Raw genomic sequence first — 542,443 nt, 5'->3', positions numbered from 1 at the left:
TTTCACCCCCCCCCCAAAGGAAACCCCATGCCCATTAAACAGTGGCTCCCCCTTCTCCCCTCTCCCAGCGCTGGGGAGCCACCTGTCTCTGTGAATTACCCTATCCTGGAAGCTTCACATAAATGGCTCCCATTTTACACAAAAACTAACTCAACATGGGCCACAGACCTACGTGTAAGAGGGAACACGACCTCACATTTTGCGGTATTCATGAGCAGCCTAAAGTTTACTTATTGATTGATTTGTTATTGAATGTATTGGGGTAACATTGGTTTATAAAACCATTCAGGTTTCAAGTGTACAACTCAACAAAACATCATCTGCTCACTGCACGGTGCTCCCATCACCCCAAGTAAAGTCTCTTTCTGTTTCCATATTCCTCCCCTTTGCCCGCTCCAGCTACCCCCACCCCCTGCCCTCTGGCCATCCCCACACTGTTGTCTACATCTATGTGTTGTAAATGTATGTTTTTTTCTTAATCCCTTCACCTTCTTTCATTCAGCCCCCCTCCCTCCTGACACTTGCCAGTCTGGGCCACGTGTCCATCCCTCTGTTACTATTTTGTTCGACAGCAGCCTAAAGTTTTACGCAGGCTTATGAGAAAGGACATTTTTCTAACAGGTATTTCTTCTCATATTAGCAGGCAAGTGTGATCCTCCCTTCCCATCTCCCTTTCTTCCTCAAAAGGCAAAGAGATATCCCCTCCCACCTGCCAGAAAGGCTCTCATCAATGAATCAACAAACAGCAAGTGCTGGTGAGGCTGTGGAGAAAAGGGAACCGTAGTGCCCTGTGGGTGGGAACGCAGACTGGTGCAGCCACTGTGGAAAACAGTATGAAGTTTCCTTAAAAAATTAGGAATGGAACTGCCTTATGACCCAGTGATCCCACTTCTGGGAAAATATCTGAAGAAACTCGAAACACCAGTTCAAAAGACCATATGCGCCCCTATGTTTATAGCAGCGTTATTTACAATGGCCGAGATCTGGAAATAGCCCAGGTGCCCATCAGTGGATGAGTGGATAAAAAAGCTGTGGTATGTTCACACAATGGAATACTACGTGGCAGTAAAAAAGAAGGAATTCTCACCCTATGCAACAGCATGGATGGAACTGGTGAGTGTTATGCTAAGTGAAATAAGCCAGTCAGAGAAAGACAAATATATGATCTCACTTATATGTGGAATCTAATCAACAAAATAAGCTAAAGAACAAAATAGAACCCGGGGCATGGGTACATGGGACAGACTGACAGCTGTCAGAGGGGAGGGGGAGGAGGGGACTGGATGAAAGAAGGTGAAGGGATTAGCCAAAGAATTTACATGCATGACCCACAGACACAGACAATGGTGTGGTGATGGCTGGGGAGGGGGCGGGGAATGGGGGTGCAGGGAAGGGGCTGGGTGGAGGTGGGCAAAGGGTGGTAGGAATGGGGACATCTGCAATAGTGTCAACAATGCAAATGAAGTTTAAAAAAAGGGTGAAGAGCCAGCCTCAAGATCCTCAATGCCTCAATTCCCCTCTCCCCTGTGATTTGCACAGGCCCCCTGGGCCTGGTGATCTCCTCAAATTTGACTTCAGGTCACGTTTACTAGCAGACTTCTAACTTCTTCCCTTTGTAAAATACCTGGTGAGCGCCCCATTCCCAGTGCCTTTCATATGCTAACCAGGTGTGAGGCATATCACTGAGCCTTTGTTGAGAGAGTTGAATGAGGTCATTTGTAAGGTGATCCTTCAAAAGGCAGAGAAAGGACACTTAGGTTAGTGATGGTCTCTTCTCCCGCAGAGAATGTGGAAGCCAACAGTCTGAGCCCAGCCGTCTTATTTCAGAACCTGTGATCTCAAGTCCTCTGCTAATTGATTCAGGTGGACACCATCTTAACGTCCCCAGGCATCAGATGCAAAAATAAAGGCTCCTTCTCTTTGCGACAGCATGGATGGAGCTGGAGAACATTATGCTAAGTGAAATAAGCCAGGTAGTGAAAGACAAATACCATATGATCTCACCTTTAAGTGGAACCTAATCAACAAAACAAACAAGCAGCACTTGATTTGAAACCTCAGTGATCCTTCCAAGGTTTAACATGCAAACATTCAGAAAAAGGGAGGAGGAATTTTTATTGTAGAGACTTAACAGTTGAATGAAGAAATAGACAAATGGAGTAAGGAAGAAGCGGTGTAACCAGAGAGGAGTGGGGAGGGGGATAATGGGAAAGAGGGGGGAGGATTGTTAAGGGACACGTATAAAGGACCCATGGACAAAGCCAAGGAGTGGGGGTAGGATTGAGGGTGGGAAGTGGGGTGGTGGAAAGTGGTGGCGGGAAAATGGAGACAACTGTACTTGAGCAACAATAGAAAAAAGGAAAAAGAAAAAAAATTTAAAAGTCAAAAAAAAAAAAAAGAAAGGACGAAGCGGGGATGCTACTCACCTGTCCAACACCTAAACGTACTCTGGCCGAGGGCTGCAGGTCTGGAAAGCTCCTATAAAAGAGTTTCTGTTCCTGCCCAAGCTCTGTGATTGGTCCTTGGGACCCAATGCCATTGCCAAGAACTTCCTGTATCCAGTGTGATTACTGATAGGTGGAGACCATTTCTTGAATCCGAGCATCATATTCTCAGTGTTCTCCACCTCGGCTACATGGGAAACTCATCCGTCTGGAGCGTCATTTCAAAGTACTAGTGCCTAGAGATTATGTCATATAGATCAATGGGGGGTGCCCTTACACTAGGGGGGACGGCGCGGGGGAGGGTATCTTTAAAGATTCCCAGGTGATTGTAATTGCAGCCCAGCTTAGAACCCAGGCTCAGGGACTTCAGCTGTGATTAGCAACCTCCTGCTGTCTCGCAGGTATTTTAAAATCTATCTACGTTTCACGTGAAATGTAAGTGACACATTAACTACAAGAAGTCCATCAAGAGCCACGTTCGTCAGCTTTTAAAATTAAAAAAAAAAAGTACTGATTGATTTGAGAGAGAGAGAGAGAGAGAGAGAGGTCAGTTTGTTGTTCCAAGTACACAAGCATTCATTGCTTGATTCTTACACATGCCCTGACCAAGGGATTGAACCCACAACCTTGGTGTACGGGACTACTCCCAACCGAGCTACCCAGCCAGGGCTAAGTTCATCAGTTTTGTATTGACAATATTAATTTTTGTGGGTATATAAATAAGACTTGAACATTTTGCATTTGGAAGTTCTGTTTACGTCTTAGAGCAAATATATCTAAACATCTGTCGCCTATCTGCTCGGGCGTGAAAACGCTCCAGACCAGCGCAGTATATCCTACACAGCAAAGTGAGTACAATAAAGTAATTTAGTGCCATGAAGTAATTTAAGAAGCATGTGTTATAAGATACCTCTGTGATTTAAAATTTTCTTTTTCTCATTACCAATAATTAATTTTTTATTTTTTAAAGTACCTTTCTGTTTATTTTTTTAAAGTTTTTATTTATTATAGAGAGGGGAAGGGAGGGAGAAGAGAGGGAGAGAAACATCAATGTGTGGTTGCCTCTTGTGCATCCCCTCCTGGGGACCTGGCCCACAACCCAGGCATGTGTCCTGACTGGGAATCAAACTGGTGACCCTTTGGCTTGCAGGTCGGCACTCAATCCATTGAGCCACACCAGCCAGGACTAACTTTTTATTTTTTTAAACTACTGAATTTTGGGGGCAGTTGCTATGCAACAATACATAACTGATAGAGACACCAAGGACAAGATATGTCCCGGGAGAGCAAGTACCCTAAAGGTAAGATGCACAAACGTGTTGTTGCAAGTGGAAAAATTTCATTTTTAAATTAAAACATTTTTTAAAAATTATTGTTTATTGCTGAATAATATTCCATTGTGGTATGCCACACCCACTTTATGCACTGATGCATCTATCCACTGTTTTTATCATCGATAGTCTACCTTCACAGACTGTATTTTGCTGTGTATAAGGCGCACCCACATTTCTGTGCTGTGTGCACGATACACAGGATTATTACTCCCATGGCGTGTGATCATTATACCTGTGTATGATGCACATCCTTGTTTCCCCTGAAAAATTTGGGGCAGAAAAACTGTATTATACATGGCAAGACTCAGGTCATATTTTTCCACATGCGGGAGTGGGTGCACGTGGGCCTCTCTGTGGCTATTTCAAGAACACTGAACCGAGACTTCCTGAGCATTCCCCATTGTGTAACTTCTCCCCGTCAGGACAAGTTCCAAAAATGGGTCTGTTCACTCGAATGTGACCCACGGCTTCTATTTGCAGACACGTTGCAAACTGTTTCCCAGAAATTCTGCACAACAGATGCTTCTGACAGCTTCTCCCTTTCACTCGCCTGCAGAGGCTGGCCAGCTGATGCCGCTTCCGGAGCAGGCCTAAAATTGGCCCTTTCCCTCCACGCCCACGCCCCAGTTTGGGCTCAGGCCCCACCTTCTGTGATATGGCTTCCTCCACTAGCCCGCCTTTTAGTCTCGTCTTCTCTGTGGTCTCCGGGGAGACCTGTCTCACACCCTGTCCCGAAGCCTCGCAGCCCCGTTTGACACTCCTCCTTGATTCCCAACCCCCTTTTCTTCTTTTTCCATTTTATTTTATTTTTTTATTTCTCACTTTTTCAATGACAGTTGACATTCAGTATTATTTTGTATTAGTTTCAGGTATACAGCTTAGTGGTTAGACAATCATATACTTTCAAAGTGTTCCCCCTCATCGTCCTAGTGCCCACCTGGCCCCAGGCATAATTATTACAATATTATTTTTAAAAGAATTTTTAAAGATTATTTATTTATTTTTAGAGAGAGGGGAAGGGAGAGAGAAAGAGAGGGAGAGAAACATCAATGTATGGTTGTCTCTGCTATGCCCCTTACTGGGGACCTGGCCCCACAACCCAGGCATGTGCCCTGACTGGGAATCGAACCAGTGACCCTTTGATTCACAGGTTGGCACTCAATCCACTGAGCCACACCAGCCAGGGCAGTTATTACAATATTATTGACTATATTTCCTGTGGTGTACTTTATATCCCCGTGACTATTTTTATAACTGCCAGTCTGTACTTAAGCCCTTCACCTTATTCACCCGTCCTCAACCCCACTCCCATCTGGTGACCATCGGTTTGTTCTCTGTATCTATGAGTTTGTTTGTTTTATTTGCTCAGTTATTTTATCTTGTTTTTTAGATTCCACATATAAGTGAAACCACAGGGCATTTGTCTTTCTCTGCCACACTTATTTCATTGAACACAATACCCTCCAGGTCCATCTAGGCTGTCACAATGGCAAGCTGTCATTCTTTTTTATGACCAAGTAATATTCCAGTGTACACCTGTACCCCAACTTCTTTGTCCAGTTGTCTATTGTTGGGCACTTGGGTTGCTTTCATATCCTGGTTGTTTAAAGACAATTCTTTCGTTGACCCGACTATGCAACCAAGTTTGAAAATTATGCAGTAGAGCCACATCTCTTAAGTCGTTGTCTCTTGATTGTATGAGAACTAACTGAGGATTTTATAAATGATACTGTTTCCTGAGTACTATCCTCAGCTGGGTGAAGAAGCCACAGGACCAACTGTTGACTATCCGCCTTCCGCTCCCTGCTGTTTCGACACTTAAACTCTGCTATTATACGTAATACGTAAATGAACATGAGCGGTTGTGTTCCAACAAAACTTTAAAAAAAATTTCTTTAATTATGGATGTTATTTTTTTTTCATATGCTTCCATCCTCTTTGGGGTCCTTTGGGCTTTGTGAATGTGGGTATGTCTATTATCTTGATCGCGATGAGGGTTTCATGGGTTTTTGCATATTAATTCTATTAAAATGCTGTACATATTAGTTATATCCAGGTCTTTGTATACCAATGATACCTCAGTAAAGCTGTTAAGAATATACTTCTTCTGCCCTGGCTGGTGTGGCTCAGTGGATTGCGTGCCGGCCTGCAAACCAAAGGGTGGCCAGTTCGATTCCCAGTCAGGGCACACGCCTGGGTTGCGGGCCAGGTCCCTGGTGGGGGGCACACGAGAGGCAACCACACATTGATGTTTCTCTCCCTCTCTTTCTCCCTCCCTTCCCCTCTCTAAAAATAAATGAATAAAGTCTTAAAACAAAAGAATATTCCTCTTTTGATCTTTTCAGCCATATGAGATGCAATGTTGGCGATGTTTGTACAACAGCGCTCACTGATGCCTGTACTTAAAAATGGTTCAGGTGGTGCATTTTGTTATTGCAAATGAAGAAGGGGTTTTAGGGAAAGTGACCTCACAGGGTGATCTGGTCATAACTGGGTAGTCACTCGCCCCCCCAGGCCCATGAGTTCTTTAGTCAAAGGTTTATCTTTGCCTTAAGCAGCAATGTGTGTTGTTTCTGTGCATAGAGGTTAACACACCTTGGAAATTAGCTGTGACAACCCCAGAGAGAGCACATAATCTTTTTTTGTTTTTGCCCTGTGGATTTAAAAAGAAAATTTAATCTTTATTATATTTTTCCATTACCATGTAGTCCCCTCATAGCCCCCGCCCCCAGCAGTCACCACGTGATGTCCTTGTCCATGAGTCCTTTTTTCCTTTTCGCTCAATCCCTGTCCCCTCACCACACCCCCAGGGCTGTCATCTGCTCTCCCATCTCTGAGTCTGTCTCTGTTTTGCTTGTTAGTTCCGTTTAGAAAGCACATAATCTTATTTACTATCCTGTAATCTGATCCTTGTCTTGCTTTCTTCCACCTCCAAGTAATCGTAATCTTCCTTCCACTGTCTTCTTAATTTCAAATGCACAAACCCCCCTGCAAAACTATTATTCTCTGTGCATTTGAGATCTAGCCCTCTGGCATATACCATCAGTTTGGCTCAAATAAACTCTTACAAAAATTCCCTACAAATTTGGATGTTTCTTTTTTTCCCTTTATTTTATTTTATTTTATTTTTCATTTTTAATTGTTGTTCAAGTACAGTTCTCTCCATGTTCACCCCACCATGGTCTACCGCACAAGAAAAATGGATATTTCTTACAGTGACATTATATATATTTTAACACTAAAAATGCAAAAAAAAAAAAAAAAGAGTAAAATGTAGGTGCTGTACAAAATCGCGTGGCTTGCCAGATCTGGCCTCTGGGCGATCATTTCTACAGCCCTGCACTAGACCTCGCATTTTTGACGAGAGGGATGAATTTAGGATCTTTCTGTGCTTCTCGGCTGCAACCTAACACCTGGCACCTGAGAGAACTGAAGCATATTTTTTTAATCAATGAAAACATACAAAAATTACTCTGTCATTGTTCCAGTAACTTTGCAGAGTCCAGGCTATTGTAGAGATTCTGGAACTGACTGGGTGATAAGTGTTCAGGTCTCCAGATTCAGGGGCTCACATGGGTCCCCTCGGCCGGGATGGCAGCCTCAGATACAGAAACAGTGACTCCAGAGGAGGGACCTCCCAACAGGCAGCTCTAAGTTTTACTGTCCAAAGCAGAGCTCATCTTGGGGCAATGGTTGCATATTCGCTGTTGTGGGTCTGTCTGGGTATCGAAAATGTCCCCTGGCTGGGGCCATTGAAGGCCACTTGCAAATAGGTGACATCCTGTGGGTCTCTAGCTTCAGACGCCTGAGAAAGGAAGGGAGACTGTGACATGCTGGTGTGATGCCGGGGACCCAGGAATTGTTGGAGAGCAGAGGAGAGGAGGAAACTCTTACCTGTCTATTCCTTGATTCCGCTGCCTGTGGCTGCCTCCCCGTCTTGGTGGCTTCTGGAGGGAAGAGGAAGTTGTTAGGGGCAGCGTTTTGGATCCGCCCTCCCCAACCCCCCAGTAGATACGCTGACACCCTAACTCGCCATGGGACGGTATTGGGAGGTGGTGCCTCTGAGAGATGATTGGGTTTAGATGAGGTCTTAGAGATGGAATTCTCCTACTGGGGTTAGTGCCCTGTAGCAGCAGGCAAGAACTCCAGCTTTCTCCCTGCCACTGTGAGAACTGAACGCTGCCTCAGCCTCCCAGTCTATTTGGGTTGCCGCGGCTAGAACGGACTGAGACGCAGGTGGTCATGTTCTCAGGCCATTGTAGACGTCCCGGCCCTGTCACAGGTTTCACAGGTGGGGGTGGGGGGCTCAGAAGGTAATCGTGCTCACAGCCAGAGCCAGCAAATCAGCCCACGCCTCCCTCACCGCCCCCCACCCCCCAGAAAACGCCCCTGCCCCTTTCCCCTGTAGGATTTGCAGCTCTGCAGGCTCTGCCCCTGTCTCCGTCCCTCCCTGTAGGACGTACTGTTTTTGGCTTTGCGATGGCGATGGCAGAGGAGTAAGAAAAGGGGGACGATGAGGAGGAACAGCAGGATGGACACCGGCAAGCCAATCAGAAAAGTCAGGTTTTGGGGCCAGCCTGCAAAGGAGAAAAGAGGGTTGGAGCAGCTGCCCTGGTTGACCCCTATAAACCCTAATACGAGCGGAACCACTTTCAAGTGGATCCGGAGCTGCCAGGTTGGAGCGGCGGCCTTGCATGTGGTATAACTCAAAGCCTGGAATGTGAAAAACAGGACACAGGAACCCTTGGATTGGGCCTTAGCAACCTTGTGTCCCAGAGAACTGTGTGCAAGGCAAGAAGAAAGCCAGTACTATGACTACTGGGCTTAAAATGAAACAACAACAACAACAACAACAACAACAACAACACATTGTTGCCCTGGCTGTGTGGGTCAGTGGATTGAGTGCTGCCCTGTGAAACAGACGGTCGCTGGTTAGAGTCCCAGTCAGGGCACACGCCTGGGTTTTGGGCCAGGTCCCCAGTAGGGGGTGTGTGAGAGGCAACCACACACTGATGTTTCTCTCCCTCTCTCTCTCCCTTCTCCTCTCTCTAAAAATAAATAAATAAAATCTAAAAAAAAACAAAAAACAAACCAAAATCCAAACATTGTTTAGCTTGAACATTATAACTGTACAGAAACTTCATTTCTTTAATGGGAACTTTTCTCCTTTCTGTGCCTTTGATTCAAAACTGGCCTCCTCCGGCACCTGGACTCATTCCCCCCTCTGTCTCCCTTGAAACATCCACTACCTTAGTCATTAGGCCCTCAGGACAACGAAGCTCTGGTCAGCATTAAATCACCTCAGGAACAAAGCCTTGGGTCTGTTACCCACAGAGACAGGCTTCAGTCGAACTGGAGATAATATCTAGGCCTCAGCTGTGTCTCAGCTCCAGACCCACCAGACCAGACAGAATGACGCCCTGGCTGAGGTGAGGCCTGATGTAATGACCACCTACTTCCTGCCCTAGTGCTGACCAATCAGTGGAGACCACGACCCTAACCAGAACCCTTAGTCACCATGATTAATGATTTCCTTCAGTACGACCCACCCCTAGAAGCCCTCTGAGAGCCAGGTCTTGGAGCATTAGCTCACCTGTGGCTCCAGGTTTGGTGCCATTTCCATAAAACAAGCCTTTACTTTCTTGGCTGCAAACTCCTGTTCACATTTGATTGGACTTTGTTGCACACAGGTGAATGACCCCCTTTAGTGTGATGACATCATCACTGGTTATGTCTCCTGCACCAGTAGCAATGTATTCCTCTTATGAATCGTTCTCCTTCCCTTTCTCATAAAGGCCTGTTGGCTTTGTCTCCTCATTGGAAAACTATTAGGCCTTCTTATTGAATTGAAGACTCCGGAACAGCCGTTATTATTGATCTCAACAAATGCTAGTTGCCTCTCATTTGGAAAAGCCTTTAATTTTTAGGTTAATACCCTGTTTCTAAGAAGAAGGGAATGATTTTGATCACCTCATTTGCTTCGTTCATGAAATCATAAGGTGAGAAAGAACTTGGCCCTGGCTGGGTGGCTCAGTTGGTTGGAGCACTGTCCCCATACACCAAAAGGTCAAGGCACACATCTAGGTTGTGGGTTCGATTCCTGGTCAGGGCATGTACAGGAGGCAACTGATCGATGTCTGTCTCTAACATTGCTGCTTCTTTTTTTTTTCTCTCTCCCTCCTTCCTCTCTCTCTTCCTCTCTCTCTAAACTCAGTGAATATATACTCAGGTGAGGATTTAAAAAACAAAAGAGGAAAGAACGTGGATATTGTAGTGAGACAGGGTGTGCCACCTTTCGGCTGAGTCCCAGCAAAGATCAAGCTTTGCTGGTCAGCGGGCGTGTTCTCTTTGCTTTGGTTGTCCGCCTCAGTGGTGGGGTGCAGGTCTCCATGACGACCTTCACAGAAAGGCCATCACCCTGGAGGTGGAGCCCAGCGACAAGATTGAGAATGTCAAGGCCAAGGTCTAGGACAAAGAGAACATCCTTACTGACCAGAAAAGGATGAGCTTTGCAGAGAAACATCTGGAAGATGGACACACACCTGTCTGGCTACCACACCCAGCAAGAGTCCACTTTGCCCTTAGTCCTGCACTTAGAGAGGTGTTTAAGTTCCGCCCTTTTAAGCTGTCAACAAATTTAATTGCATTTATTTCAGTAAAGTTCTTGCATTCAAAAGAAAGAGCTTTGCATCAATATAGAGATCAGCTGTTTTTTTGTGTGGACCTGGCCCTTAGGATGGATTTTTACATTTTTAAACCGTTGACACAAATCGAGATTATTATGCTAAGTGATGCTAAGTGAAATAAGCCACTCAAGAGAAAGACAAATACATATGATCTCACTCATATGTGGAATTGAATGAATAAAGTAAACTGAGAAACAAAATAGAAACAGGCACGGACACATGGAACAGACTGGCAGCTGTCAGTGGGGAGCGGGTGGGAGCGGGGAATGGATGAAAGAAGGGGAAGACATTAGCTAAAGAATAAACTTGCATGACCCACAGACCCAGACAGCAGTGTGGTGAAGCCCAGGGCAGTGGGGGAGGGCTGGGAGGCAAATAGGGACGTCTGTAATAGTGCCAACAATAAAAATGAAGGGAAAAAAAGAGGAGAAGAATATTTCATGCCATGTACGAACATCTGAAAACAAATTTCAGCGCTTGTACGTGATGCTTCATGGGAACATGCCCGTGCTCTCTGCTGAGGTTGTCTGTGGTCCTTTTGTGCTACAAAGCATGAGGTGACTAGTGGCAAAGGGGCCCACAGTTCACGAAGCCCAAATCATTTACGATCTGGCGCATGACAGGCATTGTTTGCTGACCCCTGGGGTAGAGAAAAGAACCGCTCACACAGACACACACAGACAACAGTATGGTGTTACCACAGGGAAGGGAAGTGGGGGGAGGTGGGAGAGGGCGAAGGGGTCAAATGTATGGTGATGGAAGATGGTTTGACTTGGAGTGGTGGGCACACAATGCAATATATACATGGTATATCATAGAACGGTATGCTTGAAACTCATATAATGTTATTAACCAGTGTCACTCCAATAAATTTGATGAAAATTAAGAAAGAGTGTAAAGATAGCAAAGCTAATGGAAGAGAGCACTTCAAGAATTAAGAGTTGAGCTGCTATGTCAAAATTTGTGGAAAATATGCATTTGCTGCAGCCAAAACTACACGTAAAGAATTCTTACGTGTTGGTAAGATTCCAATAAAAGTATGGTTAACACATGCTAGATGCCAATAAAATGATTTCTTATCTATTTATTTTTCTTTCTTTAAATTTTTAAAATTATTGTTCAATTACAGTTGTCCCCATTTACCCCCCCCATTATTCTCTCCTGCCTTACTTGGGGTGACATTGGTTAATAAAACTATATAGGTTTTAGGGGCACCTATATAAAATTCTTTTTAAAAAAATACTTTATTTATTTATTGTTAGAGAGAAGGGGAGGGAGGGAGAAAGGGAGAGAAACATCAGTGAGTGGTTGCTTCTCACACACCCCCAACTGGGGACCTGGCCCACAACCCAGGCATGTGCACTGACTGGGAATCGAACTAGAGACCCTTTGGTTCTCAGTCTGGCACTCAATCCACTGAGCCACAGCAGCCAGGGCTCAGGGGTACAATTCTATAATACATCATCTGTATATAGGACTGCGTGTTCACACCAAGTCAAGTCTCCTTCCATCACCACTTATTCCCCCTTTACCTTCTTCTACCTCCCTTCACTTCATTAGAAATTATTTCTAATGAAATGGGCAGTGAGCTGGACTTAGCTCTTGGGCCATAGCCTTCCAGCCCCTGTTCTACCCATCCCTTATGTATTTTTTAATCCAATAGATTTTTTTTTTTTTTGCTTGCATTACATTTCTCCTTGGGACATTCTCCTCACTCTCCCCTACATTCTTTGTAATCTTTATGAACATCAATTCTATACCTGTATCTACAGCCCTCTACCCTTGTAGCTCAACATTCATAAGCTAACTTTCAATGCTTGTAAGATAATGCACAGCTTTCTCAGAAGCACAAGTCCAAGACAGAACTTTCACCTTGCCCCACCCGCCTTTGGAAACGCATGCGTCTATTTCTCTGTGAATGGTCCCGCAACGCACGCATGTCACAGGTACCGATAGACACATGTTGTGGGACTGCGGGCAAGGCAAGTCTACACTAAATTCTTCTCAACATGTAGGGATGCAGAGATGGCAGCCACAGCTGCAGAAGGTCTTGGCTCAAGAGTCCTTTTTTCAAAATTCTCACCTGAGGATATGTTCATTGAGAGAGAGATGGAGAGAGGGAGAGAGGGAGAGAGAGAAGGAGAGAAAAACAGTGATTTGTTGTTCTACTTATCGATGCGTTCATTGGTGGATTCTCATATATGCAGTGCCTGGGGATTGAACCTGCAACCTTGGTGTATGGGGACGATGCTCTAACCCACTGAGCTACCCAGCGAGGACCAGAAGTCCTCTTGAAAAGCTGACTCTGTCTCTGATAAATACTATTTTTACTCCAAGTCTGTGAGAAGAGGTAAGAAAACTTGGACTTTGAATTCTTTACACACACCAGTGACTCACCCTGTGTAGGTCCGGGGTCTGTGGGTCTCGTGGAACCATCAGGAAATTATGCAAGTGGCAATGAAATAGGCTGCTTTCATTACCTCCACTTGGGCTCTCTGTGCACAGACTCACAATGACTCACATGCCCTCACAGGCCCGGGCACAGGGTAGGAGGGCTACAGGGCGGGTGAAGGGTGAGGGTAATCTCACAGCTTCCTGTCCAAGAACAGGGTGCTGACACCTCCACCCCCTTAGCTGCCCTCTTTCCCCCAACCTCTACTCTAACTGGACATCATCAACCTCACGTGGGAACATGAGGACGAACAAGCTTCCTTACCTTTGACCTCAAGTTCTAAAGGGTCACTGGGGTGAGACCACACATAGGGGCTGTCGTTGAAGGCACCATAGCACCTATAGGTCCCTGCCTGTGTGCGGGTGACAGAGCCCCTGTGGAAGATGGCCTGGCATTGACCGTCCTGGCGTGTGGAGCTTTGATTCTGGATGGTGTGAAATCCATCTTCTTTGATGAGAATAAATCTATCAAACTTGAATTTTGAGGAACACTTCAATGTCACATTGCCTCCTGAAGCCACCAGCACAGGGTTACTCACGCTGCTGAGTGAGGGTTTCTCATAAGTTCCTGAGAAAGAGGGAAGTTTGGTGACAAAGGGGGGTCATACACATTCATTGTCCCTTCTGTTTCTCAACAGGAGCTACGGTTCTGGGTTCCAGCCGCTCCCTGCCCTGCCCTGAGGAATGCGCTCTCTGCACCGCCCTGGGTTTTTTCCCCCAGAGACTGAGCCTTCCTATCTGAGAGCCCGATTCTCCCCCTGCAATGGGTCCGACCTGGCCTTGCTGCCCAAGTGTCACTCACCTGTCATGACCAGCGTCAGGGGGCCACTGCACGGGGACCAGCGTTTTCCACTCCTGTAGGAACAGCGGTACAGTCCTGTCTGGTCTGGTCTCATCTCTTTGATATTTAAAGTGGGCGTCTCAGTCTCCATAGGCTCAGGTCCTCCCTCTTTAAATATCTTGTATGCTTCAGCTTCCCCAGGCCCTTGGCACTCAATGGCCACAGATTTCTTAGATAGAACCATTGATCCAGGCTGAGCTGTGATATTAGGTTGGGGGAAACCTCCTAGAAGAACAGGTGAGAAATGTACAGGTGTGTCTGCTTCTCATGCCATTCCCCACTGCCTCCACACTTACAGCCGTGAGGTTAAATGCAAAGACGCTTCCTCCCAGTGGCCAAGAGAGGCGATATCTGGCCAAACCCAACTCAGTCCTTGGAACATTAAAAAAAAAATACTCACCTCATCATAAGAAAAAAAGATGAAAATAAAAAATAATATAAAAAATACTCACCTTTCTGAGCCTGTGTGCTCTGACCCAGAATCAGCTCTGGAAGAAAACAGTGGGTGAGAACAGCCCGGTCTTTAAGAAAAGGTTTTTTTTCACTTACAGTTCACGTTCAATATTATTTTGTATTAGTTTCAGGTGTACAGCACGGTGGTCAGACCACCACGTACTTTATCAAGTGTCTCCTTGATATTTCCAGCACCCACTTGACACTGTACATAGTTATTACATATCATTGACTATATTTCCTATGCTGTACTTTACGTCCCATGACTATTTCGTACTACCAACCTGTACGTCTCAATCCCTCCCCATTTTCCACCCGGCCACCCCACCTTCCTCGCCTCTGGCCACTGTCAGTCAGCTCTCTGTGTTGATGAGTTCCTTTCTGTTTTGTTGTCTTCGTTTCTCTTGGCGAGCGGCCCCATCTTATAGTACCACCAACACACCCCCTGTAGCCTTCTGTTTGCACCCCGACCGTTCTGCCCAGACTCACCGAGACAGAGCAGAGTGGGCAGAACCAGGGACATGATCGCGGGTCCCAGCTGGCTGCCTGGCCCAGCGACACTGCTTCGGGAGGCACCGCCTTCTCTAAGAGGAATGCAAGGCAACAGGAAGTGGTGTGGTGGCCTTGGGTCTCAGCCCTAAGTGAAGGCATTTCGCAACCTCTTCTGGGAGAGTCTTGCAGACGCAGCTCAGTCATGAAGATGATAGTCATCTATCTGACTTTCAGAGTGCCATCTGTCCAACTTCGTCCCCGTTTTCTGTCCCCAGTTCCGCAGGAGCATTTCACCTTTCTGTTTAAAGTGCACAGTGAGTGGGGAGCACAGATAAAAAGCAAGTCGGAAGTAGTTCCCGAGATGTGCTCTGAAGTACTCTGTGAGCTCGTGGCCCCTGCTGCTAAATGCCAGGGTGTGCCTTGACACAGTTGCCTAAAAAAAAGAAAAGAAAGAAAGAAAGAAAGAAAGAAAGAAAGAAAGAAAGAAAGAAAGAAAGAAAGAAAGGAAGGAAGAAAGAAAGGAGAGCCTGCTGTCCGTCTAATCTGATTTGTATTTTCTGTGCTCCACTTTAATCTTTCTGTGCAGTGGGCGGGGTAAGATAACCACAGGGTAAAAAACAGGAAATAAATAATTCCCAACCTGAGGTCTGCTCTGAAATACCGTGTGAACTCACTGTCCTCTTTTGTCAGCTCTGTGTTCCAGGCTTCACATACAAAAGGGCAGGGATGATCATGAGTTCCTGAAAAATGCTACCTGCCAGGTGTGCAAACTGTCCCAGACAGACCTCGCTGGAGGGGACGCTGTGGAACCATCATTTGTCCTGTAGCTCTGTATTTCTTTCTCCAAGGTCACGTTGGCATGGATTCTGCACCTGGAAATCCATCAACGTTAAACCTAAAGGAGATAGCACATTGGCTGAAGTCACACCTTTGTCCTTTTCTAAATTAAATGAACTGGGGTGGTGTTGGTTAATAACATTACATAGGTTTCAAGTGTGTCATCAGAGTACCATCTATCCAACTTCGTCTGTGTATTGCATTTTGTGCTGACCAGCCAATATGTAGCTTCCTTGTGTCACCGTGTTTTTGAATCCCTTCACCTTCTTCATCTTCCCTCACTCCCACCCTTGTTCATCTTTGTCCTTCAATTGTCAGGCAGGTTGAAGTTTACTGCATCCCCACACCCACTATTTTCCTCGATAAACATGTAGCTTTGACTTAGGATCTTCTCCCCTTCCACCTTCATGTGGTGATCTTAACTCCAAATCTGAAGCAATGTATAACTAAGCTTTTACTGAGTCTTTATTTTATTCCAGACAGGTAGAATCCTCGGAGGGAGTTTGCACTTAATCTTCACAAAAACTCTGGTAGCTCTGACTGAGGGTGTCAGACTTTGTGGGGCTGTGGTGGCAGCTGAAGAGCTCTGTGCAAGGTCATGTGGTGGCTGGTGGCCGCTGTCATGATGCTGGACATGAGGGGTGTTGAGAGGAAATGCTGGATAGGATGTGGCCAGATCCGGAGACGCTGGGGTCAGTCTGTCTACTACCCTCTCCAACCTCAATGGCGTGTGGTGCTCTGCACCACAGAGCGTCAGAAATACCTGTGCTGGTGCAGGTGACAGCCCAGTGGGGGGAGGAGCTGAGGCGGAAGAAGAACCATGGACATGGCTGTGACCTACATCAAGGCTGAGACAGCCTGTCCTGTGTCACATGTGCGGCGTGCAATGCGACTGAGCCTGCATTTGCACACGTGCTGCCTAGGGATCGACACACCTGGGGCTTCACTTCCATTTTCTAAGTCTTGTTCCAATATCTGTGGTGGTTGTTCCCCACCTGGGAGCACAGAAGGAAGAAAATTCTAGAAAACATAGGTCAGGCTTAGCTACAATGATGTAGAGCGAAGCCGTCAGAGCTGTTCCTCATCATGTTGGTGTTGGAGCTCTTTTATTTTTTTATTTTGTTTTATTTTATATATTTTTTTGATTCCAGAAATTGCCTCCCATATGCGACCCGACTGGGACTGAACCCACGACACTTTGGTTCACGGGAGGACCCTCCAACCAACTGAGCCACACCAGCTAGGGCAAACATGTCTTTTAAACATACTTCAACAGCGACATCGTGGTCTCCCTTCACATGATACGAATACTGTTCACACAACTAGACACAAGCCAGTCATCCCTCAGGAGGAGGGGACGAAGGCCTTTTATCCATTGCAGGTGATGGTCAGTCTGCCCCCTGGTAAATCATGTCCTTACTTCCACCTCTCAGCTAAACCACCGACACATAACATTACTGGCTATTCGGCATAAACTCAATTGAGAAATAGGGTTCTCTTTGTTTGTTTGTTTGTTTGTTTTTAGTAATAAGAAAGATTGGTGGTCAGAGAGATGGAGACAAGCCGAGGAAATCTGAATGCTATGTGGAAGACACAGGCACCTTCGTGGTAATCTTCCACATCTCTGATTTATTAACCCTTGCTAGCCTCTGATAGCTACTTCTTGTTGGTGCTAGCTTCATCTTAAAATTCTTACCGGGGTGTAACAGTGACACTTCCCTTACGGGAGCAGTAAATGCCACGCCCTTCTCTCCCCAGCCTCCGCGCCCTGAGATCAACGCGCAAGGGCGTGTGAGCAGCTTTGCTGTGGAGCGCCCGTTGGCCCTTGCCGGCTGCAGAGCACGACGCTGGCCAAGAGCTGCAGCTGCTGTTGGTGCGTGACTGTGACAATAGGGGGCTCCTGCTGTCGAGGGAGCGCCAGTGAAGCTGAAGCATGCTGTGATCTGTGTCAGGAGCAGGAGGAGTGCTGACACCAGACCTGGCCTGGTGGAGAGTCAAGAGTCCTCGCTGCTGCTGAGGCGGCATCTCCAGGCGCGTTGCCCAGCCCTCGAAATCGTCCTGGAGCTCCCCACCAATATCTGACTCTCTTTTTAAGCGAATCAGCATGAATAGCTTCCATGGATGGCATCTAAAAACAGCAGAGATTTTTATTTTATTTTTATTGATTTTATTTTGGCGACATTGGTTAATGAAATTATGTACGTTTCAGGTATATAATTCTACAATTCATCATCTGTATATTATATTGTGTGTTTACCGCCCCCGGTAGGAAGTAAACAATGAAAGGAGAGGTGCAAAGCATCCTTATATCTTAGTCTTAGAGTGAATAAAATCATTTTTAAAAAATGGAAATGAAACGCTCTTGGTAATGAGTCAAAAGAAATAGTTTAAAATAAGAAGCTGACAACTGTAATTGAACAACAATAAAATAATTTAAAAAAGACATAAAATAAGCAGCAAAATAATATAAAGACATTCATCACGAGACATTGTTCAGTGACTCGTCCTCCCATTAACAAGTTTCGTCGGATGTGTAATATCAATGTACAAACAGCAGAGATTTAGTGAGGGCGATTTTGGGCTCATAGGAAAGGGAAGAAGTAAAGATGAATTTCCTCCTCTCCCCTCCCCATGGTTATGTGAGTTAGTGACTGAAGTCGGGTACCAGAAGATACGCGTGTGCCATCAATGCAGCCTTTTCTTCCGCTGCGTTACCCCGGAGACCCTATGCCATCAGGACGGAATCGGAGCAGAGACGGGCTGGCCTGTTTGATATTAGGGCTGCCAAAGTTGTGCTACTGTTTATGTAGGGAATGCCTTTACCCACTGAAAACACCTCCACGCTATTCAGCTGTGTAATGTGAAGTCTTATACTCTCTTAGACATTGGACACCCTCTCGCTAAAGTCCCAGGCACAGATCCACACACCCCATTCCACAGCTCTTAATTGATTTGCTTCTAGGGCTTTTGTGGACCTCGGCAGGATCCTACACAGACCTTCAAGCTGAGAATTAGCTGCACTTCCTCTAGGGTTTTGCGCTGATACACACACAGCAAAGCCTAATACCGGCATCACCACGGCCTGTTCCTTTAGGTCCGAACAAATCCGATACCATGTGTTTGTGTCCTTGGGTCGTGTCCTGGGTGTAGGGAAACCTGGTGCGGATGTGGTAGTGTGAGCTGTCCGTGCTTGAGAAGAAGGGGTTTCCCCAGGACTGAGAATATATTTGAACATCCTACTCAGAGGCAGAGAGGTCAAACTAGGGGTTAGACAGGGTTTCCTCTTTCTGGAAGCAGGGGAAGATATCCACATCAACCAATCAGTCCATCAAATTGTCCATTGATCCATCCATCATTCATCTGTCCATCCATCCATCTGTTCATCATTCATCCATATTCCATCCTCCACTCACCCATCTATCATTTGTAAAAGAGGATCTCAAATTCCTCTTTACCATTTACCCCATTTCTATGGCCAGCCCCAGGCAATCTGCTCTGTGTCTCTGCAGGTCTGACTTTCTTGGAAATCGCATAGCCATGGAACCACACAACAGATGGCCTTTTGCATCTGGATGTGATGTTTTCCTGCATGCTGTAGCATGCGTCAGCACCTCCTTCCGTTTTACGTATTGACTGGCATCCCATTGACATATTACATTATGTAAGTTTGAGGAGTGCAATGTACTGATTCGACACACTTGAACATTGCAGTATGACTACCACGGTATCATTAGCTAGCATGGCCATCACTTCATGTAATTATCATTTTTTCTGGTGGTTGGAATGTTTCATATCTACTCTCACAGCATTTTACGTTCAAGCACAGAATGTCATATTGTGAACTATAATCACTGCTGTACCTCAGGGCCCGGGACTGACTCACCTTATACCTGGACTTCGCATCCTTTCACCTACCCCTCCCCAACCCCCCTCCCCGGCCCCTGGTAACCACCGTTCTTCTCTTTGTTTCTGTGAGTTCAGCATTTTTAGAGTTCACTTAGAAGGGACAGCATATTGTATTTAACTTTCTCTGACTCATTTCGCTTAGCATAATGTCCTCCAGGCCCATCCACGTTGTCACACGTGGCAGGATTTGGAGAGCCTATTTCTTTCTCAAATTTTTTAAAGTGGATCTTTTCTTTTGTTTCCTTAAAAAATCGTGTTCAGTTATAGTTGTGCCAATGTTTCCCCCTTTGCTCTCCCTTGCCCGATGCAACCCCCTGCTCAAAAATGTTTTATTATTTATTTATTTTTAGGGAGAGGGGAATGAGGGAGAAAGAGGAAGAGAAACATCGGGTGCCTCTTGTAAACACCCTGAGCAGGGGCTGAACACAGGCATCAAACCACCGACTCATTGCTTTGCAGGATGACTCCCTAACCAACTGAGCTGCACCTGCCAATGTTAGGCAGCCCATTTCGAAGCAGGTGATTTAGAGGGTGGTTTTTCTTTCTCTCTCTCCCCATGACAGTCTTGCCTTGTTCTTGTCACTCAACCTGCCCCCTTGCAGAGACCCCTGGCCTGGCTTAGATCTGTTCTGACGGCACTGGGCATTCTGTTAAGGCATTCTCGACTGTGGCTTCTTGGAGTCCATCCAGTGCTCTGTTCTCACTGTGCAGTTCCTCTTTTTCATAGGTAACCACCGTTTCAGGCTCTGTCTACCTCGCCCAAACTTGCTTATTCCATCAGAAGCCTGTTGAAATCCATCCCTCGCCCCTGCCACCTGTGAGTTCTGTGAACTTTGGGGAGGAGTCACTCAGTATTTCCGTCTCAATCTCTTCAGTTGTAAATAGGGGATATTAAGTGTAAACACACTTTATAGGGCTCTAGGATGATTAAGTGAAATAATGGAATAGCTGGATGATGGTACATTTGAATCCATCAATATATATGTGATTATTTTGCCTTCTAGTTGATTTTCTGAACCCTGAAATATGTGTATGTGAATAAGCAACTGTATACTTTAATTTATGCATTTGGTGATTTGTTCATTTAGTTAGCGGCTAGTTCGTTTTTGGGCTTCGCTAATAGTTAGACACTGACTGTCTGCCCCCTTGTCTTGATTTGAATCTTGGATCTGCTTATTATAATTGTCTAACTGAGCTTTAGTTCCTAACATCAGCCAAATTGCAGTGATAACTTTCTTCGTAAGTTTTATGCGGAATAAAGGATGTAACACGTGCAAAGGAATAATTTGCTCAGTAATTAAATTATTATTAAAGGTAGTTTTTCATTTTAAAATTGACCATGGATACTTTCTTTTCATTGCACAAGCTGTTCAATTGTCCTGTTAAAATGTTGCATGGTGCTGGAGACCGGGGAGTTGGCTAACCTAACCTGCTTCTGCCTTATTCTGGGGCGTGTGGTTGATTTGCAGGAGTATCACCTGTCTGGGTGCCTATGAAAATGTCCCCCTTCCTTGTCAGGTGGGTTTCCAATAAATGCCATTTTTAATTTAATGTGTGCTTGGTGTTTATGGTTGAGATTAATTATCAATATACATGCTGGATTGGTATTCCAGTATTTCTTAACTCTCAGGGTGAGTTTTGAAAAGGCGTGACTGTTTACAGAGTGAAGGGAGTGATGTGTTGGGGGAGCGTTTGATGTATGAGTATAAAAGCAGCAATGTGGAAGGTATCTTTTACAAATAGTGTGTTGATTTCAACTATCCTCCCCTTTGCTTGGGCTAATTGATAGATATAGCAAGCATAATATTTCCAAACATCACACTGTCCACCTTAAATACACACAATTTCTATTTGTTAATTATATCAATAAAGCTGGAAAGAAAAATGGACTTGTGAAAGAAAGATAAGCCTTTTGTCTTTTACCGACTGGCTTATTTCACTTAGCACCGTATTCTCCAGTTCCATCCGTGCTGTCGCAAAAGGTAGGGGTTCCTTCCTTCTTTCTGCTGTGTATCACCTATAAGAGGAATTTAATGAACAAAATAAACTCACAAACAAAATAGAACGACAGGCATGGAAACATGGAACAGACTGAAACTGACCAGAGGGGAGGGGGCAGGGGGATAAAGGTGGAAAGAAGAGGAAGGAACTCAACAAAGAACATGTGTGAATAACCCATGGACATGGACAACAGTGTGGGAATCAACTGTGGGAGGGGGTGTGGGATGGGAAGAGGAGGGCAATGGGGGAAAAATTGGGATGACTGTAATAGAACAAAAATAAAAATGATTAAATAATAAAAAAGAAAGATAAACCTAAATATTTGTAGAGAAACTAAAGAAATAAAATCAATGTGAGAAAGAAGCATCAATTGGTTGCTTCCTGCATGTGTCCCAACTAGGTATGTACCCTGACCAGGTATTGAACCCACAACCTTTTGGTGTATGGGAGATGCTCCAACCAACTGAGCCATCCAGCCAGTTTTCAAGTTTTTTTTTTCCTTGGGGGAAAAATTGGCCTTCAAATTGTCAAAAGGAATCAAAATTAATGCACATAAAAATTAATACAAAATAAGTCAAATTAATACACATTGAAATATCTCATTTAAATTTATATCATATTTAAATATCAACCTAAATAAATACTGTCAGCTGTAGAACAAGTGAGCTTGGCTGTTCTGATCTATCAATTTTTAAAAAAGATTTTATTTATTTACTTCTTAGAGAGAGGGGAAGGGAGGGAGAAAGAGAGGGAGAGAAACATCAGTGTGCCAGAGAAGATGCATCAATTGGCTGCCCCTCGCACGCCCCCAGCTGGGGAACCTGGCCTGCAACCCAGGCATGTGCCCTGACTGGGAATTCAACTTGCGACCTTTTGGTTCACAGGCCAGTACTCAATCTACTGAGCCACACCAGCCAGAGCTATCAATTTATTTAACATAGAATGTGCATGCATTTCAATATACCGGATATGATGGAAGGAAGCCCTTAATTGCAACCTTGTCAGTGGTTCTCAGGTAGGGGCTAGTTCATCTCCCAGGAGACACTGGACAATATTTGGAGACATTTTGTGTTGTCACAACTGGAGATGCTACTGACATCTGGTAGGTGGAGGCCAGGGATGCTGCTGAGCACCCTACTGTAGACAGGACAGCTCCCCACACGAAAGAATCGCCCACTTCCAAAGGCCGGCAGTGCTGAGGTCGAAAACCCTCACCTAGATGGTCTGAGAGCCGGATTGAACATAAGAATCACCAGGGAGCTTCTGAAGGCTCCTGGTTCTCTATCACCCACTCCAGACCAATTCAATTAGGATCTCTCCATGGAGAGGGCCCAGGTCCTTTCAATGTGAGTCTCATTTGGAAGGTTGACAAGCACCCACTGGTGATCACAGTAGGGTTATTCCACCCGGGGCGGGAAGATTGGCTCCCACGGGGGTCCCACAGGCCAATCACGAAGCGTGGGCTGGCAGAAGAACTCCTCTTATTGGAGAACTCGTTGGCTGGGATCTGCTCAGGCTACAAGGAAGCCACAGCCTCGAGTAGGTGAGTACCAGCCCTCCTAGCTCTTTCTCAGTCTCATCCTTTCAGTAAACAGCAACTACTGGTTTGTCCCTACCACACACAGTGTGGCAAGGTTTAATGCTCGCCGTGAGGCTTTTAGAGGGGTGTTTGAGGTCCTCGGGCTGAGCTCTCTTTTCCAAGGATGAGAGAGCAGACGGGGAGGAGACAGCTGCCCAGGATGCCACAGGCCATTTTTTCCTTCTCCTGTTATTTTTAAGTGTTCCACGGAAGCATAATTCCGTCTTGTAAAATCCACCTGTTTTAAGCATGTCATGATTTTTAGTAGACTTACAGACTTGTGCAACCACCTCCACAGTCCGATTTCAGAACACTGGCCCCCCAAAGGTCCCACCCGCCCCTCCGGGGTGTCCGAGAATCCCAACCGCAGTTCTGTGCGTCTCATGACCTTGAGTTTCTGTCTGTCAGGTCTACAGGTCGGCGTGACATTCCTCCTGGGTCCCAAAGGACGGATGCAAGCGTCACAGAAACGCCTTCTCCAGGACATGGATGTTGTCATGGAATGTAAGTCTTGTATTTCCGCCCTCCCCCAATAGCCTATGGCAACAGAGTACCCAGGCACTGTTGCTAAAGAAACATGTGGCGTTTGTAACAATTCTGTCATTCTAGGCTGTAATGCAACACTTCCTTCCAGCAGGTGCCTTCGTTTTATTTTATTTTATTTTTTCGGTATAGCACAGCTGACTTTATTTAATTATCTATTAGAGTTGATAGTCAATTTTAAGTTTTTAAAATTTATTGATTTGAGAGGAGGGGGAGAGAGAGAAACAGTGATTTGTTGTTTGACTTATTGATACATTCATTGGTTGCTTCTGGTGTGTGCCCTGACCTGAGATTGAACCTGCACCCTGACCCGGGATTGAACCTGCAACCTTACCGGCCAAGACCCAATATTGTTTTGTATTAGTTTCAGGTGCACAGTAGAGTGGGCGCCTTTATTTTTTATTTTGCCACGGCGACGGAGCCTCTCAGGCTCATTCTGCTCAGCTCCTACCGAGATTTATCAGCTCTGGCCTTTTTCCTTCCTCGCTCAGACCTATTTTACAGAAAGATCAGCTCTCATCCTCTCCCAGGTAAAGCTCTCCACCTGGTCCCATCATCCGCTGGCTGCTCGCTAGTTGTTTCCCAAGCCTCCCTCTCAAGTCCCGCCCTTATCTGCCCTCAAAAGTATCCACTCACTGACCCCTTTTTTTCCCCGCCCATTCGTTCAGGCTGGAAACAAGCCTGTTTTCACCACTAAAAGAGCAGAGAGAATGACTTAAGTAGCCGACTGCCTCTGCGCTCTGTCATTGGGTGACTCCTCGTGTGGCTGTTGGTGGTATCGGTGGGAACTGGATATGAATGACTTATTACCCACAGCTACTTCAGCAGGGCCAGCGGGGGTTCTCAGACGTGCACACTCCTCCTCACAAGGCTGTAGGAAACCCGAATTTCCTCTCCTGCGTCCTCCTCTGACTCTGCCCCATTTCTCCCCCAGGGAGTTAAGTGCCATCCCCTGGGCCTACGGAGAGCTTAATGCCTTTGAGCTCCAGGTGCCTCTAATATCTAGTGTGTTTTACCTGCCCAGGGCTGCCTGGTTAGAAAGTGCGCCCATCTCCGTTGGGGGTAACTCTCATCCCGGCTGGTCTCTTTGGAGTCACCTGAGGACCAGATAATCCATCTGTAAGCACAGCTGTGGAGAGATGGCGATTTTGCAGCCGACTTTACTGCCTGCTTCATACAGACACTTTTCTGTGTCCCGTCTGCAGGGGCAAGCCTTGTCGAAAGTTCCACCAGGCCTCATTTTCCCCTGGTGTTGGTCACTGCTTGTCAGAGCCTCACCCCTCTCTTCTCCTTGTGGGCTCTTTCTGCTGGAACCTAGGTGCTGACTCTGGCCTTCGGGTTTCTAGGAGTCTCCAAGTCCTCATGGTGCCTGCGTGTTCTGGCCCACTCAAGTCTATACCCCACCACCTTCTCCACGCGGTTTCCTTCCATCTTAACTGGAAATCAGGACAGGCATCTCCCCCCCCCCCCCCCCCCCCCCCCGCCCCGCTGCCATGGAGAGTTCTGACGACTCTCCAGGACCTGGGTGACCCAGTCTCCCTTGTCCGTTTTTACCTCTCAAGAACACCAAGTGCACGAAGATCAGACAGCACTGAGAAAGGGTAGTATCAGGACCCAAATTATCCATGACGTCGATTGACACTCAAGCAGTCTTCGGATTCCGGAGGTTTATATGTTTTTACTACTTTTCCACTTGAGGGGGTGGAGGAGTTGCTCCCATTGGCACACTGGGTGTGTAACGTGGTGTTTTTTTGTTCTCCTTTGACTTTGCATTTTAGCACGAGTGTTTTTACACTTACTATTTCGTAACTGCCAAGAGCCCTTATTATCCATTGCGTTTTGAGACTTTTTTCACGATCCGTTCTTCTGAACAGATGTACCGTGTTTTGCCATGTATAATGCGCTCCCGTGTCTAATACAGACCCATGTTTTTGGCCCATACTTTCAGGAGAAAAAAAATTTTGTTTCAATTTTTAAAATTCCATTTATTTGTTTATTTATTTACATTTAGAAACCAAACTGATGATTATAGTCCAGGGTATTATTTTGCATTTGGATGTCATTATTGCTTTCTAGAGTTACACTTTTTAACACCTAAGGATAAATAAAAGAATTAAAAACATTTATATAGATACGGAATTAGTACTACCCATGCTTGATGCGTACTCTCATTTTCCCCTCAAAATTTGGGCAATAATGTGTGCGTTACACATGGCAAAATATGGCAAGCTCCCCTGTTTTTACTAAGCAGTTGTATTTCATTGTGATTCATCCTTACTGTCCACTGAGAATGTGAAGATTCTAATTTGTTTTTATTTAATTGGTTGAGGCCATGTATCCGTGATTGAGAGCACAAGTTCTTTTTCCTTAAATTCTATTTTTCTATCACAGTTTGCATCCAAGATTACTGTGTATGAGTTTCAGGTGTACAGAATAGGGACTAGCCAATCCTATATTTAAAGTTTCCCCCTGGTCTTGCCAATCCCCACCCGACACCATACACCGTTATCACAATATTATGCACTATATTCCCCGTGGTGGGCTTTACATCCCCGTGACTATGTTGTAACCACCAATTTTTTCTTCCTAATCTCCTCTCCTTTTCTATCCCGCCCTTCAATTTCCTTCTGGCAACCCTCAGTCTGCGGAGCTCAGCTTCTTGCATTAAAACCTGATAACCTTGGCCAGGGAAACTTGGGCCTTTCATCTCCCTCAGCCTGTGGCCTTGAGACCAGCCCTCATCATTATCACCTGGAGGGTTTGTTAAAACACAGCTTCCTGGGCCATCCCCTACTGATTCAGTAGGTCTGGGGTCAGGCCTTAGAACCTGCATTTCACACAAGTTTGCAGAGGATGCTGCTGGTCTGGGGGCCACACTTGGAAAACCACCACGCTTTGCCTCAAGTTCAGCACACAAAGCACAGAGCCTGAATGCTAGAATTCGCAAAGGGGTGGTTACCAGAAAGGAGGGGATAGGGGGTCGGTGGAGAGGGGAAGGGGAGTGTCGTACATAGCATTGTGACAAGTGTACACAGCATCATGACAGGCTTACAGGGGGACAGATGGTTACTGAATCTGGGGGGAATCAGTGTCAGGTCTATAAATGTCAAACGACGATGTCGTATACCGGAAACTAATACAACCAGTCTACGACTGAACACCAACAAGGCAGGGGTTACAGAAAAATGCAGAGGGGGTTATCCAGATAAAGGGGTTATGTTTAGAAAGTGAACATTTCATGCACTCATATTTTGTCCTTTACCTGAATTCTGTGACTTCTAAGTCCAAGAGCTACACGAACTCCGTTTATTTTTTTTAAAAATATTCCTTATTGAAGTATAGTTGAGGTACAACCTTAGATTGAATTTGTTAGTTTCAGGTTTATTCTATGTGTTTATGAGGTATACAAAGTGGGGCAAAAGTAGGTTTACATGATTTGACTCATATGTGGAATGTAATGAACAAAATAAACTAACAAACAAAAGAGAAACTGACTCATAGACACGGAGAACAGACTGACAGCTGTCAGAGGGGAGGGGGTTGTGGGGCTGGGTGAAAACAGTGAAGGGGTTAAACAACCCTCCCCCTAAAACTCAGACACAGAACAGTGTGGTGATTGCCAGAGGGCAAGAAGGGGCGGGTGCATGTATTTTTTTGAATTGGTGTTTTGGGATTCTTAGGATATATTGTCAGAAGTGGGACTGCTGGGTCAAAATGCAGTTCCATTTTACATTTTTTAGGAGACTCCATACTGCTTCCCATGGCGACTGCACCAGCCTGCATCCCCACCAACAGTGCACGGAGGTTCCCTTTTCTCCACATCCTCACCAACTCCTGTTGTTTGTTGATTCCTTGATGGTGGTCAGTCTGGCAGGTGTGAGGTGATATCTCATTGTGGTTTTAATTTGCATCTTTCTGATGATTAGCGATGTTGAGATTTTTTTCATATGCCTATTGACCATCTGTATGTCCTCTTTGGAGAAGTGTCTATTCAGGTCCTTTGCCCATTTTTAATTGGATTGTTTGTCTTCTTGGTTTTGAGTGTATAAGTACTTTATATATTTTGGAATTTAACTCCTTATCAGATGTTTTATTGGCAAACATGTTCTCCCATACACTGGGTTCCCTTTTCATATTGTTGGTTTCTTTTACAGTGCACAAGTTTTTAGCTTCATGTAGTCCCATTTGTTTATTTTTTCCTTTGTTTCCCTTGCCCTAGGAAAAATATTGCTACAAGAGATGTCTGAGGTTTTACTGCCCATGTTTTCTTCTAGGATTTTTATGTTTTCATGACTTACATTGAAATTTTTTATCCATTTTGAGTTTATTCTTATGTATGGTGCAAGTTGGTGGTCTAGTTTTATTTTTTTGCACGTACCTGCTCAATTTTCCTAACACCATTTATTGAAGAGACTGCCTTTACTCCATTGCATGTTCTCACCTCCTTTGTCAAATATTAATTGTCCGTAGAGGTGTAGGCTTTTCCTGGATTCTCTGTTATGATCCACTGATCTATGTGTCTGTTCTTAGGCCAGTACCAAGGTGTTTTGATTACAGTGGCCTTGTAGTAGAGTTTGATAACAACAGGTGTTGTGATACCTTCAACTTTGTTCTTCTCTCTCAAGATTGCTGAGACTATTCGCGATCTATTTTTTGGTTCCAAATAAATTTTTGGAACATTTGTTCTAGATCTGTGAAATATACCATTGGTATTTTAAGAAGAATTATGTTGAATCTATAAATTGCTTTGGGTAGTAATGGACATTTTAATGATGAAAATTCTTCCAATCCATGAACATGGTATATGCTTCCACTTATTTGTATATTTCTCAATTTCTTTCTTCAATATCCTAAAGTTTTCTGAGTACAGGCCTTTTATCTCTTTGGTCAAGTTTATTCATGAGTACCTTATTATTATTATTTTTGTCACAATAGTAAATGGGACTGTTTTCTTAGTTTCTCTTTCTGAAAGTTCATTACTGATGTATAAGAATGCCACCAATTTCTAAATTAATTTTGCATCTTGTTACTTTGCCAATTTCACTTATTAGATCCAGTAGTTTTTTGTGAAGTCTTCAGGGTTCTCTATGTACAATATCATGCCATCTGCAAATAATGACAGTTTTACCTCTTCCTTTCCAATTTGTCTGATTGCTGCAGCTAGAACTTCCTTTACTATGTTGAATAAGCGTGGTGAAAGTGGACATCCTTGTCCTGTTCCTGATCTTAAGGGAAATGCTTTTAGTTTTTGCCCATTGAGTATGATATTGGCTGTAGGTTTTTATATGTGGCCTTTATTATTATTTTTAATATTTATTTATTTTCTGAGACCTATATAATGTCACTCCAAGAAATTCAATAAAAAGTAGATTTACAGTCGTTCACGTGGAATATAATACAATAATTAATAAATAATACAAGTATAAACCGTTTCATGTCCTCATAACTGTGAACCTACTTTTGCCCACCTTGTATATGAATATAATCTCTAGCTGGTTTTATGCACGAAGTGTCATTAATTAATACTAGCAATCTGATTCGTGACTACATGCATATGTGTATATCCATGTATGTCATTAATGTTGAACCTGCTGCTACCTGCTGCTTCGAAAGCCAATACTCAAGAGCCAGGTGCTGGTGAAAAGCAAAGTGGTTTATTTAAGGGCCGGCCACCTGAAAAGATAGGGAACTCATGTCCCAAAGCCCACCTTAACATCTCAGTGCAGGTAGAGGTTTTTACAAGGAGGGAGAGGGAAAGCAGAACAAAGAGATTGAGGGAGGGGTTGAAAAGTTCTCTCTGTGCAGATGAGCACAGTCCATTCTGATGAGGACCTGGAAACTGGTCAAGCGATGGTCTGGTTTTCAGCATCCTGGTTTTATGCCTGACCAGGGGTCAAACCTGCAGCCTAGGTATGTGCCCTGACTGGGGATCGACCCCACAACCTTGTGGTGCATGGGACGATGCTCCCACCAACCGAGCTCCTGGCCAGGCCACGTAAACTTTAGACTTAGCTCCTCAAGCACCCAAACATGCAAGGACATCGAACAGAAATTCATGGGAACTGTAGAACAATTTGGAAAGAACTGATGTTATCATACAGAGCCTTCCCACTCATAGATGTCCTTTCTCCATATTCTGCCAATTTCTTTGATGTTATTTGCAGACTTGGAGAATTCCAGGGATAGACCTGACCTGTGATTTTAGACTTATTCTTAGGTGTCTGGTATTTTTATAAAATTTACCCCCCGGCATATAGGCTTGATTCCATCACATCTAATGGTGTTCATGTACTTTCAGCCCCTGTGACATCAGAAGTTCCTTTAATCAAGCAGTGTGAAATGTGAAATGTCCCAAATAGGTAAACCCACAGAAAGAGAAAGCAGATTAGTGGTTTCCTGGAGCTGGGCAAGAGGGAAGTGAGTGTTTCATGGGGATCAGGTATCTTAGCAGTGAAGATACTCTTGCGACTAGACAGTATTGAGGGTTGCACAACTTTGTGAAAGTTTTCAATGCCACTGAATTGTACCCTTTAAAACAGCTAAAAAATATGTCTATCTTACCATAATGAAAATAAAGTAGACTGAGGGCTATTTATGGTGTTCTTTGTCTTCTACCATAGTGTCTGATCGAGGGAGTATACATGATCCTGTGGGTCGGGCTATTTTACAAAGTGCACACAGGTGTGAGGTGAGACAGAAGGGGTCTTGGAAGTGAGAAAAGCCAGGTGGACCCCTGGCCAGGTAGCTCTGTCCTGATATGCCAAGGTTGTGGGTTTGATCCCTGGTCAGGACACATATAAGAATCAACCAATAAATGCCTAAGTAAGTGGGATGATAAATCAATGCTCCTCTCTCTCTCCCCCTTCCTCTCTCTCTAAGATCAATAATAAAAAAACCCCAGGTGGGTGAATACTATCTCATAGGCATACATTTGATGTTTGGTCCACTGCAAGATACTTTGTTTCTTCCCGGTCTTTCTCATTTTCCAGTTAAGTATAATCACGGGCTGCCCCAACTATCTCCTATTGCATATCCTTACAGGTGAAATGGAGAGAGAGAGAAACACGATGGAGAAAGTTTATTCTATCTGGAAGCATACATTTTGGCCTGGAGATGGTGGGAACTTTCACTACAAAATCACCCCGAGAAGCCAAAAGTTCACATCGTTCTTGAATCCCAAAATACCCACACAGCTAAGGCCACTGACTGTGGTGCTGCATGGCCCTGCGGGCATTGGGAAGACCACACTGGCCAAGAAGTGGCTGCTCGAGTGGAGGCAGGACAAGGTCCCCAAGACACTCAAGTCCGCCTTCTATCTCAGCTGCAAGGAGCTGAACCACCAGGGGATGTGCACTTTTGCAGAGCTGACATCTAAGACCAGGCTAGATGTGCAGGGAGCTGAGATCCCAGACCAAGCCCAGAACATCCTGTTTGTCATCGATGGCTTTGACGAGCTGAGGGTCCCCTCGGGGTCACTCATTCATGACATTTGTGGCGACTGGAAGAAGCAGAAGCCGGTGCCCGTCCTGCTGGCCAGTTTGCTGAAGAGGAAACTGCTCCCCAAGGCCACGTTGCTGGTCACCACACGCCCGGGGGCCCTGAGAGAGCTCCGGCTCCTGGCTGAGCAGCCTGTCTTCCTAGAGGTGGAGGGGCTCTCGGAGCTGGGCAGGAGGGAGTACTTCCTGAAGCACTTTGGGCAGGAGGACCAAGCCCTGCGAGCTTTTGAGGCAATGAGGAGCAACCCGGCTTTGTTCTGCATGGGCTGCATGCCCGCTGTGTGCTGGGTCACCTGCACGTGCCTGAGCCAGCAGATGGAGCAGGGACAGGACCCAGCCCAGACCTGCCAAACCACCACCTCCCTCTTCCTGCATTTCCTGTGTGGCCAGTTCACGCCCGCCCCTGAGGGCTGCCCCCGAGGACCCCTGCTAGCTGCCCTGAGGGCAGTGTGTCTCCTGGCTGCTGAGGGCCTCTGGGCACAGATGTCAGTGCTGGATGGAGGAGACCTCAGGAGGCTGGGGCTCAAGGAGTCTGACCTGCGTCCTTTCCTGGACAAGAACATCGTCCAGGAGGACATAGACTGTGAGGGCTGCTACGCCTTCGCCCACCTCAGTGTCCAACAGTTTCTGGCTGCTGTGTTCTACGTTCTGGACAATGAGGAGCAGAAAGACGGGGGCAGCTGCAGGCCAGACATTGGGGACCTGCAGATGCTGCTGTCCAAGGAAGAAAGACTCAAGAACCCCAACCTGACCCACGTGGGCTACTTCTTATTCGGCCTCTTGAACGAGCAGAGAGCCAGGGAGCTGGAGACGACGTTTGGCTGCCGAGTGTCATGGGGGGTGAAGCAGGAGCTACTGACATCATTGTCTGGTGGGTGTGAACCCTTCTTCTCAACCACAGACTTGAAGGAGGTGCTGTACTGCCTTTACGAATCTCAGGAGGAGCCGCTGGTGAGGGAGACCATGGCCCACCTCAGGGAAATGTCCTTGCATTTGCAAAACAAAGTGGACCTTGTGAATTCATCATTCTGTCTCCAGCATTGTCAGAAATTGCAGAAGATTTCGCTGCAGGTGGAGAAGGGGATATTCCTGGAGGGTGACCACGCCTCAGAATCACACACGTGGGTGGAAAGGTAAGAACTCCCCTCTTACTCTCCTTCTTTCCACCTTTAGCCTCCTCCATGCTCCACTGGAGGGACAGTTGCCTGCTTCGTGGGGTTTAAGGTCAGTATTTTCTTCTTGCTGGAGTTTCTTTCCCTGAGCTCTCCATTCTAGACAGATACCACAATGTTCAGATTAGGAATGGGGGCTTTGAAACCTGAAATTTTGTTGTCAGGTATATTGGAGTAGCATTGCTTGATAATGTGATATAAATTTGATGTGTACACCTTTATAATATGACGTGTATACACCCTTGTGTGCTCACCACCCAAAATCAACCTCCTTCTGTTTTATTGTTAAGTTTTCATGTGGCGAATGGATTCAGGAAGTCCCTAGACTCTCTCAACATTTCACATGTGTTCTTTTCCCTACCAGTTCTTAAAAAAAAAAAAAATCCTTACCCAAGGATACATTTATTGATTTTTTTTAGAGAGAAGGGAAGGGAGGATGAAAGGGAAGGAGAGAAACATTGATGTGAGAGAGAAACATGGATTGTTTGCTTCTTGTAAGTGTCCTGACTGGGACCTGACCCCAAAACTCAGGCATGGGCCCTGATTGGGAATTGAACCTGTGGTCTTTCACTTTGCAGGACAACACCCAACCAACTGAGCCATACTGGTCAGGGCTCTATTTTTAATTTTTTGAGGACCCTCCCTACTGTTTTCCATGGTGGTTGTACCAACTTAGATTCTTCTTAACAGTGCATGAGGGTTCCCTTTTCTCCACATCCTCACCAACACTTGTTATCTCTTCTTGTTTGATGGTGGCTTTTTAACAGGTGTGAGGCGAGATTTCATCATGGTTTTGACTATTTCCTAGTTAACTAGTGACGTTGGCCATCCGTAGGTCATCTTGAAAACAAATGTTTATGCAGGTCCTCTGCCCATTTTATGGTTGGACTTTTTCTATTGAGTTGTATGAGCTCTTTATATATATTTTAATATCGACCCCTTATCAGATGTACGATTTGCAAATATTTCCTCCCATTCTGTAGGCTGCTTTTTCATTTTGTTGATTGTTTCCTTTGCAGGACAACCTTCTGATTCTCATTACTTTTCCCATATGTACTTTTTCAAAAAATTGCATTTATTGGGGTGACATTGGTTCACTAAACCATACAGGTTTCAAGTGTATAACCCAATACAACATCATCTGCTCACTGCACCCTGTGCCCATCACCCCAAGCAAAGTCTCTTTCAGTCATGATTTCCCCACCTGGGCCCACCTCCACCTGCTCCCCACCCCCTTTCCCTCTGGCCATCACCACACTGTTGTCTGTGTCTGTGGGTTATGTATTGGTTTTTGGGCTAACTGCTTCACCTTCTTTCATCCAGTCCTCCCACCCCCTGCCCTCTACCAGCTGTCAGTCTGTTCCACGTGTCCATGCCTCTGTCTTGTTCATTAGATTCTGTGGAGAAAAGGGAACCCTTTTGCACTGTTGGTGGGAATGAAGATTGGTGCAGCTACTGTGGAAAGCAGTATGGAGTTCCCTCAGAAAATTAAAAATAGAACTGCCTTTTGACCCAGTGATCCCACTTCTGGGAATATATCCAAAGAAACCCAAAACACAAATCAAGAACATATGCACCCCTATGTTCATAGCAGCGTTATTTACAATCGCCAAGATCTGGAGACAGTCCAAGTGCCCATCAGTAGATGAGTGAATAAAAAGCTGTGATATATTTACACAGTGGAATACTACGCAGCTGTAAAAAAGGAGGAACTCTTACCTTTGGCAATGGCGTGAATGAACCTGGAGGATATTGTGCTCAGTGACATAAGTCAGTCAGAGAGACAAATACAATACAACCTCCCTCATACGTGGAATCCCATGTGTAGTTTTAACAGGTGCTGTTTTTGATCCCTTCCTCCCAGGTGGCAGCACGACCACCATGCTCTCCGTGTCTGGACAGATCTCTGCTCTGTGTTCAGTTCCAACGAGAACCTGAGCTGTCTGGATGTGAGTCAAAGCTTCCTGAGCCCCTCCTCTGTGAGGATTCTTTGTGAGCAGATAACCCGTGCCGCCTGTCATCTCCAGAAGGTGGTGTAAGTAGAAGATAACTTTACAAAGGCTGTTTCCAGGCATTGCTTTTTCAATCCCCACATGAGGATATGTTTATTAATTTTTAGAGAGAGAGAGAGAGAGAGAGAGAGAGAGAGAGAGAGAGAGAGAGAGAAACATTGATAACATCGATAACATCAATGTGAGAGAGAAACATCAATCAGTTGCCTCCCATATGGGCCCTGATTGGGGATCGAACCAGCGACCTTTTGGCGTATGGAATGACACTGCAACCAACGTAACCACTCGGTCAGGGCTGTCGCAGCGTGTTGATTGGGAGAGCAATATTTTATTCCATGACCAGGCTCTGACCAGCCAGGTGCTCAGGATACAAAGAAACGAAACAGTTTCCATCTTTAAAAGTGTCCCATGGGAAAATCATACCTCACATTAAGTCATTTTTAGGAAATCTGTCCAGGAGTTTGGATGTTTGCAAACATCCACTGTGGATACATTGGAATGATGCAACATTAAGTCATTTTCATGAAACTTGGCCACGAGTTTGGATCCTTCCTGCTATGAGGTGTGCTTGAAACTTGGCCCATGGGAAATAGTCACGTGAATGTGTGAAGTAGACCTAGGTGGGTTTGGGGAAATATTCTAGAGAGAAAAGTTTCAAACACGTGAATCAGAAGTTGTTGCTGAAGCAGACAGACTGATAGATACAGAGAAAGAATGATGGTCCTCAGATGGGAGAGGAGTTGGGAGGATGGGTGAAAAAGGTGAAGGGACTGAGAAGTACAAGGTGGTCGTTACAAACAGCGGGGATGCAAAAACAAAGTGCAGCAGAGGGAATGTAGTCGACAATATTGCAATAACTCTGTAGAGGGTCAGGTGGGTGGTAGACTTATTGGGGGAGTCACTTCCTAAATTATACAAATGTCTAATCACTCCTATGTTGCACGCCTGAAATGAATATACTATTGAATGTCATCTGTTACTGAACAATTTAAAAAATAAGCAAAAAAAAAAAATGAAGTGAGAAAAGAGCATGTGCTGATGAGGTAATGATGACCTTAAAACTTGTGTGTGGACTGGGATTGAGAAGTGAGTCTGAGTGAGGTAGGCTGTGGCGGACGTGAATCGAGATGTGGGCCACCTGGGCAGGTGTTTATGAGGACACCCTTTTCAACCAACACAGATTCAAGGGGTACCCTTTCTCTGTTGCTGAAACTTTCCCCTAAACCATCATGCCTTAGAAGCCTTCATGATGTCACTGAAAATGCAGCAATAGCTGTGCCCCACAGCGATGCACCGTACCTGCTGTCAGGTGACAAGTAGCAACAAAACCTGCCATAGACTGATGCTGGCACAGGTCTTCAAAACCTTCCATTCCCCTGGTCTGTAAGGGGTTACAGAAAACAAGGCTTAGAAGACACTTCTGGGCCTGGATGGGTAGCTCACTTGGTTAGAGCGTCATCCCAATACACCAAAGTTGCAAGTTCAATTTCCAATCAGCACACACATAAGAATCAACCAATGAACGCCTAAATAAGTGGGAACAACAAACCGATGTCTATCTGTCTCTCTCTAAAAAATCAATAAATTCAAAAAAGAGATGACGCTTAATGACACTTCTAATTTGTGTCATTAAGCGTTCAGGGCAATTGAAGGAGGGGCTCTGGACAGGTGGCGTCTTCCTTATTCTGATTCTTTTCTCTGCTGAAAATTTCATTTCAAAGCTTCTTGAAGATGAGCCACAGGGAATATTCACTACTGAAAAATGAAGGGTCAAGAATTGTAAGACCAGTTGCTGGTTTTGGAAGAGTATACAATATTTTAAATGCTGAGGTTTTTTTTTTGTTTCTGTTTTGTTTATTCATTTATTTTGTTTTTTAGATTCCACATATACATGAAATCATATGGCATTTGTCTTTCTGTGACTGACTTATTTCATTTAGCATAATACCCTCTAGGTCCGTCCATGCTGTTGCAAACGATAAGCTTTCATTATTTTTTATGGCTAAGTAATATTCCATTATATATGTACTACATCTTCTCTATCCAATCATCTATCAACGGACACTTGGGTCTTGTTTTCTTATCCATTCAGCCACCCCATGTCTTTTGATTGGAGCATTTAACTCATTTACATTCAAAGAAATTATGGATAGGTACGTAGTTTTTGCCATTCTTGAAGCCCAGGGTTTGATTGGAGAAAATCCATGTTATCTAGAATTTATTTTAATTCCATTTAAAATTCCACAATCATGCTAGCTGACCAGGAAATTAAAACACACACACATACACACACACACACAACCCTTCTTGGTCCATATCATCAAGGAATCTGCAAGTTATTTGCTAACTTCGAAACCAGAATTTACGGCTGCCTATGTCAGCAGTGCTTTGCAGAAATAGAGAGGCCATGTGTGGGTGTAGGGAGAAGTGATTTATTGTTATTAGAAAAAGGCAGTAGGCACTGAGGGGTTGAAGAAGAAGTTTGTGAGCTGAATGTGGAAGGAAATGATATAAGGAACTGGGGAACAGCATGAACCAAGAGAAGGGTGTGCTAAGCTCCTCGTCATCTGATTTCCTTCCATCTTCCCCCCAACACCACCTACTTCTATTCCTAGCCCTCATTTTTCTCTTTTCCATCCATCACTCCATTGACTTGTCCTTCAGGTCAGTGTATTGACCACCCTCCCCGTTTCTATCCTGATTGGAGATATCTCATTTCACTAGGCGTTCAGAGCCCCACCCCCCTCGGCACCCAGGATGGAATGCCTCCCTTCTTCTATGTTTCCTAGGATTAAGAACGTCTCCCCCGTGGATGCATATCGGGACTTCTGTCTGGCTTTCATCGGTAAGAAGACCCTGACCCACTTAACCCTGGAAGGCGGTGCCCACAGCAATACGATGCTGCTCCTGCTGTTGTGTGAGGCCCTGAAGCACAGGACATGCAACCTGCGGTATCTCAGGTAGATCTCACATCACTGCTGGGCGCTGGGTGAACGACACACAGTGGGGAGCCAATCCGATTGGATGTCACGTCTTGCCACACGGCAGGTGGGGGGCGGCATATTCTCCCACAGAACCTGGTTGCAGTTTCAGCCTCCAGGCTCTCTCCAGCCAGCTGGTCTCCTGCATGGAATCAGGAGTCCTAACTGCAAAGAAACACCCAGAATTTTGTGTCAGCCTCTAGGTTAGGGACCTGGTATTTCAGGCGGCATGTTGCCTTTGTGCTGTGATTTCAGAGCAGCCATCGACCTAGAATGGCCACTCAGTGACTCCGTAAAGCATCGAGGGTCCTGGTCCACTGGTTTGAGACACTCCTGCTTCCTCAGTGAATGCACTTAAGGAAGGCTCTGATTATCATTACCTGTCTTTAGGGCACCATTCCCCCCTCGACTCAGTAGAGTGGCCACCTGAGGTACTGGCTGATGGGGCGGGATTTTGAATTTGGAAATGGGCTCAGATCCCTTTGACCTATATGATCTCTTTATCCATAAAATGGCATTTTGAGAAATGAATGAAATGTGACATGTGAAATGCTTTGCCTAGGGGCCAGGCACAAAGGGTGGCTCTTACCATTGTTGATAATTGATGATGGTGCTGTTTTCATTTAATTGGAAAAACTGCTGATGAATGATGTGTCCTCTTTAAAAGAATTTTCAAGATTTTAATTATTTATTTCTAGAGAGAGGGGAAGGGAGGAAGAGAGAGGGAGAGAAACATCAATGTGTGGTTGCCTCTCGTGTGCTCCCAACTGAGGACCTGGCCTGCAACCCAGGTGTGTGCCCTGACTGGGAATTGAACTGGCGATCCTTCGGTTCTCAGGCTGGCACTCAATCCACTGAGCCACACCAGCCAGGGCTGATGTTTCTAAAAGATACATTGAGGCTTCAAAAGGCCAAATGGCTGACACGGAACCTGTATCATCTTCCACACGGCCAGGGCTGTACCTCCTTGTTTAAAATGGAATATTCCCTAATAATTTTTGAAGTTAAATTTTTTGAGTATCAGACCCTGGGTTTTTTCTCTATAGAATCACGTATCTAGACCTAAGTGAGATTGAGCAGATGCCCTGGTCAGGTGAGTCAGTTGGTTGGAGTGTTGTTCCATACACCAAAAGGTTGTGGGTTTGGTCCCCGGTCAGGGCACGTATGAGAGGCAACCCAATGATGTTTTTCTCTCACTTTGATGTTTCTCCCCCCATTCCTCTATCTCTAAAACCAATACAAAAAAATTCTTATCCTCAGGTGAGGATTAAAAAATAAAAAATAATGTTGAAATTTCACATAGAATCATATTACAGATTTGAGACGAGGCTGGATGTTGATAGAATGGCCATGGGGATCTTGAAGAAGCAAAGGAAGTCAATGGTCTCCAATAATTCAGGCCCAGGTGGCACACATATTGGAGCAGAACGTCATGAAGTTCAAGGATACAATCTTTGGGGAAACGTACTAAGTTGATAATCATTTTCTCTGTACTCCTGAGAGAATGACTTGCTCCCATGTATCCCACAGGTTGGGGTCTTGTTCCGACATCCTTCCACAGTGGGATGAGTTCTCCTTGGCCCTCAGATTCAACCAGTCCCTGCAGTTTCTGGACCTCACCGCCAGTGAGCTCTGGGATGAGGGTGTCAAGCTGCTGTGTGCGACGCTGAGACACCCAAAGTGTTTCCTGCAGAGATTGTCGTAAGTCTGTCTTCCGCGGACCATCTCAGTTTTAGTTCTGGGTCTCACAGAACAGTAGTAATACTGGACTTACAGAGCAACCTGTGAGGGCCCTCCTACTGAGGCAGACTACCCGGGTTTCCATTTTTGCTTCGGGTAGATGAAGCATACATTTTTGCATGCCCTTCCCTCATTGCTGGTCCTTCATGGCGCAAGGTAGAGCAGGTGGGGAGTCAACAAGAAGAGCTACAGCCAGGAGGATTGGCCTTTGGAAATGTTGTGTCTTCCCATGGGTGTGGCGCTTTTGCAGGCTGGAAAACTGTCACCTGACGGGAGCCTGCTGCAAGGAGCTCTCTTCTGCTTTGATTGTCAACCAGAGGCTGACACACCTGTGCTTGGCCAAGAACGACCTTGGGGATGGCGGAGTGCAGCTGCTGTGTGAGGGCTTGAGTTACCCTGACTGTCAACTACAGACCCTGGTGTAAGTCCCCACGGGCTGTGTGCGTGCGCGTGCCAGATGCAGAGAACAGATAGGAGACCACTTAGTGATTCTCCTTGAATGAACCTCGCAGCAGCCTGCTGCAAATGCGGAAAAGATTGGGTAGACCCAGAGACGTTAATATTTGCCTGCCTTTCAGGGCTGAGCTTACCTTCTGGCTTCTTTGTATTTTGGGAATTTGGCCAGATTGGTTCTCAGGTCTGACGTTTCATGTATGTTCTTTGAGTTCACATGACGTCCTTCTTCCTGCCCCTGGGAATGCATTGTTACAGGGTATAGAGTATAGGGTTGGGTTTTCTTTGCAGAAAATTTGTTTTATCTGCAAGGAACCAGACAGTAGATATTTTAGGCTTTGTGGGCCCATGTGATCTCTGTTCTAGTTATCCAACTCTGCCACTGTCCCGTGGACATGTAGACTAGGAATGAGTGTGGCTGTGTTGCAATAAAACATTATTTATTAAAAAAAAAAAAAAGGTGGCGGGATGGGTTTGACCTATGGGCTGTGGTTTGCTGTCCTTGTTACCTGGGCACAAGCCCAGCATGGACTACCTGTGCCCGTTAGAGTCACAGGGAGGGTAGTGTTCAAAAGGTTGTGTAGAGTTGGAGGCCTGCTTCTGCTCAGAAGTTCTATCTGGTTTTGATTTTTCTGGGGCTTTTGCTCTCCTAGAAAACTGCTGTCTGCCAGTTATCTCCGCGGCTTCTAGCGGGTCCTAGAAACACCCGATGTCTCAGTCTAGGACGTATGTGTACAACAGGGATTAAAGTATGACATAGGGAGTATAGCCAACCACACTGTAATAACTACGTACTGTGCCGGACTTAGTGGGGTGTCACTTTGGACGCTATATAAACGTCCAATGACTGTGTCGTCCACCTGAAACTAACACAATATTGTATGTCCACTGTAACAGAAAAATAAATTGAAATTAATAAACAAAACAAAACAAATATGTTAATCTAGACATACACTGATAGTTTAAGTCTGAAAAGGAAAAACAAGTAGTCAGCTTATAGTAGCAGATAGAAAAAAAAATGAAAAGAAAGATCCTATCTCTCCCAAACAAGTACTCATTAGAAGAAAATGAAATTTCACACATGATGTTGCTGGGTAGGCAGCTCTATATGAAAGAGTTAGGCTATGCTACCATTTTAGGAACACCTGTATCTTAGGAGATGTGTGTGTGTGTTGATTTATTATAAAAGGCAGCAGTCAAAGGCCAGTCCCCCCTGTGCACCCCGCACCCCATAACCTAGACACGTGGAGATAATGTAAGCATCATCCCATGTGTATGTTACATACAAGTCTGCCCGGAAGTAGGAAGCTCGAGGTGGAAGCTCCGTGATACTAGGTGTAACAGCTGCTTCCCCGGGCATGTGTCACAGATGGATAAGAGACTTCTCACCTTACGACTGTCTTGCTAGGTTGTATCAGTGTAACATAACCAGACGTGGCTGCAAACACATCGCAAAGCTTCTCGAAGGAGACTCCTCCTTGACGCACTTGGACCTGGGTCTCAATCCCATAGCTACAGGATTGTGGTTTCTCTGTGAGGCTTTGAAGAAGCCAGATTGCAACCTCAAATGCCTGGGGTAGGTACTTAGCTCCTTTGAAAGGTTTTTCCCCCATTTCTTCACTCCAGGTCTCTAGTGAGTCAGAATGTGGCTGGGAACAGGCAGGTTCTGCATAAGGACTTGTTGGGCCACTGATTTGGCACCTGTTCTCTTTCTCAACAGGCTCTGTGGCTGTTCCATTTCGTCTTTCTGTTGCCAGGATCTTGCCTCTGCTCTTACCAGCAACCGGAAGCTGGAGGCTCTGGACCTGGGCCAGAACACACTGGAGCAGAGCGGAATAACGGTGCTCCTGGAAGCTTTGAAACAAAGTCACGGTCCATTGACGACCCTCAGCCTGAAGTTGGTTGAATCCAGCGGGGAAATCCAGAAGCTGCTGCAGGAACTGAAAGACAGCAACCCCAGGCTGACGATCGATGGTCAGAATGCCAGGGTGACCAGATCCTCCTACGGCGACTTCCTTTTCTGCACCCCCTGAGATAATGCTGCAGTAAGTTCCCTGTCTCTCTGACATCTCACTGATGAAGACCGAACAGTCGCATGTTGATCGCCGGGTCAAAATAGAAATTGAGCACTGGCTTACGCCCTCCGGTTTACACTGAATTCTGCACAACTCATGCACCCCCTTTATGTCAAATGTCTGTTTTCGTTCACGAGGATACAGAGTAATAAAAGGCAAAGCATTATGTTTGGAGCTGCATTGATTATGTTTTTAAAGACTTTAATTATTTATTGTTTTTAGAGAGGGGAAGGGAGGGTGAAAGAGAGGGAGAGAAACACGAATGTGTGGTTGCCTCTTGTGCGCCCCCTACTGGGGACCTGGTCCGCAACCCAGGCATGTGCCCTGACTGGGAATCGAACCGGCAGCCCTTTGGTTTGCAGGCTGGGCCTAACTTAATTGTAGCCCCATGAAGCTACATAATGGGTGTGGTTTGTGGTTTTCTTCATTAGTTTTATGGTATTCTAATGCAGGAGTTGCTAAGCTTTCCCCCCCTTCTCCCAGGTGGTATTTATTTATTATTATTTTTGATTTATTGTTTATTTTTATTGTTGACATTATAACAGATGCCCCCATTTCCCACCCTCCCATTGCCCACTTACCCCTGCCCTCGACCTCCCTTCCCTCCGGCCATCACCACACTGTTCTGTGTCTATGGGTCATGTATGTATATTCTTTGCTAATTCCTTCACCCTCTTTCACTCAGTCTCCCCTCCCTCTCTGCTGACAGCTGCCAGTCTGTTCCATGTATCTGGGCCTCTTTCTATTTTATTTATCCGTGTATTTTGTTCATTAGATTCCACATATAAGTGAGATCACATGGTATTTGTCTTTCTCTGACTGGCTAATTTCACTTAGCTTAACAGTCTCCAGGTAGAAGGGAAGGGGGGATAAATAGTGACGGAAGGAGACTTGACCTGGGGTGGGAGACATTTTCTTTGAATGTGGCAAAATACACAGAACATCAAAGTATTGTTTTAATCATTGTAAAGTGTACAATTCAGCAGCATTTGGAATATTCACAATATTGTGCAAGCATCACCACTGTCTAGTGTCCAGAACTTTTTCACTCCCTCCCCTCCCACAACAAACCCTCTGCCCATTAAGCAGTCACTCTGCAGCCCCCCTCCCCCCACCCCTGGAAACCACAAATCTGCTTCCTGTCTCTGAACTTGAAACAGTTCTGGATTTTTAGGTTGACAACGGGGTGTGGTACTAGCATTCAGGACACAGAGACCAGGGTTCTGCTAAGCACCCCAGAACACACACGACAGCCCCTACAAACACAGAATCATTCTGAAACTGGAGGTCAGCCGTGTCCACAGGCTCGGGCTGCCTGTCACTCACCGCTCAGCCAAAAAGCAGAGATGGGGACTGGATTGTAATTGCGCCTTTATTAATATCAGATGCCGGCAATCTGAGACGGTGGCAGGTACGAACCCCGACATCCCCCTTCCCTCAGGCTCATCAGGAGCAAGTCGCTCCAGGGGAAGCATGGGAAGGGAGTGTGGAAAAGAACACAGAAGGAGTTCTGATGATGTTCCGTCTTTGGAATTTGAGTCCTCGCAGGGGTTTTGGTCTTGATGAACGGCTTTATTTCTGGTTCCTGGAACAGAACGGTCAGGATTCTGATAAGGATCTCAAAGCCAGTTAAATGGTGGTCTGGTGTGCCGCATTCCTAGTGGCCAGGGCAGCGTGAAAAGTCCCTTTGTTTTTTCCGGGTCAATTGTTCACTGCAACAGAATTTCAGCCAGAATATAGGATTACACATGTCCATTTGGTTAATTGGTGGCATCGCCTGTTAATAATCATCTCAGGCTATCAGGGAGAGAAAACGCAGCTGGACCCCAAAAGGATTTTTCTCTTTCCCCCTTAGCAGTTCCATCGTTCTCAGGCGGAAAACCTCACTGCCGAGAGCAGGCGAGGCTTCTAGTCCAATGGGGTGTCTTTGGGTCTGCAGCCTCCCTGGGGCCCCCCGCTGGGCAAATACAGACAGAGAGGAAGGGGTTATTCTTTCTTCTCTGCTTTCTGCACAGCAGGTGTTAACAACCTCAGCCTCACCTGTCAGGGGAGCCCGCCCCTGCGCACCCCACAGCCTGAAACCCCACCTGACCTCCCAGCACCAACCCCTCCAGGGCTCAGCTCTGCAGCCGGCCTGAGGGCCAGGAAGCTGCAGGGTCACTCCTGCCACGCCCCCACCCTGCTGAGCCTGGTGAGTCCCAGGGTGGGTGGAGGGCCGCAGGCGCCCAAGGAAGGAAACAATGGATTTTGGGCTGATCTCCTGAGGGCTTGTGTGGGCCTGCGCGTGTGAGACCGAGATGTGGGCACGGGAAGGGGAGGCCTTCCCTCAACCTCTTAGTCATTGAGCGCCCTTCTTCAGTACACGTGGGTGCTGGAGGCAGGTTTGGGGCCCTAAGCTCACGTCTCTGAGAGTCTCTGTAGGGACAGTGGCGAGGGGAGCTGAATCCAGGGAGATCCAGGGTGGAGTGGTTCTTCTCGTGAATTCTGGCCTGTGTTTTGTATTTGTGGATTCCAGGTGTGGGGGAAGGGGGCTGCAGAGTGACTGCTTAATGGGCAGAGAGGGTTTGTTTTGGGAGGGGAGGGCGGTGAAAAAGTTCTGAACTCTAGACAGTGCTGGTTGCACAATATTGTGAATATTCCACATGCTGCTGAACCGTACACTTTACATTTGTTTCCAGCTCTCCCTGATTCCAGATTCCAAGCCAGAGGTCAAGGTGACAGGCCTCCAGGAAGGGAACATTCCATCAGAGACCCAGCGGGTAGCCAGAGGTGGGGCAGTCCATTATAGACCAATGGGGGTGGAAAGCTGTAGGTGGAACATTCCATTATGACAAAGGGGGGACCAGTAGATTCAGCACTCAACCTCCTCTCCTGACTCTCAGTTTGTTAGGGTCTCATTAGGAGCTTGCCTGGATACTGCTCTGGAACCCGAGTTTCTCTCTAGCCCAGTGGTTCTCACCTGGGTGGGGGGATACCTGTCTCCCCTGATTCCCTGACTCAATGTCTGGAGACGTCTTTGGTTGGCACAGCCCAGGGGAAAGCATGCTGCCTGCATCTGATGGGCAGAGTACAGCGATGCTGCTAAACATCCCACAGTGCATAGTGCAGCCCTACCCCCCCCCCCCCCCCCACAGCAAAGTATTATCCACACCACATTTCAGCAGTGCTGATGGCACAGGTGGGCACAGGTAACCAGGGTTTTGGAGATCGCGGACGAGGAGTTGAACCGAACACAGACTTTATAACAGAACCAGAGTGAGCAGATTTATTAAGCGATAGCACACTCCACAGAACATGGGAGCGGGCCAACTCCAGCAGAGATTGACCTCTGGGCTGGAGGGATTCTGTTCTTATAGGGCAGATATTTCCTGGCTGGTTTTGGTGGGCTTTTATTACGCATGTACAAGTAGTGATATTACTTTAAAGCTACCGTGCATGTGGTCTCCCATGACTTTCCTTGATTGGCCACTGGAGAAGGGAGTCCCACAATGCCAATTTATTATAATGCTATTATAATGAAGCAGGGGTTGTGTAGCATCTTCTGCGCAGGTACATTCGTGAGTCACTGTGATTCAGCACTTTTCCAGAAAGTGGGAACAGCTGGTCTTAGAACAGGGTCTCTGTCGTGTATCGATGTCCTCTATCTTAGCCCTGGGGCACCTCCGGAGTTTCCTCCTTCTGACTATCTCCTGCCTCACTGAGGCTGAGAAACCCTGGCCTAGATGATTCTTTGCCAGAAACTAATAACTGCCTTCAAGCACTCAATTTGGGGAAATGCAGGGCTGCAAGTCCAGGGCAATTCTCCAAACTCAAAGTAAGACGCACCCCTATTTTTAGAGAACTCTCCATTAGGTTCCACGCCAATGAGAAAAGGTAAAGCAGAGCTGGACAAGATACACAGATTGAGATATTTTACAAACAAAACACTTTAAACAAAAAGGTCTCTATCTGGCCCTGCTGACTTCTCCATTCACCTTTCACAAGGGTTCCTCCTGGAGCTCCCTCTGCTCCAGTTGTGCTGGGCCTCCTACTATTTCACCAAGGGTGCACCCACTGCAGGCTCTGCACTTGCTGTGCTCTGCCTGGTGGTAGGTGTTCTGGGTGTCAAAGCTGTTTCACGCGCCATCTCTTCTTAGCACAGACACCACTTCCTCACCCAGTGGCTCCCTGCATGCAGGCCCCTCCCCTGCCACGGTTTTGGCCATCATCCTGTTTACATCCTCCTAAGCCACTGGTTACCTGGGGGTGATTTTTGTCCCCAAGGGGACACTGGGAAGTGACTAGACATATTTTTGATTGTCACAGCTGGTGGTGTTGGGGGGTTGTGTTCCTGGCATCTAGTGGGTAGAGGCCAGGGAAACTGCTCAGCATCACACAATGCCCAGGAAGGTCACTGCTGAATTGTGTGTGTATCTCCACAACCTCAAAGGCACATGTTGCAGCTCTTAGTCCCCAGTGTGATGATATTTGCAGAGAAGGCTTTTAGGAGACATGAAGGTTAAATGAGGTCATAAGGGAGGGGTCCTAATTCGATAGGATTGGTGGTCTTATAAAAAGAAGAAGCATCCTGGCTGGGTTGGTCAGTCAGTGGGTTGGAGCATCGTCTGGTGCACTACAAGGTTGCAGGTTTGATCCCCGGTCACAGCACGTAGGAGAGGCATATATATATATATATATTATTTTTTTTTCTCCCTCTCTCTCCCCTTCCCTCCCTCACCCTTTCTCTTTCGCTCTAAAATCAATAAATATATCCTCAGGTGAGGATTAAAAAAAAAAAGAGGAAGCAAGCAATGTCTCTGGGTGCATGCATGGAAGAAAGGCCATCTATGAGTCAGGTTTAATATATGGAACTAACTGTGACAAGTACTTACACCAAACACTAAAACATTTAAAGCTGAACACAGGAAAGCAAGCTGATTGACTAGGGCTCCAGTGAAACCGGGAGGAGCTTTCTCACCAGGAACCGAATCGGCCACCACCTTGACCTTGGACTTCCCTGCCTCAGAACAGTGAGGAAATAAATTTCTCTTGTGTTAGCCCCCACCTGTGGATTTTGTTATGGCTGCCTGAGCAGGTACGAGAGGTGCCTACAAAACAGGGTTCCCTGGCCCCCAGATGACAGGAGTGCTGGAGTTGACACCCTGCTAATGGGCTGATTTTGAAAAGTCTCTGACGCTCAAGTAGAGAGAGAGCCACCCGCGTGACGGCCTGATGTGTAGGTGAGTGACTGACTCATCTTGGTTTTTTTTACATGAACCATTACGTTCTGCAACATTTTACATAACAGTTACACCAATTGTTACATTAAAAACTTGTACCATGTAGACGTATATGGTGTATATGTCATAGCCAATCTAAAGACAAAGATCAGTGGGGAAGGTGAGGACAGTATGTGTTAGTTTGTGATATCTTCCACGTGACGTACAGGAACATTGCACAAGGCAAAGGCATTTACCAATGTCTACACTTCAGTCAAAATACTGTGAGTTGCGAGTGATACATATGTGTCATAGAAAACATGTGACATGAATAGAAATAAACTACACTGTAACACATGTATTATACACTCCTATAGTTTTTAGAAGACAGACCTTTTAAAATGTTTACATATAATCAACATTTATCTTTTAATTAAATGTATTGGGGTGACACTGGTGAATAAGATTATGTAGGTTTCAGCATGTAAAATTCTATCAACTTAAAGAATAAAAATGAAAAAAAAATGCATTACACACGTTTGTACTGAATCTCCTGGAAAATAATGTTTTTCTATGACCTTTACCTGACCAGGATGTCGAAAGACAGAGACGTAGGGACACTTGTTGGGGGAAACGATAAAAACGCTCATCTGTACCCACAACCCATGAATGTCGAGCTGCATTATTACCTGCTGATTCGTGGGCCACGTTTTCCTCGCAGTGATCAGAAGCATAAGCACAGGTGTAGCAAAGAAATCTAAGCAATCGTGAACACAGTGGGGAGTTTTGCAAGGTAGAGAACAAGTTTTGTGGGTAGAAAGATGATGAGTTCAGATTAGTTGCAAACACCTCATAATATGACCTGAAGTTCCAGGAGAAAAAAAAAAGAGCGTTCAGTGAAACAGCTTTGGGTATCCATCTTGGAGAAATTGAAAGCATGGACTTCAATGAGATCCCCCCGGACTCGTGTCCAGAGAAAGGGGGGTCCGCTGGACAACCTCAGAGCTCCAGCGTTGGAGGGGCTGCGAACCTGGTATTGCAAGGACAGTCATAACATGAGAAGAGGAAGCCAGCCAAGTGAGAGGCAAGGAGGAAGTGGTCACAGGCAGCCGGCAGGGGAACAGAGATAAAAGGCTCCGAAGTGCCCACTGCAAGTTCCAGGAGGCTCATTATTAGCGTTTGTCATGAAAACAACCGTTTGGTCAGGTGAGAAACCAGTTTCCAGGAGTTGAGGAGGGATAGGAGGTGTGCGTAATTTCTCTCAGGGAAATCGGTCTCCACATCCCCGGACCGGTAATACCAGAGAGATGCACCTTCATCTGCAGAATTGACTCAATAATCTGAAGCTTGAAACCCTGTCTGTAAGTCAGAGCTGGGAAACTTTGTTCCCCGGGGGGTGGGGGTGGTGGTGCTGGTGGGGTCATAACTCACACACACACACACACACACATGCTATTCAGCCATGAGAAAGGAAGAAACCTTGCCATTTGGTACAACACGGATGAACCTTAAGGGCATTATGCAAAGTCAAATAAGTGAAAGAAAGACAAACACTGTATGATCTCATTTGTGTGTAATCTATAGAAGCTGAACTTGTAGAAACAGTCAAGGGTGGTTACCGGGCGCTGGGGGTGGGGGAAGAGGGGAGATGATGTTTAAGGGTAAAAACTTGCAAGTAGTAGATAAATAAGTCCTGGAGGTCTAATGCACAGCACAAGGAAGAGAGATGACAATATTTTATTGTTGCTAAGGGACGGATCGTGATTAGTCTCACCACAAAAAAAGAAGTAACCACGTGACACCATAGAAGGGTTAGCAGACGCTACAATAGCAATTATGTTACAATATATAAATGTATCAAATCAGCACACTGCACAACTTAAACTTACACAGTGTTACAGGTCCGTGATATTTCAATTGAAACATAGTTCAGATTGGGAAGATGAACCCCTAATCTGCATCTTGACTCTGCCTCCAAATATCTTCTTCCTGCCGTACCTCTCGCGGTTTACCTGCCATATTCACACCAATGGGTGAGTGCGAATTAGAGGAAAATGTCCCCTCCCTCCACGCAGTTGCTCAATTTACAAACTTTAGGGTTTTTTTCTGACTCGGCCACATGCTTAGCCATCATTTCTTTAAAAAATTTTTTTTAAAGATTTTATTTATTTTTAGAGGGGAAGAGAGGGAGACAAGAGGGAGAGAAACATCAATATGTGGCTGCCTTTCATGCACCACCTCCCCTGGGACCTGGCCTGCAACCCAGGCACATGCCCTGACCAGGAATCGAACCAGCGATCCTTTGTTTTGCCGGCTGGTGCTCAATCCACTGAGCCACACCAGCCAAGGCTATTTCTAAACAAAATGAAGTCTGGCTTCTGTGCCTAAAATATGTCAGGGGTGCCCACCTTCTTTGAGTAGTTATCAATTTTTACCTAGAATAAAGTGGGGGCCTCTTGAGTAGTCTCATTGAGTCTGTTCTTATCTTCAGATGGAAATAAGCTTAGCACAAGAATACAAAGGAGTTTTCTAACTGGGACAATATTGACAAGACATTGTAGTGACTAGCTTACACGGTGGTGAAATATTAAAAATATTCCCCCCAATATTGGTACTGAGAAAAGGATATCTGCTGTCTTTACTCCTACTTATCCATGTCCCAGATGTTCTAAGTAATAAGACTGTGAAAAATCAATGTTCAAAAAACAAAAAAACCCTAAACGTTTTTGAACTAAACATAACCTAAAACTGCTAAAATCAAGACGTGAACTTTGTGAGACCATTGAATACACATTCAACAGACACAAGTCGATTTTATTTCATAAGACCAGCAACCAACGATAGCACTAACATTATTTAAAGAATGATACCGCTCATAAAATAAAAATCATGTCATGGTGGCCCTGACTGGTGCGGCTCAGTGGGTTGGGCATCATCCCGCAAATCAAAAGGTCACGATTGCTGATCAGGGCACATGCCAGTTTGTGGGCCAGATCCCTGATTGGGACTCATACAAGAGGCAACCAATTGATGTTTCTCTCGCGCATCAATGTTTTTCTCCCTCTCCCCCTCTCTCTAAAAATAAATACATAAATAATCCTAAGAGTCATGTTGCTGTGGGCATATCTGGTGGACACATTCTCTGCACAGATGATTACACGGTATTATCTGGAGAAATCAGTGAGCATGTAACTGAATAGCGAATCATACCACATCTATGGTTTGAATCTTCTATGGACTGAAAGATCGGCGAGATGGTGGTTCCCCCTAAATGCGTCTGTAGCTTTAATACACTCTCACGCACAACTTCAGTGGGTATTTTGTGAAAACTGACATTCTAAAGTTAACATTGAAACCTAAAGCTCCCCAAATAATCAAGGAAATCTCGAAGTACGAGAACAGAGGTGGAGAATATGTGTATACCAGCTCTCAAGACTGTGTGCCCGTCACCCCTAGCTGGACCTCCCTCTGGGTTACTGGTGGCATCCTTATGTCCCTGGTTGTCAACCCTGGAGACAGACGATCCATCTTCAGCTCTTCTCTCTTTTCTCCGTGTTTTTTTCTCTCTCCCACATATATTCTTCTCACTCCCACCAGAAGGCTCTTTATACCATGCGCAATTCATCACATTGCATCCTCGATAAAACTGCTTCATGAGTTCTCACTGCCTCCAGGATAAAATGTGCACGTATTATGTGGGACCCGTGACCACGCTTGGTCTGTCTCCTGCATTTGCTCAGCATCGCCCACTCTTTCTCTCCCAATCAAAACTCATGGAAAAAACCAAAGGAGGGTAGGATCAAGGGTGGGAAGAGGGGATGCCTGGGGTGGGGAGGAGTGGTGGGAGGAAAATGGTGGGAGACAACTGTACAGCTGAATGTTTTTCACCCTCTGTCTTGCATCTCAGACTTTGCATGAGTTGGGACCATGGTCACCTTTTGCATCAACAGACGTCACCTGTACCCCCTCCTCCAGGTCTACAGAACGGAATATCGCACAGGAACGGCCTCCAGGGGCATTCTGTGTTTCCTCTATCACAAGACTCACCCCCTTTTTATTGACTTGCTTCTTTAAAGTCTGTACTCCTGGCAAAGTCTTGTCACGTCAGGGATAACGTCTGCCTCAGTGTGTGATACTTTCACCAGTGCCCGACGCATAGTAGGCACTTGTAACAGAGATTGCAGTGATCTAGGGCAACTCCATTACATTACTCCTCACTTTATTGGTATTGAGCCAGCCGCAGAGCCACCTGGAGCAAGGGCTACAGTGCTCAGCCTCCCCTGTATAGCTTGCCTGTCAAGCCATTAAGTTCTGACCATTGACAAGTAAACAGAAATGTTGTGTGTGTTTCCAGGAAACCTTTATATCAAACAATCGGCCATTCCACCCTTCTCACTTCCCCCTCCCTCCTTCCTCCCTCTAGGGACCTGGCAGGAAGGGATAGAAAAGAGCACTTATTAAAACCGCATGTGAGATAAAAGTGAAATCATATGGTACTTGTCCATCTCTGATTGGCTTATTTCATGGAGCCTAACACTCTCCAGGTCTCTCCATGTTGTCCTGAAGAGTAAGGCTTCCTCCTTTTTTTCAGCCAAGTAGTATTCCACAGAGGCATAGATAGAAAGAACAGACTGACAGCTGTGCGAGGGGAGGGGGGATTGGGGCTGGGTGAGAAAGGTGAAGGGATTAAGAAAGAAAAAAAAGCAACCCTCCTAGACACAGACAACAGTATGGTGATTCCCAGAGGAAAGGGGGGAGTGGGGAGGTAGGAGAGGGAAAAGAGGGAATAAATGCTTACGGGAGGAAACTTGGCTTGAGGTGGTGAACACACAATACAATATACAGGTGATGTATCATAGAATTGTATACCCAAAACCTATATAATTGAATTAATCAATGTCAACCTAATAGATTCAACAACAACAAAAATACTTAGAACCTAGAGTTCTGGGAGACAGTGGGATCTGCCTGCAGAAGAACTTGAGCATCTTCGTCCTCCCTTCCCCCTCCCTCCAGGATGGTGCATCAAACTCCGCGCACACTCCCCTTGGTTTCCCTCAAACCCCGAGATCATGTGGCCCAAGGTCAAGGTCAGGGTTCAGCGTTACTGATGGCCACTGCATCTCCCTGTCCTTTGTCCAGGGCTCTCTGGGTCCTGAACCTTACCCTGCACTCCTGACTCGAAGCCCCACTGGCTCTCTCTTCCGTCGTCTTCCCGCGGAGCCAGTCTTCAGCCAGGAGACACACAAGGGCCACCAGGACCAGGAAAACGAGGCCCACCCGCAGGATGGTGTTAGCCCGGTGATCCCAGATGGCACGACCTGGGACCAGAAGAACGGTGATCACTGACAGGAGCCTAGGGGTGTCATCTCATCCCATCTCTTGTCCAGGCCACATGCCTGGTGGCCTGCTTACCTTTCTGGAATCCCGTCACCTTTGTGGTGAGCAAGGAGGGCTCCTGAGCATCTGCAGACAGTGAAGAAAGTGGTAAGTGAGGAAAAGAGATGGTGTTGGCCTCTTGCACTCCAGCCTCTGTTCCTGGGATACACCCCACGACCTTCTGCATTGCTTTGCAAGGTCCCCACCCCACCCTCGGGGCCCAGTGGCTTGACTGGACCAGCAGAATGGGAGAGTTAAAAGGCAGATGAATGTGAGCAAGAATTCAGCACTGGGATTAATACGAGTTTGTCTTCATGTCAGGCCTGTCTTCCCTCTAAGCCTCAGTTTCCTCACTAAGTCAATTAATCCCACTTCTTTTTCTTCTTTTTTAAAATCTTTCCATTCATTTTTTAAACTTTTTGTATTGTTGTTCAAGTAGTTGTCTCCATTCCCCCCCCCCCCCCCGCCAACCACTCCCACCCACCCCAGCCATCCCCACTTCCCACCCTTGGTCCTACCCACCCTTTAGTTTTGTCCATGTGTCCTTTAGACATGTTCCTGAAAACCCTTCCCTCTTTTCCCACTTCTTCCTTGCACACAGTAGAATTCAGTCTTGCTGTTTTTTCAAGATCCCACATGAGCTCTCCTAGCCCCTCTTCATGCCCATCTGGCATGATTTCCAGTCCCACTGCCCTCCTCGTTTGTTAGGTTTTTTTTTTTTTAATCCCATTGGACACCTACCTGCTACAGGGCACATGCATGGGCATTTCCTCTCTCTAAAAGCTTCTTTCACCCTGGCTGGTGTGGCTCAGTGGATTGAGTGCCGGCCCGCAAACCAAAGGGTTGCCGGTTCAATTCCCAGTCAGGGCACATGCCTGGGTTGCAGGCCAGGTCCCCAGTTGGGAGCACACGAGAGGCAACCACACATTGATGTTTCTCTCCCTCTCTCTTCCTCCCTTCCCCTCTCTCTAGAAATAAATAATTAAAATCTTAAAAAAAAAAAAAAAAAGGGAAGCTTCTTTCTCCCAACAGCCACAGCATTTGCTCAGATGTCTCTTTCTCTCTTGAATATTGCCCCTGGCCCTCCCCATCGCCTCGGTGCCATGCATACTGTTTTGACTTTCCCCCACACTACCACGGCTTCCTCACGAGCTACCTAACTGATTAACGTGCCCTGACTTTGACTCATGGTCTGTCTTCTGCAAAACAACACAAGTGCTCCAAGGGCAAGGGTGTGTGTGGTGGACCGATGGACCCACAGGTCATGGGGGGGTTTGATATCCTCCCTGTTACTCACCAGAAAAGGGTTGTCCTGTGGATGCAAGGCTGGTGTCCCCGACACCTCCTGGCAATGGGGACAAGGACACAAGTAAGGGTTTTGGGGTTTCCTCGGGTCTTCCCACCTCCTCTCTATGCCCTCCCTGCCCTATCTCGTGTTCATCCCCATGAACAACCACGTTGGCCTCTAGGAAATGGACATGAAAGAGGCCTTGGGGGCAGGTACCCTGTCTACATCTCCCTACTTGTCCCTCATCGCTTGGGGGTTCCCGAGAAGACATGGGGGAAAATTGGGGGTTTCCTCACCTGTGACCAGGAGCACCACAGTCTCACTGGGGAAAGACCAGACGTAGTTGCTGTAAGAACCAAAACACCTGTACGCCCCCGAATGGACTGTGGTCACAGGCCCCATGGGGAACTCTGCCTGAAATTCCCCATGTCTGCGCTGTGGGCTGCTGGGTCTCCCCTCCTTGAGCAGAAAGAATGTGCTTGTTGCAGTCTTCAGATGGCAATGGAAGGTCACATTCTCCCCTGGGGTCACCTTAGACCCGGGCTGAACCGAGAGGGTGGGTGTGTCATACATTCCTGTGAGAGAAGGTCATTGAAGGTGAAGGGCATCTTTACCTGCCTCTGCACCTCCCACCACCCCTGGTCTTTAAGACCGGGAATCACTCCCCAGACTATCGCTCTCTTCTGTGTCCTAAGTGTGTCTCAGTCGTGGCTGTGTCCACTGAGGTCTCCCCCTTCAGGACTGAGATACTCCCGCAGCTCTCAGGGGTGTGCAGGCAAGTCTCTCTCTCCCTCCCTCTGGGATTTGGTCCTTAGGACCAGCCACATCAGCATCATCTGAAAGCTTGTTAGAAATGCAAATCCTCAGACCTGGCCAGGTGACTCAGTTGGCTAGAACGTCATCCCATAAACAGAAAGTCTGAAGGTTTGATTTCTGGTCAGGGCACATGCCTAGGTTGTGGGTTTGGTCACCTGAGAGAGGCAACTGATGTTTCTCTCTCTCTCTCTCTCTCTCAAATCAATAAGCATGTCCTCAGTTGAGGGTAAAAAGAAAAATAAATGCAAACTTCCAGGCTCTGCCCCATACCCATTGCATCAGAGACTCAGGGGTGGGCAGCCATCCATGTTGTAAAAAATCATCATTTTTAATTGTTGTAAAATACATGTACCATAAAATTTACCATCGTAAGCACTTCTCAGTTTATGGTTCAGTGATGTGAAGGGCCACGCTCACCAGTGTCCATCCACAGAACTGTTTTCATCTTGCAAAACTGAAACTCTGTCCCTGTTAAACCATAACTTCCTCTTCCCTCCCCCACCCCAGCACCCACTGTTCTACTTTCTGTCTCTATGGGTTTGAGGACTCCAGTTACTTCCAACAAGAGGAATCTTCCCTTTTGTAACTGGCTTATTTCAAGGGTAGCTTCACCCACGTTGTAGCACGTGTCAGGATTTCCTTCTTTAAAATTTTTTTTTTATTGTTGTTCAATTACAGTTGTCTCCATTTTCTTCCCACCACTCCCACCCACCCCAGCCATCTCTACTTCCCACCCTTAATCCTACCTGCCTTTGGTTTTGTCCATGTCTCCTTTATAGTTGTTCCTGAAAACCCTTCTCCCTTCCCCCCATTATACCCTACCACCTCCCCTCTAGTTACTGTCAGTTTGTTCTTAATTTCCTTCATTTTTGAAAAATATGTTAATTGTTTTTAGAGAGAGGGGGGAGAGAGAGAGAGAGAGAGAGAGAGCGAGAGAGAGAGAGAGAGGAAAAAACATCGATGCAGGAGAGAAACATCAATTGGTTGCCTTCCATTTGTGCCTTGACTGGGAACCAGACCCGAAACCCAGGCACGTGCCCCGACTGGGAATGGAACCCTCAACCTTTGGTTTACTGGAAGACACTCCAACCAACTTAGCCACACTGGCCAGGGCAGAATTTCCTTCCTTTTTAAGTCTGAATAATACTTTGTTGTATGGGTAGGTCCCATTTTGTCGATCCCTTCATTTGTCAAGAGACACTTGGGCCATTTCTCCCTTTTGGGACTGTGAGCAGAGATCCCTGGAATGTGGGCGTGCTAGAGCCACCTGTGTCCTACCAGCACTCCAGGTGACTCCACGTTTACCTAAGTTCGTAAACATGCCTCAGGTGAAGAAAGCCCAAGTTTATTCTCCCTCCCAGTCCTTGTTATTCTGTTCTATGTTGTCTTTTTTTTTTTATGCCGCCATTTTCTCCTCAGGCGCTATCTAAGTGATTTATGTATCTGGACTTTGACTGGTGGCCTGTCTTCTCCTGCAATAACACCAGTGCTGCCCTGGCCAGGTGGCTCTGTTGGTTGGAGCATCACTCCATACACCAGAAGGTTGCAGGTTTGATCCCCAGTCAGGGCACGTTGTGGGTTCAATCAGTGGTTGGGGCGTGTACAGGAGGCAACTGATCACTGTTTCTCTCTGTCTCCCTTCCTTCCTCTCTCTCTAAAGTTGATGAACACATCCTCAGTAGAGGATTAAAAAAATAAAGACTACACATGCTACAAGAGCAAGGGCATCTGTCTGGAACTTCCTTAGGAATGGTTCTTACGTGATCACTGCTTGATGCTGGGGTCCCCTAGCAGCATTTTGAGACTACTTTGAAGGGCCATTTCTGGTCGAGAGTCTCCCGTGCGCTCGGCTGGGTTCAGACTAAGTATCACCGTCCAGCCTCCTCTGCCAGTCTGTGTCCCTCACCCATAACAGGTGCTGTTTCTGAGGACACTCCCCAGTCATCCTCCCTGCGTGCAAACATCCACCTCAGAGTCTCTTACCTGAAGAACATGACCTAAGACAAATCCTGTCCTAGGACATAGAGATAATTTTCAATAGATACCCCTGTGCCCTGTGATCAATAGATACCCCTGATCACCCCCAGTGATCAGACCCCTGTCCCCCACGACAAACAGTGTCAGAGTGAGGTTTGGAAGAGACAAAAGGCTAGAGAATGGGATAGTTACCTGTTACCACCAGATCCAGAGGGTCACTGGGCTCTGACCAGAGCTCCCCCATTCTGTAGAAGCACCTGTATTGCCCTGCAGTGTGTGAAGTCATGGACCGGATGGCGAACTTGACTTTGTTTGTAATTCCAGGGGGGTTCGGTCTCTCCAAGGTGGAAAGATATCCGTCAAAATCCAGTTGATACTCAATGGCCCCGTAAGCCCCCTCGCACCAGATGATCACCGCCATTCCATTTGGAATTATGGAACCAGGCTTGGCCCAGATGATGGGTTTCGAGAGGGTCTCTGGAAGGGAATTGGAGGCTGGGGTTCCAGAGGGAGCCCCTCCCCACCCTCATTTCTACCCAGCCTATAGCCTCAAGCCCTTCTAACCAGCCAGAGCCCCTGCCTCCTCTGCCACTTGTTCTCAGGTGGATGCATTGGTCTGCCCCACCGGAAACTCATTTCTGGGTTGGAGCCTTCATTTTGAAATGGGACAGCACGCCTAGTCTGAACCCAGAAGAGGGACAAGGGGGCTTTTGGAGGAAGGACTCACGTTTCTGGGCGCTGATCCACTGGCACAGACACAGCCCTGGAAGATAGGAATAATGAGACATGTTGCCGCACCAGGCACCCTGGATCCCAGCTCCCTTCCATGTGGGAGCTCACCGAGGCTGAGCAGGGCAGTGAACGTGGAAAGCATAGCAGAGTCTGTCCATGAATGTGGGGCAGCAGGGTGGAGACTGAGCTTGGCAGCCCAAGTAGCACAGGATGTGGTGTGTGAAGCCCAGCACCTGTCGCCATGGGACTTCTGCAGTGACTGTGTTACAAGAACATTCGCCGCTCTTCCTCCAGCTCTGACACTGCGGTGTGAGGAGGGGCAGGGTGCTCAGGACCCATCTTGTGGGGGGACTCCGCCCACAGGGCCCCCCTCCCCCACCTCTGGCCACCACGGATGAGAGTAAGTCTACCAAGACAGGATCTGCTTGGGGAGGAAAGGTGGCTGACCTCTCAAAGGAGAAGGGCCAGGAGCCTTTTCCTCAATGGGCTTTCATTGGGTTCAGTTTGCGCAGGAATACAGGGTGTTTATGTAAAGCTCAATCACTGTCAGGCAGTAAGGATCAAACAAGAGATAACACTCAAAGAACTATGAGGGCTTATTTAGAGTCAGGGTCAGATAGCTAAAGGGCCATAAAACTTTGGGGAAACAAGCTCGTTTCAGGCTTGGACCCTTACCATTTAAATTGAGGGTATTAGCAAAGCAGGTTTCACAGGATTTTATGCATTCTTTCTTAGGCCTGATCGCCCCAGGGAAACTGCCCTTTCCAGCACAGGGCCACACCCACCTCCAGCATTGTTTCAGGTGTAAGTCAGGCAGGGGAAGGAAGGCAACCAAGAGATTAGGAGACTTCTTGCAGACAGAATGAGGACTCAGGCTATGTCAAAGCCGAGGGGAGAGGGTCCATCACCCCCTTTTTCTATAGCCCCCCAAGTCCTTCCCTGAGGCTTCTTCATGACCATGCCTGTCTTAGGTCATCCCTCCCTTGAGGAATCTTACCTGTCATTGGCTAACTGGTCATACTTGGGGACAAGCAGGGGAAAGTAAAGTGGGCACAGGCGGCGCTCCTGCCAGGGAGATAAGCTTTGTCTCCTTAGTGGTTTATGGTCCCCAGGTCTCTTTATTCAGCCTTAGCCATAGGGGGTTATAGCTTCTGAAACCAGGCAGGGCGGTTCCCAACACCATCTGATCCTCTCTGAGGCTGAACCAGGGCTCTGACAATCGTTTTCCCCGCCTGAACCTCAATGTCTAAAATTTTAAATGTGGACATTATGCCCAAGGAAGGGGTGGGGCAGTGCTTCTGTTACAGAGCAAGGGGGGGGTGGTTCCTTCACGATAAATTATTACAGAAAGGATTCCCCCTTTCTGTCTCTGGAGGTTCCTTCCCCCACGCCCACCTGCTAGGTTCGCAATGCCCGCCGCCAGAGGAAAGACGTCTCTCAATGCCAGAAACTGGTGAAAAGGAAAGGAATTGTTTATTTGAAAGTTACACAAACTTAGAATAATGACCTAATGTCTTCAATAAGATACTAAAGTCCTCTAGAATACCCACAGATGCACAGTCCTTCCCTCTCCCTGTGCCCAGTCCGGGGTACCGTGTCTCAGGAAAGGAAGTAGAAGTCCGTGATTCACGCTCCCGGCACCATCAGCTGGGTGGCTGCTGCAATCTCCAGTTAATCCAAAGCCATGCGGCACCTTCTCATGGCCCAGCAGCAAGAGTCCTTTCTCCCCTTTCTCTATGGCTGCAAAGTCTCTCCTGCTGCCTAAGCCGCGTGGCAAGAAGAAGCACTCCAAAACCTCGTGGTCCTCTTTACTCTCCTTCAGAACCGCGTGGTCCTTTTCCCCACTTCAGAACCACATGGACCTCTATCTATCTACTTGCTTCAGAGCCTCGTGGTTCACTCCTTCCTTCAGGGCCGCATGGTCTCCTCTTTCCTTCCCCAAAACCTTTTGGTCCTCCCTACTACTTTGGAGCCGCGTGGTCTCTTCCTCTCTATGGCTGCCGGGCCTAGGTTTAAATCTCAGTGCCCATCTTCCTTTGCAGCCCCATTTCTGACTCCTCCTACAGCCAGTTACACCTGCCAGCATCCCCGTATTCTTCCAGCTTTACTGGGCTGCCATAGTAAGTCTGGGCAGGTGTGGCCCCATGGCGTGGAGCCAATCATCTCCAAGCTCTCACGCAGGCCCTGTAGCCAGGGGGAGTTGCTTCCCAGACCCATCTTGGGTGGAAGTCACTCCCATCTCCCTGGCTCAAAGCAGGGCCACAGCTACTTAACATATCTATGAAACCAGTTAAAGGTTATAGATATGTTAAATGACTGTGCCTGGGGTTAGCTGCAAAGCTCTTGCTACCCAAAACAGCTCTGAATGGCCCTGTTCCATGTGTCCCATCCCCCCTGGCTCAGGCCTGTGGGGGTGAGGACATCCTACATACATTTTTCTAATATTTCCTGGACACTCCCAGTCCTGGACCCCATTACAAATCCCTTCTTGGGGCCCTCCTCTTGGCTGCACCCTGCTTCACTTCCGCCAAAATCTTAGAATTATGAAAAAAGAAAAAGCGTGTTTAACCTTGGCTCCCTGCGTACAGCACATAAGTGCTTGGATAAGTCAACTGGTTTCATCAGAGTAGAATGCTAACTCCATCTTCTAAAAAGATTTGTTACAACAATAAAAAAAGTAAATAAAAAATATTTTTAAAAAGTGAGAGGATAATGATAAGATAAAAAAAGATTTGTTACAGTATTTCAATAAAATGCAATTCTTTAAGCAAAAAATGTTCTGTTTCTTACATAAATACATTGCTTTAGTCTGGTATACAGGAGAAATTAAATATTAAAATATAATAAAATTAAAAATTAGTATTAAATATTACATTCATCTTAAAATTTTTTTTTGACTTCAGTGTGTTTCTTGTTAGCAGTGGTTTTTTTTTTTTTTGTTGAATTTATTGGCGCACAGGTTTCAAGTGTACAACTCAATAAAACATTGCCCACTGCATCATGCGCCCCTCACCCCAAGCAAAGTCTCCTTCTGTTCCCATTTACATTTTGAGGGAAGACGTCATTCTCATGTATGTATAACATCTTGTGTAGAAGCTAACCTGGAGCCCTGGCTGGTGTTGCTCAGTGGATTGAGCACTGGTCTGTAAACCAGAGGGTTGCCGGTTCAATTCTCAGTTAGGGCACATGCCTCGGTTGCAGGTGAGGTCCCCAGTAGGGGGTGTATTAGAAGTAACCACACATTGATTTTTCTTTGCCTCTCTTTCTCCCTCCTTTCCCCTTTCTCTAAAAAGAAATAAATAAAATCTTAAAAAAAGAAAAAAAGAAGCTATCCTAGAGAAGAAAGGCTAAAGTGAGATGTCCAGTCCTGATTCAAATGATACCTTGGATGTCAATCCAACTCCTAGGCAGATTCTGACCTGAAGTCGGAAGCTCTGCTCTCTCTGGCTCCAGGGTCGCCTGATTGCTACTGTCTTATCCTTCCATACTGGGGCCTCCAATATATAGGACTCACTAAGAATACAGTCGAATGCTTCAAGCCAACTTTCTGTTTTTCATGATTTGGAGACCTTAGCCTTGATGAGGACGCAGGAAGAACTCATCAAGGAAGTAGTGACTGAGAACTGAGGGCCACCCACCCATTTCCACGTTGACCACAGGCCATGCGTGTGAGGAAGCTGGTTACATATCTGCTATGTTTTCAAACACACTCAGCCTGTGCAAACAGGTATACACCAGTGTGTGGGGGATGGGGAGGCAGGGGTAGCTCCTTTGAAGGAGACAATGGGGCAAGCTCGCCTGCAGATGAAAGAGATGTCTCCAGACCCATGGGACATTTTGTCTTTCTCTTCTTCCATAAAATATCTTAAAATTTTGTTATTGATTTTGAGAGAGAGAGAGAGAGAGGAAGGGGGAGAAAAACATCGTCTGTTGTCCCACTTATTGATGCATTTATTGGTTGATTCCTGTATGTGCCCTGACCAGGGATTGAACCCACAACCATGGTGTATTGGTCTGATGCCCTACCCAACTGAGCTACCCAGCCAGCACAACTTCTCATCTTTTGATTTTTAATTAATTTATTTTTTAATTTTTATTTTAAAATCCTCACCTGAGGATATACTTATTGATCTGAAAGAGAGAGAGAGAGAGAGAGAGAGAGAGAGAGAGAGAGAAAGAGAGAGAGAGAAAGAGGGAGAGAGAAACATCTATCTGTTGCTTCCCATATGAACACTGACCCAGAGTCAAAACTGCAAACTAGGTACGTGCCCGGACAGGATTGAATCCACAAACTTTTTTTTTTTGGTGTACGGGGCAACGCTTCAACTGAACCCCCCAGCCAGGGCCAATTTCTCATCTTCTTACTTTTTTATTTTTATTTTTTGTTCAGTTATAATTGTCTTCATTTCCCCCCCTCCCATTACTCTCTCCCGCCCTACCCACCACCCCCACCTCCCACATTCATTCCTCCCCCCACCAAATTTCTCATCTTTTTAAACGTAAACTTCATCCATAGCATGAGGGTAAGGTTACCAATGAATGGGTAAGAAGCGAGGAAATAGACACCCTGGAATAGTAAGAAAGTTCTCCTATCTTGTAGGAGCCTTATAGTTTACATTTCAAATTTAGGTCTCTGTTCTATTTTGAGTCAATTTTTGTGAAGGTGTAAGGTCTGTGTGTAGATTATTATTATTACTTTTTGCAGGTGGATATCCAGTTGTTCTGGAAACATTTGTTGAAGAGACTGTCTTTGCTTCATTGCCTTGCCTTTGCTTCCTTGTCAAAGACCAGTTGACTATATTTGTGTGGGTCTGCTGCTGGGCTTTCTAGTCTATTCGATTCATCTATTTGTCTATTACCAATATCACACCATCTTTTTTTAAAAAAAGACTTTATTTATTTAATTTGAGAGAGAGGGAGGGAGGGAAAAAGAGAGGGAGAGAAACATCAATGTGTGGTTGCTTCTCACACGCCCCCTATGGGAACCTGGCCCACAACCCAGGCATGTGCCCTTACTGGGAATTGAACCAGTGACTCTTTGGTTCTCAGGTTGGTGCTCAACCCACTGAGCCGTACCAGCCAGGGCCACACTGTCTTGATTATTGTAGTTTTATAGTAAGTCTTTAATGTCGGTGTGGAAATGGAGAGAGCATATATTATTAGTAATTCTTAGTCCCCCACTCCCCCAATTTGCTACAGAACTCAGCAATGTAGACCTTGGGTGCATGGGGCCGCTCAAGGTGGAACAACGGATTCCAACAATGTGTAAAACCCCGAAGATAAAACTGTCTTTCGAGGCATATTTGTGTTAACCAGACTTGAAAGTTGTTTTCTTTATGTCAAGCCCTGTTCTGGGGGGCTGGCAATGACTCGTTCACTGAATCCTCGTGCTCACTTGATGAAGTTGGCAGCATTTGTTCCACCAGTTTGCAGATAAGGAACGAGGCCCAAAGAAGATAAATTCGTGTCACATGTCACCCAGTGGATTAGAGGCATCTGGAGATCACCTCCAAACCTGAGTGTCTCTCCTGGACATACTCTGAGGTCAACCACACCATCCTTCCTCGCTGGGACTGTCCTCACATGCAGACCGTAAGCTCTGTTGGAGGTGATGAATGTCAAGTCATGACTCAACCATGCGGAGGCTAAGTGACACCAAGAAGGCTGCTCATAATTAGCCCTGGCTGGTGTGGCTCAGTGGATTGAGCCCTGGCCCACAAACCAAAGGGTCACCAGTTCAATTCCCAGTGAGGGCACATGCCTGGGTTGCAGGCCAGGTACCCAGTAGGGGGTGCATGAGAGGCAACAACACAATGATGTTTCTCTCCCTCTCTTTCTTTCTCCCTTCCCCTCTCTAAAAAGAAATAAATAAAATCTGTAAAAAAAATTAAAAAAAGGAAAATTGGAGGTGGGTCCATCTAAGGATGTGTCAGGTATCTGTGGTCTCAACAACGCCCCTTAAGGTAATTCTGAACACTGACCTCTCCTTTTTCAGCAGACCCCGTGCTTTTAAAAGACACTGTGTGGAGAACTCTAGGAGAGGATGTGAGAGTCAAATGTGGTGAAGGGGACAAGTGCTTCTCTCTTCACGATCCTTTGAGCAATGACTGTCTACTGCCCCGCTCTTGTTTCCTCACGCATCTCTTTGTGTTGCCCCCAATGCCAAGGCCCTGAATGGCCAGCTGGAGCCCCTCAGAGGAGGGGCTCCTACAATGACCACAAGCTCCAGGGTGTCCCTGGGGGCTGACCACACATAAGGGTTGCTGCTGTACCAGCCGTAGCACCTGCGGTTCCCTGAGAAGCTGAGATTCACAGGATGCAGAGTGAAATTGCCCTGGGGTCCCCCACTTTGGTGCTGGGGCAGGGCAGCCCCTGCTTTCTTGGTCAGTGAAAATCCATCAAACAGGATGTGTGCTGAACCACACCGGAAGGAATTAATATCTTCTGCTGTCATCAAAATACCCTGATCAATGCAAAGGATGGGTTTGCTGTACAAGCCTAAAAGAGAAGAGAGTGAGCCATGAGGAAGACTTTATTCCCGCGACTGATGTTGGATTCATGCGAAGAGAAGGGAAGAGGCTGATGTTGCCTACTGCTGGGGGGTGGGACCTGGGGGCATCCCATTTCACGGCCACGAGACTCAGGCTCTGTGACAAACTTGCAGACAGGGCAGAGCAAACAAGTAGCCCACAAAGCTCATGTGAGATACCATCTTCAAGAGTTAGAGATCTGGTCGCTAAAGCTAGAAAAGCCACATGATTCTGTTGCCAGTGACCATGTGCGACACCAGCAGGGTGTCCCACGATTCAACTCACTTCTTTTTTTTTTTAAATTTAATTTAATTTTATTATTTTATTATTTTATTTTTATTCAGTTACTTCTGACACTATCTATCTGGAGACAGTATCAGATCCCCCAGGTTAGGGGCTCAGCCCCACAGGACGGCTCTCTCCCCGCCTTCAGTTGCCAATTGCTGGTCCAGGTTGGCCCCTGTGCTTCTGACCCATCAGCTAGAAATCAGGAGTTCTCATGACCACATCCTCAGATTTTGTGTACTGGCTCACAGAACTCACAAAAACACGTTACTCACTAGGTTACCAGTTTACTCCAAAAACATATAACTCAGGAATGGCCAGATGGAAGAGATGCATAGGGCCAGGTGTGGGGAAAGCGTCTGGGAGCTTGCATTCCTTCCAACATGCCATTCTCCCCAAATCTCCATGTGTTCACCAACCCTGAACATCTAAAAAGAACCAAGGAGCTGTCTTCCTGGGTTTTTTATGGCAGCTTCATTACATAGTCATGATTGAGTAAATCATTGGCCACTGGGGATTGAACTCAACCTCCAGCCACTCTCCACTCCTGTGAGGTTGGAGGGTGGGGCTGAAAGTTCCAACCCTCCATTCACCAGGCTGGTCCCCCTGGCAACCAGTCCCGTTGTTAGGCGCTTTCTAAAAGTCACCTCATTAACATAAACTTAGGTGTGGTTGAGCAGGGGGTTGTTAGGAATATCCAGAACCCTTTGTCACTCTTACCACTTAGGAATCCCAAGGGTTTTTTGTGCCAGGAACTGGGCTAAGACCAACTATAGTTTCTTATTATAAACCACAATATCACAAGCCATCTGTTGGGGAAAAGCAGGGGATGGTCTCCTGAGAACTTGGAAGCTATGCCAGGGGCTCACGGAGGTAGGTGACAGTGTGGAAGAAGATCAGCAGGGATAAGGTCCTGGAAATCTGGGGTACACCCTTCTAGAAACACGGGGTCCAGGCCACCCAGAGGACAAAGCTTACCACTGAGAGCTCATGCAGGGGGAGAATATTTGCCCCGCTCCCGAGATGTGGGCTGTAGAGAGTGATTTCCTTCCGTTTAGAAAGGGTAGGCGAGAGGAAGTAGTTTATAGTGGAGAAACCTGGCAAACACGATCTCAGGCAGGGGCTCAAGGTCAACACCCACATTCATTTGTATAGTAGGCACCCTTGATGTGATGTGAAGAATATGGCTTTTTTTTTTTTTTTTTTTTTGTGCCTCCGTAGTCTTCCTCACAATCACCCACAGTCCCTGTCTTATCATGAGCGAAACGTCAGACAACTTCCAATAGTGGGGCACCCAGCACCACATCTGGTTGTTGTTCCTCAAAATTGTCAAGGTCATCAGAGACAGACAGAGTCTGGGAAACTTCCACGGCCAAGAGGACACTGAGGAGAACTAACAACTAAATATAACATGGGATGGGATTGGCATAGATGAAAGACTTTAGGTAACATGAAGGAAATGTGAAAAAAAACCAAACTGCCCTGGCTGGTGTGGCTCAATGGATTGAGTGCTGCCTGTGAACCAGAAGGTTGACAGTTCGATTCCCAGTCAGGGCACGTGCTTGGGTTGAGGGCCCGGTTCCCAGTAGGAGGTGTGCAAGAGGCAACCACACATTGATACTTCTCTCCCTCTCTCCCTTCCCCTCTCTGAAAAATAAAATAAATACAATCTTTTTAAAAATCTCTATTTACATGAGTAAATGATGGATGGGTGAATAGAGAGTACAGATGGAGCTAGATAATTTGGTGATAGACTCTAGTCTGTCACTATTTCTTCAAGTATGGGGAGTCAAATATTTCAAATCAAACTTTCTATTGACTATCTCCTTTATGTTGCAATATATCATACTTTTCCCAGCTTTATTGAGATATAACTGCCACATAACATTGTGTAATTTTGAGGTGTACAATGTGTTGATTTGATACACATCTGCTGCAAAATGATTTCCACTGTAGCCTTAGCCAACACCTCCATCATGTCACGTAATTCCAATTTCTGTTTTGTAATGAGGACATTTAAGATCTGCTCTCTTAGTAACATTCAAGTACAGAATACCGCACTGTGAATTACATTTACTGTACTATTCATTAGTTTTCCAGGAATTATTCATGTTTAGAGGAAAGTTTTTACCCTTTCACCAATATCTCCCCAATCACCCCCACGCCCTTAGCCCTGGTAACCTTGCCATCCAGCACACCAAGTCTCTGGAAATCCCGAGCCTCTCCAATTTTTTGGAAGGCAAATCAGCTCCCACATTAGCTATTTCGTTTTGTACGAATTTAACTTAGGCCTTTTTTTCACCGTGTTTCCGTTGCCTGGAAATTGAGTGGTGTAGTTTGCATAAAATTACCTATGTTGCGATTTTCTTTCTTGTGATTCATGCCCTTTTTCTTTTATTCTATCCTATTCTATTCTTTTTTTAAATGTATTTTACTGATTAGGCTATTACAGTTGTCCCATTTTTTTCTCCCCTTTTTTCTCCTCCACCCTGTACCCCCCTCCCACCAGCATTCCCCAACCTTCGTTCATGTCCATGGGTCATACATAGAAGTTCTTTGGCTCCCCCATTTCCTACACTATTCTTAACCTCTCCCTGTCTATTTTGTATCTACCATTTATGCTTCTTATTCCCTGTACTTTTTCCCTATTCTCCCCGCTGCCCCTCCCTGCTGATAACCCTCCATGTGATCTCCATTTCTGTGAATCTGTTCCTGTTCTAGTTGTTTGTTTAGTTCATTTTTGTGTTTGTTTTTGTTTGAGGTTTGGTTTTTGATAGTTGTGAGTTTGTTGACATTTTACTGATCATATTTTTGATCTTCTTTTTCTTAGATAAGTTCCTTTAAGATTTCATATAATAAGGGCTTGGTGATGATGAACTCCTTTAATTTGACCTTATCTGAGAAGTACTTATCTGCCCTTCCATTCTGAACAAAAGCTTTGCTGGATACAGTAATCTTGGATAGAGGTCCTTGCCTTTCATGACTTGGAATATTTCTTTCCAGCCCCTTCTTGCCCTTTCTCTTTTGAGAAATCAGCTGACAGTCTTATGGGAACTCCTTTGTAGGCAACTGTCTCCTTTTCTCTTGCTGCTTTTAAGATTCTCTCTTTGCCTTTAATCTTGGGTAATGTAATGATGATGTGCCTTGGTGTGTTCCTCCTTGGCTCCAGCTTCTTTGGGACTCTCTGAGCTTCCTGGACTTCCTCCTTCATTATTTGTTCACATAAGTTTTCAATTTATTGTTCTTCCTCTTCTCCTTCTGGCACCCCTATAATTCGGATATTGGAACATTTCAGGTTGTCCCAGAGGTTTGTAAGACTCTTCACTTTTTTGAATTCTTGTTTCTTCATTCTGTTCCAGTTGGATGTTTATTTCTTCCTTTTGTTCCAAATTGTTGATTTGAGTCCTGGTTTCCTTCCTGTCACTGTTGGTTCCCTGAATATTTTGCTTTATTTCATTTTGGGTATCTTTCACTTGTTCTTTCATTTTTGACTGAGCTCAATCAGTTCTGTGAGCATTTTGATTGCCAGGCCTTTAAATTCTCCATCAGATAGGTTGGCTATAACCTCATCCTTAGCCCTGGATAGCCTTAGCTGTGTACATCCTTAGCTCTCTTTCTGAGGTTTTGCTCTGTTCTTTCATTTTGGCCCTATTTCTTTGTTCCGGGCCCCTGTTAAGTTGCAAGGGGGCTGGGCCTTGGGTATTCACCCAGGCAGGGCAAACCTCCTTGCTGTGTTGCGGTGCTGTCCGTGCGGGAGGGGCCAGAGAGGGAACAATGCAGCTCACCTGCTCGTTTCTAGGGCAATTTTCAAAGAACTCTCGTGTGACACTGGGAGTTTCTCCCACCACAGCAACCGCCGTAGTTCACAGTCACCTCTGAGTCTCAGTTTCCCCTTACGTCAGCCCTACCCTCACAGTCCGCCGCCTCACTGCGGTTTCTCTCTGTCACCTTCCCGGTCTGGTGGTTCTGTTTGACTGTTTCTTTAATTCTGTGGTTGTTGGAGTTCCATGCAGTTTGATTTCCTGGCACTTCTGGTTGTTTATTGATTTTAGGTTGGTTGTTGTCCTCCTTTTAGTTGTGTGAGGAAGCGAAGGTTTTGTACCTACGCCTGCATCTTGGCAGGAACAGTTGTCTCCATTCTTAATGTAACAAAATCATACTTAGAGCAGAAAATATAGTGGAATCTGAGGGTTTACAAATCTGTCTACCTATGTATCCATTTATCTACTATCTGGGTATCTATGCATCTGTTAGTCACTCTATCTATTTTTCTCCATATTTTTTGTAATCAAATGATTTTTAATTGAATTTGTTGTGGTGACATAGGTTAGCAAAAACATACAGGTTTCAAGTGTGCAACTCAATAAAACATTGTCTGCACACTGCATCGTGTGTTCCTTGCTCCAAGCAAAGTCTCTTTCTGTCTTTATTTCACCCACTTTGTGCCCCTCTACCTTTCCATCTGGCTATTACCATACTGTTGTCTGTATCTACGTGCTATGTCTATATGTTTTTTTAAAAAAGATTTTATTTATTTCTTTTTAGAGAGAAGGAAGGAAGGGAGAAAGAGAGGGAGAGAAACATCAATGTGTGGTTGCCTCTCGCGCGCCCTCTACTGGGGACCTGGCCCACAACCCAGGCAAGTGCCCTGACTGGGAATCGAGCTGGTGACCCTTTGGTTCGCAGGCCAGTGCTCAATCCACTGAGCCACACCCACCAGAGCATATATAAGTTTTTTTTTTTTTTTAAGGTAAATACAAGCAATGTAATTTTTGTTAATGAGCAAAATATTAAACACACCTTTTACAAACCAAAATATTAAATGGCCAATAAGCAAGTAAAACATTGTTCAACAGTATTAGTTCAGGGAAATACAAATTGAAAATTGCATTAAGATGGAAGCCTCAGAAAGAATGCTAAATGAAATAGAGGCAAGTCCACTATCAGATACTGAGTTCAAATCAATGGTTATAAGGAAGCTCAATGAGCTCACTGAGAATTAACAAAAATAACAGGGAAACTACGATGAACTCATTGCAAAATCTCTGTTTATTGCTTAACTCCTCCACCTTCTTTCACCAGTCTCCCAACCACCCTCCCATCTGAGGTCTGTCAGTCTGCTCCATGTGTCCATGCCTCTGTTTCTGTTTTGTTCGTCAGTTTATCTTGTTCATTAGATTCCACACAGAAGTGAGGCCATATGGTATTGTCTTTCTCTGAATGGCTCATTTCACTTAGCAAAGCACTCTGCAGGTCTGTCCGTGCTGTCACAAAGGTAAGATTTTCTTTTCTTTTCTTTTTTCTTTTTTAAATTTATGGTCACATAGTGTTTCATTGTGTGAATATACTACAGCTGTTTTATCCACTCATCTACTGGTGGGCTGCCGCGGTCCAGCCGCAGCAGAGTCCAGGGGGTCCCGAAGGTGCTATGAGGCGTCGGCGCGTGGAGATCAGGCAACTACACAGCTCAGAGGCAGGTGAAGCACTGATTCGTTTATTGCAAGTACAAGTGGATTTTTATATTGTCCTTTTTGGCATAGATCAACATTTGCAAGTGTATAGCATGATCAGTTAAGCAGAAAAATCAATACAGAGGTAACCAGGAAAAGTATGAAAGTTTCTATGGATTTAATTATATTAAACAAAGATTGTTTTGACCAAAGTTTTCATAGATTCAGTTATAGTGAACAAAGATTATTTTAACCAGAAGAGTCATAAATCAGATGATTAGACATTTTCAGAAATTGTTCATAGGGCAAAAGTATACGGTAGATTGAGCAGAGGCAATAAGGCCTTTGTGATATCTAACTTAGCTATCTATCTTTTCTGTCTAAAATGTTTCTCTGTGTACTATAACTTTAACTTCATAGTAACTGTTTCTATATGCTTAATAGGTAACCAGCTCTTCTTAATTCTATGGCTGTCTAATTGATATATATTCTTATTTAAGGTAAAGGAGGGGCTGTTACTCTAACGACTTTTAGACATTCAGGGACTTGTTGACCAGAGACTCATTGGTCTGATTATATCCTGTTTGTGTCAGCTGCTGGTCAATTCTGAGAGTGGTGATCCTTTCTAGGAGGTTCCAGATGATTAAGGCAGTAAAAATACAGATTCCAAGAAAGAGAAAGAACAAAATCACACACAGATCCCAAGTAATGCCACGTCCTCCCGGCCAGGATACGCTTCCTTGAAGACATATCCCCCGTGTCTGGACCTTGTCAGACAACATGGTTGACCATACTGGAACTGGACGTGGCAGTGGGCCCTTGGACTGTCTCCAGTCTTGGCGATTGTAAACAACGCTGCAATGAACATAGGGGTGCATATATTCTTTCTGATTAGTGTTTTGTGTTTCTTTGTATATATTCCCAGAAGTGGGATTGCTGGGTCAAAAGGCAGTTCCATATTTAATATTTTGAGGAAACTCCATGCTTTCCATAGTGGCTGCACCAGTCTGCATTCCCACCAACAGTGCAAAAGGGCTCCCTTTTCTCCACATCCTTGCCAGCTGCTGTTGTTTGTTGCTTTATGGATGAGAGCCTTTCTGACAGGTGTGAGGTGATATCTCCTTGTGGGCTTTTTTTATTTTAAAGATTTTATTTATTTATTTTAGACAGAGGGAAAGGGAGGGAGAAAGAGGAGAGAAACATCAATATGTGGTTTCCTCTCATCTCCCCCCCACCCCCGCTCTGCTGGGGACCTGACCTGGCTGGTAACCCAGGCATGTGCTGTGACTGGGAACCAAACCAGCGACCCTCTGGTTCACAGGCTGGCGCCCGGTCCACCGAGCCACACCAGCCAGGGCTGCCCTTGTGGCTTTAATTTGCATTTCTCTGATGATTAGTGATGTTGAGCATCTGTTCGTACATCTATTGGCTATCTGTCCTTTTTGGAGAAGTGTCTGTTTGGGACCTTTGCCCATTTCTTAATTGGATTGGTTTTTTCTGGTACTGAGTTGCGTGAGTTCTTTATACATTTGGAATATTAACCCTGTATCGGACGTATCATTGGTGAGCATGTTCTCCCAGCCAGTAGGTCGTCTTTTCATTTTGTCCATGGTTTCCTTTGCTGTGCAAAAACGTATCACTTCCTCCTTACACTTTCACTTAGAAAAAATTTTCCGTTCTTTTACTAATTACTTTTAATATAATATTTTTATGAAACGATAGCTGGCGAATAATATTAGTTTCAGGTGCAGAGCCCTGAGCTGTTACTTATGTATCTCACCAGGCGCTCCTCACAGAATGATCGCCCATGACTGACCATCTCCCCTTTCCCACCCACCCTCCACCCCTTCCCCTCCGCACCCATGTGTTTGCTCTGCATTTGTAAGTCTTTTTTTGTTCGTTTCGATGGTAAGAATCCCAGATAAGTGGAATCTTTCTCCGCCTGACCCGTGGCACTCAGCACAATGCCCACTAGGTCCATCCAGGTTGTCACAGTGGGAGGACTGCATCACTTTTTATGGCAGATTTGATTCCACTGTGCCCACGTGCCACACCTTTCTATCCGGTCGTCTGCGGTTCTAGCGACTCCCTGCAACCTTTCTCTAAATCCTTAATATAATGTAATAGGATAGGCCATTGGTTTTTAGATATATTTACTCATGGATTTTAATTTCCTCATTTCATAGGTTCGATGTGTAATATAATTATCATTATTTAATTCAAAATACTCACTTCTGATTGTGTACACACATTGATTTTGGGGAAGTCTGGTGCTTTATTTCCAAAATATAGGGATAATAGTTATTTTTGATGGGGGGTCCATATAAGGTCTCCAGGCTGGCTGACGACACTAGCTGAGTGTCCTTGGGGTCAGCTCCTGTGCCTTCTGCAGTCCCTGCAGGCCCCCTCCCTGGGCTAGTGGATGGCCAGAGCAGCGTATACACTGGGCTTTTCTGTGGGCTCCTCTGATGGGGAGGAAGGGGGTGCACTTGTCTCCCATCTAAGGATCAAGTGGGTCAGCTGGGCATAGGTCACATCCTGGGGAGCAGCAGGTGCAGCAGCCTGGAGCAGGGGGACAGAGGGCAGGGTGCAGTGTGGTTGGGGTTGGGAAGCCTGGGGCCTGGGGAGGACGGGACCCACCTCACTGTCCATCTGTCTGTCATTTTCTGCTCCTCTGCCCTTCGTGTCCAACAATCTCCATGACAAAGGGAAAAGAGAGGGACCATTCCCTGCCTAAGCCTTGATGTTGAGCAGTTCTCCTGGGTGCACGTCACTCCCTGGGGGTCAGAACCAGTGAATCCTTGATCCCGTGGTTGAAACCCTCCAGTCAAGTGTCCACATGGTGTCAGAGTGACAACTTAAACTTCAGATCAGAGGAGGTCACTCTCCTGATGGAATCTGCAGGGACTCCCTGAGCCTTGGGTCTCCTGGTGCTTCTACAGATCTGACTGTTAACCTAACGAGCTATATCTGCTCATTTGGCTCCAGCCAGAGGGCCCATCAGGCTGAAGCAGCATGTCCTGCCTCAGGACCTTTGCACCTGCTGTTTCCTTTGTTCTCCCCACTTACCACACACCCCACCTCCTGCTCTTACTTTATTCTCTTTCACAGCACTTGGCTCTCCAGGATGCCATCTGCCTGTTTGCGGGTGTCTCCCTCACCCAAAGGTGAGCTCGAGGGGTGTGGGGACAGGCTGGTCAGGGCTGCACCTCAACACCGACATAGAGCTGGTAACCAGTGAGCTCCCGTCACAGCTGCTGCGTGAGTGAGTGAGGGGACCCTGGGACCTGTGGGTGTTCACTCATTCATGCCTGTCCTGAGACCTGGGGCTGCACACGGTCAGACAGAGGATGAGGGGCCAGCACAGGGGACCATGCAGGAGGGGTCATGAGGTCACAGGAAAGCTGGGGGACTGAGTCACAGTAGGACAGCCTGGTCCCCAGAAGGAGAGATCAGTGAAGTGACTGTTGGAATGAACTGGGCAACAGGAAGGTCCTTGGTGGCCTGGACAGGAGCAGGAGTCTCACCTGAGGGTCCAGCTTCACGTCTTCCCCAGGCTGTGGGTCCTTCACAGCAGCACCTGCAGGGGGAGAAGAGGGCATGTCTCCTGGCAGGGTCCCTGAGATCTCAGGGCTGCAGACCCACCTGCTCCCAATGGGCCACTAACCCAGGGGTGAGGTGAGGGGCCAGGTCAGGCTGTGTGGATTTCAGTCCCTCTCACCCCTGATCACCACACCCTCCCAGGCTACCCCCTCCCCCATTGTCTCCTGAAATCCTTGTGCCCCCCTATCCCAGGGCAGCTGTCCCTTCCTCTCACAGAGAGGCTCTTCCTGGGCATCTGCAGCTGGGCGGGAGGACAGACAGTCTCAGCCCTGGGAGTGCAGGGAGCCCTCCCGTGTGATTCCAGAGGAAAGAAGGAAACCTTAACACACTTGTGCACACGTTTCATATTTCAGGAGATTGAAAACGATGAATAATGAACTTGCATTTATTCATACATCCGTGATGATGTTGAGTCTTTCTTTCTAGAATTTCTGATGTGCGATTCTGGAGAAATCTGTTGTTCAGCGGACCTTCCCCATCTATGTGTTTTCCTGCGGCAGGTGCTCTGAGCCCCTCTCTCCTGTGGCCCAGGTCACCCCCTTCCCTACTCACTCGACATCCTGCCTTTGCTCTGACGCTGGTGTTGGAGGGAGACAGAAAAGGAGGAGGGAGAGTAGCAGTATGAGGGCTGCCGAGACCACAATCAGCCCGTTCCGGTACCATTGGAGACCTTGGGCTGGAGTGACATCATGAAGGAGCAAACATGCGCTTTCATGAGCACCTACCGTGTGTGAAGCGTGTGCTGGTGTCTGTGGTTCATCTCTCCTAACCTCACAGCCTTCATGCACCCAGGGTGGCTGACCCATCACCCAGTCCCCTGTGGCTCAGAGGTCAGCCACGTGCCCCAGGCCACCCAGCCTAGCCGGGGCAGGGCTGGGACTGGACCCTGGATGTGGCTTCCCTGTTCTGTCCTCCTGCTGCTCCCAAAGTGGACACCAGCTCTGAGGTCTGGGCTCCTCACCTGCAGGGCGCCTGTTCTATCTCATGTGGAGCTGAGGCCACTTGCTTATTACCTGCCGCTCAGCACAGCAGGGACAAGGGAGGGGCAGGGGTGTGGGATGGACTCTGTGTCTCTCCCAGGATCGTGTCCACTCTGCAGGGCCTGGAAGCCCCATTGGGAAGGTGGGGCTGGCTGAGGCTGTGCCTCCCTGAGCTCTGTGAGGCCCTTTATGTCACCTAATGTCACCGCAGGCCAGTGACCAGGAGGAGACCCGGGATGACAGACATGAATCTGACACTCAGAGAAGAGAAGGGACCTTGGGCCCCACAGCGGGAGCAGCAGAGCCGGACCTAAAGCAGGACTGACTGCAGCCCTTGCTCCATCCTCTGAGTGAGCACCCGGGCTGAATAAAGGGCCTCTAACCCCAGACATCGTCCTGCTTGTCCCGCCCTGTACAGTGTCACCGTCAATCACTGCTGCAATGGAGACTGTCCCCATACTTCACATCCTGGAGGTTCCCCCCTCCCAGGAGGGCAGAGCCTGAACTGAAAGGAAATCTAAGCTCTGGGCCACGATTCTCTCCTTTTACCCTTGGAGACACTGAGGCACAGAGAGGGGAAGGGCATGAACAAGTCAGAGCCTCCAGAGGTGCCTGAACTTCCTCAGGACTCAGCCCCTGTCCCCCTGGACACACCCACCACCTCCCCACACAGACCCTCACTTACTGCTCTGTGGGCCTGACTCTGAGTTGGGGAGGGGCCGATCCTCAGAGACTTCTGGAAACTCAGGATGGGGGTGAGGGGTGGGGGCCGCCTTCTCCCCACTTGATTCGGCTGTTCCTCCCCCAGCCTGGACCTAACATGTCCCTCTGCCATGCCCACCCCTCCTGTCACCTGCCAGCTGCAGGTGTCCTTGTGGTTCCAGCATCTATGCCTGACTCCCAGCCCCTGGGACACAAACCTATCACTGAGTGTCTGGAGGATCCGAGACCCCCTGATGGACCCTCAGAACTTCCCAGGGCTGCTCTGTGCTCCCTCTGAGCAGTGTTCTCAGGGACTCACCAGCTGTGGTGATGGGCCCTGTGGCTGGGGGTTGGGGTCCTCCAGGGGGTCCTGGGAAGGAGGACACAAAGGGGGACGAGAGTCTGAGCTAACCCTGAAGTCCCCTCCTCTCAGACCCTGATGCTACATCTGGTTCCTTCAAGACATGCCGCTGCTCACCGGCCACCCTCCTGACCCAGGTGAGGGAGGGGTGGGAAGGACCGGGAGGGTCTCTGGGGGCAGATCTCTGCTGGGTGACCACCACTCAGAGCCCCTCACTGTCATCCAACTCCGGACGCCTCCTGGGGATAGGACCCTGAGCTGACTGGGCTCAGAGAGGATGGGGTCAGGGTTGTCACCTGAGACCAGGAGCTCCAGGGGGTCACTGGGGTGAGACCACACCTGGGGCTATTACTGTAACAGCCATAGCATCTAAACGTCCAGCTGTGGCTGGGGGTCACGGGGAACAGGGTCTGGACCTGCCTACTGGGGTGTGGCTGTGAGTCCAGGGTCCAGAAGGGCCTGTCTTCTCCTTCCTTAGCCAGAATGAACCTGTCAAATCCCTCCCATGAGCCACACTGGAGGGTCACGGTCCCTCCTGAGGTCACTACAGGGCTGGGCAGGGCTGAGAGGCTGGGTTTGCTGTGGCCTCCTAGGAGAGAAGGAGGCAGCGTGTTAAATGGGGCTCACACCTCCCTCACGTCCCCCAGGGCTGAGCTGTGGGGGGAGACCCCCTGAGAGCATCCCCCTTCCTGAGGGCAGAGCCTGAGGCTGGGATCCCTGAGTGTCCCCTCACCTGTCACCACCAGCTCCAGGGGGTCACTGAACTCTGACCAGCCAGAGGGGCTGAGGTATTTACAATAATATCTTCCTGCCATGAACTCTTTGATGAAGAACATGGCTTTGTCACCCAGCCCCAGCAGTTTCTGTGTGTCCAAGGGCGTGTGGATATATTCTTTATACAGATAGTGCTCCTGGGCCTCCAGGGTCCCCTGACACCAGATGGTCACAGGGCTCCCGGAGGGGACCACAGAGCCTGGCTCAGCCCAGATGGTGGGTTTGGGGAGGACCCCTGGAGGAGTCAGAGGCTGCGTTAGAAAGGCCTTCCCCTCCTCCCATTCCCCAGCTCAGCCCCCGTCCTTCCTCTTTTATCCTCCCATCCCAGGACCACTGCGCTCCCTCCTGAGCCCCAGGGTGAAGTAGGAGGTGGGAGAGGAGCCTGGGGAGGACTCACCCTTCTGCACGGGGGTTTTCTGGCCCAGACTCAGCCCTGGAAGAGAGTCCCTGTCAGAGATTTGCCCCATCACTGCCTGAGCCCTGAAATACTCTCCATGAATGAGGTGGTGTTGCCGCCCTGTCCCTGTGCCCAGAACTGACCGAGGCAGAGAAGAGCAGGGAGGATGGACTTCATGCCGTCAGCTCTGAGTGCTCCCGCTCTGCAGGTGGACCAGACCCTGGGCCTGGAGGACAGAGATGCATGGGATACGGTGAGTCAGGGGCGGCTGCCACCTCTTCGGGTTCCGATCTTTGTGGACCCACAGCAAGGGGACGGCCCTGCCCTGGGCCTGGCTCTGTGTTTTTCCATGACGAGGGCTCAGAAGGACTCCTGACTCAGGACGCAGGTCTGCTGTACCTGAGGTGTCAGCTGATGTCCGGGGTCTCATCTTTCTGCCTGGTCTGAACTCCTGCTCAGAGAGGGTGGGACCTAGGTTCTGGTCCTGGCCTCTCCCCGTACAGTCTGGCTGTAAAGGGCACTGTGAAATTTCCAACCACAGAGCTTGAAGGTGCTCGTTTACAAAAGATGCTGCTGAGCAGTTTCCCTGAGTGGCCACGGTATGTCCACTTCCTTCCTGTGTCGAGGGTCCTGGCAGGTTCACACCCACGCCCACCCTCAGAGTTCTCTGCCTTTGTCATCTCAGCTGTTCAGCGCAAGTGTCGGTACCCTCTGTGGTTTCCTGTCCATTTACTGTACGAATTATAAAGCTAGGCAGCTTTTAAAAATATGACTGTACATTCACATGTCGGTTGAAGTTGCTTGTTAAAATTTTTGCTTGCTTTTTATAGTTGTCTGGGATGAGATGACTGATTGTACGTATTTCTTAAATTATCTGCTTTGAATGACAGGTTTCCTTTCCCCCACATCTCAGGTGGGGTGAATTCTGACCACACTGGTGGGGGTGGGGTTAGTACCGCTGGGGTATAAACGAGAGAAGCAAGATCAAGAGAGGGAGAAGCCTGATCAAGTGTCCTTCAACCATTCCCAGGTGGCAACGCACAATGGTTACTGAATGCATGTGTGGGTTTCACTGCCTCCAATAGAAACTTTTATGAAAGTCGTTCATGCCTAAATCCTGAAGACAATCCACTGTTTAAACAACTGGTTGACCCCACCTGTGCACCCCCACAGCGGTAGCTGTGTTTTTCACGGCTACAGCGTACGCAAGGATCACAGGGCAAACCGTGAAAGCAATTCATGTCATGTTGTTGTAACACAATATCGGGGTTCAATTGCTGTTCACATTTTATTTTGATTTACAAAGGCTACATTTCTCTAGTCCGTTTGTAATCCATGGCACACAGGATCTTCTTAAACACCCTGACCACAGAGGCCCATTTCTATAGGTGCCTCACGTCTCAGGAACATAATCCAATATCCTTGAATGATGGACAGCACTCACAGGAACAGCCTCCACCTCCTCCCCTCTCCCTCTCAGACAGTCTCTATGTCTCTGGGGTTCTCTAAAATGTTCTCACTCCCACCCCTTACACCTACAATGCCTCAGCCAGCCAGCATTCTTTCACCCACAGGTGAGTCATGGTCCCTAGCTGTTTTCATATTTTCTCTCTTCCTTTCTTGTAAATCAAATAATTGCAACACTAGTCTTTGAATGGTCACATTCAGCGAAACTGAAGTCTCGAAATGCAGGAAGCAAGTTCAGACAGACCAGAGGGTCACCATCGCCAGATGCCTCAGGGCATCGTGGTCCAGGAGCAACAGCAGGGGCCACGTTTATTTTTTAATGACCGAACTCACTTTTTCTCTGTTCCAGAGGCTTCCCTTCCCCCTCCAAAGCCTTCATGGGGTTGATTGATCAAACCAATGCATTAAACACAATGCATTAAAAAAAACAAATACCAGCTGTCAATTTAAATAATTAAAGACATAGATTCTTATTTATTGGAAACTCAGAGGACACCAAGCACCAAGTTAAACATATTTTGGGGGGACCTCAAAGAGGACGTCTGATTATGTCACTTGAGGGACCACCCTCAGGTTGTCACTGGTGTTGAATTAGGCCATTTGTGACAGGTGTTTGCAGCATTATCTGCGATATAAATATTTCTACTTCCAATCTGCAAAATTACTCTGAGAATTAGTGTAAAAGCATTTTACTACCACCCATTATTTCCGCCATAATCAATCTAAGGCTTCGTACTCCGTGTTTTCTTGATGGTCGGAACCTTTATCCTTCCCCATCCAACTTCATCACCCCACACAGCAAGGTGGGTGCAGTTCTTCCATTTTGAAAAGTAACACATTTTCTTTTTTTTAAACAGTAATTTGTTGTCTTCAGCTATATACCCAGATACGGTATTGCTAGGTTAAATGGTGGTGTAAGTTTTATATTTTAAAGTAACCTCTGTGCTCTTTATTCACACCGGCTGAACCGGTTTATATTTCCACCAACAAACAGTGCGCGAGGGCTCCCCATTTTCCCCATCTCTGCCAACACTTGTTATTTCTTGTCTCTTTGGGAACAGCCATTTTAACAGGTGTGGGCTGAGGTCTCCTGGTGGCTTTTATTTCTATTTCCCTGATGATTATGAGAGTGACCCTTCCGTTTTCACCTTAGAGGCTGGTGAGGAGCAGAAATTCAGAAGCTTATGTCCATAGTCACCTCCAACGAAGTGTCACTTTTTACCTGTACTCCCCATGGGTGAGGAATTTGGAGAACATGGCGCTTCTGCTGAGCAGGAGGAGGGGCTGAGCAAAGCTGAGGATTTCACAGGATATGGTGGCAGGGGGCCCGCACCACATGAAGTGGCCTCTCTCACAAGAAGAGGACCAGCTTCTTGTCATCCTAAAATAGCAGGTGCTGAGGTTCTGACCTGAGCCACATCACTCAAACCCCCTCGTGTCTAGAGCGTCACCTTTAGTTTTCCTGAGCTCTACAATCACATAAGGATTTTGACATAGCTTGCTGCCATCGCAAAGTCACATCGATTGATCACTGAGTTTATATCACTCTCGATTCCCTGGCCAAACTACTATATAAAAATGGTTATTGAGGTAAAACCATTCTGAGAGGAAATACAAAATTTGTGTTTTACCTAATATTTATTAGGCGCAGTACCACTTGTATATTTCACACTCTCCTGACAAGAGAATACAGTTTGCAGGAGAGTCTGATTCTGCATTTCTAGAAGAAAAGAAAACCTTCAATGTCTTGTTTGAGCTGAAATCACTTCTGGTGTATGAGTCAAAACTCACTTCCTTCTCTCTCTCTGCCTCTCTCTCTCTCTCCCTCCCTCTCCCTGAGAGAGATGGACACACAGAGAGTAGATAAATGGACACATGGGTAGGTGGGCTCACAAACCCTCCATTTGCTGTCCTCAGATCACATCACATTTTCCAGCTCTAGGTAAGTTTTTCTTAGATCAAGAATGCAGACAGTTTTTCCAGCTTTATTAAGATATAATTGACATGTAACATGTGGTGTAAGGTGTAGAGTGGGTTGGTTTGACACATTTACATGTTGCAATGTGATAGCACCTAAGCTTTAGCTAACAATAGTACCAAGAAGTCACATTGGTGCAACTTATTTTCTGTGGTGAGAATATTTCAGACACACTCTCGTAGCCCATTTCCCGTATATGACACAGTCTTGTTAACTGTAATCACCAGGGTGTATGGGAGACCCCCAGGAAGTGCTAATCTCATAACTGAAAGTCGACGCTCATCACCATTCCACTCTGTTTCCACACGTTTGGCTTTTACAGATTTGACATACATGTGAGGTCACTCAGTATCGATGCTGTTCTGTATGATAACCTGACTTAACAAAATGCCTTCAGGGACCATTCACATTCTCTCAAATGGCGGGAATTTCATTTTTTCTTTTTGTTCCCTAATTTTTATTGTTGACAGTATTACAGATGTCCCCATCTTCCCCCTCCTCTGGCCTTCACCCAGCACCTTCCCTCTGGCCATCCCCACACTGTTGTCTGTGCCTGTGGGTCGTGCATAGAAGTTCTTTGGCTCATCCCTTCACCTTCTTTCATCCAGTCCTTCCTGCCCCCTCCCCTCTGACAGCTGTTGGCTTGCTCCATGTGCCCACACCTCTGCTACCAGATAAAGACAGTTCAAAGAAAAAAATATTTAAGCCAATACCCCTGATGAACATAGATGATTAAATCCTCAAAAAATATTAGCAAACCAGATCCTGCAATACATTAAAAAATGATACACCATGGTCAAGTGGGCTTTATTCCTGGATGCAAGGTTGAACAAAAAGCACAAGTCAATAAGCGTGGTACACCATATAAACAAAAAGAAGGATAAAAACCACATGATCATATCAATAGATGCAGGAAAAGCATTTGATAAAATGCAGTTCTCATTTATGATGAAAAACTCACAGAGAAGTGGGAATAGAGGGAACACCTCCATAAATAAAGGCCATATATGACAAAGCCACTGCCAGCATCATACTTAATAGACAAAAACTAGAAACATGTTCTTAAAGATGAGGAACAAGACAGAGATGCCAGCTTTCATCATTCTTATTCAACATAGTGCTGGCTACAGCAATCAGACAAGAAAAAAAAATAAAGGTTATCCAAACTGGAAATAAGGAAGTAAAACTTTCATTACTCACAGATGGTTGACATTGTACATAGAAAACCCTAAAGACTCCACCAAAAACTAGTAGATTTAATAAATGAATTCAGCAAAGTCTCAGAATAAAGAATTAATATTCAGATTCAGTGGCATTTTTATACACCAACAATAAACTATAAAAAAGGAAACTAAGACAACAATCTGATTTATTATTGCAACAACAAGAAATAATAAAGTAACTAAGGATAACCTTAACCAAGGAGGTGTATGACCTGTAATTGGAAAACTATAAAGCACTGAAGAAAGAAATGAGGAAGATACAAACAAATGGAAGCATCCTGTGTTCATCGATTGGAAGAATTAACATCATTAAAATGTCCATACCACCCAAAGTGATCTATAGATTCAACACAATTCTTAAAATACCAATGGCATATTTCATAGATTTAGAACACATATTCCAAAAACATATGGAACCTGAAAAGATCCCGAGTAGCCTCAGCAATCTTGAGAAAGAAGAGCAAAGTTGGAGGTATCACAACACCAGATATCAAACTGTATTACAAAGCCATCGTAGTCAAAGCAGCCTGTTACTGGCATAAGAACAGGCATACAGATCAATGGAACAGAATGGAGAACCCAGAAATGAACCCTTACCTATATTGTCCAAGGGAGGGAAGAATGTACCCTGGAGGAAAAACAATTTCTTTAAAAGATGGTGTTGGGAAAATTGGACAGGTGAGTCGAAGAAGTGAAACTAGACCACCAGCATACACCATATGCAACGATAGACTGAAACTGAGTAAAAGAGGTCAGTGTAAGTTGTGAAACCATAAAATTCCTAGAAAAATACATAGGTAGTAAAGCCGTAGACATCTTGCATAGCAACATTTTTTTTTTTGCTGATTCATCTCTGAGGGCAAGGGAAACAAAGGAAAAAAAAGAACACATGGAACTCCATCAAATTAAAAAGCTTTAACACAGCAAAAGTAAACATGGACAAATGAAAGGGAAGTCACTGGATGGGAGAAAATACTCGCTAATGATATATCTGGTAAGAAATTAATTTCTAAAATCTATAAAGAACTCAACATTAGAAAGACAAACCATCCAACTCAAAATAGGCAAACGATATAGCTAGACAGCTTTCCAAAGAGCACATACAGATGGCCAATACACAGACGCAAAGTGCTCACCACCACCACTCATAAGAAAGATGCAAATGAAAAGTACAACGTGGTGCCATCTCACACCTGCTAGAAAGGCTGTCTTCAATAAATCAACAAATAAATATTTCTATTGAGGATGTGGGAGAAGGGGACTCTTCACTAGAGTTGGTGGGAACGCGGACGGGTGCAGCCAATGGGGAAGACTATGTGGGGTCTCCTCAAAACATTAAACATGGAACTGCCTTTTGACCCGGTGCGCCCACCTCTGGGAATAGAGTCTAAGAATCCCAAAACGCCCACCAGGAAGAATATACACAACTCTATGTTCACAGCAGCGCCATTTACAAAAGACATGATCCGGAAGCAGCCCAAGGGCCCACCCGTGGGCCCGTGGGTAAAACGCTGTGGCACATTCACACAGTGGACACTACCCTGTGGGGCAGCGTGGAGAAGCCTGCACGTGCTTCTGCTCAGCAACAGAAGCCAGCCAGAGAAGCACAGATACCCCATAATTTCACTGTCGTGGAAATGAGTGAGCAACGACGACAAAAACAAAGCTGAGCAGCAAAGGAGAACCGGGTGTCCTCAAGATATAGCTCTGGAGTAGGGGGATCTTGTGCCACCCTCCCCACCTCACGCAGAACCGAACTGGAACTTGAACAAAATTGGGTAGAAACCACCCTGAACGGCCCACTGAAGACTGGCTGAATTTATAACCAAGGAGCTGTAAACGAAGCCTGATGGAGAACGATAGGATAGGAAAGGAGGAGAAGCGACAGGGGCCGGCCCGCTCCCAAGGGCGGAGGCTGCAGCGCTGACTATAGTTCAGCCCTGGGGTACCCCCTGCGAGCCGCGGGGCCTAAGCCCAGAGCTGGCACCCAGCCCTCAGCAGTGGAGCCAGGAAGAGACACCCACGTGGCATCAGGGGGTTTTCCGTCTGCCACGGGGATGTGTGGGTGCTGGAGGCACGGTCGTTATGTTAACAGCCCACACGCAAAACTGCCTTGGCGGCCACTTACCCTGAGCTCCGGGAGGGGAGGGCGGGGTGCACTGCAGCCGCCTGGGGAGCGTCTGGGACTTGTGGCTCCGGGGACAGACGTCCGGGCACAGCCCCTGCGGCCCGGTGCTGAGTCCCTCTCCGGCTACCCGCAGCAGAGAGCTTTTCCGAGCAGAGCAAGCGGGTCCCGTCAGCGTCAGCGGGAGGAAGGCCATGACCCCAACACTCAGGAATTTTCTGGCGCCTGTGCGCATCCTTCTGGAAAGACTCACTCACGGCGGGGGTAGGGGGTTAGCGACGTGTTGTGGGGAGAGGCCACCCCCCCACTCTCCCGTAGACCTGATGGCTCCTAGTGGAGATCCCCTGGGGAGACCCTCCCGACTTCTGGCAGACCCAACCTCGGACTGAAAGGCCTCACCAGCCTGAACACCAGGGGCTGCGCCCTGCGGAGGTCAGGGCAGAATCCGGGACAGACAAGTGGCTCTGGGGCAGAGCCACACCCACCAGCTTCCCTGAACCTTGAAAGCCTCCTGCCTCTCACCCTAGACCCTCCCTCTACCTTCATCCTCAGGATTCCCCCAGGGGCCCTTTCAGCGACTAAGCCCAGCCGGCAGCTGGAGGCCTGAGGGAGGAGGATGGGGGCGAATACCGGGGATACTCGGGAGGTTCGCTGGCTTGCACCCGGAAAGGGTGGCTTTGGAGAGCAGCTTGGACACTTCCTTCCCCAGCCCGGGAAGGGCAGTCAGACACGTGGATCGCTTGTGGCTTCAAGCAGGTTGCCCAGGGCAAGGCACGGATACCACGTCTGACATTGTCCCCACATAGTGGCTGCTAGAGACCCGGAGCCATCAGGCCAAGGGGTCAGCGTTGGATTGCAAGGGAGCAAGAGCCCACGACTTCATCACCAGCATTGGTGATAGAAGACTGCACTGGAGAATTTCCTCTCTTTCTTTAATTTTAAAAAAAAATTTAGTTTTTTTATGTTTTGCTTTTTAAAAAATATATTTTATTGATTATGCTATTACAGTTGTCCTATTTCCCCCCTCCACCCTGCACACCCCCTTCCACCTGCATTCCCCCCCTGTATATAGTTCATATCCATGGGTCATACTTACACATTCTTTGGCTTCTACATTTCCTATAGTATTCTTTCCCTCCCCCTGTCTATTTTCTACCTACTATTTATGCTACTTATCTCTGTACCTTTCCCCCCTCTCTCCCCCTCCCATTCCCCTGTTGATAACCCTCCATGTTATCTCCATTTCTCTGGTTCTGGTCCTGTTCTAGTTGTTTGCTTAGTTTGCTTTTGTTTTGGTTTTAGGTGTGGTTGTTAATAACTGTGAGTTTGCTGTCATTTTTACTGTTCATATGTTTTATCTTCTTTTTCTTGGATAACTCTCTTTAACATTTCATTTAATAAGGGCTTGGTGATGATGAACTCCTTTAACTTGACCTTATCTGAGAGGCACTTTATCTGCCCTTCCATTCTAAATAATAGTTTTGCTAGATAGAGTAATCTTGGATGTAAGTCCTTGCCTTTCATGACCACAAATACTCCTTTCCAGCCCCTTCTTGCCTGCAAGGTCTCTTTTGAGAAATCAGCTGACAGTCTTATGGGAACTCCTTTGTAGGTAACTGTCTCCTTTTCTCTTGCTGCTTCTAAGATTCTCTCCTTCTCTTTAATCTTGGGGAATGTAATTACGATGTGCCTTGGTGTGTTCCTCCTTGGGTCCAGCTTCTTTGGGACTCTCTGAGCTTCCTGGACTTCCTGGAAGTCCTTTGCCAGATTGGGGAAGTTCTCCTTCATTATTTGTTCAAATAAGTTTTCAATATCTTTCTCTTCCTCTTCTCCTTCTGGTACCCCTATAATTTGGATGTTGGAACATTTTAAGATGTCCTGGAGGTTCCTAAGCCTCTCCTTATTTTGTTGAATTCTTGTTTCTTCATTCTTTTCTGGTTGGATGTTTCTTTCTTCCTTCTGGTCCACACCATTGATTTGAGTCCCAGTTTCCTTCCCATCACTATTGGTTCCCTGTACATTTTCCTTCGTTTCTCTTAGCATAGCCTCCATTTTTTCATCTAATTTGCGACCATATTCAACCAATTCTGTGAGCATCCTGATTACCAGTGTTTTGAACAGTGCATCTGATAGGTTGGCTATCTCTTTATTGCTTAGTTGTATTTTTTCTGGAGTTTTGATCTGTTCTTTCATTTGGGCCATTTTTTTAGTCTGGATGCACCTGTTTCGTAGTAGGGGGTGGAGCCTTAGGTGTTCACAGGGGCGGGGTAGCGCTCCTCCTTGCGCTGTGACGCTGTACATGTGGGAGGGTCTGAGAGGGAGCAATGGCGCTTGCTCCACTCTCTGCTGGATTTCAGTCATTTCCCCTGCTACCCACAAGCAAAGTGGCCCTTCTGGTGCTGATTCCCAGGTGGGTGGGTGGGCTTGTGCACACCCTAGGCCCCTGTGGGTCTCTCCAACGACCTCTCCCGTGAGGCTGGGAGTTTCTCCTGCTGCTGCCTCAACCCCCACGGGTGTTTTCAGTCAGAGGCTTGAGGCTTTATTTCCCTGGGCTGAAGCCCTGAATTGCGTGGTCTGCTTTGCTCCCCAATTGTTCCTTCTGGTTTATCTGTGCAAGAATGTGGGACTGCCTGCTCCCCTAGCTGCCGTCTCACCGTCCGCCAGCCACTGCCTTGCTGTGAGTCCTCTCTGCTGGGCTGCCCATCTCCGCCCCTCCTACCGATCTGGATGAATGTGTCTTCTTTAACTCCGTGGTTGTCAGACTTCCATACAGTTCGATTTTCTGGCAGTTCTGGTTGTTTTTTGTTTTTAAATTGTTGTCCTTCTTTTGGTTGTGTGAGGCTCAGTGTGTCTACCTATGCCTCCATCTTGGCTGGAAGTCCAGAATCTGTTTTGCTTCTTTAATTTCAATTTTTAACATCTTCATCTGTTCTGTTTTCTCTGTTTTGTTTTTTCTTTTGTTATTCTTTTCAGTTTTTTCCTTGTTTTTCTTTCTGGTTTTTTATTCTTTTTCCTTTTTTAATTCTTTATTGTATTTTTATGTATAGGTCTATAGATGGTAACGATACATTTGTTACCATATGTAGTTTTTCTGTTTTCTGTTTCCTTTTTCTCTTTATTGTGTACATTGTGATCAGCACCCACACATCAGCCAGCATGCAGTAATCTCACAGCCAGCCAGAGGGCTCACCAAACCCAAACAAGAAAGGTTCCTAGGGCACCCAGCTCTGGAGATCAGGGAGACTGAATTACGGAGTCCCACAGGTTACCTCTGACTCATATAAATCCACTCCATGTGGACTGGGATTCCTAGCAGATTTAGGTAATAAAAAAGCCAAAACCCAAAACAAACAAAACAAAAAAACCAAACAAAACACAGTGAGACAGCCAAAATGGGGAGAAAAAGAAATGGGCTCTAAATTTTAAAAAAACAAAATAGAAGGAATCTCCAGAAAAAGAGCTCATTGAAATGGAGGCAAGAAATTGGCCAGATATAGAGTTCAAAGTAATGGTTATAAGGTGCTCCAGGAACTTAGTGAGAACTACAAGAGCCTGAAAAAGGACATAGAATCCATTAAAAAAAGACCAGTCAGAGATCAAGAAAAGCATATCTGACATCAATAATACACAGGAAGGAATAAAAAGTAGGTTAGAGGAAGCAGGGGATTGTGTCAGCGATTTAAAAGGCCAGGTGGAGCAAAACACCCAACCTGAGCAGCAAAAAGAAAAAAGACTTAAAAAAAAAAAAAAGAACGAGGATAGTTTAAGGGAACTTTGGGACAAAGTTTGGAACAACGTGAAGCAAACACCATCGGCATCACACACGGGCTGTTTTAGGACCTTGGCTATTTAAACAACACTGCTGTGAACTGCGAATATTCTTTCAAATTGGCGTTTCGGAATTCGTAGAATTTGTTCCCAGAGTGGGACGGCAGGGCCAAAAGGCAGTTCCACTTTTACTGTGTTTGAGGTCACTGCATGCTGCTTTCCACAGTGGCTGCAGCAGTCTGCATTCCCACCAACAGAGCGCGAGGGTTCCCCTTTCCCCACACCCTCGCCAGCTCTTGCTCTTGTTGTCTGTTGTTGTTTGTTGATCGATGGTGAGCATTCCGGCAGGTGCGGTTTTAATTTGCATCTCTCTGACTTCTAATATATTGGCATCAAATTGTTCCCAGGGTTCTGCTCTGATGTCTTTCAAGCCTGCCCAAGGTGTCCTGCTGTCTGCGGTTCTCCACCGATGTTAGAACTGTGTGTGTTCTTCCATGTGGTCTTGGTCTTTGAAGCTGAGATTTTTTATTGTTGCTCTACTACGGTTGTCCCAATTTTCCCCCTTTGTCCTTCTCCGCCTATCCCACCCCTGCTCCCACAGTGTGACTCACGTTTCAACACTGAAGTTTTGACTTCGTTTCTTTCTCCCTGTTTCTTTGTCCTCAATAGTAACTTCCCCTGTCTTCATCATTTCCCTCCCTACACCTTCCCTTAGAAAAATTTTCTGTTTGTTTACCATTTTTGAGGAATTAAAACTATCACTTTTTAAAAAAGATTTTTAAGTTGCTATTCTATTACAAAAAAATCTCTTTTTTATATTATTACTTTCTTTTTTGCTCCAGGGTTTATTTCTTTTTAAGTTGACTTTATTGAGGTGACATTGATTAATAATGTTATATTATTAATATATAATATATATAATAATATATTAATAATATAATATAGGGTTCAGGGGTTATAATTCTAAGTACATCCTCTGTACATTGTATTGTGTGTTCCCCACCCCAAGTGAGGTCTCCTTCCATCACCATTTATCCCCCCTTTACTCTCTTCTACCTACCCCTCCCTCTCCCTCTTGTAATCACCCTACTGTTGTCTGTGTCTCTGGTTGTTTTTTCTCTGCTTGATCCCTTTACCTTTTTCACTAGTCCCCCAACCCCTCCCCTCTGACAGCTGTCATTCTGTTTTCTGTATCCATGAATCTGTTTGTATTTTGTGAGTGTATTTTGTTCATTAGATTCCACATATAAGACAAATCAAATGGTGTTTCTCTTTCTGTGACTGATGTATTTTACCATGGAATAGTACTCAGCCGTAAAGTTACAAACATGTTTCCTTTTGTGAGAGCATGGGAGGAGCTGGAGGACACAAATTACTTTTCATTGAATACTGTTATTAAAATGTAATGGACATGCAACATTATGTCAGTTGCAGGTGTACTGCACCGACTTTCTATTTGTGAGTGTCACGATGTGCTCCCCACACTAACTCCAGCAACCACATGTCTCGTGCAAAGTCACCACCCACGACTGACTGTGTTCCCCTGTCCACCCACCCCTCCCCCACTCCCCTCCGGCAACCATCATTTCTCCTTCGTGTTACAGCTCTGCTTTTCTTTTGTTTGTTTTGATGATGTTAAACAGTCCACACAGAAGTGAGATCTCTATCTGAACTGCATCACTCAGTGTAACACCCTCTAGGTCCATCCAGGTTGTCACAAATAGAAGGATTGTATCAGTCACTTTGGATGGCAGATTTTCATCTCATTGTGCATACCTGCCACGTCATTTTATCCAGTCATCTGTGGTTCTAATGATTTCGTGCAATCTCTTTCTAAATTCTTGATATAATAGCTTAGGCCAGTAACTTTGAAAAGCTTTTATTTTCTAATACATTCATGGTGTTTACTTTTCTCATTTCACAGGATTGATGTGTAATATTTACATGATCATTTAATCTAATGCATCCACTTCTTTTTTGGTTCACACACTGAGGTATTGAGAAGTCTGTTTGCTTTGTTTCCAAAATGTGGGGATACTGGTTATCATTGAGTAGAGAATCAGGGTACCCCTAGAAGGCCCCAGGAGCTACTGGGGGTCCATATCAGGTCTCCAGGCTGACTGGGGTCACTAGCTGAGAATCCTTGGGGACAGATCTGTACCTTCTGCAGTCCCTGCAGGGCCCCCTCCCTGGAGCATGGGATCTGGGTCCTTTCTGGGCTAGGGGATGGTCAGAGCAGTGTACATACTGGGCTCATCTGGGGGCCCCTCTGACGGGGAGGAAGGGGGTGCACTTGTCTTCCGTCTGAGTGCCAAGTGGTTCAGCTGGGCATAAGTCACATCCTGGGAGGAAGCAGATGCAGCAGCCTGGAGCAGGGGAACAGTGACAGGGATAAAACATGGTTGGGGTTGGGAAGCTTGTTCTGCACCCCCTCACCACCCACTCCACTCCCTAGTCTTGCTCTTTCTCCTTCACAGCACTTGGCTTCCCAGGACTCCATCTGCCTGCTTGCAGGTGTCTTCCTCACCCACAGGTGAGCTCGAGGGGTGTGGGGACAGGCTGCTCAGGGCTGCACCATGGCACCGACATGGAGCCGGTAACCAGTGAGCTCCCGTCACAGCTGCTGCGTGAGTGAGTGAGGGGACCCTGGGACCTGTGGGTGTTCACTCATTCATGACTCCTCCTGAGACCTGAGGCTGTACAAGGTCAGACAGAGAATGAGGGCCCAGCACAGGGGACCACCCAGGGGGGCCACGAGCTCACAGGAAAGTGGGAGGAGTGAGTCACAGCAAGATGACCTGGAGCCCAGAAGGAGTGGTCAGTGTGGACGCTGCTGAGAACCAGGGCAGGTGAGGACAGGGAAGTGACCACTGGAGTGAACTGGGCAACAGGAAGGTCCTTGGTGGCCTGGACAGGAGCAGGTGTCTCACCTGAGGGTCTAACTCCATGCTCTCCCCAGGCTGTGGGTCCTTCACGGCAGCATCTGCAGGGGGAGGAACAGGGTATGTCTCCTGGCAGGGTCCCTGAGGTTTCAGGGCTGCAGACCCACCTGCTCCCGGATGGACCACTACCCCAGGGGTGAGGTGAGGGGCCAGGTCACTCAGTGTGGATTTCAATCTTTCTCAACCCTGGCCCTATACCCTGAAGGCTGTCCCCTCCCCCATCACCTTCTGCAATCCCTGAGTCCCCTTCCCCTGGGCAGCTGTCCCTTCCTCTCACAGAGGGGCTCTTCCTGCGTGTCCGAAACTGGGTTGGAGGACAGACTGTCTCAGCCCTGGGGTCTTAGCACCCTTCCCTATGAGATTCCAGAGGAAAGAAGGACACTTTACCACAAGCTGGTGCATATTTTCATATTTTAGGAGACTAAAAATGATCAAAAATGAACTTACATTTATTTGTAAACCTGTGCTGACATAGAGTGTTTTCTCTCTAGAATTTCTGATTGGAGATTTTTGAGAAATCTGTTGCTCAGCGGACCTTCCCCACCTATTTGATTTTCCTGCGGCAGGTGCTCTGAGTCCCTCTCTCCTGTGACCCAGGTCACCCCCTTCCCTACTCACCCGACGTCATGCCTTTGCTCTGACGCTGGTGTCGGAGGAGGCAGAGGAGGAGGGACAGCAGCAGGATGAGGGTCCCCCAAACCCCGATCAGCACATTCCAGTACCATTGGAGACCTTGGGCTGGAGTGATGTCATGAAGGAGCAAACATGCGCTTTCATGAGCACCTACTGTGTGCAAGGCATGTGCTGGTGTCTGTGGTTCATCTCTCCTAACATCACAGCCTTCATGCACCCAGGATGGCTGACCCATCACCCAGTCCCCTGTGGCTCAGACAGGTCAGCCACATGCCCCAGGTCACCCAGCCTGGCCGGGCAGGGCTGGGATTGGACCCCGGGACCTGGGTTCCCTGTGCTGTCCTCCTGCTGCCTCCAGCTGGTCACCAGCTCTGAGGTCTGGGCTCCTCACCTGCAGGGGCCTGTCCTGTCTCACCTGGAGCTGAAGGTCCTTCTTATTTCCTGCCCCCAGCACAGCAGGGACATGGGAGGGGCAGGGGCAGGGGGTGAACCCTGACCCCAACTTGGGAAGGTCAGGGTGGCTGGGGAGTCTGCCTTCTAAGGTCTGTGAGAGCTTTATGTCACCTAATGTCACCACAGGCCTGTGAGCAGGAGAGACCATGGATGAACAGATATGAACATGACTTTCAGAGAAGAGAAGGGACCACCGAGCCCCATAGCGGGAGCAGCAGGGCCAGGACCTGAACCAGGACCCACTTCCTCCTCACAGAGACTCTCACCACTCTGAGTGGTGAGAGTTGGGGAGGGGCCGATCCTCAGAGACTTCTGTAAACTCAGGATGGGGGAAAGGGGTGGGGGCCACCTTCTCCCCACTTGATTTGGGTGTTCCTCCCCAGCCGGGACCCAAATGTCCCTCTGCCATGCCCACCCCTCCTGTCACCTGCCTGCCCCAGAGCCCTGGGGGCGCTGAGGTTCCTGAATCTCTGCCTGACTCCCACCCCCTGGGACACAAGCCCATCCCTGAGCGTCTGGGGGACACGGCACCCCCTGAAGGATGCTCAAAACTTCCCGGGGCTGCTCTGTGCTCCCTCTGAGCAGAGTTCTCAGGGACTTACCAGCTGTGGGGATGGGCTCTGTGGGTCGGGGGAGGGGGCCTCCAGAGGTTCCTGGGAATGAGGACAGAAGGGAGGAGGGGGAGTCTGGGATCAAACCTGGAGTCGGCTTATCCCCCAGACTCTTCTGCTACAGCTGCTCTGTGGACTCCAAGACACTCCCTCTGCCCACCTATCACCTCCTAAGTCCAGGTGATGGGTAAGGGCCGGCAGGGGCAGCAGGGTCTCTGAGGGGCAGATATCATCTTGGTGACCATCCCTAGAGCCCTGTCCCCCTTTCAGCCCATAATTATTCTGGGGAGAGGACCCTGAGCTAACAGCCCAGAAAGACAGGGTCAGGAGTCCCTCACCTGAGAACAGGAGCTCCAGGGGGTCACTGGGCTGTGACAGCAGGTAGGGGGAGGTGCTGTGTGCGCTGTAGCACCTGTAGGTACCCCCTTGGGCTGAGGTCACAGGACCCATGGAGAACTCTGCCTGGTGCTGCTGAGCAAGGGACTGTGATCTGAGATGCAGGGGGGGATTGGCTGCCCCCTCCTTGGACAGAGAGAAAGTGTCCCTCGGGCTCTGTGACTGACACAGCAGGGTCACGTTCTCTCCTGGGGCCACTGTGGGGCCTGGCTGCATGGTGAGGGAGGGTCTGTCAGGGAGCCACCCTAGAGAGAGGGGAGCAGGTGAGGGGCTGCCACCCACCTTGTTCTCACCTGAGAGTCACCAGGCCCCTTTCTGAGGACCCTCCTCTCTGTCTGTCTCTGTTTGCTCTGAGTCTCCCTCTCCCCTCCCATCCCCTGTCTGGGTCTCTCTGCCTTCCTGGGGACCCCACACCCCTTGTCCTGGCCATCACCACCTGACACCACCAGCAGGGCCTGAGCAGACTCTGCGTCCCTGACTGTACCCGCTGGCTCCTCACCTGCCACCAGGATGTCCAGGGGGTCACTGGGGGCTGACCACTTGGAGGAGAGGTTGTGTCCACCATAGCACCTGTACCGGCCCCCATGGGAGCCCCTCACAGCGCCCAGGGGGAAGTCAGCCTGAGACAGCCCAGCCTGGAGCTGCGGGACAGAGCTCTGGGGGAGGTCCTGTCCCCCCTCCTTGGACAGAGCGAATCTGTCATAGCCAAGGTCTGAGCGACACTGGAGGGTCAAGTTCTGTCCAGAGGCCACAATGGGGCCCTGCAGGGTCAGGAGGGAGGGCTTCCCTGAGCCCCCTGCAGGGACCAGACAGGAGTGACAGGGCTGCTCCTCCCATGAATCCTCCTCCTGGCCTGGCTCCCAGGTCCCCCCCATCTCTCTGTGTCTCTGGCCCAGGAGCCCCTGTGCTGCCCTCACCCCACCTCTCACATGGGGCTCCCCTCCCTGCAAAGACCCCAGGAACTTGTCTGGTGCCTCTGTCCATGGATGGGACCAGGATGGGACTTACCTGAAACCAGGAGCTCCAGGGAGTCACTGGGGTGAGACCACACCAGGGGGCTGTTCCTAAAATATCCATAGCATCTGAATGTCCACCTGTGGCTGGGGGTCACGGGGCCCAGAGGGAATAGGGCCTGGACCTGCCCACTGGGGTATCTCTGTGAGTCCAGGGTCCAGAAGGGCCTCTCTTCTCCTTCCTTAGTCAGAATGAACCTGTCAAATCCCCACTGTGAGCCACACTGGAGAGTCACAGTCCCTCCTGAGGTCACTACAGGGCTGGGCTGGGCTGAGAGGCTGGGTTTGTAGTAGGCTCCTAGGAGAGAAGGAGGCAGCATGTTAAATGGGACTCACACCTCCCTCACGTCCCCCAGGGCTGGGCTGTGAGGGGGAGACCCCCTGAGAGCATCCTCCTTCCTGAGGGCAGAGCCTGAGGCTGGGACCCCCAAGTGTCCTCTCACCTGTCACCACCACCTCCAGGGGGTCACTGCGTTCTGACCAGCCAGTGGGGCTGAGGTATTTACAATAATATCTTCCTGCCATGATTTGTTCCCTGAAGAACTTGGCCTTGCCCCTGGGCTCCAGCAGTTTCTGTGTGTCCAAAGGTGTACCTGTTTCTTCATTATACAGACGATACTCCTGAGCCTCCCTGGTCCCCTGACACCAGATGGTCACAGAGCTGCTTGAAAGGACCATAGAGCCTGGCTCAGCCCAGATGGTGGGTTTGGGGAGGGTCCCTGGAAGAATCACACTGTGTTTGATTGACCTTCCCTGCCACTCATTCCCATTTGAATGACCTTCCCTGCTCAGCCCACGTCTCTCCTCTTATTTCCCCTCATCCAAGGACCTCATGCTCCCTCTTGAGCTCCAGGGTGAAGCAGGAGGTGGGACAGGGAGCCTGGGGAGGACTCACCCTTCTGCACATGGGTTTTCTGTCCCAGACTCAGCCCTGGAAGAGAGGCCCTGTCAGATTTGCACCCGGTCGTCTGAGCTGATCCCCTTACCTCAGGGCCTCATCTGCTCCAGCTGCCTGAGGCTGGTGTTGCCCATGGACAAGTGTGTGCCGCTGCCCCATCCCCTCCTGCTGCCCTGTACCCATGTCCCACCACTGACCGAGGCAGAGAAGAGCAGGGAGGATGCACTTCATGCCGTCTGCGCTGACTGCTCCCGCTCTGCAGGTGGATGAGATCCTGGGCCTGGAGGACAGAGATGCACAGGATGTGGTGAGTCAGGGGCTGCAGCTGCCCTGCCCTTCTGGGTTCCCACCCCTGTGGACCCACAGCAAGGGGACGGCCCCGCCCTAGGCCTGGCTCTGGGTTTTTCCATGACGAGGGCTCAGGAGGACTCCTCAGCCTCTGGGAATGCTCAGCCCAGAACTGGGGTCTTGTCTCAGTTCCAGGACCCTCTGCCTGGTCTGTGCCTCTGCTCAGAGAGGGTGGGACCCAGGCTCTGGTCCTCCATCCACCCTCCACAGGCTGACCCTCAGTAGAACCCACTGCTCATTGTCTCAGCCTCCCACAAACAGCATTTACTTATTTACTGATCACCTAGGAAAGCCGAGTATTTGTGTCAGAGCTAGAAATGCATCCATGATCCAGGAGACTCATTTTCTGTATCTCGAGAACTCTTCTTAGCAGAAAATGTGCATTCTAAGTCAAAACGGGAAATGAGTTTACTTACAAAGGAGAAATGCGAAAAATATGAGAACACCTGGGACCATGACTAGACCGTGGTTGAGGGAATAGCTGTTTTGCTTTTATCCTCATCAAGGAGTATGTTTGCTGATTTATAGAGTGAGGAAGAGAGAGACAGACAGACAGAAAGACATTGATGAGAGAGAGAAACATTGATTGGTTGCCTCCCCAAGACACCTGGGCTGGGGACGGAACTCACAACCTTTTGGTGTAGGGACAACACTCCAAGTAAGTGAGCCACAGGGCCGGGGCTGAGGGAAGGGCTGTGGAATGAGGTGGAAGCCTAGGAGGTGGGAGTGAGAATACTCTCGAGAGGAAAGAATATCAAGGGAAGTCTAGAGACAGAGACTGTCTGACAGGAGTAAGGGCGGGTGAGGTGGGGGCTGGTCATGGGCGGGCTCCTCACCCCCTAACGATGTTGGATTAAGTGTGTGAGGCAGAGGCATATCCAGGAGTGAACTGTTACAGCCCCACTGAGTTATGAATCTCATACGTGCCGTGTGTAACGGAGGAACTAGAGCAATGCAGTATGTGTGAGTGATGTATGATGTGAACAGCAATGGAACTCCAGTCCTGTGTGCCCAACAGTATTAGATGAAAGGCTTACATGGATTTTACACGCAATCCATGCATATTTGTAGTTGTCACAAGTCATGTAGAGAAGAGAAATGAGGAGAAGAAATCTCAGCGTTACCTCTAACCCTGTGCTTTTAGCTGGAAACTTGAGAAGGAAGTTGCTAGTTCTATAGAACTCTAAGCAAGCAGAGATGGAGGAGAACAGATATGGTCCATAGCAGATGGTGTGAGTGTGTCTGTGTGTGCAAGTGTGTATGTCTGTGAGCATATTAGTGTGAGTGTGTGTCAGTGTGAGTATGTGTGAGTGTGTGTGTTGAGGGTGTGGTATGTATGTGTGTTTGTGTATGAGTATGTGTGACAGTGTGTGTAGTGACTGAGTATATGTGTGAGAGTGTTGCAAGAGTGTGTGTGGGGTGTGTTTGTGTATTGTCAGTGTGAGTGTGTGTAGGTATGTGTCAGTGAGTGTGATTGTGTGTGTGCATGACTGTGTGTTCACAGGTAACTACACTTGTCTGGTTGAGGGAAGCAGACGGGAGAGCTGTGGTTGGAAGGTCACATACAGATGACCATGAGTAACTGTGACTTCAGAAGAACGTCTCAGTATACCCTAAACTCAGGGAGAAGAATGGAAGGCTTTTAGGCAGAAATGGACAGATTCTGAAAGAGTTGCAAAGACTGATGTGGAGGGTGAACAGAGGAAGAGAGTGAAGGCCTAGAGCTCAGAACCTTGGCAAGTGTTGGTGTGACCGCTGCCTCGGGGATGAGAAGGGTGACCTACCCTCCCTGCCTCATTGACTGCAGACCCCAAGGAGCCCTCATGACTGTGAGCTAAGTGGAGGGGCAGGGCCGAGCCTGGGGTCTGTGCAAACACTCTGCTCCCACAGGAGAGCTCAGCGCTCCCTCCTGGCCCTGGAACACAGGGGCTGCTTCTCATGCTGTTCCCACCTGACTCTGTGCCTCTGTGAGTGGTGGGCTCTTTCTCTGTCTCTCTCCTTGGGGTGAATCATTTGAGTCATTTCTGCCTCCTCTGAGCACTTTTGATCCTGGGGGTCACTCTCCTCCTCAACGGTGGAGACTTTGAGGATTCAGAATAATTGATATTCATGGGACTTCTGTTAGAGGCAGAAACACACCCACACACTTTAAATATGAGGTGTTGCAATGCCACATCCTGAATGGCTGAAGGACCCTTGAGCAGCCTGCTTCCTCTGCTGCTCTCACTTCCCTCATTCAGAGCCCAGTGTACCAACCCCACCCCGACGAATGTGGAAGAATTCACTCTACTTGAGATATGGGGGAAAGTAAACCAGACGTTCAGATTTAGATGGAGATGTTGGAAGTCTGAGATACTAAAAATCAGAGATACCTCGTCCGATGGAGCAGAAGGAAGGATCAGACTCAGACCACAGTGCAGGGTCACATGATCACAACAGACCCTGGCAGTGCCGTGGGCAGCTCCTGGTCCTCCCGTCCTGGGTGCTTGGCCAGCTGGGAGCATCTGTGGAGCAAGGTGAACTTCACACCTGCCTCACTCCGTACACAAAATCGATGCTAGATGCACGACAGATTAGAGTAAATCAATTACTTTTTCTTTAGCAAAAATATCTTTTTTCTTTGCGGGAAGCTGTTTTAAGATCATTTTTTATTGTTATTCTAGTACATTTTCCCCAATTTCCTCCTTTCCCTCTTTTGCCCATCCCATCCCCCACTACCAGGGTGAATTTGTACACTGTTGTTCAAGTCTGTGTATCATTCATACATGTTTCTTGAATAGTCTCTTCCCCTTTTTTCCACTGTTATCCCTTTTTCTCCTCCTCCCTGGTCACTGTCATTCTCTTCATTGTTTCCATGCTTGTGGTTCTATTTTCTTTATTAGCTGATTTTTTTTCATTAGGTTCCTCTTATAGGTAAGATCACATGTATTTGTCTTTCACTTGCTGGCTTATTTCACTTAGCATCATATCCTCCAGTTCCATCTAAGCTGTTGTGAAAGGCAGGCGTTCTTTCTCTCTTAGTGTTACATAGTGTTCCATTGCATAAATATACCACAATTATTTTATCCACTCATTTTCTGGTGGGCACATGGGCTATTTCCAGCACTTGGCTATTGTAAATAGTGCTGTTGTGAACACAGGTGTGCATAAGTTCTTTTGAATTGGTGAATCGGGATTCTTAGGTGTATTCCCATGGGAGAGGGGGCTGGGATGCATGGAGGAGGGTAAAAGAGGGTAATTGAAAAACTGTAAGGGAATAAAAATAAAAAATAAAGTTAAGCACACACACACACACACAAGGAAACATCAGACAAGGGACACATCTCCATGGGCTCCAGATGGGTGGAGCTGTCCACGACCCAGTGCTGAATCCTCCACCTCCTCTTGGGATTCACATGCAAAATAGGACAGAATCAGGGAAGTGCAAGTGGCCCATGGCTTTGAGGAAAGCCTCCTAGATACACGTGCACATTCCTGGTCACGGCTGGCCTCGGTCTGGGTCAGCACGACCTCTGGCAGTAGATGAGTTGTCCTCACTTCGGGATTCTGTGAAGACTTTTGTGAATTTGCTTTGCAGTATCAAGTTTGTGCTGTTGTTACATTAGGAAAAAGGGTAAAGTCTCAGTGGACATGATTATAGCAGAGCTTTTGATGATTTGTTTTTCAGTTGTTAAAGTGAAGCTGAAGATACAAAATCACAGGATGTGGTGGGCAGGGTCCGCACACCACAGTCTGTACAGGGCACAAGGTGCCTGTCACACAGGAAGAGGACCAGCTCTTCTCACCCTAAAAATAGCAGGTGCTGAGGATTTCACTCGAGCCACATCACTCAACACTCCAAGGTGTCACATTTATTTTTCCTAAGCTCTACAATCACATGTTGATTTAACATGGGTTGCTGCCATTTCAAACCCACGTCAATTGTACAGATTATGGCATTCAACATTCTTTGTCCAAGGTAATAAACAAGTTAATGATATAAAACTTTTCAGAAGAAATATGAAATTTGTCTCCTATCTAATATTTATTAGGTCTAGTGACACTTGTAGATTTTGCACTCCCCTGACAAAGTGAAAGCAGGTAAGTGGACAGTTTGTGCATTTTTGGAAGAGAAGAAAATTTGCAAAACTTGTGTTTGCAGAAAACATTTGTTGTGTATGAGTGAAAACCCAGTTCCTTCTTTCTCTATGGAGAGAAGTGAGGGAGAGAGGGAGAAAGAGAGAAGGAGAGAGAAGGGAAGGGAACTCAGTAAAGTTGTTATAACAAATTACAACTAACTGCATGGCTTCAGACAACAAAATTTTAAAAAGCTGATTCAGTTCTGGAGGCCAGAGACGTAACTGACAGATGGAGATATATAAATGAATAGAGAGATAGGTAGATAAACAGCTAGAGAGATAAAGTTAGAGGTTGACATGCAGATACACAGACACACAGACAATAGGTGAATGGATACATATGTAGGTAGACTCAAAAACTCTCCAACGTTTGCTGTTGTCACATCACATTATGTTTTTTTGTTTTTGTTTTTGCTTTAGGTAAATTTTTCTTAAATCAAGAATGCAGACAGTTTTTCCAGATTTATGAAGATATAATTGACATGTAACATTGTGTAAGTGCAAAGTGTACAGTAGGTTGATTGGACTCATTTACATGTTGCAACGTGATGCCACCTCAGCTTTAGCTAACGATAATATCAAGAAGTCACACCGCTGCCACTTATTTTTTGTGGTGAGAATATTTCAGATACACTCTGATAGCCCCTTTCCGTCATATGACAAAGTCTGGTTAACTGCAATCACCAGGGTGTACGTGAGACCCCCTGGAAGTGCTAATCTCATAACTGAAAGTTGATGCTCTTTGACCAACATCTCTTCTTTTCCCTCACTCCCCGTGGCCACCCCCATTCCACTCTCTGTTTGTACATGATTGGCTTTTGTAGATTCCATATATGTGAGATCTTTCAGTATTGATATTTCTCTGCGTGATCTGGCTGAGTTAACAAAATGACCTTAAAGTTCATTTATGTTGTCTCAAATGGCAGGATTTTTTCATTTCTAGTTTTGGCATTATTACAGATACCTCTGTTTTCCCCAACCTATGCCTGGTCTCGCCAGCCTCTGTCCCTCCCTCCCTCTGGCCCTCAGTGCCCCGTTGCCTCTGCCTGTGGGTATTGCATGTTTGTCCTGTGACTAGGACCCTCACCTAACTTCATCCAACCTCTCTCCTCCCTCCCCTCTGACCACATCAGGCTGCTCCATGTGTCCTTGCCTCAGTTTCCATTTTGTTCTTTGTCTCATGGTTGAATAATATTTCATTTTGTACATATTCAGACTTTGGAAAATTCCACAAATCATATCATTGTTAACTGATTACTGTTTTTTAAACTTATTATTGTTGTTCAATTACAGTTGTCTGCCTTTTCTTCCCATCCCTCCAACCCACCCCAGCCGAACCCACCTCCCTTCCCCACCTCCACCCTCCCCCTTGATTTTGTCCATGTGTCCTTTATAGTAGTTCCTGTAATCCCCTCTCCCCACTGTGATTACTGTTTAAGGTGGCACCACACTAGGCTGTCCCTTCAAACACCAAGTGATGGCAGTTCTGGGGAAATGGCGCACGTGGCATCTGACCCAGATGGGAAGGATGGTGGGGTTGGAGAGGGGGGTGGCATCTGTTTATATTCACCTTTCCAGGGTCACATCTAATTTAGCCCATGTATTTATTGATTGATTCCAGGTTAACTTCTGTGAACTGAGGAGATTAGGACTCAATAATGTCCATTGGGTCATGTAGTGATTAGAAATAAAGAACATTTTATTACATAAAAGTGGAAGAGACATGAGGATTTAGATGTGTGGACCCAAACAGCCACATGGGAAGGACCCTCATGTCACAGAGGTGAGAGAAGAAGGAGGATCGTTACAGAGAGTCAGCAAAGATGATGGGAGGGAAACACATTCAATGGAGGGAGAATCCTGCAGGGGGAGCACCCAGACACTCCCTGCGCCCAAACCTTGTTTACTCCCCTGGAAAAATCAGCAGACAGTTTCACCAACTGTGGTCCAGACTGTCTTTTACCACCTCCTGGGTCATCAGATGGGCTCCACGGCTCCCCCTCTCTGAATAGTGCCCTGTCCCCCCTGTGTTCACATCCTGGCTGCAGTGTGGGTCCTCCTCTCACTGTCTCATGCCTGAAGCAGCAGCACCCCAATGCCCACCAGGGCCAATCCAGCCAAACCCAACCGGATGAGATTCTTCACTGTGTAGTCTTGGAGGTGGGAGGCTACAAAATGTGGAGACAGAAGTGACCATGGTCAGGCAGACCAAAGTCTCCCCAGGATCCAGGATGTCCACTCTGAGCACTTGCCTCCCTCTGGCAGGACCTGACCCTCTGCACCCAGCCCCACAACTGAGAGATTCTCCTACTCCCCACTCCTGGGGTCCGACTTGTTCTGTGATGGGCTGAGGGTGTCGGCTGCCCCTGAGGATCATGAGATGGGGGTGTGAGTGAGGACTTGGGGAGACTGGAGCCCTCCTCCTGGGGTCTGTGCTCTCGGATGCCCCACCTCTCAGATTAACTTTCACAGGGTTGTGTCATGAGCCCCGACTCCACTCTGCCAGGTCCCTGTCTCCCCATTGGATCATCTCAGCCCCTGTGGTCCCTGAACCAGCACAGATTCACGGTAGACCAGAGGTAATGGTGCCCAGAGCTCCGGATTAGTAACAAATGGTCATAATAAGGAAGTGCTGTCTTCTGGGTTCTGTCTGAGAGGCAGACCCCAGAAGCTCATTCCCCTACAGCTGAGAGATCCACTAGCTCAGCAGCTGATGAACCAGGGTCCATGGATTAAGGGTTGGTGTGAGTGGCTCCTGAACATCCCCCTCTGTGGAGCCCCCTGAACTCCCCATTTATTACTGTTTTGGACTGAAGAGACAGAGACAAGAGCTGAGTGAGCTCAGAGAGGACAGGGTTCAGGTCACCTCACCCATTATCAGGGCCCCAGGGTTCCCCACAGCTATGGGAGGGTGTAGTGTGAGCTGTGGCACCTGTAGGTCCCCACATGGACTGAGGTCACAGGACTCATATATAATTGGGGGAGGATAGAATGGGCTGACCCCTTCATGGACCAAGGAAACTGTCTGTTGGCTCTGTATCAGGGTCACCTTCTCTCCTAAGGCCACTGTGAGGCCTGGCTGGACCTAGAGGGAGGGTCTGTCATGGAGCCTTCATAGAGGGAGGGGGGTTGGGTTGGGCTGGGGCTCTGCCTTCCTGAGCTCTGTGAAGCCCCTTCTGTCACCTAATGTCACTGCAGGCCTGTGAGCAGGAGGGGACCAGGGTTGACAGACATGAACCCGACACTCAGAGGAGAGAAGGGACCAGTGGCTCTTCAGCATGAGCAGAGGAGCTGGTACCTGAACCAGGTTTGACTCCAGCCCTTGTTCCCTCCTCTGAGCCGAGCCCCTGAGCTGAGGGAAAGACCCGGAAACCCCAGGCATTGTCTGCTTATCCTTCCCTATGCACTGTCACTGTCACTGCTACAGAGGGGACTGTCCGAATAACATCACATCCTGGGGGGCTTCCCTGGGAGGCCCCCCTCCCAGGAGGTCAGAGCCAGAACTGAAAGGGAATCTAAGCTCTGGACCACGATTCTCTCCTTTTACCCTTGGAGACATTGCGGCACAGGGAGGGGAAGGGTGTGTCCGAGTCGGAGCCCCCAGAGGTGCCTGAACTTGCACAGGACTCTGCCCCCAACCCCTGGACACACCCACCACCTCCCCACACAGACCCTCACTTACTGCTCTGTGGGCCTGACTCTGAGTTGGGGAGGGGCCGATCCTCAGAGGCTTCTGGAAACTCAGGATGGGGGTGAGGGCTGGGGACCTCCTTCTCTTCACATGATTTGCCTGTCCCTCCCCCAGCCTGGACCTAACATGTCCCTCTGCCATGCCCACCCCTCCTGTCACCTGCCAGCTGCAGGTGTCCCTGTGGTTCCAGCACCTATGCCTGACTCCCAGCCCCTGGGACACAAGCCCATCCCTGAGCGTCTGGGGGACACGGCACCCCCTGAAGGATGCTCAGAACTTCCCGGGGCTGCTCTGTGCTCCCTCTGAGCAGAGTTCTCAGGGACTTACCAGCTGTGGGGATGGGCTCTGTGGGTCGGGGGAGGGGGCCTCCAGAGGTTCCTGGGAATGAGGACAGAAGGGAGGAGGGGGAGTCTGGGATCAAACCTGGAGTTGGCTTATCCCCCAGACTCTTCTGCTACAGCTGCTCTGTGGACTCCAAGACACTCCCTCTGCCCACCTATCACCTCCTAAGTCCAGGTGATGGGTAAGGGCCGGCAGGGGCAGCAGGGTCTCTGAGGGGCAGATATCATCTTGGTGACCATCCCTAGAGCCCTGTCCCTCCCCTTTCAGCCCATAATTATTCTGGGGAGAGGACCCTGAGCTGACAGCCCAGAAAGTCAGCGTCAGGAGTCCCTCACCTGAGAACAGGAGCTCCAGGGGGTCACTGGGCTGTGACAGCAGGTAGGGGGAGGTGCTGTGTGCGCTGTAGCACCTGTAGGTCCCCCCATGGGCTGAGGTCACAGGACCCATGGAGAACTCTGCCTGGTGCTGCTGAGCAAGGGACTGTGATCTGAGATGCAGGGGGGGATTGGCTGCCCCCTCCTTGGACAGAGAGAAAGTGTCCCTCGGGCTCTGTGACTGACACAGCAGGGTCACGTTCTCTCCTGGGGCCACTGTGGGGCCTGGCTGCATGGTGAGGGAGGGTCTGTCAGGGAGCCACCCTAGAGAGAGGGGAGCAGGTGAGGGGCTGCCACCCACCTTGTTCTCACCTGAGAGTCACCAGGCCCCTTTCTGAGGACCCTCCTCTCTGTCTGTCTCTGTTTGCTCTGAGTCTCCCTCTCCCCTCCCATCCCCTGTCTGGGTCTCTCTGCCTTCCTGGGGACCCCACACCCCTTGTCCTGGCCATCACCACCTGACACCACCAGCAGGGCCTGAGCAGACTCTGCGTCCCTGACTGTACCCGCTGGCTCCTCACCTGCCACCAGGATGTCCAGGGGGTCACTGGGGGCTGACCACTTGGAGGAGAGGTTGTGTCCACCATAGCACCTGTACCGGCCCCCATGGGAGCCCCTCACAGCGCCCAGGGGGAAGTCAGCCTGAGACAGCCCAGCCTGGAGCTGCGGGACAGAGCTCTGGGGGAGGTCCTGTCCCCCCTCCTTGGACAGAGCGAATCTGTCATAGCCAAGGTCTGAGCGACACTGGAGGGTCAAGTTCTGTCCAGAGGCCACAATGGGGCCCTGCAGGGTCAGGAGGGAGGGCTTCCCTGAGCCCCCTGCAGGGACCAGACAGGAGTGACAGGGCTGCTCCTCCCATGAATCCTCCTCCTGGCCTGGCTCCCAGGTCCCCCCCATCTCTCTGTGTCTCTGGCCCAGGAGCCCCTGTGCTGCCCTCACCCCACCTCTCACATGGGGCTCCCCTCCCTGCAAAGACCCCAGGAACTTGTCTGGTGCCTCTGTCTATGGATGGGACCAGGATGGGACTTACCTGAAACCAGGAGCTCCAGGGAGTCACTGGGGTGAGACCACACCAGGGGGCTGTTCCTAAAATATCCATAGCATCTGAATGTCCACCTGTGGCTGGGGGTCACGGGGCCCAGAGGGAATAGGGCCTGGACCTGCCCACTGGGGTATCTCTGTGAGTCCAGGGTCCAGAAGGGCCTCTCTTCTCCTTCCTTAGTCAGAATGAACCTGTCAAATCCCCACTGTGAGCCACACTGGAGAGTCACAGTCCCTCCTGAGGTCACTACAGGGCTGGGCTGGGCTGAGAGGCTGGGTTTGTAGTAGGCTCCTAGGAGAGAAGGAGGCAGCATGTTAAATGGGACTCACACCTCCCTCACGTCCCCCAGGGCTGGGCTGTGAGGGGGAGACCCCCTGAGAGCATCCTCCTTCCTGAGGGCAGAGCCTGAGGCTGGGACCCCCAAGTGTCCTCTCACCTGTCACCACCACCTCCAGGGGGTCACTGCGTTCTGACCAGCCAGTGGGGCTGAGGTATTTACAATAATATCTTCCTGCCATGATTTGTTCCCTGAAGAACTTGGCCTTGCCCCTGGGCTCCAGCAGTTTCTGTGTGTCCAAAGGTGTACCTGTTTCTTCATTATACAGACGATACTCCTGAGCCTCCCTGGTCCCCTGACACCAGATGGTCACAGAGCTGCTTGAAAGGACCATAGAGCCTGGCTCAGCCCAGATGGTGGGTTTGGGGAGGGTCCCTGGAAGAATCACACTGTGTTTGAATGACCTTCCCTGCCACTCATTCCCATTTGAATGACCTTCCCTGCTCAGCCCACGTCTCTCCTCTTATGTCCCCTCATCCAAGGACCTCATGCTCCCTCTTGAGCTCCAGGGTGAAGTAGGAGGTGGGACAGGGAGCCTGGGGAGGACTCACCCTTCTGCACATGGATTTTCTGTCCCAGACTCAGCCCTGGAAGAGAGGCCCTGTCAGATTTGCACCCGGTCGTCTGAGCTGATCCCCTTACCTCAGGGCCTCCTCTGCTCCAGCTGCCTGAGGCTGGTGTTGCCCATGGACAAGTGTGTGCCGCTGCCCCGTCCCCTCCTGCTGCCCCGTCCCCTCCTGCTGCCCCGTCCCCATGTCCCACCACTGACCGAGGCAGAGAAGAGCAGGGAGGATGCACTTCATGCTGTCTGCGCTGACTGCTCCCGCTCTGCAGGTGGATGAGATCCTGGGCCTGGAGGACAGAGATGCACAGGATGTGGTGAGTCAGGGGCTGCAGCTACCCTGCCCTTCTGGGTTCCCACCCCTGTGGACCCACAGCAAGGGGACGGCCTAGCCCTGGCCTGGCTCTGGGTTTTTCCATGACGAGGGCTCAGGAGGACTCCTCAGCCTCTGGGAATGCTCAGCCCAGAACTGGGGTCTTGTCTCAATCCCTGGACCCTCTGCCTGGTCTGTGCCTCTGCTCAGAGAGGGTGGGACCCAGGCTCTGGTCCTCCATCCACCCTCCACAGGCTGACCCTCAGTAGAACCCACTGCTCATTGTCTCAGCCTCCCACAAACAGCATTTACTTATTTACTGATCACCTAGGAAAGCTGAGTATTTGTGTCAGAGCTAGAAATGCATCCATGATCCAGCAGACTCATTTTCTGTATCTCGAGAACTCTTCTTAGCAGAAAATGTGCATTCTAAGTCAAAACGGGAAATGAGTTTACTTACAAAGGAGAAATGCGAAAAATATGAGAACACCTGGGACCATGACTAGACCGTGGTTGAGGGAATAGCTGTTTTGCTTTTATCCTCATCAAAGAGTATGTTTGCTGATTTATAGAGTGAGGAAGAGAGAGACAGACAGACAGAAAGACATTGATGAGAGAGAGAAACATTGATTGGTTGCCTCCCCAAGACACCTGGGCTGGGGACGGAACTCACAACCTTTTGGTGTAGGGACAACACTCCAAGCAAGTGAGCCACAGGGCTGGGGCTGAGGGAAGGGCTGTGGGATGAGGTGGAAGCCTAGGAGGTGGGAGTGAGAATACTCTCGAGAGGAAAGAATATCAAGGGAAGTCTAGAAACAGACTGTCTGACAGGAGTAAGGGCGGGTGAGGTGGGGGCTGGTCATGGGCGGGCTCCCCACCCCCTAACGATGTTGGATTAAGTGTGTGAGGCAGAGGCATATCCAGGAGTGCACTGTTACAGTCCCACTGAGTTATGAATCTCATACGTGCCGTGTGTAACGGGGGAACTAGAGCAATGCAGTATGTGTGAGTGATGTATGATGTGAACAGCAATGGAACTCCAGTCCTGTGTGCCCAACAGTATTAGATGAAAGGCTTACATGGATTTTACACGCAATCCATGCATATTTTTTAGCTGTCACAACTCATGTAGAAAGAGAAATGAGAAGAAATCTCAGCATTACCTCTAACCCTGTGTTTTTAGCCTGAAACTTGGGGAGGAATTTGCTAGTTCTATAGAACTCTAAGCAGGCAGAGATGGAGGAGAACCGATATGGTCCATAGGAGATGGTGCATGTGTGTCTGTGTGTGCAAGTGTGTATGTCTGTGAGTGTGTATGTGTGAGGGGGTATCAGTGAGTGTGTATGTGTGTGAGTGTGTGTATGTGTGTGTATGACTGTGTGTTCACAGAGTAACTGCACCCATGTGGGTGAGGGAAGCAGCAGTGAGAGCTGAGGATGGAGGGTCATAGGTGGGTGATCACAAACAGTTGGTAGTTCGGAAGAAAGAGTCTAAATTTACTCTAAACACAGTGAGGACTGTGGATGGATTTGAGCAGAAATGGACAGATTCTGAGGAGGTGGAGGGACTGATGTGGAGGGTGAACAGAGGAAGAGAATGAGGACCTAGAGCTCAGAACCCAGGCAGATGGTGGATGTGACCACTGCAGGAGGATGAGAAGGGTGACCCTCCCTGCCTCATTGACTGCAGACCCCAAGGAGCCCTCATGACTGTGAGCTAAGTGGAGGGGCAGGGCCGAGCCTGGGGTCTGTGCAAACACTCTGCTCCCACAGGAGAGCTCAGCGCTCCCTCCTGGTCCTGGAACACAGCGGCTGCTTCTCATGCTGTTCCCACCTGACTCTGTGCCTCTGTGAATAGTGGGCTCTTTCTCTGTCACTCTCCTTGAGGTGAATCATTTGAGTCATTTCTGCCTCTTCTGAGCACCTTTGCTCCTGGGGGTCACTCTTCTCTTCAACGGTGGAAACTCTTGCGGATTCCGGAAAGATTGACATTCATGGGACTTCTGTTAGAGGCAGAAACACACCCACACACTTTAAATATGAGGTGTTGCAATGCCGCATCCTGAGTGGCTGAAGGACCCTTGAGCAGCCTGCTTCCTCTGTTGCTCTCACTTCCTTCATTTTAGAGCCCAGTGATACCAACCCCACCCCGATGAATGTGGAAGAATTCACTCTACTTGGGATGTGGAGGAAAGGAAATGAGACTTTCAGAATCATGTGGAGGCATTGGAGGTTTGAGAAAGAAAAAAAACAGAGATACCTTGTCTGATGGAGCAGAAGGAAGGATCAGACTCAGACCACAGTGCAGGGTCACGTTATCACAACAGAGACCCTGGCAGTGCAGTGGGCAGCTCCTGGTCCTTCCGTCCTGGGTGCTGGGCCAGCTGGGGAGTCTGTGGAGCAAGGTGAACTTCACACCTGCCTAACTCCATACACAAAATCGATGCTAGATGCACGACAGGCTGAAGAGTAAATCAATCACGTTTTCCTTAGTGAAAATATAGAAAATATCTTTTTTTTCTTTGTGGGAAGCTGTTTTAAGATCTTTTTTATTGTTATTCTATTACAGTTGTCCCAATTTTCCTCCTTTACCCTCCTCTGACCATCCCACTCCCTGGTCCCATAGTCAGTCCCCACACTGTTGTCCATGCCCACGGACCATTCATAGGTGTTCTTTGACTAGTCCCTTCCTTTTTTCCCACTATTATCGCTCTCCCCCTCCCCTCTGTTCACTCTCAGTCTGTTCCATGTTTCCATGCCTGTGATTCTATTTTCTTCATCGGTTTATTTTGTTGAATAGATTCCTCTTGTGTTTGAGATTATCTGGTATTGGTGTTTCACTGACTGGCTTATTGTCCTTAGCATAATATTCTCCAGTTCCAAGCACGCTGCTGCAAAAGTAGGGTTTCCTTCTTTCTTTCTGTTGCACAGTGCTCCGTTCTGTAAATGTACCACAGTTTTTTGATACAATCTTTTGCTGATGGGCACTTAGGCTGTTTGCAGCACGTGGCTATTGTAAATAGTGCTGCTATGAAAATAGGGTGCGTAGTTTCTTTTGAATTAGGGACTTAGGATTCTTAGAGTATATTCCCATGGGAGAGTGGTGTGTGTGGGGGCGAGGAGGACAAAGGAGGAAAACTGAGTCAAACGTAAGGGAATAACAATAAAATATAAAGTTAAACCACAACACACACAAAGAAACGTCAGAGGAGAGACATCTCCCCCGGGCTCCAGATGGGTGGAGCTGTCCACGACCCAGTGCTGAATCCCCCAGCACCTTTCGGGATTCACATACGAAACAGGACAGAATCAGGGGAGACACAGGTGGCCCATGGCTTTGAGGAAAGCCTCCTAGATACACGTGCACATTCCTCCTGGTCACGGCTGGCCTCGGTCTGGGTCAGCACGACCTCTGGCAGTAGATGAGTTGTCCTCACTTCGGGATTCTGTGATGACTTTTGTGAATTTACTTTGCAGTATCAGGTTTGTGCTGTTGTTACATTAGGAAAAAGGATAAAGTCTCAGTGGACATGATTATAGCAGAGCTTTTGATGATTTGTTTTTCAGTTGTTAAAGTGAAGCTGAAGAGACACAATCACAGGATGTGGTGGGCAGGCTCCCCACACCACAGTCTGCACAGGGCACAAGGTGCCTGTCACACAGGAAGAGGACCAGCTCTTCTCACCCTAAAAGTAGCAGGTGCTCAGGGTCTGACTCGAGCCACATCACTCAACACCCCACATGTCTAACGTGTCACATTTGATTTTGCTGAACCCCCCAATCATAAGAGGATTCGAGCTGCTCTTGGTGCTATTGGAAAGCCATAACAAGTTTTCAGTTTATAAAAATCAATATTACCTGGCAAAGCTAAGATATAAAATAATTAATAATATAAAACTATTTTCAGGAGACATATGAAATCTCACTCACCTAATATCTATTAGCTTTATACTGTATGCATACTTTACTCTTTGCCAAACACAAAGCAAAGTCAACAGCTTGATTCTGCATTTCTAGAAGAGAAGAATACCTATAAAGTCTGTTGTTTTGCTGTTTTATTGAAATCCTTTTTGCATGTGAGTCCAAACTCAGTTTCCTCCAAGAGAGAGGGAGAGACTATTTATTGGTTTGACAAGTTTGCCATGATAAAATACAACTACCTGGGTGGTATAAGACAGCAGAAGTTAATTATATTAGAATCCAGATACCAGGCAGATTGATTGGCATGTGAAGATTTTATTATGTGTAATATATATAATACCTATGTGTACATAGACAAATACATAGACACACAGATGGTAGATAAATAGATACATAGTTAGATTCACAAACATTTCAACATTTGCTCTGCTCAGCTCCAGTACTTGTCCTGCTTTTTAGGTAAGTTGTTTTTATGTAATTTTTTCCAGCTTTCCTGACATATACTTGACAAGTAACATTATGTAAGTGTTTGGTGACAAGATGTTGATCTGATACATTTAAATATTATAAAACGATACCTTCTTAGCTTTAATGGGAGTGTGGGGTTGGATGGGAGGAGGAGGGTAAAGGGGGAAAAATTAGGACAACTGTAATAGAATAACAATAAGAAATTAAGAAAAATAAAAATGAGGTATGAGAAAAAAGGTCCCATAATTGTTACTTTTTATGATGAGAATATTTGAGATACATTCTCTTAGCAACTTCCGGGTATGTGACACAGTCTTCTTAACTGTCCTCACCAGGATGTTCATTAGACCCCCAGGGAGCGGTAACCTCATAACTGAAAGTCCATGTTCTTTGACCAGCTTCTCTCCTTCCCCGCCCCACTCCCCATGGTCACCACCATTCCACCCTCTGTTTCTACATGTTTGGACTCTTTAGGTTCCACAGATTCACGAGATGATTCAGTCTTTGTCTTTATCTGTCCCATGGATCTCACTTAGCATAATGCCCTCAGGTTCTTGATGTGTTGTTGTGAAGGGCGGGATTTCTTTCCCTTTGTGGCTGAATCACATTTCAGCCCAAGGACACTCAGACATGGCCAAATGCCACCCAGGAGAGCATTCTGAAAGGGTTTTCTTCTGAAGCAACACTCCTCCAACCCGTCCCTTCAAACACTGTTGTGTTGATTCCAGGTGATGGGATTTCTGCAAAAATGAGGCTGGTGGCACCTGGGGGAGAGAGAAAGAATTGTGGGGTCCAGAGAGGGTGGTAGTCATCACTTTAGGTTTATTTTCTCCACACGTGTGTCTCACTTTCCCCATTTATTCAGTGATTGAATTTAGGTAAAGTCCTGTGAACTGAACTGTTGAAGATTCAATAATATTCAGCCGGTAATGTGGTTATTAGAAATTTAAAAAAATTTTATTACACGAAGTTGGAGGAGGGCATGAGATTTTAGAGGTGTGGACCCAAACCACCGTGGGGGATGGGCCCTCATGTCACAGGGCTGAGAATGAAGGGAGCCGTGGCAGGGAGAGAAAATACACAGTCAGTGGAGGAAGAGTCCTCAGCCCCATGGGCTGAAGCAGGGATGGGGTGTGGAGCTTGGGCACAGATGCTCCTGACTGCATGTGGGTCCTTTGACCCAGACTCAGCCCTGGAGGAGAGTCCTCGTGACAGATTTGCACCCAGACTTCTGAGCTCATTCTGTCCCCTCAGGGCCCCAACCCAGGAACTGTCTGAAGCTGAAGTTCTCCACAAACATGGTGGTGTAGTCTCCCCATTCCCTCCTGCTGCCCCGTCCTCTTGTCCCCACCACTGACCGAGGCAGAGAAGAGCAGGGAGGATGGACTTCATCCCGTCTGAGCTGACTGCTCCCGCTCTGCAGGTGGATGAGACCCTGGGCCTGGAGGACAGAGTCGCACAGGATGTGGTGAGTCAGGGGCTGCTGCCACCTTTTGGGGTCCCCCCACCCGTGGACCCACAGCAAGGGGATGGCCCCGCCCTGGGCCTGGCTCTGGGTTTTTCCATGACTGAGGACTCAGGAGGACTCCTCACCCTCTGGAGACACTCAGCCCAGATCTGGGGTCTCTTCTCACTGCCAGGACCCTCTGTCCGGTTGTACTCCTGTCAGAGAGAGCAGGACACTGGTCCTTGTCCTGATTCAACACGCAGCAGTCTGACTCTCAAAAGAACTGACTCCTCATTTCCTCAACACCCCACCAACAGAATTAACTTTCAATGTTTGACTCATCCATAAACAAATACTTACTGATAGCCTGGCAGACATCTGGCAGGTATTTGTTGCAGAAATGCATCTGTGATTCAGGAGACTGATTTTCTGTGTCTTGAGAATTCTTCTTAGCAGAAAATGAGCATTCTAAGTCTAAGTGGAGATGGCTTTACTTCCAAAGGAGGAATGAGAGAATATATGAGAAGACCTGGGACTGTGACTAGACTGTACTTGAGGGAACAGCTGGTTTTTACTTTCATTGAAGAATATATTTATTTGTTTTATGGATAGAGGACAGGAGAGACAGAGAGACAGACATTGATGAGTGAGAGAAACATTGACTGGCTGCTCTCATATATCCCTGGACTCTGGACCAAACTGACGACATTTTGGTGTATGGAACGACATTTCAAGTAAGTAAGCTACAGGGCCAGGGCTGAGGAAAGGGCTGTTTAATAAGGTGGGACCTTAAGAAGTGGGAGTGAGAATATTCTTGTGAGGAAAGAGTATTGTAGGGAACTCTCCAGACAGACTGATAGCAGTAAGAGGGGGTGAGGTGGGGGCTGGTCATGTGGACACTGGGTTAAGTGTGTGAGGCAGAGGCATGTACAGGAATGAGCTGTGACAGACCGAGTTAAATCTCATATGTGCCGTGTGTAACAGAGGAACTGGAGCAATGTAATATGTGTACGTAACACATAATATCAACAGTAATTGAACTCCAATCCTGTGTGTCCAACAGTATTAGATGAAAGGCTTACATGGATTCACCACACAATTCATGCATATGTTTTAGGTCTCACAACACATGTAGAGCAGAGAAATAAGAAGAAGAAATCTCAGCGTTACCTCTAATCCTGGTCTTTTAGCTGGAAACTCGAGAAGGAATTTGCTAGTTCTATAGGACTCTAAGCAAGCAGAGACGGAGAACAGATGGTCCACAGGAGATGGTGTGAGTGTGTGTCTGTATGTAAGTGTATATGTGTGAGTGTGTGTATATGTGTGTGACTGTGTGTTCACAGAGCACCCTGTGGACAGGGTGAGGGAAGCAGAAGTGAGAGCTGAGGATGGAGGGTCATAGGTGGGTGATCACAAAGAGCTGTTAGTTCAGAAGAAAGAGTCTAAATTTACCCTAAACACAGTGAGGACCGTGGATGGATTGGAGCAGAAATGGACAGATTCTGAGAAGGAGGGGGAGGGACTGATGTGGAGGGTGAACTGCAGAAGAGAGTGAGGACTTAGAGCTCAGAACCCAGGCAGGTGGTGGATGTGACCACTGCAGGGGGATGAGAAGGGTGACCTGCCCTCCCTGCCTCATTGACTGCAGACCCCAAGGAGCCCTCATGACTGTGAGCCGGAGTGGGGCAGGGATGAGCCTGGGGTCTGTGCAAACCCTCTGCTCCTACAGGAAAGCTCAGCGCTCCCTCCTGGCCCTGGAACACAGGGGCTGTGTCCTGCGTCTCACACTGTTTCCACCTGACTCTGTGTCTCTGTGAGACGTGGGCTCTCTCTCTCTCTCTCTCCTTGGGGTCAATTATTTGGGTCATTTCTGCTTCTTCAGAGCACCTTCGATGCTGGGGGTCACTTTCCTCTTCAATCTCTGGAGGGTCTTCAGTACTCAGAGAAGATGGTATGCATGAGTGTTTTTATTAGAAGTCAGTAAAGACGCACACACACACTTTAAATGTCAGTTGCTGCAATGCCACATCCTGAGTGGCTGAAGGACCCTTGAGCTGCCTGCTTCCTCTGCTGCTCTCACTTTCCTCATGGGTAGCCCAGTGGTACCAACCCCACCCCACAAGTGAGGTCAGAATTCACCCTGCCTGAGGTATGGGGGGAAGGACACCAGCCTTTCAGATTTACATGGAGATGTTGGAGGTTTGAGAACCTGAAAAGCAGAGATACCTCATCCAATGAAAGAAGGATCAGACTCAGACCACAGTGCAGGGTCACGTAATCAGGACGGAGACCCTCGCAGTGCAGTGGGCAGACCACAGACGTCTGACCACACAGTGCTGGGCCAGCTGGGGGAGTCTGGGGAACACGACCAAACTCATAGCTGCCTCGCTCCATTAACCTTTCTTCTTTACCTCCAATCCTGCCATGTTGAGCTGCACTTACATCTAAAATGTATATGTTGCTCATTGATTACTCTTGAAAACTTACTGAAGCTAATATCTTCCAATCTGCAGCCTGCCAGACACCTGCCCAGGGGCCAGATATCAAGGAGGTAAGAGGAGGGAAGAGAAGATTTTGTGAGGGGCATCCCACCCATCCAGGACCAGACTGTTCTTTAAGGGAATAAAGCTGCAGGGAGTTTCCTGCCCTGGAGCCAGGCTGAGGTGGAACCAGGGTACCCCACATTTTTATCCCAGTATCACTGTGTTTTCAAGGCATTGTATGGAGTCCATTTGTGGTCTCTCCACTCGCTGCAGCCCAGGGTGCCAGGATCTGGGTCAGAGAAGGGGGTGACAGTGTCTCACAGCAATGTCTGTTTTCCAGGCTTGGTGTCCAAAAGCATCAGCTCAGGGTCTCCCTACCTACACGGTCCCCTCGACAGAGAGCCATGCTCTTCCACAGCTGCCTGCCTGGTTGTCCTCGGACTCACCCCCTGATTCCACACACACCCGTGCACACACACACAGACAGAAACCCAGACACACTCCCCCGACCCCCAAGCCTGCACCCACGTCCAGGAAACAGCAAGTTCACCTTTTCTGTGGTATGAACATTAGAATAACAACAGTGAGCTCTGTGGGCTTTCCTGTGTGAGCACACAGAGAACAAACCACGGTGTCCTTGTAAGGGACACTGCCATTTTTGAAAATGTCACTCGTCATTGACAAGGTATTGGAGTGCACACTCAGTGACAGTAAGTTTCCATAACTGCCTGTGACAATGAAATTACTCAAGTCCCAGAATCCTGTGCACTTTCTTCCAGTTTCACACAACACACCGCCGAGCAGGGCCTGTCACCCAAGCTGGGATGAGTTTCCAGGTCATGGGGTGCTTGGTCCTAAGCTCAGGGCTCTGGTCAGTCCCCAAACATGAGCCGTGTTGTTCCTGGACAGGACGCACTCAGTGGGTTTGTTCAAACACTCTTTTACAACAAAGGAAGGGAAAAGAAAAGATGTTAAGATTACCAACATCTTCCAAAAACAGTTACAGGTCCCAAATACCTTTTCTAGAAAATAGGCTAATAAACCAACCAAAAAGTGAAATGGGGTCAAAGCAAAGTGGCATCATGACTTAGAATTGCTGGGTGGAGGCCTAAGCAAGACTCTGTCTCTGGGCAGCTGGTAATGACCTTGCCCTTGTCGGCGTGGTCCACTCCCCTTGGACCATTTTAAAGCATTTTCTTTCTACAGACTATTGGGGCATCTGGTAACCCTGCTCTGGGCTGGAACATGCTGGAGGCACCACGGCCTCGATGACCTTTGTTCTAGTCAGGGTCCCACAGACCCCCGAGTGGACCCAGCACAGGGGCCCACAGGCAGGGCCGTGCCAGGATCACAGCATCTGGGAGAGCTGTCCTGCTGCTGCTTCACGGGTCCAGCATCACGGAGTGTGGAGGGTCAGCAATTAGAAGTCAGCCTGGTGGGCGTGTGAGCATGGTGACAGAGAGCCTCTGGGGACAAGAGTAACTGAGACTGTGACAAAGAGACACTGCCGTGAAAGTAATGTCTACACCGAAAGGCTCTAGAAATCTAGGGATGTGTCCAGTGGAGGAATAGCACCTTCTACTTCCAAGAGCTGAGTGAGAGTTTTTATTGTATGTAGCAGTTGGTGGGTTGTTTCTGTAAATGCTGATTCCATTAGAAAGGAAAGGAATAAAGGGTGAGACATGAGGTCAACAGAAGCCAACGTTCCCAGGTGCACGGTGTGCTAGGAGCAGATGTTTGGATTTTCTCCAGAAGCCAGTGGTTACCAAACAAAATGCGCAAGCAGCAGGTGGGAGCCTCAGAGTTTGTGGGACACTGTACATGGCAGAGATTTTCCTGAATTTAAGATGTGATAAGACATTCCAGAAGCCCTGGCTGGTGGATTGAGTGCTGGCCCACAAACTAAAGGGTCGCTGGTTCGATCCCCAGTCAGGGCACATGCCTGGGTTGTGGGCCAGGTCCCCAGTTGGCAGCATGAGAGGGGCAACCACACATTGATGTTTCTCTCCCTCTCTTTCTCCATCCTTTCCCCACCCTAAAAATAAGTAAAATCTTGAAAAAAAAACCACGTTAATTTAATGAACTCTAATTTCAATTGAAATTGCCGTAGACTTCTCGCGTCTTCCATCCTGGACACCACAGACAGAATCTACTTCATCTCTGTAGAATTTTATTGAAGAATGAGACAAAGTAACCAGCAGAGTACATACATCAGGGTCTGTAGTTTGGTTTAGTAGAATTTCAGAAAAAGGTAGAATGGTAGTGATCAGATTTACAGCACGAACGGGTGAGTACACAGCGTTTCTGGGAGTGGCTGGGTGGTTCCCGCAGTCCTACAACCACTGAGCTATTATGAAGAGGTTGTGGGATTCTGAAGATGCTCCTTCCAGCTTGAGGCTCTTCTGCTGTCATCTAGAGATGTCAAGCTTGGTTTGAGGAGGAGGAACAGTGTTCCTGGAGGGTCCCCTTCCAGAAAGAGACCCCAGTCCTTGTTGGCAACTGTGTGTGCTCAGAGCCCAGGGCCAGGCCTGGCCTCAGCATGGGCCTGGTTTACTTTGAATTCCATATAGACACTGGGCTCAGTGGGAACATCCTTAGTACTCAGGGAAGAGGGCATGAATCCCCTCTGTTGGAGAGTCGGCTGGGCATATATCACATCACGTCTGCTGCAGGTTTCTGAGAGGAGAAAGGCAAGAACAATGGGCCAAGGCTGGATGGTTGCAGGCAGGAGCATGGGACATGTGGAGGAGCTGAAGATGTGGTCAGAGTTTGGGCAGGGAGAACCCACCTTGCCATTCATCATCTGGTCTTCCTTGGGCTCTGATTCCCTCAAGGCAGCACCTGTGAGTGGAAGAGTGCTTCAGAACTCTGGGAAGGACAATGCCTGATCCTCACACCACAGATTAGGACCAAAAGCCAAAAAAAAAAAGGAGCATGTCTACCCCACTAATTCCAGAATTGTCCCATCAACACAACCAGACACACCTTGACTGTCCCTGGATCCTGTCCCAACCCATCACCCCCACCCTACACACAGTCTTGTAGACCATCCTCAAGAGAGTGGAATCCCCATGGCTGTGGTAGAGGTTGGGGAGGGGGGAAGGATGATTGTTGATTTAAAGAAAAGAATGGGGACCCCTGGGTCCCTCTGGAAGACGTCAAGGATCTCAACAACAAAAACCACAGTTCAACCCACAGGAAGTGAACATGCATCTCTGTGCCCCAGTCACACCCCCCACCTCACTCAGGGGACACTCTACTCTCCTCCTTCAGATGTACGATTTTTGATGGAACACCAGTAGCACAGGAGAGCAGCAAGGGAACCGCCAATGAGGAGAAAGGCTATGGAGAGTCCAGTGAGAACGTACAGCTTGCTGGAGTTTTCTCGTGGAGGCAGTTCCTCTGTCAGTAAGCACAGGATAGCCCTAACCAGTGTGGCTCAGTGGGTTGGGCATCACCTTGCAAAGCAAAAGGCTACTGGTTCAGTTCCCAATCAGGGCACATGCCTGGGTTGTGGGTTTGGTCCCTGGTCAGGGTGTGTGTGAGAGTCAGCTGATCCGTGCTTCTCTCTACACTGATGTTTGTCTCCTTTTCTTTCTTCCTCCCTCCCCCTTGTCTCCAAAAATACATAAACTCTTTAAGACATAACCAAATGAATAATGGAGGCAGGGGAAGGGGGAAGGGTTTTCAGGAACATGTGTAAAGGACACATGGACAAAGCCAAAGAGGGGTAGGATCAAGGGTGGGAATTGGGGATGGCTGGGGTCGGGGGAGTGATGGGGGGGAAATGGAGACAACTGTAGTTGAACAACAATAAAACAACTACAATTATTTTTAAAAATAAAAAAAGAAAAGAAAATTTAAAAAAACCCAAATGACTCTATTTACTCCTGGTTTCTTGTTTGTGCCAATGCACACTGGATCCCCAACCTCCCCAACCCTGACCAATCACTTTCTTTATGTTTCAACATGTATAAAAAAAAATCAGGAGAAGTGATAACAGTGGTCCAAAGCAAAGAGGCAGGACAGACAAGCGGAGATCTGAACCTGGGTTGACCAGGCTCTAACATGCTTTTGATTGCTGACCCTTGTTGGACATTATTCTTATGCATGAAAGGGATCCCCCCGCATCAGCCATAGCTGACCCTGCTTCCCTTGGGCTCCTCCCCAGCTGCACATTCTGAGACCTGAGGAGGCGGGGCCTGAGGTAGAAGAGGGTACCGCCTTTATTCCAGGGTCCACATGTGAAACTTGCTCTGAAGAATCTTCTTGATCACCCTCCCCAAAATAATTCACAGTGAGGTCACTGGAGGTAACCGTGATATGAAGAAGTGAGCCCAAAAGGGATCTGTCACGTGTGGAGCAGCTTCTCGGTGCCTGGGCCCTTCTGGGGTCCGGGGACTGTCACATTTATGAGTTCATCTTGCCCTCACTGGCACCATGGAGGGGGGCCTTATAAGCCTAATGTTCCAGCTGAGAAAATTTACTCACTACAACTAGAACAGCTATCAGTAGAGGCCCCGAATCTAACTCCTCCCTTTTGTCTCTGAAGGGTGCTAGGCTCCCTGCCCAGCCGTTCCTTTCTCTGACAGCCCAGGAATGAGTTTCCACCCAGTGCCGCAGAGAAAAATAATATGACCACGTTGCCCCAGCTGAGAAGTACGAGACCTGTGTTCTGCAAGGTCATTCCTGGTGAGTCTGTCTCCGAGTCTGCCTGGAATCCTCCTCCTCAAGTCCTTCCTCGCACCTTCGTGGCTAAGCTGACAAGAGCTCTCTCCACCAGAACTGGCCAGGCCTCCCACCACCCTCTGGGCTTCAATGCACGTTCCCCTGAATCAATTCTATTCGCGCTTGCAATTTGTCACTTTTAAAAGTATTGTGCACGCCGTGACACTTTTCTGATACACGCATTTGAATGTCTTCCAGTTTCAGAGAGAAAAACATCCAAGCTCCTTTACTGCTGATCAACCTTTCCCGCACCTGCCCCTACTTACCCCGTCTCCACTCTACCTCACTGACTGCCCGTCAGGTGCACTGGTGGTGTGAACACCCCAACCTCCTTACCGCATTGGTTTCCTGACATTTACTGTTCCATTGGTTGCGAATATCCTGCCCATCTTTCACCGTCATCTGATGGCCTCTGAAATGTCACTCTCAGAAGGGTCTTCCCTGCCGCTCACTCTAAATTGTCCATTTCTGCTTTCTCTATCGCATGGCTTAGCTCAACATACACAAATTACTGAATCAAATAATTGTCATTCATTTGCTCATCACACTATCTCTCCTTCTCCCACGCACCCCCAGAGTATGATCTGCACGGACACACTTTAGCTACCGCGCACGGAGCTCACAGACCACTGACAGACGCACGGTAAGTATTGAAGGCATTCCCTTAAATCCTTTTTACTCCTGATCATGCCCGTCCCCACTCGACTTTATGGAGGGAGGATGGATGTCAGCCCTGAGTGTGGGGTCACAGTCACTGTTACCCCTTGGTCCCAGTTGAGAAGCATGACTGGCTAAATGCCTTTTCTGACTGCCATGCTGACCACTGCCACCAACGTGGATGAATAAATTCGGAATTTCACTAGGCCAAGGTCACAGAGCAGGGAGGTGTCATAGTCAACAGTTACACAGGAGCCTTTGCCTTCACCTTCCAGGGACCATGGACCAAATTAAGGGACCCCCTTGCTCACCTTTTCTCGTGCTTGACTCTGTGGGTGACAGGCAAGTACTTGTAGAAGATCCTAGGAAAAGGGTCAGAGAAGTGTCACCAGGTGCACTCCCTACCCCACTAAAGTAGGACCATTTTTTCCTGGAAGGGTGGCTCCCTGCCCACCCCTTACTCTGTCCTGCCCCTAAAGACACATGTGGCCTTCTGGTCCTTCCACGTGAGCACCTTGAGCAATGACCACCTGAGATGTGACAGTGGAAAGGGGCAAAGTAAGAGAAGCCTGGTGACCAAAGACAGCTGTGGTCAGGAGACGTGTCACCTTGGGTGGCACAGATCTATGCGCTTCAATGGGGAAATCACTCGTATGTCAGGGGGTGCTTCTGGGAAACAAATAAGGGTGAGAGGCTGATGCAACCTCTGTGCCCCCAAATTGCATCCAGCCCCTCCCCCTCCCAGGTCTGCCCTGACCCCATTCTTCATCTGCCTGGATACATAGGACCCCACTGTGGGCATCCACACAGGAGGTGAAGGCAGGTCTGAAGGGCCTGGCGCTGCTGCATCTGCTCTTTCCCTCCCTGTATCTCTCATTGCGTCTTTCTCTCCAGAGCCCATAGGATGCCCGTCACCAGCAGGGAGACCTTCAGATGTAGCTCCATGATTCAGTGTCTCATAAGACGGGATCAGGCACGAGGTTCCTCATCTGTGACAGCAAAGTGCCCTGGGTCACTGGGCGTGACCATACATGAGAGTGATGGAAAGAGCTGTAGCATCTGTAGGTCCCTCTGTGAGCTGAGGTCTCAGGGCCCAGAGGGAAGTCCAACTGGAACACACCATGGTGACTCTGCCCTCCAGCAAGCCAGCACCCGTGGGCCTCACCCCCCTGCATAGGGTGTACACATCATTTGGGCTCTCAGAGTGGCAGAACAAGGTCACGTTATCCCCTGACATCACTGTGGGGCCCGGCTGGGCTGAGAGAGTTGGTTTCTTCTGCATTCCTAGAAGAAACAGAGACCTTGATCTTAGCCCACAACTTACACTGTCCTTGGGAGAGAAGGAGGAGTTCTCTCTCTCCATCCTGGAGTGTCCACTCTGCGTGTCTTCCAGTGTCTCCCAATCTCCCTTCGCCTCTGCAGTGCTGACTCCTGTGCGCGTGCGTGTTGGACTCTGCTTTTCCCTGAACCTCTGCTGTTTTCTGCATGTACCTGTGTGCTTAATGCCCCTCGAAGCCGTGAGACGTGAGGTTGTCTAGAATAGTGGAACAGAGAGCACACTTCAGGGATTCCCCAGAACATGGACTGAGCTTAGGTTTCTGCATCTGAAATGAAGAGATTATGGAGTGAAAAGTACCAGAATCTCCCAGGATCTGTGAGCACCTCATTCTGCAGGGACAGGCCAGCGTGGTCCTGCACTCACGTGTTGGGAGTGACCAGTCCTCCCTGTTTGTGCAAAAGCACCTGTTAAGCCATGTGATTGGTTGACTCCTCTGAGTTCTAATCTCTAGTCGGGTCTTTCACAGAGCTGGCTGGGGAGTGTCTGCTGTGTTACTGTGTTCCCGCTGCAGAGCAAGGGCGCTGCGGTGTCAAAACAGGAACACTCTGTTTCTGAGCTGGGGCAACAGCCCTCTTCCCCATGTTCACGGGTCTTCTGGTCCATCTTTCTCATTCTCCGTCTGTCTGCCTGTCAATGTTGTCAACATATGTTGAAACGTCCAAACCTGTAGAGAAGCCTGTGACTCTATTGGAGACAAACTGACAATTGGCAGGAAGTAAGACCTCAACAAGTTGAGAAAATGCTCCAAAGAACGGCAGTCTTGCTCCCTAGTTTTTACATTATAGTGAATAGAGGAAGCATAAATGGGTTCCATGAAGTCCACTAGTGATAGACTAGGGAGGTGGGAGGAGCAAAGTGGGAACCTCTGGGATTAGATAAGAAGTGAAATGATAGACACATCCTTCACATAGGCGGGTGTAGGTAGTTAACAGTCAGCAATTAGCGCGGTAACAGTAACAATGAGGGGTTTTGAGGTCTCCCTCTGATGCGGTGCCAGTGCTTGGAGGGGTCTGGAAGAAAGAAGTGTGACGTTCCAAAGGTATGTAACCAGACACAAAAAGAACAGACAGGCTCAGCTGAAGTAAAGATTGACCTTTTCAGGGGAAAATGCCAGCCTAGGACATGACTACCTGCCACAATCTGCTTCTAGTCAGGTAGTTTTTAGTTTCCGACCATCCTGTGTGGGTATTCGAGGTCTCTGAGTTGTAAGGTGCCACACAGGCCTTCCCTGAGCTTGTCGAGTTTAATATGTGGCCCCCTTTCTACCTCAGCGTGTCGATTGTTCCTCTTTGCATTGCAACACGTTCTCCGTTTTATCTTCTTTTCCCTCGACACTCTGCCACACAAGCTCCCTCCCCGAGTGTTTACTCCCTGTATGTCTGTCTTTCTCTCCCTGTACTAACGTTGTACTCAACACCACGTCACCCCTTGAAGCTTCCAGAACACAAAGAGAATTAGGGCCGGGGTGGCCACACTCACCTGTGGTCACGACCTTCAGGGGGTCACTGGGGGCTGAGCACTCTTGGGGGAGTGGCGGACAGAGCCGTAGCACCTGCAGGTCCCTGCACGTGCAGGTGTCATGGGGCCCATGGCGAAGTGAGCTTGTCTGTTCCCAGCACGGAGCTTCTCCACAACCTGCCAGGAATGCCGTGCATCCCCCTCCTTGCCCAGGATAAACTGGGCAGACACGAGTTCTGAGTGACAGCACAGGGTTACAGCCTCTCCTGCGTGCACAAGGTAGCCTGGCTGGGCTGAGGGGGCGGATTTTTGAGCACACCTAGGAGGAAAGAGAGTAGGTTCCACGTGCTGCCCCCCTCACCCCTTCTCCTGACATTCCAGGAGTGGGTTTCTTCCTCCCTCAGCCCAGTGATGTCTGCTTTCCTTCCTAAGTCTTTGTGCTGCATTTCTCCTGAGCATCCTGGCCCATCCTCTGGCTCGTGACGTTCACAGCCTGGATCTCACGGTCTCCCCTCGACCTGCTTTTCTGTCTTTCTCTTGACTAAAAGCCCAACCTCTCAGGGCTGGTTCGAAGCTGCCTGGCTGTGCAATCTCACGCCTGCTCTGCATGTGTGGGGTGGGGGTGGCCCTGCACATGTCTCCTAGAGCAAAGGAGGTGACAGGCAGGAGACTGGGGAAGAACATGGAGGCAACAGGGGTATTTCCCAATCCATGCCCTAACCTGTGCCTCTGGAAACCCTCCCGAGGTGACGTTGGCTAATCTGAGGCTCTGGCTCCTCCGACGGTGTCACCCCCATCCCAGGGTCTCTGGAGCTGGGATCAGGTGACATGGCCCCTGCTGGGTCCTCTCTGCCTGCCCCAGGCAGCAGCAGCCTGCTCTTGCTAATCCCTGAGTTGACTCTCCTGCTTGTTGGCGCCTTGTCCTCCCCGTGGGCTCCCCCTTCCCTATATTACACCCCCGTCTCTGCGCTCTCAGAGCAGGCTCTCCCTCTGAGGTTCTCCCTGACGGGGAATGCAGCATGCACTCTCGGCTCCATGGGCATCTGACTCGGACTACACAGGGTGGTCATGGGCTGGACTGGATGCCTCCTACCTGTGACCACGATGACCGGGGCGTTGCCGGATGCTGACCAATCAGATGAGTGGCTGTGGTGTCTAAAACACCTGTAGGATCCTGCATGGGCTGGGGTCACAGGGCTCATGGTGCAGGTGCTGATATGATCTCTCTGGAGCTCAGGACCGGGGGTCCCATTTCTTTTGGTTAGCTGGAACGAGGTAAACAGAGGGGGGGAATGACACTGAAGAGTCACATGCCCTCCCAGGGGAACCACAGGGCTCAGCCAGGCTGACGGGGAGGGCTGGTTGTGCCCACCTGGGAGAGAGGGGTCACTGCCTTAGAGCTCAGAATGGGGAGCCACCCCTCTTCTTACCCCTCGTGGGCCTTTTTCTCCTTTTCATTCTTCCAAGGCTTCCCCCCAAGCTGAGTCTCCTAATGCCCAGGGTGACCTGGTGGGGGACCAGGGACACAGTCCAACCCCACAAGGACCTGCAGTTCTCCCCCCAAAAGAATTTTCCTAGAGTGCTTATAACATGTTTGTGCAAGGTTAACTTAAAAAACAATTTGAATAAAAGAAATAGACATAGGAGAAAGGAGGAAGTTCTACTTGACGAAAATAAGGTGAAACAAACCCTGATCTTTTGTTAAGTTCTCCCCCATCAGAGTTGCCCCAAGGGCCAGGAGGCCCTGCCAGAGGTCTGAGGCAGGTCCAGTGGGAGGCCTTGCAGTTCCTAAGGTCAAGGGCAGGTTAGAGAAGGCGTGGGACCCCTGGTCCTAGGAGGGTTGTGTGGGGTCAGGTGTCTTGTTGCCCTAATTATGGAGTTGACAGCCACCTGCCCCAGACCACAGCTTTGGAAATCCACAGCCTCCTTCATGTGAATACAGACCTGGGCTTCGTGGCCTGGGGGAGAGACTAGCAAGGTTCTCCCGGGGAAATAAGCCACCAGGATCACACAGGGCTTGCCGCTTCCCTTGTGTTTCCACAGGTCTCACCACCAGCCCTCCAGTGCTGTCCACAGCAGCCCCAACTCCTCTCTCCCCCACAACCCTGGCTGACGCCAGGAGAGTTTGCTGCTCACTGCACTGAGGGGATGGAGAGGACTCACCTGCGAGTGTCCAGGTCCTCTGGCCCAGACACACCCTGGAAGGAAACCACAAGAGAGGTGATTGATTTCCAGTGGATCCTGTGCTCACATGCGCCCCACCCATGGAATTAGTCCCGTGCCATATGAAAGCCCAGATTTCCTCCATGGGCTACTCCTCCCTTCCTTCCCAGGACTCACCAAGGCCCAGGAGGCTGAGGAATCTGGGGAACACGATGTTGCTGCTGTTGAGCAGGAGACAGGAGTCGAGCAAAGCTGACAAAGGCACAGGATGTGGTGGGCAGGGTCCCCACACCCCAGTTTGTCCACAAGGTGCCCGTCACTCAGGAAGCTGACCAGCGTCTTCTCACCACAAGGACAGCAGGTGCTGAGGGTTGGACTCGAGCCACCTCACAAAACACGCTCAATGTCTAAAGTTATCATGTTTGTTTGCCTAGAATCCACAATCATGTGAGGGTGTTACATTATTTCACTGCCCTTTTTACGTCACAGTTACTATTCAATGTGTAACATGCCCTGTTCCCTTCCCAATAAGTAAATACTAATGTTAAAAAACTTTGCAGAAGGAATATCTAATGTGTGTCCCGGTTAATATTCTTTGGGGCTCAGGCTTGCTGCAGATGCTTTACTTCTGTTCAAAAAGAGACTTAACCTGCCCTGGCTGGTGTGGCTCAGTGTATTGAGCACTGGCCTGTGAACCAAATGGTCATCAGGTCAATTCTCAGTCAGGGCACATGCCTGGGTTGCAGGCTAGGTCCCCAGTAGGGGGCGCATGAGAGGCAACCACACATTGATGTTTCTCTCCTTTCTGTCTCCCTTCCCTTCTGTAAAAATAAACAAATAAAATCTTTTAAAAAAAATAGACATTTGACCAGAAACGTTCTTTTCCCCAGCTTTGAGGAATAACGACACATGGGAATTGTGTATATTTAAGGTGTACATCGTGGTGTGTCGGTATATCTGTACACTCTGAAAAGATCGCCACAGTCAAATGACTGACACATCCATCACTTCACACCATGTCCATTTTTTCTGTGTGTGTAGGGAGAACACAGAAAATTTCCAATGTATAATTCATTATTTTTAACTATGATCAACACTCTGTACATAGGTCTCCAGAATGTATTTATCACACAGCAGAAAGTTTACAGGTATTGATCAACATTTTCTTCTTTCCCAATCCCAAGTCTCTGGTAATCACCACCCTCCCCTATTTCACTTGAGTTCACATCTCTAAGAAACGTGCTCTACACATAAGGGAAATCATGCAGGATCGACCTCACTGTGTCCGGCTCACGTCACTCAGCACAATGTCCTCCTGGTGCATCCGTGTGTCTCAAATGGCAGCACTTCCTGCCTCTGATGGCTGAAGAGTATTCCCTTGTGTATCTGGACGTCACAGCTGCTTTATCCATCATCTGCTGGCGGACACTCAGGGGTTTTGCAAGTGCTCACGGTTGTGAATGACTTTGCAGCAAACCTGGGAGTGCAGATGTCTCTTAGAGATCCTGATTCCATTTCCTCTGAACAGACACTCAGAGTGAATGTCCTGGCACCTATGAAAGTTCTATTTTCATTTTTATGAGGAACTCAGTGCCAGCTGCAGGGTCTGTGGGTGGGCTGGTTGTTGACACCCTCCCCATTTCCTCATTCTCAGCTGCCCCCAGAGGATCCAGCCTGCAGACCCCTCAGCCAGACAGAGGCTGGCCCTTCGGGCAGTGATGGAAAGGCTGTGGGGGCGGAGGCTCCTGTTCTCTCCACCCCCCAGGAGAAATCCCAGGTGGAGGGCGTATCCCTGTGTGGTGCGGGGCCAGCGGGTGGGAGGGCCCGTGCGGTAAAGTGAAGCTGGTCTTCTCACCCTTTTCAAGGCGATTGTTCTTGGGCTTTTTGCTCCACAGGGAGCCGGGACCTTGCATGTTCACCCCAGAGTGTGAATGCAGTTTTGTCCGTGGATGGTGGTCAAATCGTGGCTTCTGTGGGTGAGCAGAGCCGGGACTTCTTAATTCGCCACTATCTTGCTGATGTTGGTCACTGTCATTTTCAAGGTCATTCTCTTAATGACTGGCCATGGTGAGCACGTTTTCCTGAGCTCATTTGTCCATTTACAGAACTTGTCCTCTTTGCAGAATATATCTTGGATAGAAATGCCTACTCAAGTACTTTGACCATTTTTATGAATAGGAGTTTTTGGTTTTTGATGGTTGAGTCATACATCTATTTTACATATTATGGACCAGATCATTATTAGATATAATTGGCAAATATTTCCTCCAGTTTTGTATGTTGATTTTTTTTCACTCTCTTGACAGCGTTCTTTGATTCACATACATTATTATTTTTTAAATAAATTCTAACTTTTTGTTTATTGTGTTTTTGGTGTCATTTCTAAGAAAACATAAGTAAGCCCACACTCATGCAGGTTTACCCATTTGATCCTAAGTTTTATATTAGCTGTTATACTGATTCATTCTGAGGTTATTTGGTGTGGGGTGTGTGGTACATACCCAGCTTCATTCTTTTACATTTTTGTACATTCATTTATCCAACACCATCTGTCAATGACAAAAGGTCTTATTGATACTGTGTTTAATTTTCAAGGTCGGGTACCCAGTGAGTTTCCATCTGGGAGTGAAATCAAGACAAACACCCCGTGCACCCAGCCGCCTTCCCCTGAGTCCTCCTCAGTGGGCTCCTGGGCGAGATGAGGAATCCTGAGCCTTGTCCAGTCCGCAGCCAAAACCTATGTGATCCCACATGAGTTCCTGATGGAGTTGAACCCCATTCTGTGAAACAACCCCCACATCCACACTGGTGACCTACAAGCATCCAGACGGTTGGAGCAACATGGGGTCAGAAGCTGCTGGGGACGTTTAACATGGCCAGTTGCGTGTCAGGTGGCGATGCCCAGGGTGTCTTCTGAGAGCCAGCGTCTGCCTCGAGCAGGGACTCCTTGTTTGGTTGGACTTAGTACATCTGGTCAGACAGGTGCTGATCATGTTTTGAGGCAATGGCATTGCCAAGGTGACACTTTTCCGCCAACATGTCCACAGCCGTTTGTAGGAAGTGCATTGCCCAGGTTAGCCCATGGGTTTTACCACCTACTTCAGGAGAGCTCCCTGAATTGTCTGAAGACATAGACAAGTCACCAAATAGAAGGGTGGCGTTTTCCTATGATGACAACTGCACTTAGAAGTCACCAAACGAAAGTCACAAAGGACATTTGAACAAGCCTTCAACACTGCATATGTTTAACCCCTGAACAGATCTCATGGGATCCGTCCCTACTTTAGTTCATCAGGTATCTCTTAGGTGTGCCTGCCTGAGTGACAAGTGGCGTCTCTTTAGGAAGGTTGTGTAATGGAACGGCCCTGCCTGCCTTCTGTTGAGAATCTTCTTTCATGGACTCACCAGCAGGTTGAAGATTGACATGCATTGTTCTTGCTGATTTAATTTGTGCTTTTGCACTGCTGTGCAGTGGGTCACGGTGAACAAATACCACTCGTCTTTCTTTTTTACTCATGGGGTTTGGTGACATGTGCTTGCTTTATGAGAGTCACTCTGGTCCGTGTTCTGGTGAGTGTAACTCGTGCCTGCATGCAGCTTCTGCAGCATGTATGCAACATGGTCATAACTCCGTGTCTCCTCCTTTTACCTAGATAATTCCAACGTGCTTTCCAAATGGGTTGAAGTAATTTTTACCTCCAACACAAATTATTTGAACTGAGTCCATTTCTTTTCAGATTTGATACCTTTTCTCTTGACTCTTGTGTGAATATCTTGGATTCTGTTGTCACAATTTCACTGACACTGCGCCCTCACACAGCAGTAGGAATTACCATCGTCTCTAAAAGATGATGAAATGCCCATCAACAGAGGGTGTGTGGGGAGGTGTGGGGCAGACGGCTCTTACTCAGTGGTGACAATGATTCTGCCATCTCCCAGCTCTGCACTCAGTGAAGTCACATTGGCATTTTGGCTTGGCCTTGGAGGGAGAAGTTACACCACGGAAACTGGCAAGCGTCACAAGTCGGAGCTCTCTCACACTTGTGTTTTCTGAGTAGCACCACCTGCTGTCTCTTCAAGGGATGACATTTTGGGGAAAGGGCACAGGTGGCGTCTGATGGAGACAGGAAGGACTGTGGGGACAGAGAGGGTGGTGGCATCGGTTTAGATGTGTATTTCCCAGGCTTGTATCTGACTAAGTGCATCTAATCAGGTACTAAAACCAGGTTAACTGGGAACTGAAGAGATATAGATTCAATAATGCCATCTGATAATATGATTATAAACAAAGGACATTTTATTACATAATAGTGGAGAAGGGCATGAGGTTTTAGATATGTGGACTCCAAGAAGCTATGTGGGATGGATCCTCATGTAAGAAAACGAGGGAGGTCATTTCAGAAAGTCAACAAGAAGGGAGAGAAGCTACACATTCAATGGAGGGAGAGTCCTGCAGGGGGAGCACCCAGACACTCCCTGCGCCCAAACCTTGTTCACTCTCCTGGAAAAATCAGCAGACAGTTTCACCAACTGTGGTCCAGACTGTCCTTCAGCACCTCCTGGGTCGTCAGATGGGCTCCACGGCTCCCCCTCTCTGAACCGTGCCCTGCCCCCCTGTGTTCACATCCTGGCTGCAGCGTGGGTCCTCCTCTCACTGTCCCGAGCCTGAAGCAGCAGCATCCTGAGGCCCACCAGGACCAATCCAGCCACGCCCTTGCGCATGAGATTCTCCAGTGTGTAGTCTTGGGGGTGGGAGGGTACAATATGTGGAGACAGAAGTGACCATGGTCAGGCAGACCAAAGTCTCCCCAGGATCCAGGATGTCCACTCTGAGCACTTGCCTCCCTCTGGCAGGACCTGACCCTCTGCACCCAGCCCCACAACTGAGAGATTCTCCTACTCCCCACTCCTGGGGTCCGACTTGTTCTGTGATGGGCTGAGGGTGTCGGCTGCCCCTGAGGATCATGAGATGGGGGTGTGAGTGAGGACTTGGGGGGACTGGAGCCCTCCTCCTGGGGTCTGTGCTCTCGGATGCCCCACCTCTCAGGCTGTAACTTTCACAGGGTCGTGTCATGAGCCCCAACTCCACTCTGCCAGGTCCCTGTCTCCCCATTGGATCATCTCAGCCTGCCTGGGATCTCTGGGTTCAGAACTCGTTCTGAGTCACTTCCACAGGTGCTGTGCCCTGGGAGGTCAGGATGAGGGGTGAAAATGGTCTCCATCCAGAAATAAGTAAGAGCTGTGTGCTCTGTGCTTAGTGGGAGGCACAGAACTCATGTGTCATTCCTCTAAAGCTGAGAAACCCCAGGAACTCAACAGCTGGGGACCCAGGGTGCATGGGGGAGGGGCTGGTGTTAGGGGCTCCTGAGTGTCCTGTCCGTGGAAACCCCCTGGTCCCCTCATTTATTACTGCCTCAGACTCTCCAGGGACAGGGCCCTGGGCTGAGGAGCCCCAGAACTGGCTGCTGGAGGGGGACCAAGCACAGCCTGCCTTTCTCTGTCTCCGGGGTTCCCTTTAAAGATACAGCCTGGCCTTCAGGGTCGTTGACCCTGGCTCACAGGCTGCCATCACTTGCTCTGGTTCACAGCCCATCGACATGACCTCAGTGACCATAGTCTCAGAGGACTGACCTGCCACAAGAGCACTTGTCACATCTTCAAAAAGGTCTGACGGGGAAGAATGTCTGGATGTCCCATGGTTGATGGGGGTTCCCACGGGCTCTTCTGCTGTGTTCTCCTGCTTGGCTGCACCAGCAGGTGCAGGATCAGAGGAAGCTGTGGTGGGCGCTGGAGGGACAGGTGCAGGTGCAGGTGTGGGAATGGGAGCCGAAGCAATGGCTGGGGCTGTGCTGGAGTGAACTGCTGTGGGTGCTGCCTGCTGGGTGGGGCCTGTGGCTGGGCGGGGTCCTGGGGTAGGCGCGTTTCTCTCACCCGCGGAGGAAGGCAGTGGGGGTGGGGGTGTCACATCTGCTGTGGGGGGCGGCCCCTCCTCCACCCGCAAAACCTGGGCGATGGAGCAGGTGTGGGTTTCGGGGAGGCTGTGCACACACGCAGCTCCATAGAGACAGTTTTTGTCCCAGGCTCAATGGCAGGCAAAAAATTTTGAAGTTTTTACGTTTAAACATCATTTCTTTTATAAAGCCTTTGAAAGATGCTTCCGTAAATGATAGAAAATTCCCTTTTACTTTTGAAGAGTTTTTCATTATAAATAGGTGCTCTATTGTAACCAAAGTTTGCATCTGTTGATAGGATTTTTTTTTCTATTTCTTTTAATGATTGAATTGTATCGATTGATGTTTTGAAGCTAACGTTTTTTAAGATTTATTCATCTTTTTCTTTTTTCCCTTTAAAAATATATTTATTGATTATGCTATTACAGTTGTCCCATTCCCCCCCCTTCACACCACTCCATCCTGCACACCCCCTCCCTCCCACATTCCCCCCTATAGTTTATGTCCATGGGTCATACATATAAGTTCTCTGGCTTCTACATTTCCTATACTATTCTTACCCTGCCCCTATCTGTTTTCTACCTACCATTTATGCTACTTATTCTCTGTACCTTTACCCCCTCGCTCCCCTTCCCACTCCCCTGTTGATAACCCTCCATGTGATCTCCATTTCTGTGGTTCTGTTCCTGTTCTAGTTGTTTGCTTAGTTTGCTTTTGTTTTGGTTTTAGGTGTGGTTGTTAATAACTGTGAGTTTGCTGTCATTTTTACTGTTCATATTTTTTATCTTCTTTTCTTAGATAACTCTCTTTAACATTTCATTTAATAAGGGCTTGGTGATGATAAACTCCTTTAACTTTACCTTATCTGAGAAGCACTTTATCTGCCCTTCCATTCTAAATGATAGCTTTGCTGGATAGAGCAATCTTGGATGTAGGTCCTTGCCTTTCATGACTTGGAATACTTCTTTCCAGCCCCTTCTTGCCTGTAAGGTCTCTTTTGAGAAATCAGCTGACAGTCTTATGGGAACTCCTTTGTAGGTAACTGTCTCCCTTTCTCTTACTGCTTCTAAGATTTTCTCCTTATTTTTAATCTTGGGTAATGTAATTCTGATGTGCCTTGGTGTGTTCCTCCTTGGGTCCAGCTTCTTTGGGACTCTCTGAGCTTCCTGGACTTCCTGGAAGTCCTTTGCCAGATTGGGGAAGTTCTCCTTCATTATTTGTTCAAATAAGTTTTCAATATCTTTCTCTTCCTCTTCTCCTTCTGGTACCCCTATAATTTGGATGTTGGAACATTTTAAGATGTCCTGGAGGTTCCTAAGCCTCTCCTTATTTTGTTGAATTCTTGTTTCTTCATTCTTTTCTGGTTGGATGTTTCTTTCTTCCTTCTGGTCCACACCATTGATTTGAGTCCCAGTTTCCTTCCCATCACTATTGGTTCCCTGTACATTTTTCTTTATTTCAATTAGCACAGCCTTCATTTTTTCATCTAATTTGCGACCAAATGCAACCAATTCTGTGAGCATCCTGATTACCAGTGTTTTGAACTGTGAAACTGATAGGTTGGCTATCTCTTCATCGCTTAGTTGTATTTTTTCTGGAGCTCTGATCTGTTCTTTCATTTGGGCCATTCTTTTTTTCTTGGAGCACCTATTATGTAAGGGGGCGGAGCCTTAGGTGTCCACCAGGGGTGGGTAACGCTGGTCACTGTGCTGTGACACTGTGTGTGGGGGAGGGGTCCAATAGGGAGCAATGGCACTCGCTCCACTCTCTGCGCTACTCAGTCACTCCCTCTGCTACCCACAACCAAATTGGGCCCCTCTGGTGCTGATTCCCGAGTGGGTGGGTTTGTGTACATTCTAGGCCCCTGTGGGTCTCTCCAACGAACTCTCCTGTGAGGCTGGGAGTTTCACCTGCTGCCGGCTCAACCCCCACATGTGTTTTGAATCTGAGGTTTGAGGCTTTATTTCTCTGCGCTGGTGCCGTGGGTTGCATGGTCTGTTTCACTCCCCTGCCATTCCTCCCGGTTTATCTGTGCGAGAATGTGGGACCGCAGGGTCTGCCAGCCACCACCTCGTGGGGTCTGCTAGCTGCAGCCTTGCCTTCCCCGTTCCACAATCTGCCACCTCGCTGGGTCCGCTAGCCACCATCTTGTGGTGAGTCCTCTCTGCCCGGCTGCCCGTCTCTGTCCCTCCTATGGGTCTGGATGAATGTTTCTTCTTTATCTCCTTGGTTGTCGGACTTCCATACAGTTCAATTTTCTGTCAGTTCTGGTTGTTTTTTGTTTTTAAATTGTTGTTGTCCTTCTTTTGGTTGTGCAAGGAGGCACAGTGTGGCTACCTATACCTCCATCTTGGCCCGAAGTCTCCAATTGATGTTTTGATTATGAAATTGACGTGCATTCCTGGAATGAGATACCTGCCTGGCCGGGATGGATGGCACAGTTTATGCCGTGATGCATCTTGCTGAGATTGTGTTCAGGACTCTGCTCTGGTTCACGTGAGAGAGCTTCCTGTGAGGCTCCCTCTGTGTAGCTCCCTCGTTTGGTTTGGCCATCAAGTTACTTCTGGCCTGATAAACTGTGGTGGCAGATGTGCCTTCCTCCTTTCCTCTTAGGAGAGGCTTGTGTAAGGCTGTTGTGTGTATGTTCCTGTCTCTGTGCGTGTCCACGTGTGTATTTCTGTGTGTTTCATACATGCATGAGTGTTGTGAAGCATTTGCCAGGGAAGCTTTTCAGACTCTGAGTTCACGTTGCAGGAACATCTTTAATTACAAGTGGAATGTAGTTAATACACAGGACAGCCCACAGTTTCACATTCCCCCCACACACGAGTGAAGTCACACGGCCCCAGTGCTGTGTGGTCTGACTTGTCCCATGTAGCGTCACGCTCTCACGATGCATCTGTGGCGCTGCCCTGTCTGTATCTCATCTCTCTGTGGCTGCGTGACACTCCCTCGCACAGGTCGCCCCACCTGCATCTCAGCACATGGGGAAGGACACGTAGGTGGTCTCTTGTCTTCGCCTTTTTCTTCTCTAAGATGTTCATTCACAGTTGTAAATTTTCCAGTGTGTAGGATGGACGTGTGAGATTTACATTATCAGTCATGGAAAGCACTCTCTCCCTTCCATTTTTGTTCTAAATTGACACACTGATTCTGGAGAAGTCTGTTGCTTTGATTCCAAAGCGTAGGGGTATTACTTATCTGTGATTGCAGAATCAGGGGACTCCCACGGGGCCCCAGAAGCTGCTGGGGGTCCATGTCAGGTCACCAGGCTGGCTGGGCCCATAGTGAGTGTCCTTTTGGCAGTTCCTGTGCTTTCTGGGGTCCCTGCAGGTCCCCACCCTGGAGTGTGGGGTCTGGGTCCTTCCTGGGCTAGTGGATGGCCAGAGCAGTGTAGACACTGGGCTCATCTGGGGGTTCCCCTGCCACCTCTGCTCCCCTGGACAAATCAACAGTTTCCCCACCTGTGGTCAGACTGTCCTTCAGCACCTCCTGGGCCGTCAGATGGGCTCCATGGCTCCCCCTCTCTGAACCATGCCCTGTCCTCTCTGTGTTCAGGTCCTGGTGGCAGCCTGGGCCATTCTCTCGCTGTCTTGAGCCTGAAACAGCAGCACTCCGAGGACCACCAGGACCGAGCCAGCCACGCCCATGCGGATGAGATTCTCCACTGTGTAGTCTTGGGGGTGGGAGGCTGCAAAATGTGGACAAAGATGTTGCAGAGATCACAGCAGACAAATTCCCCTGGGTCCTGGATGCCCACCAGGTTCACCTGCCTCCCCTTGACAGACAGGACCCTCCACACCCAGCCCCATAACTGAGGATTCGCCTACTCGCTTCTCGTGTTATCTGAGCTGTTGTGTGATGGGCCGATGGTGTCGGCTGCTCCTTGAACAACACAAAGAAGTGGGCGCGTGAGGAGTTGATGCCACTTGAGCCAACTGACCTCAGAACCCTCCCGTTTCCCATGGCGTGACTGCTCCCAGCCCCTTGGCGAACCCTTTCTCTGCTGTGAGGGTCCTGTCTGCTGCCACGGGTCCTGTCAGTCTGCCGGGGACTGTTCAGTGTAGACTTTGCTCCTGGGGCCCTTTGGAACATAAGCTGGCTTTGCCCCAAGGATTCAGGTTGGGTGAGAAATGAGGTCTCTCATTACAGAACAGAGGACGTCCCTGTAATCTCTCTGCTCACTGTAGGAGACTGACCCATCCCAGCTCACTCTTCTGGAGATGGGAGCTTTTATTTACTCAGCAGCTGAGGACTCAGGGTCCATGGGTTGGTCTCATCTATACACACAGACATATACGGGGCACTCGAACAATTCTTGAGCTCTGAGTATAGGCAATTTCATGACTAAAACTTCAAAATGCACCTGAAGTCAAAAATAAACATTTAAAAGCATTTTTAAAAAACCTTCTTAATAATGAGAGGTTATTTTCATAATAAATGGGTGAATTTAACATAATTCCAGTGAAAATAAGAGTAGAATTAACCTTTTTGAAGTCAGAAATGTTTAAAACTCAAATTTATATATGCAAATGTTCCCTTAGAGTTCTTAGAAAGGAGCAGGAGGAACAGACCAGAGAACCCAGAACCACGGAGCAGACAGAAGAGCCCTCAGCGTGGGCAGGAGCCCCCAGTTCTTCCTGGGCCGGGCACAGTCCCTCCTCACTCTCAGGTGAGCACTGAGTCATGGAGGCTCAGGTGAGCCCAGGGGCTGCAGAGCAGGGCCCGTAGGCAGGGTGGTATTCCCTCTGGGAGAGGGTGCAGTGGGGACTGGGACCCCAGGGGCTCCGAGTCTGAGATGAAGATGCAGGAGGTGAGTGTGGGGGGGAGGGGATCTGTCCTCTCTGCTCCATCTAATCACGTTTTTCCTCAATTCACACGCATCTCACTCCATCCTCCCTGCTCTTTCCTTTTGCTGAGATTCAGAAAAGGGGACTCAGAGGTAGGAGGTGCTGTATCTTTTATCTCTGAGGGGCTGGACCCCCCTCCGTGGAACCTCTGCACTACTCATTTATTTCTGGCCCCGAATGTCCTAGGGACAGGGGCCAGAGGTGAGGGAGCACAGACAGGACAGGGTCAGGAGTCCCTCACCTGAGGCCAGGAGCTCCAGGGGGTCACTGGGCTGTGACCACATGTGGGGTCTGTTCCTGTAACAGCCGTAGCATCTGAATGTCCAGCTGTGGTTAGGGGTCACAGGGCCCACAGGGAACAGGGACTGGAACTGCCCAGTGGGGTGTTGCTGTGAGTCCAGGGTCCAGAAGGGCCTGTGTTCTCCTTCCTCAGTCAGAATGAACCTGTCAAATCCCTCCTGTGAGCCACACTGGAGGGTCACGGTCCCTCCTGGGGTCATGACAGGGCTGGGCAGGGCTGAGAGGCTGCGTTTGTAGTAGGCTCCTAGGAGAGAAGGAGGCAGCGTGTTAAATGGGGCTCACACCTCCCTCACGTCCCCCAGGGCTGGGCTGTGAGGGGGAGTTACCCTGAGAGCATCCCCCTTCCTAAGGGCAGAGCCTGAGGCTGGGACCCCTGAGTGTCCTCTCACCTGTCACCACCAGCTACAGGGGGTCACTGCGTTCTGACCAGCCAGTGGAGCTGAGATAGTAACAGTGATATCTCCCTGCATACTGCCCTGCCATGTGTATGATGGGGAACTTGGCTTTGTTCCCGGGTTCCAGTGGCTTCTGTGCATCCCAGTGTGTTGAGATCCCCTCTTTATCCAGACGGTATTCCTTAGCCTCCAGGATCCCCTCACACCAGATGGTCACTGAGCTCCTCCAGGGGATCATAGAGCTTGGCTCAGCCCAAAGGGTAGGTTTGGGGAGGGTCCCTGGAAGGAATTAGAACCTGGGTTGCAAGACATTTCCACCCCCAGTGCCCAGATCTCAGTCCCAGGACCTTCTGTGATGTCCCCCGTCTGTCAGCCCAGATCTCCTTTTCTAATTTTAAAAGGGCATTTTCCACTGCTTTTAGAGAGGGGGGAAGGGTGGGAGAGAGAGAGGGAGAGAGAGGGAGAGAGAGGGAGAGAGAGGGAGAGAGAGGGGGAGATGGAGAACAAGAGAGCGCAAGAGAGAGGGAAACACTAATATGAGAGGGAAACATGGGGGCCCCATGTGTGAGTCCTGACTGGCAATCGAGCCTAAAGCCTTTCACTTTGATGAAGAACGACACCCAACCACTGAACCAGCCAGCTGAGACAGATTTTCTCCCTTTTTAGATGATGGGACAGAGCCTCCTTGTCCTCAATGACAAGGTGAAACCTGGTACTTCCTGGAACAGACTCACCTGCCTGCACTGGGGTCCTCAGGCCCACGCTCAGCCCTGCAAGAGAGGCTCTGTGAGAGATTTGCCCTGAATCCTGAGCAGATCCCTCCTCCCCGGGAGCCTCCTGAGTCCTGGGGTCCTCACAGAGCAGGGCTTCCCTCCCCCTTCACATCTCACCGAGGCAGAGCAGGGCCGTGAGGCTGGGGGACATGGCGTCTCCTCTCTGAGCCCAGCTGTGCAGAAGGAAGAGACCACAGAGTCCTCAGGGTGGATAGACTCACAGGGTGTGGCCACTGGGAGGCTGGCCATTCCTGTCACAGTGTAGTACATCAGCAGCCCCTCAGGAAGGGGAACAGTGTCTCCCCAGGAGTCTGACTCTCATTCCCATGATGGAGCAGGAAACAGGTCCTGAGCCTCCTGAGATGCCCCTTGCAGGTGAGGGGAGCCAAGGCCATCCTTCCTGGTTAGAGGTTCTGCCACCAGGTCCCTTCACCCTCCGCCCAGTGATCACCTCCCTGTGGGTCCTCCCCACGCACCGTGGTCACCCAGGCCCTGGAGATGCTTCAGGAAGATGGGGTCCCTGTGCCTGCAGAGCTCAGCTCAGCACAGACATGGTCTGCTCCTCACTGTGCAGTTCAGGCGAGTGTCACTGTGACCGTGAGCACAACAGGGACACGCAGGGAAATAAGGAAGGAAACACGTCCCTTGCTCTGGCTCCGGAGTGCGGTTTTCTATCACAGCCGCCTCATGAACTTCTCGTTTTTCTTAGCCAGATGTCCACCCACACGTCCCAGGGAACAAGGTTGACTCATTCCCGCCTCCTCAGAGGCCTTCTCTCTTGGTCAGGGCTGTCCCCTCGTCCTGTGGCCCTACCCTCAGGTCTTCTGCTTTGGGGGACAATGAGTGGGTTAGTGCTCTAGTGTTGGTGACAAAGCTCGTTCTTGTTTAAATGCTCCTCCATCATCCACTTCCTCTGTGTTATCGAGCAATAACATTCACTCTCTGAGCCTCAGTTTTCCCAAGGGAGACATGTGATGAACCCCACTCCTCAGAGTGGATGTGAAGTGGTTGTGCCTGGGCCCTGGGAGGGATCAGTCCTCATTGATTTCTAGATCTGCTGGAGATGTGTGGGCTGAGACGTGAGAACAGCAGCCTTTGTGACTCCCCAGTCAAGGTGGACAATGGAGAAAGAGAGGGAGAGAAACATCACTGTCTCGTTGCCTCTCGCACGCCCCCTACTGGGGACCTGGCCCACAACCCAGGCATGTGCCCTGACTGGGAATTGAACCAGCGACCCTTTGGTTCACAGGCCGGCACTCAATCCACTGAGCCACACCAGCCAGGGCGACCTATTACATTTAAAAGACATGATGGGACACGGTGGGTCTGCAGGGCAGGGGAGAGTCTCAGGGTGGGGGGCAGAAGTGGGGACAACTGTAACTGAACAATAAAAAAAAATTAAAAAGAAGAAAGAAAGAAAGAAAAGAAAATGTAAAAAAATAAAAACAAAAGACGTGATGGAATACCTACAACGCACCATGGAATCTTTCTAGGAGCAAGGATCACCCCAGCAAATGGAAGCTCCAATGACTCGTTCAGTTTATAGTCTAGACAGGAGCATGGATAAGAAACCACAAGATAAGTAAATAAGTAAATAAATAAATAAGTAAATATCCTGAGGTTAAAGGGGTGGCCACTATCCCACATGCACCAGGCGTGGGCTTTGAGGAGCCAGGTCCCTGTGGGGCCACACTCTGTTCCCTTTTGCTGTGAGGAGGAATCTGCAGTGGGGAGGGGGCCCAGCTCCTTTCTGTTATCTGTCACCACCAGAGGTAGGGGGTCACTCTTCTCTGAGTAGCCCTTGGAGCTGTGACATGTACCCTCCTACCACCCTGCCGTGTGTGACTTTGTGGATTCCACGGGGAAATTGGTCTCGTTGCTGCAGTCCTGTGGGGCCTTCGCAGCGCTGTGTGCAAAGCCCCTCTCTTTACACAAACTGTAGAGACATTAGCCTGCAGAGGCCCCCGGACGCCAGAAGCTCACAGGGCTCCTCTGAGCATCAGTCCAGATGGAGAGTTTGGGGAGGACCCTTGGAAAGGAATCGGACCTGAAGTGTCTGGGGTGCCCTTTTCCCCTTTGGCTTCCTCAGCTTCCTCCCTCCCAGACCCATCTCCACCAGCCCACACCTGCGGCACCCTCCCCAGCTGCCAAGCAGGGTTATTGGGCTGAAGCGAAAGGTTCTGGGGAAGGATCACCTGCCTGTAGCAAGTCCCACGAGCTTGGACAGAGCCCCGGAACTGTTTGTAGATATAATGCATGCAACAGCGACAATGGAAGTATGTGAGGATAAAAGAGCTACGTGTTTGTATGGTTCCTACATGTCCCTGGAAGAGGTAAATTATTAAACCGCACTTGGCTGTGTAGAGTGGGTGATGTGTGAGAGTATCTATGACAGCCACTTAAACAGCACTCAAAGATGTGTAGTTAACACACCTACAGAGAAATTAAAATGGAATACTAAAAGCATGCTTTAAAGCCAAGGGAAGGGAAGAGAAAGAGAAAGAAGAGCAACCAATAAAGAGACAAACAGAAAAATACAATAAAATAAAAACCTAAATATCAAACAAGACCTTGCTATATGCAGTCTGTAAGAAATTCGCTTGAAATACAATGACGTAAAAAGGTTAAAAGAAAAAGAATTGCCCTGGCTGGTGTAGGTCAGTGGACTGAGTGTGGGCTGTGAACCAAAGGGTTGCCGGTTCGGTTCTCAGTCAGGGCACAGGACTGGGTCGTGGGCCAGGTCCCCAGTAGGGGGCGAGTGAGAGCCAACCACACATTGATGTTTCTCCCTCTCTTCCTCCCTCCCCTCCCCTCTCTCTAAAAATAAATAAATAAAACCTTTAAAAATATATTTAAAAAAAAGTAAAAGAATGAGCAACATGGCTAAACCTTGAAAACATTGTGCTAAGTGAAATAATCCAGACACAAAAGGCCACTGGCTGTAAGACCCCACTCATGCGGACCACACCGAATCAGCAGACTCCTAGGAGCAGCACGCAGCACAGAGACTACCCACAGCTGGTTATGAGGGGGCGCGAGAGTTACTGTTTATTGGGTACAGAGTTTCTGCTTCAGATGATGCAAAGGTTCTGAAACGAATAGTGCGGACCGTGGCCTAACACGGTGTATTACTTAATGCCACTGAGCTGTACACTTAACCGTGGCTAAAAGGCAGGTTTGGTGTTATGTGTATCTTCCCACATTAACGGAAGAGAAAGATGATAAAGAAAGATGTTTGTACCATGCAAACACTAATCGAAAGAAAATTGAAGTGGCTGAATTGATTTGCTGTCACAAATCACCACAAACTCAGTGGCTTCAAACAATACAAATTTATTATCTTACAATTCTGGGAGTGAAAAGTCAAAAATCAGAGTCTTTGGTGGACAGTCAGAGAATAGGAGTCATTTGCCTACTTCATCTTGGTCCAGAACCAGAAACTGGAAATGCGATCGATTGCTATGGACTGACCATGTATCCAGTGATATTGGAAAACTCCTGTTTAATCTGAGTAATACATCTTTGTATTACTTTGGATTTTCTATGCAAACCACTGTTTAATCTCTGAGGGATATGTTATTAGTCTTATCCACTCCGTGTTTATAATTGCATTTTGTTTCGTTGGTTGGTACCTCCAGGGCTCTGTGAAATAGAAGACGTCACAAGGACAATACTGGGATCACTCCCAATCCTAGAGAGCAGGAGCTCAAGGCCCGAACTTTAGGAAAGATGTCCAGCGTTGATCATTAAACATGCCTTTATAAAGTAAGAAATTCCCTTTTATTTCTAATAATGAGTTTGTGTTTTCATTGTGAATTGTTGTGCATTTTATCAAAGGCTTTCTCCGTGTCTATCGAGGTGAGAATTGCTTACTTGCTCCCATAATGGGCTGTATTATATTGATTTTTAAACTAAATGTATGGGGGGCGACATGTATCCCATAAGATTCATAAGATTACATAGGTTTCAGGTGTACAATTTTATGGTCCATCATCTGTATATTACATTGTGATTATTTTCAATTATTTCAAGCTCCTCTACCCTTCCACCCCCCCCCAAAACCCACGCTAGTCATGGTGTATTATATATATTGCTGAATCTTATTTGTGAATATTTGTAGCAGTGTTCATCTAAGTTCATGAGAATGATCTCCCTGTGATTTTCCATTTTGTAATCTCCTTGTCAGGTTTTGGAGACAGTATTTTCCAGGCTGATAGAATGTGTTGGGGTGTGCTTCTTCTTTTTCTACTCTCAGGAAATGTTTGTGTAACTTGGGCATGTGTGTGTGAGAGTGTGTTATAAATGCAGAAGCATTCAGAAGAAATCTCCAAGGAAGCCTCCTGAACTGAAACATTTATAATGTTGCAAAATGATGACCACAGTAGCATTAGCTAACACCTCCTTCCTGTTGCAGAGTTGCCGTTTGTTTTCGGGTGAGAACCCTCCATGATCCACTCTCTTAGCAACATTCAAAAATACGACGACGGTGTTAGTAGCTACAATCGCCTTGCTGTGCATTACAGCCCTGGAATTTGTCGCTCTTTTAGCTGGAAGTTTGTACCTTTTAATGGGTATCTCCCCGTTTCGCCTCCCTTCCACTGCTGGTAACTCACACTCTACCCTTTGTTTCTATCATTTTGACTTTTTACTATTCCACAGCATTCAGTTGTAAGACAGTTTCTTATTACAAAGTAAATGTATTTAATGTACACATAAGGTGATACAAAATTTCTATTAATCCTTATGTCTAATAAATTCTCCACTGGAAGGTGTCCATTATAACTACATGTTCTAATATATTGGTATCAAATTGTTTATAGTGTTCTGTTATCTATTTAGAGTCTGTAAGATCTATCATGCTGTCCTGATAGAGGTGACCAGTGTCTCTCTCTTTGTCTCATGTCCATTGTGCTAGACTTTGTGTGATCAATGTTTTCACAATGAATTATTTTGGTTTTGTTGCTTTTTCTCTATTTTTGTTTGTCTTCATTAGTATCTGCTCATTATTATATCCCTTCTTCTACTGTCATTTATAATAATTTGCTATTCTTTCTCTAATTCTTCTTTATTGAATTTATTGGCATGGCATTGGTTAACAAAAATTATAGAGATTTCTGGTGTACAATTCTATACTACTTGGTAAAATAAATTAGGTCATTTATTTTAGACTTTTATTTTCTAACATATTTGCTCATGCTTCTTAATTTTCTTATTTCATACATTTGTTGTATAATATTCATGTTATCATTAATTTAAACATTCACTTCTTCTCAATAATCAGTTAACACACTGATTATTGATAAGGCTATTGCTTGGACTACAAAATTTTTGGATGTCATTTATCTTCAACTGTAAAATCAGTTGAAGCTGCTGGGGGTCCATGTCAGGTCTCCAGGCTGACTGGGGTCACTAGCTGAGTGTCCTTGGGGGCAGCTCCTGTTCCTTTGGGGGTCCCTGCAGGCCCTCTCCCTGGAGTTTGGGGTCTGGGTCCTTCCTTGGCTACTGGATGGCCAGAGAAGCATACAAACTGGGCACATTTGGGGGCTCCCCTGACAGGGAGGCGGAGGGTGCCCTTATCTCCTGTTTGAGGCCCAAGTGGGTCAGCTGGGCGTAGGTCACATCCTGGGGGACAGCAGATGCAGCAGCCTGGGGCAGGGGGACAGAGAGAGGGATGAGAGGTGGTTGGGGTTGGGGAAGCCTGGGACCTGGAGAGGACGGGACTCACCTGACTGTCCATCTGTTTGTCCTCTTTTGTTTGTCTGCCCTTCATATCCAGCAATTCCTCTGACAGGGGGGAAGGAGAGGCGGCCATTCCCTGCCTGGGCCTTGATGTTGAGCTGGTCACCTGGGCGTAAGTCAGTCCCTGGGGGTCATCATGGGGCCTGCTCTGCTGCAGAGAAACAGTGAGACAGAACACGCGAATCCTTGTTCCCACAGTTGAAACCCTCTAGTCAGGTGTCCACATGGTGTCAGAGTGACGACTTAACCTTCAGATCAGAGGAGGTCACTCTCCCGATGGAATCTGCAGGGACGCCCTGAGCCTTGGGTCTCCTGGTGCTTCTACGGATCTGACTCTACCTAATGCTCTGTCTCTTGCTTGTGTGACTCCAGCCAGAGGGCCCATCAGGCTGAAGCAGCATGTCCTGCCTCAGGACCTTTGCACCTGCTGTTTCCTCTGTTCTCCCCCCTCACCACACGCCCCACCCCCTGCTCTTGCTTCATCCTCCTTCACAGCACTTGGCTCTCCAGGATGCCACCTGCCTGTTTGCAGGTGTCTGCCTCACTCACAGGTGAGCTCGTGGGGTGTGGAGAAAGGCTGGTCAGGGTGGCACCACAGCACCAACATGGAGCCAGTAACCAGTGAGCTCCCATCACAGCTGCTGCATGAGTGAGTGAGGGGACCCTGGGACCTGCGGGTGTTCATTCACTCATGCTTCCTCCTGAGACCTGGGCTGCACAAGGTCAGACAGAGAATGAGGAGCCAGCATAGGGGACCATGCAGGAGGGGTCATGAGGTCACAGGAAAGCGGGAAGAGTGAGTCACAGCAGGATGACCTGGTGCCCAGAAGGAAAGGTCAGTGTGGACGCTGCTGAGAACTAGGGTGAGGTGAGGGAGTGACCACTGGAGTAAACTGGTTGACAGGAAGGTCCTTGGTGGGCTGGACAGGAGCAGCGGTCTTACCCAAGGGTCCAGCTCCATGCCCTCTCCAGGCTGTGGGTCCCTCATGGCAGCGTCTGCAGGGGGAGAATGGGGTGTTGTCTCCTGGCAGGGTCCCTGAGATCTCAGGGCTGGAGACCCACCTGCTCCCAATGGGCCACTAACCCAGGGGTGAGGTGAGGGGCCAGGTTACCCAGTGTGGATTTCAGTCCCTCTCACCCCTAACCCCCTCATTCTCCCAGCCTGTCCCCTTCCCCATCACCTCCTGAAATCCCTATACGCCCCACCCCCCAGGGCAGCTGTCCCTTCCTCTCACAGAGGGGCTCTTCCTGGGCGTCCGCACCTGGGCTGGAGCTGGGGGAAGAGGCAGGGGAGTTAGAGGCAGTGCAGGGCCTCGGGTGGGGGCGGGGATCTTCAGGGCAGGAATTACCTGGTCTGCAGGCCTCTGTCCTTGGGCTCCTGGTCTGTGGCCCCTGCAAGAGATTGGACGTCAGCCTGTCTCTGGGCTGGTCAAGAGGGACAGTCTCAGCCCTGGTTGGGTACAGACCCCTCCCGTGTGATTCCGGAGGAAAGAAGGAAACCTTAACATGCTTGTGCGTATGTTTCATGTTTCAGGAGATTGAAAACGATGAAAGATTGCCTTACATTTGTGCAACTCTGCTGATGTTGAGTGTTTCCTTTCTAGATTTTTTTTTCATTTATTTTTAGATAGAGGGGAAGGGAGGGAGAGAGGGAGAGAAACAAGAATGTGTGGCTGCCTCCAACCTGCCCCCACCCCCAATGGGGACACAACTCACCACCCAGGCATGTGCTCTGACCAAGAATCGAACCAGTGACTGGTTTACAGGCCAGCTCTCAGTTCACTGAGACACATTGGCAGCAGCCCTTTCTAGAGTTTCTGATGTGAGGCTCTGGAGAAATCTGTTGCTCAGAGGACCTTCCCCATCTACTTGATTTTCCTGCGGCAGGTGCTCTGAGTCCTTCTCTCCTGTGACCGGGGCACCCCATCCCCTACTCACCCAATGTCCTGCCTTTGTTCTGACGCTGGTGTCGGAGGAGGAGGAAGAGGAGGAGGAAGAGCAGCAGGACAAGGGCCACCGAGACTCCGATCAGCACATTCCAGTACCATTGGAGACCTTGGGCTGGAGTGACGTCATGAATGAGCCAAAGGTGCCATTTAACAAGCACCTACTGTGTACGAGGCATGTGCTGGGTCTGTCGTTCATCTCTTCTAACCTCACAGCCCTCATGCACCAGGGATGGCTGACCTACCACCCAGTCCACTGCGGCTCAGAGAGGTCAGCCACGTGCCCCGGGTCACCCGGCCTGGCTAGGGCAGGGCTGGGATTGGACCCTGGGACCTGGGTTCCCTGTGCTGTCCTCATGCTGCCCCAGGTGGTTATCAGCTCCAAGCTCTGGGCTCTTCACCTGCAGGGGCCTGTCCTGTCTCACCTGGACCTGAGGGACCTTCTTATTACCCGTCCCCCAGAATAGCAGGGACACAGGAGGGGCAGGGGTGTGTGGTGAACCCTAAAAACCTCTTGGGAAGTTTGAGCTGGGCTGGGACTCTGCCTCCCTGAGCTCTGTGAGGCCCCTTATGTCACCTAATGTCACTGCAGGCCTGTGAGCAGGAGGGGACCAGGGATGACAGACATGAACCTGACACGCAGGGAAGAGAAGGGACCTTGGGCCCCACAGTGGGAGCAGCAGAGCCGGGACCTGAACCAGGTCTGACTCCTGGCCTCTCTTCCTTCTGAGCTGAGCACCTGAGCTGCAGAATAGACCTGGATGCCCCAAACCCATCTCTTCCCTGCCCCTCCCTGTGCACTGTCACTGTCACTGCTACAGAGGGGAGGGTCCCCATAACATCACATCCTGGGGGCTTCCCTGTGAGGACCCCCTCCCAGGAGGGCAGAGCCAGAACTGAAAGGAAATCTAAGCTCTGGACCACGAGTCTCTCCTTTTACCCTTGGAGACACTGAGGCACAGGGAAGGGAAGGGTGTATCTGAGTTGGAGCTTCCAGAGGTGCCTGGACTTGCACAGGACTCAGCCCCTGACCCCATGGACACACTCACCACCTCCTCACACAGACTCTCACTTATCACTCTGTGGGCCTGACTCTGAGTTGGGGAGGGGCCGATCCTCAGAGACTTCTGGAAATTCAGGACGGGGGTGAGGGGTGGGGACTGCCTTCTCCCCACTTGATTCAGCTGTTCCTCTCCCAGCCTGGACCCAACATGTCCCTCTGCCATGTCCACCCCTCCTGTCACCTGCCAGCCCCAGAGCCCTGGCATTCCTATGGTTCTGGCATCTCTGCCTGACTCCTAGCCCCTGAGACAAAGTCCCCACCCTGAATGTTTGGGGGTCATGAGACCCCCTGATGGACCCTCAGAACTTCCCGGGGCTGCTCTGTGCTCCCTCTGAGCAGAGTTCTCAGGGACTCACCAGCGTGGGGATGGGCCCTGTGGCTAAGGGCCTGGGGTCTCCAGAGGGTCCTGGGAAGGAGGACAGACCGCTGTGAGGGTGTGGGGCTGACTTTGGATTCAGCAGAGCACCTAGATTCTTCCTGTGAATCTGCTCTATGGCCCCCCAACGCATGCCTTTGGCCCACCTACAATGGTTGATCCCTGGTGAGGGGGTGGGGTGGACCCTCACCCGGGTCCCTAAGGGCCAGATGTCCTGTTGGTGACCGTCCCTAGAGACCTCTCCCTCCCTTTTCAGTCCATATCTCTTCTGGAGACAGGACCCTGAGCTAACAGCTCAGAAGGCAGGGTTCGGGGCTCCTCACCTGAGACCAGGAGCTCCAGGGGGTCACTGGCCTCTGACAATAGGTAGGGGCTCCTGTGGTTTGCGCTGTAGCACCTGTAGGTCCCCCCATGGGCTGAGGTCACAGGACCCATGGAGAACTATGCCTGGTGCTGCTGAGCAAGGGACTGTGATCTGAGACGCAGGGGGGGATAGGCTTCCCCTCCTTGGTCAGAAGGAAAGTGTCCCTCAAGCTCTGTGACTGACGCAGCAGGATCACTTTCTCTCTTGAGGCCACTGTGGGTCCTGGCTGCATGATGAGGGAGGGTCTGTCAGGGAGCCATCCTAGAGAGAGGGGCGGGTGAGGGGCTGCCACCCACCTTGTTCTCACCTGAGAGTCACCAGGCCCCTTTCTGAGGACTCTCCTCTGTCTGTCTCTGTTTTCTCTGTGTCTCCCCCTCCCTTCCCTTCTCCTTCCCTTCTTAGGGATCCCTCACCCTTTGTCCTGGCCATCACTACCTGACATCCCCAGCAGGGTCTGAACAGACTCTGGGTCCCTGACTGAACCTGCTGGCTCCTCACCTGCCACCAGAATATCCAGGGGGTCACTGGGGGCTGACCACTTGGAGGAGAGGTTGTGTCCACCATAGCACCTGTACCGGCCCCCATGGGAGCCGCTCACAGTGTCCAGGGAGAAGTCAGCCTTAGAGAGCCCAGCCTGGGGCTGCAGGACAGAGCTTTGGGAGAGGTCCTGTCCCCACTCCTTGGACAGAGAGAATCTGTCATAGCCAAGGTCAGAGTGACACTGGAGGGTCAGGCTCTGTCCTGAGGCCACAATGGGGCCCTGCAGGGTCAGGAGGGAGGGCTTCTCTGAGCCACCTGCAGGGACCAGACAGGAGTGACAGGGGATGCTCCTCCCATGAACTCTGCTCCTGGCCTGGCCCCCAGGTCTCCCCGTCTCTCTCTCTGTGTCTCTGGCCCAGGAACCCCTGTGCTCCCCTCACCCCACCTCTCACATGGGGCTCCCCTCCCCGAAAAGACTTCAGGAACCTGTCTGGTGCCTCAATACATGGAAGGACTAGCTTGGGACTTCCTCACCTGAGACCAGGAGCTCCAGGGGGTCACTGGGCTGTGACCACATCTGAGGGTTGTTCCTGTAATAACCATAACATCTGAATGTCCCGCTCTGTCTGGGGATCACGGGGCCCACAGGGAACAGGGCCTGGGACTGCCCACTTGGGTCTCGCTGTGAGTCCAGCGTCCAGGAGAGCCTGTCTTTTCCTTCCTCAGTCAGAATGAACCTGTGAAATCCCTCACATGAGTGACATCTGAGAGTCACATTCCCTCCTGGGGTCACTACAGGGCTGGGCAGGGCTGAGAGGCTGGGTTTGCTGTAGTAGTGGAATCCTAGGAGAGAGGGAGGCAGCATGTTAAATGGGGCTCACACCTCCCTCACGACCCCCAGGACTAGGCTGTGAGGGGGAGACCCCCTGAGAGCATCCCCCTTCCTGAGGGCAGAGCCTGAGGCTGGGACCCCTGAGTGTCCCCTCACCTGTCACCACCAGCTCCAGGGGGTCACTGCGCTCTGACCAGCCAGTGGGGCTGAGATAGAAGCAGCGATATCTCCCTGCATACTGCTCTGTCATGTGTGTGATGGAGAACTTGGCCTTGTTCCCAGGATCCAGTGGCTTCTGTGCGTCCCAGTGTGTTGAGATCCCCTCTTTATCCAGACGGTATTCCTTAGCCTCCAGGATCCCCTGACACCAGATGGTCACTGAGCTCCTCCAGGGGATCACAGAGCCTGGCTCAGCCCAGAGGGTCGGTTTTTGGGGGGCCCCTGGAAGGAATGAGGGGCTGAGTCAGAACATTTCCTACCCTCAGTGCCCAGCTTTCAGCCCCCAACATTTCAGATGCCCTTCATCTGTCATCCCAGAGTGGCTGTTCTTCATTCCCAACTTCCCAGGGGATGGCCTCATGTCCCCAGTGGGGAATGACACCTGGGAGGCCTGGAGACAGACTCACCTGCCTGCACTGGGGTCCTTAGGCCCACACTCAGCCCTGCAAGAGAGGCCCTGTGAGAGATTTGCCCTGAATCCTGAGCAGATCCCTCCTCCCTGGGAGCCTCCCGAGTCCTGGGGTCCTCACAGAGCAGGGCTTCCCTCCCCCCTCACATCTCACCGAGGCAGAGCAGGGCCGCGAGGCTGGGGGACATGGCGTCTCCTCTCTGAGCCCAGCTGTGCAGAAGGAAGAGACCACAGAGTCCTCAGGGTAGAGACTCACAGGGTGTGGCCACTGGGAGGCTGGCCGTCCCTGTCACGGGGTTGTCATGTCACCAGCCCCTCAGGAAGGGGACAGTGTCTCATCAGGGTCTAGCTCTCATTCCCATGATGGAGGAAGAAGTAGACCATCAGCCCCCTGAGACGCCCCTTGCATGTGAGGTGACCCAGGGCACCGCCCTCCAGGGCCTCTGCCACGAGGTCCCCTTCCCCTTCAGCCCGATATCAGCCCCTCCCTGTGAGTCTTCTCCATGGACGGTCACCCAGGCCCTGGAGATGCTTCAGGAAGACGGGGTCCCTGTGCCTGCAGAGCCCAGCTCAGCACAGACAGGGTCTGCTCCTCACTGTGCAGTTCAGGCGAGTGTCACTGTGACCATGAGCACAACGGGGACACGCAGGGAAGTACGGGAACGGAACACGTCCCTTCCCCGGGCCCAGAGTGTGGTTTTCTCTCTCTCTCAGCCACCATCACCGACTTCTCGTTTTTCTTAGCAACAGTGTCCACCCCACCTTCCCGGGGACAAGCCTCTGAGTGATCCCCACCCCTCAGTGCCCCTTGTTTCCCTGTCCAAACCTCCTCCTCGTGCTGTCGTCCTGCCTTCAAAATTTAGGCAACGTTGACCTGGGCCAGAATTCTGATGTTTACTTAAAGCTGATATTCACTTAAATACTCATCATCCAATGTCCATGTATCCTTGAGTGGTAATGTCCTGTCTCTGCCTCAGTTTCCTCATCTGGATCCTGTTGTCACAAACCCCAGTCCCCACAGTGGTTGTGGGTCAGTGGTTCATGGGAGGGAGATGTCCACTTCCAGACCAGATGAAGATGTGAGTGGCTGGGACATGAGAGGATCAAGGTGTCCAGGGTCAAGGGCAGGATTGTTTCATCCACTCAGGACCTTGTCTGCTCTGAGTACCAAGCACAGCTACTCACAGCAGCTCCACAGTATGCAGGCACAGACAGGGCAGGAAAAGAAATGTTCCCAAGTGGAGAGGGGACCACAGTGGAGAACAGAGATTGAAACTAAGTGGCTCCCAGTTACCAGGACCATCCATGGGTCACAGGGAGGAAATTTCCCCCCTGAGTGGACAGAGAGTGACCCCAGGTCCTCACAGGAAGTGGGGGTCAGGGAGCAGGTGAAGGCTGGAAGTGTGGTCCCTGCCCTGAGATTCTGTGTGAGCTCTGGCATGTCTCTGCCCACTCGCCCAAGTTCATGGTCAGCAGTGAGCAGTTTCCCTTGTGTGTCCTGAAACAGACTGAGTCCAGTACGTCAGCCATGGGTGTCTGTCCTGTGTGTGTGTGTGTGTGAGGCTCCCATGGACCAGCCCTGATGGGCAGAATGCTGAGCAGGTGCTGAGTCTGAGAGAGTGGACGGCATGGGGCAGGGGCAGTGGCCACAGCCCCTGGTCAGCCTGACTCCCTAGAGAGCCCTGGAGAATCTGTGGGAGACCAGGTGTGTGAGGGGAGAGACTCCCACAAGAGTGGACAGTGGAGAAATCCTAATGATGACAGACGGTGCTGTGGACGCCGTCTACTGACACTGGGGACTGTCACATGCAGCGAAAGAGTCAGTAGGAAAATATGAGAGCAATTTAAGATGATCATGTGTAAATACTGAACAAGAAGGGAGGATTCAATTACTTGAGCCAGGAATGTGAATTATTTTACAGAAGAATGTAATGACTTAGAAATCTGACAGATGAAAAACCCAAGAGAGGGACACATTAAAACAATTATTCCTATCATGGATGAGACAGAGCTGAAGGTCCAATTATGAAAGTGGAGTCCAATACTGAGGAAATTTCTAGAATGCAGCATAGGGAGCCCAGAAGTGGGGGCTGGCGGTACTGGGGGCTAGAATGAACGGGGCCAATGTCACACTGATCATGTGAGAAGGAAAGAAGTGACATTTAATAACAGCTCCAGAGATAAATAGTCAAACATTTTACAGAGATGTGGAAAGACCAGCTGGTGAGAAGGGCATATATGCAAAAATAAAATCTGTATCTTGACCTTTTGTGGTAAGTGAAAAAATGGAAGGTTAAACAAAAACACAAAAACTTATTCTACACTGAATTGTACACATAAAATGGTTCATTTGAGGCCCTAGCTGATAGCTCAATTGGTTAGAGCAACATCCAGTATGCCAAGGTTGTGAGTTCGATTCCTGATCACGGCACACACAAGAAGCAAATGATGAATGGTCAGTACATAGAACAACAGGTCTATGGCGCTCGCTCTCTCTCTTCCTCTCTCTCTCTCTCTCCCTCTCTCTCTCTCTCCCTCTCTCTCTCTCTCTCCCCTTCTCTCTCTCATCTATAAAAGTGGTAGCGGGAAAATGGAGACAACTGCACTTGAACAATAATAAAAAATGTAAAAAGAACAAAGAAAGAGAAAAAATTAAATTTGGTTTATTTTGTTTTATGTGAATTTCAACTCAAATGGCCTGGTTCCCTAAAAAGCCCTATAATTACTTCCTAGAGGAAGTGCACATCACCATAGTGACAAGCTCTCTGGGACCAGACTTCCTCACAGCAGAGAGGACACAGGTGTCTCCAGAAGACAGTGGAGACACACCTTCCAGGAGCAGGTTGTTAGTGAAGATTGTGCGCGGAGCCCCATTGGCTTTCAGGACCAGGTGAGTGTGTCAGCTGGGCCAGTCCCTCAGCGGGAACCTGTGTCTCCTCCCAACCCCACCCAGTGAGGCTGCGTCTCCAGGAGAGAGAACAGATTTCTGGCGAGAGAGCCTCAACCACAGGGGGCGTTTTCCCTTCTGATGACTTGAATCATGCACTTTAATTGAAATAAGAAAGTGTTTCCTAGTTACTTGATAAAGCAAATGAGACTGAAACTAGGCATTTCCAGAGCAGCAAGTTTTTAGATATTTTCATCTTTTTACTCATGGGGAAAGGAATAGAAAGTGGTGTAATTCAGTTAGGAGAACAAACACACAAAACTGGAGAAAGTGAGATGCAACAGCGAAGGAAAATGACAAAAACAAAATTAAAAAATGTTTAATTTCTATCATGTGATCCACAAACTTACTTAATATTTGATGTCAACTGTATTGAAGAATAAAACTGCTTTATAAAGGAAGGAAATGATGTCACATGCTACTTGGATGTGTCTGAAGGACAAGTCCTGCATATGAGCAATGAGTCCTCCGCCTGCAGTGAGCCGCAGACATGCAAGGCAGCATGTCCCAGATTATCTTCCAGAACCTTCTGGGCACAATTCCAAGGCTCTTACTGTGAATGGTGCTCCTTTACCTCTGTGTTCAGGTCCTGGTGGCAGCCTGGGCCATTCTCTCGCTGCCTCGAGCCTGAAACAGCAGCAGCCCAAGGACCACCAGGACCAAGCCAGCCACGCCCATGCGGATGAGATTCTCCACTGTGTAGTCTCGGGGGTGGGAGGCTGCAAAATGTGGACAAAGATGTTGCAGAGGTCACAGCAGACAAGTCCCCCTGGGTCCTGGATGCCCACCGGGTGCACCTGCCTCCCCTTGACAGACAGGAGCCTGTGCACCCAGCCCCATAACTGAGGATTCGCGTACTCACCACTCCTGTTATCTGAGCTGTTGTGTGATGGGCCGATGGTGTCGGCTGCTCCTTGAACAACACAAAGAAGTGGGCGCGTGAGGAGTTGATGCCACTTGAGCCAACTGACCTCAGAACCCTCCATTTCCCATGATGTGACTGCTCCCAGCCCCTTGGCGAACCCTTTCTCTGCTGTGAGGGTCCTGTCTGCTGCCACGGGTCCTGTCAGTCTGCCGGGGACTGTTCAGTGTAGACTTTGCTCCTGGGGCCCTTTGGAACATAGGCTGGCTTTGCCCCAAGGATTCAGGTTGGGTGAGAAATGAGGTCTCTCATTACAGAACAGAGGACGTCCCTGTAATCTCTCTGCTCACTGTAGGAGACTGACCCATCCCAGCTCACTCTTCTGGAGATGGGAGCTTTTATTCACTCAGCAGCTGAGGACTCAGGGTCCATGGGTTGGTCTCATCTATACACACAGACATGTACGGGGCACTCGAAAAATTCTTCGGCTCTGAGTATAGGCAATTTTATGAATAAAACTTTAAAATGCATCTGAAGTCAAAAATACACCTTTTAAAGCAAGTTTTAAAAACCTCTTAATAACAAAAGGTTATTTTCATAATAAATGGGCAAATTTAACACAATTGCAGTTAAATAGGAGTAGAATTCCCTTTTTGAAGACAGAAATGTTTATAACTCAAATTTATATATGAAAACACTGCCTGAAAGTTTTCAGAAAAGAACAGGAACAGACAAGGGCCCCCAGAACCATGGAGCAGACAGGAGAGCCCTCAGCGTGGGCGGGAGCCCCCAGCTCCTCCTGGGCGGGTCACGGCCCCTCCTCACTCTCAGGTGAGCACTGAGCGCTGGAGGCTCATGTGAGCCCAGGGGTCTGCAGAGCTGGGCGGGCAGGGCGGAAGCTGCTCTCTCTGAGAGGGGCCCCAGTGTGGGGGGAACCCCAGGGGCTCAGACTCTGAGATGAAGATGCAGGAGGTGAGTGGGGGAGGGGATCTGCCCTCTCTGCTCAGTCTAATCACCTTTCTCCTCACATCACATACATCTCACTCCGTCCTCCCTGCTGTTTCTCTCTGCTGAGATTCAGGACAGGGGGCTCAGGGGTGGGAGGCCCTGTCTCTTTCTACCTGTCATGGGTGGATGCCCCTCTGTGGAACCTCCTGCACTCCTCATTTATTTCTGTCCTTGATTTTCCCAGGGACGGGGCCCTGAGCTGAGTGAGCACAGAAAGTATAGGGTCCCGGGCACCTCACCTGAGACCAGGAGCTCCAGGGGTTCACTGGGCTGTGACCACACCTGGGGGATTTGCCTGTAACAGCCATAACATCTGAATGTCCGCCTGTGGCTGCAGGTCACAGGGCCCACAAGGAACAGGGACTGGAACTGCCCACTGGGGTGTGGCTGTGAGTCCAGGGTCCAGGAGAGCCTGTCTTCTCCTTCCTTAGTCAGAATGAACCTGTGAAATCCCTCCCGGGAGCCACACTGGAGGGTCATGGTCCCTCCTGAGGTCACGATGGGGCTGGGCAAAACTGAGAGGCTGGGTTTGCTGTAGGCTCCTAGGAGAGAAGGAGGCAGCGTGTTAAATGGGGCTCACACCTCCCTCACGTCCCCCAGGGCTGGGCTGTGAGGGGGAGACCCCCTGAGAGCATCCCCTTTCCTGAGGGCAGAGCCTGAGGCTGGGACCCCTGAGTGTCCTCTCACCTGTCACCACCAGCTCCAGGGGGTCACTGTGCCCTGACCAGCCAGTGGGGCTGAGATAGAAGCAGCGATATCTCCCTGCATACTGCTCTGTCATCTGTGTGATGGAGAACTTGGTCTTGTTCCCGGGATCCAGGGACTTCTGTGTGTTCCAGGACGCTGAACTTCTCTCTTTATACAGACGGAACTCCTGGGCCTGCAGTGCCCCCTGACACCAGAGGGTCACAGGGCTACCCCTGGGAATCACAGAACCTGGCTCAGCCCAGAGAGTGGGTTTGGGAAAGGTCTCTGGAAAGAATCAGAGGCTGGGTCACATGACATTCATCCCCAGTCCCCAGGTCACAGCCCCAGGACTCTCCCAGATGTCCCCCATCTGTCAGCCCAGATCTAATTTTTTCCTTTTTCTTTAATTTTTACAGGTACCTTTTTCTTTGCTTTTAGAGAGAGAGGAACAGTGGGAGAGAGCAAACGAGAGAGAGGGAAACATTGGTATGAGAAACGTCGGGTTCCTCTCCTGTGGTTCCTGACCAGGAACTGAGCCCACAGTCCTTCGCTTTGCTGGACGATGGCCAACTACTGAGCCACCGGGCAAAGGCTGATCTTTTTTAGCTGATTAGGCTGTGCCTGCTTGTCAATGAGAAGGTGAAACCTGGTTCTTCTGGGGACAGACTCACCTGCCTGCACTGGGGTCCTCAGGCCCACGCTCAGCCCTGCAAGAGAGGCCCTGTGAGAGATTTGCCCTGAATACTGAGCAGATCCCTCCTCCCCGGGAGCCTCCTGAGTCCTGGGGTCCTCACAGAGGGGTCTTCCCCTTCCCCCTCACATCTCACCGAGGCAGAGCAGGGTTGTGAGGCTGGGGGGCATGGCGTCTCCTCTCTGGTTCTGGCTTTTCAGAAGGAAGAGACCACAGAGTCCTCAGAACAGAGAGACAAACTGGGTGTGGTCACTGGGAGGCTGTCCCTACTTGTCTCGGTGACGTCACATCAGCAGCCCCACAAGAAGAGGAACAGTGTCTCCCCAGAGGCCTGGTTGCTGTTTCCAGGATCAAGCAGCAAACTGATTTGGAGCCTCCTGAGATGCCCTTTGCATCTGAGATGACCCAGGCACATCCTTCCAGGTTAGAAGCCTCCCTGTCAGGGTCCCCTTCACCCTCTGCCCAGCCATCAGCACCTCCCTGTGGGTCCTCCCCATGGACATGGTCACCCAGGCCCTGGAGACGCTTCAGAAAGATGGGGTCCCTGTGCCTGCAGAGCTCAGCTCAGCACAGACATGGTCTGCTCCTCACTGTGCAGTTCAGGCGAGTGTCACTGTGACCGTGAGCACAACAGGGACACGCAGGGAAATAAGGAAGGAAACACGTCCCTTGCTCTGGCTCCGGTGTGCGGTTTTCTATCACAGCCGCCTCATGAACTTCTCGTTTTTCTTAGCCAGATGTCCACCCACACGTCCCAGGGAACAAGGCTGACTCATTCCCGCCTCTTCAGAGGCCTTCTCTCTTGGTCAGGGCTGCCCCCTTGTCCTGTGGCTCTACCCTCAGGTCTTCCCCTTTTGGGGACAATGAGTAGGTTAGTGCCCTAGTGTTGGTGACAAAGCTCGTTCCTGTTTAAATGCTCCTCCATCATCCACTGCCCTTTTGGTGTCAAGCAATCATATTGAATCTCTGAGCCTCAGTTTCCCCACAGGGAACATGTCGTCACAAACTGCACTCCTCAGAGTGGACGCACGGTGGCTGTGCCTGGGCCCCAGGAGGGACCATTCTCGTTGGACTCCAGATCTGCTGGAGATGTGTGGGCTGAGACGTGAGCACATCAATGTTTGTGACTCCACAGTCAAGGTGCACAATGGATATGCCCCCTCGGGAGCCCCATCTGCTCCTAACTTCTGAAATGTGCACTGTACTCAGTGCAGAGAAAGAGAAGCAAAAGTTCCCAGTATCAGAGGCATCAACAGCAGATAAAACAGGCCAGAGCTGAGCAGTCTCCACTTCCCGGGACAAGCAAGGGTCATCGGAGGCCTCACACACAGAGAGGGCATTTGGAAAGAGCAGAGCATTAGAAGCAGTGTTTCTCCCCCCCCCTATGTTTTGGTGACGGGCCCTGGAATATTGCTGCCCACTGACGGCCCATGGTCAGCACTGAGCCACATGCCCTGCGTGTGTGTGAAGCAGACTCCGTCCAGTCAGTCTGACACGGGCGTCTGCCCAGGTGTGAGTGTGAGGCTCACCTTGGAGCCATCCCTGCCAGGTACCACACAGGTAGATGTTAAGTTTGGGGAGTGCGGGCACTTTAGTTCTTTTGTGTGTGAATATCAGGAGACTCTTGGGAAAAACTCTCCATGGACAACTGGGTGTGAGGGAGGTGAGTGTCCCACGGGAATGGACGCCAAAGAGATACCCTCAGAATGCCGCATACCTGTGTGGAAGACTGTCTACAGAGTCACTGAAGGGACTAATGTTTCTGAGAAAACACTAAGAATATATGAAACTCAATTTTAAAGACTTTATTTATTTTTAGAGGGGAAGGAAGGGAGAAAGAGGGAGAGAAACATCAGTGTGTGGTTACCTCTTGTGCGCCCCCTACTGGGAACCTGGCCTGAAACCCAGGCATGTGCCCTGACTGGGAATCGAACCAGCGACCCTTTGATTTGCAGGCCGGCACTCGATTCACTGAGCCACCAGCCAGGACTATATTAGTCTGTTTTTTTTTTTTAATTTGTGTTTTGATCTTTCTTATTTTTGTGCCACACACAGATATGTTTTCTTTTATTCCAATTAAGTTCAATTTCTAATCTTTTTTTGCTGCTGCATCTGGATTTTTAATTACATACTATTTTTTACTGTAAACATTTATTTTTCAGCTTTATTGAGATATAAGGGAAATATAACTGAATTATGTTTTAAAACTCATGTTTCTCTCACAGGCTTGTCGGTCATTTATTTACCTATTTTACATTTGAAGGTATGGTTCTAATTTCATCCTCTTTTCCCCAAGCCCATCTTTGCCCAATGATTTAATATTTTATCGTAATAACACACAAAATTTCCATACTTGAACATACATCTGAACTTTATATTACATCGTCCTTGTCTGTTATGTCCACAACAAATTATTTTAATTACAGAGGAGTTATGGTATGAGGGGGGACCCCAAAAAACAGGAATTATCTTCTGGAGGGAGAACCCCTTGTAGTACAGGTTTCCCCTGCTAGGTGAGTGTTCTAGGAACCCATCTGTATCAGTGGACCAGCTGGCGTTGTTGTGAGAGGCTGTGCTCAGCTTTGGTGAATTTGTTTTGAAGACTCAACACATTTGCCACCTGCCCACATGGCACTGAGTGTCCAGCAGTTTTTAACCAAAAACCGATGTCCAGTGCCCTACCTTCCCTATTCACCTGATCTCACCTTGAGCAAGTTTTTTTTGTTGTTGTTTATTTGCCTGGATGTAAAAAGGCCTCAAAGGGAAATAAATGTTTTGCCAATGTGGAAGAGCTAAAACAGGGCAGAAGCACTAAAAGCATCAAAATCAACAAGTTCAAAAACTGTTTTGAGCAGTGGAAAAATATCTCTGCAGCTGGCCGTTTGGTTTTGATACTTTCTTTCCCTTGGTCTTCCAGAAAATTCTCACATGCTTCTTTCCGTTACCATGGCTAGCTCTGTACCCTGCAGACCCCTCTTATCTGAAGTCTCTGCTCTCCCTTAATATAGGCGGGAAGGGCCAGTCAAAACCCGATGTTCGATCCTTGCTCTGTCTCACTCAGTCAGCTACCTGCAGATGGTTCAGAGGTGATTTCTACCATTAGAGAGCTACTGTGTTAAGAACTGTGATTGTTTAACTTTTTCAAACAACATTTTTTACTGAATTCATTGGGTGTTGCCTGGAATGATCTGGAACTATGGTCTGTTCTGGGCGGGGATTAATCATGGTTCAGTTGTGTTCTTTTTTTTTTTTGCCTTTTTTTTTATTGTTGTTCAATTACAGTTGTCTGCAATTTCTCCCCACCCCTCCACCCCTCCCCAGCCAAACCCACCTCCCTCCCCGCCCTCCACCCTCCCCCTTGGTTTTGTCCATGTGTCCTTTATACTAGTTCCTGAAAACTCCTTCAGCTGTGTTCTTGAAAGGGTGAGAAGACCTTCTAAGTTCAGACTGAAATTTCGTACTGTCCACGGGTGATGTTGATTGTGATGGTGTTGATGATGGGGATGGGGATGGGGATAATGGCAATAGTGATGATGATAATGGGTATAATTAATATATCTTGAGTAAAACTCATATGCCAGGCTTTGCTCTTTCTAAGCCAGGGGTTTGACTAAGGCCAATGGGTCAAGTCTACTCCCACATTCTTTTCTTCTAAATAAAGTTTCAATGAAACACAACATTGTTCATTTACATATTTCCCATAGCTGCTTTCACATTACAATGGTAGATTGAGTCATTGAAACAGAGATCTTAAAGTCCACGAAGCCAAAAATATTGAGCATATGGTAGGTACAAAATAGACAGGGGGAGATTAAGAATAGTGTAGGAAATGGAGAAGCCAAAGAACTTCTATGTATGACCCAGGGACATGAACTAAGGTGGGGGAATGACGGTGGGGGGTGGGTGCAGGGTGGAGACAAAGGGGAGAAAAAATAGGACAACTGTAATAGCATAATCAATAAAATATATTAAAAAAATAAAGATAGCACATATAAAAACTTTATATTTATAATAATATAAATTTTATAAACTCAACTCCTATATTCAAAAATATATTTTATTTATGAGTATATCAATCCAGTTCTAATAAAATAGTATTTAGTTATTTTTTAGTATGTTTTGGTTCATAAGAAGTGTTTTCTCCTATTTTACCTAAAAAAAATCCTCAATTATCCTTCTGAATACCAAAAACAAACCAATGACTTCCCACAATTGCACTTTAAGTGTTGGTTATGTTAGTCATATAATTTATTTACAATGTATCTATATTTGTAGATTTATTAATATCAAAATAAATATGTATATACAAATAGATCATACTTAATCAGAATTGAAATATTTGTTTCACCTCTAATTATCACCCAAGTCATTAAAAGCATTCCAGTTCAAGCAGAAAACAAATATTTTTATAATGAAATTACTTTTGGGTTATTTTGTGGGTTAGTTCTTCATTCTACCTTGCCTACATGTAAATAAATATACATATACATGTTTTAAAATGGGGAAAACCTATTATCTCTTAAAATAATGGGCAAAACTCATGAATGGGTAAGTAAAGTGTGTTGCATCCATACCGTGAAATATCACTCAGCAACAAAAAGAAATAAAATGGGTGGGGGGGAGGGACAGGGAGAAAAGGCACACAACTGTAACTGAATAACAATAAAAAATTAAAATTAAAAAAAGAATAAATTCAGAAAAATAAAGAATTACTGTAGAAAAAAGAAATGAATTATTATGCTATTACATTAGCTATAAAAAGAAGTGGTCATTATAAAAAATTAATATCAATCTACATACATCATAATAATTTTGTTTCTTACTTTGAAATGTGGTATATTGTCTAAAATTAAAATAACTGGAATAAATTGATTTTACCATGAAAAAAAGAAATAAAATATTGACACATGCCACAACATGAATGAAATCTGGAAACTTTATTCTAAGTGATGGAAACAGGAACAAAAGACCACACATTGTATGATTTCAGTTCTGTGAAATGTCAAGAACAGATAGATCTATAGAGATAGAAAGATTAATGGTTGCCCATGAATAGGAAAAAAACAACAACAGGATAAACAGCTAATGGATATGGGGTTTCCTTTGGGGGTAAAACCATTATTCTAAAATTGATTGTAGTGGTGGCACCCAACTCTGTGAATACAATACAATAAAACATTGAATTATACACCTCAAAATGGGTGAATCGTACAGCATGTGAACTATGCCTCGATAAGGCTGTTACTGACTGAAGCCGACTAAAAGATTTTAACTGCAGCTTTGTGCCGGGTATGAATATGTGCAGAGAATGTGTGACCACATAAACAGATACTCAATTCGTTCACAGCGAGAGAAATTGCAGGGAAAGCCGCACTGAAGAACTGTAGATTACCTGTGAGAGTGGAGCATTTCTGATGGTGACCACAGATACTATGGGGGAGGACGCGGGGAAACGGGTGTTCACCTCACACCTGGCAGGCAGGCCTAAAAACACAAGGGCGCCTGTTTCATCAAATCCACTAAATTACATAATCAGTCGGCTTTCTTTCTAGGAACCTTTCTTTAAGGTCTATGATGACAAAGATGAAGAGACAGCTTTGCAGCCCGTGTGACCAAAGCTATGTAAAAAAAAAAAAAAAAGAAGAAGGAAAGAAGGAAATGATTGAAGTGCATTGTGGGAACAAAGGAGGCATGAACAGGACAAAGAGAACTCAATGAACCTCATGCCCTCACTTCCAGGACATGGTGTGCGGGAGGCTGGAAGACCCCGTGCAAAGACGCCACATCCTGATCTCCAGAGCCCATCAGGGATTGGTTTATTTATCTGGAAAACAAATTGATCAATAAGAACCTAGAGGTAAAGAAATTACCTTGCAGCCCTGGCTGGTGTGGCTCAGTGGACTGAGCACTGGACTGCGAACCAAAGGGCAGCGCAGCCACACGCTCAGCGTCTCCGAGTCAAGCCACCTTCCCCAGACCCCGGAGCCCAGGGGGTGCCCAGGTGGGCTTCCGACTCTGGTGGCCGAGTTTGGGTGAAGTGTCAGGGGCTGAGGTCAGAGGCTTGTCAGGAAACCTCTGCCCTGGTTTCCAGACGCTCTGGGGCGTCCTGAGACCCCGGAGTGTGGGACTCCAGGCTCCCGAGACTCCACGCGCTGCTGTGACAAATGCGCACCAGCGCGGTGGCTCACAGTCATGCGGATGTGTGATCTCAGGGTCCCGGAGGTCGGGAGTCCCAACGGGCAGACCTCGAGGTGTCTGCGGGGCTGCCTTCTCTCCTGGAGGCTCCGGGGAGAGTCTGTCCCTTGTCTTCCAGCGTCTGGAGACCCCGCATTCGGTGACAGCCGGCCCCTTCGTCCCTTGTCTTCCAAGCCAGTGGGTCCTTCTCGGGAGGCGACACTCGGACCCAGTGTTTGCTTCCTCCTCCAGGTCTGAGGAGCCTGTGGTGCCCTTGGCCTTTGTAAGTCACGCTGTCCTGGGGGCGCATGTACAAGCATCCACGAACCGGAACTGGGGCTGCTGGATGGACGGAGATTCCCTGTTCCAGTTCGGAGGAACAGCCCTGCAGATCCGCTCAGAGGCGGCACCACCCTGCATCCCCACCACGGGACCCAGGGGCTCCCGTTCCTCCACAGCCTTGCCGCACTTGCTGCTTTTTGATTATTATGTTTAATTTATTCTTCAATTACAGTTGACATATATTATTTCAAGTGTGCAGCATAGGGGTTAGACATTTACATACCTTATGAAGTGACCCCCCCCCCGGTAAGTCTAGTACCCATGATTTAAAAATGATTTCAGCAATAGTCGTCCTGAGGAGTGTGAAGTGATATCTCCCTGTGGTTTTGGCCGGCGTCTCTTCCCTGGATTTCAGATCCAAGTCAGCTGGGGCCGAGGGGACAGATGCAGGAGGCAGAGACCATTCCAGGAACAGAGGTAGGTGTGCGGGGACCCAAAGCAGGTGCAGTTCCACAGATGACAGGTGTGGGTGAGACCAAAGTCTTGAGCAGCACATGCCTGGTCCCCAGAAAGCAGGTGAGAACGTGGGGCTCCAGGAGGAGAAAGAGGGAGGCAGAGGCTGCAGGCACCTGGGGCCTGTCTGAGAACCAGGAGAGAAGGGAGACCCGGGTAGGAGTGGGGCTGGGCCATGAATGGGGTGAGTGTCTTGCCTGGAGCCAAACCATGGAGGAGGAGACGGACCAACAGGAGGCCAGGTCCCTGCTCCTCCTGCACACGTCCAAGGACAGAGTCCAGAGCACAGGGCAACCTCACCAGGTGCACCGTGAAATTCAGAGACCAGGGGTGGCTCTGGGTCTCTTGGGCTCCAGTGGGAGCCTGGGGCCCTGGGGGAGGCCCCTCCTGGGGGGCTGGAGTCTAATTTCTGTGGCAGGAGCTCCCTTGTCTCTATTCCTGTGGTCGTTGTGTCCACCTGTGCCAGCTGTACACAGCCTCTGCCACAATGGCCACCAGGATCAGCAACACCACGCAGGCCAGGCTGATGCGGACATAGTTCCCCAACGTGTAATTCTGGGAGGCGGGGCCTGGAAGAAGAGGACAGGGGGTCACTGACAGGTGGACAAGAATCAGCCAATCCCAAGCCCTATGATTCAGCAGTTCCTCCTTTATTGGGCAGGCCCGTCCCTTCCAACACTGCCCTGGACACGCTCCCAGGTGACTTGACTATCTGGGAGCCTGCTCCTGTGGGGGTGGAGGGTGGCTACAGGGGTTGTTCGTAGGAGTGAGAAAAGACTGGTTTTTGTCTCTGCAGAGACTCTCCCTTCCCTGGGAGCACCCAGCCCCTGCCATCCCCACCTCCAGACCCCTGGGCTCGCACCCCCAGGCTTCACTACCAGTCAACCACAGGCCCCCAGTTCAGGGCACAGCTGCAAACTCAGTCTCGCTCAGGGATCCAGGCGAGTCTCCCCTCCCGGCTCTCACACCCCCGGGCTGAACAGGCCCCTTGCAGTTGAGGTCCCTGCCTGCTGAGTGTCCCCCCGCCAAGAGAGAAGCAGGACCCCTCCCCACTGCCACCCCACTGCCCACTCCCCAGCAGAGCCCCCAGGAGGGGATGCACCAGGCTGAGGGCCCCACTCCCCAGCCCAAGAGGGGCTCCGGGTAGGGGACTGAAGTCTCCAGAGGTTCCTGTGAGGGGGCAGGAGAAGCTCTGAGCCCAGGTTCATCCTCGGCTGTGCCTCTCAGCTGGGCCCTGCAGCTCCCACAGCGCCCACATCTGCCTCTTTCTCTGCACCTCTCAGCACACAGGACGCCCCCTGGTCTCCACAGAAAGGGGACAGGCACATGTGAGGAGTGGGATGGAATTCTCTGCTCTGATGTGTCTGAGGGGCTGGACACCCCTCTGAATGTTCTATCACCTTCCATATGTTAGCACAAAGCCGTTGATGATGGTCCCCAGAGAAACAGGGTGGGGGGTAGATGTATCACTTGGCCACAGGACAAGAGGGTCCTGGAGGCTGACCCCACCTGTCAGGTTACTCTGCCTCCCTCCGGCAGGGGGAGGTCACAGGGTCAGAATAAACTCGGGGAACACCCCCCAGGCCTGGAAGATTGGGGCCACCACAGACATGCACACTGACCCATGGGGTGTCTGAGTCACAGCAGGACAAAGAGAAAAGTGTGGACATTGCCCGGGGCCCCTTAGTGTCTGGCCCAGGTAAAAGCACAGTTAACACTATCCTGAACAAAAGGGCACATGTCCCCTTGAAGGGGAGGTGTCCCTACCTGGTATCTGCAAGTCCACTCCCCACCCAGTCCTGCAGGGACAGCTCCCAGCCTGTCCCACGCTGGGTTCAGTATCCAGGCCATCATGGTGTCCAGATGGGACCAGGGCTCCAGGCGTAAAGGTCAAAGGACATGTGTGCAGGGGGTCAGGGGAGCCACAGGACTGGGGGTCCGCAGGTGAGCAGGGAGCCTGGACAGAGGACATGGGTGGGGACAGGGTACAGGGACCTAGGTCAAACCTGAAGGTGGATTGGAGACGTCCTCATCTGTCACCTTCAGCTCCAGGGACTTACTGGGCTCAGACCAGCTGGACCCTTTCCGATAGTAGCAGCAATAATGCCCAACAGTGTCTTCACTCACTGCGGGGGTGAGAAATCTGGCCTCTGTCCATGGTGAGCCACGTTGAGATGAGATTTTCTGATCCCTAAAAGCAGATCTTCTAAACTCCAGGCGGATCACATCAGCCCAGGCTGGGCCCCGGCACACGATGGTCACGGGCTGTCCCCGGGGGAGCACGGGGCCCGGCTCGGCCCTGATGGAGGGCCTGGGAAGGGCTCCTGGGAAGAAGCAGAGCAGGATCTCAGGTTCCATCGTGAGGAAATAGCTTTTCCTTCCCTATGAGGACAGGAGGACAATGAGGTAGAGACTGGCCTGGCGTCACCTCCACTGCATCTGTACTCTCCATCCTCATTTGAATCAGGGCATCACTTTATAACCAGGGTCAGTGCCTCATGGAACAAAACACAGCACCTGGCAACTTCAGGATTAGTTATGTGCAGCTGTGTGACCATGTCTGTGTCAATGAGACGGTGAGATTCCCAGTGAGATATCTTGCCAGGTGGCAATTAAGCCTGGAGGACCTTTTTCCACTTCTGTCTTTCTTTGCAAACACATGCAATGGCTGGAGACCTGGCAGCCATCTTGCACCAAGAGGCAACCTTAGTGCTGGTGGCTGTAAACTAAGGTTGTGGAGCAGACTGAGGGAGCCTGTATCCCTGGTGACACACTGGGGCTGCCACACTGTCTCTTGCCAAACTCCACAGAGACTGCATCGCTATGAGAGACAGAAATAAGCTATGGACATGCTCTCTATTATATGCAGGGGAGTAGGGGATGAATAGATTGCTGAAAAAGGCCTTGAGGCCAGACAGACCTGTGATGAGTACCCAGAGGTATAAGGAGAGCGCATAACAAGGACACCCTTCCCCATCTGGGAAACAGAAGTCTGAGCAAAGATGTGATGAACACACAGGAAGTTGCTCAGCTGAGCAGATCAGGGGGGCCGGGGTGCTGGAGGCAGAGAAGTCAGGGTGTGAGACAGGACTGTGTGCAGGGTGAGCGCAGCCTGTTTGAGAGACTGAAAGAAACCCAATGTGTCTGGCGATAAGGGAGTCGGACAGAGCAGGGCAGGATGTGGCTAGACACAACCACGGGAAATATATTGATAAGGGATCTGATCTGACCTCCATTCAACCACTTGAGTTTTTCAGCTGGGAAGTTAAATCATCAGATTTATGTCTTCTAAATTCGCCTGCAGGAGGGAAGAGGGCGGAGCCAGCAGGGAGAAGCCCTTGGAGACCCCAGTAGCTGCAGTGGAGAGGGGAGCTGAGGGAGCGCAGACTGGGGACACAGTACCCAGCAGGGATGTGGGTACATGTGAGGACAGGTGAGAACACGTGGGTTGAAATCAACAGGATTCTGGGATGCAGAAACATGGGGGCGAGAAAAGGAGAATCAAGGATGCTGTGTTGTCTGCTCCTGGACTGATGACCTTCACTGAGAAAACGGGAGCGGACTGAGGAGGAGGCAGGTTCGAGTGGGTGAGAACCAGAGGTCCAGTGTTTATGGGATCTCAGGCATCTAGAAATCAGTGGGGACGTCCTGTGGGTGTTCGCAGCCGTCAGGAAAGGCTGAGGACAGAAATGACTCACCCTCCTGCGTGTGGATCGTCTGGCCCAGGCAGAGCACTGCAAGAGAAACCCCAGTGAGGAAAACGCCCACCGCCCAGTTTTCTAAACGAGGGTCGCTGTCCGTGCACTGCAGGGGAAGACCTCCTTTCTGCTGGACCTTCCAAACCACCCTCATCAACGTGACTCCCAGCAGCCAGCTTCCTTCCCCTATAACGGGTTCCCTACAAGTTCCCAGTCGCCTCCCAGCCAAGCGCCCTCTGGCCTGTCTGTGTCTGACCTGTCCCCATCTCAGTGTGGAGAACATGTTAGTGGCCCTGGTCCCTCGCCTGGAGGCTTCAGTGCAGGTGACACAAATCAGTCATTGTCTGCATGACTGACTCTGTCCCAGGGCCCAGCAGGTCCTGCACTAGAGGCTGGACTGATGTGGGGCCCGGACCCCACCCTGAATGCCACCCCTTTTGTCCCTGAGGTCCTGCCCCTACGTTCCAACTCACCGAGGCCCAGGAAGAAGGTGGGATTGGGAGACATGACCAGCCTCTCACTGTCTTCTTTGTCCTTGTCCTTGAGGTTTGACAACAGGGCCCTGCCGGTCAGGAAGTATGCAGGATGGATTCCCAGGAGCCACGTCATGGGCTCATTTCTGCAGTGTCACAGGAAGTGATTCTGGGTGCTCCCAGGCCCGCCTCTATCTTCCCCTCTTTGGGTTCCAAGAGGCCTTGTTTCTGGAAGGCATTTCTAGTGAGATATTTCACAACCAGGTGGAGCCCATGTCCAGACAAAACCCACAGAGTATTAAATCATCAAAGATAGATGATAAATAGATAAATTGATCGATACACGATACGTACATGGATACCTAGACACTCAGATACATAGAGGTATGAATAGTTACATATGTACATAAATGGATACATACATAGATGGATATAGAAATAGTTACACAGGTATTTAGATACATGGATACATAAACAGATCATGAGATACATACATACATAGATAGATGTATATAGAGTTAGTTACATAGATTGTTAGTAACAGAGTTACATAAGCAGATACTGGTATAAAGGTAGTTCATAAACACATACATATTGGGTTGGCCAAAAAGTCTCTTTAGTTTTTTTCCTGTATGATGGCTCTAGTAGTGTGTAGTTGTCTTTAACATTATTAGAAACAATTTTGTTAGATTGTATTGTGACAGCTGTCATATCAACGTGCATTTAAAAAAAAAACTTATCAAAGTTGGTGAATTTGGGGGCAGCCATTTTTATGTTGAAGATGGGAGAAAATACACAATGTTTTCAGCATATTATGCTTTATTATTTCAAGAATTATTTCAAGAATGCAACTGAAATGCAAAAAAAAAAGATTTTTGCAGTATATGGAGAAGGTACTATGACTGATTACATGTGTCAAAAGTGGTTTGCAAAGTTTCTGGGTACTATGGATATTTTGGCCAAATAGTTCTTGGCTGTGGGGCTGTCTTATGCTTTGGAAGATGTTTAGCAGCAGCCCTGGCCTCCACCCACTAGAAGCCAATGGCAGGAAATAGCCAGCTACTCAAAATATCCAAATCAATAAAGTTACTGGTGAAAATGAAAAACGTGTCTTTTATTTTACAGAAAAACCTAAAAGGACTTTTTAACCACATCAATACATACGTACATACATTCATACATACATTATAGTCACATAAATTGATACATACTGATAGCCAGAGAAAAGAGGGAGTGGGCGCTGGGTAGAAGTTGGCAAAAGGGGGGATTGTGAACATCTGTAAGAGTGTCAACAATAAAATTAACGGAAAAAACGAAGAAAATAGTCACATAGAGACAGAGGTGGATATAGAGAAACTGGCACAGACCCTTAGATGCAGAGATTCATACTAATATACACAGAGATGCAGATACTTAGCCACATAAATACATAGAGTTGGACTTAGATACATACCTAGTTACATAAATTGAGAGATACATAGATACTCAGATAGATACACAGACAATACATGCTTTGATACATAGATACATATATAGATGGACAATAGAGGGAGGGGCACTCACTGGCTTGTCATCTGGTCCTCACACACCGAATGTCCCCTCCCACTCCCACACCTTTCCTCCGGCAAACACTTTGGTTTCCCACATGCAAACGGCGAACCATAAAACTCTCTTGAGACCTTCATGCTATTACTGGGGTGCACAGAGAGGAGAGTGGCACCCTGGACGGACCCTCAGTCACCCCCCTCAGGCTCCCCAGGGCAGGTGGCTCCCTGCTCAGTCACAATGCCCTTGTCTCTGTGCCTCTCTGTGTCCTGTGCCCCTGGGCTGTGCTTCCCAGGTGACTCAGTTCTTTCTAAACTAAAAGCCCCTAAGTCTACAGAAGCAAATGCATTAATGAATCAGTCATGTTGTCCAGAGTTTGGTGGGGGTGGGGGTGGTGCTTCATGGAAGGTTGAGTTTGTGAAGAATCAGGTAAGTCCAGGCTGGTGGCTGGATTTCTTTCCAGGTGCTGATGGACACCCCTAGATTCATTTATGGCACAGATCACAGGCACTGTGTGTAGAGAAGGTGGACTTCTAGCCTCTGCCCCTCACAGCATGGAGTCACGTAATTATGACCTCATAGGGGAGAGCCCAGGACCAGGAGGAAGAAACAGGGCAGAATCAGGACCTGGAGGGAAAGGCCTGAGACTTCCTAGGGTAACAGCCCAGGGAGGGGTTGCTGGGCCACAGCACCTGCAGGTCGGCTTCCAGGCAGAGCTGGGGTCATTGGGAAGGGACTTCCTCATTGTCCTAGGTGAGTCAGGTGAGGTCAGACAGAGGTGAAGGAGGTGTCTGCAAGGCCAGCTGTCATGTTCTCCTGGACGGCGTGGGGCTCAGCCTCTCCAAGGGTGCAGATCTGCGGCTCTCCTCAGACCTGGAGCTCAGCCCAGGGGGGACCCAGTCCTGTGGCCCTTGCTGTTCCAGGAGAAGAGCGTCAGCTTGGAGAAGGTGCAATACTGTCTAGCTCCACCATTACTGCCAACGTAACTAATGTTTTAAAATTTTTACCTGATAAACAATTTAGGGTAAAAAAACGATCCTTGGTCCCAACTCCCTAATCTTCCCGGAATCCAGTTCCCCAGACCAGCTCCAAGAAATGAAAGTAAAGCAAATTGCCCTCCGTCACAGGGTTGGGCCTGATCAGCTGATGGCCTGAACAGAACAAAAGACTGACCTGTGGACCTGAACTGCAACACCAGCTCTCTTTGGTCCTTTGCCTGCCAGCCCACCCTTCGGATTTCGTGTTTGCCAGGCTCCAGACTTGTGTGAGCCAATTCCACGAAATAAATCTCTCTGTTTACATGCATCCTACCGGTCTGTCTCTGTGACAAACCTTGACTGGTACAAGGGGTACACGGTGTTTTGTAGGGATGATGAAAATATTTTAGAACTTCATAGAGGCAACGGTTGCATCCAATTGTGAATGTACCAAATGACACTGAATGGTACACTTTTATTTTTTTTATTTATTTTAAAATATATTTTATTGATTATGCTATTACAGTTGTCCCATTTTACCCCCTTCGTTCCCCTTCGCCCTGCACACCCCGTCCCACCCACATTCCCCCCCTATAGTTCATGTCTGTGGGTCACATATATAAGTTTTTTGGCTCCATTTCCTACACCATTCTTACCCTCACCCTGTCTATTTTCTACCTACCATTTATGCTACTTACTCTCTGTACCTTTCCCCCCCTCTCCCCCTCCCGTTCCCCTGTTGATAACCCTCCATGTGTTCTCCATTTCTGTGGTTCTGTTCCTGTTCTAGTTGTTTGCTTAGTTTGCTTTTGTTTTTGTTTAGGTGTGGTTGTTAATAACTGTGAGTTTGCTGTCATTTTTACTGTTCATATTTTTTATCTTCTTTTTCTTAGGTAACTCCCTTTAACATTTCATATAATAAGGGCTTGGTGATGATGAACTCCTTTAACTTGACTTTATCTGAGAAGCACTTTATCTGCCCTTCCATTCTAAATGATAGCTTTGCTGAATAGAGCAATCTTGGACGTAGGTCCTTGCCTTTCATGACTTGGAATACTTCTTTCCAGCCCCTTCTTGCCTGTAAGGTCTCTTTTGAGAAATCAGCTGATAGTTTTATGGGAACTCCTCTATAGCTAACTGTGTCTCTTTCTCCTTGGAAGATTCTCTCCTTATCTTTAATCTTGGATAATGTAATGATGATGTGCCTTGGTGTGTTCCTCCTTGGGTCCAGCTTCTTTGGGACTCTCTGAGCTTCCTGGACTTCCTGGAAGTCTTATTTCATTTGCCAGATTGGGGAAGTTCTCCTTCACTATTTGTTCAAATAAGTTTTCTTGCTCTTCCTCTTGTCCTTCTGACACCCGTATGATTCGGATGTTGGAACGTTTCAAGATGTCCTGGAGGTTCCTAAGCCTCTCCTCATTTTTTTAAATTCTTGTTTCTCCCTTCTTTTCTGGTTGGATGTTTGTTTCTTCCTTCTGGTCCACACCGTTGATTTGAGTCCCAGTTTCCTTCCCATCACTATTGGTTCCCTGTACATTTTCCTTTATTTCACTTAGCACAGCCTTCATTTTTCCATCTAATGTGTGACCAAATTCAACCAATTCTTTGAGCATCCTGATTACCAGTGTTTTGAACTGTGCATCTGATAGGTTGGTTATCTCTTCATCGCTTAGTTGTATTTTTTTAGAGCTTTGATCTGTCCTTTCATTTGGGCCTCTTTTTTTTTTCTTGGCGCATCTGTTATGTAAAGGGGCTGAGCCTTAGGTGTTCGCCAGGGCGGGGCAACCCAGGTCGTTGCTGCGCTGTGACACTGTCTGTGGGGGAGGGTCTGAGAGGGAACAATGGTGCTTGCTCCGCTCTCTGCCGGATATCAATCACTTCCCCCACTACCCACAAGCAAGGTGGGCCCTTCTGGTGCTGATTCCCAGGTGGGTGGGCTTGTGTACGTTGTAGGACCCTGTGGGTCTCTCCAACCAACTCTCCTGTGAGTCTGGGAGTTTCTCCTGCTGCCACCTCAACTCCCACAGGTGTTTTCAGTCAGTGGTTTGGGGCTTTATTTCCCTGCACTGGAACTCTGGGTTGCGAGGTCTATTTTGCTCCCCCTTTGTTTCTCCTGGTTTATCTACCTGAGAATGTGGGACCACTGGGTCCACCAGCCACCGCCTCGCGGGATCCGCCAGCTGCCATCTTATGGGAACATTTCAAGATGTCCTGGAGGTTCCTAAGCCTCTCCTTATTTTTTTTGAGTTATTGTTTCTCCCTTCTTTTCTGGTTGGATGTTTGTTTCTTCCTTCTGGTCCACACCGTTGATTTGAGTCCCAGTTTCCTTCGCATCACTATTGGTTCCCGGTACATTTTCCTTTATTTCACTTAGCATAGCCTTCATTTTTTCATCTAATTTGTGACCAAATTCAAGCAATTCTGTGAGCATCCTGATTACCAGTGTTTTGAACTGTGCATCTGATGGGTTGGCTATCTCTTCATCGCTTAGTTGTATTTTTTCTGGAGTTTTGATCTGTTCTTTCATTTGGGCCTTTTTTTGGGGGGGGGGTCTGGTAGCACGTGTTACGTAGTAGGGGGCGGAGCCTTAGGTATTCACGGGGGCTGGGTAATGCTGGTTGCTGTGCTGTGACGCTGTACACAGGGGAGGGGCCGAGAGGGAACATTTGTGCTTGCTGGGCTCTCCACCAGCTTTCAGCCACTTCCCCCACTACCCACAATCAAATTGGGCCCTTCTGGTGCTGATTCCCAGATGGGTGGTTTGTGTACTTTCTAGGACCCTTTGAGTCTCTCCAACGAATGCCCCTTTAAGGCTGGGAGTTTCTCCCTCTGGAGCCTCAACCCCCACAGGTGTTTTCAGTCAGTGGTTTGAGGCTTTATTTCCCTGAGCTGGAGCTCTGGCTTGCAAGGTCTGTCGCGGGGTCCACCAGCTGCTGCCTTGCTGGCCAACAGCAGCCTTGCCCACTCCACTCCACAATCCGCCGCCTCACTGTGTCTGCCAGCTTCTGCCTTGTCTGCCTATCCTGGTCCTCCAGCCACTGCCTTGCCACGAGTCCTCTCTGTCCAGCTGCCTGTCTCCGCTCCTCCTGTGAGTCTGGATGAATGTTTCTTCTTAATTCCTTGGTTGTCGAACTTCCATACAGTGCGATTTTCTGTCAGTTTTGGTTGTTTTTTGTTTTTAAATTGTTGTTGTACTTCTTTTGGTTGTGCAAGGAGGCCCAGTGTGTCTACCTACACCTCCATCTTGGCTGGAAGTCTGAATGGTACACTTTTAAGTGGTAAATGTTGTGTTTTGTGAACTTTACTGCAATAGGGGGAAAAGTGATGATGTAATATTTGTAAAATAGCACTTCCTTGACATTGTATGAAGGCATTCTTTTTTTTTTAAGGTATTTTATTTATTTATTTTCAGAGAGAGGGGAAGGGAAAGAGAAAGAAGGGAAGAAACATCAATGTGTGGTTGCCTCTCAAGCGCCCCCTCCTGGGGACTTGGACTGCAACCTAGGCATGTGCGCTGACTGGGAATTGAACCGGTGATTCTTTGGTTTGCGGACTGGTGCTCAATCCATTGAGCCACACCAGCCAGGGTAGCATTCTTATTGCACTCACAAGGAACTCTCATAGTGAGTGCACAGAAGACAACATGTGACCAAGCCAAGTCCAGGCTGCTTCCACTTTTGCTTCCTGTCTGCCTGCCCCAGTGCTGAGTAGAAAAGAATTTGTCTTCTCCATATGACAGCATTCTGTGGTCAAGCTGACCCTCATCCACATGTTGAGCTTCCCTGTGTCCTATAAAATTCTGGCTCCTTCTCTTGATGTCCCCAGCACCTCTGGACTTGTATCTAGACACCTTCCCTAATTCACCCATCTGGACCCATCACTAGGAGGGGTGGGGTTGGGGGGCGGGGCAAAAATCTGCCACTGCTGTCCATGGTTCTAATCAGGAGTTTTCTGTGCGAGTCTACTTTCAGCACCATGGTCAGAGTATATGGGGCCATTTTCATTAGCTGAGCCCCCTGCATATAGCCCTCATGAGGGAGTCAAATAAAAAGTATTCAGTCAGAGCAGGAGGGTAAATTAGAAAAATACTAGGAGCCCTGGGTGATGTGGCTCAGTGGATTGAGCACAGGCCTGGGAACCAAACTGTCGTGGTTCAATTCCCAGTCAGGGCATATGCTTGGGTTGCGGGCCAGGTCCCCAGTAGGGGGCGCTCAAGAGGCAACCACACATTGGTGTTTCTCTCCCTCTCTTTTTCCCTCCCTTCCCTGCTCTCTAAAAATAAATAAATAAAATCTTTTTTAAAAAAAACTTCCTGAAATTCTTAAAAAAAGAAAAGAAAAGAAAAGTAACATACTAGGAGACAGCAGTAACTGACATTAATCCAAGCTCCCCTCGCAGCCCATGAATCCTGACTAGGGATAGAAGTTTGGGATATGGGCCTCACACTCAAAATTACAATCTCTGGAACATCCTAGGATGTCCCATAATGTTAGTTCTCCCCTGTTGAGGTCATAACGTCTCTTCCTGGACCAAGTTCAGGTGGCCAGCTATTGGGTGTGACTAAAAGATAGACTGAAGTCACACCAATCTGCTCTCAAACCTACATCTGCCTCTCACTAGCTCTCTGTCCTTGGGAACATCATTTCATCTCTCTGAGGCTCACTTTGTTTTTCTATAAAATGGCAATAACAGTGGTGTCCGCTTGCGAATGTATGTTTGGAGGATCGATGGTCAGCGATTATTACATTCTGGCTCTCAGAGGATCTGGAGCCAGGCCTCCTGGGTCTCATTGTAACGCTGCCTCTTGTTGACTCTGTGACGTAGTGAAAGACAGCCACATGCCTCTGGAGGCATGTGGGTGCCATGTAGAATGAAAATCCTGGCAGGACTTCCTTCATAGGGATTTGGTGAGAATCCAAATAGTTTACACATAAGATGTGTGGACTAAGGCACCTGAATTCAGTTAGCACTCATTCAGGACTGTGAGCTGTTGTTACTATAATTACCATTATCATCATTATTATTTCAATCATTACGTGCCTAGACACGGCCTGATAAACTGTATGCAGGCACGATCGCTGCTTGTATGGATTCTTGTGAGGATCACTGTGGAGAAACTCACCTGAAGCCACGTGGGCAAGAGTTGATGTGACAGGGACTCCAAGTCAAGCCTGTCTGGCACCGATGCACAAGCTCTTGTCATGATCCCACCCGCACAGTTAGTGTCAGGGCAGGAAGAACAAAGGCAGGGACTCCACCACTCCCAGATGGGAGACTGAGGCTTATAGTACTTTGGCCATGAGTTTGCAGCAATTATCTCTTGGAGTTCCTTGTTTCCTCAGCTTTTCTCCTTGTACCAAAGCACCCCTTTCCTTCACAGAACCTGCAACAGGCTCCCAGGAACGTTTCCTTATAGGGTTGGCGGACAAAGGGGGAGGGAACTAGAGATGGTCTGAGCTTTAGGGAGACAAGGTCACAGCCAGATGAGTCAGCTGGAAGGAAGAAGGAGCTGAGACTCATCACAGGGAGCTCCAGAGACAGAACTCAGCTGTTCTCGGAAGTGCTGCAATCCACTCCCTAGTGTGACAGCTTCTCCTGGGGCTCCCTCTATTGGCACAGTCCCCACTTTCTCGCTTTGGCTTTCCTCTCTTTCTCTCTGTGTCTGTCTCTCCCTCTCTTCCTTTCTCCCCCCCCTCCTCCTCCTCCTTCCTCTCCTTCTCTTCCTCCTCACACTCCCAGGACCTGGCCTCTGAGGTCCATGGGGTAGACAGAATGCACCTCTAAGGATGTCTAGGCATGAATCCCTGGGACGCACAAATATGTTGCATCACCTGGCAAAGGGAGTTTGCAGATGTGATTCAAGTTATGAACCCTAAGACAAGGAGGTTATGCTGGCATGATGGTTAATTTAGTGTGTCTGCTTGGCCAGGCTATAGTACCCTGGTCATTCAGCCAAACACTAATCAGGTGTTGCTGTGGAGGCATTGTGTCGGTGTGGTTACACCTACAAGCAATGGACTCTGAATGAAGGAGGTCACCTTTGAGAATGCATGGGCATCATCTGATCAGCTGAAAGAAGAGCAAAATGGAGGTTTTCCTGAGGAAAGGGAAACTCTGCCTAGAGATTTTGCATCTACTCCTGCCTGCCTGAGACTCCATAGTATGCCCCATGGAGCTGGGGTTCACTGGCACCTAGCACCTCAAAACCCAATTCCTTGATATAAATCATATATGCATGGGTGTGTATATATTACATAGATATAGATAGCTGATTACCAAGTAATACATTAATACATATCCATCACCTTATAAATATATATTTTAACTAGATAGATATCTCAATATATATGGAGATATATGTGTGTATATGTATGTCTCCTCTTGGCTCTGTTTCCCTGGAGAACCCTGACTCATACACCTGTTATCCAGGTGGGTCCAATGTAATCAATGAGCCCTAAAAGCAGAGCATCTTCTCTGGCTGGAGGAGCCTCCCCAGCAGACCAGCCCCAGCTGATGAACAGCAAGAGCCAAGGACTTCAGTCCCTGGGCTACAATAACTGAATTCAGCCAGCACCTGAATGAGCTGGGAGGAGGACAGTCCCAAGTAAGGGCGCTGACATCCTGATTTCGGCTTAGAGAGACCCGAAGGAGCCACCCCGACTCTGCCCTACAGAAACTGAGGTAATAGACGTGGATGGGTTGTGGTCATCGGTTATGGAAGCAGAGGAAAATGAATAGCACAGCCCATGGCCCCCCTCTCTTTCTTGCAACCCTCATCCCTTTTGGTTCCCAAGTCCAAGTGAATCTGCCTCCCAAATATCCCTTTCATCCATATCTTCCTCTCCATTTTTGGACCCCTGCCCTAACTCAGCCCCCCTCCTGGGGTTGTAGAGTGAGGTGAAAACAAAAACAAAAAGAAAAAAAAAATCAAGGGCCCTTGGCTGGTGTGGCTCAGTGGATTGAGTGCGGGCCTGTGAACCAAAGGGTTGCCAGTTCTATTCCCAGTCAGGGCGCATGCCTGGGTTGCAGGCCAGGTCCTCAGTAGGGGGCACATGAGAGTCAACCACACATTGATGTTTCTCTCCCTCTCTTTCTCCCTCCCTTCCCCCTCTCTAAAAATTAATAAAAAAATCTTTAAAAAAATATCAAGGGAGCACCAAAGATTCAGTCACCATGATGCACAACATTGTAATGTAACAAATGAATAAATGCAACAAAAAGAATGAATAGCACATCCATAAGGAACAAAGTATCAGCATTTTAACAGGATCAAATGAAATATCAACAAAGTAACCATGTGGGGGCTAGGTGGGGTGGTGGTGGAGGGATTGAGCAAAAAAGAAAACAGAGAGAGAGAGAGAGAGAGAGAGAGAGAGAGAGAGAGAGAGAGAGAGAGAGAGGGAGGGAGAGAGAAGCCCATGGACAGGAATATCAGTGTGGTGATTGCCTGGGGAGTGGGAGGGGGTGGATGGAAGGGAGGGAGGAGGGTATGGGGGATAAATGGTGATGGAAGGAGACTTGACTTGGTGCGTGGTGAACACACAATACAGAGTACAGGTGGTGTGTTGTGGAACTGTGCATCTGAAACCTATATAATTTTGTTAATCTGTGTCAACCCAGGAAATTCAACTTTTTAAAAAAAAGTAACCGTGTGAGTGACTTTTCCTTTTTCCTCAGGCTCCAATCACAACCCTGATCCTGTCTTCATTTGAAGTTTTGATATTTTTTTTCATTACAGATCGTTTTGCAATCCTTTTTAAAATATTGCATTAACCTGGCTGGTGTGACTCAGTGGATTGCGCACTGACCTGCCAACCAAAGGATCGCCGGTTCGATTCCCAGTCAGGGTACATGCCTGGGTTGTGGGCCAGGTCCCCAGGAAGGGGTGTGCCAGAGGCAATCACACATTGATGTTTCTCCTCCTCTCTTTCTCCCTCCCTTCCTCTCTGTCTAACAATAAATAATAAAATCTTTTAAAAAAATAAAATATTGCATCAAAATATTATTTATCTTAAAACGTCTATCCACACAGTGGAATATTATTCAGCTATAAAAAGAATGAAGCACCGATACCACGTATCGGGTGAGTCCATGTGTACGACGTGTCCAAAACAAGCCAATCCACAGAGATGGAACACAGTTTAATGGCTGCCGGGGCGGGGTAGGGGGGTGGGAGGGGGAGGATGGGGAGTGACTGCTAATGGATTTGGGGTTTCCTTTTGGGGCGATGAGAATGTTCTGGAACTGGATAATGATGGTGGTTGCACCACGCAGGGAATGTACCAAACAAATGCCACATTTAAATGGTTGATTTTATTTTATGTGAATGTAACATCAATAAAAATCAGTTAACACAAACCTGTGGTGTAAATCTATGGTTTATCCCGGTTACTCAGTTTTGGGTGACCACCCCCCACTCTCCACCTTAAATTTTACTCTGGTTGCAAGTCCCAACCTTGCTCCAGCCCCGGGAGGGAACTTGCCACCCCCTGCGTCTGGCTGAGGTACTAGTTCCACACAGCCTCCAGTTCGAGTCTCCGCTCCCACAGGCTTTCGAGCTGGTCTTCCCAGACAAACCAGGCAAAGGGAATTCCACCCACACCTTAAGGCCCCGTGCTCCACCTGGCTTCCGACATGCTCTAAGTATTCCTCCTCCTCTCCTCGCTTTACAAACTTCCACTCTTCCTTTGCGTTTATTCAAGCAACACATCCTCGCTATCTGTTAAACTGACTCTTTTTCTCAAGCCCCACAACTCCACCCCCAGCTCACAACTGACTCAGCCTTCTACGGGCCCCCTGCCTCCCTCTCCCGCTGAGCGGGCCTCCTCCGGGGCTCTGCCTCCATGCCCTCCAGCCAGCCTCTTTCCGTGGGACTCTGCCGTCCCTCCAGGTCAGGCCCTGCCTCACACTGGCCCCTGAGGGATCTTCGTAACACCCAAATCTGACCTTCTTCTTGTCACCTCTAGGCACAGGCTCTCAGACTGATGCAATGACCTGTCTATGGGTGACCAGTTTCAGGCAGGGACATTCAGCCAGGAGGCTCCAGGGCAGAGTCAGCGCTGCGCGTGGAAGACCACCTCCACCGTCCCTGCCTGTTCCTCTCTCTCTCTCTCTCTCTCTCTGTCTCTGTCTCTCTCCCTCCCTCCCTCTCTCTCTCTCTCTCTCTCTCCCTCCCTCCCTCCCTCCCTCCCTCCCTCAATCCCCACACACACTCTCCCAACAGCTGCAATCTGGAAGAAATTACTCTCCTAAACAGCCAGACTTCCCCAGTTTCAGGAAATTCCAAGCTGGGCAGGGGGAGGGGCCGGGCTGGGGGCGCGCCTAGTGCATCCCCCACCCCCTTGTGCGTGTCCTCCGGAGCACACCCAGTCCCGGCCTCCTCCCGCCCCCACACTCAGCCCGGAGAGGCCTCAGCTTTTGCACCGTTGCTTTCCAGTCTTTTAAAAATCCTAGAGGCAAACTTTTGGTGGGGGGGGGGCGGTGGTGTGGAATAAGGAAGGCTGGGCGGGGCTTGTGCCTTAACCCTGTCTGCCCCAGACGGTCTGCGCTGGCCTGAGCGGTGACTCTGCACCCGTTTGGGCTCCTACCATGGCCCCCGAGAGGGGCTGACACTTCAGTTGGGGTGCAGGTAAAGAAGGGACCGACGCCAGGGGTGGGGCCCAGACTTTTGGGTCTGAGCCGGGGAGGGGCTGGGACCCCTGACTCCCGGGCTGAGGGAGGAAGAGCTGGGAGCAGGACTCCTGGGGCCTGAGAGCCAAGGGGCCTGAGGAGCTGGCGCCGTGGACCCGGATGCCTGGGTCCAGATCCCCTTCCAGGCTCCGCATGACACTCCCTTTGGCAGGTGAGATCGGGCCGGAGGAAGGAGGAAGACGGCACGGGCCTGGGAACCGGAGGCCGAGGCGGGCTCCGAACCCAGGACGCGGCGTCCCAGCTTGAGCCGAGCCTGAGCGCGCCGGATCCGATCGACGAGGACCCCGAGGTAAGCGAGGAGCAATGGTGGCCGGGGGCCCCCCAGTCAGGTCCGGAGGGAAGCGGGACCGACGGCCAGACAGACGGCGGCGGCTGAAGCCAGGGCCGCAGCCACGTGGCCGCAGGAAGCGCGCCCTGCTGTCCGCACCGCCGGGGTCTTTCCAGCCAGGGTCTCCCTGCCCCGCCTCGCCCCCTGTCCCACGGAGCTGGGAACCAGTCGGGCCGGATCTGGAGCGGGTTGTTATTTCCGTCCTGGCGGGGCTGGGGCCGGGAGGGGACAGAGGAGAACCAGCTGTGACTCCCCCACCCCCCACTCGCCTTTGCAGCTGGAGCGCGCAGGAAGGGGAGCGGGCGGACCGGGGGCGGGAAGCCGGCCGCAGCCCGGGGCACCCGGGGCAGGCGACGCGGGTCCCATCCTGGCTCCTGCCACTCTGCCCGCTTCAACGTTGGTCACAAACAACGGCCCTTCTGTGGGAGCCTGGGCTGAGTGACGGACTTTCTGTGATCGTGACCTCACTGCATGCAGCGCACAGCTCTGCTGGAGGGAGGTTAGAATCTCTATTTAAGAGGAGGAGAGGCTCCCAGAAGTGGAGTGGCACACCCCAAAACCTCACATCTGGTAGAAGAGGGGGCATTCCGAAACACAGCAACAAACAGACAAACAAAACAAAAGCCATTTCTATCATTGTCCTCATCTGGAATGAAAAAAGAAAGAAAGAAAGAAAACGGAAAAAGAGAACAAAACAAATGCGGTAGATGGGTGTAGGAAACCCCGGGCTTTTATAGCAAATCAAAACGTCATTTTTTCCGTGGGGATGCACGCCGCCTGTCCTATCTGAGGAGGGCATTGGCCACCTGATGTCATCCTCACACTCTGCTGGCACCCAAAGCCAGCCCTCAACACTGCTGTTGTGTGACCCAGGGCAAGTGTCCCCCCCCCCCCCCGCCCCACGCCTCAGCCACCACAGCTGGAGCACAGACCTGATAACCTGGGTCTCCCCCTGCCTGGGATGATTGGAGTATTACTTGAGTTCACCCATCTGTGTGGCCCAGAATGAGCGCTTAGGAGATAAAACATCAGCACCCTGAGAGTGCTTTGCGGCCACCCCTTGCACGCAGGCATTTAAAAAAAAATCATTGATTTGAGAGAGAGAGAGAAATGTGGATCTGAGAGAGAAACAAGATTGGTTGCCCCTCCCTCGCCCAACTGAAGGTCGGACCCATAACTTAGGTATGTGCCCTGACCCAGGATTGGACCGCAATTCTTTGGTATATGAGACGATGCTCCAACCAACTGAATCACCTGGGCCAGGGCTGCATGTGGGTATTCTGATTCCCGTTTTTGGCAAGTAAACGGAGGTTTAGCGCTGAGGAAGTTGGTTCAGGTTCCTACAGAAAGGCAATAAATAGCAGGCCAGGTGTGTTTTATTAATGTCAGGAACCAAGACCTTAAGGTGCTGCCAGGTGCTGGAAAATGGCGGTGACGTCACCTGATAGGGCAATAGGAGGGTGGGCCGAGGGGTGAGCCAGGGCTGAGCAGGGAGAAACTGTGCCCAAGAGCTGCCCAGGGTGTGGCATCTGTGCAAAAGAGCAAGAGATGGTAGTAGTGGTACCTCTGGAGTCCCACAGAGCTGGCTTTGTAACCTTGGGCAGGTCACATACCCTCTCTGAGGTCCTTTTCCTCGTCTGGAATAAGGTGGCGCTGAGCATGTATTGAGCACTTGCTGTGTGTGCTGGGTACTGTGCTAAGGCTGTCATGGGTAACATCTCACCTATCCTGGCCAAGGGACTAAGAAGTATCATGTGAGTATCATTCCATTTTCAAGATGAGGCAGTGAGGCCAGAAAGGTTGAGTCACTCACCCAAAGCCACACAGCAATGGGCACAAGCAGATGCAAGTCTGAGCAGCTGGCTGTCTGAGTTGGGCTGTTTTCACTTGTTAGCTCACAGCAGGGTAATAATGGGCCCTGAGAGAGGATTTATTTGAACTGTGAATTGAGATTCACTCATGAGTGGAGGTCAGCATTTAAAAAATAAATAAAATAGATTAGAATCAAAAATATTCAAGCGTCTAGCATGTTAAAATAGTTAGACTTGTTTTGCACATTTTTTTCGCCTTATACAGAGGGCAGGGGGAGAGGTCTGGTGATTGTTTGCCTGGGCCGCAATAAAAATATATTTATTCATCGAGGTTGAGGTCAGAGAAGGCTGAGAAACACTGAAGAACTGGTGAATCAAGACTGGTTTTCCCAGAGAAATAAACGTGTGTGTGTGTGTGTGTGTGTGTGATAGAGGGCTATTCTCATAACATGTCCACCTACGATGATTTTAAGGTTTTTTGGCTCTACTTTTCCCCACCTTATCACTAATATTTCCCAGGGTGCTCGTTACTAAAAGAACAATGCTGGCTGCTTTGCCTTCCTCCGAGGAATCGGTCAGATCTAAATCTTCCACTGAGATTGTGTGGGAACACTTGCTGCCCCCCGCCCCCCAACACTAGCACTACCAATTGGCCAGCACCCTTACAAATACAGTTTTCCAGGTAGTTTTCTCTGAGCAAGGAAGCTGGTGACGTTTTATCCGTTTTGCAGATAGGAGACAGGCAGAGAGAGGTCACGTCCTGTGTCTCGGTTCATACAGCTGGTGAAGGGCGGGGCCTCATTTCAAATAGAAAGAAAATCGTTCGTTGTAACAGTGACTGATAACACAAAGGCACAAGGTTGCCAAGGGCCCTCCCAGAAATTTCATAAGAACAGCCAAGTTCCAGGATGTGGGCAAAGGATCACAGGCATTTCCCTGTAACATGTACCCTGTATGGCCAGGGGACACCTAGCTTAGTTCATAAGCTGCCAGCTTCACACTTACGCCATTTGGTCAATTTTTTAACATAGGCAAATTTGCCTTGTTAATACTCTCTTACAAAAAGTAAAATGTTATATTGTCTCTTTTAATATAAAATACTTTTAATTGGCCAAAGGGCCTGTATACAGACTCCCAGACCCTCCCTAAGTCTCCCCAGTCAGAATCTGCAAGCAGGCCCCTTCATTTTGATGAAATTGTATTTTAGGGCTGTGTTGGTATAAAGACAAATATAATCCAGATATTTAGAAGTAGGTCCAACATTTCAGCATTTTCCCAGGGCCTCAGGAAGTGTGTGGGCCTTAGGCACCTTGCCTACTGCCCTATTGGGTGAAGTCAGCCCTGCTGTTCAGGGACTTGGATGTGTGAAGAGCTAGGGATTCGGTCAAGTTTGGGAAGCATTGTGAGGAGCTGGGGTTGCTCGTTGCCTGGCCTCTAGGAACCTCAAAAATTGGTTCTTAGTGGAATCAGCACAGTGTGGTGGTCGTGGGCAGACCTAAGGTTGAATCTGAGACGTGAATCAAGTAGCTGAGGCCTCAGGGCCTCTGGGAGCCTCAGTTTCCCCCACATGTAAAGTGGGAGTAAACCTCCCACCATCATCCTGTCCCCATTGGGGTGGGGGGGCTGGCTAGACCCAGGGCTTGGGGTACCATTCGCATAGGGGTCCATTCTGAATGGAGGCCGTGCTGACCCACCCCTACCCTGCAGATGCCGGTGCTGAAGCAGCTGGGCCCCGCGCAACCCAAGAAGCGGTCAGAGCGCGGCACCCTCTCCATCTCCGCGCCGCTCGGCGACTTCCGGCACACGCTGCATGTGGGGCGCGGTGGCGATGCCTTCGGGGATACGTCGTTTCTAAGCCGCCACGGTGGGGGATCGCCCGCCGAGCCCCGGGCGCCGCCTGCAGGGGCCCCGCGTTCCACACCCCCGCACGCCGTGCCGCAGCTGCCACCGCCGCCGGCTCTCCGCACGCCGGCTCCCGCCGACCCGCTGTTGTCCTTCCACCTGGATCTGGGCCCCTCGATGCTGGATGCAGTGCTGGGTGTCATGGACGCGGATCGCCCAGGGGCCGCGGCTGCCAAGCCCGAGGGGGACCCCGGGTCCGGGCCTCAGCACCCCAGGGCTCGCTGCCGCCCTGACGCGGATCTCGAGCTGGAGGAGGTCATCGGCCTGTAGGCAGTGGGTTCCCCGCGCTCTTGCCGTCCCACACCCCACTTCTTTATACATAAATGGCCAAGGTCTGTGCCTCGGTTCTGTCTGTTCAATGTGGACGTGGGAAAGGGGAGTGATGGAGTTCTCCCCTTTCCCCGTGGAGTTTCTCCGCGCCCACTAGCTCTGATGGTGGGCACGGAGCCTTGAGATGCGGACTCCTCCGAAAAGCCCAGGGCGTGGCCAGGCGGAGCACCTCTCAGGGGCGGGGTCCTGACGTGGCTGATAACACAGCCTCTTCATTCATCCTGTTGACTGAATGCCACGGATGGCGGGGTGGCGGCCTGATTCAGTCCTCTGCCCGGGCCAGCCGCAAAGGAGAGTGGCCGGGAAGAGGCCTGGTTCCCTGCAGGAGGTCCCCATCCCCCAAAGGTGCGCTGGCCTGAACGCTAGGGTGGCAGAGGCGTCAAGTCTGAGCTACCAAGTTCAGTTTGAGCCTGCAGACCTCTGGTCGTCCCCTGCGCCTGCAGAGGGCGCAACCCACAGGGGCGTGGCAGCACATGCAAATCATGAGGTGGGGGCGGGGTCAGGCCATTGAGCTCTGCCCAGAAAGAGGCGGGATTTCACACGCAAATCATTAGACAGGGCTTACTAAGGACCCAGAGGAGGTGTTGGCACACGGGTAAATGATTAGCTGGGATTGAAGCGATGCTCCCTAAGAGCCCCTCTGCCCAGGGAGGGGCGGTGCTGCCCAGGTTAATCATTTGGACAGGGGGTGGGGTCACACTCGTAAACCGCTACTCTGTGGCTGGGCTCGGATGGGATCCTCCAGGACACTGGAGGGCGGGGCACTTGGGCAGAAGTCAGAGTCCCGGAGTGCGCGTGGGCGTGCTCCCCGGCCAGGGTGTGGTCGGAGCTACCACTGGTGACGCCACAGTCGGTCACCGCCCGGGTGTCTATGGCGGAGGCAGGAGAACCCGAGTCGTCCCCCGAGGTTCCCAGCGCGGAGCCCCCGCCGCCACAGGCCTGCCGCTTTTTCCTGGAGGGCCGCTGCCGCTTCGGCGCCCGCTGTCGCCAGCCCCACCCTGGGGCCACGGCCCCGGCGCGGCCTAGCGGCAGGGCCGAGGTGGAGGCCGGGATCAAAAAGCCGCCGCTGCGCACCGCCGCGGCCGTCATCCAGCGCATCCGCTGGGACCCGCGCCTAGACCCTGCTGACTTTTCTGTGGGCTACGCCGACCGCTTCCTGGGCGTGCTGGAGGAGCCCTTCAGCTCCTTCTGCTGGGACGAGCCGCTGGCGGCACTCGGTCCCGGCTTGCTGGCCGTGCCGCAGCACCGCGTGCGGTACTTCCGCTTCCGTGGCCGCGTCGTGTGGGACCGCGCCTCGCGTACTGATCACGTCTTTGGCTCCGGCTTGGCGGAGGGCCGCGGGCCCACCATCCTGGACGCACTGGACGGTGGGGACGGGGACATGCTTGGGGATGGAGATGCACACGAGGCCAGAGATGTGCACGATGACCACGTGCAGGATGATGAGGACGCGCACGAGGCCGGAAATGCACACAGCAGCAGGGACCCGCTCAGGGACAGAGATGCCCAGGAGGACGTGCACAGGACCGGGGAAGGGCATGAGGTCGACATGCCTGGGGCCAGGGAAGCACAGGACTGTGTAGGCGCCGCCCCAGCCAGAGGGTGCAGAGAGCCGGCCTGGACGGGCCCCATAGAGGGGAGCCTGGGGCTGGCAGGGGCGTCTATGGATGCCCAGAAGCTGGTTGGAGCCAGAAGCCAGGCTTCCCCGTGGATGGAGCACGAAAGGGCGCGGAAGACAGCTGCCAAAGACAGGACGGGGGAGGAGCAGCACCCCGCAGACGACCCCCCCGAGACAAAGGAGAGGTGTCAAATGGAGTGGGGTGCCGGGACCTGGCCCGAAGACAGCAGAGAGGCCACAGTGGCCAGAGCCCTGGCCCCTCGCCAGCCTCGCCCCACGCACTTTGTGGCCCTCATGGTGACAGACCCCGGGCTGCAGGCAGGGGTGGCTGAGGCCCAGGAAGAACTGGTCAGAAGGACACCATCGTGTGCTGCTTACCTGGTGCCCCCCCAGGCCCTGCACCTGACGCTGGCCCTGCTGAGGCTGGCGGGCCCGGGGGACACCACAGCCGCAGTCAGAGCACTCAGGCGCGCGCTCTCGGCGCCCGGACTCCCGGCTCCCCCGCAGCTGAGGTTTAGGCAGCTGGTGCTGCTAGGCTCCCACGTGCTCTGTGCCCTGCCCTCCCCCTCCCTAGAAAACATGGCCCAAGTGCTGAACCAGAGGCTGGAGGCTGAGGGGCTCAGAGTGCTACAGCCACCCAGGGGCCTGCACCCCCACCTCACGCTGGCCAAGGTACCCCAGGGCTCCCAGGACCACCTCCCCGCACCTGGGTTCAGCCCAGGACAGGAGCTGGGGAACCAGAGCCTGAGCCAGCTCTGGCTATGCTGCATGGGGAGGGCAGGGGGCGCCTACCAGCCCCTGGCTGAGGTCCCCCTGCGGTGACGGTCCCAGACCTCGCTGGCTGACAAGTCTGATCTCACCCCAGAGGAGACCCAGTCCCAGCAGGAGAGACAAAGCACGCACTCTCTCTCTCTCTTTAATTTTGGTTTTGCTCAAGCTTCCAAACGTGCTCAGTGCTCCAAGGAAAGAATGAAGGAGAGAAAGGGGAGGGGAGAGGAAAGGGAAGGGAGGCAGAGGAGGAACATCTGGAAAAAAAGCAGCCTGACAGTCCAGCTGTTTGCAACTCATTGCACATCCTCCAGTTACATGGCAGAAGAGGGAGGGAGGGAGGGTGAAAAGAAAAGGGGAGGAAGAGGAAAAAAATAACTTAAACACACACAAAAAGAAAAGAAGGAAACATGACGTGAGCTGGTGATCCATGGAGGCGGGGAGGGGGAACCGTTTACCTGTGCTGAACCAAGGGAGCAGGGAGCAGGAGGAGGAGGAGGGAGGAAAGGGGAAAAAAAACGAGAAGAAACACGGGGGTGGAGGGAGGAAGGGACACGAGACAACTTAGTACAACTGCAGACGAGGCGGCCCGGCCGGTGAGGTCCCGCGATGGCCTCCGGAGTCCTCAGTGCAGGGTGGCGGCTTGGATCTGCTGGTGGCGTGGTGTGGCATGGCGTCGACATTTCTGGGGTGGGAGCCAAAGGCAGGACACAGTCTCTATGGCTCCCCTCGCCCCGAGCACTGAGGCCCCAGAGGGCTGGGCAACAAGAGTCTGTGGTGAGGTAGGCACATGGGCGATGAGCGGTGAGCGGCGGGCGGCGTGCTGGTGCCCCCGCCGCAGCGGGCACGGGCAGAGCGGCCTGTCTTCTTCCGCTGGCCCCCCAGCATGGGACAGGCCAGTGTGCCGGGTTGGTACCGGAGTACAAGCTCGAGAGAGAGAGAGAGAAAACACTGAGACAGCATTAGTAGAGGTGCAGAGTGGACAGACCAAGCCCCCAACCCTCTGCTGCCCCACCCCTCCTCCCATCCTAACCCATCCCTCTGAGACAAAAAATAAAAATGTAGAAAAAAATCTCTGTACAGATCCCCCCAGTAGGAAAATGGGGGCAGGGATGGTGGCTCTTCCTGGAGCCCACTCCCCACAATTATTTTACAACCCAAGTCCATGGCTCAAAAAACGTGCAGAGGCGGCAGTGGGGGCCGCAGACCCGCCCCCGCCCCCTTCACGCGGTGCTCAGAAGGCGGACAGCTGCGCCAGGCTGAGGCGGCAGTCGATGCTGGCGTTGTCCGGGCCCGTGTAGGCCAGGCCCAGGGGCTCTAGGAAGGCCTGGCAGGCGGCCTCGCCCTCGAAGGCCAGCTCGGCCTGCAGGTAGGAGACAGGCAGCGCAGGGCGGAAGCTATGGAGACAAGAGGAGAATGTGATGAGGCGGGCAGCGGGCAGGGGCCCCCACGAGCAGGGAGTGGGTGCCCCCCCTTCAGACACCCAAAGGGTCTCCTCAGCACGTTACCTGCTGACCTCTGGCACCCACCCCCACTCCCACCTCCCCACCTCTGGGGCTTGGGGAGCCGAGGATGGGGCTGATGGCCCCAGCCCCAGTTGTGCCCCCCTTGACCCTCACTTACCTGTGCGGGGGACCGGGAAGGAAAGGGGTAGGGAAGGACCCACCTGGCTCTTCCACTGCTCCAGGGCCTGAGCAGTCCCTCAGAAGAGGGCCACTGTGGCCGAGGGGCAGGGGCCAGGCAGAGGGAGTGACCCATGGGGACAAGCATGGGGCGGCAGGGCTGACTGCTATGCTGGGGGCCCAGCCCTCATGGGACCCCACACCTGGGTCCAAGTGCCTCGGGAACGCCCCAGGCACAGGTGGCAGCCAGCACTTCCTACACATTTCAAACAGGAATCTCTGGTTGTCAACAACAGACACTCCTCGCTGAGCACTCGGCACATGCCCGGAAATAGCTAGCTGCTCTAGGGCAGACACACTGACGCACTGCATTCTCTGCCTGCAAGCTGAGTCACCCTACCCTCATAAACAAACACTGAGGCAACTGCAGGCCCAGAGGCAGTGCCACCTGGCCAGTGTCACCTAGGAAGCAAGTGGCAGAAAGGACTTGAACCGGTCCTGCCCCAAGCCCATACGTCTCCCAGCCCTGGCTGCCCATGGTGTACAGGGGAGCCTGCCGCACCCACATCAGAGCTGCCTCTGGGCCACCCTGCAGGGGCCCGGCTCTGGGACAAAGGGATACGTCTGCCCAGGAAAGGCAGTGCCCACTTGAGAAGTGGGAAAGCGGAGCCTGAGGTCAGTGACAGACTAGGGGCCCTCCCACAAGGCACAAGGCTGGGTCCTCATCAAGGGCCGAGCACACGTGAACAAACAAGGACACAGTCACTGGCCCAGCTACACCCTGTGAGCACACGGAAGCCTGGGAGCTGCCCTGCAGGGGCCTGTCCGGCTGCGCAGGATGGACTTGGAGGGGCAGCGGGGGTCCCTCAGGCACACCACCCCCTTCCCACAGCTGGCCAGTAAGCAGGTCCTACGCATCCCCGCCCTCCATGTTTTTGCCCTGTGTCCTCTTCTGTTTCTGTAGCCCCTGGAGCGTGCCCCTGCCCTTCAGGTTGCCTGCCCCTCCCCAGCTCCAAACCACCCCCATCTCTGCTGGCTCCCAAGCTAACAGACACGGCGTTCAAGGCCCTTGTGTGCTCCGACCCCAACCAGGGACTCGCACCCATGGGAAGCCCGGCAGCGGGGCCCGAGTACATGCTGTGGGGTGCAGTGCGCACTGTGGGCTGGCCAGCAGCACCCCGAGTCTCTCTACCTACCATAAAACAGTGGCGTCCCCTAGCAGTGACAACAGAAAATGCCTCCTGAGCCTGCCCTGTGTCTGTTTTGGGTGTTGGGTGGGGGGGACGCACTGCCCTGAGTGCCACCAGTGCCCACACTCGCAAGAACATGGTGGGCACGCTCCATGGAGCGGACAACACGCCCTCTGTAAGCACCGCCCAGGGCCAGCCTGTTTCCCCAGTGTTTTTTGCACTCTCGAAGGACTCAAGTAGGAATGGGGCCTGTCCCATCTGCCCAGAAGCTGCGAAGAGTGGGGCTGTTTTTTCTAGTTTGTCCCTAAAGCAGGAGCTCAGTGATGGGAGAGCCACAGAAGAGAGGCGGCGGAAGAGCATCAGGGGTGGAGGGACCCGGAGCTGAGAGAGCGTGGTGGAGGAAGGGAGACACAGGAGGGCCAGGACACAGGGCAGGCTGTGCAGAGGAGCGCAGGAAGGACAGGAAGGGAAGATGAGGATGGGAGAGGGGACCAGGCAGGAGACCAGAGGGGCTTGGACTGACTGGGGATGGGGGCGAGAGGCCCGCCCGCTGGGAGTGTGTGCAGGAAAAAAGAGAGGGAGGGGCAGGGGAGAGCTCAGCTGAACATACGTTTTGATCATGGCCTTGAGGGCGGCCTTGCGCTCTCGGTCCACAAACTTGTCTATGAGGTAGCCAGACATACAGGGCGCGTGGCCATAGAGCCGGAAGAAGCGGTGGTAGTTGCCCAGAGCCCAGGCTGCCCTCAGTGCCAAGGCATGGGCCACACAGGGGTCCGTCTTCAGCTCCCGAGTCAGGTACGCCAGCTCCGTGGTGATGTCTGCGGCCGAGACAAAAGATCAGCAGGGCCCAAGCCTGGTGGCTGGGGCCACCCGGTCCCGTGGCTGCACCTCTCACCTCCGGAGTTCTTGGTGAAGATGTAGTAGAGGATCCGGTAGGCGGTGAACTCGCCCACGTTGCCGGGCAGGTTCTCTGTGTACAGCGACTTGAGCTGCGTCTGGCACTGGTTGAACTCCTCGTGGTCACCCTGGGGGCGAGGTGTGGAAGGAGAAGGAGCACAGTGAGGCGGAGGGGGGCCCGGAAGGGAGCCCGGGGGGAGCCCTCAGCCCACTCACCTTCTCCAGGGCGATGCGGGCATGCGTCTCATATACTTCCACTGTGAACTCAGTGCGCACACCTTGCACCTGGGGAGCACGCAAGGGTCAGGCCGGAGCAGGGTGGGACGCGGCTCCCCTATACCCCCACACCCCACTCTGGGTCCCCAGGCCCCAGCCCCTCACAGTCAGGTCCTGCCGGATGGACTTCATCTGCTCGCAGGCAAAGGCATAGTCCTGCTTCTCTTTCCACTGCGACTTGACCATACACAGAGACTTCTTCAAAACCTGGGAAGGGTCACGAGCAGGCTCAGTACAACGGGCAGGCAGAGCAGCGACGTACCAAGCCCTGTTAAGTCCCACTAACTCCGTGTCTGAAACGGGCTGCAACCCCAAACCCGCTTAGGGAGGTGGGAAGAGCCCGCAGGTCGGCCGGAGCGAGCGCTCCTGAGCCCGGTCCCCTCATCAGCACCTGGCCTGCATGCACCTGGGATGAGAGTTCCCTGCCTCATCCCCAGGCCTCAGTAAGGACGCTGGGGTCCTCCTCTCCATCTCTGGGAGGCCCCGGAGGCCCAGCAAGTCCCCCGCCAATGCTGTGGGCCTGCGCCCCAGGCCCCTGCCCTCCCAGCACTTACCGCCACGGGGCGCACAGTGGACGGGTCGGGGGCACAGGTGAGGCGCAGGTAGTGCTTGGTGATGTCTGGGCAGGTGCCCACGATCTGTAACTCCTGCCAGTCGGGGTCAGCCCCACTGCTGTCCAGGCTGCCCACCTGCAGCACCAGGGGCTCAAGGCGCAGGCGGCGGGAATGCCCATGCTGGAAGCGGGCCGCCCGCTTCTGCTTCTTCAGCTCACGCTCAGGGTCTTCACACTCCAGAGCCGCCATCCTCTTTCGGTTGCGCTTGGTGGGAGCTAGGTCGTGCCTGGGGGGGAAGGGAGGAGGGTGGGTGAAGGAGGCAGGCAGCCAGCACCACCCAGACTCTCCAAGGCTGCCCGAGGGCAGGACACCCCTCCCTGGTCACCCTCTCAACTGCTCACCTCTTCCCTCGCTGTGCCCTGCCTCGGCCCCGATCCATGTGGGCCCCCCGACCTCCCCGGCCCTTGGGGGGTGGGTTCCTGCGGCCCACAGGCTGACACTCATTCCCTGAGTAAGAACTGTCAGAGTCCGAGTGGGAGTCACTGTGGGGAGAAGCAGGAGGGTGAGGCGCCAGCTGGCTCCCCCACAGGCCCACCCCCACCTGAAGCCTGCGCACCTGCGGCGGAAGTGGCGGGTCGGGGACCGTGAGGAGGAGCGGGAACGCGAGTCCGTGCTGGAGGAGGAGCTGTGGTCCTTCATGAAGACATTGCGGTTGCCAAACTTGGCGAAGCTGCTGCCCCGCGCTCGGCCAGCACCCCCAGCCCCTGGTGTCCCTCGCTGTGACTGGGCACCCCCGCCCCTGGTCGTGGAGCCTGCCCCCCTAGGAGGGTGAAGGCTGCTGGGGGCCTCCCACCGCTTCTTCTTGGGACTCTCCGCCACAGGCTCCCGAGTCAGCCTGAGGACAGAGCAGGACATCACCAACCACGCTCCCAATGTCCTCCTCTGCCACCTGCCCCGGGGACACACCACCTCAGGTAGGAAGGGCAGGCACCCAGGTGACAGCCAACTTGCTGCAGAAGTGGGAAGCAAACCCAAGGCTTCTCTATCTACAGGGAGCTCTTAGCCACCAAGCCCTGCACACCCTCCAGCCTCTACAGCCCTCGGCTCTGCCCTCCTGGCCCCATCCCAGCACCCAGGCTGCCGGGAGCCCTCACCCCGGCAGGGGCTCCCGGCTCCAGTCGATGGTGTAGGCTGAGCCATCCTGGAGCCGGGCCTGCAGCACCTCCTTGAGCAGCTTCTCCGTGCGGTCCTTGTCCTCCTCTGACTCACAGGCCGTGAAGCAGCGCTCCACGTACTCCTTCATGTCCTGCGGCCAGTCGTCCGGCTTCCCAGACAGGCTGCCCCTACACGAAGCAGGGGTGGGGACTCAGCTGGGGGGCATCCATGCTGGCAAAGCCCACCCCCACGATCGCTCCACAAGCCAAGTCACATGCAGACTCAGCTGCAGCATTTCTTCTTCCCTCCCTTTTCATGCTCACATGAACCCTGGGGGAGTGACCCCTTCCCTCTGGAGGGGCAGATGGAGGCTTGGGGTGTAGAGCCTGTGTGGGGGTACATGGATGCCAAGTACAGAGGCAAGGGGCCGTCACCTGTGGTTCTGGGCCTTCTCGGGGCTGGGCTGGGGGCCAAAGCTGCTGTGCTGGCCCTCCGAGGCGGAGCTGAAGTTCTGGCTGGTGACAGCGAAGGGCCGTTTCTGAATATTGAACTTGAGGCCACCAGTCCCGGGGGCTGCTGTGGGGGTGGGCAGTGAAAGCTGAGGTTAGGCTGCCCCCAGGCCTCTGGGAATGGGAGGCCCAACTCTAGGTGAGCACCCAAGGCTTTGGGATGATCCCAGCACCCATAATTGGGCCCAGCACCTCCATGCCTCCTGCCTGGGTGCCATGAGGTCCAGCCCCGTGCCCTGGCTTCTCTGCACCACTGCCTACTCACGCTTCATGCGGTTCCACAGCTGCTGGCCCTTCTTGGGCTTGGTGGGCTCAGGGTAGGTGTGCGGCCCGTAGGCCTGGCCTGAAGCAGGCCCCGCCTGGCTGTGCTGTGTGGCTGGGGCCGTCCCAGGCTGAGGACCACTGTTGAGAGCATGAGCCCCATGCTGCGGGTTGGAAGGCTGAGGGGGTTGGGCTGCCGGCAGCTGCTGGGGAGGGGCCTGGTAGGACATGCTGTCATCCATGCCGGGGACCGGGGGCTGCCGGAGGAAGTGGCTCTGAGGACAGGGGCAGTCTCGGGGCTGCTCTCTGGCTCAGTTCACAATCACATCGCTCAGCCCTCAGCTCCACTGGGACCCTCCCATGCTAACCACCCTTTCACACCGAGAAGACTAAAGCTCAGACACAGGGCTGCTTTTCCACGGACCCAGCTGTTAAGTGGCCACACCCTCCTTCATCCCATGGTTATGTCCTGAGCGCAGGCCCCTTGCCAGTCAAGGACACACGTGGTCACACACACTCGCATCAGCCCTATACCCCAATCACCATGCCCTCCAGAAGGGGTGCTGGGATTCGAACCAAGATCCACAGCCTCCCCACATTGGTCGCACTGTCCCACTCAGGCGCACGGGAAGTGCAGGGCCAGGTCACGTGTGTGGCTGCGCACTGAGCGCACGTTCGGGGGAAATACAGAAGACAGGCTGCCACATTCCAGGCTGTTCCCGCTGTCACCCCAATGGCCAGGCCCCAGCCTCGCCAAGCCCTAGGCCCATCCTGGTTTCAAAGTCTCTGCTCTGCCCTCCTCATTCACAGAGCAGCACTTGCTTGGCAGCAGAGAAAAGGGGCTGGGGGGGGTAACAACTGAACACAGGCATCCCTGCTGCTAGGCCACTCAAAAACCGCACCCCGAGCTGCAACATGCATGGAGATGAGCTGGGACGTTACCTGGTTGAGAGGGCCTTGGTGCTGGGGGGCGGACGGCTGCTGGGGCGTGGCTGAGCCATAGGAGCCGGCCATCCCGTACTGGGAGGGGGAGCCGTAGCTCTGGTACATGCTCTGCACAGGCAGAAAAGAGGGTTAGCGGCAGGCCGGCTCTCCCCCCCACCTCCTGCTCAGCGGCCGGCACGGTCCTGACCCTCCCTTCGTGCCTCACCCCTCTCCTTTTCTCTCCACCACATAAAGCCTCCAAATTGCCTTACGTTAAGAAAGTTACTAAACAATATAAAACTTTGTATCAACTCTATATCCCACTTCCACTGGTTCTCAGCATTTTTTCTCTTATTTCACAAGCATCTTCTGTGTGCCAGCTCTTCTAAGCACTACAGCAGAGCAAAAAGAAAACAACCCTCCTCACTGGTGTGGCTCAGTTGGCTGGGTGCCATCTCGCTGACCAAAAGGTCATGGGTTTGATTCCCAGTCAGGGTACATGCCTAAGTTGCGGGTTAGGTCCCCAGTTGGGGTGCGTACGAGAAACAACTGATCAATGTTTCTCTCCCTTGCTTTCTCTTTCCCTTCACCTCTCTCTGAAACCAAGGGGAATATCCTTGGGTGAGAATAAAAAAGAAAAAAAAAAAAGGTAACAACCCATGGCCAAATGAAGTTGGCACTCAAAATATACGCAGATGCAGACAAACATGTAACATGTTGGGTAGTAAGTGCTGTTAAAGGCCAAGAAAAGAAGCCGAGTGGAGACTGAGGGGTGCTCCTCTAAATAATGAAGGTCCTCGGAACCAGGCTGGGACCTGGTGGGCCCCAGGGACGGGGCAGGGGCTCAGGGCACCGCGCCGCACACACTCACCACGGGGTAGTAGTAGCTGTAGGGGTAGGCGTAGCTGTACTGCTGGTACCACTGGTAGTACTGCTGCTGCTGCAGGGCCGAGGCTTCCGCCTGCGACACGTACTGTGGGGAGAGGCGCGCAGCTGTCAGCCTGGGCAGCAGGAGCCCACGGCCCACAGCCCCCAAAGGGCGGGCCTATTTCCTGATTAACTGCCAAGGAGCAGAACTGGGGACGTCTCTCCACTGAGAGCCACGCCTCTGCCATCAGACTCGGGCACCTCAGGGATGAGGACATGCGGTGTCCCTGAGGCTTCGAGGAAACAGTCCCTGCTCCCCCCACTCTAGGGCTCCTACAGTGTCTTCAAAGACATCCGACCTGGGAGGACACCAAGTGTGCCCCACCCATCAGGGAGCCCAGGCCTACGCTGCCTCCTCACCTGTGCACTGGCCACAGGCCCGTTGCTGCTGGCCTTGGCGGAGGTGCCAGCAGCGCCCGCCTTGCTGATGCTGGCCAGGGCCTGGCGGGCCTTCTCCCACTCCGGGTTCTCGTGCATGGGCGTCTCCATGCCGTTCTCCCTGCCCGCCCCGGCCACCATGCTGTACTGAGAGGACCTGCGGAGATCACACATTGAGTCAGCCCGCTCTCCCCAACTGCACCACTGGGTGAGGCGGGAAAGGCCACCGCCGGGCTGGGGTCTCTGGTCTCCCTCTCACTGTCCACTGCAGCCTAAATCTCCATCTACGATGTGCTGACACCCGGTTTCTGTTTCAGTTTTGTGTGGAACTGATGGGAATACCTACCTACAGGACTTTCGCAGGTGCCCGGCACACACACAGCCGTTCCAAAGTCAAGCAAACAGAAGAATTACCACTACCTGCAGAACTTAACATAGGACCTGGGGCCTAGCAGGTCTAAATGTTCTATGAACCAATGAATTCTGTCCGACACCACCCCACGCCGCAGATTAGAATCACAGCTTTGAAGAAAATAAGGAATTATCAGAAAGATAAACGGCCGAGTAGTACGTGTTAGAGGTTGTTTCCCAGCCACAATTCACTGAATGAAGCACCACAATTCTGTGAAAGAAGTGCTGTGCTGCGAAACGTGAGGGCTCAGAAGGCCTGACCATCTCCCCACCAGAACCAAGTGCGCTCTGCACTCTGGCCAGTGGGCCCCACCCCCACCCACTGTTGCATCACTTCCCCCCACTGGGGCGTGCTTCCTCTTGCCCCCCTGCCCACCCGCCCCCCACCTCTGTCCCACTAACCAGTCTGTGCTGCGCTGATCACCTACGTTGGCCGCCATCTGGACCTTGGGGTGTAAGGGGTGGGCCTCGGGAGCCAGACTGCTTTTTCACTGTCTGTGAGAAAATGAAGGAATTAGGGAGACTCCAGAAGCAGCAAAAAACAAACACGTCACAACGTGGAAAAGAGAAGCAGATGAATTCACCGGAAGCCAGGCAGAAGAGGGGGGTCTGAGAGGAGGAGCCCCGGGGGGGAAAGAACCTAAACAGCATTCTGGGATAAAAGGGCCACCATGTGAGGGGAAGACCTGGCCTGCCTGCGAAGCCCTGGGCAGAAAACGAAGGGCCCCAAAAGAGGGAGGTCGAAGGGATTTCCCAGAGGGAAGAAGGAGGATCTGAAGCCCACATAAAAGGGAAGGATTGGAGGGAAGGGCTGAGGCAGGTCAGAGAGTGGGGTGACGACCTCAGTCCAGGGTAAGGAGTCTGCGAATCCCTGAGAAGCAGCAGGAGAGCGAGGATGCTCCAATGAGAGAGTCTGGGTGAACCCTTAAGGCTGGGAGAACTCTGGGAATAGAGAGAAGGGTCTGAGGGAGCCTTGGACAAAGAACCTAGGAGAACAGCGGGGGGAAAAACCGAGAAAATGGGGATTTGTGTAAGTTACTCCTAGAAACAAGGAGAAGTTGAAAGTGCGGAAGGAGAACAGAGTGAGGAAATGGCTTCCTAGAAACCTCCATGAAACAACTGCAGAAAGGTTCCCTAAGGCAGGGAATGTATATTCGAAGTCCCCAGAGGGCGAGTAGGCCGGGACAGAGGAGGCGACCACCTCCCTGCAGGTCTGCAGTGGGAGTGTTAGGGATGCCTCAACTCTCCCCAGTTAAGAGTGGAATGGGGAGGGACACCAGAAAGTGAGTGGGTGTCTTGGGGGCAAAAACTGGGGGGACCTAAACTTGAAGGGATGACAAGTATGGGTGAGCTCAAAGGCCAGTCCCGCTAGAGAACCTGATAATCCTACAAGAAGTGAGGAGATAGAAGCAAGGGTCTGGAGCTGGGGAAAACCCTAGGAAACGTCTCAGAGTGAAGAGAACGGTGCCAGAGGCCGAGGGGAGGGAAGAGTAAGCAGGGGTTCAGGCGAGGGGTATTGACGGGGAGACGACACGAGAAGGCCTGGGGTAAGGCCTGGAAGTGCTCGGTGTGACGGCCCTGGCAAGTATAAAAGACGCAGGCACCTGGCCGTCGGGCAGGCCCAGCGCGGTTGAGGAAAGGCCAGTCCGGATACCCGCACCTAGCCCCGGTGCCACCGCCCAGGCCGCACCGCGCGTGCGCACCACGTTCCCGGGAAAACGGCGCAAGGGCCACCCGCCGGCTGGGACAACGCTGTCGACCCCGTGGGAACTGCCCTGTCAATGGGAAATACGGGAGGGGTGCTGGGGGATGCCCGGAAATTCCAAGGGACTGGCAGGGAGCAGAAACGGACCCCACACACCAAGGGGTGCGCGGCCACGGGCCCCACCCCACGTGCGCAGGCGCAGTGCCGCCCTTGCCCGCCACACCCTGTCGACGCTCGCGGGCAGCGTCCGTTTGGGTGACAGCCACCAAGGCCTTGGGGCCCGCGGGGCGGTTAGAACGAGAGGAGACGCCGTGCCAACCCGCCCGCCGCCCCCCACACCCACCTCGTCCTTTCGCCCCCGGGACTCGGCAGCACTGGGCCAAGGAAATAACCACACAGCCCCGGGATTGCTCGCGAGCCAGCTGACTCTTGTCTTCCTAGGGCTTCGTCGTTCCGACCGCGGCGCCCTGACGTCACGCGGAGGCCTCATCCAGCCTCCGTCGACGGTGCACAGCCAATGGACGCCGCAAACTTGACTTGAGCCCGCCCCCTCCGCTTACGCAACGACCGGGCGGACGCTCTAAGCGAGCCGGAAGACCGGGTAGGGACGGCGTCCCGGAGGGGACAAGCGCGGCCGCAGGCGTGTTTTGGCTGCGTAGTGGGAGCATTTTTACGATTCCTAGATATAAACTAGGGTGGTGGGACTTGTCAGACTGCCCACTGTCCAGGGATGTCGAAGGCCGGGGGAGAGAATGACGAACTCAAAGGGGATGCAACGAGCCCCATCGGAAATGGAAGCTTCTTTAATAAAGGAAACGGGAACGGCACCCCGGGCCAAGAGAACAGCCCGTGCGAACGCCCGCAGGCGGGAAAAAGGCCCGCTTAAGGGGGATGGAGGAAGCAGGGACGGCGGCGGAATACAGCTCCTGGAGTGAAGAGGCAGGTCCTGGAAGGCCCCTGATGTCAGTCTGAGGAATTTGGGCCATCTCTGTAAACAGCCCATTTTTAAAACTTGTAACAAAACTTTGCGAGGGTGCGTCTGTTTCCCTGCAGGACTCTGATCAAATTAACCAGTCCGTTGGGGGACCAGTCACGGTAGGAATAGCAGGTGGTGGAGCAGTATTTAAAGGCGGCTCCCCTCCCCCCATTTTCTACTATAACTTTCCCGTTGATACCATGTATTATATTGTTTCTGTTAGCATGCTTGACCTTTTTCATCCTTTTAACTTTTTTCCCATCACCATTTTGCACCCTCCCCCCGCCCCATGCCCTCTTCCACCTCCACCTACCTCCCTGCTCCCTTTTATTTTTTTTTAAATTAAACTTTTAAGTACCTTTAGACTTACAAAAAGTTGCAGATAGCAGAGTTCTGCATATCCTCCATCCAGTCAGTGTCCCCTAATGCTGTCCCCTCACGTTATTGTAATGCATTTGTTAAAATTAAGAAACTAACGTTGGCACATTACTACTAACTAAACAGCAGACTTTATTGGAATTTCACCCTTTTTCCCACTGCTGGCTTTTAGTCCAATCCAGGGTACCACATTTAGTATCCCTTTGGTTTTATTTCCCCCCCCCTGTATTTAAGGTGGGTTCTTGTAGACACCATCTAGCTGGGCCTTTATTTTTACCCAAGCGTGCACTCTCTGCCTTTTGAAAGCAGTGTTTGTGACTTTCTTAATGTGATTTTTGGTGTGGCTACATTTAAACCTATCAACTTGCTATTGGGTTTCTACTTGTCCACCTTTTTTTTTTGGAGTTTAAAGTGAGAGTTTATTAGTGAAGCAGTGAGACAGGGAGTGGGCTACTCCACAGACAAAGCAGCTGTCAATCTTTGCTCCCCTTTTCCTCTTTTTGGTTTGAGCATTTTTTAAGACAAGACTTTTCTAGAGCAGTTTTCAGTGAGGCCTGTGGGAGGTGCTGTGCCTCAGTTCCCCTCCCCTGTCTTGTGGGAGGAAACTGATCTCCGGGCTGTGGTGACTTCAGGGCTCAGCTCCATGTTTCCCATCTCCCTGTGATCTCTCTCCTTCGTTGCCTGCCGTCCTGAGCACCTTTATTGCTTCATGTATTATCTGGCTTTTGGGTTGTTTCAGGAAGGAGAGCAGTCTCTGTTCCTCCATCTTGGTTGGCAGTGAAACTGCTCATATGTATCATTTTAAAATAAAAAAGACGTGCCTTTTGTAAAGGTGAAATTAAACAAGTGTCCTTTTTTCCTTGGTTAAAGCTTCCCGAGTAAAGGTCACTGGCAGGCTCCTTGGCAGGAAATCAGGCCATCTGAATCTCATGGTAGTTTGCAAACCAAACCAACATCAATAATCAACACAAGGATCAGCTGCTGGACCTGGTCTGTGTCACTAGAAGGCAGTGCTGGAGAGCAAAGCCCGAAAAACAGCAGGGCTGGCCCCTGCTGGGGGGTACGGGGGTGCTGGCGGGGGGACAGGGCTCAGTCATAAGAAGAAAGTCAACACGGGTGGCCCCCAGAGGCCCGGGCTGGAAATTGTAGTGGATTTTCCAGCTCCAGGCCCACCCATCGAAAGCTGCCCTGAACATTCCTTGCAGTTCGCAAGATGGAAATGATTAGGGAGCACAGAGCAGTCCTGCGAGGACCAACAAGCTCTGACCCGAAACCCCTGGGGCTGTGTATGTGTTTTGGGATCTGGGGCTTTTCAGTTTCAAGAGGCAAGATGGTTTATAGTCCACACAGCACACCGTACCCTCCGTACCCTTCACATGGCACTCGGGAGTAACTCCATCAGTGTTTCCGCAGGAAATATGTGAACAGTCCCCCCAGGCAGGGAAATCGTTTGTAAGGGACCCCTTGCCAGGGTGGGTCAGGCTCTGCTGCCTAGTGAGTTAAGGGAGGCCCTCTGGTCTGGTTTAGGTGCTCTTTGATTTCAGAATTGAGAGGAGGGACTGGGAAGCTGTCTGGGAGATGAGGCAGCCTTGATTCAACAGGTCAAGGGGCTGCCCATGTCCTTAACCAGGGCCTCATCTGCATTTGTCCACTCCACTACCATTGTCTGTCACACCCACCTCAAATCTCACTGAGGCTCCACCCCCTCTCCCCCAGAAATCCCCAACCTAGCCAACAGCTGTCAACAGCTTCAGAGAACCCTGCCATACAGAGACTTAATGGGTTTGTCTTCTGTGTGGATTTTAGTTGCCAGAGTCTAGCCAAAGTATTGTTGCAGCAAACAGCCCTAAATATACGTCCTTAGTTAGATGCCTCTGCCTTGTTCTCATAAATTGATTCCCAAAAGCAGGACATCCAGTGCACAGGGTCTGGACAGTTTTGATTGTATCTCACGTGAGATGATAGTTTTCACAGGATTGCAAGTCACAGTCTCTGGAGCAGCAGGTCTAAGTGGCCTGGTCCTGCACATCCTCACCAGCAGGGGGTGTTAGCGCTCCTTTCATTTTAGTTGTACGAGAACTGGGAGGTGGGGGGAAAAATGTGTTTCCGCTATAGTTCCTAATTATCCAGGTTTCAATGTCTTTTCGTCTGTTTACTGGTGTTGGGTTTTTCACTTCATTGAATGTTCAGCATAGTTGCTTGTTTTGAAGTTGGTTAGCCTTTTTCTTTGTGGAAGCTTTGTAAATTATATTTATGTAGTAAGAGTTATATATTTCTGTGCCATATGTAGTATTTATTAAAAGAACAACACAATTTCCCCCAGACTATCAACTTTCCCCTTTACGGTATTATTTTTCATTCCACTATTTGTACACTAGGTTACCTTTTCCTTTCTGGCTTTAGGACATCCACCGCCTCTAAGCATGGTGTACAATATCCAAAATTCTCTTTCCTCCTGAAATACTTCTACCCCCTTGCCTACACTGACATCTTTCACCCGTCTTGTCTATAGAGGGTTTTCTTCCAGAGGGAGAGTGCATCGTGTTAGCAATGATGTAAAACCAATCAGTCCTTTCCACCCTGACTTGAAATCTGTCTTCTGTCCTATACATGCACACCGAGACCTAACCTAGATCTAGGCTGTGTCTTCCATCCCAGGATGGCTGTTTTCCTGTTCAGGACATGTGTACTGCTTTTAGCGTAATCAGGAGGAAATGTTTGTTTGGTTTGGTTTCCAATAGCAAAATCCAGAGGAATTGCTATTGTGGCCTGGAGGCCGAGTGGAAGCGATACCGGCCCCCCCCCCTTCCAAGCGGAAAGGAGACCCCCTCCAACCAGGAGGCCAGATTGAGGAGGGGAGAAATAGGAAGGACCCAGCTGCTTGTAAAATAAAGTCTTCCCTTTTATTTCAAATCAACCCATTCCCAAGTTAGTGCCACAAGTTGAGATCAGGGGCCCTGAGCCCACCAATGCGTGGTGAGAGGGAGGGCACGCGTGTCTCTTCAAGGACGGCCCTGGCAGCCAAGGAGGAGGGGTCCCCCCCTCTCCGGCCAGCCCGGGGCCCTGGCCTGCCCTGCCCTGCCCCGCTGTCAGCCTTCTCCCAGGGCTAAGGGCTCGTAGAGAGAGGGCAGGGCGGGAAGGCAGTCCTGTTTGGGGTGTCCGTGGCCAGGGGTGGTGTTAGTGGTGGGAGCCCAGTGAGGCTGGGTTAGTGGGGTCTTCTCTGGCCGCCAGGGAAGGAACTGCAGGGGGAGACAGAGACAGGGCACTGGACGCTGGGGGGAAGGCTACCACCATGCCCAGACTGGGAGAGGAGGAGGGCAGAGGCGGGCTTTGAGAGCTGGGGTGTTATTTTGGCAACTCACCGGGGAGGAGGGGCCGGCTCCAGGCGGACGTGGAGAAGGGGCTCAGATAGACGACTGCCACTGCACGAAGCGCTTGGATTCCTGCGGGGGGGAGTCGGGAGGGCGTGACAGGGGAGTCTGGCTCAGTCGTGTGGGCCCCCAGCCTCCTCCCTCGGACCCAGGGGTCCAGGCCCCCAGCCTCCTCCTTCAGACCCAGGGTCCAGGCCCCCAGCCCCTCCTCCCTCAGACCCAGGGGTCCAGTACCTGAGGGTTGAAAGGGTCGTCATCGTCTGTGTCATCGTAGTCGTCACTGGGGTGCAATGGGGGCAGTGGCAGAGAGGGAGGACGGGGGAATCCATCAGGAGGCTGCCCCCTCAACGGCCGCCACCCCTGCCCTGTTCTCCTCCCCCCTCCTCTCTCCCCTCCTGACCTGGGTGGGAACAGAGCCCAGGCTCGAGGCAGGCTGCAGAGGGCGGTGGCCAGGGCTCCTGCGGACAGGAGGGAGAAGAGCAGCAGGAAGAGCAGACCTTCCAGGGCATCTTCGCACAGGCCGCGCAGGGCTGCACCGTAGTCCTGGGTGGGCAGGGGGGGCCTTAGTGGGCAGTGCCCTCTCCCTGCACACCCTGGGTGCCACTCACACTGTCCTCCCAGCTGTGCAATGCTAGGCAAGTCACTCCACCTATCTGTGCCTCAGTTTCCTTGCCGTCACATGTGCTCGGCACAGAGCCTGGCACGTAGGAAGCACTGAGCACATAGTAGGTGCTGTGGTCACGGTCATTATTACACCCACAGGTATGACCTCAAATCTCAGCCTCCTGTCACTGAGAACCCCCCCCACCCCCACCCAGTAGATGCCAGTAGCACCTCCCCAGTTGTGACAACCAAACATATCCCCATACATTGCCCAGTGTCTCCTGGGCAAAATTGCTGGCCTTGGACAACACCCAGAATAACACTTAGAAGACTCTCTGTGTTGGAATTGCACCTTGTACAGAACACACACTTGGTAAATCCAGCTGTTACCCCGGGAAATCATCAGGGCCCCCATTTACTGACTACCTGGCCATCACACATTAATGAGGACGGGCCAGGGGCCTGGCAGGTGCCCGGAGACTTCAGTAACCAGCTCCACCCCACCCCCACCCCCTCCCAGCTGCCAAGGGAGGCAGTCCTGGGGCCCCACAGCCCAGATGGCACCGACAGGAAAGAGCTGGGCCCAGGGGAGGTCTGGAGCACTGAGACAGGCCGAAGGCTTCTCTGACGTTTCTGAGGAAGGGACGCAAGGGGCCAAGAGTGCAAACCAGACAGGGCCAACCACACAGTCCCCGAGCAGGTCCTGCGAGAAGCAGACGTTAATCTGCGTGCAGGGGAATCCTTGGAGGGCTTAAGGTGAAGGAAGGCCTTGATCGGATTGTGTTTAGAAGGCTGACCCAGCTGTTGGCTGTTGCTGGGAGAGCAGATGGGGACAGGGAGCAAGCAGGGGACAGGGAAGAGTCTCTGGCTGTTGGGCGGGAGGTGACCAAGGGGAGGACCAGGGTTGTAGGGGTGATGGCATGTCAGCGGTGCTGAGACTCCAGATGGGTTTCAGAGGGAGGGCCAACAGGACTCGCCAGCAACATGGTTGTGGGAGGTAAGGGCAGGAAAAAAAGGGATCTTCTAGGTTTCTGGCTTGAGCCCCTGCATGGGGGGGTCAGGGTGGGGTGCCTGGTACTGAGCCAGTGAAGCCTGGGGGAGGGGCCCATCAGGGCAACGGGGTTCTGCATCCACAGGATCACACACGCACGACATCCCTTCATCCCCTAACAGCTGTGCAAAGGCACAGCTCACACTGCTGCCCTTCGCAATGGCAGAACGGGCAAGCCACCTGCCCAGAGGCACACGGCCTGGAAGGGGCAGAGGTGGGATTGGAACCAGGTCTGTCAGGCTTCAGAGCCCACCTTCCTGTCATGTCATCCCTGAGCTCCCGCATCCTGCTTTTAATATCGGGGACCCTGAGGTCCAGATGGGGACACAGGCTCACACGGTACATGAGTGGACCACAGAGACTCTGACCCGCCCTCCTCCTTCCTCCCTTTCCTCCCTCATGAGGGAGGAAACCCCCGGGCTGTACTCCGGCCCACTGTCCATCTGGACCATAGAGAAACATGTGGGCTGTGTGAATAAAGAGCAGCGTGACCTTCAATCCCATCCCACCTTCCTCAGCTCTGGTACTCAGCCGCTCCGACTGTTGACTCAGTGCTGCCCCCATGCCCCATGGTTAGAATGCCAGGTTTAGAAGTTTGGGGGCAGTGGGAGCCATGGTTGGGATCGGAACATGGCAAGGAGCAGCTCAGACCTGTCCTGTGGGATGGACGGGTCCCTCTGGGGGTCGGGCTGCCAGGTCCAACACAGGACACCCAGTTAGGTTTGAATTTTGGATGCCTCACAGCAACAAAAACCTAGTAAAGGTGTCTCCCCAGTGTGGCTGGGACACACTTAGAGTAAAAAGGTATTTGTTGTTTGCAGAATCTGGCAGCCTAATCAAGAGCCCATCCAGGCACAGACAGGGAAGGAAAGGAGGTGTGTGTCCTCAGGCCTAAACTGCAGCAGGCTCTTGGGGTTGGGGGTGTGTGTCAGACAGTGGATGAGGACAGCCGGGAAGCAGAAGGGACAAGACTGGGTGACTGCCTAGCTGTGGGGGCTAGGAGAATGAGAGGGGTGAGGACCCCATGCACAGGCCAGTGGGGTGACCCAGCCCTGTGGACCTTATAATCCAAGTCCGTAAAACAGACAGTAACAGCCATTCAATCCCAACAGCATCACCGACGAGGGCTCGGTGAGACCCCAGAGCCTGCACTTAGCAAAGCCCACGTGCACCCAGGGGGAAGGCTGATTTTGTCCTCCTGAGCCCTCACAACCACCCAGTAAAGCAGGACCCCCCTCCCTCATTTCACAGGGAAGGAAACCGAGATTCAGGGACACTCCACACAGCCCAGGTCGGAGCCTAGACTGGAAGGAGGCTGCAGGTCACCAGGCTCTCCTTCTCCTGGGTGTCCTGCCCACCCCTGCCTCAGGCAGGTGATAGCACACACTACAGGAGAACTTCACAGATATTCACCCCCGAATCCTTTTTTAAGGGAGGAAACTGAGGCACAGAGAAGTCAGTGACTTGCCTGAGGTCAAGAGCTAGGACTGGAACGCAGGCAGTCTCACTCCAGAATTCACTAAGCTGCACAGCCTTTGGGAGGGAGGGGCCAGGAGAAGGGGAGAGGGAGCAGGTGGACTGGAGGGAGAGGGAGGGATGATGGGTGGGAGAGAGGGAGGGAGGAAAAAAGGAACGAATCTAGATGATAGATGGATAGGGTAGGTAGTTACTAGGTAGAGAATACTACCTGATACATAAACAATAGGTTGACAGATAGATTTCTTGGGGACAATGGGGAAAAGACCAGCAGGGTCGGAGGAGAAGGAGGACCGTCAGGGTCCAGTCAGAGGCTCCCCGTGAGAATAATTTGGGGAGGGGCCAGGAGTCACCTTGTGCAAACCTCGACAGTGCAGTAGGGCCACCAACTGGTGGAAGTTTCCTTCAGTCACATTCAACGTCTCCTCCAAGGACAGCAGAGGTTTCTGCGGTGAGGGTGGGGTGGTTACCCCACGACTCCTGTAGGTGGCGGGGCCCCGCCCATCTCCTCAGGCCCCGCCCCCACAGGCGGACCACACCCCTTTGTTTAGGCTCCGCTCACAACCACCAACTCACAACCACCAACCCCTCTTCCTGGCCCGCCCCCACTTCAGGACCAAGCCCCGCCCCGCCCACCACGGCTCCACCCACACCTGCACCCAGGCCTCGCCCACAGACCCTGCCGTCCCCAGGCCCGCCCATATCCCAGGACCCGCCCCTTAATTTCCGTGACCACGCCCACATAACCGCCCTTTCCGTGGGCCCCACCCACACCACTGGCTCTGTCACGGCCCTTGCGCTGGGAGCCGGGGTGTAGCGGGACTGCCGACCTGTGCGGAAGGGAACTGGGGCACAGCTTCTCGCTCCAGGCCCTGCAGCTGGGAGTGGATGTTGGCCAGAGCTCGCTGCGACAGTGTCAGCCTCTGCAGGAACACAGGGCTCGAGGAGTACCCAATGGCGCATGCCCCCAGCCCACTCCTTTCTCAGGACAGGAAACTGGCGGGACCCTTGCGCTTTCATCCTCCCTTAGGACCCCTAAGTCCAGGCCTCAGCCCTGTCCTCCCCCACCCGGTTACCTGGCCCGCAGCCCTAACCTGTTGAAAGGGGTTGGAGACGGCCTGGTTGCAGAGGAAATAGTAGTTCAGGATGTCTATGGCGGGAGGGGAAAAAGGAGAGGTCATGAGCCGGGGTGGGCCTCCTTGGTCGGGGGGCGAGGGGAGGCGTTGGGGGCAGGGCCCTGTCTTTCCACCCTCAGTGCCAGGGGCCCTCCCCAGGTCAGGACCCTCCTGTGGTCCCAGTGGCCTGGCATTCTGAAACTGGCCACTCGCCCAGCCCCTAAAAGCTTCTGCTCCGGCCACAACCAAAAACATTCTGGTTTCCATACTCTCTGGGAACCCCTGCTTCTGAGGTTGTCTGCTCTACTACAGTGTGCTCCCCCCAGCCCTCCATCCCTCAGGCCTCGTCCCCTCTCTGGTGCCCATCATCTTTATCCCTCTGTCTTTTTCAGCCCACCCAGGAGGTGCTGGGAGCCTCAGGGACAGGGCAGCCTGGCTGACTCTGGGCACCCCCACCCCACCCCAGGTAGGACTGAGTGCAGAGGCCTGTGTGCACCAGACCAGTGGGCTCACCTGAGCCAAGCCCAGTCTCCTCCTGGGTCAGGTTCAGGATGTAGGTGTCTGGACTGGAGCAGAAGTCACTGAGGCCCTGAGAGAGGCAGCAGGAAAGGGGACTCAGACCTTAAACTGCCCTATGCCACACTCCCATGGACTCAGTGCCCCCAGCCTCCTCCCTCAGACCCAGGAGTCCAGGCCCCCCGCCCCTTCAGGACCTAGAAAACCAGCCCCAAACCTCAGAACCTGTGACTCAGGCCCCAAAGTCCTTTCTCTCAGGACCTAAGGCACCAGCCCCCCACCGGTCCCAGGACCCTACACGCACCACGGCTGTAGCTGCCTCCAGGCCCAGGGAGCCCCAGCTCAGGACAAGAACCACAAGACTCATCACAGTCATCCTGTGGGGGGAGGGACTGGACTTGAGGTTCTGAAGCTCTCCACCTTGCCTCTTCCCTTCCCCCACCCCAGGTCCCATCACAGCTCTACTCCCAATCTCTGGAACCTAGAGGGTCAGAATTAGGGGCAGAGACATTGGGGCAGGGCATAGACCTGTGGTTGTTGACATCAAATTGAACATGTGGTCCCTGACCCGGGGTTGGAAGCACAGGGGCGGGCAGTAAGAGGGGCCCTGGGCTGGCAGGGTTCAGCCCAGCTCTGCCTCATCTCCTCTGGGACTCTGAGGGACCTACTCCCCAGCGCTGGGCCCCATATCTGGGATTTGAATTCCACAGGACCCCGTTTTTGCCAAGCACACTCTCAGGTTGTCTCTTGGTTAGCCTCCCAGGAGAGGGGACAGCTCCAGGGCCGAAATCGCCTCCTGGTATTTCTCTGGGGATGGGGTTTGTGGGACTAGCACTGGAGGGTGGGCAGCAAGCAAGAAGGGCACCTAGTGGGGGGTGGGGCCCAAACCAAAGTCCCTGGGCCCGACCATGGCTCAGACCGGCCAGGGCCATGTTTCACCATCTCCAAGCCTCTGGGGGGATGTGGGTCAGACAGCAGGACCTCTCATCCCAGGGGGCAGTGTGGGGACGACCATGGGCACCAGTGCCAGCGCATCCCCCTCAACCACCACCCCAGGGACAGGGAGGAGGCCAGGGCTCCTCCAAATGGGACAGGCTGGCCTGAGTTGACTCCAGCACCAGTACTTCCTGGCTGGGCAGCCCTGGGCAAGTGGCCTGACTACTCGGTGTCCCAATCTCCCCCTCGGTTAGATGGATGGAAAGCGCCTCCCAGTGGGATTGGTGTGAGGGTTCCAGAAGAGCATGTGGTGTGTAGAATGAGCCCCAATGCCATGTCACGTCCAAGCAACCTCAGACGTGGCCACCTCCTGCCTCTGGTCCCTCATCTGCCCAACTGGCTCCTGGCAGGCCCCTCCTTCACAGGTTGTGGTGACAGCTGAAGGAGTCTCTGGCCCTCCACAGATGTCAGCAATCACTGCCATCCTCAGTACAGCATCACTCCACAGGCAAGCTAGGATTTCCCACACTTCCCACTGCAAGAAAGCCCAGCCTGGGGGCTCCGTGGAGGGCATGGGGGTCCGTGGGACAGAGGAATGACCCCGTGGGAACCCAGGAGGCCTGCGGTCCCTCTCTCAAGAGTGCTGCAGGGTGGGACTCAGGCCCCTGTGCTGGGACGTGAGCCCGCTGAGGGAGCCCAGACTCACATAATCACCAGCCACTTGCTCTGCTTCGCCAGGCCCAGGAGGGTGAAGAGGCAGACCAGCAACTCCAGGAGCAGCAGGAGGACGTAGGCCAGCCACCTGGGGGGGGGGGGAGTGGGGGGACACACAGGGGTGCGGCTGAAGCAGCAAATCCAGCCTTCCAGTGCTCAGGCCCCCAGACTCTCCCTGGACACCAATCTCTGCCTGTCACCAGGTCTGACCCCAGGCCACAGCCCAGCTCATCTGTGAAATGGGTGCACTGGGAGGCGGGCCGCCCTCGCCTTCTATAAAGAGCACAGGTCCCAGGGGCAGAGCCCTGGGACCATACTGACTGGACCATGCACGAGCTCTGTGACCTGTGATCTTGCACGTGTGATCTGGCCTCAGAGCCCAGCCCCTGATCCCACCTGCAGAGTGGAGCACCCAGCATCGTGTTGTACAACCTAAGGTGCGGTGTATCTGCAGGCAGGCTGCCTGGGCCTCCACTCCTTAGCTGTGCGTAACTTAGTCTCAGTAACTCTGCCATAAGCAGCATTCCTGGCCTCCACCCACCAGAGGCCCAGTTGTGATGACCCATTGTGCCTCAACTCAGACACGGCCCGATGCTCGCTGAGGCACAACCCCCCCAGGCTGAGAACCCCTGCCACAGATTTAGAAGATTGGTTGCCCACCTGTATTCCTCCACGAAAGACACATCTTCGGCCACCTGCAGGGGGCTCAGGGGCACTCCCTGCCAGAAGGCCAGCCCCTGGAGCTGCTGGGCCACGGCCTCCACCTGCCGCCGAGTCCCCCTGGTGGCCGCCACCAGCTCCGTGCGCTGCGTGAGCACCTCCTCCAGAGTGGTCAGCTCTGTCCTCACGGCCTCCCCCAGCCTCTCCACCATCTCCAGCACCTGGGCGCAGGGGTGGGTCTGGGGTCAGGGGAGGGTGTTCTCAGGGGGTCCAAGGGCAGGGGATGGGGTTGTGAAGTAGGAACGAGCAACGGCAGGTGCCTGAGATCTGGGGTTTGGGCATCTGCAGCTGAGGAAGGGACAGATGGGGTGGGGGCCTCTCCAGTCCATTTGTGGAGCTCTGTGGCCTCCATCAGGAGCTCTGGGTGGTCAGTGGCTTGAACCAACCCCAGCTAGAGATTCAGGCCCCCAGAAGGAGGATTTGATCTGGGGTCCTGGGCCTGATGTTCACATCTGCCTTTCTGAGTCTGGGGTCTTGTCTGTTTCATGGTCCAGGGTCTACACAGGACATGAATTCTGAGGTCTGAGTTCAAGCTGGGGATAGGGGTGGTGCCTCTGGTCTGGCCCCTGGGTCTCAACACTGAGGTCCCCAAGTTTGCATTGGGGCCAAGCATCAGGTCTGGGGTCAGGGGCAGGGATCACTGGCGTTTGGTCCCTGTCTGGTTCCAGCTCTAAGTGGAAGTGCAGGGCTGGGGCTGGGTGTGAGTGTGGGGTCTGGGTTTGAGCCCCAAGTCCCAGATCTGGGGTGTGGTTTGGAGAGAGCCACGTGAGAGGCTTGGATTTGCAGTCAGGGTGTGGGGTGGCTGTACAGTGTGAATCTGAAATTCTGAGCCTGGGGTCCTAAATTTTAGGTCTCGGGTCTTTGCTCTGGAGTTTGGACTCGGATTCGCTGGAATGGAGGCCCTTGCCCGCCCCCCTGCTCCCCTCCCCGTGTGGGGAACCAGTGTGGGGGTGGGAGTGGGATCTGGCCGCTGCCTCCCGGCCCCTCACCAGGTGGTCAATGGCGCTGAGCGTGTGGTTGGCATGCACCAGCGCGGAGCTGAGCTGGGCCACCCCGTCGCTGGTCTCGCTGTTGCCATAGAAACCGATGCCAATGCCCGCGCTGTGAGAAGGAGGGACGGGAAATCACAACGGGTCCTGGGACCCCGGGGGCCGCCGTCCCCCACCCCCTCACACACCAAGCCCGCCTCCCACCCCCGCCCTATTGGGCGAGTCTATCGTGGGAAAAGAACGTCTCCAGGCTGGCCCCCACCGGTTGCCACGGTAACAGGAAGGCCTCACTCCCCCGGGCGAGGGACGTCATTGTGATGCTAATGGTAGGTGGAGTGGAGAGGGGAGGATACCCCAGATTTAACTCGCACCTCACCGGAGCGGAACCCCTGTCCCGCCCAGCCCCAGGATGTCGAGACTTCCCCTCACCCACGACAGCCGGCCCCACCACCGTCTCCTCCACCCTTTCCCAAGCACCCAGCGTCCTCAGCACCTGTCCCTCCCGAGTCCGGCCGTCCCCTCCCCCACACCCTGGGGTTTCCCAGGAGTTCAGGCCCCCAGCCACCATCTTCTGGGGGACCCGAGCCTGGAGCTCCCGGCCACAACCCTTCCCCCCCCGCCCCCCCGAGGGACCCAAGCTTCTGGCCAGCTGGGAGCCAAGGAAGGGATTGTGGGCGCCCCCGCCCCTCCGCGGCCAGCACACAGAGCTCCATTGTGGGGCCTGAATGGCCCCCACCCCCCACTCCAGTGTGTCCCTCCGCGGAGGGGCCAGGGCCAGAGGAGGAGGGAGCGGGACGCCCTCCCAGTTCCCAGCCGCAGCGCAGGCTCCCATCCCCAGCCTTGGAACCCAACGCCCGCCCGCGCCCCCGCCCATTGTCCTTGTCCGCAGCCCCACAAAGCTTCTCTTGTTTCCAGGCCGCGGGGGCCGGCCGTGTCTCTCCCCCACCGGGCCTTTGTCCTCCTGCCCCGTCCACCCCCGCTCAGGAGGGCCCCGAGGGGAAGCGTCTTGGACGCAGGCGGCCAAGCCGCCGCCTCCGCAAACACCCCCAAACACACACACTGCTCCAGGAGGTGATGGAGTGAGCCTCCAGGAGGCCAGGGTCGCGGGTGGGAGTACCGGCTTCCGAGCCACTCCCCCAGCCCGGGCAGGTGTCTCGGGGCCCTAATCTGTGGAACAGGACCGCTGCCCTGCCCTAGTGTGTGCGTGTGGGTGGGGGGCGGCGGGTAGGGCTGTGCCCTTGGGGTACGGTGTGCTCCTCTCCTCCGCCCCTGGGGGTGTCCCAGAAGCTCCCAGGGGTTTGCAGGTCTGAATCTCCACTCTGTCGCTTGGGCCACCTTCCCTTGCTTCCTCTTTCAAAACTGGGAGTGACACCCCGGAGTCCAGCAGGGTTACTGCGGGTGAGCGAGACCAGAGCTACAGTCTGTCTCCCAGACCGGAACCTGCGCCCTGACCGCAGTGACTGGCCAGGCTTGGTCACTATTCCCTGGCACATAGTAGGTACTCAAGGAGTGGTCGTTGACTGAATGAATTCATGTATGTACCGGGAGTACGGATGTGAGCTGGGCCCTGTACCGTCTTGCATTCAACCTTATCACTAGGAGGTGGGTGTTACCATAATACCCATTTTAGAGATGTGGAAACTGAGCAGGAGGTGGGGGGACTGTATCGCTCCCCCAGGTGGCACAGCCATTTGGTGGCAGAGCCACCAAACCGAGGCAGTGTCACCGCCCAGCTCCTCACCCCAACCCTGTCCTGCCAGGCCCGTCGCCCTGGGAAAGTCAAGTCTCTTGAACCTCAGTTTCTCCATCCATCAAATGGGGACAACTCTGCTTGCTGCTGCGGTGGGATTCTAGGACACCACAGGAAGCCTGACAGAGAGCTTGGGGAACCCGGTCCCCACTCGCCCACCCACCCTGGGGCCCCATTACCAGCCGACGAGAAGAGCAGCGATGCAGCTCCAGGTGACACAGCCTCCCCCAGGTGGGGGGCTCTTGGTGCCGGGGGGCTCAGGGGGCCGGCAGCAGCAGACGCGGATGAGGTAGGCAGCAATGAGAATGAGGCTGAGGCCCAGACCCAGGCCGGCCAAGGCGGCCACCAGCAATAGGGCCTGGGGAAGGGATGAACAACATGGGGCCTCAGATGCGCTCGGGCTCCATCCCAGCTCAGCTGGAGGGCGGCACTCAGGATCTCAGCAGAGGAGGGAGGCATCCCTAGCCAGACTGGGGGCCAAGCCCAGCCTGTGACATTCAGGTTTGTGGGGAGAGGTGGGGTCCCCAGCCCCCCAGGCTGGAGGCTGGGGCTCTGTGATTTGGAACTGGGCCACTGGGAAGCCCAAATCTTGGGTTCTAGTTCTGCTTGGCCCACCCATGGCTGTGTGATGTTTGGCAGGGTCCCTCCTCTCTCTGAGCCTCAACTGGGTAGTTGGACAGAGCATCTCTCAGGACTGAAACCCAGAACAGTGGGATCCAGGGGTGGGTGGGGGCTCCTCTTTCTAGAGATGTGTGTGAGGCTGGGGGTGGCAGGCTTCTTCCCCTCCCCCCTGCTGGTCCTCCCCACTCACTGCTCACTCTCTGTCCCCTGCTGCTGAGCTCTGCACACCCACCACAGTGTGAGTCTGTCACCCAGAGACTCATGGGGAGGGGGTGTGACAGCCTCACGGAGGGAGAGAGAGAGTGTGTGTGTGTAAGACTCAGAGATGGAGACTGGGAGACTGAGAGAGCGAAGACAGAGCAGGGCGCAGGAGGGCAGCCGGCTCAGAGAGAGACGGTGAAGTAGAGACTCAGAGACAGGAGAGACAGGCAGAGACAGAAATGGAGAGGGACCCAAAGGGTGGGAGGGCAGAGGCAGGGAGGGAAAGAGTGTCTGTGGTTGGAAGCAGGCGGCGGGGTTTCTCCATGAGGCAGGATTTTACAGGGAAGGCTTTACAGTCTTGTCGTCTCCATAGATGCCTGGAGTGGGGCAGGGGTTTCCCTGGAGCCACGCGGCATGGTAGGGACAACCTCAGGGACAGGATCAGACTCCTGGACTCACTCACGCTGTTTCCTCTAAACCAGTGTCTCTGCCTTTGTGCTCACTGAGGGGCGTGTGTGACACGTGTGTGGAGTGTTGGTGTTTCTGGGTGTGTGACAGATGTGTTATCTCTGACTGAGTTGGTCTGTCATGGGATAATACACCTGTGTGTGTGTGTGTGAGTATATGCATGTCTCCATGACAGCAAGTGTGAGAGAGTGATATATGGGCATCTGTGTGTTTCTGGCACAATTCCTTCAGTCTCAGTGGGCCTCAGGTGGTGTGTGTGAGAGAGAGAGAAAAAGAAGAAGTGTGTGAGTGTGTGGGGGTGTAATGTGTGAATGTGAGCATGTGTGTGCAAACGTATGTATGTGAGCATGTGTGTGTATGTGAGTGTGAGTGTTTTATATGTATGTATATGCAAATGTGTATGTAAGTGTGTGTGAATGTGTGTGTGCATGTGAATGTGTACGTGAGTATATGTGTCTGTGTATGAGTGTGTGGGTGTGTGTGAATGTGTGTATGTGAGGGTATTTGTGTGTGTGAGGGCATATGTGTGTAATTGGGTGTGTACGTGAGTGTGTGTATGTGTGTGAGAACGTGTGTGTGTGTCCATGTATGTATGTGAATGTATATGCATCGATGCAAGTGTGAGGGTGTATAGATGTGAGCATGAAAACGTGTGTATGTAGGCGTGTGTGTGCATATGAGTGAGTGAGTGTGAATATCTGTGCGTATATGAGTGTGTGTCCCCAGCTCGGTGTCATTTCCCTGATCATTTCCCAGCTGTGCCCACTGCAGTGACCTCCCAGAGGGCAACGTCCCCTCCTGGGGTGTGTGACTCTGTGACCTCTGGCCTCAGTGCTGTCACCCTGGCTGTAATAGGGGGGGGGGGCATTAGCCTGCCTGAGTGCCTCAGGCGGTCACGGGGTCTGGGATGGAGTGGCTGTGTGGGCATCCGTGTGGGACGATCTCCTTGGCCGTGAGCAGTCATCGGATGGCGTTGGAGGCTGTGATTGTGTAACGGGGCTGTGGGGCAGGGGCTGCGGTCCCCTTTGGTGGGGAGAGGGTGCATGCGGGAGGCAGGGAGGAGCCGCTCAGGCTGGCACAGCCGTGACCCAAATAGCTCAGAATACAGCACACATCCCCCTCTCCGCGTTTCTGGGACCCCCCCTCTCCTGCTAAGCTCTCCAGTTCCCAGCCCTGGTCCCAGGAGCTCCCCAGGACAGATCAGAGGGGTCAGGCAGGCCCCAGGACCCATCCTGGCCCCCACCAGGACACCCGGTCCCCCCACCCCGTCCACAGCTCAACCAAGCTTTGCTCATTAAGCACAAAGTCAAGGACTTCAATTTAACTGGGTCAGAGGACAGCTCTTTGGCCCCTCTTGGAGCTGACCTACGCTGGGCCCCCTTTGCTAGAGACCCGGGCTCCTGTAAGCTTCCCATCCTACCCCACCCTCCGGACCCCTGTCTGTCCTCCTCAGCTCCCCAAGCCAAACCTCACCCCCCCTTCCCACCCCCGCCCCTCCAGCGCCCTGACCGCCCCTTCTGTCCTGAGACGGGCTCCAAGCCTCCTCTTCCGACATCTCCAGCTCCTATGCCCAGCCCTGGCCTGAATCCCCTCACCCCCTTCCCCGTTTCAGTCCTGTCCCAGAACCAGAACCGGAGCGCCCCCGGCCTCTCTCCTCTACCCCACGATCATCTCTCTCCGGCACCCCACCTTCAATGGACTGTCCATCCTGTGAGGGAGGGGTCATCTTTTAGGACGCCTAGCCCCCCTGGTGACCCTGGGCGCTAGCCTTCCAGGCAGTTTTCAGAGACCCCGGAATACAAGGGCCCCCATTCTCCTCCCTCCTTGGGGACCCGGGTCCAGGCCACTAGCCCTCTCTTATCTAAGCAGCTAGGGGTCTGGTCCCCTCAGCGCCCGTCCCAGGGGAACCTCCAGGAATGGGAGCCCCGCGCGCCTCCTCCCTCAGGCACCCCAAAGTCGGGGCCCGGCCCTCACCCCCAGAGAACGCAGGGGTCTGTCACCCAGCGCGTTCCTCTCGCGGGACCCAGAACCACTGGCCCCCCAGCCCCCGAGCCCGCTCCCACCTGCTGGTATTCCTGCTCTTGGGGCGCGAAGCCGCTGGGCACGGGACGGAGCTGGAAGTCGGCGCGGGGCAGCTGATGTAGCAGATGCACCCAGGCCGAGGGTCGGTAGCCCGGGGGCTCCCCCATGGCCCCAGGGGCGGGCGCGTGGGGCCGACGCCGGGGCTGCGGGAGCCGCGGTGATGGAGCGGGGCGCGGGCGGAGCGGGGTCTGGCGGGGCTCTGGGGAGCGCAGCGGGGGGGGGGGGGGGGAAGGGGGCGGGGGGCGGAGATTGGGGGGGTGGAGGCGGGAGGCGCGGGCCGGGCGGGCGCGGTGCTGCCCCTGGCGGCGGCAGTGGGGACTGCGGCGTAGCGGGTGGGCCCCGGGCGTGCCTGCTGCTCACTGACGGCTCCCACCTGCGGCCCGCGCGCAGGTACCGCTTACCGTGTCCTTAGAAGGCTGCTCATGCTGTTATGTCACCGTACAACCCTCACGTCCGGACAAAGGTCGCTAGTGTCTGCACAGCATTTTACAAATAATGGCAGTCTCATCAACGACAACAACAAAAATCCTCAATTCCCTGTGTCAGCGCGCTCTTACCTGTAAAGGACGCCTCCTTTACGGTAAAAGCCTGTCCTGCTTAAAAAACCAATAAACAAAAAACCCGTCTGTATAAGGGCACAGCTTCTAAACACCAACTTTCCTCTAAATGTATAGACCTCTCCAGAGTGCCCCTGCATACCCTGGTGAGGACCCCTGGCTTCTGCGTAAGACCCCTCCCACCGGAGGAAGGACCCACGCATGTGTCTTCATGAGGATTTCTCCAAAGGATTGCTCCGTGCACTTAAGGATCTTCCTGCGCCTCGCCACGCACTTCACAGCTTCCATGCACTGCCTGTGTTGGGTATCTCAGGAACACACTGAGGCCACACTGATACCTGGGGCGTAGAGACCCTCGAAGGGGACCTTGCCACTTTGATGTCACCACCCAGGCAGTCGTAGCTGTAGCTGGAACTAAGGTCCCCAGGAATCTGCCCCAGAGGTCTTCCCACTCCCCTAGAGCAGGGCTAGACTTTGCCATGTGTGGTCCCCACACCAGGCACCTCTTGGGGGGGTAGGAGATGGGTGGGAGAAGAAGGGGCAGTGAGTACTCCACTTGTCTCATTCCAGTATTTTGTCCCGGATTGGTGAGAAAGGGCTGGGCTCATCGCCTGTGCCATTTACTAGAGAGAAAAATTACGGTGATGATGATGATGATAGTAATGGTGATGGTGATGATGGAGACAGGGAGAGTGATGAGAGCTACACACACACACACACACACACACACCCGGCACTCCATTTTACTCCCCTCAGAGAATGATCTCAATGAACTGAATCTCCCTCTTTCTTTCTCTGCTTCACTCTGGCTCTTTCTCTCCTGTCCAGCTCTCTGTCTCTCTCACACAGGGTTTGGGTCCCAGATGCCTGCATTCTGGCATCTTTAGAGAATCGCTTTACCCTGTACTGCTGAAGCCCGAGACATTCTTCTTCACGTACCGGAGAACTGAGATGTTATCTTGTAGAACTATGCTGACTTGACCTTCTCCTGTCCTTGTTCCCTCGGTCTGTTCCTCCCGGGGAAGACAGATGGTTATTCCAGGGTGGTCTTTGAGCATTTATTTCTAGGGCTTTTGCCTGAACACCATTCCAATACCATCTCCAACTCGACAGGTGTTAATTCAGGGCTTGGGTGCCTGAGAGCCCCCCAGTGCAGTGCCTGCCATATGGGGAGAGGGATGCAGCATTGCCAGATGTTCCACATTTCCAAGAGAAGACAGAAATCTGGATATTTTTAAAAGCAAAGCCCCTCAGCTCTTAAATGTTAAAACTAATTCAAATTTAAAAAAAATACTGTGTGGGCCAAATAAAACCTGTCTGTGGGTTGGAGCTGGCTGGTTTGTAAGCTCTGGTCTAGCCAGACGCTGAGCAGCACCAGCATGGGTGGGCACATGGAGGACGGGTGGAGCCCAAAGAGGCTGAGAAGGAGCAGCCAGGGAGATGGGAAGAAAGCCAGGGAGAGGCAGCAATGCCACCTCCTCCAGGAAGGCACCCTGACCAGCCTCTCTTGACAGAAAATAGGTCAGGTCCTGACTCAAGGGCTTAGCACGGGCTCCTGTGACTTAAAATCAGATTTCACTGAGTGGTTGTGCATATACTATGCACCTATACTATGAGTGCATATACTATGAGTAGATTGAGATAATGTTCTAGAACATACAACATGAATTGATGATGGCAGAGTAATCAGAACTGTGGTTACAACTGGGATGGTGGGGACAGTTGAGTGGGAAGGGGGCTGAGGGGACTTTTCGGGCGATGACATTGTTCTGCATCTTGATAAGGGTTTTGGCTCTCCAGGGGTCTGCATGTATAGTACACTTAAGATTTGTGCATTTTATGACAAATTTTACCTCAAAAGAAAAGTAAGAACTCCCAGTTAATGATATGCATGCTTAAATATTGCGGGCGGTGGCGAGGGGTGAGTATAGTAGTGTCTGTAGTTTCCTTCAAAAATAGCATAAGCCCTGGCTGATGTTGCTCAGTGGATTGAGTGTGGGCTGCAAACCAAAGGGTCGCTAGTTCAATTCCCAGTCAGGGCACATGCCTGGGTTGCAGGCCAGGTCCCCAGTGGGGGCCACATGACAGGCAACCACACACTGATGTTTCTCTCCCTCTCTTTCTCCCTCCCTTCCCCACTCTCTAAAAATAAATCAATAGAATCTTTAAAACAATAATATAAGATGGATTGACAGAGGGATACATATGTAATATCAGAATACATGTTTGTACACATGCAAATACATTTATTTGCAGAATACATTTTTGTACATATGCAAAATATCAGTGGTAGAGTCTACGTGTTGGGTACCTAGGTATCCCCTGTAATATTCTTGATTTTTTCCAGCTTTATTGAGATACAATTGTATGTAACACTTATACAGTTAAGTTGTACAATGTGATGATTGGATAAATGTATATATTGCAAAATGATTGCCACAGAAAGGCTACCTCACATGGTTACCTTTTCCCGTGTCTGTGGTGAGCACTTGCAAAATCTACTTTCTTAGCAACTTTCAAGTACACAATACAGGACTCCTTTTTTCCTTTTTTAAAAGATTGTGTTTATTTTTAGACAGAGGGGAAGGAAGGGAGAAAGAGAGGGAGAGAAACATCAATGTGTGCTTGCCTGTTATGCATCCCCTACTGGGGACCTTGCCCACAACCCAGGCGTGTGCCCTGACTGGGAATCAAACTGGCGGCTCTTCGGTTCACATGCTGGCTGTTCAGTTCACAATCCACTGAGCCACACCAGCCAGGGCTCACAGTACAGTATTCTTAACTCTAGTTCCCAGAACTTACTCATAACTGGAAGCTTGTGCCCTTTTGACCAACTCTACCCATTCCCCCCACCTCCATGCCTGGTAACTATGAATCTGTTCTCTGATTCTATGTTGTTGTGTGTTTGTGTGTTTTTTAGATTTTACATGTAAATAAAATCATACAGTATTTGTCTTTTTCTCTAGAACTTATTTCACTTTAACATAGCACCCTCCAGTTCTATCCATGTTGTTGGAAATGGCAGGAGTTCCTTCTTTTTATGACTGAGTAATATTTCGTATTGTGTGTGAATATCTCATTTTCTTTATCTATTCATCCATCAACAGACGCTTCGGTTGTTTTCATACTTTGGCTACTGTGAATAATGCTGTGATGAGCTTAGGGCATAGAAATCTCTTCGAGATAATGATTTCAATTCCTTTGAATACATCTCTAGAAGTGGAATTGCTGAGTCAAAAGGCAGTTCTATTTTTAATTTTTTGAGGAACCTCCATACTGTTTTCCACAGTGGCCGCACCAGTCTGCATTCCCTCCAACAGTGCACGTGGGTTCCCTTTGCATCCTCACCAGCACTTGTCATTTGTTGATTTATTGATGATAACTATTCTGGCAGGTGTGACATATCATTGTGGTTTTAATTTGCATCTCTCTGATGATTAATGACATTGAGCATCTTTACATTTGTCTGTTGACCATCCGTATGTCATCTTTGGAGAAATATCTATTCAGGTCCTTTGCCCATTTTATAATTAGATTATTTATTTTTTTCACTGTAATATTCTTTTAATGATTTTGTACGTTCAAAATTTTTCATAGTAAAATGTTGAGGAAAGGGGGCAGGGTATATTTAGAGAAACAAAATAGATAAAATATCATTGGATTATAAGCCAAATATGAAAGAAATATATCCGCAGGTCCAAAATGATACAAATAATCGTTTGAATGAAGTAATAAATGGGAGAGAACAGACAACTCTCCCATGCAGAAGACTTCCAAGTAATCTACATGAATATCCTTCCCTTGAGGACGTGGGAAGTAACTCCTGACTTCAGAACAGTATGTTCAAGGGGCAAAAACTAAAAGCGTTTCCCTGAAGATCAGGAGCACGACAGGGACACCTGCTTTCATCACTCCTATTCACCGTATTGGCAAATCACCATAGTGGGGAAGCCCTGGCCTCAGCAATCGGACAAGAAGAACAAATAAAACCCAAATTAGAAAGAAGAAGTAAAACGGTCACTATTTGCAGGTGACATGATACTGTATGTACAGATTCCACAAAAAAAAAAAAACCCAAAACAACCCCAAACTACTAGAACTGACCAATAAAATCGGTAAAGTAGCAGGATACAAAATAAATATCCAAAAATCAATCGCATTTCTCTATACCAATAATGAACTCTCAGAAAGGGAAACAGAAAATACCATTTACAATTGTATCATAAAAAACCCCCAATAAACCCTACTTAGGAATAAATTTGACCAAGAATATAAAAGACCTGTACTCAGGAAATCGTAAGACACCGAAGAAAGAAACTGGAGAAGATACAAATAAGTGAAAGCACGTGCATGGTCACGGATGGGAAGAATTAACATCATTAGAAAGAACAGCACCACAGTTGTGGGGGGTGGGGGGAGCGGGGAGAAACCTGACCCATGGCGCCAGCCCCAGGGTCCAGGTCAACATCGACAGCGGTAAGTCATATCAACTGATACACAGTGTGGTCTCCTGGGTCGAGATCCTGGAGCAGGACCTCAGGAAACACTGAGACCCGAATAAAATGAGGACTTTAGTTAGCAGTGACCCACTCACACTGGCTCAGGAGCTGCCACCAAAGCGCAGTGATGTCAGATGTTAGCAGCGGGGGAAGCTCTGTACTATCCTTACGACTTTTCTGTCCATTTAAAACTATTCCAAGATTTTTAAAAAAAATTACCTAAAAAAAGAAATCCAAAATTTAAAAAAATGATAGAATAAAAAAAGAGTGTGAGCTGACTGGTGCGAAGAGGAAACCGTTTTATTCTGTCTCATGCCATCTGTCTTGAGTCCCCTTTCCCTTCCCCTGGGCTATATCGGGAGAAGATCTTCCACATTTTCTTGCCACGCTGAGGTTTCTCCAACTGTCTTGATTTTCGGGGAGTCAGGAGTCCAGCCTAAGTTAGTGTCCAAACATCCATCTGGCGTCCAGTTCAAAGCCACTCCCTTTCTTGGGCCGGAGGTGGGCGGAGGGGTGTTTGACCTGAGACCCTGCAGACCAAGGAGGGAGAGGGCATGGCATGTGGTTGCAGGGTCCACTCTGTCCAGTCTCCAAGGGTGAAGGGAATGGAGATAGAGACTCATGTCCCTGGTGCTGTGTCATTCTGGCCACTGTCTGGCCGGGTGTGCCACTGGCATCTCCTTGTGCCATGAAACTCCCTGGGAATGCCCCTCCCCTTTCTCCCAGTCCACGAAGACTTCCTGCTTTCCTTCTTCAGTTGGAAAGAAGGAATTCTTCAGTCCACCCAAACTGGGGTTATCACTCATTGCCGTGAGAGAGACTGCACCTCACAGGATGAGAGGTAACACACCAAGTAAGGGAGTGCACTGTGTCTCCCCAAATTCAATGTGGGAACCCTAACTCCCAGGCCCCTAGAAGTGACTGTATATGGGGAGATAGCACACGTAAAGATGTAATTAAGTTAAAACGACATCATTAGCATGGGCTCTAGTCCAGTAGGATTTACAAGAAGAGGAGATTAGGACACAGACACACACAGAGGGAGGACCCTGAAAGGACACAGGGAGGAGACAGCCACCTACAAACCAAGGAGAGAGGCCTCAGGAGGAACCAACCCTGCTGACACCTTCTGTGCAGACTTCCACCCTCCAGAACCACGAGGCAGTCCATTTCTGTTGCTCAAGGTGCCCAGCCTGTGGTGCTTGGTTATGGAAGCCCGAGCAGACGAATACAGGGGGAGTTAGAAGCTAGCATAGGAATTGGATTTTCTTCAGTCCTTTTGAACACGGTGAAGGAAGAGAGCTTGTCTGCGCTGGGGTGTTGTCAGGAAGCGGGGGCAATTCTGTGGTTGGGTATCTGCAGCAATCCTATCTGCGGGAGGGCAGACCAGAGCACTCTACTGGTAAGGGTGCAGCAGGCCTCGTTGAGCGCGAGAGGGGTTGTTCGGCGTCTGTGGCTCACACGGTGCTGTGGACGGAAGCGGGTGCTCTGCGAGACAGTGTGCGTCCGTCCACCAGACCCCATCACATCTATTCTGCACATAGTGGTCTCTTTTTCCCTTTCCCACTGGAAGCAGCCTGGCCGCCAGGTGCGGCGTGGACTTCCTCTTCTTCCTTCCTCTCAGGCTTCCTGGCTGACATCTGCAGAGGTGATGGGAACGGCTTCTGGGCTGGCAAGCCCATGGATGGCCCGCCCATCCAAGAACACCTGCAGCAAGCCCGAGAGAGGGAGAAATACTTGGCGCCAAGCCTCTGAAGTGGGAGTTTGCGATTGCAGGGCCCTGCCTTGTGACTCACACTTGCTCCTGCTCTTGCTGTCCTGCTGTGACCCTCCCCACAATGCACCCGGGGACTCTCTCCTCCAGGGACTCCCCTGGGGGGTTCTCGCTGCCAGACAGCTCCCACACTGTCAGACCTGCTCCTGCCACCTGCGTGCTGTGACAGCTGCCCAGCTCTCCATCCCCCTCCCCCACACCCCTGCCCCGTACTTTCAAACTTTAGGAACTCACACCCTCTTCTCTAACAGAGCTCCAGCTCAGAGCTACGGAGGCACCAAGATGATTTAAGATACAGGTTTTTATTATTATCCAGGAACAGTGAGGCCAACAAATCAGGAAGGAAGCGGTTTGTTATACTCACAGATTCGGGGGTGGGGTGCACCCTATCTTCCTGGCTTGCAGTTGACCACACATGGGAGAGGGAGGGGGAGAGAGAGAGAGAGAGAGAGAGAGAGAGAGAGAGATGGGGAGTAAAAGCATGTCTCCAGACATTTCCTGACAGCTGTATTTGGGACCCTTCTATTACTCCCGCTGATTGCCTGACTCCACGGTAATTATCCTGCAAATTCAGGGACTCTACTATAATCACCCAGCTGGTGCTGAAAGCCCCTGGTGCAATTTTCCAGCGGGTTCCTAAGACTATTGCACGGTCTCTTAGCTGGTTCCAGTGACGTTACATCCTTCAGCGACTCTGCATAATTATGGCTGATTCCTGGCCCCCTGACATAACTAGCTGGCCTTTTACAGAAACCCAATCTTAATTCCCCAATTTGTTTTATTAAGTAGGGTGCTAGTGAAGCCCCCAGTATCTCAGCCCCTTTTCTGTGTACTGGGGACAGAGATGGAATTCTGATTGTATCTGGTCCGCAGAGAGTTGATAGGCTGTTGGGAGAAAAGTTACGACATTTATGGCCCAGAGCAAGGATGCAGCCCGCACGAAACTTGGTGGGAGCATAGAGGAAGAACGTCGGGCCTCCCTGCACAGCTGTGTAGGTTGCGCACTGCACCTGGGCGGGCGGGGGGGGGGGGGGGGACGGTCATCATCCCACAAACTCCACTTTCAACAGAGCCCCCTGGGAACTCTGAGTGTGAGGAGCCTTGTGAGGCCTCCAGGACAGACATCTGGGGGTCAGGCAGGGACAGATCTAGGGAAGTCCTGACTCTTACAAGGGAGACGCCTTGGCTAGGTGGTTCAGTTGGTTGGAGCGTTAACTCATACACCAAGAGGTTGTGGGTTCAATTCCCAGTCAGGGCACATACGTATCTTGCAGGTTTGACCTCTGGTTGGGTGCATAGGGAGGCAGCCGATCTCTCTCTCTCTCTCTCTCTCTCTCTCTCATGCTTGAGTCAGTGACCATATCCTCAGGTGAGGATTGCTGAGGGTGCCTGAGCTGACGGGATGACACCTCCCCTCTCCCCATGCTGTGAGAACGCTGCTTTCTAGGGAAGGTGAACGTATTATGTGAAGGTGAATATTATGTTGACGGTATACTATTTCTCTCTGCAAAAATATAAGCTCCTCGAGGAAAGATATCTTTGTATGTTTTATTGATGGATCTCAAGAGGCCCGAGCCCTGTCTGGCACACAGTAGAAAATCAGTAAATAGTTACTGAATGCAGAAATCAATTTGTCGGATGAAAAAACATTTTTTTCCTTCGACTTACAAGAGCCTTTCTCCATGGCGGCCACTAGAGGGCGCGCAAGATACAGTTAATTCTCCGCAGTCTCAGGTGAGTGATCTCTGCCCCCAAGCCTTCAGGACAGGGGCCAGGTGACTGTGGGTGACCACATGCTTTCTCCTCGGGGATTCTCCACCTCCCCTTCTGCAGCATGGAGACAAAAGTGCCTGGAATGGGCTTTCACAAAGAACAAAGGGGACAATGCACGCACGTCCCCTTTAGACAAATAAAATCTTTACAAAATATATATATATTGATTTTACCTCAATAAATCTGTTTTAAAAGTTAAATTAAAAACAAACATCTGAAAGCCAATAGGCTAGCAGAACAAACTTAAACACCTCAACGTAATAACAAAATGAGAAATATTTTTATTTGTTTTTATTTTTCTTTTTAGTTTTTTATTTATTGGGATGACATTGGTTAATAAAATTATATATGTTTCAAGTGTACAATCCTACAGTACATCATCAGTGAGTTGCAAAAAGAAAGAAAGAGAAAAGAAAGGAAGAAAGAAAGAAAGCAACCTCTGGCAAAGCAGTAATGTCCTTTTTTTAAAGACAATTTATTATTTTAAGATTTTATTTATTTATTTGTAGAGAGAGGGGAAGGGAGGGAGAAAGAGAGGGAGAGAAACATCAACGTGTGGTTGCCTCTCGTGCGCCCCCTACTGGGGACCTGGCCCACAACCCAGGCATGTGCCCTGACTGGGAATTGAACCTGTGACCCTTTGGTTTGCAGGCCAGAGCTCAATCCACTGAGCTACGCCAGCCAGAGCAAAATAATGCTGCTGCTGCTGCTGCTGCTGCTGCTGCTGCTGCTCCTCCTCCTCCTCCTCCTCCTCCTCCTCCTCCTCCTTCTTCTTCTTCTTCTTTTTTAAAAAACACCTCACTCAAAGACATGTTTATTGATGAGAGAGAGGCAGAGACAGAGACAGAGAGAGAGACAGAGAGAGAAACATCGATTGGTTGCCTGCCACATGCACCCTGACCGCAGATATAACCTGCAATCTTTTGGTGCACAGAGCAACACACGAGACCAGGGCCTGGAACATGCCTAGTAGATGCTGACTGTAACTGTTGTTGTTAATGTTTCATCTGACATACTCTATCAGATTTTAGCATCCCATCTGCAAACACCCCCCCCCCCCTCCACACACACGCCAACCCGAAGTGTCAAGGATCCTTTATTCCTCATCCACTTGGGCTGCAAAAGGCCCAGCTTGCCCGTCTGCACAGAATTCACAGAGTTCTCGAACTGAAGTTGATGAAGTTAACGTCCAAATTCATTGAAGCATTATTCACAGTAGCCAAGCGGTGGAGGCAACCCAAGTGACCCCTGACAGATAAATGGAGAAACAAAACGTGGTTCACACATACAGTGGAATGTTATCTAGCTATAACAGGAAGGAAATTCTGACACGTTGCAATATGGATGGACCTGGAGAACAGTGCTCGGGATACATTCTAGGATCTTTCTTTAAAAAAAAATTTTAATTGAATTTATTGAGGTGACATTGGTTAATAAAATTATATAGGCTTCAGGTGTGTAATTCTCTAATGCATCACCTGTACATTGTATTGTGTGTTCACCGCCCCAAGTCAAGTCTCCTTCCATCACCCCACTTGGTACACAGGTTATTTTAAAACGCAGTTTTCCATATCTTCTAACTTCCAAACTGGCTAATGAGAAGTCTGATGTGATGATGACAATTGAAACTTAGTATATAATTGTCTTTTTTCTCTCACTGAGAAACTGTTTATTCTCTTTTTAACTCTGCGTTTGGAAAATGTTGTGACAATGGACCTTGCTGAATGCCTTGTCCCTTACATTCTCTCTCTTCCCCTCCCCCCCACACTTCTTTTTTCCCTCTTAGCTCCAAAAGTTGAATGCTCAGCAACTAGTTCCCCAAACCCCATATTTGCTTTAAAAAATGTCAAAGCCCATAAAAATTTCACTCTCATTATGAGAGGTTTATTGCGTCTAACAAATTTCGATATGAACCACTCTCTGTTCTGTTTCGTAATATCTGTTTTTATTTTTAACTCTGTAACTGACAAGTTAGGCAGAACTTTTTGAGTTTCAAAATGTATGTTTTTTAATCTTTTAATTTTCGATTTCTGAAACAATTTTTTTTTATAGTCAGAGACTGGTTTATATTTGAAAAAATCTAGGGATGATTTTGAGAGCTTGGTGGATTAATAAGTGGTTAATTTTTGTCAATGTTTTGTATGTTCTTGAAAGAATGTTGATTCTCTGAGAGTGCTGTTTTGTGCATTAAATAACACAACTGTAACAATAATTGTAACAATCATATTAATCATCAGTGTTTGAGCTCTTGCTATGTGTCAGGCTCTGTCTGAGCACTTTTAACGTGTCGACTCACTGAATATTCACAAAGGCTCTAGAATCTAGGAACTGTTACTTTTAAAATTATTTCATAGAGGAAGAAGCAGAGGCTTAAAGAGGTTCAGTAACTTGCCCAAAGTCACAGCGCTTGTAAGTGGCAGAGCCAGGAATAGAAAAAAATCTGCTTTTTAGAATCGTATTTAATATAATGCACTAGGTGCTTCCTTATACTTCGCATATTCTGCATGTATCTATTTATTCATCATCCAAAAGAAGTTATTAAATATCTTACTATATGCCAGGAACTTTCCTAGATTCAGGGACACAATATGAAACCCGGAAGAAAAAAACCCCCAATGCTTTCTAGGTGGAGAGAGTCAATAAAGAATATTCATAAGTAAAATGCATTACAAGATTAGCAATACATGCTGAAGAGGGGTACAAAGCAGCAAAAGTACTATAAAATCTGGAGGGAGTGGGGCAGTTTTAGGGTGGATAGTCTCGGAGGGGTAAATGAGAAGGGAACATTGGAGCAAGACTGGAGGGGGGAGGGGGCGAACCAAGGGTGTCTCTGCGGAAGAACATTCCAGGCAGAGAGAATGGCAGGCGCAAAGGAGGCAGGTGCGCGGTTGGTGGGTTCAAGTCATGGCCCTGACATTAATGTGGTTGGAACACTTGGTGCGGGGGAGGGTGGGAAAAAAGGCGATGAGCACAGTAAACCAAGAGAAAGATGCAAAGCTCTGTAAATCTGCTGAGATGGGAAACCCTCAAATGTTTCTGAGCAGAGGAATGACAGCAAGTGGTTAGTTTTTAGTTATTTTATTGCTAAATTGTATTTAATTATCAGTATGACTTCACTGTGGAATGGAACTGGGTATTTTGGAGAGAGATTCTAGATTTTTTTCAGGTTGAGATACATCTGACATATAACATTGTATAAATTGTAAGGGGTGCAATGTATCAATTTGATACATTTATATTGCAATATGATTGCTATTGTAGCAATAGCTAACATCTCCACAGTGTCACATAATTATCATTTCTTCTCTTGTGGTGGGAACAATGAAATCCCTTAGTGAGTTTAGTGCTTATAACACAGTATTGCTCTCTATCATCACTGTACTGTGCGTCAGATCTCCAGGATTTATTTAGCTACTACTTGCAACTTTGTACCCTTAGCAAATATCTCCTTTTCCCTCACCCCCAACCCCAGGTAACACCATTCTCCTCTCTGTTCCTATGAATTTGGCTGTTGTAGATTCCACAAATACGTGAGACCGTACAGTATTTGTCTTTCTCGTTCTGGCTTACCTCACTTTGCACAATGCCCTCAAGTCCCACCCACATTGTTTTAAATGGCAGGGTTGCATTCTTTCTCGTGGCTGAATAATAGCTACATCCCATCCTCTTCATCGATTTTATCCACTGTTGGCCCTGGGGTTGCTTCCATATCTTGGCCACCATGAATAATGCTGCAAGGGACATAGGGGCAAATGTATGTTTTCAAATTAGTGTTTTCACTTAATTCTGGTAAACACCGGGAAGTAGGACTGCTGGGTCACGTGGCAGTTCTATTTTTTGTTTTTTGAGGAACGAGAGATTCTGGTTTTCACAGAAGCAGCAGCGTATGTGGAAACGAAGCCAACATTCTCAGGTGACCTGCCCTTCATCTGACCTCTCGGTCACCACCAGTGTGAATACCTAGGTATCATCTCTGCACTTCCATTCTGGGGGCTGGAAACTAGGAGCTGGTGGCAGGTGTCTCAGTCCTTCCCTCTCAAAGGAGACAGACTGGGGTGCACCCCCTGAAGTTCCTCTCGGTCCCTGTTCTAAGTGTGTGTACAGGGACTGCCTGTCCTGATGAACGGCTCTCTGGTTCCTCTTCTCAACAGAGACCGCTGCCCAATGTCACAAGCATTATAAAACTTTCCATGGGACGGGCAACTGGACGGCTTTTTCCAGCTGCTCCTTCATCTCTTCAGTTATTCTCTGCTTCGTCTCCCGTAAGAGCCACCTTCTTTCTTTGACAAAGCTTTGCTCCCGAGGGAATGGTCTTCTAGAATGGCTGCCGCATCTTGGCTGGTTGTTTCCTCTCGTCTAGATCGGCCCAGACCCCAGTGATGAGCAGAGAGCAGTGGGTGGAGGCATCCCTGGTGCCTTGGCAGATGTTGCTGTGTCCACCCTCTTCTATCTGCTGGGTGAGGGGGGCGGATTGTCAGGTTTAAGAGGGTCTCTGCTGACAGTAGACTAACGTAGGTTATAAATAAGTGATTAGGAGAGGCTCCTGCCACGAGCCAGGTGCCATGAGCCAGGTGACAGGTGATGGTGATTTGGACCAGATGCTGTTAGTGGAGCTGGTGAGAAGACAATGCAATTCTGTAGCTCCTTCCTATTCTCTCTCGCTCTTCTTTCCTCTCCTCTCAATTGGACTCCAATTATACATATATTAGGCCTTTTAACCATGTCCCATACTTGCCTCATGCCCTTTTCTTTCTTAAAGATTTTATTTATTTATTTTTAGAGAGAGAGGATGGGAAGGAGAAAGAGAGGGAGAGAAACATCAATGTGTGGTTGCCGCTGGCATTCCCCCCACTGAGGAACCCAGGCATGGGCCCTGATGGGGAATCGAACCGGTGACCCTTTGGTTCGCAGGCCTGTGCTCAATCCACTGAGCTACACCAGCCAGGCTGCCTCATGCCCTTTTCTGATTATTGTTCTTTAGTCTTCTGGGCCTCTGTCTGGACATTGCCTCCTGACCTATGTTTCACTTCATTTTTTTGTTAGTCTTCATTATTTAGTTTAGTCTGATTTACTGTTAACCTCATCTGTAAGTTCATCATTTCAATAACCTTACTTTTCAATTCTAGAATGTTTACTTATTTGTGTGTATATTTTCTACTTTTTTGTTGAAACCCCCCACATTTCCATTTAGTTGCTTGTAATAGTCATTATAGTTAATCAACGTCCAGTGTGGTCTATTTCTATGATGTATTTATATCCGTCTGTCTATCTATTCATTTCCCTCTGACTTCTTTGGTCTGTCTAATCTGGACTTAATGCGCCCCAAATTGTGTGACCTGTTTAAAGATACTTTGCCACTCTGTGTGGCTATATTTCTCCAGATAAGGTTTGTTCTTGCCTCTGGTGGGCACATAGATTACAGTCCAGTCACCTTCACTTAAAACTGGGCTTCTGCCCTTCTCGGGTCTTGCTAACATCCAGGTAACTTTTATCCCAGTATGTGGCCCTTCCAGCACCCCACCCAAAGCCTGTGGTGTTTATGGGGTGCTTCATATCCACAATGGACCTTTCTCGTTGATGCTCCCAATTTAAAATTTCTGCTTAATGAGACTTCCAAAAGTTCCACTCAGTTTTCTGTTCTGTCATCTTCTGCCTTTACTTTCAGAATCAGCAAACCATGCATGGAAAGCGAACCCCAAATGACAAATTCCTCTTTCTCAGTTTCCTTCCCCTTTAATACCTTAAAATATAAGTTCTATCTGCCTTGGAAGTTCTCAAGGCCTAGAAATAAATGTTCTACATTTTCTTTAAATTTTTTGTTCTTTTTCTTCTTCTCCCCACCCCCCCAGAGGGAAGTTTAGTCTTAAAAAAAAAAGAAAAGAAAAAACCCCTAGCCAGACATTCAAGCATTTCTGGGAACCAAACTTCCATCAGCATTTTTTAGTCTACTTCCCAGTTCATTTATTTAAACCTCTACAGTCCCAGTCTACCCATCTCTGTCCTGGACGGCCAGAGCTCCTGAACTGATCTGCCCATGCTGTTTTTGTTTTCTTTAATAAATATAAAATGTATGTTTATTGTACTCTGTTATTGCTAAATATAAGAAGGCAATAGTAGGTGAGAACATGGGGTTCTGTCCAAGTTGAAATCCAGCTCCACATCTTACTCGACACACAACGCTAACCAAATTAGCTGAGCCTCTGAGCCTCAGTGTTCTCATCTATAAAATGGGTTTATCAAGAAAACTCCTTCGCAGAGTCAGGTGAGAATTAAGTAAACTGTCCATTTGGAGGGCTCAGAATTGCGTCTGGCATATAATAAGTGTTCAGGACATGTTAGCTGTTGTCTTTATTGCTTCCTCTAATTCTGTCTCTGGGAAGTGGTCATACAGATATATTTTAGACAAAAATCTGATTATGCCAGGCTTAAAAAAAAAAGATTTTATTCATTTATTTATTTTTTAGAGAGGGGGAAGGGAGAGAGGGAGAGAAACATCACTGTGTGGTTGCCTCTTGCACACCCCCCACTGGGGACCTGGCCCACAACCCAGGCATGTGCCCTGACTGGGAATTGAACCAGTGACTCTTTGTTTCACAGGCTGGCACTCAATCCACTGAGCTACACCAGCCAGGGCTGATTAGGCCAGGCATCTGCTTCAAACCTTTCCCATTATCTTGGGGATAAAATCCCAAATCTTTTTTTTTAATTTTCACACTTTTTCAGGATCTATTTATTGCATTTATTGAGAAATGCCTATACAAAGGAAGCTTTGGTAAGGAACTGATGTCTCTCTCTCTCTCTTTTTTTTAAAGATCTAATTTAAAAAGGTATCTATTTTTAGAATACTCTCAAAACTTGCTTTGGTGACTGTGACCTTTCGCAAGAGCCCCAGAATGCCCTTCAGCAATGAATCACACTGTTCTAAATGACCAGGATATAGTTTGTTCTTAATTTCAATGTCTCTGGTTGAATTTTGCTTGCTTGTTTGTTTTGTTGATTAGGGCCCAATTATGGGTGAGATCATAGGGTATTTCTTTTTCACCGCCTGGCTTATTTCACTTAGCATAATGCTCTCCAGTTCCATCCGTGCTGTCGCAAAGGGTAGGAGCTCCTTCTTTCTTTCCTAACCAGAGGGGATGTGGGAGGGGATAATGGGGGAGGGGAAGGAGGATGGTTTTTCAGGAACATCTATAAAGGACACATGGACAAAACCAAAGAGAGGTAGGATCCAGGGTGGGAAGTGGGGATGGCTGGGGTGGTGGGGGGGGGGGAGTGGTGGGGAGAAAATGGAGACAACTGTACTTGAACAACAATAAAAAAAAGTTATAAAATATAAATGGCCAGGATACAGCAATGAACAAGACAAAGTTTTTCCATCATGCAGCTTATATCCTAGGGGACATACAGTAAACAAAAGAATAAGGAAATAGAAAACCTCAAATCAGGTGCTACGATAGTGCTGTGAAGACAATATAAAGAAAAGTAAGAAGACAGAGAAGGGAGAAGTAGGAGATGGGCTTCAGGTAAGATGGTCATGGAGCCCTGGCCAGTGGCTCGGTTGGTTGGAAAGATACTCCCTTGCACCAAAAGGTTGCAGGTTCGATTCCCATCAGTGGGCAAAGCTCGGTTGCGGGTTCCATCCCGGTTGGGAAGCTGTGTGCTCCGCTCTGTTTCCCGATAGTGATGGTCCATCTGTTCTCACGCTTTTGCTTAAGCTCAACATTATTATCAGGGTGGCCTTTCCTGCAGTGGGCACTCAAGGTCAAGTTCCCTTTCCACACAGGGTCACATCCACTTTTTCTCCAGAGCCCTACATGAACAGCTATGGTGACTGATTCCCACCATCAGAACGTGAGAAGATGTGATGCGTGCCACTTTGGGATTAAAAAAGAAAGAAAGAAAGGAAAGAAAAGAAATGGATAGACATATTCACTTTCTCTTTCTCCTTCCTCTCTCCTTCCATCACCATTTATCCCCCCTTTACCCTCTTCTACCTCCCTCATCCCTCTTTCCCTCTGGTCATCACCATATTGTTGTCTGTGTCTTTATTTTTTTTTCTTAATTTCTTCACCTTTTTTCACCCAGCCCCCTAAACCCTTCCCCTTCGACAGCTGTCAGTCTGTTCTCTCTATGACTCTTTCTATTTTGTTTGTTAGTTTATTTTGCTCATTAGGTTGATTTGTTTTTCTTTAACTTGATTTTTAAGGCATGAGATCTGGACATGGGAAGCTAAGCCTTTCTCCTAAACTGCCAAGGTCTCTCTTCTTGGGTCAACACAGTTGACGTCCACAGGAAAAGCTGAAGTTGGATGAGGAAGGGCTGAGCCAATGAGGTGTTTTGGGGGAGTGTTTTTGGAGTCTAAACTCTTAAGTGTTTGGATCCCATGAGACTGGAGATACAGATCCCTTTCTAGAAAAACACTCCAGACTCAGTGTTTCACCGGAAGATTCTATCACCCTCTGGGGCAGGGAGCCGCCTGGGTCTGAGGAGCTCTGTCTGGACACAGATGGAAGCCTTGAACTCTGAGATGAAGATTTCCCTGGGAAATGTCCAAGTCACCCACAGCGTCCACAGTAGCCAAAGACGCAGCTGGTGATTTTGGGTTGGACGTACTCCCAGGGGTGGTCCGGACTTGAGTTCTGCCCTTTATGTTCAGAGAAAGGGGGAAATGAATGGGCTGTGGGGCCCTTCATGAAGTCAAGAACCGAGGGACTGGGAGAGGAGGAGGCAGCCTGCAGCCCCCTTTCCCACAGCTGCTTCCCTTCCTCCCAGCCCTGTGTGACAGCTGTATTCAGGTTAGCCAAGATGCAGGCTAGTTTCTGAAGGGAATTGGGAGTGCATCTTTTTGATGTCACCCAGAACTCCCTTTGGCACCTTCCATCCATGTGTGGAGGCCTCCGTCACCCCAGATGGTGCACTGGTTGGAGGGGTGTTAATAACACACTCCTTTGCATTCCACACTTGTATACATTTTGTCTTTAGATTGCCTTTCACATGAGACAGAGATGACTGGTGGGTCACCAGACAACTGTGGCTTTCTCCTTCCACGGTGGAGTGGTGTCTGGCTGCCCACCTGGGTCTTGATTTCCTAGTGCTCTGTGCATCCACACGCGACCATTAGAACTACTTGGAGCCTAGAAATTTGAGCAGAAATAACGTGTCACTCTCAAGAGACTTTTCCAAGTAGACATACATTCTCTGTTCTCCTCTCTGTCCCCCTTTCCATCAGTTGAAAGTGGAAGACACTATTGCCCAAGAGGGTGGTGGGGACATAGAAGTAGCTGGGGTTCCCGGATCTTTCTAGGGAAGAAATTCAAATTCTGCCCAGAATATCCACATGGTCATTTACATGAATGAGAAACAAAATTCCTTTCATGTTAAGATGCTGTTATTTACTTTTCACATCAGTCAGAATGACCATCATAAACAAATCAAGAAACAAGTAAGTGCTGGTGAGGATGTGGAGAGAAGGGAACCCTAGTGCATTGCTGGTGGGAATGCAGACTGGTACAGCCACTGTGGAAAACAGTATGGAATTTCCTCAAAAAACTAAAAATGGAACTGCCTTTTGACCTGGCAATCCCACTGCTGGGAGTATACCCTAAGAACCCTGAAACACTAATTCAAAAGAACGTATGCACCCCAATGTTCATAGCAGCACAATTTACAATAGCCAAGTGCTGGAAGCAACCTAAGTGCCCATCAGAAATGAGTGGATCCAAAAACTATGGTACATTTACACAATGGAACACTGCGCAACAGAAAGAAAGAAGGAGCTCCTACCCTTTGCAACAGCATGGATGGAACTGGAGAGAATTATGCTAAGTGAAATAAGCCAGGTGGTGAAAGACAAATACCATACGACCTTACCTATAAGAGGAATCTAATCAAGAAAACAAACAAGTGAGCAAAATAGAACCAGAGACACTGAAACAAAGAACAAACTGACAGTAACCAGAGGGGAGGGTGGAGGGGATAATGGGGAAAAGAAAGGGAAGCGTCTTTGAAGAACATGTATAAAGGACCCATGAACAAAGCCAAAGGGGGGAAGGGTTGAGGGTGGGAGGTGGAGGTGGGTGTGGCAGGGGAAATTGGTGGTGGGAAAGCAAGAGATAACTGTGCTTGAACAACAATAAAAAAAAAAGATGCTGGTATTTAGAAACCGATGAACAAAACAGAAACAGAGTCCTGGACCCATGGAATAGAGGGGAGGCGGGTGGGGTGTGCTGGGTGAAAGAGGGCGAAGGGATTAGCCAAAGAACACACATGCATAACATGTGCGTACATGCATAACATACATGCATACATGCACGGACACAGACAACAGTGTGGCAATGGCCAGAGGGGAGGGGTGCAAAGGGGGGAAAACGAGGACATCTGTAATTGTGTCAACAATAAAAATCAAGTAAAAATAAAAGACACTGGCATGTAGGATTGATTTGCTACAGTGGCGAGTGCTACCTTCTCCTACACCTCGACGGCAGTTAAATACTTTCTGCTCAGCTGTTTGAATCTGTTCCCTCATCGGATGGAGGCTCTGTCGAGGGCGGGGACTGTGTCTGCTCTGTTCACACCTGTATCCCAAACGCCAGGCAGCTGATAAGTATTGCCTGGTTGGCTTCTGAAGAAAGGGAATTCACAAACTCACTTTTATGAAGTTTACAGGGGAGCCAACCTGTCCAGCGTCACCGAGGTTGTGGGCAGCAGGATCGGAGGAGGATCTTGCTCCATTTGACTTCCCAGCCAGGGCTCTGTGCCTCTTTTGACATCTTCACCAGGTCTCGACTACACACTCACTAGAATGGCCGAAACACAGATCACTGACCACATCTGGTGCTGGCGAGGATGTGGAGCAAAGGGAAGTCTCATGCATTGCTGCTGAAAATGCAAAATGGAACCGCTCCTTTGGAAAGCATTTTGGCCTCTCCTTACAAAACTAAACATATTTGAAAAATATTTTCTGTATTTATTTTTAGAGAGAGGGTAAGGGAGGGAGAAACAGAGGGAGAGAAACATCAATAAGTTGCCTCTCATACGCCCCCAACTGGGGGACTGAACCTGCTACCCACGCATGTGCCCTGACTGGGAATTGAACCAGCGACATTTCACTTTGCAGGACAATGCCCAACTCACTGAGCCATACCGGTCGGGCCCAAAACTGAACATATTCTTGCCATATTTCCAACAATCGTGCTTCTTAATATTTACCCAAAGGAGTTGAAAATTTCTGTCCACATAAAAACCTGCACATGGGTGTTTATTTATGGCAGCTTTATTCACAATTGCCAGAACTTGGACGCAACCCAAATGTCTTTAGCCAGTGAATGGATGAACTGTGGGCAAAGCAGACAATGGATATTTTTCAGTGAACAAAGAAAAACTATCAAGACGTGGAAGAAACTTATATGCATCCTAGTAGGTGAAAGAAGCCAATCTGAAAAGGCTACATACTGTATGATTCCAACTCTATGATGTTCTAGAAAAGGCAAAACTGTGGTGTGGCTCGGTGGATTGAGCGCTGGCCTGTGAACCAAATGCTCGCTGGTTCGATTCCCAGTCAGGACACATGCCTGGGTTGCAGGCTGGGTCCCCAGTAGGGGGAATGCCAGCGGCAACCACACATTGATGTTTCTCTCCCTCTCTTTCCCCCTCCTTTCCCCTCTGTCTAAAAATAAATCAATAAAATCTTTTAAAAAAAACTATGGAGACAGTAAGAAGATCCATAGTTGCCAGGGTTGGAGGAGTGAGGGAGGAATGAGTGGAGCAAGGAAAATTTTTAGGGTCATGAAACTCTTCTGTGTGATACTATAATGATGGACACACTTCACTACTTAACTTGTCCAAACCCCACAGAACATACAACACCGAGAGTGAGTCCTAAGGTAAGCCGTGGACTGTGGGTGATGATAATTGTCAGTGTGAAGTCATCAATTGTAAGGAATGTACCACTCTGGCCCTGGCCAGGTGGCTCCGTTGGTTGGAGCATCACCAACATGAACCCATGCACTAAAAGGCTGTGGGTTCAATACCCAGCTGTGGCCCATATGGGAAGCAATTGATCAACGTTTCTCTCTCTCCCTCCCCCTCCTTCTTCTCTCTCTAAAATGAATAAACATACCCTTGGGTGAGGTTTAAAACAAATATACCACTCTGGGGCCAGCGTGTTGATAATGGGGGATGCTGTGCACATATTGGGGTAGGGGGTGGATGGTAAAAGCTCTCTGTACCTTCCATTCAATTTTTCTTTGGACCCAACACTAGTCTAAGAAATAAAATCTATTTTTAAATAAACCACGGAGTTACCCATCTGAACTTGGTGTCTGGGTTGTGGTGTATAAAACAGGTGATCAGTGCTTTGCAAGACAGTTGAGACATCTGTCAGCCTCTGAAAGATCCTTCACCACGGAAGAGGCTGGCAGTGGGGAAAATAATGCTCAGAAAAAAAAAAGGAGTTATTTCCCTTTTTGAGAGAAAATCAGCAAGGAAACTGAGACTTGCTTTTGGACATCACTTCCTACATATCTGCCTGTCCCTTGGCTTCTTGGATGCTGCTGTTTGCCTGGGCTCCTGTCTCAGTCTATTTCCTTTTTCTCCTTGGAGAGCACCTCCCCCGCCCCCCCACCATGGTGGGAGGAAAGCCCCTAGTCTACAAGACCAGCACCTTCCTCGGTTGAATGAGTGATGCCCGACCCAAGAGAAGCTCAGTCAATCAGAAAAACACAGCATCTTCTACCCACGCAGCCAGGTCCCCTATCCCAGGCTGGCAGCCACAGCTTAGAGACTTAGTCAAGGGCAGATTCGGAGTAATGTCGGGAGCCTCTCACCTGCATGTGTCTTCCAGGGCCCAGACTGGGCCACTCAGGTGCCTCCAGGTCAAGGGGAGATTCTGAAGAGTTGAGAGTGAGTCCCCCTCAGCTGCCCAACATGGTGGCCACCAGCCACATGTGGCTACTGAGCAGTTGACATATAACCAGTGTCACCTGGGAGGCACTGCATGTTTGAAACACACACTGGACTCAGAAGACATAGTACGAATGAAGTACGAACATAGTACGAAGGATGTACAATAATCTCGTTGAACAGTTTTTACATGGAAGACATTTTAAAACAGGCTGGGTTAGAAACAGAAACAAACTCACCCCTGGCAGGGTGGCTCAGCTGGTTGGAGCATCATCTCACACACCAAAAGGTCAGGGTTCTATCCTCCATTGGGGCCCGACATACCGGGGTGGCAGGTTTGATCCCTGGTCAAGGTGCATTGGGGAGGCAACCAATGGATGTTTCTCCCTCACACTGATGTTTCTCTCCCTCTGTCTCTCTGTCTCTCTCTCCCTCATCAATAAACATATCCTCAGGTGAGGATTAAAAAAAAACCCAGAAACAAACTCATAGATACAAAGAACAAGCTGATGGTCACAGATGGGAAGAGGTTTTGCCTGGGTGGAAAAGGTGAGGAGATGAAGCACAGATTGGCAGGTACAACATAGTCTAGCAGATGTAAAGTGCAGCAGAGGGAATATAGTCAATAATACGCCAATAACAGGCACGTGACCTTGAACAGTCCCTTACTTTTTCTTTTGACTGGGTTTACTCATATATAAAGTTAACAAGTTGGGAAACTAATTTGTGAAGGATCTTCCTGTACAAAAAGCCTATCGCTGTGCAGATGAGTTACCCACTAAATTGCATTGTCCTTCTCATGCTTTAGAAACAGAGGATATTGAAGAATAAATTATTGCTATCATAAAATAATGCTATGCATTAAAAAATACTATTCTAATTAACTGTGGAGGGTGTCAGATGGGGTACTAGAATTATTTGGGGGGAACCCTTTGTAAGTTATATAAATGTTTAGCCACTATGTTGTACACCGAATATAATACTAAATGTCAACTGTGATGGAAAAATAAAAATAAAATAAAATAGCTTGGGTGAAATAAAACACATTATTATAATCAGTTTCCACGAGTTTCTGCTTGCTTTTTTCACGCAGATACTAGGAAATTTTAAAATGCATGTGTGGCTTGTATTTGTGTTCTAAATTACATTTTGATTGGATGGGGCTGGTTTACAGTGTTACACAGGTTTTGTGACTTCAGCCACTGCGAAGCCTACGATGCCACAGTTTTTCTCACACCACCCTCTTTTGGCATTTGTTTGTTTATTTTTAAAAGATTTTATGTATTTGTAGAGAGAGGGGAAGGGAGGGAGAAAGAAAGGGACAGGAACATCAATGTGTGGTTGCCTCTTGCACGCCCCCTACTGGGGACCTGGCCTGAAACCCAGGCATGGGCTCTGACTGGGAATCAAACTGGAGACCCTTCAGTTTACAGGCCAGTGCTTAGTCCACTAAGCCACACCACCCAGGGCTTATTTGTATTGAGCTATGATTGACATAGGACCTTGTGTAAGTTGAAGTGTTGACCTAGAAGTAAAAGGGCCTTTCAAAGTGAGAGGAACAAGCACTTATCTGACATCAATAAGAAGATAATTCTGGACCCATGGATTTGGGCCAAAGCCCAAAGAGTGTTGTGATTGGGAGACCTAGGCAAGAGGTATTAATGAGAAAGAGAGCAGGAAAAATTACGTCAATAGAAGGGAGGCATTGTCATTGGTTCTGATAATATAACTTAGTAACGTTAACTCTCAACAATGTTGTTCATTTTCAGTTCAGGAGTCTTCACACCAGCTTTCTTGTTATCTCTGCAAACAGCTCTCTGGGACACTGTGTTGCTTAAGCCCAGTGCAGGGGTCATTTTGTCGTGTTTCATCATCCAAAGGTTTGTGATATAAGCCGTGCCAGCCAGTGCCTTTTGGGGGGACAGCCCTGGATCCATTTTCAAGTGGCCCCATTTATGTTGTTCTTTACAGGTGAAAACAACGGGATGATTTGATACACGTATACATTGAACTACGGATGCCACCATTGCTGACTCTTGCACCACGTCACATAATTGTCATTTGTGTGTGTGCGTGTGTGTAAAACATTTAAAATCCGTTTTTTCAGCAACTTGGAAGTATGTCACACCGTGGTGTTGACTAAAATGACAATGCTGTGCCTTAGACCTTCAGGGAGAATGTACACACTTTGCCCAGACAGGACACCAAAAACGCTAAAGGTAAGACAGAATACAGATCAGCCCTGGCCCAGTGGCTCAGTTGGCTGGAGCACTGGCCTGTCCGCCAAAAGGCTGTAGGCTTGATGCCCAGTTTCTCCCTCTTTTTCCTCCCCTTCCTCGCTCTCTAAAAAATCAATAAATATATCCTAGCATGAGGATTTTTAAAAAAATACAGATCAACTGGACGATAATGAGATTTAGAAATTCTGTTCTTTAAAATACACAAGAGGGCCCTGGTTGGTGTAGCTCAGTGGGTGGAGCATGGGCTGTGAACCAAAGGGTCACCGGTTTGATTCCCAGTCAGGGCACACGCCTGGGTTTTGGGCCAGGTCCCCAGTGGGAGGCATGTGAGAGGCAACCACACATTGACATTTTTCTCCCTCTCTTTCTCCTTCCCTACCCCTCTCTCTAGGAATAAATAAATAAAATCATTTGAAAAATACACAAGAAAGCGAAACCGGCTAGATGAGAAGATGCCTACAATGAATGTATCTGACAAAGAACTCACATATATAACAACAGAAGAGAAAGCTTCCTACTGTTTAGTTAAAGAAAGAAGACAGTCAACTCATTTTAATGAGGAAATGAGAAAAAGACCCAAATAGACATTTCAGAAAACTAACAAAGATATACAAATGACCCACACCATATGAAAATGTCCCTGACTGTGTTAGTCATCAGAGAAATGCAAACTAAAACCACAACAGTGTAGCTAAAATAAAGAGTAGAAACTTGACAAGTTTTCTGACAAAATGGAGTAACCAGGAAATTGAAATGCACTGGGTATAAGCTGATACCATCACTTTGAAACACGTTTGCCAGTACCCACAAAAGCTGAGTAAATGCACAACATGAAAACAATTACACTCCTAGGTTTATACCAGCAGAAATGTGCATACTTGCTCACTGAGAGATAGGTATTAAGATATTGAAAACAGCTGTGGCTGGTGTCGCTCAGTGGATTGAGCAGCGACCTGCAAACCAAAGGGTCTCCAGTTCAATTCCCAGTCCGGGCACATGCCTGAGTTGCAGGCCAGGTCCCCAGTGGGGGGGTGCCCACAAGAGGCAACCACACATTGATGTTTCACTCCATTATTATCTATCTTAACCAACTAAACAGAAACAGACTCATAGAAATGGAGAATAAATGGATGGTTGCCAGATGGGAGGGAGGTTGGGAGGCTAGGTGTAAAAGGGGGTGGGATTAGAACAGATCGGAAGTAACAGAATAGTCACTGAGGTGTAAAGTACAGCACAGGGAATACAGTCAATAATGTTGTGATAGCTGAATGGTGTCAGATGGGTAGTAGACTCTTGAGGGGAAGCATTTCCTAATTTCCATAAACATCTAACTGCTGTGCTGTTAGGTATGTTGTCTAGTTGAGGCGAGGAAGTACTGGGCGGGGCAGGGTGGGGTACACCACAGACACAGATTCTATTTTGATCAGATTTCTGGTTTTCTTGCAGTATTCACGGGGTTTTCTTTCTTTCTTTTTTTTTTTTTTGTTTAATTTTTTCTAAATTGGCCTTTCGGCATTGACCAGCAATGTGAGGGTAAATGTGGACCAACTGGCTTTCAGGGAAAAAAACCCCAAAACCTGGTTTGTAGCTTTTGTCAATTTCTGTGGTGTAAATACTGACACCAAAGCTGAGTTTGAGCTATTAAAGTGGTATCACTGAAGGTGGAATTTGAAAGAGATGCCTACAACCAGGTGTCAGGAGCCAGTCTGAGCTGCCTGGTGCCAGTACACCCCTGAGTGTAGCATTAGGTACGGTGAAAATTGTATTAATCCAAAGACCCAGAGCCATAAGGCTGTCTTAAAGAGAAATAAAGTTGAGGAAGGGAAAGGTGGAAGAATGAGCAGCAAGAGGGAAGAAAAGAGGGAGAAAGAGAGAGCAGGTGGGAGACAGGGGCAAAGGGGGACAGGGAGACAAAGAGAATAGATAAAGAAGATAAATACTTAGATAGCTAGGTATTGCGGGTAGATAAGAGATGGGTGGATGGGTGGATGGATGGGCAGATAGACAGATGAAGAGACGCACAGAGACACAGACAAAATACAGATAGGTAGAGATGGATGGTACACAGATGATTCTTAAAGGATACATACATATTTAGTTATACCTTATATAAATATAAGATAACTGATAGGTGACAGCCCATGATGATGCAGTTTCATAAACAGATGTAGATAAATAGTAAGTAGACATAGATAGATGAGAGAGATATCAATACATGATAGAAAGCTAGGTGGATGGTGATGAGAGAGAGAGAGAGGGGTGGGGGAGAGAGAGAGGGAGAGAGAGGGAGAGGGAGGGATGGGGGCTAGGGAGAGAGAATCTTATTTGGCCAAGGAGTAAGAGGATTTTAGATAAAACCTTCACTAAACAGTATCATGCGCTGCTATTAAATGGGATTCAAAGTCACACCCAGTAACTCTCTGGCATCCACGTAGGAAAATCACTGGCTTTACAAGAGGTGCCAAGTCAGAATTCTCGCCGGAGTAATCTTTGGAATTTGTGTGTTGTACATGTTTTCATTTCATGAGAATACTACACTAATGTATCTTGTTGGTAAAGGAGAATGGTATGCTGTCGTAGGGTCTTGTAGGTGAGGCAGGAAGGAAAGGTACAAGAGTGTAGGCTTTGACATGAGTGTAGCACTTGGGGAGACCAAGTTGTACCTGTCGGGGAGGTGAGGCTGTGAGCAGAGCTGCACTCCTGTCAGGCACTCAGGAGGAGGGGAGGGGTGCCTCACTCAGCCTCGGGTCTCCTGCAGAAAACTTCCAGGAAGCTGGGCATTTTCCTCAGCCCCAGCTTGGGGGAGATCAGAGACCTACACAGAGTGGAAAGAAAACCGACCGCCCGTCATCCGTGTGGTTGCTGTGTGAGCTGTGGTGGGGAGCCCAGCACACCACATCCTGCGCACTTGCTAGTTTGGTGTGGCTCCTGCTTTGGGTGCAGCTGAAGCGGTTTTTTTTGTCTTTATTTTTTAAAATTCATACTTTATTTTTTGCTTTTTAAAATTGTTATTCAACTACAGTGGTCTGTATTTTCCTGCCACCACTTCCCCCCACCCCCACCCACCTGCACCTCCCGCCCTCAATCCTTTACCCCTTTGGCTTTGTCCATGGGTGCTTTATACATGTTCCTTGATGGCCCTTCCCCATTTTTCCTCCGTTATTGCCTCCAGTTTGTTTTTTATTTCATCTTCACCCCCTGATTTTCATCACCTTGTGTCTCAGTGAGTCCAGAGAAGGAAGGGGACGATGGGGGTGGAAAGTCCTCTCCCGGAGATGTGGCCTTCCACAGCCCAGGGCTGCAGGTGGGAGCCTGTGGGCAGCTGAGTTCCTCCACTGCCCAAGTCCAGGCCAGGCTGCCAAGGCTTACAGCTCAGACAACACCCTGTTCCTGGGAGCCTCGGCTGCAGATGAAGGTAGATCAAGGTCATGAGGTCTTTCTTGCAGATTCCATCAAGGGCTGAGGACCTGGAGGAAAGTGGGTGAGTCCACCTGCAATCCTGGTTTACTCGGGGCTGGACACCAAGGCTCTCCCAGCAGGAGGTGTGGAGGGCAGAGGAGTGGGTGGATGTGGATGCCTTGGGAAGGGCTGTGGATTTGGGTCTCCTTCTAACACTATGAAGCAGGACCCCTGGGCATTCTAGGATCAGGTTCTATCCTGGAGGCCCCATGGCACACTCCTGTTGGACTATGCCAAGACGTGGGGCTTCAACATGTAGCTGGGATCAGAATCCATCTTGAGAACCCGGGTCTGTCCCTGGGGGTCATGACCCCAGCCTAGTCCCAGGAGGAGGACTGGCCAGCATGAGGGCCCCTGCTGGAGTACTTTAGGAATATTCCAAGTATTCTGATGCAGACTCACCTTTTTAAAAAATCGAGATGTAATTGATGTGGAACACTGTGTAAGTTGAAGATATACAATGTAATGATTCGTTGCATTGATATGCAACATAATTGCCATTGTAGCTGCCAGGTGCCCAAACACCTTCCCAGCCCAGATCCTGCCCTGGCCCCCCTGTCCCCCGGCATCCAGCTGGGGACCCCATGTGTCCTCCCCACCCCAGGAAGAGCTTCCGCAGCCTCTTTCCCTTTAAGGGGCTTAGAGGGGCTCAATCCCTTTAGGGTGTTGCATTTGCTGATGGAGCACCCTGCCCTCTCTTGCTTCCAGGGCCACTGGGTGGGTGGTGGTGGGGGGAAATGGGAAGGGAACTGGTGTTAACAGCACGTATTTACTGCACCCACTACCTTGCTGGAATTTAACCTGTAGCTTAACATTAAATACATGGAGGGAGACTCAGGCTTCCCATTTTATACATGAAGACACGTTGGTGTGAAATGGTGCAACGCTTTGTGCAAGAGCAGAGGGTTCGTTTCTGGAGCTGGAACCGAAGTTTATGTCAGCTGGTTGCACAGATCCATGCTCTGCCTTGTGCTGTGGGTTAAAGTGAGGTCCACACTCAGGGGCTCCTCTGGAGGTGATTTCAGACTCACCCAAGCGTGGGGGTGGGGGCGGAAATAGGTTTGGAAGCCAAGGCCCTCCCCTGTCTTCACTAGTGAGAAACATGGAAAGTACTGGAAAGAACTCTTCCCCTTTGTACAAAGACGTTGATGTAGCAACCCCGGGAAGGGCCCCTGACCAACACTTCCTGTCGATGGTGCCAGCTGCAGGCTCTGTCCTCTACCCTCTGGCTCCAGGACGGTGCCAGCTGCAGGGCAGGCCATGGGTCCCTGTCCCACCTACCTCCTGGCCCTTGGTGAGTCCTGAATTGGAGGGACAGCCTTCTGGGACAAAGGGGAGGAAGCCAGGGGAGGCATCTTCATCCCTTTTGAGTCCTGACTCTCGCCCAGGAGACTCCTCGTCCCTCCCAGGGGTCTGACCCCTCAGCTCTGGTCCCTCAGCTCTGGCCCAGACTCAAGTTGGACCATGGAAGGTTGGGTCCTAGAAGTGGGTACCTGGGTGTGGGGACAGGTTCAGACTGAGTACCTGTATGGGAGATGGGGTTGGGCTTTGTTGAAACTCAGAGCAAGAAGAGCTGTGCTCAGAGGTAATGCTGAGGTTGTGCTGGACATTCTCAGGGGCTGAGCCCTGCCTCCATCAGGGCCCCTGACTGCAGCCCCAGGAGGAAGCTGGGCACTGGACATTTTTCTCACAAAAGCTTCTCTTCCAGTGCTCTGCCTGGCCCAGGCAATTCACATGCAGGAGGGTAAGTCTACCTTTTTAAATTCCATTTTTCATGTATGTTGTGTTTTCTGGCAAAGTATTAACATTCCTTAGAGTCTTCTGATGGCTCATCTTCAGCTAAGACGAGACCCAGGCCCCTCTCTGTGTCTGGAAGGGTTGGTTCCCACTCTGTCTGACTCACTGATCTGCAGAGACCCAGCCTTTCTTTCACTGCCACAAACACCCTTGTCCCCCTCCACCCGACCTCCTCCCAGGCTGACTCTCCTCTCCCTGGGCTGGGCTGGCTCACACTTGGCATTGAGCTCTGCACCTCTTCCCTGTGACTCCCAGACAGGTCAGCTGTCCCTTGTCCAAGACTCCCACACTTACCTGGGGTGTGTGGCTGTGGGTTTGCATGATCCCTTCATTAACCTCTGTGCTCCCTCTCCCCTCCAGAGAAGGAGGCAGGTCCTTGTGTGTGTGTGTGTCTTGTGTATTTGGGGCCAGTGGCACATGGAGCGCCTCTGTAGATGGATGGAGAGGAACTAGGATGAGGTTGAAAGAATGAGCGAGGGAGCAACCCAGTGAACAAGTGGGGAACCTTGGCCAGTGTCACCTCTATTGGGCTCGTGTGATATGGGTGTCATCTTCCTGTTTCAGGGCTACGAGCTTTCTCTTCCCCCCTCCCAGCCCTGTAGCACACAAGGGATTTCAGGACCCTCAATACTAAAAATGGGAAGAGGCTGGGAGGAAGGTAGAAAATGCAGTGGGAACAGAGCTGAGTGCTGCTCAGAGGATTGCCCTGGAGTTGGGAACCCCACCCACTGGAATCATGTGACCAGATCTGGGTGGAGCCCCACTGCCCACTGGACTTCCAGTGGAGCTCTGCAGCCCCCATTGGTCCCCACAGTGTCACCAGTTGCCTTTTAGCCCCCATCCAGGTCTCTCCCACATCTCAGAAGCCTGCTTCCCTGTCCCCACATGTGACCCGTCATCCTCACCCTCTGCCTCCCTCCCAGCATCTCTGTCCCCTAGAAAGCAGCTGTGGCCAGGGAGTCGTGCCCAGAGCCCCACCCTGCACTGACCCCTACTGTGTCACCCTGAGAAAGACCCAACTTGTGACCAGGTCTCGGGGTCCTGTGTTGGGGGCATCACTCTGCAGTGATGAGGATTCACAGCCACTGGAGTGGGTGTGGGGGTGGTGTTTGGGGAAAGGATGGTGGGATGTTCTGAACTGGGTTGTGGGGATGGGTGCACAGCTCTGCAAGTTTGCTAAAAACATGGACGTGAACCCAGAAAATGGGGGACTGTTGAGTGTGGTGACTTCCTCCTGAGGGACCCTGAGATCTGCTCTGCTTCCTCCCAGAGACCCTGACCAAACCCTCCATCTGGGCCGTGCCGGGCCCTGTGCTCCGCCAGGGACGGCCTGTGACCATCGTGTGCAGGAGCCCAGCCTGGGCTGACACATTCCGTCTGGTGGAGAAGGAGAATATATCTGCTTATAGGGATGAGAAATTCCCTTCTCAACATGGCTCACAGGGGTCAGAGGCCAGATTCCGCATCAACACATTGAGTGACGTCACGGCCAGGAGTTATTTCTGCCAGTACATCAGAGGGCACAGCTGGTCTGAGCCCAGTAAGAACCTGGAGCTGAAGGTGACAGATGAGGATGTCTCTACTCCACCCTCAGGTTTGCTCCAGGTGTCTGCACCCTGTCCCCAGCTGTGTCCTCTGTCCTCCTGCTAACCCCAGCCTGGTGCCTCCCCTGTCCCTCTGCACACATATCTCTTGACCTTCACACCTGTCTCAGGCCCTGTAGCTCTGGTCCCATCTGGACACCACAATGGCCTGGACACTAAACCCCAGCATGGGGGTGCACAGAGCTGTCCCTGCAGGGTTGGGCGAGGAGTGGACTTCCAGAGGTCAGGTGAGGTCAGACGCCCTTCAAGGAGACATTGTCCTTTCACTCAGGATGGTGTTAAACATTTCTTTCCACTTGGGTAGACTCTGGGGGGTCTTAGGCAATGTGTCCCATGTATGGTTGTTCCTGTTTTGGGCAAGTCATGTGGTTCAGGGAGCCATGACCGGGGTAGGATGTTGCTTTGAGGGGTTTTGAAGGGTGAGCTGTCCTTCCCCAGTGTGTTCAGTCCTGAGATGTCCTGGACTCAGAGTCCATCAGGGATACTCGGGCCCCCTCCCTGTCCTCCTGGGGCCTTAGAGGAGCAGCTGTGTACTGGTTCATGAGGTCAAGAGCAGCATGGAGTTGGGAGGTGAGAGGAGTGACCAGCAGAACAGAGCAGGGGGCTCTCCCCTGTCTCCTCACCCCCTCCCTTAATGAGGAATCTTAGGATGTCATCTGGGACTGAGTGGTGACTGATGTGGCCTGTGAATGGGCGGTCAGGGTGGAGAGGGGCCAGACCGAGTGGGAGGGACCCCAGGAAGCCCCCACATAGCATCAACCTTTTCCTGCCCTGTTCACAGGAGCACCCCCAGCCGTCAGCTCCACCCCCCTCACACGCACAAAGCCCCCCTCCACAGCTGGTGAGTAGTGACTGCAGCCTGGAGGGGTTTGGGGGGGCTCCGTGCTGGGAATGAGGGCCTGAGGCCCAGCCCTTTGTCCTGGGCTAGGAGCGTCAGAGAAAGACAAATACGATATGATCTCACTTCTATGTGGAGTCTAATGAACAGAATAATGTAACAAATGAAATGGAAACAGAAGCATGGGTATACAGAACAGGCTGACAGCTGTCAGAGGGGAGGGGGGTAGCGGCTGGGTGAACAAGGTGAAGGATTATTCAAAAACCTTACACATGTGTGTATATATACATATATGTATTTGACACATAGGCACAAACACAGCACAGAGACAGCCAGAGGGAAAGGGGGTGTGTGAGATGGAAGAAGGCAGGAAGGCAAGGTTGTTGGGGCCGAAAAGAGACTTTACTTTGGGTGATGGGCGCACAGTGCAGTGAGCAGATGATGTTTTATTGAGGTGCACGCTTGAAACCTGCATGGTTTTATCAACCTATTTCACCCCAATAAGTTCAATTTTAAAAACAGACCACAGCAAGGGGCTGCACACAGAGGGCGGCACTCACGTTCGTGGCTGGGACGACTTCACCAGCAGGATGGGCAAACTCGGTGCGGGGCTCTGTGGCAGCATTTCCTGCCCACCACGGCTAACGAGGGGGTGCTTGTCTGACCTCTAAGAGGCCCCCCCCCGCGCTTTTTTAAATCTGCAGAAACAAAGCTCAAGTTTCTTGCCCAAAGACACAAGGTTATGAAGAGGCAGAAGCAGCCCAGGGCAGACGCAACCCAGGGCCCAGGGTTTGTTCACAACTCTGTACCGCCCCCTTGTGGGAAGAGTCCTACTATCTTGCAAGAGAGGGACAGAGGGACAGAGGGACAGGGGGAGTGAGAGCTCAGCTTCCAAACTCGGACATTAGGAGAGAAGGGACCTCTTGAAGGTTGTACCTGAGCATGAGCAACGACTTAGTCACCTAGAGGCAGAGACTCCGCTCTGGGAAAACGCTGAGCACAGCGCTGCTGCGGGGACACGGAGGTCATTACACAGGGCAGGGCGCTTCTCTGTTCCCGCGGGACAGGAACAGCGGGACAAACTCTTACTGCCATTGAGCAAATATTTCCTTGTCACCGCGTCTGCAGCAGACGCCCCCTAGCGGCGGGCTCGATGCACACGGGGCATCAGTAGAAATGGTCCCTGTCCCCGGAGTTCTAATGGGGAGAATTAATTAGAACGAGCAAAAGAGAGGCCTACATTAATGTGTCTATATGTGCAAATATACATATATAATTTGTGGCGTGAAGTTTCAGATCTATAATTTATGTTACTGCATGTATTTAGATTACATATTAAACATATACAAAATATAATCAATAGAACAAACACATTAATATATCATCACAAATGCATCTAGACATACATTTTCACGTATTACTAAAATTAAGATATGTAGATTTTAACATAAATATAGACCATATATGACACAATAAAATGCATAATTGGTAAAATTGATACATATGACTATGTCAAATGTTTTTTAAATTATTGAATTTTAAATATTCATTTAATTTAAATTATACTTATGTAAATTAAATCACGTAATTTGTGCATATTTACATTTACTATAATTACACTACAATCACGTAATTTATTATAAATAAATACCTTAAGCAGCTACATGTATTAGACATGCGCGGCATGTACATGGAATTTAAATCGAGGTGAACCTCATCCAGGGTAACTCAGGCAGCGGCGTGCAGAACGGCCGGTGGCTCCCGGATCGTGGACGTCACAGGTGCTGAGGGAAGGACACTCTGGGAGGTGAAGCTTTTTACTTTCCTAAGGGATAGTGAGGACTCAGCCTTCCGACAGGGGCGGGGCCGCGGTTCCAGAGGAGGGAACGGGGGACGCGCGCTGACTGGGACCTGGGGCGGCGCCACTGCGCACGGGTGGTACCTGGGACCGCTGAGGGACAGACGCGCATGCGCCAAGCTCAGACCCCCGCCTTCCTGGTGCTCCATCCACCGGCCCGCTGGCTGCGGGGCTTCAGGCATCGCGAGGACGTCTGGTTGGCTTTGTCCCACGTCCTGCGGGAAGGGAACGCGGTATTGTACCTGCGCCATCCAGTGAGGACGTCCTTAGCCAGGAGTGGCCACTGAGCCCTTGAAATGTGGCTAGTGCAGCGGAGGGCCCGGCTTTTACAGTTATTTAACTTCAGTGTCAGTGGATTCGATTACACGTGGTTACCAATTGGGAAGGGACTGACATAGGGTATTTCCGTCCTCACAGAAAGTTCCACCAGCAGAGCAGCTCTGGAGGAAACAGGTGAGGGTCCCAGAGCCAGGGAGACCCCCCTGGGTGGGGGACGGGGACACTCAGAGCCTCCTCGGCCCAGCTCTGGCCTTTGACGCATGTCCCCCCCATTCCTCACTCCTAGGACACACGCAGACAGATTCCCAGGACGCTAACACTAGCAGGGAGTGATGGGGCCTGAGCACCTGGACCTGGAGCGTGCCTCTTGGGGGCGGGAGAAAGAATGGGCTTCCATGTCCAGCACATTCCAGCTCTGCCATCGTCCTATGGCCAGAGGACATCCCCACTCAGGACCCTGGTTTTGTAAAAGGGGGTGATGGTCCCCATGTGGCAGGACCACGAGGCATCGCGAGACTACCCACGTGGGTGCGAACATGACAAGCACCCAGTAGAGGCATGGCATGCAGTGGTGCTCAGTCAATGCACGCGGCTCACACCTTGGTTCCCTCTTCCCTGCTCCCCCAGGCCTGTCACCAGAGCATGTTTATATTCTCATCGGGACCTGCGTGGCCTTTCTGCTTTGTCTCTTCTTCCTGATCCTCCTCTTAGTCCACCGTCAGCGTCAGAAAAAACGTGGTAAGTCTCAGGGTCAGGGTGGGGTGATGTGGGAAGGCATTTGGGGTGCTGGGAAGACAGCCTCCCTCCTAATTCACACCCTGACTGTCCTCAGGGCCCCCCAGCAGCAAGGGTGAGGAGCCAAGGCCCCAGGAGAGGTGAGACCTGCCTCGGGGTGACCGGGAACCCCCTCCCAGTTCTCTGCCTCCAGGTGCCCCCCATGCTCACTTGTTCTTTCTCCTCAGGCTCAGCCCGACAGTTGACATCACAGAGAGCACAGCAGGTAAAGGGACAAGGAGAGGGGACCTCTTGGGAGAAGGGAGACGTGCATTCAGTACCATTTTGGAAGCAACAGGGGTGGGAGGGTGTCTGGGAACACTGTAGGCTGTTCTAGGGGAGGAGGGCATGAGATGTGAACCTGTGAATTTTCAGGCACATCTGGCTTCAAAGGTCCACCCCCGACAACTGACCACTGTTCTCTCCCCTGCAGATGTGTCCACCACAGTGGATACACTTCCTGGGGAAAACAGAGACATGCAGAGCCCAGTGAGTCCTTGCATTTGCCACTGCTTTCTGGGTAACAGAGTACCCCCACTTTAACAGGTTCAGAAAATCATCCCAGGGTCCTGGGTGAGGATTTGGAAGCAGATTGAATCTGCTGGGCAGTGCTGGCTCACGGGAGCCTCTTGAGGCTGCTGCCCAGATGACCAGGGCTGCATCCACCTGAAGGCCTGACTGGGGCTGTGTGGTCCACTTGCAGGGTGGCACCCCCGCAGGGCTGTGGGAGGAGGCCTCAGTTCCTCTGCAGGCACGTGGGTTCCTCATGGCAGCCGGCCTGCCCAGAGGCTGGGATCCCAGAAGGATGGGCGGAAGCCACGATGTCTTTTGGGGCCCCTCCTTGGAGGTGACAGACCCTCACTTCTGCCATATTCTGTTGGTCACACAGACCAACTCTGACTCTGTGTGGAAGGAGGCCACGCAATGGAGATTCGGGAGGTGGGATCGGAGGGGCCACATGGAAGCTGGCTGCCCAGTCTTTCCTTCCCACGGCCCCCACCCCTCAGCCTCGGCCACACTAACTCAGCCTGGGTCTGTCCTTCAGAGCCCTGCTGCAGAAGACCCCGAGGAGGTGACATATGCCCAGCTGGACCAGCGGGCGCTCACACGGAGAGCAGCTCGAGCCGAGTCCCCACAGCCCACGGAGCCCACAGCTGATTCCAGCATGTATGCAGCCCTCCCCCCACACTGACTTCAGGACCACCTGGCCTCTGCACCTGAGACACAGGACGTCACTCCTGCAAAGGCCGGTAGCGGCCACTTGGAAGACTTCCCTATTACACCATCCCTTTCTTGAAAGTCATCTGTACCTTTGTCCCGGAGGCAAGACCTGGACTTTGGGGACCCTTACTCAACATGCAGGAGGTTCACTAACCAGGTGGCCCCTCCTACAAACAACCAGCTTGGTGAAGGACCTTGTAACATGTGTTTCCAGAGACCCAGCTACTGGCACCTGGCTGTTTCCAGAGACCCAGCTAATGTTGTCTAGCAGTTTCCAGTAACCCATCTAATGTTGTCCAGCACTTTCCAGAGACCCATCTAATGTCCAGCAGTTTCCAGAGACCCAGCTAATGTCCCCCATCTGGTTTCACCAGACTCACTCAGCTTGTGTGTAGAAGTGGCTGCCCCATCAGGTTAAAACGAGTCTTTACCCTGAGAACCGCTAGGGGGCGACAGCATCTCATTCGGATTAATTTAGTTTTGTTTTGTTTTGTTTTTAATAGCAAGAAGAAGAAACTTGCATGCCTGGTATTAAAAATGTTAAACTATATTAAAAGAATATTTTAAAAGTTCAACCAGAACTCAGCCAGGTCTGTTAAAAGTGCAATAGCTACTTTAGTTATGTGAAACATTAGCATATTGAATCCTGGTTCAAACCCTGCACAGTACCTTCAGTCTTTTTTCTGTTTTGTTTTTTAAAAAACTAGGCACTGAAATACTCAGTAACTTGCCCAAATTTGTCTTCCTCTGACCTCAGGACAGTCTAAACATCTCACTAGCCAGGAGGTTTCTGTCGGGCTCAGAGAGGGTGGGCAAACAGCCTTCCTCCTCAGTTTTAAATTGTGCTGATCTTTAATGTGCCATTTCTATGCGGGGTTAATTTCCTCCAGGAATTTGATTTCCTTTCCTCCATTTTTATCTTTATTTTCGTGGGGTTCCATCACATATGGAATTTCTCTCTTTCTGTCTTTCCATCTCTTTGTTACTTTTCATCTATTAATGTATCTGGATTCTCATTATAATGTATACATTATACTGTATAATGTATACAGTATACATTATAATGTATAATGCATCTGGGTTCTCCAGGGACACAGAACCAATAGGTTTTGATATGTTGGTTACCCAGAGATATACAAGGTAAGACAGGTTCGGTCCAGGAGTCGGCTCACGGGTCACGGAAGCTGCAAGTCCCAGCATTGGCTGTCTGCACGCTGGAGACCCAGGAGAGCCCATGCTGTAATTCTGACCACGGATGCCGGGTTCCCCCACGGCGCACCAGGACGCCGACTGCTGCGGTCGCCCCATCCCGAATCTGCAGGTTCACTTCCTGGGTTCTCTCCCAGGGCAGAGCCCGTGGTCTGAACCTTCTGTTTCTTGGAGGTGCTGGGTGACTGGTGCTCGGGGACATGGTGCACTGGCCAGGTGGCATTGAAGGCAAGGATCTTAATGCACACGGGCCTTGGCGTGGGGAGGGACAGCACACTGCCAGAGCCCAGCGCTCTTCTCCTGGAACAGCAGTGGCCGCAGGACTGGGTCCCCCCTGGGCTGAGCTCCAGGTCTGGGGAGAGCCGCAGGTCTGCACCCTTGGAGAGGCTGAGCCCCACCCCGTCCAGGAGGACACAACAGCTGGCCTTGCAGACACCCCCTTCACCTCTGTCTGACCTCACCTGGCTGACCCAGGACAATGAGGAAGTCCCTTCCCAATGACCCCAGCTCTGCCTGGGAGCCTGCCTGCCTGGTGCTGGGGCCCAGCAGCCCCTGCCTGGGCTGTGACCCTGAGAAGTCTCAGGCCTTTCCCTCCAGGTCCTGATTCTGCCCTGTCTCTTCCACCTGGTCCTGGGCCCTCCCCTGTGAGGTCATAATTACGTGACTCCATGCCGTGAGGGGCAGAGGCTAGGAGTCCACCTTCTCTACACACAGTGCCTGTGATCTGTGCCATAAATGGACCTAGAGACGCCCACAGCATCCAGTTAGAACTCCAGTCCCCAGAACCATCTGGTTCTTTGCGAACACACCTTGCATGAAGCCCCGCCCACCAACCTTTAGACAATACAACTGTCTCTTTAGTGCATTTGCTGCTGTAGACTTAGGGGCTTTTAGTTTAGAAATAACCGAGCCAGCTGGGAGGCAGGTGTGAGCCCAACAGAGGTCAGGGTTACAGGACACAGAGGGGCACAGAGACAAGGGCATTGTGACTGAGCAGGGTGCCACCTGCCCTGGGGAGCATGCGGGGGGTAGTTGAGTGTCCTTCCAGGGTGCCACTCTCCTCTCTGTGCACCCCCAGTAATAATAGGACAGTTCAAGAGAGTTGTATGGTTCGGCTTTTGCACGTGGGAAGCCGAAGTGTTTGTATAAGTGTGTTGTTGGGGACTGTCAGCCTGTGAGGGGCAGAAGCCAAGACAATAAGTTCCCCTGCTTATGCCGTCTATGCATTTGTCTCTGTATCTAAGTATCTACTCATGTATCTAAGTATTTATGTATCTATGTTACTATCTATGGATGGACGTGTCTATGTGTCTTTCTATGTAACCATTGGCCTATGTATGTATCTATGGAACTCTCAATCTACATATTTATGTATCTATGTACCTATATAAGTATCTATGGGTCTAGTATCTAGGTATGTATATATATTTATCTACAGTCAGTAAGTATCTATGTGCCTATGATTTTTCTATGTACCTATCATTTACTTATCTACCAATCCACCTGTCCTCTACTTCTGTATCTTCCCATCCATCACTGATATCTCTATGTTTATCTATCATCTATGTATCTATTATTTACCTATGTATCATTTATCATCTCTTTGTATCTCCATCACTTATCTTTTATTCATATTTCTATCGTCATCCATCTGTTATGAAATTAATACCAGGTGGTTTTTATGTGGACCTGGGTTCAGCCTGGCTATGGAATCTCTCAGCAGAAATGCCTTTCGGAAACCAAAGCCTCTCTGGACACAAAGAGAGGAAGTTAGAGTTGGGCCCGGGGGCCCCCAGACTCGCTTCTTGTGAGACCACGGAAATGAGGCCACGGTGTGGCCCTTGCACACTTCCTGACCTGCAGGGCCCTGTCCCCCCACCCACAGGACAAGGGCAGTGAGAACGGTGAGGCTGGTGTTGGACCCCAATCCCACCATCCTCCTGGGCTTCAGTGAGTTGGAATGCAGGGGCAGAACCCCAGGGGCAAAAGGGGTGGCATTTGGGGTGGGGTCTGGGCCCAACCTCAGTCCAGCCTCTAGTGCAGACCCTGCCCACTCTGGGGCTCCTGGGCCTGAGCCTCCAGATGAGGGACCAGGCCCCTAACCTGTTCTGACCCTGGAAGGCACAGGTCCCATACAGAAAGGCCATGGGATGTCTGGGCGGGAGGTGCCTGGGCACCTGTCTGGGACCTGCTGTCATTGAGGGAAGCTGCCCACTGGGAGCCATGTGGGTGAGGGTGCTGTGGAGGTTACAGTGGAGACAGTCTTTCCCTGCAGCTCGCTGACCTTGACCCCCAGTTAAGGGGACTAGACAGCGGGCATTTTTCTCCCTGGGGCTTCCCTCGCAGTGCTCTGCCTGTGCTGGGCGATCCACACCCAGGAAAGGAGTTATTTTTACACCTCTAATCCCTCCCACCCCAAGGGCAGCTCTGACAGGAGTCTTGTGGGTTCTGGGAGGGAACAACCCCCAGTTACACCTGATGAATGTCCCTCCTAAGTCTCTCCTGATGGCTGCAAACACCCACGGGACGTCAGCGCCGATCTCCAGACCCTCAGAGCCAATAAATGCGACACTGGACCCCTGGTTCTCGCCCACTCACACCCGACCCGTCATCAGTCCGCTCCTGTTTTCTCAGTGAGGGTCGCTAGTCTAGGACCAGGTAACACAGTCACCCTTGATTTTCCGTATGTCCCTCCTCGTGTCCCTCCATCCCAGAACTATTGATTTCACTTCACGTGTCCTCACGTGTACCCATGTCCCCACTGGGTACCATCACCCCAATCTGAGCTCCCTCAGCTCCCCCCTCCACAGCAGCAGCTATTGGGGTCTCCAGGGGACTCTCCCTGTCACCTTTGCCCTGTTCTGCCCTGCAGGTGAATTTAGAGAAAAAAATCGATGACCTTCCTTTCCATCTGAAAGCCTCAACTGGTCAGATTGCAGCCACATCAGATCCCTATCAACGTGTCTCCTCCGGCCGAGTCTACCACTGGCCACATCCTCCCTGATCGCCAGACACATTGGGTTCTTTCAGTTTCTCTTGTCTTTCATTGGAAACGATGTATTAGAGATGTTCACACAAGTACAACCATTGAAAACAAAAAGCAGTGAAGTTGGCAGTGTTCCCAGCTGGATGTGCTCCATGGAACAGCTGCAGAGGGTCTGGGAACTTAATCTCTGAGGCATCATCCCTTTTAGATGCTGCCTTACACAAGTCACCTGTCATTCTGCCAATGGTCTCGTTCAGCCAATAAGAAGATGCAGAAAGAGCTCTTTCCTTTAGAAGCAACCCCACTGTTGTCATCTGTGGTCAGGGACAGGAATGTGGGGACACAGGAAAAAGGGCCCCCAGACCCATAGTGGGTGGTTTGCCCTGAGGAGGAAGTGCTACCAAGTGTGAGCCACACCCTCAGGGGAGCATGTCTGAGAGCCCAGGGCAAAATGCTGGTGAGGGTCCTGCTGTATATGGGGGGCTGTGGTGAGGGGGTGCTCTGCCAAGTGCTGCCCCATCAGGGGGCTGGCTGGGTGGGAAGGTGATGGGTCAGGTAGGAGACGGCTCGGGGAGCTGAGGACAGAGAAGCCACTGGTGTGGGTCATTAGAGGGAGTGCTGGTGTGTGCTCTGGTGGCAGCTCTCCGTCTGCCCAACAAAAAGGGAAGTGTGGGCACTTGCTATGGGGGCATTAGGAATGTGTAGTTTATCCACAGGGCCTGATGAGAAAGGGGCAGAGGGAGATGCCCCTTTCCTCTGTAAAAGTGACTGTCAGGACGCATCACAGGTAAACCCCACACCTGCTCTCGAGAAGGCGTGGCCTTTCTGCCTTAAACACAAAGGATCACCAGCGTTCTGTCATTTCGGCATCATTTAGAGAATAGAGACCACCCAGCATCCCGCACCTCCCTCCCCAGCACTCATGAGGGGGCCTATAAGGGCTCTTGTCCTCCAACTGGGTGCAGGAAGTTGTAGGTGACACGGTGGACCGGTGTGCACCTCTGCCAGCACCGACCACGGTCACCACTGGCGGAATGGGCCACAGCCATCGGCCTCTGCTGCAGCCCCACCTCTGCCCTGCACAGGGTCTGAGCCCTGCTGCGGTTCCATGGGCCCTGGGCGTGGGCGTAGCCTGCTACACCGGGCAGGGCGCCAGTCTCTTTCAGTGTCTGCCATGTATTGTACTCAACCTGCACTGAGGACTGTCTGCATGAGCTCTTCCCCTTTGCTCCATCCAGGATGCTGATGGAGCAACCCCGGAATAACCACTGACCCACACTTCCTGACCACTGTGCCAGCTGCAGGCTCTGTCCTTCACCCTCCGGCTTCAGGACGGTGCCAGCTGCAGGTCTGGCCATGGGCCCCCGTCCCAGCTCCCTCCTGGTCCTCGGTGAGTGCTGGAATGGAGGGATAATGTCCAGGGACAGAGTGGGTGGTAGCCTGGGGAGGTGTCTTCATCCCTTTTGAGTCCTGACTCCAGTCCAGGAGACTCCTGGTCCCTCCCAGGGGTCTGACCCCTCAGCTCTGGCCCTGACCCAAGTCTGACCATGGAAGGTTGAGTCCTACAAGAGGGTACCTGGGTGTGGGGACAAGTTCCTGTATGGGAGAGGGGATTGGGGCTTTGTTAAGACTCAGAGCCAGAAGAAGGACTATAATCAGAGGTAATGCTGAGGTTGTGTTGGAAATTCTCGGGGGCCAAGCCCTGCCTCCATCAGGGCCCCTGACTACAGCCCCGGGAGGAAGCCGGGTGCTGGACGGTTTTTCTCACAAAAGCTTCTCTTCCAGTGCTCTGCCTGGGCCAGACCATCCACATGCAGGAGGGTGAGTCTACCTTTTTAAATTCCATTTTTCATGTATGTTGTGTTTCCCGGCAAAGTATTAACATTCCTTAGAGTCTTCTGATGGCTCATCTTCAGCTAGGATGAGCCTCTCTGTGTCTGGAAGGGTTGGTTCTCACTCTGTCTGACTCACTGATTTGCAGAGATGCAGCCTTTCCTTCACTTCCACAAACACCCTTGTCCCCCTCCACCCGACCTCCTCCCAGGCTGACTCTCCTCTCCCTGGGCTGGGCTGGTTCACACTTGGCGTTGAACTCTGCACCTCCTCCCTGTGACTCCCAGACAGGTCCCCTCATTGGCCCTGAGACTCCCACACTTATTCGGGGTTTGTGGCTGTGGGTTTGCACGATCCCTTCATCAGCCTCTGTGGTCCCTGGACCCTCCAGACAAGGAGGCAGGTTCCTGTGTGTGAGTCTCGTGCTTGTGGGGCCAGTGGCACACGGGGCACCTCTGTAGATGGATGGAGAGGAACTAGGATGTGGCTGAAAGAATGAGTGAGGTAGTGACCGAGTGAGCAAGTGAGGAGCCCTAGACACACCTGCCTGTATCGGGGATCAGGTGCTGTGGGTGCCATCTTCCTGTTCCAGGGCTACGAGCCCTCTCCTCCCTCCTCCCCAGCCGTGTGGCACACACGGGGTTTCAGGACCCTCAATACTAGCAATGGGAAGAGGCTGGGAGGAAGGTAGAAAATGCAGTGGGAACAGAGCTGAGTGCTGCTGAGAGGATTGCCCTGGAGTCAGGAATCCCCATCCACTGGGGTCATGTGTCCAGATCTGGGTGGAGCCCCACCGCCCACTGGACCTCCAGTGGAGCTCTGCAGCCCCCATTGGTCCCCACAGTGTCACCAGCTGCCCTTCAGTCCCAGCCCAGGTCTCTTCCTCATCTCAGACACCTGCTTCCCTGTCCCCACATGTGACCTGTCATCCTTACCCTCTGCCTCCCTCCCAGCATCTCTGTCCCCTAGAAAGTTGCCGTGGGCAGGGAGTATAGCCTGGTGCCCAGCCTGCTCTAACCCCCTCTGCCCTGTGTCACCCTGAGAAAAGCCCAGCATGTGACCAGGACTCGGGGTCCTGTGTCGGGGGCATCACTCTGCAGTGATGAGGATTCACAGCCACTGGAGTGGAGGTGGGGGGTGGTGTTTGGGGAAGGGATGGTGGGATGTTCTAAACTGGGTTGTGGGGATGGGTGCACAGCTCTGCACATTTGCTAAAAGCATGGACGTGAACCCAGAAAACGGGGGACTGTGAGTGTGGTGACTTTTTCCTGAGGGACCCTGAAATCTGCTCTGCTTCCTCCCAGAGGTCCTGTCCAAACCCTCCATCAGGGCCTTGCCGGGCCCTGTGCTCCGCCAGGGACGGCCTGTGACCATCGTCTGCCGGGGCCCAGCTGGGGCTGAGACATTCCATCTGGAGGAGAAGAACAGGAAATCCACCAACTGGGATCAGATGGGCACGGTTCAAGTTGGCTCACAATGGGTGGAGGCCGCATTCCGCATCAAAGCAGCTATTGAACTCACTGCTGGGACGTATTGGTGCCGCTATCACAATGGGCACAGCTGGTCAGAGTCCAGTGAGCCCCTGGAGCTGAAGGTGACAGATGAGGACGTCTCTACTCCACCCTCAGGTCTGCCCCTGGTCCCTGCACCCTGTCTCCAGCTGTGTCCTCTGTCCCAGGCTCCCTGCCCTCCCGCTGGTCTCCAGCCTCGTGGCCCCCCTGCCCCTCTAAACTCATGTCCCTTGGCCTGCACATCTGACTCAGGGCTCTGGAACCCTGGTCCCACCCGGACACCATGATGGCCTGGACACAGCCCCAGCATGGGGTGGGCCGGGATCTGTCATGCGTGGCTGGATGGGGAGTGGACTTCCAGGGACAGATGCCCCTCAGGGGACCATTAATCCTTTCACTCAGAATGATGTTCAGGCTTTTGGGCAGACTCCGTGGGGACCCCAGGCGGTGTGTCGTCTGTGGGTGGTCCATCCACCACTGGGCAAGTCATGTGGTCCATGGGGTCCCTGACCAGGGCTAGAAGGCGCTTGCAGGACCTCTGGGATGAGGCTGTCCTTCCCATCTGTGTGGTCAGCTCCTGAGAGGTCCTGGGGTCACAGTTCAAGTGACCTCACTCAGGGAGTGTGACGAGGAGGGAGGAATTCTTCCTTCAAAACCTGGTATTGTCTCTCCCTTTGCTCTTTATGCTATTGTGACTCAGACTCCTAGAGTCTGTGGGCATGTCCTGTTTATCCTGACCTATGACCCCTCGCTGCCCTGGGGGCCTGTGGGAGACACAGTGGCCCTAATAGGTGAGGTCAGCCTTCAGGACCCCCTGACCCTGTGTTCGTCTCTTGACCAGGGAGCAGCTGCCTCATCACAAAAGCAGAGAATTCCATCCCGCCCCTCACATGTCCCTGTCCCCTTTTTCTGTGGAGACCAGGGGGCGTCCTGTGTGCTGAGAGGTGCAGAGAGAGAGGCAGCTGTGGGTGCTGTGGGAGCTGCAGGGCCCAGCTGAGAGGCACAGCCGAGGATGAACCTGGGCTCAGTGCTTCTCCTGCCCCCTCACAAGACCTTCTGGAGACCTCAGCCCCCCACCTGGAGCCCCTCCTGGGCTGGGGAGTGGGGCCCTCAGCCTGGTGCGTCCCCTCCTGGGGGCTCTGCTGGGGAGTGGGCAGTGGGGTGGCAGTGGGGAGGGGTCCTGCTTCTCTCTTGGTGGGGGGACACTCAGCAGGCAGGGACCTCAACTGCAAGGGGCCTGTTCAGCCCGGGGGGGTGAGAGCCGGGAGGGGAGACTCGCCTGGATCCCTGAGCGAGACTGAGTTTGCAGCTGTGCCCTGAACTGGGGGCCTGTGGTTGACTGGTAGTGAAGCCTGGGGGTGCGAGCCCAGGGGTCTGGAGGTGGGGATGGCAGGGGCTGGGTGCTCCCAAGGAAGGGAGGGTCTCTGCAGAGACAAACACTGGTCCTTTCTCACCCCCAGGAAAATCCCAAGAATTCACCCCACAACTCACAAGAGCAGGCTCCCAAAATGTTAAATCACCTGGGAGCGTGTCCAGGGCAGTGTTGGAAGGGACGGGCCTGCCCAATAAAGGAGGAACTGCTGAATCATAGGGCTTGGGATTGGCTGATTCTTGTCCACCTGTCAGTGACCCCCTGTCCTCTTCTTCCAGGCCCCGCCTCCCAGAATTACACGTTGGGGAACTATGTCCGCATCAGCCTGGCCTGCGTGGTGTTGCTGATCCTGGTGGCCATTGTGGCAGAGGCTGTGTACAGCTGGCACAGGTGGACACAACGACCACAGGAATAGAGACAAGGGAGCTCCTGCCACAGAAATTAGACTCCAGCCCCCCAGGAGGGGCCTCCCCCAGGGCCCCAGACTCCCACTGGAGCCCAAGAGACCCAGAGCCACCCCTGGTCTCTGAATTTCACGGTGCACCTGGTGAGGTTGCCCTGTGCTCTGGACTCTGTCCTTGGACGTGTGCAGGAGGAGCAGGGACCTGGCCTCCTGTTGGTCCGTCTCCTCCTCCATGGTTTGGCTCCAGGCAAGACACTCACCCCATTCATGGCCCAGCCCCACTCCTACCCGGGTCTCCCTTCTCTCCTGGTTCTCAGACAGGCCCCAGGTGCCTGCAGCCTCTGCCTCCCTCTTTCTCCTCCTGGAGCCCCACGTTCTCACCTGCTTTCTGGGGACCAGGCATGTGCTGCTCAAGACTTTGGTCTCACCCACACCTGTCATCTGTGGAACTGCACCTGCTTTGGGTCCCCGCACACCTACCTCTGTTCCTGGAATGGTCTCTGCCTCCTGCATCTGTCCCCTCGGCCCCAGCTGACTTGGATCTGAAATCCAGGGAAGAGACGCCGGCCAAAACCACAGTGAGATATCACTTCACACTCCTCAGGACGACTATTGCTGAAATCATTTTTAAATGGTGGGTACTAGACTTACGGGGGGGTCACTTCATAAGGTATGTAAATGTCTAACCCCTATGCTGCACACTTGAAATAATATATGTCAACTGTAACTGAAGAATAAATTAAACATAATACTCTAAAAACAGCAAGTGTGGCAAGGCTGTGGAGGAACGGGAGCCCCTGGGCCCCGTGGTGGGGTGCGGAGCGGTGAGGCCTCTGAGCGGATCTGCAGGGCTGTTCCTCCGAACTGGAACAGGGAACCTCCGTCATCCAGCAGCCCCAGTTCCCGTTCGCGTGCGGGGAAGTGAAAGGAGGGACATGGATGCTTGTAAATGGGCCCCCACGACGTCGTTACTCGTTACTCACAAACGTCAAGGGCACCACAGGCTCCCCAGACGTGGAAGAGGAAGCAGACACTGGGTCTGAGTGTCGCCTCCAGAGAAGGACCCACTGGCTTGGAAGACAAGGGACGAAGGGGCCGGCTGTCACCGAATGCGGGGTCTCCAGACGCTGGAAGACAAGGGACAGACTCTCCCCGGAGCCTCCAGGAGAGAAGGCAGCCCCGCAGACACCTCCAGGTCAGCCCGTTCTGACTCCCGACCTCCCGGACCCTGAGATCACACATCCGCGTGGCTGTGAGCCACCGCGCTGGTGCGCATTGGTCACCGCAAAGCGCGGGATCTCGGGAGCCTGGGGTCCCACACTCCGGGGTCTCAGGACGCCCTCGAGCTTCTAGAAACCGCGGCAGAGGTTTCCCGACAAGCCTCTGACCTCAGCCCCTGACACTTTACCCAAACTCGGCCACTAGAGTCGGAAGCCCAGCCGGGCACGCTGTGGGCTCGGAGGTCCGGGGGACGCGGCTTGACTCTGAGACGCTGCGTGTGTGGCTGGGCGGCACCCGCTCTGGCTTCCCGTGCGGCCGGGATGCAGGACAGGACGAGGGCCAGTCACCTGGTCTCCTGCAATGAGGGCTGGGTAGGGAGACCCCCGCCCTCCCCTGTCCCAGCACGGACAGCAGACGGGGAGGCAGGGGTGGGTGGGGAGGCTCCCTTTGCTCTCACTGAGGCTTCGGATCTCCAGGGAAGTGCCGGGCCCTCTCTGCTCCGGATCCGAGCCAGTCTCGGGGAGGAAGGGGCTCCTCCGGGCAGGCGCGCGGCCTGCAAGGTCCTGCTGGGAGCAGGGGCCCCCTGCCTGTGAGATGCAGCTTAGCGTCCCAGACTGGGCGGAGAAGGTCCTTTCCCGCTGCGCTTTCTGAAAACACCTGCACTCCTTGGCTGGGCCCCGTCGAGCTTTGTAGATGGACAGGGAGACCGGGCCCATCTGTGTCCCTGCGCTGGACCAGAGGCCCCCACGGTCTCGGGTCCCATTTATTGGGAACAGTGTCTAGAAAGCCTGACCCGGGGTTACTCTGAACTCAGGGCTACTGGGATTTGGTTCCCTGTGGAGCACTTCGTTTCAGGGAGGATGCACCGTGTCCATCCACACAGGTGTTTCCCACCGGGTGTAACGTTACAGGGTTCATTTATGTTTCACCTGTGTCCCTTATTTGAAAACCCAATTCCTCAAAAGTTCATAGGTTTCCTTTTTTTTTTTTTTTTTTTACCATGTAGCTGTGGTGATTGAATATCAGTAAGCTGCTATTTATTTTTATTTGTTTATATTAATGTCAGAGTGTGTTTTTCATCTTTTATGACTGAAGTGTGCATTGCATATGTAGAATATTTTCAGGTTGCAGAAGTTCCAACCACCTAGAACGGTACACTCAGAGATGACTACTTGATTCTGTCCCCTTCCCCTTGTACCGCCACATACCAGAAGTAACTATTTTTTGTTAGTCTGGTTTTCAGAAAGAAAAAATAACATGTGCATAGCACGTAAACAGATACATAATCTTATTTTACCTACTTTCTCTTTTCTAAAAGAATTTATTTATTTATTTTTAGAGAGGGGAATGGAGGGAGAAAGGGAGAGAAACATCAATGTGTGTTTGCCTCTCATGCGCCCCCTACTGGGGACCTGGCCCGCAACCCAGGCATGTGCCCCGACTGGGAATCAAACCTGCAACTCTTTGGTTCACAAGCAGGCACTCAATCCACTGAGCCCCACCAGCCAGGGCACAGATTTTATTTTTAAACATATGCATCCTACCACTTAGTTGGTCTTTCCTCAAGTCTGTAAAGGGTTCAATTATTTATCTCTTGAACTGTTACTAGATTTCATTTTCACTTCTTTCCTTCTAACTTATAATACACGTGATATTTGTCCTCCTCATTCTGGTCCCCAAGTATCTTGAATCTCCACTTCTGGTCTCTCTGCACTGCATTCTGGAATTTCCTCGATATCGTACTCCGCTCTCATCAATGTTTCTTCAGCTGTGTCTAGTCCTTGATGAGATTAACGTTTTGAATGTGTTCATTCTGTTGCATCGTTCATCTCTAAAATTTCTAAATCTTCTCAACGATTACCTATTCTTCTGTAATATAATCCACACTATTGCCTGAAAAATTTAATACCCTCTTTATTTTTATAGCTATTTAAACATGCTTAATTTAAACTTACTCTCATGTTTTCCTTCTGACTCTCTTGTTGAGTGTGACAGTCCCCAGTGTCAGTAGATGGTGTCCAAAGCCCTGTCTGTCAGTATTAACATTTTTCCACTGTCCACTCTTGTGGGGGTCTCTCCCCTCACACACCTGGTCTCCCACAGATTCTCCCAGGCTGTCCTGGGAGTCAGGCTAACCTACCTATACTGTCTATGTGTTTTCCTCTGTATTAAAGTATCTATTTTCATATCTAATTAGTTATGTATCTATGTTATTATCTGTGTATCGAAGTATCTCTGTGTCTTTCTTTGTAACCATTGATCTATGTATGTATCTACTGTCCGCTCTTGTAGGAGTCCCCCACACACACAGACCTGGTCTCCCCCAGGTCCTCTGGGGCTGTCCTGGGAGTCAGGCTGACCAGGGGCTGTGGCTGCTGCCGCTGCCCCATGGCGTCCACTCTCTCAGACTCAGCACCTGCTCAGTGTTGTGCTAGGCAGGGATGGGTAATGCTGACCTCATGTTCACATGGGGGACACCCAGTCATGTCACCAAAACACTGCAAAAAATCCACTTCACACACACACACACACACACACACACACACACGGGGGAAATGACTCAGTGCTAATGTGGGGTTTGTCAGTGCGCAGAGCCAGCCCTGTGCCTACCCACAAACACAAGGTCAGGGGGTCACAGCTTCCCGCCTTCACCTGAAGCCCTGCCCTGTTCCTGTGAGAACATGGGGTCCCCCCTCTGTCTGCAGGAGTGGAAACCTTCATTCTACAACCCCTGGATGGCCCTGGGCACTGGCTGCTACTTCAGCTTTGTTCTCTGTTCTTTCTTGTGGTTTCCTGACTATGTGAGGAACTCTCACTTCGCCTTTCCAGCAAATGACTATTTCTTCATATTTCAGAAGTGTTGTAAGTAGCACTTCAGGTATTTGAAGCAGACCAGGGCTCTGAGGTGGACCCAGCACCTATTTATCTGCACCCTGGAGGCTGACACCATGAGCCTCCCCTGACTTCAGCTGGTCTGCAGGGGAGACTGGGATCTTCCCCAGAACCAGGAACTGGGACACCGGCAGCTGCTCTGAGGAGAGGAATTCTCCACAACATGACCCAAACAAGGGAAGAGACAAGATGTTATTATCTGGGCCACACAGGCAGAGGACGAGAGATGAATATTTACGTAACGGTCATCTTTTTCTTAAAAAATGAACCTCTAATGCCCTGGCCGGGTTAGCGCATCATCCAAATACATCAAGGTTGTGGGTTCAATCCTTGGTCAGGGATCATACAACAAGCAACCAATGAATGCATCAATAAGTGGAACAACAAATCAATTTCTCTCTCTCTCTCTCTCTCTCTCCACTCCCTCTCTTTCTCCCCATGTCCCCCAGCCTCACCCACACTAAAATCAATAAATGAATTAAAAATCTTAAAAACAAACCTCTAACCCAAACAAAAGTCCCCTAAAGCTTACATGCAGGATCACAGGAAGAGGAAGAGAACTCTGCCCAAGGCACAAGAGGCACTGAGGAGCCAGATGACTCAGAGTCTTGTTTCCAGGAAGGTGGAGGGGACATTACTGAAAAAAAAAAAAAAAAAAAAAAAAAGCAGACAGAGAGAAAGAAAAGCAAGTTCATGAATGGGGTTGTGATAGAAAGAAAGCCACACTCCGGGGCCAGGGGAAGGGGTGTGGGTCCTTCCCTCACGTCCCTGTGTCTGTCCTTTGTGCTCACTGTCAGAGTCACAGTTGCCTGAACTGCACAGTGAGGAGCAGACCATGTCTGTGCTGAGCTGAGCTCTGCAGGCACCGGGACCCCGTCGTCCTGAAGCGTCTCCAGGGCCTGGGTGACCAGGTCCATGGGGAGGAGCCACAGGGAGGGGCTGATGGACAGGCAAAGGGTGAAGGGAACCCCATGGGGGAACCTCTGACAGGGAAGGATGTGCCCTGGGTCACCTCACCTGCAAGGGGCATCTCAGGAGGCTCTGGATCAGTTTACTGTTTGGTCCTGGAAACAAAAAACAGGCTTCTGGGAAGACACTCTTCCTCTTCTTGAGGGACTGCTGACATGACATCACCATGACAAGTAGGGACAGCCTCCCTGTGGCCACACCCTGTGAATCTCTACCCTGAGGATTCCGTGGTCTCTTCCCTCTGCCCAGCTGGGCTCAGAGAGGAGACGCCATGTCCCCCAGCCTCGCGGCCCTGCTCTGCCTCGGTGAGATGTGACGGGGGAGGGAAGCCCTGCTCTGAGAGGACCCCAGGACTCAGGAGGCTCCCAGGGAGGAGGGATCTGCCCAGGATTCAGGGCAAATCTCTCACAGGGCCTCTCTTGCAGGGCTGAGCGTGGGCCTGAGGACCCCAGTGCAGGCAGGTGAGTCTCTCCCCAGGGCTCCCAGGTGTCATTCCCCACTGGGGACATGAGGCCATCCCCTGGGAAGTTGGGAATGAAGAATGGCCATTCTGGGATGACAGATGAAGGGCATCTGAGATGTTGGGGCTGAGAGCTGGGCACTGAGGGTAGGAAATGTTCTGACTCAGCCCCTCATTCCTTTCAGGGACCCTCCGAAAACCGACCCTCTGGGCTGAGCCAGACTCTGTGATCCCCTGGGGGAGCTCAGTGACCATCTGGTGTCAGGGGATCCTGGAGGCTAAGGAATACCGTCTGGATAAAGAGGGGAGCTCAACACGCTGGGACAGACAGAAGATACTGGAATCCGGGAACAAGGCCAAGTTCTCCATCACATACGTGACAGAGCGCACTGCAGGGAGATATCAGTGTTACTATCTCAGCCCCACTGGCTGGTCAGAGCGCAGTGACCCCCTGGAGCTGGTGGTGACAGGTGAGGGGACACTCAGGGGTCCCAGCCTCAGGCTCTGCCCTTAGGAAGGGGGATGCTCTCAGGGTAACTCCCCCTCACAGCCCAGCCCTGGGGGACGTGAGGGAGGTGTGAGCCCCATTTAACATGCTGCCTCCTTCTCTCCTAGGATCCTACAGCAAGCCCAGCCTCTCAGCCTTGCCCAGCCCCGTCGTGATCCCAGGAGGGAATGTGACTCTCAGATGTCACTCAGACGAGGGATTTGGCCAGTTCATTCTGACTGAGGAAGGAAAAGACAGGCTCTCCTGGACACTGGACTCACAGCGAGACCCAAGTGGGCAGTCCCAGGCCCTGTTCCTTGTGGGCCCCGTGATCCCCAGACACAGCGGGACATTCAGATGTTATGGTTATTACAGGAACAACCCTCAGATGTGGTCACAGCCCAGTGACCCCCTGGAGCTCCTGGTCTCAGGTAGGGAGGCCCATTCCTGACCTGTCTATTTCCTTGTTTTGGTTAACAGTCCTGCCCAGAATAGCACCAATCTAGGACAAGAGTGAGGGGAGGTCCATCCATTCGGGGACCCACCCTTCAGAGGGATGGAGCACAAAAGGCCCTTCCACCCCTGCCCCTTCCTCACGCCCATCACTGGATTCTCCAGGTGTGTGGAGGGAGGACCTGGCCAGGGACCCAAGGCTGACACAGGAGATGAGAGTGAGCAAATAAAACATCTCGTGGTTGGGGGGAGGGGTGCACTACACGTTACCCTTCTCTTGTTTTTTTCCCAGGACCCCCTGGGGTGTCCAGCCCCCCACCCCCGGGGCACATGTCCACAGCTGGTGAGTCACTGGGTCTTCTTTGCCCAGAGGGAGCACAGACCAGCCCAGGGCAGTTCTGAGTCACTCCGGGGATCTAATGTCCCTCAGAAACTCAGTGAAGGGTCTAGTGTCCTGGGGAGGCTGGGAGGAGGGACCACAGGGTTCCACGGACTCTGAGGCTGGAAGATGAGGGGTGCAGTGGTCACAGCAGAGGGAGAAGTTGGGACCAGCCTGGGGTAAGTGCAGTTGAGGTGAAGTAGGGAGACAGCAGCCCCCACCCCTCACCTTCTTGTCCTTGACTTAGGATGTCTGGGGTGGGATACACTTGGGTGTGGTCTCAGTGCTCCCTGAGATGATGATTTGGGGCATGTCCCTTTCCAACTAAGCCTCCATTTCTCCCCGTGCCACAGAGGAGAATCCTGGCTCAGCCCTCAAAAGACACCACACTTCTGACCCTGCAGGTACCGTGCTGGTCTGAAGAAGCGAAGAGCAGGCAGCGTTGGGTGTTTGGGGCATTAGGGACAAACAGGGCCATGACCGGGGTGGCATCCCGAGTGCTTTCCGATCCTCCTGTGGTGCTCAGCCCATTCTTATTGGAGGAAACCAACAAAACCAAACCAAAATCCACAAGGGCTTGGAAGGCAGGCTTTATGGGATGTCAATCCCAGCTCTGCTGCTTCCCGGGTGTGGGACCTGGGACGAGCCACATTCCCTCTCTGAGTCCCAGTTTCATCGTCTGTGAGACGTGGTTCCTGCCACCACCCCCCTCACAGGTCTGCAAAGAGATTTAGGGGTGCCCCCAGCATGGGGAGGGTGCTCGGGCAATGGCAGCTCCATCCTCATGTCCCCTCCCAGATATACACTCAGAAACGTTCAAGGGGACCCCACACTCTTGTATGGGGTCTGCGGGACAGAGGACAGATCTTCGCTGGACATAGGGATGGGGAAGGTCACATAGGTCATTGCACACAGACCCTGGCTCTGAGGGGTCCCATTTAGGTCCCCCACAGCCTCTGATGGGTAGGTGAGTGGGGGTGACAGTGGGAAAGGCTGGTAAAGGACAGGGCTGGGTCACATGGGGACCATTCCAATCAGGTCAGCATCCCACAGAGCCCGAAGCTGGTGTCTGTTTGGTGGGGCAAATGAACGGAGCACAAGAGAATCCACAGACAGTCCTGGGTTCAAATTCCAGCCCTGCCACTACTGGCTAGGTGACCTGGGGCACCCGATGGATCTCTCTGAGCCTCGATTTCCGTGTTTGTGAGACCAGTGGAGGTGGGACTGGCATTCACATATGGCTTGATTGTTATGAGGCATAGAGGCGATTAATTCACAGACCTCCCCAAGCACGCCTGGCAGACAGTAGGTGCTCATTTAACTGGCATCTTCAGTTCATCTATGACATCCTTGTGCCCAAGGTCTTCAAAAGTACCACAAAATTTTGATCGGAGTCTCTGTGACCTTCATCCTGCTGCTCTGCTTCCTCCTCTTCCTCCTCTTCCTCCTCAAGCACCAGAAGAAACGCAGAAAGTCAGGTGAGTAGAAGATGGAACAACCTGGCCTACCTGGTCTGCATGAGAGATGTGACCTTCCTCCAAAGACCTAGGAAGTGGCTTCCTAGGGCACCAGACAAAATACGGCTCCTAAAAAAAAATAATGTTCGGTTTTGAAAATTTTCCTAATTAATTAACAATTTCTAGAAAACTCTTCCTATCCCAACTTCCTTGATAATCTTCTTGGGCCAGGGATCTGAGAGTCCCATGGAAGTGCAGTGGTGATGAGAGAGGTCCTGTGTGGAGGTAGCAGGGGTGTACCCAGAACCTGAGGGACCAGCTGGCGAGGGGGAGGGGACCCACAGGAGCTGTCATTGTCATCCTGCAGGCAAGAGCAGTGGGGCATGGGCACAGCGGTGAGGAATGGGGGTGGGGGTTGTGTTAGTTAGGAAGTCCATTGTTTTCAGAAAATATGTAAATACATGGGGTTAAATGCCCACAAAGGATTTAAAAATGTGCAAAGGCAGTTGGCTAAGACGAATTGAAGTGTTTTGTTGGAATTGAAGATGTCAGGATTGTTGCCCTAGTTAGTGTGGCTCAGTGGCTCATCATCCCATAGGCTGAAAGGTCATGGGTTTGATTCCCGGTCAGGGCACATAGCTAGGTTGCATGTTCAATCCCCTCTCTGGGAGTATATAAGAAGCCCAATAGATGTTTCTCTCTCTCCCTCTCTCTCTCTCTCTCTCTCTCTCTGTCCCCTCCCCACTACTTCCTCTCCCTCTCTCTCTCTCTTTCCCCTCCCCCCTACTTCCTCTCTCTCTCTCTCTCTCTCTAAAAAGCAGTTTAAAAAAAAAGAAAAAATGTCAGTATTGTTACCAAACGCAGGTTTGACGGCCTGCCGCAATAAAAGTAAATACTCGTGAGACAGGTACAGGTGAAAAGGAAAGAGATTTATGGAGGTGCTGGGGGTCCAAAAAGATGTCAGACTCCTGTCCTAAAAAACAAACAAACAAAAAACCCCATCTTAACATCTCTGTTTAAGCCAGTAGATTTGCTAAGGAGAGAGAAGGGCAGTGGGGATGCAGAGGGAGTGTTTTTGTTGGCTGTGACAAAGATCTTGGCGTCAACATGTCCGTATCAGCCAAATTCCTGTGGCCGATCAGCTCCTTTCTGGGCAGGAATGGGAACGGCTGGTCCCTATAACATAGTAAAATGGGGTCTAAAATAGAAGTTGTAAGCAAAAAAAAAAAACCCCCACAAAAAACACAAAAGTTTGTTCCTCTTTTTGTTCCAACAGACTTGTTAGTTTGTTGCTTAGTACATTTAATCCTGGTTAGTACAATATCGCATAAAGATCATATGCTTTTCATTGTCTGTTACAGCATGACTTCAACAAAAATAAGTATATAGCCCTGATTGGTGTAGCTCAGGGTGTCGGGTGTCCTCCCACAAACCAAGGGGTCGCCGTTTCAATTCCTGGTCAGGGCACGTGCTTAGGTTGCCAGGTGCCCAGTTGGGAGTATGCTAGAGGCAACCGATTAGTATTTCTCTCCCTCTTTTTCTCCTTCCCTTCCCCTGACTCTAAAATTAAATAGATTATATATATATATATATATATATATATATATATATATATATGCATCAATTGGTATAGAAGTAGTTACAGCTATGTTTGTAGTGTGTGTACCCACTCAGACCAAGACACAGTGACAGCCCACTAGAAATAAGCACACCTATCATCCACATCTTGGCTTCTACATACCATCCTCTATGAGAATGAGGGATTTAATAAGAAGAGACTTAGACTTTTGAAAATATTCTTCCAGACTGATAAAAACTTGTTTAAGTCAACCAGGCAAGTTTTGAGTGCTACCATTTAATTTCATTTACATTGAATTCCCAATGGACCGGGGTGGGGATTGCGGGGATCCTAGCCACTGAGATCTTAATGCAGCCCCGGGGGTGGGTTCTGAGGTGGTTTAGAAACTAATGTCTAACTCTTTGCAGGTGCTTCAGACCCTGGAGTTAAAACCAGAGCACTACAGAAAAGGTAATTTCTCCCAAACCTCCCTAGACCTCTCTTCCACCTATAGCTCCTTCACCTCTGCCTAACACTCCTGTTCTCCTTGCTCAACTCCAGCTCTGTGGCTCCTGTTCAGGGGGAGAACCAATGCAATCAGAGAGGAGGTGAGGTCTTGGTGGGACACAGGGGCAGGAGTGGTTGGGAAGTGTTCTGGGCTTAGGGGTGAGCAAGCATGAAAATCCTAAATCTGTGTGGCCCCCGGCACATCCCTGCTCCTCGATAAACCTCAGTCTCCCCCCCCCACCCCGACCTAAGATCAGAAAGGGTGTATAGGATCAAGGGATTCCAGGGATCTTGCCGTGAGATAGAATCTTCTCCTTCTGTAGGTTCTTCCATAAGAGATTCCCAACCTGAGGAGGATGAAGTGATGGACAGCGAGGTAAGACCCTTGCCCTGCTCAGGGCACCCACTACAGAATTATCAATAAGACAAATTCCAAGGATTCTTCTCTCTCCTCCTGTCACTCAGTTTTCTGCATCCTCTGACCTTGACCATCCTCCTGAAAGAGATATGGGCCAAGTGCTGGAACACCACGTCTCAGTGGGTTTTCCTGGTAGCATGTGGGCCTGTTCTTCTTGGTTCCCATACTTGGGTCTCATTGATTCTCGGTTATCCATATCTAGGTAGTATTCCGTGCATAGTAGTACAGTTTGTGCACAATAAGGCTTGGAGGGGTTGACACCCTACTGGTGGTACCTTACTGGTGTGCCTTTCCTTTCCTTTTTTAAAATCCTCCTCTGAGGACACCTTTTCATTGTTTCAGGGAGAGAGAGGAAGGGAGAGAGAGAGGGAGAGGGAGGAGGGGGGGAGAGAGAAAGAAAGAGAGAGAGTGAAACATCAATTGGTTGCCTTCTCCCATGTGCCCCAATCAGAGATCGAACCCAGACCCTCTGTCTACAGGACAACAATCCAGTCAACTGAGCCACACTGGCCGGGGCCCAGCATGCCTTTTCTGATTCACACAAAGCCCCCTATAGACTAGACTTTCTTTATCTCTGTTTTCTCCCTTTCCTCCAGCCTTGTGGATTTAGATGCATTGGTCTCCTACCCCCCATAGGAAGTCCACTGACTCTCTTGTTAACCTCACCTTGAGACAACTCTGTATTTTACATTGCAAAATTTATTGAGTCCCAGATATAGCTGGACACTCTCTATGTTCATGAATCCACAATTATTCCCAGCTCTGTCCTCTTATCTAAGCCCCAGCCTCAAACAAAGACAACAGGGCCATTTCTGTTATCTGTCTAGCAGACATTTTGACATCACACGAACTCCCCCAAAGAGTTGTTTCTCCAACTCTTATCAGAAGAGATGAAAGTGGAGCAACGAGAGAAGTTCCACCCTCTCCTGTCTCCACCCCCTCCCCCAGCAGAGCCCGGACTACATTAACCCCAAGGAGCAATGTGTACCCAGATGAACCACTCAGGCTCAGGCAGAGGGGGGCCACCCTGACTTCTGCCCTGTCTGAGGAATTGCTGGACACAAAGGACAGACAAGTGGGAGAGGACAGACAGATGGCAGGCATGTGGATCATATCTGCTCCCAGTGCCCTGGCTTCTCCCCAGCCCAATCATACAGCTCTCTCTCACTCTACTCCCTCCAGGTTACTCCACCTGAAGTCCCTCAGGATGTGACCTATGCCCAGCTGAACCGCAAGACCCTCAAACGAGCGACAAGTGCACCCCGTTCCTCCCCATCAGAGGAGCCCCCAGATGAGCCCAGTGTGTACGCTGCTCTGGCCATCCGCTAGCCCAGGAAGGAACCGGACCCCACACTCCAGCAAGGGGGCCTGCAGGGACCCCAGATGGCACAGGGGCTGTCCCCTTGGACACTCAGCTACTGACCCCAAGTCTGAGGATGTTCTGTAAGCAAGCAAGATACCACAAGACCTTGGAAGTCACCTCGTTCTGCAGAGGAAGATAAATATGAACTCTGTATTTTTCTTTTTTTAATATATTTTATTGATTATGCAATTATGGTTGTCCCACTTTTTTTTCTCCCCTTTATTCCCTTCCACCCTGTACACCCTCTCCCACCAGCATTCCCCCATCTTAATTCATGTCCGTGGGTCGTACATATAAGTTCTTTGGCTTCTCCATTTCCCATACTATGCTTAATCTCCCCTGTCTATTTCATACCTACCATTTATGCTACTTATTCCCTGTACATTTTCCCCCATTCTCCACCCCCCACTGATAACCTTCCATGTGATCTCCAGTTTTGTGAGTCTGTTCCTGTTCTAGTTGTTTGCTTAGTTCGTTTTTCTTTTTGTTTTTAGGTTCAGATAGTTGTGAGTTTATTGTCATTTTACTGTTCATAGTTTTGATCATCTTTTTCTTAGATAAGTCCCTTTAAAATGTTTTTAAAGGTTTTAATATTTTAAGTTCTTTTTTAAAAATGTTAAATTTTTAACATTTCATATAATAAGGGCTGGGTGATGATGAACTCCTTTAATTTGACCTTATCTGGGAAGCACTTTATCTTCCCTCCCATTCTAAATGATAGCTTTGCTGGATACAGTAATCTTGGATGTAGGTCCTTGCCTTTCATGACTTGGAATACTTCTTTCCAGCCCCTTCTTGCCTGTAAGGTCTCTTTTGAGAAATCAGCTGACAGTCTTATGGGCACTCCTTTGTAGGTAACTGTGTCCTTTTCTCTTGCTCCTTTTAAGATTCTCTCCTTATCTTTAATCTTGGGTAATGTAATTATGATGTGCCTTGGTGTGCTCCTCCTTGGGTCCAACTTCTTTGGGACTCTCTGAGCTTCGTGGACTTCCTGGAAGTTTATTTCCTTTGCCAGATTGGGGAAATTCTCTTATTTTTTCAAATAAGTTTTCAATTTGTTGCTCTTCCTCTTCTCCTTTTGGCACCCCTATAATTCAGATGTTGGATGTTTAAATTTGCCCCAGAGTTTCCTAAGCCTCTCCTTATTTTTTTTTTTTTTAATTCTGGTTTCTTCATTCTTTTCTGGTTGAATGTTTCTCTCTTCCTTTAGCTCCAAACTATTGATTTGAATCCCAGTTTCCTTCCTGTCACTGTTGGTTCTTTGTACATTTTCCTTTATTTCACTTTTCATAGCCTTCACTTCTTCCTCTATTTTGCTACCATACTCAACTATTTCTGTGAGCATCCTGATTACCAGTGTTTTGAACTGTGCATTGGATAGGTTGGCTATGTCTTCATTGCTTAGTTCTATTTTTGGAGCTTTGGTCTTTTCTTTCATTTGGGCCATATTTCTTTGTCTCGGCCCACCTGTTATGTAGCAAGGGGTGGAGCCTTAGATATTCGCCAGTGAAGGGCAACCTACATTGGTGCGTTGTGGCGCTATATGTGGGGGAGGGGTCCAAGAGGGAACAATGAGGCTTGCTCCACTCTTGGCCAGCTATCAGTCACTTCCCCCACTACCCACAAGCAAATTGGGCCCTTCTTTTGCTGATTCCGAGGTGGGTGGGTTTGTGTATGTTCTAGGACGCTTTAGGTCTCTCCAAGGAACTCTCCTGTGAGACTGGGAGTTTCTCCCTCCACTGCAACCCCCGCAGGTTTTACTACCAGTGGTTTTGAGGCTTAGTTTCCCATGGTGGAGCCCTGGGTTGCGTGGTCTCTCTCATTCCCCAGTGTTCCTACCTGTTTATCCACGAGCAAATGTGGGACCACCTGGTCCTCCAGCCACTGCCTTGCTGAGATTCCTCTCCACCCCAGCTTCCTGTCTCCGCCCCTCGTACCAGTTTGAAGGAATGTTTCTTCTTTAACTCCTTGGTTGTCAGACTTCCATACAGTACAGTTTTCTGGCAGTTCTGGTTACTTTTTGTTTTTAAATTTGTTGTCCTTCTTTTGGTTGTGTGAGGAGGCAAAGTGTATCTACCTACACCTCCATCTTGGCTGGAAGTCTGAGCTCTATATTTTTAGAAATAGAGCAACACACCTCTACATAACCAGTGATTGGGAGAAGTAAATCAGAAAAGAAGATAGAAAGTTTTTCACTTAAAAGATAAATGTGGCCCTGGCTGGTGTAGCTCAGTGGATTGAGAGCGGGCCTGCAAACCAAAGGGCTACTGGTTTGATTCCCAGTCAGGGCACAGGCCTAGGTTGTGGGTCAGCTCCCCATTAGGGGGGACATGAGAGGAAACCACACATTGATGTTTCTCTCCCCTCTTTCTCCTTCCTTTCCCCTTTCTCTAAAAATAAATAAATGGAATCTTTTTTACAAAAAGGTAAATGTGAATCATATACATCAACACAAATTCTGACTTGAATGGTAATGCAAATGTTAAATGTCAAGATCAAAGGGGAACATTAAGTGCCTAAATGAAATTACTAGAGAGAGAAAGCCTAGAACTCAGTGGCTTGGGTGAGCATCTAAAGATGTTAGGCAAAGAATAAGAAATTCATGGAACTGCCCTTTGACCCAGCAAGTCCACTGCTGGGATTATACCCTAAGAACCCTGAAACACCAATCCAAAAGAACCTATGCACCCCAGTGTTCATAGCAGCACAATTTACAATAGCCAAGTACTGGAAGCAACCTAGGTGCCCATCAGCAAATGAGTGGATCCAAAAGCTATGGTACATTTACACAATGGAATTCTACGCAGCAGAGAGAAAGAAGGAGCTTATACCCTTTGCAACAGCATGGATGGAACTGGAGAGCATTACGCTAAGTGAAATAAGCCAGGCAGTGAGGGACAAATACCATATGATTTCACCTTTAACTGGAACATAATCAATAGAAGAAAAAAGCAAACAAAATATAACCAGAGACATTGAAATTAAGAACAATGTAACAATAGCCAGAGGGGAGTGGGGAAGGGATAGTGGGGAGGGGGGTCTATAGGAGCTACTATAAAGGACACATGGACAAAATCAAGGGTGAGGGTAGAGGTGGGGGAGGGCAGTGGGACTGGCTGGAGTGGGATGGAGGGATGGGGAGAAAATGCAGACAATTGTAACTGAATGAAAAAGTAAAAATAAAATAAAAACAGAATAAACAAAGAAAAAAAAAAAGAAATTCATCCCATGACAGCAGATGAGAGGATATAAAAATGATAAGAACATGGCCCCAGCCAATGAGGCTCAGTTGGTTTAGCATCATTCCATAAACCAAAAAGTTGCTGGCTTGTTTCCTGGTCAGAGTACATACCTAGGTTGTGGGTTTGGTCCATAGTCAGGATGCATATGAGAGGCAACCAATCAATGTTTCTCTCTCACATCGATGTTTCTCTCCCTCTCTCAATCGTCTTCCTTTCCCCTCTCTCTAAAATCAATAAGCATGTCCTCAGGTGAGGACAAAAAAATGATAAGAACATATCTTTACACAGAAAGAACAAAAAAGATAAACATTAATTGTGTCCATCTGCTCAGCTTCCATACCAAAGAATTACAGACTAGGCAGCTTAACCCCCAGAAATCTATTCTGTCATTGTCCTGGAGGCTGAAGCCTGAGACCAAGGTACCAGAAGGGTTGGTGTCTGCTAAGCCTGTCCCCTTGGGTCGTGGATGGCTGCCTTCTTGCTTCTGGGAAAATGGCCTTTCCTGTGTGTGTGTGTGTGTGCGTGCGTGCGTGTGTGTGTGTGTGTGTGTGTGTGTGTGTGAGTGAGGGGGAGAGAGTCCCTGGTGTCTCTTCTTCCCAGGACACTAACCTGTCTGATCAGGGCCCCACCCTTATGATTTCATTTAAACTTAATTACTGACACAGCTGTCCTTGCCACTACCAACATGGAGACTTTGTACCGAGTCCCATTCTTAGTGTTGGAATGCCCCAACCTGAAGCTGGAGAAGCCGCCCTGGGTGCATGTGCCCTTGGCCATGACGGTGTACGCTCTGGTGGTGGTGTCTTATTTTCTCATCACCGGAGGAATAATTTATGATGTTATTGTTGAACCTCCAAGTGTTGGCTCTATGACTGATGAACATGGTCATCAGAGACCAGTAGCTTTCTTGGCCTACAGAGTAAATGGACAATATATTATGGAAGGACTTGCATCCAGCTTCCTGTTTACAATGGGAGGTTTAGGTTTCATAATCCTAGACTGATCCAATGCTCCAAACATTCCAAAACTCAATAGATTCCTTCTTCTGTTCATTGGATTTGTCTGTGTCCTATTGAGTTTTTTCATGGCTAGAGTATTCTTGAGAATGAAACTGCCGGGCTATCTGATGGGTTAGAGTCCCTTTTGAGAAGAAATCTGTGGATACTGGATTTGTTCCTGTCACGGAAGTTTTAAAGGCTGAACCAATCCTCTGACATGATACATGGAAAAGGATGAAAAGCGGTAGAAAAAAAGCATCTAGTAGAAAACATGAGAGGTATATTAAAGCTTGGACTAGAATATCTTCTTGGTATCAAAGAGACAAGCTAATCACACTTTTTTCCTGCTGACCTAAACTGACATACCAATGATGTTAAATGGCGTTTTTTCCTCAGTTTTTAATTTCTTGAAAATTACTCCATTTCCAAAAGTATAATATTGAATAGAGTGATTATTTTTTACAACCTTCTTAACGTTAAATGTTTTGGAGATGACATTTCTGACTTTCAGAAATCAGTGTAAAATCAGGAAGCAAGATCCCATAAGCTGAGAACTATGGACAGCTGATCAGTTTCACCTGTGGTGCTTTGCCCTTAAACGGAGCAGATGGCAGGATGTTGTTTCAGATGTGTGTGGAAGACTGTTTCCTGAGCAATAAGGCGTATGAAAGGAGCAGAAATGAATAATTTTATAATTAAAAAAATAAATGAAAAATAAACTTAATTACTACCTCAGATCCCGTCTCCAAATACAGCCATGCCAGAGGGTAAGGGCTTTACCATGAATTTTGAGGGGGGTGGGGACATACATATTCAATCTACAACATTCCCCCCGAACCCTCCAAATTCATGTCCTTCTCCCATGCACAATACATCCCTTTCAACTCTACAGTGCCCCACATTTCCACTCGTTCCAGCATCAACTCTCAAGTCTAAAGTTCAAAGTCTCGTCGACATACTGTCCACATCAGACATGGTGAGACTCGGGATAGGACCCATTTTAAGGTGGAATTCCTCTGCTGTTGTGAACCTGCAACCCAGAAAAATTATGTGCTTCTGACATGCAAGGCTGCTGCAGGCATAGGAGAGATATTCCTACCCCCACAGGGAAAAATCAGAAAGACAGGGGGTCCAGGCACGTTCAACATCTCGCAAGGCAACTTTCATTAAATCTTTCTTTCCTCTCTTTTGGGTTCAATTTCTTCTTCTTCTTTTTTTAAATGCTCTTGCTCAATTACAGTTGACCTTCAATAGTATTTTACATTAGTTTCAGGGGTACAGCATTGTGGTTAGATTCGATGTTCTGCCCTCCAGGCATTCTGGGGTGGCAGCGTTACCTCCATGGCTCAGCTGGGTGGTCTAGCACCTTCATCTCCCTGTGAGGACCCCATTCCCAAGGCTTTGAGGACAGACCACCTGCCCTGTTGAATCCAAGGAAGTGATTCTAACTCTGAGGTCAGTAGGGCAGCCCTGATAACCTCTGAACTGCTTTTGGGGTCATTCTTTCCTTTCCTTGAAAAATAATAGCACACATTTGCAGACAGGTAACTGTATCATCCCAGCCTGTGGTGTCTGAGAGGTGTTTCCGCTCTGACAATCCCATCATCTCTTCGCTGACTGACCGTGCATCACCACATGTGCCGTGCTCTCCCAAAGCCACTCTCCTTTGTGGCCACATGAGCAGCCAAAGATTTTCCAGCTCATTAACTTCTGGCTCCATTTGCTTAACCGTTCATTCTTCAATTCACCTCTCTCCTCTCAAATGTTACTACCAGCATTCAGGAGGAACCCGTATCACACGTTAACATTTTGTTTAGGAACATGCCACTTTATGCTTCCCAAGCTCTATCTTCTAGAAGCATTGGAAGACAAGACAGCCAAGTTCTTTACCACTGTGTAATGAAAGTCAGCTTTTCTTCGTTGTCTAATACCTTATTAGTCATTTTGTCTGAAGACTCACTGAAACGGATATTACCACCCATATTTCTACTGTACCAACATTCTGTTTGCTTCATCATGTATTCTCTGAGAAGGTGGAGGCTTTTTCTCCATATCTCCTCTTTTCTTTCTGAGCTCCCACGAGAATCACCATTAACATCCGTATATCCACCAACAGTCCATTCTACCGCACCTAGAATTTTTCTAGTATGCATGCTTCCCATTACCAGCTCCAAAGCTGCTTCCCAGTCTTGGTGCCAGTTTTTATATTATTCTTCTCAGGCTTCTATAACAAAATGTCGTAGACTGAGGGGTGTAAGCAACACATGCTTACTTGTTTACAGTTCTGGAGAGTAGAAGTCCCAGATCAAGGAGACAGGAGGGTTGCTGTGTGGTAGGGTCTCTCCCTGGGCTTGTGGATGGCTCTTCTTCCTGTGTACTTTCATTGGTGTGAGAACAAAGAGAGACAGAATGCACTATCTGGTTTCTCTTCTTATAAGGAGGCTGATCTTATCAAATCAGAACTCTACCTTTATAACCTACTTCTTGGAGGCTCGACTTCCAAATTACAGCCACTCTGGGGGCTAGGGCTTCAGCATACGAATTTGCCATTCAGCCTGTATCATTAATAAAGCCAAAAATATTAATTCATGAATATTCTTTTTTTACACATATTTTATTGATTATGCTATTGCAGTTGTCCCATTTACCCCCTTTTCCCCGTCTACCTTACATACCCACTCCCACTCACATTCCCCCCCTTTAGTTCACGTCCATGCATCGTACATATAAGTTCTGTGGCTTCTACATTTCCTATGCTATTCTTAGCCTCCCCCCTGTCTATTTTGTACCTACCATTCATGCTTCTTATTCTCTGTACGTTTTCTCCCTTTGTCCCCCTCTCCCTCCCCAGCTCATAACCCTCCATGTGATCTCCATTTCTATGATTGTCTTCCTGTTCTAGTTGTTTGATTAGTTCATTTGTTTGTTTTTTTAAGGTTCAGTTGTTGATAGTTGTGAGTTAAAATGTATACATTCCAGCAGCACTGGACAAAAAAAAAAATAGAGATATGGTACGAAGGACCTACATCAGCTATGAAATGAGACATCACTACAGATCCCATGGACTTTTTAGTGTCAGCTTCAATACAAGAGGTAAACTGAGGCATTCTCCAATGACGAAAAAGTGAGTTAATTTGGGAATAGCAGAAGAACTGCAATTTGAGACAGGCAACCTGTTGCATGCTGCAGGTGAGTTCACTGAGGATTTGGGGCAGGCTATATTAATGGGCAAAAAATATATAAGGAATGAGTGAGAAGATTCGCTTCAAGCAGCAACTTCATTGTCTTGAGGATGGGGAGAAGCTCTTGGTGGAGGTTCATTGGTTGAGGGTAGTTTCAGTTTTCTGTAAATCACAAATTTATGGGAAATCACTCTTTCAGTGTTTACATTGAGTTTACCTCAGAACCCATACAGAAGACTTCCTGTTTTATATCCTCCAGTTCTATTTTAGAATGAAACCTTTTCACAATAAACATAACTACATTTTATGAAAAACTTTAGCCAATTTAGATAAAGTGGACTAATATGCAAAATTTTTGCCTGGAATAAATAGATTGATGTAGTCCCATTTGTTTATTTTTTCATTTGTTTGCTCTGCTATGAGAACGTCTGAGATTTTACTGTCTATGTTTTCTTCTAGGATATTTATGCTTTCGAGTCTAACATTTAACTCTTTAATCTATGTTGAGTTTATTCTTGTGTATGTTGTAAGAAGGTGGTCTAGCTTCATTTTTTTCCCTGCATCTGTCCAATTTCCCAAAATTATTGTATGTTCTCGCCTCCTTTGTCAAATATTAATTGACCACAAAGGCATGGATTTATTTCTGGGATATCTGTTCTGTTCCATCGACCTATGTGTCTGTTTTTATGCCAGTGCCATGCTGTTTTGATTACTACAGCTTTGAAGTATAGTTTGTTTCAGGTAGTTTGATTCCTCCAACTTTGTTCTTCTTTCTCAAGATTGCTGTGGTTATTTTGGGTCATCTGTGGTTCCATATAAATTTTTGGAATATTTATTCTAGTTGTGTGAAATATGCCATTGGTATCTTGACAGGAATTGTATCACATCAACTAGCACAATCTTTTTCAGACTGCTGCTGGGGCCCAGATGTCTGCAGTCATCAATCACCTTTTGCCCTTCCTGGTTCCTCTCTTCTTGACACAAAAGAAGCCTGAACTCTGCACTTTCTTTTTTTTAAAATATATTTATTGATTATGCTATTACAGTTGTCCCATTTCCCCCCCCCCCACTCCACTCCATCCTGCCCACCCGCCTCCCTCCCACATTCCCCCCCTATAGTTCATGTCCATAGGTCATACTTATAAGTTCTTTGGCTTCTACATTTCCTACACTATTTTTACCCTCCCCCTGTCTATTTTCCACCTATCATCTATGCTACTTATTTTCTGTACCTTCCCCCCCTCTCCCCCTCCCACTCCCTTAATGACAACCCTCATGTTCTAGTTGTTTGCCTAGTTTGCTCTCGTTTTTGTTTTATGTGTGGCCGTTAATAACTGTGAGTTTGCTGTCATTTTTACTGTTCCTATTTTTGATCTTCTTTTTCTTAGGTAACTCCCTTTAACATTTCATATAATAAGGGCTTGGTGATGATGAACTTCTTTAACTTGACCTTATCTGAGAAGCACTTTATCTTCCCTTCCATTCTAAGTGATAGCTTTGCTGGATACAGTAATCTTGGATGTAGGTCCTTGCGTTTAATCTTGGGTAATGTAATTATGATGTGCCTTGGCGTGTTCCTCCTTGGGTCCAGCTTCTTTGGGACTCTCTGAGCTTCCTGGACTTCCCGGAAGTCTATTTCCTTTGCCAGATTAGGGAAGTTCTCCTTCATTATTTGTTCAAATAAGTTTTCAAGTTTTTGTTCTTCCTCTTCTCCTTCTGGCACCCCTATAATTCGGATGTTGGAACGTTTCAAGGCATCCGGGAGGTTCCTAAGCCTCTCCTCATTTTTCCAAGTTCTTGTTTCTTCATTCTTTTCTGGTTGGATGTTTGTTTCTTCCTTCTGGTCCACACCGTTGATTTGAGTCCCAGTTTCCTCCTCATCACTATTGGTTCCCTGTACATTTTCCTTTGTTTCTCTTAGCATAGGCTTCATTTTTTCATCTGTTTTTCGAATAGATTCAACCAAGTCTGTGAGCATCTTGATAACCAGTGCTTTTAACTGTGCATCCGATAGGTTGGCTATCTCTTCCTCGCTTAGTTGTATTTTTTCTGGAGCTTTGAAGTGTTCTGTCATTTGGGCCATTTTTTTTTTTTTTTTTTTTTTGGTCTTGGCGCGTCTGTTACTTTAAGGGGCGGAGCCTTAGGTGTTCACCAGGGCGGGGTAATGCTGGTCGCTGCGCTGTGACGCTCTACGTGGGGGAGGGGCCAAGTGGGAGCAATGGCGCCCGCCTCACTCTCCTCCGGCTTTCAATCTTTCACTCTGCTACCTACAATCAAACTGGGCCACTCTGGTGCTGGTTCCCGAGTAAGTGGGCCTGTGCACACTCTAGGGCCCTGTGGGTCTCTCCAACAACCTCTCCTGTGAGGCTGGGAGTCTCTCCTGCTGCCACCCCAACCCCCACGGGCGTTTTCAATCAGAGGTTTGAGGTTTTATTTCCCTGAGCTGGAGCCCTGGGTTACGCGGTCTGCTTCGCTCCCCGCCGTTCGTCTGGTTTATCTGTGGGCGAATGTGGTGCCGCGGGGTGCTACCTGCTGCTCTGCCTGCCCCGTTCTCCGCCACTCTGAGTCCGGCCCTCTGGGTTTATCTGTGCAAATGTGGGGCCGCAGGGTCTGCTAGTGCTCAGACTGCCTGCGCCATTTGTCCCACACTCCGCCAGTCTCAGTCCCGCCACAGCCACTCGAGTCCTCTCCACCCCGGTGCCCGTCTCCGCCCCTCCTACCAGTCTGGATGAATGTTTATTTTCTATTTCCTTGGTGTTGGTCCCCCTTGTTGTTCGATTCTCTGTCAGTTCTGGTTGTGCAAGGAGGCGCAGTGTGTCTACCTACGCCGCCATCTTGGTTCTCCCCGAACTCTGCACTTTCTTAAGACAAATTTGAGATACCATTAGGTCTCCCATCTCCTCTGTGGGCATCTTTGCTATGGATAAACCTTCCCTTACTCAAAAAAAATAATAATAGTTAATAGAGAATCTGAATCACCATTGAACTATCAAAAATTTATATCTGAAAATTAAAATCATTGCACAAAATTAACTCCTGGTCCGTCAGGATATGCAGTGAGTTCTTCCAAACAATTCTGGGACAATAGACACTGGTTTTACAGGTATTTTTCTAGAACAAACACATATACATAGGCTAGCTTGAAAATCTGAAAAGGATGTTCCAAGGCCAGAACACCATACTAGAGTTTCCCCATAAACTTGGATGCCAGACAACTTATAGAAATGGAAGAGAAATAGAATGTGAGTGGCATTCCTGACCCTGAACTTTGGGGCCAGTTGGGAAGAGAACTCGAATAACACAATGTCTGGAAGGCTGGGGTTCTGGGACATGGTTGCCGGTGATAGGTGGCGTCTCTAGGACCAGCGGGAGCACGGAAACCTGAAGGTGTTTGTGCTTGAGATGAAACGGAACTCTCCGGGCAAGAGATGTGCTCCTGGGTACAAAGCAAAGACCAACACAGGCTGCTGGTGGCAAACCGAACAAAACCAGAGTCCCCTGGGGAAAACCAGAGTCCTGCACAGGTAAACATGGCGTGGCTCTGCCAAACTCCAAAGCAGCCTTCCTGCTGAGACCCTTGCACACAGAATCTGTGGAATGCGGTACTCCTCGAAGGCTTAAATTGATTGAAAAGTAAAAAAATAAAAGTATTCTCTTATCTTAAAAAAAAAAGGAAGACAACATCTGATCGTGATGTTCCCGCTTCATTCACACGGGTAGGCAGAGAGGACACAAATATTTAAATAAAGATGAATTTGCCTCGACAAGTCAAAGGTCTAGCCCAAGGAACTATGAAACCAGGAGGACCACACTGCCCTGTGGGCAAGGGGCATTGAGAGCAAGACTAACTCAGAGGTTGGCTCTCAGAAAGGAGGGGACGGACGCTGTTGCTAAGATAAAAGAGAAGTTCATGGAAAACATGAAATAAAAAAAAAGCCCAGATGCTGGAGCCATAAAACAGATGCATTTCCTTCCTTATTTGCCTGCGCTTCCCCTTTGTGCTCACTGTCACCGTCATGCTCTCCTAAACTGCACAGTGAGGAGGAGACCGTGTCTGTGCTGAGGTGAGCTCTGCAGGCACCGGGACCCCGTCTTCCTGAAGTGTCTCCAGGGCCTGGGTGACCACTGTCCACGGGGAGGACCCACAGGGTGGTGCTGATAGCTGGGCCGAAGGGGAAGGAGGCCCTGTGGCTAAAGGGGACCCTGTCGGGGAGGCTCTGACCTGGAAGGATGTGCCCTGGGGCACCTCACCTGCAAGGGGAGTCTCAGAAAGCTACAGATCCAGTTTGCTGCTCGATCCTGGAAACAAAAACTAGGCTTCTGGGAAGACACTGTTCCTTTACTTATGGTGCTGCTGATGTGACATCACCGTGACAGGGACGGCCAGCCTCCCACTGACCACACCCTGTGAGTCTCTACCCTGAGGACTCCGTGGTCTCTTCCTTCTGCACAGCTGGGCTCAGAGAGGAGACGCCATGACCCCCAGCCTCACGGCCCTGCTCTGCCTCGGTGAGATGTGAGGGGGGAGGGAAGCCCTGCTCTGTGAGGACCCCAGGACTCAGGAGGCTCCAGGGGAGGAGGGTTCTGCTCAGGGCAAATCTCTCACAGGGCCTCTCTTGCAGGGCTGAGCGTGGGCCTGAGGACACCAGTGCAGGCAGGTGAGTATGTCCCCAGGGGTCTAAGGCTTCTCTCCTCACTGGGGACAAGGGACCAACCCCCAAGCAGGTTGGAAAAGAGAACAGATATGTCTGACAGATGAGGGATGTCAGGGGTGGTCATGGAGCTGAATCTGGGAACTGGGGGGGTGGAAATGGCTTGTGACCCAGCCTCTGATTCTTTCTAGGGACCCTCCGCAAACCAACCCTCTGGGCTGAGCAGGGCTCTGTGATCCCCTGGGGGAGCTCAGTGACCATCTGGTGTCAGGGGTCCCTGCAGGCCCAGAGGTTCCGTCTGCATAAAGAGGGAGACAGAACAACCTTGGAAAGACAGAAGCCACTGGAACCCGGGGACAAGGCCAACTTCTCCTTCACACACATGACAGAGTATAATGCGGGGAGATATCACTGCTTCTATCTCGGCCCCACTGGCTGGTCAGACCGCAGTGACCCTCTGGAGCTGGTGGTGACAGGTGAGGGGACACCAGGGGTCCCAGCCTCAGGCTCTGCCCTCAGGAAGGAGGATGCTCTCAGGGGTCTCCCCCTCACAGCCCGGCCCTGGGGGACGTGAGGGATGTGTGAGCCCCATTTAACATGCTGCCTCCTTCTCTCCTAGGATTCTACAACACACCCAGCCTCTCAGCCCTGCCCAACCCCGTGGTGACCTCAGGAGGGAATGTGACCCTCCAGTGTGGCTCACGGCAGAAATTCGACAGGTTCATTCTGACTAAGGAAGGAGAAGATAGGCTCTCCTGGACCCTGGACTCACAGCCACATACCAGTGGGCAGGTCCAGGCTCTGTTCACTCTGGGCCCTGTGACGCCCAGCCACGGGTGGACATTCAGATGCTATGGCTGTTACAGGAACACCCCCCAGGTATGGTCACAACCCAGTGATGCCCTGGAGCTCCTGGTCTCAGGTGAGTCCCTTTCTGGTCCATCCATGGACTGAGGAACCGAACAGGGTATTGGAGTCTTTGCTGGGAGGGGAGCCCTTGTGAGAGGTGGGGTGAGGGAAGCACAGGGGCTCCTGGGCCAGAGACACAGACCAGCCCAGGGAGATGCTGAGTCTCTCCGAGGATCTAGTGCTCCTCAGATATTCAAGGTCAGGCTTGTGTCTGAGGGCTCTGGGTGTCAGCAGGAAGGGATTTCAGGGGAACCACGGGGCTCCAGGGTCTCTGATGGTTTGCCCTTCACCACAGCTGAGTGAGGCCTGTCGAGGGGTAAGGGAAGTAGGTGATAGGTGAGGTGGTCATGGCAGAGGGAGATGTTGGGGACCCAGCTGAACATAGAAGCAGCTGGGCTGAAGTCGGGAGAAGGTAGCCCCCACCCTCTGCTACCCAACCTGGGCTTATGGCCTATGGGTGGGGTCCAATGGCAGAGGCTTTAGGTAGCCCCTGGGGTCAAGATTTCATCTAGTTTCTGGCCCCAGAGCTCCTGGTCTCAGGTGAGCCGACCCTGCCCCGGTCCTTAGTGATGCTAAGAGACAAGGGACAGTAGACTGGAGTCACAGGACGGCATCCCAGCCCACTGCCTTCTGGTGTCTCCATCTCAGAACCACAGCAGCGCTGCTCCCCAGAGGCATACCCCACAGGCAGGACCCCAGGATAGAGGGCAGAGTGTGTGTGGACTCAGCTGCCCAGGAAGGTGAGCTCCGAGCATCTTTCCCCGCCTGAGTGAGGGGGAGCCACCTTGCCAGGACCCACAGGGACGTGTCCATTTCTGACTTTCTGGATCACCTGAAAAAATGGCACCTGCTCCTGGTCTCACCCTCTCTGGGCTTGTCCTGCTTGTCCCAGTCACTGGGACCTTATACAGATGAAACAGCTGAGGGAGACGGGGGTGTGGGCGAGCAGGTACATCCAGCCTAGGGGCTCAGCTTAGCAAGCAGAAGCCTCGATATTAAGGACACTGCTAGGATTTGGAAATTCCCATTGACGGCGCCAACTGTTCCCGCTTCCACACAGAATCTGTGGGATTTTCCACCATAAGCCAACACCCTGGTGTAGTTCGCTTGATGCCGGTTTGCAGGGTTTGGTGTCCAGGCCTGGCTTCTAACATGGAGAAGATAGCTGGGCTGTGGAGGAGGAAAGTCCAGGAGGGTTGGAGAGAGGACAGATGGATTCTTCCTTGGAACCTCACTTCCAGAGACCCTTAGTGGCACCTGTCGACCTGTAAGGGGGTCTCTGAACCCTCTCAGAGCAGGACAAGAGGGGACTCGGGCCAAGGTGGGGCTGCTGTGGGTGATGGTGGAGTCCCCATTGGACACTCTCCTATGGGGAGTGCCCACCAGTGGGCATCACTCTGCAGGTCCCTGAGCTCACCTGGAGGCCTTCAGCACTCAATGCTCACCTGAGACTCAGGGTGGGGGGTGCTGTGCATGACTCATGAGGAACTGGGGGTTCCTGCACAAACTCGGTCTGAATCATGTCTGCTCTCTGCACTTTCTACCCATACCTCTCTATTATAGCACACTTTCTAAGAAATTTTAAGCAATGCTTGCATATATAAATTTAAGTTATAAACATTTCTGACTTCAGAAGGTAAATCTACTCCTATTTTAACTGGGATTATGTTAAAGTTAACCATTTATTATGAAAAGTAACCTTTTGCCCTGGCTGAGGTGGCTCAGCAGATTGAGTGTCGGCCTGCAAATCCATGGTAACTGGTTCAATTCCCAGTCAGGGCATATTTGTGGGTTGTGGGCCAGGTCTCCAGTAGGGGGCGCTCAAGAGGCAATCACACATGGATGCTTCTCCCTCTTTGTCTCCCTCCCTTCCCCTTTCTAAAAAATACATAAATAAATTTTAAAATTTAAACAAAAGTAACATTTTATTAAAAGGAAGTGTTTTAAAAATATAAAGCTGCTTTAAAATGTTTTACTTGAGATACATTTTGAAGTTTTATTCATAAAATTGTCTACACTCAGATCTGAAGAATTTTTCGAGTGCCCCGTACATGTCTGTGTGTATAGATGAGACCAACCCATGGACCCTGAGTCCTCAGCTGCTGAGTGAATAAAAGCTCCCATCTCCAGAAGAGTGAGCTGGGATGGGTCAGTCTCCTACAGAGAGAAGAGAGATTACAGGGACGTCCTCTGTTCTGTAATGAGAGACCTCATTTCTCACCCAACCTGAATCCTTGGGGCAAAGCCAGCCTATGTTCCAAAGGGCCCCAGGAGCAAAGTCTGCACTGAACAGTCCCCGGGAGACTGACAGGACCCGTGGCAGCAGACAGGACCCTCACAGCAGAGAAAGGGTTCGCCAAGGGGCTGGGAGCAGTCACGTCCTGGGAAATGGGAGGGTTCTGAGGTCGGTTGGCTCGAGTGGCATCAACTCCTCACTCGCCCACTTCTTTGTGGTTTTCAAGGAGCAGCCGACACCATCGGCCCATCACACAACAGCTCAGATAACAGGAGTGGTGAGTAGGCGAATCCTCAGTTATGGGGCTGGGTGCACAGGCTCCTGTCTGTCAAGGGGAGGCAGGTGCACCCGGTGGGCATCCAGGACCCAGGGGGACTTGTCTGCTGTGACCTCTGCAACATCTTTGTCCACATTTTGCAGCCTCCCACCCCCGAGACTACACAGTGGAGAATCTCATCCGCATGGGTGTGGCTGGCTTGGTCCTGGTGGTCCTCGGAGTGCTGCTGTTTCAGGCTCGAGGCAGCGAGAGAATGGCCCAGGCTGCCACCAGGACCTGAACACAGAGGTAAAGGAGCACCATTCAGAGCATGCAATCTAGTTTAATAAGTCAATGAGCTGGCATCACCAACACTCAGCCCACAAGAGATAAATCAAACGATGCCCTCGTGCCATCTCTTTCCGGATGCCACACGCCTTTCCTTTTCCTCAGATGGCACCTGTGGACTTTCTTCAGGAACCTCCTCACTCGGAATCGAGGCTATTTTTCTATCCTCGGAAGCAAAGATATTTACATTGCTTTTTTTGGAGAGAGGAAGAGAGAGAAAAACATCAATGGGAGAAAGGTACATTGACTGGTTGCCTCCCATACATGCCCGGACAGGGCATTGGTCTTGCAATCTAGGTATATGCGCTGAATGGGGATCAAAGCCACAGTTTTGGTTATGGGACAATGCTCCAACCAGCAGAGCCACAGCAGCCCGGAGGAAGTCAAGATATGTTTGTTTGAAGGGATTGCCCGGGTTGCACTGCCTGGGAAAACCCATTGTTGAAAGCACAGTGCAGAATACAGGTAATGTATTAGAGAATGTACATTGAAACCTATGTGATTTTATTACTGATGTCATCCCAGTGAGTTCCTCTTAATAAAACACTGGTTCTTGGCGTTTTCCCATGTTTTGGTACCTACGGTCCCTTCCTGGCCAACTTGGAGGTGCCCCTGTGAGGTCCTGATGCAGAGTCGGGAAGTGACTCACAAATTGACTTTCACAGGACAGTACAAGCCAGTGTGGGGCCCAGTAATACCAGTCGGATAGCCCCAGAGCGCACCGAAGTTGCCTGCTGTTTACGTGTAAGCATTACTTCTACTTCAGTGTTGCGGCAGAGTTTCCGTGAAAATACAAGACCACAGTCCCGATGCATCGAGATGAGACGCCAAGGGGGAAATCCTACTATCCCTTGGGGAGAGAACAGTGATAGAATTCTAATGCATCACTTGTAGGAGTGCGAATTGTAGTCACCAATTGAGCAGATACATTTCCCTTACCCAGTCAGAGACACACAGCTCTACCTTCAAGTACCTGCCTTAGAGAACATGTGTACATGGGCATCATTCACAAGGACATTGATTAGGGTTCGGGTGCTACCTGTTTGAGAGATTTCAGGAAAGTCTGAAGCGTGAGGGAACAGAGGCCATTCGTGTGGGAAACGGACTGGACACAGTGTGGGCGAGATTGCGAGTTGGTGGGGTGGGAAGGGCCTGGGACTCCAGCAGTCCTCTGTCTCACTCAGCCAGAGACCCTGCTGGTTTTCACAGCCAGAAGTTATAGGGATTTCTTTCCTCAGCACTGGAGCCCTGGGCTGGGGAGACTGGCGTGGGGCTTGGACCCCTGGCTCCTCAGGAGGGACCTCTGCTGCCGAGATATTCCTCCTGACTTCTGTCTGCCACACGTGTGTGTGGGACCAGCCTGTTTCATGTCTGCAAGACTAGATGTGGCTTCTAGTTTACATCCTTAGTTGTGGGAGTTGTGTTCAGCTAATGCAGGAAGCTCTGGATGACGGTTTTTCTGGAGTTTAGCTGTAAGTCTGATCGAGTTGAAAAAAGTGTGTGTGGGTTTTGTTTCGTATTGCTGTTTTGTGATTGTTTATTTCACTTGTCCCTCAGACACATCCCTGTAGCTCGTTTCCTTCTTCTATGATAAGTTTTCTTTTTCAATGCAGTTCATATCAAATATTATATAAGTGTCTGGGTCACAACATAGACATTAAAATTTATTTTTTAATTTTTTTTGCCACTTTCCCTCGCTGTTGCATCTCACTTTCTCCAGTTTGGTGTCTTTGTTCTTCTAACTGAAATAAATTACTGAATTTTATTCCTTTCAATGAGTGTGAAAAGATGAAAACATTAAAAAACTTGCTGCTCTGGAAATGCCTAGTTTCAGTCTCATTTGCTTTATCAAGTAACTAGGAAACACTTTCTTATTTCAATTAAAGTGCATGATTCAAGTCATCAGAAGGGAAAACGCCCCCTGTGGTTGAGGCTCTCTCCCCAGAAATCTGTTCTCTCTCCTGGAGACACAGCCTCACTGGGTGGGGTTGGGAGGAGACACAGGTTCCCGCTGAGGGACTGGCCCAGCTGACACACTCACCTGGTCCTGAAAGCCAATGGGGCTCCGCGCACAATCTTCACTAACAACCTGCTCCTGGAAGGTGTGTCTCCACTGTCTTCTGGAGACACCTGTGTCCTCTCTGCTGTGAGGAAGTCTGGTCCCAGAGAGCTTGTCACTGTGGAGATGTGCACTTCCTCTAGGAAGTAATTATAGCCCTTTTTAGAACCCCAGGCCAGTCCTCCATGATTTTCTGTTTGAGTTGAAATTCACATTGAAATAAAATTAGCCATTTAAGAATATTTTTTTACTTATTGATTTTAGAGGTGGGGCAGAGAGAGAGAGAGAGAGAGAGAGAGAGAGAGAAACATCAGTTGTTGTTCCCCTTACTGATGCATTCATTCATTGGTTGCTTGATTTGTGTGCACTGACTGGGGATCAAGCCCACAACCTTGGATATTGGGATGATGCTCTAAACCACTGAGTTACCCAGCCAGAGCCTAAAATTAACCATTTTTAATGTGTAAAGTTTGCTGTAGGATATGTTCTTGTGTTTTTATTTCACCTTCATTTTCTTCATTTACCACAAAAGGTGAAGATACAGATTTCATTTTTATATACCTGCTCCCTAACACTAGATTGGTCTTTCTTCATCTCAGTAAAATGTTTGATTATTTATCTCTTGAGCTGCTACTAAATGTCACGCTCAGTTGTTTCTGACACCATAGATACGACGTCCACCCTCCCCACTCCAGTCCCCAAGTACCTTCAGTCCCCATTTCTGGTCTCCCTATGCTGCATTCTGGAAATTTCCTCCATATTGTATTCCACTATCATAACTGGACCTTCAGCTGTGTCTCCTCCTTGATGGGAAGAATTCTTCTTATGTGTCCATCTATTGGGTTTTCTCATCTCTAAGATTTCTAACTCATTATATTCATCTATATAGAACAGTTCATATTATTGGCTCAAAAATTGCTCCCGTTATTTTTCAGATATTTTCACATGATCATCTTAAATTGCTCTCATATTTCCTACTGACTCTTTCATTGCATGTGACAGTCCTCAGAGTCAGTAGACAGCATCCATAACACTGGCTGTCATCACTAAGATCTCTCCACTGTGCACTCTTGTGGGAGTCTCTCCCCTCACACACGTGGCCCCCAGAGATTCCCCCGGGGCTGCCCTGGGAGTCAGGCTGGTGAAGGGCTATAGCAGCTGCCCCTGCCCCATGCCGTCCACTCTCTCAGACTCAGCACCTGCTCAGCATTCTGCCCATCAGGGCTGGTCCAATGGGAGCCTCACACACACACACGGGACAGACACCCATGGCTGACATACTGGACTCAGTCTGTTTCAGGACACACAAGGGAGACTGCTCTCTGATGACCATGAACTTGGGCGAGTGGGCAGAGACATGCCAGAGCTCACACAGAATCTCAGGGCAGGGACCACACTTCCACCCTTCACCTGCACCTCAATCCCCTTCTTGTGAAGTCCTGGGGTCCCTCTCTGTCCACTCAGGTGGGAATCCTCTTCCTATGACCCTTGCATGGTCCCGGTTACTGGGGGCCACTCAGTTTCAGTCTCTGTTCTCCTCTGTGGTTCCCTGTCTGTTGGGAAACTTCCATTTCTCTTTCCTGCCCGTGTCTGTGCCTGCATACTATGGAGCTGCTGTGAGTAGTTCTCACAGACCAAGTTCTCCATCACATATGGCCAAGTTCTCCATCACATACGTGACAGAGCGCACTGCAGGGAGATATTACTGTTACTATCTCAGCCCCACTGGCTGGTCAGAGCAGACAGTGCTTGGTACTCAGAGCAGACAAGGTCCTGAGTGGGTGCTACAATCCTGCCCTTGACCCTGGATACCTTGACCCTCTCATGTCCCAGCCATTCACGTCCTCATCTGGTCTGGAAGTGGACATCTCCCTCCCATGAACCAGCACCACTGACCCATGGCCATTGTGGGGACTGGGGTTTGTGAAAACAGGATCCAGATGAGGAAACTGAGGCAGAGACAGGACATTACCACTCAAGGATACATGGACATTGGATGATGAGTATTGAAGTGAATATCAGCTTTAAGTAAAAATCAGAATTCTGGCCCAAGTCAATGTTGCCTAAATTTTGAAGGCAGGACGACAGCACGAGGAGGAGGAGGCTTGAACTGGGAAACAAGGGGCACTGAGGGGTGGGGATCACTCAGAGGCTTGTCCCCGGGAAGGTGGGGTGGACACTGTTGCTAAGAAAAACGAGAATTCGGTGATGGTGGCTGTGACAGAAAGAAAAGCACACTCTGGGCCAGGGGAGGGGACATGTTCCGTTCTCGTACTTCCCTGCGTTTCCCCGCTGTGCTCATGGTCACAGTGACACTCGCCTGAACTGCACAGTGAGGAGCAGACCCTGTCTGTGCTGAGCTGGGCTCTGCAGGCACAGGGGCCCCGTCGTCCTGAAGCGTCTCCAGGGCCTGGGTGACCACCGTCCATGGAGAAGACTCACAGGGAGGGGCTGATATCGGGCTGAGGGGGAAGGGGACCTCGTGGCAGAGACCCTGGAAGGCGGTGCCCTGGGTCACCTCACCTGCAAGGGGCGTCTCAGGAGGCTGATGGTCTACTTCTTCCTCCATCATGGGAATGAGAGCTGGACCCCTAGGGAGACACTGTCCCCCTTCCTGAGGGGCTGCTGACGTGACAACCCAAGACAGGGACGGCCAGCCTCCCAGTGGCCACACCCTGTGAGTCTCTACCCTGAGGACTCTGTGGTCTCTTCCTTCTGCACAGCTGGGCTCAGAGAGGAGACGCCATGTCCCCCAGCCTCGCGGCCCTGCTCTGCCTTGGTGAGATGTGACGGGGGAGGGAATCCATACTCTGAGAGGACCCTAGGACTCAGGAGGCTCCTGGGGAGGAGGGATCTGCTCAGGATTCAGGGCAAATCTCTCACAGGGCCTCTCTTGCAGGGCTGAGCGTGGGCCTGAGGACCCCAGTGCAGGCAGGTGAGTCTGTCCCCAGGGCTCCCAGGTGTCATTCCCCATTGGGGACATGAGGCCATCCCCTGGGAAGTTGGGAATGAAGAACGGCCACTCTGGGATGACAGATGAAGGGCATCTGAGATGTTGGGGCTGAGAACTGGGCACTGAGGGTAGGAAATGTTCTGACTCAGCCCCTCATTCCTTTCAGGGACCCTCCGAAAACCGACCCTCTGGGCTGAGCCAGGCTCTGTGATCCCCTGGGGAAGCTCAGTGACCATCTGGTGTCAGGGGATCCTGGAGGCTAAGGAATACCGTCTGGATAAAGAGGGGAGCTCAACACGCTGGGACAGACAGAAGATACTGGAATCCGGGAACAAGGCCAAGTTCTCCATCACATACGTGACAGAGCGCACTGCAGGGAGATATCAGTGTTACTATCTCAGCCCCACTGGCTGGTCAGAGCGCAGTGACCCCCTGGAGCTGGTGGTGACAGGTGAGGGGACACTCAGGGGTCCCAGCCTCAGGCTCTGCCCTTAGGAAGGGGGATGCTCTCAGGGTAACTCCCCCTCACAGCCCAGCCCTGGGGGACGTGAGGGAGGTGTGAGCCCCATTTAACATGCTGCCTCCTTCTCTCCTAGGATCCTACAGCAAGCCCAGCCTCTCAGCCTTGCCCAGCCCTGTCGTGATCCCAGGAGGGAGTGTGACTCTCAGATGTCACTCAGACGAGGGATTTGGCCGGTTCATTCTGACTGAGGAAGGAAAAGACAGGCTCTCCTGGACGCTGGACTCACAGCGAGACCCAAGTGGGCAGTCCCAGGCCCTGTTCCCTGTGGGCCCCGTGATCCCCAGACACAGCGGGACATTCAGATGTTATGGTTATTACAGGAACAACCCTCAGATGTGGTCACAGCCCAGTGACCCCCTGGAGCTCCTGGTCTCAGGTGAAGAAGTCTTATCCTGGACCCATCCACAATTTAGGCACCAGACAGGTCACTGGGGTCTTTGCAGGGAGGGGAGCCCCGTGTGAGAGGTGGGGTGAGGGGAGCACAGGGGCTCCTGGGCCAGAGACACAGAGAGAGAGATGGGGGGACCTGGAGGCCAGGCCAGGAGCAGGGCTCATGGGAGGAGCAGCCTCTAACACTCCTGTCTGGTCCCTGCAGGGGGCTCAGGGAAGCCCTCCCTCCTGACCCCACAGGACCCCATTGTGGCCTCTGGACAGAACCTGACCCTCCAGTGTGGCTCTGACCTCGGCTATGTTAGATTCACTCTGTCCAAGGAAGGGGGACAGGACCTCCCCCAGAGTTCTATCCTGCAACCCCAGGCTGGGCTATCTCAGGCCCAGTTCCCCCTGGACACTGTGAACAGTACCCATGGGTGCCGGTACAGGTGCTACGGTGGACACAACCTCTCCTGCGAATGGTCAGCCCCCAGTGACCCCCTGGACATCCTGGTGGCAGGTGAGGAGCCAGCAGGTTCAGTCAGGAACCCAGAGTCTGCTCAGGCCCTGCTGGGGATGTCAGGTGATGATGACCAGGACAAGGGGTGTGGGGTCCCCAGGGAGGGAAGCAGATGGGAGGGGAGGGGGAAACTCAGAGAAAACAGAGATGGACAGAGAGGAGGGACCTCAGAAAGGGGCCTGGTGACTCTCAGGTGAGGAGAAGGTGGGCAGCAGCCCCTCACCTGCTCCCCTCTCTCTAGGATGGCTCCCTGACAGACCCTCCCTGTCAGTGCACCCGGGCCCCACGGTGACTTCGGGAGAGAAAGTGACCCTGCTGTGTCAGTCACAGAGCCCGAGGGACACTTTCCTTCTGTCCAAGGAGGGAGCAGCTGATCCCCCCCTGCGTCTCAGATCACAGTCCCGAGCTCAGCAGCACCAGGCAGAATTCTCCATGGGTCCTGTGACCTCAGGCCATGGGGGGTCCTACAGGTGCTACAGTGCAAACCACAGGAGCCCCAACCTGTTGTCACAGCCCAGTGACCCCCTGGAGCTCCTGGTCTCAGGTGAGTAGCCTCTGACCCTGTCATCTGTGTGGTCACTCAGCTCAGGGCCCTCTCCCTGGGAATATCGGGGACAGAAATAAATGAGGAGTGCAGGAGGCTCCTCAAAGGGGTATCCAGCCCCTGAGAGGTGGAAAGAGACAGTGCCTCCTACCTGTGAGCCCCGTGTTCTGAATCTCAGCAGAGAGAAAGAGCAGCAGGGAGGAGTGAGATTTCTGTGAAGAGAAAGGTGATTAGACTGAGCAGACAGGGCAGATTCCCTCCCCCACTCACCTCCTGCAACTTCATTTCAGAGTCTGAGCCCCTGGGGTCCCACCCCACACTGGGCCTTCTCTCAGAGAGAGCACCCTCTGCCCTGGGGGCCCAGCTCTGCAGGCCCCGGGGCTCATCTGAGCCTCCAGCACTCAGTGCTCACCTGAGAGTGAGGAGGGGCTGTGCCCAGCCTAGGAAGAACTGGGGGCTCCCACCCACGCTGAGGGCTCTCCTGTCTGCTCTGTGGTTCTGGGGGCCCTTGTCTGTTCCTGCTCCTTTCTGAGAATTTTCAGGTGGTGCCTCAGTATACAGAGTAACAGTTAGTTTAGTTTACATTATATGGAGTCAGCTTTCAAATGTACATAATGCTATTCCTATTTTCATAGGAAAGACTAAATTCATACACTTGTTGCAGGGAATTACTTCTTTTTTTAAATGTATTTATTGATTATGCTATTACAGTTGTCCCATTTCCCCCCTTCACTCAACTCTATCCTGCCCACCCCTTCCCTCCCACATCCCCCCCCTATAGTTCATGTCCATGTCCATGGGTCATACTTATAAGTTCTTTGGCTTCTACATTTCCTACACTATTCTTACTCTCTCCCTGTCTATTTTCCACCTATCATTTATGCTATTTATTCTCTGTACCTTTCCCCTCTCTCTCCCCCTCCCACTCCCCTATTGATAACCCTCCATGTGATCTCCATTTCTGTGGTTCTGTTTCTGTTCTAGTTGTTTGCTTAGTTTGCTTTTGTTTTGGTTTTAGGTGTGGTTGTTAATAACTGTGAGTTTGCTGTCATTTTTACTGTTCATATTTTTTACCTTCTTTTTCTTAGATAAGTCCCTTTAATATTTCATATAATAAGGGCTTGGTGATGATGAACTCCTTTCACTTGACCTTATCTGAGAAGCACTTTATCTTCCCTTTCATTCTAAATGATAGCTTTGCTGGATAGAGTAATCTTGGATGTAGGTCCTTGCCTTTCATGACTTGGAATATTTCTTTCCAGCCCCTTCTTGCCTGTAAGGTCTCTTTGGAGAAATCAGCTGACAGTCTTATGGGAAGTCCTTTGTAGGTAACTGTGTCCTTTTCTCTTGCTGCTTCTAAGATTCTCTCCTTCTCTTTAATCTTGGGGAATGTAATGATGATGTGCCTTGGTGTGTTCCTCCTTGGGTCCAGCTTCTTTGGGACATCTGAGCTTCCTGGACTTCCTGGAAGTCTATTTCCTTTGCCATATTAGGGAAGTTCTCCTTCATTATTTGTTCAAATAAGTTTTCAATTTTTTGTTCTTCCTCTTCTCCTTCTGGCACCCCTATAATTCGGATGTTGGAACGTTTCGAGATGTCCTCGAGGTTCCTAAGCCTCTCCTCATTTTTCTGAATTCTTGTTTCTTCATTCTTTTCTGGTTGGATGTTTGTTTCTTCCTTCTGGTCCACACCGTTGATTTGAGTCCCAGTTTCCTACGCATCACTATTGGTTCCCTGTACATTTTCCTTTGTCTCTCTTAGCATAGCCTTCATTTTTTCATCTAGTTTTCGACCAAATTCAACCAATTCTGTGAGCGTCCTAATAACCAGTGCTTTGAACTGCATCTGATAGGTTGGCTATCTCTTCCTCGCTTAATTGTATTTTTTCTGGAGCTTTGAAGTGTTCTGTCATTTGGGCGATATATTTTTTTTTTTGTCTTGGCGCTTCTGTTACTTAAAGGGGCGGAGCCTTAGGTGTTCCTCTGGGGCGGGGTAATGCTGGTTGCTGCACTGTGATTTGTACGTGGGGGAGGGGCTGAGAGGGAGCAATGGCCATTTGCTGTACTCCCTGCCGATTTCAGTCACTCCCTCCGCTACCCACAATCAAATTGGGCCCCTCTGGTGCTGGTTCCCGAGTGGGTGGGCTTGTGCATCTCTAGGCCCCCATGGGTCTCTCCAACAACCTCTCCTGTGAGGCTGGGAGTCTCTCCTGCTGCCGCCCCAACCACCATGGGTGTTTTCACTCAGAGGTTTGAGGCTTTATTTCCCTGCGCTGGAGCCCTGGGTTATGTGGCCAGCTTTGCTCCCCACCATTAGTCCAGTTTATCTATGCGTGAATGTGGGGCCGCGGGGTGCTACCCGCGCTCTGCCTGCCCTGTTCTCCGCTACTCTGAGTCCAGCCCTCTCGGTTTATCTGCGTGAATGTGGGGCCTCAGGGTCTGCTAGTGGTCGGACTTCCTGCCCCTGTTCGTCCCACACTCTGCCAGTCTCAGTCCCGCCACGGCCACGCGTGTCCTCTCCGTTCCGGTGCCTGTCTCCGCCCCTCCTACCGGTCTGGATGTATGTTTCTTTTTTATCTACTTGGTGTCGGACTTCCTTGCCATTCGATTTTCTGTCAGTTCTGGTTGTGCGAGGAGGCGCAGTGTGTCTACCTACGCCGCCATCTTGGTTCTCTCAGATCGGGAATTACTTCTTGTTACGCACATTTTAAATGAGGCTTTAGTGAACTTCAGAAGCACTTGGACAGATACGTGTAAAACGGAGTAAACTTAGAGCCGACTTCCAGAACTGCACGTCTCGTGATGTGATGTGTGAGTAGCTGGTTGCTTCCTGTACATAGTCTACACAGTAGTAAGTACTCATAGGAAAGCTATTGCTTTGGGCATATTTATTCCAGAACCAGTGAAGCTTCCTAAAATTCTCTCCCTTTGGATTGTTTTTCATTGATCTCACTGATACACTGAGAAAATTGTAATATCGACGAGTGAAAGGTAAATTCACTTTTTCCAGAGTGTATGCCTGTTTTTCTCACTCCGAATTCCACACGATAAAAAGACCGAGTAAAATATTCCACAGCTTTATCTCTGAAAAAGAGTTTTATTCATAGCCCAAATTATTTCAAGGTAAACTCATTAAGATATCTACGTTTTATATCGAATGCAGTATCGACCTTTATGTTTCAGTATGTTTTTTAATTTTGTTAGGGTTTTATTAGGAATGTTTTTTTACGGACATATACATGTCTCCTAGAAATTACCTTTTCCTTCTGATTTATAACCACATGAGACACATTCCAAAGGCTTCCTGCCTTCAACCACGTGGATATTAATGCAAATGAATCACATTTGTTGTCCATGTGCATTTTTGGAATTCTGTGAGCTGATATTTAGAATTTTGGCATGGATTTTGGAATTAGGATATAAGTGAGTAATTTTTTACATCTTGTTTTCTACATCAAAATGGGGGAGCAGATTCCCATAATTTCCTAGTTTTGGTGCTCGGAAAATACGACAACTTGGGGCAATTTCTCTGTTCCTCAAAGTTTGAAAACCACAAATGCGGGCTTCCTTGGTTAGCAGCGCTGATAAGAGCACATGGAGGCTGTGTTTTGGGGTAAAAATGGCGTGATTAACCATCCATACATCCGTGAAGTCTTGCCAGAATCTCCAGAGTTTGTGCAAAAGGAGAGAGACAAGATGGGGCCTGCCACCTCCGGGCACCTGCCCTGGCCTCTGACCTCATGTTCCAAGGCCTGGAGACCCAGTCCCCCTTCTCCTGTGCCATCTCCCTACATCCCACAGGGGAGACTTCCTTCCCTATTGAAGACCAGAAAAGAATGTCTGGGGACCTGCCTTCTTATCACCTGTTCTGGTTCTTCGGTCTTAGATTGAACACAAAACACACAGGTCTAAATTGTTTCTGAACTGAGATCATTTTTTTTTTCCCAAATCCTGAGCTCTTGGGCACAGCTCACTCCTGTCATGGTGACTCAGAGCCAGAGCGGGATTCAGACGTCCCAGGGATGCTGATGTCCAGGGGAGGAGGGAGCCTGGGGGAGACACCAGAGTCCTGCAGATTTGTGGCTGCCTGACCATGCTGACCTCTGTCTCCACATTTTGCAGCCTCCCAACCCCCAGACTACACAGTGGAGAATCTCATCTGCATGGCCGTGGCTGTCTTGGTCCTGGTGGTGCTCGGGGTGCTGCTGTTTCAGGCTCGAGACAGCGAGAGAATGGCCCAGGCTGCAGCTAGGATGTGGACACAGAGGGGACAGGGCATGGTTCAGAGAGGGGGAGCCGTGGAGCCCATCTGATGACCCAGGAGGTGCTGATGGATGGACAGTCTGACCACAGGTGGGAAACAGTCTGCTGAGAATGTCCAGGGGAGCAGAGGTAGCAGACGAGGTTTGGGGACAGGAAATGTGAGCCGTGTTCCTGTGAAGAGGTCTCCTCCATCCCACTGTGGGGCTGTCCCTCCTCATCCTCAGTGACTCCCCTTGAGGGTCCTTCTGTTCTCACCCCTGTGACATGAGGGGCCGCCCCATGTGGCTGGTTTGGGTTCACATCTACACACCCCTTCATGCTGGATCCCACTCACATAAAATCTGGTGTCTTCATAACCCGGGAGCTTTTTAAAACCATAAAAACAATGTACTGACACCTGCTACCTGGTGGGTGAATGTCAACATTCTGCAGCTCAGTGACAGAAGTCACACAGAAAAGGTCACGTTGTCTGTGACTGCGTTTGTATGGAGTGTCCAGGAGGAGGACACCCAGAGACACAGAAGTCAGGTGGGCTTGTCGGAGGCTGATGAGGAGCAGAGATGGCAGACTGAGAGCTCCGTATAATTCGGGGGTGGGATTACACAAATTTGTTATTAAAACTAGATAAAATTTGTGGTCAAGACATTGTGTGTTTACTACATGCCAGTGAAATCTATACTTTAAAATGCTCAATTCTATGTTCCATGAATTTATGCCATTAGAAAGAAATGTAACTAAAGGGCCATGAATCCCTGAGGTTCCTTTTTCCTTAGAAGTGGTCCCAAATCCCTGGGCAGTCTCATGGGAGGTGGGACTCCCACCAGGTCTGAGATGCCCTCAGTGGCCAGTGCTCAGGCTCAGCCCCTGGGGGGATTCCCACCCTCACTCCTGAGTGTGGTGAGTCCAGGATCCAGGATGAGCAGCGTCCTTCCTGTCTCCTCTCAGTCTGGGCTCACCTGCCATTCACCAGGGATGCCCTGTAGCTTCTGATGCCCCCTGAGGGCTTGGGGTATACACAGCAGCTGCCAAGTAGCCCTTCCTCCCACAAGTCTCTCAAGCCCGTGTCTTAATTAGGACCCAGAAATGACACAGCTGGAGCCTCTTCATGTCTCAGGCTCTGCTGATCCTCACAACACCCAGGAGATCTGAGCTTCCACCCTTGTCTGCACAGAGGGAAAAGGGAGAGGGGAAGTGACTGGCTCAGAATAGATGGTCAATAGATGTTTCTCCATGTCTTAGCTTAAAACCTGTGAGTTGTCTGCAACTGGTGCTTTTGCCAAGCACATGGGGACGAAATGAGTGACCAGTGTCAGATGCAGGGTTGCCCCTCACAGAGCAGGGCGGTGAGGAGGCAGACAAGCTCAGGGGCCTGGGTGGGAGGGATGGAGAGAAGGTCTCCTACTCACAGACATGAGGAAGTCAGAGAGAGGAAGTGAGAGGGAGAGACCAAACCATACTCCCAGCCAGGAGAGTGGGTGGTTCTTGCAGTGGGTCAGGTGACCGTGTTGTAATCCTCTCCCCACGCCTCCAGCCCCTCTGTGGGTGGTCAGTCTGGAGACAGCCCCATAGGCTGCCCAGGCCACCCAGGCAGAGGACAGACATGCCCTCAGCTATTCCCTCTCTCCCTGCCCCCATGATGAACACACCCACAGCCCTGACCCTGAGCCCCTCTTTCTGTGACCCAGATCCCCTCCACAGTCACACTCAGGTGAAGACCCAGGATGTCTCGTGGGTGTGACCCCATCAGCCTCCTCTGTCGCCTCCTGTGGACCCTCACTCCCAGCTGAGGGGTTTACTCTGATGCACCTGAACTTACCTGTCATGGACCCCCCCTGCACAAAGCCTTTCCACAGGTATGCACCTTTCTCCAGCACACCCAAGGACCCCACCTAATGGTCCATGTTGTTGGAGATGAGGCTGAGCTAAACTCTGCATCCCAAGCAGAGCCAACTCCTCCCTACAAACCAGACCCTTCCCAGTGCCCACCTCCCCTCCCCAGACTCACACACCTGGGCCATGGCCACACTGTGCTTGTCATGGGCGCCCTCTGAGCCAGTTTGCTCAGAGCACGCTCTCTGCACAACTCCTAGACCAAGATAATGACAAGGAAATGTTCCCACCTCTTTCACTCAACTTCAAATGTATTTGTGTTATGAGATTTCTGTTTGGGTTTCATGAGAAATTCTCATAAACCATAGAGAGTACTGATCAGCTCCTTAGCTCGGTGTTACATTAGTGCTGGAATTTTATCACAGTTTATCATCCATTCCTCACTCCTACAGTCCATTCCCACAGAGCCGTATCTTCTCAAAGGAGCAACCTGCTCACATTGCTTTACTGAAAAGATTTCTGTTACCTGAAAGATCAAACCCAGGAGTCCCTGCAGGGAGCAGAGGCTCCGTGTGGCCAGGGCACAGCACAGCCTGGGGACTCACAGCTCTTAGAATAATCACCCTCTTCCTGGTCGAGGGTCCTCTCACCCCCCTGTGCTGACCCCTAGTGTGTCCTGGTCCCTCCCTCACCTGCAGGTCCCCACACTCCATGACATCCACCTATATGGAGTCTCTGTGCTCCACTTTTCTCCTTCTCTGAAACTTACCAAGATGACACCCACATCATCCATTGCCTAAATATTTGTATGGTCTGATGTCACTAACCAGCACTGCGTGTGCCCAGGGGAGGGATCCGTCACCTTCCCCAATGAACTTCACGCCTGGACTGGGCACCTGCTCAGTAAACATCAGTCGGATGTGGCGATGGAGAAAGGCCGGAAGAAACTTTGCATTTACGTTGTCTCAGGAAAAGGAAGTGAATTGCCCATGGTTACATGGGTTCTAAACAAGGCAGAGTCAGAAGTGGAACAGGAACTGGGCTGCTCCTGAGTGCTGCCCAGAGTCCTCTACACTCATGTTCCGGGATGGGAGTCACCTTCTGGATTTGGGGTCACATGAGATGGAAGCAGGATGTGTGGGGTCTGCTGAGACTCAGAACTGGTCTCAAAGGTGCGAGAACTTGCTGACTCTTCGACTACTCCTCAGGGAGGGCAGATTGCAGCCGAGGAGGAAACTGTGACTTGTCACACAGAGCTTGGACCTTGGTACACCCCGAGTGTCCTGCCGGGCTGAGGGACATTTTATGTCATCTGCAGTACTGGAAACCCTGGAAAACAGCGTTATGGCCCTGACCTTCATTGCTCTTCTCTGTCTTGGTGAGTTCTGGGGAAAACAGAAGGATGGGGTCTTCCGCACTCCCAGATCTAGGACTCAGGAGGGTCAGTGGGGGCAGAAATTCTAAGGAGAGAAGATATCAGTTCAGCAGGGGCCCAGACCAGGCCTGGAGCTTCTGTGTGTGGGTGAAGGATAATCTCACAGAGACTCTCTTCCAGGACTGTGTTGGGGCCCATGGGACCAGGTCCAGGCAGGTGAGTCCTCCCTCAGTCCTCCTGCTTCAGTATAATGACGCCCCTGGGCAGGTGGGGGACACATACTACGTCTGGGCTGATGGTGACCCATCCGGCTGGGATGTGGAGTGACAGCTGGGAAAACTGAGGGGACAAGGACACCCCCTGACCCTGCAGGCCTGATTCCTTTCCAGGAGTTCCCCCCAAACCCTCCATCTGGGCTGACCTAGGCCCCATCGTCACCAAGGGGAGCCCTGTCAGCATCTGGTGTCAGGGGTCTCTGCAGGCGGATGACTACCATCTGTATAAAGATGGGGGCTTTTGGCCCTCAGATACAAGGATCCTACAGGCCTCCAGCAACAAGACCGGGTTCCTCATTGAGTCCATGAGCTCATACTACACAGGGCTGTACCAGTGTGCATACAGCACTGGGGGCTCGCTGTCCCAGCAGAGTGAGCCCCTGCTCCTGGTGGTGACAGGTAGGGGGAACCCGTGTCTCCTCCCCACTGCAGGCTGCTCCTCAGAAGATGAAGGGAACAGAGTGTGGCTTTAGGGGGGCCTCGCCCCTCACAACCCACTCCTGGGGAAGGTGGGGTGACTGTCCCCTCTAACTCAGATCCTCCTTCTCCCTCAGGAGTGTACAGCGCACCCTCCCTTATAGCCCACCCAGGACAGGTGGTGGCCTCAGGAGGGAACGTGTCCCTCTTGTGCAGCTCACAGTCCACATCGGGCCCTTTCCACCTGCTGAAGGAGGGAGGGGCTGAGCCGCCCCAAAGCAGGAAATCAGAACTGAGATCCTATGATGGGAGGTGGCAGGCTGTCTTCCCTGTGGGCCCTGTGAGCTCCTCCCACGGGGGGACCTACAGATGCTATGGGTCCTCCAGCCTCAACACCAATGTGTGGTCACAGCCCAGTGCCCCTCTACGCCTCGAGGTCACAGGTGAGGTGGCTCACACTTGGCTTCAATTCTTTCCTGTGCCCCAAGTATCAATCTAAACCTTGTGCCTAGTAAAGCCATGGGTAGTATGGGGGTTGGTGACATGGATTTATTAGGGACAGAACCACAGGTAGGAGACTTAGGGAGGACATGTGAGAGCTCTCCCTGCAGCCCCAGTGGGCAGTGGGTGGGTGTGTCCCCTGGGTGACAACAACCCTTCTCCCCAGGTGTGTATAGGGAGCCCTTCCTCTCGGCCCAGCCAGGCCCCCTGGTGCTGCCTGGAGACAGCCTGACCCTCCAGTGTCGCTCGGAGCTCGGCTTTGACAGATTCGCTCTGACCAAGGACAAGAGGCCCACTCCCTCCCAGAGTCTACATGGGCAGCACAGTCCCGACTTCCCCCTGGGCCCTGTGAGCCTCACCCACGGGGGCCGGTACAGGTGCTACAGTGGACACAACCTCTCCTATGCGTGGTCGGCCCCCAGTGCCCCCCTGGACATCCTGATCGCAGGTGAGGAGCCCTGCCCCGCCCCCTGTCCTGACTGTCTGCTCGGGGCTTTGGCCCAGCGTCATTCCAGTGGTAATGGGGTCCAGTAGAGGGTCCTGGAGCAGAGGCTCAGGGGGGCTGGGGTCTAGGGGAAGGAGTGAGAAAAGGGGAGGGATGGCATGGAGGTAAACACTGCCCACCCAGAGGAACTGAGAGGAGCTGACATGAATCACAGACAGTGTCCATGGGGAAGGACATGGTCCCTCACCTCAGAGTTGAGGGCATGGGGTCAGGGGTGTCTCTCTGCCCATCACAGCCCTCCTCTCCCCAGGAATGTACAGGAAACCCTCCCTCTCAGCCCAGCAGGGGACCTCGGTGCCCTGGGGAGCAAACGTGACCCTGCAGTGTGGATCTGAGGTCAGGGCTGATACCTTCCACCTGCACAGGGAGGGGTCCCAGGATCCTCCCCAGCAGCTTCGTCTGCAGGACACGGCAGCGCCCTATCAGGCCAACTTCACCATCAGCTCTGTGACCTGGGGCCACAACGGGACCTACAGGTGCTACAGCTCACACAGCTCCTCCCCCTTCCTGCTGTCACAGCCCAGTGACCCTCTGGAACTTCTGGTCTCAGGTGAGGAGCCCCAGCCCTGCCCCTGCATCCTCATGGTCAGTTCAGGACCCTGTCACCCCAAGACCTTTAGGCTGGACAGGGAGTGAGAGGGTCATGAAGGAGGGTCAGCCTGAGCAGACCCTCAACTCCCGGAGGGATGAAAAATCAGAGCTACCCCACCCTACCTCATCATCCTCTGCATCCCTGAGGGTCAGACAGGGCCCAGGGGCCCAGGGAGGCTGCAGAGGCCTTGGGCTGAGCAAAGAGAGGAAAGGCCAGGGGCACCCATCCCAATCCCCCTCCTTGTCCAGCGCCCATGGCCTCACCCAGAGACCATGACAAGCGTAGTGACTAGCAGAGGCCTTGCTCCCAGAGAGAACCAGGTCACCTGCTCTGGCACACTTGTCTCCCAGGGGGCCTGGGGGCCAGACAGTGATTCTGGGGGATCATGGGACTCCCAGGGCTGTGAGGCAGACAGGTGACAGGTGGTTTGGTCATGGAGGAGGGAGGTGCTGTGGTCCCACCCAGGGGAGGGGCAGCCAGGTTCAAGTGGGGAGAAGGCAGCTCCCACCCCTCACCCCCATCCTAATCACCAGGAGGCTCTGAAGATCCCACCACACCCCCCACAATACAGGACCACAGAGGGATAAGTGAGGGTCTGTGTGGGGAGGTGGTGGGTGTGTCCAGGGGGGCGGAGGCTGAGTCCTGAGGAAGTTCAGGCACCTCTGGGGGCTCCGACTCAGACACGCCCTTCCCCTCTCTGTGCCTCAGTGTCTCCAAGTGTAAAAGGAGAGACTCGTGGCCCAGAGCTTAGATTTCCTTTCAGTTTTGACTCTGACCTCCTGGACGGGGGCCTCATAAGGAAGCCCCCCAGCACGTGATGTTATGGGGACTGTCCCCTTTGTAGCAGGGATGGTAAAAATGTACAAAGAGGGGCACACAGGAAAAGGGTCTGAGACACCCAGGTCCTTTCTGTAAGCTCAGACTGAGCTCAGAGGACGGAACAAGGGCTGGAGTCAGACCTGGTTCAGGTCCCGGCTCTGCTGCTCCCACTGTGGGGTCAGGTGGTCCCTTCTCTGAGTGTCAGGTTCAAGTCTGTTCATCCCTGGTCCCCTCCTGCTCACAGGCCTGCAGTGACATTAGGTGACATAAGGGGCCTCACAGAGCTCAGGAAGGCAGAGCCTCAGCCCAGCCTGACCTTTCCAAACAGGTGTCAGGATTCACCCCACACCCCTGCCCCTCTCATGTCTTTGTTGTGCTGGGGGCAGGTACTAAGGAACGACCCTCTGGTCCAGGTGAGACAGGGCAGGCCCCTGCAGATGAGTAGCCCAGAGCTCAGAGCTGGTGTTTACCTGGGGCAGAGGGAGGACAGCAAAGGGAACTCATATCCCAGGGTCCAGTCCCAGCCCTGCCCCAGCCAGGCTGGGTGACCTGGGGCACGTGGCTGACCTCTCTGAGCTGCAGTGGACTGGGTGGAGGGTCAGTCATTCCGGGTGCACAAGGGCTGTGAGGTTAGAGGAGATGAATGACAGACCCGAGCATGTGCCTCACACACAGTAGGTGCTCATTAAATGGCACCTTTGGCTCATTCATGACGTCACTCCAGCCCAAGGTCTCCAATGGTACTGGAACGTGCTGATCGGGGTCTCAGTGGCCCTTGTCCTGCTGCTCTTCCTCCTCCTCTTCCTCCTCCTCCGACACCGATGTCAGAGCAAAGGCAAGATGTCGGGTGAGTAGGAAATGGGGTGACATGGGTGACAGGAGAGAGGGGCTCAGAACACCTGCTGCAAGAAAACAAATAGATGGGGAAGGTCCGCTGAGCAACAGATTTCTCCAGAATCTCACATCAGAAAATCTAGAAAGGAAACACTCAACATCAGCAGAGATGTGCAAATGTAAGGCAATCTTTCATCGTTTTCAATCTCCTGAAACATGAAACATACGCACAAGCATGTTAAGGTTTCCTTCTTTCCTCTGGAATCACATGGGGGTGGGGGGAGCACCAACCCTCCCAGGGCTGAGACTGTCCCTCTTGACCAGCCAAGAGAAAGGCTGACATCCAAACTCCTGCAGGGGCCACAGACTGGGAGCCCAAGGAGAGAGGCCTGCAGACCAGGTAATTCCTGCCCCAACGGCCCCAGATGCCTTCCCCCACAAGCCCCGCTCTGCCCCTAAATCCCCTATCTTCTCCCCCAGATCCAACCCAGCTGCAGACGCCCAGGAAGAGCCCCTCTGTGAGAGGAAGTGACAGCTGCCTTGGGGTGGGGGTGGGGGGCAGGCAGGGTGGCACAGGGATTTCAGGAGGCAATGGGGGAGGGGACAGCCTGGGAGAGTGTGGGGTCAGGGGTGACAGGGACTGAAATCTACAGTGCCCAACCCAGCCCCTCACCTCACTCCTGGGGTAGTGGCCCAACTGGAAGCAGGTGGGTCTGCAGCTCTGAGATCTCAGGGATCCTGCAAGGAGACACACCCCGTTCTTCCCCTGCAGATGCTACTATGAAGGACCCACAGCCTGGAGAGGGCATGGAGCTGGACCCTTGGGTAAGACTGCTGCTCCTATCCAGCCCACCAAGGACCTTCCTGTCAACCAGTTTACTCCAGTGGTCACTCCCTCACCTCACCCTAGTTCTCAGCAGCATCCACACTGACCTTTCCTTCTGGGCACTAGGTTGTCTTGTTGTGACTCACTCCTCCTGCTTTCCTGTGACCTCATGACCCCTCCTGCATGGTCCCTTGTGCTGGCTCCTCATTCTCTGCCTGACCTTGTGCAGCCCAGGTCTCAGGGGCAGGCATGAATGAGTGAACACCCACAAGTCCTAGGGTCCCCTCACTCACTCACGCAGCAGCTGTGACAGGAGCTCACTAGTTACCAACTCCATGTTGGTGCCTCGGTGCAGCCCTGACCAGCCTGTCCCCACACCCCTTGATCTCACCTGTGGGTGAGGGAGACACCTGCAAACAGGCAGATGGTGTCCTCGAGAGCCAAGTGCTGTAAGGGGAATAAAGTAAGAAGAGCAGGGGGCGGGGTGTGTGGTGAGGGGGGAGAACAGAGAAAACAGCAGGTGCAAAGGTTGAGGCAGGACATGCTGCTTCAGCCTGATGGGCCCTTTGACTGGAGCCAAATGAGTAAATATAGCTCATTAGGTTAACAGTCAGATCTGTAGAAGCACCAGGAGACCCAAGGTTCAGGGAGCCCCTGCAGACTCCATCAGGAGAGTGACCTCCTCTGACCTGAAGGTTAAGTCATCACTCTGACACCATGTGGACACTGGACTGGAGGGTTTCAACTGTGGGAACAAAGATTCGCTGGTTCTGTCTCACTGTCTCTCTGCAGCAGAACAGGCCCCATGATGACCTCCAGGGACTGACATGCGCTCAGGTGACCCACTCAACATCAAGGCCCAGGCAGGAAATGGCTGTCTTTCCTTCACCCCTGTCAGAGGAATTGCTGGACACAAAGGGCAGACAAGTAGAAGAGGACAGACAGATGGACAGTGAGGTGGGTCCCATCCTCTCCAGGCCCCAGGCTTCCCCAACCCCAACCAGGTTTCATCCCTCTCTCTGTCCCCCTGCTCCAGGCTGCTGCATCTGCAGCCCACCAGGATGTGACCTATGCCCAGCTGACCCACTTGACCCTCAGACGGGAGACAAGTGCACCCCCTTCCTCCCCATCAGAGGAGCACCCAGAAGAGCCCAGTGTATACGCTGCTCTGTCCGTCCACTAGCCAAGGGCGGACCCAGACCCCACACTCCAGGTTGGAGACCTGCAGGGACCCCAGAAGGCACAGGAGCTGTCCCCTAAGGACACTCATTAGTGGCCCCAGCCAGCCTGGTGACCTGACATGGACCCCCAGCAGCTTCTGGGACCTTCTGGGAGTCCCCTGATTCTGCAATCTCAGATAAGTAATACCCCTACACTTTGGAATCAAAGCAACAGACTTCTCCAGAATCAGTGTGTCAATTTAGAACAAAAATGGAAGGGAGAGAATGCTTTCCATGAGTGATAATGTAAATCTCACACGTCCATCCTACACACTGGAAAATTTACAACCGTGAATGAACATCTCAGAGAAGAAAAAGGCGAAGACGAGAGACCACCTACGTGTCCTTCCACACGTGCTGAGATGCAGGTGTGGCGACCTGTGCGAGGGAGTGTCACGCAGCCACAGAGAGATGAGATACAGACAGGGCAGCACCACGGACGCATTGTGAGCGCGTCACACTACGTGGGACAAGTCAGACCACACAGCACAAGGGCCGTGTGACTTCACTCGTGTGTGGGGGGAATGTGAAACTGTGTGCTGTCCTGTGTATTAACTACATTCCACTTGTAATTAAAAATGTTCCTGCAACGTGAGCTCAGAGTCTGAAAAGCTTTACTGGTAAATGCTTGGATGTGGGGGTTATTTCACAGAATGGGGTTCAACTCCATCAGGCACTCGTTTGGGATCACACAGGTTTTGGCTGCAGACTGAACAATGCTCGGGATGTCTGCTCCCCTCTTGGACCCCACTGAGGGGGGGGGACTCAGGGGAAGGCAGCTGAGTGCGGGGGGGCATCAGATGTTGAGGTCAAGCTTGTCTCAATTCCTTTCCTGACAGAAACTCACTGGATGCCTGACTTCGCAAAACAGACTCAGTATCAATATGATTTGTTGTTGTTGACAACAGTGTTGGATAAACGAATGGACAAAAAATGCAGAAGAATGAAGTTGTATGTGTACCACACACCCCACACCAAAATGACCCCAAAATGGATCAGTATAACAGCTAATATTATAAAACTTAGGATCAACTGGGTAAATCTTCATGAGTGTGGGCTTACTTATGTTTTCTTACAAATGACACCAAAAATACAATAAACAAAAACATATGTTAGACTTTACCAAAATAATAATGCATGTGAATCAAAGAACACTCTATCTCTCTATGAAGAGAGTGAAAAAGAAGATTCATAAAACTGGAGAAAATATTTGCAAATTATACCTGATCATGATTCAGTCCAAAATACATAAACATGTATATAACTCAACCACACACACACACAAAATCCAATTGATAAAAACGGTTAAAGGATGTGAGTAGATATTTCTGCCACAAAGATATTCTGCAAAGGCAATAGCAGCAAACGGACAGATGAGCTCAGGAAAACGTGCTCACCATGGCCAGTCATCAGGACAATGACCATGAAAATGACAGCAACCAACGTCAGCAAGATGGCGGCGAGATAAGAAGTCCCAGCTCTGCTCACCCACAGAAGCTACAGCTCAGCCACCATCAAAGAGCAAAACTACATTCACTCTGGGGTGCAGGTTTAAGGTTCCAGCACCCTGTGGAGCAAAACACCCAAGAAATATCACCTTGACAAGGGTGAGAAGAACAGCTTCCCTTTACCCGAATCGGCCCTCCCACCTGCTGGCCCTGCTCTGCACAGGGAGATGCCCTCCCCCTGTGGTTTCTCCTGGGGGCAGAGAGAATGGGAGCCTCTGCCCCCACAGCCTTTCCATCACTGCCCAAAGGGCCAGCCTCTGTCTGGCTGAGGGGCCTGCAGGCTGGATCCTCTGGGGGCAGCTGAGAATGAGGAAATGGGGAGCATTCAGGGTAATTGATGTGTGGGTGTCAACAACCAGCACACCCACAGACCCTGCAGCTGGCATTCAGTTCCTCAGAGAAATGAAAATAGAACTTTCTTTATTTAATTATATTTATGCTATTACAGTTGTCCCAAGTTTCCCTTTGCCCCCCTCCACCCAGCATCCCCCAAGTCCCTCAGCCAGTTCCCACACCCTTGTCCATGTCCGTGGGTTATGCAACTCTGTTCTTTGGCAACTCTGTTCCCGAGGCTGGACTTGACGTCCCATGACTGTCCTGTAACTAGCAGTGTGTACCTCTTAGAACTTTCATAGGGTCCAGCACTTCCACTGCGAGTGTCTGTTCAGAGGACATGGAATCAGGATCTCGAAGAGACATCTGCACTCCCAGGTCCACTGCAGGCTCATTCACAACAGCAGAGACATGGAAACCACCTGAGTGTCCATCAGAGAGCGGTGGATAAAGGTGACGTGGTGTCTAGGTACACTGGGGAATACTCTTCAGCCATAAGAAGCAGGAAGTGCTGCCATTGGAGACACACGGATGCACCAGGAGGACATTGTGCTGAGTGACGTGAGCCGGACACAGTGAGGTCGATCCTGCATGATTTCCCTTATGTGTAGAGCACGTTTCTTAGAGATGTGAACTCAAGTGAAATAGGGGAGGGTGGTGGTTACCAGAGACTGGGGATTGGGAAAGAAGAAAATGTTGATCAATACCTGTAAACTTTCTGCTGTGTGATAAATACGTTCCTGCAGGTCCATGTGGGGTTGGACTGTGTCCCTGGTCCCCCACCAGGTCACCCTGGGCATTAGAGACTCACCTAGGGGGGAAGCCTTGGGAGAATGAAAAGGAGAAAAAGGCCCACGAGGGGTAAGAAGAGGGGTGGCTCCCCATTCTGAGCTCTAAGGCAGTGTCTCCTCTCTCCCAGGTGGGCACAAGCCCTCCCTGTCAGCCTGGCTGAGCCCTGTGGTTCCCCTGGGAGGGCATGTGACTCTTCAGTGTCATTCCCACCCTCTGTTTACCTCGTTCCAGCTAACCAAAAGAAATGGGACCCCCGGTCCTGAGCTCCAGAGAGATCATATCAGCACCTGCACCATGAGCCCTGTGACCCCAGCCCATGCAGGATCTTACAGGTGTCTTGGACGCCACAGCCACTCTGGTTGGTCAGCACCCAGCAATGCCCCAGACATCATGGTCACAGGTAGGAGGCATCCAGTCCAGCCCATGACCACCCTGTGTAGTCAGAGTCAGATGCCCATGGAGCCGAGAGTGCATGCTGCATTCCCCGTCAGGGAGAACCTCAGAGGGAGAGCCTGCTCTGAGAGCGCAGAGACGGGTGTGTAATATAGGGAATGGGGAGCCCAGGGGGAGGACAAGGCGCCAACAAGCAGGAGAGTCAACTCAGGGATTAGCAAGAGCAGGCTGCTGCTGCCTGGGGCAGGCAGGGAGGACCCAGCAGGGGCCATGTCACCTGATCCCAGCTCCAGAGACCCTGGGAGGGGTGGGGGTTGACACCCTGCCTTGGAGGAGCCAGAGCCTCAGTTTAGCCAACGTCACCTCGGGAGGGTTTCCAGAGGCACAGGTTAGGGCATGCATTGGGAAATACCCCTGTTGTGTCTACGTTCTTCCCCAGTCTCCTGCCTGTCACCTCCTTTGCTCTAGGAGACATGTGCAGGGCCACCCCCACCCCACACATGCAGAGCAGGTGTGCGATTGCACAGCCAGGCAGCTTCGAACCAGCCCTGAGAGGTTGGGGCTTTTAGTCAAGAGAAAGACAGAAAAGCAGGTCGAGGGGAGGCCGTGAGATCCAGGCTGTGAACGTCACGAGCCAGAGGATGGACCAGGATGCTCAGGGGAAATGCAGCACAAAGACTTAGGAAGGAAAGCAGACATCACTGGGCTGAGGGAGGAAGAAACCCACTCCTGGAATGTCAGGAGAAGGGGTGAGGGGGGCAGCACGTGGAACCTACTCTTTCCTCCTAGGTGTGCTCAAAAATCCCTCCCCCTCAGCCCAGCCAGGCTCCCTTGTGCACGCAGGAGAGGCTGTGACCCTGTGCTGTCACTCAGAACTCGTGTCTGCCCAGTTAATCCTGGGCAAGGAGGGGGATGCACGGCATTCCTGGCAGGTTGTGGAGAAGCTCCGTGCTGGGAACAGACAAGCTCACTTCGCCATGGGCCCCATGACACCTGCATGTGCAGGGTCCTGCAGGTGCTACGGCTCTGTCCGCCACTCCCCCTATGAGTGCTCAGCCCCCAGTGACCCCCTGAAGGTCGTGACCACAGGTGAGTGTGGCCACCCCGGCCCTAATTCTCTTTGTGTTCTGGAAGCTTCAAGGGGTGACGTGGTGTTGAGTACAACGTTAGTACAGGGAGAGAAAGACAGACATACAGGGAGTAAACACTCGGGGAGGGAGCTTGTGTGGCAGAGTGTCGAGGGAAAAGAAGATAAAACGGAGAACGTGTTGCAATGCAAAGAGGAACAATCGACACGCTGAGGTAGAAAGGGGGCCACATATTAAACTCGACAAGCTCAGGGAAGGCCTGTGTGGCACCTTACAACTCAGAGACCTCGAGTACCCACACAGGATGGTCGGAAACTAAAAACTACCTGACTAGAAGCAGATTGTGGCAGGTAGTCATGTCCTAGGCTGGCATTTTCCCCTGAAAAGGTCAATCTTTACTTCAGCTGAGCCTGTCTGTTCTTTTTGTGTCTGGTTACATACCTTTGGAACGTCACACTTCTTTCTTCCAGACCCCTCCAAGCACTGGCACCGCATCAGAGGGAGACCTCAAAACCCCTCATTGTTACTGTTACCGCGCTAATTGCTGACTGTTAACTACCTACACCCGCCTATGTGAAAGATGTGTCTATCATTTCACTTCTTATCTAATCCCAGAGGTTCCCACTTTGCTCCTCCCACCTCCCTAGTCTATCACCAGTGGACTTCATGGAACCCATTTATGCTTCCTCTATTCACTGTAATGTAAAAACTAGGGAGCAAGACTGCCGTTCTTTGGAGCATTTTCTCAACTTGTTGAGGTCTTACTTCCTGCCAATTGTCAGTTTGTCTCCAATAGAGTCACAGGCTTCTCTACAGGTTTGGACGTTTCAACATATGTTGACAACATTGACAGGCAGACAGACGGAGAATGAGAAAGATGGACCAGAAGACCCGTGAACATGGGGAAGAGGGCTGTTGCCCCAGCTCAGAAACAGAGTGTTCCCGTTTTGACACCGCAGCGCCCTTGCTCTGCAGCGGGAACACAGTAACACAGCAGACACTCCCCAGCCAGCTCTGTGAAAGACCCGACTAGAGATTAGAACCCAGAGGAGTCAACCAATCACATGGCTTAACAGGTCCTTCTGCACAAACAGGGAGGACTGGTCACTCCCAACACGTGAGTGCAGGACCACGCTGGCCTGTCCCTGCAGAATGAGGTGCTCACAGATCCTGGGAGATTCTGGTACTTTTCACTCCATAATCTCTTCATTTCAGATGCAGAAACCTAAGCTCAGTCCATGTTCTGGGGAATCCCTGAAGTGTGCTCTCTGTCCCACTATTCTAGACAACCTCACGTCTCACGGCTTCGAGGGGCATTAAGCACACAGGTACATGCAGAAAACAGCAGAGGTTCAGGGAAAAGCAGAGTCCTACACGCACGCGCACAGGAGTCAGCACTGCAGAGGCCAAAGGGAGATTGGGAGACACTGGAAGACACGCAGAGTGGACACTCCAGGATGGAGAGAGAGAACTCCTCCTTCTCTCCCAAGGACAGTGTAAGTTGTGGGCTAAGATCAAGGTCTCTGTTTCTTCTAGGAATGCAGAAGAAACCAACTCTCTCAGCCCAGCCGGGCCCCACAGTGATGTCAGGGGATAACGCGACCTTGTTCTGCCACTCTGAGAGTCCAAATGATGGGTACACCCTATGCAAGGAGGGCGAGGCCCACGGGTGCTGGCACTCTCACGTATTGTCACGCCCGAGTGACCCAGGGCACTTTGCTGTCACAGATGAGGAACCTCGTGCCTGATCCTGTCTTATGAGACACTGAATCATGGAGCTACATCTGAAGGTCTCCCTGCTGGTGACGGGCATCCTAGGGGCTTTGGAGAGAAAGACGCAATGAGAGATACAGGGAGGGAAAGAGCAGATGCAGCAGGGCCCTTCAGACCTGCCTTCACCTCCTGTGTGGATGCCCGCAGTGGGGTCCTATGTATCCAGATGAAGAACGGGGTCAGGGCAGACCCGGGGGGGGAGGGGCTGGATGCAATTTGGGGAGCACAGAGGTTGCATCAGCCTCTCACCCTTACTTGTTTCCCAGAAGCACCCCCTGACATATGAGTGATTTCCCCATTGAGGGGCATAGATCTGTGCCACCCAAGGTGACACGTCTCCTGACCACAGCCATCTTTGGTCACCAGGCTTCTCTTACTTTGCCCCTTTCCACTGTCACATCTCAGGTGGTCATTGCTCAAGGTACTCACGTGGAAGGACCAGAAGGCCACATGTGTCTTTAGGGGCAGGACAGAGTAAGGGGTGGGCAGGGAGCCACCCTTCCAGGAAAAAATGGTCCTACTTTAGTCTTTAGTGGGGTAGGGAGTGCACCTGGTGACACTTCTCTGACCCTTTTCCTAGGATCTTCTACAAGTACTTGCCTGTCACCCACAGAGTCAAGCACGAGAAAAGGTGAGCAAGGGGGTCCCTTAATTTGGTCCATGGTCCCTGGAAGGTGAAGGCAAAGGCTCCTGTGTAACTGTTGACTATGACACCTCCCTGCTCTGTGACCTTGGCCTAGTGAAATTCCCAAGAAATTTCCCAAATTTCTTTCTTTTTTATTTTTTTAGATTAAAAAAAATTTATTGTTATTCAATTACAGTTGTCTGCCTTTTCTCCCCATCCCTCCACCCCACTCCAGCCGAGCCCACCTCCCTCCCCCACCTCCACCCTCCCCCTTGATTTTGTCCATGTGTCCTTTATAGTAGTTCCTGCAATCCCCTCTCCTCACTGTCCCCTCCTCCCCTCCCCCCTGGCTATTGTTAGATTGCTCTTAACTTCAATGTCTCTGGTTATATTTTGTTTGCTTTTTTCTTCTATTGATTATGTTCCAGTTAAAGGTGAGATCATATGGTATTTGTCCCTCACCACCTGGCTTATTTCACTTAGCATAATGCTCTCCAGTTCCATCCATGCTGTTTGTTGCAAAGGGTATAAGCTCCTTCTTTCTCTCTGCTGCGTAGAATTCCATTGTGTAAATATACCATAGTTTTTGGATCCACTCATTTGCTGATGGGCACTTAGGTTGCTTCCAGTACTTGGCTATTGTAAATTGTGCTGCTATGAACATTGGGGTGCACAGGTTCTTTTGGATTGGTGTTTCAGGGTTCTTAGGGTATAATCCCAGCAGCGGAATTGCTGGGTCAAAGGGCAGTTCCATTTGTAGTTTTCTGAGGAAATTCCATACTGTTTTCCACAGTGGCTGCACCAGTCTTCATTCCCACCAACAGTGCACTAGGGTTCCCTTTTCTCCGCATCCCCTCCAACATTTGTTTGTTGATTTGTGTATGTTGGCCACTCTGACTGGTGTGAGATGGTACCACATTGTGGTTTTAATTTGCATCTCTCTGATGGCTAGTGATGCTGAAATTCCCAAATTTCACTAGGAGTCTCTCATATCAGTGCCCCCTTCCCCCTCTCAGAGTTCCTGGGGAATTCATGGAATTCCATTGGTCAATTTAGCAGAGCCTATCTTACATCAATGCATATCTGTATTTTTGTCTAGGTGTTTATCTAAACATTTTATTCTATCAGTTTATCTTTTCTGCCAGGTTCTTATGAATCTTGCTCTCTAGGCTACAACCTCAGTAAATACGTAGGCTGATAATTGTGGTAATCCTTGATCCCAGAAAGACTGCACAGTGCATTGCCATCTTTGGCCTCCATCTCCAGCCACAAACACCCAAGACTACACAGTGGGGAACCTCATCCACTTGGGTGTGTCTGGCTTGATCCTCATGGTCTTCAGTGTGCTGCTGTTTGAAGCTTGGCACAGTCGGAGAAGACCCCACCATGCGGGTGAACAAGGAGACAACAAACCCACCAGTCAGCGAGGTAGAGCCTGGAGAAGAGTCTGATGATCCCGAGACGCTCTGGGAGAAAATGTGGGCACCTGTGGGAGAGTGTCTGCTGAGAATGAGGATGGTGTGGGTGTGGGTCATGAACAGGGAGAGGTTGGGGCTGGTGCTGCAGAGGCTCCTCCACAGGTAAACTGTGGTGTCTCACTTCACTGCCCTGTTGATTATCCTTGACTGGCCCCTCTTTTCTCAACCCCATGAGCCCAGGGTCGCCAAGAACAACTGCTGTCCCTTCTGAGCTGCTCCAAAGCTACTTCAAGTCCATGCCCCTCACATCGCCCTGTGAACGACACAGGTGGGCGCCCTGTGCCTGCCACATGCCTGGCTGAAACAAGAAGTTCTCAGGCTCCGACCAGCTGCTTGCTCTCTGCCACCAAATGCACACCGCGCAGTAGCGCCTTCCCTTCCCTCTGAGCTCGGGAGCCTTGAGCCACAGCACCTTGCTCAGGACTTATTGCCTGCAACCCAGCCTGAGCCCGGGACACAGCCCAGCCCTCAGCTGAGCCCCTGCCAGCCTGTAGGGCTCTGTGTAGCCAGCGGGGAGCTCTCTCTGCCCAGAGCATCAATATAACACGCTTGTGGTCCAGGCCCTCTTCCAGTGATCCCCTGAGGGCCCTCTGATCCCCTGAGGGGAGCAAGGAAGAGGTCTGAGACTGGACTGGGGTCAGCTAGACCTTGGAGATGACTGTCCTGCATGGGCAGCTGGAGACCGTGTTGGTAAATGCCATTACCTATTAAAAAAATTTTTTTTTAATGAGAGAGAAAGAGTTGTTTACCTACGACTGACCAGATACACTGAAACCTGAGGACCAGACTTACAACCTGAGAATCCTGACACAAGAGGGAGCCAGAAGCACGAAGCCTGTGCATCCACACAAGGTCCCACAACCACAGAACACACATAGAACCAACAGAAAGCATCTCTCACCTGAGCGCAGCTGGTCAAGGTTGCAGGAGGTGACTGAGACATCAAATACAAAATGGGAACACAACACTCCAAAGTGCAGGAAGAATCACAATCTCTGCCATCACCAACAATCATAATAACATCCCAATCCTGAACCAAAGTCATGGAAAACAGCAATTTATCCAACAGATAATTCAAAAGAAACTCACTCCATGAACTACAAGACAAAACCAAAAGACAACTCGATAAACTCAGGAAAACATTACATGGGCCAAATATCAAATTCAACAAAGACACAGAAGTCATAAATAAAACCTGAAACTCCTGGGGCTGTAAAATTACGTGAATGAAATGACCAATGGTACAGAGGACATCCGCCAAAGAATAGATCAAGGAAAAAAAAAAACCAAGAGGCCAGTATTTTTGTTGAATATAGATGTAAAATATCTCAATGAACATTAGCATGATGTATTCAAGAGCACAGGAAAAGTTTTATACACCATGATCAAATGGGATTTGACACAAGACCCTGAAAATTGGCAAAAAGATTTTAACATGTGCAAATCAATAAATGTTTTCACCACAATAATAAAGTAACTGATATAAAACATATGGTTGTTTGAATAGATGAAGAGAAGTCATTGGAGAAAACACACCATCCATTCAAAATAAACTTTCATAATAAACACTGTCCACAAATTGGGGGTGGAGTGAACACACCTCAGCACAACAAAGGAGCCTTGTGTGGGGAGCGCCCTAGGTCTTGAAATGCACTTGTCTTCCTGCATGAAGCCTCCCCGCTGTGGCCATCAGAGAGCACATGACAGTCACCGCAGAGCCTGTCATTCTCATGATGAGACACAGCCTAGATCTTCCTGTGGAACAGGGGCAAGAGTTCACCCAAATGGAGGTATTGTTCTCAGGCAAAGCCAGGTGAGTCCAAGAGAGATTGTGAGCCCACTGGCCCAGCAGAGGGTCTTCAAGGACCTTCAGGAAGGGAGCCCTCACACCTGCCTTCCCTGAGGCTGCTTGCTGGTTAAAGGCACCTTCACACAAACCATTAGCTCCCACAGCTCTGCCACCTCTCAGTGCCTGAGACTCCAGGTGATAGACGTACGTGGGAACAGCAGGGGACTTGGAGTTTGAACCATCAGTTCCAGCTAAGAGGGTCACAGGTTGGCATGTGGAATGTGGACAAGTCACATTTCCTTTCTCACGCAGTTTCTGCCTCTGTTTAAAAAACCCATAAATACTATTCCACAAGGGAGTTGTAAAGCTCACATGAGATGATACATGAGTTACAGAATACAAACATAATTAATTACTTTACAAGTATTAACCATTTACAACTTTTGGGAGAGTATCCTCTTAAGATGAGCAGGAGCAAGGAGCATCAATGTATATTTTCTCCCTCATTGTGGGTCCTTAGATGGCTAAAACTTCCCTGGAAATACAAAAAATGTAAATCTTTTCTGACTGAGAGTAAAGGGGGACCCTGGTGGACCTTATGTCTCAGAGGCAGTGTCTCCTGAGTTTGTTGGCCTGGGAACCCAGGAGCCCATTGTGAGTGACTGCGTCCTGGGCTGGAGGGGGCTGGGATGCTGCCCAAAGACCCAGTAGGACCAGGCTTGCCAGGGGCCACGGGTCTCTCTGCTGCCCATGGGTGGCCCTCTGCCGTGGACACCAGGTACAGGCAGGACTGGCCAAAGTCCTTGGCTTGGGCTTGCTGTGCTGTTGCTCTGAGGAAGGTCTTTCATTTCAGCCCTCATGGGAGATTGAGGTCAAAATCTCTAGGCAGAGTTTCCCTTTCCTCAGGAAAACCTCCATTTTGCTCTTCTTTCAGCTGATCAGATGATGCCCATGCATTCTCAAAGGTGACCTCCTTTATTCAGAGTCCATTGCTTGTAGGTGTAACCACACCGACACAATGCCTCCACAGCAACACCTGATTAGTGTTTGGCTGAATGACCAGGGTACTATAGCCTGGCCAAGCGGACACACTAAATTAACCATCATGCCAGCATAACCTCCTTGTCTTAGGGTTCATAACTTGAATCACATCTGCAAACTCCCTTTGCCAGATGATGCAACATATTTGTGCGTCCCAGGGATTCATGCCTAGACATCCTTAGAGGTGCATTCTGTCTACCCCATGGACCTCAGAGGCCAGGTCCTGGGAGTGTGAGGAGGAAGAGAAGGAGAGGAAGGAGGAGGAGGAGGGGGGGGAGAGAAAGGAAGAGAGGGAGAGACAGACACAGAGAGAAAGAGAGGAAAGCCAAAGCGAGAAAGTGGGGACTGTGCCAATAGAGGGAGCCCCAGGAGAAGCTGTCACACTAGGGAGTGGATTGCAGCACTTCCGAGAACAGCTGAGTTCTGTCTCTGGAGCTCCCTGTGATGAGTCTCAGCTCCTTCTTCCTTCCAGCTGACTCATCTGGCTGTGACCTTGTCTCCCTAAAGCTCAGACCATCTCTAGTTCCCTCCCCCTTTGTCCGCCAACCCTATAAGGAAACGTTCCTGGGAGCCTGTTGCAGGTTCTGTGAAGGAAAGGGGTGCTTTGGTACAAGGAGAAAAGCTGAGGAAACAAGGAACTCCAAGAGATAATTGCTGCAAACTCATGGCCAAAGTACTATAAGCCTCAGTCTCCCATCTGGGAGTGGTGGAGTCCCTGCCTTTGTTCTTCCTGCCCTGACACTAACTGTGCGGGTGGGATCATGACAAGAGCTTGTGCATCGGTGCCAGACAGGCTTGACTTGGAGTCCCTGTCACATCAACTCTTGCCCACGTGGCTTCAGGTGAGTTTCTCCACAGTGATCCTCACAAGAATCCATACAAGCAGCGATCGTGCCTGCATACAGTTTATCAGGCCGTGTCTAGGCACGTAATGATTGAAATAATAATGATGATAATGGTAATTATAGTAACACCAGCTCACAGTCTTGAATGAGTGCTAACTGAATTCAGGTGCCTTAGTCCACACATCTTATGTGTAAACTATTTGGATTCTCACCAAATCCCTATGAAGGAAGTCCTGCCAGGATTTTCATTCTACATGGCACCCACATGCCTCCAGAGGCATGTGGCTGTCTTTCACTACGTCACAGAGTCAACAAGAGGCAGCGTTACAATGAGACCCAGGAGGCCTGGCTCCAGATCCTCTGAGAGCCAGAATGTAACAATCACTGACCATCGATCCTCCAAACATACATTCGCAAGCGGACACCACTGTTATTGCCATTTTATAGAAAAACAAAGTGAGCCTCAGAGAGATGAAATGATGTTCCCAAGGACAGAGAGCTAGTGAGAGGCAGATGTAGGTTTGAGAGCAGATTGGTGTGACTTCAGTCTATCTTTTAGTCACACCCAATAGCTGGCCACCTGAACTTGGTCCAGGAAGAGACGTTATGACCTCAACAGGGGAGAACTAACATTATGGGACATCCTAGGATGTTCCAGAGATTGTAATTTTGAGTGTGAGGCCCATATCCCAAACTTCTATCCCTAGTCAGGATTCATGGGCTGCGAGGGGAGCTTGGATTAATGTCAGTTACTGCTGTCTCCTAGTATGTTACTTTTCTTTTCTTTTCTTTTTTTAAGAATTTCAGGAAGTTTTTTTAAAAAAAGATTTTATTTATTTATTTTTAGAGAGCAGGGAAGGGAGGGAAAAAGAGAGGGAGAGAAACACCAATGTGTGGTTGCCTCTTGAGCGCCCCCTACTGGGGACCTGGCCCGCAACCCAAGCATATGCCCTGACTGGGAATTGAACCACGACAGTTTGGTTCCCAGGCCTGTGCTCAATCCACTGAGCCACATCACCCAGGGCTCCTAGTATTTTTCTAATTTACCCTCCTGCTCTGACTGAATACTTTTTATTTGACTCCCTCATGAGGGCTATATGCAGGGGGCTCAGCTAATGAAAATGGCCCCATATACTCTGACCATGGTGCTGAAAGTAGACTCGCACAGAAAACTCCTGATTAGAACCATGGACAGCAGTGGCAGATTTTTGCCCCGCCCCCCAACCCCACCCCTCCTAGTGATGGGTCCAGATGGGTGAATTAGGGAAGGTGTCTAGATACAAGTCCAGAGGTGCTGGGGACATCAAGAGAAGGAGCCAGAATTTTATAGGACACAGGGAAGCTCAACATGTGGATGAGGGTCAGCTTGACCACAGAATGCTGTCATATGGAGAAGACAAATTCTTTTCTACTCAGCACTGGGGCAGGCAGACAGGAAGCAAAAGTGGAAGCAGCCTGGACTTGGCTTGGTCACATGTTGTCTTCTGTGCACTCACTATGAGAGTTCCTTGTGAGTGCAATAAGAATGCTGCCCTGGCTGGTGTGGCTCAATGGATTGAGCACCAGTCCGCAAACCAAAGAATCACCGGTTCAATGCCCAGTCAGCGCACATGCCTAGGTTGCAGTCCAAGTCCCCAGGAGGGGGCGCTTGAGAGGCAACCACACATTGATGTTTCTTCCCTTCTTTCTCTTTCCCTTCCCCTCTCTCTGAAAATAAATAAATAAAATACCTTAAAAAAAAAAGAATGCCTTCATACAATGTCAAGGAAGTGCTATTTTACAAATATTACATCATCACTTTTTCCCCCTATTGCAGTAAAGTTCACAAAACACAACATTTACCACTTAAAAGTGTACCATTCAGACTTCCAGCCAAGATGGAGGTGTAGGTAGACACACTGGGCCTCCTTGCACAACCAAAAGAAGTACAACAACAATTTAAAAACAAAAAACAACCAAAACTGACAGAAAATCGCACTGTATGGAAGTTCGACAACCAAGGAATTAAGAAGAAACATTCATCCAGACTCACAGGAGGAGCGGAGACAGGCAGCTGGACAGAGAGGACTCGTGGCAAGGCAGTGGCTGGAGGACCAGGATAGGCAGACAAGGCAGAAGCTGGCAGACACAGTGAGGCGGCGGATTGTGGAGTGGAGTGGGCAAGGCTGCTGTTGGCCAGCAAGGCAGCAGCTGGTGGACCCCGCGACAGACCTTGCAAGCCAGAGCTCCAGCTCAGGGAAATAAAGCCTCAAACCACTGATTGAAAACACCTGTGGGGGTTGAGGCTCCAGAGGGAGAAACTCCCAGCCTTAAAGGGGCATTCATTGGAGAGACTCAAAGGATCCTAGAAAGTACACAAACCACCCATCTGGGAATCAGCACCAGAAGGGCCCAATTTGATTGTGGGTAGTGGGGGATGTGGCTGAAAGCTGGTGGAGAGCCCAGCAAGCACAAATGTTCCCTCTCGGCCCCTCCCCTGTGTACAGCGTCACAGCACAGCAACCAGCATTACCCAGCCCCCGTGAATACCTAAGGCTCCGCCCCCTACTACGTAACACATGCTACCAGACCCCCCCCCCAAAAAAAATGGCCCAAATGAAAGAACAGATCAAAACTCCAGAAAAAATACAACTAAGCGATGAAGAGATAGCCAACCCATCAGATGCACAGTTCAAAACACTGGTAATCAGGATGCTCACAGAATTGCTTGAATTTGGTCACAAATTAGATGAAAAAATGAAGGCTATGCTAAGTGAAATAAAGGAAAATGTACCGGGAACCAATAGTGATGCGAAGGAAACTGGGACTCAAATCAACGGTGTGGACCAGAAGGAAGAAACAAACATCCAACCAGAAAAGAAGGGAGAAACAATAACTCAAAAAAAATAAGGAGAGGCTTAGGAACCTCCAGGACATCTTGAAATGTTCCCATAAGATGGCAGCTGGCGGATCCCGCGAGGCGGTGGCTGGTGGACCCAGTGGTCCCACATTCTCAGGTAGATAAACCAGGAGGAACAAAGGGGGAGCAAAATAGACCTCGCAACCCAGAGTTCCAGTGCAGGGAAATAAAGCCCCAAACCACTGACTGAAAACACCTGTGGAAGTTGAGGTGGCAGCGGGAGAAACTCCCAGACTCACAGGAGAGTTCATTGGAGAGACCCACAGTGTCCTACAACGTACACAAGCCCACCCACCTGGGAATCAGCACCAGAAGGGCCCACCTTGCTTGTGGGTAGTGGGGGAAGTGATTGATATCCGGCAGAGAGCGGAGCAAGCACCATTGTTCCCTCTCAGACCCTCCCCCACAGACAGTGTCACAGCGCAGCAACGACCTGGGTTGCCCCGCCCTGGCGAACACCTAAGGCTCAGCCCCTTTACATAACAGATGCGCCAAGAAAAAAAAAGAGGCCCAAATGAAAGGACAGATCAAAGCTCCAAAAAAATACAACTAAGCGATGAAGAGATAACCAACCTATCAGATGCACAGTTCAAAACACTGGTAATCAGGATGCTCAAAGAATTGGTTGAATTTGGTCACACATTAGATGGCCAAAACACCGTGTACCCCTTGTACCAGTCAAAAATGAAGGCTGTGCTAAGTGAAATAAAGGAAAATGTACAGGGAACCAATAGTGATGGGAAGGAAACTGGGACTCAAATCAACGGTGTGGACCAGAAGGAAGAAACAAACATCCAACCAGAAAAGAAGGGAGAAACAAGAATTTAAAAAAATGAGGAGAGGCTTAGGAACCTCCAGGACATCTTGAAACGTTCCAACATCCGAATCATATGGGTGTCAGAAGGACAAGAGGAAGAGCAAGAAAACTTATTTGAACAAATAGTGAAGGAGAACTTCCCCAATCTGGCAAAGGAAATAAGACTTCCAGGAAGTCCAGGAAGCTCAGAGAGTCCCAAAGAAGCTGGACACAAGGAGGAACACACCAAGGCACATCATCATTACATTATCCAAGATTAAAGATAAGGAGAGAATCTTCCAAGCAGGAAGAGAAAGAGACACAGTTAGCTATAGAGGAGTTCCCATAAAACTATCAGCTGATTTCTCAAAAGAGACCTTACAGGCAAGAAGGGGCTGGAAAGAAGTATTCCAAGTCATGAAAGGCAAGGACCTATATCCAAGATTGCTGTATCCAGCAAAGCTATCATTTAGAATGAAAGGGCAGATAAAGTGCTTCTCAGATAAAGTCAAGTTAAAGGAGTTCATCATCACCAAGCCCTTATTATATGAAATGTTAAAGGGAGTTACCTAAGAAAAAGAAGATAAAAAATAGGAACAGTAAAAATGACAGCAAACTCACAGTTATTAACAACCACACCTAAACAAAAACAAAAGCAAACTAAGCAAACAACTAGAACAGGAACAGAACCACAGAAATGGAGAACACATGGAGGGTTATCAACAGGGGAACGGGAGGGGGAGAGGGGGGGGAAAGGTACAGAGAGTAAGTAGCATAAATGGTAGGTAGAAAATAGACAGGGTGAGGGTAAGAATGGTGTAGGAAATGGAGCCAAAAAACTTATATATGTGACCCACAGACATGAACTATAGGGGGGGAATGTGGGTGGGACGGGGTGTGCAGGGCGAAGGGGAACGAAGGGGGTAAAATGGGACAACTGTAATAGCATAATCAATAAAATATATTTTAAAATAAATAAAAAAAATAAAAGTGTACCATTCAGTGTCATTTGGTACATTCACAATTGGATGCAACCGTTGCCTCTATGCAGTTCTAAAATATTTTCATCATCCCTACAAAACACCGTGTACCCCTTGTACCAGTCAAGGTTTGTCACAGAGACAGACCGGTAGGATGCATGTAAACAGAGAGATTTATTTCGTGGAATTGGCTCACACAAGTCCGGAGCCTGGCAAACACGAAATCCGAAGGGTGGGCTGGCAGGCAAAGGACCAAAGAGAGCTGGTGTTGCAGTTCAGGTCCACAGGTCAGTCTTCTGTTCTGTTCAGGCCATCAACTGATCAGGCCCAACCCTGTGACGGAGGGCAATTTGCTTTACTTTCATTTCTTGGAGCTGGTCTGGGGAACTGGATTCCGGGAAGATTAGGGAGTTGGGACCAAGGATCGTTTTTTTACCCTAAATTGTTTATCAGGTAAAAATTTTAAAACATTAGTTACGTTGGCAGTAATGGTGGAGCTAGACAGTATTGCACCTTCTCCAAGCTGACGCTCTTCTCCTGGAACAGCAGGGGCCACAGGACTGGGTCCCCCCTGGGCTGAGCTCCAGGTCTGGGGAGAGCCGCAGATCTGCACCCTTGGAGAGGCTGAGCCCCACGCCGTCCAGGAGAACATGACAGCTGGCCTTGCAGACACCTCCTTCACCTCTGTCTGACCTCACCTGACTCACCTAGGACAATGAGGAAGTCCCTTCCCAATGACCCCAGCTCTGCCTGGAAGCCGACCTGCAGGTGCTGTGGCCCAGCAACCCCTCCCTGGGCTGTGACCCTAGGAAGTCTCAGGCCTTTCCCTCCAGGTCCTGATTCTGCCCTGTTTCTTCCTCCTGGTCCTGGGCTCTCCCCTATGAGGTCATAATTACGTGACTCCGTGCTGTGAGGGGCAGAGGCTAGAAGTCCACCTTCTCTACACACAGTGCCTGTGATCTGTGCCATAAATGAATCTAGGGGTGTCCATCAGCACCTGGAAAGAAATCCAGCCACCAGCCTAGACTTACCTGATTCTTCACAAACTCAACCTTCCATGAAGCACCACCCCCACCTCCACCAAACTCTGGACAACATGACTGATTCATTAATGCATTTGCTTCTGTAGACTTAGGGGCTTTTAGTTTAGAAAGAACTGAGTCACCTGGGAAGCACAGCCCAGGGGCACAGGACACAGAGAGGCACAGAGACAAGGGCATCGTGACTGAGCAGGGAGCCACCTGCCCTGGGGAGCCTGAGGGGGGTGACTGAGGGTCCTTCCAGGGTGCCACTCTCCTCTCTGTGCACCCCAGTAATAGCATGAAGGTCTCAAGAGAGTTTTATGGTTCGCCGTTTGCATGTGGGAAACCAAAGTGTTTGCCGGAGGAAAGGTGTGGGAGTGGGAGGGGACATTCGGTGTGTGAGGACCAGATGACAAGCCAGTGAGTGCCCCTCCCTCTATTGTCCATCTATATATGTATCTATGTATCAAAGCATGTATTGTCTGTGTATCTATCTGAGTATCTATGTATCTCTCAATTTAGGTAACTAGGTATGTATCTAAGTCCAACTCTATGTATTTATGTGGCTAAGTATCTGCATCTCTGTGTATATTAGTATGAATCTCTGCATCTAAGGGTCTGTGCCAGTTTCTCTATATCCACCTCTGTCTCTATGTGACTATTTTCTTCGTTTTTTCCTTTAATTTTATTGCTGACACTCTTACAGATGTTCACAATCCCCCCTTTTGCCAACTTCTTCCCAGCGCCCACTCCCTCTTTTCTCTGGCTATCAGTATGTATCAATTTATGTGACTATAATGTATGTATGAATGTATGTACGTATGTATTGATGTGGTTAAGAAGTCCTTTTAGGTTTTTCTGTAAAATAAAAGACACGTTTTTCATTTTCACCAGTAACTTTATTGATTTGGATATTTTGAGTATGCTGGCTATTTCCTGCCATTGGCTTCTAGTGGGTGGAGGCCAGGGCTGCTGCTAAACATCTTCCAAAGCATAAGACAGCCCCACAGCCAAGAACTATTTGGCCAAAATATCCATAGTACCCAGAAACTTTGCAAACCACTTTTGACACATGTAATCAGTCATAGTACCTTCTCCATATACTGCAAAAATCTTTTTTTTTTGCATTTCAGTTGCATTCTTGAAATAATTCTTGAAATAATAAAGCATAATAGGCTGAAAACATTGCGTATTTTCTCCCATCTTCAATATAAAAATGGCTGCCCCCAAATTCACCAACTTTGATAAGTTTTTTTTTTAAATGCACGTTGATATGACAGCTGTCACAATACAATCTAACAAAATTGTTTCTAATAATGTTAAAGACAACTACACACTACTAGAGCCATCATACAGGAAAAAAACTAAAGAGACTTTTTGGCCAACCCAATATGTATGTGTTTATGAACTACCTTTATACCAGTATCTGCTTATGTAACTCTGTTACTAACAATCTATGTAACTAACTCTATATACATCTATCTATGTATGTATGTATCTCATGATCTGTTTATGTATCCATGTATCTAAATACCTGTGTAACTATTTCTATATCCATCTATGTATGTATCCATTTATGTACATATGTAACTATTCATACCTCTATGTATCTGAGTGTCTAGGTATCCATGTACGTATCGTGTATCGATCAATTTATCTATTTATCATCTATCTTTGATGATTTAATACTCTGTGGGTTTTGTCTGGACATGGGCTCCACCTGGTTGTGAAATATCTCACTAGAAATGCCTTCCGGAAACAAGGCCTCTTGGAACCCAAAGAGGGGAAGATAGAGGCGGGCCTGGGAGCACCCAGAATCACTTCCTGTGACACTGCAGAAATGAGCCCATGACGTGGCTCCTGGGAATCCATCCTGCATACTTCCTGACCGGCAGGGCCCTGTTGTCAAACCTCAAGGACAAGGACAAAGAAGACAGTGAGAGGCTGGTCATGTCTCCCAATCCCACCTTCTTCCTGGGCCTCGGTGAGTTGGAACGTAGGGGCAGGACCTCAGGGACAAAAGGGGTGGCATTCAGGGTGGGGTCCGGGCCCCACATCAGTCCAGCCTCTAGTGCAGGACCTGCTGGGCCCTGGGACAGAGTCAGTCATGCAGACAATGACTGATTTGTGTCACCTGCACTGAAGCCTCCAGGCGAGGGACCAGGGCCACTAACATGTTCTCCACACTGAGATGGGGACAGGTCAGACACAGACAGGCCAGAGGGCGCTTGGCTGGGAGGCGACTGGGAACTTGTAGGGAACCCGTTATAGGGGAAGGAAGCTGGCTGCTGGGAGTCACGTTGATGAGGGTGGTTTGGAAGGTCCAGCAGAAAGGAGGTCTTCCCCTGCAGCGCACGGACAGCGACCCTCGTTTAGGAAACTGGGCGGTGGGCGTTTTCCTCACTGGGGTTTCTCTTGCAGTGCTCTGCCTGGGCCAGACGATCCACACGCAGGAGGGTGAGTCATTTCTGTCCTCAGCCTTTCCTGACGGCTGCGAACACCCACAGGACGTCCCCACTGATTTCTAGATGCCTGAGATCCCATAAACACTGGACCTCTGGTTCTCACCCACTCGAACCTGCCTCCTCCTCAGTCCGCTCCCGTTTTCTCAGTGAAGGTCATCAGTCCAGGAGCAGATAACACAGCATCCTTGATTCTCCTTTTCTCGCCCCCATGTTTCTGCATCCCAGAATCCTGTTGATTTCAACCCACGTGTTCTCACCTGTCCTCACATGTACCCACATCCCTGCTGGGTACTGTGTCCCCAGTCTGCGCTCCCTCAGCTCCCCTCTCCACTGCAGCTACTGGGGTCTCCAAGGGCTTCTCCCTGCTGGCTCCGCCCTCTTCCCTCCTGCAGGTGAATTTAGAAGACATAAATCTGATGATTTAACTTCCCAGCTGAAAAACTCAAGTGGTTGAATGGAGGTCAGATCAGATCCCTTATCAATATATTTCCCGTGGTTGTGTCTAGCCACATCCTGCCCTGCTCTGTCCGACTCCCTTATCGCCAGACACATTGGGTTTCTTTCAGTCTCTCAGACAGGCTGCGCTCACCCTGCACACAGTCCTGTCTCACACCCTGACTTCTCTGCCTCCAGCACCCCGGCCCCCCTGATCTGCTCAGCTGAGCAACTTCCTGTGTGTTCATCACATCTTTGCTCAGACTTCTGTTTCCCAGATGGGGAAGGGTGTCCTTGTTATGCACTCTCCTTATACCTCTGGGTACTCATCACAGGTCTGTCTGGCCTCAAGGCCTTTTTCAGCAATCTATTCGTCCCCTACTCCCCTGCATATAATAGAGAGCATGTCCATAGCTTATTTCTGTCTCTCATAGCGATGCAGTCTCTGTGGAGTTTGGCAAGAGACAGTGTGGCAGCCCCAGTGTGTCACCAGGGATACAGGCTCCCTCAGTCTGCTCCACAACCTTAGTTTACAGCCACCAGCACTAAGGTTGCCTCTTGGTGCAAGATGGCTGCCAGGTCTCCCGCCATTGCATGTGTTTGCAAAGAAAGACAGAAGTGGAAAAAGGTCCTCCAGGCTTAATTGCCACCTGGCAAGATATCTCACTGGGAATCTCACCGTCTCATTGACACAGACATGGTCACACAGCTGCACATAACTAATCCTGAAGTTGCCAGGTGCTGTGTTTTGTTCCATGAGGCACTGACCCTGGTTATAAAGTGATGCCCTGATTCAAATGAGGATGGAGAGTACAGATGCAGTGGAGGTGACGCCAGGCCAGTCTCTACCTCATTGTCCTCCTGTCCTCATAGGGAAGGAAAAGCTATTTCCTCACGATGGAACCTGAGATCCTGCTCTGCTTCTTCCCAGGAGCCCTTCCCAGGCCCTCCATCAGGGCCGAGCCGGGCCCCGTGCTCCCCCGGGGACAGCCCGTGACCATCGTGTGCCGGGGCCCAGCCTGGGCTGATGTGATCCGCCTGGAGTTTAGAAGATCTGCTTTTAGGGATCAGAAAATCTCATCTCAACGTGGCTCACCATGGACAGAGGCCAGATTTCTCACCCCCGCAGTGAGTGAAGACACTGTTGGGCATTATTGCTGCTACTATCGGAAAGGGTCCAGCTGGTCTGAGCCCAGTAAGTCCCTGGAGCTGAAGGTGACAGATGAGGACGTCTCCAATCCACCTTCAGGTTTGACCTAGGTCCCTGTACCCTGTCCCCACCCATGTCCTCTGTCCAGGCTCCCTGCTCACCTGCGGACCCCCAGTCCTGTGGCTCCCCTGACCCCCTGCACACATGTCCTTTGACCTTTACGCCTGGAGCCCTGGTCCCATCTGGACACCATGATGGCCTGGATACTGAACCCAGCGTGGGACAGGCTGGGAGCTGTCCCTGCAGGACTGGGTGGGGAGTGGACTTGCAGATACCAGGTAGGGACACCTCCCCTTCAAGGCGACATGTGCCCTTTTGTTCAGGATAGTGTTAACTGTGCTTTTACCTGGGCCAGACACTAAGGGGCCCCGGGCAATGTCCACACTTTTCTCTTTGTCCTGCTGTGACTCAGACACCCCATGGGTCAGTGTGCATGTCTGTGGTGGCCCCAATCTTCCAGGCCTGGGGGGTGTTCCCCGAGTTTATTCTGACCCTGTGACCTCCCCCTGCCGGAGGGAGGCAGAGTAACCTGACAGGTGGGGTCAGCCTCCAGGACCCTCTTGTCCTGTGGCCAAGTGATACATCTACCCCCCACCCTGTTTCTCTGGGGACCATCATCAACGGCTTTGTGCTAACATATGGAAGGTGATAGAACATTCAGAGGGGTGTCCAGCCCCTCAGACACATCAGAGCAGAGAATTCCATCCCACTCCTCACATGTGCCTGTCCCCTTTCTGTGGAGACCAGGGGGCGTCCTGTGTGCTGAGAGGTGCAGAGAAAGAGGCAGATGTGGGCGCTGTGGGAGCTGCAGGGCCCAGCTGAGAGGCATAGCCGAGGATGAACCTGGGCTCAGAGCTTCTCCTGCCCCCTCACAGGACCCTCTGGAGACTTCAGTCCCCTACCCGGAGCCCCTCTTGGGCTGGGTAGTGGGGCCCTCAGCCTGGTGCATCCCCTCCTGGGGGCTCTGCTGGGGAGTGGGCAGTGGGGTGGCAGTGGGGAGGGGTCCTGCTTCTCTCTTGGCGGGGGGACACTCAGCAGGCAGGGACCTCAACTGCAAGGGGCCTGTTCAGCCCGGGGGTGTGAGAGCCGGGAGGGGAGACTCGCCTGGATCCCTGAGCGAGACTGAGTTTGCAGCTGTGCCCTGAACTGGGGGCCTGTGGTTGACTGGTAGTGAAGCCTGGGGGTGCGAGCCCAGGGGTCTGGAGGTGGGGATGGCAGGGGCTGGGTGCTCCCAGGGAAGGGAGAGTCTCTGCAGAGACAAAAACCAGTCTTTTCTCACTCCTACGAACAACCCCTGTAGCCACCCTCCACCCCCACAGGAGCAGGCTCCCAGATAGTCAAGTCACCTGGGAGCGTGTCCAGGGCAGTGTTGGAAGGGACGGGCCTGCCCAATAAAGGAGGAACTGCTGAATCATAGGGCTTGGGATTGGCTGATTCTTGTCCACCTGTCAGTGACCCCCTGTCCTCTTCTTCCAGGCCCCGCCTCCCAGAATTACACGTTGGGGAACTATGTCCGCATCAGCCTGGCCTGCGTGGTCTTGCTGATCCTGGTGGCCATTGTGGCAGAGGCTGTGTACAGCTGGCACAGGTGGACACAACGACCACAGGAATAGAGACAAGGGAGCTCCTGCCACAGAAATTAGACTCCAGCCCCCCAGGAGGGGCCTCCCCCAGGGCCCCAGGCTCCCACTGGAGCCCAAGAGACCCAGAGCCACCCCTGGTCTCTGAATTTCATGGTGCACCTGGTGAGGTTGCCCTGTGCTCTGGACTCTGTCCTTGGACGTGTGCAGGAGGAGCAGGGACCTGGCCTCCTGTTGGTCCGTCTCCTCCTCCATGGTTTGGCTCCAGGCAAGACACTCACCCCATTCACGGCCCAGCCCCACTCCTACCCGGGTCTCCCTTCTCTCCTGGTTCTCAGACAGGCCCCAGGTGCCTGCAGCCTCTGCCTCCCTCTTTCTCCTCCTGGAGCCCCACATTCTCACCTGCTTTCTGGGGACCAGGCATGTGCTGCTCAAGACTTTGGTCTCACCCACACCTGTCATCTGTGGAACTGCACCTGCTTTGGGTCCCCGCACACCTACCTCTGTTCCTGGAATGGTCTCTGCCTCCTGCATCTGTCCCCTCGGCCCCAGCTGACTTGGATCTGAAATCCAGGGAAGAGATGCCGGCCAAAACCACAGTGAGATATCACTTCACACTCCTCAGGACGACTATTGCTGAAATCATTTTTAAATCATGGGTACTAGACTTACGGGGGGGTCACTTCATAAGTAAGGTATGTAAATGTCTAACCCCTATGCTGCACACTTGAAATAATATATGTCAACTGTAATTGAAGAATAAATTAAACATAATAATCAAAAAGCAGCAAGTGCGGCAAGGCTGTGGAGGAACGGGAGCCCCTGGGTCCCGTGGTGGGGATGCAGGGTGGTGCCGCCTCTGAGCGGATCTGCAGGGCTGTTCCTCCGAACGGGAACAGGGAACCTCCGTCATCCAGCAGCCCCAGTTCCGGTTCGTGGATGCTTGTACATGCGCCCCCAGGACAGCGTGACTTACAAAGGCCAAGGGCACCACAGGCTCCTCAGACCTGGAGGAGGAAGCAAACACTGGGTCCGAGTGTCGCCTCCCGAGAAGGACCCACTGGCTTGGAAGACAAGGGACGAAGGGGCCGGCTGTCACCGAATGCGGGGTCTCCAGACGCTGGAAGACAAGGGACAGACTCTCCCCGGAGCCTCCAGGAGAGAAGGCAGCCCCGCAGACACCTCGAGGTCTGCCCGTTGGGACTCCCGACCTCCGGGACCCTGAGATCACACATCCGCGTGGCTGTGAGCCACCGCGCTGGTGCGCATTTGTCACAGCAGCGCGTGGAGTCTCGGGAGCCTGGAGTCCCACACTCCGGGGTCTCAGGACGCCCCAGAGCATCTGGAAACCAGGGCAGAGGTTTCCTGACAAGCCTCTGACCTCAGCCCCTGACACTTCACCCAAACTCGGCCACCAGAGTCGGAAGCCCACCTGGGCACCCCCTGGGCTCCGGGGTCTGGGGAAGGTGGCTTGACTCGGAGACGCTGAGCGTGTGGCTGCGCTGCCCTTTGGTTCGCAGTCCAGTGCTCAGTCCACTGAGCCACACCAGCCAGGGCTGCAAGGTAATTTCTTTACCTCTAGGTTCTTATTGATCAATTTGTTTTCCAGATAAATAAACCAATCCCTGATGGGCTCTGGAGATCAGGATGTGGCGTCTTTGCACGGGGTCTTCCAGCCTCCCGCACACCATGTCCTGGAAGTGAGGGCATGAGGTTCATTGAGTTCTCTTTGTCCTGTTCATGCCTCCTTTGTTCCCACAATGCACTTCAATCATTTCCTTCTTTCCTTCTTTTTTTTTTTTTTTTTTTTTTACATAGCTTTGGTCACACGGGCTGCAAAGCTGTCTCTTCATCTTTGTCATCATAGACCTTCAAGAAAGGTTCCTAGAAAGAAAGCCGACTGATTATGTAATTTAGTGGATTTGATGAAACAGGCGCCCTTGTGTTTTTAGGCCTGCCTGCCAGGTGTGAGGTGAACACCCGTTTCCCTGCGTCCTCCCCCATAGTATCTGTGGTCACCATCAGAAATGCTCCACTCTCACAGGTAATCTACAGTTCTTCAGTGCGGCTTTCCCTGCAATTTCTCTCGCTGTGAACGAATTGAGTATCTGTTTATGTGGTCACACATTCTCTGCACATATTCATACCCGGCACAAAGCTGCAGTTAAAATCTTTTAGTCGGCTTCAGTCAGTAACAGCCTTATCGAGGCATAGTTCACATGCTGTACGATTCACCCATTTTGAGGTGTATAATTCAATGTTTTATTGTATTGTATTCACAGAGTTGGGTGCCACCACTACAATCAATTTTAGAATAATGGTTTTACCCCCAAAGGAAACCCCATATCCATTAGCTGTTTATCCTGTTGTTGTTTTTTTCCTATTCATGGGCAACCATTAATCTTTCTATCTCTATAGATTTATCTGTTCTTGACATTTCACAGAACTGAAATCATACAATGTGTGGTCTTTTGTCCCTGTTTCCATCACTTAGAATAAAGTTTCCAGATTTCATTCATGTTGTGGCATGTGTCAATATTTTATTTCTTTTTTTTTCATGGTAAAATCAATTTATTCCAGTTATTTTAATTTTAGACAATATACCACATTTCAAAGTAAGAAACAAAATTATTATGATTTATGTGGATTGATATTAATTTTTTATAATGACCACTTCTTTTTATAGCTAATGTAATAGCATAATAATTCATTTCTTTTTTCTACAGTAATTCTTTATTTTTCTGAATTTATTCTTTTTTTAATTTTAATTTTTTATTGTTATTCAATTACAGTTGTGTGCCTTTTCTCCCTGTCCCTCCCCCCCACCCATTTTATTTCTTTTTGTTGCTGAGTGATATTTCACGGTATGGATGCAACACACTTTACTTACCCATTCATGAGTTTTGCCCATTATTTTAAGAGATAATAGGTTTTCCCCATTTTAAAACATGTATATGTATATTTATTTACATGTAGGCAAGGTAGAATGAAGAACTAACCCACAAAATAACCCAAAAGTAATTTCATTATAAAAATATTTGTTTTCTGCTTGAACTGGAATGCTTTTAATGACTTGGGTGATAATTAGAGGTGAAACAAATATTTCAATTCTGATTAAGTATGATCTATTTGTATATACATATTTATTTTGATATTAATAAATCTACAAATATAGATACATTGTAAATAAATTATATGACTAACATAACCAACACTTAAAGTGCAATTGTGGGAAGTCATTGGTTTGTTTTTGGTATTCAGAAGGATAATTGAGGATTTTTTTTAGGTAAAATAGGAGAAAACACTTCTTATGAACCAAAACATACTAAAAAATAACTAAATACTATTTTATTAGAACTGGATTGATATACTCATAAATAAAATATATTTTTGAATATAGGAGTTGAGTTTATAAAATTTATATTATTATAAATATAAAGTTTTTATATGTGCTATCTTTATTTTTTAATATATTTTATTGATTATGCTATTACAGTTGTCCTATTTTTTCTCCCCTTTGTCTCCACCCTGCACCCACCCCCCACCGTCATTCCCCCACCTTAGTTCATGTCCCTGGGTCATACATAGAAGTTCTTTGGCTTCTCCATTTCCTACACTATTCTTAATCTCCCCCTGTCTATTTTGTACCTACCATATGCTCAATATTTTTGGCTTCGTGGACTTTAAGATCTCTGTTTCAATGACTCAATCTACCATTGTAATGTGAAAGCAGCTATGGGAAATATGTAAATGAACAATGTTGTGTTTCATTGAAACTTTATTTAGAAGAAAAGAATGTGGGAGTAGACTTGACCCATTGGCCTTAGTCAAACCCCTGGCTTAGAAAGAGCAAAGCCTGGCATATGAGTTTTACTCAAGATATATTAATTATACCCATTATCATCATCACTATTGCCATTATCCCCATCCCCATCCCCATCATCAACACCATCACAATCAACATCACCCGTGGACAGTATGAAATTTCAGTCTGAACTTAGAAGGTCTTCTCACCCTTTCAAGAACACAGCTGAAGGAGTTTTCAGGAACTAGTATAAAGGACACATGGACAAAACCAAGGGGGAGGGTGGAGGGCGGGGAGGGAGGTGGGTTTGGCTGGGGAGGGGTGGAGGGGTGGGGAGAAATTGCAGACAACTGTAATTGAACAACAATAAAAAAAAAGGCAAAAAAAAAAAAAAAGAACACAGCTGAACCATGATTAATCCCCGCCCAGAACAGACCATAGTTCCAGATCATTCCAGGCAACACCCAATGAATTCAGTAAAAAATGTTGTTTGAAAAAGTTAAACAATCACAGTTCTTAACACAGTAGCTCTCTAATGGTAGAAATCACCTCTGAACCATCTGCAGGTAGCTGACTGAGTGAGACAGAGCAAGGATCGAACATCGGGTTTTGACTGGCCCTTCCCGCCTATATTAAGGGAGAGCAGAGACTTCAGATAAGAGGGGTCTGCAGGGTACAGAGCTAGCCATGGTAACGGAAAGAAGCATGTGAGAATTTTCTGGAAGACCAAGGGAAAGAAAGTATCAAAACCAAACGGCCAGCTGCAGAGATATTTTTCCACTGCTCAAAACAGTTTTTGAACTTGTTGATTTTGATGCTTTTAGTGCTTCTGCCCTGTTTTAGCTCTTCCACATTGGCAAAACATTTATTTCCCTTTGAGGCCTTTTTACATCCAGGCAAATAAACAACAACAAAAAAAACTTGCTCAAGGTGAGATCAGGTGAATAGGGAAGGTAGGGCACTGGACATCGGTTTTTGGTTAAAAACTGCTGGACACTCAGTGCCATGTGGGCAGGTGGCAAATGTGTTGAGTCTTCCAAACAAATTCACCAAAGCTGAGCACAGCCTCTCACAACAACGCCAGCTGGTCCACTGATACAGATGGGTTCCTAGAACACTCACCTAGCAGGGGAAACCTGTACTACAAGGGGTCCTCCCTCCAGAAGATAATTCCTGTTTTTTGGGGTCCCCCCTCATACCATAACTCCTCTGTAATTAAAATAATTTGATGTGGACATAACAGACAAGGACGATGTAATATAAAGTTCAGATGTATGTTCAAGTATGGAAATTTTGTGTGTTACTGTGATAAAATATTAAATCATTGGGCAAAGATGGGCTTGGGGAAAAGAGGATGAAATTAGAACCATACCTTCAAATGTAAAATAGGTAAATAAATGACCGACAAGCCTGTGAGAGAAACATGAGTTTTAAAACATAATTCAGTTATATTTCCCTTATATCTCAATAAAGCTGAAAAATAAATGTTTACAGTAAAAAATAGTATGTAATTAAAAATCCAGATGCAGCAGCAAAAAATGATTAGAAATTGAACTTAATTGGAATAAAAGAAAACATACCTGTGTGTGGCACAAAAATAAGAAAGATCAAAACACAAATTAAAAAAAAAAAAACAGACTAATATAGTCCTGGCTGGTGGCTCAGTGAATCGAGTGCCGGCCTGCAAATCAAAGGGTCGCTGGTTGGATTCCCAGTCAGGGCACATGCCTGGGTTTCAGGCCAGGTTCCCAGTAGGGGGCGCACAAGAGGTAACCACACACTGATGTTTCTCTCCCTCTTTCTCCCTTCCTTCCCCTCTAAAAATAAATAAAGAAAGTCTTTAAAATTGAGTTTCATATATTCTTAGTGCTTTCTCAGAAACATTAGTCCCTTCAGTGACTCTGTAGACAGTCTTCCACACAGGTATGCGGCATTCTGAGGGTATCTCTTTGGCGTCCATTCCCGTGGGACACTCACCTCCCTCACACCCAGTTGTCCACGGAGAGTTTTTCCCGAGAGTCTCCTGATATTCACACACAAAAGAACTAAAGTGCCCGCACTCCCCAAACTTAACATCTACCTGTGTGGTACCTGGCAGGGATGGCTCCAAGGTGAGCCTCACACTCACACCTGGGCAGATGCCCATGTCAGACTAGACTGGACGGAGTCTGCTTCACACACACGCAGGGCATGTGGCTCAGTGCTGACCATGGGCCGTCAGTGGGCAGCAATATTCCAGGGCCCGTCACCAAAACATAGGGGGGGGGAGAAACACTGCTTCTAATGCTCTGCTCTTTCCAAATGCCCTCTCTGTGTGTGAGGCCTCCGATGACCCTTGCTTGTCCCGGGAAGTGGAGACTGCTCAGCTCTGGCCTGTTTTATCTGCTGTTGATGCCTCTGATACTGGGAACTTTTGCTTCTCTTTCTCTGCACTGAGTACAGTGCACATTTCAGAAGTTAGGAGCAGATGGGGGCTCCCGAGGGGGCATATCCATTGTGCACCTTGACTGTGGAGTCACAAACATTGATGTGCTCACGTCTCAGCCCACACATCTCCAGCAGATCTGGAGTCCAACGAGAATGGTCCCTCCCGGGGCCCAGGCACAGCCACCGTGCGTCCACTCTGAGGAGTGCAGTTTGTGACGACATGTTCCCTGTGGGGAAACTGAGGCTCAGAGATTCAATATGATTGCTTGACACCAAAAGGGCAGTGGATGATGGAGGAGCATTTAAACAGGAACGAGCTTTGTCACCAACACTAGGGCACTAACCTACTCATTGTCCCCCAAAAGGGGAAGACCTGAGGGTAGAGCCACAGGACGAGGGGGCAGCCCTGACCAAGAGAGAAGGCCTCTGAAGAGGCGGGAATGAGTCAGCCTTGTTCCCTGGGACGTGTGGGTGGACATCTGGCTAAGAAAAACGAGAAGTTCATGAGGCGGCTGTGATAGAAAACCACACTCCGGAGCCAGAGCAAGGGACGTGTTTCCTTCCTTATTTCCCTGCGTGTCCCTGTTGTGCTCACGGTCACAGTGACACTCACCTGAACCGCACAGTGAGGAGCAGACCGTGTCTGTGCTGAGCTGAGCTCTGCAGGCACAGGGACCCCATCTTTCTGAAGCGTCTCCAGGGCCTGGGTGACCATGTCCATGGGGAGGACCCACAGGGAGGTGCTGATGGCTGGGCAGAGGGTGAAGGGGACCCTGACAGGGAGGCTTCTAACCTGGAAGGATGTGCCTGGGTCATCTCAGATGCAAAGGGCATCTCAGGAGGCTCCAAATCAGTTTGCTGCTTGATCCTGGAAACAGCAACCAGGCCTCTGGGGAGACACTGTTCCTCTTCTTGTGGGGCTGCTGATGTGACGTCACCGAGACAAGTAGGGACAGCCTCCCAGTGACCACACCCAGTTTGTCTCTCTGTTCTGAGGACTCTGTGGTCTCTTCCTTCTGAAAAGCCGGAACCAGAGAGGAGACGCCATGCCCCCCAGCCTCACAACCCTGCTCTGCCTCGGTGAGATGTGAGGGGGAAGGGGAAGACCCCTCTGTGAGGACCCCAGGACTCAGGAGGCTCCCGGGGAGGAGGGTTCTGCTCAGGATTCAGGGCAAATCTTTCACAGGGCCTCTCTTGCAGGGCTCAGTGTGGGCCTGAGGACCCCAGTGCAGGCAGGTGAGTCTGTCCCCAGAAGAACCAGGTTTCACCTTCTCATTGACAAGCAGGCACAGCCTAATCAGCTAAAAAAGATCAGCCTTTGCCCGGTGGCTCAGTAGTTGGCCATCGTCCAGCAAAGCGAAGGACTGTGGGCTCAGTTCCTGGTCAGGAACCACAGGAGAGGAACCCGACGTTTCTCATACCAATGTTTCCCTCTCTTTCGTTTGCTCTCTCCCGCTGTTCCTCTCTAAAAGCAAAGAAAAAGGTACCTGTAAAAATTAAAGAAAAAGGAAAAAATTAGATCTGGGCTGACAGATGGGGGACATCTGGGAGAGTCCTGGGGCTGTGACCTGGGGACTGGGGATGAATGTCATGTGACCCAGCCTCTGATTCTTTCCAGAGACCTTTCCCAAACCCACTCTCTGGGCTGAGCCAGGTTCTGTGATTCCCAGGGGTAGCCCTGTGACCCTCTGGTGTCAGGGGGCACTGCAGGCCCAGGAGTTCCGTCTGTATAAAGAGAGAAGTTCAGCGTCCTGGAACACACAGAAGTCCCTGGATCCCGGGAACAAGACCAAGTTCTCCATCACATAGATGACAGAGCAGTATGCAGGGAGATATCGCTGCTTCTATCTCAGCCCCACTGGCTGGTCAGGGCACAGTGACCCCCTGGAGCTGGTGGTGACAGGTGAGAGGACACTCAGGGGTCCCAGCCTCAGGCTCTGCCCTCAGGAAGGGGGATGCTCTCAGGGGGTCTCCCCCTCACAGCCCAGCCCTGGGGGTTGTGAGGGCAGTGTGAGCCCCATTTAACATGCTGCCTCCTTCTCTCCTAGGAGCCTACAGCAAACCCAGCCTCTCAGTTTTGCCCAGCCCCGTCGTGACCTCAGGAGGGACCATGACCCTCCAGTGTGGCTCCCGGGAGGGATTTCACAGGTTCATTCTGACTAAGGAAGGAGAAGACAGGCTCTCCTGGACCCTGGACTCACAGCCACACCCCAGTGGGCAGTTCCAGTCCCTGTTCCTTGTGGGCCCTGTGACCCCCAGCCACAGGCGGACATTCAGATGTTATGGCTATTACAGGCAAATCCCCCAGGTGTGGTCACAGCCCAGTGAACCCCTGGAGCTCCTGGTCTCAGGTGAGGTGCCCGGGACCCTATACTTTCTGTGCTCACTCAGCTCAGGGTCCCGTCCCTGGGAAAATCAAGGACAGAAATAAATGAGGAGTGCAGGAGGTTCCACAGAGGGGCATCCACCCATGACAGGTAGAAAGAGACAGGGCCTCCCACCCCTGAGCCCCCTGTCCTGAATCTCAGCAGAGAGAAACAGCAGGGAGGACGGAGTGAGATGTGATGTGAGGAGAAAGGTGATTAGACTGAGCAGAGAGGGCAGATCCCCTCCCCCACTCACCTCCTGCATCTTCATCTCAGAGTCTGAGCCCCTGGGGTTCCCCCCACACTGGGGCCCCTCTCAGAGAGAGCAGCTTCCGCCCTGCCCGCCCAGCTCTGCAGACCCCTGGGCTCACATGAGCCTCCAGCGCTCAGTGCTCACCTGAGAGTGAGGAGGGGCCGTGACCCGCCCAGGAGGAGCTGGGGGCTCCCGCCCACGCTGAGGGCTCTCCTGTCTGCTCCGTGGTTCTGGGGGCCCTTGTCTGTTCCTGTTCTTTTCTGAAAACTTTCAGGCAGTGTTTTCATATATAAATTTGAGTTATAAACATTTCTGTCTTCAAAAAGGGAATTCTACTCCTATTTAACTGCGATTGTGTTAAATTTGCCCATTTATTATGAAAATAACCTTTTGTTATTAAGAGGTTTTTAAAACTTGCTTTAAAAGGTGTATTTTTGACTTCAGATGCATTTTAAAGTTTTATTCATAAAATTGCCTATACTCAGAGCTGAAGAATTTTTCGAGTGCCCCGTACATGTCTGTGTGTATAGATGAGACCAACCCACGGACCCTGAGTCCTCAGCTGCTGAGTGAATAAAAGCTCCCATCTCCAGAAGAGTGAGCTGGGATGGGTCAGTCTCCTACAGTGAGCAGAGAGATTACAGGGATGTCCTCTGTTCTGTAATGAGAGACCTCATTTCTCACCCAACCTGAATCCTTGGGGCAAAGCCAGCCTATGTTCCAAAGGGCCCCAGGAGCAAAGTCTGCACTGAACAGTCCCCGGGAGACTGACAGGACCCGTGGCAGCAGACAGGACCCTCACAGCAGAGAAAGGGTTCGCCAAGGGGCTGGGAACAGTCACGTCCTGGGAAATGGAGGGTTCTGAGGTCAGTTGGCTCAAGTGGCATCAACTCCTCACGTGCCCACTTCTTTGTGTTGTTCAAGGAGCAGCCGACACCATCGGCCCATCACACAACAGCTCAGATAACAGGAGTGGTGAGTAGGCGAATCCTCAGTTATGGGGCTGGGTGCGGAGGGTCCTTCCTGTCTGTCAAGGGGAGGCAGGTGCACCCGGTGGGCATCCAGGACCCAGGGAGACTTTTCTGCTGTGACCTCTGCAACATCTTTGTCCACATTTTGCAGCCTCCCACCCCCGAGACTACACAGTGGAGAATCTCATCCGCATGGGCGTGGCTGGCTTGGTCCTGGTGGTCCTCGGGGTGCTGCTGTTTCAGGCTCGAGGCAGCGAGAGAATGGCCCAGGCTGCCACCAGGACCTGAACACAGAGGTAAAGGAGCACCATTCACAGTAAGAGCCTTGGAATTGTGCCCAGAATGTTCTGGAAGATAATCTAGGACATGCTGCGTGACGTGTCTGCGGCTCACTGCAGGCGGAGGACTCGTTGCTCATATGCAGGACAACGTCTGGACCCTTCTGCCACTAAATTCCGCCCTTCTCCTCCCGAACATTCTTGAGTCATGTGACCCTTTCCTACCTTTTCCCATTTCAGTGAAATCAGTGTTTATCCCACATGGCATGGTCACGTCCACACCTCCCTACACTCGCAGGGAATACATTTTCCTTTTTTTCTAATCACACACACGTTGATGTTCGTAGGGAGTGCCCACCCACTCAGTTCAGAGCATGCAATCTAGTTTAATGAGTCAATGATCTGGCATCACCAACACTCAGCCCACAAGAGATAAATCACAAACGATGCTCTCGTGCCATCTCTTTCCGGATGCCACACGCCTTTCCTTTTCCTCAGATGGCACCTGTGGACTTTTTCAGGAACCTCCTCACTCGGAATCGAGGCTATTTTTCTATCCTCGGAAGCAAAGATATTTACATTGCTTTTTTTGGAGAGAGGAAGAGAGAGAAAAACATCAATGGGAGAAAGGTACATTGATTGGTTGCCTCCCATACATGCCCGGACAGGGCATTGGTCTTGCAATCTAGGTATATGCGCTGAATGGGGATCAAAGCCACAGTTTTGGTTATGGGACGATGCTCCAACCAGCGGAGCCACAGCAGCCCGGAGGAAGTCAAGATATGTTTGTTTGAAGGGATTGCCCGGGTTGCACTGCCTGGGAAAACCCATTGTTGAAAGCACAGTGCAGAATACAGGTAATGTATTAGAGAATGTACATTGAAACCTATGTGATTTTATTACTGATGTCATCCCAGTGAGTTCCTCTTAATAAAACACTGGTTCTTGGCGTTTTCCCATGTTTTGGTACCTACGGTCCCTTCCTGGCCAACTTGGAGGTGCCCCTGTGAGGTCCTGATGCAGAGTCGGGAAGTGACTCACAAATTGACTTTCACAGGACAGTACAAGCCAGTGTGGGGCCCAGTAATACCAGTCGGATAGCCCCAGAGCGCACCGAAGTTGCCTGCTGTTTACGTGTAAGCATTACTTCTACTTCAGTGTTGCGGCAGAGTTTCCGTGAAAATACAAGACCACAGTCCCGATGCATCGAGATGAGACGCCAAGGGGGAAATCCTACTATCCCTTGGGGAGAGAACAGTGATAGAATTCTAATGCATCACTTGTAGGAGTGCGAATTGTAGTCACCAATTGAGCAGATACATTTCCCTTACCCAGTCAGAGACACACAGCTCTACCTTCAAGTACCTGCCTTAGAGAACATGTGTACATGGGCATCATTCACAAGGACATTGATTAGGGTTCGGGTGCTACCTGTTTGAGAGATTTCAGGAAAGTCTGAAGCGTGAGGGAACAGAGGCCATTCGTGTGGGAAACGGACTGGACACAGTGTGGGCGAGATTGCGAGTTGGTGGGGTGGGAAGGGCCTGGGACTCCAGCAGTCCTCTGTCTCACTCAGCCAGAGACCCTGCTGGTTTTCACAGCCAGAAGTTATAGGGATTTCTTTCCTCAGCACTGGAGCCCTGGGCTGGGGAGACTGGCGTGGGGCTTGGACCCCTGGCTCCTCAGGAGGGACCTCTGCTGCCGAGATATTCCTCCTGACTTCTGTCTGCCACACGTGTGTGTGGGACCAGCCTGTTTCATGTCTGCAAGACTAGATGTGGCTTCTAGTTTACATCCTTAGTTGTGGGAGTTGTGTTCAGCTAATGCAGGAAGCTCTGGATGACGGTTTTTCTGGAGTTTAGCTGTAAGTCTGATCGAGTTGAAAAAAGTGTGTGTGGGTTTTGTTTCGTATTGCTGTTTTGTGATTGTTTATTTCACTTGTCCCTCAGACACATCCCTGTAGCTCGTTTCCTTCTTCTATGATAAGTTTTCTTTTTCAATGCAGTTCATATCAAATATTATATAAGTGTCTGGGTCACAACATAGACATTAAAATTTATTTTTTAATTTTTTTTGCCACTTTCCCTCGCTGTTGCATCTCACTTTCTCCAGTTTGGTGTCTTTGTTCTTCTAACTGAAATAAATTACTGAATTTTATTCCTTTCAATGAGTGTGAAAAGATGAAAACATTAAAAAACTTGCTGCTCTGGAAATGCCTAGTTTCAGTCTCATTTGCTTTATCAAGTAACTAGGAAACACTTTCTTATTTCAATTAAAGTGCATGATTCAAGTCATCAGAAGGGAAAACGCCCCCTGTGGTTAAGGCTCTCTCGCCAGAAATCTGTTCTCTCTCCTGGAGACGCAGCCTCACTGGGTGGGGTTGGGAGGAGACTCAGGTTCCCGCTGAGGGACTGGCCCAGCTGACACACTCACCTGGTCCTGAAAGCCAATGGGGCTCCGCGCACAATCTTCACTAACAACCTGCTCCTGGAAGGTGTGTCTCCACTGTCTTCTGGAGACACCTGTGTCCTCTCTGCTGTGAGGAAGTCTGGTCCCAGAGAGCTTGTCACTATGGTGATGTGCACTTCCTCTAGGAAGTAATTATAGCCCTTTTTAGAACCCCAGGCCAGTCCTCCATGATTTTCTGTTTGAGTTGAAATTCACATTGAAATAAAATTAGCCATTTAAGAATATTTTTTTACTTATTGATTTTAGAGGTGGGGCAGAGAGAGAGAGAGAGAGAGAGAGAGAGAGAAACATCAGTTGTTGTTCCCCTTACTGATGCATTCATTCATTGGTTGCTTGATTTGTGTACACTGACTGGGGATCAAGCCCACAACCTTGGATATTGGGATGATGCTCTAAACCACTGAGTTACCCAGCCAGAGCCTAAAATTAACCATTTTTAATGTGTAAAGTTTGCTGTAGGATATGTTCTTGTGTTTTTATTTCACCTTCATTTTCTTCATTTACCACAAAAGGTGAAGATACAGATTTCATTTTTATATACCTGCTCCCTAACACTAGATTGGTCTTTCTTCATCTCAGTAAAATGTTTGATTATTTATCTCTTGAGCTGCTACTAAATGTCACGCTCAGTTGTTTCTGACACCATAGATACGACGTCCACCCTCCCCACTCCAGTCCCCAAGTACCTTCAGTCCCCATTTCTGGTCTCCCTATGCTGCATTCTGGAAATTTCCTCTATATTGTATTCCACTATCATAACTGGACCTTCAGCTGTGTCTCCTCCTTGATGGGAAGAATTCTTCTTATGTGTCCATCTATTGGGTTTTCTCATCTCTAAGATTTCTAACTCATTATATTCATCTATATAGAACAGTTCATATTATTGGCTCAAAAATTGCTCCCTTTATTTTTCAGATATTTTCACATGATCATCTTAAATTGCTCTCATATTTCCTACTGACTCTTTCATTGCGTGTGACAGTCCTCAGAGTCAGTAGACAGCATCCATAACACTGGCTGTCATCACTAAGATCTCTCCACTGTGCACTCTTGTGGGAGTCTCTCCCCTCACACACGTGGCCCCCAGAGATTCCCCCGGGGCTGCCCTGGGAGTCAGGCTGGTGAAGGGCTATAGCAGCTGCCCCTGCCCCATGCCGTCCACTCTCTCAGACTCAGCACCTGCTCAGCATTCTGCCCATCAGGGCTGGTCCAATGGGAGCCTCACACACACACACGGGACAGACACCCATGGCTGACATACTGGACTCAGTCTGTTTCAGGACACACAAGGGAGACTGCTCTCTGATGACCATGAACTTGGGCGAGTGGGCAGAGACATGCCAGAGCTCACACAGAATCTCAGGGCAGGGACCACACTTCCACCCTTCACCTGCACCTCAATCCCCTTCTTGTGAAGTCCTGGGGTCCCTCTCTGTCCACTCAGGTGGGAATCCTCTTCCTATGACCCTTGCATGGTCCCGGTTACTGGGGGCCACTCAGTTTCAGTCTCTGTTCTCCTCTGTGGTTCCCTGTCTGTTGGGAAACTTCCATTTCTCTTTCCTGCCCGTGTCTGTGCCTGCATACTATGGAGCTGCTGTGAGTAGTTCTCACAGACCAAGTTCTCCATCACATATGGCCAAGTTCTCCATCACATACGTGACAGAGCGCACTGCAGGGAGATATTACTGTTACTATCTCAGCCCCACTGGCTGGTCAGAGCAGACAGTGCTTGGTACTCAGAGCAGACAAGGTCCTGAGTGGGTGCTACAATCCTGCCCTTGACCCTGGATACCTTGACCCTCTCATGTCCCAGCCACTCACGTCCTCATCTGGTCTGGAAGTGGACATCTCCCTCCCATGAACCAGCACCACTGACCCATGGCCATTGTGGGGACTGGGGTTTGTGAAAACAGGATCCAGATGAGGAAACTGAGGCAGAGACAGGACATTACCACTCAAGGATACATGGACATTGGATGATGAGTATTGAAGTGAATATCAGCTTTAAGTAAAAATCAGAATTCTGGCCCAAGTCAATGTTGCCTAAATTTTGAAGGCAGGACGACAGCACGAGGAGGAGGAGGCTTGAACTGGGAAACAAGGGGCACTGAGGGGTGGGGATCACTCAGAGGCTTGTCCCTGGGAAGGTGGGGTGGACACTGTTGCTAAGAAAAACGAGAAGTCGGTGATGGTGGCTGCGACAGAAAGAAAACCACACTCTGGGCCAGGGGAGGGGACATGTTCCGTTCCCGTACTTCCCTGCGTTTCCCCGCTGTGCTAATGGTCACTGTGACACTCGCCTGAACTGCACAGTGAGGAGCAGACCCTGTCTGTGCTGAGCTGGGCTCTGCAGGCACAGGGACCCCGTCGTCCTGAAGCGTCTCCAGGGCCTGGGTGACCACCATCCATGGAGAAGGCTCACAGGGAGGGGCTGATATCGGGCTGAGGGGGAAGGGGACCTCGTGGCAGAGACCCTGGAAGGCGGTGCCCTGGGTCACCTCACCTGCAAGGGGCGTCTCAGGAGGCTGATGGTCTACTTCTTCCTCCATCATGGGAATGAGAGCTGGACCCCTGGGGAGACACTGTCCCCCTTCCTGAGGGGCTGCTGACGTGACAACCCAAGACAGGGACGGCCAGCCTCCCAGTGGCCACACCCTGTGAGTCTCTACCCTGAGGACTCTGTGGTCTCTTCCTTCTGCACAGCTGGGCTCAGAGAGGAGACGCCATGTCCCCCAGCCTCTCGGCCCTGCTCTGCCTCGGTGAGATGTGATGGGGGAGGGAATCCATAGTCTGAGAGGACCCTAGGACTCAGGAGGCTCTTGGGGAGGAGGGATCTGCTCAGGATTCAGGGCAAATCTCTCACAGGGCCTCTCTTGCAGGGCTGAGCGTGGGCCTGAGGACCCCAGTGCAGGCAGGTGAGTCTGTCCCCAGGGCTCCCAGGTGTCATTCCCCATTGGGGACATGAGGCCATCCCCTGGGAAGTTGGGAATGAAGAACGGCCATTCTGGGATGACAGATGAAGGGCATCTGAGATGTTGGGGCTGAGAGCTGGGCACTGAGGGTAGGAAATGTTCTGACTCAGCCCCTCATTCCTTTCAGGGACCCTCCGAAAACCGACCCTCTGGGCTGAGCCAGGCTCTGTGATCCCCTGGGGAAGCTCAGTGACCATCTGGTGTCAGGGGATCCTGGAGGCTAAGGAATACCGTCTGGATAAAGAGGGGAGCTCAACACGCTGGGACAGACAGAAGATACTGGAATCCGGGAACAAGGCCAAGTTCTCCATCACATACGTGACAGAGCGCACTGCAGGGAGATACCAGTGTTACTATCTCAGCCCCACTGGCTGGTCAGAGCGCAGTGACCCCCTGGAGCTGGTGGTGACAGGTGAGGGGACACTCAGGGGTCCCAGCCTCAGGCTCTGCCCTTAGGAAGGGGGATGCTCTCAGGGTAACTCCCCCTCACAGCCCAGCCCTGGGGGACGTGAGGGAGGTGTGAGCCCCATTTAACATGCTGCCTCCTTCTCTCCTAGGATCCTACAGCAAACCCAGCCTCTCAGCCTTGCCCAGCCCCGTCGTGATCCCAGGAGGGAGTGTGACTCTCAGATGTCACTCAGACGAGGGATTTGGCCGGTTCATTCTGACTGAGGAAGGAAAAGACAGGCTCTCCTGGACGCTGGACTCACAGCGAGACCCAAGTGGGCAGTCCCAGGCCCTGTTCCCTGTGGGCCCCGTGATCCCCAGACACAGCGGGACATTCAGATGTTATGGTTATTACAGGAACAACCCTCAGATGTGGTCACAGCCCAGTGACCCCCTGGAGCTCCTGGTCTCAGGTGAAGAAGTCTTATCCTGGACCCATCCACAATTTAGGCACCAGACAGGTCACTGGGGTCTTTGCAGGGAGGGGAGCCCCGTGTGAGAGGTGGGGTGAGGGGAGCACAGGGGCTCCTGGGCCAGAGACACAGAGAGAGAGATGGGGGGACCTGGAGGCCAGGCCAGGAGCAGGGCTCACGGGAGGAGCAGCCTCTAACACTCCTGTCTGGTCCCTGCAGGTGGCTCAGGGAAGCCCTCCCTCCTGACCCCACAGGACCCCATTGTGGCCTCTGGACAGAACCTGACCCGCCAGTATGGCTCTGACCTCGGCTATGTTAGATTCGCTCTGTCCAAGGAGAGGGGACAGGACCTTCCCCAGAGCATTCTGTCCTGCAGCCCCAGGCTGGGCTCTCTCATGCCTACTTTCCCTTGGACACTGTGAACAGTACCCATGGGGGCCGGTACAGGTGCTATAGTAGATGCAGGTGCTCCTCCGAGTGGTCAGCCCCCAGTGACCCCCTGGACACCCTGGTGGAAATCAAAGAACCTGTAGATTCAGTCAGGGACCCAGAGTCTGCTCAGGCCCTACTGGGGATGCCAGGTGGTGATGACCAGGACAAGGGTGTGGGGTCCCCAGGGAAGGAGAGAGACACAGACAGGGGGTGGGACCTGTAAGAGAAAACAGACAGAGAGGAGGGACCTCAGAAAGGGGCCCAGTGACTCTCAGGTCAGAACAAGGTGGGCAGCAGCCCCTCACCTGCTCCCCTCTCTCTAGGATGGCTCCCTGACAGACCCTACCTCACCTTGCAGCCAGGACCCATTGTTGCCTCAGGAGAGAACGTGGCCCTGCTGTGTCAGTCACAGAGCCCAAGGGACACTTTCCTTCTGTCCAAGCAGGGGGCAGCCGAGCCCCCCCTGTGTCTCAGATCACAGTCCCTAGCTCAGCAGCACCAGGCAGAGTTCTCCATGGGTCCTGTGACCTCAGCCCACAGGGGGACCTACAGGTGCTACAGCGCACACAGCACCTCCCCCTACCTGCTGTCACAGCCCAGTGCCCCCCTGGAGCTCCTGGTCTCAGGTGAGTAGCCTCTGACCCTGTGTTCTCTGTACTCACCCAGCTCAGGGCCCTGTCCGCAGGAAATTCAGGGACAGAAATAAATGAGGAGTGCAGGAGGCTCCTCAAAGGGGTATCCAGCCCCTGAGAGGTGGAAAGAGACAGGGCCTCCCTCCCACCCCTAAGCCCCGTGTTCTGAATCTCACAAGAGAGAAAAGAGCAGCAGGGAGGAGTGAGATTTGTGTGAAGTGAAGAGAAAGGTGATTAGACTGAGCAGAGAGGGCAAATCCCCTCCCCCACTCACCTCCTGCACCTTCATCTCAGAGTCTGAGCCCCTGGGGTCACCACCCACACTGGGCCTTCTCTCAGAGAGAGCACCCTCTGCCCTGGGGGCCCAGCTCTGCAGGCCCCTGGGCTCACCTGAGCCTCCAGCACTCAGTGCTCACCCGAGAGTGAGGAGGGGCTGTGCCCGGCCCAGGAAGAACTGGAGGCTCCTGCCCACGCTGAGGGTTCTCCTGTCTGCTCCGTGGTTCTGGGGGCCCTTGTCTGTTCCTGCTCCTTTCTGAGAATTTTCAGGCGGTGCCTCAGTATACAGAGTAACAGTTAGTTTACATTATATGGAGTCAGCTTTCAAATGTACATAATGCTATTCCTATTTTCATAGGAAAGACTAAATTGACACATTTGTTGCAGGGAATTACCTCTTGTTACTATTAAGTGTTCTTGTTACACACATTTTAAATGAGGCTTTAGTGAACTTCAGAAGCACTTGGACAGATACGTGTAAAACGGAGTAAACTTAGAGCCGACTTCCAGAACTGCACGTCTCGTGATGTGATGTGTGAGTAGCTGGTTGCTTCCTGTACATAGTCTACACAGTAGTAAGTACTCATAGGAAAGCTATTGCTTTGGGCATATTTATTCCAGAACCAGTGAAGCTTCCTAAAATTCTCTCCCTTTGGATTGTTTTTCATTGATCTCACTGATACACTGAGAAAATTGTAATATCGACGAGTGAAAGGTAAATTCACTTTTTCCAGAGTGTATGCCTGTTTTTCTCACTCCGAATTCCACACGATAAAAATACTGAGTAAAATACTCCACAGCTTTATCTCTGAAAAACAGTTTATTCATAACCCAAATTATTTCAGGGCAAACTCATTACGATATCTACGTTTTATATCGAATGCAGTATCGACCTTTATGTTTCAGTATGTTTTTAAAATTTCCTTAGGGTTTTATTAGGAATGTTGATTTTTTTTTTTTTTACTGACAGATACATATCTCCTAAAAATTATCTTTTCTCTCAATTTATAACCACATAAGACACGTTCCAAAGCATTCCTGCCTTCAACTGTTTGGATATTATTGTGAATGAATTGCATTTATTGTCCATGTGCATTTTCTGAATTGTGTAAACTGATAATTGGAATTTTGGCATGGATTTTGGAATAAGGATAAATCAGTAATTTTTTTACATCTTGTTTTCTACATCAAAATGGGGAAGCAGATTCCCATAATTTCCTAGTTTTGGTGCTCAGAAAATATGACAACTTGGGGCAATTTCTCTGTTCCTCAAAGTATGAAAACCACAACTGCGGGCTTCCTGGGTTAGCAGTGCTGATAAGCAGTGCGTGGAGGTTGTGTTTTGGAGTAAAAATGACGTGATTAGCCATCCATCCATGAAATCTTGCCAGAATTTCCAGAGTTTGTGCAAAAGGAGAGAGACAAGATGGGGCCTGCCACCTCCGGGCACCTGCCCTGGCCTCTGACCTCATGTTCCAAGGCCCCAAGTCCCAGTCCCCCTTCTCCTGTGCCATCTCCCTACATCCCACAGGGGAGACTTCCTTCCCTATTGAAGACCAGACTAGACCCTTCTGGGGACCTGCCTTCTTATCACCTGTTCATTTCAAGTCTCTTCTCTGTTTCTCTTCTTCTATTCCCATACACACACAAATAATATATATTGGACAGCACAAATATATGCAGGTATAGATGATGATATATAACTTAGTATTTATGTAAGAGTGGATATATGTGTAACTATATATACAGATTCATTTTATATGACATTTTATAATACATTCCATAAAATGTACATAGACAGGGTGGGGCAAAAGTAGGTTTAAAGTTGTTTGTACAAAAGATAATACAACAATTAATAAATGATTATAAAAAATGAATTCTGTGTTCATGTCACAACTGTGAACTTACTTTTGTCCCGCCTGGTATTTAGTCGAATATTGATATTAAATTTATGCATCTGTAATATATCTACAAATATTCATCCACATGCCCATATTTATCATCTGGTAACTGTATCTACCATGGCAGGTTTGGTTATGATATAAAATGAATTTCAAAAGAAAGAATAGATGAAAACTTGCAGGTGATGATTAAACAGCAACCCCTGAGCAGGGGTCCGGGTGGGATTGGGTTAAGGAGACACAGCCCCAGGCTTTCACCCCTTGGTGCAACTGCCACTCAGGAGCCCCTGATACCACCCCTCCTCCACGGACCGGGGTCCCCACATGTGGAAAACGTGGGATGTCTCAGCTCCAAGGCAATAAGCTTCTGGGTCTTGAGTCTCAGACTGAACACACAACAAAGAGCTCTAAATTGCTCCTAAATTCACACCATTTTTTCCCCTGATCCTCAGCTGTTGGGCACAGCTCACTCCTGTCATGGTGACTCAGAGCCAGAGCGGGATTCAGACGTCCCAGGGATGCTGACGTCCAGGGGAGGAGGGAGCCTGGGGGAGACACCAGAGTCCTGCAGATTTGTGGCTGCCTGACCATGCTGACCTCTGTCTCCACATTTTGCAGCCTCCCAACCCCCAGACTACACAGTGGAGAATCTCATCTGCATGGGCGTGGCTGTCTTGGTCCTGATGGTGCTCGGGGTGCTGCTGTTTCAGGCTCGAGACAGCGAGAGAATGGCCCAGGCTGCAGCCAGGATGTGGACACAGAGGGGACAGGGCACCATTCAGAGAGGGGGAGCCGTGGAGCCCATCTGATGACCCAGGAGGTGCTGATGGATGGACAGTCTGACCACAGGTGGGAAACAGTCTGCTGAGAATGTCCAGGGGAGCAGAGGTGGCAGACTTGGTTTGGGGACAGGAAATGTGGGCTGTGTTCCTGTGAAGAGGCCTCCTCCATCCCACTGTGGGGCTGTCCCTCCTCATCCTCATGGGCTCCCCTTGAGGGTCCTTCTGTTCTCACCCCTGTGACACGAGGGGCCGCCCCATGTGGCTGGTTTGAGTTCACATCTACACACCCCTTCATGCTGGATCTCACTCACATAAACAAAATCTGGTGTCTTCATAACCCGGGAGCTTTTTAAACCATAGAAACAAAGTACTGACACCTGCTACCTGGTGGGTGAACGTCAACATTCTGCAGCTCAGTGACAGAAGCCATACAGAAAAGGTCACATTGTCTGTGACTGCGTTTGTATGGAGTGTCCAGGAGGAGGAAACCCACAGAGACAGAAGTCAGGTTGACTTGTCAGGGGCTGAGGAAGAGGGAAATATGACAGACAGAAGGCTTTGTGGGTATTTGAGGGTGGGGTTATACAAATTTGTTATTAAAACCAGATAAAATTGTGGTTCAACATTTTGTTATTTACTACATTCCAACTAATTCTATATTTTAAAATGCTGACTTCTATGTTACAGGGAATTATCTCATTAAAAAGAAATGTAACTAAATCACCATGGTCCCCTGTGGTTCCTTTTTACCTTAGAAGTGGCCTCACATCCACAGGCAGTTTCTTGGGAGGCGGCGGGACTCCCACCAGGTCCGAAGGTGCCCTCAGCGCCCAGTGCTCAGACTCAGCCCCTGGGGGGATTCCCACCCTCACTCCTGAGTGTGGTGAGTACAGGATCCAGGACTAGCATCGTCCTTCCTGTCTCCTCTCAGTCTGGGCTCATCTGCCATTCAACCAAGGATGGCCTGTAGCTTCTGATGCCCCCTGAGGGCTTGGGGGATTGGTATGCGGCTTCCAAGTAGCCCTTCCTCCCGCAAGTCTCTCCTGCCAGTGTCTTAATCCGAAAGGACACAGAGGGAAGCTGTTCAGGTCTCAGGCTCTGCAGGTCCTCACAACATCCGTGAGAGCTGAGCTTCCACCCTTGTCTGCACAGAGGGAAAAGGGAGAGGGGAAGTGACTGGCTCAGAACCAATGGTCAATAATGTTCCGCCTGTCTCAAATTACAACCTGTGAATAGCGTGCAAGTGGTGCTCTTGCTCATCTTATGGAGATGGAGTGACCAGTGTCAGATGCAGGATTACCCCTCACAGAGCAGGGCAGTGAGGAGGCAGACAAGCTCAGGGGCCTGGGTGGGAGGGATGGAGAGAAGGTCTCCTACTCACAGACATGAGGAAGTCAGAGAGAGGAAGTGAGAGGGAGAGACCAAACCATACTCCCAGCCAGGAGAGTGGGTGGTTCTTGCAGTGGGTCAGGTGACCGTGTTGTAATCCTCTCTCCACGCCTCCAGCCCCTCTGTGGGTGGTCAGTCTGGAGACAGCCCCATAGGCTGCCCAGGCCACCCAGGCAGAGGACAGACGTGCCCTCAGCTCTTCCCTCTCTTCCCCCGCCCCAACATGATAAACACACCCACAGCCCTGACCCTGAGCCCCTCTTTCTGTGACCCAGGTCCCCTCCACAGTTACACTCAGGTGAAGACCCAGGATGTCTCATGGGTGTGACCACATTAGCCTCCTCTGTGGCCTCCTGTGGACCCGCACTCCCAGCTGAGGTTTTACTCTGATGCACCTGAACTTACCTGTCATGGACCCTCCCTGCACAAAGCCTTTCCACAGGTATGCACCTTTCTCCAGCACACCCAAGCAGTCCCACCCAATGGTCCATGTTGTTGGAGATCAGGCTGAGCTAAACTCTGCATCCCAAGCAGAGCCAGCTCCTCCCTACAAACCAGACCCTTCCCAGAGCCCACCTCCCCTCCCCAGACTCACACACCTGGGCCATGGCCACACTGTGCTTGTCATGGGCGCCCCCTGAGCCAGTTTGCTCAGAGCACGCTCTCTGCACAACTCCTAGACCATGATAATGACAAGGAAATGTTCCAGCCTCTTTTCACTCAACTTCAAATGTATTTGTGTTATGAGATTTCTGTTTGGGTTTCATGAGAAATTCTCATAAACCACAGAGTACTGATCAGCTCATTACCTCGGTGTTAGATTAGGGCTGGAGTTTTACCACAGTTTATCATCCATTCCTCACTCCTACAGTCTCTTCTCACAGAGCCGTATCTTCTCACACCAGCAACCTGCTCACACATCCCTTCATGAAAAGTGTTCCATTCCCCTGAAGGTCAAACTCAGGAGTCCCTGCAGGGAGCAGGGGCTCCGTGTGACCAGGGCACAGCACAGCCTGGGGACTCACGGCTCTTAGAACAATCACCCTCTTCCTGGTCGAGGGTCCTCTCACCCCCCTGTGCTGACCCCTAGTGTGTCCTGGTCCCTCCCTCACCTGCAGGTCCCCACACTCCATGACATCCACCTATATGGAGTCTCTGTGCTCCACTTTTCTCCTTCTCTGAAACTTACCAAGATGACACCCACATCATCCATTGCCTAAATATTTGTATGGTCTGATGTCACTAACCAGCACTGCGTGTGCCCAGGGGAGGGATCCGTCACCTTCCCCAATGAACTTCACACCTGGACTGGGCACCTGCTCAGTAAACATCAGTCGGATGTGGCGATGGAGAAAGGAGAGAAGAAACTTTGCATTTATAATGTCTCAGGAAAAGGAAGTGAATTGCCCAACGTTACATACATTCTAAAAAAGGCAGAGTCAGAAGTGGAACAGGAACTGGGTTGCTCCTGAGTCCTGCCCAGAGTCCTCTACCCTCATGTTCTGGGGCAGGTGTCACCCTCTGGACTTGGGTGTCCCATGAGGTAGAGGCAGCATGTGTGGGGTCTGCTGAGACTGACATCTGGTCTCAAAGGTCCCAGAACCTGCTGTCTCCTCAACCACCCCTCAAGGAGGGTGGTTTGGCTCAGGAGGAAACTAACTTCTCATACAGAACCGGGACCTTGTCACACCCTGTAGGTCCTCTGTCCTGCTGGGCCCTGTGGACACTGTACGTCACCTGTACTACTGGGGACCCTGGGAGACGTGTCATGACCCCTGCCTTCATTGCTCTTCTCTGTCTCGGTGAGTTTGGGGAAAAGAGAAGGATGGGTCTCCTTTCCTCGCAAGTACAGGACCCAGGAGGCTCAGTGAGGCATAAATTTTAAGGAGAGAGATATTGGCTCAGCCCCAACTCTGACTCCAGTGCTCAGGGTTCCAGACCTGGCCTGGAGCTTCTGTGTGTGGGTGAAGGATAATCTCACAGAGACTCTCTTCCAGGGCTGTGTTGGGGACCATGGGACCACGTCAAGGCAGGTGAGTCCTCCCCCAGACCTCCTGCATCAGTACAATGACACCATTGGGCAGCTGGGGGACACGCAGTGGGTCTGGGCTGACAGTGACCCATCTGGCTGGGATGTGGAGTGACAGCTGGGAAATCTGAGGGGACAAGGATACCCCCTGACCCTGCAGGTCTGATTCCTTTCCAGAAGATCCCCCCAAACCCTCCATCTGGGCTGACCCAGGCCCCATCATCAGCAAGGGGAGCCCTGTGACTATCTGGTGTGAGGGGTCTCTGCAGGCAGATGGCTACACTCTGTATAAAGACAGGGGTTCTCCGCTCTTGGATACGAAGGTCCCACAGGCCTCCAGCAACAAGACCGGGTTCCTCATCGAGTCCATGAGCTCACACTACGCAGGGCTGTACCAGTGTGCATACAGCACTGGGGGCTCGCTGTCCCAGCTGAGTGAGCCCCTGCTCCTGGTGGTGACAGGTAAGGGGGGAACCTGGGTCTCCTCCCCACTGCGGGCTCCTCCTCAGAGGATGAAGGGAACAGAGTGTGGCTTTAGGGGGGCCTTGCCCTTCACAGCCCACTCGTGGATAAATTGGGGTGACAGTTCCCTGTAACTTATCTCTTTCTTCTCCCTCAGGAGAGCACAGCACACCCTCCCTCTCAGCCCACCCAGGCCCCATGGTGGCCTCAGGAGGAAACGTGTCCCTCTTGTGCAGCTCACAGTCCACATGGGACACTTTCCACCTGCTGAAGGAGGGAGGGGCTGAGCTGCCCCAACACAGGAAATCAGAATGGAGATCCTTTGAGAGGAGGTGGCAGGCTGTCTTCCCTGTGGGCCCTGTGATCTCCTCTCATGGGGGGACCTACAGATGCTATGGTTCCTCCAACTCCACCCCCAATGTGTGGTCACAGCCCAGTGACCCTCTGCACCTCAAGATCACAGGTGAGGTGGCCCATACTTGGCTTCAATTCTTTCCAGTGCCCCAAATAATTGATCTAAACCTTGTGCCTCGTATAGCCCTGGGGGTTGTGGGGATCAGTGACAAGGGTTTACTGGGGACAGAACCACAGAGAGGAGACTTAGGGAGGGACATGTGGGAATTCTCCCTGCAGCCCTACTGGGTGGTGGGTGTGTGTGTCCCCTGAGTCATGGTCTCTCAACTCTGTGCCAAGGGCATAGGAGAGGGTTACTGTCCACCCATCACAGCCCCCTTCTCCTCAGGACTGTACAGGAAACCCTTCCTCTCAGCCCAGCCAGGGCCCTCGGTGCCCTGGGGATCAACTGTGACCCTGCAGTGTGGATCTGAGGTCAGGACTGATACCTTCCACCTGCACAGGGAGGGGTCCCGGGATCCTCCCCAGCAGCTTCATCTGCAGGACACAGCTGCCCCCTCTCAGGCCAACTTCACCATCAGCCCTGCAACCTCAGGCCACAATGGGACCTACAGGTGCTACAGCTCACACAGATCCTCCCCCTTCCTGCTGTCACAGCCCAGTGACCCCCTGGAACTTCTGGTCTCAGGTAAGGGACTCCCACCCCATGTCCACTGAGGGAGCAGACTCTGTCCCAGGGCAGCTCTGGGCTGAGATGGGAGGGTAAGGAAACACTGAGGTCATCAATAGGGAGAATCCCTTCCCATAATGAGATGGAGAAATGGGGGTCCCCCACCCTCTCCATGCCTCACCCCACCTGAGGGTCCATCCAGTGCTGGTGTGTGCAGGGAGGAGAATGAAGAGTGTGAAGGGCCAACATTTGGGGGAATCTATTGGACTGTAGGAGGCATGAGGGGGCAGGCACACCCATAGCCTCCCCTGGTTCCTGTGTCATGCAGCACCTGGCGTCTGCAGACCCTCCTCCACACAGACAAACTTCATGTCTGTTGGGTAGCAGAGTCGTCTTAGCCTGGTAGAGACCCAGACACCACCAGGCTTTGCTATTTCTCACTTTATACTCAACACATCAAATAGTTCCAGAAGGCCTTGTTTCCTACAGTCCTGGGATAAAGGTGGAGACATATGGAAGGGGCCTCTTGTCTCCAGTAGCAGGGAGGTCACTGGGTCCCATGTGATCAGTGGGGAGGAAACACATGAAGGGGAAGATGCCCAGCTCAGGTGGGGAGAAAGAGCAGTAGTCACTCCTGCCTCTGTCTGTGCTGCTGATTCTAATCCCCTGAGTTGTCCTGGTACCTGTGGAACAAATCCCACATAGGAGACAGAGTCAAGGGGGCGTCTCATGAGTCAGCGTGATGGGCATCCACTGACAGTCTAAACCAAGTGGAGTTGGCTCAGCACCTTGAAGTGAATCCTAGTGACAAAATCCTACCTGCATCTGGGACTCGGTTCTCCCAGCTATCAAAGCAGAATACAATCCAGGATCTGAAAACGCTCAGTCACTTTATAACTTTGATGCCAGTGAATCCCTGTGGGAGAAAAAACAGGAGCTCACTATGAGCCCATCTTGTCTCCATGGGGGGCCACTGTCAGTATGTGGATGTGGGAGGATGGCAGGATTTTTGCTCCGTTTCCATGACACCAGGTGGTCAGCTGGGACAGGTCATCCTCTAAAAGACCTCCCATCAGAACTCCTGTCTGTGCCCCCTTCCCCCTCCCAGAGTTCCCTGTGTTTCCTGTGTCACAGCATCAGAGCCTGTCTGTGATCTATAGAGATCTGTACTTTCATGCAGGTGTGCATCTAAAGATTTTACTTTTTCATTTATCTTTTTGCTTCCTATTACATTACAAACTGAATGAACACTTAGAGATTAAGTTAATTTTGGTAATTCTCCATACCAAAAAAAATGCCTGTCTTACACATAGTCAATTATTTATTTCTTAAAAAACAAAGACTGATACAAAGAAGAACCTGATGTGGAAATTATGTTCCTGAGTCAGGGACACAAGCAGCTGGCTGACGTGCAGCAGTGAAAACATACATCCAGCCGTCACTCCTTCATGTCCCCCCTTCAGGACCAATTGAGGTCCCCCGTGTGCATCTGGACTTTCCAAAGCAATGCAAGACCAGATCCCAGAGATGCTCACCTCGGGGATTTGGGTTGGGTACCATTCGTTTGAGAGGCCCATTGAAGATTAGAGAAGAGATGACCTAAGGCAGCCTACATCTCTTCTCTCATATCCTATCAGTTTTATTTTCCTCTGGAGCAGCTGATCCTCTGGGATGATGGGAAAACAACTCAGATTCCAAGAGTACAGAGTAGGGGAAATTCTCAGTTATGGGCTGTGCTCAGGGCATCAAAACCAGTCCATGAGATGCAGGTGCCCTGGTGGACACGCAGGGGACTGGGGTGATCTGATCTGTCCTGACTTCTGTGACCTCTTTACCCACAATTCCTAGCTTATCAACCCCAAGACTACACAGTGGAGAACCTTGTCAGATTGGGTGTGTCTGGCTTGATCCTCGTGGTCCTTGGGGTGCTGCTGTTTGAAGCTTGGCACAGTCGGAGAAGACCCCACCATGCAGCCAGTGGGTGAACACAGGAGACAACAAACCCACCAGTCAGCGAGGTAGAGCCTGGAGAAGAGTCTGATGATCCTGAGAAGCTCTGGGAGAAAATGTGGGCACCTGTGGGAGAGTGTCTGCTTAGAATGAGGAGGGTGTGGGTGTGGGTCATGTGCAGGGAGAGGTTGGGGCTGGTGCTGCAGAGGCTCCTCCACAGGTAAACTGTGGTGTCTCCCTGTTGATTTTCCTTGACTGGCCCCTCTCCACTTCTGGGCTCACCCTCAATCTCTGGTCCATGTTCCTGTAAGACGTTTTTCTCGCTTTCATTTACCACATTCACTAATTGTGCATGTCTTCGAATTAGACAACCAATCTGTTTTAAACGACTGGTTGAAGGGACAAATACCAGGAGTAGTGTGGACAGATGGACACGGACAATGGAGTGGTGGTCCCCAGAGGGAGGGGGTCGGAGTGACACAGAGGAGGGTAGAGAGTGAAACATACAGTGACGAGAGATTTCATATCGGAAGAACGCAACGCCTTATACAATGTGTCCTAGAATTGTGTGCTTGAAACTTCTGTAAGATTTTTGAGGTTTCATTTATTATTTTTTTTAGAGAGTAGAAGGGAGAGAGGAGAGAAACATCAATGTGCCACAGAAACACAGATTTGTTGCCATCTGTTAGGACCTGGCCTGACCCAGCCGTGTGTCCTGACCAAGAATGGAGCAGGGGACCCTTTGGTTCAGAGGCCGGTGCTCAACCCACACCAGCCAGGGCGGACACCTATGTCATTGTACGAACTAATAGCCCCCCAATAAATTTCATTTTAAAAGACTAGTTTGGGAGAAATGAATCCAGAACCATCGTGAAAACCAGTGCCTGGTCCCGTCAAGGACTGCTCTGTGTAGCAGATGAAGAACTTGGTGTGTTTGCTCCAGAAATGCCACAGGTGTGTGAAATGAGGCCCAGGTGGTGTGTTTGTAAACCAGCTCCCAGAATACACTGTTTTTTTCATAAGCCCTGATTTTTGGTACATGCCTAATTCCTGGTGTGTATGTTCCTCTCTTACTTCCTTTTTATTTTTTTGCATTATTCCATTTTTTATTTTTTTAATCTTTTAAAATTATTATTGTGTTACAGTTCTCCCAATTTCCCCCCTTTGCCTTCCTCCACCTACTTCAACACCCCTCCCTCCCCAACCCCACACCAACAGTCAATTCTCTCCCTGTTGTCTGCGTGGATGGGTCATTCATACACTTTCTATTCTAGTCCCTTCCACTTCTTCCTTCTTGAGGGCGGGAGAGCCGCCCACCACCGTCTTGCCCATCCCCTTGTCTTTCTCCGAGTCCATCACCTCACTGAGTCCCAGCCACGCACAGTGTCCGACCGATGGGGTCGGTGACCTGCGTGCATTACTTTGCCCCAACCTGCTCAGGGCTGGGCCCCTGGACGTAACTTGCACTGCGGCCAACCAGGCCCAGAGCACGTTCCCCACCGTGGGCCCCGGGTGTGCGCAGGGTGTCTCACCAGAGCCAGAAGCCACTGCTGCGCTACTACTTCTGGCCACCAGGATCCTGGCTGACCTACGTGGCTAGCCCCGGAGTCCTGGGGAAGCGCTGAGCCACCCTTCTGTCCCCATCCCTCTGGTCCCAGTCCTCCCGCACCTGGTCCGGGTCCCATGCTTGCACTGCTGCCTCCAAGAGCCACTGCACTCCCCTCCCAGGCTGCACCAAAGCTCCTTCTAGTCCGAGCACCTCACATCACTGCGCCTGCCACATGCCTGGCTGCCACAGGACTTTCGCGCACGGGCACCAGCTGGTAGCCACCAAATGCACAAGGGACAGAATGCTTCCCAGGCCCTGTCTGCTCCAGGGGCTTCACCAGCACTGACCACCTGTCCAAGCTCGCGCGCCTCCTCCCTGCTTCAGCAGTAACTGCTCAGAGCCCAGGGCTTTCAACACCTCGCCCCGCAGCCTGGCCAGAGGCCCACGCACAGTCCAACATTCAGCCCAGACCCTGGTGGCCTGCAGGGCCCGGTGCAGCCCTCCGGGTCCTCTCCCTGCCAGAGCAGCAGCAACTTGCTTGTCCTCAAGGCTCCATTCTGGAGACTCCTGAGGACGCTAAGATGCCTCTGACCCCTCAAAAGTGCAAGGAGGAGGCCTGAGACTGCATTGGGGTCAGCTGGACCTTGGAGACGGCATGTGGGGCAGGGGCTCGTGTCTGTAAAAGTCATGGCCTATTTTTAAAATGAACATTAAAGGAAAAAAAAAGACAGAGTTTACCACCTGGCCAGACACACGGAAAGATGAGGACCAGACACACAATCTGAGAATCCTACCACATGAGGGACCAGACGCACCAAGCTCGTTCATCCATACAGGGTCCCACAACCACAGAACACAACCAGGACCAACAGAAAGCATCTCTCACCTGAGGGCAGCTGGTCAAGGTTGCAGGAGGTGACTGCGATGGCAAATACAAAATGGGAACACAACACTCCAAAGGTCAGAAAGAATCACAATCTCTGCCATCACCGAAGATCATAGTAACATCCCAATACTGAACCAAAGTCATGGAGAACTAAAATTCACCCAACAGGTAATACAAAACACACTCCGTGAACCACAAGACAAAAACAGAAAGACAGTTCAATAAAGTCAAGAAAACATTACATGGACCAAACAGCAAATTCAACAAAGACACGGAAATCATAAAATAAAACCCACAAATTCTGCGGTGGAAAAATGACGTGAATGAAATGAACAATGGGACAGAGGGCATCAACCAAAGAATAGACCAAGAAAAATAAACAAGAGGGCAATATTCTTGTCAAAAATAGATGCAAAACTTCTCAATGAATATTAGCATGACGAATTCAAGAGCTCATTAAGACTTTTATACACCATGATCAAGTGGGATTTAACACAGGGTCCTCGTGATTGTCATAAATATTTTAAATGTGAAAATCAATACAAGTTTTCACCACAGAAATAAAGTAAATGATATAAAATATATGGTTGTTTGCATAGATGCAGAGAAGGCGTTAGAGAAAATACACCATTCATTCAAAATAAACATTTCATAATAAACACTGTCTACAAATTGGGGATGGAACGAACACAGCTCAGCAAAATGAGGGTCCTGTGTGGAAGCCCATGGTTAACATCAGACTCAACACTGAAAAGCTGAGAGTTTCTCTTCTGAGATCAGCAACAAGACAAGGAAGCCCACTCTCCCCACTCCTGTGAAACACTTACTGACCGCCTTAGGCAGAGCTGTCAGACAAGGAAAAGAGACAAAGGGGTCCAAACTGGAAAGAGAGAAATAAAACTGTCTACAGATGATACAATCTGATATATAAAAACCCTAAAGACTCAAAAAAAAAAATTCTTAAAACTAGAAAACAATTCAGTAATGTTGCAGCTTACAAAGTGACCAGTCAGGACTCAGTGGCATTTCTACAGACAAAATATGAAAGATCAGGGAAAAAAATAAAGAAAGTAACCCCATTTACAACAGCACCAAACACAAGAGACCATGACCAAGGAGGTGAAAGGTCTGGACATTGAAAAGTCTAAGACTCTGGTAAAAGAAATGGAAAAGACACAAATAAATGGAAATATATCCTACATTTACGCTTAGGAAGAATTCACTAAAATGTGTATACTGCCCAATCTACAGATTCAATGCAATCCCTATCGAAATTTCAAATGCACTTTTCACAGAAATAGAAAAGGCAATAATAAAATTCATACAAAACCACGAAAGACCACCAATAGCCAAAGCAATCTTGAAAAAGAAGAGCAGAGCTGAAGGAACCTCACTGCCTGATATCCAAATATGCTACAGAGATATAATAATTAAAACAGCATGGTAACTGCAAAAAACCCCACAAAAAACAAAAAACAAAAAAAACAAGAAAACCCAAGACATACAGAAAAATGAAACAGAATCAAAATTCCCAAAATGAACCCATGCCTTCCAGCCAAGATGGAGGTGTAGGTAGACACACTGTGCCTCCTCACACAACCAAAAGAAGGACAACAACAAATTTAAAAACAAAAAACAACCACAATTGACAGAAAATCATACTGTATGCAAGTCCGATAAATAAGGAGTTAAAGAAGAAACATTCATCCACACCAGTGACAGAGATGGGCACCCAGGTGGACAGGACTCACCACAAGGCGGGGGCTGGAGGACCAGGTGACCTGGCAGTTGATGGACTGGGGGGTCCCACATTTGCAAGCAGATGAACGAGGAGGAACAACTGGGGAGTGAGACAGACCATGCAACCCAGGTTCAAGAACCAGGAAATAAAACCTCAAAGCCTCTGACTGAAAACACCTGTGGGGGATGAGACGGCAGCTGGAGAAACTCCCAGCCTCACAGGAGAGTTCTTTGGAGAGACCCACAGGGTCCTAGACTGAACACAAACCCACCAACCCAGAAATCAGCAACAGAAAGGCCCAATTTGATTGTGGGTAGCAGGGGAAGTGGCTGAAAATCAGCAGAAAGCAGAGCAAGTGGCACTGTTCTCTCGTGGACCCCTCCCCCACATACAGAGTAGAGATGTGGGTTGCGCCGCCCTGGTGAAAACCCAAGACTCCACCCCTTACTACCTAACAAGCTGGCTGAGACAAAAAATAATGGCCAAAAATATTTTCTATTTTGCCTCTTCCATGTTTTGAGGCACCAGACAGGTCACTGGGGTCTTTGTAGGGAGTGGATCCCCATGTGAGAGGTGGGGTAAGCGAGCACAGGGGCTCCTGGGCCAGAGACACAGAGATACGGGGGAACCTGGGGGCCAGGCCAGGAGCAGGGTTCATGGGAGGAGCATCCCCTGTCACTCGTGTCTGGTCCCTGCAGGTAGCTCAGGGAAGCCCTCCCTCCTGACCCCAGAGGGCCCCATTGTGGTCTCTGGACAGAACCTGACCCTCCAGTGTCACTCTGACCTCAGCTATGACAGATTCACTCTGTCCAAGGAGTGGGGACAGGACCTCTCCCAGAGCTCTGTCCCGAAGCTCCAGGCTGGGCTCTCTCAGGCTGACTTCCCCCTGGACACTGTGAGCGGCTCCCATGGGGGCTGGTACAGGTGCTATGATGGACACAGACTGTCTTCCGAGTGGTCAGTCCCCAGTGACCCCCTGGACTCACCTGGTTGCAGGTGAGAAGCCAGCAGGTTCAGTCAGGGACCCAGAGTCTGCTCAGATCCTGCTGGGGGTCTCAGGTGGTGATGGGCAGGACAAGGGGTGAGGGCTCCCCAGGGAGGGAGACAAAGACAGGGGATGGGAGGGGAGGGGGAGACTCAGAGAAAACAGAGATGGACAGAGAGGAGGGTCCCCAGAAAGGGGCCTGGTGACTCTCAGGTAAGAACTAGGTGGTGGCAGCCCCTCACCCACCCCCCTTCTCTCTAGGATGGCTCCCTGACAGACCCTCCCTCACCATGCAGCCAGGCCCCACAGTGGCCCCAGGAGAGAACATGACCCTGCTGTGTCAGTCACAGAGCCCGAGGGACACTTTCCTTCTGACCAAGGAGGGGGCAGCCGATCCCCCGCAGCATCTCAGATCATAGTCCCAAGCTCAGCAGCACCAGGCAGAGTTCTCCGTGGGACCTGTGACCTCAGCCCATGGGGGGACCTATAGGTGCTACAGCACAAACCATGGGAGCCCCTACCTGCTGTCACAGCCCAGTGACCCCCTGGAGCTCCTGGTCTCAGGTGAAGCCTCTGACCCTGTCTTTCTGAGCTGTCAGTTCAGGTTCTCTTCCTCAGAAGAACTGTGGGCTGCAAGGGGAGGAAGAGGGCTCTAGGGGTGGTCACCCAGAAGAGAGCTGCCCCTCGGAGACCCTCCTACACCTGTCCATCTCTGTCCCTCACCTGAATACAGAAGATGCCCGGGTCTCAGCAGCAGGGGTTTGAGTGGGCCACAGCACAGCTGCATGGGAAGCCTCTGAGAGATCTGGGGCTCCAGGGTCAGCACCAGACTCTAACCCACTGGTGTCCTCCTTCCCAGAACCCTCTGAGGTCCCAGTCCACCTCCCACTGGGCCTCTCTCCACAGCCAGCGAGGTAGTGGGGCCCTTTGTTCAGGGGAGCACAGCCTACCTAAGGGCATTATGAGTCTCTCAGGGAATTCAATGCCCTCAGGTCTTAGAGACAGACAGGCTGAGTCCCAGGTGGGCTAGACGTGGAGGACAGATCCAAGGGGGAACAACAGCGTGGCAGGGGCTCTGAGGTTTGGCCCATCGCCCCATTTCCAAGTGGAGTCAGGCCTGCAAACCAGTAAGTGAGAGTCTGTGTGGGGAGGTGGTGGGTGTGTCCATGGGGACAGGGGTTGAGTCCTGTGCAAGCTCAGGCACCTCTGGAGGCTCCAACTTGGACACGCCCTTCCCTTCCCTGTGCCTCAGTGTCTCCACGTGTAAAAGGACAGGACCGTGACCCAGGGCTTAGATTTCCTTTCAGTTCTGGTTCTGACCTCCTCGGAGGAGGTGGGCCTTGAAGGGAAGTCCCCCAGGACATGATGTTATGGAGACAGTCCCCTCTGTAGCAGTGACAGTGACACTGGACATGGAGGGGCAGGAGTAACAAGGGTTTGGGGCATCCAGGTCTATTCCTCAGCTCAGGTGCTCACTGAGAGCAGGGAACAAGGGCTGGAGTCAGACCTGGATCAGGTCCTGGCTCTGCTGCTTCTGCTGTGGGGCCAGGTGGTCCTTTCTTTTCTCTGAGTGTTGGGTTCATGTCTGTCCATCCCTGGTGCCCTCCTGCTCACAGGCCTACAGTGACATTAGGTGACATAAGGAGTCTCACAGAGCTCAGGAAGGCAGGGCTTCCAAGGGTGTATCAGGTTCACCACACATCAAACTTCCATCTCATGTCCCTGCTGTGCTGGGGGCAGGTCATAAGAAGGACCCTCAGCTCCAGGTGAGACAGGACAGGCCCCTGCAGGTGAGCAACCCAGAGCTCGGAGCTGGTGTCCACCTGGGGGAAGCAGGAGGACAGCACAGGGAACCCACACCCCGGGGTCCAGTCCCAGCCCTGCCCTGGCCTGGCTGGGTGACCTGGGGCACATGGCTGACCTCTCTGAGCCGCAGTGGACTGGGTGGAGGGTCAGCCATCCCTGGTGCATGAGGGCTGTGAGGTTAGAGCAGATGAAGGACAGACCCCAGCCTGTGCCGCACACACAGTAGGTGCTCATTAAATGGCACTTTTGGCTTATTCATGACGTCACTCCAGCCCAAGGTGTCCCACGGTCACTGAACATCCTGATCCAGGTCACAGTGACCCTCCTCTTGCTGCTCTTCTTCCTCCTCCTCCTGTTCCCCCACCACTGACACCTGCATCTGAGCAAAGGCAGGACATCAGGTGAGTAGGGAACAGGGTGACGAGGGCCACAGGAGAGAGGGGCTCAGAGCACCTGCCACAGAAACAAATAGGTGGAGCAGGTCCGCTGAGAGAGGTTTCTCCAGAACCTCACATCAGAAAATCTAGAAAGAAGACACTCAATGTCAGCACAGGTTTACCAATAAGTATAAGTTAGTTTTTGATCATTTTCAATCTTCTGTAACATGAAACATACCCACAAGCAAGTATTAAAGTTTCCTTCTTTCCTCTGGAATCACACGGGGAGGGGCCTCTACCCTCCCAAGGCTGAAACTGTCCCTCTTGACCAGCCCAGAGAGAGGCTGTAGTCTGTCCTCCAGTCCCGCTGTGGACGCCCAGGAAGAGCCCCTCTGTGAGAGGAAGGGACAGCTGCCCTCCAGAGGGGGGCACAGAGATTTCAGGGGCGATAGGGGAGGGGAGAGCCTGGGAGGGTGTGGTGATCAGGGGTGAGAGGGACTGAAAACCACACAGCCTGACCTGGACCCTCACCTCACCCCTGGGTTAGTGGCCCATTGGGGGCAGGTGGGTCTGCAGCCCTGAGATCTCAGGGAACCTGCCAGGAGACACACCCCATTCTGCCCCTGCAGACACTTCTGTGAAGGACCCACGGGTTGGGGAGAGTGTGGAGCTGGACCCTCAGGTGAGACCCCTGCTCCTGTCCAGGACACCAAGGACCTTCCTATTGCCCAGTTCACTCCAATGGCCACTTCCCTGTCCTCACCTACTCTGGTTCTCAGCAGCATCCACACTGGCCTCTCCTCTGGGCACCAGGTCGTCCTGCTGTGACTCACTCCTCCTGCTTTCCTATGACCTCATGACCCCTCCTGCATGGTCCCCTGTGCTGGCCCCTCATCCTGTGTCTGACCTTATGCAGCCCAGGTCTCAGGAGGAAGCATGAGTGAATGAATACCCTCAGGTCCCAGGTTCTCCTCACTCACTCACGTAGCAGCTGTGATGGGAGCTCACTGGTTACCAGCTCCATGTTGGTGCCACAGTGCCACCCTGATCATCCTGTACCCACACCCCTCAAGCTCACCTGTGAGTGAGGGAGACACCTGCAAACAGGCAGATGGAGTCCTGGAGAGCCAAGTGCTGTGAAGGAGGATGAAGCAAGAGCAGGGGGTGGGGTGTGTGGTGAGGGGGGAGAACAGAGAAAACAGCAGGTGCAATGGTCCTGAGGCAGGACCTGCTGCTTCAGCCTGATGGGCCCTCTGGCTGGAGCAAAATGAGCAAATATAGCTCATTAGGTTAATAGTCAGATCTGTAGAAGCACCAGGAGACCCAAGGTTCAGGGATTCCCTGCAGATTCCATCGGGAGAGTGACCTCTTCTGATCTGAAGTTTAAGTCGTCACTCAGACACCATGTGGACACCTGACTGGAGGGTTTCAACCGTGGGAGCAAGGTTTCGCTGGTTCTGTCTCACTGTCTCTCTCCAGCAGAACAGTCCCCATGACAACCCCCAGGGAGTGAAGTGCGCCCAGGTGACCCACTCAACATCAAGGCCCAGGCAGGGAATGGTCGCCTCTCCTTCCCCCCGTCAGAGGAATTGTGGACATGAAGGGCAGACAAGCAGAAGAGGACAGACAGATGGACAGTGAGGTGGGACCCATCCTCCCCAGGCCCCAAGCTTCCCCAAACCCAACCAGGTTTCATCCCTCTCTCTGTCCCCCTGCTCCAGGCCTCTGCATATGCTGTACCTCAGGATGTGACATATGCCCAGCTGACCCTCATGACCCACAGATGGGAGACAAGTGCACCCCCTTCCTCCCCATCAGAGGAGCCCCCAGAAGAGCCCAGCGTATATGCTGCTCTGGCTGTCCACTAGCACAGGAAGGACCCAGTCCCCACACTGCAGAGTAGGGACCTGCAGAGACCCCAGAAGGTACAGGAGCTGCCAAAAGGACACTCACTATGAGCCCAGCCAGCCTGGTGACCTGAGTTGGACCCCCAGCAGCTGCTGGAACCCTGTGGGAGTCCCCTGATTCTTCAAGCACAGATAAGTAATACCCCTATGCTTTGGAATCAAAGCAACAGACTTCTCCAGAATCAGTGTGTCAATTTAGATCAAAAATGGAAGGGAGAGAATGCTTTCCATGACTGATAATGTAAATCTCACTTGACCATCCTACACACTGGAAAATTTACAACCGTGAATGAACATCTTAGAGAAGAAAAAGGTAAAGACGAGAGACCACCTACGTGTCCTTCCACACGTGCTGAGATGCAGGTGTGGCGACCTGTGCGAGGGAGTGTCATGCAGCCACAGAGCGATGAGATACAGACAGGGCAGCGCCACGGATGCATCGTGAGAGCGTCACGCTACATGGGACAAGTCAGACCACACAGCACAAGGGCCGTGTGACTTCACTCGTGTGTGGGGGGAATGTGAAACTGTGCTGTCCTGTGTATTAACTACATTCAACTTGTAATTAAAGATGTTCCTGCAACGTGAACTCAGAGTCTGAAAAGCTTCTCTGGCAAATGCTTCACAGCACTCATGCATGTAGGAAACACACAGAAATACACATGTGGACATACACAGAGACAGGAACATACACACAACAGCCTTACACAAGCCTCTCCTCAGAGGAAAGGAGGAAGGCACATCTGCCACCACAGTTTATCAGGCCAGAAGTAACTTGATGGCCAAACCAAACGAGGGAGCTACACAGAGGGAGCCTCACAGGAAGCTCTCTCTCGTGAATCAGTGCAGAGTCCTGAACACAATCTCACCAAGATGCATCACGGCATAAACTTTGCCATCCATCTTGGCCAGGCAGGTATGCATTTTTAGAGATGCATGGTTGGTTTCACATTCAAAACATTAATCAGTACAGTGGAAACATTAAAAGGAAATGAGAAATCCCTGGCTGGTGTGGCTCAGTGGATTTGGTGCCCACCTGCGAATCAGGGGGTCCCAGGTTGGAGTCCTGGTTGGGGCACAAGCCTGGGTTTCAGGCTGGGTCCCCACTTGGGGGCATGTGAGAGGTAGCCATGCAAAAGCACAAATTAAATCAGCAAGAACAATGCCATGCCAATCTTCAAACACGCTGGTGAGTCCATGAAAGAAGATTCTCAACAGAAGGCAGGCAGGGCGGTTCCATTACACAACCTTCATAAAGAGATGCCACTTGTCACTCAGGCAGGCACACCTAAGAGAAACCCGATGAACTAAAGTAGCGGCAGATCCCATGAGATCTGTTCAGGGGTTAAACATATGCAGTGTTGAAGGTTTGTTCAAATGTCCTTTGTGACTTTCGTTTGCTGACTTCCAAGTCCAGTTGTCATCATAGGAAAACGCCACCCTTCTATTTGGTGACTTGTCTATGTCTTCAGACAATTCAGGGAGCTCTCCTGAAGTAGGTGGTAAAACCCACGGGCTAACCTGGGCAATGCACTTCCTACAAACGGCTGTGGACATGTTGGCGGAAAAGTGTCACCTTGGCAATGCCATTGCCTCAAAACGTGATCAGCACCTGCCTGACCAGATGTACTAAGTCCAACCAAACAAGGAGTCCCTGCTCGAGGCAGACGCTGGCTCTCAGAAGACACCCTGGGCATCGCCACCTGACACGCAACTGGCCATGTTAAACGTCCCCAGCAGCTTTTGACCCCATGTTGCTCCAACCGTCTGGATGCTTGTAGGTCACCAGGATGGACGTGGGGGTTATTTCACAGAATGGGGTTCAACTCCATCAGGAACTCATGTGGGATCACACAGGTTTTGGCTGCGGACTGAACAAGGCTCAGGATTCCTCATCTCGCCCAGGAGCCCACTGAGGAGGACTCAGGGGAGGGCAGCAGTAGGGAGGAGACACCAGATGTTAAGGTCAGGTTTGACTTGATTCCACTCCTGGATGGAAACTCACTGGGTGCTGACTTTGAAAAACAGACTCAGTATCAATAAGACTCATTGTTAACAGATGGTGTTGGATCCACAAATGGACAAAAAATGCAGAAGAATGAAGTTGGATGTGTACCGCACACCCCACACCAAATAACCTCAAAATGGATCAGTATAGCAGCTAATGTTATAAAACTTAGGATCAAGTGGGTAAACCTGCATGAGTGTGGGCTTACTTACATTGTCGTAGAAATGACACCAAAAGCACAATAAACTAAAAAAAGTTAGATTTTATCAAAATAATAATGTGTGTGAATCAAAGAACACTGTCAAGTGAGTGAAAAAAAATGACATACAAAACTGAAGAAAATATTTTCAAATTATATCTGATAATGATCTGGTCCAGAATATCTAAAGCATACTTATAACTCAACCACAAAAAAAAAAAAATCCAATTCATAAAAATGGTCAAAGGATGTGAGTCGGTATTTCTGCCAAAAAGATAATCTGTAAAGGCAATAGCAGCAAACAGATGAGCTCAGGAAAACGTGCTCACCATGGCCAGTCATCAGGACAATGACCATGAAAATGACAGAGATCAAGGTCAGCAAGATGGCGGCGAGATAAGAAGTCCAGGCTCTGCTCACCCACAGAAGCTACAGCTCAGCCACCATCAAAGAGCAAGACTACATTCACACTCCGGGGTGAAGGTTTGAGGTTCCAGCACCCTGTGGAGCAAAACACCCAAGAAATATCACCTTGACAAGGGTGAGAAGAACAGCTTCCCTTTACCCGAATCGGCCCTCCCACCTGCTGGCCCTGCTCTGCACAGGGAGATGCCCTCCCCCTGTGATTTCTCCTGGGGGGCAGAGAGAACAGGGGCCTCTGCCCCCACAGCCTTTCCATCACTGCCCAAAGGGCCAGCCTCTGTCTGGCTGAGGGGTCTGCAGGCTGGATCCTCTGGGGGCAGCTGAGGACGAGGAAATGGGGAGCATTCAGGGTAATTGATGTGTGGGTGTCAACAACCAGCACACCCACAGACCCTGCAGCTGGCATTCAGTTCCTCAGAGAAATGAAAATAGAACTTTCTTTATTTAATTATATTTATGCTATTACAGTTGTCCCAAGTTTCCCTTTGCCCCCCTCCACCCAGCATCCCCCAAGTCCCTCAGCCAGTTCCCACACCCTTGTCCATGTCCGTGGGTTATGCAACTCTGTTCTTTGGCAACTCTGTTCCCGAGGCTGGACTTGACGTCCCATGACTGTCCTGTAACTAGCAGTGTGTACCTCTTAGAACTTTCATAGGGTCCAGCACTTCCACTGCGAGTGTCTGTTCAGAGGACATGGAATCAGGATCTCGAAGAGACATCTGCACTCCCAGGTCCACTGCAGGCTCATTCACAACAGCAGAGACATGGAAACCACCTGAGTGTCCATCAGAGAGCGGTGGATAAAGGTGACGTGGTGTCTAGGTACACTGGGGAATACTCTTCAGCCATAAGAAGCAGGAAGTGCTGCCATTGGAGACACACGGATGCACCAGGAGGACATTGTGCTGAGTGACGTGAGCCGGACACAGTGAGGTCGATCCTGCATGATTTCCCTTATGTGTAGAGCACGTTTCTTAGAGATGTGAACTCAAGTGAAATAGGGGAGGGTGGTGGTTACCAGAGACTGGGGATTGGGAAAGAAGAAAATGTTGATCAATACCTGTAAACTTTCTGCTGTGTGATAAATACATTCTGGAGACCTATGCACAGAGTGTTGATCGTAGTTAAACAGTTATGAATTGTGGACTGGAAATCTGCTGTGTTCTCACCCCACAACAGAAAAAAATGGAAACTGTGTGAGGTGATGGATATGTCAGTCATTTCACTGTGGTGCTGTTTTCAGAGTGTACAGATATATCGATACACCAAGGTGTACACCTTAAATATACACAACTCCTATTTGTCATTATTCCTCAAAAAGCTGGGAAAAAGAAAAAAATTCTGGTTAAATAATATGGCGTTTTTCTTTCTCTACCTGACTTATTTCACTCAGCACAATGAGTCTACATCCGTTCATGTTGTCCCAAAGGGCCAGAATTCATTCTTTTTCGTGTGTGAGTAATATTCCACTGTATATACATACCACTTCTTTATCTATTCATCTATTGATAAGCACCTAGGTTACTTCCATATGTTAGCTCTTGTAAATAATGCTGCAGTGAACAGGGGGATGCATGTATCCTTTCAAATTAATGTTTCATTTCTTTGGATAAACACCCAGACTAAATACATTTCCAACCTTAGTTCCCCAGCTACACTAGCCTGAACCCAAGTTCTCAGTGACTGCACACACACGTCACTGAGCAGTGACATATACCACAGAGAAACTACAGGAGTTGTCACCTCTGCAGCGTGGGATAGCTGTTGTAGGCTGATGGGGCCCAGAAAGAGAGAGCCCACATTCTTGTGGGTCTCAGTCTGATGCAAGAGTCCTACAGGAAATGGTCATATTTAGCACCTGTTATGAGATGCCCGTCTCTAGTGAAGTGTGAGCAACAAGCTGAATGTCCTGGAATGTCTTATCATGTCCCAAATTCAGGAAAATCTCTGCCATGTACAGTGTCCCACAAACTCTGAGGCTCCCACCTGCTGCTTGCGCATTTTGTTTGGTAACCACTGGCTTCTGGAGGAAATCCAAACATCTGCTCCTAGCACACCGTGCACCTGGGAACGTTGGCTTCTGTTGACCTCCCGTCTCACCCTTTATTCCTTTCCTTTCTACTGGAATCAGCATTTACAGAAACAACCCACCAACTGCTACATACAATAAAAACTCCTGCTCAGCTCTTGGAAGTAGAAGGTGCTATTCCTCTACCAGACACATCCCTAGATTTCTAGAGCATTTCGGTGTAGACATTACTTTCACGGCAGTGTCTCTTTGTCACAGTCTCAGTTGCTCTTGTCCCCAGGGGCACTCTGTGTCCATGCTCACACGCCCACCAGGCTGACTTCTAATTGCTGACCCTCCACACTCCGTGATGCTGGACCCATGAAGCAGCAGCAGGACAGCTCTCCCGGATGCTGTGATCCTGGCACGGCCCTGCCTGTGGGCCCCTGTGGTGGGTCCACTCGGGGGTCTGTGGGACCCTGACTAGAACAAAGGTCATCAAGGCCATGGTGCCTCCAGCATGTTCCAGCCCAGAGTAGGGTTACCAGATGCCCCAACAGTCTGTAGAAAGAAAATGCTTTAAAATGGTCCAAGGGGAGTGGACCACGCTGACAAGCGCAAGGTCATTACCAGCTGCCCAGAGACAGAGTCTTGCTTAGGCCTCCACCCAGCAATTCTAAGTCATGACACTACTTTACTTTGACCCCATTTCACTTTTTTGTTGGTTTATTAGCCTATTTTCTAGAAAAGGTATTTGGGACCTGTAACTGTTTTTGGAAGATGTTGGTAATCTTAACATCTTTTCTTTTCCCTTCCTTTGTTGTAAAAGAGTGTTTGAACAAACCCACCGAGTGCGTCCTGTCCAGGAAAAACATGTCTCAAGTTTGGGGACTGACCAGAGCCCTGAGCTTAGGACCAAGCACCCCATGACCTGGAAACTCATCCCAGCTTGGGTGACAGGCCCTGCTTGGCGGTGCGTTGTGTGAAACTGGAAGAAAGTGCACAGGATTCTGGGACTTGAGTAATTTCATTGTCACAGGCAGTCACGGAAACTTACTGTCACTGACAGTGTGCACTCCAATACCTTGTCAATGACGAGTGACATTTTCAAAAATGGCAGTGTCCCTTACAAGGACACCGCAGTTTGTTCTCTGTGTGCTCACACAGGAAAGCCCACAGAGACTACTGTCCACAAAGCTCGCTGTTGTTTTTCTAACGTTCATACCACGGAAAAGGTGAACTTGCTGTTTCCTGGACGTGGGTGCAGGCTTGGGGGTCAGGGGAGTGTGTCTGGGTTTCTGTCTGTGTGTGTGTGCAGGGGTGTGTGTGGAATCAGGGGGTGAGTACAAGCACAACTAGGCAGATGGTTGTGGAAGAGCATGTGTCTCTGTCGAGGGGACCGTGTGGGTAGGGAGACCCTGAGCTGATGCTTTCGAACACCAAGCCTGGAAAACAGACATTGCTGTGAGACACTGTCATTCCCTTCTCTGACTCAGATCCTGGCACCCTGGGCTGTGGTGAGTGGGGAGACCACATATGGATCCCATACAATGCCTTAAAAACACAGTGATACTGGAATAAAAATGTGGGGTACGAGGGTACCCCACCAGGGTATCTTCCACCTCAGCCTGGCTCCAGTGCAGGAAACTCCCTGTAGCTTTATTCCCTTAAACAGTCTGGTCCTGGATGGGTGGGATGCCCCTCACAAAACCTTGTCTTCCCTCCTTTTACCTCCTTGATATCTGGCCCCTGGGGAGATGTCTGGCAGGCTGCAAACAGATTGGAAAATATTAGCTTCAGTAAGTTTTCAAGAGTAATCAATGAGCAATATATACGTTTTAGATGTAAGTGCAGCTCAACATGGCAGGATTGGAGGTAGACAAGAAAGGTTAATGGAGTGAGGCAGCTATGAGGTTGGTCGTGTTCCCCAGACTCCCCCAGCTGGCCCAGCACCGTGTGGTCAGACGTCTGTGGTCTGCCCACTGCACTGCGAGGGTCTCCTTCCTGATTACGTGACCCTGCACTGTGGTCTGAATCTGATCCTTCTTTCATTGGATGAGGTATCTCTGCTTTTCAGGTTCTCAAACCTCCAACATCTCCATGTAAATCTAAATGGCTGGTTTCCTTCGCCCCATACCTCAGGCAGGGTGAACTCTGACCTCACTTGTGGGGTGGGGTTGGTACCACTGGGATATAAATGAGGAAAGTGAGAGCAGCAGAGGAAGCAGGCAGCTCAAGTGTCCTTCAGCCACTCAGGATGTCAAATTGCAACAACTGGTATTTAAAGTGTGTGTGTGTGTGTGTGTCTTTAGTGCCTTCTAATAAACACACTCATGAATATCATTCTTGTCTGAATACTGAAGACCCTCCAGAGGTTGAAGAGGTGAGTGACCCCCAGCATCGAAGGTGCCCTGAAGAAGCGGAAATGACCCAAATAATTGACCCCAAGGAGAGGGAGAGAGAAAGAGCCCACATCTCTCAGAGACACAGAGTCAGGCGGAAACAGTGTGAGATGCAGCCCTGTGTTCCAGGGCCAGGATGGAGCGCTGAGCTCTCCTGTGGGAGCAGAGGGTTTGCACAGACCCCAGGCTCATCCCTGCCCCACTCCGGCTCACTGCTATGAGGGTTCCTTGGGGTCTGCAGTCAATGAGGCAGGGAGGGAAGGTCATCCTTCGTGTCCCCACAGCAGGGGCCACATGTTGGGAACCGCCCTGCCTGGTTTCAGAAGCTGTAACCCCTCCTGGTTAAGGCTGAGTCAGAGACCTTGGGACCATAAGCCACTAAGGAGACAAAGCTTATCTCCCTGGCAGGGGCGCCACCTCTGCCCACTTTACTTTACCCTGCTTGGCCCTGAGCCTGACCTGTTAGCCATAATGGGTAAGATTCCTCAAGGGAGGGACAGAGGTATGGGCATGGTCACAAAAAAGGCCCACAGGGAAGGACTTGGGGGGCTATAGAAAAAGGGGGTGAAGGACCCTCGCCCCTCGGCTTTGACATAGCCTGAGTCCTCATTCTGTCTGCAAGAAGTCTGCTATCTCTTGGCTGCCTTACTTCCCCTGTCTGACTTAAGCCTGAAACAATGACAGAGGGTGGTGCAGCCCTGTGCTGGAAAGGGTGGATTCCACCCCACCCCCCGCCCCCGGGGGATCAGGCCTAAGAAAGAATGCATAAAATCCTGTGAAACCTGCTTTGCTAATACCCTCAAGTTAAATGATAAGGGTCCAAGCCTGAAATGAGTTAGTTTTCCAAAGTCTTATAGCCCCTTAGCTAACTGACCCTGACTCAGAATAAGCCCTCAGAGTTCTTTGTTTGTTATCTATTGTTTGATCCTCACTGCCTGGCAATGATTGATGAGCTTTACCTGTATTCCTGTGCAAATTGAACCCAATAAAAGCCCATTGGGGAAAAGGCTCCTGGTCCCTCTCCTTTGAGAGATCATCCCCCTCTCCTCCCCAAGCAGATCAGGTCTTGGTAGACTTATTTTCATCCGTGGCAGGGGGTACATCCACCACCTGCCTGGGTTCTGAGCTGTAAGACTTCACTCCCTTCTCCTGTTTGTTACAGAGCAGAGGGGGGGGGGGGTGGTTCACGATAAATTATTACAGAAAGGATTCCGCCTTTCTGTCTCTGGAGGTTCCTTCCCCCACGCCTCCACCTGCTAGGTTCGCAATGCCCGCCGCCAGAGGAAGGACGTCTCTCAATGCCAGAGACTGGTGAAAAGGAAAGGAATTGTTTATTCAAAAGTTACACAAACTTAGAATAATGACCTAATGTCTTCAATAAGATACTAAAGTCCTCTAGAACACCCACAGATGCACAGTCCTTCCCTCTCCCTGTGCCCAGTCCGGGATACCGTGTCTCAGGAAAAGAAGTAGAAGTCCATGATTCAGGCTCCCGGCACCATCAGCTGTGTGGCTGCTGCAATCCCCAGTTAATCCAAAGCCATGTGGCACCTTCTCATGGCCCACCAGCAAGAGTCCTCTCTCCCCTTTCTCTATGGCTGCAAAGTCTCTCCTGCTGCCTAAGCCGCGTGGCAAGAAGAAGCACTCCAAAACCTCGTGGTCCTCCCATTTACTCTCCTTCAGAACCACGTGGTCCTTTTCCCCATTTACTTTGGAGCCGCGTGGTCTCCTCCTTCTCCCCCAAAACCTTGTGGCCCTCCTCTACTACTATGGAGCCGCGTGGTCTCTTCTTTACTTCAGAGCCGCATGGTCTCTCCTCACTCTATGGCTGCCGGGCCTAGGATTAAATCCCAGTTCCCATCTTCCTTTGCAGCCCATTTCCGACTCCTCCTACAGTCAGCTACACCTGCCAGCATCCCCGTATTCTTCCAGCTTTACTGGGCTGCCATAGTAAGTCTGGGCAGGTGTGGCCCCATGGCTTGGAGCCAATCATCTCCAAGCTCTCACGCAGGCCCTGTAACCAGGGGGAGTTGCTTCCCAGTCCCATCTTGGGTGGAAGTCACTCCCATCTCCCTGGCTCAAGGCAGGGCCACAGCTATTTAACATATCCATGAAACCAGTTAAAGGTTATAGATATGTTAAATGACCGTGCCTGGGGTTAGCTGCAAAGCTCTTGCTACCCAAAACAGCCTCTGAATGGCCCTGTTCCATGTGTCCCATCCCCCCTGGCTCAGGCCTGTAGGGGTGAGGACATCCTATATACATTTTTCTAATATTTCCTGGACACCCCGAGTCCTGCACCCCATTACAAATCCCTTCTTGGGGCCCTCCTCTTGGCTGCACCCTGCTTCAGCACCTTCTCACGGCCCACCAGCAAGAGTCCTTTCTCCCCTTTTCTTCCCAGCAAAGTCTCTTCTGCTGCCTAAGCCGCGTGGCAAGAAGCAGCACTCCAAAACCTCATGGTCCTCTCTACTCTCCTTCAGAACTGCGTGGTCCTTTTTCTCTCCTTCCCCAAAACCTTGTGGTCCTCCTCCTACTACTATGCAGCCGCGTGGTCTCCCTTCCTATGGCTGCTGGGCCTAGGTTTAAATCCCAGCACCCAGCTTCCTTTGCAGCCCCATTTCCGACTCCTCCTACAGTCAGCTACACCTGCCAGCATCCCCGTATTCTTCCAGCTTTACTGGGCTGCCATAGTAAGTCTGGGCAGGTGTGGCCCCATGGCATGGAGCCAATCATCTCCAAGCTCTCACGCAGGCCCTGTAACCAGGGGGAGTTGCTTCCCAGACCCATCTTGGGTGGAAGTCCCTCCCATCTCCCTGGCTCAAGGCAGGGCCACAGCTATTTAACATATCTATGAAACCAGTTAAAGGTTATAGATATGTTAAATGACTGTGCCAGGGGTTAGCTGCAAAGCTCTTGCTACCCAAAACAGCTCTGAATGGCCCTGTTCCATGTGTCCCATCCCCCTTGGCTCAGGCCTGTGGGGGTGAGGACATCCTACATATATTTTTCTAATATTTCCTGGACACCCCGAGTCCTGCACCCCATTACAAATCCCTTCTTGGGGCCCTCCTCTTGGCTGCACCCTGCTTCATGTTCACCGTTCATATACAAGTCTAACTTCAGTTTCTGCTGAAAATTCTTCCATGGTCCTCACTGTCTTCAGGGCAAATCCAGACGTTTCCTGCTGAACTGAAAACTATTCACGATCGTCCAGGTGGGACCCTGCAATCTCAGCTCTCACTTCTGTTTCCCTCAACAAGACGTGCGCAGTTACCTGTGAACACACAGTCACACACACATACACTCACACACACACAAACCTATACACATATAAATTCACACACATATTCACACACACACACACTCAGACTGAAACATGCACACTCACACACACGCACATATTTACACACATCTACTCACACAGACTCACACACAATCTGCCACTCAACACTTCTCTTTTTTTCGTGTAGGCTGTTACAGAGCCACGTAGACCTAGTAATCACTACCAAGCCCCAGAGATAGTCACAGAACAAGAAATAATACTGCACTACCGTGTTTTTATTTCTCTTCTCTAGATATGTTCATGACCGCTAAGGGGTATGTGAGAATCACATGATGTATTCAGGGAAGATATTTATGGAACATAGTTGAAGACACAATGTTGGAGTTCAGCAAATACGGATATTTTCTTTTTATTAACAAATATTGCAGGTCTCCAGTCCATTTGTAACACAGGGTACATAGGCCTTCGATAACACAATCTGTCCATCACAGTCCATTCCTCCCAAACTCCCCTTGTCCTACAGACATGATCCATCGTCCATGCATGATGGACAGCATCCACGTGACCAGCCACCACCTCACCTTCTCCGCCTCCCTTTCAGACAGTCTCTGTGGCTCTAGGGTTCTCTGGAATGTTTTTTCCTCTCTCGAATGTGCTCTAATTCACCTGTTTAGTGTCCATCTCTTCAAACACCCATTCCCCCAACCACAGTCTAGTCATGGTCCCCAGTTGTTCTTATAGTTTCACTTATTCCTCCTTTGCACATAATTTAACTGAAATATTAGCCTTAAACTTTCCATATTCTTCTAATCAGAGTTTTGGAAAATCAGGAAGTGGGTCTCCTGGATCACGGATGTGTTTCTGGTTCTGGCACAAATACCCGGCAGGTAGTAGGTGATCACTAATTATTTGTTTATTGACTAGTCAAAGTCGAAAACTCTATTTCACTTGTGGAGCGCTGAGAAAAATAAATGATCGTCCTATTTACAGCAGGACAGTAAGAGATGAACTGAGGACCAGAGCCATCTCTCTCTGAGCAGAGCCCACCCTCTCTGAGCAGGAGCACAGACCGGGCAGGGGGTCCTGAGAGTGAGAGAGACCCCAGAACTGCGCTGAGTGACTCCTGAGTGTCGAGAGTACCCTGAGCCCTCGTCATGGAAAAACCCAGGCAGGGCCGTCCCCTTGCTGTAGGTCCACAGAGGTGGGAACCTGGAAGAGTGGCAGCTGCCCCTGACTCACCACAGCCTGTGCATCTGGTTCAGGCCCAGGGTCTCACCCACCTGCAGGGCGGGGACTCTCAGAGTGGATGGCACTATGTCCATCCTCCCTGCTCTTCTCTGCCTCAGTCAGTTGTGGGGACATGGGGTCTGGGCAGCAAGAGGGACTGGGGAGGCTACACCACCTTGTTTGTGGAGAAATTCAGCTTCAGGAAGTTCCAGGCTCTCTTTCAGGGCTGAGTGCGGGTCAAAGAAGATGGCAGGAGAAATCTGTGTCCAAGCGCCACGCCCCATCCCTACTTCAGCCCCTGGGGCTGAGGACTCTTCCTCCACTGACTGTGTATTTTCTCTCCCTGCCACGGCTCCCTTCATTCTCAGCCCTGTGACATGAGGGCCCATCCCCCATGGCAGTTTGGGTCCACACCTCTAAAGTCTCATGCCCTCCTCCAACTTTGCCTAACAAATTTTTTAAATTTCTAATAACCACATTACCAGATGAATGTTATTGAATCTTCAACAGTTCAGTTCACAGGACTTTACCTAAATTCAATCACTGAATAAATGGGGAAAGTGAGACACACGTGTGGAGAAAATAAACCTAAAGTGATGCCTACCACCCTCTCTGGACCCCACAATTCTTTCTCTCCCCCCAGGTGCCACCAGCCTCATTTTTGGAGAAATCCCATCATTTAGAATCAACACAACAGTGTTTGAAGGGATGGGTTGAAGGAGTGTTGCTTCAGAAGAAAACCCTTTCAGAATGCTCTCCTGGGTGGCGTTTGGCCCTGTCTGAGTGTCCTTGAGCTGAAATGTGATTCAGCCACAAAGGGAAGGAAATCCCTCCCTTCACAACAACACATCAAGAACCTGAGGGCATTATGCTAAGTGAGATCCATGGGACAGATAAAGACAAAGACTGAATCATCTCATGAATATGTGGAACCTAAAGAATCCAAACATGTAGAAACAGAGGGTGGAATGGTGGTGACCATGGGGAGTGGGGGCGGGGAAGGAGAGAAGCTGGTCAAAGAGCATGGACTTTCAGTTATGAGGTTACTGCTCCCTGGGGTCTCACATACAGCCTGGTGAGGACAGTTAACCAGATTATGTACCTGGAAGTTGCTAAGAGAATATATCTCAAATATTCTTTCTCAGCACAAAAAGTAACAATTATGGGACTTTTTCTCATATCTCATTTTTATTTTTTATGGTTATTCTTTTACAGTTGTCCCAATTTTGCCCCCTGTGCCCTCCTCCTCTCATGCCACCCCCCTGCCATTAAAGCTACGAAGATATCATATTATAATATTTAAATGTACCAAATAAACACATTGCAACCTAACACTTTTGTCAATTATATGTCAGTAAAACTGGAAAAAGTTATCCTCAGGCTTTATGTAAAAACAACTTACCTAAAAAGCTGGACAAGTAATGGGGATGACCATAGCAAATGTTGGAAAGTTTAGAATGTATCTACATATATTCCCATTTACCTACTATCTGTGTGTCTATATATCTGTGTGTCTATATATATAATATAAATATAATATTATATATAATATGTGAACAGTGTATACTATATATAATATAATGTATAATATAATATAATCATGTGTCGCATTATATTTATTGCATAACAATGTATAATATTATATAATATATAAACATTCTATATTATGTTACTTATATATTATACATTTATATATTCATATTTTATATTATACACTTACAATATACAATGTAATATATTTATATTACATTTATAATATATATTTATTATATTATGTTTATGTTTCCATTATATAATTGTATACATTTATATATAATTGTATACATTTATATATAATTGTATACATTTATATATAATTATATAAGTATACTTATATTTGAAATATATTTCATATATTTATATATAACTAATATATATTTATAATATATAATATTCATCTGTCAATCAATCTGTCTGACATCTGGAATCTAATCAAACTAATTCCTTCCATCCTAAGCCACCCACTTCGTTGCATTTTATTGTGGCAAACTTACAAAACTAATAAATTCTCCCTCTCCCTCAATCTCTCTCTCTCTCTCTCTCTCTTTTTCTCTCTGTCCCCTTCTCTCTCATAGAAGAAACTCGGTTTTGACTCATATGCAAAAACATGATTTCAATAAAACAACAAAAAAACAGACTTCATAGGTTTCCTTCTTTTCTAGAAATGTAGAATCAAGCTGTTTACTTTGCTTTATGGTTGGCAAGAGAATAAAAAATGTGCATCTGGTATAAAACCTAATAGATATTGGAAGAGAGAGACTTCATATTTCTCCTGAAAATAGCTGTATATCATTAACCATTTCATACATCAGCTTGGCCCAGAGATATTGAATACTATGAACTAAGGTCTTGTTAGCACTTTCCAATGGCAGCAAACTATGTTAAAATCTATCTGTGATTGTAGAGTTTAGGAAAGAGAAATATGACACGTTAGACATGAGGGGTGTTGAGTGATGTGGCTCGGGTCAGACCCTCAGCACCTGCTATTTTTAGGGTGAGAAGAGCTGGTCCTCTTCCTGTGTGACAGGCACCTTGTGCCCTGTACAGACTGTGGTGTGGGGACCCTGCCCACCACATCCTGTGATTGTGTCTCTTCAGCTTCACTTTAACAACTGAAAAACAAGTCATCAAAAGCTCTGCTATAACACTGTCCACTGAGACTTTACCCCTTTTCCCGACATAAGAACAACACAAACCTGATACTGCAAAGTAAATTCACAAAAGTCATCATAGAATCCCCAAGTGAGGACAACTCATCTACTGTCCAGAGGTCCTGCTGACCCAGACCAAGGCTAGCCGTGACCAGGAATGTGCACGTGTATGTAGGAGGCTTTCCTCAAAGCCATGGGTCACCTGCGTCTCCCCTGATTCTGTCCTGGTTTGTCTGTGAATCCTGAGAGGTGCTGGAGAATTCAGCACTGGACAGCTCCACCCGCAACTACAGCCCACCTGGCTGTGTCTCTTTTCTGTTTCTGTGTGTGTGTGTGTGTGTGTTTCAATATTTTATTGTTGTTCTATTCCAGTTGTTCCAATTTTTCCCTTTGCCTTCCTCTGCCCATCCCATCCTCTGTTTCTGTGGGAATAGACCTAAGAATCCCTATTCACTCCTAGGTTCATAGCAGTGTCATTTACAATAGCCAAGTGCTGGAAACAGCCCATGTTCCCACCAGTAGATGAGTGGATCAGAAAACTGAGGTACATTTACTCAATGGAATACTACACAGCAGAAAGAAAGAAGGACTCCTACATTTTACAATAGCATGAATGGAACTGGAGAATATTATGCTAGTTAGGTGAAATAAGCCAGTCAGCAAAAGACAAATACCATATGACCTCACCAATGAGAGGAATCTAATGAGCAAAAAAGACTAATGAGCAAAATAGAACCATAGTCATGGAAACATAGAACGGACTGACGATGACCAGAGGGGAGGGGGAGAGGGATAATAGTGGGGAAAAAGGGGAAGGGACTAGTCAGAGAACACGTATGAATGGCCTGTGGGCATGGACAGCAGTGTGGGGATTGACTGTGTGGGAGTGGGGGCCTGGCATGGGCAGAGGAAGGCAAAGGGGGAAAATTGGGACAACTGTAATAGAATTAAAATTTTAAAGGAGTTTTTAAGAGATGTTTTTAAAAGCTTCCCACAAAGAAAAAAAAGACATTTCCTACATAGTTCACTAAAGAAAAAGTAATTGGTTGACTCTTCAGTCTGTCGTGCATCTAGCATCGATTTTGTGTACGGAGTGGAGCAGTTGTGAAGTTCCCCTTGCTCCACAAACTCCCCAGCTGGCCCAGCACCCATGACGGAAGGACCAGGAGCTGCGCACTGCACTGCCAGGGTCTCTGTCGTGATCACGTGACTCTGCACTGGGTCTGAGTCTGATCCTTCATCTGCTCCATTGGATGAGGTATCTCCAATTTTCAGTTTCTTGAACCTCCAATGTCTCCTTCTAAGTCTGAATGTCTGGTTTCCTTTCCCTCCCATCTCAGGCAGGGTGAATTCTGATCACACTTGCGGGGGTGGGGCTGGCATCACTGAGCTACAAGTGAGAAAAGTGAGAGCAGCAGAGGAAGAAGGTTGCTCAAGGGTCCTTCAGCCACTCAGGATGTGGTGTGGCAGCAACTGACATTTAAAGTGTGGGGAGTGTTTTCTGCCTCTAACAGAGCTCCCACGAACGACCATTTTTTTCCTGAATCTTCAACAATGTCCACAGTTTGAATAGGAAAGTGTCACCCAGCATCAAAATTGCTCTGAGGTGGAAAAAATGAACCAAACAATTTACCCCAAGGGAATGGAGAAAGAGAGAGCCCACGTCTCACAGAGACACAGTCAGGTGGAAACAGCATGAGAAGCAGCCGCTGTGTTCCAGGGCCAGGAGGGAGCGCTGAGCTCTCCTGTGGGAGCAGAGGGTTTGCACAGACCCCAGGCTCGGCCCTGCCCCACTCTGACTCACTGCCATGAGTGCTCCTTGGGGTCTGCAGTCAATGAGGCAGGGAGGGAAGGTCACCCTTCATGTCCCCACAGCAGTGGTCACATCCATCACCTGCCTGGGATCTGAGCTCTAGGTCCTCACTCTCTTCCTCTGTTCACCCTCCACATCAGTCCCTCCCCCTCCTTCTCAGAATCTGTCCATTTCTGCTCCAATCCATCCACGGTCCTCACTGTGTTTAGGGTAAATTTAGACTCTTTCTTCTGAACTAACAGCTCTTTGTGATCACCCACCTATGACCCTCCATCCTCAGCTCTCACTGCTGCTTCCCTCACCCACATGGGTGCAGTTACTCTGTGAACACACAGTCATACACACACATACACACACTCACACACATACACACTCACTGATACCCCCTCACACATATACTCTCACAGACATGCACACTTGCACACACAGACACACACGCACCATCTCCTATGGACCATATCTGTTCTCCTCTATGTCTGCTTTCTTAGAGTTCTATAGAACTAGCGAGTCCCTCCCCAAGTTTCCAGCTAAAAACACTGGGTTAGAGATAATGCTGAGATTTCTTCTCCTCATTTCTCTTCTCTACATGAGTTGTGACAGCTAAAAAATATGCATGAAATGATGGTAAATCCATCTAGTACTGTTGGGCACACAGGACTGGAGTTCCATTACTGTTCACATCATACATCACTCACACATACTGCATTGCTCTAGTTCCCCCGTTACACACGGCACGTATGAGATTCATAACTCAGTGGGGCTGTAACAGTTCACTCCTGGATATGCCTCTGCTTCACACACTTAATCCAACATCGTTAGGGGGTGGGGAGCACACCCATGACCAGCCCCCACCTCACCTGCCCTTACTCCTGTCAGACAGTCTGTCTCTAGACTTCCCTTGATACTCTTTCCTCTCGAGAGTATTCTCACTCCCACCTCCTAGGCTTCCACCTCATTCCACAGCCCTTCCCTCCGCCCCGGCCCTGTGGTTCACTTGCTTGGAGTGTTGTCCCTACACCAAAAAGTTGTGAGTTCCATCCCCAGCCCAGGTGTCTTGGGGAGGCAACCAATCAATATTTCTCTCTCTCATCAATGTCTTTCTCTCTCTCTGTCTGTCTCTCCCTCACTCTATAAATCAACAAACATGTTCTTTGGTGAGGATAAAAGAAAAACAGCTATTCCCTCAACCACAGTCTAGTCATGGTCCTAGGTGTTCTCATATTTTTCTCATTTCTACTTTGTAAGTAAAGGCATTTCCTCTTTAGACTTAGAATGCTCATTTTCTGCTAAGAAGCATTCTCAAGATACAGAAAATGAGTCTGCTGGATCATGGATGCATTTCTAGCTCTGACACAAATACTCGGCCTTCCTAGGTGATCAGTAAATAAGTAAATGCTGTTTGTGGGAGGCTGAGACAATGACTACTGAGTTTTATTTAGCATCAGACTGTGGATGGTGGATGGAGGACCAGAGCCTGGGTCCCACCCTCTCTGAGCAGAGGCACAGACCAGGCATAGGGTTCTGGGATTGAGACAAGATCCCAGATCTGGGCTGAGCATCTCCAGAGGGCGAGAAGTCCTCCCGGGCCCTCATCATGGAAAAACCCGGAGCCAGGCCTAGGGTGGGGCCATCCCCTTGCTGTGGGTCCACAGGTGTGGGAACCCGGAAGGGCAGTAGCAGCCCCTGCCTCACCACATCCTGTGTGTCTCTGTCCTCCAAGCCCAGGATCTCATCCACCTGCAGAGCGGGAGCACTCAGAGCTGACGGCATGAAGTCTATCCTCCCTGCTCTTCTCTGCCTCGGTCAGTGGTGGGACGTGGGGATGGGATGCAGCAGGAGGGGATGGGGCAGCGGCACATACTTATCAATGGGGACCCTCAGAGCTCAGGCAGCTGGAGCAGATGAGGCCCTAATAGAAGGGAATCAGCTGAGACATCTGGGTGCAAATCTGACAGGGACTCTCTTCCAGGGCTGATTCCGGGCCAAAAAACCCATGTACAGGCAGGTGAGTCCTCCCCTGTCTCCCAATCCTTTGTCCTACTTCACATCTGGGGCTCAGGAGGCAGCACAGAGGTCCTGGGATTAGGTGATAGCAGAGGCGGGATATGGGCTGAGCTGGGGAATGAGGGAGTGGGGAAGGTTCGTCTAATGCAGCCTCTGGTTCCTTCCAGGGACCCTCCCCGAACCCACCATTTGGTTTGGCCAGGCTCTGTGCTGCCTTTAGGGAGCCCTCTAATGATCTGCTGCTGGGGGACCCCGGAGGCCTTGGGCTACTATCTGTATACAGAAGAAATGGATACGCCCTTGGATAGACAGAAACCTCTGGCTCCTGGGGACAGGGCCAAGTTCTTCATGGAAGACTTTTATGTAGGGAGCTATTATTGTAAATACCCCAGCCCCATTGGCTGCTTGGACCACAGTGACCTCCTGGACCTGGTGGTGACAGGTGAGGGGACACTCAGGGGTCCCAGCCTCAGCTTCTGCTCTCAGGAAGGGGGATGCTCTCAGGGTGTCTCCCCCTCACAGCCTAGCCCTGGGGGACATGAGGGAGGTGTGAGCCCCATTTAACATGCTGCCTCCTTCTCTCCTAGGAGCCTACAGCAAACCCAGCCTCTCAGCCCTGCCCAGCCTGTCGTGACCTCAGGAGGGACCTTGACCCTCCAGTGTGGCTCACAGAGGGGATTTGACAGGTTCATTCTGACTGAGGAAGGAGAACACAGGCCCTATTGGACCCTGGACTCACAGCCACACCCCAGTGGGCACTTCCTGGCCCAGTTCACTGTGGGCCCCATGATCCACAGCCACAGGTGGACATTCAGGTGCTATGGCTGTTACAGGAACACCCGTCCCCATGTGTGGTCAGAGCCCAGAGATGCCCTGGAGGTCCCCATCTCAGGTGAGGGCCCCTGGCCCCATCCTCTCTGAGCACAGTCAGCTCAGGGTCCTGTCCCCAGGAGACGTCTGGAGTTGGATGAGAGTGAGGGGCTCTGAGTGGTGGTCACCCAGCAGAGATCTGCCCCCAGGGACCCTCCCGGTCCTTCCCACCCCTCCTCTTCATGTGGGTTCCAAACATGACAGGTGGGCAGGAGGCATGTCTAGGGGGCCAAAAAGGAGATGTGGCAGAGGATCCTGGGTTATCTGCCAACTCCAGGGCTAGTCCCAGACCCTTACTCCCTTCTGTCCTCATTCCCAGAACCCTCTGGAGGCCCTCAACCCCCACCCACAGAGCCCATCCCCATAATTGTTGAGTCCCTGAGAACTCTGCTCAGAGGAACATAGAGCAGCCCTAGAAAGTTCTGAGCATCCATTAGAGGGTGTCATGTCCCCCCAGACACTCAGGGATAGGCTTGTATCCCAGGGGCTGGGAGTCAGGCAGAGATGCCAGGAACCACAGGGCCCACAGGGCTCTGGGTCTGGCATATGACAGGAGGGGTAGGCATGGCAGAGGGACATGTTGGGTCCAGGCTGGGGCCCCCAGCAGCCAGTTCTGGGGCTCCTCAGCCTAGGGCCCTGTCCCTGGAGAGTCTGAGGCAGTAATAAATGAGGGGACCAGGGGGGTTTCCATGGACGGGACACTCAGGAGCCCCTAACACCAGCCCCTCTCCCATGCACCCTGGGTCCCCAGCTGTTGAGTTCCTGGGGTTTCTCAGGTTTAGAGGAATGAGACATGAGTTCTGTGCCTCCCAATAAGCACAGAGCACACAACTCTTATTTCTGGATGGAGACCGTTTTCACCCCTCATCCTGACCTCCCAGGCTCAGCTCCTATGGAAGTGACTCAGAACGCATTCTGAACCCAGAGATCCCAGGCAGGCTGAGATGATCCAATGGGGAGACAGGGACCTGGCAGAGTGGAGTCGGGGCTCATGACACAACCCTGTGAAAGTTACAGCCTGAGAGGTGGGGCATCCGAGAGCACAGACCCCAGGAGGAGAGCTCGGGTCTCCCCAAGTCCTCACTCACACCCCCATCTCATGATCCTCAGGGGCAGCCGACACCCTTAGCCCATCACAGAACAAGTCAGACCCCAGGAGTGGGGAGTAGGAGAATCTCTCAGTTGTGGGGCTGGGTGCAGAGGGTCAGGTCCTGCCAGAGGGAGGGAGGTTTCCTGAGTGGACATCCTGGATCCTGGGGAGACTTTGGTCACCTCTGTGACCTTTCTGCCTAAATTTCCTAACCTTCCACTCACAAGACTACACCGTGGAGAATCTCACCCACAAGGGTGTGGCTGGATTGGTCTTGATGGGCCTAAGACATAAACACAGAGGGGACAGGGCACCAATCAGAGATGGGGACCCATGGAGCCCATCTGATGACCCAGGAGGTGGTGAAAGACACTCTGGATCACAGGTGGGGAAACTGCTGATTTGTCCAGGGGAGCAGAGGTGGCAGGCGAGGTTTGGGGACAGGAAATGTGAGCTGTGTTCCTGTGAAGAGGTCTCCTCCATCCCACTGTGGGGCTCTCCCTCCTCATCCTCATGGACTCCCCTTGACTGTCCTTCTGTTCTCACCCCTGTGACATGAGGGGCCGCCCCACGTGGCTGGTTGGGTTCACATCTACACACCCCTTCACGCTGGATCCCACTTGCATAAACAAAATCTGGTGTCTTCATAACCCAGGAGGGTTTTTTAAGCCATAAAAGCAAAGTACTGACACCTGCTACCTGGTGGGTGAACATCAACATTCTGCAGCTCAGTGACAGAAGCCACACAGAAAAGGTCATGTGACTACGTTTGTATGGAGTGTCCAGGACGAGGACACCCACAGACACAGAAGTCAGGTGGACTTGTCAGGGGCTCATGAGGAGGATAGTTGGGACACTGACAGCTTTGTGATATATATGGGTGTGGTGTTGGACAAATTTCCTATTAAAGTCAGATAAAATTGTGGTTAGACACTGTATATTGGATTTTAGTGAATTCTGTATTTGAAAAGGTTCAATTCTATGTTTCAGGAAAAGGTGTCATTAAAAAGAAATGTAAGTCAGTTGCCATGGTCCCTATGGATCCTTTTTACCTTAGAAGTGGCCCCATGTCTCTGGGCAGTCTCATGGGAGGTGGGACTCCCACCAGGTCCGAGATGCCCTCAGCGCCCAGTGCTCAGGCTCAGCCCCTGGGGGGATTCCCACCCTCACTCCTGAGTGTGGCGAGTCCAGGATCCAGGACGAGTAGTGTCCTTCCTGTTTCCTCAGTCTGGGCTCACCTGCCATTTACCAAGGATGCCCTATAGCTTCTGATACCCCCTAAATATTTGGGGTACTGGCATGCAGTTGCCAAGTAGCCCTTCCTGTCACAAGTCTCTCATGCCCATGTCTTAATCAGGCCCAGAAATGGCACAGACGGAGCCCGATCATATCTCGGGCTCTGCTGATCCTCACAACTGTGAGAGCTGAGCTTCCACCCTTGTCTGCAATGAGGGAAAAGGGAGAGGGGAAGTGACTGGCTCAGAACTGACTGTCAATAGTGTTTCCCCTTGTCTTAGCTTAAAACCTGTGAATTGTCTGCAACTACAGCTTCTGCCCAGCACATGGGGACAGAGTGACCAGTGTCAGATGCAGGGTTGCCCCTCACAGAGCAGGACAGTGAGGAGGCAGACATGCTTATTGGCCTGGATGGGAGGGATGGAGAGAAGGTGTTCTGTTCACAGACATGAGGAAGACAGAGAGAGGAAGTGTGAGGGAGAGACCAAACCACATGCCTGGCCAGCAGGGCAGGTGGATCCTGCTGTGGGCCAGTGGATAGTTTTACAACCCTCTCCCCACCCTTCCTGCACCCAGTCAGGAAGCAGATGAACCCTCAGCTCTTCCCTCTCTTCCCCCGAAACGATGAAAAAACCCACAGCTCTGACCCCAAGTCCCTGTTTCTGTGACCTAGGTCCCCTCCACAGTCACACTGAGGTGAAGACCCAGGACATTGTGTGGGTGCAACCCCATCAGCCCTCTCTCCGGCCTCCTGTGGACCCCAACTCCCAGCTGAGGGGTTTCCTCTGATGCACCTGAACTTACCTGTCACAGACCCTCCCTGTACAAAGCCTTTCCACAGGGTTCCACCTCACTCCAGCACATCCAAGGACCCCCACCCAATGGTTCATGTTGTTGGAGATCAGGCTGAGCTATACTCTCCACCCCAAGCAGAGCCAACTCCTCCCTACAAACCAGACACTTCCCAGCGCCCACCTCCCCTCCCCAGACTCACACACCTGGGCCCTGGCCACACTGTGCGTGTCAGGGGGCATCCTGAGCCAGTCTGCTCTCTGCAGACTCTCTGCACTCCTCCTAGACCAAGAAACACAAAGAAGTCTTCTAGCACTTCTCACTCAACTCTACACATGGTTTTGTTTTAGGGATTGCTTAAGATTTCATAAGAAATCCTCACAAACCGCCGAGAATGCTGGGTAGCTCATCACCGGGTACCCTATGATGTTGGAGTTTTACCACTGTTTGTTATCCAAAATCTTGCTACAGTCGATTCCCACAGAGTGTTATCTTCTGAAAACACCAATCTGCTCACACTTTTTTTTACTGCATTTTTTCTGTAACTTTAAAGCTCAAACCCAATAGCCCCTGCAGGGAGAAGAGGCCCCATGTGACCAGGGCACAGCACAGCCTAGGGACTCACAGCTCTGAGAATAATCACCCTCTTCCTGGCCCATAGTGATGTCCTCTCTCTCACCCCCCGGGCTGATCCTGTGCTGGACGGGGCACCTGCTAATTAAATACTGGCCAGATGCCAGAATGGAGAAAGGCCGGAAGAAACTTTGCATTTACGTTGTCTCGGGAAAGGAAATGAATGCCCACGGTCACGTGGGTTCTAGAAAAGGCAGAGTCAGAACTGCAACAGAAATTGGGCTGCTCCTGCATCCTACCCAGAGTCCTCTACCCTCATGTTCAGGTGTCACCCTCTGGACTTGGGTGTCACATGAAGTGGAGGCCGTGCATGTGGGGTCTGCTGAGAATCAGAGGTCTTCTGAAAAGTCCCAGAGCCTGCTGTCTCCCTGACCACCCCTCAGGGAGGGCAGACTGCCGCTCACCAGGAAACTGAGACTGGTCACACGGAGCTTCACCCCGTGGGTCTGTCTGTCCTGCTGAGCTGTGGACACTGCACATCATCTGCACCACTGGGAACCCAGAGAGGCAGCGTTATGACCTTGACCTTCGTTGCTCTTCTCGGTCTCGGTGAGTTTTGGTGAAAAGAGAGGGAAGGGGTCCCCTCCCCTCCCAGGTCCACTTCCCCGAAGGCCCCCAGGACTGAGGAGGCTCAGTGGGGGCAGAACTCCTGGTGGAAGGAGAAGTGGCTCAGCCCCACGTGTGACCCCAGTGCTCAGGGGCCCAGACCAGGCCTGCAGCTTCTGTGTGTGGGTGAAGGAGGATCTCACAGGGACTCTCTTCCAGGGCTGTGTCAGGGCTGGTGGGACCAGGTCCAGGCAGGTGAGTCCTCCCCCAGACCTCCTGCTTCAGTAGAATGACACCCCTTGGCAGCTGGGGGACACACAGTGGGTCTGGGTTGGTGGTGACCAGTGTGGGGGGGGGGCTTTTGAATGATAATTGGGGACACTGAAGAGACAAGTACACCCCATGAACTTAAATGTCTGATTCCTTTGCAGATGTCCTCCCCAAACCCTCCATCTGGGCTGACCCAGGCCCTATTGTCAGCAAGGGGAGCCCTGTGACTATCTGGTGTCAGGGGTGTCTGCAAGCCGATGGCTTCATTCTGTATAAGGGGAGGGGCTCTCAACCCTCAGATACAAGGATCCCACAGGCCTCCAGCAACAAGACTGGGTTCCTCATTCAGTCCATGAGCTCACACTACGCAGGGCTGTACCAGTGTGCATACAGCACTGGGGGCTCACTGTCCCAGCGGAGTGAGCCCCTGCTTCTTGTGGTGACAGGTAAGGGGGAACCTGGGTCCCCTCCCCACTGTGATCTCCACCTCAGAGGATAAGGGGACAGAGTATGTCTTTAGGGGGGACACACCCCTCACAGCCCACTTGTTGGTAAATTGGGGTGACAGTCCCCTCTAACTCAGATCCTCCTTCTCCCTCAGGAGAGCACAGCGCACCCTCCCTCTCAGCCCACCCAGGCCCGGTGGTGGCATCAGGAGGGAACGTGTCCCTCGTGTGCAGCTCACAGTCCACATGGGACACTTTCCACCTGCTGAAGGAGGGAGGGGCTGAACTGTCCCAATGCAGGAAATTGGAACTGAGATCCTATGATGGGAGGCAGCAGACTGTCTTCCCTGTGGGCTCTGTGAGCTCCTCCCATGGGGGCACCTATAGATGCTATGGTTCCTCCAGCTCCTACCCCAATGTGTGGTCACCACCCAGTGCCCCTCTGCACCTCAAGGTCACAGGTGAGTGGCCCACACTTCGCTTCAATTCTTACCTCTACCCCAAACAATTGATCTAAACCTTGTGCCTAGTAAAGCCCTGGGTGTTGTATGGGTTGGTGACATGGGTTAAATGGGGACAGAACCACACGCAGGAAGCTTAGGGAGGGATGTGTGAGAACTCTCCCTACAGCACCACTGGGTGCTGGGTGTGTGTCCCCTGGGTGACAACAACCCTTCTCCCCAGAGGTGGTCAGAGAGCCCTCCCTCTTGACCAAGCCAGGCCCCCTGGTGCTGCCTGGAGACAGCGTGACCCTTGAGTGTCACTCAGAGCCCAGCTTTAACAGATTTGCTCTGACCAAGGATGAGGGGCTCACACCCCTTCAGCATCTCCACGGGCAGCACAGCCCCAGCTTCCCCCTGGGCCCTGTGAGCCTCGCCCATGGGGGCTGGTACAGGTGCTGCAGTGGACACAACCTCTCCTATGGGTGGTCGGCCCCCAGCGCCGCCCTGGACATCGTGATCGCAGGTGAGGAACCCTGCCCTTCCCCCTGTCCTGACTGTCTGCTCAGGACTCTGGCTCAGGGTCACCATGGTGATGATTGGGTCCAGGTGAGGGTCCTGGAGGAAGCCTGAGAGGAGCTGGAGCCCAGAGGAGAGAGTGAGAAAGCAGAGTGAGAGGCATGGAAATAGAAGACGCCCACTGAGAGGGACAGAGAGGAGCTGAGATGGGTCATAGAGTGTCCCTGGGGAAGGAGAAGGACATTGTCCCTCAGCTCAGAGACAAGGGCATGGGGGGAGGGGTGATCCTCTGCCCACCACAGCCCCATCTCCCCAGGAAAGTACAGGAAACCCTCCCCCTCAGCCCAGCCGGGGCCCTCGGTGCCTTGGGGATCAACTGTGGCCCTGCAGTGTCAATCTCAGGTCAGGGCTGATACCTTCCATCTGCACAGGGAGGGGTCCCTGGATACTCCCCAGCAGCTTCGTCTGCAGGACACAGCTGCCCCCTCTCAGGCCAACTTCACCATCAGCTCTGTGACCTCGGGTCACCACAGGACCTACAGGTGCTACAGCTCACACAGCTCCTCCCCCTTCCTGCGCAGTGACACCCTAGAGCTCATGGTCTCAGGTGAGGGACTCCCACCCCATGTGCATTGAGGGAGCAGACTCTGTCCCAGGGCAGCTCTGGGCTGGGATGGGAGGGATTAGAAAACCGTGAGGTCATCAGTATGGGGAATCCCACCCCATAATCAGATGGAGAGGATGGGAAGTCCCCCTCCCTCTCCATGCCTCACCCCACTTGAGGTCCAACCAGTGCTGGTGTGTGCAGGGAGGAGAATGAAGAGTGTGAAGGGCCAACATTTGGGGGAAATCTATCCGACTGTAGGAGGCATGAGGAGGGAGGCACACCCACAGCCTCCCCTGGTTCCTGTGTCATGCAGCACCTGGCGTCTGCAGACCCTCCTCCACACAGACAAACTTCATGTCTGTTGGGTAGCAGAGTCATCTTAGCCTAGAGGAGACACAGATGCCACCAGGCTCTGCTATTTCTCACTTTATACTTAACACATCAAATAGTTCCAGAAGGCCTTGTTTCCTACAGTCCTGGGATAAAGGTGGAGACATAAGGAAGGAGCCTCTTGTCTCCAGTAGCAGGGAGGTCACTGGGTCCCATGTGGTCAGTGGGGAGGAAACACATGAAGGGGAAGATGCCCAGCTCAGGTGGGGAGAAAAGAGCAGGAGCCATGCCTGCCTGTGTCCATGTTGCTGATACCAGGCCCTTGAGTTTTCCTGGTTACTGTGGAATCAGGCCCGAATGGGAGGTGTAGTCAAGGGGGCCTCTCATTTATGAGTCAGGGTGATGGGCATCCACTGACAGTATAAACCAAGTGGAGTTGCCTCAGCACCTTGAAGTGAATCCCAGTGACAAAATCCTACCTGTATCTGGGACTCGGTTCTCCCAGCTATCAAAGCAGAATCCAATACAGGATTTGAAAAGGCTCATTCAGTTTAGAAGTTTGATGATGCCAGTGAACCCCTGTGGGAGAAAAAACATGAGCTCACTGTGAGGCTTCTTGTCTCCATGGGGGACCATGGTCAGTACCTGGATGTGAGAGGATAGCAGGATTTCTGCTCCATTTCCATGACACCAGGTGGTCAGCTGGGTCAGGTCATCCTCCAAAACACCTCCCATCACAACTCCTGTCTGTGCCCCCTTCCCCCTCCCAGAGTTCCCTGTGTTTCCTGCTATTTCATTTCTCACATCATCAGAGCCTGTCTGTGATCTATAGAGATCTGCACTTTCATGCAGCTGTGCATCTAAAGATTTTACTTTTTCATTTATCTTTTTGCTACTTTCTTAGCAATCGTCCAATTAGATTACAAACTGAAAGATCACTTAAAGTTTGTTAAATTTGGTAATCCTTGATGTCAAAAATATCTATGTTGTACATATTCCATCATTTATTTCTTTAAAAAGAAAGATTGGTAGAAGGAAGAAAGGAACCTGACGTGGAAATTATGTTCCCGAGTCAGGGATACAAGCAACTAGCTGGAGTGGAGCAGTGAAAATGTACATCCAGCCGTCACTCCTTCATGTCCTGACATACGGGACCAATTGAAGTCCCCTGTGTGTATCTGGGCTTTCCAAAGCAATGCAAGACCAGACCCCACAGATGCTCACCTCGGGGAATGAGTTGGGTACCATTATTTTGAGAGACCCATTAAAGATTACAAAAGAGATAACCTAAGCCAGCCTACATCTCTTTTCTCATATCCTCTGGAGCAGCTGATCCTCTGGGATGATGGGAAAACAACTCAGATTCCAAGAGTAGAGAGTACGGGAAATTCTCAGTTATGGGCTGTGCTCAGGGCATCAAAACCAGTCCATGAGATGCAGGTGCCCTGGTGGACACTCAGGGGACTGGGGTGATCTGATCTGTCCTGACTTCTGTGACCTCTTTACCAACAATTCCTAGCTTATCAACCCCAAAACTACACAGTGGGGAACCTCATCCACTTGGGTGTGTCTGGCTTGATCCTCGTGGTCCTCGGGGTGCTGCTGTTTGAAGCTTGGCACAGTCAGAGAAGACCCCACCATGCAGCAAGTGGGTGAACACAGGAGACAACAAACCCACCAGTCAGCGAGGTAGAGCCTGGAGAACAGTCTGATGATCCCAAGAAGCTCTGGGAGAAAATGTGGGCACCCGTGGGAGAGTGTCTGCTGAGAATGAGGAGGGTGTGAGTGTGGGTCATGTGCAGGGAGAGGTTGGGGCTGGTACTGCACAGGCTCCTCCACAGGTAAACTGTGGTGTCTCACTTCACTGCCCTGTTGACTTCCCTTGATTGGCCCCTCTTTTCTCACCCTATGACCTGGGGCTCAGCCCACATCTCAGGCTCGGATCCACACCTGGGCTCACCCTCTATCTCTGGTCCACATTCCTGTAAGATATTTTTCTCACTTTTATTTTTTGCATTCACTGATTGTGCTTGTCTTTGGGTCAGACAACGAATCTATTTAAATGACTGGTTAAAGGGACAAATACCAGGAATTGTGTGGATGGATGGACACGGACAACGGAGTGGTGGTCCCCAGAGGGAGGGGGTCAGAGTGAGCAGAGGAGGGGGAAGGGAGAGAAAACTATGGGGAGGAGAGACTTGATTTCGGAAGGTGGACACAATGCCATTTACAGATTATGTGTCCTAGAATTGTTGGCTTGAAACCTCTGTAATATTTTTATGATTTCATTTATTATGATTTTTAGAGAGGGGAAGGGAGGTGGAGAGGGAGGGAAACATCCATGTGCCAGAGAAACACCGATTTGTTGCCTCTGACACGCCCTCTGCCAAGGGACCTGGCCTGAAACCCGGTCCTGTGTCCTGACCAAGAATGGAGCAGGGGACCCTTTGGTTCACAGGCCGGTGCTCAACCCACCGAGCCACACCAGCCAGGGCGGACACCTATGTAATTGTACAAACTAATAGCACCGCAATAAATTTCATTTTAAAAGACTAGTTTGGGAGAAATAAATCCAAGGCCATCATGAAAACCACTGCCTGGTCCCATCAAGGACTCTTCTGTGTAGCAGATGAAGAACTTGGTGTGTTTGCTCCAGAAACGGTGTGTGAAATGAGGCTCAGGTGGTATGTTTGTAAACCAGCTCCAAAAAACAAAACAAAACAAAAAAAACCACTGTTTTTTTTCATAAGCCCTGATTTGTGGCATTTCTCTAATTCCTGGGTGTAAATGCTCCTTTCTTTCTTCCTTCCTTTTTTTTTGCAGTTATTCAGTTTTTTTAATTTTTAAACTCTTTTCCCCCGTATGATCCCAGTATAGAGAAAAGGGGTAAAATACAGACTCAAAAGTCTTTTGAAGGATTATTATGTATTTTATTTGTTTATTGTTGTTGCAGTACAGTTTCCTGCATTTACACCCACCAATCTCCCCACCCCAGCCATGCCCAGCTCCCTCCCCCTTATTTTTAAATCTTTTAAAATTATTATTGTATTACAGTTCTCCCAATTTCCCCCGTTTGCCCTCCTCCACCCATTCCACGCCCCCCCCACTCCAACAGACATCCCACCCTGTTGTCTGTGTCCGTCCCTTCCCCTTTCTTCTTGGGGGTGGGAGAGCCGCCCACCACCGGTCTCCTGTGTCCCCTGAGATCTCCCCAGTTCCCTCACCCTTACTGAGTCCCAGTAGAGCACCATTTCGGGCCGATGGGCACGGTGGCCTGAGTGGATTACTTTGCCCCACCTGCTCAGGGCCGGCTCCTGGATGAATGTTTCCCTGAGGCCAGTCTGGCCCAGAGCACCTCCCCTGCAGCGGCCCCGGGTGTGCTCAAGGTGTCTCACCGGGCCCAAAGCCACTGCCGCGCCACCTCTTCTGGCGGCCAGAATCCTAGCCGAAGTGGGTGGCCAGCCCCGGAGTCCCAAGGAGGCGCTGAGCAACCCTTCTGTCCCTGTCCCTCTGGTCCCCATCCTCTCACACCTGGTCCGGGTCCTAAGTCTGTGCCCCCACCGGCAAGAGCCACCGCACTCCCTTCCTGGGCCGCACCAAAGCTCCTTCTAGTCTGCGCGCCTCACATCACCGCGCCTGCCACACGCCTGGCTGCCACAGGAAGGTCACGCGCGGGCACCAGCTGGTCGCCACCAAATGCACGGGGGTCACAAGCGCTTCCCAGGCGCTGTCTGCTCCAGGGGCTTCACCAGCACTGATCACCTGTCCAAGCTCTCTCGTCTCCTCCCTGCTTCCACCCTAACTGCTCAGAAGCCCGGGGTCCGCCACACATCACCCCTGCAGCCTGGCCAGAGAGCCCCGTGCAGAGCGCAGCCCAGAGCTCAGCCCCTACCGGCCTGCTGGGCCCGGTGCAGCCGGCCTGGTCCTCATCCCGCCCAGAGCAGCAGCAACTCGCTTGTCATCAAGGCTCCCTTCCCGGAGACCCCTGAGGACCCTAAGATACCTCTGATCCCCTCAAGAGTGCAAGGAGGAGGCCTGAGACTGCACTGGGGTCAGCTGGACTTGGAGATGGCATGGGGGGCAGGGGCCCGTGTCTGTAAATGTCATGGCTTATTTTTTAAAATGAATTCAAGAAAAAAAAAAGAGTTTATCAACTGGCCAGATACACTGAAAGATGAGGACCAGACACACAACCTGAGAATCCTGCCACAAGAGGGAGCCAGAAGCACCAAGCTGGTGCATCCACACAAGTTCCCACCACCACAGAACACACGAAGGACCAACAGAAAGCATCTCTCACCTGAGGGCAGCTGGTCAAGGTTGCAGGAGGTGACTCTGATGGCAAATACAAAATGGGAACACAACACTCCAAAGATCAGGAAGAATCACAATCTCAGCCATCACCAAAGATCATAGTAACATCCCAATACTGACCCCAAAGTCATGGAGAACTGAAATTTACCCAACAGGTAATACAAAACACAATCCATGAACCACAAGACAAAAACAGAAAGACAGTTCAATAAAGTCAGGAAAACTTTACACAGACAAAACAGCAAATTCAACAAAGACACAGAAATCATCAAATAAAACCCATAAATTCTGCGGTGGAAAAATTAAGTGAATGAAATGAACAATGGGACAGAGGGCATCAACCAGAAAAATAGACCTAGAAAAATACCAGAGGCCAATATTCTTGTCGGAAATAGATGCAAAATATCTCAATGAAGATTATCATGAGGAATTCAAGAGCACATTGAAAGTTGTGTACACCATGATCAAATGGGATTTAACACGGGGTCCTGATAATTGTCAAAAATACTTTTAACATGTGGAAATCAATACAAGTTTTCACCACAATAACAAAGTAAATGATATAAAATATATGGTTGCTTGAATAGATACACATAAGACATTGGAGAAAATGCACCGTTCTTTCATAATAAACAGTGTCAACAAACTGGGGATGGAATGATCACATCTCAGTAAAATAGAGGGCACGTGTGGAAGCCCACAGTTAACATCAGACTCCATAACAAAAAGCTGAGAGTTTGTCTTCTGAGATCAGCGACAGGACAAGGAAGCCCACTCTCCCCACTCCTGTGCAACACATACCAACCGCCTTAGGCAGAGCCGTCAGACAAGAAAAAGAAATAAAGGGATCCAAATTGGAAAGAAAGAAAACTGTGTATGGATGGTACAATCTTATATATAAAAACCCCTAAAAACTCCACACAAAAATGCTTAAAACTAGAAAATAAATTCAGTAATGTTGCAGCCTACAAAATGTCCATTCAGGAACCAGTGGCATTTCTATATGCAAAATATGAAAGATCAGGAAAAGAAATAAAGAAAATAATCCCCTGTATAACACCATCAAACACAAGAGACCATGACCAAGGAGGTGAAAAGTCTAGACATTGTACACTAAGACTTCCGTAAAAGAAATTGAAAAGTTACAAATAAATGGAATACATCCTGTATTTACAGTTAGCAAGAATTCACTAAAATGTGTATACTGCCCAATCTACAAATTCAGTGCAATCCCTATCAAAATTTCAAATGCACTTTTCACAGAAATAGAAAAGGCAATAATAAAATTCATACAAAACCACGAAAGACCACCAATAGCCAAAGCAATCTTGAAAAAGAACAGTATTGAAGACATCACACTGCCAGATATCAAATTTTGCTACACAGCTATAATAATTAACACAGCACAGTAACTGCAGAAAAAAAAAGAAGAAGACATACAGACCAATGGAATAGAATCAAAACTCCACAAATAAACCCATGCCTTTCGACCAAGATGGCGGCATAGGTAGACACACTGCGCCTCCTCGCACAACCAGAACTGACAGAAAATGGAACGGCAAGGAAGTCCGACACCAAGGAAATAAAAAATAAACATTCATCCAGACCGGTAGGAGGGGCGGAGACAGGCAGCCAGGGCAGAGAGGACTCGCGTTGCCATGGCGTGACACAGATTGGCGGAGTGTGGGACGAATGGGGCAGGCAGTTTGACCACTGGCAGACTCTGCGACTCCACATTCGTGCAGATAAACCGAGAGGGCCGGACTCAGAGTGGCGGAGAACGGGGCAGGCAGAGTGGCGGGTGGCACCCCGCGGCCCCACATTCGCACACAGATAAACCGGGACTAACGGCGGGGATTGAGGCAGACCATGCAACCCAGGGCTCCAGCTCGGGGAAATAAAGCCTCAAACCTCTGATTGAAAACGCCCGTGGGGGTGGGGGCGGCAGCAGGAGAGACTCCCAGCCTCACAGGAGAGGTCGTTGGAGAGACCCACAGGGACCTAGGGCATGCACAAACCCACCCACTCGGGAACCAGCACCAGAGGGGCCCAGTTTGATTGTGGGTAGCAGAGTGAAAGATTGAAATCCGGTGGAGACTGGAGCGGATGCCATTGCTCCCTCTCGGCCCCCTGCCCCACATACAGCTTCACAGCGCAGCGACCAGCATTACCCCGCCCCAGGGAACACCTAAGGCTCCACCTCTTTAAGTAACAGACGCACCAAGACCAAAAAAAAAAAAGGCCCAAATGACAGAACGCTTCAAAGCTCCAGAAAAAATACATTAAGCGAGGAAGACATAGCCAACCTATTGGATGCACAGTTCAAAACACTGGTTATCAAGACGCTCACAGAATTGGTTGAATTGGTTCGAAAACCAGATGAAAAAAATGAAGCCTATGCTAAGAGAAACAAAGGAAAATGTACAGGGAACCAATAGTGATGCGAAGGAAACTGGGACTCAAATCAACAGTGTGGACCAGAAGGAAGAAAGAAACATCCAACCAGAAAAGAATGAAGCAACAAGAATTCGGAAAAATGAGGAGAGGCTTAGGAACCTCCAGGACATCTCGAAACGTTCCAACATCTGAATTATAGGGGTGCCAGAAGGAGAAGAGGAAGACCAAAAAATTGAAAACTTATTTGAACAAATAATGAAGGAGAACTTCCCCAGTCTGGCAAAGGAAATAGACTTCCAGGAAGTCCAGGAAGCTCAGAGAGTTCCAAAGAAGCTGGCCCCAAGGAGGAACACACCCAGGCACATCATCATTACATTACCCAAGATGGAAACAGAAGGAGAGAATCTTAGAAGCAGCAAGAGAAAAGGACACAGTTACCTACAAAGGACTTCCCATAAGACTGTCAGCTGATTTCTCCAAGGAGACCTTACAGGCAAGAAGGGGCTGGCAAGAAGTATTCCAAGTCATGAAAGGCAAGGACCTACATCCAAGATTACTCTATCCAGCAAAGCTATCATTTAGAATGGAAGGGAAGATAAAGTGCTTCTCAGATAAGGTCAAGTTAAAGGAGTTCATCATCACCAAACCCTTATTATATGAAATGTTAAAGGGAGTTACCTAAGAAAAAGAAGATCAAAAATAGGAACAGTAAAAATGACAGCAAACTCACAGTTATTAACGACCACACCTAAAACAAAAACAAGAGCAAACTAGTCAAACAACTAGAACAGGAACAGAACCACAGAAATGGAGATCACATGGAGGGTTGTCAATAGGGGAGTGGGAGGGGGACAGAGTGGGGGAAGGTACAGAGAATAAGTAGCATAGATGATAGGTGGAAAATAGACAGGAGGAAGGTAAGAATAGTGTAGGAAATGTAGAAGCCAAAGAACTTATAAGTATGACCCCTGGACATGAACTATAGGGGGGGATTGTGGGAGGGAGGGGGTGGGCAGGGCGGAGTGGAGTGGGGGGGGAATGGGACAACTGTAATAGCATAATCAATAAATATATATATAAAAAATGAAGGCAATGAAAAGTGAAATAAAGGAAAATGTACAGGGAGCCAACAGTGATGGGAAGGAAAATGGACCTCAAATCAACGGTTTGGAGCAGAAGGAAGAAAGAAACATTCAACCACAACAGAATGAAGAAATGGGAATTCAGAACAATGAGAAGAGGCTTAGGAACCTCCAGGACTTCTTTCAACATTTCTACATCTGAATCATAGGGGTGCCCGAAGGAGAAGAGGAAGAGCAAGAAATTGAAAATTTATTTGAACAAATGAGGAAGAAGAACTTCCCCAGTCTGGCAAAGGCAATAGACTTCCAGGAAGTCCAGGAAGCTCAGAGAGTCCCAAATAAGTTGGACTCAAGGAGGAACACATCAAAGCACATCATAATTACCTCAGCCAAGATTAAAGATAAGGAGAGAATCTTAAGACCAGCAAGAGAAAAGGAGACACTGACTTACAAAGGGGTTCCCATAAGACTGTCAGCTGATTGCCCAAAAGAAACCTTACAGGCAAAGGGGGCTGAGAAGAGGTATTCTAAGTCATGAAAGGCAAGGACCTACATCCAAGATCACTCTATCCAGCAAAGCCATCCTTTAGAATAGAAGGGCAGATCAAGTGCTTCCCAGGTAAGGTCAAGTTAAAGTGGTTCATCATCACCCAGCCCTTATTATATGAAATGTTAGAGGGACTTATCTAAGAAAAAGAAGATCAAAAATATCAACAGTAAAATGACAACTGTGGGGAAAAGGGAACTGCACAGTTTTTCGGCTTCTTCATTGACCTTGCAGAGGTTAAATATACCTCTGTGTAGAATCTGTGAAATTAGGTGTGTATGTTATAATACAACACTCACTTAAAAGGCAACATACAAAAACTTCTAGTTAGAATTCCAGTGGATAAATTAGAATGGATACTAAAAATGTATGTCTATGGTTCACACATAGAAGTTCTTCGGCTTCTACATTTCCTATAGTGTTCTTAACCCCCAACTGCTCCGCCTGCAGGTCCCCCCCCCCGCCCCCCGCCCCGGCTGCCATGAATGAGAATAAGTCTACTCAGACATGATCTGGTTGGGGAGGAAGGGTGGCCCATCTCTCAAAGGAGAAGGGCCAAGTGCCTTTTCCTCAATGGGCTTTTATTGGGTTCAATTTGCACAGGAATGTAGGTAAAGTTCATCAATCATTGTCAGGCAGTAAGGATCAAACAAGAGATAACATACAAAGAACTCTGAGGGCTTATTCTGAGTCAGGGTCAGTTAGTTAGGGGCTATAAGATTTTGGAAAACAAACTCATTTCAGGCTTGGACCCTTATCATTTAAATTGAGGGTATTAGCAAAGCAGGTTTCACAGGATTTTATGCATTCTTTCTTAGACCTGATCCCCCAGGGGCCGGGGGTGGGATGGAATCCACCCTTTCCAGCACAGGGCTGCACCACCCTCTGTCATTGTTTCAGGCTTAAGTCAGGCAGGGGAAGTAAGGCAGCCAAGAGATTAGGAGACTTCTTGCAGACAGAATCAGGACTCAGGCTATGTCAAAGCTGAGGGGCAAGGGTCCTTCACCCCCTTTTTCTATAGCCCCCCCGAGTCCTTCCCTGTGGGCCTTTTTTGTGACCATGCCTGTCTTAGGTCGTTCCTCCCTTGAGGAATCTTACCCGTCATTGGCTAACGGGTCAGGCTCAGGGCCAAGCAGGGTAAAGTAAAGTGGGCAGAGGCGGCACCCCTGCCAGAGAGGTAAGCTTTGTCTCCTTAGTGGCTTATGGTCCCAAGGTCTCTCACTCAGCCTTAACCATGAGGGTTTACAGCTTCTGAAACCAGGCAGGGCAGTTCCCAACAGACAACAAACACATAGCTATTAACAACCTAACCTAAAAAAGAACAAAAACAAAAAACTAAGCAAACGACTAGTAAAGGAACAGAAGCAGAGAAGTGGAGATCACATGGAGGGTTATCAGTGGGGGAGTGGAAGGGGAAGATGGGGGGAAAAGGTACAGAGAATAAGTAGCATCAATGGTAGGTAGAAAATAGACAGGGGGAGGTTAAGAACACTATAGGAAATGTAGAAGCCGAAGAACTTCTATGTGTGAACCATAGACATACATTTTTAGTATCCATTCTAATTTATCCACTGGAATTCTAACTAGAAGTTTTTGTATGTTGTCTTTTAAGTGAGTGTTGTATTATAACATACACACCTAATTTCACAGATTCTGCACACAGGAAGTTATGTTGAACCTCTGCAAGGTCAATGAAGAAGCCGCACAGCTGTGCAGTTCTCTTTCGCCCACTGCCTCACGCTGCTGTTGTAATCTGTACATCCACACACATCACACACCCCACCAGATGACGTGCCCATTTCTGCTTTCTACAGCCATGCCTGTTTTTTTAAAGTTGAGAGAAGAAGAATATGCTATTACATTTACTTAGCTATATACTTAGATACAATTGTTCTTCTTTAATTGTCAAATTTCCAAAGATCCCTTTAGAATTATCTCCTGTCTGCCTGATGAACTTTTTATCTCTTATAATCAGGTCTGCTGCTCAGGTTTCCTTTATTTCACTTCCTTTCCTGAAGAATATATCCAGAAGGATTCCAGCTGAACTTTTCATGTCCCTGAGGACTTGAGACTCTTCTGACCGTGATGGTCTCAGATGGGAAATCTGCGTTCGATCCAAAGTGCCATTTCTGTCTGGGCGGTTTCGATTTTCCTTGACTAGTTTGATGATGCTCCTGATGTGTGTGGGCTTGGTTTTCAAAGATTCATAGCTCAGTTCCTTGGACAGCTTTCAAGAAATTTATGACGAGGTCAGCTACCTATTTCTTCCAATACGGTGATTCTTCACTGATATCGTTCTCATTTTGCTCCCAGTTCAGGAACATAAACAGCCTACCAGATCCCTGAGTCTGTCTCTTTTCATTGAAAAACCTGGCTGCCCTCCACAGGGGCTCTGACCTGATTGATGCTGCAGAGGCAGCTCCCAGTGTGAGAGGAAGAGCTCTGCTCAGGGGAGGAGGGGCCCTGAGGAGGCAGAAATGACCCAGAGGTTTGAAGGGGGTGATGAAGGAAAGGCTGGTGCTGACTGACACAGACAGGAAGTCAGTGAAGGGAACTGTTAGGGGAAAGAAAATCCACAGTCACAGCAGGGCCATATTCTTCTGAGGAAGGGTCACCAGTCTCCCCAGCACCTCCCCATGCCACCCTCTTCCCAGGGGTCGTCCTCTCAATGCCAGCCTCACTGACTCCTCTAGTCACCAAGAAGAGGTTGGAACAGCCTTCCTCACCCTCTCTCCCAATTCCAAGCTGATCATCCACTCCACTCCATTACACCCCACTGAGCCCTGGTGAACAATGTCCCTGATCCATCACAAGACTCAAGATGTCTTGTTCTCACATCAGCCTCCTTCCTGCACCTGCAATCCAGGCCCCACGCCTTCCTCCAGTTCACTCCTCTCTCCACCTCCTCAGGACTCTTCCTCCAACACACCTGGTCTGAGCCTGCCTGCTCCACCCCCTCCACCAGTTCCCAGAGAGCCTCAGAAAATATCCACTTTGTACCATCTGATATTCAAGGCTGTGAATAGTCAGGCTGGAACTAAACTCACCAAGCCCAGCGAACATGATTTACTCTTAAACAAATCAACCCCATTAACCACACTCCCATCACCCCAAACCACACACGGAAACTGAGCTGTTTAAAAATCCTGTGATTTCCTAGGAGGGATCACAATACCTGATATCAAACTGTATTACAAGGCCACTGTAATCAAAACAGCCTGGTACTGGCTTAAAAACAGGCACATAGACTAATGGAACAGAACAGAGAGCCCAGAAATAAACCCAAGTCTTTATGGTCAATTAATATTTGACAAAAGAGGCAGGAGCATAAAATGGAGCAAAAATAGCCTCTTGAACAAATGGTGTTGGGAGATCTGGACAGCTACGTGCAAAACCATGAAACTCGATCACCAACTTATACCATACACAAAAATAAATTCAAGGTGGATAAAAGACTTAAATATAAGTCGTAACACCATAAAAGTCCTAGAGGAAAACATTGGCAGGAAAATCTCAGATATTCCACACAGACACACCCCCTAAAGCAAGGGACATAAAGGAAAGAATAAACAAATGGGACCTCATCAAAATAAAAAGCTTCTGCATGGCTAAAGAAAACAGCATTAAAATGAAAAGAGAACCAACAGTATGAGAAAACATATTTGTCAATGATACCTCAGACAAGGGCCTGATCTCCAAAACATATAAAGAACTCACATGACTCCACTCCAGGAAGACAAACAACCCAATTAAAAAATGGGCAAAGGACTTGAACAGACACTTCTCCAAGGAAGACATACAGAGGGCCCAGAAACATATGAAAAGATGCTCAGCATCACTAGCCATCAGAGAGATGCAAATTAAAACCACAATAAGGTACCATCTCACAGCAGTCAGATTGGCCAACATAAACAAATCCACAAACAAATGTTGGAGAAGATGCAGAGAAAAGGAAACCCTAGTACATTGTTGGTGGGAATGCAGACTGGTGTGGCCACTGTGGAAAACAGTATGGAATTTCCTCAGAAAACTAAAAATGGAACTGCCCTTTGACCCAGCAATTCCGCTGCTGGGATTATACCCTAAGAACCCTGAAACACCAATCCAAAAGAACCTATGCACCCCAATGTTCATAGCAGCACAATTTACAATAGCCAAATACTGGAAGCAACCTAAGTGCCCATCAGCAAATGAGTGGATCCAAAAACTATGGTACATTTACACAATGGAATTCTACGCAGCAGAGAGAAAGAAGGAGCTTATACCCTTTGCAACAGCATGGATGAAACTGGAGAGCATTATGCTAGTGAAAATAAGCCAGGTGGTGAGGGACAAATAATATATGATCTCACCTTTAACTGGAACATAAGCAACAAAATAAGCAAACAAAACATACCCAGAAACATTGAAGTTAAGAACAGTCTAAAATAGCCAGGGGGGAATGGGAGGGGATAGTGGGGAGAGCAGTTATCAAGAACTACTATAAAGGACACATGGTCAAAATCAAGGGGGAGGAGGGAGGTGGGTTTGGCTGGGGTGGGGTGGAGGGGTGGGGAGAAAAAGCACACAACTGTAATTGAACAATAAAAATAAATAAATAAAAATAAAAGTAAAAATTCTGTGCTTTCCTCTGCTGCTCCCTCAGCCACTCTGAACCAAGTCACCTCCCTCCCATGATTGAGACAGGACAGAGAGAGAGACGTCCTGTCTCATCCCAGTCAACTGCAAGTGCAGAGAGCATTATAGGTTTGTGTGAATGACTTAAAATACTGGTCAACACGCCATCCATGGCCCAGTGGATGGTGGAGTTTTTTTCCTGACGGAGTTCATTCTGAATAGAGCCTGCTGGCACGACGTTTCCATGTAGGGGCAGCCTTTTTAAAACATAAATATATTCATCCCACTGACTCCAAGATGAAACCCAAACTACCTGCACGGTGCTCCAGATCCTCTGTGCCCAGGATGCAGCCTTTGCCTGACTATGGCCACTTCTCAGAACAGTCCAAGCTCTTTCTGGTCAAGGACGCCCCCCAGCCCATGGTCTCTGCACTGATCACCCTGCTCATGCCTTGGGTCAGCCCATCCCCGAGAAGGACGCCCTCACAGCCAGCACCCAGGTTGCATGACGTCCACCTGTTATTGCACCTCGCTGCCTTGTTCTTTCTCCCCACGTGGGCAGTCTCACCAGACTGTAACTGATCTGCTGCCATCTACATATCTGCATGTCTGTCTTCATTCCTTGGAGCCCTGTGGGTCCAGGGAAAGAATCCATCAGCTTCAGCAGTGACTCTCCAGGGCCTGGAACTGTGATTGCACAGGGCAGCTGCTCAGAACATGCTGACCAATGGCCTGGCCAGTGGGAAAGAGGAAGAAAAATGGCACGTACAGAGTCTCAGGAAAGGGAAGTGACTTACCCATGGAAACAACATTCTAGAAAAGGCAGAGTCAGAACTGGAACAGAAACTAGGCTGCTCCTGAGTCCTGCCAGCATCCTGTCCCCTCATGTTCTGGGACAGGTGTCACCCTCTGGATTTGGGTGTCATATGAGGTGGGTGCAGAGCATATGTGGGGTCTGCTGAGACTCAGATCAGGCTGAAAGTCCAGAGCTTGCTGTCTCCTTGGCCCCATCCTTCAGAGAGGGGCTACTTCCCTTCCTGCCAGGCCACTGATGAGGAACCCATGACCTGCCACTCAGAGCTGAGACCATGTTAACACCCCATTTGTTACTCTGTGTTGCCAGTGCATTTTATACGTTGTCTGCACACTGCTGACCATGGCAGGAAGCACCACGACCCCGATCCTCGCTGTCCTTCTCTGTCTCGGTGAGCTTTGGGAAAAAGAGAAGGAGTGGGATACCTGCTGCTCTGGGCTCCCAGAGCAGTGGGATACCTGCTGCTCTGGGCTCCCAGAGCAGTGGGATCCCAGGTCCTTGTCCCAAGAGACACCAGGACCCAGGAGGCTACTAAGGACAGAACTCTTGGTGGGGAGAAGAGGTGGCCCAGCCCCATATCTGACCCCAGTGCTCAGGGTTTCAGACCAGGCCTGGAGCTTCTGTGTGTGGGTGAAGGATAATCTCACAGGGACTCTCTTCCAGGGTTGTATCAGAGCCCAGGGGATCAAGCCCAGGAAGGTGAGTCCTCCCCAGCCTCCTGCTTCAGCACAATGACGCCTTGAGCAGCTGGGGGGATACACAGTGGGACTGTGCTGATGGTGACCAGTCTGGGAGGGGCCTTGTAGTGACAGCAGGGGCACTATGGGGACAAGGACTTTCCTGACACTACATGTCTGATTCCTTTCCAGGACTTCCCCCCAAACCCTCCATCTGGGCTGACTCAGGCCCCATCGTCTACAAGGGGCGCCCTGTGACCATCTGGTGTCAGGGGTCTCTGCAGGCAGATGGCTACCGTCTGTATAAAGACAGGAGCTCTTGGCCCTTGGATACGAGGTTCCCACAGGCCTCCAGCAACAAGACCGGGTTCCCCATTGAATTCATGAGCATCTACAGTGTGGGGAGATATCGGTGTGAATATTTCAGCTCCAGTGGCTGGTCTGAGCAGAGTGACCCCCTGGTGCTGGTGATGACAGGTGAGAGGGTGGAACTGAGTCCCCTACTCTCAAACAAGGAAGATCAGAGTGTGGCGTCAGGGAGACCTCACCCTCACAACACACACCTGGGGAGGGTGGGGTGACTGTTGCACATTTAACAGAGATCTTTCCTTCTCTCTCAGGAATGTATGATGCACCCTCCCTCTCAGCCCACCCAGGCCCAGTGGTGGCCTCAGGAGGGAACGTGTCCCTCGTGTGCAGCTCACAGTCCGCATTGGACACTTTCTAACTGCTGAAGGAGGGAGGGGCTGAGCCTCCCCAAAGCAGGAAATTGGGACAGAGATCCTATTATTTGTGGACCCAGGCCACCTTCCCTGTGGGCCCCATGAACATTTCCCACGGGGGAACCTACAGATGCTATGGTTCCTCCAGCTCTGACCCCAATGTGTGGTCACAGCCCAGTGATGCCCTGCACCTCCAGGTCACAGGTGAGGTGGCCCACACTTGGCTTCAATTCTTTCCTGTGCCCCAAATAACTGATCTAAACCTTGTGATTAAAATCCCTGGGGTCACTGGGGTCAGTGACATGGGCTTGTTGGGGACCGAACCACAGGCAGGAGGCCTAGAGAGGGACATGTGAGAGCTCTCCCTCCAGCCCCAGTGGGCAGTGGGTGTGTGTCCCCTGGGTGACAGCAACCCTTCTCCCCAGGTGTGTACAGGGAGCCCTCCCTCTCAGCCCAGCCAACCCCCTTGGTGTTGCTTGGAAACAGCGTGACCCTCCAGTGTCACTCGGAGCCTGGCTTTCACAGGTTCGCACTGACCAAGGATGAGGGGACCATATCCTCCCAGCGTCTCGATGGGCAGCAGAGCCCCGACTTCCCCCTGGGCCCTGTGACCTTCAACCATGGGGGCCGGTACACGTGCTACAGTGGACACAACCTGTCCTATGTGTGGTCGGCCCCCAGCGCCACCCTGGACATCCTGATCACAGGTGAGGAGCCCTGCCCTGCCCCCTGTCCTGAATGTCTGTCTGCTCAGGGCTCTGGCCCAGGGTCACCATGGTGGCGATGGGGTCCTGGTTATGGTCCTGGAGCAGAGGCAGAGAGGGGTGAGGTCTAGGGGGAGGGAGTGAGAAAGGGGAGTGAGGGGCATGGAGGTAAAAGACACCCACTCTGAGGGACTGAGAGGAACTGACAGAGGGACTGAGGGTCCCTGCAGAAGGACATGGTCCCTCACCTCAGGGCCAAGGGCATGGGGTCAGGGGGGACCTTCTGCACATCAGAGTCCTCCTTTCCCCAGGAATGTACGGGAAACCCTCCCTCTCAGCCCAGCAGGGGACCTCGGTGCCCTGGGGACCAACTGTGACCCTGCAGTGTGGATCTGAGGTCAGGGCTGATACCTTCCATCTGCACAGGGAGGGGTCCTGGGATCCTCCCCAGCAGCTTCGTTTGCAGGACAGGGGTGCCCCCTCTCAGGCCAACTTTACCATCAGCCCTGTGACCTGGGCCCACAAAGGAACCTACAGGTGCTACAGCTCACACAGCTCCTCCCCTTTCCTGCTGTCACAGCCCAGTGACCCCCTGGAACTTCTGGTCTCAGGTGAGGAGCCCCAGCCCTGCCCCTGTATCCTCAGGGTCAGTTCAGACCTTGTACACCAGGGGAACTTTAGGATAGATACGGGGTGGGGCATCAGCAAAGGAGAGTCAGCCCTCACCTCCCAGAGGGATGCAAAAGCTACCCCACCTCTGCCTCATCCTTATCCTCATCCCTGGGGCCCAGACAGGTTCCGGGGGCCCAGGGAGGCTGCATAAGCCTCGGACTAAGCAAAGCAAGGAAAGGCCAGGGGCACCCATCCTGATCCCCCTCCTTCTCCAGCATCCATGGCCTCACCCAGAGAAACCTGGACAAGCATGGTGACTAGCAGAGGCCTTGCTCCCAAAGAGAAGATAACCTGTTCTGGCATGCTTGTCTCCCTGGATGTGGGCGGACTTGGCAGAGATGCTGGAGGGATCATGGGCCCTCCAGGGCTGTGAGGCAGGCAGGTGATGGGAGGGGGGTCATGGTAGAGGGAGATGCTGTGTTCCCACCCAGGACAGGGGCAGCCAGCCTCAAGTAGGGAGAAGGTGGCCTCCACCCCTCACCCACAACCTGAGTTTCCAGAAGGCTCTGAGGGTCTGTCCCTCCCCACCATGGAGTCAGGCCCACAGAGGGATAAGTGAGGGTCTCTGTGGGGAGGTGGTGGGTGTGTCCAGGGGGACAGAGGCTGAGTCCTGTGCAAGTTTAGGCACCTCTGGAGCCTCTGACTTGGACACGCCCTTCCCCTCCCTGTGCCTCACTGTCTCCAAGTGTAAAAGGAGAGACTTGTGGCCCAGAGCTTTTTTGTTTTCTTTTTTCCAGTTGTGGCACTGAACTCCAGCGACGGGGGTCTGATAAGTAAGCACCCCAGGTGGTGATGTTATGGAGACTGTCCTCCCAGTGGCAGTGATGGTGACACTATACAGGGAGGGACATGAAAGACAAAGGCCTGAGACACCCAGGTCCTTTCCCTCAGCTCCCAGACTCACCTCAGAGCAGGGAACAAGGCCTGGAGTCAGACCTGGTTCAGGTCCTGGCTCTGCTCCTCCTGCTGTGGGGCCAGGTGGTCCTTTCTTTTCTCTGAGTGTTGGTGTCATGTCTGTCCATCCTTGGTCCCCTTTTGCACTTAGGCCTGCAGTGACATTAGATGATATAAAGGGACTCACAGAGCTCAGGAAGGCAGAGCCCCAGCCTAGCTGGACCTTCCCAAGTGGGCTTCAAGGTTCACCCCATGCCCTGCCCACCTGTATCCCTGCTGTGCTGTGGGGCAGGTAATTGGAAGGACCATCAGCTCCAGGTGAGACAGGACAAGCCCCTGCAGGTGAGGAGCCCAGAGCTTGGTGCTGGTGTCCACCTGGGGGCAGCATGAGGACTCCAAAGGAAATCCACATCCTGGGGTCCAGTCCCAGCCCTGCCCCGGCCAGGCCGAGTGACCTGGGGCACGTGGCTGACCTGTGTGAGCTGCAGTGGACTGAGTGGGGGATCAGCCATCCTGGGTGCACAGGGGCTATGAGGTTAGAGGAGATGAACCACAGACACCAGCACAGGCCTCGCACACAGTAGGTGCTGATTAAATGGCACCATTTACTCAGTCATGATGTCACTCCAGCCCAAGGTCTCCAGTGGCCCCTGAACGTCCTGATTGGGGTCTCAGTGGCCATCGTCCTCCTCCTCTCCCTCCTCCTCTTCTTCCTTCTCCGACACCGGCCTCAGAGCAAAGGCAGGACATCGGGTGAGTAGGAAACAGGGTGACCTGGTCACAGGAGAGAAGGACTCAGAGCACCTGCCACAGGAGAAACAAATAGATGGGGAAGGTCCGCTGAGCAACAGATTTCTCCAGAATCTGAAGTCAGAAATTCTGGAAAGATTGCACTTAATGTCTGTACATATATATAAATATAAGGTAATTTTTCATAGTTTTCAATCTCCTGAAATATGAAATGTACGCACAAGTGTGTTAAGGTTTCCTTCTTTCCTCTGCAATCACATGGGATGGGGCCACTATAGTTCTTGGGCTGTGACTGTCCCTCTTGACCAGTCCAGAAAGAGGCTAAAGTCTATACCCCAGCCCTGCTGCAGACGCTCAAAAAAAGGCCCTCTGTGAGAGGAAGGGACAATTGTCCTGGGGGAGGGGGCACAGGGATTTCAGGAGGCAATGGGGAAGGGGACAGTCTGGGAGAGCGTGGTGTCAGGGGTGACAGGGACTGAAATCTACAGTGCCCAACCCGGACCTTCATCTCACCCCTGGGGTAGTGGCCCAACTGGGAGCAGGTGGGTCTGCAGCCCTGAGATCTCAGGGATCCTGCCAGGAGACACACCTCATTCTCCCCCTGCAGATGCTACTATGAAGGACCCACACCCTGGAGAGGGCATGGAGCTGGACCCTTGGGTAAGACCCCTCCTCCTGTCCAGCCCACCAAGGACCTTCCTGTCAACCAGTTCACTCCAGTGGTCACTCCCTCTCCTCACATACCCTAGTTCTCAGCACCGTCCACACTGACCTTTCCTTCTGGGCACCAGGTCATCCTGCTGTGACTCACTCCTCCTGCTTTCCTATGACCTCAAGACCCCTCCTGCATGGTCTCCTGTGCTGGCTCCTCATCCTCTGTCTGACCTTGTGCAGACCCAGGTCTCAGGAGCAGGCAGGAATGAATGAACACCCACAGGTCCCAGGGTCCCCTCACTCACTCAGGCAGCAGCTGTGATGGGAGCTCACTGGTTACCGGCTCCATGTCGGTGCCATGGTGCCACCCTGAGAAGCCTGTCCCCACACCCCTTGATCTCACCTGTGGGTGAGGGAGACACCTGCAAACAGGCAGGTGGCGTCCTGCAGAGCCAAGTGCTGTGAAGGAGGATGAAGCAAGAGCAGGGGGTGGGGTGTGTGGTGAGGGGGGAGAAGAGAGGAAACAGCAGGTGCAAAGGTCCTGAGGTAGGACTTGCTGCTTCAGCCAGATGGGCCCTCTGGCTGGAGCCACATGAGCAAGAGACAGGGCATTAACTTACAAGTCAGACCCATAGAAGCACCAGGAGACCCAAGGCTCAGGGCGTCCCTGCAGATTCCATCAGGAGCATGACCTCTGATCTGAAGTTTAAGTTGTCACTCTGACACCATGTGGACACTGGACTGGAGGGTTTCAACTGTGGGAACAAGGATTCACTGGTTCTGTCTCACTGTCTCTCTGCAGCAGAACAGGTCCCATGATGACCCCCAGGGAGTGACGTGTGTCCAGGTGACCAGCTCAACATCAAGACTCAGGAAAGGAATGGCCGCCTCTCCTTCCCCCCTGTCAGAGGAATTGCTGGACACGAAGGGCAGACAAGCAGATGAGGACAGACAGATGGACAGTCAGGTGGGTCCTGTCTTCTCCAGACCCCAGGCAACCCAACCCCAGACAGGTTTCCTCCCTCTCACTGTCCCCCTGCTCCAGGCTGCTGCATCTGGTGACCCCCAGGATGAGACCTACGCCCAGCTGACACACTTGGCCCTCAGATGGGAGACAAGTGCACCCCATTCCTCCCCAGCAGAGGAACACCCAGATGAACGCAGTGTGTACGCTGCTCTGGCCGTCCATTAGCCCAGGGAGGACCCTGCTCCCACACTCTAGGGGTGCTTGCAGGAACCCCAGAAGGCACAGGAGATGCCAAAAGAACACTCACTATGGGCCCAGCCAGCCTGGTGACCTGACATGGACCCCCAGCAGCTTCTGGGACCTTCTGGGAGTCCCCTGATCCTGCAATCACAGATAAGTAATACCCCTACGCTTTGGAATCAAAGCAACAAACTTCTCCAGAATCAGTGTGTCAATTTAGAACAAAAATGGAAGGGAGAGAATGTTTTCCATGAGTGATAATGTAAATCTCACACGTCCATCCTACACACTGGAAAATTTACAACCGTGAATGAACATCTCAGAGAAGAAAAAGGCGAAGACGAGAGACCATCTACATGTCCTTCCCCATGTGCTGAGCTGCAGGTGTGGTGACCTGTGCGAGGGAGTGTCACGCAGCCACAGAGAGATGAGATACAGACAGGGCAGCACCACGGATGCATCGTGAGAGCGTCACGCTATGTGGGACAAGTCAGACCACACAGCACAAGGGCCGTGTGACTTCACTCGTGTGTGGGGGGAATGTGAAACTGTGCTGTCCTGTGTATTAACTACATTCAACTTGTAATTAAAGATGTTCCTGCAACATGAACTCAGAGTCTGAAAAGCTTCCCTGGCAAATGCTTCACAGCACTCATGCATGTATGAAACACAGAAATACACACGTGGACATGCACAGAGACAGGAACATACACACAACAGCCTTACACAAGCCTCTCCTCAGAGGAAAGGAGGAAGGCACATCTGCCACCACAGTTTATCAGGCCAGAAGTAACTTGATGGCCAAAGCAAACGAGGGAGCTACACGGAGGGAGCCTCACAGGAAGCTCTCTCTCGTGAATCAGTGCAGAGTCCTGAACACAATCTCAGCAAGATGCATCACGGCATAAACTGTGCCATCCTTCCCCACCAGGCAGGTATCTCATTCCAGGAATGCACGTCGGTTTCATATTTTTAAAAAATTATTCAGTAATACATTAAAACATTATTCAAACATTAAAAGTAATAGCAAAAAAAAGAGACATCAACAGATGCAAAACTTTTGTTGAAATACAGCACAAATTTATAATGAGAAACTCTTCAGAAATAAAAGAGATTTTGTATCATTTATCAAAGCACCTTTCAAAAGCTTTATAAAGGAAATGATGCTGAACGATAAAAACTTGAATTCTTTTTGCCTGTAACTGAGCCTGGGACAAACACTGTCACTATGGAGCTGAGCTTGCCCACAGCCTCGCCACACCCTACACCCGTGCGTTTTTGCCAGCCCGGCCCCTCAACCAGATTTTGAGGGTGGAGGAGGGGCCGCTCCAGCAGGGTGAATGTGACACCCCCACCCCCACCACCTTCTCACCAGGGTACCAAGAACGTGGCCACCCCGGGCCCCGCCCAGCTACAGGCCCCGCCCAGCAGGCAGCACCCACAGCCCCAGCCATTGCTTCAGCTCCCACTCCCACACCTGCACCTGCACCTGTCCCTCCAGCGCCCACCACAGCTTCCTCTGATCCTGCACCTGCTGGTGCAGCCAAGCAGGAGAACACAGCAGAAGAGCCCGCGGGAACCCCCATCAACCATGGGACATCCAGACATTCTTCCCCGTCAGACCTTTTTGAAGATGTGACAAGTGCTCTTGTGGCAGGTCAGTCCTCTGAGACTATGGTCACTGAGGTCATGTCGATGGGCTGTGAACCAGAGCAAGTGATGGCAGCCTGTGAGCCAGGGTCAACGACCCTGAAGGCCAGGCTGTATCTTTAAAGGGAACCCCGGAGACAGAGAAAGGCAGGCTGTGCTTGGTCCCCCTCCAGCAGCCAGCTCTGGGGCTCCTCAGCCCAGGGCCCTGTCTCTGGGGAGTCTGAGGCAGTAATAAATGAGGGGACCAGGGGGGTTTCCATGGACGGGACACTCAGGAGCCCCTAACACCAGCCTCTCCCCCATGCACCCTGGGTCCCCAGCTGTTGAATTCCTGGGGTCTCTCAGCTTTAGAGGAATGAGACATGAGTTCTGTGCCTCCCACTAAGCACAGAGTACACAGCTCTTACTTATTTCTGGATAGAGACCGTTTCACCCCTCATCCTGACCTCCCAGGGCACAGCACCTATGGAAGTGACTCAGAACGAGTTCTGAACCCAGAGATCCCAGGCAGGCTAAGATGATCCAATGGGGAGACAGGGACCTGGCAGAGTGGAGTCGGGGCTCATGACACGACCCTGTGAAAGTTACAGCCTGAGAGGTGGGGCATCCAAGAGCACAGACCCCAGGAGGAGGGTTCGGGTTTCCCTAACTCCTCACTCACACCCCCATCTCAAGATCCTCAGGGGCAGCCGACACCCTCAGCCCATCACAGAACAAGTCAGACCCCAGGAGTGGGGAGCAGGAGAATCTCTCAGTTGTGGGGCTGGGTGCAGAGGGTCAGGTCCTGCCAGAGGGAGGGAGGTTTCCTGAGTGGACATCCTGGATCCTGGGGTGACTTTGGTCACCTCTGTGACCTTTCTGCCTATATTTCCTAACCTTCCACCCACAAGACTACACCGTGGAGAATCTCTCCCACAAGGGCGTGGCTGGATTGGTCCTGGTGGTCTCAGGAGCAGCCAGGACGTAAACACAGAGGGGACAGGGCACCAATCAGAGATGGGGACCCATGAGCTCATCTGATGACCCAGGAGGTGGTGAAAGACACTGTGGATCACAGGTGGGGAAACTGCTGATTTGTCCAGGGGAGCAGAGGTGACAGGCAAGGTTCGGGGACAGGAAATGTCAGCCATGTTCCTGTGAAGAGGCCTCCTCCATCCCACTGTGGGGCTGTCCCTCCTCATCCTCATGGACTCCCCTTGACGGTCCTTCTGTTCTCACCCCTGGGACATGAGGGGCTGCCCCATGTGGCTGGTTGGGTTCACATCTACACACCCCGTCATGCTGGATCCCACTCACATAAACAAAATGTGGTGTCTTCATAACCCGGGAGGGTTTTCAAGCCATAAAGCAAAGTACTGACACCTGCTACCTGGTGGGTGAACGTCAACATTCTGCAGCTCAGTGACAGAAGCCACACAGAAAAGGTCACATTGTCTGTGACTGCGTTTGTATGGAGTGTCCAGGATGAGGACACCCACAGACACAGAAGTCAGGTGGACTTGTCAGGGGCTGATGAGGAGGAGAGATGGGACACTGACAGCTTTGTGATATATATGGGTGTGGTGTTGGACAAATTTCTTATTAAAGTCAGATAAAATTGTGGTTAGACACTGTGTATATTGGATTTTAGTGAATTCTATATTTGAAAAGGCTCAATTCTATGTTTCAGTAAAGTATCTCATTAAAAAGAATTGCAAGTCAGCTGCCATGGTTCCCTCTGGATCCCTTTTCCTTAGAAGTGGCCTCATGTCCCCGGGCAGATTCATGGGTGGCGGGACTCCCACCAGGTGCCAGATGCCCTCAGCGCCCAGTGCTCAGGCTCAGCCCCTGGGGGGGATTCCCACCCTCACTCCTGAGTGTGGTGAGTCCAGAATCAGGACGAGCAGCATCCTTCCTGTTTCCTAAGTCTGGGCTCACCTGCCATTCACCAAGGATGCCCTGCAGCTTCTGATGCCCCCTGAGGGCTTGGGGTACACGCATGCAGTTGCCAAGTAGCCCTTCCTCCCACAAGTCTCTCATGCCCGTGTCTTAATGAGGCCCCAGAAATGACACAGCTGGAGCCTCTTCATGTCTCAGGCTCTGCTGATCCTCACAACACCCAGGAGAGCTGAGCTTCCACCCTTGTCTGCACAGAGGGAAAAGGGAGAGTGGAAGTGACTGGCTCACAACAGACTGTCAATAATGTGTCCCCTTGTCTTAGCTTAAAACCTGTGAATTGTCTGTAACTACTGTTCTGCCCAGTGCTTGGGGATGGATGAGCAGGAAGACACGCCTCAGAGGCCTGGATGGGAGAGATGGAGAGAAGGTCTCCTACTCATAGAAATGAGGAAGTCAGAGAGAGGAAGTGGGAGGAAGAAACAAAACCACACACTTGGCCAGGAGGGCGGGTGGTTCCCTCTGTGGGTCAGGTGACAGTGCTGTAATCCTCTCCCTACCACGTGCCCCTCAGTGGGTGGTTGACTGGAGACAGCCCCACTGGCTGCCCAGGCCACCCAGGCGAGCCCAGAAGTGCCCTCAGCTCTTCCCCCCACATGATGACCACACCCACAGCTCTGACCCTGAGCCTCTCTTTCTATGACCCAGATCCACTCCACAGTCACAGTCAGATGAAGACCCAGGACATTGTGCGGGTGCAACCACATCAGCCCCCTCTCTGGCCTCCTGTGGACCCCAACTCCCAGCTGAGGGGTTTACTCTAATGCACCTGAACTTATCTGTCACAGACCCTCCCTGTACAAAGCCTTTGCACAGGCCTCCACCTCGCTCCAGCACAGCCAAGGAGCCCCACCCTATGATCCATGTTGTTGGAGATCAGGCTGAGCTAAACTGCATCCCAAGCAGAGCCAGCTCCTCCCTACAAACCAGACCCTTCCCAGCGCCCACCTCCCCTCCCCAGACTCACACACCTGGGTCATGGCTACACTGTGCTTGTCAGGGGCGCCCCCTGAGCCAATCTGCTCAGAGCACGCTCTCTGCACTCCTCCTAGACCAAGATAATGACAAGGAAATGTTCCCGCCTCCTTTCACTCAACTTCAAATGTATTTGTGTTATGAGATTTCTGTTTGGGTTTCATGAGAAATTCTCATAAACCACAGAGAGTACTGATCAGCTCCTTAGCTCTGTGTTACATTAGTGCTGGAGTTTTATCACAGTTTATCATCCTTTCCTCACTCCTACAGTTCATTCCCACAGAGCTGTATCTTCTCAAAGGAGCAACCTGCTCACATTCCTTTACTGAAAAGATTTCTGTTACCTGAAAGATCAAACCCACGAGTCCCTGCAGGGAGCAGAGGCTGCATGTGACCAGGGCACAGCACAGCCTGGGGACTCACAGCTCTTAGAATAATCACCCTCTTCCTGGTCGAGGGTCCTCTCACCCCCCTGTGCTGACCCCTAGTGTGTCCTGGTCCCTCCCTCACCTGCAGGTCCCCACACTCCATGACATCCACCTATATGGAGTCTCTGTGCTCCACTTTTCTCCTTCTCTGAAACTTACCAAGACGACACCCACTTCATCCATTGCCTAAATAATGGCACTGTCTGATGTCACTAAAAAACTCAGGTGTGCCCATGGGAAATCAGACACCTTCCCTAATGAAACTCATGCCTGGACAGGGCACCTGCTCAGGAAACATAGGCCAGATACTGGCATTGACAAAGGACGGAAGAAAATTTGCATTTACATTGTCTCAGGAGAAGGAAGTGAATTGCCCACGGTCACAGTGGTTTCAGAAGAGGCAGAGTCAGAACTGGAACAGAAATTGGGCTGCTCCTGAGTCCTGCCCAGCATCCTCTACACTCGTGTTCTGGAACATGTGTCACCGCATCGTGGGTGTCCCATGAGGCGGAGGCAGTGCATGTGGGGTCTGCTGAGTCTCAGATGTGGTCTGAAAGGTCCCAGATCCTGCTGTCTCCTCAACCACCCTTCAGGCAACACAGATTGTGGCTGCAGAGGAAACTGTGAGTTGTCACGCAGAGCTGGGATCTTGTCACACCCAGTGTCTGTCTGTCCAGCTGGGCCCTGTGGACTTCATACATCAACTGTCCCACTGGGGACCCTGGGAGACACGTCATGATACTCACCTTCATTGCTCTTCTCTGTCTTGGTGAGTTTTGGGGAAAAGAGAAGAAAGGGTCCCCTCCTGTCCCAGGTCTAGGAATCGGAAGGCTCAATGGGGACAGGACTCCAAGGGGAAGGAGAAGTGGCTCAGCCCAGGTCTGACCCCAGCACTCAGGGGCCCAGACCAGGCCTGGAGCTTCTCAATGTGCGTTGAAAGATAATCTCACAAGGGCTCTCTTCCAGGGCTGTTTCAGGGCCCATGGGACCAGGTTCAGGCAGGTGAGTCCTCCCCCAGGCTTTCTGCATCAGTAGAATGACACCCCTGGGCAGTTGGGGGACACACAGTGGGTCTGGGCTGGTGGACACCAGTGTTGAGGGGCCTTCAAGTGACAACTGGGAAAATTGAGGAGGCAAGAACGCCCCCTAATCTTGCATGTCTGATTCCTTTCCAGGAGTCCTCCCCAAACCCTCCATCTGGGCTGACCCAGGCCCCATCGTCAGCAAGGGGAGCCCTGTGACCATCTGGTGTCAGGGGTCTCTGCAGGCAAATGGTTACATTCTGTATAGAGACAGGGGCTCTCAGCCCGTGGATAGGAAGATCTCAAAGGACTCCAGCAACAAGACCGGGTTCCTCATTCAGTCCATGAGCTCACAGTACGCAGGGCTGTACCGGTGTGCATACAGCACTGGGGGCTCGCTGTCTGAGAGGAGTGAGCCCCTGTTCCTGGTTGTGACAGGTAAGGGGGAACCCAGGTCTCCTCCCCACTGTGTGCTCCTCCTCAGAGGATGAAGGGAAGAGAGTGAGGCTTTAGGAAGGCCTCCCCCCTCACAGCCCACACCTGGGAAAGGTGGGGTGACAGTCGCCTTAAACTCAGATCCTCCTTCTCCCTCAGGAGAGCACAGCACACCCTCCCTCTCAGCCCACTCAGGACAGGTGGTGGCCTCAGGAGGGAACATGTCCCTCTTGTGCAGCTCACATTCCTCAAGGGGCCCTTTCTCCCTGCTGAAGGAGGGAGGGGTTAAGTTGCCCCAACGCAGGAAATTGGAAGGGAGATCCTATGATGGGAGGTGGCAGACTGTCTTCCCCTGGGCCCTGTGAGTCCTCCCATGCGGGGGAGGGGGCTACAAATGCTATGGTTCCTCCAGCTCCAACCCTAATGTGTTGTCACAGCCCAGTGACCCTCTGCACCTCGAGGTCACACCAAGTGAAGCCAGGTCACACAAGGTCAAACCAGGTGAGATGGCCTACACTTGGCTTCAATTCTTTCCTGTGCTACAAATATCTGATATAAAACTTGTGCCTAGTGAAGCCCTGGGTGCTGTGGGGGCTGGTGACATGGATTTATTAGGGATAGAACCACAGGCAGGAGGTTTAGGGAAGGACATGTGAGAGCTCTCCCTGAAGCCCCAGTGGGCAGTGGGTGTGTGTCCCCTGGGTAACAACAACCCTTCTCCCCAGGTGTGTACAGGGAGCCCTCCCTCTCAGCCCAGCCAGGCCCTCTGGTGTCGCTTGGAGACACCCTAACCCTCCAGTGTCGCTCAGAGCCTGGCTTTGACAGATTCACTCTGACCAAAGATGAGGGGTCAACACACCCCCAGCGCCTCCATGGGCAGCACAGCCCCGACTTCCCCCTGGGCCCTGTGAGCCTCACCCACGAGGGCCGGTACAGGTGCTACAGTGGACACAACCTCTCCTATGTGTGGTCGGCCCCCAGCACCCCCCTGGACATCCTGATCACAGGTGAGGAGCCCTGCCCTGGCCCCTGTCCTGACCGTCTGTTCAGGGCTCTGGCCCAGGGTCACTGTGTTGGTGATGGGGTCCAGGTGAGGGTCCTAGAGTAGAGGCAGAGAGGGGCTGGAATGTAGGAGAGGGAGTGAGAAAGGGGAGTGAGTGGTGTGAAGATAAAGGATGCCCACTGAGAGGAGCTGAGAAGAGTCACAGTCAGCGTCCCTGGGGAAGGACTTGGTCCTCAGCTCAGAGCTAAGGGCAGGGACAGCAGGACGGCTCTCTGCACACCACAGCCCTCCTCTCCCCAGCAACATACAGGAAACCCTCCCTCTTGGCCCACCCGGGGTCCTTGGTGTCCTGGGCAGTGAACGTGACCCTGCAGTGTCAATTTGAGTTCAGGGCTGATACCTTCCTCCTGCACGAGGAGGATTCGCTTGATCATTCCTGGCAGCTTCATCTGCAGGACACAGCTGCCCCCTCTCAGGCCAACTTCACCATCAGCCCAGTGACCTGGAGCCACAATGGGACCTACAGGTGCTACAGCTCACACAGCTCCTCCCCCTTCCTGCTGTCACAGCACAGTGACCCCCTGGAGCTCCTGAGGGACTCCCACCTCATGTCCATTGAGGGAGCAGACTCTGTCCCAGGAATACTCTGGGCTGGGATGGGAGGGATTGGAAAACAGTGAGGTCATCAATAGGGGGAATCCCACCCCATAAAGAGATGGGGAAGATGAGGAGTCCCCCTCTCTCTCTATGCCTCACCCCACCTGAGGGCCCATCCAGTGCTGGTGTGTGTAGGGAGGAGACTGAACAGTGTGAAGGGCCAACATTTGGGGGAAATCTATTGGACTGTAGGAGGCATGAAGAGGCAGGCACAGCCACAGCCTCCTCTACCTCCTGGTCCCTGCACCATTCAGGGTCTGCAAACCCTCATCCACTTGGACCATATAAATTCATTTTTTGACCAAGCTCAATCAATTGTGTGAGCATTTTGATTACCAGGGTTTTAAACTCTCCATCAGATAGGTTGGCTATCTCCTCATCACTTAGCTCTCTTTCCAGAGTTTTGCTGTGTTCTTTCATTTGCCCTATTTCTTTGTCTGAGTGCATCTACCAGGTTGTAAGTGGGCGGGGCCTGGGCATCCACCAGGTTAGGGCAACCCTCCTTGATGCAGTGCAGTGCTGCCTGTGGGGGAGGGGCCGGTGAGGGAGCAATGCAACTCGCCTGCTTGCCTCTAGCCCCACTTTCCAAGGAACCCTCAAATGAGACTGGGAGTTTCTCCCTCCACAGCGAGCCCCACCGTAGTCCACAGTCACACAGTCAGCTCTGAGTCTCAGTTTCCCATTCAGCCAGACCCGCCTGCACGGTCCACTGCCTTGCTGGGGGTGCTCTCCGTCCACCCGTCCTACCGGCCTGGGTGGTGTTGTTGACTGTTTCTTTAATTCCTTGGTTGTTGGAGTTCCATGCAGTTTGATTTTCTGGCACTTCTGGTTGTTTATTGAGTTTAGATGGTTGTTTTCCTCCTTCTGGTTGTACGAGGAAAGGAGGGATTTCTACCTACGCTTCCATCTTGGCAGGAACTCCAATTATTTATTTTTTTAAACAAGAAAAGATTGATAGAAATAAGAAAGGAACGTGACATGGAAATTATGTTCCCGAGTCAGGGACATGAGGAGCTAGTTGAGGTGGAGCAATAAAAAGGGAGATCCAGCCGTCACTCCTTCATGTCCTGACATTCGGGACAAATTGAGGTCCCCGTGTGCATCTGGCTTTCCAAAGCAATGCAAGACCAGACCCCACAGATGCTCACCTTGGGGAATTGAATTGGGTACCATTAGTTTGAGAGACCCATTAAAGATTAGAAAAGAGATAACCTAAGCCACCTTACATCTTTCTCTCATATCCTATCAGTGTTCTATTCCTCTGGAGCAGCTGATCCTCTGGGATGATGGGAAAACAACTCAGATTCAAAGAGTAGAGAGTAGGGGAAATTCTCAGTTATGGGCTGTGCTCAGGGCATCAGAACCAGTCAATGAGATGCAGGTACCCTGGTGGACACGCAGGGGACTGGGGTGATCTCATCTGTCCTGACTTCTGTGACCTCTTTACCAACAATTCCTAGCTTATGAACCCCAAGACTACACAGTGGGGAACCTCATCCGCTTGGGTGTGTCTGGCTTGATCCTCGTGGTCCTCGGGGTGCTGCTGTTTGAAGCTTGGCACAGTCGGAGAAGACCCCGCCATGCAGCAAGTGGGTGAACACAGGAGACAACAAACCCACCAGTCAGCGAGGTAGAGCCTGGAGAAGAGTCTGATGATCCTGAGAAGCTCTGGGAGAAAATGTGGGCACCCGTGGGAGAGTGTCTGCTGAGAATGAGGAGGGTGTGGGTGTGGGTCATGTGCAGGGAGAGGTCGGGGCTGGTGCTGCAGAGGCTCCTCCACAGGTAAACTGTGGTGTCTCACTTCACTGCCCAGTTGATTTTCCTTTAGTGGCCCCTCTCCACTTCTGGGCTCACCCTCAATCTCTGGTCCACTTTCCTGTAAGATGTTTTTCTCGCTTTCATTTACCACATTCACTAATTGTGCATGTCTTCGAATTAGACAACCAATCTGTTGAAATGACTGATTAAAGGGATAAATACCAGGAGTAGTGTGGACGGATGGACACGGAAAACGGAGTGGAGGTCCCCAGAGGGAAGGGGTCGGAGTGAGACTCAGGAGGGTAGAGAGAGTGAAATCTATGGTGACGAGAGATCTGAATTCGGAAGAACACAATGCCATACACAGATGATGTGTCATAGAATTTTGTGCTTGAAACTTCTGTAATGCTTTTTTTAGAGAGGGGAAGAGATGGAGAGAGGGAGAGGAACATATACGTGCCAGAGATACCCAGATTTATTGCCTCTGACACGCCACTAACTACTCTCAGCCGGGGACCTGGCCTGAAACCCGGTCGTGTGCCCTGAGCAAGAATGGAGCAGGGGACCCTCTGGTTCTCAGGCCGGTGCTCAACCCACTGAGCCACGCCAGCCAGGCCTTAGCTAATATCACCCCAATAAATTTATTTTAAAAGACTACTTTGGATCAAATATATCCAAAACCATCGTGAAAAACGCTGCCTGGTCCCATCAACTACTCCTCTGTGTACCAGGGAATGTACTTGGTGCTGGTTCCTCCAGAAACGCTGTGAGTCTGAAAGAGCACACTGGTGTGTGAAATGACGGTCCGGCAGTGTGTTTGTAAACCAGCTCCCGGAAAACACCGTTTTTTCCAAAAGCCCTGGTTTCTGGCATTTGCCTCATTCCTGGGTGTAAATGCTGCTGGAGGGTGCTGAGAGCCGCCACCACTCCCTCTCCTGTGCCCCATCTTCCTCCTTCGCCATCAGCCTCCCCGAGGCCCAGCCAACCACACGCCTTTTCAGACCGGCCCACTGCAATGGCCTGCCTGGATGACTTCGCCACAGCGGGCTCAGGGCCACCTCCACGGGGACACAGCCCACGGCGCTGACCTGCCCAGAGCGAGGGCCTGCCAAGGGCCTGGGTGTTGGCAGCGTGTCTTGTCTGGACCCGAAGGCACGGCCGCAACACCTCTGCTGGCCTCCAAGATCCTGCGTGGAGGGACCCGGGTTCTGGAGGAGATGCCCTGCCTGTCTCCCATCCCCGCCACCAGGGTCCCTTTCTACCTGCACCTCGTTCTGGTACTGTGCCTGGGTCGCTGCTGCCAAGAGCCACCGCACTCCCTTCCCGGGCTGTGCCAAAGAGCCTCCAAGTCCGTGCCCCTCACCTGGCCATGGGAACACACACAGGTGAGCACCCCGTGCCTGCGATATGTCTCACTGAGACTACAAGCTCGCTCACTGCGACGAGGTGCCTTTCACCAACCAATGCACGGGCGGCAGAAGCTCTTCCCCTGCCCTCTCTGCTCCAAGCGCTTCACCAGCATCCCGCCTGGTCCAAGCTCCCTCGCAGCCACCCTGGCTTCTGCCGGAACTGATTACAAGCCCAGGACCCACCGCACCTTGAATAGATCATAAAAAAGAAAAAACTGAAGCCAACGTTCTCGTTGAATATAGATGCAAAATTTCTCAACAAATATTACCATAAGGAATTCAAGAGCACATTAAAAGTGTTATACACCATGATCAAATGGGATTTAATGCAGAGTCCTGAAAATTGTCAAAAACACTTTAACATGTGAAACCAATAAAAGTTTTCACTGCAATAATAAAGTAAATGATATAAAACATACGCTTGCTTGAATAGATGCACTTACGACCTTGGAGAAAATGCACCAATCATTCAAAATAAACTTTTCATAATAAACACTGTCGTTTTTTGGGGGGAAGATGGCGGCAACATAGGTGGGAGCGGAGTCCACTTCCCCTCAACGCCAGGGAAATACCTAGCTGATCTGAGGAGCAGAGCGAACAGCCAACAGTATTCCAGCATATACGAAGATCAGAGACCAAAGATAGAGGACACTGAAAGATCTGACGGTAAGAAGAGTGCTCAAGGACAATAAGGTCCACGGGACCCAGGACCGCGCGGTACAAGGGCGGCAGAAGCGCCAGCCCTGGCGCAGGGGCTCCTGCAGGAGTCTTGGGAGAGGGCCAGGCTGCGCTGTGAGCAGCCAGGTGCTTGATTAGACCAGGGGGGCTTGAAAAGGAGGAATTTCTCAAAAAGAAAAAGAAAATAGAGACACTCAGGGGCTAATTAGAGAACTCTCGGTAGCAGCCGAGGCCCCTGGCGCCCCTCCCCCTCCACCCCTGGACTGCTACGCTCACCTGAGGTCCGGTCGCGCGCGCGAGCAGATTAGCGAACGGGACCCACACTTGAAACCCCGGAGGGGCGCCCACACCTGAAACCTCCGAGATAATTTGGACCAGAGTCTAGCTGCTCTACCCACAGGCCCAAAACCTCGGAACCGAGTGCCGCGTGATTCAGTCCCAGGGCGGCCCCGCCCGCCCGAGAGACTCAAGCCCAGGGCGGCTGGATCGGGCCCCCAAGCACAGAGCCTGTGGCTCAGCGGGCTGCGCGCGCTCACCAAGCACAGGGCCGGCTGGGTGCCAGTTTTCTAAATACAAAGCTGCTGGCAAGTGTCCTAACCCCAAGGCGGCTGAATCCGCCACCTGCGCGCCAGCGTTCCAAGCCCTGGCGGCTCTATTGGTCCGCGGGCTGCGCGCTCAGGGCACAAAATAACGTCACAGACCCAAAGCGGCTGGATTCCCCTGCTGCGCGCGCACGCGTCACAAGCCAAAGCAGCTGGATTGGCTGAACAACGGACTGATTGACTGCCAGGGACCACACTTACAAAACAGCGAAGAGTGTGACCCAGGAAGAGAGAAAAGTGAAACCAATCCTTCCAAACACCCCCTCCCGTTGCACAGACAGGACACCAGCAGAAATAACCTGACCGGTTTAAAGCCAACAGAAGGTTTTTTGTTTTTTTTTTTTTATCCTTTTTCTTTTTTTTTTCCTTTCCCCCTGAATTCCTTCTTCCTCTCTCTTTTTTTCTTTTTTTTCATTCCTTCTTCCTCCCATCCTTTACCATTTTTATGTCTTCTTCCTGCCTTCTTTTATCTATTTCTATGTTTTAATTTTTGCTAAAATTCCTTCTTATCTTGCCTCCGATCTTTCTTTATTCTTCCCTCCTTCCTTCCTTTCCTCCTTTCCTATTTCCTTTTTCCCTCCTTCCCATCTTTCTTTTGGTTTGTTTTGTGTGTGTGTGTGTGTGTTTTTTTTTTCTTTTCTTTCGCCCCCCCTTTCTCTTTTTCCCACAGGTGAGACAACAAAACCTGGAGTGCTGAAAAGACTAGAGATAGACCGTGTTAAACACATAAACGTCAGCTCAAGACCAGTGAGCACAGGAGAGTAAGGAGACAGCACCACCGAATCCCATTGGCATTCTACCATAGAAGTTCATATCATAAATCCAGGGAGTCAGAACAAAGCAATTTAAGACGCAGAGGCCAACAAGAAGAACCTCACAAACAATGGGAAGACAAAGAAACAATTCCCAAATGAAAGGAAAGGAGGAAGTCTCAGAAAGAATACTAACCGAAAAAGAGGCAAGTCAACTATCAGATACTGAGTTCAAAGCAATGGTCATCAGGAAACTCACTGAGCTCTCTGAGCTCAAAGAGAACTACCAGAAACTACAAGGAAACTACAATGAACTCACTGCAAACTATATCAACATGAAAAAGGAAATAGAAAATATCAACAAGAGCCAAGCGGAAATGAAGAATACAATTTCTGAATTGAAGAACACAGTAGAAGGAATTAAAAGCAGACTTGATGAAGCAGAGGATCGGATCAGCGAGCTGGAGGATAAAGTAGAAAAAAACACCCAGAAGGAGCAAGAAAAGGAAAAGAGGCTCAGAAAGAATGAAGAGGCAATAAGGGAAATGCAGGACAACATGAAACGTAACAATATCCGTATAATAGGAATACCAGAAGGAGAAGAAGAAGAGCAAGGGATAGAAAACCTGTTTGAAAAAGTAATGATGGAAAATTTCCCTAATCTGAGGAGAGAAAAAGTCACCCAAATCCAGGAAACACAGAGAGTCCCAAGCAAGAGGAACCCAAAGAGACCCACTGCAAGACACATCATAATTAAAATGGCAAATTTCCAAGACAAAGAGAGGATCTTAAAGGCAGCAAGGGAGAAAAAGGAAGTAACATACAAGGGAGCCCCAATAAGGTTAGCAACTGACTTCTCAATGGAAACGCTCCAAGCCAGAAGAGAATGGCAAAAAATATTCCAAGTAATGAGAACCAGAGGCCTCCAACCAAGACTACTTTACCCAGCAAGGCTCTCAATCAAGATAGAAGACCAAATAAAGAGCTTCCCAGACAAAAGAAGTCTAAAAGAATACAGCTCCACCAAACCAGCTCTGCAAGAGATGCTAAAGGGACTGCTTTAAGGAAAGGAAGGAAAAGAGAAAGACAGAGGAACACAGGTAGGAAATAATGGCAATGAATAACTACCTATCGATAATAACCTTAAATGTAAATGGATTAAATGCTCCAATCAAAAGACATAGAACAGCTGAATGGATAAGAAAACATGACCCACACATATGCTGCCTACAAGAAACCCATCTCAGGACAAAAGACTTACACAGACTGAAAGTGAAGGGCTGGAAACAAATTTTCCAAGCAAACGGACAGGAAAAAAAAGCAGGGGTAGCAATACTCATATCAGACAAAATAGACTTCCAAAGAAGGGCCATAAAGAGAGACCCAGAAGGTCACTTCATAATACTCAAAGGAAGAATCCACCAAGAAGACATAAACATTGTAAATATATATGCACCCAACATAGGAGCACCCAAATACATAAAGAAAATATTGGAGGATTTCAAGAAAGATATTGACAGCAACACAATTATAGTAGGGGATTTTAACACCCCACTATCAAAAATGGACAGGTCTTCCAAACAAAAGATCAACAAAGATATTGTGTCACTTAACAATACCTTAGAGGAAATGGACTTAACTGATATATACAGAGCTTTTCATCCCAAAGAAGCAAAATACACGTTCTTTTCAAGTGTCCATGGAACTTTTTCAAAGATAGACCACATGATAGGACACAAAGCAAGCCTCAACAAATTCAAGAAAATTGAAATCATATCAAGCATCTTCTCTGACCACAAGGGTCTGAAACTAGAAACCAACGCCAAGGGTAAAAACCCAAAACACTCAAAAGCATGGAGACTGAATAGCATGCTATTAAACAATGAATGGGTCAAGAACGAGATTAGGGAAGAAATAAAAAACTTCCTGGAAACAAATGAAAACGAACTCACAACAACCCAAAACCTATGGGACACAGCAAAGGCAGTCCTGAGAGGGAAGTTCATAGCAATACAGGCCTACCTTAAGAAGTTAGAAACAGTTCACACAAACAACCTAACCCTACGCCTACAAGAACTGGAGGAACAACAACAAAGACAGCCCAGAGCAAGCAGAAGGAAGGAAATAACCAAGATCAGAGCAGAACTAAATGACATAGAGACTAAAAGCACAATTGTAAGGATCAATGAATCCAGGAGCTGGTTCTTTGAAAAGATAAACAAAATCGACAAGCCTTTAAGTAGGCTCATCAAGAAAAAAAGAGAGAGGATCCAAATAAACAGAATTAGAAATGAAAGTGGAGAGATTACAACTGATACCACAGAAATACAAAGGATCGTAAGAAATTACTATGAAGACCTGTATGCTAAGAAATTTGAAAACCTAGATGAAATGGACACATTTCTAGAAAAATATAACCTTCCAAAACTGAATGAAGAAGAAGCAGAAAACCTGAACAGACCAATATCAGCAAAGGAAATTGAAGCAGTCATCAAGAAACTCCCATCACACAAAAGCCCTGGACCAGATGGTTTCACAGGAGATTTCTACAAAGCATTTAAGGAAGAACTAACCCCTATCCTTCACAGACTATTCGAAAAAATCCAAACTGATGGAAGACTCCCAAACTCTTTTTATGAAGCCAACATCATCCTAATCCCAAAACCAGATAAAGACACAACGAAGAAAGAAAACTTCAGGCCAATATCGCTGATGAACATAGACGCTAAAATTCTCAACAAAATATTAGCAAACCGCATCCAGCAATATATTAAAAAGATCATCCACCATGACCAAGTGGGATTCATCCCAGGGATGCAAGGATGGTACAATATTCGCAAATCAATAAACATAATACATCACATCAACAACAGCAAAGACAAAAATCACATGATCATATCAATAGATGCGGAAAAAGCATTTGATAAGATACAGCACCCATTTCTGATAAAAACACTCAGCAAAGTGGGAATAAAGGGAGCAGTCCTCAACATAATTAAGGCCATATATGAGAGACCTACAGCCAACATCACACTCAATGGACAAAAACTTAGAGCTTTCCCACTAAGATCAGGAACTAGACAAGGATGCCCTCTCTCACCACTCCTATTCAACATAGTATTGGAAGTCCTAGCCACAGCAATCAGACAAGAAAAAGCAATAAAAGGCATCCAAATTGGAAAGGAGGAAATGAAACTGTCACTGTTTGCAGACGACATGATAGTGTACATGGAAAACCCTATAGACTCCACTCAAAAACTACTCGACCTAATAAATGAATTTGGCAAAACAGCTGGATACAGAGTCAATACCCAGAAATCAAAGGCATTCCTGTACACCAGCAACGAAACTGCAGAAACAGAAATCAGGAAAAAAATCCCATTCGATATAGCAACAAGAAAAATAAAGTACCTAGGAATAAACCTAACCAAGGAGGTAAAAGACCTGTACTCAGAAAACTACACAACACTGAAGAAAGAAATTAAGGAAGATACAAACAAATGGAAGCATGTACCATGTTCATGGATTGGAAGAATCAACATTATCAAAATGGCCATACTACCCAAAGCAATTTATAGATTCAATGCAATCCCTATTAGAGTACCCATGACATATTTCACAGATATAGAACAAACATTGCAGAAATTCATATGGAACCATAAACGACCTCGAATAGCTGCAGCAATTTTGAGAAAGAAAAACAAAGCAGGAGGGATCACAATACCTGATATCAAACTGTATTACAAGGCCACTGTAATCAAAACAGCCTGGTACTGGCATAAAAACAGGCACATAGACCAATGGAACAGAATAGAGAGCCCAGAAATAAACTCAAGTCTATACGATCAATTAATATTTGACAAAGGAGGCAGGAGCATAAAATGGAGCAAAAACAGCCTCTTCAACAGATGGTGTTGGGAGATCTGGACAGCTACGTGCAAAAAAATGAAACTCGATCACCAACTTACGCCATACACGAAAATAAACTCAAGATGGATAAAAGACTTAAATATAAGCCGTAACACCATAAAAGTCCTTGAGGAAAACATTGGCAGGAAAATCTCAGACATTCCACGCAGCAACATCCTCACAGACACATCCCCTAAAGCAAGGGACATAAAGGAAAGAATAAACAAATGGGACCTCATCAAAATAAAAAGCTTCTGCATGGCTAAAGAAAACAGCACCAAATTACAAAGAGTACCAACAGTATGGGAAAACATATTTGCCAACGATACCTCAGACAAGGGCCTGATCTCCAAAATATATAAAGAACTCACTCGACTCCACTCCAGGAAGACAAACAACCCAATTAAAAAATGGGCAAAGGACTTGAACAGACACTTCTCCAAGGAAGACATACAGAGGGCCCAGAGACATATGAAAAGATGCTCAGCATCACTAGCCATCAGAGAGATGCAAATTAAAATCACAATGAGGTATCATCTCACACCAGTCAGAATGGCCAACATAAACAAATCCACAAACAAATGTTGGAGAGGATGTGGAGAAAAGGGAACCCTTGTGCACTGTTGGTGGGAATGCAGACTGGTGAGGCCACTGTGGAAAACAATATGGAATTTCCTCAGAAAACTAAAAATGGAACTGCCCTTTGACCCAGTAATTCCGCTGCTGGGATTATACCCTAAGAACACTGAAACACCAATCCAAAAGAATCTGTGCACCCCAATGTTCATAGCAGCACAATTTACAATAGCCAAGTACTGGAAGCAACCGAAGTGCCCATCAGCAAACGAGTGGATCCAAAAACTATGGTATATTTACACAATGGAATTCTACGCAGCAGAGAGAAAGAAGGAGCTTATACCCTTTGCAACAGCATGGATGAAACTGGAGAGCATTATGCTAAGTGAAATAAGCCAGGAAGTGAGGGACAAGTACCATATGATCTCACCTTTAACTGGAACATAAGCAATAGAAGAAAAAAGCAAACAAAATATAACCAGAGACATTGAAGTTAAGAACAATCTAACAATAGCCAGGGCGGGGGTGGGGGGTGGGGGCGGGGATAGTGGGAAGAGGGTATTACAGGAACTACTATAAAGGACACATGGACAAAACCAAGGGGGAGGGTGGAGAGGGGGGAGGGAGGTGGGTTCACCTGGGGTGGGGTAGAGGGATGGGGAGAAAAGGCATACAACTGTAATTGCATAACAATAAAAAAAATTAAAAAAAAAAAAAAGAATAAACCATGAATGCATAAAAAATAAAAATAAAAAAAAAATAAACACTGTCAACAACTTGGGGATGGAATGATCACACCTCAGCAAAATGAAGGTCCGTGTGGAAGCCCACAGTTAACATCAGACTCAACAGAGAAAAGCTGAGAGTTTCTCTTCTGAGATCAGCGACAGCACAAGGAAGCCCACTCTCCCCACTCCTGTGCAACCCATGCCAACCGCCTTAGAAGGGCGGTCAGACAGGGAAAAGAGACAAAGGGATCCAGACTGGAAAGAAAGAAATAAAACTATATGCGGATAATACAACCTCATACATAAAAACCCATAAAAACTCCACCAAAGAATGGTTAAATCTAAAAAACAAATCCAGTAAAGTGGCAGTATACAAAATGACCATTCAGGACTCAGTGGCATCTCTGTATGCAAAATATGAGAGATCACAAAAGGAAAGAAAGAAAGTAACCCCACTTACAACAGCATCAAACACAAGAGACTATGACCGAGGAGGTAGAATGTCTGGACATTGAAAACTCTAAGACTCTGGTAAAAGAAATTGAAAAGACCCAAATAAATGGAAATATATGCTGTGTTTACAGTTCGCAAGAAATCCTTAAAATGTGCATACTACACAAACTACAAATTCAGTGCAGTCCCTATCAAAATTTCAAAAGCACTTTCACAGAAACAGAAAAGGCAATAAAACAGAAAACAGAAATAATAAAATTCATATTAAACCACTAAGGACACCCAATAGTCAAAGAAATCTTGAAAAAGAAGAACAGAGCTAAAGGCATCACACTGCTTCATATCCAATTATGCTGCAGAGCTATAGTAACTAAAACAGCACAGAAATTGCAAAGAAAGACATACAGACCAATGGAACAGAATCAAAACTCCAGATATAAACCCATCACTTCTGTCCACGTTGGAGACGCACGTAGACACACTGTTCCTCCTTGCACAACCAAAAAAAAGACAACAACAAATTTAACAGAAACAAAACAAGAGAACTGACAGAAAATCGAACTATATGGAAGTCCAACAACCAGAGTTAAAGAAGAAACATTCATCCAGATGGGAAGGAGAGGTGGAGGTGGACAGCCTGGTGGAGAGGACTCAGGGCACAGCTGCCACTGGAGGAAGGGGGCAGGCAGGCAAGGCAGCAGTTGGTGGACCCCATGAGGCAGCAGCTTGTGCACTGGATGGTCCCATATTCACATGCAGATAATTTGGGGGGAACACATGGGGAGCAAGATAGACCAAGCAACCCAGGGTACCAGTATGGAGAAATAAAGCCTCAAAGCCTCTGACTGAAAACACACATTGGGGTGAGGTGGAGCTGGAGAAATTCCCAGCCTCACAGCACAGTTCATTGGAGAGACCCACAGGGTCCTAAAATGTACAAAAACCCACCCACCCAGGAATCAGCAAGCAAAGGGCCTAATTTCATTGTGAGTAGCAGAGGAAGTGACGGAAAACCTGCAGAAAGCAGAGAAAGTGGCACTGTTCCTCCTTGGACCACCACCTGCCCCCCACCACATACAGTATCAAAACACAGAGACGTGGGTTGCCCCGCCCTGGTGAACGCCTAGGGCTCTGCCCCTTACCACCTAACAGGCATGAAGAAACAAACATCAAAAAAAAATTGGCCCAAATGAAAGAACAGATCAAAGCGCCAGAAAAAATAAAAAAGTGATGAAGAGATAAACAACCTATCAGATGCACAGTTCAAAACACTGGTAATCAGGATGCTCACAGAATTGGTTGAATATGGTTGCAAATTACAGGAAAAAAATGAAGGCAATGAAAAGTGAAATAAAGGAAAATGTACAGGGAACCAACAGTGACAGGAAGGAAGCCAGGACTCAAATCAACGGTTTGGAGCAGATGGAAGAAAGAAACATTCACCCAGAACAGAATGAAGAAACAAGAATTCCAAAGAATGAGGTGAGGCTTAGGAACCTCTAAGACAACTTTAAACAATACAACATCCAAAATCACAGGAGTGCCAGAAGGAGAAGAGGAAGAACAAAAAATTGAAAACTTATTTCAACAAATAATGACGGAGAACTTCAGCAAAGGAGATAGACTTTCAGGAAGTCCAGGAAGCTCAGAGAGTCCCAAGGAAGTTGGACCCCAGGAGGAACATACAAAGGCCCATCATAATTACCTTAGCCAAGATTAAAGATAAGGAGAGAATCTTAAAACCAGCAAGGGAAAAGGAGACACTTACCTACAAAGGAGTCCCCATAAGATTATAAGCTGATTTTTCGAAAGAAAACTTGCAGGCAAGAAGAGGCTGGAAAGGAGGCCAAGATGACTCTATCCAGCAAAGCTATCATTCAGAATAGAAGGGCAGATAAAGTACTTCCTAGATAAGGTCAAGTTAAAGGGGTTCATCATCAGCCAGCCCTTATATGAAATGTTAAAGGGACTTATCTAAGAAAAAGAAGATCAAAAAGAATATGAACAGTAAAATGACAACAAGCTCACAGCTATTAACAACTGAGCCTAAAAAATTAAATTAAATTAAAATTAAAACTAAGCAAACAACTAGTACAGGAACAGAACCTCAGAAATGGAGATCACATGGAGGGTTATCAGTGGAGCAGTGGGAGGGAGAGAGAGGGGGAAAAGGTACAGGGAATAAGTCGAATAAATGGTAGGGAGAAAGTAGACAGGGGGAGGTTAAGAATAGTATAGGAAATGGTGAAGCCAGAGAAGTTATATGTACGAACCATAGACATGAACTAAACAGGGGGGAATGTGGGTGGGAGGGGGACGCAGGGCAGAGGGGAATAAAGGGGAGGGGGTAATGACACAACTGTAATAGCATAATCAATAAAATCTATCTTAAAAAAGGAATAAACCCATGCATTAATACAATATACTAGAGTAAAGGAACCCAGTATTTTACTCCAGTTGTAAAAACTGCCGTGTCCTTGTGCTTTCCCCGTTTACATTCAGTGTAACGTAGGATGCTTGAGCTTTCCCATTTCATTGTTCGCTTCTGCGTGTCACATCTGCTGCTGGCACTTCAGGTTTCCTTTGACTGCCCTCTTTGTGTTTGTGGATGTCTTTTTAGTATCCATCCTAACTTATCCACTGGAATTCTCATAATGCTTTGCTGTTGTTAAGTGACTGCTGTATCATATCATGCACATCTAATTTCACTGACTCCACACAGAGGTAATATTGAACCTCTTCAAGGTCAGTGAAGAAGCCGCACAACTGTGCACTTCCCTTTACGCCCACTGCCTTACGCAGCCGCTGTGATCTGTTGTACATCCACACACATCACACACCCCACCAGATGACGGGCCCATTTCTGCCTTCAACAGCCATGCCTGTTTTTTAAAACTTAAGATGAGAAAAACCGCTATTACACTTACTTAGCAATTTACTTAGATATGATTGTTCTCCTTTGAATCTTGAATTTTCAAGTGTCCTTTTTGATTTATCTCTTGTCTGCCTGACGAACTTCTCTCTTTTTAATCAGGTCTTATGGTCAGTTTTCCTATATTTCACTTCCATTCCTGAAAAATATATCTAGAAAAATTCCAGGTGAACTTTTCTCCCGTCTCAGGACCTTAAACTCTTCTGACTTTGATGGTTTCTGATGGGAAATCTGCAGTCAATCCAATCATGGTCCCTCTATGTGTGATGTGCCATTTCTGTCTGGGGGGTTTCGATTTTCCTTGACTAGTTTGATGATGCTCCTGATGTGGGTGGGCTTGGTTTTCAAAGATGTATAGCTCAGTTCCTTGGACGGGTAAATTCATGGATTTCAAGAAATTTAGAGCAAGGTCAGCTACCTATTTCTTCCAACGTGGTGATTCTTCATTGCTATCGTTCTCATTTGGCTCCTAGTTCAGGAACATAAACGGCCTCACAGATCTCTGAGACTGTCTCTTTTCATTTAAAAGCCTGGATGGCCTCCCCCGGGGCCCTTTCCCAGTCCTGCAGAGGGAGTTCCCAGTGTGAGAGCAAGAGCTCTACTCAGGGGAGGAGGGGCCCTGAGGAGGCAGAAATGACCCAGAGGTTTCAAGGGCAGCTATGAAGGAAAGGCTGGTACTGACCTGTACAAGCAATAGTCAGCTAAGGGAACTGTTTGGGTAAAAAAAAAATCCAGGGTCCCAGCATGGCCATACTTTCTTCTGACAAACAGCAACCCATCTCCACAGCACCTCCCCATACCACCCTCTCCTCTTGGGTCATCCTCCCAGTGACAGCCCCACTGGTGCCTCCATACACCTAGAAGAAGGTGCAATAGCCTTCCTTTCCCACTCTGGAACTTCCCAGTCAGTCATCGACTCCACTCCACTATTTCCCACTGAGCCCCTCTGAACAATGTCCCGGATCCATCACAAGACCAATTGTCTTGTCATCACATCAGCCTCCTTCCTGCACCTCCAATGCAGGCCCCACACCTTCCTCCAGTTCACGCCTCTCTCCACCTCCTCAGGACTCTTTCTCCAACACACCTGGTCTGAACCTGCCTGCTCCAAACGGATCCACTTTGCGCCACCTGACATTCAAGGCTATGAGAGATGAGGCTGGAGCTAAACTCACCAGTTTCAGCAAACATGACTCACCCTCCACAAACAAATTAACCCCATTAACCACACTCCCTTCACCCCAAACCACACACAGAAACTGAGCTATTTAAAAATCCTGTGCTTTCTTCTGCTGCTCCCTCAGCCATTCTGAACCAAGTCACCTCCTTCCCAAGACCGGGACATGACAGAGAGACATCCTGTCTCATCCCAGTCAACTGCAAGTGCAGAGAGCATTATGGGTTTGTGTGAATGACTTAAAATACTGGTCAACACGCCATCCATGGCCCAGTGAATGGTGGAGTTTTATTCCTGACAGAGTTCATTCTCAATAGTGCCTGCTGGCACGATGTTATCACATAGGGGCAGCCTTTCTAAAACATAAATCTGTTCAGCCCACTGGCTCCAACATGAAACCCAAACTATCTGCACGGTGCTCCAGGCCCTGTGTTCCCAGGATGCAACCTTTACCTGATGGTGGCCACTTCAGAGAACAGTCCGAGCTCTTTCTGGTCAAGGACGTCGCCTGCCCATGGTCTCTGCACTGATCACCCTGCTCATGCCTTGGGTCAGCCCATCCCTGAGAAGGACGCCCTCACAGCCAGCACCCAGGTTGCATGACGTCCACCTGTTATTGCACCTCGCTGCCTTGTTCCTTCTCCCGACATGGGCAGTGTCACCAGACTGAAACTGATATGTCTGCCACCTACATATCTGCATGTCTGTCTTCATTCCTCGGAGCCCTGTGGGTCCAGGGAAAGAATCCATCAGCTTCAGCAGTGACTCTCCAGGGCCTGGCACGGTGACCGCCCAGGGCAATTGCTCAATATATGCTGCCTGATGGGCTGGCCAGTGAGAAAGAGGAAGAAAAATGGCACGTGGAGAGTCTCAGGAAAGGGAAGTGACTTACCCAAGGACACAAAGTTCAAGAAAAGGCAGAATCAGAATCTGAACAGATATTGGGCTGCTCCTGAGTCCTGCCAGCATCCTCTGCCCTCATGATCCGGAATAGGTGTCAACCTCTGGATTTGGGTGTCACATGAGGTGGTGCAGAGCATATGTGGGGTCTGCGGAGACTCAGATCAGGCTGAAATGTCCAGAACTTCCTGTCTCCTTGGGTCCATCTTTCAGGGAGGGGCCACTTCCCTTCCTGCCAGGCTCCTGATGAGGAACCCATGACCTGCCACTCAGAGCTGAGACCATGTTAACACCCCATTTGTCACTCTGTTGCCAGTGAATTTTATACATCGTCTGTACACTGCTGACCATGGCAGGAAGCACCACGAGCCAGACCCTCACTGTCCTTCTCTGCCTCGGTGAGCTTTGGGGGAAAGAAGAGGGATGGGATCCTGTCGTGCCCAAGATCCTAGTCCCAAAAGACCCCCAGATTGAGGAGTCTAAGTGGGGACACTACTTCTGGTGGGAGAAGAGATGGCTCAGCTCCAGGTCTGACTCCAGCACTCAGAAGCCCAGACCAGGCTGGAGCTACTGTGTGTGGGTGAAGGATAATCTCACAGGAACTCTCTTCCAGGGCTGTGTCGAGGCTGGTGGGACCAGGTCCAGGCAGGTGAGTCCTCCCCCAGATTTCCTGCTTCAGCACAATGATGTCCGTTGGCAGCTGGGGTGCACACAGTGGGTCTCGGCTGATGGTGACCAGGGTGAGGGGCCCTTGGAGTGAGAGTTGGGGACAGCAAAAGGACAAGAACACCCCTGACACTTTAGATCTGATTCCTTTCCAGGAATTCCCCCCAAACCCTCCATCTGGGCTGACCCAGGCCCCATCATCAGCAAGGGGAGTCCTGTGACCATCTGGTGTCAGGGGTCTCTGCAGGCAGATGGCTACATTCTGTATAAAGAGAGGAACTCTGAGCCCTGGATGACGAGCATCCCAGAGGCCTCCATCGAGAAGACTGGGTTCCTCATTCAGTCCATGAACTCACAGAACGCAGGGCCGTACCAGTGTGCATACAGCACTGGGGGCTCGCTGTCCCAGCTGAGTGAGCCCCTGCTCCTGGCGGTGACAGGTAAGGGGGCACCCAGGTCTCCTCTCCACTGCGGGCTCCTCCTCAGAAGATGAAGGGGACAGAGTGTGGCTTTAGGGGGACCTCACCCCTCACAACCCACTCCTGGGGAAGGTGGGGTGATGGTCCCCTCTAACTCAGATCCTCCTTCTCCCTCAGGAGAGCACAGCGCACCCTCCCTCTCAGCCCACCCAGGCCTGGTGGTGGCCTCAGGAGGGATCGTGTCCCTCTTATGCAACTCACAGTCCACATGGGACACTTTCCACCTGCTGAAGGAAGGAGGAGCTGAGCCACCCCAACACAGGAAATCAGAATGGAGATCCTCTGAGAGGAGGTGGCAGGCTGTCTTCCCTGTGGGCCCTGTGAGCTCCTCCCACGGGGGGACCTACAGATGCTATGGTTCCTCCAGCTCCACCCCCAATGTGTGGTCACAGTCCAGTGACCCCCTGCACCTTGACGTCACAGGTGAGGTGGCCGACACTTGGCTTCAATTCTTTCCTGTGCCCCAAATAACTGATGTAAACCTTGTGCCTGATAAAGCCCTAAAGTTTCTGGGGATCAGTGACACTGGTTTACTGGGGACAGAACAACAGGGAGGAGACTTAGGGAGGGACATGTGGGTGGTAGATGTATGTGTCCTCTGGGTGACAATGACCATTCTCCCCAGGTGTGTACAGGGAGCCCCCAGGCAGCCAGGCTCAAGTGGAATGAAGGCAGCCTCTACTACTCACCCCCATCCTTAATTTCTAGCAGGCTCCAAGGATGGAGCATCCTCCAGTACAATGTAGGCCCACAGATCAATAAGTGAGGGTGTGTGTGGGGAGGTGCTGGGTGTGTCCAGAGGGAGGAGGGACTGAGTCTTGTGCAAGTTCAGGCACCTCTGGGGGCTCTGACTTGGACATGTCCTTCCCTTCTCTGTGCCTCAGTGTCTCCAAGGGTAAAAGGAGAGAATCGTGGCCCAGAGCTTAGATTTCTTTCAGTTCTGGCTCTGCCCTCCTGGGAGAGGGGCCTCATAGGGAAGCCACTGAGAACATGATGTTATAGGGACTGACCCCTTTGTAGCATGGATGGTGACACTGTACAGGAAGGGACAGGTAGAGCAAGGTCTGGGAACATAAGTCCTTTCCCTCATTTCGGGTGCTCAGCTCAGAGGAGGGAACATGGGCTGGAGTCAGACCGGGTCCAGGTCCCGGCTCTGCTGCTCCTCGGTGGGGCCCAGAATCCATTCTCTTCTCTGAAAGTCGGGTTCATGTCTGCTCACCCCTGGTTCCCTTCTGCTCACTGGCCTGTGGTGACATTATGTGCCAGAAGGAGCCTCACAGAGCTTGGGAAGGCAGAGCCCCAGCCCAGCCCGACCATTTGAAGGGGGCATCAGGGTTCACTGCACAGCCCTGCCCCTCCTGTGTCCCTGCTGTGCTGGGGGCAGGTAATGAGAAGGACCCTCAGCTCCAGGTGAGACAGGACAGGCCCCTGCTGATGAGGAGCCCAGAGCTCAGAGCTGGTGTCCACCTGGGGGCAGCACGAGGACAGCACAGGGAGCACAAGCTTCCTGTATCTGGGACTCAGTTCTCCCATCTATCAAAGCAGACTCCAGTCCAGGATTTGAAAAAGCTCAATCAGTTTACAACTTTGATGCCAGTGAATTCCTGTGGGAGAAAGAACATAAACCCACTGTGAGCTTGTCCTTTCTCTATGGGGGACCACTGTCAGCACGTGGGGGTGGGAGGACGGCAGGATTTCTGCTGCGTTTCTGTCAGCACCAGGTGGTCAGCTGGGTCAGGTCATCCTGCAAAACACCTCCCATCACAACTCCTGTCTGTGCCCCCTTCCCCCTCCCAGAGTTCCCTGTGTTTCCTGCTATTTCATTTGTCGAGTCATCAGAGCCTGTCTGTGATCTATAGAGATCTGTACTTTCATGCAGGTGTGCACCTAAAGATTTTATTTTTTCATTTATCTTTTTGCTACTTTCTTAGCAATCTTCCTATTAGATTACAAACTGAATGATCATTTAGAAGCTAATTAGAAGTTAATTTTGGTAATTCTCAATACCCAAAATGCCTGTGTTGTACATAGTCAATTATTTATTTTTTAGAAAAGAAAGACTGATAGAAGGAAGAAAGGAACCTGACGTGGAAATTATGTTCCCAAGTCAGGGACATAAGCAGCTAGCTGAGGTGGAGCAGTGAAAATGTACATCCGGCCGTCACTCCTTCATGTCCTGACATTCGGGACAAATTGAGGTCCCCCGTGTGCATCTGGGCTTTCCAAAGCAATGCAAGACCAGACCCCAGAGATGCTCACCTCGGGGATTTGGGTTGGGTACCATTCGTTTGAGAGGCCCATTGAAGATTAGAGAAGAGATGACCTAAGCTAGCCTACATCTCTTCTCTCATATCCTATCAGTTTTATTTTCCTCTGGAGCAGCTGATCCTCTGGGATGATGGGAAAACAACTCAGATTCCAAGAGTACAGAGTAGGGGAAATTCTCAGTTATGGGCTGTGCTCAGGGCATCAAAACCAGTCCATGAGATGCAGGTGCCCTGGTGGACATGTAGGGGACTGGGGTGATCTGATCTGTCCTGACTTCTGTGACCTCTTTACCAACAATTCCTATCTTATCAACCCCAAGACTACACAGTGGGAAACCTCATCCGCTTGGGTGTGTCTGGCTTGATCCTGGTGGTCCTCGGGGTGCTGCTGTTTGAAGCTTGGCACAGTCGGAGAAGACCCCACCATGCAGCAAGCGGGTGAACACAGGAGCCAACAAACCCACCAGTCAGCGAGGTAGAGCCTGGAGAACAGTCTGATGATCCCGAGAAGCTCTGGGAGAAAATGTGGGCACCCGTGGGAGAGTGTCTGCTGAGAATGAGGAGGGTGTGGGTGTGGGTCATGTGCAGGGAGAGGTTGGGGCTGGTGCTGCAGAGGCTCCTCCACAGGTAAACTGTGGTGTCTCACTTCACTGCTCTGTCGATTTTCCTTGAATGGCCTCTCTTTTCTCAAAAAAAGAGGATCCAGCCACATCACAGGTTCAGATCCACATCTGGGCTCACCCTCAAATTCTGGTCTACTTTCATGTTAGATATTTTTCTCACTTTTATTTTTTGCATTCACTGATTGCGTGCATCTTGGGGTCAGACAACAAATCTGCTTAAATGACTGATTAAAGGGATAAATACCAGGAATAGTGTGGACTGATGGACACGGACAACAGGGTGGTGGTCCCCATAGGGAAGGGGTTGGAGTGAGACAGAGGAGGGGCAAGGGAGAGAAATATATGCTCATGAGAGACTTGATTTTGGAAGGTGAACACAATGCCATATAAAGACGATGTATCACATATTTGTGTATCTCAAACCTCTGTAATACCTTTAAGTTTTCTTGTTATATGTTTTTAGAGAGAGGTCGGGAGGGAGATGAGAGAGAGAAACATCCATGTGCCAGAGAAACACAGGTTTACTGCCTCTGACACGTCAACCACCCTCAGCAGGGGACCTGGCTCTTCACCCAGCCCTGGGCCCTGACCAAGAATGGAGCAGGGGACCCTTTGGTTCACAGCACAGAACTCAACCCACCGAGCCACACCCACCACACCTCACACCTATGTAATGTCATGAACTAACATCACCCCAATACATTTATTTTAAAAGACTAGTTTGGGTCAAATTTCCAAAACCATCGTGAAAATCACTGCCTGGTCCAGGGAAGGACTGCTGTGTGTATCAGATGATGGGCTTGGTGTTGGTTCCTCCAGAAAGGCCCTGAGTCTGCAAGAGCACACAGGCGTGTGACATGACGGTCAGGCGTGTGTTTGTAAAGCAGCTCCCAGAAAACAGCGTTTTTTTAGAAGCACTAATTTGTGTGTGTCATTTGCCTAATTCCTGGGTGTACATGCTCCTTGAGGGCGCTGAAGGCTACCCACCACCCTCTCTGTTCTACCCCCTGACTTCCTCCTACCTTATCAGGCTCCCTGAGTCCCAGCCAACCACCTTTTAAGATTGGTCCGTGGCGGTGACCTGTGTGGGTTACTTCGCCCTGATGTCCTCAGGGCCATCCATGAGGGCACAGGGTTTGCTGCAGCCAGCCGAGCCCATGCGAGGGCCCACCAAGGACCTGGGTGTTCATAGGGCCTCTGTCCCGGGCCAGAAGTCACAGCCACACTACCACTGCTGGCCGCCAGGATCCTGGCCAACCTGCGTGGTGGGCTGCGGCATCTGGGAAGCACAGCGCTGTCCTCCCTGACTAAGTTCCCCTGGTCTCTTTTTTCCTGCACCTCATTCTGGTCCTATGCCTGCTCCGCCACTACCAAGAGCCACCTCACTCTCTTCCTGGCTGCAGCAAAGGTAGTTCAGTCCTAGCCCCTCACCTCGCCCTGGGAACGCACACAGGTGAGCGCCCCCTGCCTGAGTCACGTCCGCCTGCAAGTACAAGCTCGCACACAGCAACGAGGTGCTGGCCACGACCTGGATACACAGACCCCAGCAGCGCTTCTCCTGCCCTCTGTGCTCCAAGCACTTTGCCAGCAGCGAACCCCTGGTCCAAGCTCCCTCCCAGCCACCCTGGCTATCACCCTAACTAATTACAAGCCCGGGACCCACAGCACCTTGAATACATCAAGGAAAAAAAAAAAAACAAACAGAAGCCAATATTCTCCTTGAATATAGACACAAAATTTCTCAATGAACATTAGCATGACGAATTCAAGAGCACATTAAAACTTTTATACACCATGATCAAATGGGATTTAACACAGGGTCCTGAAAATTGGCAAAAAGGTTTCAACCTGGGCAAATCAATAAAAGGTTTCATGCGATAATAAATTAAATGATATAAAACATATGCTTGTTTGAATAGATGCAGAGAAAGCATTGGAGAAAATACACCATTCTTTCATAATACACATTTCACAATAATCACTGTCAACTATTTGGGGATGGGATGATCACACCTCAGCAAAATGAAGGTCCCATGTGGAAGCCCACAGTTAACATCAGACTCAACAGAGAAAAGCTGAGAGTTTCTCTTCTGAGATCAGCGACAAGACAAGGAAGCCCACTCTCCCCACTCCTGTGCAACACGTACCAACCGCCTTAGGCAGGGCCATCAGACAAGGAAAAGAGACAAAGGGATCCAGAATGGAAAGAAAGAAAGAAAACTGTGTGCGGGTGATATGTCTTATATATTAAAAACCACTAACATTCCACCAAAGAATGGTTACAAATAAAAAACAAATTCAGTAATGTTGCAGCGTACAAAACGACCACTCAGGAATCAGCGGCATGTCTATATGCAAAATATGAAAGATCAGGAAGAGAAATGAAGGAATCGCATTTACAATAGCAACAAAAATAAGAGATGATGACCAAGGAAATTAAAGGTCTGGACATTGAAATCTCTAAGACTTTGGTAAAAGAAATAGAAAAGACACAAATACATGGAAATATATCCTGTATTTAGAGTTAGCAAGAAATCCTTAAAATGTGTATACTGCCCAATCTACAAATTCAATGCAAAACCTGTAAAAATTTCAAATACACTTTTCATAGAAATAGAAAGGGCAATAACAAAATTCATACAAAACCACTAAAGGCCACCAATAGCCAAAGCAATCTTGAAACAGAAGAACAGAGCTAAAGGCATCACACCGCCTGATATCAAATTTAGCTACGGGGCTATAACAACTAAAACAGCATGGTACTTGGAAAAAAAGACATGTAGACCAATGGAACAGAATCAAAACTCCAGAAAGAAGCCCATGACTTCTGGCCAAGACGGAGGTATAGGTAGACACATTGTGCCTCCTTGCACAACCAAAAGAAGGACAACAACAAATTTAAAAACAAAAAACAACCAGAATTGACAGAAAATCATACTGTATGGAAGTCCAACAACCAAGGAGTTAAAGAAGAAATATTCATCCAGACCAGTAGGAGGGGCAGAGACAGAAAGCTGGGTGTCTGTCTCACCCCAAGGTGGCAGTTGGTGGACTGGAAGGCCCCACATTCCCGAGCAGATAAACCGGGGGGAACACCTGGGGAGCTGGATAGACTGTGCAACCCAGGATTCCAGTACAGGGAAATAAAGCCTCAAAGCCTCTGACTGAAAACACTTGGGCGGGGGCGAGTGAGGGAGCAGCGGGAGAAACCCTAGCCTCACAGGAGACTTCATTGCAGAGACCCCACAGGGTCTGAGAACATACAGAAACCCACCCACCCAGGAATCAGTATCAGAAGGGCCCAATTTGATTGTGGGCACCAGGGGAAGTGACTGAAAACCAGCAGAGAGCAGAGCAAGCAGCACTGTTCCCTCTTGGACCCCTCCCCCACATACAGTGTCACAAAGCAGATACATGGGTTGCCCCGCCCTGGTGAACACCTAAGGCTCCACCCCTTACTACCTAACAGGTGGACAAAGACAAAAAAAAAATGGCCCTAAATGAAAGAACAGATCAAAGCTCCACAAAACGTACAACTAAGCAACAAAGAGATAGGCAACCTATCAGATGCACAGTTCAAAACACTGGTAATCAGGAAGCTCACAGAATTGGTTGAATATCACCACAAATTAGAGGAAAAAATGAAGGCCATGCTAAGTGAAATAAAGGAAAATGTACAGAGAACCAACAGTGACAGGAAGGAAGTCGGGACTCAAGTAAGCAATTTGGAGCAGAAGGACGAAAGAAACATTCATCCAGAACAGAATGAATAAACAAGAATTCAAAACAACGAGGAGAGCCTTAGGAACCTCCAGGACATCTTTCAACGTTCCAACATTCCAATCATAGGGATGCCAGAAGGAGAAGAGGAAGAACAAGAAATTGAAAATGTATTTGAACAAAAAAATATGAAGGAGAACTTCCCCAATCTGGCAAAGGAAATAGACTTCCAGGAAGTCCAGGAAGCTCAGAGAGTCCCAAAGAAGTTGGACCCAAGGACACACACACCAAGGCACATCGTAATTACATTAGCCAAGATTAAGGAGAAGGAGAGAATCTTAAAACCAGCAAGAGAAAAGGAGACAGTTACATACAGAGGAGTGCCCATTACACTCAAGAGAAACCTTACAGGCAAGAAGGGGGCTGGAAAGAAGTATTCCAAGTCATGAAAGGCAAGGACCTTCATCCAAGATTGCTCTATCCAGAGAAACTATCATTTAGCATGGAAGGGCAGAAAAAGTGCTTCCCAGATTAAGCCAAGTTAAAGATGTTCATCATCACCAAGCCCTTATTATATGAAATGTTGAAGGAACTTGTCTGAGAAAAAGATCAAAACTATGAACAGCAAAATGACAACAAACTCACAACTATCAACAACTGAACCTAAAAAACCAAACTAAGCAAACAACTAGAACAGGAGCACAACCACGGGAATGAAGATCACATGGAGGGTTATCAGCGGGGAAGTGGGAGGGAGAGAGAGGGGGGAAAGGTACAGAGAATAAGTAGCATAAATGGTAGGTAGAAAATAGACAGGGGGAGGTTAAGAATAGTATAGGAAATGTAGAAGCCAAAGAATTTATATGTATGAACTATGGACATGAACTATAGGGGGGGAATGTAGGTGGGAGGGGGTGTGCAGGGCAGAGGGGAATAAAGGGGGGGAAACGAGACAACTGTAATAGCATAATCAATAAAGTGTATTTAAAAAAGAAATAACCCCATGCATTAAGTAATATATGCTGGAGTAAAGGAACCCAGTATTTTAATCCAGTCCTAAAATCTGCCGTTTCCTTGTGCTTTCCCCGTTTACATTCAGTGTAACGTAGGATGCTTCAGCTTTCCCATTTCATTGTTCGCTTCTGCGTGTCACATCTGCTGCTGGCGCTTCAGGTTGCCCCTTACTTCCCTCTTTGTGGTTTTGGATGGTTTTTTACTATCCATCCTAATTTATATTCTGGAATTCTAACTACAAGTTTCTGTATGTTGCCTTTTAAGTGAGTGTTGTATTATAACATACACACCTAATTTCACAGATTCTGCACACAGGAAGTTATGTCGAACCTCTGCAAGGCCAATGAAGAAGCCGCACAGCTGTGCAGTTCTCCTTCGCCCACTGCCTCACGCTGCTGTTGTATCTGTACATCCACACTCATCACACACCCCACCAGATGACGTGCCATTTCTGCTGTCAGCAGCCATGCCTGTTTTTTTTAAAGTTAAGAGGAGAAAAATATGCTATTACATTTACTTAGCTATTTACTTAGATATGCTTGTTCTTCTTTAATTCTTGAATTTCCAAGGATCCCTTTACAATTATCTCCTGTCTGCCTGACAAACTTCTCTCTTCTAATAAGGTCTTATGGTCAGTGTTCCTCTATTTCACTCCTTTTCGTGAAGAATATATCCTGAAGGATCCCAACTGAACTATCTCACCCCTGAGGACTTGAAACTCTTCTGACCATGATGGTCTCTGATGGGAAATCTGCAGTCAATCCAATCATGGTTCCTCCATGTGTGATGTGCCATTTCTGTCTGGGTGGTTTTGATTTTCCTTGACTAGTCTGATGATGCTCCTGATGCATGTGGCCTTGGTTTTCAAAGATTCACAGGTGAGTTCCTTAGGAAAGTAAATTTATGGCTTTCAACAAATGTATGACAAGGTCGGCTACCTATTTCTTCCAATGTGGTGATTCTTCACTGATATCGTTCTCATTTTGCTCCCAGTTCAGGGACATAAACTGCCTCCCAGGTCCCTGAGTCTGTCTCTTTTCATTGAAAAACCTGGCTGCCCTCCACAGGGGCTCTGACCTGGTGCTGCAGAGGCAGTTCCCAGTGTGAGAGGAAGAGCTCTGCTTGGGGGAGGAGGGGCCCTGAGGAGGCAGAAATGACCAGGAGGTTTGAAGGGGGTGATGAAGGAAAGGCTGGTGCTGACTGACACAGACAGGAAGTCAGTGAAGGGAACTGTTAGGGGAAAGAAAATCCATAGTCCAAGTAGAGCCACACTTTCTTCTGAGAAAGGATCACCATTCTCCCCAGCACCTCCCCACACCGCCCTCTCCCCTAGAGTTCTCCTCATGGTGCTGGCCACACTGACTCTTCCAGGCACCAAGCAGAGGGTGCAACAGCCTTCCTTTCCCACTCTCCCACTTCCCAGCCGGTCATCGACTCCACTCCATTACACCCCACTGAGCCCCTCTGAACAATGTCCCCCATCCATCACAACACTCAACATGTCTTGTCCTCACTTTACCCTCCTTCCTGCACCTGCAATGCAGGCCCCATGCCTTCCTCCAGTTCCCTCCTCTCTCCACCTCCTGAGGACTCTTCCCCCAACCCACCTGGGCTGAGCCTGCCTGCTCTGCCCTCCACCAGTTCCCAGAGAGCCTCAGAACTGATCCACTGAGCTACTTAAAAATCCTGTGCTTTCCTCTGCTGCTTCCTCAGCCACTCTGAACCGAGTCACCTGGTTTCCAAGATTGAGACAGGACAGAGAGACGTCCTGTCTCATCCCAGTCACGTGTAAGTGCAGAGAGCATTATAGGTTTGTGTGAATGGCTTAAAATACTGATTGCCATGTCATCCATGGGCCAGGTGAATGTTGGAGTTTTATTCCTGATAGAGTTCATTATCAGTAGACATTGCTGGCATGTCATCTTCCCATAGGGGTAGTCTTTTTAAAACAAATCTGTTCGTACCCATGTGACTTAAAATTTTTCCCACTGACTCCAACATAAAATCCAAAATATCTGCACGGAGCTCCTGGTCTTCTGTGACCAGGCCACACTGTTCACCTGAATGCGGCCACTTCTCAGAACAGTCTGAGCTCTTTCTGGTCTGGGACGCCCCCCTGCCCATGGTCTCTGCACTGATCACCCTGCTCATGCCTTGGGTCAGCCCATCCCCGAGAAGGACGCCCTCACAGCCAGCACCCAGGTTGCATGACGTCCACCTGTTATTGCACCTCGCTGTCTTGTTCCTTCTCCCCACGTGGGCGGTATCACCAGACTGTAACTGATCTGTCTGCCGCCTACATATCTGCATGTCTGTCTTCATTCCTTGGAGCCCTGTGGGTCCAGGGGAAGAATCCATCAGCTTCAGCAGTGACTCTCCAGGGCCTGGCATGGTGACTGCACAGGGTGGCTGCTCAGAACATTGCTGCCTGATGGCCTGGCCAGTGGGAAAGAGGAAGAAAAATGGCACATGCAGAGTCAGGAAAGGGAAGTGATTTACCCATGGAAACAACATTCTAGAAAAGGCAGAGTCAGAATCTGAACAGAAATTGGGATGCACCTGAGTCCTGCCAGCATCCTCTCCCCTCATGATCCGGGACAGGTGTCACCCTATGGATTTGGGCGTCATATGAGGTGGGTGCAGAGTGTGTGGGGTCTGCTGAGACTCAGGTCAGGCTGATATGTCCAGAGCTTGCTGTCTCCTTTGGCCCATCTTTCAGGGAGGAGCCACTTCCCTTCCTGCCAGGCCACTGATGAGGAACCCATGACCTGTCACTCAGAGCTGAGACCATGTAACACCCCATTTGTTACTCTGTGTTGCCAGTGAATTTTATACGTCATCTGCACACTGGTGACCGTGGCAGGAAGCACCACGAGCCGGACCCTCACTGTCCTTCTCTGCCTCGGTGAGCTTCGGGGGAAAGATGAGGGGTGGGATCCCATCATTTCCCAGGTCCTGGTTCCAAGAGACCCCAGGAATGAGAAGTTTCAGTGGGTACAGAGCTTCTGGGGGGAGAAGATGTGGATCAGCCCCACGCCTGACCCCAGTTCTTAGGGCCCAGACCAGGCCCCATGGAGCTTTGGTGTGTGGGTGATGAATAATCTCACAGGGACTCTCTTCCAGGGCTCTTTCAGGGCTGGTGGGACCAGATCCAGGCAGGTGAGTCCTCTCCCAGACCTCCTGCTTCTGAACAATGATACCCCTGGGCAGCCGGGGGACACACAGTGAGTCTGGGCTGATGGTGACCAGGGTGGGAGAGGTTTTGGAGTGACAGCAGAGGAAACTGAGGGAACAAGGACCTTCCTGACACTGCAGGTCTGATTCATTTCCAGGAGTTCCCTCCAAACTCTCCATCTGGGCTGACCCAGTCCCCAGGGTCAGCAAAGGGAGCCCTGTGACTGTCTGGTGTCAAGGGTCTCTGAAGGCAGATGGCTACCGTCTGTATAAAGACAGGGGCTCTGAGCCCTTGATTATGAGGAACCCACAGGCCTCCAAAATTAAGACCGGGTTCCTCATTGAGTCCATGAGCTCACACTACACAGGGCTGTACCAGTGTGCCTATGCCTCTGGGGACACGCTGTCTGAGCTGAGTGAGCCCCTGCTCCTGGTGGTGACAGGTAAGGGGGAACCCGGGTCCCCTCCCCACTGTGAGCTCCTCCTCAGAGGATGAAGGGGACACAGTGTGGCTTTAGGAGGGCCTCCCCCCTCACAACCTACTCCTGGGGAAGGTGGGGTGACGGTCCCCTCTAACTCAGATCCTCCTTCTCCCTCAGGAGAGCACAGTGCACCCTCCCTCTCAGCCCACCCAGGCCCTGTGGTGGCCTCAGGAGAGAACGTGTCCCTCATGTGCAGCTCAGAGACCACGTGGGCCTTTTCCACCTGCTGAAGGAGGGAGGGGCTGAGCCGCCCCAACACAAGGAATCAGAATGGAGATCCTCTGAGAGGAGGTGGCAGGCTGTCTTCCCTGTGGGCCCTGTGAGCTCCTCCCATGCGGGGACTTACAGATGCTATAGTTCCTCCAACTCCACCCTCAATGTGTGGTCACAGTCCAGTGACCCCCTGCACCTTGAGGTCACAGGTGAGGTGGCCCACACTTGGCTTCAGTTCTTTCCTGTGTCCCAAATAACTGATGTAAACTCCTTATCTGGTAAAGCCCTTGGGATCGTGGGGATCATTGACAGGGGTTGACTGGGGAAACAGCCACAGGAGGGAGGCTTAGAGAGGGGCATATCAGAGCTCTCCCCACATCCCCAGTGGGTGGTGGGTGTTGGTGTCCCCTGGGTGACAATGACCTTCTCCCCAGGTGTGTACAGGGAGCCCTCCCTCTCAGCCCAGCCAGGCCTTCTGGTGCTGCCTGGAGACAGCCTGACCCTCCAGTGTCACTCGGAGCCCCGTTTTGACAGATTTGCTCTGACCAAGGATGAGGGTACCACACCGCCCCTGCATCTCAATGGTCAGCAGAGCCCCAACTTCCCACTGGGCCCTGTGAATGACACCCATGGGGGCCGGTACAGGTGCTACAGTGGACACAACCTCTCCTATGCGTGGTCGGCCCCCAGCGCCCCCCTGGACATCCTTGTCATAGGTGAAGAGCCTTGCCCCATCCCCTGTCCTGACTGCCTTCTCAGGGCTCTGGCCCGGGGTCACCATGTTGGTGATGGGGTCCAAGTCAGGGTCTTAGACTAGAGGCTGAAAGGGGCTGAGGTCTAGGGGAGGGAAGGAGAAAAAGGGAGTGAGGGGCATGAAGATAAAAGACAGCCACTCAGAGGGACTGAGAGGAGCTGAGAGGGATCATAGACTGTAGCTGGGGAAGGAGGAGGACACAGTCCCTAATCTCAGGGACAAGGGCATGGGGGGAGATGTGACCTCCAGCACATCACAGCCCTCCTCTCCCCAGGAATGTCCTGGAAACCTTCCCTCCTGGCTCTGCCAGGGCCCTCGGTGCCTTGGAAATCGACTGTAACCCTGCAGTGTGGATCTGAGGTCAGGGCTGATACCTTCCACCTGCACAGGGAGGGGTCCCTGGATCCTCCCCAGCAGCTTCATCTGCAGGACACACCTGCCCCCTCTCAGGCCAACTTCACCATCAGCCCTGTGACCTCAGGCCACCACGGGATCTACAGGTGCTACAGCTCACACAGCTCCTCCCCCTTCCTGCTGTCACAGCCCAGTGACCCCCTGGAACTTCTGGTCTCAGGTGAGGGACTCCCACCCCATGTCCATTGAGGGAGCAGACTCTGTCCCAGGGCAGCTCTGGGCTGGGATGGGAAGGATGGCAAAACAATGAAGTCATCAATAGGGGGAACCCCACCTGACCAGAGATGAGTCCCTTCTCTTTCTAAACAGATGGAGAAGACAGGAAGTCCCGCACCATCTCCATGCCTCACCCCACCTGAGATTCATCCAGTGCTGATGTGTGCAGGGAGGAGACTGCAGTGTGTGAAGGGCCAACATTTGGGGGAATCTATTGGACTGTAGGAGACATGAGGAGGCAGGTACACCCACAGCCTCCCCTGGTTCCTGTGTCATGCAGCAGCTGGTGTCTGCAGACCCTCCTCCACACGGACAAGCTTCATGTCTGTTGGGTAGCAGAGTCGTCTTAGCCTAGAGGAGACACAGACGCCACCAGGCTTCTGCCACTTTCTCCCTTTATATCCAACACATCAAATAGTTCCAGGAGGCCTTGTTTCCTACAGTCCTGGGGATAAGGCAGCGACATAAGAAAGGAGCCTCTTGTCTCAAGCAGCAGGGAGGTCACTGGGCCCCATGTGATCAGTGGGGAGGAAACCCATGAAGGGGAAGATGCCCAGCTCAGGTGGGGACAAAAGAGCAGTAGTCACTCCTGCCTCTGTCTGTGCTGCTGATTCTAAGCCCCTGAGTAAGCCCTGGTACCTGTGGAATAATCCCACGTAGGAGACAGAGTCTAGGGGGCCTCTCATTGTGAGTCAGGGTGATGGGCATCCTCTGACAGTCTAAACCAAGTGGAGGTGGCTCAGCACCTTGAAGTGAATCCCAGTGAGAAAATCCTACCTGCATCTGGGACTCGGTTCTCCCATCTATCAAAGCACAATCCAATCCAGGATGTGAAAAAGCTCAATCAGTTTAGAAGTTTGATGCCAGTGAATTCCTGTGGGAGAGTAAACAGGAGCTCACTATGAGCCCATCTTGTCTCCATGGGGGACCACTGTCATTACGTGGGTGTGGGAGGATGGCAGGATTTCTGCTCCCTTTCCATGACACCAGGTGGTCAGCTGGGTCAGGTCATCCTCCAAAACACCTCCCATCACAACTCCTGTCTGTGCCCCCTTCCCTCTCCCAGAGTTCCCTGTGTTTCCTGTGTCACAGCATCAGAGCCTGTCTGTGATCTATAGAGATCTGTACTTTCATGCAGGTGTGCATCTAAAGGTTTTATTTTTTCATTTATCTTTTTGCTTCCTATTACATTACAAACTGAATGAATACTTAGAGATTAAGTTAATTTTGGTAATTCTCCATACCAAAAAAAATGCCTGTCTTACACATATTCAATTATTTATTTCTTAAAAAACAAAGACTCATACAAAGAAGAACCTGACATGGAAATTATGTTCGCAAGTCAGGGACACAAGCAGTTAGCTGGGGTGGAGCAGTGAAAACGTACATCCAGCCATCACTCCTTCATGTCCTCCCCTTCAGGACCAATTGAAGTCCCCTGTGTGCATCTGGGCTTTCCAAAGCAATGCAAGACCAGACCCCAGAGATGCTCACCTTGGGGAATTGAGTTGGGTACCATTCGTTTGAGAGGCCCATTAAAGATTAGAGCCAGCCTACATCTTTCTCTCATATAATCAGTATTCTAATCCCCTGGAGCAGCTGATCCTCTGGGATGATGGGAAAACAACTCAGATTCCAAGAGTACAGAGTAGGGGAAATTCTCGGTTATGGGCTGTGCTCAGGGCATCAAAACGGATCCATGAGATGCAGGTGCCCTGGTGGACACCCAGGGGACTGGGGTGATCTCATCTGTCCTGACTTCTGTAACCTCTTTACCCACAATTCCTAGCTTATCAACCCCAAGACTACACAGTGGGGAACCTCGTCAGATTGGGTGTGTCTGGCTTGATCCTCGTGGTTCTCGGAGTGCTGCTGTTTGAAGCTTGGCACAGTTCGGAGAAGACCCCGCCATGCAGCCAGCGGGTGAACACAGGAGACAACAAACCCACCAGTCAGCGAGGTAGAGCCTGGAGAAGAGTCTGATGATCCCAAGAAGCTCTGAGAGAAAATGTGGGCACCCGTGGGAGAGTGTCTGCTGAGAATGAGGAGGGTGTGGGTGTGGGTCATGTGCAGGGAGAGGTCAGGGCTGGTGCTGCAGAGGCTGCTCCACAGGTAAACTGTGGTGTCTCCCTGTTGATTTTCCTTTAGTGGCCCCTCTCCACTTCTGGGCTCACCCTCAATCTCTGGTCCATGTTCCTGTAAGACGTTTTTCTTGCTTTCATTTACCACATTCACTAATTGTGCATGTCTTCGAATTAGACAACCAATCTGTTTTAAACGACTGGTTGAAGGGACAAATACCAGGAGTAGTGTGGACGGATGGACACGGACAATGGAGTGGAGGTCCCCAGAGGGAGGGGGTCGGAGTGAGACAGAGGAGGGTAGAGAGTGAAACGTACAGTGACAAGAGATTTGATATGGGAAGAACGCAACGCCGTATACAATGTGTCCTAGAATTGTGTGCTTGAAACTTCTGTAAGATTTTTGAGGTTTCATTTATTATTTTTTTTAGAGAGTAGAAAGGAGAGAGGAGAGAAACATCGATGTGCCACAGAAACACAGATTTGTCACCATCTGTTAGGACCTGGCCTGAAACCCAGCCGTGTGTCCTGACCAAGAATGGAGCAGGGGACCCTTTGGTTCACAGGCCAGTGCTCAACCCACACCAGCCAGGGCGGACACCTATGTCATTGTACGAACTAATAGCCCCCCAATAAATTTCATTTTAAAAGACTAGTTTGGGAGAAATGAATCCAGAACCATCATGAAAACCAGTGCCTGGTCCCGTCAAGGACCTCTCTGTGTAGCAGATGAAGAACTTGGTGCGTTAGCTCCAGAAATGCCACAGGTGTGTGAAATGAGGCCCAGGTGGTGTGTTTGTAAACCAGCTCCCAGAATACACTGTTCTTTTCATAAGCCCTGATTTTTGGTACATGCCTAATTCCTGGTGTGTATGTTCCTCTCTTACTTCCTTTTTATTTTTTTGCATTATTCCATTTTTTATTTTTTTAATCTTTTAAAATTATTATTGTGTTACAGTTCTCCCAATTTCCCCCCTTTGCCTTCCTCCACCTCCTTCAACACCCCTCCCTCCCCAACCTCACACCAACAGTCAATTCCCTCCCTGTTGTCTGCGTCGATGGGTCATTCATACACTTTCTATTCTAGTCCCTTCCACTTCTTCCTTCTTGAGGGCGGGAGAGCCGCCCACCACCGTCTCGCCCATCCCCTTGTCTTTCTGCGAGTCCATCACCTCACTGAGTCCCAGCCACGCACAGTGTCCGACCGATGGGGTCGGTGACCTGCGTGGATTACTTTGCCCCAACCTGCTCAGGGCTGGGCCCCTGGACGTAACTTGCACTGCGGCCAACCAGGCCCAGAGCTCGTTCCCCACCGTGGGCCCCGGGTGTGCGCAGGGTGTCTCACCAGAGCCAGAAGCCACTGCTGCGCTACTACTTCTGGCCACCAGGATCCTGGCTGACCTACCTGGCCTGCCCCGGAGTCCTGGGGAAGCGCTGAGCCACCCTTCTGTCCCCATCCCTCTGGTCCCAGTCCTCCCGCACCTGGTCCGGGTCCCATGCTTGCACTGCTGCCTCCAAGAGCCACCACACTCCCCTCCCGGGCTGCACCAAAGCTCCTTCTAGTCAGCGCGCCTCACATCACTGCGCCTGCCACACGCCTGGCTGCCACAAGAAGTTCGCGCACGGGCACCAGCTGGTCGCCACAAAATGCACAAGGGACAGAAGCGCTTCCCAGGCCCTGTCTGCTCCAGGGGCTTCACCAGCACTGACCACCTGTCCAAGCTCGCGCGCCTCCTCCCTGCTTCAGCAGTAACTGCTCAGAACCCAGGGCTTTCAACACCTCTCCCCGAAGCCTGGCCAGAGGCCCATGCACAGTCCAGCACTTAGCCCAGACTGTGCCTGCCTGCTGGGCTCCGTGCAGCCCTCTGGGTCCTCTCCCCGCCAGAGCAGCAGCAGCTCGCTTGTCATCAAGGCTCCATTCTGGAGACCCCTGAGGACCCTAAGATGCATCTCACCCCTCAAGAGTGCAAGGAGGAGGCCTGAGACTGCACTGGGGTCAGCTGGACTTGGAGACGGCATGGGGGGCAGGGGCCCGTGTCTGTAAAAGTCATGGCCTATTTTTAAAATGAACATTAAAGAAAAAAAAAAAGACAGAGTTTATCAACTGGCCAGATACACTGAAAGATGAGGACCAGACACACAACCTGAGAATCCTGCCACAAGAGGGAGCCAGAAGCACCAAGCTGGTGCATCCACACAAGTTCCCACAACCACAGAACACACGCAGGACAACACAAAGCATCTCTCACCTGAGGGCAGCTGGTCAAGGTTGCAGGAGGTGACTGCGATGGCAAATACAAAATGGGAACACAACACTCCAAAGGTCAGAAAGAATCACAATCTCTGCCATCACCGAAGATCATAGTAACATCCCAATACTGAACCAAAGTCATGGAGAACTAAAATTCACCCAACAGGTAATACAAAACACACTCCGTGAACCACAAGACAAAAACAGAAAGACAGTTCAATAAAGTCAAGAAAACATTACATGGACCAAACAGCAAATTCAACAAAGACACGGAAATCATAAAATAAAACCCACAAATTCTGCGGTGGAAAAATGACGTGAATGAAATGAACAATGGGACAGAGGGCATCAACCAAAGAATAGACCAAGAAAAATAAACAAGAGGGCAATATTCTTGTCAAAAATAGATGCAAAACTTCTCAATGAATATTAGCATGACGAATTCAAGAGCTCATTAAGACTTTTATACACCATGATCAAGTGGGATTTAACACAGGGTCCTCGTGATTGTCATAAATATTTTAAATGTGAAAATCAATACAAGTTTTCACCACAGAAATAAAGTAAATGATATAAAACATATGGTTGGTTGCATAGATGCAGAGAAGGCATTAGAGAAAATGCACCATTCATTCAAAATAAACATTTCATAATAAACACTGTCTACAAATTGGGGATGGAATGAACACAGCTCAGCAAAATTAAGGTCCCATGTGGAAGCCCATGGTTAACATCAGACTCAACAGAGAAAAGCTGAGAGTTTCTCTTCTGCGGTCAGCCACAGGACAAGGAAGCCCACTCTCTCCACTCCTGTGCAACATGTACCAACTGCCTTAGGCAGGGCCGTCAGACAAGGAAAAGAGACAAAGGGATCCAAACTGGAAAGAGAGAAATAAAACTGTCTACAGATGATACAATCTGATATATAAAAACCCTAAAGACTCAAAAAAAAAATTCTTAAGACTAGAAAACAATTCAGTAATATTGCAACTTACAAAGTGACCAGTCAGGACTCAGTGGCATTTCTATATGCAAAATATGGAAGATCAGGAAAGGAAAGGAAAGAAAGAAAGTAACCCCATTTACAACAGCACCAAATACAAGAGACCATGACCAAGGAGGTGAAAGGTCTGGACATTGAAAAGTCTAAGACTCCGGTAAAAGAAATGGAAAAGACACAAACAAATGGAAATATATCCTGCATTTACGCTTAGGAAGAATTCACTAAAATGTGTATACTGCCCAATCTACAGATTCAATGCAATCGCTATCGAAATTTCAAATGCACTTTTCACAGAAATAAAAAAGGCAATAATAAAATTCATACAAAACCACGAAAGACCACCAATAGCCAAAGCAATCTTGAAAAAGAAGAGCAGAGCTGAAGGAACCTCACTGCCTGATATCCAAATATGCTACAGAGATATAATAATAAAAACAGCAGGGTAACTGCAAAAAAACCCACAAAAAAACAAAAAACAAAAAAAACAAGAAAACCCAAGACATACAGACCAATGGAACAGAATCAAAATTCCCTAAATAAACCCATGCCTTCCAGCCAAGATGGAGGTGTAGGTAGACACACTGTGACTCCTCACACAACCAAAAGAAGGACAACAACAAATTTAAAAACAAAAAACAACCACAACTGACAGAAAATCATACTGTATGCAAGTCCGATAAATAAGGAGTTAAAGAAGAAACATTCATCCACACCAGTAGGAGGGACAGAGATGGGCACCCAGGTGGACAGGACTCACCACAAGGCAGGGGCTGGAGGACCAGGTGACGTGACAGTTGATGGACTGGGGGGTCCCACATTCGAGAGCAGATGAATCAGGAGGAACAACTGGGGAGCGAGACAGACCATGCAACCCTGGTTCAAGAACCAGGAAATAAAACCTCAAAGCCTCTGACTGAAAACACCTGTGGGGGATGAGACGGCAGCTGGAGAAACTCCCAGCCTCACAGGAGAGTTCTTTGGAGAGACCCACAGGGTCCCAGAATGAACACAAACCCACCAACCCAGAAATCAGCAACAGAAAGGCCCAATTTGATTGTTGGTAGCAGGGGAAGTGACTGAAAATCGGCAGAAAGTAGAGCAAGTGGCACTGTTCCCTCGTGGACCCCTCCCCCACATACAGCATTACAAAGCAGATATGTGGGTTGCCCCACCCTGGTGAAAACCCAAGACTCCACCCCTTACTACCTAACAGGCTGGCTGAGACAAAAAATAATGGCCAAAAAAATTCTCTATTTTGCCTCTTCCATGTTTTGAGGCACCAAACAGATCACTGGGGTCTTTGTAGGGAGTGGATCCCCATGTGAGAGGTGGGGTAAGGGGAGCACAGGGGCTCCTGGGCCAGAGACACAGAGAGACGGGGGAACCTGGGGGCCAGGCCAGGAGCAGGGTTCATGGGAGGAGCATCCCCTGTCACTCGTGTCTGGTCCCTGCAGGTAGCTCAGGGAAGCCCTCCCTCCTGACCCAGCAGGGCCCCATTGTGGTCTCTGGACAGAACCTGACCCTCCAGTGTCACTCTGACCTCGGCTATGACAGATTCACTCTGTCCAAGGAGGGGGGACAGGACCTCTCCCAGAGCTCTGTCCCGCAGCTCCAGGCTGGGCTCTCTCAGGCTGACTTCCCCCTGGACACTGTGAGCGGCTCCCATGGGGGCTGGTACAGGTGCTATGATGGACACAGACTCTCTTCCGAGTGGTCAGTTCCCAGTGACCCCCTGGACTCACCTGGTTGCAGGTGAGAAGCCAGCAGGTTCAGTCAGGGACCCAGAGTCTGCTCAGACACTGCTGGGGGTGTCAGGTGGTGATGGCCAGGACAAGGGGTGAGGGCTCCCCAGGGAGGGAGACAAAGACAGGGGATGGGAGAGGAGGGGGAGACTCAGAGAAAACAGAGATGGACAGAGAGGAGGGTCCCCAGAAAGGGGCCTGGTGACTCTCAGGTAAGAACTAGGTGGTGGCAGCCCCTCACCCACTCCCCTTCTCTCTAGGATGGCTCCCTGACAGACCCTCCCTCACCATGCAGCCAGGCCCCACAGTGGCCCCAGGAGAGAACATGACCCTGCTGTGTCAGTCACAGAGCCCGAGGGACACTTTCCTTCTGACCAAGGAGGGGGCAGCCGATCCCCCCCAGCATCTCAGATCATAGTCCCAAGCTCAGCAGCACCAGGCAGAGTTCTCCGTGGGACCTGTGACCTCAGCCCATGGGGGAACCTATAGGTGCTACAGCACAAACCATGGGAGCCCCTACCTGCTGTCACAGCCCAGTGACCCCCTGGAGCTCCTGGTCTCAGGTGAAGCCTCTGACCCTGTCTTTCTGAGCTGTCAGTTCAGGTTCTCTTCCTCAGAAGAACTGTGGGCTGCAAGGGGAGGAAGAGGGCTCTAGGGGTGGTCACCCAGAAGAGAGCTGCCCCTCGGAGACCCTCCTACACCTGTCCATCTCTGTCCCTCACCTGAATACAGAAGATGCCCGGGTCTCAGCAGCAGGGGTTTGAGTGGGCCACAGCACAGCTGCATGGGAAGCGTCTGAGAGATCTGGGGCTCCAGGGTCAGCACCAGACTCTAACCCACTGGTGTCCTCCTTCCCAGAACCCTCTGAGGCCCCAGTCCACCTCCCACTGGGCCTCTCTCCACAGCCAGAGAGGTAGTGGGGCCCTTTGTTCAGGGGAGCACAGCCTACCTAAGGGCATTATGAGTCTCTCAGGGAATTCAATGCCCTCAGGTCTTAGAGACAGACAGGCTGAGTCCCAGGTGGGCTAGACGTGGAGGACAGATCCAAGGGGGAACAACAGCGTGGCAGGGGCTCTGAGGTTTGGCCCATCGCCCCATTTCCAAGTGGAGTCAGGCCTGCAAACCAGTAAGTGAGAGTCTGTGTGGGGAGGTGGTGGGTGTGTCCATGGGGACAGGGGTTGAGTCCTGTGCAAGTTCAGGCACCTCTGGAGGCTCCAACTTGGACACGCCCTTCCCCTCCCTGTGCCTCAGTGTCTCCAAGTGTAAAAGGACAGGACCGTGACCCAGGGCTTAGATTTCCTTTCAGTTCTGGTTCTGACCTCCTCGGAGGGGGTGGGCCTTGAAGGGAAGTCCCCCAGGACATGATGTTATGGAGACAGTCCCCTCTGTAGCAGTGACAGTGACACTGGACATGGAGGGGCAGGAGTAACAAGGGTTTGGGGCATCCAGGTCTATTCCTCAGCTCAGGTGCTCACTGAGAGCAGGGAACAAGGGCTGGAGTCAGACCCGGATCAGGTCCCGGCTCTGCTGCTTCTGCTGTGGGGCCAGGTGGTCCTTTCTTTTCTCTGAGTGTTGGGTTCATGTCTGTCCATCCCTGGTCCCCTCCTGCTCACAGGCCTACAGTGACATTAGGTGACATAAGGAGTCTCACAGAGCTCAGGAAGGCAGGGCTTCCAAGGGTGTATCAGGTTCACCACACATCAAACTCCCATCTCACGTCCCTGCTGTGCTGGGGGCAGGTAATAAGAAGGACCTTCAGCTCCAGGTGAGACAGGACAGACCCCTGCAGCTGAGGAACCCAGAGCTCGGAGCTGGTGTCCACCTGGGGGAAGCAGGAAGACAGCACAGGGAATCCACGCCCCGGGGTCCAGTCCCAGCCCTGCCCTGGCCTGGCTGGGTGACCTGAGCACATGGCTGACTTCTCTGAGCCACAGTGGACTGGGTGGAGGGTCAGCCATCCCTGGTGCATGAGGGCTGTGAGGTTAGAGCAGAGGAAGGACAGACCCCAGCCTGTGCCGCACACACAGTAGGTGCTCATTAAATGGCACTTTTGGCTCATTCATGACGTCACTCCAGCCCAAGATGTCCCACGGTCACTGAACATCCTGATCCAGGTCACAGTGACCCTCCTCTTGCTGCTCTTCTTCCTCCTCCTCCTGTTCCCCCACCACTGACACCTGCATCTGAGCAAAGGCAGGACATCAGGTGAGTAGGGAACAGGGTGACGAGGGCCACAGGAGAGAGGGACTCAGAGCACCTGGGACAGAAACAAATAGGTGGAGCAGGTCCGCTGAGAGAGGTTTCTCCAGAACCTCACATCAGAAAATCTAGAAAGAAAACACTCAATGTCAGCACAGGTTTACCAATAAGTGTAAGTTAGTTTTTGATCATTTTCAATCTTCTGTAACATGAAACATACCCACAAGCAAGTATTAAAGTTTCCTTCTTTCCTCTGGAATCACACGGGGAGGGGCCTCTACCCTCCCAAGGCTGAAACTGTCCCTCTTGACCAGCCCAGAGAGAGGCTGTAGTCTGTCCTCCAGCCCCGCTGTGGACGCCCAGGAAGAGCCCCTCTGTGAGAGGAAGGGACAGCTGCCCTCCAGAGGGGGGCACAGAGATTTCAGGAGGCTATGGCAGAGAGGAGAGACTGGGAGTGTGTGGTGATCAGGGCTGAGAGGGACTGAAAACCACACAGACTGACCTGGCCCCTCATCTCACCCCTAGGTTAGTGGCCCATTGGGAGCAGGCGGGTCTGCAGCCCTGAGATCTCAGGGATCCTGCCAGGAGACACACCCCATTCTGCCCCTGCAGACACTTCTGTGAAGGACCCATGGGTTGGGGAGAGTGTGGAGCTGGACCCTCAGGTGAGACCCCTGCTCCTGTCCAGGACACCAAGGACCTTCCTGTTGCCCAGTTCACTCCAGTGGTCACTCCCTCTCCTCACCTACTCTGGTTCTCAGCAGCATCCACACTGGCCTCTCCTTCTGGGCACCAGGTCATCCTGCTGTGACTCACTCCTCCTGCTTTCTTATGACCTCATGACCCCTCCTGCATGGTCCCCTGTGCTGGCCCCTCATCCTGTGTCTGACCTTATGCAGCCCAGGTCTCAGGAGGAAGCATGAGTGAATGAACATCCACAGGTCCCAGGTTCCCCTCACTCACTCACGCAGCAGCTGTGATGGAAGCTCACTTGTTACCAGCTCCATGTTGGTGCCACAGTGCCACCCTGATCAGCCTGTACCCACACCCCTCGAGCTCACCTGTGAGTGAGGGAGACACCTGCAAACAGGCAGATGGAGTCCTGGAGAGCCAAGTGCTGTGAAGGAGGATGAAGCAAGAGCAGGGGGTGGGGTGTGTGGTGAGGGGGGAGAACAGAGAAAACAGCAGGTGCAAAGGTCCTGAGGCAGGCCATACTGCTTCAGCCAGATGGGCCCTCTGGCTGGAGCCAAATGAGCAAATATAGCTTGTTAGATTAACAGTCAGATCTGTAGAAGCACCAGGAGACCCAAGGCTCAGGGATTCCCTGCAGATTCCATCGGGAGAGTGACCTCCTCTGATCTGAAGTTTAAGTCGTCACTCTGACACCATGTGGACACCTGACTGGAGGGTTTCAACTGTGGGAACAAGGATTCGCTGGTTCTGTCTCACTGTCTCTCTCCAGCAGAACAGGCCCGATGACAACCGCCAGGGAGTGATGTGCACCCAGGTGACCCACTCAACATCAAGGCCCAGGCAGGGAATGGCCGCCTATCCTTCCCTCCTGTCAGAGGAATTGCTGGACATGAAGGGCAGACAAGCAGAAGAGGACAGACAGATGGACAGTGAGGTGGGTCCCATCCTCCCCAGGCCCCAGGCTTCCCCAACCCCAACTAGGTTTCATCCCTCTCTCTGTCTCCCTGCTCCAGGCTGCTGCATATGCTGTCCCCCCTGCATATGCCCAGCTGACCCTCATGACCCACAGATGGGAGACAAGTGCACCCCCTTCCTCCCCATCCGAAGAGCCCCCAGAAGAGCCCAGTGTATACGCTGCTCTGGCTGTCCACTAGCCCAGGGCGGACCCAGACCCCACACTCTAGGGTGGGGACCTGCAGGGGCCCCAGAAGGCACAGGAGCTATCCCCTAAGGACACTCACTAGTGGCCCCAGCCACACTAGTGACCTGACATGGACCCCCCGCAGCTTCTGGGACCTTGTGGGAGTCCCCTGATCCTGCAAGCACAGATAAGTAATACCCCTACACTTTGGAATCAAAGCAACAGACTTCTCCAGAATCAGTGTGTCAATTTAGAACAAAAATGGAAGGGAGAGAATGCTGTCCATGACTGATAATGTAAATCTCACATGTCCATCCTACACACTGGAAAATTTACAACCGTGAATGAACATCTTAGAGAAGAAAAAGGCAAAGACGAGAGACCATCTACATTTCCTTCCCCATGTGCTGAGATGCAGGTGTGGCAACCTGTGTGAGGGAGTGTCACGCAGCCACAGAGAGATGAGATACAGACAGGGCAGCACCGCGGATGCATCGTGAGAGCATCACGCTACGTGGGACAAGTCAGACCACACAGCACAAGGGCCGTGTGACTTCACTCGTGTGTGGGGGGAATGTGAAACTGCGCTGTCCTGTGTATTAACTACATTCCATTTGTAATTAAAGATGTTCCTGCAACATGAACTCAGAGTCTGAAAAGCTTCCCTGGCAAATGCTTCACAGCACTCATGCATGTATGAAACACAGAAATACACACGTGGACATGCACAGAGACAGGAACATACACACAACAGCCTTACACAAGCCTCTCCTCAGAGGAAAGGAGGAAGGCACATCTGCCACCACAGTTTATCAGGCCAGAAGTAACTTGATGGCCAAAGCAAACGAGGGAGCTACACAGAGGGAGCCTCACAGGAAGCTCTCTCTCGTGAATGAGTGCAGAGTCCTGAACACAATCTCAGCAAGATGCATCACGGCATAAACTGTGCCATCCTTTTCGGCCAGGCAGGTATGCATTTTTAGAGATGCATGGTTGGTTTCACATTGAAAACATTAATCAGTACAATTGAAACATTAAAAGGAAATGAGAAATCCCTGGCTGGTGTGGCTCAGTGGATTGGGCGCCCACCTGCAAACCAGGGGGTCCCAGGTTGGAGTCCTGGTTGAAACATATGCCTGGGTTTCAGGCTGGGTCCCCATTGGGGGCGTGTGAGAGGTAGCCATGCATTGGTGTTTCTCTTTCTCTCTTTCTCCTTCCTTTCCCCTCTCTAAAAATAAGCAAATAAAATGTTTTTTATAAAAAGAAAAGGAAAAAAAAATTCATCTTTTTTGCACAGCAGTGCAAAAGTACAAATTAAATCAGCAAGAACAATGCATGTCAATCTTCAACGTGCTGGTGAGTCCATGAAAGAAGATGCTCAACAGAAGGCAGGCAGGGCGGTTCCATTACACAACCTTCCTAAAGAGACGCCACTTGTTACTCAGGCAGGCACACCTAAGAGAAACCTGATGAACAAAAGTAGGGACGGATCCCATGAGATCTGTTCAGGGGTTAAACATATGCAGTGTTGAAGGTTTGTTCAAATGTCCTTTGTGACTTTCGTTTGCTGACTTCCAAGTCCAGTTGTCATCATAGGAAAACACCACCTTTCTATTTGGTGATTTGTCTATGTCTTCAGACAATTCAGGGAGCTCTCCTGAAGTAGGTGGTAAAACCCATGGGCTAACCTGGGCAATGCAGTTCCTACAAACGGCTGTGGACATGTTGGCGGAAAAGTGTCACCTTGGCAATGCCATTGCCTCAAAACGTGATCAGCACCTGCCTGACCAGATGCACTAAGTCCAACCAAACAAGGAGTCCCTGCTCGAGGCAGACGCTGGCTCTCAGAAGACACCCTGGGCATCACCACCTGACATGCAACTGGCCATGTTAAACGTCCCCAGCAGCTTCTGATCATATGTTGCTCCAACCGTCTGGATGCTTGTAGGTCACCAGTGTGGACGTGGGGGTTGTTTCACAGAATGGGGTTCAACTCCATCAGGAACTCATGTGGGATCACACAGGTTTTGGCTGCGGACTGAACAATGCTCAGGATTCCTCATCTCGCCCAGGAGCCCGCTGAGGAGGACTCAGGGGAGGGCAGCAGTAGGGAGGAGACACCAGATGTTAAGGTCAGGTTTGACTTGATTCCACTCCCAGATGGAAACTCACTGGGTGCTGACTTTGAAAAACAGACTCAGTATCAACAAGACTAGTTGTTGACAGATGGTGTTGGATCCACAAATGGACAAAAAATGCAGAAGAATGAAGTTGGATGTGTACCGCACACCCCACACCAAATAACCTCAAAATGGATCAGTATAGCAGCTAATATTATAAAACTTAGGATCAAGTGGGTAAACCTGCATGAGTGTGGGCTTACTTACATTGTCGTAGAAATGACACCAAAAGCACAATAAACTAAAAAAAGTTAGATTTTATCAAAATAATAATGTGTGTGAATCAAAGAACACTGTCAAGTGAGTGAAAAAAAATGACATACAAAACTGAAGAAAATATTTTCAAATTATATCTGATAATGATCTGGTCCAGAATATCTAAAGCATACTTATAACTCAACCACAAAAAAAAAAAATCCAATTCATAAAAATGGTCAAAGGATGTGAGTCGGTATTTCTGCCAAAAAGATAATCTGTAAAGGCAATAGCAGCAAACAGATGAGCTCAGGAAAACGTGCTCACCATGGCCAGTCATCAGGACAATGACCATGAAAATGACAGAGATCAAGGTCAGCAAGATGGCGGCGAGATAAGAAGTCCAGGCTCTGCTCACCCACAGAAGCTACAGCTCAGCCACCATCAAAGAGCAGGACTACATTCACACTCCGGGGTGAAGGTTTGAGGTTCCAGCACCCTGTGGAGCAAAACACCCAAGAAATATCACCTTGACAAGGGTGAGAAGAACAGCTTCCCTTTACCCGAATCAGCCCTCCCACCTGCTGGCCCTGCTCTGCACAGGGAGATGCCCTCCCCCTGTGATTTCTCCTGGGGGGCAGAGAGAATGGGAGCCTCTGCCCCCACAGCCTTTCCATCACTGCCCAAAGGGCCAGCCTCTGTCTGGCTGAGGGGTCTGCAGGCTGGATCCTCTGGGGGCAGCTGAGGACGAGGAAATGGGGAGGGTTCAGGGTAATTGATGTGTGGGTGTCAACAACCAGCACACCCACAGACCCTGCAGCTGGCATTCAGTTCCTCCCAAAAATGAAAATAGAACTTTCTTTATTTAATTACATTTTATATTTATGCTATTACAGTTGTCCCAAGTTTCCCTTTGCCCCCCTCCACCCAGCATCCCCCAAGTCCCTCAGGCAGTTCCCACACCCTTGTCCATGTCCGTGGGTCATGCAACTCTGTTCTTTGGCAACTCTGTTCCCGAGGCTGGACTCGACGCCCCATGACTGTTCTGTAACTAGCAGTGTGTACCTCTTAGAACTTTCATAGGGTCCAGCACTTCCGCTGCGAGTGTCTGTTCAGAGGATATGGAATCAGGATCTCGAAGAGACATCTGCACTCCCAGGTCCACTGCAGGCTCATTCACAACAGCAGAGACATGGAAACCACCTGAGTGTCCATCAGAGAGTGGTGGATAAAGGTGACGTGGTGTCTAGGTACACTGGGGAATACTCTTCAGCCATAAGAAGCAGGAAGTGCTGCCATTGGAGACACACGGATGCACCAGGAGGACATTGTGCTGAGTGATGTGAGCCGGACACAGTGAGGTCGATCCTGCATGATTTCCCTTATGTGTAGAGCACGTTTCTTAGAGATGTGAACTCAAGTGAAATAGGGGAGGGTGGTGGTTACCAGAGACTGGGGATTGGGAAAGAAGAAAATGTTGATCAATACCTGTAAACTTTCTGCTGTGTGATAAATACATTCTGGAGACCTATGTACAGAGTGTTGATCATAGTTAAACAGTTATGAATTGTGGACTGGAAATCTGCTGTGTTCTCAACCCACACACAGAAAAAAATGGAAACTGTGTGAGGTGATGGACATGTCAGTCATTTGACTGTGGTGCTGTTTTCAGAGTGTACAGATATATCGACACACCAAGGTGTACACCTTAAATATACACAACTCCTATTTGTCATTATTCCTCAAAAAGCTGGGAAAAAGAAAAAAATTCTGGTTAAATAATATGGCGTTTTTCTTTCTCTACCTGACTTATTTCACTCAGCACAATGAGTCTACATCCGTTCATGTTGTCCCAAAGGGCCAGAATTCATTCTTTTTCGTGTGTGAGTAATATTCCACTGTATATACATACCACTTCTTTATCTATTTATCTGTTGATAAGCACCTAGGTTACTTCCATATGTTAGCTCTTGTAAATAATGCTGCAGTGAACAGGGGGATGCATGTATCCTTTCAAATTAATGTTTCATTTCTTTGGATAAACACCCAGATTAAATAAATTTCTAACCTTAGTTCACCAGCTACACGAACCTGAACCCAAGTTCTCAGTGACTGCACACACACGTCACTGAGCAGTGACATATACAACAGAGAAACTACAGGAGTTGTCACCTCTGCAGCGTGGGATAGCTGTTGTAGGCTGATGGGGCCCAGAAAGAGAGAGCCCACATTCTTGTGGGTCTCCGTCTGATGCAAGAGTCCTACAGGAAATGGTCATATTTAGCACCTGTTATGAGATGCCCGTCTCTAGTGAAGTGTGAGCAACAAGCTGAATGTCCTGGAATGTCTTATCATGTCCCAAATTCAGGAAAATCCCTGCCATGTACAGTGTCCCACAAACTCTGAGACTCCCACCTGCTGCTTGCGCATTTTGTTTGGTAACCACTGGCTTCTGGAGGAAATCCAAACATCTGCTCCTAGCACACCGTGCACCTGGGAACGTTGGCTTCTGTTGACCTCCCGTCTCACCCTTTATTCCTTTCCTTTCTAATGGAATCAGCATTTACAGAAACAACCCACCAACTGCTACATACAATAAAAACTCCCACTCGGCTCTTGGAAGCAGAAGGTGCTATTCCTCCACTGGACACATCCCTAGATTTCTAGAGCATTTCGGTGCAGACATTACTTTCATGGCAGCATCTCTTTGTCATGGTCTCAGTTACTCTTGTCCCCAGGGGCACTCTGTCACCATGCTCACACGCCCACCAGGCTGACTTCTAATTGCTGACCCTCCACACTCCGTGATGCTGGACCCGTGAAGCAGCAGCAGGACAGCTCTCCTGGATGCTGTGATCCTGGCAGGGCCCTGCCTGTGGGCCCCTGTGGTGGGTCCACTCGGGGGTCTGTGGGACCCTGACTAGAACAAAGGTCATCAAGGCCATGGTGCCTCCAGCATGTTCCAGCCCAGAGCAGGGTCACCAGATGCCCCAAAAGTCTGTAGAAAGAAAATACTTTAAAATGGTCCAAGGGGAGTGGACCACGCCGACAAGGGCAAGGTCATTACCAGCTGCCCAGAGACAGAGTCTTGCTTAGGCCTCCACCCAGCAATTCTAAGTCATGACACCACTTTGCTTTGACCCTATTTCACTTTTTTGTTGGTTTATTAGCCTATTTTCTAGAAAAGGTATTTGGGACCTGTAACTGTTTTTGGAAGATGTTGGTAATCTTAACATCTTTTCTTTTCCCTTCCTTTGTTGTAAAAGAGTGTTTGAACAAACCCACTGAGTGCGTCATGTCCAGGAACAACACGGCTCAAGTCTGGGGGCTGACCAGAGCCCTGAGCTTAGGACCAAGCACCCCATGACCTGGAAACTCATCCCAGCTTGGGTGACAGGCCCTGCTTGGCGGTGTGTTGTGTGAAACTGGAAGAAAGTGCACACAATTCTGGGATTTGAGTAATTTCATTCTCACAGGCAGTCACGGAAACTTACTGTCACTGACAGTGTGCACTCCAATACCTTGTCAATGACAAGTGACATTTTCAAAAATGGCAGTTGTCCTTACAAGGACACCGCAGTTTGTTCTCTGTGTGCTCACACAGGAAAGCCCACAGAGACAACTGTCCACAAAGCTCGCTGTTGTTTTTCTAACGTTCATACCACGGAAAAGGTGAACTTGCTGTTTCCTGGACGTGGGTGCAGGCTTGGGGGTCAGGGGAGTGTGTCTGGGTTTCTGTCTGTGTGTGTGTGCAGGGGTGTGTGTGGAATCAGGGGGTGAGTACAAGCACAACCAGGCAGGCAGCTGTGGAAGAGCATGTGTCTCTGTCGAGGGGACCGTGTGGGTAGGGAGACCCTGAGCTGATGCTTTCGGACACCAAGCCTGGAAAACAGACATTGCTGTGAGACACTGTCACCCCCTTCTCTGACACAGATCCTGGCATCCTGGGCTGCGGCGAGTGGGGAGACCATAAATGGACTCCATACAATGCCTTAAAAACACAGTGATACTGGGATAAAAATGTGGGGTACCCTGGTTCCACCTCAGCCTGGCTCCAGTGCAGGACACTCCCTGCAGCTTTATTCCCTTAAAGAACAGTCTGGTCCTGGATGGGTGGGATGCCCCTCACAAAACCTTGTCTTCCCTCCTTTTACCTCCTTGATATCTGGCCCCTGGGCAGGTGTCTGGCAGGCTGCAAACAGATTGGAAGATATTAGCTTCAGTAAGTTTTCAAGAGTAATCAATGAGCAATATATACATTTTAGATGTAAGTGCAGCTCAACATGGCAGGATTGGAGGTAAAGAAGAAAGGTTAATGGAGTTGAATCAGGGTGCAGCCAAGAGGAGGGCCCCAAGAAGGGATTTGTGATGAGGTCCAGGACTTGGGGTGTCCAGGAAATATTAGAACAATGTATATAGGATGTCCTCACCCCCACAAGCCTGAGCCAGGGGGGATGGGACACATGGAACAGGGCCATTCAGAGCTGTTTTGGGTAGCAAGAGCTTTGCAGCTAACCCCTGGCACAGTCATTTAACATATCTATAACCTTTAACTGGTTTCATAGATATGTTAAATAGCTGTGGCCCTGCTTTGAGCCAGGGGAATGGGAGCGAATTCCACCCAAGATGGGTCTGGGAAGCAACTCCCCCTGGTTACAGGGCCTGCGTGAGAGCGTGGAGATGATTGGCTCCATGCCATGGGGCCACACCTGCCCAGACTTACTATGGCAGCCCAGTAAAGCTGGTAGAATACGGGGATGCTGGCAGGTGCAGCTGACTGTAGGAGGAGTCGGAAATGGGGCTGCAAAGGAAGATGGGTGCTGGGATTTAAACCTAGGCGCGGCAGCCATAGAATGGAGGAGGACCACAAGGTTTTGGGGGAGAAAGGAGTAAGCCACGTGGCTCTGAAGTAAATGGGGGAACCACGAGGTTCTGGAGCAAGTAGATAGATAGAGGTCCATGTGGTTCTGAAGTAAAAGAGGAGAGTACCACGAGGTTCTGAGGGGAAAGAAAGAAGGCCAGGATCAGGCAGCTTTGGTGAAGTAAAGAGAGGACCATGCGGTTCTGAAGGGAAAGGGGGAGGAACACAAGGTTTTGGGGGAGAAAGGAGTAGACCATGCGGCTCTGAAGTAAATAGAGTAGACCACGTGGCTCCGAAGTAAAGAGAGAGTAGACCATGCGGCTCTGAATAGGGGCCACATGGTTCTGAAGTAAAAAGAGAGAGAACCACGAGGTTCTGAGGAGAAAGGGAGAGGGCCACAAGGTTCTGAAATGGGGAAAAGGACCACACGGTTCTGAAGGAGAGTAGGGAGGACCACGAGGTTTTGGAGTGCTTCTTTTTGCCACGCAGCTTAGGCAGCAGGAGAGACTTTGCAGCCATAGAGAAAGGGGAGAAAGGACTCTTGCTGCTGGGCCATGAGAAGGTGCCGCATGGCTTTGGATTAACTGGAGATCGCAGCAGCCACACAGCTGATGGTGCCGGGAGCCTGAATCACGGACTTCTACTTCTTTTCCTGAGACACGGTACCATGGACTGGGCACAGGGAGAGGGAAGGACTGTGCATCTGTGGGCATTCTAGAGGACTTTGGTATCTTATTGAAGACATTAAGTCATTACTCTTAAGTGTGTGTAACTTTTAAATAAATAATTCCTTTCCTTTTCACCAGTCTCTGGCATTGAGAGACGTCTTTCCTCTGGCGGCAGGAATTGCGAACCTAGCAGGTGGGCGTGGGGGGAAGGAACCTCCAGAGACAGAAAGGGGGAATCCTTTCTGTAATAATTTATCATGAACCACCACCCCCTGCCCCTGCTCTGTAACACAGCAAGGAAGCTATCAGGTTGGTCGTGTTCCCCAGACTCCCCCAGCTGGCCCAGAACCGTGTGGTCAGAAGTCTGTGGTCTGAGTCTGATCCTTCTTTCATTGGATGAGGTATCTCTGCTTTTCAGGTTCTCAAACCTCCAACATCTCCATGTAAATCTGAATGGCTGGTTTCCTTCCCCCCATACCTCAGGCAGGGTGAATTCTGACCTCACTTGTGGGGGTGGGGTTGGTACCACTGGTGTATAAATGAGGAAAGTGAGAGCAGCAGAGGAAGCAGGCAGCTCACGTGTCCTTCAGCCACTCAGGAAGTCAAATTCCAACAATTGGTATTTAAAGTGTGTGTGTGTGTGTGTGTGTGTGTGTGTGTCTTTAGTGCCTTCTAATAAACACACTCATGAATATCATTCTTGTCTGAATACTGAAGACCCTCCAGAGGTTGAAGAGGTGAGTGACCCCCAGCATCAAAGGTGCTCTGAAGAAGCAGAAATGACCCAAATAATTGACCCCAAGGAGAGGGAAAGAGAAAGAGCCCACGTCTCACAGAGACAGGGAGTCAGGCAGAAACAGTGAGAGATGCAGCCCTGTGTTCCAGGGCCAGGAGGGAGCGCTGAGCTCTCCCGTGGGAGCACAGGGTTTGCACAGACCCCAGACTCATCCCTGCCCCACTCTGACTCACTGCTATGAGGGTTCCTTGGGGTCTGCAGTCAATGAGGCAGGGAGGGAAGGTCACCCTTCATGTCCCCACAGCAGGGGCCACATGTTGGGAACCGCCCTGCCTGGTTTCAGAAGCTGTAACCCCTCATGGTTAAGGCTGAGTCAGAGACCTTGGGACCATAAGCCACTAAGGAGACAAAGCTTACCTCTCTGGCAGGAGCACCACCTCTGCCCACTTTACTTTACCCTGCTTGGCCCTGAGCCTGATCAGTTAGCCAATGACAGGTAAGATTCCTCAAGGGAGGTACGACCTAAGACAGGCATGGTCACAAAAAAGGCCCGCAGGGAAGGACTTGGGGGGCTATAGAAAAAGGGGGTGAGGGACCCTTGCCCCTCGGCTTTGACATAGCCTGAGTCCTCATTCTGTCTGCAAGAAGTCTCCTATCTCTTGGCTGCCAGTTACTTCCCCTGCCTGACTTAAGCCTGAAACAATGACAGAGGGTGGTGCAGCCCTGTGCTGGAAAGGGTGGATTGGGGCGTGGGGGGGGCAATCAGGCCTAAGAAAGAATGCATAAAATCCTGTGACATCTGCTTTGCTAATACCCTCAAGTTAAATGATAAGAGTCGAAGCCTGAAATGAGTTAGTTTCCCAAAGTCTTATAGCCCCTTAGCTAACTGACCATGACTCAGAATGAGCCCTCAGAATTCTTTGTTTGTTATCTATTGTTTGATCCTTACTGCCTGGCAATGATTGATGAGCTTTACCTGTATTCCTGTGTAAATTGAACCCAATAAAAGCGCATTGGGGAAAAGGCTCCTGGTCCTTCTCCTTTGGGAGATCATCCCCCTCTCCTCCCCAAGCAGATCAGGTCTTGGTAGACTTATTTTCATCCGTGGCAGGGGGTACATCCACCACCTGCCTGGGTTCTGAGCTGTAAGACTTCACTCCCTTCTCCTGTTCACCGTTCATATACAAGTCTAACTTCAGTTTCTGCTGAAAATTCTTCCATGGTCCTCACTGACTTCAGGGCAAATCCAGATGTTTCTTGCTGAACTGAAAACTATTCACGATCACCCAGGTGGGACCCTGCAATCTCAGCTCTCACTTCTGTTTCCCTCAACAAGACGTGCGCAGTTACCTGTGAACACACAGTCACACACACATACACTCACACACACACAAACCTATACACATATAAATTCACACACATATTCACACACACACACACTCAGACTGAAACATGCACACTCACACACACGCACATATTTACACACATCTACTCACACAGACTCACACACAATCTGCCACTCAACACTTCTCTTTTTTTCGTGTAGGCTGTTACAGAGCCACGTAGACCTAGTAATCACTACCAAGCCCCAGAGATAGTCACAGAACAAGAAATAATACTGCCCTGCCATCTTTTTATTTCTCTTCTCTAGATATGTTCATGACCGCTAAGGGGTATGTGAGAATCACACGATGTATTCAGGGAAGATATTTATGGAACATAGTTGAAGACACAATGTTGGAGTTCAGCAAATACGGATATTTTCTTTTTATTAACAAATATTGCAGGTCTCCAGTCCATTTGTAACACAGGGCACATCGGACTTTGATAACACAATCTGTCCATCACAGTCCATTCCTCCCAAACTCCCCTTGTCCTACAGACATGATCCATCGTCCATGCATGATGGACAGCACCCACGTGACCAGCCACCACCTCACCTTCTCCGCCTCCCTTTCAGACAGTCTCTGTGGCTCAGGGGTTCTCTGGAATGTTTTTTCCTCTCTCGAATGTGCTCTAATTCACCTGTTTAGTGTCTACCTCTCCAAACACCCATTCCCCCAACCACAGTCTAGTCATGGTCCCCAGTTGTTCTTATAGTTTCACTTATTCCTACTTTGCACGTAATTTAACTGAACTATTAGCCTTAAACTTTCCATATTCTTCTAATCAGAGTTTTGGAAAAGCAGGAAGTGGGTCTCCTGGATCACGGATGTGTTTCTGGTTCTGGCACAAATACCCGGCAGGTAGTAGGTGATCACTAATCATTTGTTTATTGACTAGTCAAAGTCGAAAACTCTATTTCACTTGTGGAGCACTGAGAAAAATAAATGATCATCCTATTTACAGCAGGACAATAAGAGATGAACTGAGGACCAGAGCCCTCTCTCTCTGAGCAGAGCCCACCCTCTCTGAGCAGGAGCACAGACAGGGCAGGGGGTCCTGAGAGTGAGAAGAGACCCCAGAACTGCGCTGAGTGACTCCTGAGTGTCGAGAGTACCCTGAGCCCTCGTCATGGAAAAACCCAGGCAGGGCCGTCCCCTTGCTGTAGGTCCACAGAGGTGGGAACCTGGAAGAGTGGCAGCTGCCCCTGACTCACCACAGCCTGTGCATCTGGTTCAGGCCCAGGGTCTCACCCACCTGCAGGGCGGGGACTCTCAGAGTGGATGGCACTATGTCCATCCTCCCTGCTCTTCTCTGCCTCAGTCAGTTGTGGGGACATGGGGTCTGGGCAGCAAGAGGGACTGGGGAGGCTACACCACCTTGTTTGTGGAGAAATTCAGCTTCAGGAAGTTCCAGGCTCTCTTTCAGGGCTGAGTGCGGGTCAAAGAAGATGGCAGGAGAAATCTGTGTCCAAGCGCCACGCCCCATCCCTACTTCAGCCCCTGGGGCTGAGGACTCTTCCTCCACTGACTGTGTATTTTCTCTCCCTGCCACGGCTCCCTTCATTCTCAGCCCTGTGACATGAGGGCCCATCCCCCATGGCAGTTTGGGTCCACACCTCTAAAGTCTCATGCCCTCCTCCAACTTTGCCTAACAAATTTTTTAAATTTCTAATAACCACATTACCAGATGAATGTTATTGAATCTTCAACAGTTCAGTTCACAGGACTTTACCTAAATTCAATCACTGAATAAATGGGGAAAGTGAGACACACGTGTGGAGAAAATAAACCTAAAGTGATGCCTACCACCCTCTCTGGACCCCACAATTCTTTCTCTCCCCCCAGGTGCCACCAGCCTCATTTTTGGAGAAATCCCATCATTTAGAATCAACACAACAGTGTTTGAAGGGATGGGTTGAAGGAGTGTTGCCTCAGAAGAAAACCCTTTCAGAATGCTCTCCTGGGTGGCGTTTGGCCCTGTCTGAGTGTCCTTGGGCTGAAATGTGATTCAGCCACAAAGGGAAGGAAATCCCGCCCTTCACAACAACACATCAAGAACCTGAGGGCATTATGCTAAGTGAGATCCATGGGACAGATAAAGACAAAGACTGAATCATCTCATGAATATGTGGAACCTAAAGAGTCCAAACATGTAGAAACAGAGGGTGGAATGGTGGTGACCATGGGGAGTGGGGGCGAGGAAGGAGAGAAGCTGGTCAAAGAGCATGGACTTTCAGTTATGAGGTTACTGCTCCCTGGGGTCTCACATACAGCCTGGTGAGGACAGTTAACCAGATTATGTACCTGGAAGTTGCTAAGAGAATATATCTCAAATATTCTTTCTCAGCACAAAATGTAACAATTATGGGACTTTCTTCTCATACCTCATTTTTATTTTTTATGGTTATTCTATTACAGTTGTCCCAATTTTGCCCCCTGTGCCCTCCTCCTCTCATGCCACCCCCCTCTCATTAAAGCTATGAAGATATCATATTATAATATTTAAATGTACCAAATCAACACATTGCAACCTAACACTTTTGTCAATTATATGTCAGTAAAACTGGAAAAAGTTATCCTCAGGCTTTATGTAAAAACAACTTACCTAAAAAGCTGGACAAGTAATGGGGCTGACCATAGCAAATGTTGGAAAGTTTAGAATGTATCTACATATATTCCCATTTACCTACTATCTGTGTGTCTATATATATAATATAAATATAATATATATAATATGTAAACAGTGTATATTATATATAATATAATGTATAATATAATATAATCATGAGTTGCATTATATTTATTACATAATAATGTATAATATATAATATATAAACATTCTATCTTATGTTATTTGTATATTATACATTTATGTATTCATAGTTTATATTATACACTTACAATATACAATGCAATATATTTATATTACATTTATAATATATATTTATTATATATTATGTTTATGATTCCATTATATAATGGTATACATTTATGTATGATTATATAAGTATACTTATATTTGAAATATATTTCATATATTTATATATAACTAATATATATTTATAAGATATAATATTCATCTGTCAATCAATCTGTCTGACATCTGGAATCTAATCAAACTAATTCCTTCCGTCCTAAGCCACCCACTTCGTTGCATTTTATTGTGGCAAACTTACAAAACTAATAAATTCTCCCTCTCCCTCAATCTCTCTCTCTCTCTCTCTTTCTCTCTCTGTCCCCTTCTCTCTCGTAGAAGAAACTCGGTTTTGACTCATATGTAAAAACATGATTTCAATAAAACAACAAAAAAACAGACTTCATAGGTTTCCTTCTTTTCTAGAAATGCAGAATCAAGCTGTTTACTTTGCTTTATGGTTGGCAAGAGAATAAAAAATGTGCATCTGGTATAAAACCTAATAGATATTGGAAGAGAGAGACTTCATATTTCTCCTGAAAATAGCTGTATATCATTAACCATTTCATACATCAGCTTGGCCCAGAGATATTGAATACTATGAACTAAGGTCTTGTTAGCACTTTCCAATGGCAGCAAACTATGTTAAAATCTATCTGTGATTGTAGAGTTTAGGAAAGAGAAATATGACACGTTAGACATGAGGGGTGTTGAGTGATGTGGCTCGGGTCATACCCTCAGCACCTGCTATTTTTAGGGTGAGAAGAGCTGGTCCTCTTCCTGTGTGACAGGCACCTTGTGCCCTGTACCGACTGTGGTGTGGGGACCCTGCCCACCACATCCTGTGATTGTGTCCCTTCAGCTTCACTTTAACAACTGAAAAACAAGTCATCAAAAGCTCTGCTATAACACTGTCCACTGAGACTTTACCCCTTTTCCCGACATAAGAACAACACAAACCTGATACTGCAAAGTAAATTCACAAAAGTCATCATAGAATCCCCAAGTGAGGACAACTCATCTACTGTCCAGAGGTCCTGCTGACCCAGACCAAGGCTAGCCGTGACCAGGAATGTGCACGTGTATGTAGGAGGCTTTCCTCAAAGCCATGGGTCACCTGCGTCTCCCCTGATTCTGTCCTGGTTTGTCTGTGAATCCCGAGAGGTGCTGGAGAATTCAGCACTGGACAGCTCCACCCACAACTACAGCCCACCTGGCTGTGTCTCTTTTCTGTTTCTCTGTGTGTGTGTTTCAATATTTTATTGATGTTCTATTCCAGTTGTCCCAGTTTTTCCCTTTGCCTTCCTCTGCCCATCCCATCCTCTGTTCCTGTGGGAATAGACCTAAGAATCCCTATTCACCAATTCAAAAGAAATTATTCACCCCTAGGTTCATAGCAGTGTCATTTACAATAGCCAAGTGCTGGAAACAGCCCATGTTCCCACCAGTAGATGAGTGGATCACAAAACTGTGGTACATTTACACAATGGAATACTACACAGCAGAAAGAAAGAAGGACTCCTACATTTTACAATAGCATGGATGGAACTGGAGAATATTATGCTAGTTAGGTGAAATAAGCCAGTCAGCAAAAGACAAATACTATATGATCTCACCTATGAGAGGAATCTAATGAGCAAAAAAGACTAATGAGCAAAATAGAACCATAGTCATGGAAACATAGAATGGACTGACGGTGACCAGAGGGGAGGGGGAGAGGGATAATAGTGGGGAAAGGGGGAAGGGACTAGTCAGAGAACACGTATGAATGGCCTGTGGGCATGGACAGCAGTGTGGGGATTGACTGTGTGGGAGTGGGGGCCTGGCGTGGGCAGAGGAAGGCAAAGGGGGAAAATTGGGACAACTGTAATAGAATTAAAATTTTAAAGGAGTTTTTAAGAGATGTTTTAAAAAGCTTCCCACAAAGAAAAAAAAAAAGACATTTCCTACATAGTTAGCTAAAGAAAAAGGAATTGGTTGACTCTTCAGTCTGTCGTGCATCTAGCATCGATTTTGTGTACGGAGTGGGGCAGATGTGAAGTTCACCTTGCTCCACAGACTCCCCAGCTGGCCCAGCACCCGTGATGGAAGGACCAGGAGCTGCCCACTGTACTGCCAGGGTCTCTGTCGTGATCACGTGACTCTGCACTGGGTCTGAGTCTGATTCTTCCTTATGCTCCATTGTACGAGGTATCTCTGATTTTCAGTCTCTCAAACCTCCAGTGTCTCCTTCTAAGTCTGAATGTCTGGTTTCCTTTCCCGCCCATCTCAGGCAGGGTGAATTCTGATCACACTTGTGTGGGTGGGGCTGGCATCACTGAGCTACAAGTGAGAAAAGTGAGAGCAGCAGAGGAAGCAGGTTGCTCAAGGGTCCTTCAGCCACTCAGGATGTGGTGTGGCAGCAACTGACATTTAAAGTGTGGGGGGTGTTTTCTGCCTCTAACAGAGCTCCCACGAACGACCATTTTTTCCTGAATCTTCAACAATGTCCACAGCTTGAATAGGAAAGTGCCACCCAGCATTAAAGTTGCTCTGAGGTGGAAAAAATGACCCAAACAATTTACCCCAAAGAGATGGAGAGAGAGAGAGCCCACATCTCACAGAGACACAGTCAGGTGGAAACAGCATGAGAAGCAGCCCCTGTGTTCCAGGGCCAGGAGGGAGCGCTGAGCTCTCCTGTGGGAGCAGAGGGTTTGCACAGACCCCAGGCTCGGCCCTGCCCCACTCTGACTCACTGCCATGAGTGCTCCTTGGGGTCTGCAGTCAATGAGGCAGGGAGGGAAGGTCACCCTTCATGTCCCCACAGCAGTGGTCACATCCATCACCTGCCTGGGATCTGAGCTCTAGGTCCTCACTCTCTTCCTCTGTTCACCCTCCACATCAGTCCCTCCCCCTCCTTCTCAGAATCTGTCCATTTCTGCTCCAATCCATCCACGGTCCTCACTGTGTTTAGGGTAAATTTAGACTCTTTCTTCTGAACTAACAGCTCTTTGTGATCACCCACCTATGATTCTCCATTCTCAGCTCTCACTGCTGCTTCCCTCACCCACATGGGTGCAGTTACTCTGTGAATACACAGTCATACACACACATACACACACTCACACACATACACACTCACTGATACCCCCTCACACATATACTCTCACAGACATACACACTTGCACACACAGACACACACGCACCATCTCCTATGGACCATATCTGTTCTCCTGTGTCTCTGCTTTCTTAGAGTTCTATAGAACTAGCGAATTCCTCCCCAAGTTTCCAGCTAAAAACACTGGGTTAGAGGTAATGCTGAGATTTCTTCTCCTCATTTCTCTTCTCTACATGAGTTGTGACAGCAAAAAAAATATGCATGAATTGATGGTAAATCCATCTAATACTGTTGGGCACACAGGACTGGACTTCCATTGCTGTTCACATCATACATCACTCACACATACTGCATTGCTCTAGTTCCTCCGTGACACACGGCACGTATGAGATTCATAACTCAGTGGGACTGTAACAGTTCACTCCTGGATATGCCTCTGCCTCACACACTTAATCCAACATCGTTAGGGGGTGGGGAGCACACCCATGACCAGCCCCCACCTCACCTGCCCTTACTCCTGTCAGACAGTCTGTCTCTAGACTTCCCTTGATATTCTTTCCTCTCGAGAGTATTCTCACTCCCACCTCCTAGGCTTTCACCTCATTCCACAGCCCTTCCCTCAGCCCCAGCCCTGTGGTTCACTTGCTTGGGGTGTTGTCCCTACACCAAAAGGTTGTGAGTTCCATCCCCAGCCCAGGTGTCTTGGGGAGGTAACCAATCAATGTTTCTCTCTCTCATCAATGAATGTCTGTCTGTCTGTCTCTCCCTTCCTCACTCTATAAGTCAACAAATATATTCTTTGATGAGGATAAAAGAAAAACAGCTATTCCCTCAACCACAGTCTAGTCATGGTCCCAGGTGTTCTCATATTTTTCGCATTTCTACTTTGTAAGTAAAGACATTTCCTCTTTAGACTTAGAATGCTCATTTTCTGCTAAGAAGATTTCTCAAGATACAGAAAATGAGTCTGCTGGATCATGGATGCATTTCTAGCTCTGACACAAATACTCGGCCTTCCCAGGTGATCAGTAAATAAGTAAATGCTGTTTGTGGGAGGCTGAGACAATGACTACTGAGTTTTATTTAGCATCAGACTGTGGAGGGTGGATGGAGGACCAGAGCCTGGGTCCCACCCTCTCTGAGCAGAGGCACAGACCAGGCATAGGGTCCTGGGATTGAGACAAGACCCCAGATCTGGGCTGAGAATCTCCAGAGGGCGAGAAGTCCTCTTGAGCCCTCATCATGGAAAAACCCGGAGCCAGGCCTAGGGTGGGGCCATCCCCTTGCTGTGGGCCCACAGGTGTGGGAACCCGGAAGGGCAGTAGCAGCCCCTGCCTCACCACATCCTGTGTGTCTCTGTCCTCCAGGCCCAGGATCTCATCTACCTGCAGAGCAGGAGCACTCAGAGCTGACAGCATGAAGTCTATCCTCCCTGCTCTTCTCTGCCTCAGTCAGTGGTGGGACGTGGGGACGGGGCAGCAGGAGGGGATGGGGCAGCGGCACACACTTATCAATGGGGACCCTCAGAGCTGAGGCAGCTGGAGCAGATGAGGCCCTAATAGAAGGGAATCAGCTGAGACATCTGGGTGCAAATCTGACAGGGACTCTCTTCCAGGGCTGATTCCGGGCCAAAAAACCCATGTACAGGCAGGTGAGTCCTCCCCTGTCTCCCAATCCTTTGTCCTACTTCACATCTTGGGCTCAGGAGGCAGCACAGAGGTCCTGGGATTAGGTGATAGAAGAGGCGGGATATGGACTGAGCAGGGGAATGAGGGAGTGGGGAAGGTTCTTCTAATGCAGCCTCTGGTTCCTTCCAGGGACCCTCCCCGAACCCACCATTTGGTTTGGCCAGGCTCTGTGCTGCCTTTAGGGAGCCCTCTAATGATCTGCTGCTGGGGGACCCTGGAGACCTTGGGCTACTATCTGTACACAGAAGAAATGGATACGCCCTTGGATAGACAGAAACCTCTGGTTCCTGGGGACAGGGTCAAGTTCTTCATGGAAGACTTTTATGTAGGGAGCTATTATTGTAAATACCCCAGCCCCATTGGCTGCTTGGACCACAGTGACCTCCTGGACCTGGTGGTGACAGGTGAGGGGACACTCAGGGGTCCCAGCCTCAGCTTCTGCTCTCAGGAAGGGGGATGCTCTCAGGGTGTCTCCCCCTCACAGCCTAGCCCCGGGGGACATGAGGGAGGTGTGAGCCCCATTTAACATGCTGCCTCCTTCTCTCCTAGGAGCCTACAGCAAACCCAGCCTCTCAGCCCTGCCCAGCCTGTCGTGACCTCAGGAGGGACCTTGACCCTCCAGTGTGGCTCACAGAGGGGATTTGACAGGTTCATTCTGACTGAGGAAGGAGAACACAGGCTCTTCTGGACCCTGGACTCACAGCCACACCCCAGTGGGCACTTCCTGGCCCAGTTCACTGTGGGCCCCGTGACCCCCAGCCACAGGTGGACATTCAGGTGCTATGGCTGTTACAGGAACACCCGTCCCCATGTGTGGTCAGAGCCCAGAGATGCCCTGGAGGTCCCCATCTCAGGTGAGGGCCCCTGGCCCCATCCTCTCTGAGCACAGTCAGCTCAGGGTCCTGTCCCCAGGAGACGTCTGGAGTTGGATGAGAGTGAGGGGCTCTGAGTGGTGGTCACCCAGCAGAGATCTGCCCCCAGAGACCCTCCTGGTCCTTCCCACCCCTCCTCTTCATGTGGGTTCCAAACATGACAGGTGGGCAGGAGGCATGTCTAGGGGGCCAAAAAGGAGATGTGGCAGAGGATCCTGGGTTATCTGCCAACTCCAGGGCTAGTCCCAGACCCTTACTCCCTTCTGTCCTCATTCCCAGGACCCTCTGGAGGCCCTCAACCCCCACCCACAGAGCCCATCCCCATAATTGTTGAGTCCCTGAGAACTCTGCTCAGAGGAGCATAGAGCAGCCCTAGAAAGTTCTGAGCATCCATTAGAGGGTCTCATATCCCCCCAGACACTCAGGGATGGGCTTGTATCCCACGGGCTGGGAGTCAGGCAGAGATGCCAGGAACCACAGGGCCCACAGGGCTCTGGGTCTGGCAGGTGACAGGAGGGGTGGACATGGCAGAGGGACATGTTGGGTCCAGGCTGGGGGAGAAACAGTCGAATCAAGAGGCAGGAAGGCAATCCCCACCCCTCACCCTCATCCTGAATTTCCAGAAGGCTCTGAGGATTGAGAAGCCCCCATCACAGAGTCAAGCCCACAGAGCAGTAAGTGAGGATCTGTATGGGGTGGTGGTGGGTGTGTCCAAGGGGACAGGGGCCGAGTCCTGTGCCACTTCAGGCACCTCTGGGGCTCTGACTTGGACACGCCCTTCCCCTCCCTGTGACCCAATGTCTCCAAGGGTAAAAGGAGAGACTCGTGGTCCAGAGCTTAGATTTCCTTTCAGTTCTGGCTCTGACCTCCTGGGAGGGGGGCCTCACAAGGAAGCCCCCCAGGAAGTGATATTATGGGGACAGTCCCCTCTGCAGCAGTGACAGTGACAGTGCACAGGGAGGGATAAGCAGACAATGTCTGGGCTTTCAGGGTCTTTCCCTCAGCTCAGGTGCTCAGCTCAGAGGAGGGAACAAGGGCTTGAGTCAGTCCTGTTTCAGGTCCCGGCTCTGCTGCTTCTGTTGTTAGGCTGGCTGGTCCCTTCTCTTCTCTGAGTGTTGAGTTCATGTCTGTCATCCCTGGTCCCCTCCTGCTCACAGGCCTGCAGTGACATTACGTGACAGAAGGGGCTTCACAGAGCTCAGGAATGCAGAGCCCAGCCCAGCCTGAACCTCCTCTCTCTAGGATGGCTCCCTGACAGACCCTCCCTCTCAGTCCATCCAGGCCCCACGGTGGCCTCAGGAGGGAGCATGACCCTGCTGTGTCAGTCACAGAGCCCAAGGGCCACTTTCCTTCTGCCCATGAAGGGGTCAGCCCATTACCACCACCACCCCAATTCTTAATGAGTCCCTTGACCTCAGCCCATGGAGGGACCTACAGGTGCTACAACTCACACCACACCTCCCCAAAACTGTGGGAAACCCTGGAGCCCTGGTCTTAGGCAAGGGTACACTAACCCTGTCCATTCTGAGCTCACTCAGCTGAGGTCTCTGTCTCTCCAGTCTGAAACAGTAATAAATGGGGGAATTTAAGAGGCTCCATAGAGGAAGATATTCAGGACCCCCTGAACCAACGCCTAATCCATGGACCCTGGTTCATCAGCTGTTGAGTTAGTGGGTCTCTCAGCTGTAGGGGAATGAGCTTCTGGGGTCTGCCTCTCAGACAGAACCCAGAGCACACCACTCAGCCATTTCCATATTGTGACCATTTATTACTAACACTGAGCTCTGGAGCACAGCCAACTCTGGTCCAAACTGAGTCCGTGCAGACTTCCGACCAAGATGGAGGCGTAGGTAGTTACACTTTGCCTCCTTGCACAACCAAAAGAAGGACAACAACAAATTTAAAAACAAAAAATAACAAGAACTGCCAGAAAATCGAACTCTGTGGAAGTCTGACAACCAAGGAGTTAAAGAAGAAACATCGAAACATCCACACAGACCGGCAGGAGGGGCAGAGACGGGCAGTCGGGCTGAGAGGACTCACAGCAAGGAGGTGGCTGGAGGACCGAGCGAGGTGGCAGCTGGCCAAGCAAGCAGTCCCACAACTGTGTGCAGATAAACCAGGAGGAACAAATGGGGAGCAAGACAGACCGCACAACCCAGGGTTCCAGCATGGGGAAATAAAGACTCAATACCTCTAACTGAAAAAATCTGTGGGGGCAGAGGGAGCAGGAGAAACTCCCAGCCTCACAGGAGAGTTCGTTGGAGAGACCCATAGAATCCTAGAAATACACAAAACCACCCACCCAGGAATCAGCACCAGAAAGCCCAATTTGCTTGTGGATAGCAGAGGAAGTGACTGAAAGCCCACTGAGAGCTGAGCAAGCAGCATTGTTCCCTCTCAGACCCCTCCCTCACATACAGCACCACAATATAGCAATGTGGGTTATCCCGCCTGGCAACTACCTAAGGCTCCACCCCTTACTATATATAACAGGCACACTGAGACAAAAAAAATATGGCCCAAATGAAAGAACAGATGAAAGTTCCAGAAAAAAATACAACTAAGCAATGAAGAGATAGCCAACCTATTCAGATGCAGAGTTCAAAACACTGGTAATCAGGATGCTCACAGAAACGGCTGAGTATGGCCGAAATATAGAGGAAGAAGTGAAGGCTATGCAAAGTGAAATAAAGGAAAATGTACAGGGAAGGAAACCAGGACTCAAATCAATGGTTTGGAGCAGAAGTAAGAACTAAACATTTGACCAGAAAAGAATGATGAAATAAGATTTCAAAAACTGAGGACAAGCTTAGGAACCTCCAAGACAACTTTAAACAATCCAATATCCAAATCATCAGGGTGCCAGGAGGAGAAGAGGAAGAACAAGAGATTAAAAAATTATTTGAAAAATAATTAAGGAGAACTTCTCTAATCTGGCAAAGGAAATAGACTTCCAGGAAGTCCAGGAAGCTCAGAGAGTCCCAAAGAAGTTGGACCCAAGGAAGCACACTCCAAGGCACATCATAATTACATTACCCAAGATTAAAGATGAGGAGAGAAACTTAGAAGCAGCAAGAGAAAATAAGACAGTTACCTACAAAGGAGTTCCCATGAAACTGTCAGCTCATTTCTCAAAAGAAACCTTGCAGGCAAGAAGGGGCTGGAAAGGAGTATTTGTGGTCATGAAAGGCAAGGACTTACATCCAAGATTCCTCTATCTAGCAAAACTATTATTTAGAATGGAAGGGCAGATAAAGTGCTTCTCAGATAAGGGCAAGTTGAAGGAGTTCATTATCCCCAAGCCCTTATTATATGAAATGTTAGAGGGACTTATCTAAGAAAAAGAAAATGATCAAAAATATGAACAGTAAAATGACAACAAACTCACAACTATCAACAACCAAACGTAAAAAAACCAAAACCAAAAGGAACTAAGAAAACAACCTAGAACAGGAACAGATTCACAGAAATAGAGATCACATGGAGGGTTGTAGGCGGGGAGAAAGAGAGGAGAAAATGGGGGAAAAGGTACAGAGAATAAGAAGCATAAATGGTAGGTACAAAATAGACAGGGGGAGGTTAAGAATAGGATGGGAAATGGAGACGCCAAAAAACTTATATGTAAGACCCATGGACATGAACTAAGGTGGGGGAAGGCTGATGGAGGGGCATACAAGGTGGAGGGGAAAAAAGGGAAGAAAAATGGGACAACGGTAATAGCATATTCAATAAAATATATTTTAAAAAAGAACGTGGATCTGTGCAGAGTCAGATACCAAAAGAGGCTGAGATGATCCAATGGGGAGACAGGGACCTGGCAGAGTGGAGTCAGGGCTCATGACACGACCCTCTGAAAGTTACAGTCTGAGAGGTGGGGCATCCGAGAGCACAGACCCCAGGAGGAGGGCTCGGGTCTCCCCAAGTCCTCACTCACACCCCCATCTCATGATCCTCAGGGGCAGCCAACACCCTCAGCCCATCACAGAACAAGTCAGACCCCAGGAGTGGGGAGTAGGAGAATCTCTCAGTTGTGGGGCTGGGTGCAGAGGGTCAGGTCCTGTCAGAGGGAGGCAAGTGCTCAGAGTGGACATCCTGGATCCTGAGGTGACTTTGATCTGCTCTGACCTCTGTGACCTTTTTGCCTGTATTTACCAACCTTCCACCCACAAGACTACACTGTGGAGAATCTCATCCGCATGGGCGTGGCTGGATTGGTCCTGGTGGTCCTCGGGGTGCTGGGGTTTCAGGCTCTGAACATTGAGAGGAAGGCCCACACTGTAGCCAGGATGTGAACACAGAGGGACATGGCATCAATCAGAGAGGTGGAGCCCTGGAGCCGTCTGATGACCCAGGAGGTGCTGACGGACAGTCTGACCCCAGGTGGGGAAACTGTCTACTGAGATGTCCAGGGGAGCAGACGAGGCAGAGGTTTGGGGACAGGAAATGTGAGCCGTGTTCCTGTGGAGACGCCCCCTCCATCCCACTGTGGGGCTGTCCCTCCTCATCCTCACTGACTCCCCTTGACTGTCCTTCTGTTCTCACTCCTGTGACATGAGGGGCCGCCCCACGTGGCTGGTTGGGTTCACATCTACACACCCCTTCACGCTGGATCCCACTCACATAAACAAAATCTGGTGTCTTCATAACCCTTGGAGCTTTTTAAGCCATAAAAACAATGTACTGACACCTGCTACCTGGTGGGTGAATGTCAACACTCTGCAGCTCAGTGACAGAAGCCACACAGAAAAGGTCACGTTGTCTGTGACTGCGTTGTATGGAGTGTCCAGGAGGAGGAAACCCACAGATAGAAGTCAGGTGGGGTTGTGAGGGGCTGACGAGGAGGAGAGATGGGATACTTTGTGATATTTGGGGCAGGGTTGTACAAATTTCTTACTAAAACACCATTAAAGTTCTGGTTGAGACACTGTCTATTTACTTCATTCCAGTGAATTCTATATTTTAAAATCAGGGGGAGGGTGGAAGTGGGGGAGGGTGGGGGGTTGGGCTGAGGTGGGGTGGAGGGATGGGGAGAAAAGGCACACAACTGTAATTCAATAACAATAAAAAAATAAAATTAAAAAAAGGCTCAAATCTATGTTACGTGATTTTACCTCATTAATAAGAAATGCAAGTCAATAGTCACGGTTCTCTGTGGATCCTTTTTGCCTTAGGAGTGGCCCCATGTCTCTGGGCAGTCTCATGGGTGGCGGGACTCCCACCAGGTCCGAGATGCCCTCAGCGCCCAGTGCTCAGGCTCAGCCCCTGGGGGGATTCCCACCCTCACTCCTGAGTGTGGTGAGTCCAGGATCAGGACAAGCAGCGTCCTTCCTGTCTCCTCTCAGTCTGGGCTCATCTGCCCTTCAACCAAGGATGCCCTGTAGCTTCTGATGCCCCCTGAGGGCTTGGGGGATTGGTATGCGGCTTCCAAGTAGCCCTTCCTCCCACAAGTCTCTCCTACCAGTGTCTTAATCCGGGCCCAGAAAGGACACAGAGGGAGGCTGTTCAGGTCTCAGGCTCTGCTGGTCCTCACAACACCCGTGAGAGCTGAGCTTCCACCCTTGTCTGCACAGAGGGAAAAGGGAGAGGGGAAGTGACTGGCTCAGAACCAATGGTCAATAATGTTCCGCCTGTCTCAGATTACAACCTGTGAATAGTGTGCAAGTGGTGCTCTTGCTCATCTTATGGAGACGGAGTGACCAGTGTCAGATGCAGGGCTGCCCCTCACAGAGCAGGGCAGTGAGGAGGCAGACACGCTCAGGGGCCTGGGTGGGAGGGATGGAGAGAAGGTGTCCTGCTCACAGACATGAGGAAGTCAGAGAAGGGAAGTGTGAGGCCGAAACAAAACCACACACTGAACAGGGCGGCGAGTGGCTTTTTCTGTGGGTCAGGTGACCCTGTGCAATCCTCTCCCCACGCCTCCACCCCTCAGTCAGTGGTCAGTCTGGAGACAGCCCCATAGGCTGCCCAGGCCACCCAGGCGGAGATCAGACAAACCCTCAGCTTTTCCCTCTTTTCCCCACACATGATGAACACACCCACAGCTCTGACCTGAGCCCCTTTCTGTGACCCAGGTACCCTCCACAGTCACACTCAGTTGAAGACCCAGGACATTGTGTGGGTGCAACCCCATCAGCCTCCTCTCTGGACTCCTACAGACCCAAACTCCCAGCTGAGGGGTTTCCTCTGATGCACCTGAACTTACCTGTCACAGACCCTCCCTGTACAAAGCCTCTCTACAGGGCTCCACCTCACTCCAGCACCTCCGAGAAGTCCCACCTAATGGTCCATGTTGGAGATCAGGCTGAGCTAAACTCTCCATCCCAAGCAGAGCCAACTCCTCCCTACAAACCAGACCCTTCCCAGTGCCCACCTCCCCTCCCCAGACTCACACACCTGGGCCCTGGCCACACTGTGCGTGTCAGGGACACCCCCTGAGCCAGTCTGCTCTCTGCAGACTGTCTGCACTCCTCCTAGACCAGGAAACACAAAGAAGTCTTCTAGCACTTCTCACTCAACTCTACACATGGTTTTGTTTCAGGGATTGCTTAAGATTTCATAAGAAATCCTCACAAACCGCCGAGAATGCTGGGTAGCTCATCACCGGGTACCCTATGATGTTGGAGTTTTACCACTGTTTGTTATCCAAAATCTTGCTACAGTCGATTCCCACAGAGTGGTATCTTCTGAAAACACCAATCTGCTCACACTTATTTTTACTGCATTTTTTCTGTAACTTTAAAGCTCAAACCCAATAGCCCCTGCAGGGAGAAGAGGCCCCATGTGACCAGGGCACAGCACAGCCTAGGGACTCACAGCTCTGAGAATAATCACCCTCTTCCTGGCCCATGGTGATGTCCTCTCTCTCACCCCCTGGGCTGATCCTGTGCTGGATGGGGCACCTGCTCAGTAAGTACCGGCCAGATGCCAGAATGGAGAAAGGCCGGAAGAAACTTTGCATTTACATTGTCTCGGGAAAGGAAATGAATGCCCACGGTCACGTGGGTTCTAGAAAAGGCAGAGTCAGAACTGCAACAGAAATTGGGCTGCTCCTGCATCCTACCCAGAGTCCTCTACCCTCATGTTCAGGTGTCACCCTCTGGACTTGGGTGTCACATGAGGTGGAGGCCGCGCATGTGGGGTCTGCTGAGACTCAGAGGTCTTCTGAAAAGTCCCAGAGCCTGCTGTCTCCCTGGCCACCCCTCAGGGAGGGCAGACTGCCACTCACCAGGAAACTGAGACTGGTCACACGGAGCTGCACCCCGTGGGTCTGTCTGTCCTGCTGAGCTGTGGACACTGCACATCATCTGCACCACTGGGAACCCTGAGAGGCAGCGTTATGACCTTGACCTTCGTTGCTCTTCTCAGTCTCGGTGAGTTTTGGTGAAAAGAGAGGGAAGGGGTCCCCTCCCCTCCCAGTTCCACTTCCCCGAAGGCCCCCAGGACTGAGGAGGCTCAGTGGGGGCAGAACTCCTGGTGGAAGGAGAAGTGGCTCAGCCCCACGTGTGACCCCAGTGCTCAGGGGCCCAGACCAGGCCTGGAGCTTCTGTGTGTGGGTGAAGGAGGATCTCACAGGGACTCTCTTCCAGGGCTGTGTCAGGGCTGGTGGGACCAGGTCCAGGCAGGTGAGTCCTCCCCCAGACCTCCTGCTTCAGTAAAATGATGCCTCTGGGCAGCTGGGGGACACACAGTGGGTCTGGGCTGATGGTGGCCAGCGTGGGAGGGGCCTTCGAGTGACAGCTGGGGACACCAAGGGGACAAGGACACCTCCTAACACTGCAGGTCTGATTCCATTCCAGGAGTTCCCCCCAAACCCTCCATCTGGGCTGACCCAGGCCCCATCGTCAGCAAGGGGAGCCCTGTGACCATCTGGTGTCAGGGGTCTCTGCAGGCAGAGGTGTACACTCTGTATAAATGGAAGGGCTCTTGGCTCTTGGATAAAAAGACCCCACAGGCCTCCAGCAACAAGTCCGGGTTTCCCATTGAATCCATGAGCCCCAACAGTGCGGGGAGATATCGGTGTGCATATTCCAGCTCCAGATCCTGGTCCGAGCAGAGTGACGCCCTGGTGCTGGTGATGACAGGTGAGAGGGTGGAACTGAGTCCCCTACTCACAGGCAAGGAAGATCAGAGTGTGGCTTCAGGGAGACCTCACCCTCACAACCCACACCTGGGGAAGGTGGGGTGATTGTCCCACATTTAACTCAGATCCTCCTTCTACCTCAGGAGAGCACAGCACACCTTCCCTCTCAGCCCACCCAGGCCCAGTGGTGGCCTCAGGAGAGAACGTGTCCCTCATGTGCAGCTCACAGTCCACATGGGGCACTTTCCACCTGCTGAAGGAGGGAGGGGCTGAGCCGCCCCGACACAAGAAATCAGAATGGATATCCTCTGAGAGGAGGTGGCAGACTGTCTTCCCTGTGGGCGCCGTGATCTCCTCCCACGGGGGGACTTACAGATGCTATGGTTCCTCCAACTCCACCCCCAATGTGTGGTCACAGCCCAGTGCCCCTCTACACCTCGAGGTCACAGGTGAGGTGGCCCACACTTGGCTTCAATTCTTTCCTGGGCCACAAACAATTGATCTAAACCTGTGCTTAGTAAAGCTCTGGGGGTTGTGGGGGTCGGTGACATGGGTTTACTGGAGACAGAACCACAGGCAGGAGGTTTAGGGAGGGACATGAGAGATCTCTCCCTGCAGCCCCAGTGGGCAGTTGGTGGGTGTGTCCCCTGGGTGACAACAACCCTTCTCCCCAGGTGTCTACAGGGAGCCCTCCATCTTGGCCCAGCCAGGCCCCCTGGTGCTGCCTGGAGACAACCTGACCCTCCAGTGTCACTCAGAGCCCGGCTTTGACAGATTCGCTTTGATCAAGGACAAGGGGACCACATCCTCCCAGAGTCTCCATGGGCAGCACAGCCCCGACTTCCCCCTGGGCCCTGTGAGCCTCACCCACGGGGGCCGGTACAGGTGCTACAGTGGACACAACCTCTCCTATGTGTGGTCGGCCCCCAGTGCCCCCCTGGACATCCTGATCGCAGGTGAGGAGCCCTGCCCCGCCCCCTGTCCTGACTGTCTGCTCGGGGCTGTGACCTGGGGTCATGGGGTCCAGGTTGTGGTCCTAGAGCAGTGGGTGAGAGGGGCTGAGGGAGTAACACGGGTAAAAATAAAAGGCACCCAGTGAGAGGGACTGTGAGGAGCTGAGAGTGGTCACAGACACTGTCCATGGGGAAGGACATGGTCCCTCAGCTCAGGGCCAAGGGCATGGGGATGTGATGACCCTGCTGATCGCGGCCCTCCTCTCCCCAGGAATGTACAGGAAACCCTTCCTCTCAGCCCAGCAGGGGCCCTCGGTGCCCTGGGGAGCAAATGTGACCCTGCAGTGTGGATCTGAGGTCAGGGCTGATACCTTCCACCTGCACAGGGAGGGGTCCCTGGATCCTCCCCAGCAGCTTCATCTGCAGGACACAGCTGCCCCCTCTCAGGCCAACTTCACCATCAGCCCTGTGACCTGGGGCCACAATGGGACCTACAGGTGCTACAGCTCAAACAGCTCTTCCCCCTTCCTGCTGTCACAGCCCAGTGACCCCCTGGAACTTCTGGTCTCAGGTGAGGAGTCCCAGCCCCTCCACTGCTTCCTCATGGTCTGTTCAAACCCTGTCACCCCAGGACCTTTAGGCCAGATATGGTGTGAAGGCATCATGGAAGGGGAGGCAGCATGAGGGGACTCTCACCTCCCAGAGGGATGGAAAAGCCAGCACCCCCCCACCCCCGCCTCATCATCCTCTGCATCCTTGGGGCCCAGACAGGTTCTGGGGGCCCAGGGAGGCTGCAGAGGCCTTGGGCTGAGCAAAGCAAGGAAAGGCCAGGGGCACCCATCCCGATCCCCCTCCTTGTCCAGCATCCATGGCCTCACCCAGAGACCTGACAAGCGTGGTGACTAGCAGAGGCCTTGCTCCCAGAGAACAAGACAACTTTTCTGCCATGCTTGTGTCCCTGGGGGTGGGCGGGCCTGAAAGAGATGCTGGAGGGATCATGGGTCCCCCAGGGCTGTGAGGCAGGCAGGTGACAGGTGGAGGGGTCATGGCAGAGGGAGATGCTGTGGTCCCACCCAGGACAGGGGCAGCCAGCCTCAAGTAGGGAGAAGGTGGCCCCCACCCCTCACCCACAACCTGAGTTTCCAGAAGTCTCTGAGGGTCTGTCCCTCCCCATCATGGAGTCAGGCCCACAGAGCAGTGAGGGTCTGGGAGGAGGTGGTGGGTATGTCCAGGGGGTGGGGGCTGAGTCCTGTGCAAGTTCAGGCACCTCTGGAGGCTCTGACTTGGACACACCCTTCCCCTCCCTGTGCCTCAGTGTCTCCAAGTGTAAAAGGAGAGACTCATGGCCCAGAGCTTTTTTTTCTTTTTTCCAGTTGTGGCACTGAACTCCAGCGACGGGGGTCTGATAAGTAAGCACCCCAGGTGGTGATGTTATGGAGACTGTCCTCCCAGTGGCAGTGATGGTGACACTATACAGGGAGGGACATGAAAGACAAAGGCCTGAGACACCCAGGTCCTTTCCCTCAGCTCCTGGACTAACCTCAGAGCAGGGAACAAGGCCTGGAGTCAGACCTGGTTCAGGTCCTGGCTCTGCTCCTCCTGCTGTGGGGCCAGGGGGTCCTTTCTTTTCTCTGAGTGTTGGTGTCATGTCTGTCCATCCTTGGTCCCCTTTTGCACTTAGGCCTGCAGTGACATTAGATGATATAAAGGGACTCACAGAGCTCAGGAAGGCAGAGCCCCAGCCTAGCCGGACCTTCCCAAGTGGGCTTCAAGGTTCACCCCATGCCCTGCCCACCTGTATCCCTGCTGTGCTGTGGGGCAGGTAATTGGAAGGACCATCAGCTCCAGGTGAGACAGGACAAGCCCCTGCAGGTGAGGAGCCCAGAGCTTGGTGCTGGTGTCCACCTGGGGGCAGCATGAGGACTCCAGAGGAAATCCACATCCTGGGGTCCAGTCCCAGCCCTGCCCCGGCCAGGCCGAGTGACCTGGGGCACGTGGCTGACCTGTGTGAGCTGCAGTGGACTGAGTGGGGGATCAGCCATCCTGGGTGCACAGGGGCTATGAGGTTAGAGGAGATGAACCACAGACACCAGCACAGGCCTCGCACACAGTAGGTGCTGATTAAATGGCACCATTTACTCAGTCATGATGTCACTCCAGCCCAAGGTCTCCAGTGGCCCCTGAACGTCCTGATTGGGGTCTCAGTGGCCATCGTCCTCCTCCTCTCCCTCCTCCTCTTCTTCCTTCTCCGACACCGGCCTCAGAGCAAAGGCAGGACATCGGGTGAGTAGGAAACAGGGTGACCTGGTCACAGGAGAGAAGGACTCAGAGCACCTGCCACAGGAGAAACAAATAGATGGGGAAGGTCCGCTGAGCAACAGACTTCTCCAGAATCTGAAGTCAGAAATTCTGGAAAGATTGCACTTAATGTCTGTACATAGATATAAATATAAGGTAATTTTTCATAGTTTTCAATCTCCTGAAATATGAAATGTACGCACAAGTGTGTTAAGGTTTCCTTCTTTCCTCTGCAATCACATGGGACGGGGCCACTATAGTTCTTGGGCTGTGACTGTCCCTCTTGACCAGTCCTGAGAGATGCTGAAGTCTATACCCCAGCCCTGCTTCAGACGCTCAAAAAAAGGCCCTCTGTGAGAGGAAGGGACAACTGTCCTGGGGGAGGGGGCACAAGGATTTAAGAAGGTGATGGGGGAGGGGACAGCCTGGGAGTGTGTGGACGTCAGGGGTGAGAGATGCTGAAATCCACACTGGGTGACCTGGCCCCTCACCTCACCCCTGGGTTAGTGACCCATCTGGGAGTTGGCAGGACTGCAGCCCTGAATCTCAGGGACCATGACGGGAGACACACCCTGTCTGCCCCTACAGATGCTGCTGTGAAAGACCCTCGGCCTGGGAAGAGGGTGGAGCTGGACCCTCAGGTGAGACCCCTGCTCCTGTCCAGGCCACCAAGGACCTTCCTGTTGCCCAGTTTATTCCAATGGTCACTTCACTGTCCTCACCTCCCCTGGTTCTCAGAAGTGTCCACACTAACCTCTCCTTAAGGGCAGCAGGTTGTCCAGCTGTGACTCAGTCCTCCTGCTTTCCCATGACCTCATGACCCCTCCTGCATGGTCCCCTGTGCTGGCCCCTCATCCTCTGTCTGACCTTGTACAGCCCAGGTCTCAGGAGCAGGCATGAATGAGTGAACACCTGCAGGTCTCAGGGTCCCGTCACTCACTCACGCAGCAGCTGTGATGGGAGCTCACAGGGTACCAGCTCCATGTTGGTTCTGAGGTGCCACCCTGAGAAGCCTGTCCCCACACCTGTCAAGCTCACCTGTGGGTGAGGGAGACACCTGCAAACAGGCAGGTGGTGTCCTGGAGAGCCAAGTGCTGTGAAGGAGGATGAAGCAAGAGCAGGGGGTGGGGTGTGTGGTGAGGGGGGAGAACAGAGGAAACAGCAGGTGCAAAGGTCCTGAGGCAGGACTTGCTGCTTCAGCCAGATGGGCCCTGTGGCTGGAGCCACATGAGCAAGAGACAGAGCATTAGGTTAGGAATCAGACTCATAGAAGCACCAGATGCCCAAGGCTCAGGCGTCCCTGCAGATTCCATTGGGAGAGTGACCTCCTCTGATCTGAAGTTTAAGTTGTCACTCTGACACCATGTGGACACCTGACTTGAGGGTTTCAACCGTGGGAACAAGGATTTGCTGGTTCTGTCTCACTGTCTCTCTGCAGCAGAACAGGCCAGATGATGACCCCCAGGGACAGATGTCCACCAAGGTGACCAGCTCAACATCAAGGCTCAGGCATGGAATGGTCGCCTCTCCTTCCCCCCTGTCAGGGAGATTGCTGGACACGAAGGGCAGACAAGCAGATGAGGACAGACAGATGGACAGTCAGGTGAGTCCCGTCCTCTCCAGGCCCCAGGCTTCCCCAACCCCAACCAGGTTTCATCCCTCTCTCTGTCCCCCTGCTCCAGGCTGCTGCATCTGCTGACCCCCAGGATGTGAACTATGCCCAGCTGACCCACTTGACCCTCAGACAGGAGACAAGTGCACCCCCTTCCTCCCCATCAGAGGAGTCCCCAGAGCCCAGTGTCTACGCTGGTCTGGCCATCCACTAGCTCAGGGCTGACCCTGATCCTACACTCTAGGGGTGCTTGCAGGGACCCCAGAAGGTACAGGAGCTGCCAAAAGGACACTCACTATGGGCCCAGCCAGCCTGGTGACCTTACATGGACCCCCGACAGCCTCTGGGACCTTCTGGGAGTCCCCTGATTCTGCAATCTCAGATAAGTAATACCCCTACACTTTGGAATCAAAGCAACAGACTTCTCCAGAATCAGTGTGTCAATTCAGAACAAAAATGGAAGGGAGAGAATGCTTTCCATGACTGATAATGTAAATCTCACACGTCCATCCTACACACTGGAAAATTTACAACCGTGAATGAACATCTCAGAGAAGAAAAAGGCAAAGACCAGAGACCACCTAGTGTCCTTCCCCATGTGCTGAGATGCAGGTGTGGCGACCTGTACAAGGGAGTGTTGCACAGCCACAGAGAGATGAGATACAGACAGGGCAGAGCCACGAATGTATCGTGAGAGCATCATGCTACGTGGGACAAGTCAGACCACACAGCACAAGGGCCGTGTGACTTCACTCGTGTGTGGGGGGAATGTGAAACTGTGCTGTCCTGTGTATTAACTACATTCCATTTGTAATTAAAGATGTTCCTGCAACGTGAACTCAGAGTCTGAAAAGCTTCCCAGGCAAATGCTTCACAGCACTCATGCATGCATGAAACACAGAAATACACACGTGGACATGCACAGAGACAGGAACATACACACAACAGCCTTACACAAGCCTCTCCTCAGAGGAAAGGAGGAAGGCACATCTGCCACCACAGTTTATCAGGCCAGAAGTAACTTGATGGCCAAACCAAACGAGGGAGCTACATAGAGGGAGCCTCACAGGAAGCTCTCTCTCGTGAATCAGTGCAGAGTCCTGAACACAATCTCAGCAAGATGCATCACGGCATAAACTGTGCCATCCATCCCGGCCAGGCAGGTATCTCATTCCAGGAATGCACGTCGGTTTCATATTTTTAAAAAATCATTCAGTAGAATTCAAACATTAAAAGTAATAGCAAAAAAAAGACATCAACAGATGCAAAACTTTTGTTGAAATACAGCACAAATTTATAATGAGAAACTCTTCAGAAATAAAAGAGATTTTGTATCATTTATCAAAGCACCTTTCAAAAGCTTTATAAAGGAAATGATGCTGAACGATAAAAACTTGAAAACTTTTTGCCTGTAACTGAGCCTGGGACAAACACTGTCACTATGGAGCTGAGCTTGCCCACAGCCTCGCCACACCCTACACCCGTGCGTTTTGCCAGCCTGGCTCCTCAACCAGGTTTTGAGGGTGGAGGAGGGGCTACTCCCGCAGGGTGAATATGACACCCCCACCCCCACCACCTTCTCACCAGGGCACCAAGAACGTGGCCACCCCGGGCCCCGCCCAGCTACAGGCCCCGCCCAGCAGCCAGCACCCACAGCAGTTCACTCCAACACAGCCCCAGCCATTGCTTCAGCTCCCACTCCCACACCTGCACCTGCACCTGCACCTGTCCCTCCAGCGCCCACCACAGCTTCCTCTGATCCTGCACCTGCTGGTGCAGCCAAGCAGGAGAACACAGCAGAAGAGCCCGCGGGAACCCCCATCAACCATGGGACATCCAGACATTCTTCCCCGTCAGACCTTTTTGAAGATGTGACAAGTGCTCTTGTGGCAGGTCAGTCCTCTGAGACTATGGTCACTGAGGTCATGTCGATGGGCTGTGAACCAGAGCAAGTGATGGCAGCCTGTGAGCCAGGGTCAACGACCCTGAAGGCCAGGCTGTATCTTTAAAGGGAACCCCGGAGACAGAGAAAGGCAGGCTGTGCTTGGTCCCCCTCCAGCAGCCAGTTCTGGGGCTCCTCAGCCCAGGGCCCTGTCTCTGGGGAGTCTGAGGCAGTAATAAATGAGGGGACCAGGGGGCTTTCCACAGATGGGACACTCAGGAGCCCCTAACACCAGCCTCTCCCCCATGCACCCTGGGTCCCCAGCTGTTGAATTCCTGGGGTCTCTCAGCTTTAGAGGAATGAGACATGAGTTCTGTGCCTCCCACTAAGCACAGAGCACACAGCTCTTACTTATTTCTGGATAGAGACCGTTTTCACCCCTCATCCTGACCTCCCAGGGCACAGCACCTATGGAAGTGACTCAGAATGCATTCTGAACCCAGAGATCCCAGGCAGGCTGAGATGATCCAATGGGGAGACAGGGACCTGGCAGAGTGGAGTCGGGGCTCATGACACAACCCTGTGAAAGTTACAGCCTGAGAGGTGGGGCATCCAAGAGCACAGACCCCAGGAGGAGGGCTCGGGTCTCCCCAAGTCCTCACTCACACCCCCATCTCATGATCCTCAGGGGCAGCCGACACCCTCAGCCCATCACAGAACAAGTCAGACCCCAAGAGTGGGGAGCAGGAGAATCTCTCAGTTGTGGGGCTGGGTGCAGAGGGTCAGTTCCTGCCAGAGGGAGGGAGGTTTCCTGAGTGGACATCCTGGACCCTGGGGTGACTTTGGTCACCTCTGTGACCTTTCTGCCTATATTTCCTAACCTTCCACTCACAAGACTACACCGTGGAGAATCTCACCCACAAGGGCGTGGCTGGATTGGTCCTGGTGGTCTCAGGAGCAGCCAGGACGTAAACACAGAGGGGACAGGGCACCAATCAGAGATGGGGACCCATGGAGCTCATCTGATGACCCAGGAGGTGGTGAAAGACACTGTGGATCACAGGTGGGGAAACTGCTGATTTGTCCAGGGGAGCAGAGGTGGCAGGCAAGGTTCGGGGACAGGAAATGTCAGCCATGTTCCTGTGAAGAGGCCTCCTCCATCCCACTGTGGGGCTGTCCCTCCTCATCCTCATGGACTCCCCTTGACGGTCCTTCTGTTCTCACCCCTGGGACATGAGGGGCTGCCCCATGTGGCTGGTTGGGTTCACATCTACACACCCCTTCATGCTGGATCCCACTCACATAAACAAAATGTGGTGTCTTCATAACCCGGGAGGGTTTTCAAGCCATAAAGCAAAGTACTGACACCTGCTACCTGGTGGGTGAACGTCAACATTCTGCAGCTCAGTGACAGAAGCCACACAGAAAAGGTCACATTGTCTGTGACTGCGTTTGTATGGAGTGTCCAGGATGAGGACACCCACAGACACAGAAGTCAGGTGGACTTGTCAGGGGCTGATGAGGAGGAGAGATGGGACACTGACAGCTTTGTGATATATATGGGTGTGGTGTTGGACAAATTTCTTATTAAAGTCAGATAAAATTGTGGTTAGACACTGTGTATATTGGATTTTAGTGAATTCTGTATTTGAAAAGGTTCAATTCTATGTTTCAGTAAAGTATCTCATTAAAAAGAATTGCAAGTCAGCTGCCATGGTTCCCTCTGGATCCTTTTTCCTTAGAAGTGGCCTCATGTCCCCGGGCAGATTCATGGGTGGCGGGACTCCCACCAGGTGCCAGATGCCCTCAGCGCCCAGTGCTCAGGCTCAGCCCCTGGGGGGATTCCCACCCTCACTCCTGAGTGTGGTGAGTCCAGGATCCAGGACGAGTAGTGTCCTTCCTGTTTCCTAAGTCTGGGCTCACCTGCCATTCACCAAGGATGCCCTGTAGCTTCTGATGCCCCCTGAGGGCTTGGGGTACACGCATGCAGTTGCCAAGTAGCCCTTCCTCCCACAAGTCTCTCATGCCCGTGTCTTAATGAGGCCCCAGAAATGACACAGCTGGAGCCTCTTCATGTCTCAGGCTCTGCTGATCCTCACAACACCCAGGAGAGCTGAGCTTCCACCCTTGTCTGCACAGAGGGAAAAGGGAGAGGGGAAGTGACTGGCTCACAACAGACTGTCAATAATGTGTCCCCTTGTCTTAGCTTAAAACCTGTGAATTGTCTGTAACTACTGTTCTGCCCAGTGCTTGGGGATGGATGAGCAGGAAGACACGCCTCAGAGGCCTGGATGGGAGAGATGGAGAGAAGGTCTCCTACTCACAGAAATGAGGAAGTCAGAGAGAGGAAGTGGGAGGAAGAAACAAAACCACACACTTGGCCAGGAGGGCGGGTGGTTCCCTCTGTGGGTCAGGTGACAGTGCTGTAATCCTCTCCCTACCACGTGCCCCTCAGTGGGTGGTTGACTGGAGACAGCCCCACTGGCTGCCCAGGCCACCCAGGCGAGCCCAGAAGTGCCCTCAGCTCTTCCCCCCACATGATGACCACACCCACAGCTCTGACCCTGAGCCCCTCTTTCTATGACCCAGATCCCCTCCACAGTTACAGTCAGATGAAGACCCAGGACATTGTGCGGGTGCAACCACATCAGCCCCCTCTCTGGCCTCCTGTGGACCCCAACTCCCAGCTGAGGGGTTTACTCTAATGCACCTGAACTTATCTGTCACAGACCCTCCCTGTACAAAGCCTTTGCACAGGCCTCCACCTCGCTCCAGCACAGCCAAGGAGCCCCACCCTATGATCCATGTTGTTGGAGATCAGGCTGAGCTAAACTGCATCCCAAGCAGAGCCAGCTCCTCCCTACAAACCAGACCCTTCCCAGCGCCCACCTCCCCTCCCCAGACTCACACACCTGGGTCATGGCTACACTGTGCGTGTCAGGGGCGCCCCCTGAGCCAATCTGCTCAGAGCACGCTCTCTGCACTCCTCCTAGACCAAGATAATGACAAGGAAATGTTCCCGCCTCCTTTCACTGAACTTCAAATGTATTTGTGTTATGAGATTTCTGTTTGGGTTTCATGAGAAATTCTCATAAACCACAGAGAGCACTGATAAGCTCCTTAGCTCCGTGTTACATTAGTGCTGGAGTTTTATCACAGTTTATCATCCTTTCCTCACTCCTACAGTCCATTCCCACAGAGCTGTATCTTCTCAAAGGAGCAACCTGCTCACATTCCTTTACTGAAAAGATTTCTGTTACCTGAAAGATCAAACCCACGAGTCCCTGCAGGGAGCAGAGGCTGCATGTGACCAGGGCACAGCACAGCCTGGGGACTCACGGCTCTTAGAACAATCACCCTCTTCCTGGTCGAGGGTCCTCTCACCCCCCTGTGCTGACCCCTAGTGTGTCCTGGTCCCTCCCTCACCTGCAGGTCCCCACACTCCATGACATCCACCTATATGGAGTCTCTGTGCTCCATTTTTCTCCTTCTCTGAAACTTACCAAGATGACACCCACTTCATCCATTGCCTAAATAATGGCACTGTCTGATGTCACTAAACAACTCAGGTGTGCCCATGGGAAATTGGACACCTTCCCTAATGAAACTCATGCCTGGACAGGGCACCTGCTCAGGAAACATAGGCCAGATACTGGCATTGACAAAGGACGGAAGAAAATTTGCATTTACATTGTCTCAGGAGAAGGAAGTGAATTGCCCAAGGTCACAGTGGTTTCAGAAGAGGCAGAGTCAGAACTGGAACAGAAATTGGGCTGCTCCTGAGTCCTTCCCAGCATCCTCTACACTCGTGTTCTGGAACAGGTGTCACCCTCTGGATTTGGGTGTCCCATGAGGCGGAGGCAGTGCATGTGGGGTCTGCTGAGTCTCAGATGTGGTCTGAAAGGTCCCAGATCCTGCTGTCTCCTCAACCACCCTTCAGGCAACACAGATTGTGGCTGCAGAGGAAACTGTGAGTTGTCACGCAGAGCTGGGATCTTGTCACACCCAGTGTCTGTCTGTCCGGCTGGGCCCTGTGGACTTCATACATCAACTGCCCCACTGGGGACCCTGGGAGACACGTCATGATACTCACCTTCATTGCTCTTCTCTGTCTTGGTGAGTTTTGGGGAAAAGAGAAGAAAGGGTCCCCTCCTGTCCCAGGTCTAGGAATCGGAAGGCTCAATGGGGACAGGACTCCAAGGGGAAGGAGAAGTGGCTCAGCCCAGGTCTGACCCCAGCACTCAGGGGCCCAGACCAGGCCTGGAGCTTCTCAATGTGCGTTGAAAGATAATCTCACAAGGGCTCTCTTCCAGGGCTGTTTCAGGGCCCATGGGACCAGGTTCAGGCAGGTGAGTCCTCCCCCAGGCTTTCTGCATCAGTAGAATGACACCCCTGGGCAGTTGGGGGACACACAGTGGGTCTGGGCTGGTGGACACCAGTGTTGAGGGGCCTTCAAGTGACAACTGGGAAAATTGAGGAGGCAAGAACGCCCCCTAATCTTGCATGTCTGATTCCTTTCCAGGAGTCCTCCCCAAACCCTCCATCTGGGCTGACCCAGGCCCCATCGTCAGCAAGGGGAGCCCTGTGACCATCTGGTGTCAGGGGTCTCTGCAGGCAAATGGTTACATTCTGTATAGAGACAGGGGTTCTCAGCCCGTGGATAGGAAGATCTCAAAGGACTCCAGCAACAAGACCGGGTTCCTCATTCAGTCCATGAGCTCACAGTACGCAGGGCTGTACCGGTGTGCATACAGCACTGGGGGCTCGCTGTCTGAGAGGAGTGAGCCCCTGTTCCTGGTTGTGACAGGTAAGGGGGAACCCAGGTCTCCTCCCCACTGTGTGCTCCTCCTCAGAGGATGAAGGGAAGAGAGTGAGGCTTTAGGAAGGCCTCCCCCCTCACAGCCCACACCTGGGAAAGGTGGGGTGACAGTCGCCTTAAACTCAGATCCTCCTTCTCCCTCAGGAGAGCACAGCACACCCTCCCTCTCAGCCCACTCAGGACAGGTGGTGGCCTCAGGAGGGAACATGTCCCTCTTGTGCAGCTCACATTCCTCAAGGGGCCCTTTCTCCCTGCTGAAGGAGGGAGGGGTTAAGTTGCCCCAACGCAGGAAATTGGAAGGGAGATCCTATGATGGGAGGTGGCAGACTGTCTTCCCTGTGGGCCCTGTGAGCTCCTCCATGCGGGGGAGGGGGCTACAAATGCTATGGTTCCTCCAGCTCCAACCCTAATGTGTTGTCACAGCCCAGTGACCCTCTGCACCTCGAGGTCACACCAAGTGAAGCCAGGTCACACAAGGTCAAACCAGGTGAGATGGCCTACACTTGGCTTCAATTCTTTCCTGTGCTACAAATATCTGATATAAAACTTGTGCCTAGTGAAGCCCTGGGTGCTGTGGGGGCTGGTGACATGGATTTATTAGGGATAGAACCACAGGCAGGAGGTTTAGGGAAGGACATGTGAGAGCTCTCCCTGAAGCCCCAGTGGGCAGTGGGTGTGTGTCCCCTGGGTAACAACAACCCTTCTCCCCAGGTGTGTACAGGGAGCCCTCCCTCTCAGCCCAGCCAGGCCCTCTGGTGTCGCTTGGAGACACCCTAACCCTCCAGTGTCGCTCAGAGCCTGGCTTTGACAGATTCGCTCTGACCAAAGATGAGGGGTCAACACACCCCCAGCGCCTCCACGGGCAGCACAGCCCCGACTTCCCCCTGGGCCCTGTGAGCCTCACCCACGAGGGCCGGTACAGGTGCTACAGTGGACACAACCTCTCCTATGTGTGGTCGGCCCCCAGCACCCCCCTGGACATCCTGATCACAGGTGAGGAGCCCTGCCCTGGCCCCTGTCCTGACCGTCTGTTCAGGGCTCTGGCCCAGGGTCACTGTGTTGGTGATGGGGTCCAGGTGAGGGTCCTAGAGTAGAGGCAGAGAGGGGCTGGAATGTAGGAGAGGGAGTGAGAAAGGGGAGTGAGTGGTGTGAAGATAAAGGATGCCCACTGAGAGGAGCTGAGAAGAGTCACAGTCAGCGTCCCTGGGGAAGGACTTGGTCCTCAGCTCAGAGCTAAGGGCAGGGACAGCAGGACGGCTCTCTGCACACCACAGCCCTCCTCTCCCCAGCAACATACAGGAAACCCTCCCTCTTGGCCCACCCGGGGTCCTTGGTGTCCTGGGCAGTGAACGTGACCCTGCAGTGTCAATTTGAGTTCAGGGCTGATACCTTCCTCCTGCACAAGGAGGATTCGCTCGATCATTCCTGGCAGCTTCATCTGCAGGACACAGCTGCCCCCTCTCAGGCCAACTTCACCATCAGCCCAGTGACCTGGAGCCGCAATGGGACCTACAGGTGCTACAGCTCACACAGCTCCTCCCTCTTCCTGCTGTCACAGCACAGTGACCCCCTGGAGCTCCTGAGGGACTCCCACCTCATGTCCATTGAGGGAGCAGACTCTGTCCCAGGAATACTCTGGGCTGGGATGGGAGGGATTGGAAAACAGTGAGGTCATCAATAGGGGGAATCCCACCCCATAAAGAGATGGGGAAGATGAGGAGTCCCCCTCTCTCTCTATGCCTCACCCCACCTGAGGGCCCATCCAGTGCTGGTGTGTGTAGGGAGGAGACTGAAGAGTGTGAAGGGCCAACATTTGGGGGAAATCTATTGGACTGTAGGAGGCATGAAGAGGCAGGCACAGCCACAGCCTCCTCTACTTCCTGGTCCCTGCACCATTCAGGGTCTGCAAACCCTCATCCACTTGGACCATATAAATTCATTTTTTGACCAAGCTCAATCAATTGTGTGAGCATTTTGATTACCAGGGTTTTAAACTCTCCATCAGATAGGTTGGCTATCTCCTCATCACTTAGCTCTCTTTCCAGAGTTTTGCTGTGTTCTTTCATTTGCCCTATTTCTTTGTCTGAGTGCATCTACTAGGTTGTAAGTGGGCGGGGCCTGGGCATCCACCAGGTTAGGGCAACCCTCCTTGCTGCAGTGCAGTGCTGCCTGTGGGGGAGGGGCCGGTGAGGGAGCAATGCAACTCGCCTGCTTGCCTCTAGCCCCACTTTCCAAGGAACCCTCAAATGAGACTGGGAGTTTCTCCCTCCACAGCGAGCCCCACCGTAGTCCACAGTCACACAGTCAGCTCTGAGTCTCAGTTTCCCATTCAGCCAGACCCGCCTGCACGGTCCACTGCCTTGCTGGGGGTGCTCTCCGTCCACCCGACCTACCGGCCTGGGTGTTGTTGTTGACTGTTTCTTTAATTCCTTGGTTGTTGGAGTTCCATGCAGTTTGATTTTCTGGCACTTCTGGTTGTTTATTGAGTTTAGATGGTTGTTTTCCTCCTTCTGGTTGTACGAGGAAAGGAAGGATTTCTACCTACGCCTCCATCTTGGCAGGAACTCCAATTATTTATTTTTTTAAACAAGAAAAGATTGGTAGAAATAAGAAAGGAACGTGACATGGAAATTATGTTCCCGAGTCAGGGACATGAGGAGCTAGTTGAGGTGGAGCAATAAAAAGGGAGATCCAGCCGTCACTCCTTCATGTCCTGACATTCGGGACAAATTGAGGTCCCCGTGTGCATCTGGCTTTCCAAAGCAATGCAAGACCAGACCCCACAGATGCTCACCTCGGGGAATTGAATTGGGTACCATTAGTTTGAGAGACCCATTAAAGATTAGAAAAGAGATGACCTAAGCCACCTTACATCTTTCTCTCATATCCTATCAGTGTTCTATTCCTCTGGAGCAGCTGATCCTCTGGGATGATGGGAAAACAACTCAGATTCCAAGAGTACAGAGTATGGGAAATTCTCAGTTATGGGCTGTGCTCAGGGCATCAGAACCAGTCAATGAGATGCAGGTACCCTGGTGGACACGCAGGGGACTGGGGTGATCTGATCTGTCCTGACTTCTGTGACCTCTTTACCAACAATTCCTATCTTATCAACCCCAAGACTACACAGTGGGGAACCTCATCCGCTTGGGTGTGTCTGGCTTGATCCTGGTGGTCCTCGGGGTGCTGCTGTTTGAAGCTTGGCACAGTCGGAGAAGACCCCACCATGCAGCCAGGAGCTGAACACAGGAGACAACAAACCCACCAGTCAGCGAGGTAGAGCCTGGAGAAGAGTCTGATGATCCCAAGAAGCTCTGAGAGAAAATGTGGGCACCCGTGGGAGAGTGTCTGCTGAGAATGAGGAGGGTGTGGGTGTGGGTCATGTGCAGGGAGAGGTCAGGGCTGGTGCTGCAGAGGCTGCTCCACAGGTAAACTGTGGTGTCTCCCTGTTGATTTTCCTTTAGTGGCCCCTCTCCACTTCTGGGCTCACCCTCAATCTCTGGTCCACTTTCCTGTAAGACGTTTTTCTCGCTTTCATTTACCACATTCACTAATTGTGCATGTCTTCGAATTAGACAACCAATCTGTTTTAAATGACTGATTAAAGGGATAAATACCAGGAGTAGTTTGGACAGATGGACATGGACAACGGAGTGGATGTTCCCAGAGGGAAGGGGTTGGAGTGATACTGAGGAGGGTAGAGAGAGTGAAATCTATGGTGACGAGAGATCTGAATTCGGAAGAACACAATGCCATACACAGATGATGTGTCATAGAATTGTGTGCTTGAAACTTCTGTAATGCTTTTTTTAGAGAGGGGAAGGGATGGAGAGAGGGAGAGGAACATATACGTGCCAGAGATACCCAGATTTATTGCCTCTGACGCGCCACTAACTGCCCTCAGCCGGGGACCTGGCCTGAAACCCGGTCGTGTGCCCTGAGCAAGAATGGAGCAGGGGACCCTCTGGTTCTCAGGCCAGTGCTCAACCCACTGAGCCACGCCAGCCAGGCCTTAGCTAATATCACCCCAATAAATTTATTTTAAAAGACTACTTTGGATCAAATATATCCAAAACCATCATGAAAAACGCTGCCTGGTCCCATCAACTACTCCTCTGTGTACCAGGGAATGTACTTGGTGCTGGTTCCTCCAGAAACGCCGTGAGTCTGAAAGGGCACACTGGCGTGTGAAATGACGGTCCGGCGGTGTGTTTGTAAACCAGCTCCCGGAAAACACCGTTTTTTCCAAAAGCCCTGGTTTCTGGCATTTGCCTCATTCCTGGGTGTAAATGCTGCTGGAGGGTGCTGAGAGCCGCCACCACTCCCTCTCCTGTGCCCAATCTTCCTCCTTCGCCATCAGCCTCCCCGAGGCCCAGCCAACCACACGCCTTTTCAGACCGGCCCACTGCAATGGCCTGCCTGGATGACTTCGCCACAGCGGGCTCAGGGCCACCTCCACGGGCACACAGCTCACAGCGCCGGCCGGCCCAGAGCGAGGGCCTGCCAAGGGCCTGGGTGTTGGCAGGGTGTCATGTCCGGACCCGAAGGCACGGCTGCAACACCTCTGCTGGCCTCCAAGATCCTGCGTGGAGGGACCCGGGTTCTGGAGGAGATGCCCTGCCTGTCTCCCGGTCCCCGCCACCAGGGTCCCTTTCTTCCTGCACCTCGTTCTGGTACTGTGCCTGGGCCGCTGCTGCCAAGAGCCATCACACTCCCTTCCCGGGCTGTGCCAAAGAGCCTTCAAGTCCTCGCCCCTCATCTCGCCCTGGGAACACACACAGGTGAGCACCCCGTGCCTGCAATATGTCTCACTGAGACTACAAGCTCCCGCGCTGCGACGAGGTGCCTTTCACCACCCAATGCCCGGGGGCAGAAGCACTTCCCTTGCCCTCTCTGCTCCAAGGGCTTCACCAGCATCCCGCCTGGTCCAAGCTCCCTCGCAGCCACCCTGGCTTCTGCCGGAACTGATTACAAGCCCAGGACCCACAGCACCTTGAATAGATCATAAAAAAGAAAAAACAGAAGCCAACATCCTCGTTGAATATAGATGCAAAATTTCTCAACGAATATTACCATAAGGAATTCAAGAGCACATTAAAAGTGTTATACACCATGATCAAATGGGATTTAATGCAGAGTCCTGAAAATTGTCAAAAACACTTTAACATGTGAAACCAATAAAAGTTTTCACTGCAATAATAAAGTAAATGATATAAAACATACGCTTGCTTGAATAGATGCACTTAAGACCTTGGAGAAAATGCACCATTCATTCAAAATAAACATTTCATAATAAACACTGTCAACAACTTGGGGATGGAATGATCACACCTCAGCAAAATGAAGGTCCGTGTGGAAGCCCACAGTGAACATCAGACTCAACAGAGAAAAGCTGAGAGTTTCTCTTCTGAGATCAGCGACAGCACAAGGAAGCCCACTCTCCCCACTCCTGTGCAACCCATGCCAACCGCCTTAAGCAGGGCGGTCAGACAAGGAAAAGAGACAAAGGGATCCAGACTGGAAAGAAAGAAATAAAACTATATGTGGATAATACAATCTCATACATAAAAACCCATAAAAACTCCACCAAAGAATGGTTAAATCTAAAAAACAAATCCAGTAAAGTGGCAGTATACAAAATGACCATTCAGGACTCAGTGGCATCTCTGTATGCAAAAATATGAGAGATCACAAAAGGAAAGAAAGAAAGTAACCCCACTTACAACAGCATCAAACACAAGAGACTATGACTGAGGAGGTAGAATGTCTGGACATTGAAAACTCTAAGACTCTGGTAAAAGAAATTGAAAAGACCCAAATAAATGGAAATATATGCTGTGTTTACAGTTCGCAAGAAATCCTTAAAATGTGCATACTACACAAACTACAAATTCAGTGCAGTCCCTATCAAAATTTCAAAAGCACTTTCACAGAAACAGAAAAGGCAATAAAACAGAAAACAGAAATAATAAAATTCATATAAAACCACTAAGGACACCCAATAGTCAAAGAAATCTTGAAAAAGAAGAACAGAGCTAAAGGCATCACACTTCTTGATATCCAATTATGCTGCAGAGCTATAGTAACTAAAACAGCACAGAAATTGCAAAGAAAGACATACAGACCAATGGAACAGAATCAAAACTCCAGTATAAACCCATCACTTCCGTCCAAGTTGGAGACGCAGGTAGACACACTGTTCCTCCTCAAACAACCAAAAAAAAAAGACAATAACAAATTTAACACAAACAAAACAAGAGAACTGACAGAAAATCAAACTGTATGGAAGTCTGACAACCAGAGTCAAAGAAGAAACATTATTCGAGATGGGAGGGAGAGGTGGAGGTGGACAGCCTGGTGGAGAGGACTCAGGGCACAGCTGCCACTGGAGGAAGGGGGCAGGCAAGGCAGCAGTTGGTGGACCCCATGAGGCAGCAGCTTGTGCACTGGATGGTCCCATATTCACATGCAGATAATTTGGGGGGGATCACATGGGGAGCAAGATAGACCAAGCAACCCAGGGTACCAGTATGGGGAAATAAAGCCTCAAAGCCTCCGACTGAAAACACACATTGGGGTGAGGTGGCAGCTGGAGAAATTCCCAGCCTCACAGCACAGTTCATTGGAGAGACCCACAGGGTCCTAAAATGTACAAAAACCCACCCACCCAGGAATCAGCAAGCGAAGGGCCTAACTTCATTGTGAGTAGCAGAGGAAGTGATGGAAAACCGACAGAAAGCAGAGAAAGTGGCACTGTTCCTCCTTGGACCACCACCTGCCCCCCACCACATACAGTGTCAAAACACAGAGACGTCGGTTGCCCCGCCCTGGTGAACGCCTAGGGCTCTGCCCCTTACCACCTAACAGGCATGAGAAACAAACAAACAAACAAGCAAATTGGCCCAAATGAAAGAACAGATCAAAGCTCCAGAAAAAATACAAAAGTGATGAAGAGATAAACAACCTATCAGATGCACAGTTCAAACCACTGGTAATCAGGGTGCTCACAGAATTGGTTGAATATGGTTGCAAATTACAGGGAAAACAATGAAGGCAATGAAAAGTGAAACAAAGGAAAATGTACAGGGAACCAACAGTGACAGGAAGGAAGCCAGGACTCAAATCAACGGTTTGGAGCAGATGGAAAAAAGAAACATTCAACCAGAACAGAATGAAGAAACAAGAATTCCAAAGAATGAGGTGAGGCTTAGGAACCTCCAAGACAACTTTAAACAATCCAACATCCGAATCATAGGGGTGCCAGAAGGAGAAGAGAAATAGCAACAAATTGAAAACTTATTTCAACAAATAATGATGGAGAACTTCAGCAAAGGAGATAGACTTCCAGGAAGTCCAGGAAGCTCAGAGAGTCCCAAGGAAGTTGGATCCAAGGAGGAATATACAAAGGCCCATCATAATTACATTACCCAAGATTAAAGATAAGGAGAGAATCTTAAAACCAGCAAGGGAAAAGGAGACACTTACCTACGAAGGAGTCCCCATAAGATTATAAGGTGATTTTTCGAAGAAAACTTGCAGGCAAGAAGAGGCTGGAACGGAGGCCAAGATGACTCTATCCAGCAAAGCTATCATTCAGAATAGAAGGGCAGATAAAGTACTTCCTAGATAAGGTCAAGTTAAAGGGGTTCATCATCACCCAGCCCTTATTATATGAAACGTTAAAGGGACTTATCTAAGAAAAAGAAGATCAAAAAAAATATGAACAGTAAAATGACAATGAGCTCACAGCTATTAACAACTGAGCCTAAAAAATAAAATAAAATAAAAATTAAAACTAAGCAAACAACTAGTACAGGAACAGAACATCAGAAATGGAGATCACATGGAGGGTTATCAGTGGAGCATTGGGAGGGAGAGAGAGGGGGAAAAGTTACAGGGAATAAGTCGAATAAATGGTAGGGAGAAAGTAGACAGGGGGAGGTTAAGAATAGTATAGGAAATGGTGAAGCCAGAGAAGTTATATGTACGAACCATAGACATGAACTGAACAGGGGGGAATGTGGGTAGGAGGGGGATGCAGGGCAGAGGGGAATAAAGGGGAGGGGGTAATGACACAACTGTAATAGCATAATCAATAAAATCTATCTTAAAAAAGGAATAAACCCATGCATTAATACAATATACTAGAGTAAAGGAACCCAGTATTTTACTCCAGTTGTAAAAACTGCCGTGTCCTTGTGCTTTCCCCGTTTACATTCAGTGTAACGTAGGATGCTTGAGCTTTCCCATTTCATTGTTCGCTTCTGCGTCTCACATCTGCTGCTGGAGCTTCAGGTTTCCTTTGACTGCCCTCTTTGTGTTTGTGGATGTCTTTTTAGTATCCATCCTAACTTATCCACTGGAATTCTCATAATGCTTTGCTGTTGTTAAGTGACTGCTGTATCATATCATGCACATCTAATTTCACTGACTCCACACAGAGGTAATATTGAACCTCTTCAAGGTCAGTGAAGAAGCCACACAACTGTGCACTTCCCTTTACGCCCACTGCCTTACGCAGCCGCTGTGATCTGTTGTACATCCACACACATCACACACCCCACCAGATGACGGGTCCATTTCTGCTTTCAACAGCCATGCCTGTTTTTTAAACCTTAAGATGAGAAAAAACACTATTACACTTACTTAGCAATTTACTTAGATATGATTGTTCTTTAAATCTTGAATTTCCAAGTGTCCTTTTTGATTTAGCTCTTGTCTGCCTGACGAACTTCTCTCTTTTTAATCAGGTCTTATGGTCAGTTTTCCTATATTTCACTTCCATTCCTGAAAAATATATCTAGAAAAATTCCAGGTGAACTTTTCTCCCCTCTCAGGACCTTAAACTCTTCTGACTGTGACGGTTTCTGATGGAAAATCTGCAGTCAATCCAATCATGGTTCCTCCATGTGTGATGTGCCATTTCTGTCTGGGGGGTTTCAATTTTCCTTGACTAGTTTGATGATGCTCCTGATGTGGGTGGGCTTGGTTTTCAAAGATGTATAGCTCAGTTCCTTGGACGGGTAAATTCATGGATTTCAAGAAATTTAGAGCAAGGTCAGGTACCTATTTCTTCCAACATGGTGATTCTTCATTGCTATCGTTCTCATTTGGCTCCTAGTTCAGGAACATAAACGGCCTCACAGATCTCTGAAACTGTCTCTTTTCATTTAAAAGCCTGGATGGCCTCCCCCCGGGGCCCTTTCCCAGTCCTGCAGAGGGAGTTCCCAGTGTGAGAGCAAGAGCTCTACTCAGGGGAGGAGGGGCCCTGAGGAGGCAGAAATGACCCAGAGGTTTCAAGGGCAGCTATGAAGGAAAGGCTGGTACTGACCTGTACAAGCAATAGTCAGCTAAGGGAACTGTTTGGGTAAAAAAAAAATCCAGGGTCCCAGCATGGCCATACTTTCTTCTGACAAACAGCAACCCATCTCCACAGCACCTCCCCATACCACCCTCTCCTCTTGGGTCATCCTCCCAGTGACAGCCCCACTGGTGCCTCCATACACCTAGAAGAAGGTGCAATAGCCTTCCTTTCCCACTCTGGAACTTCCCAGTCAGTCATTGACTCCACTCCACTATTTCCCACTGAGCCCCTCTGAACAATGTCCCGGATCCATCACAAGACCAATTGTCTTGTCATCACATCAGCCTCCTTCCTGCAACTCCAGTGCAGGCCCCACACCTTCCTCCAGTTCACGCCTCTCTCCACCTCCTCAGGACTCTTTCTCCAACACACCTGGTCTGAACCTGCCTGCTCCAAACAGATCCACTTTGCGCCACCTGACATTCAAGACTACGAGAGATGAGGCTGGAGCTAAACTCACCAGTTTCAGCAAACATGACTCACCCTCCACAAACAAATCAACCCCCTTAACCACACTCCCTTCACCCCAAACCACACACAGAAACTGAGCTATTTAAAAATCCTGTGCTTTCCTCTGCTGCTCCCTCAGCCACTCTGAACCAAGTCACCTCCTTCCCAAGACTGAGACAGGACAGAGAGACATCCTGTCTCATCCCAGTCAACTGCAAGTGCAGAGAGCATTATGGGTTTGTGTGAATGACTTAAAATACTGGTCAACACGCCATCCATGGCCCAGTGAATGGTGGAGTTTTATTCCTGACGGAGTTCATTCTGAATAGAGCCTGCTGGCATGACATTTCCTCGTAGGGGCAGCCTTTCTAAAACATAAATCTGTTCAGCCCACTGGCTCCAACATGAAACCCAAACCATCTGCACGGTGCTCCAGGCCCTGTGTTCCCAGGATGCAACCTTTACCTGATGGTGGCCACTTCAGAGAACAGTCCGAGCTCTTTCTGGTCAAGGACGTCACCTGCCCATGGTCTCTGCACTGATCACCCTGCTCATGCCTTGGGTCAGCCCATCCCTGAGAAGGACGCCCTCACAGCCAGCACCCAGGTTGCATGACGTCCACCTGTTATTGCACCTCGCGGCCTTGTTCTTTCTCCCGACATGGGCAGTGTCACCAGACTGTAACTGATCTGTCTGCCGCCTACATATCTGCATGTCTGTCTTCATTCCTCGGAGCCCTGTGGGTCCAGGGGAAGAATCCATCAGCTTCAGCAGTGACTCTCCAGGGCCTGGCACGGTGACCGCCCAGGGCAATTGCTCAATACATGCTGCCTGATGGACTGGCCAGTGAGAAAGAGGAAGAAAAATGGCACGTGGAGAGTCTCAGGAAAGGGAAGTGACTTACCCAAGGACACAAAGTTCAAGAAAAGGCAGAATCAGAATCTGAACAGATATTGGGCTGCTCCTGAGTCCTGCCAGCATCCTCTGCCCTCATGATCCGGAATAGGTGTCAACCTCTGGATTTGGGTGTCACAGGAGGTGGGTGCAGAGTGTGTGGGGTCTGCAGAGACTCAGATCAGGCTGAAAGTCCAGAACTTCCTCTCTCCTTGGGTCCATCCTTCAGAGAGGGGCTACTTCCCTTCCTGCCAGGCCACTGATGAGGAACCCATGACCTGTCACTCAGAGCTGAGACCATGTTAACACCCCATTTGTCACTCTGTTGCCAGTGAATTTTATACATCGTCTGTACACTGCTGACCATGGCAGGAAGCACCACGAGCCGGACCCTCACTGTCCTTCTCTGCCTCGGTGAGCTTTGGGGGAAAGAAGAGGGATGGGATCCTGTCATGCCCAAGATCCTAGTCCCAAAAGACCCCCAGATTGAGGAGTCTAAGTGGGGACACTACTTCTGGTGGGAGAAGAGGTGGCTCAGCTCCAGGTCTGACTCCAGCACTCAGAAGCCCAGACGAGGCATGGAGCTTCTGTGTGTGGGTGAAGGATGATCTCACAGGGACTCTCTTCCAGGGCTGTGTCAAGGCTGGTGGGACCAAGTCCAGGCAGGTGAGTCCGTTGGCAATGATGTCCGTTGGCAGCTGGGGTGCACACAGTTGGTCTCGGCTGATGGTGACCAGGGTGAGGGGCCCTTGGAGTGAGAGTTGGGGGCAGCAAAGGGACAAGAACACCCCTGACACTTTAGATCTGATTCCTTTCCAGGAATTCCCCCCAAACCCTCCATCTGGGCTGACCCAGGCCCCATCATCAGCAAGGGGAGCCCTGCGACCATCTGGTGTCAGGGGTCTCTGCAGGCAGATGGCTACATTCTGTATAAAGACAGGGGCTCTGAGCCCTGGATGACCAGCATCCCAGAGGCCTCCATCGAGAAGACCGGGTTCCTCATTCAGTCCATGAGCTCACAGAATGCAGGGCCGTACCAGTGTGCATACAGCACTGGGGGCTCACTGTCCCAGCTGAGTGAGCCCCTGCTCCTGGTGGTGGCAGGTAAGGGGGAACCAGGGCCCCCTCCCCACTGTGGGCTCCTCCTCAGAGGATGAAGGGGACAGAGTGTGGCTTTAGGGGGGCCTCGCCCCTCACAGCCCACTCCTGGGCAAGGTGGGGTGACGGTCCCCTCTAACTCAGATCCTCCTTCTCCCTCAGGAGAGCACAGCGCACCCTCCCTCTCAGCCCACCCAGGCCTGGTGGTGGCATCAGGAGAGAACGTGTCCCTCTTGTGCAGCTCACAGTCCACATGGGACACTTTCCATCTGCTGAAGGAAAGAGGGGCTGAGCCACCCCAACACAGGAAATCAGAATGGAGATCCTCTGAGAGGAGGTGGCAGGCTGTCTTCCCTGTGGGCCCTGTGAGCTCCTCCCAAGGGGGGACCTACAGATGCTATGGTTCCTCCAACTCCACCCCCAATGTGTGGTCACAGTCCAGTGACCCTCTACACCTTGGGGTCACAGGTGAGGTGGCCGACACTTTGCTTCAGTTCTTTCCTGGGCCCCAAATAACTGATGTAAACCTTGTGCCTGATAAAGCCCTAAAGTTTCTGGGGATCAGTGACACTGGTTTACTGGGGACAGAACAACAGGGAGGAGACTTAGGGAGGGACATGTGGGTGGTAGATGTATGTGTCCTCTGGGTGACAATGACCATTCTCCCCAGGTGTGTACAGGGAGCCCCCAGGCAGCCAGGCTCAAGTGGAATGAAGGCAGCCTCTACTACTCACCCCCATCCTTAATTTCTAGCAGGCTCCAAGGATGGAGCATCCTCCAGTACAATGTAGGCCCACAGATCAATAAGTGAGGGTGTGTGTGGGGAGGTGCTGGGTGTGTCCAGAGGGAGGAGGGACTGAGTCTTGTGCAAGTTCAGGCACCTCTGGGGGCTCTGACTTGGACATGCCTTTCCCTTCTCTGTGCCTCAGTGTCTCCAAGGGTAAAAGGAGAGAATCGTGGCCCAGAGCTTAGATTTCTTTCAGTTCTGGCTCTGCCCTCCTGGGAGAGGGGCCTCATAGGGAAGCCACTGAGAACATGATGTTATGGGGACTGACCCCTTTGTAGCATGGATGGTGACACTGTACAGGAAGGGACAGGTAGAGCAAGGTCTGGGAACATAAGTCCTTTCCCTCATTTCGGGTGCTCAGCTCAGAGGAGGGAACATGGGCTGGAGTCAGACCGGGTCCAGGTCCCGGCTCTGCTGCTCCTGTGCGGGGCCCAGAATCCATTCTCTTCTCTGAAAGTCGGGTTCATGTCTGCTCACCCATGGTTCCCTTCTGCTCACTGGCCTGTGGTGACATTATGTGCCATAAGGAGCCTCACAGAGCTTGGGAAGGCAGAGCCCCAGCCCAGCCCGACCATTTGAAGGGGGCATCAGGGTTCACTGCACAGCCCTGTCCCTCCTGTCCCTGCTGTGCTGGGGGCAGGTAGTGAGAAGGACCCTCAGCTCCAGGTGAGACAGGACAGGCCCCTGCTGATGAGGAGCCCAGAGCTCAGAGCTGGTGTCCACCTGGGGGCAGCACGAGGACAGCACAAGGAACACAAGCTTCCTGTATCTGGGACTCAGTTCTCCCATCTATCAAAGCAGACTCCAGTCCAGGATTTGAGAAAGCTCAATCAGTTTACAACTTTGATGCCAGTGAATTCCTGTGGGAGAAAGAACATAAACCCACTGTGAGCTTGTCCTTTCTCCATGGGGGACCACTGTCAGCACGTGGGGGTGGGAGGATGGCAGGATTTCTGCTGCGTTTCTGTCAGCACCAGGTGGTCAGCTGGGTCAGGTTATCCTCCAAAACACCTCCCATCACAACTCCTGTCTGTGCCCCCTTCCCCCTCCCAGAGTTCCCTGTGTTTCCTGTGTCACAGCATCAGAGCCTGTCTGTGATCTATAGAGATCTGTACTTTCATGCAGCTGTGCACCTAAAGGTTTTATTTTTTCATTTATCTTTTTGCTACTTTCTTAGCAATCTTCCTATTAGATTACAAACTGAATGATCACTTAAAGTTTATGTTAAATTTGGTAATCCTTGATGTCAAAAATATCTATGTTGTATATATTCCATCATTTATTTCTTTAAAAAGAAAGACTGATAGAAGGAAGAAAGGAACCTGACGTGGAAATTATGTTCCCGAGTCAGAGACATAAGCAGCCAGCTGAGGTGGAGCCGTGAAAATGTACATCCAGCTGTCACTCCTTCATGTCCTGACATTCGGAACAAATTGAGTTCCCCCGTGTGCATCTGGGCTTTCCAAGCAATGCAAGACCAGACCCCAGAGATGCTCACCTCGGGGATTTGGGTTGGGTACCATTAGTTGGAGAGGCCCATTAAAGATTAGAAAAGAGATGACCTAAGCCAGCCTACAACTCTTCTCTCATATCCTATGAGTTTTATTTTCCTCTGGAGCAGCTGATCCTCCGGGATGATGGGAAAACAACTCAGATTCCAAGAGTACAGAGTATGGGAAATTCTCAGTTATGGGCTGTGCTCAGGGAATCAAAACCGGTCCATGAGATGCAGGTGCCCTGGTGGACACCCAGGGGACTGGGGTGATCTCATCTGTCCTGACTTCTGTGACCTATTTACCCACAATTCCTATCTTATCAACCCCAAGACTACACAGTGGGAAACCTCATCCACTTGGGTGTGTCTGGCTTGATCCTCGTGGTCCTCGGGGTGCTGCTGTTTGAAGCTTGGCACAGTCGGAGAAGACCCCACCATGCAGCCAGTGGGTGAACACAGGAGACAACAAACCCACCAGTCAGCGAGGTAGATCCTGGAGAAGAGTCTGATGATCCTGAGAAGCTCTGGGAGAAAATGTGGGCACCCGTGGGAGAGTGTCTGCTGAGAATGAGGAGGGTGTGGGTGTGGGTCATGTGCAGGGAGAGGTCAGGGCTGGTGCTGCAGAGGCTCCTCCACAGGTAAACTGTGGTGTCTCACTTCACTGCCCTGTTGATTATCCTTGACTGCCTTTCTTTTCTCACCCTGTGACCTGGGGCTCAGCCCACATCACAGGTTCAGATCCACACCTGGGCTCAGCCTCAGTCTCTGGTCCACATTCCTGTAAGACATTTTTCTCACTTTTATTTTTTGCATTCACTGGTTGCGCATGTCTTGGGGTCAGACAACAAATCTGTTTTAAATGACTGATTAAATGGATAAATACCAGGAGTAGTTTGGACTGATGGACACGGACAACAGGGTGGTGGTCCCCAGAGGGAAGGGGTTGGAGTGAGACAGAGGAGGGGCAAGGGAGAGAATATATGCTCATGAGAGATGTGATTTTGGAAGGTGAACACAATGTCATGTACAGACGATGTATCACAGATTTGTGTACCTCAAACCTCTGTAATACCTTTAAGTTTTCTTGTTATATGTTTTTAGAGAGAGGTCGGGAGGGAGATGAGGGAGAGAGACATCCATGTGCCAGAGAAACACAGGTTTACTGCCTCTGACACGTCAACCGTCCTCAGCAGGGGACCTGGCTCTTCACCCAGCCCTGGGCCCTGACCAAGAATGGAGCAGGGGACCCTTTGGTTCACAGCACAGAACTCAACCCACCGAGCCACACCCACCACACCTCACACCTATGTAATGTCATGAACTAACATCACCCCAATACATTTATTTTAAAAGACTAGTTTGGATCAAATTTCCAAAACCATCGTGAAAAACACTGCCTGGTCCGGTGAAGGACTGCTGTGTGTATCAGATGATGGGCTTGGTGTTGGTTCCTCCAGAAAGGCCCTGAGTCTGCAAGAGCACACAGGCGTGTGAAATGACTGTCAGGCATGTGTTTGTAAACCAGCTCCCAGAAAACAGCATTTTTTTCAGAAGCACTAATTTGTGTGTGTCATTTACCTAATTCCTTGGTGTAGATGCTCCTTGAGGGCGCTGAAAGCTACCCACCACTCTCTCTGTTCTGCCCCCTGACTTCCTCCTACCTTATCAGTTCCCTAACTCCCAGCCAACCACCTTTTAAGACTGGTCCGCCACGGTGACCTGTGTGGATTACTTCGCCCTGATGTCCTCAGGGCCGTCCATGAGGGCACAGGGTTCGCTGCAGCCAGCCGAGCCCATGCGAGGGCCCACCAAGGGCCTGGGTGTTCGCAGGGCCTCTGTCCCGGGCCAGAAGTCAGGGCCACACTACCACTGCTGGCCGCCAGGATCCTGGCTTACCTGCGTGGGGGGCTGCGGCATCTGGGAAGCACAGCGCTGTCCTCCCTGACCTAGTTCCCCTGCTCTCTTTTTTCCTGCACCTCATTCTGGTCCTATGCCTGCTCCGCCACTACCAAGAGCCACCTCACTCCCTTCCCCGGCTGCAGCAAAGGTAGTTCAGTCCTAGCCCCTCACCTCGCCCTGGGAACGCACACAGGTGAGCGCCCCCTGCCTGAGTCACGTCCGCCTGCAAGTACAAGCTCGCACACAGCAACGAGGTGCTGGCCACGACCTGGATACACAGGCCCCAGCAGCGCTTTTCCTGCCCTCTGTGCTCCAAGCACTTTGCCAGCAGCGAACCCCTGGTCCAAGCTCCCTCTCAGCCACCCTGGCTATCACCCTAACTAATTACAAGCCCAGGACCCACAGCACCTTGAATACATCAAGAAAAAAAAAAAACACAGAAGCCAATATTCTCCTTGAATATAGACACAAAATTTCTCAATGAACATTAGCATGACGAATTCAAGAGCACATTAAAACTTTTATACACCATGATCAAATGGGATTTAACACAGGGTCCTGAAAATTGGCAAAAAGGTTTCAACCTGTGCAAATCAATAAAAGGTTTCATGCGATAATAAATTAAATGATATAAAACATATGCTTGTTTGAATAGATGCAGAGAAAGCATTGGAGAAAATACACCATTCTTTCATAATACACATTTCACAATAATCACTGTCAACTATTTGGGGATGGGATGATCACACCTCAGCAAAATGAAGGTCCCGTGTGGAAGCCCACAGTTAACATCAGACTCAACAGAGAAAAGCTGAGAGTTTCTCTTCTGAGATCAGCGACAGCACAAGGAAGCCCACTCTCCCCACTCCTGTGCAACACGTACCAACCGCCTTAGGCAGGGCCATCAGACAAGGAAAAGAGACAAAGGGATCCAGAATGGAAAGAAAGAAAGAAAACTGTGTGCGGGTGATATGTCTTATATATTAAAAACCACTAACATTCCACCAAAGAATGGTTACAAATAAAAAACAAAATTCAGTAACGTTGCAGCGTACAAAACGACCACTCAGGAATCAGCGGCATGTCTATATGCAAAATATGAAAGATCAGGAAGAGAAATGAAGGAATCGCATTTACAATAGCAACAAAAATAAGAGATGATGACCAAGGAAATTAAAGGTCTGGACATTGAAATCTCTAAGACTTTGGTAAAAGAAATAGAAAAGACACAAATACATGGAAATATATCCTGTATTTAGAGTTAGCAAGAAATCCTTAAAATGTGTATACTGCCCAATCTACAAATTCAATGCAAAACCTGTAAAAATTTCAAATACACTTTTCATAGAAATAGAAAGGGCAATAACAAAATTCATACAAAACCACTAAAGGCCACCAATAGCCAAAGCAATCTTGAAACAGAAGAACAGAGCTAAAGGCATCACACCACCTGATATCAAATTTAGCTACAGGGCTATAACAACTAAAACAGCATGGTACTTGGAAAAAAAGACATGTAGACCAATGGAACAGAATCAAAACTCCAGAAAGAAGCCCATGACTTCTGGCCAAGATGGAGGTATAGGTAGACACATTGTGCCTCCTTGCACAACCAAAAGAAGGACAACAACAAATTTAAAAACAAAAAACAACCAAAATTGACAGAAAATCATACTGTATGGAAGTCCAACAACCAAGGAGTTAAAGAAGAAATATTCATCCAGACCAGTAGGAGGGGCAGAGACAGAAAGCTGGGTGTCTGTCTCACCCCAAGGTGGCAGTTGGTGGACTGGAAGGTCCCACATTCCCGAGCAGATAAACCGGGGGGAACACCTGGGGAGCTGGATAGACTGTGCAACCCAGGATTCCAGTACAGGGAAATAAAGCCTCAAAGCCTCTGACTGAAAACACTTGGGCGGGGGCGAGTGAGGGAGCAGCGGGAGAAACCCTAGCCTCACAGGAGACTTCATTGCAGAGACCCCACAGGGTCTGAGAACATACGGAAACCCACCCACCCAGGAATCAGTATCAGAAGGGCCCAATTTGGTTGTGGGCACCAGGGGAAGTGACTGAAAACCAGCAGAGAGCAGAGCAAGCAGCACTGTTCCCTCTCGGACCCCTCCCCCACATACAGTGTCACAAAGCAGATACATGGGTTGCCCCACCCTGGTGAACACCTAAGGCTCCACCCCTTACTACCTAACAGGTGGACAAAGACAAAAAAAAAAAATGGCCCTAAATGAAAGAACAGATCAAAGCTCCACAAAACGTACAACTAAGCAACAAAGAGATAGGCAACCTATCAGATGCACAGTTCAAAACACTGGTAATCAGGAAGCTCACAGAATTGGTTGAATATCACCACAATTAGAGGAAAAAATGAAGGCCATGCTAAGTGAAGTAAAGGAAAATGTACAGAGAACCAACAGTGACAGGAAGGAAGTCGGGACTCAAGTAAGCAATTTGGAGCAGAAGGACGAAAGAAACATTCATCCAGAACAGAATGAATAAACAAGAATTCAAAACAACGAGGAGAGCCTTAGGAACCTCCAGGACATCTTTCAACGTTCCAACATTCCAATCATAGGGATGCCAGAAGGAGAAGAGGAAGAACAAGAAATTGAAAATGTATTTGAACAAAAAAATATGAAGGAGAACTTCCCCAATCTGGCAAAGGAAATAGACTTCCAGGAAGTCCAGGAAGCTCAGAGAGTCCCAAAGAAGTTGGACCCAAGGACACACACACCAAGGCACATCGTAATTACATTAGCCAAGATTAAGGAGAAGGAGAGAATCTTAAAACCAGCAAGAGAAAAGGAGACAGTTACATACAGAGGAGTGCCCATTACACTCAAGAGAAACCTTACAGGCAAGAAGGGGGCTGGAAAGAAGTATTCCAAGTCATGAGAGGCAAGGACCTTCATCCAAGATTGCTCTATTCAGAGAAACTATCATTTAGCATGGAAGGGCAGAAAAAGTGCTTCCCAGATTAAGCCAAGTTAAAGATGTTCATCATCACCAAGCCCTTATTATATGAAATGTTGAAGGAACTTGTCTGAGAAAAAGATCAAAACTATGAACAGCAAAATGACAACAAACTCACAACTATCAACAACTGAGCCTAAAAAACCAAACTAAGCAAACAACTAGAACAGGAGCACAACCACAGGAATGAAGATCACATGGAGGGTTATCAGCGGGGAAGTGGGAGGGAGAGAGAGGGGGGAAAGGTACAGAGAATAAGTAGCATAAATGGTAGGTAGAAAATAGACAGGGGGAGGTTAAGGATAGTATAGGAAATGTAGAAGCCAAAGAATTTATATGTATGAACTATGGACATGAACTATAGGGGGGGAATGTAGGTGGGAGGGGGTGTGCAGGGCAGAGGGGAATAAAGGGGGGGAACGAGACAACTGTAATAGCATAATCAATAAAGTGTATTTAAAAAAGAAATAACCCCATGCATTAAGTAATATATGCTGGAGTAAAGGAGTCCAGTATTTTAATCCAGTCCTAAAATCTGCCGTTTCCTTGTGCTTTCCCCGTTTACATTCAGTGTAACGTAGGATGCTTCAGCTTTCCCATTTCATCGTTCGCTTCTGCGTGTCACATCTGCCGCTGGCGCTTCAGGTTGCCCCTTACTTCCCTGTTTGTGGTTTTGGATGGTTTTTTACTATCCATTCTAATTTATGTTCTGGAATTCTAACTACAAGTTTCTGTATGTTGCCTTTTAAGTGAGTGTTGTATTATAACATACGCACCTAATTTCACAGATTCTGCACACAGGAAGTTATGTCGAACCTCTGCAAGGCCAATGAAGAAGCCGCACAGCTGTGCAGTTCTCCTTCGCCCACTGCCTCACGCTGCTGTTGTATCTGTACATCCACACACATCACACACCCCACCAGATGACGGGCCCACTTCTGCTGTCAGCAGCCATGCCTGTTTTCTAAAGTTGAGAGAACAAAAATATGCTATTACATTTACTTAGCTATTTACTTAGATACAGTTGCTCTTCTTTAATTGTCGAATTTCCAAAGATCCCTTTACAATTATCTCCCGTCTGCCTGGTGAACTTTTTATCTCTTATAATCAGGTCTGCTGCTCAGGTTCCCTTTATTTCACTCCCATTCCTGAAGAATATATCCAGAAGGATTCCAGCTGAACTTTCTCACCCCTGAGGACTTGAAACTCTTCTGACCGTGATGGTCTCTGATGGGAAATCTGCAGTCAATCCAATCATGGTTCCTCCATGTGTGATGTGCCATTTCTGTCTGGGCGGTTTCAATTTTCCTTGACTAGTCTGATGATGCTCCTGATGCATGTGGGCTTGGTTTTCAAAGATTCACAGGTGAGTTCCTTAGGCAAGTAAATTTATGGCTTTCAAGAAATGTATGACAAGTTCAGCTACCTCTTTCTTCCAATGTGGTGATTCTTCACTGATATCGTTCTCATTTTGCTCCCAGTTCAGGGACATAAACTGCCTCCCAGGTCCCTGAGTCTGTCTCTTTTCATTGAAAAACCTGGCTGCCCTCCACAGGGGCTCTGACCTGGTGCTGCAGAGGCAGCTCCCAGTGTGAGAGGAAGAGCTCTGCTCTGGGGAGGAGGGGCCCTGAGGAGGCAGAAATGACCAGGAGGTTTGAAGGGGGTGATGAAGGAAAGGCTGGTGCTGACTGACGCAGACAGGAAGTCAGTGAAGGGAACTGTTAGGGGAAAGAAAATCCATAGTCCAAGTAGAGCCACACTTTCGTCTGAGAAAGGATCACCATTCTCCCCAGCACCTCCCCACACCGCCCTCTCCCCTAGAGTTCTCCTCATGGTGCTGGCCACACTGACTCTTCCAGGCACCAAGAAGAGGGTGCAACAGCCTTCCTTTCCCACTCTCCCACTTCCCAGCTGGTCATTGACTCCACTCCATTACACCCCACTGAGCCCCTCTGAACAATGTCCCCCATTCATCACAACACTCAACATGTCTTGTCCTCACTTTACCCTCCTTCCTGCACCTGCAATGCAGGCCCCATGCCTTCCTCCAGTTCCCTCCTCTCTCCACCTCCTCAGGACTCTTCCTCCAACACATCTGGTCTGAACCTGCCTGCTCCACCCCCTCCACCAGTTCCCACCCTCAGAACAGATCTGCTTTGCACCACCTGACATTCAAGGCTGTGAAAAGTGAGGCTGGAGCTAAACTCACCAGCCACAGCAAACACGACTCACCCTCCACAGAGAAACCAATCCTCTTAACCACACTCCTCTCCACCCTAAATCACACACAGAAACTGAGCTACTTAAAAATCCTGTGCTTTCCTCTGCTGCTTCCTCAGCCACTCTGAACCAAGTCACCTGGTTTCCAAGATCCAGAAAGGACAGAGAGACGTCCTATCTCATCCTAGTCACGTGTAAGTGCAGAGAGCATTATAGGTTTGTGTGAATGGCTTAAAATACTGATTGCCATGTCATCCATGGGCCAGATGAATGTTGGAGTTTTATTCCTGATGGAGTTCATTATCAGTAGACATTGCTGGCATGTCGTCTTCCCATAGGGGTAGTCTTTTTAAAACAAATCTGTTCGTACCCATGTGACTTAAAATTTTTCCCACTGACTCCAACATAAAATCCAAAATATCTGCACGGAGCTCCTGGTCTTCTGTGACCAGGCCACACTATTCACCTGACTGCGGCCACTTCAGAGAACAGTCCGAGCTCTTTCTGGTCTGGGACGCCCCCCTGCCCATGGTCTCTGCACTGATCACCCTGCTCATGCCTTGGGTCAGCCCATCCCTGAGAAGGACGCCCTCACAGCCAGCACCCGGGTTGCATGACGTCCACCTGTTATTGCACCTCGCTGCCTTGTTCTTTCTCCCCACATGGCAGTCTCACCAGATTGTAACTGATCTGTCTGCCGCCTACTTATCTGCATGTCTGTCTTCATTCCTCGGAGCCCTGTGGGTCCAGGGGAAGAATCCATCAGCTTCAGCAGTGACTCTCCAGGGCCTGGCACGGTGACCGCCCAGGGCAGCTGCTCAGAACATGCTGCCCAATGGCCTGGCCAGTGGGAAAGAGGAAGAAAAATGGCACGTGCAGAGTCAAGAAAGGGAAGTGACTTACCCAAGGACACAAAGTTCAAGAAAAGGCAGAATCAGAATCTGAACAGAAATTGGACTGCTCCTGAGTCCTGCCAGCATCCTCTCCCCTCATGTTCTGGGACAGGTGTCATCCTCTGCATTTGGGTGTCACATGAGGTGGGTGCAGAGTGTGTGGGGTCTGCTGAGACTCAGATCAGGCTGAAATGTCCAGAGCTTGTCATCTCCTTTGGCCCATCTTTCAGGGAGGGGCCACTTCCCTTCCTGCCAGGCTCCTGATGAGGAACCCATGACCTATCACACAGAGCTGAGACCATGTAACACCCCATTTGTCACTCTGTGTTGCCAGTGCATTTTATACGTCGTCTGCACACTGGTGACCATGGCAGGAAGCACCATGAGCCGGACCCTCACTGCTCTTCTCTGCCTCGGTGAGCTTGGGGGAAAGACGAGGGATGGGATCCTGTGATCTCCCAGGTCCTGGTCCCAAAAGACCCCAGGCAAGAGCAGACTCAGTGGGGGCAAAACTTCTGGGTGGAGAAGTGGCTCAGCCCCACATGTGACCCAAGCTCTCAGGGCCAGACCAGGCCTGGAGCTTCTGTGTGTGGGTGATGGATAATCTCACAGGGACTCTCTTGCAGGGCTGCTTCAGGGCCCATGGGACCAGATCCATGCAGGTGAGTCCTCCCCAGACCTCCTGCTTCAGCACAATGATGTCCATTGGCAGCTGGGGTGCACACAGTGGGTCTGGGCTGATGGTGACCAGGGTGGAGGGGGTTTTGAGGTGGCAGGTGGGGAAACTGAGGGGATAAAGATACTCCCTAACCCTGCAGGTCTGATTCCTTTCCAGGAGTTCCCCCCAAACCCTCCATCTGGGCTGACCCAGGCCCCATTGTCAGCAAAGGGAGCCCTGTGACCATCTGGTGTCAGGGGTCTCTGCAGGCAGATGGCTACATTCTGTATAAAGAGAGGAACTCTGAGCCCTGGATGACCAGCATCCCAGAGGCCTCCATCAAGAAGACCGGGTTCCTCATTCAGTCCATGAGCTCGCAGAATGCAGGGCCGTACCAGTGTGCATACAGCACTGGGGGCTCACTGTCCCAGCTGAGTGAGCCCCTGCTCCTGGTGGTGGCAGGTAAGGGGGAACCAGGGCCCCCTCCCCACTGTGGGCTCCTCCTCAGAGGATGAAGGGGACAGAGTGTGGCTTTAGGGGGGCCTCGCCCCTCACAGCCCACTCCTGGGGAAGGTGGGGTGACGGTCCCCTCTAACTCAGATCCTCCTTCTCCCTCAGGAGAGCACAGCGCACCCTCCCTCTCAGCCCACCCAGGCCTGGTGGTGGCATCAGGAGAGAACGTGTCCCTCTTGTGCAGCTCACAGTCCACATGGGACACTTTCCATCTGCTGAAGGAAAGAGGGGCTGAGCCACCCCAACACAGGAAATCAGAATGGAGATCCTCTGAGAGGAGGTGGCAGGCTGTCTTCCCTGTGGGCCCTGTGAGCTCCTCCCACGGGGGGACCTACAGATGCTATGGTTCCTCCAACTCCACCCCCAATGTGTGGTCACAGTCCAGTGACCCTCTACACCTTGGGGTCACAGGTGAGGTGGCCGACACTTTGCTTCAGTTCTTTCCTGGGCCCCAAATAACTGATGTAAACCTTGTGCCTGGTAAATCCATGGGCCCAGACAGATTCCGGGGGCCCAGAGAGGCTGGAAAGGCCTAAAGCTGAGCAAAAGGAGGAAAGGCCAGGGGCACCCATCCTGACCCCCTTCCTTCTCCCAGAGAAAAAGCGGCTGAGTCAGCAGTGATGACTAGCAGAGGTTTGCTCCCAGAGAGAATATAGCCCTCGCTGGCATGCTGGTCTCCCAGGGAGGCTGGGGTCCAGACAGAGATGCTGGGGGGATCATGGGGCCCCCATGGCTCTGAGGCAATCAGGTGATGGGTGGAGGGGGTCATGGCAGAGGGAGATGCTGTGGTCCCACCCAGGGGAGGGGCCTCCAGGCTCAAGTGGGGCCAAGGCAGCCTCACTGCTCACCCCCATCCTGAATTTCTAGAGGTTTCCATGGATGGAGAATCCCCCAGCATAGTGTCAGGCCCACAGATCAATAAGTGAGGGTCTCTGTGGGGTGGTAGTAGGTGGGTCCATAGGGACATGGGCTGAGCCCTGTGCAAGTTCAGGCACCTCTGGAGAACATGCCCTTCCCCTCCCTGTGCCTCAGTGTCTCCAAGTGTAAAAGGAGAGAATCGTGACCCAGAGCTTAGATTTCCTTTCAGTTCTGGCTCTGACCTCCTGGGAGGGGCACCTCACAGGGATGCCACCAAGGGCATGAGGTTATGGGAACTGTCCCCTCTATTGCAGGGATGGTGACACTGTACAGGGAGGGACAGGCAGGATAAGGTCTGGGAACATAAATCCTAACCCTCAGCTCGGTGATCCGCTCATAGGAGGGAACAAGGGCTGGAGTCACTTTTGGTTCAGGTCCTGGTGCTGCTGCTCCCACTGTGGGACCCACGGTCCCTTCTGTTCTCTGTTGTGCTCATGTCTGTTCATCCCTGGACCCTCTTACCCACAGTCCTGCAGTGACATTAGGCGACATAAGGGGCCTCACAGAGCTCAGGAGAACAGAACCCTCAGTCAGCCCAACCTTCCCAAAGGGGCATCAAGGAGAAGCAGAGTAGAGAAAATCCCGGGAGAGAAACAGAGTCCATCCCATACCCCTGCCCCTTCCATGTCCCTGTTGTGCTGGGTGGCAGGTGATTAGGAAGGACTTTCAGCTCCAGGTGAGACAGGACAAGCCCCCTGTAGGTGATGAGCCCAGAGCTCAGAGTTCGTGTCCACCTGGGGCAGCAGGAGGACAGCACAGGGAACCCATATCCCAAGGTCTAGCCCCAGCCCCGCCCCGGCCAGGCTGGGTGACCTGGGCACATGGCTGAACTCTGTAAGCTGCAGTGGACTGGTCGTGGGTCAGCCATCCTGGGTTTACAAGGGCTGTGAGGCTAGAGGAGATGAACGACAGACCCCAGCACAGGCCTCGCACACAGTAGGTGCTGATTAAATGGCACCATTGGCTCATTCATAACATCACTCCTACCCCAGGTCTCCCATTGTCCCTGAACGTGCTGATCGGGGTCTCTGTGGCCCTCGTCCTGCTGCTCTCTCTCCTCCTCTTCCTCTTCCTCCATCACCAGCGTCAGAGCAGAGGAAGGACATCAGGTGAGTAGTGACCTCAGTCAAGGAGACAGGGGCTCAGAGCACCTGCCACAGGAAACAAATTGATGGGGAAGGTCAGCTAAGAAACAGATTTCTCCAGAATCTCAAATCAGGAATCTGGAAAGAACACACTTAATATCAGTACATGTATAAAATTTCAGGTAAGCTTTTGTTGTCTTCAATCTCCTGAAATATGAAATCCATACACACACAAGCATACATTAAGGTTTCCTTCTTTCCTCGGGAATCACACAAGGAGGGGTCCCTACTGCCCCTCTTGACCAGCCCAGACAGAGGCTGATGCCTAGCCTCCTGCCCAGCTGCAGATGCCCAAGAAGAGCCCCTCTGTGAGAGGAAGGGACAGCTGCCCTGGGGGAGGGGTCACAGGGATTTCAGGAGGCAATGGGGGAAGGGACAGCCTGGGAGAGTGTGGGAGTCAGAGGTGAAATCCACACAGCCTCACCTGGCGCCTCACCTCACCCCTGGGTTAGTGGTCCACCTGCGAGAAGGCGGGTCTGCAGCCCTGAGAACCTGCAGGAGACACACCCCATTCTGTCCCAGCAGATGCTGCCATGAAGGACCCACTGCCTGGGCAGGGTGTGGAGCTGGACCCTCAGGTGAGCCCCCTGCTGCTGTCCAGGCCACCAAGGACCTTCCTGTTGCCCAGTTTACTCCAGTGGTCACTTCCATTGGGAGGCAGAGTGTGTGGTCTGGGCAGGGAACAGAGAAAATAGCAGGTGCAAAGGTCCAGAGGCAAGACAAGCTGCTTCAGCCAGATGGCCCCTGTAGCTAGAGCTGAATGAGCAAGACAGAGAGCCTTAGGATAAGAATCAGAACCATAGAAACTTCCAGATGCCCCAAGGCTCATGAAGTCCCTGCACCTTCCATCAGGAGGGTGACTTAATCTGAATTAAAGTTTAAATCGTCAATCTGGCTACACGTGGATAATTGACTGGCAGCAAGGAGACCCTGGTTCTGTCTCACTGTGTCTGCAGCAGAACGGGCCCCATGACAACTCCAAGGAAGTGACCTACGCCCAGGTGAACTGCAGATCAAGACTCAGGCAGGGAATGGCTGCCTCTCCTTCCCCCCTGTCAGAGGAATTGCTGGACACGAAGGGCAGACAAGCAGAAGAGGACAGGCAGATGGACAGTCAGGTGGGTCCCGTCCTCTCCAGACCCCAGGCTTCCCCAACCCCAACCACCTTTCAGCCCTCTCTCTGTCCCCCTGCTCCAGGCTGCTGCATCTGCTGACCCCCAGGATGTGACCTACGCCCAGCTGACCCTCATGACCCGCAGACAGGAGACAAGTGCACCCCCTTCCTCCCCATCAGAGAAGCCCCCAGAGCCCAGTGTGTACGCTGCTCTGGCCGTCCACTAGCCCAGGGAGGACCCAGACCCCACACTCCAGGGAGGGGGCCTGCAAGGACCCCAGAAGGCACAGGAGCTGCCCCTAAGGACACTCTGCAGGGCTCCAGCCAGCCTGGTGACCTGACATGCACCCCCCGCAGCTTCTGGGACCCTCTGGGAGTCCCTGGATGATGCATTCACAGATGACTAATATGCGTACACCTTGGAATCAAAGCACCAGACTTCTCAAGAATCAACGTGTGTGTCCTGGCTGGTGTGGCTCAGGAAACTGAGTGCTGGCCTGTGAACCAAAGGGTCACCGGTTCCATTCCAAGTCAGGGCACATGCCTGGGTTGCGGACCAGGTCCCCAGTAGGAGGAGTGTGAGGGGCAACCACACATTGATGTTTGTCTCCCTCTCTTTCTCCTTCCATTCCACTCTTTCAAAATAATAAATAAATAAAATATCTTTTTTGTTTTTAAAAATAGATGCATGAATATATACTGGATCAATGTCCCAAGCATGCAGGTATCTGATTTCAGGAATGAATGGTTGGTTTTAGAGTCAAAAACTCAATCAGTGAAATTCAACATTAAAGAAATAACAAAAAAAAAAAAAATCACATCAACAGATGCAACCTTTTGTTAAATCCCTGCACCAATTTATAATGAAAAACTCTTCAGAAGTAAAAGGGTATTATCTATCATTTATCAAAGCATCTTTCAAAAGCCTTATAGACCAAATAGTGTTTAAGGTACAGATTTGAAAACTTTTTGCCTGCAGTTCAGCCTGGGGCAAAACTGTCTCTGCGGAACTGCACCCCAGCACAGCCTGCACACAACCTAAGCTTGCGCGTTCCCCAGGTTCTGCGGGCCGGGGAGGGGCCGCCTCCCACCCCCACCGCCCTCCTCCGCGGGCCCACATTTCCTACCCTCTCACCCCCAAGACTACACACTGGAGAATCTCATCCGAATAGGCGTGGCCGGATGGGTCCTGGTGGGGCTCGGGGAGCTGCTGCTTCAGGCTCGAGACAGCGAGAGAAGGGCTCAGGCTGCAGCCAGGACCTGAACACAGAGGGGACAGGGCACGGTTCAGAGAGGGGGAGCTGTGGAGCCCATCTGATGACCCAGGAGGTGCTGACGGACAGTCTGACCACAGGTGGGATATTGTCTGCTGATTGGTCCAGGGGAGCAGAGGTGGCAGACAAAGTTTGGGGGCAGAAAACGTGAGCGGTGTTCCTGTGGAGACACCCCTCCATCCCACTGTGGGGCTCTCCCTCCTAATCCTCACTGACTCCCCTTGACTGTCCTTCTGTTCTCACCCCTGTGACATGAGGGGCCGCCCCACGTGGCTGGTTGGGTTCACATCTACACACCCCTTCACGCTGGATCCCACTCACATAAACAAAATGTGGTGTCCTCATAACCTGTGAGGGTTTTTTAAGCCATAAAGAACAAAGTACCAACACCAGCAACAGAGTGAATGAATGTCAACATTCTGCAGCTCAGTGACAGAAGCCACACAGAAAAGGTCACGTTGTCTGTGACTGTGTTGTATGGAGTGTCCAGGAGGAGGACACCCACAGAGACAGAAGTCAGGTTGGCTTGCCGGGGGCTGACGAGGAGCAGAGATGGGAGACTAAGGCTTCGTGGCATTTGGGGGCGGGGTTACACAAATTTGTTATTAAAATTAAATAAAAGTTGTAGTTGACATCGTGTATTTATTAGAGTCTAATGAATTCTATATGTTAAGAAGCTCAGTTCTATGTTACATGAATTTATGTCAAAAAAGAAATGCAAGTCAGTTGCCATGGTTCTCTCTGGATCCTTTTTGCCGCAGAAGTGGCCTCACATCTGCAGGCAGTTTCATGGGAGGCGGGACTTCCACCAGGTCCGAGGTGCCCTCAGCGCCCGGTGCTCAGGCTCAGCCCCTGGGGGGATTCCCACCCTCACTCCTGAGTGTGGTGAGCCCAGTATGCAGGACAAGCAGCATCCTTCCTGTTTCCTCAGTCTGGGCTCACCTGCCATTCACCAAGGATGCCCTGTAGCTTCTGATGCTCCCTGAGGGCTTGGGGTACACGCATGCAGTTGCCAAGTAGCCCTTCCTGTCACAAGTCTCTCAAGCCCGTGTCTTAATCGGGGCCCAGAAATGACAGAGCTGGAGCCTGTTCATGTCCCAGGCTCTGCTGATCCTCACAACACCCGTGAGAGCTGAGCTTCCACCCTTGTCTGCACAGAGGGAAAAGGGAGAGGGGAAGTGACTGGCTCACAACAGACTGTCAATAATGTTTCCCCTTGTCTTGTCTTAAAATCTCTGACTAGTCTGCAACTGGTGCTTCTGCCCAGCACATGGGGACAGAGAGACCAGTGTCAGATGCAGGGTTGCCCCTCACAGAGCAGGGCAGTGAGGAAGCAGACACACTCAGGGGCCTGGATGGGAGGGATGGGGAGAAGGTCTCCTGCTCACAGACATGAGGAAGTCGGAGAGAGGAAGTGAGAGGGAGAGACAAATTCACACACTCATCCAGGAAGGCGGGTGGCTCTCTCTATGGGTCAGGTGACACTGTTGTAATCCTCTCCCCATGTCTCCCCATGTCTCTCCATGCCTCCTGAGTGCAGTGAGTTCAGGATCCAGGACAGCCCTCACTGGGTGGTCATTTTGGAGACAGTCCCATGGGCTGCCCAGGCCACCCAGGCAGAGTGCAGACGTACCCTCAGCTCTTCCCTTTCTTCCCCTCACGGGAGAACACACCCACAGCTCTGACCCTGAGCCCCTCTTTCTGCGACCCAGGTCCCCTCCACAGTCACACTCAGGTGAAGACCCAGGATGTCTCGTGGGTGTGACCACATCAGCCTCCTCTGTGGCCTCCTGTGGACCCTCTCTCCCAGCTGAGGGGTTTACTCTGATGCACCTGAACGTACCTGTCACAGACCCTCCCTGCACAAAGTCTTTCCAGAGGTCTCATCTTACTTTACATTCATATTTCCTACTGACTCTTTCACTGCCAGTGACAGTCCCCAGTGTCAGTAGACGGCGTCCACAGCACTGGCTGTCATCATTAGGATTTCTCCACCGTCCACTCTTGTGGGAGCCTCTCCCCTCACACACCTGGTCTCCCACAGATTCTCTGGGGCTGTCCTGGGAGTCAGGCTGACCAGGGGCTGTGACCACTGCCTCTGCCCCATGCTGTCCACTCTCAGGCTCAGCACCTGCTCAGCATTCTGCCCATCAGGGCTGGTCAATGGGAGCCTCACACACACACACAGGACAGATACCCATGGCTGACATACTGGACTCAGTCTGTTTCAGGACACACAAGGGAGACTGCCCACTGCTGACCATGAACTTGGGCGAGTGGGCAGAGACATGGAGAGCTCACATAGAATCTCAGGGCAGGGACCACACTTCCAGCCTTCACCTGCTCCCTCACCCCCTTGCTGTGAGGACCTCATCTCCCTCTCTGACCACTCAGGGGGGAATATCCACCCTATGACCCATGGATGGTCCCAGTCACTGGGGGCCACTCAGTTTCGGTCTCTGTTCTCCTCTGTGGTTTCCTCCACGTTATGGGAACTTCCATTTCTCTTTCCTGCCCGTGTCTGTGCCTGCATACTGTGGAGCTGCTGTGAGTAGCTGTGCTTGGTACTCAGAGCAGACAAGGTCCTGAGTGGGTGCTACAATCCTGCCCTTGACCCTGGATACCTTGATCTTCTCATGTCCCAGCCACTCACGTCCTCATCTGGTCTGGAAATGGACATCTCCCTCCCATGAACCACTGACCGATGGCCTCTGGGGGGACTGGGGTTTGTGACAACAGGATCCAGATGAGGAAACTGAGGCAGAGACAGGACATTACCACTCAAGGATACATGGACATTGGGTGATGAGTATTTAAGTGAATATCTGCTATAACTCTAACCCAAATCAATGTCCCCGAAGCTTGAAGGCAGGACGACAGCACGAGGAGGAGGAGGCTTGAACCGGGAAACAAGGGGCACTGAGGGGCGGGGATCACTCAGAGGCTTATCCCCAGGAAGGAGGGTGGACATCATTGCTAAGAAAAAACGAGAAGTCGGTGATGGTGGCTGCAATAGAAAGAAAACCACACTCTGGGTCAGGGGAAGGGACGTGTTCTGTTCCCGTACTTCCCTGCATGTCCCCGCTGTGCTCATGGTCACAGTGACATTCGCCTGAACTGCACAGTGAGGAGCAGACCCTGTCTGTGCTGAGCTGAGCTCTGCAGGCACAGGGACCCCGTCTTTCTGAAGTGTCTCCAGGGCCTGGGTGACCACTGTCCATGGAGAAGACCCACATGGAGGGGCTGATATCAGGCTGAGGGGGAAGGGGACCTCGTGGCAGAGACCCTGGAAGGCGGTGCCCTGGGTCACCTGCACCTGCAAGGGGCGTCTCTCGAGGCTGTGAGTCTATTTCCTCCTCCATCACAGGAATGAGAGCCGGACTCTTGGGGAGACACTGTCCCCCTTCATGACAGTCCGGTGACGTGACAACCCCGTGATAGAGACAGCCAGCTTCCCAGTGACCACACCCTGTGAGTCTGTCTACCCTGAGGACACCATGGTCTCTTCCTTCTGCACAGCTGGGCTCAGAGAGGAGACGCCATGTCCCCCAGCCTCGCGGCCCTGCTCTGCCTCGGTGAGATGTGATGGGGGAGGGAATCCATAGTCTGAGAGGACCCTAGGACTCAGGAGGCTCCCGGGGAGGAGGGTTCTGCTCAGGATTCAGGGCAAATCTCTCACAAGGCCTCTCTTGCAGGACTGAGCGTGGGCCTGAGGACCCCAGTGCAGGCAGGTGAGTCTGTCCCCAGGGCTCCCAGGACCTTCTCTGCATGAAGGACAAGGGGCTTCCCCATCAGGCAGCTGTGGATAGAAAACAGAAGTTCTGGGTTAATGGATGGGGGGCTTCAGGGTGGGTGCTGGAGCTAAGAGCTGGGGAATGGGAATGCAGAGTATTTTGTCACCCAGCCTCTGATTCCTTCCAGGGACACCCCCCAAACCCACCCTCTGGGCTAAGCCAGGCTCTGTGACCCCCCCAGGGGAGCCTGGTGACCATCTGGTGTCAGGAGGCCCTACAGACCCAGGAGTTCCACCTGTATAAAGACGGAAACTTAGTGTCCTGGGACACACAGAAGATACGGGATCCCAAGAACAAGGCCAAGTTCCCCATCACATTCATGACAGAGCCACATGCAGGGAGATATCACTGTTACTATCTCAGCCAAGGTGTCTGGTCAGAGCGCAGTGACCCCCTGGAGCTGGTGGTGACAGGTGAGGGGACACTCAGGGGTCCCAGCCTCAGTCTCTGCTGTCAAAAGGGGGATGCTCTCAGGGGGTCTCCCCCTCCGAGCCCAGCCCTGGGGGATGTGAGGGAGGTGTGAGCCCCATTTAACACGCTGCCTCATTCTCTCCTAGGATTCCACTACTACAGCAAACCCAGCCTCTCAGCCCTGCCCAGCCCCGTCATGACCCCAGGAAGGACGGTGACCCTCCAGTGTGGCTCGGAGCAGGGATTTGACAGGTTCATTCTGTCTAAGGAAGGAGAAGACAGGCTCTCCTGGATGCTGTACTCAGAACAACAGCCCAGTGGGCAGTTACGGGCCCTGTTCCCTATAGGCCCCGTGACCCCCAGCCACAGGTGGACATTCAGATGCTATGGCTGTTACAGGAACAGACCCCACGTGTGGTCACAGCCCAGTGACCCCCTGGAGCTCCTGGTCCCAGGTAAAAAAAATTTCTCTTTTGCCTCTTCCATGTTTTGAGGTACCAGACAGGTTAATGGGATCTTTTAAGGGAGGGGAGACTCCTACATGAGGGGTGGAGTAAGGGGAGCACAGAGGCTCCTGGGCCAGAGACACAGAGAGAGAGACGGGGGGACCTGGGGGCCAGGACAGGAGCAGGGCTCACGGGAGGAGCAGCCCTGTCACTCCTGTCTGGTCCCTGCAGGTGGCTCAGAGAAGCCCTCCCTCCTGACCCTGCAGGGCCCCATCATGGCCTATGGACAGAGCCTGACCCTCCAGTGTCACTCTGACCTTGGCTATGACAGATTCGCTCTGTCCAAGGAGGGGGGACAGGACCTCCCCCAGAGCTCTGTCCTGCAGCCCCAGGCTGGGCTCTCTCAGGCTAACTTCACCCTGGGCACTGTGAGCAGCTCCCATGGGGGCCAGTACAGGTGCTACGGTGGACACAGCCTCTCCTCCAAGTGGTCAGCCCCTAGTGACCCCCTGGACATCCTGGTGGCAGGTGAGGAGCCAACATGTTCAGTCAGCAACCCAGAGTCTGCTCAGGCCCTGCTGGGGGTCTCAGGTGGTGATGGCCAGGACACGGGGTGTGGGGTCCCCAGGGAGGGAAGGAGATGGGAAGGGAGGGGGAGACACAGAGAAAACAGACAGACAGAGAGGAGGGACCTCAGAAAGGGGCCTGGTGACTCTCAGGTCAGAACAAGGTGGGTAGCAGCCCCTCACCCGTCCCTCTCTCTAGGATGGCTCCCTGACAGACCCTCCCTCACCATGCAGCCAGGACCCACGGTCGCCTCAGGGGAGAACGTGACCCTGCTGTGTCAGTCACAGAGCCCCAGGGACACTTTCCTTCTGTCCAAGGAGGGGGCAGCTGATCCCCCCCTGCGTCTCAGATCACAGTCCCGAGCTCAGCAGCACCAGGCAGAGTTCTCCATGGGTCCTGTGACCTCAGCCCACAGGGGGACCTACAGGTGCTACAGCGCACACAGCACCTCCCCCTACCTGCTGTCACAGCCCAGTGCCCCCCTGGAGCTCCTGGTCTCAGGTGAGGCCCCTGACCCTGTCTTTCTGAGCTGTTAGCTCAGGTCCTGGTCCCCAGAGGAATTATGGGCTGAAAGGGGAGGGAGAGGGCTCTCAGGATGGTCACTCAGCTGAGATCTGTCCCTCAGAGACCCTGCTGCCCTGTCTACCCTGCCCCCACCTGGTCCAGAAGGTGCTGGGTGGGCAGTGAGAGGGTCTTAGAAGCCACAGCGCAGATATGGGGGGAGTCTGAGTGACGTGGGGACCCCAGGGTCAGCCCACACCTCACTCCCTTCTGTTTTCATTCCCAGGACCCCCTGGAAATCCCAGCCCCCTACCCACAGGGCCCACCCCCACCACTGGTGAGTCACTGGGCCCCCTTTGCTCAGAGAGGATAGAGCAGCCCAGGGCGGTGCTGAGTCTCTCAGAGGATCTAATGTCCCCATAGATACTCAAGGACAGAGTTTTGTCCCGGGGGGCAGGGGGAGTCAGGGAGAGATTTCAGGGAAACACATGAGGCTTGGGGCTCTGAGGATTCACCCCTCCCCCACCATGGTGTCAGGCCTGTACAGGGGTGAGTGAGGCTGGTGACAGGTGGGGTGGTCATGAATGAGGGACATGTTGGGGCTCATTCTGGAGGAGGAGCCAGGCTGAAGTGGGAGGAAGGCAGCACCCACCCTTTGCCCCCATCCTGAATTTCCAGAAGTCTCTGAGGATCTGCCTCTCGGCCCCATGGAGTCAGGCCCACAGAGCAGTAAGTGAGGGTCTCTGTGGGGAGGTGCTGGGTGTGTCCAGGGGGGCGGGGGCTGAGTCCTGTGCAAGTCCAGGCACCTCTGGAGGCTCCGACTGGGACATGCCCTTCCCCTCTCTGTGCCTCAGTGTCTCCAAGGGTAAAAGGAGAGACTCGTGGCCCAGAGCTTAGGTTTCCTTTCAGTTCTGGCTCTGCCCTCCAGGGAGAAGGGCCTCAAGGGAAGTCCCCCAGGATGTGATGTTATGGGGACTGTCCCCTCTGTAGCAGTGACAGTGACGCTGTACAGGGATGAACAGGGAAAACATGAGATTGGGACACCCAGGTCCTTTCCCTCAGCTCAGACTTGGCTGAGAAGAGGGAACAAGGGCTGGAGTCAGACCGGGTCCAGGTCCCGGCTCTGCTGCTCCTCTGTGGGGCTCAGAATCCATTCTCTTCTCTGAAAGTCAGGTTCATGTCCGTTCATCCCTGGTTCCCTCCCGGTCACATGTCTGCAGTGACATTAGGTGACATAAGGGGCCTCAAAGAAGTCAGGAAAGCAGAGTCCCAGCCCAGCCTGACCATTTGAAGGGGGCTTCAGGGTTCATTGCACACCCCTGTCCCTCCTGTGTCCCTGCTGTGCTGGGGGCAGGTAGTAAGGACCCCTCAGCTCCAGGTGAGACAGGACAGGCCCCTGCAGATGAGGAGCCCAGAGCTCGGAGCTGGTGTCCACCTGGGGCAGCATGAGGACAGCACTAGAACACAAGTTCCCATTTAAAGTCCCAGCCCTGCCTCAGCCAGGCTGGGTGACCTGGGGCAGGTGCTGACCTCTCTGAGCCGCAGTGGACTGGGTGGTGGGTCAGCCATCCCTGGTACACGAGGACTGTGAGGTTACAGGAGATGAACGACAGACCCCAGCAGGTGCCTCGCACACAGTGGGTGTCCATTAAATGGCACCTTTGGCTCATTCATGACGTCACTCCAGCCCAAGGTCTCCAATGGTACTGGAACGTGCTGATCGGGGTCTCGGTGGCCCTTGTTCTGCTGCTCTTCCTCCTCCTCTTCCTCTTCCTCTTCTTCCGACACCAGCGTCAGAGCAAAGGCAGGATGTCGGGTGAGTAGGGAACGGGGTGACCAGGGTGACAGGAGAGAGGGGCTCAGAGCACCTGCCACAGAAACAAATAGATGGAGAAGGTCCGCTGAGCAACAGATTTCTCCAGAATCTCACATCAGAAAATCTAGAAAGGAAACACTCAACATCAGCAGAGATGCACAAACGTAAGGCAATCTTTCATCGTTTTCAATCTCCTGAAACATGAAACATACGCACAAGTGTGTTAAGGTTTCCTTAACACAAGCTTCCTGTATCTGGGACTCAGTTCTCCCATCTATCAAAGCAGACTCCAGTCCAGGATTTGAAAAAGCTCAATCAGTTTACAACTTTGATGCCAGTGAATTCCTGTGGGAGAAAGAACATAAACCCACTGTGAGCTTGTCCTTTCTCCATGGGGGACCACTGTCAGCACGTGGGGGTGGGAGGACGGCAGGATTTCTGCTGCGTTTCTGTCAGCACCAGGTGGTCAGCTGGGTCAGGTCATCCTCCAAAACACCTCCCATCACAACTCTTGTCTGTGCCCCCTTCCCCCTCCCAGAGTTCCCTGTGTTTCCTGCTATTTCATTTGTCGAGTCATCAGAGCCTGTCTGTGATCTATAGAGATCTGTACTTTCATGCAGCTGTGCACCTAAAGGTTTTATTTTTTCATTTATCTTTTTGCTACTTTCTTAGCAATCTTCCTATTACATTACAAACTGAATGATCACTTAGAAGCTAATTAGAAGTTAATTTTGGTAATTCTCAATACCAAAAATGCCTGTGTTATACATAGTCAATTATTTATTTCTTTAAAAAAGAAAGATTGGTAGAAGGAAGAAAGGAACCTGACATGGAAATTATGTTCCCGAGTCAGGGACACAAGCAGCCAGCTGAGGTCGAGCAGTGAAAAGGGAGATCCAGCTGTCACTCCTTCATGTCCTGACATTCGGGACAAATTGAAGTCCCCGTGTGCATCTGGACTTTCCAAAGCAATGCAAGACCAGACCCCAGAGATGCTCACCTCGGGGAACTGAGTTGGGTACCATTCGTTTGAGAAGCCCATTAAAGATTAGGGAGGAGATGACCTAAGCCACCTTACATCTTTCTCTCATATCCTATCAGTGTTCTATTCCTCTGGAGCAGCTGATCCTCTGGGATGATGGGAAAACAACTCAGATTCCAAGAGTAGAGAGTAGAGGAAATTCTCAGTTATGGGCTGTGCTCAGGGCATCAAAACCAGTCCAAGAGATGCAGGTGGCCTGGTGGACACGCAGGGGACTGGGGTGATCTGATCTGTCCTGACTTCTGTGACCTCTTTACCAACAATTCCTAGCTTATCAACCCCAAGACTACACGGTGGGGAACCTCATCCACTTGGGTGTGTCTGGCTTGATCCTCGTGGTCCTCGGGGTGCTGCTGTTTGAAGCTTGGCACAGTCGGAGAAGACCCCACCATGCAGCAAGCGGGTGAACACAGGGGACAACAAACCCACCAGTCAGCAAGGTAGAGCCTGGAGAACATCTGATGATCCTGAGAAGCTCTGGGAGAAAATGTGGGCACCCGTGGGAGAGTGTCTGCTGAGAATGAGGAGGGTGTGGGTGTGGGTCATGTGCAGGGAGAGGTCAGGGCTGGTACTGCAGAGGCTCCTCCACAGGTAAACTGTGGTGTCTCACTTCACTGCCCTGTTGACTTCCCTTGATTGGCCCCTCTTTTCTCACCCTGTGACCTGGGGCTCAGCCCACATCTCAGGTTCGGATCCATACCTGGGCTCACCCTCAATCTCTGGTCCACATTCCTGTAGGACATTTTTCTCACTTTTATTTTTCACATTCACTGATTGTGCTTGTCTTTGGGTCAGAGAACAAATCTGTTTAAACGTCTGATTAAAGGGACAAATACCAGGAGTAGTTTGGACGGATAGACACGGACCATGGAGTGGAGGTCCCCAGAGGGAGGGGGTCAGAGTGAGCAGAGGAGAGGGAAGGGAGAGAAATCTATGCTGATGAGACATTTGACTTTGGAAGGTGGACACAATGCCATATACAGACGATATGCCATAGAATTGCATGCTTGAAACTTCAGTAATTTTTAAGATTATATTTCTCATTATTCTTTAGAGAGGGGAAGGGTGGGAGAGAGGGGGAGAAACATCCATGTGCCAGAGAAACACAAATTTGTTGCCTCTGACATGCCCTCTGCCAGGGACCTGGCCTGAAACCCAGCTGTGTGTCCTGACCAAGAATGGAGCAGGGGACCCTTTGTTCACAGGCCAGTGCTCAACCCACCGAGCCACACCAGCCAGGGCGGACACCTATGTCATTGTGTGAACTAATAGCACCGCAATAAATTTCATTTTAAAAGACTAGTTTGGGAGAAATAAATCCAGAACCATCGTGAAAACCACTGCCTGGTCCCGTCAAGGACTGCTCTGTGTAGCAGATGAAGAACTTGGTGTGTTTGCTCCAGAAACGCCACAGGTGTGTGAAATGAGGCTCAGGTGGTGTGTTTGTAAAACAGCTCCCAGAATACACCGTTTTTTTTCATAAGCCCTGATTTGTGGCACTTGCCTAATTCCTGGTGTGTATGCTCCTTTCTTCCTTTTTATTTTTCACATTATTCACTTTTTTATTTTTAAAATATTTTAAAATTATTTTATTATAGTTTTCCCAATTTCCCCCCTTTGCCCTCTTCTGCCCATTTCAACCCACCCCACCACCAACCCCCACCCGGCTCCAACAGACAATTCCCTCCCTGTTGTCCGCGTCTCTGGGTCATTCATACACTTTCTATTCTAGTCCCTTCCACTTCTTCCTTCTTGAGGGCGGGAGAGCCGCCCACCACCGTCTCGCCCATCCCCTTGTCTTTCTGCGAGTCCATCACCTCACTGAGTCCCAGCCATGCACAGTGTCGGACCTATGGGCTGGGTGACCTGCGTGCATTACTTTGCCTCAACCCGCTCAGGGCTGGGCCCCTGGACGTAACTTGCACTGCGGCTGACCAGGCCCAGAGCACGTTCCCCACCGTGGGCCCCGGGTGTGGGCAGGGTGTCTCACCCGAGCCAGAAGCTACTGCTGCGCTACTACTTCTGGCCGCCAGGATCCTGGCTGACCTACGTGGCTGGCCCCGGAGTCCTGGGTAGGCGCTGCTCCATCCTTCCCGTCCCCATCCCTCTGGTTCCTGTCCTCCCGCACCTGGGCACCTGGTCCGGGTCCCTGCTTGCGCTGCTGCCTCCAAGAGCCACCGCACTCCCCTCCCGGGCTGCACCAAAGCTCCTTCTAGTCCACCGAGCCTGCGACACGTCTCGCTGCCACAGGAAGTTCGCGCGCGCGAGCACCAGCTGGTCGGCACCAAATGCACAAGGGACAGAAGTGCTTCCCAGGCCCTGTCTGCTCCAGGGGCTTCACCAGCAGTGACTACCTGTTGAAGCTCGCGCGCCTCCTCCCTGCTTCAGCAGTAACTGCTCAGAGCCCAGGGCTTTCAACACCTCGCCCCGCAGCCTGGCCAGAGAGCCCCACGCACAACCCAGCCTGAAGCCCAGACCCTGCCGGCCTTCTGGTCCTGGTGCAGCCCTCCAGGTCCTCTCCCCGCCAGAGCAGCAGCAACTCGCTTGTCATCCAGGCTCAGTTGCAGAGACCCCTGGGGACTCTAACATGCCTCTAACCCCTCAAGAGTGCAAGGAGGAGGAAGAGTGCAAGGAGGAGGCCTGAGACTGCACTGGGGTCAGCTGGACTTGGGGATGGCATGGGGGGCAGGGGCCCGTGTCTGTAAACGTCATGGCTTATTTTTAAAATTAACATTAAATAAAAAAAAAAAAAAGACAGTTTATCAACTGGCCAGATACACTGAAAGATGAGGACCAGACACACAACCTGAGAATCCTGCCACAAGAGGGAGCCAGAAGCACCAAGCTGGTGCATCCACACAGGGTCCCACAACCACAGAACACACACAGGACCAACACAAAGCATCTCTCACCTGAGGGCAGCTGGTCAAGGTTGCATGAGGTGACCACGATGTCAAATACAAAATGGGAACACAACACTCCAAAGATCAGGAAGAATCACAATCTCTGCATCACCAAAGATCATAGTAACATCCCAATACTGAACCCAAAATTATGGAGAACTGAAATTCACCCAACAGGTAATACAAAAGGTACTCCATGAACCACAAGACAAAAACAGAAAGACAGTTCAATAAAGTCAGGAAAACATTACATGGACCAAACAGCAAATTCAACAAACAGAAGTCATCAAATAAGTCCCACAAATTCTGCGGTGGAAAAATGATGTGAATGAAATGAACAATGGGACAGAGGGCATCAACCAAAGAATAGACCAAGAAAAATAAACAAGAGGCCAATATTCTTGTCAAAAATAGATGCAAAATTTCTCAACAAATAGCATGACGAATTCAAGAGCACATTAAGACTTTTTTAAAATATATTTATTGATTATGCTATTACACTTATCCCATTCCCCCCCACTCCACTCTCTCCTGCCCACCCCCTCCCTCCCACATTCCCCCCTATAGTTCATGTCCATGGGTCATACTTAGAAGTTCTTTGGCTTCTACATTTCCTACACTATTCTTACCCTCCCCCTGTCTATTTTCCACCTATCATCTATACTACTTATTCTCTGTACCTTCCCCCCCCTCCCCCTCCCACTCCCCTATTGACAACCCTCTATGTGATCTCCCTCTCTATGGTTCTGTTCCTGTTCTACTTGTTTGCCTAGTTTGCTCTTGTTTTTGTTTTAGGTGTGGTCATTAATAATTGTGAGTTTGCTGTCATTTCTACTATTCATATTTTTGATCTTCTTCTTCTTAGGTAACTCCCTTTAACACTTCATATAATAAGGGCTTGGTGATGATGAACTCCTTTAACTTGACCTTATCTGAGAAGCACTTTATCTTCCCTTCCATTCTAAATGATAGCTTTGCTGGATAGAGTAATCTTGGATGTAGGTCCTTGCCTTTCATGACTTGGAATACTTCTTGCCAGCCCCTTCTTGCCTGTAAGGTCTCTTTTGAGAAATCAGCTGACAGTCTTATGGGAAGTCCTTTGTAGGTAACTGTCTCCTTTTCTCTTGCTGCTTCTAAGATTCTCTCCTTCTGTGTAATTTTGGCTAATGTAATTATGATGTGCCTTGGTGTGTTCCTCCTTGGGTCCAGCTTCTTTGGGACTCTCTGAGCTTCCTGGACTTCCTGGAAGTCTATTTCCTTTGCCAGACTGGGGAAGTTCTTCATTATTTGTTCAAATAAGTTTTCAATTTTTTGGTCTTCCTCTTCTCCTTCTGGCACCCCTATAATTCGGATGTTGGAACGTTTCAAGATGTCCTGGAGGTTCCTAAGCCTCTCCTCATTTTTCCGAATTCTTGTTTCTTCATTCTTTTCTGGTTGGATGTTTGTTTCTTCCTTCTGGTCCACACCGTTGATTTGAGTCCCAGTTTCCTTTGCATCACTATTGGTTCCCTGTACATTTTCCTTTGTTTCTCTTAGCATAGGCTTCATTTTTTCATCTGGTTTTCGAACAAATTCAACCAATTCTGTGAGCGTCTTAATAACCAGTGTTTTGAACTGTGCATCCGATAGGTTGGCTATCTCTTCCTCGCTTAGTTGTATTTTTTCTGGAGCTTTGAAATGTTCTGTCATTTGGGCCTTTTTTTTGTTTGTTTGTTTTTTGTCTTGGCGAGTCTGTTACTTAAAGGGGCGGAGGCTTAGGTGTTCACCTGGGCAGGGTAATGCTGGTCACTGCGCTGTGACGCTGTACGTGGGGGAGGGGCCAAGAGGGAGCAATGGTGACCGCTCCAGTCTCCACCAGATCCCAATCTTTCATTCTGCCACCCACAATCAAACTGGGCCCCTCTGGTGCTGGTTCCTGAGTGGGTGGGCTTGTGCATGCCCTAGGCCGCTCTGGGTCTCTCCAACGACCTCCCCTGTGAGGCCGGGAGTCTCTCCTGCTTCCACCCCAACCCCCACGGGTGTTTTCACTCAGAGGTTTGAGGTTTTATTTCCCTGTGCTGGAGCCCTGGGTTGTGCGGTCTGCTTCACTCCCCACCGTTTGTCCAGTTTATCTGTGTACGAATGTAAGGCCGCGGGGTGCTACCCACCACTCTGCCTGCCCTGTTCTCCACCACTCTGAGTCCGGCCCTCTCGGTTTATCTGTGCGCGAATGTGGGGCCGCAGGGTCTGCTAGTGGTCAGACTGCCTGCCCCGTTTGTCCCACACTCCGCCAGTCTCCATCCTGCCACGGCCACACAAGTCCTCTCCACCCAGTGCTGTCTCTGCCCCTCCTACCAGTCTGGATGAATGTTTATTTTGTATTTCCTTGGTGTCGGACTTCCTTGCCGTTCGATTTTCAGTCAGTTCTGGTTGTGCGAGGAGGCGCAGTGTGTCTACCTACGTCGCCATCTTGGTTCAAGTCTCACGTTAAGACTTTTATACACCATGATCAACTGAGATTTAACACAGGGTCCTGGTAATTGTCAAAAATATTTTGACATGTGAAAATCAATACAAGTTTTCACCGCAGAAATAAAGTAAATGATATAAAACATATGGTTGTTTGCATAGATGCAGAGAAGGCATTAGAGAAAATGCACCATTCATTCAAAATAAACATTTCATAATAAACACTGTCTACAAATTGGGGATGGAATGAACACAACTCAGCAAAATGAAGGTCCTGTGTGGAAGCCCATAGTTAACATCAGACTCAACACTGAAAAGCTGAGAGTTTCTCTTCTGAGATCAGCGACAGCACTCTCTCCACTCCTGTGCAACATGTACCAACTGCCTTCGGCAGAGCCGTCAGACAAGAAAAAGAGACAAAGGGATCCAAACTGGAAAGAGAGAAATAAAACTGTCTACAGATGATACAATCTGATATATAAAAACCCTAAAGACTCAAAAAAAAATTCTTAAAACTAGAAAACAATTCAGTAATCTTGCAACCTACAAAGTGACCAGTCAGGACTCAGTGGCATTTCTATAGACAAAATATGAAAGATCAGGAGAGGAAAGAAAGAAAGTAACCCCATTTACAACAGCATCAAACACAAGAGACCACGACCAAGGAGATGAAAGGTCTGGACATTGAAAAGTCTAAGACTCTGGTAAAAGAAATGGAAAAGACACAAATAAATGGAAATTTATCCTGCACTTACACTTAGAGAGACTTCACTAAAATGTGTATACCACCCAATCTACAGATTCAATGCAATCCCTATCAAAATTTCAAATGCACTTTTCACAGATAAAAAAGGCAATAATAAAATTCATACAAAACCACGAAAGACCACCAATAGCCAAAGGAGTCTTGAAAACAAAGAGCAGAGCTGAAGGCATCTCACTGCCTGATATCCAATTATGCTACAGAGCTATAATAACTAAAACAGCATGATAATTGAAAAAAAAAAAAGTCATACAGACCAATGGAACAGAATCAAAATTCCCGAAATAAACCCATGCCTTCCGGCCAAGATGGAGGCATAGGTAGACACACTGTGCCTCCTCGCACAACCAAAAGAAGGACAACAACAAATTTAAAAACAAAAAACAACCACAACTGACAGAAAATCATACTGTATGCAAGTCCAACAAACAAGGAGTTAAAGAAGAAACATTCATCCATACCAGTAGGAGGGACGGAGACGGGCACCCAAGTGGAGAGGACTCACCATAAGGAGGCGGCTGGAGGACCAAGCAAGGTGGCAGTTGATGGACTGGGGGGTCCCACATTCGAGTGCAGATGAACCAGGAGGAACAACTGGGGAGCGAGACAGGCCATGCAACCCAGGGTTCAAGAACCAGGAAATAAAACCTCACAGCCTCTGACTGAAAATACCTGTGGGGGATGAGACGGCAGCTGAAGAAACTCCCAGCCTCACGGGAGAGTTCGTTGGAGAGACCCACAGGGTCCTAGAATGAACGCAAACCCACCAACCCAGGAATCAGCAACAGAAAGGCCCAATTTGATTGTGGGTAGCAGGGGAAGTGACTGAAAATCAGCAGAAAGCAGAGCGAGTGGCACTGTTCCCTCTTGGACCCCTCCCCCACATACAGCATTACAAAGCAGATATGTGGGTTGCCTTGCCCCAGTGAAAAGCTAAGGCTGCACCTCTTACTTCCTAACAGGCTGGCTGAGACAAAAAATAATGGCCCAAATGAAAGAACAGATCAAACCTCCAGAAAAAATACAACTAAGTGATGAAGAGATAGCCAACCTATCAGATGCACAGTTCAAAACACTGGTAATCAGGATGCTCACAGAATTGGTTGAATATGGTTGCAAATTAGAAGAAAAAGTGAAGTTCTATGCTAAATGAAATCAAGAGAAATGTACAGGGAACCAACAGTGACGGGACAGAAACCAGGATTCAAATCACCCGTTTGGAGCAGAAAAAAGAAGAAACACTCAACCAGAACAGAATGAAGAAACAAGAATTCAAAACAAAGTGGAGAGGCTTAAGAACCTCCAGGACATCTTTAAATGTTCCAACATCCCAATCATAGGGGTGCCAGAAGGAGAAGAGGAACAACAAGAAATTGAAAACTTATTTGAACAAATAACAAAGGAGAACTTCCTCAATCTGGCAAAGGAAATAGACTTCCAGGAAGTCCAGGAAGCTCAGAGTCCCAATGAAGTTGGGCCCAAAAAGGAAAAAAGAAGTTGGACCCAAGGAGGAAATAAAGAAGGAGAAATGGGACAACTGTAATAGCATAATCAATAAAATATATTTTTTTAAAAAAGAAATAAACCCATGCATTAACTAGGATATGCTGGAGTAAAGGAGTCCAGGATTTTAATCTAGCCCTGAAATCTGCCATTTCCTTGTGCTTTCCCCATTTACATTTAATGTAATGATGAACAAGGTTGTTTTAGGGTTCCTGTTTTATTGTTTGCTTCTGCATGTCACATCTACTCTTTGCTCTTCAAGTTTCCTTTCACTATTCTCTGTTTTGGGAGATGATTTTTTAGTATTCCATTCTAATTTACCCACTGGAATTCTAACAATAAGTCTTTGTACATTGCTTTTTCAGTGATGGTTGTAA

At 50.3% G+C, this 542,443-nt stretch overlaps 31 protein-coding genes, 1 long non-coding RNA gene and 4 pseudogenes across 82 annotated transcripts; 25 read left to right on the top strand and 11 right to left on the bottom strand.

Annotated features, from left to right (window-relative positions):
• Positions 1–6,324: 6,324 nt before the first annotated feature.
• LOC123480717 (leukocyte immunoglobulin-like receptor subfamily A member 6) lies at positions 6,325–14,854 on the bottom strand. 2 transcript variants are annotated; one of them, XM_045203527.3, is made up of 7 exons: positions 14,699–14,854; positions 14,209–14,244; positions 13,718–13,981; positions 13,181–13,483; positions 8,242–8,355; positions 7,673–7,725; positions 6,325–7,601 (listed from the first exon to the last, which is right to left on the bottom strand). In XM_045203527.3, exons 1-7 carry the CDS (start codon positions 14,730–14,732, stop codon positions 7,455–7,457), a joined length of 951 nt encoding a protein of 316 aa, XP_045059462.2. In that variant the 5' UTR covers positions 14,733–14,854; the 3' UTR covers positions 6,325–7,454. The 2 variants fall into 2 exon arrangements, with proteins under 2 accessions (XP_045059462.2, XP_045059463.2); XM_045203528.3 differs by having other exon boundaries at positions 6,325–7,583; positions 14,699–14,847.
• A 15,759-nt stretch (positions 14,855–30,613) lies between these two features.
• Positions 30,614–41,651, top strand: LOC112313847 (NACHT, LRR and PYD domains-containing protein 7). The gene is made up of 7 exons (XM_024570468.3): positions 30,614–32,196; positions 34,157–34,270; positions 37,037–37,207; positions 38,759–38,929; positions 39,219–39,389; positions 40,830–40,997; positions 41,142–41,651. The coding sequence occupies exons 1-7, from the start codon at positions 30,614–30,616 to the stop codon at positions 41,452–41,454; spliced, it is 2,691 nt and encodes an 896-aa protein (XP_024426236.2). The 3' UTR covers positions 41,455–41,651.
• A 6,758-nt stretch (positions 41,652–48,409) lies between these two features.
• Positions 48,410–57,266, bottom strand: NCR1 (natural cytotoxicity triggering receptor 1). Of its 2 annotated transcripts, none has more exons than XM_045203526.2 (8): positions 56,995–57,266; positions 56,882–56,917; positions 56,347–56,631; positions 53,658–53,936; positions 53,371–53,418; positions 52,110–52,160; positions 51,861–52,015; positions 48,410–50,358 (listed from the first exon to the last, which is right to left on the bottom strand). In XM_045203526.2, exons 1-8 carry the CDS (start codon positions 57,026–57,028, stop codon positions 50,356–50,358), a joined length of 891 nt encoding a protein of 296 aa, XP_045059461.2. In that variant the 5' UTR covers positions 57,029–57,266; the 3' UTR covers positions 48,410–50,355. The 2 variants fall into 2 exon arrangements, with proteins under 2 accessions (XP_045059461.2, XP_045059460.2); XM_045203525.2 differs by having other exon boundaries at positions 48,410–48,706.
• Positions 57,267–71,566: 14,300 nt separating this feature from the next.
• Positions 71,567–76,145, bottom strand: LOC112313845 (leukocyte immunoglobulin-like receptor subfamily A member 5). The gene is given in 10 exon segments (XM_071220100.1): positions 71,567–71,713; positions 71,792–71,846; positions 72,313–72,323; positions 72,679–72,731; positions 74,756–74,806; positions 75,061–75,138; positions 75,141–75,386; positions 75,531–75,806; positions 75,969–76,004; positions 76,112–76,145. Coding segments are annotated over 10 exon segments (987 nt in total).
• A 12,310-nt stretch (positions 76,146–88,455) lies between these two features.
• On the bottom strand, positions 88,456–93,742 carry LOC112313455 (leukocyte immunoglobulin-like receptor subfamily A member 6). Of its 4 annotated transcripts, none has more exons than XM_053914973.1 (10): positions 93,673–93,742; positions 93,473–93,508; positions 93,021–93,238; positions 92,573–92,875; positions 92,064–92,360; positions 91,507–91,809; positions 91,160–91,210; positions 90,090–90,209; positions 89,460–89,512; positions 88,456–88,895 (listed from the first exon to the last, which is right to left on the bottom strand). In XM_053914973.1, exons 3-10 carry the CDS (start codon positions 93,100–93,102, stop codon positions 88,749–88,751), a joined length of 1,356 nt encoding a protein of 451 aa, XP_053770948.1. In that variant the 5' UTR covers positions 93,103–93,238; positions 93,473–93,508; positions 93,673–93,742; the 3' UTR covers positions 88,456–88,748. The 4 variants fall into 4 exon arrangements, with proteins under 4 accessions (XP_053770948.1, XP_024425762.2, XP_053770947.1 ...); XM_024569994.3 differs by having other exon boundaries at positions 93,021–93,296; positions 93,673–93,721; XM_053914972.1 differs by lacking the exon at positions 93,473–93,508 and having other exon boundaries at positions 93,021–93,296; positions 93,564–93,742.
• Positions 93,743–100,011: 6,269 nt separating this feature from the next.
• Positions 100,012–107,247, bottom strand: LOC112313844 (leukocyte immunoglobulin-like receptor subfamily A member 6). Its single transcript, XM_053915873.1, has 9 exons — positions 107,191–107,247; positions 104,494–104,615; positions 104,276–104,311; positions 103,824–104,041; positions 103,376–103,678; positions 102,867–103,163; positions 102,310–102,612; positions 101,960–102,010; positions 100,012–100,109 (listed from the first exon to the last, which is right to left on the bottom strand). Exons 1-9 carry the CDS (start codon positions 107,245–107,247, stop codon positions 100,012–100,014), a joined length of 1,485 nt encoding a protein of 494 aa, XP_053771848.1.
• Positions 107,248–115,085: 7,838 nt separating this feature from the next.
• Positions 115,086–121,339, bottom strand: LOC128779645 (uncharacterized). Of its 2 annotated transcripts, XR_008425721.1 has the most exons (6): positions 121,121–121,339; positions 119,939–120,027; positions 119,627–119,836; positions 118,614–118,664; positions 115,706–116,319; positions 115,086–115,593 (listed from the first exon to the last, which is right to left on the bottom strand). It is a non-coding gene; the product is annotated as an uncharacterized lncRNA (long non-coding RNA). The 2 variants fall into 2 exon arrangements; XR_008425720.1 differs by having other exon boundaries at positions 119,627–120,027.
• An 11,359-nt stretch (positions 121,340–132,698) lies between these two features.
• LOC112313843 (leukocyte immunoglobulin-like receptor subfamily A member 5) lies at positions 132,699–135,682 on the bottom strand. Its single transcript, XM_053915062.1, is given in 6 exon segments — positions 132,699–132,904; positions 133,048–133,098; positions 134,305–134,607; positions 134,753–135,037; positions 135,493–135,528; positions 135,649–135,682. Coding segments are annotated over 6 exon segments (846 nt in total). The 3' UTR covers positions 132,699–132,767.
• A 5,036-nt stretch (positions 135,683–140,718) lies between these two features.
• LOC128779626 (leukocyte immunoglobulin-like receptor subfamily A member 6) lies at positions 140,719–153,741 on the bottom strand (annotated as a pseudogene).
• A 4,349-nt stretch (positions 153,742–158,090) lies between these two features.
• On the bottom strand, positions 158,091–164,430 carry LOC128779751 (leukocyte-associated immunoglobulin-like receptor 2). Its single transcript, XM_053915872.1, has 4 exons — positions 164,295–164,430; positions 163,822–163,857; positions 162,130–162,447; positions 158,091–160,692 (listed from the first exon to the last, which is right to left on the bottom strand). Exons 1-4 carry the CDS (start codon positions 164,428–164,430, stop codon positions 160,556–160,558), a joined length of 627 nt encoding a protein of 208 aa, XP_053771847.1. The 3' UTR covers positions 158,091–160,555.
• Positions 164,431–176,209: 11,779 nt separating this feature from the next.
• Positions 176,210–180,890, top strand: CDC42EP5 (CDC42 effector protein 5). The gene is made up of 3 exons (XM_053915074.2): positions 176,210–176,444; positions 176,658–176,795; positions 180,353–180,890. Exon 3 carries the CDS (start codon positions 180,353–180,355, stop codon positions 180,815–180,817), a length of 465 nt encoding a protein of 154 aa, XP_053771049.1. The 5' UTR covers positions 176,210–176,444; positions 176,658–176,795; the 3' UTR covers positions 180,818–180,890.
• A 69-nt stretch (positions 180,891–180,959) lies between these two features.
• LENG9 (leukocyte receptor cluster member 9) lies at positions 180,960–183,404 on the top strand. The gene has a single exon (XM_053914985.2). The coding sequence runs from the start codon at positions 181,749–181,751 to the stop codon at positions 183,315–183,317; it is 1,569 nt and encodes a 522-aa protein (XP_053770960.1). The 5' UTR covers positions 180,960–181,748; the 3' UTR covers positions 183,318–183,404.
• Positions 183,398–194,576, bottom strand: LENG8 (leukocyte receptor cluster member 8). Of its 4 annotated transcripts, none has more exons than XM_053914900.2 (16): positions 194,416–194,572; positions 192,770–192,862; positions 191,939–192,113; positions 191,523–191,624; positions 190,670–190,780; positions 189,732–189,984; positions 189,392–189,533; positions 188,957–189,145; positions 188,419–188,697; positions 188,204–188,344; positions 187,803–188,088; positions 187,354–187,455; positions 187,189–187,257; positions 186,971–187,100; positions 186,686–186,893; positions 183,398–184,660 (listed from the first exon to the last, which is right to left on the bottom strand). In XM_053914900.2, exons 2-16 carry the CDS (start codon positions 192,805–192,807, stop codon positions 184,498–184,500), a joined length of 2,388 nt encoding a protein of 795 aa, XP_053770875.1. In that variant the 5' UTR covers positions 192,808–192,862; positions 194,416–194,572; the 3' UTR covers positions 183,398–184,497. The 4 variants fall into 4 exon arrangements, 3 of the variants coding, with proteins under 3 accessions (XP_053770875.1, XP_053770874.1, XP_053770873.1); XR_008425696.2 differs by having other exon boundaries at positions 184,486–184,660; positions 184,887–186,893; positions 194,416–194,575; XM_053914899.2 differs by having other exon boundaries at positions 184,486–186,893; positions 189,392–189,530; positions 194,416–194,576.
• A 3,739-nt stretch (positions 194,577–198,315) lies between these two features.
• Positions 198,316–212,227, bottom strand: TTYH1 (tweety family member 1). Of its 2 annotated transcripts, XM_045203394.3 has the most exons (14): positions 212,021–212,227; positions 208,847–209,025; positions 206,918–207,029; positions 205,869–206,089; positions 205,201–205,296; positions 203,863–203,935; positions 203,556–203,631; positions 203,022–203,077; positions 202,758–202,850; positions 202,281–202,373; positions 199,198–199,340; positions 199,032–199,077; positions 198,789–198,869; positions 198,316–198,665 (listed from the first exon to the last, which is right to left on the bottom strand). In XM_045203394.3, exons 1-13 carry the CDS (start codon positions 212,144–212,146, stop codon positions 198,831–198,833), a joined length of 1,353 nt encoding a protein of 450 aa, XP_045059329.2. In that variant the 5' UTR covers positions 212,147–212,227; the 3' UTR covers positions 198,316–198,665; positions 198,789–198,830. The 2 variants fall into 2 exon arrangements, with proteins under 2 accessions (XP_045059329.2, XP_045059328.2); XM_045203393.3 differs by lacking the exon at positions 199,032–199,077.
• A 26,645-nt stretch (positions 212,228–238,872) lies between these two features.
• On the top strand, positions 238,873–248,203 carry LOC112313837 (leukocyte-associated immunoglobulin-like receptor 1). 6 transcript variants are annotated; one of them, XM_053915022.2, is made up of 12 exons: positions 238,873–239,086; positions 239,229–239,263; positions 240,950–240,985; positions 242,309–242,632; positions 242,753–242,869; positions 243,424–243,483; positions 245,756–245,791; positions 246,245–246,355; positions 246,450–246,492; positions 246,580–246,617; positions 246,825–246,880; positions 247,437–248,203. In XM_053915022.2, exons 1-12 carry the CDS (start codon positions 239,031–239,033, stop codon positions 247,581–247,583), a joined length of 1,059 nt encoding a protein of 352 aa, XP_053770997.1. In that variant the 5' UTR covers positions 238,873–239,030; the 3' UTR covers positions 247,584–248,203. The 6 variants fall into 6 exon arrangements, with proteins under 6 accessions (XP_053770997.1, XP_053770998.1, XP_053771001.1 ...); XM_053915027.2 differs by adding an exon at positions 240,336–240,535 and having other exon boundaries at positions 238,879–239,263; positions 240,858–240,985; positions 247,437–248,202; XM_053915025.2 differs by adding an exon at positions 240,336–240,535 and having other exon boundaries at positions 238,882–239,263; positions 247,437–248,201.
• A 4,916-nt stretch (positions 248,204–253,119) lies between these two features.
• LOC112313838 (leukocyte-associated immunoglobulin-like receptor 2) lies at positions 253,120–257,665 on the top strand. The gene is made up of 4 exons (XM_045203400.3): positions 253,120–253,197; positions 253,593–253,628; positions 254,945–255,268; positions 256,802–257,665. Exons 1-4 carry the CDS (start codon positions 253,164–253,166, stop codon positions 256,936–256,938), a joined length of 531 nt encoding a protein of 176 aa, XP_045059335.2. The 5' UTR covers positions 253,120–253,163; the 3' UTR covers positions 256,939–257,665.
• A 190-nt stretch (positions 257,666–257,855) lies between these two features.
• Positions 257,856–269,521, top strand: LOC112313558 (leukocyte immunoglobulin-like receptor subfamily A member 5). 4 transcript variants are annotated; one of them, XM_045203519.3, is made up of 11 exons: positions 257,856–258,121; positions 262,434–262,469; positions 262,654–262,938; positions 263,084–263,386; positions 263,701–263,751; positions 264,117–264,191; positions 265,149–265,265; positions 267,231–267,273; positions 267,364–267,410; positions 267,633–267,685; positions 268,910–269,520. In XM_045203519.3, exons 1-11 carry the CDS (start codon positions 257,866–257,868, stop codon positions 269,054–269,056), a joined length of 1,413 nt encoding a protein of 470 aa, XP_045059454.2. In that variant the 5' UTR covers positions 257,856–257,865; the 3' UTR covers positions 269,057–269,520. The 4 variants fall into 4 exon arrangements, with proteins under 4 accessions (XP_045059454.2, XP_045059455.2, XP_045059456.2 ...); XM_045203520.3 differs by having other exon boundaries at positions 264,141–264,191; positions 268,910–269,519; XM_024570132.4 differs by having other exon boundaries at positions 257,988–262,313; positions 268,910–269,517.
• Positions 269,522–273,012: 3,491 nt separating this feature from the next.
• On the top strand, positions 273,013–273,739 carry LOC112313557 (oligosaccharyltransferase complex subunit OSTC). Its single transcript, XM_024570133.4, has one exon. It carries the CDS (start codon positions 273,018–273,020, stop codon positions 273,333–273,335), a length of 318 nt encoding a protein of 105 aa, XP_024425901.2. The 5' UTR covers positions 273,013–273,017; the 3' UTR covers positions 273,336–273,739.
• Positions 273,740–280,508: 6,769 nt separating this feature from the next.
• Positions 280,509–286,496, top strand: LOC128779132 (leukocyte immunoglobulin-like receptor subfamily A member 5). Of its 7 annotated transcripts, none has more exons than XM_053915006.2 (8): positions 280,509–280,576; positions 280,890–281,021; positions 281,135–281,170; positions 281,356–281,640; positions 281,784–282,043; positions 284,536–284,586; positions 284,730–284,874; positions 285,019–286,496. In XM_053915006.2, the coding sequence occupies exons 2-8, from the start codon at positions 280,988–280,990 to the stop codon at positions 285,402–285,404; spliced, it is 1,197 nt and encodes a 398-aa protein (XP_053770981.1). In that variant the 5' UTR covers positions 280,509–280,576; positions 280,890–280,987; the 3' UTR covers positions 285,405–286,496. The 7 variants fall into 7 exon arrangements, 6 of the variants coding, with proteins under 6 accessions (XP_053770981.1, XP_053770982.1, XP_053770984.1 ...); XM_053915007.2 differs by having other exon boundaries at positions 280,562–280,576; positions 280,966–281,021; XR_008425708.2 differs by lacking the exons at positions 280,509–280,576; positions 285,019–286,496 and adding an exon at positions 282,722–282,813 and having other exon boundaries at positions 280,586–281,021; positions 281,784–282,086; positions 284,730–284,805.
• Positions 286,497–289,289: 2,793 nt separating this feature from the next.
• LOC112313555 (leukocyte immunoglobulin-like receptor subfamily A member 6) lies at positions 289,290–313,130 on the top strand. 4 transcript variants are annotated; one of them, XM_053914901.2, is made up of 18 exons: positions 289,680–289,751; positions 289,872–289,907; positions 290,092–290,376; positions 290,522–290,824; positions 291,044–291,340; positions 291,582–291,884; positions 300,711–300,992; positions 301,300–301,599; positions 303,185–303,307; positions 303,652–303,694; positions 303,775–303,812; positions 304,067–304,119; positions 304,913–305,077; positions 308,205–308,373; positions 309,156–310,637; positions 310,740–310,950; positions 311,808–311,858; positions 313,080–313,130. In XM_053914901.2, the coding sequence occupies exons 1-15, from the start codon at positions 289,718–289,720 to the stop codon at positions 309,665–309,667; spliced, it is 2,943 nt and encodes a 980-aa protein (XP_053770876.1). In that variant the 5' UTR covers positions 289,680–289,717; the 3' UTR covers positions 309,668–310,637; positions 310,740–310,950; positions 311,808–311,858; positions 313,080–313,130. The 4 variants fall into 4 exon arrangements, with proteins under 4 accessions (XP_053770878.1, XP_053770877.1, XP_053770879.1 ...); XM_053914903.2 differs by lacking the exons at positions 300,711–300,992; positions 301,300–301,599; positions 303,185–303,307; ... (7 more) ...; positions 311,808–311,858; positions 313,080–313,130 and adding exons at positions 291,973–291,989; positions 292,641–292,676; positions 296,006–296,304 and having other exon boundaries at positions 289,290–289,751; positions 291,582–291,888; XM_053914902.2 differs by lacking the exons at positions 300,711–300,992; positions 301,300–301,599; positions 303,185–303,307; ... (7 more) ...; positions 311,808–311,858; positions 313,080–313,130 and adding an exon at positions 296,006–296,304 and having other exon boundaries at positions 289,290–289,751.
• An 11,428-nt stretch (positions 313,131–324,558) lies between these two features.
• On the top strand, positions 324,559–329,617 carry LOC123480735 (leukocyte-associated immunoglobulin-like receptor 2). Its single transcript, XM_045203645.3, has 4 exons — positions 324,559–324,686; positions 325,124–325,159; positions 326,534–326,851; positions 328,289–329,617. The coding sequence occupies exons 1-4, from the start codon at positions 324,653–324,655 to the stop codon at positions 328,423–328,425; spliced, it is 525 nt and encodes a 174-aa protein (XP_045059580.2). The 5' UTR covers positions 324,559–324,652; the 3' UTR covers positions 328,426–329,617.
• A 5,636-nt stretch (positions 329,618–335,253) lies between these two features.
• On the top strand, positions 335,254–339,446 carry LOC112313842 (leukocyte immunoglobulin-like receptor subfamily A member 5). The gene is given in 7 exon segments (XM_053915052.2): positions 335,254–335,704; positions 335,825–335,860; positions 336,243–336,527; positions 336,673–336,975; positions 338,168–338,218; positions 338,366–338,510; positions 339,014–339,446. Coding segments are annotated over 6 exon segments (846 nt in total). The 5' UTR covers positions 335,254–335,670; the 3' UTR covers positions 338,503–338,510; positions 339,014–339,446.
• A 3,944-nt stretch (positions 339,447–343,390) lies between these two features.
• Positions 343,391–349,530, top strand: LOC123480718 (leukocyte immunoglobulin-like receptor subfamily A member 6). The gene is given in 8 exon segments (XM_053915079.1): positions 343,391–343,720; positions 343,841–343,876; positions 344,061–344,345; positions 344,491–344,793; positions 345,013–345,152; positions 345,155–345,374; positions 345,549–345,851; positions 348,653–349,530. Coding segments are annotated over 8 exon segments (1,512 nt in total). The 5' UTR covers positions 343,391–343,686; the 3' UTR covers positions 348,844–349,530.
• Positions 349,531–351,678: 2,148 nt separating this feature from the next.
• Positions 351,679–387,286, top strand: LOC128779632 (leukocyte immunoglobulin-like receptor subfamily A member 6). The gene is given in 10 exon segments (XM_053915019.2): positions 351,679–352,007; positions 352,203–352,238; positions 352,412–352,696; positions 352,854–353,159; positions 353,424–353,738; positions 355,569–355,702; positions 360,454–360,835; positions 361,093–361,395; positions 384,962–385,012; positions 385,154–387,286. Coding segments are annotated over 10 exon segments (2,193 nt in total). The 5' UTR covers positions 351,679–351,973; the 3' UTR covers positions 385,501–387,286.
• On the top strand, positions 382,746–385,169 carry LOC123480040 (leukocyte immunoglobulin-like receptor subfamily A member 5; annotated as a pseudogene).
• An 8-nt stretch (positions 387,287–387,294) lies between the features above and the next one.
• Positions 387,295–411,690, top strand: LOC112307132 (leukocyte immunoglobulin-like receptor subfamily B member 3). The gene is given in 20 exon segments (XM_053915871.2): positions 387,295–388,151; positions 388,368–388,403; positions 388,580–388,864; positions 389,020–389,325; positions 389,549–389,933; positions 390,126–390,430; positions 392,280–392,408; positions 404,097–404,173; positions 404,589–404,648; positions 404,841–404,922; positions 405,195–405,230; positions 405,401–405,685; positions 405,829–406,134; positions 406,356–406,637; positions 406,946–407,245; positions 408,044–408,079; positions 408,831–408,953; positions 409,558–409,610; positions 410,407–410,571; positions 410,650–411,690. Coding segments are annotated over 20 exon segments (3,432 nt in total). The 5' UTR covers positions 387,295–388,117; the 3' UTR covers positions 410,797–411,690.
• A 590-nt stretch (positions 411,691–412,280) lies between these two features.
• Positions 412,281–494,377, top strand: LOC112307131 (leukocyte immunoglobulin-like receptor subfamily B member 3). Of its 10 annotated transcripts, XM_053914948.2 has the most exons (13): positions 412,281–412,468; positions 485,726–485,891; positions 486,108–486,143; positions 486,318–486,602; positions 486,745–487,050; positions 487,276–487,557; positions 487,826–488,125; positions 488,928–488,963; positions 489,715–489,837; positions 490,441–490,493; positions 491,291–491,455; positions 493,052–493,357; positions 494,242–494,377. In XM_053914948.2, the coding sequence occupies exons 2-12, from the start codon at positions 485,858–485,860 to the stop codon at positions 493,337–493,339; spliced, it is 1,908 nt and encodes a 635-aa protein (XP_053770923.1). In that variant the 5' UTR covers positions 412,281–412,468; positions 485,726–485,857; the 3' UTR covers positions 493,340–493,357; positions 494,242–494,377. The 10 variants fall into 10 exon arrangements, with proteins under 10 accessions (XP_053770923.1, XP_045053526.2, XP_045053528.2 ...); XM_053914949.2 differs by lacking the exon at positions 412,281–412,468 and having other exon boundaries at positions 485,565–485,891; positions 491,294–491,455; XM_045197591.2 differs by lacking the exons at positions 412,281–412,468; positions 493,052–493,357; positions 494,242–494,377 and adding an exon at positions 491,535–492,421 and having other exon boundaries at positions 485,547–485,891; positions 491,294–491,455.
• LOC128779639 (leukocyte immunoglobulin-like receptor subfamily A member 5) lies at positions 416,312–420,513 on the top strand. Of its 6 annotated transcripts, XM_053915059.1 has the most exons (6): positions 416,312–416,568; positions 416,766–416,801; positions 416,975–417,259; positions 417,982–418,263; positions 418,651–418,785; positions 420,377–420,493. In XM_053915059.1, the coding sequence occupies exons 1-5, from the start codon at positions 416,535–416,537 to the stop codon at positions 418,758–418,760; spliced, it is 747 nt and encodes a 248-aa protein (XP_053771034.1). In that variant the 5' UTR covers positions 416,312–416,534; the 3' UTR covers positions 418,761–418,785; positions 420,377–420,493. The 6 variants fall into 6 exon arrangements, with proteins under 6 accessions (XP_053771034.1, XP_053771036.1, XP_053771032.1 ...); XM_053915061.1 differs by lacking the exon at positions 418,651–418,785 and having other exon boundaries at positions 418,066–418,263; positions 420,377–420,513; XM_053915057.1 differs by lacking the exon at positions 418,651–418,785 and having other exon boundaries at positions 420,392–420,513.
• On the top strand, positions 434,898–439,813 carry LOC112321255 (leukocyte immunoglobulin-like receptor subfamily A member 6). 2 transcript variants are annotated; one of them, XM_053915055.2, is made up of 5 exons: positions 434,898–435,188; positions 435,404–435,439; positions 435,612–435,896; positions 436,053–436,358; positions 436,561–437,984. In XM_053915055.2, the coding sequence occupies exons 1-5, from the start codon at positions 435,140–435,142 to the stop codon at positions 436,602–436,604; spliced, it is 720 nt and encodes a 239-aa protein (XP_053771030.1). In that variant the 5' UTR covers positions 434,898–435,139; the 3' UTR covers positions 436,605–437,984. The 2 variants fall into 2 exon arrangements, with proteins under 2 accessions (XP_053771030.1, XP_053771029.1); XM_053915054.2 differs by lacking the exon at positions 436,561–437,984 and adding an exon at positions 438,523–439,813 and having other exon boundaries at positions 434,904–435,188.
• LOC128779628 (leukocyte immunoglobulin-like receptor subfamily A member 2) lies at positions 446,345–482,895 on the top strand. The gene is given in 12 exon segments (XM_071219923.1): positions 446,345–446,464; positions 446,683–446,783; positions 446,892–447,176; positions 447,333–447,428; positions 447,431–447,637; positions 447,863–448,144; positions 448,457–448,542; positions 448,633–448,756; positions 455,602–455,892; positions 456,150–456,452; positions 482,478–482,533; positions 482,682–482,895. Coding segments are annotated over 11 exon segments (1,893 nt in total). The 5' UTR covers positions 446,345–446,464; positions 446,683–446,752; the 3' UTR covers positions 482,814–482,895.
• On the top strand, positions 460,849–480,016 carry LOC139440416 (leukocyte immunoglobulin-like receptor subfamily A member 6; annotated as a pseudogene).
• Positions 494,286–504,389, top strand: LOC128779640 (leukocyte immunoglobulin-like receptor subfamily A member 5). Of its 2 annotated transcripts, XM_053915063.1 has the most exons (6): positions 494,286–494,409; positions 497,287–497,462; positions 497,660–497,695; positions 497,869–498,153; positions 498,877–499,158; positions 501,287–504,389. In XM_053915063.1, exons 2-6 carry the CDS (start codon positions 497,429–497,431, stop codon positions 501,406–501,408), a joined length of 759 nt encoding a protein of 252 aa, XP_053771038.1. In that variant the 5' UTR covers positions 494,286–494,409; positions 497,287–497,428; the 3' UTR covers positions 501,409–504,389. The 2 variants fall into 2 exon arrangements, with proteins under 2 accessions (XP_053771038.1, XP_053771039.1); XM_053915064.1 differs by lacking the exons at positions 494,286–494,409; positions 497,660–497,695 and having other exon boundaries at positions 496,976–497,462.
• A 3,923-nt stretch (positions 504,390–508,312) lies between these two features.
• LOC128779162 (leukocyte immunoglobulin-like receptor subfamily A member 5) lies at positions 508,313–513,160 on the top strand. 4 transcript variants are annotated; one of them, XM_053915038.2, is made up of 5 exons: positions 508,313–509,017; positions 509,206–509,287; positions 509,504–509,539; positions 509,693–509,977; positions 510,134–512,577. In XM_053915038.2, exons 2-5 carry the CDS (start codon positions 509,239–509,241, stop codon positions 510,715–510,717), a joined length of 954 nt encoding a protein of 317 aa, XP_053771013.1. In that variant the 5' UTR covers positions 508,313–509,017; positions 509,206–509,238; the 3' UTR covers positions 510,718–512,577. The 4 variants fall into 4 exon arrangements, with proteins under 4 accessions (XP_053771013.1, XP_053771014.1, XP_053771011.1 ...); XM_053915039.2 differs by lacking the exon at positions 508,313–509,017 and adding an exon at positions 512,585–512,717 and having other exon boundaries at positions 509,051–509,287; positions 510,134–510,758; XM_053915040.1 differs by lacking the exon at positions 508,313–509,017 and adding an exon at positions 512,585–513,160 and having other exon boundaries at positions 509,061–509,287; positions 510,134–510,439.
• Positions 513,161–520,290: 7,130 nt separating this feature from the next.
• Positions 520,291–525,256, top strand: LOC112321264 (leukocyte immunoglobulin-like receptor subfamily B member 4). Of its 5 annotated transcripts, XM_053915003.2 has the most exons (9): positions 520,291–520,394; positions 520,585–520,666; positions 520,877–520,912; positions 521,086–521,370; positions 521,527–521,832; positions 523,332–523,448; positions 524,007–524,062; positions 524,441–524,602; positions 524,682–525,256. In XM_053915003.2, exons 2-9 carry the CDS (start codon positions 520,618–520,620, stop codon positions 524,823–524,825), a joined length of 1,155 nt encoding a protein of 384 aa, XP_053770978.1. In that variant the 5' UTR covers positions 520,291–520,394; positions 520,585–520,617; the 3' UTR covers positions 524,826–525,256. The 5 variants fall into 5 exon arrangements, with proteins under 5 accessions (XP_053770978.1, XP_053770977.1, XP_053770975.1 ...); XM_053915002.2 differs by lacking the exon at positions 520,291–520,394 and having other exon boundaries at positions 520,412–520,666; positions 524,010–524,062; positions 524,444–524,602; XM_053915000.2 differs by lacking the exon at positions 520,291–520,394 and having other exon boundaries at positions 520,412–520,666; positions 524,010–524,062.
• A 3,500-nt stretch (positions 525,257–528,756) lies between these two features.
• Positions 528,757–542,443, top strand: part of LOC112321266 (paired immunoglobulin-like receptor B) — a 26,502-nt pseudogene continuing 12,815 nt past the window's right edge.
• LOC139440410 (leukocyte immunoglobulin-like receptor subfamily B member 3) lies at positions 531,972–535,748 on the top strand. Its single transcript, XM_071219932.1, has 4 exons — positions 531,972–532,320; positions 533,279–533,407; positions 534,720–534,889; positions 535,589–535,748. Exons 1-3 carry the CDS (start codon positions 532,299–532,301, stop codon positions 534,854–534,856), a joined length of 288 nt encoding a protein of 95 aa, XP_071076033.1. The 5' UTR covers positions 531,972–532,298; the 3' UTR covers positions 534,857–534,889; positions 535,589–535,748.

Source organism: Desmodus rotundus, chromosome 12, assembly GCF_022682495.2.
Source record: "Desmodus rotundus isolate HL8 chromosome 12, HLdesRot8A.1, whole genome shotgun sequence".
Lineage (NCBI taxonomy): Eukaryota > Metazoa > Chordata > Mammalia > Chiroptera > Phyllostomidae > Desmodus > Desmodus rotundus.
This window is presented reverse-complemented; position numbering and strand designations above follow the sequence as displayed.

Bases quoted from the DNA above. Each gene is read 5' to 3' on its own strand.
- LOC112313837 (XM_053915022.2), top strand. From the start codon at position 239,031: ATGGGGGTGGAAAGTCCTCTCCCGGAGATGTGGCCTTCCACAGCCCAG. The intron at 239,087-239,228 runs GTGGGAGCCTGT...TCTTTCTTGCAG, and splicing joins TCCACAGCCCAGGGCTGCAG to ATTCCATCAAGGGCTGAGGA. The intron at 243,484-245,755 runs GTGAGTAGTGAC...CCGTCCTCACAG, and splicing joins AAAGCCCCCCTCCACAGCTG to AAAGTTCCACCAGCAGAGCA.
- LOC128779162 (XM_053915039.2), top strand. From the start codon at position 509,239: ATGGCAGGAAGCACCACGAGCCGGACCCTCACTGTCCTTCTCTGCCTC. The intron at 509,288-509,503 runs GTGAGCTTTGGG...ACTCTCTTCCAG, and splicing joins CACTGTCCTTCTCTGCCTCG to GGCTGTGTCAAGGCTGGTGG. The intron at 509,540-509,692 runs GTGAGTCCGTTG...ATTCCTTTCCAG, and splicing joins GTGGGACCAAGTCCAGGCAG to GAATTCCCCCCAAACCCTCC.
- LOC112313555 (XM_053914901.2), top strand. From the start codon at position 289,718: ATGTCCCCCAGCCTCGCGGCCCTGCTCTGCCTTG. The intron at 290,825-291,043 runs GTGAAGAAGTCT...TGGTCCCTGCAG, and splicing joins CCTGGAGCTCCTGGTCTCAG to GGGGCTCAGGGAAGCCCTCC. The intron at 305,078-308,204 runs GTGGGTCCCATC...ACCTCGTTCCAG, and splicing joins ACAGACAGATGGACAGTGAG to CTAACCAAAAGAAATGGGAC.
- CDC42EP5 (XM_053915074.2), top strand. From the start codon at position 180,353: ATGCCGGTGCTGAAGCAGCTGGGCCCCGCGCAACCCAAGAAGCGGTCA.
- LOC139440410 (XM_071219932.1), top strand. From the start codon at position 532,299: ATGGAGTCAGGCCCACAGAGCA. The intron at 532,321-533,278 runs GTAAGTGAGGGT...ACGTCACTCCAG, and splicing joins GGAGTCAGGCCCACAGAGCA to CCCAAGGTCTCCAATGGTAC. The intron at 533,408-534,719 runs GTGAGTAGGGAA...AACAATTCCTAG, and splicing joins GAGCAAAGGCAGGATGTCGG to CTTATCAACCCCAAGACTAC.
- LOC112313847 (XM_024570468.3), top strand. From the start codon at position 30,614: ATGGAGAGAGAGAGAAACACGATGGAGAAAGTTTATTCTATCTGGAAG. The intron at 34,271-37,036 runs GTAAGTAGAAGA...TATGTTTCCTAG, and splicing joins TGTCATCTCCAGAAGGTGGT to GATTAAGAACGTCTCCCCCG. The intron at 38,930-39,218 runs GTAAGTCTGTCT...GCGCTTTTGCAG, and splicing joins TGTTTCCTGCAGAGATTGTC to GCTGGAAAACTGTCACCTGA.
- LENG9 (XM_053914985.2), top strand. From the start codon at position 181,749: ATGGCGGAGGCAGGAGAACCCGAGTCGTCCCCCGAGGTTCCCAGCGCG.
- LOC123480735 (XM_045203645.3), top strand. From the start codon at position 324,653: ATGTCTCCCAATCCCACCTTCTTCCTGGGCCTCG. The intron at 325,160-326,533 runs GTGAGTCATTTC...GCTTCTTCCCAG, and splicing joins GACGATCCACACGCAGGAGG to GAGCCCTTCCCAGGCCCTCC. The intron at 326,852-328,288 runs GTTTGACCTAGG...CTCTTCTTCCAG, and splicing joins CGTCTCCAATCCACCTTCAG to GCCCCGCCTCCCAGAATTAC.
- LOC112313844 (XM_053915873.1), bottom strand. From the start codon at position 107,247: ATGGACAACAGTGTGGGGACTGACTATGGGACCAGGGAGTGGGATGGT. The intron at 103,679-103,823 runs GTGAGAGGACAC...CTTCTCTCCTAG, and splicing joins CCTGGAGGTGGTGGTGACAG to GAGCCTACTACAAACCCAGC. The intron at 103,164-103,375 runs GTAAGTCCCATC...TGGTCCCTGCAG, and splicing joins CCTGGAGCTCCTGGTTTCAG to GGGGCTCAGGGAAGCCCTCC.
- LOC128779640 (XM_053915063.1), top strand. From the start codon at position 497,429: ATGATACTCACCTTCATTGCTCTTCTCTGTCTTG. The intron at 497,463-497,659 runs GTGAGTTTTGGG...GCTCTCTTCCAG, and splicing joins CATTGCTCTTCTCTGTCTTG to GGCTGTTTCAGGGCCCATGG. The intron at 498,154-498,876 runs GTAAGGGGGAAC...CCTTCTCCCCAG, and splicing joins CCTGTTCCTGGTTGTGACAG to GTGTGTACAGGGAGCCCTCC.
- LOC128779639 (XM_053915056.1), top strand. From the start codon at position 416,535: ATGATACTCACCTTCATTGCTCTTCTCTGTCTTG. The intron at 416,569-416,765 runs GTGAGTTTTGGG...GCTCTCTTCCAG, and splicing joins CATTGCTCTTCTCTGTCTTG to GGCTGTTTCAGGGCCCATGG. The intron at 418,264-420,376 runs GTGAGGAGCCCT...AACAATTCCTAG, and splicing joins CCTGGACATCCTGATCACAG to CTTATGAACCCCAAGACTAC.
- TTYH1 (XM_045203393.3), bottom strand. From the start codon at position 212,146: ATGGGGGAGCCCCCGGGCTACCGACCCTCGGCCTGGGTGCATCTGCTA. The intron at 205,297-205,868 runs GTGGGCAACCAA...CCCCCCCCCCAG, and splicing joins TCTTTCGTGGAGGAATACAG to GTGGCTGGCCTACGTCCTCC. The intron at 202,374-202,757 runs GTCGGCAGTCCC...CCCTCACCGCAG, and splicing joins CCCAGTTCCCTTCCGCACAG to AAACCTCTGCTGTCCTTGGA.
- NCR1 (XM_045203525.2), bottom strand. From the start codon at position 57,028: ATGCTTTCCACGTTCACTGCCCTGCTCAGCCTCG. The intron at 56,918-56,994 runs GTGAGCTCCCAC...CCTATCTTCCAG, and splicing joins CACTGCCCTGCTCAGCCTCG to GGCTGTGTCTGTGCCAGTGG. The intron at 52,016-52,109 runs GTAAGCAGGCCA...TTCTGGTCCCAG, and splicing joins GGTGACGGGATTCCAGAAAG to GTCGTGCCATCTGGGATCAC.
- LENG8 (XM_053914898.2), bottom strand. From the start codon at position 192,807: ATGGCGGCCAACGTAGGTGATCAGCGCAGCACAGACTG. The intron at 188,698-188,956 runs GTGAGGGCTCCC...CTCTGTCCTCAG, and splicing joins AGCCGGGAGCCCCTGCCGGG to GCTGACTCGGGAGCCTGTGG. The intron at 188,089-188,203 runs GTGAGCAGTTGA...CTTCCCCCCCAG, and splicing joins AGGGCACAGCGAGGGAAGAG to GCACGACCTAGCTCCCACCA.
- LOC112307131 (XM_053914948.2), top strand. From the start codon at position 485,858: ATGACCTTGACCTTCGTTGCTCTTCTCAGTCTCG. The intron at 489,838-490,440 runs GTGAGTAGGAAA...CTGCCCCTACAG, and splicing joins GAGCAAAGGCAGGACATCGG to ATGCTGCTGTGAAAGACCCT. The intron at 491,456-493,051 runs GTGAGTCCCGTC...CCTTCTCACCAG, and splicing joins ACAGACAGATGGACAGTCAG to GGCACCAAGAACGTGGCCAC.
- LOC128779751 (XM_053915872.1), bottom strand. From the start codon at position 164,430: ATGACGTGGCTCCTGGGAATCCATCCTGCATACTTCCTGACCGGCAGG. The intron at 162,448-163,821 runs GTGAGTCATTTC...GCTTCTTCCCAG, and splicing joins GACGATCCACACGCAGGAGG to GAGCCCTTCCCAGGCCCTCC. The intron at 160,693-162,129 runs GTTTGACCTAGG...CTCTTCTTCCAG, and splicing joins CGTCTCCAATCCACCTTCAG to GCCCCGCCTCCCAGAATTAC.
- LOC112313455 (XM_024569994.3), bottom strand. From the start codon at position 93,706: ATGAAGTGCATCCTCCCTGCTCTTCTCTGCCTCG. The intron at 90,210-91,159 runs GTAAGTCCCTGA...ACATCACTCCAG, and splicing joins AGAGCCCATCCCCACAGCTG to CCCAAGGTCTCCAATGGTAC. The intron at 89,513-90,089 runs GTGAGTAGGGAA...CTCCCCCTGCAG, and splicing joins GAGCAAAGGCATGACGTCGG to ATGCTGCCGTGAAGGACCCA.
- LOC112313557 (XM_024570133.4), top strand. From the start codon at position 273,018: ATGGAGACTTTGTACCGAGTCCCATTCTTAGTGTTGGAATGCCCCAAC.
- LOC128779132 (XM_053915006.2), top strand. From the start codon at position 280,988: ATGACCCCCAGCCTCACGGCCCTGCTCTGCCTCG. The intron at 281,022-281,134 runs GTGAGATGTGAG...CCTCTCTTGCAG, and splicing joins CACGGCCCTGCTCTGCCTCG to GGCTGAGCGTGGGCCTGAGG. The intron at 284,875-285,018 runs GTAAAGGAGCAC...CCTTTTCCTCAG, and splicing joins ACCAGGACCTGAACACAGAG to ATGGCACCTGTGGACTTTCT.
- LOC123480717 (XM_045203527.3), bottom strand. From the start codon at position 14,732: ATGTCCCTGGTTCTGCCCACTCTGCTCTGTCTCG. The intron at 7,726-8,241 runs GTACGTCCTACA...TCTTCCCTCCAG, and splicing joins CCATCGCAAAGCCAAAAACA to AAGCCACCAAGACGGGGAGG. The intron at 7,602-7,672 runs GTAAGAGTTTCC...AGCATGTCACAG, and splicing joins CGGAATCAAGGAATAGACAG to TCTCCCTTCCTTTCTCAGGC.
- LOC112313558 (XM_045203519.3), top strand. From the start codon at position 257,866: ATGCTTGTAAATGGGCCCCCACGACGTCGTTACTCGTTACTCACAAAC. The intron at 262,470-262,653 runs GTGAGTCTCTCC...CATTCCTTTCAG, and splicing joins GAGGACCCCAGTGCAGGCAG to GGACCCTCCGAAAACCGACC. The intron at 267,274-267,363 runs GTAATTTCTCCC...GCTCAACTCCAG, and splicing joins ACCAGAGCACTACAGAAAAG to CTCTGTGGCTCCTGTTCAGG.
- LOC112321264 (XM_053914999.2), top strand. From the start codon at position 520,525: ATGACCTATCACACAGAGCTGAGACCATGTAACACCCCATTTGTCACT. The intron at 521,371-521,526 runs GTAAGGGGGAAC...CTTCTCCCTCAG, and splicing joins CCTGCTCCTGGTGGTGGCAG to GAGAGCACAGCGCACCCTCC. The intron at 523,449-524,006 runs GTGAGTAGTGAC...ATTCTGTCCCAG, and splicing joins GAGCAGAGGAAGGACATCAG to CAGATGCTGCCATGAAGGAC.
- LOC112313838 (XM_045203400.3), top strand. From the start codon at position 253,164: ATGGGCCCCCGTCCCAGCTCCCTCCTGGTCCTCG. The intron at 253,198-253,592 runs GTGAGTGCTGGA...CTTCTCTTCCAG, and splicing joins CAGCTCCCTCCTGGTCCTCG to TGCTCTGCCTGGGCCAGACC. The intron at 255,269-256,801 runs GTCTGCCCCTGG...CTCTTCTTCCAG, and splicing joins CGTCTCTACTCCACCCTCAG to GCCCCGCCTCCCAGAATTAC.
- LOC112321255 (XM_053915054.2), top strand. From the start codon at position 435,140: ATGGCAGGAAGCACCACGAGCCAGACCCTCACTGTCCTTCTCTGCCTC. The intron at 435,440-435,611 runs GTGAGTCCTCCC...ATTCCTTTCCAG, and splicing joins GTGGGACCAGGTCCAGGCAG to GAATTCCCCCCAAACCCTCC. The intron at 435,897-436,052 runs GTAAGGGGGCAC...CTTCTCCCTCAG, and splicing joins CCTGCTCCTGGCGGTGACAG to GAGAGCACAGCGCACCCTCC.